Source organism: Aphelocoma coerulescens, chromosome 1A (genome assembly GCF_041296385.1).
Source record: "Aphelocoma coerulescens isolate FSJ_1873_10779 chromosome 1A, UR_Acoe_1.0, whole genome shotgun sequence".
NCBI lineage: Eukaryota > Metazoa > Chordata > Aves > Passeriformes > Corvidae > Aphelocoma > Aphelocoma coerulescens.
In genome coordinates, this window is record NC_091014.1 from 71,302,616 (window position 1) to 71,796,833 (window position 494,218).

The 494,218-nt window shown below is 42.7% G+C and overlaps 3 protein-coding genes across 4 annotated transcripts; 2 read left to right on the top strand and 1 right to left on the bottom strand.

Annotated features, from left to right (window-relative positions):
* The first annotated feature begins 152,832 nt into the window (after positions 1-152,832).
* Positions 152,833-246,567, top strand: LOC138104775 (PHD finger protein 21A-like). 2 transcript variants are annotated; one of them, XM_069003979.1, is made up of 5 exons: positions 152,833-153,042; positions 153,561-153,593; positions 153,878-153,943; positions 244,517-244,601; positions 246,192-246,567. In XM_069003979.1, exons 1-5 carry the CDS (start codon positions 152,989-152,991, stop codon positions 246,215-246,217), a joined length of 264 nt encoding a protein of 87 aa, XP_068860080.1. In that variant the 5' UTR covers positions 152,833-152,988; the 3' UTR covers positions 246,218-246,567. The 2 variants fall into 2 exon arrangements, with proteins under 2 accessions (XP_068860080.1, XP_068860081.1); XM_069003980.1 differs by lacking the exon at positions 244,517-244,601.
* Positions 246,568-257,530: 10,963 nt separating this feature from the next.
* Positions 257,531-339,078, top strand: LOC138104774 (PHD finger protein 21B-like). The gene is made up of 12 exons (XM_069003978.1): positions 257,531-258,107; positions 299,322-299,414; positions 312,095-312,445; positions 314,840-314,962; positions 319,903-319,954; positions 326,515-326,591; positions 329,307-329,361; positions 333,138-333,160; positions 334,469-334,627; positions 335,339-335,414; positions 336,535-336,638; positions 338,854-339,078. The coding sequence occupies exons 1-12, from the start codon at positions 257,982-257,984 to the stop codon at positions 339,076-339,078; spliced, it is 1,464 nt and encodes a 487-aa protein (XP_068860079.1). The 5' UTR covers positions 257,531-257,981.
* Positions 339,079-353,743: 14,665 nt separating this feature from the next.
* ARHGAP8 (Rho GTPase activating protein 8) lies at positions 353,744-424,964 on the bottom strand. The gene is given in 16 exon segments (XM_069003781.1): positions 353,744-354,778; positions 361,538-361,641; positions 365,077-365,205; positions 365,840-365,914; positions 375,987-376,028; positions 376,031-376,059; positions 387,115-387,225; positions 388,313-388,411; positions 392,354-392,440; positions 394,640-394,771; positions 397,778-397,814; positions 397,817-397,864; positions 421,495-421,688; positions 423,176-424,067; positions 424,787-424,839; positions 424,888-424,964. Coding segments are annotated over 16 exon segments (2,307 nt in total). The 3' UTR covers positions 353,744-354,580.
* Between the last annotated feature and the right edge of the window lie 69,254 nt (positions 424,965-494,218).

The window sequence follows — 494,218 nt, forward strand, 5'->3', positions numbered from 1 at the left end:
TTATAATACGAGATGATACAGGGGAAGATGTATTCATCCATAGAACTGCCATTAAAAGGAATAACCCTGAAAAATACTTCCGAAGTGCAGGAGATTGAGAAGTTGTACAATTTGACATAGTGCAAGGAAGAAAAGGCCCACAGGCGGCCCATGTAACAGGGCCTCAGGGTATTCCAGACAAAGGCAGTCGTTACGCACAAAATTATAAACAATATCCATCCCAGCAACTTCCCTACCTGCAGCCTACTTTTCCCTTTTACCCTATACCCAATATGAACCCTTTCCAAAATTTACCCCATTCCCAATTTATTCCTAATCTGTTTTTCTCCCCATGGCTTCCCTATACAATTCCCTTTCCCCACAACTCCTCTCCGATACTGAGGGGGGGGATGAAAAAGGGGAGGGAAGAAATTAACTACTGTTGTTTAGAGTTCCAACAGGTACAAATAGAAGAAACCTTCTCCTGCCTCAGTTTCCCCACAAAGCATGCTCAGAGAGACCTGTCTCCCTTCTGCCAACCCTAAGATGTTCCAGAGAAAAAATCTGTTTGGACATTTAGAGACTCAGGAGGGTGGCTTGTTTTCTTTTGAAACTGTTACTTGTTATCTTATGTTTGTCCAGTTGTTTTCAATGTTAAGTTTTAAATCTCTTTTAGTTAAAACAAAAAGGTGAATTGTTGGAGTTCCTATCCCCTGCTGTGGGGTCCAGGGGGAGGGGACCCTGGGGTAGAGGCATGGGGTTTCCCTACTCCCTGGTGAATCCCATTCCCCATTGGTTGTTTTGTGTTTCCCTGCATGGGGAAGGACCCAGCTGGTCCCGTGATCAGCAGTTCTTTGGCAGGACGCCGGCCATGCAGCTGGAGAATAAAGATCTCTAAAACATCTATCAAGAACTGATCCCTGCTTCTTTCCATGGGCCTCGCTGTCTATACATGTTGCAGAAATCCCCGCTGCAACACCTAGGGAAAAAGAAACAAGGCTGAGGGAGAGGAATGCATCCACAAGAAAGCCAAACACAGCAGAGATTCTTCCCTGGCTGAATTTGGGGTGGGGGAGACCACAGCCCACAGAAACCAGGTTTACTCCCCCCGAAACAAGGAGGGAAGGAGGTTTCAGGTGTAACCTCTGGTCAAAGGCAGTGAACACCCATCCTCCCTTACACAAACTGGCCCAGCTGTGGAACCCCCAGCCCCACAGGCCACATCCAAGGGACATTCACATGAGAGGCAGCTGAGGGGGTGTCACAATCCATCAAAGACCCCCCAAAGTGCCCCCCAGAGTCATTCTTGAAGCCTTGCTTGTGATGCAACAAACCCAGAGTCTGTTGTAAGAGACAATGGCAAACTCCCCTGCCCCAGGGAGGTGCCTGGGTTTTCCTACCTAGCCTGAGCATATATCAACCCATTGGATTCTGTGCTTTTTGGGGGGACCTTCACCACCAAGAAGACCAGCTGGAGTGAATCAACAGAACATCATTGGGATCCATGGAGTGGTGATGTTTTCCTTATTCCGTCTCTGTCACTCTCTTTTTGTCCCCCCCATCTTTTTTCTATTTCTTTTTCTTCTTTCCTCTCTCTTTTCTCTCTCTCTCATATTTACTATCAAATAAAACCCATAGTATTGAAATTGTCATATGTTCTCATTTGCACCTTAATTTGGGCAGAGACCTTTCTAAGAACTTTAATAACTGGATCATGACAACTGGAACTTTGGGGTCCACAACCACCAGAGACCACCAGAGAGACCCCCAGGACAGAAGAATGCATGTGTGAAGGGGAGGGGAAATATGTTAATGATTTCAGGGAAATGATTATTGTATGTATGTTTAGTCCTGGACAATGAATGAATATGTATGCAAAATACAGTATATAAACACAAACTTTCCTGTACTCAGGATGCATGACTTTAGGAGGAGCTATGCCCTGGGGCATCCGGCTGAATAAAGAATGCCTGCTTCTTAATGGTACATTGGTGTTAAAGAGTTTTTTATTTTACCGAGTTTTTGGTAACACTTTTATTTCTTCACATCATGATGAGGAATTTGAATGTGCATGGACATTTGGTTCTGCTCTGTCTGCCCCCACTTCCATTTTGTTTGTGCTAAAAGCCCTAATCTGGTCAAACTAGGGATGGAGGACAAAGATGAATTAGCACATGACATCTACTGCCTCCCTCTCCTATGCCAGAAATGGGAGGAGCAGCTGAAGGCAGACTGCCCTCCCTTTCCTCTTCCCTACTCTTCCTTCCACACGGGCAGCAAGTCACCACTGCCGTAAGTAGGCATCTACCTTGAAGGCACCTGCCTGGAAGCTCTTATATTTTGTATTTGTATTGAGTTTGCATAGCCAGCTCTTGGTAGTAGGTGAGCTACAGGGATGGCTTCTGTGAGCAGCTGCTAGAAGGTTCCCCCCTGTCTGGCAAAGCCAGGCGGCTCCAGGACAGACCTGCTGTTATGCTCCGAATTACACAGAAGACCAAAAGAAACTAAGCCTCTGTGAATGAGGTTAGATGTTGGTGCCAAAAAAATTGATATATTTTATTTAATAGTAAAAGAGGCAAAGAGAAAGAGAAGAGGAGAGGAGAGGAGAGGAGAGGAGAGGAGAGGAGAGGAGAGGAGAGGAGAGGAGAGGAGAGGAGAGGAGAGGAGAGGAGAGGAGAGGAGAGGAGAGGAGAGGAGAGGAGAGGAGAGGAGAGGAGAGGAGAGGAGAGGAGAGGAGAGGAGAGGAGAGGAGAGGAGAGGAGAGGAGAGGAGAGGAGAGGAGAGGAGAGGAGAGGAGAGGAGAGGAGAGGAGAGGAGAGGAGAGGAGAGGAGAGGAGAGGAGAGGAGAGGGGAGGAGAGGGGAGGAGAGGGGAGGAGAGGGGAGGAGAGGGGAGGAGAGGGGAGGAGAGGGGAGGAGAGGGGAGGAGAGGGGAGGAGAGGAGAGGAGAGGAGAGGAAGAGAAGGAGAAGAGAAGGAGAAGAGAAGGAGAAGAGAAGAGAAGAGAAGAGAAGAGAAGAGAAGAGAAGAGAAGAGAAGAGAAGAGAAGAGAAGAGAAGAGAAGAGAAGAGAAGAGAAGAGAAGAGAAGAGAAGAGAAGAGAAGAGAAGAGAAGAGAAGAGAAGAGAAGAGAAGAGAAGAGAAGAGAAGAGAAGAGAAGAGAAGAGAAGAGAAGAGAAGAGAAGAGAAGAGAAGAAGAAAGAAATAGAAAAAAAAAGTGTGCGTGGGTGGGGGGACAGGGAGAGAGTGACAGGGGTTAGGTAGAAACATATCACCCTTCCAAGGGTCCCAACAACATCTCATGACTCCCCTCCACCTGGTCTTCTTGGTGGTGAGGGTCCCCTGCCACCTGCTGCTGGAAAGTATAGAGTCCAGTGGATTCTGTAGTTTGGGCCAGGTGGGAAGGCCCATGTGCCTCCCCTGGGGAGGGCAAGTTTGACACTGTCCCTTGCAACACTGTGGATCTGTTGCATCACATGTAGTGCCCTGGTGCAGAGTCTGGGGACCCATTTGGGGGGGGGGGCCTTTGATGGGCCAGGACATCCCCTCTGCTGTGCTTCATGTGCATGCGGCTTTTCCTGGGGTGAAGGGGCCCCACAGCTGAGCTCTTCTGCATAGCGGAGGATGGGTGTTAACTGCCTCTCACCATCGGCTTTTTCACTACACACCCAAAACCTCTCCTCCTCCCTCCACCCTTTGGTGTGAGGGTCTGTACAAGCCTGGCAGCTGATAGCCCCGGGGCTGTGGTCTCCACCCCAAAGGTGCTAAGTTTGATCCCTCTGTGAATGTACTCTTCTCCCTAAGCCCACACTTGAGTTACTTTATCTTATCTCCATCAATGAGCAGTCCAAGGCCTTAGTCAGGGCATGATAAGTCTTCTCTGCAGCTTTTATATGGTTTTGCTATAATAGGCAAAAGTCCTTCATGAAGATGTTTAAGCCATAAATTATAACATTTCAGTCTCTGACACCTGCCAAGGCTGAGCCTGTCAGTGACAGTAGCAGCACCTCAGGAATAAGGTATTTAAGAAGGAGGGAAAAACTGCTGCACAACAGCAATTATGGTCAGAGAAAAGAGGAGTGAGAATATGTGAGAGGAACAGCTCTGCAGACACCAAGTTTGGTAGAGAAGGAGGGACAGGAGCTGCTCCAAGCAACAGATCTGAGATTCCTATGCAGCCTGTGGTGGAGACCAGGGTGAGGCATCTGTGTCCTGCAGCCCATGGAGGGCATGGGGATGCAGAGATCCACCTGCAGCCCATGGAGGAGCCCACACCAGAGCAGGGGGATGGCAGAGAAAAGCTGTGGGCATATGGAGAGACTGCAATGGAGCAGGTTCTTGGAATGACTTGTATCTGTGGAGAGATTAGCTCAGGCTGGAGCAGGTTTGCCAGCAGGACTTGTGACGCTGTGGGGGACTCACACTGGAACAGCCTGTTCCTGAAGGACCGGCCCTGTAGAAGGGACCCGCACTGGAGCAGTTCATAAAGAACTGCAGCCCATGGGAAAGACCCACATTGGAGAAGTTCATGGAGAACAGTCTCCCATGGGAGGAACCCCATGCTGGAGCAAGGGGAAGAGTGTGACAGGGAAGGAGTGGCAGAGGTGAGTGATTAACTGACCACAGCTTTCATTCCCCACAGTCCCACTGTGCTGCTCAGGGGGAGGACAGGGAGAAATTGGGAGTGAATTTGAGCCCAAGAAGAAGAAAGGGGTGGGGGAAGGTGCTTTAAGATTCAGGGTTTTTTCTTACTATCCTACTCTGATTTGATGGGTAAAAATTCATCTGATTTCCCTGTGTTGAGTCTGCTTTGCCTGTGCTGGTAACTGTGGAAGGTATCTTTTCAGCTTTATACCGGCTAGCGCTTGTATTTCAATGCCTTAGAAAGCCTTGAGCAGCCCAGAGAGGCAGCACAGGCGATCTAGCACTTTAATAGCTCTGAATCGGTACCTGTATCAGCTGCAGAGCAAATACCATCAGCAGAAGCAAAGAGGGAGAAATATAGCTCCCTGCCTGTTCAATTTCCTGCAGTTAGAACCCTTAAAAAAGGAGAGAGACAACTACAGATGTTCACAGGAAAAGCTGAGCTGAGAGAGAGCGGAGCCTCCCCTCGACTATCCTTTATTCGGAGAAGGGGGAAGGGGAGGACTGGGGGCGGACCCGGGGTGACCGGCCAATCAGACATTGCTAAAGAGTCTGAGTTACATTGGTTTTGTCCGCGCTTCGAACAAAGGAGCTCGGAGCACATGGCAGGAGCACGTGTCTTTGGGAGGGGGAGGGGAAGCTCAGAACAGGCAGCAACAGGTAACCAGTGAGGGATGTCTCCCTGCCCTTATCTTGACCACGAGCCTTTTGTTATATTTTACTTGCTGTGTCCAGCTGAGAGGGAGAATAATGGAGTGACTTGTTGATCACCTGACATCCAGCCAGGGTAAACCCACCACAAGTCACCTCTGTTGTGTCCTGTAATTGCTGTGTACACCTTGTTGTCAGTGGGACCCTTTCTTTCACATTTACTGAGTTTTGCTTTTTTCTAAATTCATTAACATAAAGTAGTTTCTTAATGTGGCATATTATGTGATATCCCAAGGAGTCAATAAATAGTAATGAAAAAGGTAGTAATTTGGTTTATTGCTTTTGTCAGACACATCCTTCTGGTCAGTGAATTATTTACTAGCATGGCTGGGTGATGGCTGAGGTGCATATTTTGTATCTTGTTTGAAGTTTTTTCTTTGGTTTCATTATGCTGACCTTGAAAGTCAGTCTGTTGCTCTCTCTCTCATTCAAAAGTTGTCTTTGTTTGAAAGACAGGTGCTTGCTAAGGAAGGTGGGAACCTCCCTTGGAATGGAAAAATTATGACCCCCTTCTCTCTGAATTATTATAACTTTGAAATTACGGGGCTTTCAGGCAAAGATATGGGACAAGGAATAACAGTTCTTTACTAGTGTATATATGTATAACAAGGCAAACAAACAGAACCACAAACCCAGTGACAGCCCTCTCTCGGCCGCAGGCCCTTTCCCCTTGGGTGCAGTTCCACTCACAGCCGGCAGGGGCGCTGGTGGCTCCCGGCCGGGCAGGGCCGGTGCAATGGTTCCCCGCGGCTGCAGGGGGCGCTGTGGCGCGAGTTCAGTTGTGTCTCCCTCACATGGTAATGGCGGGCAGGCTGGGTGGCTACAATGGGCTTCAGCAGGAACCTTGGAGCGGTGGCTGGGATGGCAGGGACGAGCAAATCCCGGAGTAGCAAATGAAATGTATCAGAAACTCCACAGCTGTAGCAGGAGCTGCAGGGTGTCCCGGCAGGCAGGGGGTGCAGGGTTACCGTGTAGCGAAAAACCTGGAGCAGTGGCAGAGAAGCGGTGGGGCTGGGCAGCAGCAGCCTGGCTCCCGAGCACTGCCGGGAAAGGCTCCCTCGGAGGGGGTCGGGGCCCCAGGTTTTCCCCTGAGGCAGCTGAGTAGATGGTGAGAGTCCTTTCTAGTGAGGTAAGATGTTAATAAGGTCCAATGGCTGCTGTTATGAGTGAAGGCTCACCCACAGTAAGGCAGAAGCAGTACAGGGCTGGGCTCTGGTGGTGGCAGTGAATTCTCCCCACAGTGAGCAACAGCTCGACTGTTCTCCCCCAATGTTCACAGCGAGAGACCAAGAGGAGCTATGCCCTGCCTCCTTCCCCCCAGCCTAAAGTCTCAAGGTAACTCTGCCCTTCCCAAGAGAAAAGCCTTCAGGTAAGAGAATAGCCAGCTGCACCCTTCCTCTTACTTCTCCCAGCCTCATCTTTTGTTCTCTTAACTATTGGTAGTTATCAATTCTTAGCAATGGGTGGGACAAAATTCCATGAGAGAAAGAAACAAAAGGAAAAATCCTAACCCCCAACAAAAGTCCTCCTATTTGTTCTCCCAAAGAATGGGAGTTGATATCTCTAAAGTATTTATGGAAGGGGAAAACATTGATGCTAAATTTAGTAAGAGGTATATTTTGATTGTTATTTTGGCTAGTAAAAGTTGTGGAGTACTGCTTTGCTGACTTCTCTGTTTGTCTCTCTTAGCAAGGTGGTGCCATTGCAAATCTCCCTTATAGAGACTAGAGAAAGTTTCACATGCTGTCTTTAGGGAAAAGAGTATCAACTCATGCCTTGTTCATGGCAATCACCCTACTCCAAAGAGTAACTTTTTCCTTACCATCAGAGATTTTTAAACCAGATGCAAATTTTGAGGGAGTTTCTATAACGTATATTCATGAAATGTGCTCTATGAGCTTTCTTAAAAACAAAATTAACTGGATCTTTCCACTGCTTATCTAACACCAGCTAGGAAGGAAGTCTGGTACTGATGCCCGAAAGATAGGCTGGAAATAAATCTCCACAGACCGATGTTTATAGAGCAGGTATTTGTTTACTGCAGCGCTGGTGGTGAGGGGGATTTTTCCTCCTAACTCACCCGCCTTTGTCAAGTGCTGTGGTATATTTATACAGTAAATTTTGCTTAATGTTGCTATGTCATTACAGCATCATCACATATGCACTGGAACTAATTTACATGGCATGATCTCATGGTTATTAGATAATTCTTTGCTCTGCGCATGCACTTCCCCAATTTGGGGGTCTTTGGGAGTCTTTGATGAAGGCTTCTAAAGTCTTCTTCGTGCTTGAACTTTTCAACTTTGTCTTCAGGGCATGCACAGTTACGGTGCTCCTTGGTCCATCTGGTCTTAACCAGCTTAAATTCTTTGTTTTGTGGCTAATTGGTTTTGGCTTGCCAATTTCTCATTAGTACTACACTTACCCATCTCTAAAACGATAGACCTGGTAAGTTGGGCTTTTTTTGTTTGCTTGTTGTTTTTTTGTTTGTTTGTTTTTCTCTTTTTCTCTGTTTTGCATATAAGCAACTAGTTAACTATATACTAGCCATTACATTATATAAAAAGTTATTCATATCAGATTATATGAGAATCAAAAGTTATGATTCAGGTTATATAAGCATCAGGTTATATAGGTATAGAAGTTATGATTCAGGCTATATAAGTATAGAAAGCTATGCTTCAAGTCATATTGATATTCTTCAGGTTATATGGATTAAAAAGTCATGATTTAGGTTATATTGATATTAGGTTACATAGATATCTTATAACCCAAGCTATATAAGCACTTTGTTACTTTGACTTAAATTATATAGACATCAGTGCTGTCTTTGCTCAGTTTGCAGCCATTGCATTTGTGTTCTCATCTTAATAATTATGAGCTACACTATGAATAGACTTTATTTGAAGTAGGGATAATTAAGATCTGCTGCAAAGTCTGTCACCTGTTTTTCCATCTGTCATCCACACAGGTGAAGTCACTTTTACTGCTCTGTAGATAGGATCTGATTCCATTGCCTCTTCCCAGGAAGAGAGGGGCTCTTCTGGCAGCCAAGCTGGCTGGAGATTCAACAGTGTGTATAACTAATAAGTGTCAGAAATGAAACAAATTATAAGCTTCAGAAGTCTTTAGAAAAGGAGAACAAGCATTTTTAGAAAATAACTTTTGAAATAAATGTTAAAATGAGGACTCTAAGGAGATCAACATTTAAGGGTGCTACATTTGATGTCTGAATTATTTGAAACTGCTATTTGCTTTTGTCACAATCAAATATTTCAAGACAATGGTATTCAGAGCTATTGTACAAGATATTTTCTAAGTCCTTGGGATTCAAGTATAAAAAAAATGTCAGGAAACATTCTTATTTGCTCTCATATTTTACTTTATTTTTCAAAATCCTAGATAATAAAGCCCTCATTTCACCTCTAGAAATACTTGAAATAATATGCTTTACAGGGAGGAAGCAGACTTAGCAGCAGTTATGCTATTATTTTCACTAAGCCAAATAATAGGCTTTAATAAAAAGCCTCTTCTTAGCTGTATTGTCCATTATTAACATGACTACATCAGTCCTCTAATATTCTTATTTTGAAGGACTCTTGATGGTGCTTTTTCCTCGAGAGAGTGGTGATCTGTGTGTTAGTAGCTGGTCCTGACTGATGTGCCAGTTGTGCCTGTCCATGGAAAGCTGCCTTTTCTCCAATCAGCCTCTGACAGCTGATGCACTTGGGTCAGTCATCCCTGTGCAAAGTGCATGGCAACTTATATAATCTTGTTAAAAATACTGTGCGTGGTGCACCTGGGATTGCAAATGCTTTGGATTTTGGGTGTATTTGCAAAGATATAAGGAGTTTAAGACTAACTGAAGGGATCATTAGTGCTGGGGCAGTTGTCTGTATTAACCATAGCTGAAATATACACTGAATATTTTTAATGCAAAACCTTTCATTTTGTTTAACATTGCTGTTTCCACACATCCTTGGAGTGAAGAGAGCATTGCATGTTAAATTGTAGAGCCTGCTGATTCCCGTACTCTCCAAGTTCAGCAGCCTTAGGATCAGAAACCTGTCAGAGTTTGTGCTGGAGTGCCCAGTAGCTTCCTTAAACCGACATTTAATCTTTGTAGCCAGAAGAGAGCAGAACACAAGAGAAAGATGTTTTAATGCATTAAAAGAGCTACATGCCTGTCTTTCTTACCCTATGACCTCTGCCCTGACAGAAATTTTGCTTCTTCAGATCCCACAGTAGAATCAATGTGCTTTATTCTCTGTGGGATTTCTTTAGGAAGATTATTTTAGTCTGATTTCAGATTGTAACTGTTGCCATTCTTTTGGATCACTTTGCTCCCAGATTGGCAAAATCAGCTGTGTTAACGTTGCTTTTAGTCTGTCATAGGCTAGAGATTATTACATGTTATTTGACTGTTAGGGCTTGATTTTATTTCAGTTACTGCTTTCTCCTTTAGAGTTATTTTCAGCTAGATCCTTCTCCAGACCTGACCAAGACTGCAGTCTCAGAACTGTTGAAGTGGCAATAACCTCCCAAACTGATGAAGACAATGTTGGGAGGAGTACAGAAGAGTTAGAACATAAGTGAATACTAATCTCTTAGTCATCAAATCTACTGTTTCCAGGAAATAAATGTATTTAATCACACCTTGAAAGAAGCGTCATCCAAGGGAAGTGCAAAGATCTTTCAGTGACCATTCAGAGTGGTGGGGGGGGGGGGGGGGAAGAGCCAGTTGGTACTCTGTCACAGTTTCTCATGTAAATCGGGTGTTTGCCTTATACCTTTTGTTATTAATATTGTTGCTGTTGCAGTTCATTTTCTTATCTCAATTCTGCTTCCAGTAAATTGTTTTTCTCTCAACACATAATTTTTACCTTTTTGTGCCTCCAGTTCTCAATGCCATCCCCAGAGTGGGAAGAGGGAGGGGAAGGATGGGGGAGCACGGAGCAAGTGGTGTTTGGTTTGGGAGAGTCTCGGGGAGGGGGAGTACTAAACTGGGGAGTGCCATTCCTATACCAGGACACCTATAAAATACAGTATCACAATAACCAATAATTAAAAATTAACTTTATGTCCTTTTCAGCCTATGTAAAGTGCATAGTTATTGACTAACCTGGTCTTTACTCTCTTACATGTAGCCAAGTGCCAGTGAGAAAGGACTACTCAGAGGTTCCATTGTGTTTTGATAAACACCCTGTCTCAAGGTCTTGACACCCAACCATGGGGCCTGAGGGCATTAAGAGAGAGAGGTGAAAGAGGAAAAACAGTTCCTGGATAACTTAATTTTGTGTGCTGGATATAGGAACCTTGTTAGGCAGCACTATGTGGTCTAAATACCCTGGTTTGGGTGGCAGGTGGTTGTGGCTATATTCTTCCCCTTTGCAGCTCCTTACTTGAACATGGGTCCTCTGACTAAGGCTACCATTGCTGTTATCCAGCTTGCGCTATGGGTCGAGAAGGTGAGGAATTCATGGGTTTTTAACTTCTTCCAGAATGTGGGCACGTGGATAAAGGGCTATCACACACTGAGCGCATGTTTTTGGGGTTATGTTAACAATGGTACCTTCTGTGAGGAAATGACACCAGGGGAAGTTTTCTCCCAACCCTCAACCAGTTCATTGGGCCCACCCCACCAATTTTCGAAGGGTTTAGATTCCCTCTGAATACTAACCATCTGCTGCTGGTAGGCCTACTCTATTTAGCACTCAGGGATAATTTGAGATTGGTTTGGATAACTACCCAGACACTGGCCCCAGAGACTAGAGATCCTACCCCAGAGCCTGACACAGCCCCAGACACTAGAGACCCTGCCCCACAGCCTGACACCACCCAACAGCCCACCTCAGAAATGGACTACCTGAACTGGGTGGGGGTACTGGTGAAGGGGATGCAAGAGATGCGCCAGGGGATATGCCAATTCCTAAGAGAATACACCTCCTCAGCTAGTGAAAAACCCTCTCCCTGCCCAGAAGAGGGTGAGTCCGATAATGCAGCAGTGGAACCCATGGATGTTACAACTGTCCAGGTTTCAGCTGAACCACAAGGACAACCCCAGCCAGCAGCAGTTGCCCCTGTGCAAAGGAGGAAGTATAAGACCAAATCAGTACGACCGGTTAATGATGATGGGGAACCAGGGCCCTCACAACCAGCAGGAGAGCCAGAGCCAGAAACCATCACTGAGTCCCTGTCGTACAACAGTCTCCGTGGTATGTGAAACGACATTGTGCGAAGGGGGCGTGAGCCTTATACAACCTGGCTGCTTCGGGTTTGGGACCTTATGGGCACAGGTGTGCAACTGGATAGTGGTGAGGCAAGATATCTGGGATCGCTGACCCAGGACCCAGGTGTGGACCAGATATTTGTGAGGGAGCCAGGGCCCCTTTCTCTCTGGGAGCAGCTCTTAATGAGTGTGAGAGAAAGATTCATTCACAAAGAAAGAATGCAGGAGTGCCATCATAGAATGCAGTGGAAGACACTTGAGGAAGGGATCCAACAGCTAAGAGAGGTGGCAGTATTAGAGGTACTCTTTGGGAGGGATGGACAGCACAGTAATGACCCCGATAAGGTCAGGTGCACAGGACAGATGATGTGGAACCTGGCAAGGCTAGGGCCACCGCAATACACCACCTTCATTGCCACGATTGATGCTGACAATAACCGAGAAACAGTGGGCTCTGCCACCAACAGGCTCAGGAATTATGACAGTATGGTCAATGGCCTGCTGAAAGCTCATGTCTCTGCTGTGGTCCAGGACCTCAAAGAGGAGATGTAGGAGATGAGGGAAGAAATGAGGGAGGAGATGAGGAAGGTCAGTGTGGCACCAGTGCAAGTCACAGGCCCCCAAGTCAGAGCCCGTCGTCCCCCTGCTAGAGAGAGAGGGTACACCCCATGAGCTGAGCTGTGGTTTTTCCTGTGTTAGCATGGGGAAGACATGAGAAGGTGGGATGGGAAACCCACCTCTGTCATGGCAACGCGGGTGCGTGAACTCAAGGAGGGAGGCACTAACCGAGGGGGTTCCGCTAAGGTGAAAGTAGCCTTGGCCTCCCGTGACTGAGCTGCCAGGTATTAAGAAGGGAGTATGATATGTCAGATCCCCTTGAAGGTACCTTGAGCATGTACGCCCAGGGAAAGAATGATAACCAGGGCTAGAGGGGCCCTGCCTCTAGCCAGGGAGAGGCACGGGAGAACTGCGTTTTCTGGACAGTGTGGATTCGATGGCCTGGCACATCAGAGCCACAAAAATATGATTCATTGGTTGATACTGGGGCACAGTGTACTTTAATGCCATCGGGACATGTGGGGGCAGAACCTGTATCCATTGCTGGGGTGACCGGGGGATCACGGCAGTTGACCCTTTTGGAAGCTGAGGTGAGCCTGACTGGGAAGGAGTGGCAAAAACATCTGATTGTGACCGACCCAGAGGCCCCATGTATTCTGGGCATAGACTTCCTCCGGAATGGCTATTACAAAGACCCAAAAGGACTCAGGTGGGCATTTGGGATTGCTGCTGTGGAGGCAGAGGGCATTAGGCAATTGAACACCCTGCCTGGACTATCAGAGAATCCTTCTGCAGTTGGGCTCCTGAAAGTGGAAGAGCAACGAGTGCCAATTCCCACCTTGACAGTGCACCGCTGGCAGTATTGGACAAATTGAGATGCTGTGATCCCCATCCACAAGATGATCTGTGAGCTGGAGAGCCAAGGGGTGGTCAGCAAGACCCACTCACCCTTCAACAGCCCCATCTGGCCTGTGCGCAAATCAGAAGGAGAATGGAGATTGTGAACTATCGTGCCTTGAATGAAGTGACTCCACCACTGAGTGCTGCTGTACCAGACATGTTGGAGCTCCAGTATGAGCTGGAGTCCAAAGCAGCGAAGTGGTACGACACTATTGACATTGCCAATGCATTTTTCTCCATTCCTCTGGCAGCGGAGTGCAGGCCTCAGTTTGCCTTCACCTGGAGGGGTGTGCAGTACACCTGGAACTGACTGCCTCAGGGGTGGAAGCACAGTCCCACCATCTGCCATGGACTGATCCAGGCTGCACTGGAAAAGGGTGAGGCCCCAGAACATCTGCAGTACATTGATGACATCATTGTGTGGGGGAGCACCGCAACAGAAGTGTTTGAGAAAGGAGAGAGAATGATTCAAATTCTCCTGGAATCTGGGCTGCTGAGGAGTGGAAAGACATTGCCACTCGGGTAGAGAAGCCATCCGTGAAGGTCCGTCATGTAGATGCTCACATCCCCAAGAGCCGGGCTAATGAAGAACATCGTAACAACAAGCAGGTAGATCAGGCTGCGAAAATAGAGGTGTCCCAGATAGACTTGGATTGGCAACATAGAGGAGAGTTGTTCCTAGCTCGATGGGCCCATGATGCCTCAGGCCATCAGGGCAGAGATGCCACCTATAGGTGGGCACGAGATCGAGGGGTGGATCTAACCATGGACAGTATCTCCAAGGTGATCCATGACTGTGAGACATGCGCTGCGATCAAGCAGGCCAAGCGGGTGAAGCCCCTGTGGTATGGTGGGCAGTGGTCCAAATACAAGTATGGGGAGGCCTGGCAGATTGATTACATCACACTGCCTCAAACCTGCCAAGGCAAGCGCTACGTGCTCACAATGGTAGAAGCCACCACAGGATGGCTGGAGACCTACCCTGTGGCTCACGCTACTGCCCAGAACACCATCCTGGGCCTTGAAAAGCAAGTCCTTTGGAGGCATGGTACCCCTGAGAGAATTGAGTCTGACAATGGGACTCATTTTAAGAACAGCCTTATAAACACCTGGGCCAGAGAACATGGCATTGAGTGGGTGTACCACATCCCTTACCATGCACCAGCAGCTGGGAAGGTTGAGCGGTGGAAGGGACTGCTTAAAACCACCTTGAAGGCACTGGGTGGGGGGACTTTCAAAAACTGGGAGGTGCATTTAGCAAGAGCCACCTGGTTAGTTAACACCTGAGGCTCCACCAGCTGAGCAGGCCCTTCCCAATCCGAACCCCTACAAACAACAGACGGGGATAAGGTTCCAGTGGTGCACATGAGAGGTATGCTTGGAAAAACTGTTTGGGTTAAGTCTGCCTTGAGCAAAGACAAACCCATCCGTGGGGTTGTTTTTGCTCAGGGACCAGGTTGCACCTGGTGGGTGATGCAAAGGGATTGAGAGACCTGATGCATACCTCAAGGGGACCTTGTTTTAGGGTGAACTACCCATGGCTCTGTACTTGTATCAGTGTATCAGTATCAGCATGTATATATGTATATATGTATATAACTCGGGTGATGCATGTATTTATATGGTTCAAATGGTTAAGTTTCATGTAACATGTTAGCATGGGAAAAAATTCGGGGTGGATAATGTTGGAGTTTCAAGAGTTCTAGTTCATTTTTTTTTGTTGTTAAAGGAATTTTCCCCATACTGTTGCTAATCGCTGGGTACTTAAGAAACAAAGAGCTACCCACTGGGGGTGGGGTGTGCCTGGCTACTCTTTTGTTTCACCTGAGTGTGGGGTCAGTTCACTCTCGGCGTTTGGAGAGAGAAGATGCTGGATCTTTTCGGCCACTTTTCTTTCTGGGGAGAAAGATCCCAGGATCCCCGGCCCACCTTCCCTGCCCCGCTGGAGGCCGGGCTGTGGCCGCCCTGTCCCGCCGCTGCTTTGAGCCTTCACTGTGTTGTAGCCGTGCTTGCCCTGCCTGCCTAGACCTCTGGGGGGTTCCCCGCTTGGATACATCATGTCTGCCACCTGGGATTTCTGCTCATCCCTGCCCTTCCAGCCTGCCATTCCAGCCTGCTGTTCCCAAAGCTCCAGCTGGACACTGGGGCCAGCTGTCCGGGGGTTTGTGAAGCCTTTGTTCCATCCTTCCCCAGGACCCCAGGCCACCGGTGCTGTGTGCTCCTCGTGCTCGCTCCGGAGCGCCCCCTGCAGCCGCGGGGGAACCATCGCACCTGCCCTGCTCACCGGGAGCCACCAGCGCCCCTGCCGGCTGCAAGCGGAACTGCACCCGAGGGGAAGGGGCCCGACAGCCGAGAAGGCTGGGACTGGGTTTGTGATTGTTTGCTGTTACTGCCATAGTTATTGTTGTTTGTTTGACTGGTTATACACATATAGATATATAATAGTAAAGAACTGTTATTCCTATTTCCCACATCTTTGCCTAAAAGCTAAAAGCCCTTGATTTCAAAATTATAATAACTCGGAGGGAAAGGGATTACATCTGCCACTTCAAAGGAGGCTTCTGCCTTCCTTAGGAGACACCTTTCAAAACCAAGACACAAGGCAAGGGGGTTTTTACAGAATGCTGTTTATGACCTTTTTTCCCCACAATAAACTGCTGGAAAATGTTAGGTTTTTGTGGCAATTGTGAAATTTTCAGTGTCATTGGCGGTGTTGCCTCATCAGTCCACAAAGAGGTTTGAAAGCAACAGGGAGTTTTGTGTATGGAGTATGTTTCCTACTAATGCAAATCTCACTAGTCGAATTGCAAGAAGAATTTCCATAGTTGTTAGGGTTTTATGAGTCGAACCACTGAGCTACATGACTGGAAGAATTTTTTTCCTTATTGAGTAACATACTTAGTGTATTAAAGAAAATGGACCCAGGTCTTGGATCTGAAGCACAGAACAAAAAACACTGATCACAACTTTTCAGCCCTCATCTTAGAGGCCAAAACTGTAAGTGGACAGGCTCATGTCTTCATCACTTGAAGGCCATGTCTTCATCACACAGTGGCCATTTCTGCTGGCTTTTGACTAGTTTAAGGAGCATGTTTCAGTACACAAGGTATTGAACTGGGTCCTGGCCATTTCATCATCTGAAATTGGGATGGTAATTTTTTTCTTCTAGGAAATAAATGATGAGATGTCCATCTCTGTACCTATTTAGAGACTAAGTGATGATATAATCATGACATGAAATGTATGAAATGCTGTTTTCTTTCTATTTTTCCTATCCTGAAAGGTTTAAAGACAAGATTTTCAGCGTATGATTGCCAATTTTCTGGGTACTCCATTGATAGAAAGTATCTGCAGCCTAGTTCATAGCTGAGTCCTTTGTCCATAAAGTGAAGAGATTTATGGATTACATTATGTTGCCTCCTAGCACAGCAAAGTTATTTTCCCTTGTGTGAAAACCAAGTACATTATTTAGAAAGCCCAGTCTCTCTCTCTTCATATCCTCAGTATAACCATGCTGTAACTGCCCTTGTGAAAAAACACAACAGGAATTTCCCAAGTAAACTTTTAATTTCATTAATTAACCAAAGAAAAGCAAATCCACTGGTTGAAGAACAGTCATTTTCTGCAGCTTTTTGCAAAACTGCTCTGGGAAAAAATGTAAAGAATGATTCAAATATCCCATGACTCTAATTCAGTTTTTTTTCTATTGCTTACTACTTTTCTGTAATACTGTGATATTCATGTTACTTTGAGAGATGTTCGGTTTATTACTTTCAAAAAGTTGGTGAGATATTTAGAGCAAGTCAATTTTATGCTGTTGGCACTTGGGTGGAAGGATTTGCTACAACAAGCACCTCCCATGGCAACTCCTGTACCACAGCATGAAGTAGGTGGGCTGATTTCTGAAATACAAACCTTGTCCTTCAAGAAGCCAGACAGCAATGTATGAAAGAGACCTTTTTCATCCTTGCAGTGGGATGGTGAAAAGGAAAGTAACAAGCCTATTTCTTTTGGCATTTGCAGTTCTAGAATAAGGGGAAGCACCAAGAGTGGATTGCAAACTGGAGTCTGCTGGACACCTGTGATGCACCTTCCAGAGGACCTCCAAGTTCTGCTATTTAGCCAGAAATTCTCATATGGCTGAAAATTCTTGTAATTCTATTCAGCCATAAACTCTCTTATGGGTGAAATTCTCATTATTGTCTTCAGCTAGAAATTTTCATAAAATTTATATAGTATCTCAATCTGTGCACTCATGGCACACATACAACTTTCACAAAACTGGGACTGCAGGCTTTGTGTGGCTCATAGCTACTGTCAGTTGGAGTGTTAAAGTTCTAAATTCTGTCAACCTTCGATACAATTCTGACCATAAAAATACAAGCTTCCAAACCCTATTCAAAAAAATTCGAAGTGCTGTGAAACCTACAGGTTCCTCAGGCATAGTCAGGAGAGGCTTGTAAGTAGTTATTTGCTAAAATAACTAGTGTTCAGCTGCATACTGAAAATTGGAAGTGGCCCTTCTGCCAAAGATGACTGGGAAGCCAACTGATCAATAAATAGTGCTCAGGTAAACACTCCTACCTAGTCATTTATTCCTTTCAGATGCTGACAATAAGGAATGTTCTAATAATTACTCAGTGTGTAGCCTTCAGAAAAGAAAACAATGGGCTATAAACACAGTTGAATTTGCCTTTTGTGGCTATTTAGACTGTCTTTTAAGGAACAGCAAATTGGGTCAGGCATTTCATTTGTTTAAAGACTGTGTATGAGTAAGCCTTTATTTCTGCTTGTCCTCTAAAGCCTCCTGGAAAACTGGCGTGGAGTACCAGGGGTGTTAAATCATTACATCTATTTCTAAACAGTTTATACCTATTTCTGTAAGCTTTCCTCAATTCCTGTTCATTTGCTTGTTTTTAATTTCAGATCAATTTAATTTGAGATCTGGAATTTAGTTTCTGGATCTCTGTTTCCTTCAGCAAATAATGTACTGAAGCCATGCTGGGAAATGTGCTGCAGTTTGACCAAAGCAATTTTCTCTGCATCTAACCCCAGATGAACTAGAGCATAGAAAAATACTTTGGGCAGGTCATTTACCTTCAGTATGTCAGAATTTTGTTCAAAAGCATGTTCTGGTACTTCTACCTGTTTGTTACCCAAAATTGTCTCAAATTCATGGCAAATCAAGGGTCACAGGAAAGTTGGCATCCTTGATTGCCTTCTTCGGTGTGTATTAAGAAGCCCAGGTCTGTGTTGCATTAGTTTTGCTCTCCTATTGAAATTGAAATTTCATGGAAGAGTGGAAGAAAATGGGATTTCAAAGGAACAAAATGCATCCTGATTTCAGTATATATTCCTGAAATACTTTTGATATTTGTTCACAACTTGCTGATAATAAACAGTACTAGTACAATCACTTCTGGCAGATGAAAGATATAAAAGGAAATCCAAAGTTTTAATCCAAGCACATACAAATATAAATTCAGTCTAACCAATGTCAGTTCTTGCTTGCTAATCTTTGTCCAGGCTGATATGACTATGGGACTTCAGTCTTCTGATTTTATTGATATACTAATTTAAGCCTTATTTCTTTCCTTTAATCAGCTAAATGTATTGTGAAGAATGTGTTACAGAAAAGTGTAATTTCCTTTTAGTAGGCACTGATTAAAAAATAAAAGGAATATGAATCTGAGCAAGAATATTGATTCTGAAAATCAGTATTTTGACATGGCCAATACACATTGGGAAGGATAAACTTTTAAATACACAGCAGTGAGACAGCAATTAATTTTCAGATCAATACAATTCCCATTGAAGACAGTGGTAATCTTTGCATTTATTAAATTATTCAGTGAGTTCAGTCTCCTAAACAGCAGCACATTTTTAACTCATAAAACTGGCCTGACACATTGTTTGTGTCCAAATTACCTGCTGTCTTTGAGGTGTTATAGCTATCCAGACTTGGAATTGTGTTTGAAATTCTGCAGATGATTTTCTGGGTTTTGCTTTTGGAGAGGGTGTTTTGTTTGTTTGTTCTGATCTTGTTATACTTCTGTGTATTGTTTTAGTCCTCACTGATAAACTCATTTATTTCAAAAGCTTAATTTTTTTGGAGTCTCTAGCTCTTAGATTATTATCATATGCATAAAGACAAGAGTTGGTCTGAATCACTGAATACTGAAAAGGGTTTTAAAGGCAGTGGAGAGGGCAGAGAAGAATGTTGAACGCTTCTCATGAGGGAAATTAAGAAGGACCCTATGTGCAGGCTGCAGGCTGGGTTTTGTGCTGGGAGCAGGGAGATGTGAGAATACACGGACAACATTTTTCTCTAATGAGCAAAAGAAACCTGCACACTTGGAGTATCTCCACGGAAGTTGTTTTGCAGTTGATTTATTGAATATTTATTTATATTAAAATAAAATGTGACTTCTCAAATAAGGCTTATTCCTTGGGGTAGGACAGTAGTACCTGGGACAAGACATGATGGTGTCAGAGTAACTGTATGTAAGGTAGGGACAACACCTTTTAAGCCAATCCCTGCAATAAATTCAAATACCCATATCAGGTATGTAAGCATTTATATAAATATATGTAGGCCATATCTTGATGTATGTGTGTGTTTACCAATGTAATTTTTTAGTTTCTTGTGGTTTACCAGTGTAGTGGTTTGGTCCAAAATACTCATTACTGTTTACCTTCTGTGAGATAAGAATTAGGAGAAACACAAAGCAGGCACCAACCTTGAAAGAATATAAAGAAGTTTATTAACAGACCTAAAAGAAGAAAAAAAAAAATCATACCACACCTTCAGAACTCTTCTCCTCCCCCCACCTTCCTCCCTTCTCCCACTGACAATGTAAAAAGACAACCCTTAAGAGGTTCAGTCTGTTTATCACTTCCATAATAACCTTGTTCAGTCCATTTAGGAAGAGGAGTCTCTCTTGCCCATGCTATGAAAACATTATCACAATGAGACAGCCGCCCACTTCCAAATAACTTTGTTCAGTCCATTTAGGAAGAGGAGTCTCTCTGCTGGCATGTGAGTGCCTTCCCCCAACTTGCAGCTTTTCCCACAACTGCTTTCGAGGGTCCACTCTTGAAGTTTTTTGGGGTACAATTTTAAGGTTGAGCTGTTCAGAAACAAAAGTTCTCTTCACCCATCTCTGGGAGCATTTCATCTCTAAAAACAGAGGCCCTTCTCCTTCCCTGGGAGCAAAGGGTCCTCCTCATCTTCATCTTTAGGACTATCTCTGGGAGCATCTCTAGGAACTGAGGTTTTCTCCTTTCCCATTTGGAGCAAAAGTCCTCATCTGGTCCATCTCTCCCTGTCCAAACTTCTCATGAAATTACAGCTGCGTCAGCATCTGCCTATCTCAGCACAGGTGCTTTTGCTTACAAGTTGAACTGAACACTCCACCCCCCATATCTTCATGAAATTACAACAGGATACTCTGATATATCATAGCTTCACAACAGAATTTCAGCTTTAAGTATCTCCTCTTTCTCTTCCCTCAGGTTTTCAGCTCTTCACAGCAATAAAAGGGTTAATCTCACCTAGGCCTTGCGGCTGGAATGTGGCTTATTGCAGTGGAGGCGGGGGGGGAGGGGAAGCCGAGCCGCTCCGGCTGCCCATGGGACATCAGCAAGGCTGTGGGGGGGTTCCGCAGGTGGAACAGGGCCCATTGACTCCAGGATGGCCGTGGCCTGGCCTGGCCTGGCCCGAGCAGGGCTTGGCCGGGCAGGGCCTGGCCCCTACACGGGGCCTGCCGCCACCTGTCCCAGCGCCGGAAACAAGAGAGAGCTGTGGGGGAAGGTTGTCTGTTCTTAAGTGTGTATCACAGAGGCGGTCACAATTTTAAGTGGCTTAAAGAATTGTCCATATTCAAACTGGCCAGCTGATAGGTTCTGTCAGGTCATGGGGGAAGCTATAAGCACTCCTTTGCGAGAACATCACTTCCGAGACTATGCTAGCTAAGCCATGACAAGCAGGCATGTTGTAATGCCTCAGAAGCTACTGTTATCATTAAAAGAAAAAGAAAAGGCAGGAAATTTTTAACATGTGTTATTATTATTATATTAATATCTTAAATATATTTAGAGGGCTTCTGGGGACCAATGACACTCCACTGCATACATGTGAGCTTCAATAGTTAAAGAAACTGGATGATTTACTTAATGGAAAAAATATAAATGTAAGATTTCTGCTACTGGTCAGAGTTGGACTTGATGATCCTTGTGAGTCCCTTCCAGTGCAGGATGTCCCATGGTTCTATTATTCTGGTCTTCTGCATGCTGGATGAATTGCTAGCACATGAAATATGAAAAATGAGGTGTGATGAAACAGAACTCTGCCCCTACACTCCACCTTTTAGCTTATGCTGAAATAATATGAAATATTTTTGAAATCAGTAATTGTTTTGCATTCTCTGTTTTCAAATACTGACCCTCTTGGTGGGACAAGATTAAGTTACTCATGATGGATGTCACTGATGCTTGAGAAACCTCTGGATGGAAAGTACTGTGTATTTGTGTTCTCTGCTGGAAAGCACTGTGTATTTGTGTCCCATTCTGTGGCACCATGGAGGGCTTGTCCTAAAAAGACAAGCGATGTCTCGTAAAAGAAAAAGGCACTGTTGTGGAAAAACAGCAAGACAAACTTCTGAGAATTAAGCAGTATATAAAAAAGATGCAGCTCATGGCTTAAATTTTCAGCACTGTATTATATTCCTCAGAGAAGTTCAGAAGGGACCCATTTCCTTCTTGTTGTCTGAGTCCCTGAAGACTGAGTAATGGATGAGAATAAAAACATTTTGATGGCAAGAGGTTTACAATGGGATCATTGTCAGATCAGTACCTCGAGGGCTCTACTGGGGGCCATTGTCATGCCTGTTTCCTTTCTGCTAATGAGTGGATCCAACTCTCACTGAGGTTCAGCAGAGATCAGTGTAACAACCCGAGAGCTCACAGTGGCTCATCTTTCTTGTCAGCCTCCCATACTCCCTGTGACAAAGTGAAAGGCTTTGGAAAAAACAGACTCATTCAATGTAATTGAACTAAATGGATAATGTGACACTTATTAGGCATTAAACAGAATACTCGCTAGCTTTTGCAAAGACTACAGCTCTTTGTCATTTAATAATAGACATTCACTTAAGAGTCTATTCTTTTTTTGTGTGCATTGGGATTTTTAAGATATTTTACTCACATCAATATTAATGGAAGTTGTGCAAGTAAACCCTGGGAATTCAGAAATATAAAACCTCAGACCTTTGTGTTTCTAGCAACCAAAAGCCTCGAATAACTCAGAATTTGTAATTGGTTGTATTATGGGACAATCCTGGATGGGAAAAAGAGCTCCAAGTACAAATAAAAGCCACCCAGTTAAGGACAAATTCTACAGTCCTAGCTTAGCCTAGACAGTAACTTGCTCTTTAGACAATCTAAGCTTGTCCAGTTGTCCCAGCTTTTTTGTGGAGTAAAAAGGAACTCAGAATAAAGCAGTATGAACCTCCTGCTTCCCAGTCTGAAACCTTCATTTACATTTCTTATATAGGGTTATCCTCTTGCTCTGTTGGCATCATTCAGAAACATAGTTTTCAACACGAGGAATCATGTTGAAATGATGAATTTTAATTCAATGTTATGATCTGAAAGTACTAGTATGACTGGTATTTTCACCTTTCCAGTTCAGCTCTGCATAGATTCAATAACACTCATTTTGCAGTTTATGGGTGCTTTTTATCCTCAAAATGCTTTTCAAATATTCAGCCATATTTTCTCGTCATTTAATGCTTTGGCATAACCCAGACCTAGGAGTGAAACCATCAGAGTTCACAGCACTTGTAAATTAGACAAAGGCATGAAGAGGTGATTACTTGTTTATCTTATGGAGGACTATTTCAGCAAGACACGGCTGTTAATATTAAAATTTACAAGATGAAACCAACCTTACAGTAAAAGAATTCCAACTGCTAATGGTTTTTTATCCTGCTGTTTCTTGTTTTAGAGGTGGAAAAACTGTGGGAGGAACATGGCTGTAAATTGCTCTAGTCTGAAAAGTGAGTGGAAGTCAGGAGCAGAATTAACATTCTGCTGTCCTTCAATAAAGCATGTTGCAGTCCTTCAGAGTTTCTTGTGAACCCAGCTGGCAATTAAAATGGAAGTACTGGAGTGAAGAAGGAACCAGGAGAAAGGATAGGTAGTGCAGCTCTGCATTCTTGTTTCATAAGTATGTGGGGGAAAATGAGGTATTTGCCTGGTATGCAGTGTGACCTGACTCTGTTTTGTCCCCTCACTTTTAAAAATTTTTTTTGCAGTTATTTTTATTGCAGTTAGCTAAAGAAATATCCTATTTGTTCCTTGTTTCCTTATTAATTTGGTATAGTACTTTGTGCATTTCCTTTGCCATTCTAAGAGTAGGGATTTTCTTGAATGGATCAATACACACCTGCTCACAGCTGCAGGGAAACTTCAGTTCTTTGGGGCCACCTGTGGCTGTGCTAACGGTATGAACAAACCCAGGATTCACCAAGCACTGAGTTTCTTTTTCTAGTAGTTGTTTACACCTATCTCAAATAGACAGTCTCTGGGTTTCAAAAAAATAGATTGCTTAGGAAAGCAGCTCAATATACACTTAATATGCCCAGTTCCCACCTCATTTACCTTTATGTAATCAGAAACAAGCTCATCTAATGCAGAACAGAGTTATGTCAAAGTAGAGCCAAGCTGCTAAGAGAAACCAGCCTAATACATTTGGGGTGTTGGGTGTTCTTAAAAAGAGGAGTTTGCCTAATAGAATTGCTACTGTGTAGCTGAAAATGATGCTTTAGGAAGATTTTCAGCAAGGTTGCTGCCTGTTTGATTTCTATTTGTACTGAGATCTTCTGAATGCCTGCAATAACCCTCTCTTCATTTTTCCCTGATTGGGAACATTCTGGTTGCATTCCACTAGATGGCTACAGGGAAAGCAATTTTACAGGGAGCAGAAACATGCAGCTCTTGGTATCCAGGCAAAACCTGTCTGGGATTTTTGTCTTTTCAAGTTCACTCTCTGAGTATGTGATACAGCTGGAGCCTCTCAAGCCAAAATGTTGTGTTCAGTGGGGTTGAGAACTGCCTGTTGGGGTTTTAGGAGTTCTCCTAGTTTTTTTCTGTTAAAGGAATTTTCCCCATATGTTTTGCTAGGGTTGTAGCAAATTGTTGGGTATTTAAGAAAAACAAAGAGCTACCCATTGGAGGTGGGATCCATCTGGCTACTCTGTTGTTTCACCTGGGTGTGCGGTTAGTCGGTCCCCAAATGCCGGAGAAGGAGGCTGTTTTTCGTCAGCTGTTTTAATTTCTGCAGAGAAAAACACCAGGATCCCCAGCCCGCCTTCCCAGCCCCGCTGGGAGCCGGGCTGTGGCCGCCCTGCCCCCGCCATTGCTTTGAGCTTTCACTACGTTGTAGCCGTGCTTGCCCTGCCTGCCCAGACCTCCGGGGGGTTCCCCGCTCGGTTACATCTCTGTCTGCCACCCGGGATCTGTGGCCTGCCGTTCCAGCCTGCCGTTCCAGCCTGCTGTTCCCAAGGGTCCAGCCGGACACCGGGATCGGCTGCCCAGGGGTTTGTGAAGCTTCTTTGTCCCATCCCTTCCTGGATCCCAGGCCACCAGTGCCGTGTGCTCGCTCCGGAGTGCCCCCTGCAGCCACGGGGGAACCATCGCACCTGCCCTGCTCACCGGGAGCCACCAGCGCCCCTGCCGGCTGCGAGCGGAACTGCACCCGAGGGGAAAGGGCCTGACAGCCGAGAAGGCTGGGACTGGGTTTGTGATTGTTTGCTGTTACTGCCATAGTTATTGTTGTTTGTTTGACTGGTTATACACATATAGATATATAATAGTAAAGAACTGTTATTCCTATTTCCCACATCTTTGCCTAAAGGCCCTTGATTTCAAAATTATAATAACTTGGAGGGAAGGGGGGTTGCATCTGCCACTTCCAATGGGGGCTTCTGCCTTCCTTAGCAGATACCTGTCTTTCAAAGCAAGACACTGTCTTATTGGAGACTGCAGCAAATCCAGCATGATGATTCATTTGATCCTGGTTTCATTCAGTGACACTGTGAGTGCCAAGACTGGAGGTTTATCCTGAGTGCTGTGGGAAGTGGACCTTATCATGGGCCCCTGTAACATGCAGATATCAAATCAAGTGTGGGCTTGCACAGGTTACACTATGCAGGGTGTTTGGCCTTGGTGCTACAGGAGCTAAAACTGGGTCTGTGCCTGACTTGGTCACCTGCAGCACCACTGTGGTCCAGAGCGTGTGTGGGCTCCTAAACAAATACCACTTTGTTTCCATCAAATTAGCCAAAGCACCCATTTCAGCTTTGTCCCAGCTGCAGGAGGACAGAGAATACTTGCTGTAGAATAAAAACCTGCCCAGGCTGCACACTGTAGCCAGTGCTTCCTGAACATATGTAAAATCAGAGAGTGGACTTATACTAGGGCAGCATTTTGAGTTATATGGCAGTGGTGGTTTTATATCTTTTATCTTTATATCTTTTATACTGCTTTGCTGCTGTTTTGTTTTTCAGAACCAGCATAACTCTAAGTGCATGGATATTGGAGAGTCTTAATGGGGACCAGTGAGATGCAGCTGGTAAGATTTTCTGATGTTTCTTTTAGCCAATAGCTGTGCATAGAAAATTTATTCTAATTGTAACAACTGATTGGGCTTTTATTGTTGTGGTTTTCCCTACTGCACTCCAGCACATGAAGGAAGTATCATTATTTGCATTCAGTAAATTAGGAGACTAGAAGTATTTCCCAGAGATGGGGCTTCCTCAAAGCCTTCCTGCCTATCTGTGGCAGACCTATGAAAAATGAAGGTAAAAATCCCATGAATCCCAAAAAAGACAGTGAAATGGGGAGACCCAGCTGCCATGTCCCTGGGGTTTTGGTGTGTGGCTTTGGCTGAATGGAGCATTGTAACTAATGTAAGTGGAAAAATTCCTACAATCTCTTTTACTGGCTTTACATATGCATCACAGAATGCAAACATGCAGATGGCCTAGAGAAGGTTCTTTTTAAAAGCCCATTTTTTACCTAAACATCGTAATGAATCTGGAATTTGCTCTCCAAAAAGTGAAGAATGCAAATAGTAACCCAAAAATAATCAGAAATTGGTGCTGTAGTGTACACAAAAAAAACCCCCACCGTGAAATAGTGGAAAACTCCTGCATAATCTTTATCACTAACTTTTTCTACATTTCATATAATATTTTAAATCAAGACAATCAGATATAAGTCTGTAATGAAAGTTATACTTGCATGTCAGTCTTAATTCTGATTTATGTTAACCAAGGTTTGGCCGTATCATGGAGCGTGGCTCTCCTTTCTCCATTCCCCTTTATAGTTGCAACAACAGAAATGAAACTCCCTTCACAAACCTGATTTTTAGTCAGTTTTATTAATTTACCTTTTCCCCCAATGTATCTTTCCACTCTGTACTTTCTGCATCTCTGATTATTATAATTTCTATTATGTTTTAGGTAGAGTCTCAGTCAGGATACAACCTTCTGTATTCTTTTACTGTAAATTAGTGCAGTACTTTATATGGGAACATATGTAGGTGTAGAGATAGAAATAGTCATCTTTAAGTTCACAAAATGAGTATAAGTCAGACTTTTCTGCAGTTTAATATATTTATGAAGGACAACCTTCCATTTTTTTTGCAGCCTCAGTTAAGCTGTGTGGGAATGTAGTTCTACTGTGCCAAGTAGGTTCTGATATATCCGTTACTTTAATGAAACTCTATGCTGTAGCTTATGTACAGCTGGAGAATAAAGAGAGACAGTAGAGAAGTGCCAGCTGCGTCATCCAGATCTGTGCACTGCATGAAATTCTGTATGCTGGAAACTCGTGGTTACAGTTAAGGTTGTTCTTGCACAAATTCTAGTCCCTCCTTGTCTGTTATCTGTGTCTGTGATTTAGATAGCAAATGTGTGTTCTGGCGTAGGGCCTGGCAATGTGGGGGCAGGCAAGGGATGAACTGTACTGATGTGTGCAGTAGTGACGGAGAGTACCCATGCTCCAGCAGCTGTATTACCCCCCAGTTTACCAGGATATCTGAGACTTCCTGCTATCACTTCACCTAACACTCCCTTCTAGCCCATCAGTATAAATTCAGTGTCTCAAGAGCCTATTTTTACCCTAATTTACCTTTTTGGACTTGTCAACAAGCAAGGGCTCCGTATGGTCAACTCCTGTACTGCTCTGTATCCCCTACCATTTAAGAGCATCTTTCCTGTAATTCTTAAGGAAGCCCTCATTCTTCTGTGAAGATATTCTTTCTTAGAGTACAAATTGGAACTTTAGGAACAAAGTGTGGGAAACAAGCTACAAGTTGTACTTCATCTGTAAGTTAAAGTCAGTATTCCAAGGAATAACTATGTTTATGTGTGGGACTCTGTTTACTTGCAGTAACATCGTGAAGAATCAGATATTCTAATCAACATATTCACTGTGGCATGTCTAGCATTTGTAAGTGTCAGCCCTAGGGATGTCAGTCATAGCTGTGAGGCACCACATTTATACATAGGATTGACTTAGTCCTTCTCCTTGACCATCTCATAACATTCAACTCTTCAGCTGAGAACTGTGGGTTCTCAGTAGTCAGGAGATGAAAATGAAGGGGCCATAAAGGGAAGGGGTGTTACTGAAGGGTTACGTCTTGGAGAATTGGTTTTCTTTCCTAGCTTCCTCAAGGCATCCATTTAACTACTTTGGAAATCCCTGAACCTCACTTTGCCTCAGCTGCTCCATCTTATATGCACTTGTCTCTTAAGCCCCTTCAAAATCAGGTAATGATAGTCTAAACATGAGCTGTTGATGCTGAACACACAGTGATGCTACTAAACTCTAAAATAATTTTGTTCATCTTACCAGTTCATCTTGGAATTACTGGCATGGTAAATCTCTATATCGCATGACTAATTTACAATAACTGGAACTGAAACATGTACAAATTGTTACTTTTCCAGCTCTGGTTCCCAGAGATGCTAAATGCATAATGACCACACCAACATTTCAGATCAATTGATCAGCAGCAAAAAGGAGGGAAACTAAAGTGCTCTTGTTCATTATGCAGAGACAGTAACTAGCATGAAAAGTCAGCTTTAAATTAACCACTGCCCAGGCAAAAATCTGACTTTGCATAAATCTCAATTATGTTGTGCGGAGCAGCTGAGTAGCACAGTGCAACCCTTCCAGAGGAGTCTTCCCAGGTTGGCATGGAGGGTGAGGAGCTCCGAGCTGCTCCCATGGATGGAAGCCAAGAGAAGCACCTGCACTAATTCCTGCTAATTGCCTCCTTGCAGCCAATGGCTCTGCATGGGCCGTTCAAGAAAAGTCACCTTCAAAAGTCAGCTTCACCAGTAAAAAATTAAAATTCCACAACACCAAGGACACCCAAATATGAAATTTGTATTCACTGGCCAACAACAGTCACCGTTAGACCACCCACCACCTCTCCTCACTTCACATGTGTCACAGGCAATCAAGGGGCTGGTCAAAGCTTGGTGCTCTGGCAGTGGGTTTTCTGCTGCCTGTATTTTTTGCTTGTTGTGCACAGGGGACTGCTGCGGGAGAGATGGGAATGCAGTCAGGAGGTGCACAAAGTGTATCAGGGAATACTGCCAGGGCAGCCAGTTTTCTCTTCACATGTTGCAACTCTGTGAGCAGAATCACAATCTCTAGATGTGGAAAAAAAACTGACACAAAACTAACAGTGATAAAATAATGGAACTCGCAAAAGCCAGAAAATTCAGAGCTCATATTGGCAATCCTGCACTCCCTGTGCAGCTCAGCTAACGCTGGGGGATTCCAGCCATGCGATGAAGTTCAAATGCTCTCTCAGCAGATGCCTGCTGTTTGGAGAATCTTCACCCAAACGCTTGCCTACTGAGTACTTAAATTTGACAAGCAGCTTTCGTTCCTATTTCTGTGTTGCTTTTCATCAGCTTAGTGTATATCCCTCTTGTTACTGTACTGTCATGTTTTGATAACTTCATTTCTTTAGCCTGCCTGTCCCCTTGTTCTGCTTCCAAGTGCTTTGTTTCCCAAATTCCTTCTCAATACATCTTGCAGCACTAGAGAAATGCTTTAATTTCCATAGGACTCTGCTGCTCTCTGCTCACCAAAGGAACATCTGAACAGATTCTCTCTTGTATCAGTTGCTGAAGTTTGTTTATTCTGCACTCAGGAGAGGGGAAAACAGAAATGAGAAGAATTTTCCATGTCTTCTGAAAAAGTTTAGTTTGAATATCAATCTCATGGAGTTTTGTCCTAATTTATCTGAGACTGTAAGTCCCCCTTTTGCTTTTTCTGATGTTACTAATTCTCAACATGGGCTGCACTAAGACTGATAGTATAAGAACCTGAGTTCTCTACAGTAAAATCTGTAGCTTATCATATTCAATGATAAGAAAGTAAGTTGTAAAGTTTAAACAATTTTTCTAAACTCATAGTGAAATAAAGCTGTGATGGAAGACCATAAAACACATAAAGATAATTCAATATTTAATATCTTCCATCCTACTGGATTAAATTTATTCATGAGGTTTAGATCTAAATGTCATCCTGTCTGGGGTGGGACAAGTCAACTCTTCCTATGACACAATATATATAATGATGGAAAAATCTTTCCCATCTAAATGAATTTGAAGCTTAGCAAGAACATAATTGCCATGTACCCAGACATGTGCGTTGCTGTGATTTGGTCCAAGATCAATTTCCCAGAGTAGGTGAAAATTCATGGATTAACACACAGACATGCAGATGTACACACGTGCTACAAAGTCTAGATCTCTGCCAATAACTTGTTTCCTTCTCAAAGTGCAAACAAGCTAAAAAAGAATAGTTTGGAGACAAAGAAATCAAACAATGTTAATGTCAAGATGGCACTACAAGGAGATACTTCAGTTAAAACAATATAAAACATTTCTGTGTGACTTCATGTCTTCATGATTAAATTTGTTTCCAACAAAACTCTAAGACCAGTCTGAACAGATTAAAGGAAGTTCTTTTAGGAATTTCTTCTGACTAAAACAACTTAACTGTAATCAGCATTTCAGTCAATGTGAACCTGTTTCTTGAATGAAGAACTAATAAAAATAATGTACTCTGTTCATGTTTCAGTCAAATGGCAAAACATGACCAAATATCACCCACATATAAAGGAGGATAAGGAGAACTTCTAAGTGTTCCAACTAGAAGAGTAGAGTTTAATGTAGCTTGTTGGCGAAATGAAAGTACTGATAATCACCTCAAAATTATAAATAACCTCCTTGCAAGCAGACGTCAGTTAAGCAGATATTATTGATCTAACCAGAAAAATAATTGTTACTTAAAAGACATTTTTGGGATTTTAAAAAATTGAGAAAAAAAACCCAAATAAATTTAGGTAAAAGTTTTCAGAGAAAAATTCAATGTTTCCCTTTTTGATAAAGCTGTAATTCCAGGGGAGAGAGGTTACAGTCCACAAAAAAAAAAATTGTACTTGAAAACAAATTTCTTGTTGAAAACTTGCTTTGATTATTTTTTTTTTTTCTTAAGAGTTCCTAGCTGCTTTGGTAGAAATAGCTAAATTCAAAATATGGGAGACAGTAAAAAATCGGAAAATTTTGACAACACAAAAAATACTGAAAGATGTTGATTTACAAAAAGCTATACAAAATCCTCTTCCTTTGAAAAATTATGGCCAGCTGTATTTAGTACCCCTTAATTATGCATTTGATCCAGAATGTCATTCATCCTGCTTTCCCCAGCTGATTTCTGACTGAGCATCTCAATGGTAATTGGGTCAGCTATATTTCTGGTGTGACTCGAAAGAGAGAGTAAGTTTTGATCCCTAAGGAGAATTTGGAATGTATTTGGTTTTGGCTGTGAGAAGTTTGAGGTGAAGGAATTGAGCATGCAAACATAAAAAAATTTATTTTCAGTGGAAGAGTTTATATAAGACAAGACAAAATGATGTTTGCATTGCTGCAGTTACTTTGCATGTCAGCACTCCTTGCTATGAGAAACCATCTTTCTGTTAGCAACTCTTGGGAATGTATTCCAATATGTGGCCAGCATTCAGAGAAAATTCAATGCCAAGAAAATTGATATAACAAAATACTGTTTACTGCTTTGAAATTCCCTCTCCCATGCCTATGATTTGAAAACTTTCACCAGAGCCTTGCCTGCATTAGTGAGGAGGAAGATCCCTCTCCAAGACATGGTTATTTCTTCCTATACCTGGCCAGAGGATATCAAGACAAAAAAATGGAGTTGAACAGGGCTCCCAGCAAGACAAACAGAAAAGCAAAAGCAAGGGAGATCTAATCACACTATTGTTTTTGATGGACTATTGATTTATTCTTTAATTTTAAACCTTGCCTGTGTGGGAACCAGATCAATTTAAAATAAGGAAATACTTAAAAAATATTATATTATGAAGAGATTTCCTCTTTTTCCTCTTCCCTTATATCCTCAAGTTATTTTCACTGGAGTGTGCACCTGAGGACTGTCAAGTGGCAAGGCCCCAGGCATTATTTTGGGGAATACTTTCGTTAGAAGCATGTAGTTTTATAACCTGAACCGTGAACTCAAGTGAGCTCTGGTTTTCACTCGGGTGGGCTGTGAGCTGGTTAAGTACAATTTGTTTTAGGGCACTTTTGAGGAGCTTGGAGCTTCCCAGAGCAGTGAGATTCTCCTCTGGCCCATGGGATGCTTTGGGGAAAGGTTTCCCTGATGCTGGTGCTGTGGTGACCACACCCAGGCTCATCTCACCACAGGAGCAGAACTTTCTCTTTTGTGATTATCTTTGTCTTCATCAGTTCAGGCTTTTTAAGTTTATTCTGGCTTGTGAGTGTTCATTAAGCCTTAGCTGGCTGCTTTGAGAGGCATTATTATTTCTCGTACAGAAAGGGACACTTGTGAGGTGAATCTGCTCCTCCTGGTCCCTCAAGATTTCACAGATGGTCACTTTGGCCCTTTCAAAACAAAGACTTGAGCATGTAACTGTAAGATAGTTCACACCTCTTCTTGCAATTCAGCCAAATTAAACCAGAAAATGTAACAAACTCCAAATCCACATAACCTGTGAGGGAAGAGGGAAATGTCTGAGTGACATTGGCCCCAAAGGGCCTTTGTTTCTTGTTCTTTGTTTCTGGTTCTGCCATTTCTGCCCACTTACATAAGCTGGGTGACACTGCTGCAGAACAGAAGAAGCATCTGTCTTGGATATTTTTTAAAATGCCAATTTTGGAAAAGCATGATTAGTTGTTTATGGTTTTTTATAAGTAGATGGGCTGGATATGAGTCACTGGCTGGGCTGTCCCAATCCTGCAGGTGTTCAGGAACAGACAGGATGTTTTCTGTCTCTGCTGCTGAACGTGGGGTGTTGAGGGACGGCTTTGCTGAAGGAGTCAAGTGCTGTCTCCTGGGATGGCTTTGCTCTGGGGCCCTGTGTCAATAGCAGGATTGCACTTGTCCTTGTGCCTGTCATGGCAGCATGGATGTGATGCCAACTGGGCAGTGAAAAACATCTCCATTAAGTTCAACTTCTCCCTGTTTCCTTAGCAGGGCAGCACAGCATCTCAGCGGGGAGTGCAGTTCCTCCTCTGACATCCCTACTCAACTCATGTGTGCATCCTTGTGCAGCAATGGACCTGCCAGGTATTAGATGGCACAGCCCTTGCATAGATGCTCATGCATGAAATCTGATTGCAGAAACTGCAGCTGTTACCTTTGCAAATAGATAATTATGCTTTTACCACCCTGCATTCGCTCTCACCCTAGTGCCTTCTGAAAGGGGTTAACAACTTAGATTTCTTCTGGAGCCTGGAGGGTGAATGCCTCTTACAGCAGCCCTAGAATGACAGACCTGCCTCAGCAAAGAGTGTGATGATAATGCTGTATGGGGAGAAGTAAGATACAATTGGGTTGTGAGCTTTAAAATCTGCCTGCAGAGGCACATGGCGGCACAAAGAAGCACATGGTGGCACACAGAGGCTTGTAACAGCACATGATCATCCCATAGAAGGACATTTAGAAAGTGTGTTGCTGATGTGGCAACATGGGATAGGTCACGTAGTGAGGATTGACATATAAGGAAATACTGTGCCTTGGAAAAGTGTATAAAACCAGCTCATTCCTTTGATTAAACCATTCAGATTCCCTGCCAGTCTGGGTCTGTGACTCAATTGCCAACACTGTTGAGGCCAGAACATTGTACCTGTTGAGTGCAAGTTTCCTAAAGAATCACATTGCCCTCATGGCTCTAATTAAAAGTGTTCTGAAAGTGAGGAGCTGCTATGACTAAACAGGAAGGGACACCAACAAAGTCTGGGGCTTTAAGACACTAATTAAAATAGGCCCTTATTTTCTGACCCTACAGAGGCTCTAGAAGTGGCTCACTTGACTTTGTCCTGACCGATGCTTTTGCTTGCAAGTGCATCACTCCCACAACACTTTTGTGGCTTTTGTTTTGCTGTTGAAGCCGAGCAATTGCTTGACCAGTCTAAATCAGTGAGTTTTCAACATTGTCCAATTGCAGACCCCTTAATATTTTCCAGTGGCAGTTCAGCCTGTTATTGAGTGGATTTAGGTGTATGGATGAGGCTTTCTTCACTGTATGACCTGCCACAACCCCCTTGGAGGCTGTTCTTACTCTGTGGGAATGTTTCCAGTGCAGGATGAAAATTGCAGGTCTGGATCATGAATACCATCCCAGCTTAATCTGGAGCATGCCCTTGGGCTGGATGGCAGTGCAGCCACCAATGTCACCTTGCTGCTGGGGGCAGCTCCCTTCTGCCACCCCCAAAACATAAAGACATTATTTTCCTCCAGATTTTGCAGCTGTTGTGTTGGAATGGGTATCTCACTGCTTCCACAAAATCCAACTGGAGGAGAAGGGGGAAGTGGGCATATGTGTATGCCTTCTCCATTATCCTCTGGACTTGGAGCCAGCCCTCCAGCAAAATTCATCCAATGGTGGTGGATTTGAGACAGGCACCTATGAAATCAAGAAGTGTCAAGTGAACTCCAGTAGCCCAAGTGCCCAGAAAAGTAACTCAGCACTGCATCTGCTTCCAGAGGCACAAGTGAGTCCGAGGCAGACAACAGACCTTCCTCCAAGGACTGGTGGGGCACTGCTTATGGTCCCTCACCCTGTGACCTTGGGGCTATCCTGCCTTTTCTGCCACACCTCTCTGTTTCATCTCACACAGCAGGGCATTTTCTGGCATGAATTGGTGGTTTCATTGCTGCTCCTCCTCCAGGGCATCAGCAGAAGATTTTGTAGCTTAAGTTTTTACCAAGGTAAAGAAGTAGGGAATACCTATTTTCCCTGATATTGTACTGGATATAAGGTGTAGCCTCCTGCTAGAAACTGTGATGCCATGATAATTTTTTGCCTCTTCTTTTTTAAATATATTTTTATTTTATGTATTCTCAGTATTTTTAGCATACATAGTTGTAATTTTTTAGCCTGATATCTTAGCTTAGTCCCAGTATTCTGCTAGGCAAGAAGCTCAAACATCCTAAAGGCCTCACAGTTGGAGGCCAGAAAGCCTTATGCTATCTTGAGAAACCAAGGCTTCAACCTTCCCTCTCTGGAGCATATTTTGTAATCTAGGTTCAAGCCCCATCTGGGGGGGGAATACTTTAGAATAGGGAGATGTCATGCCATTCATTAAAGCTTCTTATTGGGGAATCCTTGTCAGATATGCTAATTTGCAAGGTCTATAAAAATTGTATACACAGTATACCAGGCGTGCATTGTGGCATATTCCACCTTGACAATTTGTGTACCATAAGAATCCTTATTATTAAATACCAAGGTAAAAAACCCTTTTATCCCTTAACCATATCTGGCTTATAATTCTAGGACCAGGGAAACAGCATCAGCTGGGCTTACATCCCATCAACTTCAGTGTGATAGAAACATTTCTTTCAGCTAAACTTATGTTTACATGACCCCTAGAAAGCAACCTTCTAACACTAGTAGCAGCAACGTGTGCTTACAGCTGTGCATGGCCTTCAGCTGGAGCCATCATTTATTAGCTCCCCCGAAAACAAACCCTGTCAAGACTGCACCAGGAAACTTACTGCTGACTTTCAAGAGAAAAATGGGGACCACTGCACACTCAGTGACAAGATGAAAGCTTCAGCAGGAATGTGTAAGATCCAAAGAGACAAAGTCTCTGAGTGGCCTCTTTTCCCCTGCTCAATGGCTAGTCAATGGCTTTCTGATATTCTCTATGGGAAATCTGCACTGGTGAAAAAATACCACCTGGCAGGGTAAAAATGTTACTGATGTCCTGATCCAAAGCTAATTGAAATGAATCCCAGAGAAAGGGCTACAGAATGATGCTTTTGCAAAGTTTTAATTGGATTTGGATGGAGGTCAAAAGGGGCCACTTTTGTGGGAGATGTTTTACCTGCTGTGCGGGTTTGGTGGTTTTTTTCTGTCTCTGACCTGCTGAGTCCAATAGTGGAATTTTGAACACAGCTTGGTTGCCATCTCCAGTGTCAGGCAGAGAGTATCTCTGAGTCTGCCCATGTAAAATCTGCAGTGGTGAGTATCACACACATAAACAGATGCACAGGCTGCACTAAAAAGCATCACCAGGGTTATAATATCAAATAAAGACATAATAAAAGGCAAAACAAAGGCAGTGTAATGCCATGTCACTGTTGTATACTCAAGGGCATTTTTCTGACTTCTTCATAGTAGTTTTTTTGATCTTAATAATGTCCTTTTAATGCATTTAAGAAATCACCTAAGGTTTTTTAGTAGCAAATTAATAAAAAAAATTGTTGCTCAGCATTGTACTGATGGTCACTTTGATCTCTAACAGGGATGAAACTTCTCTGGTTTCCCTGGGATGTGAGCCTTCTTCCATTTCATCCTAGGAGACAGCTATGGTGGCCGATTAGCCTGTGGTACAAAGGACAGAGAGAGTTCTCAGTAAGACAAGTCCCTAGTACCCAAAGGACTTCCTCAGGTTAGGGTGACCAGAAAGGCTTCTCCCAGGATGCATTGTTCTGTTATGGTAACCTACCCCAGTTCTGCTTCCCTGGTTGGCCCATGGCCCCTCCACCCCCTTGCTACCTTATATGTTCCATGCCAATAGAAAGTTTTCCACTCCAGGTTCTCCCCATTGGCCTTTGCCCCTTGCCACTCCTGCAGAGCCGTCACCATTGGTTCCCATTCCCTAGCCCCGCCATTGTACCGCCCCCAAACTTAAACCTAGACCCTCCATTGTTCTGGGTCTTTGCCTCTAGAACCTTTCACAGTGTGGAAGCAAGAAACTGCTCCTGTGGAACTCCACACAAAAACCCTTCCTGCCTCTTTGCCGTCAACCCATATTACTGAAGCTATCCGTGCGTTTGTGCGTGCGCGCGTGTGAGTATATGCAGCTGATCCTGCTGAGCGGCTTCACTTGGGAGATGCTTTTTAGAGATTGAAACACCTCACACTCCAGCACAGAAGCAGAGCTCGAGTTAGCAATTGACAGCATCATGTGCTTTTTCATTTTTTATGCTTCCAGCCATGTTACGAACATTTCCCTAGAGAAGGCACTTGGTTTGTTCAGCTGAAGAAAAAGAGACTGAGGGGAGACCTCCTTGCTCTTCAACATCCTCCTGAGGAGCAATGAAGGGGCAGCTCCTATCTATGCTCTCTGAGACCAGGGGCAGAACCCGAGGGAATGGCTGGAGTTGTGTCAGGGGAGGTTTAGGCTGGATATCAGGAAAAGGTTCTCCCCCAGAGGGTGCTCAGGCTCTGAACAGTCACCCCAGGGAATGGTCACAGCTCCAAGGCTGTTAGAGCTCCAGGAGCATTTGGACAACGCTCTCAGGCACAGGGTGGGATTGTTGGGGTGTCCTGGGCAGGGCCAGGAGTTGGACTCAATGATCCTTGGGGGTCCTTTCCATCTCAGGATATTCTATGATTCCTGGCTTTGGGTCACCAGTCTTTGTGTCCTAGCCATCTCCACCTAATTTTTTCTCAGCGTCAACTAGTCTTATTTTCTGCACCCTCAGTCCAGTCACAGGTTTCTTCTGAGCCCCATCAGCCAGTGTCCTCTCCCATCTGGGTTTCCAGTCATGCTGGGTAAGTGTGCTCCAGGGTGCCATTTCCAAACACTTTTCCTGAGATCTTCGCTTAAACTTGCATTCTCAGGGAGTATTCTGCTTAGTCTCTCCTGCATCAGTCTCAGTGAGGATAAAATAGTTAAAGAAATGAGCTGTGAAGCATAGAAAGAATTGTCCATTGTCTTAGGTTACAATGTAAGATGTAACCAAAAGTATGTATTCTATCACCACCTGTTAAAACCAGGTGGGGCAGTGTTCTTTGTCTCTTCCATGACACATCCCTGATAACTCCCTCTGTGAGCATGCCTTCTGTTAATGGACCATCCAGCCTCACTGCATGACTCATAAAATTACCATCCCATTGTGAGATGCTCTGCCCAGGGAAAGGAGCCAAGCATTCCTACCAGGATATAATCTGAGGTTTGGAACACCACAGTCAGCCTTTATCTACCGGATTTCCAGAGGACAAGGGCTACATAATGACCATGGCCCTTCAGAGGAAGACCAGACCCTTCTATAGGACCACTGCTTCAACAGAACCACATCTATCACCTCAAGAGGACTGCAGCTTCCATTTAATGCTACCACCACCCTGACCAGCACCATGTCAGGTTGTATCCTGACTCTGTCAGTGTTACTGTACTATTTCATTTATTTTAATTTTCCTATTCAGTTGTAGTTCTGACTTAGAGTATCTCAGTGGTTTGCTTTCAAACTAGTACATTCATACATGTACAAACTGATTTTTTAAAGGTTTTGCAACTGGGCCAAATTTTGCAAAAACTTCATGTTCCCCACAAAAGGCTTTTGTTCCATCAAGCAAGCTCTCTGTCCTGAATTTCAGGATATGAATCACAAGGAAGGATTTGGGCACTATTCAAGAAAAGGAGCACTAAGTTTGTGTGTTTACTTTTCCCAGGGTAAGTCCACATATTTTCCCATTGTTTTTTTTTTTTACAGGAAGAGTGGATTCCCTTGGAATGAAATGAAATTAAACAAAAACACCCTACTTTCTGTATAAGCCTGATAACTGGAATGGTAAAACTCACCTGAAACGCTTGGAGTTTGGCAAAGTCATAATTAGAGAAAACAGGTCTCAAAATGTCAAATATTGATTAGAAATTAGGCAGCACTATCATCTCCACCTCTAAAGTTACCAGGTCACCAAGACAGCAGAGGGTAAAAGGAGAAATGCAAAACAAAACCCAGTACAAAAGCAAAATGCTTTAGTGGCTTAGAAAAATAACAATAAGGTCCCTACTTGGGCAGTTTGGGATTCTGAGGAGATAATATTCTGGGTTCTTCTTTCTTTTTCTGGTTGTATTACAACAGCTGAGAGAGAAAATTGATTTTTCATGCAAAATATTGAGTTGCTGCTCACTTGTAATTTAATTTATTATTTTTATATTTTGCACATAATTTGTTAGGGCTTTCTCCTATCTCTGTAACATTGTTGGAAAAGGTATTATTGAGCAGTTTGCTACCAATATTAATTTGCTATATTATAAGAATTTCTCTTACCGTCATTACTATTGTTTCCAGGCCATAAAATGTAAATGGCCGTATGAGCGTGTCAGTATTTGCAGGCTGGGACCACGCTGTGCACTGCCAGGGCACATCGGTCACACAGATTCCCAGGCTGAGGATTGTGTCACAGCTGGTGTGAAAAACTAGCTTTGGGGCCTTTGTTTTTCAAGTTGCTCATCTGTTTCCATTTTCCTTTTCCCCTGGTTCTTAAGGCTTCACTCCCACCTCCCTCCTCCTTTTTGTCTTTAATTTATTCTAGGAACTCAGGAATGCAGGGCTGCAAGAAACCGAATTTTCCAATGTTTTTGTCTGATACTACTTTAAGAGGAGTTACAGCCAGCACAGGCTCATAAGATGAAAAAGAGATCCCAACCACAATTTCACCTTGTAGGACAACATCATCTCTTCAACACTCAATCTGATAGATTATTGTTTTCCTTTTTTGCTTTTTTTTTCTAAAAATACTGAGCCAAATTGAACCTAGCAATGATACGAGTTATTCCAAGGTCAAAGTTGATTTGACTGGGTGTTTCTTGTTCCTTTGCTCAGTCTTAGTTTAATTATTGCATAGTTCAAAGACACCTCTCGCTCTAAATTTTTTCAGCATATGAGTATAGTAAGGTAGCCCACCAAGGGGATGTTATTGTTGGGAGTCAGTAGGTAGAAATGAGTAACACTTATTTCAGTAGCCAGAGATCTCTAAGCAATAGTTTTATTCTCAGTCCCCACATATGTCCAAACACCCTTTGCCAGGGAACCTCTGCTACCCAGCAAACTTCAGGCAGGAAGGAATGTGTCTTTCTTTCAGAAAAGTTTTTTTTCCTAGAGCCTGGAAGTGCTGGAGAGCAGCCAGTTGTGTTGGAGTCACTCGATTAACTGCTAAGTCTACACTTTGGGAAAAGCTGCCTGCACGTAGAGATAAAGACAATCAACAATTTGGGACAACAAATGCCAGTCCTCAGTCAAACATAAAAAACTCAGGGTCGAACAGAGAGGGCTTTTTGCTTTTTCCTTTATTTGTCTAAATTGAATTTATGTGCTTCTATGCTGAAAGTGTAATTTTGTAATAAATGCTGAGAAATATCTGCAAGTGACTTGCAGTGTGGGATTGGATCTGAAAGGCGACTCAATATGCAGGTGGGCAGGGAACAACATTTCCTTTCTTCAAAGAAGTGGTTGAATTCAGTATAGTTAAGGCAAATTGGGGCATAAGTTCTCCTGGTACGTCTCTTATATGAAGCAGCAACTGTGGGCTCACTGTTCACTGGGGAGCGACTGTGGACATACCACCCAAACAGGGTCACACCTTGGAAGGGAGGTGAGAGCAGCAGAACACCTGGGTTCACTGCTTTGGCACTCATCATGGGAATCTGAAAGAGCTCTGTTTACTACTCGTCTGTCATTGTCAGTTCCTAGAAATAGTAATTCCAGGAAAGAAAATGGGTGTTTCTAAGTTAAGAGGGTACTTCTTGTGTAAAGTAAGATATTTGCCAATTTTTGTGACATCACAAACAACTGTATTTAAAAGAATGACATGAAGGTTACAAAGTAAATCATAAAAAGGTTGTGAAATGTGAGTGTTAAGGTTGTTCTTCCTGTATATACAGTATGACAGAAACTTTAGTAATCAGTTTGAGTGGTATGTTTTTCCATAGGGCTCTTTCAACAGTGGATGTTTGCAGTGTATACTCAGGGCTTTATAATGTAGAAAACCTTTGTCATAGGACCTCCATGCCCTACTGAAATAAGTTGTTATTTGGGTGGGAGATTCAGGAAAGAAAATGAAGTTTTTATGGACTGGAACATCTGATTGCTGCCATGAGGAACTAAATTTCTCCTCCATTCTTTGGAAACAACCTAAAGCATTTCTTTGTAAAGCACAGTGCCAGATCACACACACTCAAATGAGATTTAAATGAACTTGTGCAGGTGCCAGAGGTAGTACAGCTGTGGTGGTGTAGGTCTTAACCAAGCCCTTGCAAGTAGCAGGCAGGGTTTCCAGAGCTACCCCAGCTGTCTTCAGAGCCCAGAATTGTGCTGCATGAACATGGTAAAGATGTGGACACCTGTGGGGGATGTCAGAGCATGTGCACATGGCTTTTAAGCAGGTGCCAAGAAGCTTTGCCTGTCCTGAATCTAGTTGAGTGCATCTGGCCTGGGGTCATGTTTCTAAGCAGATTTACCCCAAGCCCAATGGCATCAGCAGCATTCTCTGGGATATCCCATTTTCCAGTGGAGCCCCTCTGCCTCTGTGTGCCATCTCATCCTCCATTGCCAACAGCTCGGACTCTGTGGGACTACCCCTGTAACACCTGAGTTGCAGAGACTGGGAGGATTTTAGCAAGGCTTCACTTCTTCCTACCTTGGCTGCTTTCTGCAAGTACCCTGTGAGTAGCTACAGTAGCTCTGGGTTCCTTCAGGCCAGTGTTTGAGGCCCAGGAGCAGGGAAGCCTATGAAAGTGGGTCTCCCTGCCGACAGAATAAACAGGGCTGATTTTTTCCAGGCAAGTGTCTCCAGCCCTTCATCTGCAGAAAATCCGAGCTGTGTGTTTTCAGAGGGGAACACTTAGTATATCTGTGCACAGTTTTACTCTTCTCTTTTTAAGTCAGCATTTCACATGCCAGAACAAGGTGTCCATTGTGGGGAAGTGTCCCGGTTTAGGGACAGATTTTAGGAGAAAAATGCTCTGGAAAGAGTGCTTTCTCTAAGGAGAAGGGCTTTGGTAATTCCCTTTTTCTTCCAATGAGATAAATGAATACCAGTGGGTGAAAGTGAAAAAAGCCCTGGCTATTAACAAAGCAAGATACCTGCAAGGCACAGGAAAAAAAAAATTGAATAAATGTTAGATATTAAACTTTCAAAACTTGACCCTCCACACATACCCACCCATAAAAAAACTTCAAAAATGCCCAGAGAAGAAATAGATGGGCTAGCCGCGGGATGGAGGGGGGGCAAAATGACAGCTGGCCCCTTTGTCTCCGGGAAGGGGAAAAAAAAGTTCACGCAGCAGCTTGGGCAGAACAGATGGGAACCTGTTGAACTTCTGGGGTTGGTCTCCTCCTCATAGCAGGTGAAGCTTGTGGATTTTGGTATCATTTCTCATGTTGGTTCGGTTTCTCTGAGTTCCGTGCTCAGGGCGGTTCCCGCCAGCTCTCCAGACCGGAAAAAAACCAAGCTAAAACAGTTCAAGGGGAAAAAAAAGAAACAACAAAAAGGCGCTGAAAGGATTTGCCAGTGAAAGCCTCCAGGACAGGGGAGGGAAAAAAAGGAAACTTCTTGCCTAAGATAGGCGAGGGAGACTTTGAATAGAGCCCGCCAGGAGCTCCAAGGCTCCCTGCCCCTCCCCTACTTCATCTTAAAGCTACAGCAGCCATTTCTGGGCATAAAGCAGACGATTACGGAATAAAATATCATCATGAAATCACCCCAAGACAGGAAGGTGATCACTATTAGTGTACATAAATTTCTTTGGAGACTGAAATCAGGATCTGCTGACTGAGATAAAGAGGAGACCAATGCATTTGATACCAGACAGATAAAGTCCAATATACATGTATTGGGTTTGCATGGCCAGGCTTTGGTAGCGGGGGGGTTACAGGGATGGCTTCTGCAGGAAGCTGCTGGAAGCTTCCTCCATGTCCGGCAGAGCCAATCCCTGGCAGCTCCAAAGACGGACGTGCCACTGGTCAAGGCTGGGCCAATTAGAAATGGTGGTAACGACTCTGTGATAGCATATTTAACAAGAAAGAAAAACTAAAGGTCATTGTGCAGTTGTAATTGTGGCCAGAGAAGAGTGGGGTGAGAATGTGAGAGAAACAACTCTGCAGGCACCAAGGTCAGTGAAGGAGGGGGAGGAGGTGTTCCAGGCACCAAAACTGGGATTCCTCTGCAGCCCATGGTGCAGCCCATGGTGAGGCAGCTGTGCCCCTGCAGCCCATGGAGATCCATGAGGGATGCAGAGATCCACCTGCAGCCCGTAGAGGAGACCCATGCCAGAGCAGGGGGATGCCTGAGGAGGCTATGACCCCGTGGGAGACCCTTGGAGAGAGAAGCCCACACTGGATCAGCCTGTCCCTGAATGACTGCACCTTGTGGAAGAATGACCCACACTACAGCAGTTTGAGAGGGACCGTTGCCCATGGGATGGACTCACATTGGAGAAGTTCATGGAGAACTCCCTCCTGTGGGAGGGACCCCACGGTGCAGCAGGGAATGATTCCTTTCCCTGGGCAGTGAGAGAGACAGTGGGTGATGAACTGACCATAACCCCCATTCCTTGTCTCCCTTCACCACTGGGGTAGGAGGTAGAGCTGGGGATGAGAGAGGGATGGGGGGAAGGTATTTTTAAGGTTTTATTTTACTTCTCATTAGCCTGCTCTGATTTTGTTAGCAGTAAATTCAATTAATATCTCTAATTTGAGCCTGTTTTGCCCATGACAGTATTTGATGAATGATCTCTCCTGGTCCTTATCTCAACTCATGAATCCTTCCTTGTCTTTTCTCTCTCCTGTCCAGCTGTGGAGGGGAGTGAGTGAGCGGCTTTGGTGGGTGCCTGGAATTCAGCCACTGCCAACGCACTACATATGGATGATGGTTACTAAGCACTTTTAACTGTTGTACCTTCTCTGGGATTCAACTTAGGGGGAGGAAAAATCAGAAAGTTACCATGCTTAACTAGTGGCTCAATAATTACGACCTTACTTCTAATGTACCAGGCCTGCTGAACCCAAACTGCATAGCAAATTGATTGGAGGCAGAGGGGGCAAAGTGATTTTTCAATGTGTATATCAAAGAGTAATGAGTCCCTAATTACAAATACCTACTAATGATCTATTGCAGTAGGCTGTTTAGCGGGGATACTGCAACACGCCTATATCAAACCAGGAGTCCCGTGGAAAAGAAACAAATATATACGGACGGATTCTTGCTAGATGTTTCAGAGATGTTTATTTCCCCAGCCGCATGGCCGGGCTCTGCTGAGGGACTCTTACAGTCGGGGCCCGAGCTGCTTTGCCCGCGCAGGGGAACACAAACCAACCAATGGGGAACGAGGCTGAGCAGGGGCAGGGAAACCCCGTGCCTCCCTCAGGGCTACATGGCGCGGGGGAGGGACCCCAACATCTCACCCGTTTTATTTTAATAAAAGGAGAATGAAGACAATTGGATAAACATAACAAGAACAGTTTCAAAACAAAACAAGCCACCCTCCTGAGTCTTTAAATGTCCAAACAAATTCTGTGGAACATCTCAGGGCTGACAGAAGGGAGACAGAACTCTCTGGACATGCCTGTGGGGAAACTGAGGCAGGAGAGGGTTTAATTTCTTTCCTCCCCCTTTTCATCCCCCCATCGGCATCGGAAAGGGATTTTTGGGGAAACAACTGGCAAAGGCAGGGGTTTGTGAGGGAAACCATGGATGAAAAAACGGATTGGGAATAAACTGGGGATAGGGTAAACTTAGGAAAGGGTTCATATTGGGTATAGGGTAAAAGGGGAAATTAGGCTGTGGGTAGGGAAATTGCTGGAATGGATATTGTTTATAATTTTCTGCATAACGGCTGCCTTTGACGGGAATACCTCCAGGCCCAGTAACATTCGCTGCTTGTAAACCCTTCTTTCCTTGCACTATATCAAATTGAACAACTTCCCCATCTCCTACACTTTGCAGGTAATTTTTAGGGTTATTCCTTTTAATGGCAGTTCTATGGATGAATAAATCTTCCCCTGTATCATCTCGTGTTATAAATCCATAGTTGTTTTTCACATTGTACCATTTCACAGTTCCTGTGATTTTCGTTGCTAGAACGTCTCCTATCACGTGCTTGCGTGTCTGTCGTGGCTGCTGGTCCCGCGTGGCCGCCGCCTCGCCGACTCCGACGTCTCGGTCAGGCCCCCGCGCCGCGGCCACTCTGCGCTCTCTGCACGGCCCCGCTCCAGCGCCTGTCTGGGCTCTGCACGGCTCCGCTCCGCAAACTCCACGCTGCTTCGAGAGCGGCCCCGTTTCGGCTCGGCGCTGCGCTGAGCGGCTTCTCGTGTCGCTGTGGAAACCGCGCTTCTCCCTGCATAGGGCTCTCCGAGACGTATGCACAGAGCGGGCTTCCACGCTGACCTCCGGTTCCTGGCTGCTCGTGGCCCACGGCACCCATGGCGCCTGCGGTGTCGCTCCCTCACTCGCGGTCGGGTGGCCGGGGACTCCGAGACAGGGATGGGGTCCGCAGTAAGGCGCGCGCTCCCGAGGGGGCCGGGCACATCCAGCGCAGGCACCTCCGCTGGCACAGCTGCAGTCATACACTCCTGGGGTGGCCGCCACGCGGTCTCGGCCACGGGAGAAGTATGATCTTCTGCTTTAGGGGTAATGGGATCATACAGATGCTCCTGAAGAGCGTCACTGATTATAAAGGATCCACGGAGAGCTTCTATCGCTAGTCCATCCCTTAGCTTATCACAGATCTCGTTCCAGAAACACTCCTGAGAATATCCAGGAGGTTTGATATCAAAAAGTAAGTCTCGAGAAATATAGGGGAACTCTTTGAAAAGCCAGATAAAAAAGTGTTCAAGATCTCCCGGTTCCAATACTTTTTTGTTTTGTTGTTCAAGGATCCCTTTTACTTCTAGATACATTTTTTTCTGTGGCTCAGAGAGCCCCATTTCCCACGATTCTTCCATAGTCCAGATATGCAATAGCAAAACAAAACCAAGAAGAGGAATCCAAAGTTTCCAGGGTTTACTCACACAAATCAGTCACGGGGATCGTTCTGCTCGCAATCTTCCACCATATGTTTAGCGGGGATACTGCAACACGCCTATATCAAACCAGGAGTCCCGTGGAAAAGAAACAAATATATACGGACGGATTCTTGCTAGATGTTTCAGAGATGTTTATTTCCCCAGCCGCATGGCCGGGCTCTGCTGAGGGACTCTTACAGTCGGGGCCCGAGCTGCTTTGCCCGCGCAGGGGAACACAAACCAACCAATGGGGAACGAGGCTGAGCAGGGGCAGGGAAACCCCGTGCCTCCCTCAGGGCTACATGGCGCGGGGGAGGGACCCCAACAGTAGGCTATGATTAACATGGAGGAGAAATAACTTCACCTGGCAGGAGTAGAAGCTGGAAGCTCAATGCTTCTCAATACAATGAATTGCTAAGTGTACCTGAGAACAGAGTCCTCTCATTTGGACCTCACATCACTTCAGGTTGACTGTGGTCAGGGAATTAAAGAACTGGAGGATTGAGACATTTAGTATTGTAGCCTGAAAAATACAGAGGCCCTCCTTTGTGAAGGCACACACATGTTAAAGAATTCAAGCACAGACTTCACTGCTCAAGATGTCCTGCCAGTGCCGTGGCTTAATGTGCACACCCGCCAAGCCCTCTGGTGGGTTATTCAAACCTTTCCCTGGGTGTTCAAACACTCACTGGGAATCACCAATCAGAAAGAATAAAGGAATATGGACAATCTCCAGCTCTTTCCCCTTTTTTGTACTCAGGATACTCAGGTAGGTGTGAAATTCACCAACCAGGCTCATGATTTGCCCCAAGATCTGTCAGGGAATTAATTTGTCATGGTTTTTGCATCCTCTTTTTTGTTGTAAGTGAATTTTACAGGCTTCTAGGGTAAACCAGCCCTGCCAGGAGCTAAAACAAAAACTTGCTTTCAAACTCCAAGAGCCATTGTTTCCAGTAATCCAAAGTCCCTTTCCTCCTTAAATAAGAGCATTATGTTTTAAAACTGTAGCTATCAATCTGGAGGGATAAGTGAGCACAGTGACGTGGGAATGTGGTTCATAACACCTTCATGAGGCAAGGAAATAGAATTTCTCTTTTAAAAATGGAAAACTTGAAGTAAAGCACTGAAATAACTAACTGTTGTGATTTAACTCCAGCAATAAGAAACACTAAGCAACTTGCTCACTCTCCCCATTCTGGTGGTATAGGGAGGAGTATCAGAAAAATAAGGTAAGATTTGTGGGTTGAGATAAGAACAGTTAATAACTGAAACAAAGTAAAGTATAATGATACTAATGATGATAATAACAACAATAATAGTAATTGTAATAAGAGAGAAAGAAAGAGGAAAAAAGTCAAGAAAAACCAGTGATTCACAATACAGTTGCTCCTACCCACTGACCAATGCCCACCCACCCCCAAGCAGCAATCAGCTGCTTCTGGCCAACTGCCCCCAGTTTCTATACTGGAGATGATGTTCTGTGGTGTGGAATATCCCTTTGGCTAGTTCAGGTGTGCTAGTTTGAAAGCAAACCAGTGGGAGATCACAAGTCAGAATTGCAATTTAATAGGAAAATTAAGATAAAGGCAATAACACAGAAACACTGGTTTAAATCAACAGAGTCCTGGCCATTCTCCATCCCAGCTCCTTGTGTCCTGCTCACTGGTGGAGCATGAGACACTGAGAAGTCCTTGATTGCAGTGAGCACTGTTCAGCACCAACTAAACCATCATTGTGTTATCAACATTCTTCTCACTCTGAATCCAAACCACACCACTGTACCAGCTACTAAGGAGAAAATTAACCCTATCCCAGCCAAAACCATAACCCTGCCTCAAAACTAGGGAAGAATTTGGTATTAGTAGCATCCCCAGTCCAGTGTTCATGTGATTAGATAACATCTTTCCCTCTTTTGGACAAACATTTAATTAAAACAGTTTCTTACAGCTGTCATTCAGCATGTGGATGCCAGAGCACACCCGAGTGGATGCTGAAAGGTAAACATTGCCAGCCAGAGACCTGCAAATCTGGTAGGAGAGGCAGGTGAGGAATGTCTGCATGAAACACTCAACAAATACCTTTTGGGCTTTTACCACAGAAAACTAGTTAGACAGAAAGCATGAAATCAGACAGAACAAGGCAACATCATTAAACAAAGGACCAGACAAATAGCATTTGACAAATCCAAGGTTGAGTGAATGGGCACTGAGCTCCCTCCATCTTTCAGGGAAGTATATTCAGAGAAAACTAATTTTACCTGTTCCATGAAATTTGATATGCTTTGAATCCTTTTTTTCCTGTTATTTGACCAACCCTAAAGCAAACCTTCAGTTTATTTTGTTATAACATCTTCTGGTCAGATTGTTTCAGAGTGCAGCTATTCTGAAAGCATTTAGCTGGAATTTTGTCCACAAGTTATTATTACGGTTATTAAATTTTTATTTTTAATATTCAAGAGAAATTAATGAACCCTTCATCACCCTCCACATGCTGTGTCTAGCTCAAGATGATTATCTCTGTCTTTTTTTCCCTCAGCTCAACATAATGGAGTCTTTCTTTATAAAGTATGGTGGTCCTCAGGTGGAACCTCTGCTTATTCCCACTTTTTACTGTCTGATTGTATTGGCTCAAAGCTCTTCTCCCATGCAAGGAGCTGAGGACCATGGAAATGAAAGATATCATGCAGCAGGTCAAGCTGGGACACACTAAGCACAGTTTAGCAACTAATTGGGTTAAAGAATTCATAGCCCCAGCATTCGTGCAGCTTCAACTCCAGTGCTGCATGCCAGTTTGTGTTCCAGAGCATAAGAGTATAAAAATTCTAGAAAAAGGCAGTGCAAGATTTAGGGGGCAAGACTTAGGAGGATTGGCTGAGGGTACCAGGTTTGCTCAGTTTAGGGAAGGGGATGCTGAGGAGTGATCCCACTGTTGTCTACATCTTCCTCATGAGAGGCAGAGAGAAGAGAAGAGAAGAGAAGAGAAGAGAAGAGAAGAGAAGAGAAGAGAAGAGAAGAGAAGAGAAGAGAAGAGAAGAGAAGAGAAGAGAAGAGAAGAGAAGAGAAGAGAAGAGAAGAGAAGAGAAGAGAAGAGAAGAGAAGAGAAGAGAAGAAGAAGAGAAGAAGAAGAGAAGAAGAGGAGAAGAAGAGGAGAAGAAGAGGAGAAGAAGAGGAGAAGAAGAGGAGAAGAAGAGGAGAAGAAGAGGAGAAGAAGAGGAGAAGAAGAGGAGAAGAAGAGGAGAAGAAGAGGAGAAGAAGAGGAGAAGAAGAGGAGAAGAAGAGGAGAAGAAGAGGAGAAGAAGAGGAGAAGAAGAGGAGAAGAAGAGGAGAAGAAGAGGAGAAGAAGAGGAGAAGAAGAGGAGAAGAAGAGGAGAAGAAGAGGAGAAGAAGAGGAGAAGAAGAGGAGAAGAAGAGGAGAAGAAGAGGAGAAGAAGAGGAGAAGAAGAGGAGAAGAAGAGAAGAAGAAGAGAAGAAGAGAAGAAGAAGAGAAGAAGAAGAGAAGAAGAAGAGAAGAAGAAGAGAAGAAGAAGAGAAGAAGAAGAGAAGAAGAAGAAGAGAAGGAGGTGCTGATCTCCTCTCTCTGCTGTCTGGTGATAGGACACAAGGGACTGGCTGCATGAGAGAAAGTTCAGCTTGGATATAGGGAAAAGGTTCTTCACTGAGAGAGTGGTAGAGCACTGAAGCAGGGAAGTACAGCTCCCAGAGGAGTGTTTGTTAACACAAGCCTCTTTGTGTCCAAGTTTTTGGACAACAATCTTAGAGTATATGATTTGACTTATAGGTTGCCCTGTGTGGAATCAGGAGTTGGGCTCTATGGTCCTTGTGGGTCTCTTCCAGCTCAGGATATTCTGATCCTATGAAATGTCCACTGAGTGCATAATTTGCATTAGAGCTCCACTCTGGAGCTGATCACTGCTGTTGCTGCTGCTGTATCTCTACCTTACACCTCACCATTTCCCATTCAGAGAGCCCTCTGCCCCTACTGCAGCTTGAAAACCATTTCTGCCCAATTAAACTCACCTCTGTCTTTGTTTCCTAGGACAAGGATGCTTCCTTCTTCCATGCCTCATTTCACAGTAAAGGAGGTACTCAGTGCTCACCTACTGTCCATAAAAATCACAAGCCAGCCATTTGTGAATGACCTCTGCCTGTCTGTGCCTTTACAGCAGGATTCAGAGCGGAACATGGAGGTGGCAAACCAGGGAACTGTCTTGCCTATCTGTGGCAAGATGTATTCCTTGCCTCTTGTTGCCTTCATCTGTTCCCCTTCCTCCATCCCCACATGACGCCTTTTTGGCTCCATTGCTGAGATACCACCATTGGTAGAGATGCAATATTATTCTTTATCCATTGAGACTTTGCCTCCTACAAGGATAAACAGTGGTCCCTACTGTCTGTCTCGCTATTTTTTGCAAGTTTTTTCCCTGTCTCTCTGTGCGATAAACACTACTGATTGATGTGGTGCTCGGTTCCACCCTATATTGTGTTTCTCAGAGAGCTCTAGGAGCAACCATGCTTCTGAGGAGCTCAGCATGAGGGGACAGCTGCTCTTCAAGCTTTAGGGGCAGCAGGATGTACAGGGAGGATGGCTGTGAGCTTTCTGCAAATTCAGCTGTCCAGGAAAGGGCTGTGAAAGAGTACAGCCACATACAAGATTATTCCTGTAGCTATCCTCCTTCTTCATGGCATCCATGGAGCTCAAAGATATTAAAAGCACTTGTCTTTTCCAACAGAAAAGCTGGGAAAAGGTAGTTTGCTTGCTTCTCCACTAGAAGTTCCTTTTTGGGCTTCTGGGACTTTGAAAGGATAGTTTCTACAAGCCAGGGAAACCTCAGTGTTGAGTAAAGCAGTGGGTCTGCATGAGCAGTTGGCCACAAAAGCCTTGGCCAGAAGATTATGCCAGATAGACCAAGCACCCCAAGAAAAATCCATACCTACTGAGTGAGGTTTGATGCAAAAAATAGCCTCTGCTGTGCTAAGATACTGAGTTTCCACTCATTGTTCCACCTGTACTAGTCCCGAGCAGGTGAACTCCTTCCTCCCTGCTGATTGCTGATCATATTCCATGGAACCGGTCCCACGGTGTGGTGGGGCCAGTTGCTGTGCTGCAGACAGCAGCTCTAAAGTGACCTAGCAGAGCTCAGCAATAAAAATCTAAATGTGTTATTCAATTGTGCAGTAACTTGCTTTCATCTGTCCAAATGATGAAGCCCAAATGACTAAATTCATAAGCCAGAGGAAGAATTTTGCTGAACTTTTTTGAGGAGAACAACTATTAATTTTCTCCTTACTGTATTTCTCCTATTTTTAATGATATCACTTGCATCTGAATGCTTCAGTGCCCATGTTATTTCACTACTTGTATTTTTGAAAAAGGAATGACTAATATTTTCCAAATTATATACCATGACAAATAAAGGGAAAAGGCACCTGTATACAACTTGACTGAAGAAAAACAAATATTCTTTTAAATGATCCCTACGTTTTAAAATAAAATTGCATTTCCTCTTGTTCAGACCTATCACATTGACACCTCAAGCTATAAATTAGATGTATAACACAACCCCATTAACTTCACACTGTTGTCTTCACAGAACATACAGAAGCAAACGTACATGCAGGTTTACCTGGCTGCCATCTCCTGCTGCTGAGCTGGGACTCCTCAAGTTGATCATGAAGCTGCAGCTCTTGGAACAAGGTGATTACTGAGAATTTCATCTGTTGAACAGCTAAAAAATACAAACCCTGGACATCCAGAGGAAAAAAACAACAAACCAACCAAAACCAAACAACCAAACTACAGCAAAACTACAGCTTTTTTTTTTTTAATTTCACTATATAGAGAATTGAGAAAAGATTATAAAAATCACTAAGTAACTGTAGGCAGTGCGCACAACAGTTAATGTTTGCGTTGACCTTTGGGGTTCAATTGGTGATGTTATTTAATTAATGCTATCTCACTGAGCTCTCACAGTCTGCTCCTTTTTATCACTGAATTTGAACAAAAGTATTGGCATAGAGATTGAAATCCTGGTTGTGTTTCATCCACGTTTTAACACTGAAACAGCAGCTGAAATCCCTGTTTCATCTATTTCAATTGCTTATGTGTGAAGAGAGATGCTTTCCTGAAGCCTACCAGGGTCTTAATGTTAGTTAAGGTTGTCTTAACTCCTCACTGAGGCTTGCAGAAGTATGAACAGAATGGGGTTCATCTTTTCCAAGAGATTATTTTAATCACAGCATCAGAGAGAACATTTCTCTCCAGTATGTTTTTAGTGCTTTGAGTTGCCTTTTTGCTTTGAGTTTTCATTATGCCTCACATTGATTTACTATCTTCCCAGAAAACTACACACAAGGCTGATTTCTTTTTTCTTTGCCTTTTCTTCAGGAATGCCACTTCTGCAGTATCATGATCTCTTGCGGCCACCACAACAAATAAGCAGCAACTCTTTGATGCAGAAGCTGAGGAGTGAATGCTCCAAGTCCAAAGGGTGATCCAGGACTTTTAAAGATGTCTCTTTTTTTTCTTTCTTTTTTTCTTCTTTTTTTCTTTTTTTTGGATCAAATAAAAAACAGTTCTTCATTTAAATGATCTTAACCATTATGTGAGTAGGAAGCTGCCTTCCATAGTCAGCATCGTGAGGGAGAATCCTGATAATTCATTTATTCCATAAAAATAGTGGGCTAGCTTTAAGTTTTTTCCCATCTGTGCTATTATGGGAAGGGGGAACAAAGCCAATACAAATTTAACCTTCAGATTTATGCTTCTGTGCTTCTCCATTGTGCCTCTAAAATTCTTCAGAAAAAATCCTTAACCACTTCAGTACTGTATGATAAGAAAAACTACAGCTTCCAGATTCCACTTTTATTTGAAATCTGCAGAATTTAATTTAATTTTAAATCTGCATGTTTTCATTTAATTTTGGACTCTAATAACAAGTACTCAAGGCAAGAGATATATTTAGTGAGTGTTAAGTTTGATTGCATGTTTGTCTGTGTGCCCAAAATATCCAAACCTAACATTAAGTGGTGTATCTGTCTTCAAATCTTTATCTCCTTGAAAGTAATCTCACAGTTTTACAGAATGTACAAATATAAAAAGCTCATTTATGCCTAAGGCTTTACAAGGACAAAACTCTTGTTGAAGTGGGAGTGGGGACGTGAGACAAAAGGATACTGCTAGCACAGTTACATGCCAAGATTTAGGATAAAAAAAGTTTATTGATGTGTAGGTTCATCTGGCTTTATGGACTGATGATCCAAGAGAAACCAGAATATCTGAAAGTTGGTATGCTACCCTGGAGACAAGAGTGAGTTTATTAGGCAAAAATCAAAATGTAACTGCATCCAAAAAGGGTCAGTAACTGATTCACCCAGCCTTTGACTGGGAAGGACTGAGTTTCCTTAGCGCATGGTAAATTCATTAAAGACTCAAGGTTAAAATTCAAAACTGGCTGCAAAGTTTGGGACAGGCTCTAGAGAACTGGTTATTGTTGTGAGAGCCAGGGATAGAATAATATGAGAACTTTGCTTCTTTCCTTTTCTTTTATCCAGGCCCCTGTCAGGCCATGGAAACACTTAACACATATTTTACTGCATCTGAGCACTTGATAATACACTGCATACAATACATACAATGTTTAACCATTGCTGGTGTTTGGTGAGCTTGCCCCAGAAGATGGGGTCATTAGGGGCAAAATTCTCTTCACACTCTAGATTGGCTAAAAATTTGAAATTAAACTGACCATCGACTAATTTTCTGCAGGAGATTGAATTTAGAGTTCAGTTTAACATGCTACAATGTACTTGGTAGAAGAAACTTTACAGCAGAGTGAAAAAGGATATTTTTCTTATTGACCTACTTACTGATGGGCAGAATGGGATTCTCTGGCCACATTCCATGGTGGGGCATGGAGTCTGTCCCACAGAAAAAACCAGCACTGTGGGAACACCTGAACTATACTTCCCCTGATGTTCCCCTGCAGCCTTGCCAAAACTGAAGTGAGTCATACCATAAAAAAAATCAAAATATAGCTGTGTTTGTATTAATTGTGCCTGCAAAATAAAAGGCACTTAAACAACGTCTGTGTGAGGTAGCATGCCTCTGCAAGGTTGTGCCTTTGACTTGCATGGACTCAGCTGCCTGCTTTGGTCAGGACCAAGGAAATTTCAGGCACCACAGCAATGGTCTGTCTGGCATTTCTTCTTTTAATGCTGTCACTGTGTGGTTTAGTTTGCTGTGGGTAATGCTTTAACTTTACTCTGGTTATACAGTCCCTCATAGAACCTCTAGAATCCTAGAATGCTTTGTGTTGGAAGGGACCTTAAAGCCCATCCAGTTTCAATCCCTCCCATGGGCGGGGACACCTTCCACTAGACCACGCTGCTCCAACCTGGCCTTGGACAGTTTCATGGATGGGGCAGCTACAGCTTCTCTGGGCAACCTGTGCCAGGGCCTCACCACCCTCACAGCCAAGAATTTCTTCCTAACATCTAATCTAAACCTACTCTCTGTCAGTTTGAAGCCATTTCCCCTTGTCCTGTCACTCCAGGCCCTTGTAAATAGTCTCTCTCCATCTTTCTTGTCAGCTCCTTCAGGTACTGGAAGGCCACAGTTAGGTCATCTCAAAGCTTCTCTTCTCCAGGCTGAACAATCCCAGTTTTCTCAGCCTTTCCTCACAGCAGAGGTGCTCCACCCCTCTGATCATTTTGGTGCCTCCTCTGGACTCTCTCCAGCAGGTCCATGTCATTCCTTCATCACAGCAGTCAGTGGAGAACTGATTGTAGATGCCTCCGGTTTTTCAAATGAGAGCATTCAGACTTTGGCCTGTGAAAAGCTGAAGTTTTCCATGGAAGAAGTTGAGGAAGCACTTGCTTTCATCCTTGCTAACCTTTCCTGTGAGGAAAACCCTGCTGTTTCTGACTATCCACAGTCTTTCAGCAACAGCTATTGGACCTGTTTTGGGAGGAAAGTGGCTGGGCAAGATTCCTTACTCACTGTCTGGCGGAGGAAAGAATGGGGTGAACATGGTGGTCCTGCCTCTTCAGCATCAAGAGACACCTACTTATTTGCCAAGAGCCAGAAGAGTGCCCGTTCTCCATAAACCATGGCAGAACAGAGAAACTCTTCCATCTGAGTGGGCTTGTCCAAGGGCAGTACATCTCCAGAAACACTTTTGCTAAGAGGCATCTCAGGGAAGGCATGTAGGAGTTGGGGTGGCCATGCCTTTCCTTACCAATCTCAACAGGAAGTCTCTAGAGAGAAGGGCTTCTCAAAAAAAAAAAAAAATTTAAATTGTACCTTCCAATGTTTTGATATTCATTTGGATAAAAACATTGAGTTTATGCATTACACATTGTCTACCTAGGTAAATAATTGGGACCACTTCTCATGCAAATTCATGAACTTCAGCTTCATTATAACCTCCCACAAGTAAAAGACAATTTTAGCATTGAAATGTAAGGAAAATCAGAGAGATTGCAAGCCTAGTTATACTTTGACTCTTTTTTGTAAGTTGGCTAATTATTGTTCTTGAATTAAGAACTCATAATCAGCTTCATGCCAGATATCTTTGGCTTTTTTGTGTGGTCCATCAGAATTTGCAGGAAAAAAAAACACAAAAAAACCCCTAGCAGTAATGCACTTAGACCATTGTACAATGGCTGGAAGGAAGAATTTCTTCCTAATCTCCATCTGGATACTGTAGAGGCAAAGATTTTTTTAGTGTATTTTGCTAAAAAGAGGAACTCAATAGTTCTGTATGAAGGTATGATCATAAATATGCCCTTGAGTCTTCCTATTTTAAGGTTAAATAAAAGCAGTTCTGATAGAATAACCCAAAAATGCACAAACACCACATGCTCAGACAAAGGTTTCATTAGCTTGTAAGCTACAGCACCAGCATGTTGATAAGAATTAAGACTGCCTCATAAATTTTGACCTTTTTGAATATTTATGTACTTATAAATCTCATGCTTTAAAGATGGGACACCAGGAAATGATCCCTTAAGTGATCCTTTTCAGAAAAACCTACCTGGTACCTAACAGTCCTCAGAGATAAATGTCTAGGGTATAAGAGCAAAACCAGCCACTATTAGCAGCCACTAAAGGCCACTAATAAGAGCAAAACCAGCCACTGAAATATTCAGTCAAGACACAGGAATAAAACTCTTCCCACATAACACAGGATGGCTCCGCCTGTAGACTGTGTGACACTCCCCTTCCTCCATCTGGGAGGCCCTCAGAACAATACTGATTGAAAGGAGCAATTACTTTCAGGAATCGTTGACACACTTTGCAAAGGCTTTTTGCTCTTTGTAGACTGAACAAATAACAATAAGCTCTGAAAAATCAGAGAAACAGAAAGTAAAAGTATCAAGGAAAAAAATTACTTTATTTTATTTCATTTTATTTGAACTTGTTTCAGGGCCAAAATTATTTTCACCTGATGCATAATACCAACTGAAACTTGCCAAGGCTGAGTTGTACTGTACGAGCAGCTGTGTGTCTGTCCAAGAGGAGCTGTTAATCCATTGAGCAGGTCAGCATAGCTCTGTCTGTGTAATTCTTAAACAAAACTTAAATCTTTGGTGTATAGAAAGTTGCTTGTGCTGCTCATTCTAACCCTTGAGAAGGCAAAAAGACAAGCCATGAAGAGTTTTTGTGGGCTTTTTCTTTCACTGCTAGTTTTAGGTGGGTTACAAAGATCCCCAATTCTTCCCCAGCCACAGGAAGCAGTGGGATGAGCTGATATGAGGTGAGCATCCCCATGTCACACTGCCAGGGCAGGTTTGAATAACAAAAGCCAGATTCACAGTAAATTACTGAGCCAAGGCCCTGCGCCCACTACATGAGCAATAGGGAAATGGCATAAATCTTCAGGTCAAACGGTTTATGTCAGGCAGTCATGTATTTCCCTGGAAGAGCTGTGGAAAGAAACACAAAGGAAAGCAGCAAACTTCAAACTTTGAGTTGGCAGTAGCCTCTTTGGTAATGCTTTGACACAGATACATTTGTCATCTTCTGAGATAGCTAGTGTGGGGTCTGTAGCTCAGACTCAGGAAACCGTAACTGGTCCAGAGAGATGGTCCCGTGAGGAACCGTCTTCCTGGAGTCCATGTAGTTTTCCCTCAGCCACTGGAGTGCCTTTGCAGAGAGGCTAATGGCTCTTTAGTGATTCTCAGCTCGTGATTTCAGCTCTTGCTCTGCAAGGCAATCTCCAGGCCAGACCAGGAGGAGAGAGACGAGAGGCTTGTATAGCAGTTCCGCATGAGGCAGCTTTATTAGTCCGCACCCCATGAAGGGGAGACTAGGGACTAACACTGTCCCTGGCTTGATAGCATGAGCTCTGGCGTGCCCTCAGTCAGAGGGGATGCAGCATTACTTCTGCGACGTCCTTCAGGACTGACTTCGGTAGCAGGAAAGGTGCTGGCTGGGCGCACGTGCTGGCTCCTTCACAGAGGAGGCACGGCAGGGGCCGATGGTCTAGGCTCGCGTTAATCCGGAGGCAAAGGAAAAGAGAGGGGCCTCGGGTATGGGTTCCAACAGGGTTTGTTGTTAGAGGGTCCAGGAACCAGAAAAAGGCCGCTGAGGGGCTTTTGGTTTCAGTTTTGTAGGGGGTTTGAAAACAGCGGGGAAAGGGAAGGCAACCAATGAGATACAAGCCAGGGGGAGGATACAATTTAACAACAACCAATGGGGGAACCCGGGAGGCAGGAGTTACAACAGGGAGCTAATGAACAACCGAGTAACAGAGAACTTTCTCGAACAGGGGGAGGTGGTTTGAACCTGGGTACTGCCCAAGGGATGCGGCTTAGGCTTATGTGCCGCCCATCGACCCCCCCCCTCCAACTCACTGTCCTGGGTGGGGAAATCCACCCAAGGGAGAGCTCTGAATTGATTGCCATTCAATTGCAAAGAGGTTATTGTCTCTCAGTGGGCTGGGTCATCGCAACAAGGGACGAGCTCTCTGATCCCATAGGGGCAGAGGGCTAGATCTTATAGGGGTATGTGTGGGTGTGAGAGGGGAAAAGCCAATGCATTACAAAGGATCGGCATAGGTCTCCAAGAGGATCATGGGTCTGTGTCCTCTCTCCCCATAACTGAAAGGTGGCTGCCTTTTCCAGGGGGATTCTGCTGGGAAGTTGTGCAATCTCCCTATCTCAGCAGGCCTCCCACCAGGGCAGAATCTGGGCATACCCCACAACTCCCCCTTCTGTATTTAGTGCAAAGGCATCTCCAGCAGCTCTTCTGCCGCAATGTAGGAGGCATGAGAGGATACGTAACGGGATAAGAATTACAATGAATCCCCACAAAACACCCTTAACCAAAGATGCAATCCATCCCGTTACTCCCCATCATCCAAAAAGTTCATCGACCCAGTCTAGGCTCTTATCTACTTTTATGTCTTTTACTAGTCCTTGTAGTTTCTGGATGTTCACTTGGATGGATGTTGAATGCGAAGAAAGATTGAAGCAGCACATCCCTTCAAAGTCCTGGCAGCCATGTCTGTGGGCAAGCAGTAGGTAGTCTATTGCTGCTCAATTTTGTAGGGTTGCGTGTCTGGTAGTCTCCTCATATTTTGGAAGATTGCTCAAGGCAGCAGATGACGCATTGGCCTGCTTGCTAAGCCAATACCCTAGGTAATTTATATCCCCAAGGGCTTTAAGCATGGCTAACCAAGGAGTGAACAAAGAAGCTGTGATTCGCTCTCTGCTAGTCAAATTGTAAATGCGGCTGTTACAATTATCGTCAAATTCAGCAGAGGATCTCTTTCGGCATGTTGATCCATTTATGCGTCTCCAATTACGTAATAATGTGATATTTGGAGTGAGGGTAGAAAGCTTTCCAAGTCTACAGGGACCTCCTTGGAGATGTGAGGGGATCCCGGCCCATACTCTGTTATCACAGACAAGAAATACCCCCCGGGGTAACACTTTGGGGTGGAGAGTGGACACAGAGAGTGTGTGACTGGTTTAATTGCACCAATCTTGACTATTATAGGCTTTGTAAATTGGTGATATGTCTTTTCTGTATGCATTTTTCGCCTGGTCAATTCCTGGCCAATGTTGGCTTTGCTGTCTAAAATAAAATTTGACACAATATGTTGCTTTGGAGGACCCCAGCAGGTTCAATTCTTGGGGTTCATCTCGAGCATTTAGCAGAATCTTTGTCCACTCGTCCCAAGTGTCTACTGGGTTGGGCCTCTTACCTGTGGTGTGGAGGAGCTCTGAGTTAGTGATGGGCCAGTCATCTGAAGGAATTCCTACCAGACACATAGAGGGTGGGTTGTCTATGCTGCCCATGGACAGGCACAGATTGTCTTGTTTGAGTGTCTTTGCTGGGGTCACCCAAATATTATGGCTAGGCTGTGAGACAAGCCAGCTGAAGGCATGTGGTACGGCAAAGAGCGTCTAGGCAGTGATGAGGACAGCATCAATGTAGATAAATTTCATCTTTGGACAGGGATAGGGCTTCTGAGAGGGAATATAAGTGAGATTTGTTAGCTTTCTGGTGAGAGGGGAGGGTTTTAGGGTGTAGGGAGGTTTGGCAAGGGTTGAGGGAGGGGGATATTTTGGGGTAAAAGGGGGTGGTAACATATAGACTAGGGATCAGTCATCTGGCCTATGGCTTGACTTTTGCTGTAGCATCTTGTTCAGCTTTCTGTTTCGTCTGCTGTCGTGTGGTGGGATGGTCTTTTCTCTGGTTTGCGGTCATTCGGTGACGTCTCCGTCTCCATGCAGAACTGGTCTGGTTTTGGGGAGGTCCTGTATTTGACTCAGGAGAGTTCTTGTTGATGTTTGTGGGAGCAGTTTTTGCAGGGCCTAGGTATGGTTTTATATTTTTTCCTGGGAACCACTTCGGGCCAGATGGTAGCTGGACACAGGCATAGCCTCTCCCCCAGTTAATCAGTTGGAAAGGCCCAGAAACCTGATGTGATTCTGGGTCCTTCACAAGCACTGGTGGTTTCTCTGTGAGCTTAGCTTGGGTTGAATTTGAGAAGTGGTGGAGTATTGGGGGGTCAGGCTCTGATGAGGTACCATTGAGGAAGTTAATGACGTAGAGAGCCTTACAGAGTCTTTCAACAGGAGACAAAATTTCTCTTTCTCTCTGCTGCTGATTGAGGACTCTTTTGAGGGTTTGGTGGGTCCTTTCTACGATGGACTGTCCTGTGGGATTGCGGGGTATGCCTTTCTTGTGTTTTACCCCCCATTGTTTGAAGAAATCTTTCAACTTATGGGAGGTGTAGGTGGGTCCATTATCTGTTTTGACTTTTTCAGGGACTCCCAGGGTGGCGAAGGCAAGGAGAAAATGCTTGATGATGTGGACGGCATTTTCCCCTGCATGGTCTGACACAAACACTGCCCCAGAAAACATGTTGACAGACACGTGCACATATTTAGATCTCCCAAAGGATGGGAAGTGGGTTACGTCCGTTTGCCACAATTGGCAGCTGTTCAGACTGCGGGGGTTGACTCTAGTATCCATAGATGGTATTTGGTAATTTTGGCAGTTTGGGCACATTGCGATGATAGCTCTCGCTTGATCTTTCGAGAGCTTGAACATTCTGACGAGGGCAGGCACATTTTGGTGATAAAATGCATGTGACAACTTCGCCTGGGCGAAGATGTTGGGGACGTTAGCAGTCTCTGCTGGCATGGCCAGTGCATCTGCTCTCCTGTTCCCTTTGGCAATGGCACCTGGGAGGTCAGTGTGTGACCTCACATGCATGTGATAAGGTTGCTTTCTGTGGGAGACTAGATGAATTAATGTAGAAATCAATAGGTATAATTTTGAATTGGAGACCTCTTTGAGAAAAGCATGTTCAGCCCTCATAGTTATGCCAGCAACATAAGATGAATCTGTGACCAGATTAAAGGGTTCATTTTCGAATTTCTCAAAGGCTCTGATGATGGCTGCTAGCTCGGCAATCTGTGATGATCCCTCTACTATTTGGATATCAGACTCCCATTTTTGAGTCTTGGGATCCCTCCATGTCATTACTGATCTATGGAATGAACCAGAGCAATCTGTAAAGACAGTCAGAGCTTTGAGAGGTGTTCTACTTTGGATTAATTTTGGGATCAAATTAAAGGCTGCATCACGATTGAAAAGTCTATGTTTTGGCATGTGGATGTGTCATACATGAAATCCCTAATTGTGCTTGGTCTTTGCATATTAAGTGTTTTAATCAATTAATTCTGAGTTAAATATTTTTAAATTTGAATGTTAAAATTAACCCATCAGCCCAGGTACAAAAATCAAGTTCCATTATCAGTGTTTTCAATTGTTCAAAGTAGTTTATTAGAGTTGCACCATTCTCAGTTAAAAATTCCCCAGTTAAAAATCCCCAACTTATGCTCCCTTTTCAAACTTCAAACCACCTGTACACCATAAGAGTTATCTTTGCTGTGTTTACTGTATACTTTTACAAGCGTTTTAAGATGTGTTAGATGTATTTTAATATTTTTTTAAGGTGTTTTTACTTTGCACCTTGGTCCAAGGGCTAACTTCAAAACCCCAGTTTGTAACAGCCCCAGCTATTTTTAGCTCCTCAACCGTTACCCTGCAGGCAAGCTCCATGGCAACCTTAATTTTAATGAGGGCATGTTACCACCCTTATTTCAACTGATACCACCCCTTTGACAACGACGAGCCATTGGTGGACTGAGATGATCTCTCAAAGGGAAAGCACCAATCACTTTAAACCGAAGGGGTGGGCTGTAGGCGGGCTGTGGGCGGGCTGTGGGTGGACCGGGGCGGAGCAAAGGGACTATAAAACAATGAGAGAGGCGAGAGAAAGGAGAGAGTGTCCTCTGCAGGCTAGCTAGCTAGTGGTGGACATCAGTGCTGGGCATTAAAAGCCTTAGTCCTATTAAGGAGCCTTTAATAACTTTTTTTCTGACTTTTGGACCAGCCAAAAGTCAGCTCAGCACTGTAAGTTCTTTTTCTCTACCTGAGGTCCAGTGTTGTCCCAGCCAGAAGATCTCAGATCCCTGCACTCCTGGGGCATACCATCTACCGAGCCATAGGATCCCAAATTTTTATATTTTTCTAATTTCTGTAATTTTTCAATTTTTCTGTTTGAAATAAATTACTTTAATTTTTTATTTAATTAAGAGTTGTCTTTTTTCTCACAGATGGAAATTTGGCATGTGTAGTTATCTAGGGCGAACTGGAGGCTCTCACTGGTCTGGAGCAAATGCTCCAGATCTCCAGTGGTCAGTGGAAAGTATATGCATGTGAACTCACACCCTGCAAGAGAGCAGGCCTTTTTTATTAAATGTGCTATTACTTCTTGAAAGGTGGTTATTGTCTTTGTAGGTTGATTGCTCGTAAAGATCCATTCAAGTATCAGCAAAGGGTCTCTGAGTTGAGGGTCCCATTGGAAGATCAGCCCATGGAAACGGGGAGCGTTACCCAGAACTGCAAACTGGAGGGGCAGGCTGGGTTCAATGCGGTGGGCTTGGCGTGAAGACAGGGCTTCCTGCACTTCGGTGATGGTACCTCGGGCTTCAGGTGTGAGGGCGCATGGAGAGTCCAAGTCTCTGCTGCCACATAGGAGGTTGAAGAGGGGGGTGAGGTCGTCTGTTTTGACCCCTAATAGGGGACGTATCCAATTTATAGATCCGCACAAGCTGTGTAAGTCTCCTAGGGTCTTTGGATCATCTCTGGTAGTGAGTTGCTGGGGTATGATGGTTCTCTCACGGATCTGGAGGCCGAGATAAGTCCATGGGCTGGAGTGCTGCACTTTATCCTCACGAATCTCGAACCCTGCTTCTTCTATGGCTTCAATTGTCTTTTTAACAGTTCTAAGTAAGTTTTTTCTGATGCACAGATTAGGATGTCATCCATATAGTGGTGGATGATTGCTTCTGGGAACAGGCTCCTGATGGGGGACAGAATGTGGGCGACGTACCACTGGCAGATGGTTGGGCTGTTCTTCATGCCTTGTGGGAGGACGAGACAGTGGTATCCTCTGAGTGGGGCTTGTTCGTTGAGAGAGGGGATGGAGAAGGCAAACCGTGGGGCATCCTGGGGTGGAGCGGAATGTTAAAGAAACAGTCTTTTATATCTATGATGGCAAGCATCCAGTCTCAGGGCAGCATCGATGGTGATGGCAGGCTGGGTTGGAGGGGGCCCATGTCTTTAATTACCTCATTGATTTTGCGGAGATCATGAAGAAGTCACCATCTGTCTTTGCTAGGCTTTTTCAGCACAAAGACAGGGGAGTTCCAAGGGCTGGTGGTCTCAGTAACGTAACCTTTGGCAAGTTGCTCTTCCACTAGGGCTTCCAACACGCGCAGTTTTACTTCTGAGAGGGGCCACTGTTTTGTTCATCTTGGGCTGTCTGTCTTCCAGGTGAGCAGGGGAGTGGATGGTAGCGCGTGTTTCTCAGTGGCCCCAATCAGAAATCCTGGCTGGGAATGGTGAGGGTAGCCCCCCATGGGGATAGAAGGTCTCTGCCCCATAGGGTGATGGGGGTTCTTACTACGAATGGTCAGGTGGTCACTATCTTGCCCTTGGGTCCTTCGATGAAGACATTTCATTTGCTCATGGATACTGTGACTCCACCAATCCCGGAGATCATACCTGCCACTGGCTCCAGTTCCCAATTCCCTGGCCACTTGGAGCGGGCAATGATGGTCACGTCTGCTCCAGTGTCCAGCATCCGTGGGTGGTAGATCCTCTCTCCCTTGCAGAACAAGCTGCACTTGATGGTCAGTTTGTTTGAGCCCACAATCTCTATCCACATTGTTGGATTGAGTGGAATCTGTTCTGGGCAGTTCTGTGGAAGTAAAAAGGCTTGTGCAATTAGTGTTCCTTGTGAGAGAAAAAAAGGTGTGTCTGTGCAGCAAAGCTAGAAAATAATCTCTTGTCCAGGGTGCACTGGATTTGTTCTGGACCGTGGAGAGTATCACTTAGGATAAGAATGTCCCATGGGCTGTTCTGTAGTCCATACTTTCCTGTGGTGATACGATAGAAACGCTTGTCAACAAGGTTAAGTGACAGTGACGGTACCAGCTGGCACCTGGTTCCCATTGGTAGCGCTCCGTGTGTTGGATCCTTCTCATGTGTTCTGGGATCACCTGGGAGGATGGTGCCTTTCGAGGTCCACTTGTCTGCTCCTGGTATTCTGATGTGGAGTTCGCAGGCGGGGCAGGGTAAAATGGCCTTTGATTTGTTATCTGAGCGTGGGGCCTTGATATTGCGCTCCAATAGGAGTTTTTTGACCGCTGCTGATGCTGCTGCTGTCTCTGGTGCTTTTGGTAAGGCGACGTGACAGTCCCAGGTGGGTGACCTTTCTGGGCAGTCTTTTACAGAGTGTCCAAGTTCGCCACAGTAGAAACAGCGGACATTCTCCTTAGAGGCTGCTGCTGCAAATGCACCGGAAACTCCATCTGTAATGCCCTTAGCAACTGCTTGGGTCATTGTGTTTTCGGTGGATGTGTAGCACGTACAGCATTCTATCATTTGTTTGATCGTGGGTTCTGTGTCTATGGGTAAAGCCCTTAAGATAGTCTTACATTGTTCGTTAGCATTTGCCATGGCAAGTTTACCCAAAAGTTCTTTTCGTCCATCAGGACTCTCTGTCTGTTTCTCTAAGCTCATTTTTAAACGATCAACGAACTTAATGAAACTTTTGTTTACTGACTGTTTGATGTTAGAGAAATGTTGTATAGGGACAGAGTCATCAGGGGTAAGGAGCAGTGATGTTTTTGCTGCAATAGATATGTGTTGTAATGCTATTTCAGGTAAGGTGGTAGCTTGGTCTGAGGGTTTCTGGAGGTCACCTTCTCCAGCCATTTGTTTGATTGTCCAATCTTGTCTGATTTGCGTCTTTAGCATAGGTGTCAGACAACGTTTTTAAATGTCTCTTCAATGCCTTTCCTATAGCATATATTCAGCAGGGGAAAGGATGCAATTAATGTTTTTAATATCATGTGATACGAGCATATAAGCGGAGAAGGTGGCTTCCAGTAAGTTTCTAAAGAAATGTGATCCTCTCCTGTGTTCTTTTGCTGCTTTGCAAAGCTCTTGGACTTCTTTGTATGGGATAGGTTCCCATGTTTTTGTAGTTGAAGGTCCACCCCTCCTTCCTTTCCCTGTAATGACTGGGAAGGCTGAGATCTTTTGGGCTAGCTCCCAGTCCTCCTCTTGGGTGGCTTCCCTGCATGTGTGCGCCCATCGATCCTCACGATCTGGTTCACAGAGCTGCTGCTACTGTCTTTTGAAAATGAGGATCTAGCTGTGGCAGGGTGGGGCTGGGCTGCAGGGGGCATAGCGTGGTGTTTTTTAAATGCCGACTTTGCTTTACCCAGGGAGGGTGTGGCGGGGGGTCGGAGTGTTTTGAGGGATGGGAGGGGGGTGTGTTCTGGCAGCAGGAGGCGGCGGAGAAGCTGTGCAGCAGCCGCACATTTTGGGCGGGGTCTAGTTGCCGCTGATGCCAGTTTCGCAATTCTGTGTGAAGTCGGCATAGGCTGCGCGAGGGTGCGGGGGGAGGGTAGGGGCGGTGGGATTCGTGGCAGGAGCAAAGGAAGTGGGAATTGCACAAGAAACAGTCGGGGGGGAGCATTTGCCAGGCTGGCAGAGCCCCTGCCAGCGAAGGGAGGGAGGGGAGCTTCTGGTCCGCGAGCAGCAGCCTGGGGCAGCGGCGTGGATGCTGTTTGGCACCATAGCTGCGTTCCACCAGTGGCGAGAGGGGCAGATGCTGGCGGGAGGCATGGCATTTGCTCTGTGCCCCATAATGCGTGCGTGGAATTGCGCAGGGCTGGTGCTGCGCTGTATGGTGCTTGCACCGGCAGTGTGGGCTGGGGCAGGGCGGCTTGCTGGAACGGGGTGGGGGGGAGGTGCGGCAGCGGCGAGCTGGAGCAGGGATGCGGCGGCGGTGGCGGTGGGCAGTGGCTAGGGTCACGGCAGTGCTGGGGGGGCTGGGACGAGCTGGACCAGCGGCGCGGCAACAGCGGGCGCTGTAGTTGTGGGCAGGGGCGGCAGCCGCGGTGGGGTGTGGCGTGGGGGGCTTGCTGTACCATGCTCGCATCGGTGGAGCCAGGCGGTGGCAGAGCCGGCTCCCATGCTGCCGCGGCGGGGTGGGAGGGGGGGATTTTGGTAGTGGTGGGGAGGGTATAGTCAGAGGCACCGCGATCTGGCGCGGGGGGGGGGGGAGGGGGGGGATGTTGTTGCATGCGAAGGGTTGCAAAATACCAGAGGCACAGGGGGACTGGGCGGGAGGAGGCTCAGAGCTGTCCGTCCCGGGGAGAGGGGGTGGGTCCCGTGCGCGCTGCCTGAGGGGTGGCAGCAGGACCGAAGGGGCGAGCGGTGGGGTTTGGGGATGGGATAACTGCTGGGAATGGGGGGTCAGGATTTGGTATAGGGGTGGCCACCGCCCCAGCCTGGCCAGGGCTATGGGGGCAGGCGGGCTCTGTGTTGGGACCAGCCTCTGTCCCAGGTGGAGAGGAGGGATGGCAGAGGGGAGGGGCAAGTGAGAGCAGGTTTGGCTGGGGGTTGCTTGCAACGCGACACACATTTCGTATTGATTTTACTATTAAATGAAATAAAGGGATAAACCGAGAGACAGAAAGGTCTCCCAAAGCTTGAAAAGAATAGAGCTTTTTTCCCCACTTTGTCCCAGAACAGATCAGAAAGGATACAATCTCTGCTGACATCAGGAAAATTTCGAGATATCCAAAAACTGAAAGATTTAAGATTTTTCTTAGAAAGAACACCCTTAGAGAATTTAAAAGTCAGTTTCGAGGAGGGGATTTAGGAGAAGGGAGTATAAGTCTCTCTCAGGTTGGAAAAGGCAGGGTTTAGCTTGCCTGTTTCCCAATTTTGAGTTCTCCCTCAGCAGAAAAAAGGAGGAAAAAAAAAAACCAAAAGGGACTTTAGAAAACAGAGATGTGCGCGAAAAGAGGAGCCCAGATTTTAAACTTACAAATCCCGTCTTCTGGCGTGGCTGGTTCCTGGTGAAGTCCAAAAAAAAAGTCTGCTGAGAGGTGGTTCAGCGCAGTTCGATCCTCAGGAGTTTTCATCCTAGATGAGAAGTGAGGGTCTTGAACTATCCTCCTCAGAAAGTGTCTACTATAACGCAGATCTTGTCTTCAGAGGAACAATGCACGAATGGCTGTTTCTGTCTTGAAGCTGGTCAAGACACAGCTCAGGCCGTGGTCCGGTGTCTCAGATTTGAAAGACAGGTGTCTGCTAAGGAAGGCAGAAGCCTCCCTTGAAGTGGCAGATATAACCTCTTTCCCTCTGAATTATTACAATTTTGAAATCAAGGGCCTTTAGGCAAAGATGTGGGAAACAGGAATAACAGTTCTTTACTATATATATATATATAGATATATATAGATATAGATATATAACCAATCAAACAAAACAACAACAACTATGACAGTAACAGCAAACACAAACCCAGTCCCAGCCTTCTCAGCTGTCAGGCCGTTTCCCCTCGGGTGCAGTTCCGCTCGCAGCTGGCAGGGGCGCTGGCAGCTCCCGGTGAGCAGGGCAGGTGCGATGGTTCCCCCGCGGCTGCAGGGGGCGCTCCGGAGCGAGCTTGGGGAGCACGCGGCTCTGGTGCCCTGGGATCCCGGGGAAGGATGGAACAAAGGCTTCACAAACCGCTGGGCAGCCGATCCCAGACTCTCGGGAACAGCAGGCTGGAATGGCAGGCTGGAGCGGCAGGCACAAACACAAATCCCGGGTGGCAGACGAGATGTATCCAAAAGGGGAACCCCCCGGGGCTCCAGGCAGGCAGGGCGAGCACGGCTACAATGCAGCGAAGGCTCGAAGCAGCAGCGGGGCAGGGCGGCCACAGCCCAGCCTCCAGCAGGGCAGGGAAAGCAGCCCTGGGATCCCGGCATTGTTTCCAGCAGAAAGAAAGACGGCCGAAAACAGGAACCAGCGACTCCCCCCTCTGCAGCCTCTCTCTCTGGGCACCGAGAGCGAACTGAACTCACACCCAGGTGAAAACAAAAAGCCTGGCAAGGCCCTTTTGTCTTCTCTTAAGTATGGCCATTTGTCCCCTAGCAACATGCATATAGGAAAAAAAATTCCTTTAACAGGAAAAAAAAATAGGACTAAACTAAAACCAACATCCGGGTTCCAAACGGCTGTTCAGGCGCCAGATGAGGTAGCTGGTGTGGGGTCTGTAGCTCAGACCCAGGAAACCGTAACTGGTCCAGAGAGATGGTCCCGTGAGGAACCGTCTTCCTGGGGTCCATGTAGTTTTCCCTCAGCCACTGGAGTGCCTTTGCAGAGAGGCTAATGGCTCTTTAGTGATTCTCAGCTCGTGATTTCAGCTCTTACTCTGCAAGGCAATCTCCAGGCCAGACCAGGAGGAGAGAGACGAGAGGCTTGTATAGCAGTTCCGCATGAGGCAGCTTTATTAGTCCGCACCCCGTGAAGGGGAGGCTAGGGACGAGCTCTCTGATCCCATAGGGGCGGAGGGCTAGATCTTGTAGGGGTACAGGGGTGGGTGTGAGAGGGGAAAAGCCAATGGGTTACAAAGAATCTGCATAGGTCTCTGTTGGGGAGGATGAAAGTTTGGTAAGAATGTTTCACAGTATGTAGGCTTGGCATAAAGATCTCTGAATGTAGAAACTGGGGATGAGATAGAAATGAAAGCAAGTTTGATATAGAGTAAAAGATGTTTTGCTGAAACACTGAGTAACTGAGAAGGCAAAGGTTGGAGATTAGTTGGAAGGAGATTTTTATGTATAGGACAAAGGTATGTGAGTACAAAGACATGTTTTTCACCAAGTAAATAAGTCTCAAGAAGAACATAAATAAATAGAAAACATGTCTTTACCAAAAAGAGAGATATGGCAGGCAAACAAGAAATGTCGAAGTAGGAAGAAAAAGAGAAGTCTGAGACTTTTCCATTGTAAGCTTAAATTGGAACATACTTACTCTTGTGATTGGATAATAATGACTATAATATGGTAATGGTAGTAGCTATGATAGGTTATAGGCAAATGTAAAGGTATTGTGTATGGTGCTTATTGGTTGTTATGTGTTCAGATACTCTGCAAAGAAAAGTATAAAATGCTTTGTAACTTGAACAGAAAGGGGCTTCAGGTATGCCTACAGCTGGAGCTGGCAGCTGTAGGGCTGGCTCTGGATACCCACCCCCTGAAATGCTGTAACTTCACCTATGCAATAAACAGCTTTCAAGAGAGCTGCCTGAAGACCAGACATCCTTCATGAAACTTTCTCCAATAGGTCTCCAAGAGGATCATGGGTCTGTGTCCTCTCTCGCCGTAACTGAAAGGTGGCTGCCTTTTCCAGGGGGATTCTGCTGGGAGGTTGTGCAGTCTCCTTATCTCAGCAGGCCTCCCTCCAGGGCAGAGTCTGGGCATACCCCACACTCTCAGCCAATTGTATGTGAAATTACATATCCTTACTAATGTACTTTTTCACTGAAGAAACAAAGAATATTTCTTTCCAAATACAGGCTTCCTGGTATTGCCTGGCTACAAATTTCTATTCCTGCTGCCTAACCCTCTATCATCTGCTGCAAGGTGCTGGATATTGCTGGGCTCAAGTCCTCTAGCTGAGAAAAGCTGCTCAGTTTGTAATGAGGCATGTTTGTACCTCACTTCTCCATTGTTATCCACAGATTTGCACATATTTGATTTGACAAGCCATAACTAATTCATTTGAAGTAAATGATACAAAACCACTTACCATATTAACTGTGTTCACAGCACCACCTCTTGAATTGTGCTTTTTGGTTTTGGTCTCCAGTTGTAAAATGTATTCTTCAGATTGTGTTTTACCCACATGCTAAGAATTAAATCATGGCTTTTTAGTTTCTAGTGCAATTGAATTTGATACTGTCTGGATAATCTTCATTTAGGAATCTCAAAGTGGTTTGAAAATGTTCCTTAATGAAGCTTCACAAAACTTGAGTCAGGGAGGTAAATATTGTTGTTAGCCTGGATTTGAGGTGGGTGACCGGAGGGGCAGGGAATTGCAGGGCATTACAAATGCTCTCCAGGGACTCATTTGTACAGAATTCAAGAGCAGACTTGATCAAAAAAAGAATTGATTTCTCATGGAAAACAGCTATTTTAGAGAAGAGCAAACCTATTTGACCACTTACACTGAGCACAAGCAGAACAAATACACACACATATAAATTGAACTTTCTTCAAAGAACTCCAGTTATCCAGGTTCAAATGCTCAGGTATCGTTACACATCTGCCTGCTACTGCATATTTTTAGATTAATAGGAGGTTATCACCCAACTTAGCAAAGAACCTAATAATTTCTAGGATCTGTGACTTACATGCTTTGGAAATTCCGCAGATTCCACTTGTGTTGCTTTGGTGGTTCCAAAAAACCCTCTATGAATGCTGTAATCTGGATCACTTCATTTTTTTTCAGATCACATTTAGTGTCATCTATGTCCTGGTTCCACTCCAATCCAGTGACAAGAAAAAGCTCAAGCTAATGGTTCAGTTTTGTGTGTTTGGGCTGATGCCCCAGTTATAACTGTGCTTTTAATTTCTTTGCCTTTTCATTTTCTCCCTTTCTTTTTTTTTTTTTTTTTTTTCAAAGCAATAGGAAGGGCTCAATGTAGGAAGAGTTACTTTAATCTTTTTTAAACTAAACATTTTGTTTTCCACATAGCATCTCCTCCATAGGCCACCCAGTGTGGCCTTATGGGCCACCTGGTGCTCCAGCAGATGCTGAGACTCAAGGAGTGAAACACAAATGTACAACCAGTAGCACTTGCAAGCACACTCAGCATAGCAGCCTCTTCCTGGACTGGATTTCACCCAGGACAGTGACCACATGGGAGGTTTCCAGTCTGCAAACTTGCACCTGACCTTCACTCAGCTGCCAGTCAAACACTGGGACATGGGGTAGCAGGAGTTGAGGGTCCGTATGGGGCAGAAAGAAGCTGGAACCCTTTTGGCTGATGCTGGTGGCACACAGCACCTCTAATTACAGCAGCACAGAGACCAGCATCCTTTTGTACCAACACACGCTCACACAAGCCCCTTTTGCCTCAAGTCAGACAGATCAACTTACCTGTGCAGCAAATTCATAGCCCCAGCCAGGAAGTCATTCTGATACTGTTCATCAAGATCTGGAAGTGGAAAGACTACGCTGAGCATCTGGCCTCCTCCTGTCCTCATGTCCTTCTTCATGCAAGAAACTGGTTCTAAAGCATGAAACTACCCCCGCTGGGGTCTGAGAAGTAGCAGAGCTTTATTAATTACACTTCAGGAGCATATGAAAAATTAATAGTAACACTGATAACACTGTTAATAAATGTACTGTTATTGAGTCTTCTTTGTAAAACACTGATAAAATATTTACTTGGTTCTGCAGTGACCACTGAAAATGGAAGCATTATTGCTGTCTTGCAGTTCTGTTGCAAAAATACAAAATTATTTATCATACTCCACTGGAGCCAAAATTCCATGAGGATGTATGCATTCCAGGCTTCAGGTGCTGATGGACTTTCCATGCTAAAAAAATAATCATCCATTAATCCCCAAGGTTTAGGGCGATTAGCAGATAATCTGTATTTACCCCTCAAAGGCTAAGAAATACCCCAGGAGGCTCCTTTTCCTGGCCCCCATAAATGTCTCAAGGAAGGGGTGGCACAGGCACTCTTCTCTGTCCTGGCATGAGGAGCAAGAATGTGCCACTTTTGGTCCACACCAGATCTACTTCCCAGCTCATCTGGCAGCTGCAGCCCTGTGGGTCCTGCTTTTTTTGCCATGGAGCTAAATTCCCTCCCACTGAGACAGTATGGCTTTTTTAATTGTCATTCATTTTTGTGTATGTGAACTTGGCAAGAAGCTCCACTGGCAGGCCTGCAGAGGGAAGGACTTTCTTTAACTACAGAGGAGAAGAGTGGATGGAGATGACAGTGTCCCTCACATGATGCCCTGCTTGTGGGACTCACCCTAACATAAGTGACTGAGTCTGAAGAAATACAGGGAGAAAAGCAGGGGTGGGACAAGAGTTGTGGTGTCTTTTTAATGCTTCCTCACTGGACTGTGCTTGGGCAGTTGGAAGAGGGAATGGGGATGTCCTGGTGAAAAATATCAATTACTGGGTTTTGGGACATAAACTCAAAAATTAACTAAAACAATGGAACCAACCTTAGCAGAGTAAAGTTCATTACGAAAACGTCCTTGATGTTCAGAAGAGAGTCTGTTTAAAAGAGGGCACAGGGAAATCCTCTGCTGCAGAACCTAACCTTGGTCCAGCAAATCTCTGTGATGGGGATGCCTCAATGAACAACACCCAGGCTTCCACTCTTCCTGCTGTCAGCAGGCCTTCTCCAGAGTGCTCTTCAGGATTCCTCTAAATGGGCCCCATTTGCATGTAATTTCCTTTAATTGACTTATTTCTGACAAACCCTAATGATTTCTAATTCTTTAAAGCCCTTTTTGCTTGTTTCCTTTGGTCATGTTATGTTTATCAAGTTTTGTTTCTAATGAATGCAAAGCCTAGTTACATTTTGGATGCGTCTTGTTCTGGTAAAAATGGCTCAGCTGAAAAAGGACAAAGAAATTGCTGGGAAGGAAGTTCAAGATATGAAACAACTACATAATAAAGTAATTACCATGAGTGACCATGAAAATACTGTGTTCACAAGAAGTGGATTTAGTACCAAGCTGACAGCATAAGATATAGAAATCCTCTCTACTTATCTCAGAATAAATTCAGTGCTAAACTGAAAACTGGATGTCTTACAGATACATTAACAGTCATTCAGTCAGTATGAAAACAAGTCACACACACACACACACACTGAAATCCCAAAGTAACTTGATCATGTCTGCATTTATAACTCCTGTGTGTACAGTCCAAGCAGAGGCTGCTGGCTCTCAGAGGTGCAATCCTCCTACACAGCCACATGGGTAGCTTTAACAGGAGACCATGTGAAATCACTGGGAGTAGCTTGCACACCTTTGGGGTAAAAAGGACTTATATATACTAAAGGCTTGCTTTGTGGTCCTTAAATTTTCACTTTGGGGGGTATTTCATAGAATCACAGAATGGTTTGGGTTGGAAGGGATATTAAAGATCATCTTGTCCCACCCCCTCCCATGGGCGGGGACACCTTCCACTAGACCCAGTTGTTCAAAGCCCCATCAAACCTGGCCTTGAACATTCCCAGGGATGGGGCAGCTACAGCTTCTCTGGGCAACCTGTGCCAGGGCCTCACCACCCTCACAGCCAAGATTTTCTTCCTAACATCTAATCTAAACCTACTCTCTGTCAGTTTGAAGCCATTTCCCCTTGTCCTGTCACTCCAGGCCCTTGTAAATAGTCTCGCTCCATCTTCCTTGTCAGTTCCCTTCAGGTACTGGAAGGCCATAGTTAGATCACACCAAAGCTTCTCTTCTCCAGGCTGAACAATCCCAATTTTCCCAGCCTTTCCTCACAGCAGAGGTGCTCCATCCCTCCTCTGAACTCACTGTAGCAATTCCATGTCCTTCCTGTGCTGGATCCAGTGCTGGAGGCAGCTCTGTAGGTGGGGTGTCACCTGAGTGGGGCCAGGGGGGAGAATCCCGCCCCCCCCCCCCCCCACACACACCTGCTGCCCATACTAATTTCAGATGGCTTGACAAGTTCTTCTTATATCACTGTGGTTGAGATGTTAACGCCATGTCTACAGGTGATGTCAGTGCCAGTTTGTGATGAACAAGGTTACCAGCTGTTGTTGATCTGGGCAGCATCGTAAGTTATTTTGAGCCAATACTGTAAGATGTATTTTATTTGGACAACTGGTGAGGACAAATAAACTTCTCTCAAGTTCAAAATCACACATTAATACTGTAGAGAGGTAACTGCTTGGGGTGGCCCAGTCCTGGAATGAGAGGGGAAGTCCTGTGTGATGAAAATAACTCCTTGCCTTCAGGTCTTCCATTTTGCCCTTAGGAATACCAGTTCCTCCACACCTCCAGTCATGGGGGAATCCTACTGCCAGTCCTGCAACACCAGTGGTGCCCCACTACCCAGTTCTTTGGCAGCTACTGGAGACATGTCTTGCAATCGCTTTCCTGGTAGATAATTATATTAAAGAGGCTTTGAGCCCAATTCTGAGCTGATTTGGAAGGGCAAGGGCTTCAAACACAAGTTACTGCAGCACAGTAAGTAGCTGCATGTCAGCTGACTCACAGTCACTGATTATGTGCATGTGCTCAGCCCACTGGTCCTGCATTTCAGCTTCACTTAATCTTCCCTCCTTGTGGTGAATGTGGACTCAGTAGCTGCTCACTTGCCTTCAGAAAGCATTTAGAAACCTGGCTGTGGACATCAGGATTCAGATTTGTGTTCTGCTACTGCATATGACATGTAATGAGCACAAGGTTCTGTGTCATATGGCTTTTACCTCACTTTATAGCATATAATAATTACTAGCACAACTATACTTTAAAAACCTTCTTAAGCTATGGTAGGCTATATGTGCATGCCAATACATATAATTAGGTTGCTTTCACTTGGCATATATTTGACAGTGCTATTTACAAACAGGCAACTATCACCTTCTGCTGAAGAAAAAGAGGGCAGAGAAGCAGAAGAGAAACTGGATGTGGAGTAATATGGATGTTGCAGACACTCCTGGTTTTGTGCTTTCCCACTGTAGGCAGATCTATAACTTGGGTTTAGCCTGAAACAAGACTGTCTTCAGACAGGTATATCATGTAAACCAGAGCAGTCCCATTCTCATTTAAATTAGATAAGGTGCAAGCAATAGTTTACTCTCTGTGCTGCTTGGAGTTGCAAATAAACCATCAGAATCTGTTTGAACTTCTTGAATGAGTGAGTTTACTAAACCAACTCAGTTTTTGTGCCTACATGTGAACTGGGTCTTAATATGAGAATTTGTTTTCCAGTTTTGTAACCAACATGGTCTCTCTTAATCTACTTAAAAGAAAATGTGAATTTCCTGTGAAAGGAGCAAAGATTTTATCCTGAATCTTTACTACAGGTGATGAGGTTGCTGTCTACGTTCCCTTCATTGTCCCTTTAGTCTCTTGCTTGAAATGCTGTGTTTCTGCTCATTTGAGCAGCGGGTGAAAGCAAGCTTCCACTCCAGAGACTGGCTTGGGGCACACCAGTTCCAGTGAGAGAACTGGAAGGTAAGTCCAGACCTCCTGCCTCCTGGTTCAGTGTCTTTATCTGACATCTGTCCCAATGTACAGAGAATAGCCCAAAGCAATGTCAGAGGTCTCTCTTGCCTTGGCAGTGATGAGGAAATCCTGCATTAAAACTGCTCTGTTACTTCCAACTCACTCCCTAGCACTGGAGCAGAAGCTGTGTAAATACAAGGCTTTGCCAGAAGAGTAGAGGGCGTTGTGGCAGTGCAGATGGCTCCAGCCACTCTGTCTCCTGAGAAGAACTCAACCAGTTGTGGTGGTCGGCAACCCAGTTTAGCATGTAACTTCAGACATGGTGAGAACCCATGGTGACCTTGTTCTGTCTTTTGCATGTTTTCCCCTGATTGGTTAATGTTTTTCCTTCCCTTCATACATAAAGTATGAAGTTATGTATATTCATTTCCCTTCTTTAATATGTATCAGTTCTAGAAAGTTCTTTGTCCCTCAACGCCCCATTGGATCTTTCCCTAAGTCCCTCGTATGTTTTGTTCCCATTGGTTCCTTTCTTGTCAATCCCACCTGCTTGTCTCTATCCCATTGGCTGAGATCCCTTTCCCCACCTATCTTGTACCCAGTATAAGATCCCTGGACCCTCCCACCAATTTGTCTCTTCGTCCCTGTCATTTCACCAGAATTAACCTGTGTGGAACACAAATGGAGAGTCCCCTTTCTCTACTTCTTTGCCTTCACCTGCATGCCTGCTTAACAGCGACAGGAAGATACTCCTTTTGGGTGAGGAGCTCTACCCCGTTCTAATTATGTGTTGGGCATTGAGTGCTGCCTTCCAGAGGGGTTTCAGCATTGACCTCCAGGCTTCTTTGTGTTGGCATGCGAGGGGTAAAACTCCCTTCTGCCAGCTCCCAGTGGCTGCTAACCCCTCAAGTGGCACCCAAGCAGAGCAGGGACTTCTCAAGGAGGAGAGACCCTGTTGTACCTAAGGCGGCTTGAAGGCACCCTCCCAGCTCTTAATGAAAATTATGCTGAGGTGACCTTCGACCACCTGTGCAGCGAAGGTGGGATGGCCAAGCCTCAAGATCAGGCCAGGCAGATGCCGGCACCAGTGCTCACCGCCATGAAAGAAACCGCAGAGAAGCCGTGGCTTTTAATGCCTTTTGAAACCCCCAGTCCCAGCTTCGTGTCAATTAAACAGGCCCCCACTGAATCATTTATGAGTTTCCTAGAGAGGCTGAGGCTAGTGGTGGAGAAACAAATTAGAGATCCAAAGGCCCAAGATGAGTTGCTTTGCCAATTGGCAGAGACCAATGCAAATGAGGTTTGTAAGCAAATCATCTTGGGTTTTCCATTCCATCCTGCTCCCACCCTAGACCTCATGATAGAGGCCTGCACGAAGCTGGCAACATTTCATGACCATAGAAAAAAAGGGGGAATAGGAGGAGCAGTGAGAACCATGGAAGTGATGCCAACCCAAGTGAGGTCAGCACAAGCACGTGGTGCACCAAGGCAAAGTGCACAAGTAATCTGCCACAGGTGTGGAAAAAGAGGCCATATAGCAAGGCAATTGTGCTAGTTTGAAAACAAACCAGTGGGAGGCACCAAGTCAGAATAACAATTTAATGGAAATTAAAGAAAAGGAAAAGAAAGTAAAAGAAAACACTGACAGAGTCCAGATACAACCTGAGTCCCTGTTAGGCGGGGTGGTAGGTAGCAGTCCTCTGAAGTGGTGATCCTGTAGTAGAAGGGGTCTGCTCTTCCTCAGAAAGTCCAGTGGTGGCTGTGTAGCTCCTGTCCTCTGGAAATCCAGTGGAAAGAGTGTCTCTGGTGTTAAGAGTCCCAGATTATATCCATGATGGGATGCTTGGTTCCTCCCTCTGGGTGGAGCATCTCACAAAGGGGTAATGAGTCATGAGGCCAAGTGTTGATTAGGCTCGTTAACAGAAGATATTCCGGAGGGAGTTATCTCTGAGTCATGCGGCAGGACAATGATGGGCCATTAACAGCAAGAGAGTCTGGGGGGAGGAGGCAAGGAAACACTGCCCCACCTGATTTCCACAGCTCATGAGGATGGTAATAAAATACACCTCAACCCAGGACAGCAATGTAGGGCACCAGCCCCTATTAACCAAGCCACCAAGCCTGTTTCCGCAGACCGTCACTCCATGCAGCCGCAGGGAAACTGAAGGGTCAGCACGGGATGGCTTCGCGTGACGACATAAGCGGAGCCATCGAAGACCACGACGGGTTGGCCCAACCACAAACTATCACCAGACCTGACATTCTTTTGACTGCCAACCAAGGCCTGTACCTCCTTTTACTGGATTGGACATGTATATAGCCGTAAGTTGCGAGCGTTACACACCAGACGCGCAACTGTTTATACATGGGACCACCAATGACACCATGCGGATTAGAGATCATGCCTGTTGTCAGCAGAGCAGACACCATAGGGGCACTGCAAATCCAGGTGAGATGCATTGCACCTCCGTTCTTTATGCCATCAGGTTGTGTCCTTACCTGAGCCACCACCCTACCACAGTCCCCCCGGGGATGCTCTCCATCAGTGGGATGGGTCAAGCTAGTGAGGGGGGACAGACCCATGACAGAGTGCAAAATGCATCTCAAGGACAGTAGTGTCAATTTGAGAGGCATGGTCGACACAGGTGCATACGTCACAGTCATTTCTGAGACCCAGTGGCCGTCACGTTGGGAGTTGCAGCCCGCAGGTGGAATTGTCAAGGGCATAGGTGGATCTACAGCAGCAAAAGTCAGCAAAGATGTCATGCAAGTAGAGGGACCAGATGGACAATTGGCAATTCTATGCCCATATGTTATCGATTCCAGTTTTACATTGTGGGGTAGGGACCTCATGTTGCAATGGGGTGCAAGAGTTGAGATACCTGCCAAGCAGCAGGATTTTTAATTGAGGCCATTGTGGAGCACCCAACCCAAGTGCTCCATTGGAAAACTGACTTGCCTGTTTGGGTTGATCAGTGGTCCTTATCTGAAGAGAAATTAAAGGCACTCAATCAGCTCGTGGATGAGCAGCTGGCCAAGGGGAACATAGCACCTACCAACTCCCCTTGGAAATCCCCAGTATTTGTTATTCGTAAACCGGGTAGAGACAAATGGCAGCTCCTCCATGACCTGAGAAAAATTAATGACATCATTGTCAACATGGGACCCCTACAACCCGGAATGCCGTCTGCTGCAATGCTTCGAAGGAATTGGAAGCTGATTACCATAGACAACAAAGATTGCTCTTTTCAGATCCCCTTGCAACCTGATGATGCATCTTGGTTTTCTTTCTCAGTTCCATAGATTAACCGAGAAGCTCCCATGCAGCGCTACCATTGGAAGGTCCTTCCTCAGGGCATGAAGAACTTGCCCATGATCTGCCAATTGTATGTCGACCACATCCTGTCACTTGTACACCATGCTGCCCCAGGGGCCATCCTCCTTCACTACATGGACGATGTCCTCATCTGTGCCCCTGACGACAATAGCCTAGAGTGGGTCTTCAAAAAGGTGACTGAGGCCCTAAAGGTACATGGGTTTGAACTCCAGGAGAAGAAAGTCCAGCGCCTCTCCCCCTGGAAGTACCTTGGCCTCAGAATCCGTGAGACCACCATTGTTCCCCAGCCCATCAAACTAATTGACAATCCAAAGACTTTGCGGGAGCTGCACCAGCTATGTGGGTCCATCAGCTGGGTGAGGACCTGGCTTGGGATCTCCACCGAGGACCTTGCTCCCTTGTTAAACCTGCTACGTAGAGACCTGAAGTCACTGAGGACCCTCACAGCAGAAGGCAAGACATTGCTTCTAAGGGTGCAGTGGGTGCTGGAGGAACAGAAGGCCCACAGGTACGAGCTGAGACTGCCATTCCAACATGCAGTCTTCGGAAAGGTTCCACACCTTCATGGTATTCTTTTTCAGTGGGACTCAGAGTCCTTATCATCGAGTGGGTGTTCCTCCCTCACCAGCCCACTAAGAGTCTCACCACACCACAGGAGCTCATGGCTCAACTTATCATGAAGGTCAGAGCATGCCTATGTACCCTCGTGGGGTGCGATCTTTCATACATCTGTTTACCAATCACATCTGAGACTGTGGAGTACCTACTCCAAAGCAATGCAAATTTACAGTTTGCACTTGGTAGTTACCGGGACAGGTTTCAGTTCATTACCCAAAACATAAAATTTTAAATTCAACCTTTAGCCTGATCCCACGTGAAATTCAAAGCAGGAAACCACTCGATGCTTTGACCATTTTTACAGATGGCTCTGGGAGATCGCAGAAGTCAGTGATGACTTAGTGAAATTCCAAGACATAGAAGTGGCAGTCCCATGTCAAAGTGGTATCTGGGTCGCCACAAGTTGCAGAATTGGCCGCTGTTGTCAGAGCATTCGAGAAATTCAAAGAACCTTTCAATTTGGTTACAGATTTGGCATATGTTGCAGGAGCAACCGTGAGGGCTGAAAACGCCTTGCTTAAAGAGATCTCGAACAAAAAGATCTTTGGCCTGCTCACAAAGTTAATCTGTCGCATCTCCCACCGAGAGCAGCCATTTTATGTGATGCATGTGAGGTCGCACACCAGCCTTCCAGGGCCTATAGCAGAGGGCAACCACAGAGTGGATGCTTTGGCCATGCCTGTCTGGCATGTCAACCTGCCAGACACTTTCCATCAGGCTAAGCTGAGCCATGAAAAGTTCCACCAGAATGTGCCCACCTTGGTCTGGATGTTCCACCTCACCCATGACCAGGCGAAAGCCATTGTGGCAACTTGCCCCAGCTGCGAAAGATACCAACTTCCATCTCTTTGCAGTGGGGTAAATCCAAGGGGACGCAATAGTTGTGAGGTGTGGCAAACCAGTGTCACCCATTTCCCAGCCGTTGGCCGGCTCAAGTACCTCCATATGTCTGTAGACACATCTTCCGGGGCCATATTCACATCAGCCCATGCCGGTGAGAAAGTGGCTGATGTGGAACAGCACCTGGTTCAGGCTTTTGCCACACTTGGTGTTCTGCAAAAGATAAAAACCGACAATGGGCCCTCATATGTGTCAGCACAGCTACAGAGGTTTCTACAGTCCTGGGGAATCGAGCACACCACCAGCATTCTGCACTCGCCAACTGTAGATACAAAAATGCTGCTAGCAAGGATTTTCTTGCTATTTTCTAAGTCCATGAGAGACTTTTCTCTCATGCAGAAGAGGTAGCAGGGAATGTAAACAACCAAGCCACCTGCAACCTTGAAAAGTCTTGTTTATGGTATAGTAGAAAATTATTTTGACAATGGATGTTTTAGGATTTTAGCCAATCACCCCCAAGGGTGATCCTTTGTCTAATTAGACTATGAAGAAAAAAAGTCTATAAAAGAGTTTGTAAAATAATTAAATAAATCAATCTTGCTGCACAATTCCTGCCTGCTGGATCTTCTCTCCTCCTTCTCCCTATGGCTGCGGGACATGGTGATATACCCTAGGGTCCAGGCCTGCGGTAATAGCCAACAGGACAGGCAATCGTTGAAAGGACTCACTCATTGAAGGGACTCCTCGAGCAGAAAGGGGGCTTCGAACCTTATTCACCTGTTGTTCATCTGAGCCAAGCCCTCTTCACCCTGAACTTTCTGAACTGCACCTTTGAAGAGCCCGATCTGCCTGTCCTGAGGCACTTCTCCAATGAGACAAGAGCGAGACTAAAGGAGAAGGTGCCTGTGCTCATCTGGGGTCCAGAAACCAGAGAGGTACTGCCTTCCAGAGGGGTTTCAGCGTTGACCTCCGGGCTTCTTTGTGTTGGTACGCAAGGGGTAAAACCCCCTCCTGCCAGCTCCCAGTGGCTGCTAATCCCTCCAGGGCATCTCAGTGGGATTCTTCTTCTTTTCTTTGCTGCAAGTCACAGCTTTAATGTGTCTGTAATTGTTTTCACTTACATAATTGAAAAAAAAGTTTGTTAATGGCAGGTCAGCTGCTTCCAAACTGTACTTTGCATGTCGTTCCCACTCACCTCATTTCCTTTCTCCACTGTGGGGATTTGAGAGAGGCAAAAAGAGAAAAGGAAAAGGAGGAGGAAGAGAAAAAGGGGAAAGGAAAAAAGAAAGAAAATTAAAAGAAAAAGGGAAATGAAAGAGACAAAGGAAGTGAAAAAGAAAAGAAAGGAGAAAGAAAATAATAAAATAAAAAGAGAAAGGAAAACATTTTGGCACATCAATATTTGTCTCATCTCATTGTCTTGTGTGATGACTTGCTGTCAAAATAGTGCTGCAGTATTTGACATGCCACACTGGAACAACTTCTGAAGTGCTCCAATGTGCTATTTCCATCCATACAATTAGGGAGGACTTAAAAAAGCACATCTTTTGACACAATTTGGCATAGCAACTTCAGTGTATTATGCTATTTATACCACAGAGCCTCGACTAAATGGGCTGTCTGACGTGACTCATTATAAGGTATTTAGAGTTGTCATGTGTAAGTATTTTATAGTCTTTATGATGCAAATGAAAAAGGATGTAACCTGGAAAAATATTAGGAGTATTGCAGACACCATTAGTCCAAAGGTGTTTCTCTGCACAAATGTGCCATCTGGCCTGGGTCACGTCCTGATCCTTGCTAATAATGGTAATTAGGGTGAAGCAATGGCATCATAATGGCTGAAAGACCCTTTATTCCAGCAATGCTGGAACAACAGGTGCTGCATGGCAAACAGCTGAGAGAAAGCAACATGTGATTAAGAGCACATAATTATACTGAATATTCAGATCGTGCATTTCTCCCATGTATTCCAAAATTCTGGTGTTACCTGGTGTGCTAGTTTGAAAACAAACCAGGGGGAGGCACCAAGTCAGAATAACAATTTAATGGAAATTAAAGAAAAGGAAAAGAAAGTAAAAGAAAACACTGACAGAGTCCAGATACAACCTGAGTCCCTGTTAGGCGGGGTGGTAGGTAGCAGTCCTCTGAAGTGGTGATCCTGTAGTAGAAGGGGTCTGCTCTTCCTCAGAAAGTCCAGTGGTGGCTGTGTAGCTCCTGTCCTCTGGAAATCCAGTGGAAAGAGTGTCTCTGGTGTTAAGAGTCCCAGATTATATCCATGATGGGATGCTTGGTTCCTCCCTCTGGGTGGAGCATCTCACAAAGGGGTAATGAGTCATGAGGCCAAGTGTTGATTAGGCTCGTTAACAGAAGATATTCCGGAGGGAGTTATCTCTGAGTCATGCGGCAGGACAATGATGGGCCATTAACAGCAAGGTAGTCTGGGGGGAGGAGGCAAGGAAACACTGCCCCACCTGATTTCCACTGCTCATGAGGGTGGTAATAGAATACACCTCAACCCAGGACACCTGGCTACTATGCAGGGCAATTTGCATAGCTGTGTACTTCCTGTTCCCTTACAGACAGCCACAGCTGATCCACACTGTCTTGCACTGCAGACAGGGGATGGCAAAATCAGGTAATTATAGTTTTTAGCACTGTTGGCAAAATAAGTGAAAAGGAGTTTTTAATAAATACCAGGCTCAGAGTTTCACTATGTGGACAGTTTAAAAAATGTTCACACCAGCTATAAAGGGTGAAGGAAACCTCTTTGTCCTGTGGACATGCCCTGTGGATGCACATCGTGCAGTGAGCCCCCATTGCCAAGTCACAGAGCCTTATATGTACTCTGCTCACTGAAATGCTCCCTACTCACACTCAGTTTGCATTGTGCTTATTCAGAGCTGAGAAACCCTGTCCATCTATCTCAGCCATTGAAGGCAGCTCTTTGCAGGTCTGTTGTGGTTTAACCCCAGCCAGCACCCAGCCCTTCACAGCTGCTCACTCACTCCCACACCAGTGGGACTGGGGAGAGAATCAGAAGGGCAAAAGAGAACTCTTGGATTGAGATCAAGACAATTTAATAGGGAAAGCAAAATCTTCACACAAGGAATTCATTCCCCACTTCCCATGGGCAGGCAGGTGTTCAGCACCTCCAGGAGAGCAGGGCCCCCTCCTACAGAATGGTGACTGGGGAAGACAAACACCATCACTGCAAACATACCCCCCTTCCTCCTTCCTTCTCCCCATTTTATACACTGAGCATGATGTCACATGGTCTGGAATATCCCTTTGATCAGTCAGGGTCCCCTGTCCCAGTTGTGTCTCCTCCCAACCTCCTAGGCACCCCCAGCCCCTCCCCAGCATGACCATACAAAGGGCAGGAAAGGCCTTGGCTCTGTGCAATCCCTGCTCAGCAATAACATCTCTATATTACCCACCCTGTATTGAGCACAAATTCAAACCACAGGCCCATTCCAGCCGCTGGGAAGAAAATTAACTCTACTCCAGCCCAAATCAGCACATTGCACCCCTTATTCCACACCATTTACATCATGCTCAGATCCCACACTATTCAATACAACCTCATTAATTACCACCCCCCTTCCCATTCTTTGCTATAACACACAGATATCATTCCCTTAGTCTATGGACCACCCCTGCAAAATGTCCATAAAATGTCCACAAAATGGCTGTTGAATTCATCTGGTCTGTGACTTTGGGCTCCATCTGCTCTGGTGGTCCCTCAGGACAACAGAGGTGCAGTAGGGGGAGTTACTGGGCACCAAAGCCAACTCAGGTTGGGTCACTGCTGCTCTACAACTGCTTCTTGTGAGGTTTCTCCTCCATTAGTTTGGGTGTTTCCTGTTCTAGAAATTGCAGCTCAGGAGAAAAGGGTGATCCACTCATTAGGCTGTTTGCCCAGCCCTCGAGGGCTCTGGCAATCCCTTTCTGTTTGAGCACAGGCTTTCTGTGACTCTGAGTTACAGTGCCTAACTTGTAGCCCACAGGTTTCCAGAGTAATGTTCCTGTACTGTGTTAGATAGGACAGTGTGTGCTATGCACATATATATGCATCTATAGTACATATATAGGTATACACTATTTATAGTATATGCATCTACATTGTGTGTGCATATATGTGCTTTTGCACATGTGGTGTTTTTCATGGGGTCCAGGACAACTCACGTGCTGCCACTTCAAGGCAAGGAAGACACTATGCTGAGGTCAGGGTTGATCTGGAAACGTCCTGCTTCCTATCAAAAGTTGAGGAGAAATTTCTCTGTTTTAAGAGATTGGTATTAATTCTTTCCACTTGAAATTAGGGTTTCGTTCTCTCCCTCTGCAAGGGTCCTTAACTTAAACACTTGTCTGAGGAAGAAACAGGGCTTTTTAGGCAATCTTTCCAATTTACCTGGCATAGATAATTTACTTCAGTTTACTCAACAGGGAGTGAGAGGGAATGGACAGAGCTGTAACACTGGTGGAACTCTGGCAGAAGATTGGAAAAGTTGCATCCAGTTCATAATAGAAACCTAAGCCTGGGGTTTTCAGATAGGATTTAGAGGCTCCAAAGCCACTGGAGCCCATATGTGTTTCAGAAATACCACCACAGGTCTTTCCACTTTTTTCTTAGTAGAGATTTAGAAACAGTTATATTCTTAGCAGACTTCAAAATCAGGTGTACAATGACATTAGAAAGGCCAGGATGGCAGTTTCTAACAGAGGAGCATAAAGGCATTGTGGATGCTAAAAGGCAGGAGCAGAGGAATTTTCCAGCTGCTGATGCATTTTGTGAAGTTTTTCTTTTTCATGCTTTAGCTGAGAAACAGTGAAAGATGATTTTGTAAACTAATTCTCTCTCTCTGCACCTGAGCTTGTTTTCCAGCCTTGTTTTGGTACTCTGGAAAAAATATTTTGAGTGGGTGTTAGAGAACCTCAGCCAATCCCTCTAGAGGGTGGCTGGTCAAGCAACCAATCATATCATGCTCTCTCATGTACAAAGATATATAACCTAGCTTGTAAATAATAAAATAATTCCTTTTCTCTTTGGATTTGGATTGTGTCATTTCTCGCCAGTTCTCAGTAAGACAGCGACAATGCATGACCACAACACTAAGAATAAAGCAAAATAGCCAAAAGGTTAGTGAACCTTTATGCAACAAAATGTGCCAGACTGTCTCTTCAGTCAATGCTAGGGTAATAAAGAGGAATCCCAGTCCATTCAATGATTCGGGCAGGAGAAAAGACTGTATGAGGTTTGCATCACCCCAGTATGTAGGATGGTAAATGGAAGATCTTTTGTCATTTAATGTTGGGGTTTTTTTCCCTTCAGAGACTTCTTAGGACTTCTTCATTTTGAAATTATAAACCATTATTAGAAATTATCTGTGTTAAATCCCCTTTAAGATTTAAATACAAGTATGTACTTTCGTTGGTAGACATAAAGGCTTCTTTTGAAATTTTTTTCTTAACTACCCTATTCAGTTGACAGGAAGAGAGCAGTTTGATGGTTTTGTCTCCAAGATTCACTCTACCATTAGTCACCTTGTCTCAGACAAAACACAAAGGTGCTGGATGTGTGATCCTGTGCACAGCATAGCAGGTTTTGTCCAACAGCTGGCTTGTCTGGCAAGATTTTTGTAGTACTTGGTTTATGAGGGGCTCTCCATGGCCATGGGGCAAGACTGCTGCCTCCCTCTCTTGGCCTAGGTGTGCTGAGGTGTCAGCCAAGGTGCCTTTCGTAGGACCTCTGTGAGGTGAGGATAGATACCTTGATTGAATCCAGCCTGAATGCTTGAGCCAAAATCAGGCTGATGACTCACAGCAAGTTAGCCTGCTTAGGCTGGTCCAGGTGAGTTTTGCCAGAAGTGAAATTAGGAAGCATTTATAAATCCTCCTCTGGTCAAAAATGGATTAGTCAGTTTGCATCTGGGTGGAGGTATGCTGTATGAGATTTTCTACTGCATTAGCTAGATGCTGGAGAAGATCTGTTTGGGGCTCTCATGTGACTGAACAGTAAGGTAGTTTTTATCACAAAGTCATCTGCAGCCCTTTTGTTGTTGATATGTGTGCACTTGGGGAAATGTTGTTTATAATTATTGTTTATTTCCATACAGGAAAAAAAGTAATAAGATGTATGATAGTGTAAGTTGCATTAATGCTCCTGTAACTATATTTATTTCAGATGGTGTGATAATGGTTTTTAAAAGAAATCACATTCCAAAGTAGGTTTGTGTGCACAATAAACTGTGTAGAACTGCTCTGAGTGGTTAGGAGTCTGTGATAGGTCTGAATCCTTACTATGCTGCTTTAATATTATACTGTTGTGGCAGTCAGAGAAAGGAGTTTTATTTCAACAAATTCTATTGTGGGCTTTCTCAATTCCTTTGGATGCATAACCCTGGACTTGTGAAACAACTCAATCTTAAAAGTCACAAGTTCTTCTGCAAATTTAGTGTACTGCTGTAAATGCCCAAGTAGGGATTATTGTGCATTGTCTAGCGAAGAAAATCAACTGCCAGGAAATTCCCATCCAGAAAACTTTCAAGTATATGCTGAAGCACAAACCATGTAGCTCCCATCCTGGTTGTATGGAGCATAAAGGCAGAGAGATTTCATTGTTTTGGTCTGAACCAAGAAGTCTGTTTGAAGCTTCTTCTTTTTACTTGTGCCAAAGGCCATTGCTTTATCCACTGAGGTACTGCAAGGCTTAAGGCATTAGCCAGAAGAAGAGATGGCCTTCAGTGGCCATGACATGCTGTTCTCTTCCTGGAAAGGCTGCCAGGATAATGCATGACTGTGGATTGTCTGTAGTGTAGGATTCCTCATAAGAAACTATTAGCTGATTTTTTTTTTAAGGATTAATAGATGCTGTAAACACATGGATGACTTGACAAATCCATGTTAAAGTAGTAGTCATAACACTATATAGCCATGCAGTCCATTCACCTGCTGTATGCTAAGAAACTGAATGTATCAGTACAGCAATTAATAGCTCCCTGGAAGTGTTCCTATTTTGGTTGACTTCTAATTGTATGTGTGAAACATCAGGATGAATAGACACCCAAACCCCTTAATGATTCTTCCAACTACATGCATATTTTCAGCCTACAAGCTGCTCTAGAGGTCTGAGAACATGATCCTTTCTGTCTTCACTCTCAGTAATGGCACAATAAGTCTGTTCCCATGTCTTTTCCTGGCTCTACATAGAATTAGGACATGCAAAGTAGGGGAAAATGACAACTGTCTACAAAAACAAACACAAAACAAGTTTAAAATAGAGCACAAAACAAGTTTAAAATAAACACCACCATGAAACCTTCTGGTGAGTCTGAGTGGTGCTGTCCATTGAGGCAGGAATTCTGTTCTCAGGAAAGCCCTTGCCAACCTCTGCTGGCTGGGTTCCAGTCAGCCTTGCCTGAATTAGGTTGCGGCCCATCCTGCAGAAGATGGATGTAAAGGGCTTAATGCTGGTTTTCCATCACCTCCCTCCACAGTATATAGAACTGCTCCAGGCCACAGGAATTCCTGAAAGGAATCAGAATGAGCTCCAATCAAAAGCATTTGCTCTGTGCAGCAGTAAGCCGAACCTCATGAGAAGCCCTTCCACCAGGTGTGATGGCTATACTGGGTTTGCAAAGGGGAGCCCATTATGAAGATTTACCTGCTTACCTGGACTGTTACCACACTCCCAGTGTTAGCTTCCTGAGTCTTCCAATAACCAGGATAACAACTGACTGGAAAAAAGCAATGTCTCATTCATTTAGCTGACCTGCTTACCTGTAGCAATACCAGACAGGAGTTTGCCTTTGTGCAGTTTGTGAAATTGGGATAAGAACACACACCTGATGTGTGCAGTGGACAAACAAAAATTGCAGGGGATATAGCAATGGGAGCTCCAGAGCCATCTGAGAAGCACAAGACTTTTGTTTTTCAAAAGTGGCACTTAACCTGTAGCTGCAGGTATAGACTTAATTCTGACATAAAATGAGCATGGTTTCTGCCCATCACTGGCTTCACTTTTCTTTAGAATGTAACAGGTAGTGGTGAAGTCGCTCAAAATGAGAAAAAATGTCTTTTTCCCAGAGTCTCTTCTTTATTCATTTGACTGAAAAATTATAGAAAAGATAATTCTTTATGATAACAACTTCCTCAGCCTTGCTGGTTCAGCCAGATTCCTTTGACTGCTAATGGTGATGTGATGATCCCACCAGCACACATGGTTCTGTCTGTGTTGTCTTTTTAAAGCTGTTCAAACCGCCCATTTTCAATGTTTTCCAAATGTTTGGTATAAAGATGTTTCTCTGAGTGAAGGGTTTGAGTGCTTTGGAAAATGTACTGTTTAAATCTTAAGGGGCAGCATTTACATGTATTTTTTCCACTGAAAGAGCTTTCTGTGACTGTAAGATGGCAGCAGGTAGGGACAAGATAAAATATTAAAAAAAAGTCTTTGGGGCACTGAATCATAATAAAGCCAGAGCAGGAACTGCAGACAGCAGTTAGCTCTTTCTGATTCATTCCAGCAGAAGCTTTTCTCTATGCATATATCCGTCCATCATGTTGTATTTTTTTGCTTTGCCTCTTTTCATGAGTTCATCAAAGCCAATTACACAACCCTACTGTAAGTGAAGGCTGTGAGGCTGAGCAAATCAGACCATCTGTTATGAACCAGTTTAAACACAGAAGAGCAAAGGAAACTGTCTGTGAATGAAACAGATCAAACCCAGAAAGGTTTGAAATATACCCAAAAACTTGATTAAAACCAAATGAGGTTAGATGTTGGTGCCAAAAAAATTGATATGTTTTATTTAATAGTAAAAGAGGCAAAGAGAAAGAAAGAAATAGAAAAAGAGGTTTGGGGGGAAGGGAGGTGGGACAGGGAGAGAGTGACAGGGGTTAGGTAGAAACATATCACCCTTCCAAGGGTCCCAACGACATCTCATGACTCCCCTCCACCTGGTCTTCTTGGTGGTGAGGGTCCCCTGCCACCTGCTGCTGGAAAGTATAGAGTCCAGTGGATTCTGTAGTTTGGGCCAGGTGGGAAGGCCCATGTGCCTCCCCTTGGGAGGGCAAGTTTGACACTGTCCCTTGCAACACTGTGGATCTGTTGCATCACATGTAGTGCCCTGGTGCAGAGTCTGGGGACCCATTTGGGGGGGGCCTTTGATGGGCCAGGACATCCCCTCTGCTGTGCTTCATGTGCATGCGGCTTTTCCTGGGGTGAAGGGGCCCCACAGCTGAGCTCTTCTGCATAGCGGAGGATGGGTGTTAGCTGCCTCTCACCATTGGCTTTTTCACTACACACCCAAAACCTCTCCTCCTCCCTCCACCCTTTGGTGTGAGGGTCTGTACAAGCCTGGCAGCTGATAGCCCCGGGGCTGTGGTCTCCACCCCAAAGGTGCTAAGTTTGATCCCTCTGTGAATGTACTCTTCTCCCCAAGCCCACACTTGAGTTACTTTATCTTATCTCCATCAATGAGCAGTCCAAGGCCTTAGTCAGGGCATGATAGTCTTCTCTGCAGCTTTTATATGGTTTTGCTATAATATGCATAAGTCTTTCATGAAGATGTTTAAGCCATAAATTATAACATTTCAGTCTCCAACACCATCCCTGTGGATGTATAAATGAGTCAAATGACCTCCAAAAGCATGAATCTTAAAACTAGGTTGTATAAACTAACAGGTCTCAATGGTGATTAGTGCAAGGGACTCTTGGAACATCAGAAAATTATGGCAGAGAGTGAGGGGGGGAAGAAGCAGAAGCAACCTCTTTAATTGTCATTTTGCTCTTCCAAAACACAGTCCTGACACATCCAAGAGCAAATATGCATAGCATTGAAATGGTGGTGAGGGAAGGGGAAAGAATGTTAGGAACTACTGCTGAGGTACTACAGCTGGAGTGAAAATCACTTATCTCGGCAAATGAAAGGGCTTGTGAAAAACAAGGTTCGCTCTCCTGTGAGAATTTAAAGGATTTAATATAAAGACAATAAGAGACACATAAAATAAAGCAAAGAGGTAATGGCCGAGTGCCTTGGCGCTCTGCCAAGAGCACACCTGATGCTCGAGGTTAGTCCTTTTTATACCATTTTTACTGTCTGTTCTTTATGCATATTCAAACTTTTCCCGGAGCTGTTCTGCATGGCCACTCCTTGGTTCCACTTTTTTAGAGCATGCGTATTCTTCTGCTTTGTGGTTTTATTTCTTTCGATTGTTGGGCTTGGGCTCGCTAGGTGAGAGTTGATAGTAGAGTGGACCTCTCAATTCTCCAGACAGTCAGGGCTGATTGCAACTTTGGGCCTCTTTGGCCTCCCGGGCAGAGCAGTGATAGCGGCTCTGGGCCCCTGTGGCCCCCCTGGTCTCCGGGCAGAGCAGCCTTTGGGCCTTTTTGTTCTCTGGACAAAGTGTTGATTAGCAGCTTCTCGGGCCTCATCCTCTGTTCGCTTGGAGGTTATCTTACTTGCTCACACTTGCTAATATTCTTGCTAAAAAGAAAGAAAACTACATCCACACAGCAAGAGCATTTCTAACATTATATAATATCTACCTTAATACTTGCGAGGAGCCAGTATTATAATATATGTTTATAACAGGCTTGTGGAGGTTAAAGCTGGAAAGTGAACTCCTGTTCCCTAATGGAGCAAGTGGGAGCCTTGTCCTTGATGTTAAAATTTTAAACACTTTGTTTGACCTGTAAAGTAGGGCAGCAATTATTTGATGGGAAGATTATTGAATACATAACTTGAATTTCCCCGTGGAATCATGGGTGGACCTGGGGAGCAGAATGTGGGATGTGTGATGTGTTGCCATGTGTGTGCACAGACATGGTCTGGGTCTGGCAGGGCTTCTGTGGTTGGGGGTAGGTCATCGCTGTTACAGTGTGGTGTGTTCCTGGCTTCCTGGAACAAAAGAATTTAACAATTTCAACCAAGTTTAGGGCAAGGACTATTGCAATAAGAATGGTAGTAGTAATAATAATGGCTACACTAGAACTTGAAGTCACTTGAAGATGGGCCCTGCTAGGAAGCTCATGGTTCTAGAGAATTCATTTTTTGATTATTGAAGTAGAACAGATGGCTCAAGCAGGTGCTGGCTGAAGGAAGAAATGGCTTTCCATGCACTAGAAGACCTCTAAGTGGTAAGAGGTAGGTAAGGAGGGGTGCCCACCAGCCTTTCTTGGGATGCCCAGCCTGCCACCTCTGCTGTCCCTTTCCAGGTGTCACTTCTCATCCTGGGGTGGGATCTCCAACCAATCCCAGTCTCAGATGGCAAATAACTAACTTGGGTGATCTTTTTGTGGCTCTTAGCTTTTGTTTATACTTCTGAATCCACAGCTCTGGCTACTGAGGCTGTCGGACCAGTTGGTTTTATAGATTGGACTTCTAGGACTGAAGGACCTACTAGTGCAAGAAAAATACAGTGTTCCCATTGCATATTTTTCTTTTCATTATACTTGAATTTTCCCAAGCTTCCTGTTTTGGTGGTTTCCTGGTACAGATTTGAAAAAACCCTAAACAGATGTAGATTAACTGTTTTATTACTGATTTTTTTGTATATAGCAAGTTTGAAGGCTGAGGATGGGATTGTTCTCTGCTGGCCCAGCACAGTGGAAGCTAAAACAACTTTCAGCTTTTGCTGTATTTAGTCACTAAACTTTGGAAATGGAAAAATGTGAAACAATATTGACTGGCAATTGAGCTTTAGTTTAGAGAAGTGTCCCAATATGTGAATGCTGTTCTGACTTTCCTGAAGCTGTTTGTTTGGGAAGCTTTTCACATTATCCCAGACCTTTCTTTTTGGGCCCTTTCTAACTCTTGCTTCATCCCCATGAGATGGTAGCAAGACTTTTCTAACATTTTGGGGAGTGGAATTCCCAATTTCACATTTTACAGTTCTATGATGTATGTTTACTTTTCTAATAGAAAAAAAAAATCTAAGTCAGGTTGAAAATTTCTGGATGCTGACATGTCAAAGCAATTTTTGCTAGCTTTTATTAGTATTTAATTAAAATACTTATTCCCCAGGGGATAAAAAGTGCAAAACTATTATTTTCATGAAGGCTACTAAAGAGTTGGAACATCTTTTTTCTCTTCTTGCTAGGCCCTGGTTCCCAGGTTATTAGGTGAGGAACTCATTCATACTGGGTTAAATTTGGTGGTGAGTTGTGAACTATTTGCAGTTGAACCTATGATACTGTGAGAGTTTCTTCTTTAACTTCCAGGTTTCCCTTGAGTGCTGAGATCTGGAAGCTTGACTGATAACCATGGTTACTACTTCTAGTTGATGTACTTGAGCATCAGCAACTGCTGCCAACTCTTGTAAAAATGTTAGTGGTTGCTTTGGTTTTTTTAAACAAGCATGAATGCAAAGTTTGTTTCCAATGTTGAACATGAGTGACCCACATCTGAATGATTGTGGAGTTCTTCTTTGTGCTGGTAAAATATCTTCTGTGCAATAGGGACTCATCCAGCATCTATCTTTTGCTTTGTCCCCACTCTTGCTATAAAGTAGATGATTCCACTCTGATCTCTCATCCAGGTGATCAGATCAGAGGTGGTAGTTGATAAACTGTAAGGCATCAGTGGAATTAAGTCAAAGGACTGAAGACAAAGGAGCTGTGAGCCCCTTCCCTGCTGAAGGGATCGAGAAGGATTTAACAGCTTCAGTAGGAATGGCTCCATTGAAAGAGAGGTAGGGCAGTTACATCGATGCTCAGAGTAGAAAGCTGGAGGTGTCTCTTAAATGTCCATTGAGCCTTTATAACTCCTCTTTCCACACCCTGGAGCATGCTGTTTGTCAGAGAAAAAAGTGGTGAAGTGTTTTTGTACATAAGTCCTCCACCTATAACAGTTCTGTCACTTCAGGATGTTATTCAAAACTGGCTGTTCGGGATTGCTCTGAGGGGACTTGCTCACCCCTCTGTACCTGTCACTGGTGTGCAGGACACCTGAGCAACAGTCAGGAGGAGTTTCTGTATTTCCCTCAGAGCTCCCTTCAGTGAGTCAAGGTCATCACCCTCCACACACAGACCATTGCAGGAGTCAGACATGAATGTAGAGAAACTCTGAAGATATATCTAATTTATTTTGAAATTTTTTTTTGTTAGCCCTTGTAATTTAAAGGGATCAGAGTTGAGCTATGCAAAACTCAAAGAGGCAGCTACATCATGCATATGCCAACTTTAAACCAGCTAGAAGTGATGAAAATTGTGGGAATGGGCTCAGAGGAGGCTGTGAAAACCCAGCTGGACCTTAAGTGCCTATGCACACTATGAGCTTGTGATTGGGACCATGTGTGTGACCTGCATGACTGTACATGAGACTGGCTGACCCTTATACCTGTTTAAGCAGCTTAAAATATGCCATGCAGAGGGAGCACAACTCTGTGTGTAATCACACTAATTTAAATAATGTAGTTATAGCACAAATTCTTAAATCCATGTCTCTGGGATGAGGTTTCTCATCACACCCAAATTATGAAGGTCCCAGGTCAAGCTCCTCTTGTACCAGTAGGTTTGGTCAGGGTGGCAGGAGTTAAGGCTGTGCTTCCCAGCAACCAGGTCACAAAACATGCAGGAGGTTTAACACTGAAAGTGTTAATTTGAATTTGATTTGGAAGTAAATGTATAACCTGAACTGTTTGTAGATATGATACTTCTCACCTCTACTTCCAAACCTTTTTGACAAGCGTGAGACTGATTCTGTTCCTGTTCATTGCTTTCAAGTGGGGCTTCCAAGTGAAAATAACTTAGAGTTGTAAGCTCTCTTTGAACTGATTAGTGTAAGGGCACATTTAGAATAAAAGGAAGTTGCCCTATGACAATGGAAATGATCAGAGCCATTTCAAAAGAGTTACCTGGGGCTGTAGGAATGCAGTATCTCAAAATGCCAGGTAAGCAACAAATAATTATTCTTGCTGTATCCAGCTCAATAAACTGAGATAAAATGGGACTCCTACCAATTTTTTCCAAACTTGTACATAGTAATCTTCAACCAGAAACAAACACAATTTTAGAAGCACTTGAAGTGAAATTATTAGTTTAGATTGTGCTGTATTAATAAAAAAACCCCCCTGCCTTTTTGTTTGTCTCAAGTTTTAAGCTTCTGGAACTTACTAATAACAATTGTATAGGAAGATGTGAATTTAAGATAGGAAAAGAAAGCTCTGAATCTTTCATAATCACCTGATTCCAGCAACTGAGGCTCTAACCACAAAAATGCTCAAGTTGTATCTCATCTAAAATTTTGTATGGGCGATGAAAACCACCCCTGACATTCTTTGTCTTTAAGGTTTTACTTTTAGGGGACAATTGAAAATGTGATTCACTTTGATAATAAAATTCTAATACTGACTTTTTTCTTTTGAGTCAGAAGCCGCATTTTGCCCTGCAAGTCTTACAGACATTGAATGGATTAGTGGTGGTGGCCTCAGATGTGGCACCATGTTAACAAGCATTGCTGAAGTTGGGAGGGGTTCAGGGGTACCAGTGACTGACCGAGCTTAGGACCCATGTTGGAGGGAGGTAAGTGAACAAATATTGTAGCAGAAAAGATGTAAGGTGTGAACTGTATGGGCAGATGAGCCCTTGTAGAACTGGAAGAAACTGAGCAGGATTTTGCATTTAATTTATCTTGTAGTTTTTTGTTAATACCATGAAAGTTCTGGAAAGAGGGTGAGTGTATATACTCTAACTACCGTGCTGACTATCTGAGAAAACATTGGAAAAGATAGCAATTCACAAAACATATCGTAGCATTAATTTCTTTTAAAATTCACTATTGACTTCTATTTTAAAATGAATGCTGTGGTATGACCTAAAGACAGGAAAGAAGCTGACTATCTAAGAAAATATTTCTCCAAGTACCTTTAAGAGATGAGCTTCATGTTCCACAATAGTGTCAAAATCACTTAAATGAAACAACAGAACAAAGCTCTCTTCTAAAAGGAAAGGTTTTGTTCATGTTGGCATCTTCATTATAAGTACACATTAACTAGAAATAACAGCTTTAGCTGAGAGAAATTGAAACAGCCTTGTTTCCAAAATAGGATAAATGAAGCTTGTGCACTTAATCACAGTTACAAGATACTCTCTTTGGTTTTAATAGTAATTCAGCAACGGTAGGAGTCTGTGCCCCAGTTGTCATGTTGATATTGGATGGTAAGGTGCTGCAGCCTTCCCAAAAGCGCCTCCAAGGAGGTAGCCACTTGATGCAGTAATCACACTTGCATACACACGTACACACAAATACACCGGATAGCCGGCAAAAACAGTGCGATGATGAATGAACAGGAAGAGTCTTCGTATGGGGTTCTACAGGAGAGATTTAATGCATCCACACTCATGCCAGGTTCCAGAGAAGTCCAGGCAGAACAGTGGGGAGGTCCAGGGTTAGGGAATCAATCGAGAAACTCTGAGGGCCTATCAGGTAACAAGGGGTGGAGTAGCCATCGGAGCCAACCAGGGGAGCAGAACTGGGATACATTAACATAACAGAGCATTTTGGAGGAGGCTTTTTCAGTCACCAATAAGCTGGAAAGAGGCACCTAGGGCTTATTCCACCATGGGACTCCTTTTGTTCCTTGTCCAGCAGGCCCACTGGCCTCCACACCCAGTCAGCAGCTCTGTCTCCTGGCCATGGCTCTTTCACCCATTGGACTGGCTGGTGGATTCATGCATTGCACTCTCAATCCCATACACAGCAGCTTCTCAATTGCAAAATAGTTACTTTGTTTTACTACCTTTGCTAAATTATACAAATTGTTGCAGCTGCCCCTTTCCAGGACCGGAGGATGTTTTCCTCGTTGCAGATGTGCCCTGCTGGCTCAGCACTTCTTGATGCTGGTTCCATTTTGTTGTGCACCAACAGCTTTTATAAATCTGTTCATTCCCTTAATTGGAGTTATGTGATGGGAGGTTTTGTGTTTACTGATGTAGCATTTAAACCTTATGATATGGCCTTGTGCTGGTGTTGGTTAAACCTGGACCTGGGATCCTGGATCTAATCAAGGACAAGTTTTTCTTTGATTAATTTGGTGCATTAATATTTTGGGGGGGCTAAAATTATGGTAATGGAGGATTTCACAGTTTTTTCACTAGGAACATAAAGAGTGCATTTTCTATCCGTAGAAGAAATTTAGTTCTTATGTTCAGTGTAGATGTGAGTTGTATACTCTGGTCTGTCCTATGGTCAGTGGCATGGAGAAGCCACAGGAACAAGTGGACCTAGAGTAATGTGCCAGTTCCTAAATCCACCTAAAGTCAACCTAAAGTGACTTTCTGTTGACCTCAATGGTTTTAGAAGAGTCTCTGGTTTCAGTTGAAAGACAAGATTCTAACTAAAAGTAAGCACAATGTACTAAAGATTAAAATTAAAGGGGAAGATTGGTCTGTAACCAAACTCCCACCTAGCTACTCACTTCTCTGCTGCTTTAGCAGAATGGAAAAGAGAACAAAATCAAGAAAGCTCATGGGTTGAGATAGACAAGTATGTTGTTTATCAGTAACCCTTGCAGCAAAACAGACTTACTTGGAGAAATAAATTTATTGCCAACTTAATATGTATTTGATAATTGATTTGTATATTGGGGAGCAAAACCTAAGGCAAAATCAGCCAAAACAATTAAAACCCCTTTCCTTCCCTCTTCCTGATCTCAGTTTCACTCTGGATTCTTCCCCTGCCCGTATTGCTGGACCTCACTCTCTTCAGTGAAAAGTGGCACAAGGGATATGAGGGGGGGTTGCAATGAGTATTCAGTGGTTTCTCTTCTGCTCCTTCCTCCTCACTCTACTCTGCATGGGTCCTTTGGGCTGCAGTCCCTCTGGGAATACCTGCTTAGCCATGGGGTGCCTCTTCTTCTGGCCTCTGTGTTCTGTTTCTTGCTCTTTGTTCCTTTCTCTTGCCCTGTAGTTTTTTCTGCCCTTTCTGACATGTTTTCTGAGAGGTGCCCCCCAGTCCGGCTGGTGGCCTTGTTTATGTGCCATGGTGAGTCTGTTACAGAGCCACCTGGAACTGACTGTGTCTGGCAAGGAGCAGCCATTGGATCCTTCTCCCAGACGCTGCCCTCACTATCAACACCTTGACACCTATGTCCTGTTTGGAAGGTTATAGGCTGGTTAAAATTAATTGCAGGAAAAAATAATTAAATTAGATTGCCAGTTTATACAGAATATAATTCTATGGATATAGGGAGGAGCCTCCACAGTGTGGACAGCAGGGGAGGGGGGTGTTCTGCCCCTCTGCCCTGCTCAGGTGAGACCCTACCTGCAGAGCTGCCTCCAGCACAGGGGCCCAGCAAAGGAAGGACATGGAGCTCTTGGAGTACAGAGAAGGCACCAAGATGACCAGAGGGATGGAGCAGTGTAGCAGGGGGGGTCCTGGGAGCAGGGGAATCCAGCCAGAGTCACGACATGAACACCGATACAATTTGAGCATCGTGCTCCTGTTTTATTGTTCGGTTACACCAAGTTATACTTTTTTTTCCCCAAAGTTCACGCCCCTTTCCCATGAGAAAACCTCTAAGCAGCAGGGGAGCTGACCAGTGTATACCTTTTCCCAAGGCTGTTCAAGGCCGCCAGCTAGCAGGTGCCTTGCAAGCCTGTTTTCAGCCTGAGGCCCCATCAGGGGTACTTCTGCAACAGCCCTGAGATGCCCAAGCTCTCCTGGGGTATCCTATATTCCACGAGGAATCCCTCTACAGAGCAGCTCTGCTGGGAGGAAAGGCTGAGAAAACTGAGATTGTTCAGCCTGGTAAACACAAGATTTGGAGTGACCTAGTTGTGGCCTTCCAGTACTTGAAGGAGCTGACAAGAAAGATGGAGAGTGCCTTTACAGGGGCCTGGAGTGACAGGAAAAGGGGGAATGGTCTTCAAACTGACAGAAAGTTGGTTTAGATTGGATATCAGCAAGAAATTCTTCCCTGTGAGTGTGGTGAGGCCTGATACAGGTTGCCTGGAGAAGCTGTGGCTGCCCCACCCCTGAAAGTGTTCCAAGCCAGGTAGGACAGGGCTTGGAGCAATGTGGTCTAGTGGAAGGTATCTCTGCCCATGGCAGGGAGAGTAATGGGATGAGTTTTAAGGTCCCGTCCAGCCCAAATCATTCTGTGATTCTATAAATAGTTACTATAATTCTGTAGCTAGTAAACCAAACTTTACCTGAAACCCAACTCAGCAAGCAAATCGTACATGGTCCTTGATTTGACTACGAACTTGTTTAATAGAAGTACTGTGATGTAATAGACTTAGTTGTGTACAGTCAGCCCAATGTCATTACTCCTTTTCACTAATAACCAGAAAAAAATGTAAAATCCCTCCTGGGGAAACCTGAATGTAGCAAAAAAGACAGGCGTCATGGTTACAGGAGAAAGAGTGCCAGTATGGGTGTAGGCAAACTATGTATTCCACACCTATCTACATTATTCCTGATGATCTGTTGATGGTGGGTTGTTTGCAACAGCTGTCCGGTGCACACCCCACCCCTCAGACTATGAGCTGGATATTTTAGATAAGGAAAAAGAGGCAACCCTGAAAGGCAGAGTAATGTTTCTTTTTCTTCACACCTATGATTCAGCCCTGATAACTCCCTCTGAGGAAGCAGCAGCACAGTCCCACCCATCCTAAAAGGGTCATCTCTGCTAATGGGACATACTGAACTGAATAGGTACCAGCCAAATAGGCAGCTGGAACAATCATCAAGGACTTCAAAAATTTCTATGACTCTGTCCTGGGTTGCAGTGTATTCTATTACCATCCTCATGAGCTGCTAAAACCAGGTGGGGCAGTGTTTCCTTGCCTCCTCCCCCCCGGACTATCTTCCTGTTAATGGACCATCAGTGCCCTGCTGCATGACTCAGAGATAACTCCCTCCGGAATATCTTCTGTTAATGAGCCTAATCAACGCCTGGCCTCATGATTCATCATCCCATTGTGAGATGCTCCACCCAGAGGGAGGAACCAAGCATTCCATTGTGGATATAATCTGAGATTCCAAATACCACAGGCACCCTTTCCACTGGATTTCCAGAGGACAGGAGCTACATAGCCACCACTGGATCTTCTGAGGAAGAGCAGACCCTTTCTACAGGATAACTGCTTCAACAGAACCACATCCACCACTTCAGGAGGACTGCAGCCACCATCTTATCAGACTGCTACCACCACCCTGACTAAGAGGGTGTCAGGTTGTATCCTGACTCTGTCAGTTTAACCCAGTGTTTTCTGCCTTTATTTTTTTTTTTTTAATTTCCCTATTAAATTGTTATTCTTACTTGGTGCCTCCTACTGGTTTGTTTTTGAACTAGTACAGACTCATAGGATTACATCATTCTATTGCAAAATTCCCCAGCCTGGGAGAGATATTGAACATTCCTGCCTGTATATAATCTGGGCACTGTGAGACTTGGGACACCACCACCACTGGACATCCAGAGGAGGACTCAAACTTCCACAGGAGGACCAGACCTTTCTACAGGACCACCACTTTTGACCAGAGTACAACCATCACTCCATTGGGACTGCAACCACTGCTTAATAGGACTATGACCACCACTCTGATCAACAGGGTGTCAGGTTGTACTGTGACTTTGTTGGTTTAAGCCAGTGTTTTCTGTATTATTGCATTTATTGCGATCTTTCTATTAAATTGTAGTTCAAACCTAAAAATCTCTCTCAAGGTATTTGTTTGGGGTTCATTTCTCCCACTGGCTTACTTTCAAACCAGCACAATGGGACCAGCAGTATGCAACCTAGATGGCAGCTGGATTCCTCCAGGTTGCTGTGCAGCAAGAGCTCACCTCAATGACTTGTGCCATCATCCAAGGGCAAACACTAGGTTGAATGTGTCAGACTGAGGGATGAGGATAATCTGTATTACTCTGTGGCACAAACACTGGAAAGGATTTACAGAAGCAATGGAAAAGCATGAACTGCAGCATTCAGTGTGATATAGACAGGGAAAACAGAGGCTTTATGGCCCTAGTGAGGTAGAGCAGTAAGTAGGAGCATGGTGATGATCCTGTGTCTCCATGCTGTGGACCAGCATTTGAATTCTGTGTCTAGTTTCAGCTCCACATTTTGGAATTAGAGTAGAATACTGGTGATGGCACAGACCTGCAAAGGTTATTTTTGGGGCAAAAATCACATGTTTTTCTTGGGATTGTAGGCATGCCTATACTGAGCAAGGTACAGTAGTACGGAGAATTCTGGGTTGGTGTTAGACAAGGAAGTTTGTATACTTGGAAGCATCTGGCAGTTTCAGTGCCTTGTTATGGGTGGTTCTGCTCCTTGTGCTGCTCTCAGCAGAGCTGGGCATGCTGGGGGCAGGGCTGCATGAAAATGCTGCTCTGCTCTTGGGCCTGTGCCAGTGTTTATCCCTCCATGTATTAGTATGAAGTCCCTGGGAGACAAGCAGGCCATGGCTGCTGTTCACTTCAGGAGTTATCTTCCAGATCTATCAGGTTACTGTGAGGGTGCACAAGTACACTGACAAAAAGAAAATATTGGTTAGCCAGCCTGGAGACCCTTGAGTTCTTGGCACCTCCATTCCCTTCTCTGTAAAATGCTGGAACCAGGGAGAAAAAAAGATATTTCGATCTGAAAAGCATCATGGAGCAGGCTTGTCTGGCACTGCTCAGCTCTGGTTAAAGAACACTGTGTTTGGGTGGATGGGCATCTAACAGAACCAAGTCTTTGGCTTGCTTTGTTCTCTGGTTTGATGGTATATAGTGGAGCTTCTATGCTTAAGCTTTCCATCTGAGAGAGGAAGACTGATGTTCATGTAAGTCTGGAGAGGTGAATAAACATCACTGTGCTTCCTGTTAGCTACTGGGCAAATAGTGGCTGATAATTCACTGAGCTCAATGACCTCTCCCTTTTTGCTGGAGTTTGAAATATTTGGAGGTTCCAGATACCTGGCCTGTTATTTTCCCTATAGTATCTATTGGTGCATACAGCAGAAAATCTTCAACTATGTACAAATCTTCTATTCTCTGTGTTTATAAATGTGTGGCTATTTGCTTTTTATCATATTGAAAAGATCGACATGACAGACCAGATGCCAGAAATTCAAGCAGATGGGTGGAGCTTGGGTACCTACTTCAGCCTGCTCAGTGCAGTGGCTGTGAGAACAGAGACACTGAGGAACACCAGGAAGTATGAGCCAGAGGCAGCCTTCTTAAAAATCAGACTATTCAGCAGAAAATGTTAAATATGCTGTTAAAGACCATAGCTTTCCCTGCTTTAATCCTTTGGCAGTGAAGGAATACATCCCATGAAATATATTTAACGAGGGTATTACTGTATCCCACAGCCATAGGGAGGAGAGGAGAGAAGATCCAACAGGCAGGAATTGTGCAGCAAGATTGATTTATTTAATTCTTTTACAAACTCTTTTATAGACTTTTTCTTCATAGTCTAATTGGACAAAAGATCAGCCACCCCCTGGGTGGATTGGCTAGAAATCCTAAACATCCATTGTCAAAATATTTTTCTACTGTACCATAAACATAGTTCTACAAGGTCACAGGTATTCATAGTTTTCAGAACTTCTGCTATTATCTTCCATGAGAGAGAAAAGTATCCCATGGACTTAGAAAGAAGCAAGAAAATTCTTGCAAGCAGCAATATTGTATCCACAATTCTCCCTTTTTGTTTTTAATATAACAATTCTACTATTAATCCTAAATAGAAATTTACATCAGTTATTAATTCTAAATATGTCCTTAAGGCTTTAACTATCTGACTCCATAACAAGAAATTTAAAGTTCAGTCTCTGCTTGTGGAAGGACCATCCCAGTCTCTGCTTGTAGAAGGAACATCCGCCTGAGGGTTGACATCCTGGTCATCATCTGAAGAGTCATTAGGCTGATGATCTACATTCTGGTCGCCATTTGGATGGTTGGCATTCTGGTCATCATTTGGAGGTTGCCTGTTCTGCCTCTGGTGCCGTAGGTCAGGGCAAACACATTTTGCAGGTAGCTACCGTACCCCAGTATCTGGAAATGCAAGCATGCCCACGACCCCAAACGATGAGCTCATGCAGGCCTTCCCACTGGTTAGTGAGTAAATTCCATACCTAGACTTTTGCCTGGGGCAGTTGTGTCTCGCCTGCAGACTGCAATGAGAGAAAATGATTCAGAATAACAGGATTGTTTTAATTTTGTGGTACTGTAAGATGATTAATTGCATACGAAGTTTTTTCTAGTTGGCTCTGTGGGGTTTCTCCATGCATTCTCCCCTTTTGTTTTTCCAAAACACTCTTCAAAGTACCATGAGTATGTTCAACAATGGCTTAACCAGTAAGAGAATGTGGGATACCGAAGATATGGTCTACACCCCATAGGTGCAAGAACTGCTGCGTCTTCTCCAAGGCGTAGGCAGGACCATTATCGGTTTTCACAGAAGCTGGCATGCCCAGGACCGAGAAAGCCAATTTCCAATGGGCAATGACATCACAGCCCTTCTCTCCAGTGTGAGCAGAAGCCCACATAGCTGAAGAGAAAGTGTCAATAAACACGTGCATATATTTAAGCTGACCAAATTCAGGGATGTGTGTTACATCCATTTGCCAAATCTGCAAGGCTTTTAGCCCTCTGGGGTTTACCCCCCGTGGCAAAGGCGCAGCGAGTCCATGACAGTCAGCAGAAGCACTGACAATGTCATGCGCTTCGGTTGGCGTCAAATGAAACTGCTTCTGCAGGGTATGCGCACTTTGATGGAAGAAACCGTGCGATGCCTTGGCTTGTGCAATTTTGTCAGGCTGAGGCCCTACCCACGCAGGGTTGGTCAGCATGTCAGCCCTGGTATTGCCTTCTGTTAGAAACCCTGGTAAATCAGTGTGGCTTCGAATGTGCAGAATGTAATACAGATGCACTCAAGCCTGAATTGCAGACCACAAGGTTTGCAACAGTGAAAACAGAGCTGCATTGCTCACCTCCTTCAGAAATGAACAATCTGAGTGTCGGGTTATATCTGCTATGTAGGCAGAGTCAGTAACCAAATTCAAAGGTTCCTGTGAGAATCATTGAAAAGCCTGAGCAGAGCCTGACTCGGATTGGTGTGTTAGTCAGCCACTGCACAGGCACTGTAGGATACTGTGTGCCTTTACACACAGTGACCCCTATTAAAATTTTGTCCCTATCCATACCCCCCAAGCTGCCAACACGTCCCGTCCCCAAAGGTTAAGGGAAGCGGTACTAACATAAGGCCTAATCGTAGCTGTGTGTCCCTCTGGGTCCCTCACCACCACAGGCCGTTCGCTTAAATAGCTCTGTGTGGTTCTTCCTATTCCTGCGATGGCCGATCCCACAGGGGGTAAAGGCCATGAGGGAGGCCATGCAGAGAAGGAGATGATAGTTACATCAGGACCCGTATCAATCAAACCTCGAAGCTGAATTCGGGGTGGACGGGCGTTCGGCAGGATCAGGGTGCATGTCATCTGTGGCCTTTGGTCAGAGATGTCTGCAGTCCAGAAGGCCTGCGGAAGTCCTGTAGATCCACTGCCGCTATCTCCGTGAGTTGCTTCTCCCATCCTGGGGACACAAGACTTAAAAGGCACTAATTTAGCAAGTCAGGTCTTTTCAGGAATAGTGACAGGGGGTTTTTGCATGGAGACCATAGCACAAATCTGACTTTTAAAGTCAGCGTCAATAACTCCTGAGTGCACTAAGATTCCTTGATGGGTAATGTCAGGTTTTCCCACAAGCATCGCTCTGGATCCCTGGGCTAAGGGTCCATATGCATCCAAGGGAACCTTATAAATACTGCTAGAGTCTAAGATGACTGCGGCTGCAGTGTGGACGTCAAAACCGTCTGATCCCTGGGTGCCGTCTGATCCCTGGGTGCTGTCTCTAGGGTGGCTAAGTAGGCCTGTGCCTGTACCTGTGCCACCCTCTGGGGGAGCGAATGCATCAGAGAGCAATTCCCCCTCCTTGCACCCTGGTGGAAGTTTCCTGACAAAGGCTGAACATTGGCATGAGTCAGAGATCTCCAACAGTCTGAGCAATGCCCTGGTCTGCCACACCTCTTGCACTGGGGGATCGCTGTGTTCTCTTTTTGGCGCAGCTTAGGCCATTTGTGTTTTCTCGCGTGTTTGGGTTGCTTTGGTTCACGATCAGAAGATGCGTGAACAGGCTGCAGAAGCGCAGCCAAAGCAGACCTTTTCTGGTTTCCAGATCCCACCTTAGAACAGACCTCGACCATGTCTGCAACATCAGGTTCTCCTTGTAAGGCATCTGTGATTTTTCTGCACTCTTCATTTGCATTATCTCTCACTAACTGCTTTAACAACAAGAGCCTTAACCCGTCATCATCAACCTGCTTCTCGAGAGAAGCAGCAACTTTTTCTACAAAAGAGAGGTATGACTCTGATCTCCCTTGAATTATTTCAGTATATCGCTTTCTGGGCACAGACAACTCTGTGGTTTTCAAACAGGGCAGCCATGCCAACCTGTTGAGCTTGCAGCAGGACACTAGAGGGAAAGGTACACTGTAGACTGGGATCAGAGAAGGGACCAGTCCCCATCAAAGCATCCATTCCCACTGCACGTCTAGGATCGGCAGCAGGGAACTGCATATTCCCTAATGCAGTCTTGTCGGCCAGCTTTCTCCGGGTTTTCTCATAAACTCCAAATTGTACCGGTTGAAATAGGATTTGACCTAAGTGTCTGATATTGAATGGAGCAAGCAAATCTGTATTTATCACCCTTATTATTTGCATAACCTCAGCAGAACCGAGCCCATGTTGTGCCACCTTGGATTGCAGATCCTGTGCAACCTTCCAAGCAATCACCTCATTTTTACCATGCTGACCTGAATTTGGGAGAGCATTATACACTGGGAAAGCTTGGATCTCCCCTTTCGGAGAGTCACTACCATCCTGAACTACTGGCACAACCTCAGGATGCACTGTAACAGCTTCCTGATTACTCCCAGAATCCTCAAATCTGTTTGGCATCCCAAGTGTTTCCAATAACTTCCAGTCACCCTCCTCCAAAGCCCGCATCTTAACTGACTCCAAGAAACGATTGTAGTGGGTCAGACACACTGTCACAGTGCAGTCTGGAAAGGTCCAAGGGTGAGACTTGAGCAGCCTTTTCTTTCGCCGCCCAGCTATAGCAGCTTTACGCCCCAGGGCCTGTCGCGGGTTGGGTTTGTAACTGGGCGGATACACCAATTTAGTGTAGTGGTTTGGTCTAAAATACTCATTACTGTTTATCTTCTGTGAGATAAGAATTAGGAGAAATGCAAAGCAGGCACCAACTTGAAAGAATATAAAGAAGTTTATTAACAGACCTAAAAGAAGAAAAGAAAAAAATCATACCACCTTCAGAACTCTCCTCCTCCCCCCACCTCCCTTCTCCCACTGACAATGTAAAAAGACAACCCTTAAGATGTTCAGTCTGTTTACCACTTCCATAATAACCTTGTTCAGTCCATTTAGAAAGAGAAGTCTCTTTTTGCTCGTGCTATGAAAACAGTATCACAATGAGACAGCCACTCACTTCCAAATATTGTTCAGTCCATTTAGGAAGAGGAGTCTCTCTGCTCGCAATGTGAGTCCCTTCCCCCCGACTTGCAGCTTTTCCCGCAACTGCTTTCGAGGGTCCACTCTCCCGCAACTGCTTTCGAGGGTCCACTCTTGAAGTTTTTTGGGGTACAATTTTAAGGTTGAGCCGTTCAGAAACAAAAAAACAGAGGCCCTTCTCCTTCACTGGGAGCAAAGGGTCTTTCTTATCTTCAAGACTATCTCTGGGAGCATCTCTAGGAATTGAGGTTTTTCCCCTTTCACATTTGGAGCAAAAGTCCTCATCTGGTTCATCTGGTTCATCTCTCTCTGTCCAAACTTCTCATGAAATTACAGCTGCGTCAGCATCTGCCTATCTCAGCACAGGTACTTTTGCTTACGAGTTGAACACTCCACCCCCCATATCTTCATGAAATTACAACGGGATCTGATATATCATAGCTTCACAACAGACTTTCAGCTTTAAGCATCTCCTCTTTCTCTTCCCTCAGGTTTTCAGCTCTTCACAGCAATAAAAGGGTTAATCTCACCTCGGCCTTGCAGCTGGAATGTGGCTTATCGCAGTTGGTCACCTGACCTCTGCCGGACAGAGGTGCCGCTTTGCTGAAATCTTGGCTGCAGTGGAGAGGGGGGAGAGCCAAGCTGCTCCAGTCGCCCACGGCAAGGCAGTGGGGGGGGAGTTCCACGGCTGGAACAGGCCCATGGCTCCAGGCTGGCCGTGGCTTGGCCCGGCCTGGCCCGGCCCAAGCAGGGCCTGGCCGGGCCTGCTGGCCCCCGCACGGGGCCTGCAGCCACCTGTCCCAGCGCCGGAAACGAGAGAGAGCTTGGGGAGTTTGTCTATTCTTAAGTGTGGATCACAGAGGCGGTCACAACTTTAAGTGGCTTAAAGAATTGTCCATATTCAAACTGGCCAGCTGATAGGTTCTATCAGGTCCCAGAGGAAGCTGTAAGCACCCCTTAGCAAGGATATCCCTTCCGGGACTATGCTTGCTAACCTATGACAGGGCCAAAGCCTCCTCTGCCTCACTGCTCAACGATGAATCATTGGTTAAAGGCAACTTTGAGGTGCTGTGAATGAACAAAGGTGGGCGGGCAGGAACGGACTGACCAGAAGAGAAACTGACAGCACAAGCTGCAGTTGGCTGCGCTGTGGTTTGAACTGCAGCCTCTTTCTGGGACGGGACCTTGGCTGTTCTTGACCGATCTGGTGCTGAAGCTGCTACTGCCGGCTCTGGTGCTGCAGCCACGTGCAAAGCCACTGTCTTCTCTGCCGCAGCAGCGTTCAGAGCTGTGCCAGCTGGGGCGCAGCCGCCGTGTCCACCGCTTCTGTTGCTGGTCTCAGCTTTGCTGGCAGCTGGAGCGCCGGTGCTGCGCCAGTGCATAACGCCAGGACCGGCGCCGCAGCCGCCGCAGGTTCCGGGTTCGGAGCCGCTAGTCACGCCACTTCCATGTTCGCTGCGTCTCTTGCGGGGGGTGCGGGTGGCGTGGACAGCGCAGAAGGCGCAGCGCGGGCACGGTGCGCCCTGCGCTGCGGGGTGCCTCCGGCAGCTGCAGCAGCTGCCTTTGCAAGCTGAGCAGTTCCAATAGCTGCCGTGATACGTTCGGCAGCTCTGTCAGCAAAGGCAGATGCTGTATTAGAAGGTCAATTGCTCAGTTCTGCTTTTCCACAGTACTGTCCAGCACTGCAGAGGGGGGTGATCCACACCCGGGCATTCTCAGTGTGGCAGGCACTTGTGCAGCACTGTCTGGAGCTATGCTGGCCAAAAAGGTCCATCCGGGCATCCTTGGTGCAGCAGGCACTTGCGCAGCCCAGCTAGGAGCCGCCATGGGCATCCAAGATGCTGGGCCACTATACCACGGCCCTGGAAAAGTGGCGACCACTGCTGAGCCAAATGGCAAGGCTCTCCCGCTTCTCCCGCTGCCCCGACACCCCCGCCAATTGCTCTGCTGGCGCGGGTCCTTGGGTGGCATTGGGTCCTGAGGCAGCACAGGGTGACCTGGTGCAGGCTCTGGGGCATTCTCCGCCCGTGGAACCGTGGAGGTTTTTTTGGATCTGTCTCCTTCACATTCCACTGAGGCAGGCAAGCCAGCTTTACTGCTACAGCCAAGGTCTATCAGCAGAATGAACAATGAATGCCAAGTGCATAATAATTCTACCACTGCCGGATCCCCAGATGGAAGCTCGCGCCAGATTGCACAGCCAAGCTCCTGCTACAGCCCAAAATCCAGGACAGTGTCTGTGTCCAGGGAAATGCTGTGCAAGGCAGCCCAAAGTGAGCTCCCAGTCTAACAAAGTGAGCTCTCAGGAATGGAGGTGTGCCTTGTACTGAAAACACCTTTCCAGACTGTTAGCACAGCATTGGTTTTTAAACTGCTGTTTGCCATTTTCTCAGTCCCGTTGGACATCCCGGTCTAAGGGGGGAAGGGAACAGCGTATCTCTAGAGAAATTCGGCTTGGCTTGCAGCGTGCAGGACACGTCACAGTGTGCAGATCACGTTGGGGTCACCAAATATTACTGTACCAAATATTACTGTATCCCGCAGCCGTAGGGAGGAGAGGAGAGAAGATCCAACAGGCAGGAATTGTGCAGCAAGATTGATTTATTTAATTCTTTTACAAACTCTTTTATAGACTTTTTTCTTCATAGTCTAATTGGACAAAGGATCAGCCACCCCCTGGGTGGATTGGCTAGAAATCCTAAACATCCATTGTCAAAATATTTTTCTACTGTACCATAAATTCTACAAGGTCGCAGGTGTTCATAGTTTTCAGAATTTCTGCAAATATCTTTGTGAGAGAGAAAAGTATCCCATGGACTTAGAAAGAAGCAAGAAAATTCTTGCAAGCAGCAATATTGTATCCACACAAGGGGTCTTCCACAGAGGAAACACACTGATCATCTCCTAAAAAACGCTGGGCTAACCGTTAGAGTCCTGTTGTCTGCTGTGCATCTTCTTATAATTTTTGTCATTCAAATATGTGTCTTTGCCTACAGCGTGCACCTGAGATTGCTCTTTTGAGCAGCTTTGGAAAAGCTGCTCATAAGATCCTGTCCCTTTTCTGCCCCATCTCTCTTTTGCCAATTAGTGTGCTTGATCAAAGAAATCCAAGAGTGATTTACCAAATACCACCTTCCCCCTGCATCCCCATAGCAGCTCCTTTCTGCTCTTACACTCTACTTCAGTTTTGCCAGCAAAAAAAGCCTATACTGTAAAGTGCCCTGGATCAAGGAACTGATCCAAGCTGAAAATAACCTGGCAAAAACCTGAGGAGTTCTCCAGAAGAGCAGCTCCTTGGTTTGTTTTGGAATATGGATGCATCTACATCTACTTGAGAAAGGGTCCAAGGGCAGAAATAGGGACTGGGGCAACTTAAACCAGTGTCACTAACAGAAAAACCCCTCAGAGCCATGGTTTTATTAAGATACACTTTGTCTGTCATTTTTATTACTATGGGTCTTTTTCTTCTCTATAACACCACAGTACTTCTGTGGTGACTTCATAGTTTCATAACAGGACCTATAAACTGTTCCATCCCAATGCCCCAAGTCCAGCTACCTTTTCATGAGAAGCTACTACAAGGTTAAGGCCATGGAGGCTCTGATATCTGCCAAAATCTTCAAATACTCTAATTTTTACTGTATTGAAAATACCTGGCTGAGTGCTGTCTGTTGCTGGGGATATATTGCCTGCAAATTACCCAACTTGTTGCTCGTTTATTTTATACCAGCACAGCTTGATCTTTCAGATCTACTCTCTCTTCTAGGGCAATAATGTTACTGAGCCAAATCTTAGAAGGCAGAAACTGGCACATCTCTGCTGAAACAGGTGAATTTAGTTGAGAGTGGAGCATCAGATGATGGAGAGTAAGAGTAGGAGCAGCAGGAATCACCCTTGTAAGCTCCACCATCCCTTGTGATAAGACTGATATAAAGAAACAGTCCAAGTGATATGCAATTTTCTTACTTCTTGTCATTTCTATCTCCATTTTGGGCCACTTGCCTGCTATTATAGTAAACATTTTAATAGTGCATGTATGTAGTTGTAAGTGCTTTAACAGCAGAGATTACGCAGATCCAGCCATTGCTTCTGACTTCAGGAGGAAGCTGGGCTTGCCTGAGTTACCTGGGTCATCTCAATCAGTCACTTCAGCTAGTGAGAACTGGGCAAATTTTATGGAACTGAGAAACATGTACTAAAGTTTTAGATTGCAGAGTTTTGGGGTTTCTGTCTACTTGCAAAAAGAAATTGTTCCTTTTAATCCTTTAAAATGTGAAGTTTGGTCTTTAAAGACAAGAAGGGTTAAATAAACACCATGTAGAGCAGGCACAGGCATTAACAATATTGCAATCCTTTCCCTTTTATCTTCAAACTTACCTGTCTGCATGATTGTCCTATTGCAGTATTTTTTCTTAAATTGTATATTATTTACTGGTTTTGAATATACATTTATATCGCTGCAAACAGTAACATCAGTGAAGTGCTGGTACAGAAGATATGTTCATTTTTCCTCCCTTTTCTTATGGATCCAAGAGGATCATAACTGACAGCTGCAGCTGAGCTGAGCCAAATGCAAATCAACAGGTATCAGAGTAAAGGAGATGGTGTTGATCAAGGCAAAATGGGATGGTGACACAGGCCAGTGTTTTACCTTTTGGAAAGGGCTGGAAGGCTGCAGCAGGGCTGGCTGTGGTAGGAAGCTTCTTGTCACCTCTGGAGAGGGGAGTGACAGGAGAAGTGGCTCTGGGAAGATGAGGTGGTTGTCTTTGCCTTTCCCACAGTGTTTTTCACAAGTTACCCAACACTTTTTTTCCCCAGGTGATTAAATTATTTCACTGAAGTCTGATAATTGGAGTCACACATCTGTGATTTGTCCAATCTAATTTTACAGGCTGTTCATTGTAAGGGAGGTAGAGCCGGTTAGAGAAGAGTTATTGAATGCTGATGGAATATGTCCTGGTTTAAGACCCAGATTGTTACTGTATTAGCTGTCTGGCTAACAGGAGAGTGTAAAAGTATTTCCAGGCTGTGAAGGGATTTTTTTTAAGTAAGCACCTGGGAAGCTTTCACTTCCATGCATGTCCCTAAAGGAAGACAAATAAGGGTTCTCTGAAGCTTCAGGGTCATGTTTTCTAGAGAGAGGGTGGTTAAACTGGTTTTTCTTCTTTTTTTTTTCTATGTTAAGACCGAAGTAATTAGGTGAAAAATAAAGGTGGAAAAAAGCATCCTGTAGTAGGAGGATGTGAGGTTTGCCAGATAAAGCCATCTAGTGGTTACTGCTCACTGCTCTCGTTGCTCATGAACTCAGAGTTCTCAGTCACCAAGGGGTTTGGTGCCTGCTGCGGGACCTGGTCAGCTGGCTGGGCTGTGTCTGCTCCCTCCTAAGCAGAGAGGGAAAGGGCTGGTTGCTATTGAGTCAGAAGAGTAAAGGGAATGGTTCCCTTGAACAGAAGGAAAGTCAGGTTGCCCGTGACAAAATTGCTTGTGTTGAACAGCAGAGGCCAACAAAGGTGGTGGCTGATCTGGAAAAGCACTGTCAGAAGTAGTGACTCAAGTAAAAGCCTGACTGAATTAAGTGTGTGAGCCCAACCCAGGTGTTGAGAGCATGGTGACCCTGGCTGTGCCTGGGATGCATAAAGAACGGCCAAGAAACAGCTCCCAACTGCTGCTGGCGTGCTGCACTTGAGAGGAGATGTGAACCTTTTTCAAGCAAAATGCTCTGTGGATCAGTGCTGAATTTATTAAATTGTTCTATCCTCAAAAAAAAAAAAAAAAAATCACTTTTAAATCCAAAAGTTTTTTGTGGTGGAGAATTGCGAGCAGAACGATCCCTAAGCGACTGATGTGTGTGAGTAAACCCTAGAAACTTTGGATTCCTCTTCTTGTTTTTGTTTTGCTATTCCATATCTAAACTATGGAGGAACCGTGGGAAGAGTCTTGGCTCTCAGAGCCGCATATGGAAATTTATCTTAAACTTTAAAAGATTCTTGAACAACGATTTGTAAATTTTAGCTTAATTCAAGCTCAAAAAGAACTGAAACACTTCCTGGCATGGTTGTTTAAGAACTTTCTCTATGTTTCTTGGGATTTAATTCTTAACAAAGACTTTTGGAACACCGTTTGGACACAGTTAATTTCTGAGTCAAAATATATGCCGATGGAAGAATATTTTTGTGAATATTATTTAATTTCCGAGACTGTTGAGCAATGTCAGCTGTGTCCTGGTGAAGGGAAGCCTGGCTCATGAACAGTGTGACCCAGGCCACGTGGACCAAGCCCTCTGCAAGCAGCAGTGAGGCAGTTCCCGCGCGCGGGTGGAGCCACATGAGCTGCAGTGTCGGCAGCGGAGCGAGGCGCAGCGGGAGTGGTGTGACCTGGTGATGCCTGCCTGGCACCATGAAGCATGTGGTGGAGCAAGCCCCGTGAACGCCTGACTGAGAGGGGCAGTGTGCGGGTGGCAGCTGGCGGCAGTGGCGGTGGAGCGGAGCCATGCCTAGCCGAAACGCGCACTGGAGCAGGGCGCAGGGGAGTCATCGCTCTGGGGCCCAGCCGAGATGTGGGTGCAGCACCTGGCATCGGCAGCGAAGCTGCGACCAGGGGAGGTGACACACAGAGAACTGAGCGGCGTGGCCCAGCCCGGCCCATGTGGCCCCGAATACGACCCCGGGAAGAGCGCGCAGGCACGAGCAGCCCCGACGGCCCCGGCAGCACTAGCAGCCCTGGCAATTCCAACACAGGAGCAAGCGAAAGAGAAAGCAAGAATGCAGTGAGACAGAAAACAGCAGCCACTTGGAAAAAGGAAAAGATCACCATAGCTAAGGTTTTAGGAATAGTAAAATGGTATAATGTTAAACAAAATTATGGTTTTATAATGAGATGTGACAACCAGCAAGACATATTCATTCATAGAACTGCTATTGAAAAGAATAACCCTGAAAAATGCATCCCAAGCTTGGGAGATGGAGAGGTGGTGGAATTCAAAATTGTACAAGGTAGAAAGGGGTTGCAGGCAGCGGAGGTCACTGGGCCTGATGGTGTTCCTGTAAAAGGCAGTATATATGCTAAAAATCATAGTCATGTTAGACAATATCCCCATTGTGAGTCCCCCCTACAGTCTCCCTTTCCTAATCCCACCTTTCCCTTTTATCCTATATCCTATTACCCCCAGTGTATTGCCAATTCGTTTTTCCACCCATGGTTTCCCTCACAAAACCATGCTTTCGCCAATTGTTTCCCCAAAAACCCCCTTCCAATGCTGAGTGGGGGATGAAAAGGGGGAGGGAAGAAATTAAACCCTCTCCTGCCTCAGTTTCCCCACAAAGCATGCTCAGAGAGTTCTGTCTTCCTTCTGTCAGCCTTAAGATGTTCCAGAGACTCTGTTTGGACATTTAAAGACTCAGGAGGGTGACTTATTCTGTTTTAAAACTGTTCTTGTTATGTTTATCCAGTTGTTTTCAATGTTAAGTTTTACATCTCTTTTGTTAAAAATAAATGGGTGAAGTGTTGGGGTTCGTCCCCCCTGCCATGTAGCCCTGGGAAAGGGGCCCTGAGGGGAGGCACGGGGTTTCCCTGCCCCTGGTCAGCCTCGTTCCCCATTGGTTGTTTTGTGTTCCCCTGCACAGGCAAGGACCCTTGGGTCCCATGACTGTAACAGTTCCTCAGCAGAGCTCCGGCAATGCGGCTGGAAAATAAACATCTCTGAAACATCCATCAAGAATTGGTCCATATATATTTGTTTCCCACGGGACTCCTTGTTTGATACATCATGTTACAGTATTCCCATTGTAGCAGTTTTGCTTTGACACATTCTAAATGTTTTGATACTTACATATAATTCTAAAAGCTGAGTTTGGACAGCAGCTTTCACTTGATCACCATATGCAGTTTCTCTACTTCCCCATAAAAAAACAATTGATCAACAAAAAATGTTCTATATTAACCTAAAATACTCTCTTTCCTGTATTCACTAGTTTAGTAAATGAACAAAAATCATTATTATTTCCATTGTGAGGCCTTAGTTTAATGCCTGTTTTCCTCTTAAAGATTATACCTTTGTCATCTGCTGTGCTCTGAGAGCTGGCATTATAAACATTTCAGAAGGTATTACAGAATCCACACTGGAGGTGGATATTTATTAGGAAAACAGCTACCTTGTCAACATCATGTGACAGTGCAGGAAGTTTGTATAGTGAGGAAGAACAAAGACCATTGAGAGGGCTGAGGAAGGAAATGTGTGTGCTGAGTATTTTAATGTGGGTAGAGGTGAACAGTCAATGTTGATGAAGAAATGTGGCAAAGTAGACATGCCCAGTGGAGATTTCTCCTGCTGTTGCACCCTTGTCAGGGAGAGGAGACCAAGGACTAAACAATTCTTTACTTCAATAGCTGAGCCTAACTTCACAGCTTCTAAAATATCTTCACAGCGCATGTACTGTGTGTTCAGCCACAAGTACAATCCTGTTATTAAACTGCAACTCCAATGCACTTGGCATTTACGGGGCTGCATTGTTCACCTTTCTGAAACTTTTAAGGGCACTTCTAATGTTGGCTTTTTTTTTTTTTTCCTTAAGAGCCTGTTTCTAATTTTAAAAAGATTCCAAGGAATGCTGAGCTTATCAGAAGCTGGTGGGATTTTTGGGCTGTAAATCACCAAAATGCTTGCTGTAAGTTTGTTCCTTGCCAATATCCAAACTCCGGCACATAAAAAGCGAGCCCAAACTCAGTAATGAGAAAATAAAGAAAATGAATGCACATTTGCTCACTTTTTTACTATCCCTTTCTTTTATCCTGCCCTTGGTAAACTGTAGTGACAGTGGTACAAAAAACACAAAGAGAATTCTTGGTAAGACAGTCCCTAGTACCAGAGAGTTCGGTCAGGTCATGGTGAGAAAAGAAGCCTCTCCCAGGATGCTTTGTTCTACTATGGTAATCTACCCCAGTTCTGCTTCCTGGGTTGGCTGTTGGCCACCCAGCCCCCTTGCTACCTTATATGTTTCATATCCCAGAAAGTTCTCCACTCCAGGTTCCCCCATTGGCCTCTGCCCCTCACCACTCCCCCAGAGCTTCCCCAGTGGTCCTCATTCCCTAGTCCTGCCTTTGTACTGCCCCCGTGCCATCCGATTTCTGGTGTTCACTCCACTCCTGTGCATAAATCTGAGCTTTCCCTCGTTCTCGTCTTTGCCTCTAGAACCTTTCACAGTGTGGAAGCAAGAAACTGCTCCTGTGGAACTCCACGCAAAGACCCTTCCTCCCTCTTTGCCGTCAATCCATATTACTGAAGCTATCCGTGCGTTTGTGCATGCGCGCATGTGAGTGTATGCAGCTGATCCTGCTGAGTGGCTTTGCTTGAGAGATGCTTTTTAGAGATTGCAACACCTCACGCTCCAGCACAGAAGCTGCAGAGCCAAAGAGATAGTAATAGTAGACCATTTTTTGGTTCCTCTATGGATCCAGTTAATGAGTCTTTATACATTTGGAGTTTGCAATGTTGCACCTTCAATGGCTGTAGAACAAGTTGAGTTCTTCAGGTGTGAAGCTGAAGGGCAAGTGGTGTGTGTGCCTCAGAGGCAAGCAGCCAAGTCCTGCTTCTCTTAAGAAAAGCAAAAACTGGGCAGGTTTTTTTCTTCCACTTCCCATCATTTTTTGCTTGCTTGTTTCTTTTGAAGAGCAGAAATACAAGCCAGGATATTGGGTCAGAAAAGATAATTTTCTCTGTTAGCTGGAATAGAAAAGACTGGGCGACACCTCCTTCTCTTTGCCAACACCACATGAAGCAAGCAGCACTAACAGACTCAGCAGGCCACATTTCCCCATTTTCAGTGTAACTGCTTGTACTAGTTTGAAAACAAACCAGTGGGAGGCACCAAGTCAGAATAACAATTTAATGGGGAAAATTCAAGGAAAGGGAAAAAAGAAAGGCTAAAAGAAAACACTGGTTCAAACTGACAGAGTCAAGATACAACCTGAGTTCCGGTTATGCAGGGTGGTGGTTGCAGTCCTCTGAAGCAGTGATCCTGTAGAATAAAAAGGTCTGCTCTTCCTCAGAAGGTCCGGTGGTGGCTCTGTAGCTCCAGTCCTCTGGAGATCCAGTGGAGAAGTGTTGTCTCTGGTGCTCAGTCTCAGATTATAGCCATGATGGGATGCTTGGTTCCTCCCTCTGGGTGGAGCATCTCACAAAGGGGTAATGAGTCATGAGGCCAAGTGTTGATTAGGGTCATTAACAGAAGATAGTCCGGAGGGAGTTATCTCTGAGTCCTGCAGCAGGACAATGATGGTCCATTAACAGCAAGATAGTCTGGGGGGAGGAGGCAAGGAAACACTGCCCCACCTGATTTCCACAGCTCATGAGGATGGTAATAGAATACACTGCAACCCAGGACACTGCTCATTTTAAGTTGTTCCTTTAATAAGAAGATGGATTTTTCATAATGCTTAAAAGGAGTTAAAGCATGAAGGCACTTAAAGAAATCAGATGTCAAGTCTTTAACTAATAGGATTATAAAGTAGAGACCCTTTAAAGATGGCTTGGTCTAAGTGATCCAGCAGCCACAAAGACCTTATTATGGGTCAACAGTTTATTTTGTGAACAATTGTGCCTTTTGAAGAACTCACACAATCAAAATTTAGATTTGTACAAAGTGCTTAATTTTATTGAAGTGCTGTAATATAAATGCATGAACTTCTGTGGGCCAGCTGTGTGTGCTTATGTCTGTACTTTTCTAGAATGCAGGCTCTTTTGCATCTTTTATTAAAGACAAATTCTGTGGATTTCCTTGTTCCAAAACAGCATTTTTATCATCTTTGTGATCCAATGAATGCCATCCTTTCAGGACTACTTTTATAGAAGCAAGAGGAGAGGGGGGGAAAGTCAGCACAATTTTTAAAATCTCATGCTTTAGTATTTAATAACATAGTAATGTCTCTTTAAAAGCAACTCAAATTCAGCTATGGGCTAAGGGCCATTTCTGTTATGTTAGACTGTAAAAGGCGGGGTTTTGGTAAAGACTTGAGCATTTGAAAACATAAGGTTTTATAGAAAACACTGTATCTTTATTGCCTTCAGTGCTGGTGAAAGTCTGGATGCCTTATGGGAAACATAAGGAGTTGCTAAGGAGATATGAATATTCTCCTAAATATTCTAAGGTCACATTTCACCCATGAATTCTCCACTGACTCTTAAAGGATCTTCCTTTGTGGTGTCTAGGGCCTGATCCAAAGGTATTAAAATAAACTGGAATTCTTGCATTGATTTCCAAAACCTTTAAATCACATCCTAAGTGCTTTAGTCTTTAACACATCTGATTTTGGTTGATTTCTCACTGAAATCAATGGGGACTTTCCCAGGCTAATGAGAACTTTTCCTTGTACCCCCTAAGAGTGTTCCAGATACTTTTGTCTGGTTTTGTAGTCTGTGCTTTTGAGCTAAGTCCTGCCTCCAGTGCCATGCACTTGACCCAGCTTATGCTGATTTTGGGCTTTGGGCATGAGGTACAGAAGGGGGAGACAGTGCAGGTGTGGTACCCATCCCTTGGCACTCAGGGTCCTGAGCAGTTCTCACAGTGATCCCACACTGTGCTGACACCATATCCCAGCCAGCAGGATTGCATGGGCACACAGGCTGGTGCTACTGGGGCTTCCTCACTCTTGAAGGGCACAAGCTGTCAGAAGCTGATGGGAGCAAGAGGCACATTCAGATCTGCTTTCGCCCACAGGGATGGTCTGGGGGACTTGCAGACAACCACTATAATCTGACTCCTGGGCTATTTCTGGAATTAGCCCATTTTTCAACCTCACAGCTGATGAGGTCAGGAAAAATGGTGACTCTTGGGCTATGAGTAGATCCTCCTGGCACAGTTTTCATTACATTTAGTCAGGGTGACATCCTGGTGAGTCCAACGTCAGGAGACCCACCTCCCTGAGAGTTCCTGGGCTGCTCAGGGTAGACAGAGGTTACTGTACCTGCCGTTGAAACTTCCTACTGGGATTGTAAAACTTTCAGGATGCCAGTGAGGGGGGATGTTTCTAATGCCAGCACTGACTGGATTGATTAATTGCTGTTAATTTGGCCTTTCTGAAATGCCTGGACCAAGGAATAACTTGAGCATTCCCACAGAGGTGCTGATTCCAAGCCTTCTCTGAAGTCTTCAAGAGGAACTGACCCCGAATAATCTGAGTCCCTTGGGTGTGATGTGTTTTGCTAGAAAGGCAGCTCTCTTGCAGGCAGGCAAAGAGCCAAACCTGACTGAAATGTTCAGTAGGATTTAGATTAAGCCTACAAATCCTGATTCTGCAAAGATTTAAGCTTGTGCATAGCTTTACATATGTGAATACTCTCATCAAGGTAAAACAAATTAAGATAATGTACAAATAACAAATTAAAATAATGCACCTTCTCAAGTCTTGGCAGTATTGAGGCTGTAATGTACTGGATAAAAATGTGGAAGACAAAAGGTGACTTTCTTTGATCTATTAAGGTGTTATTTCATAAACCTAGCCAATGACAACTGTATTTACATGTACTATGCAAAGTCTAAATGAAATGGGAGTGTTTATTCGTCCATGTCATGTATGTGGGTCAATAAGGGGTCCCACAGAGCTTCAAGGGTTTGGCTATTCTACTCAAAAAAGCACCTGAGTTTCAGTTTTACAGTCTGATCCTAGTGCAGTCACTGGGTGTTTTTACTGTAGAGAGACTTCAGGATTCGGATTGCAGGCCTTATTAAAAATAGGCCTAAATTGAAGGAAAAAACAGTGTGACAGGCTGAGTGAAAGGTCTGCAATGCTGCCAGTTCTTCTCCAAAATAAGGAGAGGTTAAATAAAATCTTTTGGGGAAAAAACAAGTCTTGTGCTAAAAGAAGTCACACCTCTGAGCCAAGGTGTGAGGGCGACACGTGCTGGTGCTTGCAACGATTCTGACCACCTGTCCTGCCATCTCCTTTCTCCCCTCTACCTTCAGCCTTGGGCTTTGGTCACTGGGCTCCTCTCAGCTGCCACAAGAAACCAGTGCATCCGTGCTCCTCTAACAGGTGGCAAAACTGTGGAAGCAGGAAGCAGTGGAAGCAGCACCCTTGTTTAGTACACTTTTTGCCTCACCTTTTCCTCTGGTGTTTGAGGGGCCCAAGATCCCCTTGGAACCCACAATGTTTCTGGGGATGGCATCCCCTTCAACATGCTCTTCTGCTTCTTGCTTGGGTCTGATCCCTGCATTTGGGTTTTCAGAGCCCCAGGTTATCACTGCACAGGTAAAGAAACTGGAGAGGGTGAGACCCTCCCTGTGCCTGCAGCCAGCAGAGCGTGTGCATCAGTGGAGCTCTGACTGGGGCTAAGCCAGAAATGAACTGTGGGTGCCGGAGCAGCTCTGTGTGCAGGGCAGATCTTACTGCTAAGGTGTAATCATCTTCCTTAAGCTTAAGAAGCCCTCTGCTTCATTAAGCACTGCCAAACCAGGATTAATTAGGAAGGCAGCACTGTGCCAGACACAGCCAACGTTCACACGCACTGACAGCAATTTAAGGTGTCTTCTCTGGGTCTTATCAAAGCCAAACTCTTTTTAAAACTTGGTGAACTCTTATTCCTATAGTTCCCAGACCCAGAGGAGCAGGAGGACAAAGCTGACCTTGCACAGCTGGCCCAGTGTCACCAGCCAGACTTGAGGCTATCTTGCTTGGCCTCACCAGCCTCAAGCCTTGAGGGAGGAAATGGAGCTCACCAAGCAACAGGTGACACTCCTAGTGTGCATTTGCTGGAAACAGAAGCCCCACAAAGGAGTAATCCAATGGGGCAGTCTGGTCCAAGGCCTAGATTTGGGAAGCCGGATGTTACTCTGCAGTAGGAACTCAAGGAAGGAAGTGAAACATCTTCTCCTTTTAGATCAAGTACCTGGAGAGACTCTGTGCAATTCCTGTCCCAGGAACAACCTGTGCTATTTGAGAAACCTCAGCCAGGAACATGGATTTTGGTGTCCACACCTGCCATCAAGAAGCAGCACTTGGGGAAATCAAAGAAAATCCATCGCCTAGGTCCTGGGGAGCTCCATGGACAAAGAGCCTTGTTCCAAGGAGGTGTAGCTGAAGGAGTGTGGTTGGGTGCTCCGTGTTGGGGGAAGTACATACATACAATATGGTACAGTACAGGCCAGTACATACAGGGAACAAGTCATAATCCAGAGGGTAAGAGACCTCATCCTCACACCATAGGGGACTAGAGGCTTCTGCTGTTGTTTTTGCAGGAAAGAATCACCTGGGGGGTTCTGTTTATAGTGGCAGTGTATGACATCATGTGGGGCCCAGAATTTGGAGGGAGGGAGTAGATTTTTTGGGATAGTGAAATCTGATGGAAATCAGAAGAACACTCATCTCCTCCATGGCATTCTTCATAAATAGATTACAAATGGGAACATAGCACTCATGCTAAATATAGGGAAAGAAGGTGAAATGGCTTCTTCCAAGTCATCCAGTCAGGCAGCACAGAGCTCTCTTGGCACTGTGCTGCTGCTGTCCAGTGCTCTGTCCTCTAGGATAGACCAAAGAGATCCAGGGGAGAATAATGTCTCCATTCAACTCCCTGTGACAGGATTTTTAATGATACCTTTCTTTTAAAATAAATCTTTTTGTGAAGAGGGGAAACTGTCACAGTGAGAAAGTTCTGCTCTGTCCCAATTATTTGTGTATATTCGCAATTACTATTCATCCAGGCACATACATATACACACACACACATGGCTTATTAGTGGCCTCGGAGCCACAGAATCGCTCCTGTAAATATCTCCTTAGGCAGAAAAGTAATAGTTAACAAAAGTAGGAAAAAATATTTTCTTGCATTTGCTATTCATTTGCTGTAGAAAGACACTTTCAAACTACAAAATGCTATTAAACATTTTAGAGAAAATAACCTGCCAAGTGTGTGTGTTTGTTTTAGATAGAAGTTCTTCGGGACCAGAAGTATGAGCAGCTGGTAAACTCTTAATTATTTTCCCCTACATTTCTAACAATGTACTCAGATTATTTTAGCACTTAAAAAATGCTCTGCTTAAACAGCCTGTGTGTCAGCAAATTTAGAATTCTACAGATTTCCTGGAACACAGAAGTAGTGATGAGGGGAAAAGAAGAAGAGAATTTAGAGGTAAAGAGAGGGAGAACAAAGAGCCCTTTAAGGAACACACAAAGAGAAAGTTAACAGAGAGGAGTCCTTACAGTAAAGAGTGTTGCAGATTTACAGGGATCTGCAGAGCAAGTTGTTTATAATAACACCAATAATTCTGGGTGTGTGTGAGCTGAGGGAAAGCTGAGGATGAGATGAAAAGATGGGAGGGAGGACTTGGGGAGCAGAGTTGCTCTCCTTTCCCTGCCCTCTCTGAAGGCCAAACATATTGCAAGCAGGCCAGGAGCCCCTGTTGTCCCTCCACTAAAGTCACCATGCCAGAGGGGGACTGGATGGAAAAACACTGCTAGTTTGGGAACAAGTGGCTAGTTTGGGTTTCTGGCCTCAGCTGTCCTTGTTTAGACCATTTGTAGATTGTTTTGGAGGGCACATCTTTCCAAAGGTCTCCCACTTAAAGGGCAGTCTCTAACTGGGACTGTATGACTTTTTAAACTCAATGGAGCTTTCTTAAGGAAGAAACTGATGACTGATTTCATGGTGGTTTTGAACAACACCTGGCACAAATATGATCTTTTGAATTCCTTCAGTATGACTGTTTAATAGAAGTAACTGCAAGCAAAACTGCATCTGGATCCTGTTTTTAGGAGACCTTGACTGTGCTCTACATTTTAATAGTGTATTTGACAACTCTTGCTGTGTTCCCCCATAAGTGAAATTGTGCAGATAAGTAAGTTTAAATACCAAAAGTGTTTCTCATTTTCCTTGAGTATGCCAGTGTTGGGGGTTAGGTTTTCTCAAAGGAATTTCTTCCCATTTTTTGTCAAGGAGATCGGGGAAGGGGAGGTGGTGGGGAAAGACAGCGCAGCTTTCTAGGTAAAATGGTGGCAATTAAGAGACAAAAGGAAATGGCCAAGTACCTTGACATACTACTGAAATGGTTTTGGGAAGGGAAGGGAATGGACTTTTGGCAGTCTCTCATCTGGGGGTAGGTACTCTTTGCCCGGCTCGGAGGGGAGACGGTTGCCGTTTTTGGTGCTGGACTTCTGCCCAAGCGTTGCTGTGGAATTCTCCTTGCTGCCTGTTGGTAAGCCTGCTGCTTGCAGGAGCTGATGGTTGACTGGGAGTTTTCTGCACCCACCATTGTCGGGAGATCCTCATAATCTGTGTGGGTGTTTCAGGGGAAGACTGGGCTCCTCACCTCTCCCTCTCTCCAGACAGAGGGTCCCAGCTGCTGGTTTGACTGGAACCTCGGCGACTGCCATCGCTAGGATACCACACCGGACATGTGAGAGTCCGGGGAACCCGAAGCCCCACCTTCTGTCTCTTTTGGAGGCCGCCATTAACCCCCGGGGAGGCTGAGGGCTCGCATTGGATCGCCCCTGGAGCCGCGGGCATTCACTGCAGCCCCTCTGCCGCGCCGGAGCCAACAGCGCCCCCTGCCAGCTGTGGCGTAACACCAAAGGGGAAATTTGCTTAACAGGTGGGAAATTCTGTTACTGTTTTTGTTGCTGTTGTAGTTTGTTCTGTTTATATATATATATATTGGCTAGTAAATAACTGTTACTCTTTTTCACATATTTTTGTCTAGAAGCCCCATAATTTCAGAATTATTATAATTTGGAGGGAGGGGGTCATCTTTCCATTCCAGGAAGGTTCCCACATTCCTTGGCAGACATGTCTTTTATACCAGGACAACCAGAATCAATTGGAGGTTACGAGCAACCTGCACCCTTGGTCACAGCTCCAAATCCTCTCCCAGCCAGCTCTGACTCCAAAAGGTTTTCCCCACCTCTGTTTACTCCCAGGATTTTTTTTGAAGGGTTTTTTTGTTGTTTTTTTTTTTCTCCTGACTGTCTTGGCTTTTCTGGTTTTATCTACTACTTTCCAGAGTGCCTGAGGAAAAAAATCCTTTCTCCTCACATCTGGGCAGAAGAGTTGGAAGCAGGAGAGAAGAGCAAAGGTGAGGGTGGTGAATGATGCTTCCCTACAAGAGCTCACTAGTGATGCCTGGAAACAGGGAGGCTGGAGTTCAGCCTGGCTGTGCTGCTCCTCCTTCACTTGTGAGGTGTCTGCTGACTTTGAGTCCTCCCAGGATTTCCTTGTGGAGTTGAGAAGTCTTTCCCTTCATTGCAATTCACACTCAGCTGACAAAAAGTTGGATTTTGATACCAACATTTTATGACCAAATGCTGTCTTGAGGATTCTCACGCAACTTGACTGCCTGTTTTTCAAGAGCATGGTGAGGTGAAAAAGTTATTCTGTATTTATAAAATCTATGAATAGGTTAATTGCCAGTTGCCTGTAATCTGTGTGACAGCAGCATGAGGGCCATCCGGAAGGACAGAGCAGCCCCAAGGATTGTCATTCCCAAGCTCCATAAGGAGATGGAAAGGTGGCCGGAATGTCACCACTGTATAAACTTCCTTGGAGCAGGAGTACATCAGATGTGAAATCAGGCTGAGTACAGTTTCCCATGCAGGGACGCAAGAAAAACTAGGATTGCACCAAAGGGGAATTGCTGTGGCTATTCCTGGGACTGTGATGCTACCAAAATAATGGAGGTTGGTTGTTTCCCCTTACAGGCAGTTCTGTATTTAATTTCCGGAGTTCCCAATGAGAGCCTTGTGCTCTAGCACTTTTAGTAGACAGACAGAGCACAGGGATTTGCTGTTCTTTTAATGAGACAGAAAAGATATGAATCCCTCTCATTGGACTGGCTACGGTTACCCCTCTGCTCCAATGGGCTCCTGCCCTGCAATATTTAAACTGTTTTGCAAGCAACAAAATGACAAAGTGACCTCAGCTCTTTGTACCATTCAGCTGAAGTAGGAAAAACTCAAAAAATTACATGAAAGAGAAGAAGGTGGGGAAAAAAAATTATCCCAAAATGCAAAGAAAACGGGCTGTGAAAGGGCTGAGAGGGAAAATGTTTTCATAAAGCAGCAAGGGCTCTGAGTCACTCTTCTCCTTTGAGTCCAGTGTTTCTCCTGTTGGCATCAACAGAAGTTTTGGCAGCAGATCAGGCCCCTCTCCGCACTCATGCTGATGCTCTCCAAACTCACTGCATTTCGGAGGTTGCATTGTATTTACAATACTCCCCAACTTTCTTGTTCAGTTCTGTGAGGAGTGCTGCACATCCCTCTGACATGGTGCAAGACTGATCTCCATTTTTCCCACAGGGATGTCACCTGGAGTAACAGAGACTCTGCTCTGTTCTTGGTAAGTGCTTTAGGAATGCCCATTCCAGACCTCTGTACACCTGGAAGGGTCTTCTCCAGGCTGTGGGAAATGTTCTTCTCTCCCCACTGTGGCCTCCTTATGCTTGTGTTTTCCAGTACTGGAGGAGGAGCAACTGATAAGACACACAGTCTAGATAACAGATATTTGCAATTTTCCTAACCTGCTTTCCAACTTTTCCTTTTTTCCTGCTGCTTCCATCCCAGGAAAAGACAGGTATGGAGGTTATGAAGCAAGAAAATGCGTAAACACTAAGGAGAGAAGCAATGAGAATTTGTTTAGGCAGTTTTCCTGTGGGCAGTTGGTATTTAGCACTTAAATAACTGTGTAAGCAATTCAGGGGCAACGACTGGTGTGCTCAGTGTTGATACTTTTAAATCTTCTGTGGCTTTTCTCTGCTGAAAGCTCTATAAAAATACCTTTAAGAAAGTAGAAAAGGAAGCATCAAAAATTGTTTATATTTCTGTATAATTTTTGTTCTGTTGCAGAACTGGAAACCAACATTATTTTATGAATTATTTAAAAAAAAAATCTTTTCAGAAAAATGCATCTGGCAGACTGCATATCCAACGTTCTATCCTAAAAGTACCTGTTCTTAAGGCAAAGTTGTGCTTCAAGGCCTTTGTTAGTAGGATGATAAAATCTTCCCATGTGGTCTCTAATATTATCACAAAAGGCCCATTTAAGTTTGACTGACAGCTCTGGCCCCTGTTTCTTCAGTTATAAATTAGGTAAAGTGTTTGCATAGAAAAATGGTGTTTTATAGATGGTCTCTCAGCAGTAGAACTAGAAAATTTTCACACACAGAGTTTACTCATTGAAAAGTGAGGTTTTGACTGAAAAAGTAGGAAAATCTGGATCTCTAGCTACTTTGGTTACTACCTTGTTCTTCATTTTAAAAATGCTATTAAGCACAGAACAGGAAAACAGAATATTTTAGGTTGAGCTAAAGATTTAGTGTGACACCTAAAATATACCTTTCCCTTCTGTGCAGTTTGGGGTTTTCTTTCTGGACACACAGTTTGATGAATAGAAAGTGTCCACGTGCGGGAACACAAAGCAAGTTTTTACCAGATTTTTTTTTTAATCTATCATGCTAAAAAAAAGTATATCTATGAAATCAGTTTGATGTGGTCAAGTGGCCATCAGCATTTGAATTCAAATGTCTTAGAAATTTACCTCCCTCAGCTAAGATGTGATAATTGACCAAGTATATTTTCCTGTTTTAAATTCAAAGTCAGCTTATCCTGTTTCTGGTAACATCCTAAAATATTTGCAGTTAGTTATTTGTGATTACATTCCCACATTCAGGTAAGCTGTAAGTCTGAGAGCGTGGATTCGCAATAGTGAGATAACTCCTGAACTTAGAGGAAGAGTCTCAAAAGACAAAAGTTCGTTTAAGAAAAAAGAACACATTTTCTGCTAGTATATATTAACATTTAAAGTATGACAAATAACAAGTCAAAGCTGGTTCCCTGTTACAATTGCAGTTCTAGGCTATGTCAGAGAAAACAGCTGAGGTCTTTGAAAGAAGCTGAGTCAAGGACACAGAGAAGCACTTCTTGCTTTGGCATTCAAACAATGGAGCAAGGAAAGTATCAAGGAACGATGCTTTAGAACTCAAGGAAAGCAGTTAAGGTTATAACACTACACAAGTAATGAAAATACTTTATCCAGATGAAAATAGTACCTTTTTATCAGTGCTAAAAAATAAGTTTAAAAGATGAAGTATTCAGTGCAAAAAAATTAGGCAATTTCTTCAATGGAGAAATTGTTTTATTGTCTTGTAACCTAAAAAATAATTATAAAAACCAAGCAGTACAAATGTCAGCACTGTCTGTAGCTCATTAGGTTACCTGAAACAATGGGATAGATTCTGATAGAATTCCTGTTGGATATAAACCTAAAATAAGTTCCATAATGCCATCACAGTTTTTTTTACTGCCCTGGAGAACAACCAGCAAGCAGAAAGTCCTTTTGCTTTCTTTCCAACACTGTCCAGGGAAAATGCACATCCTTGTTTAAACCCTTTTGGTTACTTCATGAAGCCAGTGCCAGGGTTTGTATGAAATGAATAAATGGGTATAGCTCCCACCACAGAAACACAGAGAAACAGGGCTTCTCATCCCATCCTCTCTTGCATGCCTCTTGCCAAGTCTGACTTGGGATCCATCACATTAGAAAATTCTACCAGACTAGTGCCCCTCTGAGATTAATATATTTGAACAAAATATTAGGCAGTGCAAATTTTGTCAGCAAATCAGTAAGTCTGTTTTTAAAGCTGATCTGCAGATTGGATGTCTTTCACAAAGGGCATTTGTTCCAAGGCATTATTTCTTAGCAGGGAAGAAAACAAAATCAAGATGATCAATAACCAGCTTTTACTATTTGCCTTTGTATCTGTTTTACTTACTATCTCTAGAAAGAAGTCTTGTTTGGGGGAATTCAGGTTAAAAGGCATATAGATTAAAAATCCCTGGAATATTCTACCATATTGCCTTAGATTTAGAGTTACTTTTCTTCAGTATTCAAGATTCTGCTCATTTACTATCAGACTTATTTTTATTTCAAATCAATATGCTGCAATTTATCTTGGAGAGAATAATGGTAAAAATGGAAACTTTCTATCCCTAGTTTCACCTTTGCCCTAATTCTGTGGTCCATGGTCTCCTCTGTCTCTGTGCTGTCCCACAGGAGACAGACATCTCCTCTTTTAAGTGGCGCTACCTGTCAGCTGGTCCACATGAGTGCACATAATCCCATTCTCCTTCTATTTGAGGGGCAAATAAATTTTTGAGATTAAGATGACACAAAGTTGCAATTCCACTCAGGTCTTCAGACGTGTATTTTCCGTGCCATTCACCTCCTGTCACTGATTTTCAGCAACTCTTGCAAGGAGATTTAACTGTGCATATGATTAAATGAGTAAGATTTTGGAGTCTTCCTCTGATCATTTATTTTTCCTTCTCAAGTCACAGAGAGAGCAGAGTTTAAATAGCAAATTGACATCTGCCACGCAGTCGCATGGGGCCTGTCTATATTTAGATTGACAGCTACACTCATCAGGACCATCCTTATTCAGAAGGACTGTAATTACATCACCAGAGTCTTGCTTTCCTCCTGGACTGAATCTGGAGTCGCATCACAGAACCTGCCTGATGGAATAAAAAGTAATCATTTCTTCCCACTGCTCCAGCAGGGCTTCCAGTCAAGTTTAAGCCAGGTTGGAAGAGTTCCTGGGTGAACATGGAGAAGATGGCTTCCATGTATAGCTAGTGTGTTGTCACACAGCAATGGAATATAAAGTTGATACAACATCTTTGTTCAGAATGATTGAAAAAACAGGGTTTTGGTACATAAGTGTTTCCTGAAATTTTGAAAAGAAATGGCTAAGTGCAGAAGACATTAGGACTTTTAAAGACTTTTCTTTGATAGACTTATGTCTTAGCTTGCTTAGAACTCAGGGAAGAAAGCTAAACTGTAAAAAGAAATATCTGAAAGTGTGTCCCAAACTAAGACAATTTTGGTAGCAAAATTCTCAGTGTTCAAAAAGCCTGCAGGCTGAGATGGTCAGTAAGAGCTTCTGGCACCTGAAACACATTTAAAACTGGCCTAAACATGGCAACTTCTGGTTCAAAGGCATCATCTGGAAAATGTTTTGATTTGCTAATTTGTGCTGGTTTGAAAGTAAACCAGCAGGAGAAATGAACCCCACACAATTACCTTGAGAGGGATTACAGGTCGGAATTACAATTTAATAGAAAGATTACATTAAATGCAATGATACACGGAAAAACTGGCTTAAACCCACAAATTCAGAGTACAGCCTGGCACCCTGTTGGTCAGAGTGGTTGTTGCAATCTGATCAAATGGTGGTTGTAGTCAAAAGCAGTGGTCTTCTGAAAGTTTTCATCCTCCTCTGGATCCATCCAATGGTGGTGGTGGTATCCCACGGCCCCGGTTATATATGGTCAGGTTCAGGTGGGAACAGCTCAGTACCTCTGCCAGGGCGGGGAGTTTCACAATGGAATGATGTAATATTGTGAGTCATAGGATATTTTTGGGAGTTCTTGATGGTCTTAAGTCGTTGCAGCTGCTCATAATGCTGGTGCTGTTGAGCAATTATGGCCCATTAGCAGAGATGACCCCCCTCAGCATGGGTAACTGGGCTGGTACTTCCCGGGAGGGAGTTATCATGTCTGAGTCATTTGTGAAGACGAAACTCACAGGGTTTGCCTCTTCTCCCTTATCTCATTTAATACCCAGCCTGTAGCCTGAGGGGTAGGGTGTGCACTGGGCAGCTACTGTGAGTGACCCCCCCACTGCAACAACCCATCATTAACAGTTTGTCAGAAATGGCATAGAGGGGAGTAGAATACACGGTTTGGTTACACCCCACATTGGCACTATCCTTCTGTAACCCAGGACATAACTGTACATTAATAAATTCACATTGACATCACACACCACATTGCATGAGGTGGGGGGTGCTGCCAACCACAACCCTGACCAAACTCCCACTGTTGCAGCTACTCTTTGGCTTGAGGGAACACAAGCAACATGGTTGTGCTGACATGTGAAAACATGCTCTGCAGTGTGCACAAGGCTTTCAGGCATTGCTCCGATCCCACTTTGGTTGTATCTGCCTTTTTTGGGTCAGAGCCTGAAATGCCCTTCACATGATCCTCGAAGGGACTAGTCCTCTCACAGAAAGAGGAAGATGTTTTGCCAGCTGAGAAGCACCTGACTTTCTGTGACACCACACAAACGTGGAGTGCAAATGGCAGGTACAGCTAATATATTTTGAAAAGGCTTGTGCTTTCACCTGGTTGTACTGCAGTACTCCAGGGCCAGTCCTGAGCCCCTCTTTGTCTGGTGCAGTGCCCAAAGGTGGAGAGAGCAGGTGCCTTCTGTCCCTGCCAGTCTAACCACAGTGGATAGCATTGTCTCAAATGAACATACAGGAAAGCTTTTGTAATTCTCCTGCCTGTTCCAGTGATGCAGAAACCAAAGTAAAATGTCCTTGGTAGGGCATTATGATATTCCAAGGAGAGGATTTGAGAATTTCTCACTTGGTGGTGGTCAGTGATGCAGCATTCTCTGGGGAGTAATCAACTGACAGGAAATGCTCACTCACTCATTTCTGCAGAGAAAATGAATAAGAAAAAGGGTTTGTATATTCTTAGTTTGGGTTTTCCTTTTTTTTCTATTTTTATTTTATTTTAATAAGATGGCCTGTGCCAGAGAAAAGAAACTCTTTTTTTTTTACATTTCTAATCTCTCAATGTGATATAAATACCACCCCACAGTTTAGCATTGTTAATTAATATGTACTTTCCATTACCTTCCTTTTGGAGAGCTCATTATCTCAAGGAATGTAACTCTTCATTCAAACATTTCATTTTGTAGCAGGAGAAAGAGACAGAGGCACGGAAGAACTACTTTAACTGGATTGTGTAACAATGGCTGTGGTAATAATTGTCTGGGAGAATTATCTGGAGGTAACAAAAGGACTCACAAAATGAATACATTACAAAGACACTTTTATGACTGAAAAATACTGATGTCCTTAAAAGAGAGAGAGAGAAAAATAGGAGCTGAATGATTTTGTAAGAAAATGCAAAGATTATGCTGAAGTTTGTCTTGGCACAGGGAAGATGTTTTCTTAGGATTGCTGGAGGAAAGCCTACACTGTTCCGTTGTTTCCTCACCCCTATTTCCACAGCACAAGTTCCTTGTCCTGCCCTAGTAGCAGTGAGAGGCTAGGCTGGTCAGCCTAACCCGGGCTCCAACAATTCTGCTGCCACCGAGTGCTCACCAAGCAGAGCAGCTCTGTGAGTGCCTTGGCCGCTGTGCCAGTCTGATTTATCTCTGCACGGAAAGCTCATGCCTAGTTAATTTTGGTAGTCGAGGCTCGCTGCCAGTCACCCTTTAGGATGCAGTTGTGCAAGCAGGGTAATCCAGGATGGGGTCAATAAGTGGGAGGTTAAGAGGAAGGCAGAGAGGCAGAGAGGATAACTAGTTATTCTGGGCACCCATCACCATGACAGCTATCTATTTCTAGATCTATCATATACACACTTATTTCCAGAGCATGCAGGGGACTGGTCTCCTAGGTAAAAGATGGGGGGTTGCCCCTTTAAAAATTATGAGAGACTCTTTATTGGACCCACTTGACAAGTGGATACACACTTGTTACGAGTTCTCTTAACTCTAAGTTATAATAATGAGAAGTCTGTTTTTCTTATCACTTATTTCAGCTAAAAGGATGCACTTGCTGTCACCATTTGGAACACTGTAGATGTTTGTACTGAACACTGTGTTCAGAAATTTTTATTTTTGTCACGAAAGTACAGCTGTATCTTGAAGGTGGCACAGAATTAGAATACGGTATAATGAGGTACTGTACGTTGCTAATACACGTTACACTCAGCAGCACCTTGGCATGTGGAAATATGCAACTTTACTATCTGGATAACAGGAAACAACAAAAAAAAAGATCAAAATTCTTTTAATGTTAATAAGGGAAATGTCATCTTCAATGAAACGGGTTATTTCTTTCTGTAGTTGGTGACTCCCCAGATGACCACCTTTCCATGGCTAGTGTTAATGTTAAGCACTTCAAAGGCATGGGAATGTGGGAGGGGAAAAAAATCTGCTTTAAAAAGCAGTTTATTTTTCTGAGGGGGTAGTGGCTGGCTGGATCAGTTTCTGACTTGGCCAGACACATAACCATGAGTGCCACTGGTGCAGAGAAGATGGTGGTGGGGAACTGGGGGTGTGAAGGGAAGTAGGAGAAAAAGCAGAGCATGGACATTCCAGCATCATCTCTGTGGTCAAGGGGGCTCTCTGAAGCGCAGCCATTCCTCATTTCTGTAGACCCAGTACAGAGTGGAATTTTCAGCCTTTTATGCACACTGCTGGGTTAACAAACTGTCATGGTTTGACACTGGCCAAACGCCAGGCACCCATGACAGCTGCTCACTCACCCTCCCCTGCTACAGCTGGGCAGATGAGAAAAAAATTTAATGATGGGTTCATGAGTTAAGGACTGAAAGAAAACACTCCAGGGGCAAAACAGGCTCAGCTTAGAGATAGTAAGTGAATTTATTACTAACAAAATCAGAGGAGAGTAATGACAAGTAAAATAAGCCCTTAAAACACCTTTTCTTCCCCCGACCCCTTCCTCCTTCCCATCAACAGCACAGGGAGACAGGGCATGGGGGTTTTGGTCAGTTCATCACCTGAGGTTTTCTTCCACTGCTCAGGGAGAGGAGTCCTTCCCCTGTGAGACTGTGGGGTCCCTTCCCATGGGACACAGTTCTCCGTGAACTTCTCCAGAGTGGTTCCAATCTCACAAGCAGCAGTTCTCCCAAAACTGCTACAATATTAATTCCTCCCACAGGCACACAGTCCTCTCACAACTGCTGTAATGTGAGTCCCTCCCACAGGCAAACAGTCCTCCCAAAACTGCTGGGGCATGGGTCACTCTTCCACGGGGTGCAGTCCTCCAAGGACAGGCTGCTCCAGCCTGGGAGCAGGGCCCCCTCTCTCCACCAGGTCTCCCATTGGATCACAGCCTCCTCCAGGCATCCACCAGCTCTGGCATGGGCACCTCCCCCACGGGCTGCAGGTGGATCTCTGCATCCCCCGTGGATCCCCATGGGCTGCAGGGCACAGCTGCTTCACCATCATCATCACCACGGCCTGCAGAGGCATCTCAGCTCTGGCGCCTGGAGCACCTCCTCCCCCTCCTTCACTGACCTTGGTGTCTCCATGTTGTTTCCCTCACACGTTCTCACCTCCTCCTCTTCTCTAGCTGGAATTTTGATTTTGTTTTGATTTTCTTCTTAAATATGTTATCACAGAGGCGTTACCACCATCTCTAACTGGCCCAGCCCTGGCCAGCAGCATGTCCATCTTCAGAGTTGTCAGGGTCTGGCTCTGCTGGATATGGTGGAAGCTTCCAGCAGCTTCTCACAGAAGCCACCTCTGTGGCCCCCCGCTACCAAAAAACAGGCTGTGCAAAACCAACACACAAAGGTTAAAGAACGGCCAGCAAGCCAAGCAGTCTGCTGAAGGTTAACAAGAAGCTCTGAGTAGAATCTGAGTTCAGGATGTCTCAGGCAGCATTAAGTATCCTTTGGACTTCAATTTGGAAGTGTCCCACTCAGGCAGACATCTAGAATCTCTCTTTGATGCAGCTGTGGATGATAGAACTACTGAAGTCCATTTCCCTATGGATTTTGTGGCCCATCCTCTCCCACAATCCCACTCCAATGACCCTCAATTCCTGTTCTATTTCCCTGCTGCAACATGGATTTCTCCCCATAGGGAGATGATTTCCCAGTTGTGTGTTAAGTCCTCCCCCTCACTGCAGTCTGTGGTTGGAGCAGTGTGGTCACTGCCATGTCCCTATACTCCACAGACAGGTCCTGTCTTTGGTGTGTGACTGATTGAAACTGAGTCACTAAAATTGGCTGGGAAAGAGAAGAAAGATTAGGGATCACATATATGATCATAGAATTACTTAGGTTGGAAAAGACCTCTAAGATTAGCAAGTCTAACCTGTGACCGATCACCACCTTGTCAACCAGACCAGAGCACTGAGTGCCACGTCCAGTCATTCCTTGGACGCCTCCAGGGATGGGGACTCCACCACCTCACCTTCCAAAGCCTGACAACCCTTCCATGAAGAAATTCCTCCTGATTACCCCGACATGAACCTTCCCTGGCAAAACTTGAGGTGCCATTTCTTTTTGTCCTGGGAGCAGAGCCTGAGCCCCACCTGGCTGTACCCTCATGTCAGGGAGCTGTAGAGAGAGCCTCCTTTTCTCCAGGTTGAGCCACCCCAGCTCCCTCAGCTGCTCCTCATATGTCTTAGTCTCTAGACTCTTCTCCAGCTTTGTTGCCCTGCAGACAGGTGAACAATAGGAAGAGTGTCTAAGAATGCATTTCAAGCGCCAGTAGAGGTTTTTATAGTGTGTGTGAAATTGAGCAGTCCTAATCCTAATCTCACTTTGACTGTAAGGTTTGCAATTCCTGTAAAAACCGGGCAGTCCTGGAACGGGGGCAGGTGGTGGTCCCACACACCCAGGGCAGCCTGCTGGGTACTCTTGGGAGCTCTGAGTGGGGCTGTGGGGCTCAAAGTCGGTGGGACTCCTCACGGCTCCTTCCGAGCAGGAGACTCCCGGAGCCTAGGGGTGGCGTGAGCTGCGGGCGGCCCGGCAGTGACCGAGGGGCTGAGCTGTAGGGGATGCTTGTTCAGCCCCTCTTCAGGGAGCACAGGGCACAGCCACTTTTCCAGGGCTGCCTGTTCAGCTCGACAGATGCTCCTTCCTTAACCCTTCCCCTTTCTCTCTCCCCCCCAAAGAGATCCTTTCCCCAGTCAAAGCCGGTTTTCCCCAGCCAGTCACTAAATCAGCCGGATGTTGCTCCCTTCCCCCACCTGACACGGTGACGAGGAGTGCCTGCTGATCAGTCCTTTCATGTAGTCTCTGCCGATTGCGGCTTCGGCCACTAAAAAAAAAAAAAAAAATTAAAAAAAAAAAAAGAGAGAGAAGGACAATGCTCTCAAACCCGTCAGTGGCTGTCCCCTCATTCCTTGACGTTCGTGGCCGGAGCGGAGCCCAAGCCGAGCCGCGACCGCGCAGGGTGTGCCGGCCCCGGGGGAGACGCGGAGATGGCGGGGCGAGTAGCGTACGAGATTCCTGCGGACCTGGGAGGAGGTGGAGCTTGCTTTTCTCGGCTTTTTCTGAGCCGCATGAGTCCTGAGCGAACCCAGGGCTGAGGTGCCGGTGCGTAAAGGGGGCTGAACTTAGGCCGGCCTCGGGTTTAGGACGAAGCCCCGTCCAACGCCCCTGTCCTGCGGCCGCGTCCTGCGGCACGGCAAGGAGAGAAGCTGAAGCATCCTTCCCCTTCCTCCAGCCGCTTTCCTGGCATCCCCCTCTGGCTGGACGCGCTGGCTGTCCTTCCTCTTCCTCTCACCCCGCGAAAATACGCACGCCCGGCGGCTTCAGTGTGATAAAAGAGGTCTTGAGGAAAGTCAAAAGCATGTGGGAAAGGAACATGTTGGACGTGTAAAGAGAAAAAGAGCTCTAGAGTTTCACCAGTGAGCCATGAAATGAAAAGTAACAGCTGATGTACAGGAGGGAAGGAGAGAGTCGTCATCGCGAGCTATGGATTCAAGGTTAACGGTGGGGGGGAAGGGGAGCTGGAACTTAAAGTAATTACCCAGGCAAAGGAGAGAGCGAAAGAAGGAGATCTAGGCTATTGCCTTGTGCTGCAATAGCTTGGAAGGAATCACCAGGAAAACTGGCAAATATTAGCAAAAGCATGTCGAGAGGTGGTGGAGAGCCACTGCCCCTCTCCTTCTAGCAGCACGAGACTGAGCACCTGATTTACTTTAAAACAAAACAACAAAACAAAACAAAACAAACCCCAAACAAACGAAAAAACCCAACCCAACCCAAACCAATCCCAGAGGACCTCCAAGAATTTGCATTTTCTATCCCCACATTTGCTTGCCCGGGAGGCTGAAAGGAAGAAACCATTTCACTCCCCCCCCCCGCCTCTAGTTAGAATATAAATACAGAAATAAAGAGCTAAGGAGTGGCGGTAGAGGTGTAGGGGATAATCGTGCATTGGGGTGTAGGTTAAAAATACCAACACCACTGGAGAAAGAACACCCCTTAATTTTTCATTTAGAAATATTACAATGAACGTGTTAGATGTTGAGAAGAACATTGTGTTGGCCTGGTTAGGTGTAATGTTGAACAGTATCAAATCGAAGGAATGATTTTTCCTGCTCCTGTTTCACGACCTTATATACAAACACAAAGCAGGGCAGAAGTTTTCCAGCTTGGCAACCCAAAGCTGAGGAGCTGCAATTCCCATTGCCCGAGCCCTAATGCACCGAGAGGGGTGACATGTCCGCTCCCTGTCCCAGTTCATCCCACAGCACGTGCGGACAACGCTTTTACACGAAGTTGGCCAATGCCCAAGAACAGTGAAGCCAAGGGGATTTGCGGGAGTGAGCTCTACTGTGGGGTTCTCTTTTCCCCTCCAGCCACACCCCTTGCCACGGTGCCCTTGGCCGGTTGCCCTGCACAAGTACCCCGGGGAGGGTCTCGCTGCTGTAGCCCCTTCCCGCAGCTGCCGCGTTCCTTTGTTCCACGGCAGTTGCGGCTTGACTACATCTCCCAGCAGGCTGCACTGGGGAAGGGGGGGAGAAAAGCTTTCCCACCCTTTTTCCTCCCCCATTACATTCCTTCTCAGTGAGACGAAAAAGCCGTACTCACTTTGCTGACACATCATGTGTTTTGAGAAGAGAAGAGGTGCAAGGGCGGAAGAAGTCAGTTAAATCCTGAAGAAGGAAGGCTGTAGCCCTGAGCTTTGAAATCTTAATAAATACATAGAGGAGGGATTTTTTCTTTTGTGTGCAGGGCCGACGGCTGCCAGTCTCTCTGGATACACAACTTATGCAACTGTTTCACAAACTAAAGCACACGCATGTCTTGCATAATGTTGTTTGCCACCATAAAAATATTTCTTTTCTGGTCCCTGTGGAGCCTACAGATTGCTTTGCTGATCTTCTGCATCAGACGGATTTATCCTTCTGGTACTGCATATATGCATATCTAAGGTCTATGTAAATATGTATAAACAAAATGCATATTTTGTAACAGATTTATTTTTAGTCCCTATATTTTTATGCTAGGGATAAAGAAGTTTGTTTAATTGATATCATTGGTGTAAAAGTGGTAGTGCTAACAGTGAAAGCTGAAACCTTATCAGGGCTTTTAGAATTAGAATTGCTGGTTGTAAGTGGTCTCCCTACCCTATAAACACTGTTCTCTTAGTTATTCTTTTGATTTCAGCAAAGCAATGCTTGTTTAAATTAAGAGGTATCGGTCTCAGGCTTCTAAGGAATCCCGGCAAGAGAGTTTCTCTTTAACAAGAGCTTGGAAGTGATGATTATAATGAACTCCGGGAGTGGCGTGCCAAGCTTCTGCTCCTCGGAGAGATAGTTCCACTCTCTCACTGAGTGCTGCCCTGTATACATGTGTTTGGAAACCACATTTGAATAACTAAAGCAAGCTGAGGAGCAGACCTGGCACTCAAACGTGTGTTTGAGCATATATGGGAGTGTCTAGGTATTTCTGTATGCATGTAGACATAAATAGCTTTATAAATACTGCATATTCACTATGTAACAATTGTCTGTGATATCATGTCAATATACACAGCTGTCTGTGATATAAGAGACAAATATAATGTCAATATATAGGATTGAATTTTATTTTAAATTGTAAATTGGACTAACTTCTCTGTCTGATTTGGCAGAGCAAATTATTATTGTTCCACTGCAGATTTCATCACAATATTTGTCCTTGGCAGACTAGGATATTTTGCCATGATTATTTTATTCTAAAGATCTTGACATGTATGTATTAAAAAAATATTCACCTTTGCTGCTGATAGTATAACCATTCTGTACAGAGTAGTTTTAAATCTGTAAGTTTTACATTAATTGTTTTCTGTTCCTGTCTGAATTGTAACAAAGATAACAGTCCAAGCTGTTCCACTCCATTATACCATCACTTTCATCTCTGAAGTCTGTGCTTCAAACTTTATGAGGACTGCTAAAATCTGTTAACAATCAGTGTTGTTTTCACTGAAATTAAAAATTATATCAAGGTGGTAGTTTTGTATCAACTAAGTAGGGCTTAGATGATTGTTATATTTTTTTTACACATTGTATAACAGTTTTGAGCCAGATTTGTGATTTCAAGCCCCAGCCATAAGAAGGAGGTGGTAAGGAGGCACCACCACCTCAGATGGGCCTCTTGGAGTCACATTTTCTTCACAGATCCATTTTGTTCCTAAGAACAAGTGCCCATTTACTCCCAACAACATTTTGCTACCTCCTTCCTTTTCCAAACACCTTCTGGTACTTTCCATTAAGTGGTGGAGGGATGGTAGCAGGTTGTATCAATCCTCACCTTTCCACTTGTTTCAGTGAAGAAATATCTGGTGTTTCTGTTTTCTGTTTGAATTCCAAGTTCTGGTGTGTTTTCTGTCTGTGTGCCTTGAGTTTGCTCTGATTTCTGTGGCTGAGCTGTCATATCGGTCCCAGTCTGGTCATCTAAACAAAGCTCTGTCAGGACGTCAGGACGTTTGCTGGGATGGTGGCCATTTATACGGCATTTTTTAATCCATCTGGATGCTGGCATTAAATACACCCTTGCTCTTGGACAGTCTCAAGGGCTTCTTCAGCTCTGGGATAGGAACTATGGATTAGAGCCAGATAAAGGATATTTTTCCACATTTGCTAGATGTCAAAGATGTTCTTGCCCACAGCAAGGGGATTGGACTAGATGACCTTGAAAGTCCCTTCCAACCCAAACTATTCTATGATTCTATAGATAGACTGAGTTGCCTTCAGATTATGTATAAGCGGGAAGGAGGACACATTTTCTAAACCATTTGTTGATCTGAATGGATTCAAATTTATAATACTTTGATGTCCCAAAGCTGAATGCATAACAAAGTAGAAGTTGAGTTTCTCCACTGCAAGCTTCTATATTGCAAGAATTAATGAACTTGGTTTAAACAGCTTCTTTTGTGACCTCCTGTAACACCTTTGCCACATATAATTTTTCTGCAGTTCTTCTATATATCTGCAGCCTGTCAAGACAACTGTTCTGTACTTGTGCTCACTGACTTCCTCCCAAGCTCAGTGAGAATATGATATTTCTAAGATATTGAAGGCTGGTCTCAAATATATTATTTTTTCCTTAAAACATGTGGCTAGTGAAAACTTTGATCTTCTTACCCTGTCCTTACTGAACATCTTTCTAGTTCTGCAAGCATTTTACTGGTATTTTTTGTCATTATATAGAATCATCACAGAATCCTGGAATGGTTTGGGTTGGAAGGGGACTTAAAGCTCTTCACATCCTATCCCCTGCCATGGGCAGAGATACCTTCTACTAGAACAGGTTGCTACAAGCCCCATCCAACCTGGCCTTGGACACTTCCAGGGATGGGGCAGCCACAGCTTCTCTGGGCAACCTCTGCCAGGGCCTCACTGGCCTCACAGGGAATATGTAAACTAACCCTACTCTCTCTCAGTATTAAGCCATTTTTCCTTGTCCTGACACTCCAGGGCCTTGTACATAGTGTCTCTCTGTCTTTTTTGTTGGCTGCAGAATTCTGTTTCAAAACTGAAGGTATTTCATACTGTAAAACAGATGTCCACACCTGAAGCAAGATCTCTCATTGCTATTCTGCTGATGATTACTGCTGGATTCCTGTTAGTGTTTTAGGTATAACATTTGCACCAATAACTGAAGGTGGTTTACATCAGGTAGATACAAAAATATTGTTAATGGCAAATACATTTTGTAATTTCCTATTGCATTTGAGCAAATGAGTGTGGAATGTTTTCAGAAAAGTCAGTTGTGTGTCTCAGAGCCTAACATAAAAAAGTAAAGAAAAAAAAAAGATTAACACAAAGCATTGTATCACTGACATCATAACAGATTGACAAAAATTAAGAAATAGAAGGAAAAGACCAATGGGCTCACTTCCAGTCCTGTGGAACCAAGGGAGGGAAAACTTGAACCCCAGTAAAACTTGTTAGCTTGTTTAACTTGGTTGTTGCAAAGTGATCCTAAGGGGACTCATCACTGATGGAAAGTGAGGACAGAAAGTTGCTGGACCAGCCCTTTTAATAAGATCACATTTATTTTTGTGATGTGTTTTTACAATATATATTTGCAACTGGGAATTTGAAGGAAAACCTTTAGGAACAGAAGGCAGGCAGTACAGGAGACACCTTTCCAAGTCATGTTATTTAGGTCCAAGCTATTTTTCATTATTTTTCACCTTTAACTTTTGTAATCATGTGTTTCCCCAGTAATGCAATTCAGCCAAGGGTGAGATGAAGAAGCGTGGGGACCGGAGGACACAGACGTTCCAACAACAAACGCAGAATTGCTGAGCCAGGGCACTCAAACTTCATGAGTCAGACTGTTCCTGGCTAGTCATGAGACTGAATAAAAAAATCATGAGCTGTTCTCAAAGCAAATTTGGGCTTCCTTTTGCTTGCTCCTGGATTCTGGTTTTGTCCTATGCCTGGGATATGTTTGCAAGTTTTTCCCATAGATAAAAGGACTAGAAGGGGATTTAAGTCCCAAACTAAGGGCATTTGAAAAGCAAGTCAAATGCTAGTCTTGCAAGAATGGGCCAATTGTAAAAAAGGTTTCTGCAGAGACATAAAGAGAGTAAAACAGGCATCACAGGACATAGTAGGATGAATTGCTTGGCATCCTTACACAACTCACCTAGTATTTAACTGGGACAAGGACAGGGAGGCTGACATCCCAGAAAAAGACAGGGAAAACATTTAGGCTGGGACTTTAGTGCGGATAACAGGAAATATCACAACATCAGCGGCCTTTTTGGCTAACTTGCAAAAAGTCTTTGGTAGCTTGGAGATTCGCATCCATTTTGGGGCTCTCAATCTGCTTGTTCTGACTAAGGCAGTGTGGCCATGGCTGGGGCACAGGATCTCTCATGGGAGACACCGCTATACCTGAGAGATTTCTGTGTTCACCTGGGGAAGCAGCACGGACATGGTGTGTATACCCAGTGTCCATCTCCCTCCTTTATTTTGACAGCCCTGGCAACTTTTGGAAAGCACTCAGAAGCCTTTTGTTTTACCGTCTTTTGGGAGAGAGCTCATGAGCCAGGTGAGAGTACTTTAATGCCTTACTAGAATGTTAGTGGTCAGGAGAGAAAGCCTAATGCAAGGGTTTAATCTGTTTTTTCTGATGGCCTGTTGTGTTTTTTCTTTGTACATCATTCGTTGCACGTATGTTTAGTGCAGAGAGGACTATTTAAGGAACCTCATTATGTTTACTTAAAGAAGAGAAAAAAACCCTGAGGATGCAAAATGTACTTTTTAATATTCTTTGGAGCTGTTCGCCATGATTACATGTTAAGTAAGACACAACCAATAATTGCATTGAACATGGAGACTTTCTATCATAAGTATTTAATTTAATTTAATTTAATTTAATTTAATTTAATTTAATTTCATTTCATTTCATTTCATTTCATTTCATTTCATTTTTTTAACCTCAGCTTGTACAGCTCCTAGCACAGTTGTCATACTGGGGAGCCCATGTGTGTGCTGCTGCAATACTAGGAGATAATTAATGTACCCTGCTCCAGAGGATGAGTGTATGGACTGCACGAACAATATTCTGTTGCTCAACACTTCTCATTTGACTTGCTCAGATCCCCTATTTTGAAGATGATATTCCCACAGCCTCACTCTGTGGTGTTCTGCAATGCTGCTTTCCAGTGATATTAACAGGAATGTTATTGATCTGAATATACTCCCAGAGTGATCCTTGGAGCAAAATTTGTTGAACGAGTGTTATGTACAAATTCACCTCAATGTACAAAAGAAATTCAATTCTCTTCTTCAAAGCAGAATGATAAAAGGATTCTGCGGACTGGATCAGCCTTGCAAGACAGTGAGGCTGGAAGTGAAGGACAACAGCAGCAACAACAAAATTGAAAAACAGGATGGGGATGAAGAGAGGAAAGATGTACAATATCTGAAAGGTTTCTGTAATTAAAACCATATTAAATATCTGTGCTCTGCAAATGATACAAATTTATATAGTTTCAAAAAGCCATTACTGGGACTCCACTGTGGAAGTTCAATATATTTTCTGCCCTAGGGCTTTGTTCAGCAGAAATGTTAAGCAAGACTTCTGTGTGCAGGAGCCTGCTGAATACAGTGAAATGCGCCACTTCATCTTTTCATCCCATCCAGCAGAAATTTGACTGTCCTGTGAAAATATGTCTCAGTACTGCTGGGAACTTTTGCATAGAGCCAAAGAGAGTCAAGGCTTCATTGTAATGTTCCTCTCGCTCCCTGCTGGGTCACTGTCTGTTCATTGCACTACAAAGCCCTGTTGCTTTCTGCCACAGAAATTAATTTAATATTTTCCTTTGGAGTAAAAGTGCCTTTGGGTTAAATCCCACATGGGAGAACAAAACCTTGGGAAAAGATGTGCGTGCACTTTTTGTAAGAGAAAAGTGTGACATCAGGCAGTTGAGTCAATGTGGTGGAGTTAAGGTGGCAGGTTCTTCTTCTACACCTGACCATGAAGAGATGACAGATAACAGAAAGTTTATGGCCTCTGCCAGAGCCAGGCCTGATGTTTAGGGTAGTAGGACAAACACAGATTTCCCCCATGACAGATGGAGTGAAGATATTAGTGGCACAGGTACTTCTTCCATAAGTGCGGCTGCATTGTGAATCAGGCTTGGGCTGATAGCTGCTTATTCTCTCCTACCTTTCCCTACTAAAAAGCTTAAATAAAGGATTTCCCAAACTGCTAAAGAGATTTAAATTCATAACTCTTGATTGAAAGAGGCTTCTGAATCTCCTTGGCAACTTGGGAAACCTTAGGCCTAGCATGAGACATTTTTTCTATTACTGTGCTTTTCAACCAGGTTTGTCATATCAATCTGACCACGTTTTCCCAGGTGCCACTGGGAGATGAAACTTCAGAAAGCATCCTGTAGAAACAGTTGGCTCATTACTTCCTGCCTGAAAAGGAGGTGAAGGCATGCTCTGGAAAGTGATGCTGGAAGGGATGGACTGCTCATTTCTGAGGAAGGAGTCAGAAAAGGAGAAAACTTGCTTTGAACTTCAATATCCTGTTAAATTCTTCATTAATGTGAAATGCCTGGGAATAAGTGATACTCAGATGAGATAGGATTCTTTTCTCAAAGGAGATGAGCAGCCCAGTTTCAAGGACTCGTTGGGGCTCAAGTATGAGTGCACACATTCTGGAAGGGTTGAAGCATTGCAAATCCAAGTGGCTTGGATTGATAAGCGTTTCTTTTCTGAACCTTTTACACTTTGACACAATGTTATGCTGTATTACCTATGTACCCCTGTTCTTACGCTTCTACCCTAAATTAAAAGAAGGGAGGGAGGGAGGGAGGGAGGAAGGCAGGAAGGAAGGAAGGCAGGAAGGCAGGATAATGAATTTCTCTGCTCCTTGATTTTATGTGTCTAATTTGGTACATCTCAAATTGACTTGATTCTCCAGAAAAAAAAGTTAGCACCCTTTCCAATGTGAGAAGAGAAACATCCAGAAATTGCTGATCAAATTTAACAATATTCCTTTAGCATCAAGGTCATGGGAGGGATTTTCAGAAGTGTTCAGCGTTATTATATCTCATTTGAATTTTACTCCTCACTTCAAAGTTAGTTAACCCAGCATGAGAGCTTTAGGAAATCACAATGCATTGATTTAGGTCTCACGGGCGGTGATTGCCCTGCGCTGACATCACAGATGTGAATCAGGGCTGGGTTACACTCTCAGGACTTGCCTCAACCCAGGCACAGCTCATACTCGGAGTAAGGTATTAGAGTTCTTTCTGCACTGACTGTACAGAAGCAGCAGGAGCCTTTTCCAGACAGAACCATTTTCTTGAGCAGCTTTTCCCAAATGTCCAAGACTATGTGGAGTTTAGCTCCCTTTCCATACAGGCTGCACTATCATATGGGGAACATACTAGAATTTGAGTTTTCACAGGAGTACACTTTGTATGTCATTTACATGGATTTAAAAGTGTGTTTAGAGAGATTCAAAATGTTCTTTCAAAACAAATATAATTGACTCAGAAGAAAACTCTTTTGTTTTAACTCTTCCCAGGGAAAATGATTACAAAAATTCCCTGTAGTGTAACATGCTTCCAAAAAGCAGCTCATTCCCTTTACCAGACACTGTGGAGTAGGTGATATGTGAGCAGCAGCACACAAAAACTGAGTTTGGTATTTAGAATAAAAATAAATTGGGTAGGGAATGGAAGTGACTTTACTTCTTTGCCCCCAAATAAGGTGTGTGCACCTAGTATTTGGGTATGGGGGATAAGTAAAAGAGCTTCAGTCAATCCTTCCTGTTTTCTCCTGACTAGAGAGGAATGTATTGTGTGTCCCTTTTACCAGAAGTTCTACGTTATACTTACTGATGCAGCTGTTTTCAAAAAATCAGCATGGGGGCAGTGCTGCTGGGCTTGAAAATGTGCCAAAATGTTTGATTTGATTTTTTTCCATGCGTTGGTATGTCTGCATTTTTCAGAAGTCCTTTTACCTGTGGGTATGACAACACAGGGAGGGATTTTTCAAGGTCTAAAACAAAAGCAAAAGCTCAGCTGATGGTTTACACTGGCACGTAACCCACTGGAAGTTTGTCAAATGCACAAAAATGCAGGTAGCATTTTGCATTTAAAGGGCCAAATCTTTTTGGCAGATGGAATCAGGCATTCTCCACTGAAGTCAGTAAGAGCTGTTAATACATAGAATAGAATTTTGTCCATCTTGAGAGTCAGAGTCTGCTTGGGAGGTCTGATTCTGTGATTCAGACAGAAGGCTAAAATGAGAGAGCTGGGAAAAATCAGGGGAAATAGATGAAAAAAGAGGATGAAAGGCAGAACAGGAAAGTGCTTATAACACAATGAGAGAATAAGGGAGATGGTTATAATTAGAGAAATTCTCAGAGCTGACAATGGAAAGGAAACAATTTACTTGCAAACAATGGACTTGAGACCACAAGATGAAGAGCTCCTACCTCAAGAGAAAAGCCAGAATATAAGCTTAACACCTCCTGAAATCAAAGAAATTGATGCTTTGGAGGACAAGTCAGATCTCTAAAGTTGTTTGGGATCCAGTCAGAGGTATAAATATCTTTACAGATTTAGTCCTAAGGCTCTCAAACCTTCAGTGTTGAGGAGATCTGCATTCCAGAACTTGGCTGCAGCTGATGTAAGTTGATAGAATGAAATGGCCAATCAAAATTTATAAAGAAATGACATTTATTATGCGACCGAAATATCGGTTTCAAAAGCCATGATCGAGAAAAGCAGCACCGAGCCCAGGGTCGGAGCTGGGTGAACACGCATAGATCTGATCTCTATCGCACCAGACCTCCCAAGTTCACGCCTGCTGCTTTGGCTGGTCCCTTCTTATACAGTTTTTGGGTGAAGTCCGAATTAATTCTATTCTTCTCGTATTCATGAAGTTTTGTTGTCCTGGAGTTGGGCTGCACAAAGCCTTTCCTGGGTCTGATGAATCGTCCATCCTGGGTGATGAGTGGGTCATTTCTGCTGATGGATAGGCCATGTTGGGTTCCTGGAGCAGTTATTTTTAGTTCCCGGAATGTCTGATTCCTTATCAGATGAGATGTAGATACCCGAAGGTGGTGATCAAAATCGTCATAGTGCAAATGTCCCGGTGATAAGATCCAACCCCACCTAGGTCGAATCCTCACTTATTGTGAGAGAACTTCTTTTGGTGTTGTGAAATTTTTCTCTCAGCCAAGCCGGTGGGGGGGGGGGGGGGGTTTGAAACTTTGTCTCTTCATGGTCTGATTACATTCTAGTTTTATATATAATAGCACGAATTACATACTTTATTTATAACGTAAGTGAATGTAGAATGACAGAAAAGTCCCATGAGTCAAATCCTGCATGCCTCGATAGAACACAGAGAAGGAAATTTGCCTTCAATAATGATAGGACAAAGACCGCAGAAAAGCCTCAAGATGTTCTGTTAAAAATGCCTGTTTTGCAACAGTAAGTTTTGGGACAGGCTGAAGTGAGTCTTTTGGTTGCACTCTAAAATCTGTACCTGCTTTTACATTATGGCAATATCCTAGAACAGCATCCTGACTCCTGTTAGATTGGTACTGCAGCTTCTACAGTTTTCAGTGTAATCCTTTTCCTATAAAGAAAGTCAGGAGAGTGTGTTTATATCTCTCTAGAGTCTTCAAGTTAGGAAGGATCTCGTGCTTGTCCTGACTGATACTAAGAGTATTTCTGAGGAGTCAGTATGAGTGAACCATTTTGGTGGATGTGGAAGAAGTAAAGCAAGAAGATAAACGTGTTCAGAAAAATCTTGATACTTCTTTTAAGCCTAGCAGTATTGTAAACTTCTTTTAAGTTCTGTTTTACATTTGGAAGATAGTTGCACATAAGGAATAATAGTTTAAAGAATTCCAGTTAAGAGGGGATTGCCAAAATTCAGCAAAGATTTTTTTCATTGTTGAAAGGGTAAGCTCTCTTTTCCCATGCTGAATCTCCAAAGGAATTGCAATGCAGTCTGGTCTTGTTCTTGCCTAGCAATGTGTCATTAATAGCTGGGGTCCTCTCAGCTTTCAAGTGCACGATGCTTCTATGATGCTGATTTTACTCCAGTAAAGGAGGGGAAAGGACACAATACCTCTTGAAACTGCATGCAAGACTTACCTTATAAACCTGTGAAGAATAACTGATTCACAATTCTGGTGAAGGAATTGTGGGAATATGGACACTCATGGTAATGAGACAGTGAAGATGTCAAAGACTTAGAAAAGAACCCAGAGGATCAGATCTTTAGACAAATGTTTTAGCTTCCTGCATATGTTAGACTTCAGCATTTCATTGTTCTTCATATCCCTTCCCTCTGATAATCACAGGGAATTAGTGAATTTCCTGACTGTTTTTGCCTCTCTCAAAGGTTTTTCCACCAGAGACAAGAGCTGGCTACATCTCTCAGTTTCACCGAGATGACTAACCATTGTCTCTAGTCTCCAGATAAATCTTTTAAGAGGAAAAAGTTACTTCTATAAAATAATTCCTGTTCTCTAAAGCAGCTTCTCAGTTAAGGTGGAGAGATGATCCTAAAAGGGGAAGAAATATAATGCAGGATGGAGGTATCCAGAAAATAGAGGACAAACTACAAATCTAGTACAGATTGGACAGCCTTAAGCCCTTCAGTGGGGCTTCAAGCGCTGCTCTAGTTTTCTTTTTACCTTGCTGGTTCTGAAGTTTTATTACCACTGGCTTCCACCTTGTTGGGGTTTTAGGAGTTCCCCTTCTGTTTTTTTCCCTCTTGAGGAATTTTCCCTATGTATGTTGCCGGGGCGACAAATTGATGGGTATTTGGGGAGGACACAGGACCTAGCCATTGAGGGTGTGGTCCAACAGGCTACTCTCTTTTACCTGGGTGTGGGAGGTTTGTGTGCTCGGTGTTCAGATGGAGGGAGAGGCTGCTGCCATCTCCTCAGCACTGCAGGCTTTCTGCTTTCGACTGCCTGCTTTCTACCTAAGAAACCCCGTGATTCCCAAACCCACCTTTCCCTGTCCCTGCTGTTGCTTCGAGCCTTCGCTACTCTGTAGCCTCCACACATCCTGCCTGCTAAGTCCTCCCAGGCTTCCCACCGCAGCTCCGGAGTTTGATACATCTCGTCTGCCACCCAGGATTTGTGCTCATCCCTGCCGTTCCAGCCTGCTGTTCCAGCCTGATGTTCCCGAGGGTCCGGCTGGACACCAGGATCGGCTGCCCAGGGGTTTGTGAAGCTTCTTTGTCCCATCCCTCCCCGGGACCCCAAGCCGCCATTGCCATGTACTCTTCGAGCTTGCTTAGGAGCGCCCTCCGCAGCCGCGGGGGAACCATCGCACCTGCCCTGCTCACCGGGAGCCACCAGCGCCCCGGTGAAAGGGCCTGACAGCCAAGAAGGCTGGGACTGGGTTTGTGGTTCTGTTTGCTGTTACTGCCATAGTTATTGTTGTTTGTTTGCCTTGTTATACACATATATACATACACATAATAGTAAAGAACTGTTATTCCTATTCCTCATACCTTTTCCTGAAGCCCCTTAATTTCAAAATTATAATAATTTGGAGGGAAGGGGGTTGCATTTTCTTTTTCATTTCAAGGGAGACTTCTGCCTTCCTTGGCAGACACCTGTCTTTCAAACCAAGACACACCTGTAGAAAGAGCCCCTGCTCTTGCAGAGAGGTCAACGGTGGCTTGTACCAAGACAAGGTTCTCTGGTACATTGTTAGTCACTTCAAGGACTTTCCCAGGGCAGCCTGTACCCAAGCAGCTGCTCCCTTCTTTCTCAGCTCCTCATGATCTTACTGTTTTCAGACCGTTTACCTTGCCAGTTTGGGAAGAGGACTTGAAGTGCATGGAATTTGCAATGTCATTAATTCATTAGTTGCCTTTACAGATAACTGCTCAGTACTTTATTCCTCCATACCTTTGTAACACTTTCTGTAGGAAAGTGAGACTATTGCACAATGGTATGTGGGAACATGAATTTCCAAGTTAACTGTAATGAAAGACAGTATGACTAAAAAGAATTAAGTGCCTTGCTCTCCTCTGTAAATTTGCAAGTCTTGTTCTGTATCAGTTATAGTATCTGATAAGGGAAGAACATCATCAGCTCTTGTGAGGACCCGAAATGTGAGATTTGACTCCCAGGTGTTGGATTCCTGGCTACCTGTAATTAGATGCATTGGAAGAAAAAAGTTTTGTGTGTCTTGTGTTCTTGGTACAATTGGTCCTGAGTCTCTGTATGCAGGAAATACTGTTACAATAAGTGTTATTTATTGGTCTACTATTGATACTGTACTGTGCCTTTTTAGGTAATCCCATCAGATAGGTCAATCTGTCAATACATTTTGTAGATACAAAAATGCTGCTAGAGAGGATTTTCTTGCTATTTTCTAAGTCTGTGAGAGACTTTTCTCTCTCACAGAAGGGGTAGCAGAGTATGTAAACAACCAAGCCACCTGCAACCTTGAAAAGTCGTGTTTATGGTATAGTAGAAAAATATTTTGACAATGGATGTTTTAGGATTTTAGCCAATCACCCCAAGGGGTGGCTGATCCTTTGTCCAATTAGACTATGAAGAAAAAAGTCTAAAAAAGAGTTTGTAAAATAATTAAATAGATCAATCTTGCTGCACAATTCCTGCCTGCTGGATCTTCTCTCCTCCTCCTCCCTATGGCTGTGAGACACGGTGATATACCCTAGGGCCCAGGCCTGCGGTAATAACATTTCTGCAATAACTTTTAGCAGATAAAGGTTCTGATTTAGAAATGTTTGTGCACATAAGTAACATTATTATCAAAGACTGTGAAAGTGATACGCATCCATTAAACTTTTCATGAGGGGAAGTGCTTGTAAAATTGGCCTCCTGGTTCTCATCCAATGTCATACAGAAACAAAAATATCTTCTGGCAATTGAGAAGCTATGTTTATATTTTGCTGTAGAACACATACACCTTTTCTCCAGCAATGCAGAATAGTTTTGTTTGTAAAAGTCCCTTTCCAGGCTCTGAATGGTATCTCCACAACTCCAGAAGAAAGGAGAGGTGCAGTTTCTTCTGGAGGAGTTCTGGAGTCCCACAACTTCTAAGAGCAAGGATAATCTTTTCAGGAGACAATGAAAAATGTGTTTAATCACATGACATATGACACTTCATTCAAAATTACCTTTTTTTGTTTAGCACCGACCATAAATTTCTATGCTTAAGCAAACCCACCTGCAACACTGCCAGGCATACTACTCACCCCCCAATTCACTTTGCATTTCCCAGCTAAACTGTAGCTGTTTCTTATGCAGAGGAATAGGTTGAAGGGAAGTCCACTGAGCTCTTGCAAGCAGGATGATTTTTGCCATCATAATCCTCAAGTAAATTGCATAAAGCTGTTAACATTTTCATAGGTGACTGCATGTATTTGTCAGATTAATGTATTTTACACAACTTCCCTAGAAAACAATATTAGCAGCATCAAGAAATGAAAAGCAATGCAACTAATTATGGGTTATAATTAATAATTTATATTTATATTAAAACGTGTGGCCCATCATAGTAGCATTGAAGATGTATACACCAATTTTTAATGGTGGGCAGGTTGAACAAGTTTCTAAACTTTTCCTGTTGACATCTCAGTGCTGTGGGGAGGATGATAAACCTCACCCTTTGCAGTTAAAGTCAAATTGTCAACTTCATGAACCCATACACATCTTTGCAGGAAGTCAGGCTTACAGGAATCACTAGGTTTTTTTCTGGTCAGCATGTGACTACTTAATAATGGAAAGAAAAAGGCTCTTTGCTCTACCAATGGAATATGCATTAAAACAAATCAACTAGCATAATGTCAATCAATTAACCACTAACACATAAAGAAATGATACTTAATAGAATCCCTTTTAGTTGATGGCTGAACTCACAGAAGCTTTGCTCTGCTATAACCAGAGGTTACAAAGGTAACCTTCACAATTTACAAAATTACTTGGCAAAGCCCTGCTTTTGTTGTGTCTAACACTACAAAATACCTTTGTACAGAACACATGAGAAATAACATTGTTTTGACATTGAAAGATTTTCATACTTATCAGTATCTGCAGGATTGACTGATTTGTCTACAAATGTGAGTAGAGTTTAGATTTTAAAAGTCTCCCATCAGTTAAGCCATTTTATTGTTTGAGAATTAAAAATCCCTTTGATATTTTAAATCCAGACATCAAGTACAAGTATGGAAAACAAACTGACCAAGACATTATCTTGAGAGAAACAGTGAAACTTCCTGCTTTCACTTGTTCAAGCTGTGTGCCAGCACAAACAAATGCTATAAGTGTAGCCCATTACACTTAACAAATCTTACTAATGCAAATAAGGCTCTTCTAAAATAATTTATTTCATTGTAAGGTTAATATTGGAGGCCGTGCGAGACGAGGAGCCCAGATCCCCGGCGGGGGGAGTGAGAAACAGAAATCCAAACCAATATGGTTGAGAAATGAACTCAGTTTTATTAGCAGTCTAAAGGCACTTATATGGTATACCAGCTTGTTAGCTCCTAAGTGACTTAAAGCTTATCAAGACACATTTCTATTTCTACATAATTGGACTACATTGGCAAGTTTCCACAGTCTTGTTATGATCAAAAGAATTTTGTGCTCGCCTCACGGTTCACTCCCAGATAGCACACCTGCAAGTTCTTTACTCCCTGTATTTTCTCAGGCTGAAACTGTTTACTTTCACACAGGGACTTTCCCACGGAAAATGTCTCTCACACACACACAAGCCCAAAAACCTCCAGCCCTATTGCTTGCACAATTCTTTTATTGATCCCAATAATTCTATTCCCCAACAGGTTAATAGAAAATTTCAGTTTAGATTTTACTCTTAATTTTGGCAGGCTAAGAATATATCACCATGAATCTTCAAATTATCTTAGTGTAAGAAGTCCTATGCTTGAACAGAATATGTCTGAGAAGTTTAATGGAACTTGGACACATTGTTTTGGACTCACAACACATTATATCTCAAACCAGTTTTAATTAGAGGATAGTTGATGTAAGTTGGTTTTGGTATATACTGGTGTCTTTAAATAGTTTTGAGATGAACTTAGTTATTAAAATTGGCATCCAAGCACAACTGCAGCACAGCAGTGTTTTAAATACTGTCTTGGTTTGAAAGACAGGTGTCTGCCAAGGAAGGCAGAAGTCTCCCTTGAAATGAAAAAGAAAATGCAACCCCCTTCCCTCCAAATTATTATAATTTTGAAATTAAAGGGCTTTCAGGAAAAGGTATGAGGAATAGGAATAACAGTTCTTTACTATTATGTGTATGTATATATGTGTATAACAAGGCAAACAAACAACAATAACTATGGCAGTAACAGCAAACAGAACCACAAACCCAGTCCCAGCCTTCTTGGCTGTCAGGCCCTTTCCCCTCGGGTGCAGTTCCGCTCGCAGCCGGCAGGGGCGCTGGTGGCTCCCAGTGAGCAGGGCAGGTGCGATGGTTCCCCCGCGGCTGCGGAGGGCGCTCCTAAGCGAGCTCGGGGAGCACGCGGCACTGGCGGCCTGGGATCCCGGGAAGAGATGGAACAAAGACGCTTCACAAACCGCTGGGCAGCTGGCCCCGGTGTCCGGCCGGACCCTTGGAAACATCAGGCTGGAACAGCAGGGACAAGCACAAATCCTGGGTGGCAGATGAGATGTATGTATCAAACTCCGGAGCTGCGGTGGGAACTCTGGGAGGACTCAGGGCAGGACGTGGTGGGGCTACAGAGCAGCAAAGGCTCGAAGCAACAGCAGGGGTAGAGCGGCAGCAGCCTGGCTCCCAGTGGGGCAGGGAAAGGCGGGCTTGGGAATCCCGGGGTTTCTCCAGTAGAAGGAAGGCAACCGAAAAGCAGAAGTCTACAATGCTGACGAGATGGCAGCAGCCTCTCTTTCCGTCTGAACACCGAGCACTCACTGCCCACACACCAAGGTGAAAGAGAGTAGCCTGTTGGACCACACCCTGAGTGGCTAGGTCCTTTGTCCTCCCCAAATACCCATCAATTTATCACCCCGGCAACATACATGGGGAAAATTCCTCAAGAGGGGAAAAAAAAGCCAGGAGGGGAACTCCCAAAAAACCCCAACACTGACTAATGATTTAGGCAGAGTTTCAGCTTTGTGTTTTAGTGCAGATTAAATAAAATATCACTGTTCAATCAGTGCAGGAGTGGGAGTGTGTATACACTCAAGTTCTGGTCCCTAGCACTCCATCAGCTAACTGCTTGCTAAAAGGTGCCCTAAATTTTGACTGTCATCCATAAAATTATTCTGAGCACTGTTTTTGGCTTCCAACCTTACTCCGGCCATGCATCAAGACAACAGTAAATCTAACTGCCCGGCTCCCATTACTGCATGGAAAATACTGCAGCTGCATGGTGAAACACTGACTTTGTATACACTCATGCTGCTGATTTGAATCTATTTTTAAAAAGTTGAGAGCTGGCTTGATGCTGCATCAGGTGGGGTCTGTCTGTAGGACCTGGAGCCTTGTCACAGGTTCATGGAAGAGAAGTGACATCAAGGTGAGGTGTTTCTCTCCACACCTGATCTGGAGCACATCTGTGGTGCCAGGTGACCTAGTGGTACTTGGATTCCTTACTAACACCTGCAACCATGACTTGACTTGGCTGAACTGGAGCATCCACTTGAGCCAACCCTTCTGGGCCAATTTGAAGTATCACTGCTATTATTTATTAACTAAACAAAGTCAGAAGGTCTGCATTGCCATCCCTCAGCAGCAGGTTCATTTGAGCAGGTGCCGTGTCCAAATGTCCCACCCTCCCTTCCCTTTCCCCTTGAGCTGCTACAACCCCTTGTTCTCTCCCTTAGCTGCAGACCTGAAAGTATCTCATCTGCCAGAAGACTTTATCTCCCCTAGTTACATTTTGCTTTTTTATGTGTCTCAGGTTTGACATCCCACTTTGGAGTGTGAGGACACCAGCAGTAGGGTACAGAAGCTTGTCCTGGTGAGGAGCAGGTAGATGGGGTGAGTGAGGGACCACGTAAACCGGATGCGCTGCCCTATGACGCTCCCAGACCCTGTGACCCTCCAGTACCTGGATCTCTGCCTAAAGCAGGTGACACCTCCCGGGATCCTCGGGATAGCCGAGCCCGGGTTGCTGGGGGGTTCCCTGGGGCGGGCAGGGCCCCTCACGGGATGGGGGAGGTGCCGCCGGGACGGGGCGGGACGGGGCAGGACGGGGCGAGGTGCGGCTGTCCCGCCTGCTCCCTCCGTGTGGGCAGGGACGGGGAAGGACAGAGGAGATCCAGCGGCTGGAGAAGGAGAACGTGGGTCGAATAGAGTGGGAGCGCGTGGAGCAGAGGGAGGGGGGGCTCTTCACCCCAGGGCAGTCCCCAGCGAACACGCTCGGGGCAGGCAGGGAAGGGAAAGAAAGCCGAATCTCTTGTCCCTGCTCCCGTCCTTTCCTCTGTCCTTTCCCCCTGTCCCTTCCCCTGTCCCTTTGCCTGTCCCTACCCTTATCCCTGTAGCAGCTCCCCGCTGTCCCAATCCCTATCCCCATCCCTATGCAAATCCCTGTGTTTGTCCCTATCCCTGTCCGTATCCCCTATCCCTGTTCGTATCCCCTATCCCTGTCCCTATCTCTACCCCTATACCCTATCCCTCTCTGTATCCCCTGTCCCTGTCTCCTATCCCTCTCCCTCTCAACTATCCCTATCCCTGTCTCTATCCTCTACCCCTCTCTCTCTCCTTCTCCCCATCTCTATCTCCTATCCCCATCCCTGTCTCCTAGCCCTACCCCATGATCTCTCCCGAGCCCCGGCCCCGCCCCTCGTCCCCGCCCCTCCCCGCCCCTCTCTCGCCACTTTGTTGTGGCGGCGCTGGTGGCAGCAGCAGCCGCTCCGCGCACGCGCGGAGCTGTGAGCCCCCCTGCCCCCCGCTCCATCCGGGCACCCGCGCGCGCGCGCGCGCGCGCCAAAGCCGTGTCACAACTCTCTGCCCCCCGGGCGGCGGATCCCGGCGCGCGCCGTCTACCCGGAAATATAGTCCCTGCCCGGCCCCGGCTCCCGGCCCGGCCCCGCTGGAGCGGCCCGCGGGGGCCAGCGAGGGGCGGCGGGGCGAGCGCGGGGCGGGGCGGGGGCGGTGGAGGGCACGCGGGGGGGCGCGCGGGCGGGGGCGCGCGGGGAGGGCCCCCCCCCCAGTTCGGCGGAAAGTGAGTGATGAGTCCGTGTCCCCAGCAAAGAGGCGAAGAACTTGCCGTGCACACCGAGTACTTGTGTCTGCCGGTTGTCCTGCCGCTTTTCCTTAGTATTGTTGTTCTTGGTGCCGCCACTCCTTTTCTTTTTTAATTTTTTAATTAATTTTTCCTGGCTTTTTTTTTCTTTTAGTTACTTTTAAAAATTATTTTCTTCCATTTTTCCGCGGAGGGAGGGGTGGCTGCCTGGCTGGCTGGCGGGTCGGTTGCAAAAAGCGAGAGAGAAAAAACAAAACCAAAACAAAAAAGCCAAAAAAAAAAAAAAGGAAAAAGAAAAAGAAAAGAAAGGCAGTGGGAAAAAAAAAAAAAGCCAAACCAAACCAAACCAAACCAAAAACCAAACCAAACAAAAAAACTTCACTCGGATCTGAAAGTGGCAGGAAAGTGCCTGGCAAGTTGCAGGGATGGAACTACACAGCTTGCAGGAGGCGTTAAAAGTGGAAATCCAATGTCACCAGGTAAAAATGAAATGCTGAGGCAGCCAGCCGTGCTCTGCCTCTGATCGGGGCTCACAGGACCGGTGTTGCATGTTCGGCGAGAGCTTTCGTGCCGCAGCGACCAGGGGAGGGGGTGTGGGGGGGGGGGCGCGGCGGGGACCCCCGGCCCCCCGCCGCAATGGCGAGCACTTCCCCAAAGTACTTTTGCGGATTGTTTGGCTGAGTTTTTTTTGTGTGTGTGTGTTGTGGAGATGCGGAGTCAACGCTGCAGTCGGTGCTCGTGTGAGTGTGCGTGAGCGTGAGAGAGAGGGAGCGAGTGTGTGTGTGTGTGTGTGTGTGTGTGTGTTGGAGAGATTAGGACGAGACTTGAATATTTATGAGCTTTGCTTGAAACTGACTCGCAGTGTTTACTTGCCTCTTTGTTCCTTACCCCCCTCCCTCCCCCGTCCACACACATACATACATTTAAAAAAATCCATTAAACTTGAAACAGTTTCTAATTCCTCCTTTTTTGGGGGTGATTTTTTTTTTTTTTATAGAAACTAGTTGCACAGATGAAGCAAGATCCACAGGTAAATGCAGATCCTTTTTTTTTTTCTCTTCTTCAGTATTTTATCCCTGCCGTAATAAGCGCAGTTGTGCTGGGACAGCAGGATGAGAAACTTTATCAGTAAGAGATCTCATTTTGTAGTCTGCACTGAGCTTTCTTGCTAAGGAGGGTGTTTTGTGTGCATGCTTCCGTACGGCTTCGGTGGAATGGTTTTGCCTTTGAACAATTTTTAGCTCGCAAGTTTATTCATTACAGGGGTTAGTTTGCACTTTGCCTTTAATATGCGTCTTGTTGCCGTTTTTGCAGAACGGGGATCTTAAGAAACAAATCCATGAAAGGCAATCAAGAATAGCAGCTCTTAATGAGAAACAAGTAAGGAACAGATCGATTCAGTTGTGTTTGGTTTTTCTTCTTGTTTTTACGATGCACTAGCTAAACATCCGAAAAGTGTCTGCGTTAGCTGAAAAATACGGCAGGGGATATAACATCCATTTTCTTTTGCACAGAGTCAGAAAATGCATGTTTTTATAATGAGGTCGGATTCTCTGATGTCTTGCTGGGGGGAAGAATTATTTCAGTACTAGTAGTAAAAAGATAAGCAGTAGTTAAAACGTAAAAAAAAAAAAAGAGGCGTCCATTTTGAGTTGGTCGACATGTTTTAGGAATATGGAAAATTCTGTCTTGGGCTACTTTGTGCACTTCTGTGTAATGTGCAGAGCAAGAGTTGGGACGGACGAGGCTGGCGCCCCGTTCAGAGCCATTTCTGGGTTTAATTACAAAACTGATTTTTATTGATCACTTTATTTCTTTCCTTTTTGTTTTCTTCTTCTTTTTTTCCCTCCCCATTTGTCTTTCTCTTGCCTTGGTCTGATCTGACGTGTTGGCTTTTGATTCGAGTTCACTTAGGCACTTTCACTTTTTTCAACTCTTTCCAAAAATACGAATAAAATCAGATTAACCTGTTTCAGCTGCCGGGGGGAGGGGGAGAAAAAACCACCAAAACGGAGGAGGGAAACAAAACAAACCAGAGACCTTCCCCCCTACCTCCTCCTCTCCACGCCCCCCCCTCCCCCCCCCCCGCCCTTCCCAAAGTTTCTCATCGTTGTTTTTGGGCCGGGTGACCCCCGGGCCGCTGCTCTGCCCGAGAGGAGCCCGGAAGGAAAGTTTTGGTGCGGGGGGCGGCGGGGGCGCGGGCGCTCAGCACCGCGGACAGCGCCTCTCGCATACCTTCTTGCAATCCCGCTCGCCCAACTCCCCGCGCCCCTCGGCTTCTCTCCGGGCACTTCGAGCGCGGGAAAGGCAGTTGGAAAAGCCAGCGGGAGATCTGCCGGCCCAAGCCCCACTCTGCGCCCCAGGGCTGAACTTTCCGGGTCTCCCCCGGCCCCTCCGCGGCGGTGACTGTCTGCGCTACTCCCCGGCCTCGAGCGCGGCTCCTCCGTTCAGCACCGGGGCTGGGGACAGCGCCCGCCAGCTCAAAGCCGCCCCCTCCCTCCGTCCCTCCCTCCGGACGAGGGGACAGGGAAAGGCGCCACGTGTGCCGATCCCCCGCTTTTCCCTGTCCCTTTTTAAAAAAAAGAAATTAATTTTTTTTTGGTGTGTGTTTTGTTTTGTTTTGCTGGAGTTGTGGTTAAAGTTGCAAAGTGCCTGTGTGATGCGTGCCTGCGGGCGATGGCTGCACGCCACCCTTTTCCTCCCAGTTTATTGTAATGAGAATTTGTCTGCACTCTCAGTTTGGTAGTGGAAGCTTCCATTTTGTGAGGAAGGGGTGTTGGTTCCTCCTAACATGGAGAAAAGTCTGCGGAGTTTGCCAGTGGGGGATGGGGCCCCATTCATGCTGAACATTACCATTTTGATTGCTTTGATGCCATTTTTGGAGGGGGGAGGGGAGAGAATACCCTACTCAGCAGAGCACAAAGATGTTTAATCATTGTATAGAATCAAATCACATACTTTCTTTTTTAAAGCAAATCTGACATTACATGATATGTAAGGGCTGTTAGTCCTTGTTTTGCAGTGTAAAACAGCAAATTGTTGACTCTAATACTACTATACTGGGTAGAAGGTTGGTTTTTTTTTTAAAATAAGGTAACAGCCTTTTCTGCAACAATGCATGTTTATGTATTGTTTCTTCGATGTCAAAATAGTTTTACTGTTCTAAGTGGGTATTTGGAACATAGATTTGATCTTTTCCCCCTATATTGTAGCAACTATTTCAAGGCTGTTTAAATTTTTATGATTATAGTAAATGAGAAGCTATTTATTATATGTCATGTTGGAATATAGATAAGGCAGAGAAACACATTTGAAAATACAGTTTGAACATTCTGATTCAGCTTGGGGAAAAAGGTTTTTGCTAAGCTTGCACAGCATATTTATGTATAATCCAAACTAACTAGTAAGCAATCGTCATATATTTATGACTTGCCATCCTCATAATCTTGTAAATAAATCTATAGACCATGAAGTAATTAAACATAAAATAACTAAATTCTGTAAACAGCAAGTTTGCCCTAGCAGGAAACCTCCTATTTTTAGGCAGAACCCTAGATTTGTTTTACTGTTTTCAACATCCTGTGCAATAAGAGCTCATAATTAAGAGCCTGGCTGCTGGTGTGGTGTCCTTGTGCTACAGGCTGCCACCTCCAGTGGTCTACATTGAAATCTTTCTCAGGTCACAAGTGAAATGAGTTTGGAGGTCTTAGCTTGTGACCAAGTCACAAACCCATCGTGTAACTGTGTAGATTTGCTATAATTAGTAGTTGTTCCTTAGGTAAGGGCTTATAAATGAACTCTGCATCCTTGAGGGTATAGAGAAGGAGCACTGAGGACTCCTGAGACAACAGATGGGATAATGGTGGAGCTATTTGATGGTTTCAAGCCCTCACTTTCATGGGAACACCAGTGTAAACTTAAATAGGCAGTTCAAGTAGGGAGGTTATTTTTACATATGTATTTATGTTCCTTCCTCCTTTACCCCCTCTTCCCCCCCCAAGATTTGTTTAGGCACAACTAATTCACAATTCAATAATGTATACCTTTGATTGTGCATGCACTGAATAAAAAAAGAGCCTAAAATTACATTTCAATTCAACTGTACATGTTAATGATGAAACAGTAAAACAAAGAAAAAAACCCCATCTACACCTGTTAGAAACATAGCTGGAGTGAGTGTTATCTCTCAGTGCCCATATTCATCACTTTTCCATTGTAGCCATTGGCATTTGTGGCAATGTGTACTTTTCTTGAAAGTTACAAATGAAGACAAGAAAGAACTGAATGACAAACTCAACTTTTGAGGGAATCTTATGAAGTAGACTTTTATGCACAGCTGGATTTAAAGTTGCATCCTAATTAAGGATCCCTGGCTAGTCATCAATGTTTCTTTTATGTTGGTGGGTTAGAGAGCTAGAGAATTTAGCATAGTTTTAATATTTTTCAGTGTCTTCAAATAAGTAATGTAGATCCATCATTTTCATTACTGGAAGGCAACAGCTTTAATCAGCTCTTAATTTGGCATCCAACTCAGAAAGACAAGTTAGGCTTCTGTCACAAGTTCATCCTTCGGATGCTGTAGTTTTGATTAATTGTTATCACCTTTGAGAGTGGGTTACCTCTTCTTTAACAAGATATGATATGTGAAGACTCCATTAGTTAGTCCGGTGGTTTTACACCTTCAATCTACAGCACATGCAGAGCAGCAGTAACATTTTTTATCTAAATTGTCAAGCAACAAGCACTTCTATGTAAATAAAAGAGCCATCAGGAGAGCCAGCACTGGCCTTAATAGCACAGCAGAGGTGCTCTGCTGCATGTGTTTCTTGCTCTTTATGTCCTTAAAGAGTTGTTAAGGGTATTTTACTTCTAGAAAGTTAATTATTTATTAATTAATATCATTAATAAATCAGGATAAACAAATAAACAAATCTTTAACCTCCATTGGAAGTTCCTTGTTACTTGTTCCTACTTGCTGATGTGAGAGTTAGGTGGCAAGCCAGGTCTTAAAAATTAACAATGAGCATGTGTGGGCCACTATATTTTTGACTGTGATGATCTCTGAATTCAGACAGCCTGTCTTGGAGCACAGTAATAAAAATATGCCTTCCTGAAAGACATTATGCCATTCACTTGTGCACTGCCTCATTTCTTTACCATAATTTACTATCTATGCAGAAAATCAACATTAGTTTCAGGCAGACTCTCCCAGCCTGTGTTATTGCTGGTTCAGGGTTTTTTTGGGTAGTATATCTGATATGAAATCTGACTGTATTTTGCCTGTGATGATCACCAGCAGAACCTGTTTGTGGAAAGTGTTAGACTTCTTAAAATTGAAGTACAGTTTTTGTGCAAGTTGTTGGAGATGGTTTAGCTCAAGACGTCTCATTGTGCTGATGTCATCTCTTTGTTTTGGGGAAGAGGAGGAAGTGGGTTTTGTGTTTGTTGAAGTTCATATTGGGCTGTGCCTGGAAATGGCAGCATTGTTTACATGAGTTAAACAGTAAATTATTGATATTGCCAGAGCTCAGTATTTCCTATGGTTGGATTCTTTCAAAATGATTAGGGAAAAATAAGGGTTATAAGCTTCAGTGAAAACTCAGGTAAAATCTGAAAGGCATTTCCAGATTGAGGTCAAGCTGATGTCAAACTCTGACCCAAGGTATGCACAGCCCTCCCTATTGCTGTGACAAGAATTGCATCTATGTCTGGCTCTGGATGTCAGGGGAGGCAGTGTGATGGGCTCCCAGGTGGAGTATTAAACTTTTCTATCACTGCACTGAGTCTATAAACACAAAGACAACAGGTATTAAATATCAGCTTGACTTTGCCATTCTTCTGCACATTGAGGTCCTGCTGACGTTGCTGGGAATCCCGAACAATTCAATATAAAATGAACTGGATCAGAGTAAAGATTAGTTCTGGATTGTAGTTCAGAAAAGCTTCAGTTCCTTTTTTTTTCTTTTTTTAATTGCAAAATCAGGTGGCAGTGTATTGCTTGTTTTGCCATCTGCAGAAAGAGGGAAAAAACTAGAGAAGGATTTACCTTCAGGTCCTTGGAGGAGAAGCTTAGGAATGTAGTTTGCATAATGACAATCCTAGCATTCTGTTTGTGCTTTCAGCAACAGCATATTGAGATTCCCTGTTCATATTGAAGAAAAAGGGTAATAAAGGACATTTTCATGGAGGAATGGAAATATGGCTTTCAGCCTGCCATTAGGTTGCCCTTATAAGATCCATGGAATTTGCACATCCATAACAAAAATGTGTCCTAGAGGGGTTAGAACCCCATTTTGTTTGATAGCTGCTGGACTGGCATGGGAAATGCCATTTCATTCCAGCATTTTTCTTTGACTGTACACTTTTCTGTACTTGTACAGTATCACTTGGCAGGGCTAAGAGTTGAAAAGAGAATGTTACATTCATTCTAACCATTTTAAAGAGTTCACTTTGATATTTTAGCCACTTAAAACACCTGCTGTCAGAACAGTACAATTGATTTCAATTAACTTTGAATTTCTTCAATAAGATGACTCTTATAATAACTCTAGTAATCCCATGATGCCTCATTAGAGGAGCTGGCTATGATGATTATCCCTGTGATTTAGCAATTTTTTCCTTACTATGCCTTTGTCTATTCAGAAAAAGAAATTATGCCAACAATACCTTTTAATTTCAGTTCTGGTTTGACACTAACAACACTTGCTACCTGTTACACACTGGAAAATACCTAATTTATACTTGCAGCAAACAGGTATTTGTTCAGATATACATAATCCTTTAGTAGGGAGATTCTTTTAAAGAAACTTTAGTTCTATGTAAGAACTCTTCGTCTTGGAGTTAGAATTTTTTTAAATTTTTCAGTAGATACTTGGGCAGTGGTTAAGTGGTGCTTCTGCAGGAGTCTTTGTCAGGAGCTCTGGTTTGATGGAATCAAATCTCCACTGGTTCATGCCATGTGTGTGGCTCATCCAGAACAGTATGTCATGGCAGATGTTTAAATCAGTTCATCTTGTTTCAGGATCTGGTGCACAGACTCCTTGTATCTGTGGAAGAAAGGGGAATGTCTCCTTTCCATAGAATGATGCTAGAGAAGGGTTTTGAATGGTGGTTTTAAATTACAGTTCTGTGGGATACTGCATCAGACTAAACACTTCTATGTTCAAGCAGAGAAAATCCCTTTTCATCTCATTGTAGATTTGATTTTCAAGTTGAAAGCATGAAGGCATATAATGACATGTTCATACAAAGTTACTTTTAATTTTTCTCTCTATGCCTTTCTCTTTGTGATCAAAGATAAATTTTTTGTACTTGATTGTAAAATGATACCTCTCTCTTCCCTCCACCCCAAAACCAAAATCTGAAGCACCAACAAAATTTTTAAGCAATAAAGGGTAGAAATTTGCAAATTGATAAGACAAGGCCATGGTAAATGGTGTATGTGTGGCCACGATGTCAAGGAGGGCAACTGGTACAGGCAGAAGAGTTGGAGGTAAGGGAAGTATGAAAACAGGCTGCAAGTTTAAGATAAGAACAGAGAAGAACATAAAAACCCCAGAATTGGATTAACTAAAATCCAAATTTGTCATTCTGCTATTAGACAGTTATTTCAGTGTAACAGACTCATATTTGGTCTATCCAATCCTCATCACACACTTCTGTTATATGTCTGTATATACATGTATTTTATATATTTTTAGAAGTTTTTTATTTTTTTAAACTTTAGGTGGTACTACTATTTTATTTGTAATTGTTCTTCTTGAGTCAAAATGTACTTCATGAAAAATGTTTTCTCCCCACCTCTCTCTTTTTTGAATCAGCTGCTTATTGTTATGCAGTAGCAATTTCCAGAGTGTCATATGAAATTGCTGATGCGGCTTAGTTCTCCCTCCAACCTGCAACTGCCAATAGTAAGCATCTATTGAAATCTAATATGTACCACAGGGCTTTTTGCACATGTGCAGGCAGACCCTTCTGATTAATAGACAGAGGACTGGGAAATAGGAGCATGTATTTTTCTTTTTTAACCCATAGAGAACTTAAATATATGTTCAAGTTTAAACTATGAAACAGTCCTTTGACTGAATTAAATTAAACCGAAGAACTGACCGTAAGTGCAGCTGCAGTAAAATCAAAACAATAAGTACTTGAGAACTCTGTAGATATGATGGGTGGTGTTAATTTAGGCTTTTGAGAGGCAATCTTGTTTTCAGAGTTGTAATTCAGTTTTAGGAGCCTGGGCACTGAGGCTCTGGCCAGAACAGCGTGTTCATCTGAAGGTTGGTCTCATTGCTTGTGTTTAATTGAGAGAAGCATATAATTGGCCTTGAAACAGAAGTTAAATCTATATTGTGTATAAGTTATTTTCGTTTCCACATTGATTTAGCTTGATCCTGTTGGTACTTTGTGATGTAGCTTACCTCTTATCCAGGAAGAAGGAGTGGAATTGCCTTTCTGCGCAAGTCAGCTATCAATGAGAAATCTTACAAGGTTGCAGAAAGTGAAATTGTATATTACATTTCGAATAATTGAGTCAAGTGAGAATCATTGATACTTTTGACATGCAACAGAGATTAACCTGCATTTTCTGTAACATTCTTTTTTTCTAAAGCACTTCAAATCAGCTAGGAGTGCCTAAAGATTTATTGGTGAGTCGAAGCTTTTCTAAGAATGAGGAGGAGAGAAGCTCCCATTCTCAGAAATTTACAGTGTCTCTGTGTATAAATGTGCTTCTCTGTATGTGTATGTGGTTGGGTGTGAGCATAAGGTCTTTCTCTTTGATATCATTCAGGCAGAAAGCCAATATGCGCATGTAAATGAGCCTGAAAATGTAATTAAAAATAAATACATACTGGAGACTGCAATACAGAATTTAGTATGAGATGCAGGTTACAAAGTGACAAGTTAGATTTCTTATATAATCACTGATACTAACTCTCATCTGTTATTTATGCATCTTGTGTGTTATTAAGTGCCAAACACATAAATGCTGAAATTATTTCTTTAGATATCATTTCACCACGATGACTGAAAGCAAAGTACATCTTTCCCATTCTCTTCCCTTCAACCAAAACAAAAGCCAAAACCTACTATGCAAGTGTTACTACGGAGAGTAAAAGTATTTTACATAAAGTCAGATAAAGACCTATTTGGTAACATATCTTTCCTGGCAATAAAATGTGACAAAATAGATTACTTGTGAATATATTAGATCAAGGAAATTCTGCAAATCATTAAGACGCATCTAGGAGCTTGTATACAGATGGAAAAAGAGAAGGATTGCCAGGGGAAAGACATAAACAATTTTGTCCTTTATTTCAGTGTAGATAACAAAGGTTTGCACATAAAAGCCTATATGAGAGGCACCTCAGAAACTCCAAACTTTAGTCAAGAAGCCAATTTTCTTTGCTTAAAAGTATTTTCTAAAAGTTAGGTCACAGTGCTGGGTGCAGAAGCTAATGTTTCTGCTCTCCAGCTTAGGGAAAAACTACTTGGAAAAGCATTTATTTTGCATTTAAAAATGCAAGTGGAGTCTAGATGCATTTCTGTCAACAGCTCCGCAGCCCATAAATATATACAACCCAAGCCAGTGCCTTATTTACATTATTTTATTAACATTCTTTGCTGAGTGGGCTTGAATGGAACATAATCTCTCATAGAGAGGATCTAATTATAAACACAAGGGACAGAACCAAATAAGCAGTCTTTAAAGGGAAAAGAGTCTGGCAGCTTTGTTTAAAGTGTCCTTTAATGAACTTCTTTAGCAGCTTGTATCTTAGCAACACGTTTTATTACATACCAGTGCGGGAGAAGCAGTTTGCAGATGGAGTTGCACACAGTAATTTATTTCCCCTTTTTTCCCTTTCTTTTTTTTCTCCTCTGTGGTGACTCAACTGGAATGTGCAGTGTAGCTTTTCTAACACTGATAGCTCACTTGAAATCTCTGATTGGTTCATTTGTATCTGTTCTGTTTTGTTAGTTGATGAAAAAGGCATTTATTGTGGTAAATGCATAGTGATTTTGCATGCTCTTAGAAATTCAGATATGACTGTTTTAAATAGGCATGGATTTAAACGGAAAACAACCCCAGCTTTTTTCACTGCACTTTTGTTCCATGGATGTGCTGCACTCAGCATCGTCCTCATCGCACACACCGATGAGTTTCCAGATTTGAAGGTTATTTACTCTTCATGTTACATGGAGTTGTTTTAATCTCTTATCTTTCACCCCTCCAAAACGAATTTGAATATAGGAGTGACAGAAGCATTTGCAATCTTCTTTTTTGTCTTCTTAGACAAAACTTGTCACTTAAACTGCAAATATGTTTTATAAAAGCTGCTGTTTCAAAAACCAATTGAAATTCTGCACTACTGTCCCTCCTTCAAATGACCTACAGGGCTTATCTTTGTTGAAAGAAATACTTTTTGTTCTCTCCACTACTAATTGCAGACCAAGTTCTCCTCATATGTTTTGAGTGAAAGAGTGAGTAGCTTTTTTCAATAGGGTCTTTGGAGGAATATGCTATTATTGAGGATGAGTATGAGCAATACAATCTAGACTTCATTATTTTTTTCTTATAAATTAAAGGGGAAAAATGCCTTTAATGAGCAAACTAACTATTCAGCTCAATTTACATTTTCTGCTGGCTAGGCAGGTGTAAGTCCAGAAATATATTTCCCTGGAGTTCACTGGAGTTACCCAGAGTTTGCACTGGTGTGATAAAAATCATAATATTACCAGAGGGAGAAAAGCAGGTGAGGAGGGGAGAGGGCAGATGAAGGCAGTCCAGAGTGTTAGGAGAACCCACAGAAGATGGAGATTGTTGGCTTAAAGATTCTGCTCTTGGGGATGGCTTCATTAAACTTCAGTTAAGAGCTAATATATTAGAGGTTGATATTAAAAAGAAAAAACCCATCCATTTCATAAAGCCCATTGATATTTGCAAGTAGACAGGAGAAGGTTTTTGAAAGAGATGGAATTGTTCCTTTACTTAACATTACTGAAATGTAAATGCATTTCCATTCACTGGCAAACTATTACATTTCTTGAGTCCTTAGTTCAAAAGAACTATTTCCTTTCACTCCAAAATATGGATGATCTCTCCAGTTTTCTGGTTTCAGTATGTCAGGTGACAGTCTGCCTGTTACCCATTTTGGATCTGCAATACTCAGCCTTAGTAGCAGCATAAAGAAGTTCTTTGAACTTTAAAGCAGTAAAAGAGGTAAAGAATGGAGAGGTAAAGGATACAGTCCCACTCCACTTTAAAACATGGTGATACTGGTTTTAAAACAGAAGGATGTCCTCTGGAGCCAAAAGTGATTCAGTTGTCGTGTGATTAACTTACTTTTTCCTTTAACAATTCAGCCCACTGTTTATTAACTAAATTTGGATTGATAAAACTCTAAGATGGGGGAATGCACTGGGATCTTGCACAATCACCAGGGTTAATGATGACAGTCCAAACTGTCGAACAAGCTAAATCATGAAATTTGCAATATTGCTAGACAAAGGCTTATATGTTTTTCTGCAGCTGTATTGGCCCTAACAAAAGGGACCTGCCGTTACTGGAACAATTCATGTCCTGTCATAAGAAATAGTATTTATGCCAGGCACAGCATTTGAACACCATGTCTTAGGTTAATTTTTTTTAATGTGACAGACCTGGGAATATTTAAGTGAGGTATAAAAACAAGAGTCTTAACATACTAAGAAATTTCATTCAGAAGTGTTGCAGTAAGAGAACAAAATTAAGAACTTAATTATTTTCTGAAACATTTAGGAAGGAATTAGGAACCTGTGTATCAGATTGGCTAAAATAAAATCAGCAAGATTCAGTGGTTCATTTTTCCTTCCATAAAGGAAAAAAATACAGGGTTTTTTTCAGAAGCACAAACATTTCCAGAAACTTCTTTAACCCTCTGAGTGCTAGCACTGTACTTCATTACAGAAATACCTTTAGTAAAGGAAACTTAAAGGAGCTTCCAGATGAAGCAGACTCATTTATAAATAATGAGAGCAGGAACAATAGAAAGCTGAGTACATTCTGCATGAATAGTATAAGTGAGGATTGTGAAAAGCCTATGATTTTTGTATGCCAAACTCAGTTTGGAAGTGCAGCATTCAGCTGATTTTTTTGACATTGGAGAGTCATCCCTTCTCCCCACCATGTGTATTTGCAAACAGACAAACACAGGCCTAGCACAGGTGATTAAAGACGGGAGGCATCAGCAGCTCCTAGAGGTGATGTTGAGACTCAGGTGTAAATTCATAAAACTGGTGGAAGTTGAGTTGAGATCTAGGCCACCACTGAGCCACTGAGCCTGGTTTCCTCCACCACCCTGAGGTAGGTGGAGGAAAGGTGGAAGACTTGTTTTAAGAATAGAGTCTGAGCTTCAGTCTGTATCCTTGGTTGGGAGGCTGATTCTGTTTGCATTTGTGCATTTTTAAGCCAGAGAGTTTATGAGGCCCTCAGTATGAACTCCTATTTCTGGCCTCTTTAGATAGATTATTTTTATTTATGAGACTATATCTGGATTTAAGCTCTGGTTTTCAGGCCATTTGGTTGAAAAGTTTTGGCTGTAGTTAGTTATTTTAACTTTTTTTCCTCTTGCACTTTCTTAATTAAAGTCATTCTCCTAAATAGCTGAAGCTCTTTGGGTCTGGGTCTGTCTTTGTCCTGTGTGTATTTAGGGTTTGGCTTAATGAGATTCTCCTCCAGGATTCACAGACCATAAGGTAATGCAAACAGTGAAGGCAGTAGTAGCTGACATTTTCCATACACAGTGGAAGAATAAACTTTGAAGAATCATCTTTGAGTGACTTCACCTGCTGTTACAAATACAGAGCAATTAAGTTGGAATTGTCCTGACTTGGGCTGCCTGAGGTGGTCCATTTCACCCACTGTTACGAACTTGCTATCCTATTTTACAGAAAAATGCATATAGTTATGAACAAGATGTTCTTTCCAACCTAAGCCATTCTGTGTTTCTACGGTTCTCTCAAAGTTGAGTTGTTTGGTTATTTTTGTTAGTTCAGTCCCTGGCTGCTCTTTGAAACTGCCACCTATTAAACTGAGTGCTGTCAAATGATAATGATATATTTTGTAAAATGATGCAATGTCCTGAAAGCTGGATGGAAATCCACTAATGTATTTTCTAAAGATCTTCCTACTGTATGGTCCATATTAGTTCTACTAGTGTTAGCTAGGCAAGTTGGCATGCATAAGCTCTGTCCATAATTACAATTTCTGATATTCTTATATTTTGCTTCAGTGTTTGGGAAAAAAAAAAAAAAAAAGAAGGAAAAGGTCTGACATCTGTCATGTTAAGATTTTGTAGTTTCCTTGGGTTCAGTTGAGGTGGGCCTGTTTATACTTCCCAGAAATCTGGGCCAGGTGGGCTTAAGTTCCCTCACCATCCCCAAACTACAAAATTGGCTAATCACTGATACATTTGTCTTGATCTCCCAGGTTCTTCCTCTTTCATTAAGCTGGCTTCAGTTTAGCTTAGCATCAGCCACTGGTTTGCTGATGGTCTTTCTCTAAAAGCTGTGGCTAAACCTTTAGATTTTGGTATAAAAAAATAGCTTTAAAAATGTTATACCAGACCAAAGTCTGAATAATAACTGGCTGAAAATTGCCACATATTTACCTAATGGTTCACTGTTTCTTGAAAAAGATCTTGTGATCATCAGATAGTTATGTATTCATCAGCTGGGCTGTTCCAACCTATCATGTAAATACAGAAAGTTTTCAAAATGCAGAGTTCTCAGCAGATTAGACATGTATGTGACCTGGTGTTTATTAAAGTGCAGTTTCTTGACATGACTGAGCTCAGCACTCCTGTAGTCTGTTGAGTTATTATCCACTGAAGGAATTTTACCTTCTCTGGTTAAGGATCCACTAGGTAGGTGCAATTCCTTCTGAGTCCTTACACTATGTTCAACTTAGAAAATCTTGAAATTGGAGACTTTTATGGGAATTTGATTTGCTATGTTGAATGTGCAATGAATCAGCCTTAAACAAAAATGATCTGGTTGCTTTACATGCCTGTCCAATGTTGTTCTGAGGGAACTGACCATTGTCTGAGAGCATCCCAAATGTTTTTAGTGGAAATGGCTTAGAAGACAAAGTAGACACAGGGATTTATGTTTCAAGGGTCAGATTCTGTCAAACACAAGGGTGTTGGCACCCTTTCTTTTTAAAGAGCAAAATCCCCTCCGCCTGGTAGAAGAGGTGTACAGTGTATACAGAGATCAAAACACACAAAGAGCATGAGAAAAGAAATTTGAGAAATTTGAAAAGAAATCTAGAACAAAGGCATTAAAATTGAAACTTACAGGTTCTTTGTGAACACAGCAGGGAGGTCCCAGTATTTGGATGAGAAATAAGGAGGGATAGGTCAAAGTTTGAGACGGGAAGATGATTTTCTTTCCTGATTCCCAGCAAAGTGGACGCTGTGGAGCTTCTGTGGAGGAACTGTTGGCAGGCACACTGACTTTATGGATGCCCACAACTGGCATAGGTCTGAGCAGTCTCCTTTTCCCACATTTCCTGATTTCCCAGGAGAAATAGAAGAGAACATTTTAAGATTAATTAGCTAATGATGATAGGCAGGAATTCTCTTCTGCAAGTTTGATGGTAGAAGGGGTGTTGAGGATTGATATTCCTGTGCACACTTTTCACTCTTTCTTTGTTTATTTGCTTGAAGTTGATACAGTCTTTCATGGAACAAGCTTTTGCTGAATGTGTACCCAGGAAGTGTGCAGGAAGTTTTAATGTGATTCAAATCAGTAATGTCAAAATGCCAATCAGTAATATCAAATCAGTAGTTGTGAAAATGCTGTGCATTTTTATTTCTCTAGGCTAATATGCTACATCTATTTTTAATTACCAGCTATAACTGGAGGTGTGATTGGTTTTCCTCTACTGGAGTGTCATTACTAGCATTTCTGTATTCAGTTGTCCATGTTAAAATGTTTGAATAAACCTCTATTTAGAGTGACGATGTCCCACCTCAGAGTGGTAATTTCAAGCTCAATAATTTAAATATTGAAATAACTTACTTTTAACTCCCAGAACGGATGCATCACTTTGCTTCCCTCACTTGTGTTCCAGGAGGTGTAGCATAAAGCTGATCTAGCAAAATGCATGAGGGAAAACCTCTCTTTCTGTTTGTTTAGGTAGGTAAACCCACCTCAGCTGGGCAAGGAGGAAAATACAAATTGCTGAGAGATGGTGGCATTTAATGCAGTCACTTCCTTAGGACTAAGATGATCTGTTTTTAGCGTGGGTGTTCATAATGCTCTCTGAGCAGGACAGGTAGTTGTACAGTGAGAACTGAGCTTCTGCCAGTCACTGGTAGCTGTACTGGCTTCCCTCTGGCTTCTGTCTTTCGCTGTGTGCCTTTGGCTCTTTCACCCTGAAGGATTTTTAGACTGAAACACAAAGAGACGCTTTCTTTGGTCTTTTAGAGTTCATAGGAGGGTAGTGGTTATGCCACTATGCAGTGCAGTGGAAGGTCTGGAGAGCAGAACAGTGGGTGCCGAGAACACTGTACCCATCCCAAAGGTTCAGGCTAACTATCCCTAGTCTAATCCCAAGGACTGAATGGCTGTTATTGTGTGGAACGTTACATGTTCTCCAGAAGTATGCTCTTCTGTTGAGTTTAATCCCAACATAATCCACTTGGTCCACTCCTGAATTACTTTGCACTGTGATACAAAGTACAGGATCTGCCTTCATCAAGTCACAGGGTGATCTTCTTCAGAAATAAGCTCTTGACTTGAAAGCAGTGATTAATGTGGATTTACCCAGTGTGTGTTCCTTGCTGGTGGGTTCCTCTGATAAGCACTACTCAACTCTGGCCATTCTGTTTTAATAATGATATCCCAGGCCATGAACGGAGGAGAGGGAGGAAGGCAGTTTCCCTGCTTGTGGGCATGGGTATATCAAATGCATTCCTCCGTATTCTGCATAATGAGAATGAAGAACCCACCCTTAATATCTTTTCCCACATTATTCTAATCCTTAAGATCTGGGCCATTTCAGGTCTAATGGAATTCTGGAATCCTACTTAATGCTTTTATTTTCTTATTTCAGATATAAGACCTACCTCCCACTATGGCTGGGAACAGGGTCCCTCAAGGTGAAAGTCTCTTCCATGGCATTATAGTATTTTGGGTTGCAGTCTGCACTTAATTTGCCTGTGTTAATAGAAGTTCTTGTCCATTGATTTTGATATCTTGCTTGGATAGAACATTAGAGGGGCACTTTTGAACTTCTTATATTTCTTAAGAAAATACTGCTACTTCCCTTTTTCTGTAGGAATTATTGCCTCTCCTTTCAGATTCCTAATGTTTGTAGTATTATCCAGTACACAAGACACAAAAAAAATCAATGGTGTTCATAAACACAGTTGAAACTTACTTGTCTTAGTTTACTCTGAATGTTTTGCTCACTACAGAAAAGTCAGCAAATATAATTGAAAGAGAGCATAGTAGTGCTGTTTTTAAATGTTAAATAATATTGGCTGTTATGAAACAAGGCAACAACAGAGTGGTCTTGCAATATTCTCTTTAAAAAGCCAGTAGCATTCTTTCATCCAGAACTTTACCACTGCTGACCTTCAGTGCTACAAGGAGCTGTATAGCAGCCAGGTAGGGGATCAAAATACCAATGGTGCTTCCTCTCACCAGGCTGGGTTCGGTTGTGACCTAATGGTTGGGTTGCACAGGTTGGGTTGTGACCTAATGGTACAGGGTTTGTGCTGTGAGGAGCAGAGGAGGGAGGATTCTGCCCTGCTGCAGAGCTGCCTCCAGCATGGGGGCCCAGCACAGGAAGGACATGGAGCTGTTGGAGCAAGTCCAGAGAAGGCACCAAGATGATCAGAGGGCTGGAGCAGCTCTGCTTTGAGGAAAGGCTGAGAAAATTGGGATTCCTCAGCCTGGAGAATAGAAGCTGTGGGGTTACCCAGTTGTGGACTTCCACCTGAAGGGAACCTGCAAGAAAGATGCAAAGAGACTACAAGGGCCTGGTGTGACAGGACAAGGGGGATTGGCTTCAAACTGACAGAGAGTAAGTTTGGATTAGATATTAGGAAGAAATTCTTGGCTGTGAGGGTGGTGAGGCCCTGGCACAGGTTGCCCAGAGAACCTCTGGCTGCCCCATTCCTGGAAGTGCTACAGGCCAACTTGGATGGGGCTTGGAGCAGCCTGGGATAGTGGAAGGTGTCCCTGCCCATGGGAGAGGATGGGACAAGATGATCTTTAGGGTTCCTTCCAACCCAAACCATTCTGTACTTCTATGATAATATAGTGACTGTTTTTTACCCAGCAATTCCTCAGTTGCTGCAGGTATAGCTGATCTTATACAATTCTCACCTGGCACACAGCCATGATTTCCTGCTGTCAGCATGTTTTTCAATGGCATGACACTCTTTCTCCAGAGTGAAGAGTCTGCATAGAAACACATGGCTGCATCACAGAATTAATGGAGAACTGTGGATGCCGACAGATTAGTGTGTAGTGGGATTCTTGTGGAGTAACAAACATTTATTTAAAACTTAGGAGGTACAAGGTGTGTAAAGGTAAAGTGGTCCTCTTACTACAACTACAGTAGGAATGAAGGCTGGACATTTTGTTAGTCTCAAAGTAACAAGAAGAATGAGGTTCTGGAACAACTTTCCAATAGAGAAAGTAGAAGCAAATGACCAGATTATTCATTATCCAGGGGAATCTGTGACTTGCAAAGATGTTGAGGAGCCCTGGCTGTCTGCAGGAGAAGAAAACACATAGCAGCTACTTGCTACTTGAGCCATAATGTTTGGAACTATTTCTGCAGGATACAGAAAAAAAAAGTTAAGGAATGAAAGGGTAGCTGAACATATTGGCCAATCTCTATTTTACGACATGTGGGGAGCCACTTCCAGCTGTCATAAAGTTCTTGATGTACAGATGCTTTTGTCATATTAAGAAATTGATTTCAAAATTATTTTCTGTTCTAGATCTTACGGCATCAGTCATAGGAGTGTTTTTATAGTAAGTTGAATACAGAGACTTTCAAAGCACAGATTGCTCAGTTTGTAGGACAGAGTTGTTATTTCACAGTAAAGCAGACTCTTTCTGGTACTTCATTTTTCCTTGGGATTGTGGTACCTGAAAGAGCCATGAAGAGCCATGAAACACCTGAAGAGCCATGAAAGATTTATTTCGGAGTGCAGTGCTGCACTCATACAGGCTCATAAGGAGAGGACTCCCTACATGGAGATGGAGGTGACAGTGTAAGTTCTGACACTGGTATTTCTTTTTTAGCTGCCAGGAAGCACCAGAAGATGGCATGGTTTGTACAGATGCGTGCTGGAAAGTGAATGAGTGAGCTTGTGAAACTGCTATTAATAATCTTGAGTAGAGTGTTTAACACTGTCATAAAGAAAAGCAGCAACATGCAGTATTTTAATCCTTATTTCTTCTTTCTGCCAGTAAGGGACAGAAGTAAAGTCCAAGTTACCCATCTGTGTATCTGTCTGTCTGTCTGTCTATCTGTCTATCTATCTGTCTGTCTTTCTATCCTTCTTTGAGTTTGGATGGCAAAGAAAATGGGAGGGGAAAAGTGAAAAGAAAGCAAGTGTGTTGTAATCTTGGTGCAACATACACTGAAAGGTCAGCCTGACAAAAAGGAGTATTGATGGTAACTGAAAAAGATGACACCTTCCCTCAATAATTTTGATGAAAAATTTTCTTTATCTTCTCTATGTAGGTTCAAGCCTGAGAGTCTAGACTTATCCCTTTTACTTTCCTGTTCTCCCCTCTCAATTCCCAGAAAAAATGTGATGAATACAGGATATTAAGATACTGTTTTGCCCTCTGAACTGGAGTGCCAGAGTCTGCTGGCTTTGGAGATTCAGGGTTTAAAGATATTTCATCTTAACATTCCTAATGTTGGAAGAAGTAGGAATGTATTTTAAAAGCTGTGTTTGTGGGATTCTGCAGGACTCTGCCTAGCCTCCCATCATTTGCTGGATCCAAAGTTTTCTTTCATGCAGGTGAAACTGGTGAAGGTTTTTATCAGTTTAATGAAAAGTGCCTCAGTGGAGTAGTGTGAGATTGTGGACTAACTGGTTAATATTTCTCTAGCCCTCCAAAAGTGTAAAGAACCACAAAAATATTAAAAATTACTTGTTAAAAATAATTAGTACAGGAGAAGAAACCGCTGAAACTATCTCCCCTACCATAATTGTTTCAGACATGCTTTGGCTGATAATCATAAAATCATAAAATCATATCATAGGTTGGAAAACAGCTCCAAGATTATTGAGTCCAACTTTTGACTTGTCAACACCACCATGGCATGAAGTGCCACATCCAGTCGTTTCTTGATCACTGACACTGTATTGTAAAATTCACCAAACTATGTGGTTAGGGTTTATAGTAGACAGTTGCTTTGATTTTTGGTTTGGGATTTTTTTTCATTGGCTATCCCGGCACTGGTACTGCGTTTTTAAGGACATGTTGAGTTTAACTCTGTGACTTAGTCTTTTGTGAATTTTTGAGACAAAGAGCTTAATATAGAGACTGATTCTGATGTATGGCAGGAATAACTCTACAGAAGTTGGCAGAGTGCTGTAATGTGGAACTGCTTGTAGACTAACCACAGTATTTACAGGGGTTGGGGGTACTTGAAATTTGCTCTTTGCCATCCTGTAATCTTGTTTTTACCAGTGGGACACCTGAATCAACAAGGACATCTCAGGGATGGGTCATATTTTCTGCAGGTTTAAAATGTTGTGAAATCTGTACATTTATGCTCATGGAGAACTTGGTCAGTATGAGTAAAAGTGGGATTTTAACAGAACTCAGTTCACTTCTTTCACAGTCTGAAAGAACTGAAAGTAGGTTTGCATCAGATTTTTTTTAATTTGTTTTTCCATCTGATTTTATTAGACTAGTTAGTAGTTAGCAGTAAACATTCTGTTTCATCATTCTAGAATTTTCTATCTGTGCAGTATGATGTGAATCGCTTTGGAGGCGGGATACTTCCAAGTATAGATAGTCTATAGATGATGCAACAGAATGTAATTTTCAAGCTTAAACTCCACTAACTTCAGCAGGGGGTAAGAAATGCTGTGCTTGTATAAAGTTAACATTACAGGATTACAGTCAGAAGCTTGTAAGGAATACAGGGAGTCAGGGTTTCAGTGCAGTTCTACATCTGTAGATGCCTTGTCTCTCCAGTGTGCTCATTGCTGTGTTCTTTGTGGCATAAGGAGCAGTTCTGTGAAGTGCAGTTCTGCTTAGAGAAGAAGAGTCAGTGTGTTCAGGCACACTTTTCTGGCTCAACACATCTGCATTTTGCTGTGGAGCAAATGATGCAGAATTGGATTTTCAAAAGCTCTCGACAGTGTCCCAGTGTTCCTGAAAAAGCAGGCTAAGCTTCTGTTGAAACCTGTCTGTAACTACAATCCCATGTGTGTGTTGTCCCAGAAGGGACTGATCACAACAGCACCCCTGGTCCCTGTCCCCAAGTCCTTGATCAGGGAAGTTCCTGTCTTCAGGGTTGGCCTTAGTCCAGCAGCCCCTAGGGTTTTCTGGTTGGGAAGGGACAACAGATAGTAGGACAGGTGCTCATTAAAATTCAATACATTTGTAGAAACTGCCCAATGAACATATTCAGAAGTGACTTTTTTGCCCAGTTACCTTCACCCTGTTCCTCTTTCCTTTTCAGATTTAGTCAGTGGTATTGTCACCAGTAAAGACAGGGCCAGATCCAAAGTCATTTCAAGTCAGTGGAAAGGTCTCTGGCATGCAGCCTGGATTTGGCTGGAGTTTGCTGGATTTCCTTACCAGTTAGACTAGTTCTCACTGCCTTCAGTGGGCTACAGATCAGTCCTTGGCAGCTGAGAGAGTATGGGTTTACAATGGGAAAATGTGTTTCCATCCACTCTGGGAGATACTCAAATATACGAAAGAGTTTGAATTAGATTAAGAAAACCCCCAGTGGTAAAGCCAAAGGTCAAGCAGTGACCTGGAAAGTTTCAGATGAGGGTAAAACACTGGTGCTGCAAAGCAAAGGAGAGCAATGAGGTGTTTCATCTGATTGGGAACGTGGAGTCAGAATTAATTCTACAAACAGATGCTTCCAAGGCCAAGTTCTGCATATGTGGAAATTGAATTATAATAGTTGTTGTTTTGCTTTTTTTAACAGAAATTGCAAAGTTTTTCTGTATTGTTGACCTTCAAAACATTTTAGAAACATGGCTTAGTTAAGTCAGACTACCAAAATGGTGTGGGTCTCAACTTGCAAATGCAGAGCAGGTGATATTTAGGCCTTATGTTCCTGTGGCAATTTTACTTTCTTACATACATTGTTCTGTAAGCATAAATACTGTGAACACTAGAGTTTGATGGGTTTGTGCCTTATATTGGTGCTTAAGTAAGAGACACACTGTGGTTCAAGGTTTTGCAGAGACAGGGGCATACAAAGGTGTTCTCAAATTCTCTAGAGTCTGTTGAGAAGTCATCTGTGGTGCCTGACCTTCAGTTAGTCCAAATAGTGAACCTCACATTTTTGTGAAGCTTGCTGATAATATCCTCAGGATATCAGCCCTTCTTTCTGTCCAGTTTTTGTTGAAATTGCACAGATGGTTCAAAGTAACACACAAAGGTATTGCAAAACTGTATTTTGCATTTTAAACTGGAATTAGCACAGGATGGTAACATTTTGAAATGGGAGAGGTTTTTAATTCCCCCCTGGGGTCTGGGTAACAGTGGCAGTGGGAACCCCCCCATATTGACTGGGCCAAGCACCCCAATTTCCTCCCCTCCAAAGCTCCAGGCTGACTTTACTTCTTGGAGGAAGCCATTCTGAGAACCTCATGAATGAAACAAATGTTTTCTGGAACCTGCAGGACTTTGGTTTGGTTTTATTATTTACGTGTAGAGTGATTTGCCAGCCAAAGTTAAGGCCACAGGTATAGTGTGCTGCAGATACAGGTCTAAAAGACTGTCTGTTGTTCATCAAGTTTACTATCTATGTTCTTCATCCAGCTACTAACTGAGTAAGAGCAGCAGAGCAACTGGCCACTTGGTAGCTATGCAAAAGATTAATTTAATTGTGACAGTGACAAAGAAAGGGAGGAACAAGGTATAGAAGGGGCCCAGTGTTGATGTGACTTGGAAAGAATATTCTGGTTGCTGGCTTGTTGGCTTGGGTGTGTAAGACCTCTTCATTATTTTCGTGGTTTTATGCCATGTCTACTTCAGTTGGTTGCCTGAGGCATCTCAGCCTCCTTTCCCATTTTTAAATGGATGAGCTGGCTTAGGGAGCTGAGTCACCCAAAGCTAACTTCACAAAAAGAAGTTATTTGTTCCCTCTGGCCATGGATTGGCAAATCAGACCTGTGCAGGATAAGGGCTTTCATTCATCCCAAACTATTGTTTAGGAAAGCAGAACTGGGCCCTATTTAATTTTGCAGCATATGGTGCACAGATCAGCAATGTCCCATGTAATGCAATGGCAGCTTTGTTACAACCAGCAAACACCTGACATCCTGGTATTTTACTGATAAGTTTGCAGCATGCTGCCGAATGAATAAATCCCACAGATGTGTCAAGTAAAATCTTTCCATTTGGTTGCTTTCTTTCACACAATGTTCTGTAGCAGTTAACTATTTATAACTGTGTTAGTGACTAATATTAAATTGCACTTCAATTTTTACATGAATAATCACTGAAAAAAAAAACAAATTAGCCATATTACCCATATTGTGTCTCCCAGAAATAGGGATTTTTATGTACAATTGGTACAATCAGTGTGGTAATTTACAGTTGCAAAGACCTTCAGCAAGTCATGCAAAATCCATGGGGTATCTATTGATGCTGGAGTTCTAGCTTAAGTCTGATAGAGCTGACGGATGTGGGAGCTCTTGTTCCTCCCCACACAGTTTCTTCGTACCTACTGATCTGTGAACTCTCATCCACAGCATTGGTTCTTCCTCAAAGCCAGAATAGCTCTAGTTGTTTCTCACATCTTAGGTTAATGTCATTCCTGATGGAATGCATGATTGTCCACTAGAGAAAGTTTGACTTTTGTTTTTTATTTGGCTCTGATTTACATAGTTGAAAGGGTTCCTTGATAAAATTCTTGAATCTCAACTCTACATAGTTAGGTGGTGTTAAGATATAGAATCTATGTAAAAAATACTCATTTTCTGGAAGTTATGTGATTTGCTCAAGTGTACTATTGCTGTTGTGGCTTGTTTCATAGACTTTGATTTTGGTGGGCTGGAAGCAATGAATTGATGCCCAAACGAAGTGCTGTGAAGTTTTGTCTTTACCTCGGTAGTTCTGGCACTGGTACTTGGGTGTATGGCACTGACCACACACCCAAGTGCCTCTCTGTAACAACTGAGGCACTGACTCAGACGAGCAGGGAATCTGAGACATTTATTGAGAGAAACGAGCTGCTTTTATACAATTCTTCAAGATACTGTATTTCCTGATATGGTGTTTTCACTGAGTGACCTATCACACATTGCTCCATCAGCAGCACAGTTTCTCAATGTCCTTATATGGGGGTGATCACACGCTGTTCAGGTGTCTATCAGCTTCCAGCAGGCTCCTCTCCACAGGGCTTTGCACGTGGCATTTCCTCCTGACAAGGTCAGGCAGAGACAAGCTTCTCTGTGCTGCCATGGTGTTCTGCAGGTGTGTCCCACAGCCTGTAACTCAATTCTATCTTACCTCTCTCCACACCTCTCTGAGCTTCAGTTCCTTCCTGAGTGTATTCTGGTAGCACAAGAAATTTTCTGCTTCCTAGCTGGAAACAGCAGGTAAGTACAGTTGGAGGGTTGAGCTGTACACTCAACTAATGTGACACTTTAGAAAGATTTTAAATACACCCTGCATCTCCAAATGGATGCTCAGTCTGGCACTCCAAAGTACAGGATAGATCTGTCCACGACCCCAGGTTTGGTCTTGTCCCTGTCAAGCATCAGGAAGACGATCACATCCTCATTCTTCTGTGGACTGCAGGAAGCTGGGGATGTGTAGCACCTCTTAGGAAGTGCCTACAGAAGCCCTACAGAACTGGGCTGCCGCTTATCAGCATTTTCTGCTCTGTGCAGTGCCAGTGCCTCTCGAGCACACTCAGGCTTCCTCAGAGATTTCAGATCCCAAAACAACTGTTTTAAGTTAATTTAGGGGAGAATATATCAGGCTGTGATTTCTGGGCATACTGAAGTCTTCTTAAGAAGGTCAGGAGGTTTTTTTTATTACTATATTGAGTTAATTTTGATCATCTTGTCACAGTTTTAAATCTTTGTGATTACTGTTTGCTTCAGTAGCCTCCAGGTGCTTCTTCTTGTATGTGGAAAACCTGGCAGTTATGAATGTTTACTGCTAATGAGTTGCCTTTTGTGAAAGTACATTGATTTCTCGATCAACACCACAATTTTAAATGGCCTTTGTAAACTCTGTTGCAAGTAGCTGTTTGCAAAGTTCAAAGTCAAAAAATTAATTAAAATCTGAGGCCTTCTTTGGTATAAAATATTTAGTTGTTTTCTTTCTTTTTTGTTAGGAGTGTCAGATGTTTGTGCTAAGCTGGCAACTAACAGTAGCTGCAAGTTAATTTGGTTATTGCTTTTTAGATACCACTGAATATTGAAATCCTGTTCCATTGTTACATTAACTGTGGTCTTTTCTGGATTTGAGTTTGAAAAAATAGTGGCTAAGGTTTTGGAGCAGGACTGGTTGACAGCATTTTGAGGATGTGTTTCTGTTGTGACACAAGACAAAATACTGGCTTTTGATCTTCCCTCAGAAAGCGATTGGCTTGTGTTTCATTCAGTGGCAGTGGAAGGAGTGGGTGTGGGAAGAGCTGGCACAGCTGTTGTGGTACCAAAAGCGTCCTTCATGTCTCAGGGTGCTGCATTTGCCATGAATGCCTTGTGCACAGTCCTCCATGGACACAAAAGCTTTGCCAGCACATGGAAGTGGTTGGATTTAGGATGGGAGAAAGTCCCCAAAAACAAGGAAGGGTCTTAGAGTCTGATCTTTCAGGAATCTTAAAGATTTCCCAGAGCTATATTGGTAATTTGGAGAATAAGCTCCAACATTATGTCAGTGTTCAGTGTGTGCCTGTAGCAAATTTTCCTCTGTGTTGTGCAGGACTCTGGGTGGAATAGTTGAGTTCACTTCAGTCCAACAGCATCAGTACTCTGGAACTGCCTGTTCACCTGCCTGAAACTCCTTTCCAGAACATGCAGATCTCTGGCACACATGAAAGTCTCCAGTGGAACGGGAGCCTATTAAAAATGTATAGAATGGTGCAGTTTTTAAAGGAAGAAGTTCCATTAGTTTCTCTTTTTTCTGTGTGAAGGAAAATCATATATTTGCAAATGTAATTGCAGTTTTGGAAACCACATGTCAATTATTTTCTATTAAAGGAGCTTCCAGAAACCTTTTAGGAGTCTCTTGGTGTTAATCTAGGCACAGGAATGCAGGGGAGAACCTCTGTCTGAAGAGCTTTCAGTTTAGACAAAGACAGGTTATAGTTCCACTTCCACAGAGTGGCAGCTGAGGCTCAGAGGTATTTAGCAAGGCAGCTGAGGTTGTGCTGGGAATTTTGCAGCAGAGCTGGAAACTGAATCCAGGGCTTCTGTGTCTAGTTTATCAGTTTATCCACACAGGCACCCTGTAAAGGTGCTGCTCACCTGCACTTCTTCTGGGAAGGATGTGGGCATGCTCTGGCTCCTAAATGAAAACATTCAGAGTGCCAAATAGTCTTCCTGATGGCATTTTCTACTAGTTTTGTTGCAGTGTGAAAGAAATGAAAAAAAGGCCACCAGCTTCTCCAAACAGCCATAACAACAACAACAAAAAACCCCAAACAAACAAAACCCCCCACCAACCCCCCCAAAACAAACAAACAAAAAATCCACCCCAAAACTAAACAAACAAACAAAAAAACCAACTTCATTTTTTATCCCTGCTGAAACACTTATTTGGAAGCAGCACAGTTGGAATAGTTTCATTTGATTAGCAAGTCTAAATGTATTAACAGCAAGACAGAAACTATATTACAATTAGTAATCACTGATTACTTCAGACGGCAATGCTGTTTGACAGACGTGTTTCTGCACTATGTGGAGCACTATTGAAATAGGCGCGTGCTTTACCCTTGTGGTGGTTCTTGGCTTTCCTTCTTGTGTTATCTTCATCTTGTCATTGAAATGAATGAAATCTCCACTGTGGCTACTGCAATTTGTGGCTTGGCAAATACAAATACTCTCTTAAAAGTAAAGTTTAAACTGGGAAATAGTGATGCATGTGCTCTTATTGATGCTTGACAGTTCTAGAGAAGGCCTCTTGTTTTCCATGGAAACAGTCACAGCCCAGCCCATCCTTGTTACTGCCTGTCAGCCCTGTCCTTCCAGTCTGATCCAGACCCCATGAAATACCACAAGAGCTGCTTCTTTGACTGGAGAAGACTTTGAATCAGATGCCTTCACTGAGAGAAGAACCTGGCTTCCCTGCCTGCTCAGCCCTTGGTCTCTGTAACAGACAGTAGGGACTACTAGTGTCAGGATTTGTAGCAAAGAGGCTCCTTGGGGTCAGATCAGGGAGAATAAAACCCTTTGGGTGGACCATTTCCCACAGGGAGGAAACAACCTCCTCTACTGGCTCACTCAGCCCTACCTGTGGCAGGGAAACATGGAAACCTAACTGCTGTTGTCTGACTGAGGAGCAAGCAGGAAGGAGAATGAGCATTCCGGAACTACAGTTCATGGTCTATAACCCATGTCAGATTCCCTGCTCTGTTAGTCACAGTCCTGAAACATCCCTGTGAATTGCAGGTGCTGCTTCAAAGAGAATCACTTCTCAGATTGGGTGTCCCTTTTATAGACAGTTGCTCTGTGGAACGCTGACTGTGGATCATGTGACACAATCATATTCTCCAGGAACTGTATCAAGTTAACCTCTCTGGCTCAGCCTCATGTTGATGAGCGCATTAGGCTCTGACAATCATTCTCTTCTTTAGGAATAAACAGGTACAATTTTGGATGTCTTGCTTTTGGTGTATGAGCAATAATCTCATTATCAGTCATCCAGAATAAAGTGCATTATGGTATGTATTAATATAGACCTATGTCTGTCTATGAGCTGTTTAGGGACAGATAAGCTAGAAATAGGAATTTATGCAAGCCAAATGTTTTCCAGGTTTCTCCAAAACATACATCTTATGCTACTGTGCATGCGTTTTGCTTGTTGCTTCAAAATGGTGGTTCACAGACTCTACAAAGTGCTTCTATCACTAGGTAGACATGATAGGTCACAGAAAAAGGGATCATTTGAATGTGTGACACAGTTACTGGTTAGTATGGCAGAAAAAGCCAGAGGTTAAACATTTGGGATTGCTCATGGAAAACATTTGAAGATTGTCGGGCAGCTAGCTCTGTAAGAAAGGTCTTGGTTGCTAATACTGCATAAGTGGACATGTCATGGCCATCAACTCTTCTAGAAATATGTATGTATTTCCAGCTGGATGAAGTTATGAGGCAAACTTTAAATACGAAAGATAAAATGTAGAGTCTGTCTTATCATTCTAGAGATGAGATGTTTGTGTCCTTTGCCAATAAGGCTGTATTTCTGGATGTTTCTTTTGGCAGATCACCTATCCTTAGTCACTGCTCTGATAACACTGAGCACTGACGGATTTTCCTGTATTGTGATGTCCTGGACATCACTGTGTTACTTGTATCTTGTACGGTTCTTAGGGCTCGTAGTTAGCTTGCAGTGTAAAATCAGGGTAACTGTATGGCAAGTCAGGAAGGATCAGCTAACCTAACTTGTGAAGAAATGTCAATAGAGATTTGTTTGCTGAGTTTTTTTCTGTGATGGTGGGATTCTGCCCTTCTGCAAAACTCTGGGTTGGTGCTTGCTGGTTTGTCTGGCTGTGGAGCATTTCCCAGGGGAGCTCAGCATGTGTCAGGACTGAGCCCAGAGCTTGCAGTGAGCAGAGTTCAAGAGAACAATCACAGAGGTTGGGGCAAGAATGGCACATGAAATAAATTTGAGGAGTACATAAGAGAGAGTGGGGGACTGTGCAGAAGGCAGGAATGGAGGAGGCTGAGTACTTACAAGCCTGATGACAACTCCACCATGGCTTTGCTTCCCATGGGCGCTGCCTCCCTCTGAACACCCTTTCCCAGCAGGGAGCCCTCCTTCAGGATTACAGAAGGTGTCCCACTTCTTGTCTTCCAACTTCCTTTAATAAAAAGATTTTGCTTTTGCATTTCCCTCTCTTCCTCAGCTCTCCAAGCAATTAATAAGCACAAATTAATACCAAACTCCCCAAGCCCTTGTTGCAGATAAGGCTTGTCCCCCTTTCCTCTGTTCACACATGGGTGAAGAAAAGGATGGGGCTTAAGTGTTATGACAAAAGTCACAATAAGCATTTGTGGCAGGAGTGGGAAGAGATCTTCTTACTGGTGTGCAGACCCACAGAGCCTTTTTGCAGTTAATAGGCCCTTGAAATCAAAAGCTTATAGATATGTTTATGGATCTGGACCTTATTCTGAACAGCTGCACTGTCTTTGTGGTATCTACCTAGTCAGCAGAAGACATTTCACTGAAATAATTATGCCCATGTGGTTTTGCAGCTGTAGCAAAAAGGAACTGCACAGTATCTCTTTAAATAGTATATGAGCTCTGCATGTTCCCAGTGCAAATGGAATACTTTTCTCTAGCTTGAGCCTTACAGGCTTATAACTGATCTGGTTGTCATAATGAGTGGAAAGCCATCTGTGAATGCATGGCTTCCTTGGAGCATTTGTATGTAAACTACAATGTCATGACAACAGTCCATAGAAAACTTCCTTTAGGGGAATTATAGAAGGTGGCAAATTTATTGGTCAACTGAAACAGGAAATATAAGTGAAGGAGAAAAAGAGTAGGTGAAATTAATCATGCTATGAAGAGCTTTGAATATAGAAAAATTGGATTTTCAGAATTAAATGCAACTTAAATAAGGCTTTAGAAGAGACATAAGGTAACCTTCTGGCTGTCACGCTCAATTTGCCTCGATTTTGGCAGGTCACCTGCATAGGCCATTAAACCGATTGTCTCAGAATATGTGCTAGAGATGGAGTAAACTACCTGATATTAATTTAAGAAAAGGTGATAATGGTATCATGCTGACAGTGTACATTTATAGCGATCAACGCTGGCAACTGTTTTCTTTGAAAGCTATGAAACCTAAGAGCATGAATTTTCATTATTGAAAAAAAAAATTAGAGACATGCCTAAAAATGAAATTAGGACAGCTTTATACCAAGCTATTAAAAACTGTGTTTTTAGAAACCATTACTTGGTTTCTTGCACTGATCAGAATGTTGCATTAAGGGCTTGTCATGACCTGCTGTACTTGTTGCAGAAAGCTTTCAGAAAGCCTGGAGAAACCAAATCAGCTCAGAGCCCAACTTCACAGCTATATCTTTTCTTAGTTACTTGGCCAAATGACAGTACCTTTAGTACTCAGGATGGTATCAACAACCAAAGTCTGAAGTTAGATTGCACTCCGTAGTTTGATTATTAACATCTGTGTATACACATATGTATATATAAGTATGTAATCTCTATGTATATATGTATGTAATTTCAGCATGAGCACAACAGAGCTTTAGCATCCCTGCAAATTTTTGTCTTTGAAACTGACTTACAGAACATCCTTAAAATAAAATAAAAATGGAGTTATTTTAAAATATGTAATTTTAAAATATAAAAGCTTTATTCTACATCCCCACTGGTGCTTCTAAGAGTCTTTTGTCAAGAGAAAGTAAATGGATATGAGAGTAACAACCCCAGATAGCTGCTGCCTGAGACAGCTAATCAAAACCAAAACTCTGAACCCATCTAGACACAAGCTGCTGTCAAAAAAATGTACAGCAAAGCTTACTTAAAAAAGGAACAGTTTTCCATTTGCTGCTGTCGTTCAGTTGTAACAGTTAGTCACCATTTGTACCCATAACAGATACAGTAATTTCACTGTTTTTCGAAGCTGATAATGTTTCTTTAACTGCAGTATTACAGGTCACACTGTCTCTTATACAGCTGGTCACCCTCAATAAATCTGTTTTGAAAAATCATGTGGTAGTTGTGGAATATATGACAAGTGTCTTATTAGACCTAATCTTTATACAAAGCATACTTAGTGGTGTTCACTATATAATACTTGCCCTGTTGAATTTCAATTACTATCATAGTTAGGAAATTCTGATTTAAAGTGCCCTTCTAGAATGGGATGGTGCCTGTATTCTTTCTCTTGCACTTTCTAGTGTTGTTTGATACTCAGTGTCCTCTGCTGGGTCACCCTGGGTGATATCACAGACCAAATGACCACAGACATAAGGGGGTGCAGCCAGGTGCATTATGGTGCCTGTGTGCAGCTGTATTAGGAAATTGAAAGGAGCTTGTAGACAGTGCAGCTTTGTCTATCCGTTTGGAAATGAAAAATTCCCTAGAAGTGCCTGACCTTACCTCTTGGAGTAGACATTTGCTGCTGTTCATGGACAGGGAATGTAGCAATGGTGATTGCTTTTTAGACTTGTTACCGCTGTGCTCAGAATTATGCTCCCAAAGTCATTGGAAGTAATGCAGTTGTGTTTTAGCACTGTGAATATCCAACTACATACCCCAAAGACTTGTCTATATAAAAATGTTAGCAAAATATAGCTGGGTTTTTATATATTACACCTGAGCAATTCCTTTCTGGATGCTGTGCACTGGAAACTTCTGGAAATTCCCTCTCCTTTTGTAGGAGAGTCGATCTGCTGGCTTGCTTAGCACAATGTAGCCACATAAAGCATCACTGGCTTCAATTTCCTCCTGAACCTCTTTAACTTTAATCTTGCAACCTCCTGCCCTCTCTAGTACTACTTCGCAGTTATCAGGCAAGAGCAGGGGGTCACCAGGCTTTTCAGAATTTGATTAGTGCTGTTGTTATGAATAATTCAGATTGTTTGGTACCAGCAAAAGTGATCCAAGTAGCAATTTGAAAAATCTGATTTAGGATTTAATATCACTGAAAAAAAAAAAAATAGTGCCACTGTTGAGGGCTCTTGACTTTGTCTATTCATATTGATGAATTTAGTCCCAGTGAAAAACAAGATTGAAACAATCCAGCAAAAACAAGTGTTTCTGTGGCAGAGCCCCTATTCTGTTACAGACACCCAGGGTGCACATGCTCCTTCCTCCTTGTTCCAGTCCAGCTCTTTCACTGTGTGCCCTTTTCCTTCTGGAGAGCAAGTTCATGAAAATCCATGTAGCTGTAGTAACATGCTGCTGTCAGTAATGGAAGGTGTTCCTCAAGTGATCATGTGCATGATGTGATTATATAGTTTTTTGTGATCCTACTAAACATTAATTAACAGAACATTCTTCTTCCTTTGTTCTGTAAGAAATTGGAACTGCAGCAATTAACATTTGTGAGCAGAGCCTAGTTAATGACAGTAGGTTTGTCTCTGATGTAAGTTGGTGCATTTAACTCTGCCATCAGTTTGACACAAGCCTTTGTAATACTTCACCATTTGAACAAGACCTCTGCATGTTTAGGACAGTTTTGCCCTGCTTTTGTTACAGAAATAGTTGGGGGCCACTGCAGTTACTGTACCTCTTCTCTTTTTCTACCTTGTCTGAACTTTGCAGTCTCCCAGGCAGTAAGATGTTACTATTTTACACATTGAGGCACTGAAAAATCAATGGAGAGATTTTCAGGAATGCCCAACACCCTGCTCTTATCTGTGGGAACCCTTGGCTACTTTGGAAGATGAAGCTTCATGTCAGAAGCAAGCACAGCACCCCTTGCCTTGAGTCCCAGAGTAACCTCTCAAGGATGAACCAGTGTCAGTGTGCTGTAACTAAGTACAGCTTGGAAGCTTTCATGCTACGAAAATCTACCAAAGTCCAATTGGTAGATCTTTCCAAGAAAATAAGAACCTGCTCTTCACGTTTGAGCATCTGGCTGCTGACTGTGTATTGTCTCAGATCTTCCCAGGCAGCGTTAGTTGAAGGTGCGATCTGGTACAGGCCCATCCTCAAAGGGTCCTTGCCTCCCGCCTGAAAGAGCCCCAGACATGTTGGAGCCTCAACTTGGATTCTTTTGGGTGGGACAACCACAAGACAATTTCTAGCTTTGTGGCGGCAGCAGTGTTTTGCACAGTGCCTGTTTGCTGTGCCTCTCTTTGCTCTGTTGGATGTCGCAGTGGCAGCTGCTGAGGAGCCCTCTGTCCTGGCTGGTGTTGGTCAAACATTCCCTTGGCAGTGCCTGCACTGTGCACACCCAGCAATGTGCCAGGCTCTATCCCTGTCAGCTGTATGCAAATCCTCGGCACTGATGTTAATGCCAGTTTGGTTTTTATAATATGGTGACAGCAACAGCCCTCAATATTAAACACAAGTACACATACACAGTTACAGCAATGATTACTCTAGATGTTCAGCTAGTCATAATATTTGCACTTGGCATGATAAGGAGCTTTGAATGGTAATAGCACTATAGTAGAAGCTTGTTAAAGTGACAGTAACCCTGGTGTCAATATGGAGTGGTGCACTGGCACGTGCGTTCTACAGCTTTCCCACAGACTGCCCCTCTCCATTTGCCGTATGCAATGTGTAGAAAGAGAAAGTGCTTGAGGATCCTATGTGTAACCCTCTAAACTTCTTTCAGAGTTTCATCTGCTCTAAGGCAGCACTGAGACATCAGAATGAGTATAGTCATGAGGGACCTTTTTCTAGGTGAGTCTTGTTTCATTAAAATAATCCAGTCCTGATGTAGCATAATCAAGTCTCAATAGATATTGCTTTTATTTACTGACAGCATTGAGGCTCTCAGCTCCCATTCCACTTCTTTCACTAGTACCAGCGGCAAAGGGGAGCAAGTAAGAGCCGTGCTGTCACGTCATGGCAGCATTTTGTGTTTCGTCTTTTTGTTTTGGCTAAAGTGAAAATTTATCAGAGGAGTAACAGCAACCATCCCAAACCCTGTGCCTTTTTCCAAAATGTAACCATGCAGACTGGCTTTTATTTTAGCAGTTCAGTTGTGTCAGTAAGACCCAGGATACGTCTCCTGCTGTCAAGTGGGCAGAGGCCAGCTCCTCAAAATTGCTGGAAAGGTCAGTGTCGTGGTTTGAAGCTGGCTAAGTGCCAGGCACCCACGAAAAAACCATCTACTTATTTTCCTCTGCTATAGCTGAGCATAGGAGGGGGAATTGAAAACTTCATTTTCATGAGTTGAGATAAGGATTATTGAAAAAAAAACCACTTTAAGGCAAAACAGGTTCAAAACTTAAATAGTATAAAGAAGATTTATTATTAACAGAACTGAAAGTAAAAAGGGTAATGAGAACCAAAGCAAATCTTCAGAACACCTTTCTTTCCCAGTCCCTCCCTCTTTCCACTGACTGTGCAAGGAAAAAAAATGGGATTTTGGTCAGTATTTCACTTCTTAAAAATCTTTCTTCAGTATCCTTGAGGAAAAGAGTTTCTTCTGCTGTGCCATGGGATCCTTCCCACGGGAAATAGTTCTCTGCGAACTTTTCTAGCGTGCTTTTAACTTCCACAAGCAGCCGTTCCACCTGAACCTGCTGCAATGTGAATCCCTCCCACAGGCCAAGCAGTCTTCCCACAACTGCCTAGTGTGGGTCATTGTAGTTCATGGGGTTTAGTCTTTTAAGGATGAGCTGTTCTAGTTTGGAAGGGAAGGCTCTCTTCCTCTGTCTCTAAAGGTAAGGGTAATCTCTCTCTGAGTTCCTTGATAGATTACAGCTTTTCAGCATCCACACACTCCAGCATGAGTACTGTTCTTCACGGGCTGCGCGTGGATCTGTGCACCCCCCCATGCACCTCACGAATTATAGGGAAACAGTTTGTTATATTATAGTCCTCACCACGGCTTGCAGGAGGATCTCAGCTCTGGTGCTTGGAGCACCTTCTCCCTCTCCCTTTTCTTCACTGACCTCGGTGCTGCCATGTTGGTTCTCCTCATGTGTCCTCACTTTTCCTCTGACTTGGAAGAAAGTTGGTGTTTGTAAGTTGCAGTTGAGAGGTTGATCTCATCTGGGCTCCGCACTGGGGAATTGCTTGCCATGTCTCTTGCTGCTGGCCATGTGGTCCCTGCCGGCACTGCACGGTCAGCCCTGGCCTCGTGGTTCTCGCCAGTGCCGCACGGGTGGCTCCAGCCTCAGAAGGGCCCTGGCCACGCGGTCCTGGCCTTGGGAGGGCCCCAGCTGTGAGGTCCCGGCCTCAGGAGGGCCCTGGCCACGCAGTCCTAGCCTCGGGAGGGCCCCCGCTGGGATGGGCCCCAGTGGCTGCCTCACCACCCCTCAGGAGAAGAAAGAGAGCTTCCTGTGGTTTTTCCTTTCTTAAACATATCCTCACAGAGGTGTTACCAACTTATTTAATTGGGCTAGTAACCTTCCCATCGTCAGAGCCTTCAGTGATTGGCTCTGTGCCAGACATAGAAGTTTTGAGCAGCTTTTCTCCTTCACCCGCCAAAAACCAGGCTGTGTTAAACCAACACAGTCAGTGCTTGGGTGCCATTGCACCCATGGGTGTCATTCAGTAAACCCAAGCCAACAATCCTCCACTTCCCAAAGTGCCATGGGCTAGTCAGAGTTCTCCTGGTGCTCTAGGTTCTTTGTCAGCTTCCAGAACTCTGATGCCTTGTTAATGCACGGTTGTCTTTATGCAGTCACTGTTACAGCCAAGTCTGTCAGCACCTGAATGCCCCTCTTATCAGGGCTTTCTTTGTGTGCACAGCTGCAAAAACTTGTGCTGTACTTGGGAAACATTCAGCCCACGATAGTGTCTACTGGCCCTTTGGACTTTGGAAAGATGAAACGAAATATGTTTCAGTGGCTGAAACATTATAATAGCTGTGCTATTGCCTTCAGGTTCTGCCAGCATGGTGTGAGGATGATCTGCAGAAGCACTGGGTTTTAGTAGCCCCAGATTTTGCAGTCATGCACTATTCCTGTCTGCTGGGCATAAGGGAGACTGACTGCAGTGCTGGGCAACAGAATGTGTAAAGAGAGCTCCTTGGAAAAAGAATTTAAATACATGCCTGAAAACATGTGAATAACTACAAAAATATCAAAAATATATTAATATATGGAAGACTGATAAGTAAATGCTCTTGAATTTTTTTAAGTGCCTTTTTGTATCAAAGAGACTTCTCTGGTAAGTAACAGGCGCTTCTGAATTAGTCTTTAATTTGACCCATGTTCAGGAAAGCTCTTCCCATGCATTAATGGAGCCCCATGGATCATTCAAGCCATTTGTCAGGGATTGTAACACCCATGTCTCCTATTCCATGGCCACTTTTCTGATGCTATTAAGACAAGAGGGATGCAAATCTAGTGATTTCAAATGGGTTTCTTGTTAAAGCTGATGTTCTACAAGTAATAATCACATTTGGAACAGGCTGTATTGGCAGATAATGTGCCTTCAATGCCATCTTATGACTTTGTCTTCTTTTCATCATGAATAACTGAGATTAGAGCCCATTATTTGCCCAGGAAACCCACAAAAGTCCCTAACTAAATGCAGTCACCTGAGTATCTTCACCCAGGAGAAAAGAGTTGCTTCCTTGAAGCCATTTTGTTGAATATTTAGTGTGTATTTTTATTCCGTTCTGTGTTTAGTATGCAGTATTTCAGTTTCCAAATATATTGATATGTGCTTCTTTTAAAGGTTTGGAACAGCTCTTTTTAAAATTGAATTTTAATTTTGTTTTACTTTTGAAAAATTAATGGCCACTAGGCAATTCATTTATCTTAAAAAAGAATATGTGAGGGATTTGAATAATTTGGCAAAGACAGAATTTTCTGATTTGAGACTATCATTTGCATAGTTTGTTGTGAAATTTGAAAAATATGCAGCAGTTAAACTCTGAGCCATCAGATATTTCTTTTTCTAGACAAAAATCAAATGAGACACTGACAAGATACTTGTTTTATAGTCGTTTACCATCTTGAGTGCATGTGTCCAGCTACTTAACTAATGCTAGAGGTTGTGAATGTCTATTAAATATCACAAAGTTCAGTGTGTTCATGCAGATTAGTTATGTTAGTATTTTCAAGTTCAAGTTCATATATGCTATAATCTTATGCTTATTTCAAAATCACTGAAGCATTACAGGGTGATTGTAATTATCACAGAAATAGCTATTATGCATGCACAGAAATAGAGTTAAAATATTAAAGTTTGGAAGTGTATCAAGCATGTCTTAATATGGAATTGCAACATTTAGCCACATTTAACTCTGTATTCAAGCGATGTCTGGCCTTAGCCATCCAATTGTAATTTCCAGTTTCCTGTTCGTAGCACTAGTTTTGATTGATCTAGTTTGTTTCAAAACACAGGAGGGCTTTTGTCCTTTCTTATTTTTATATTTGTGTTTGTGCTATCAGTTCAGGCCAGAATAAGGGTGACCTGGTTTTCTTTCACACACCATATTAAAATGTACAAGAGAAGTTGTACCACCTGCAACAGCTGTGATAGCATCAGCTGTGGCATTTTAAGACGAATAATGGGAGCACAAAATCACTGCTTCCTTGCTGTAACTTCGTAAGAATTGTGACGGATGTCAATCACAACTCAAGATTCTTTCTCCTGCTTTTTACAGAAATGCAGATCAAAAAAGGATGTATCCAGTCCCAAGATATTACAGTCTAAGTTACCTTAATTTATAATAAAAATAAACACACAGGTTTATTATGGTCTGAAATAATACAATGAGGTACTTTTAGAAGGAACTGACTTCTAGACAAGTGTGATAATATATTTTTATATGAATAATAAAATTAATTTTAAATTAAGAAAAGTGAACTGGGATATTTGCAGTTGTGAAACACCAGTACTGAAACTCCAGTAAAGCCTTGGGTATTCTGGAGTCTTTTGTTAAAGAGTAGTAGCTTGTCATGAAAACCCTGACTGGTAATTGTGCTGTGTGACTTTTTATCATCCTGTCTCTCCACTGGGCGGTTTGCAGTCAGTGTGTGCTACAGCAAGCTCTAGCTGGATAAGCTTAGTGGAAACAGCATGTTTTAAGCAAATTTATCCTGAGCACAATGTTCTTTAATACCTTTTCTGTACAATTAGTAGTAGTTTAAAAGGGGTACTGCACTGGATGGGCAAGATTCAAAGCTCGGGGAAGCCAATCCTATTGATTGCAGAGGTTCACACCTGTCATGTCTGTTTCTTAGAGAAGGGTCTCAACAGATCTGTCTCTCAATTCCCTTCCTTCAGGGCAGAGTGAATGCCTCACTCCTGTGGCTTCACCTTGAGTACACTGGGCAGTTTAAGGCACCAGAATATAAGAAAGATAGAGAGTGCTCAAAGGAGGGTACAAAGATGGGGAAAGGCCTGGAGGGGCCACACGGGGCTGAGGCACTGTGTCTGTTCAGCTGGAGAAGGGGAGACTGAGGTCAGACCTCACCAGGAGCTACAGCTCCTCCCAAGGGGCAGTGGAGGGGCAGCTCTGATCTCTGTGACCAGGGACAGGACCCGAAGGAACAGCTGGAGCTGGGTCAGGGGAGGTTTAGGTTGGATATCAGGAAAAGGTTTTCCTGCCAGAGGGTAGTGGGGCACTGAACAGGCTCCCCAGGATTTGGTCACAGCCCCAAGGCTGCTAGAGCTCAAGGAATGTTTGGAGAACACTCTCAGGCACAGGATGAGATGGTCGGGGTGTTGTGGGCAGGGCCGGGAGCTGGACTCAATGATCCTAATGGGTCCCTTCCAGCTCAGGACATTCTATATTATGTGATTCTAAGTGTCCCACTCCAGGATCATCTGTGCCAGAAGCAGCACATTAGTCAAATCCATGCTTTGCTGCTCAGCTGGCTGGGGCAGAGGCTTGCAGAGCTGAGGCAGCTCAAGACAGCAGTGCTGCTCAAAAATGCGCTGCCTTACAAGGGTGCTTCTCCTAAAGGCTTCCTTCATCTGTCTTGTGATTCAGACTCGTGGTGAAATCCAAGGAGTGGATTTCACTCCAGCTAGGAGTTTTTGCTAGGTTTTGAAAATATTTATCAGTATTGCTATGTTCCTGTTGGTGTCAGGACCTGAAATGGATGCTAGGATGCTGACTGGAGAGGAAAGTGGTGGTGTCACTACAGATGCCAAGATCTGTAACTTTCCTTGGGAGGTCAAAAAAAGTTGGGATCAGCTAGGAAATTTTATGTAGAAACATTGCTGTTTTCCAGAGACACAATTCCCAACATTCCTTGAAGATTTATATCTGTTTACTGCTGCCTTTGTATCCAGCTTTTGGTAATTTCTGACATCTGTGTGTGGTCAGCCCAGTGACAGCAGTCTGTGATTATTATAGCACCCTTCTCAGCATGCAATATCCACAGGAGGTTTTCAGTGGTGTATTATTGTGTAAGTGCAAAAGGAAGTACAGCTTTTGAAGGGGAAGGCAGGGAGAGCAAGAGATGTAAATTGTATCAGCAGGTTAGGCTTAGAGCCATTGAATGGCGGGTGTTTGTGGACAGGTGATGAGGAATCAGTCAGTGGCTAAAATTCCTGTGGAAGGAAAAAAAAGTCATGATGCTGTCATTTCAGTGCCTCTCCAGTTACAGTGTGCCCTCAAGTCTGTTGTCCTGCCTGTGCATTGTCTCCCCTGAACAGCCTGGCTTTTCTTACTAAGGAGGGTCTTGGGGCAATGGACTGCCTGGTGCTGAGTTTGTGCAGTGTCTCTGATGTGGAGCTTGGTCTCAGTTGAGGTCTCATAGATGCAGTGTGTGGGGCCAGCTCCAGGCTCAGGCATAGCTCCCCAGCCCCTTCTTGCCCCAGAAGGACCAAGGTGGCACAGTGGTGGCACAGGGATGCTCATTAGGACAACGTCCCTCATAGCATGCTTTAAGTATTGGTCAGCCCTGAAGCGGTCAGGTAGTTGAACTAGATGATTGTGAAAGGTTCCTTCAATCAAAATAATAATATTCTATTCTATTCTATTCTATTCTATTCTATTCTATTCTATTCTATTCTATAGGTATTGTTGAATAAACTCTTATTCTGCGGAACACAGAGTGAGAGAAGATGCCAATTTCCCATACATCATTTCTAGAGGGGTCATGCTCAATTTTGTGAGCAAAATTCATGTTAATCTTTTGCTTAAGCATGAAGATAAATGTGTGTTGTATGTATGTGAAAGGTGGGGCTCTCCAGTGGCTCTTACAGTTCAAAGAATACCACAAGCAAAACACTGTACAGCCCAACACTGTGTCCAACTTCGATTTTCTCGTCAGTAGCTGTGGGCAAATCATTACATGTTTTTGGCCTCCATGTCCCCATCTGCTGCTGAGGATAGTGGAGCTCTGCTTTAATGTGATAGTGTGCAAATGCTTTGAGATGCTTGTGTAGGAAAGGCTTCCACTCAAGTTATTGTAGCATGCTCTACTTTCCCTTTAAATATGGGAGTATGCCTAGTGTATCGCAAGTTTTTGTGGGCACGCCTTTTCTGTAGGTAGTCAATTCCATCTCTTCTACAACAGAACGTGTTATGGCTGGGAATCTATTGATTGAAAGGGGAGCTAGGTCAGAGCATTTATGCTTTTATTAATGATCCTGACAGTTCAATATGAATGGAGAATGGCTTGTAATTAGGTTTGCAACTGTTATTGATTATTGTCATTTTCAGCATCAATTATCTTACTACTTGGGAAAAAAATAGTCCAGAAGCTCCTCAGGAATGCCAAGCAGAGCCTCTGGCCTGCCTTTCTGCTTCTGCAGGGAAGATTGAGCTGATTCTCATGATCAAATGGAGGCCTGTCAGCTGTGTGGGTTGGACTTTTAGTTCAGTGATGCTGGCTGTGCTCTCTACCTCCTGCATGGCATCTGAGTTCATTGGCTGTCATTCCAGAAAGGATACACCCATTTCTTTTCTGAACTGCTTCCCAATATAAATTTCTGAAAGACATGGGGCTAAATTCCTATGTCTTAGATGGAGAGCCAAGATTAATGATAGTTACTTGTCAGCTAACCACTGAAAAGAAAACATATTTGTCTCTCACCCCTACAATCAATGTTGTATAAAGCCATGCATATAATGACTTGGAACAAATGAGAATATCATGGTATGAGCTAACAGAACTGAGACACAAAATACACAAAACTCCTTTGAAAAGTCTCTGTGATTTCAACAGCCAGCAGTACTGATCACTCGACACACCTGTAAGATCAAGGTTGTTTACAAACAGATTGGGGAGCAAAGGAAGGGTGTGTTTTAAGAACAGCAGCAAAGTCCAAGTCGCTCTTCAGTTGTGGTGACATGGCTCGTAAAGAAATTTTGTGGGTGGTTGTTTCAGAGGAGAAGAAAACCCGTGTGGTTTGTGTTTGCTGGGGTCACTGCACCTCCATCAGCACCCTGGGAGAGCAAAGCTGCTGGAAGCAGTGGCTTTGGAGGTTTAGAGGGCATTCCAGTGACTGGGAAATATTGTTCCTTTGTCTCCTGCATTCAGAACAAAACAATAAGATTTCTGGAGAAAAAAAAATTCCTCAAATGCCTGGGATTTTTTCAGAGCCTTTTGCAGCAAGGGCATTTTGCTGAAGTGGTGCTGAGTATTGAATTTTTTCCAAACGGAAGTTTCCTTGAATCCAAGAAGATAAAGTGTTTCCAGTAAATAATAAGAGAAACAAAAGCAACTGTTTTTTCCCTTTGGCCAACTTCTGCTAGATCTTAAGGTTTTTGTTTTTCCACCATTTCTGTTTTGATTAGTATGGAGCATCTCATTCCACAGTGGATTTTTTTTTTTAAGAACAAAGACCCCCTCTGACCTGGATTTGGATGCATCTGTGACAGCCGACTTCACTGGCTGCCAGCTGAGCATAGTGCATTTAATTGATGAAATAATAATGATGTACCATGCCTGAACTTGCTGTGACGACCACTTGAAGCAAAAGCCATAGTAAATCAGGCCAGTGCTGCAGCATCCCAGTGGTCACAGTCCATCCGCTGACTTGGTGCATGGAAGATACCAACTTCCCAATCACATCCCCACAGGCTTGCTTCGTTCTCATGTAATATTCTCCTCTCCTTCCTTTAAATAATAGCCAAATTAAAAGAATCTGTAACTCTTTTTTAAAGAGCAACATTTTTATGCATCCTCTTAACTGCCCAGTGCATTAGGGTGATTAAAACAGAGCTTTCCTTTTCTAAACTGTCTCAGTGGAGAGACAGGCTACGGTAGAACTGCTAAATAGATACATTGGCAGAGCAATCTCCGCCCTGGAAGTTCTTTAGTCTGATTACTGGGGCATGTTCCCTCCAGGAGCCCGAACCTGCATGTCGTTAACTTCCAAACTGCAATTTTCATTGATAACTAGGGCTCCAGCCCTGCAATTTTTAAATGGGGAAAATCTCAGCAAACTTCATAAAAAGACTCAGCCTTTTTGTGTACATTCATAAAGATTAGTGGAACATAGCAATGGTTTGTTGTTGTAGTGGTTTAATGAGGGGAATAGATTTGGAGGGGGTTTTGTATGGCTTAATTAATATTACATATTGGTTTAATGTTGCAAAAGGGGACTTTAGGAAGATAAATACTTTGCCTCTAAAGTCCCCCTAGGTGTCCTTTTCCTTGAAAATGGGGGTTTTGTTTTCAGGACCAGTGTGGAAAGAGTAAGTACAGGACGTGGAAGAAGAAATGGCTTTCTTAGGCCTTTGTTAGAATTTCAGGCTGTTTGTCTTTTGGTTTTTATTCCTCCCCCATACCCCCTCCTGCTCAGACATGACAAAATGTATCAGTTAACTGCAGCAAAGAGATCAAAGCAGTTCTTACTTTGCAAAAAGGAATATTTATGCTCAAATAGTGTCTTTTAGAGCTAATAGTTTCTTTCTAAAAGTATTACAATGTCTTTTTTTTTTTTTCTTTTAAGAAAATACTTAATCTCACCCACTGGTGATAATTAAATGAGCAAATGAAGTTCAAGAAAGAGTATTTTTTTTTCAACACAAGACACTTGGTAAATTGCATGGAGTAAGATAGCTATGTACATGTATCAGTAATAATTACCATGCTTGGGTGTGCAGTTTATTCCAAGCAGACTGGTAGTGGAAGGACTTGAGCAGATATACTGAAGACCTTGATACTTTATCGTGATGGTCAACTGCTGCAGGAGTTTTTGTAAACTGTAAGGAATTTCGCAAGCATTGTGAGGTGTAGTATTCCAGGAGTTGAGGATCACTTAGAAGCTCATTTGATTTGCTTGAGACTGTTTTGGGATTCGTAACCTTGACTTTACAAATTCTATTCCACAGAATATTATTTTCCCTTAGTCATCCCATATAAACCTTTTAAATAAAGGAAATAAAAGGAAATAAAACCACCAGGTTGAGAGATGAGGACTTTGCTGTGAGTTTCAATTGTGCAATGTTTTGCTGTTTACTGATTTTACCTTCCACTCTAACCAGGTTTGTGCTTGTAGACCTGCAGCTGGAATGCTTTAAATCTTCTGTTCGCAGTTGCTTATAGAAAATGCTGTTTGAGAAGTAGAGTATGGGGTGGGAACCAGGACTCTTGGATTCTTCCTGCAGCCATGTGGGTTTTTCACTGTGGTCATTATCTGATTCTTAGAGAAGGCATTCCCTTAATCTTCAGCAAGAAGTCACATATGGCTTTGACTGCATCATTCTGTTTATTGGCATTTTTAAAGAAGGACCCCAAGTGCTGAAAGCACTAATTTATGTTTCTGAGACATCAAAGATATGAGAAGGAAGGAGTTCCCTAGAACACTGTGTCACAGTAGTTACTGTCTTCTGCATTTTCTGCCTCTCAAAACTGAGGTGTGCTGCTCCACTCAGATGTTTTGGTTAAGGCACTCAGGTAGTCACATAAGCAACTTGGAAGTTGTGGCTTGTCTGTGTTACAAATGTGGTAAAGCTGTTGGTGTTTTGGCTGTGATGCTTGGGCAAATAAAAGTCCAGCTGCGCTCTTGTGAATAACTGTACTAACTGAGTAACTTCTGGACTTTCAAGACCTCAGAGTCACCTCTCAAAGGTCGGTGCAGATCTTCAGGAGCTCTTCAGTGGCATCAGCAATTATAAATACATACTGGCATGATTTCATGAACTTTAACAATTAGGAGTTAGCTTTGTCTTCTTTTCAGTTTGCCACACACCATATGTGACCTCTTCACTGCTTAAGAACAGTTGTCTTAGGACCATAACAGAATACATGGTTCTGGTGTCAGTTCTATTAAATTAGGAATGGCCCTGTTGACAACAGTAATTTTACCCATGCAAACCAAATGCTAGGGGAGAAAAGCTGGGTCAGCAATCTTAGAATTCCTTTTTGAGCTGTATAAGTCCTCAAAAATGGGCATGAGTGAGATGTTACATTGTAGGTAGATATTACTCAAATTATTTCAAAGTGATCAGATGTTTAGAGTCAAGGCTTTGTTTGCCCTTTTTCTTATATCATGATCTTTTGGAACGGAAATGTCACTTAACTGCCAGAATTGGCATGTCTTCACATGGCTTTAGTGCTCTGTTCCAGTGTCCAGCAGCATTATGATAGCATGTCAGTAACTGGAAATTGATCTGTCAGTGCTTGAACTGAGTGAAATAGAAGCAAACGGTAGGAAGAGTGAGTATTATTGACTTAAAATTTATTTCTTCTTGGCCTTGTTATCTTAGACAGTGTATTAGGATGAATGAGGCATTCCCCATAACGACGCAGCTTTCAGTTAATGGTATTTGTTTTGCAAATGTAGTCTTATATTACAAAGAAATACCCGTGTTATTCCATTACTTTTAGTTCCATACGCATCCTGTAAAAATGCCAAGAGCATTCTAATAGGGACTAAGTTCCATCTGGCATCAAGTCTTGCCTTTCACACAAACTCTCCAGCCTGGGCAATCTGCCTGCTAGGACATCCCTTATCAGAGCATCTTGCTTATTTATTATTACTATCCACTCAGCACTGTGGTTCTCTGGGAGCACGGAATGAAGTCAGAGGATTTTGAGATGCTGCCTCAAGACTGGCTGATTTTCTGTCAAGCTAAGGAATTGTGACAGAAATGTAGGTTACTTTGACACTCCGCTTCTCCCTGGCTTTCAGGCTGTGGTACAAGTTCAAGCAGCCTTCAGGCCACTGTCCCAGCTGGAAATTGAAAAGGGTACAGACTCTGCCTTGCTGAGTGTATGTATGAGCTGGAACTGTGATGAATTGCATTTTTCAAAACACAAAATAAGTTAATATTTGGTGGAAATATCACAGGATCAATAATGCTTCTTGTCTTGGTTTGAAAGACAGGTGTCTGCTGAGGAAGGCAGAAGCCTCCCTTGGAATGGCAGATGTAACCCCTTTCCCTCCGAGTTATTATAATTTTGAAATCAAGGGCTTTTAGGCAAAGATGTGGGAAAATAGGAATAACAGTTCTTTACTACTATATATATAACCAGTCAAACAAACAACAATAACTATGGCAATAACAGCAAACAATCACAAACCCAGTCCCAGCCTTCTCGGCTGTCAGGCTATTTCCCCTCGGGTGCAGTTCTGCTCGCAGCCGGCAGGGGCGCCGGTGGCTCCCGGTGAGCAGGGCAGGTGCGATGGTTCCCCCGCGGCTGCAGGGGGTGCTCTGGAGCGAGCTCGGGGAGCACGCGGCACCGGTGGTCTGGGGTCCCGTGGAAGGATGGAACAAAAGCTTCACAAACCGCTGGGCAGCTGGCCCCGGTGTCCGGCCGGACTCTCAGGAACAGCAGGCTGGAACAGCAGGCTGGAATGGCAGGCTGGAGCAGCGGGGACGAGCACAAATCCTGGAGGACAGACGAGATGTATCCAAACAGGGAACCCCCCGGAGGTCAGGCAGACAGGGTGAGCACAGCTACAGTGTAGCGAAGGCTCAAAGCAGCAGCAGGGCAGGGCAGCCACAGCCCGGCCTCCAGCAGGGCAGGGAAAGCAGCTTTGGGATCCCGGCATTGTTTCCAGCAGAAAGAAAAATGGCCAAAAAAAAAAGAACCAGCAGCTCCTTTCTCCTCAGCTTCTCTCTCCGGACACCGAGAGTGAACTGACTCCACACCCAGGTGAAACAAAGGAGTAGCCAGGCCCGCCCCACCCCTATTGGGCAGCTCTTTTGTCTTCCTTAAGTACAGCCATTTGTCCCCTAGCAACATGCATATGGGAAAAAATTCCTTTAACAGAAAAAAACTAGGACTAAACTAAAACCCCAACACTTCTGTAGCGGGTTGGGTTTATAGCAGGCAGAAACACCAATTTAGTATAGTGGTTTGGTCCAAAATACTCATTACTGTTTACCCTCTGTGAGATAAGAATTAGGAGAAATGCAAAACAGGCACCAAACTTGAAAGAATATAAAGAAATTTATTAACAGACCTAAAAGAAGAAAAAAAAAATTATACCACACCTTCAGAACTCTTCTCCTCCCCCCACCTTTCTCCCTTCTCCCAGTGACAATGTAAAAAGACATCCCTTGAGGTGTTCAGTCTGTTTGCCACTTCCATAAAAACCTTGTTCAGTCCATTTAGGAAGAGAGGTCTCCCTTGTCCATGCTATGAAACCATTGTCACAACGAGACAGCCACCCAGGTTGGTTCTCTGCTCACATGTGAGTCCCTTTCCTCAACTTGCAGCTTTTGAGGGTCCACTCTTGAATTACTGGGGTAAAATTTTAAGGTTGAGCCGTTCAGAAATAAAAGTTCTCTTCACCCATCTCTGGGAGCATTTCATCTCTAGGAACAGAGGCCCTCCTCCTTCCCTGGGAGTAAAGGGTCCTCCTCATTTTCATCTCTAGGACTATCTCTGGGAGCATCTCTAGGAACTGAGGTTTTCTCCTTTTCCATTTGGAGCAAAAGTCCTCATCACTTCCATCTCTCCCTGTCCAAACTTCTTATGAAATTACAGCTGCTTCAGCATCTGCTTATCTCAGCATAGGTGCTTTTGCTCACAAGTACAAGTTGAACGCTCCACCCCCCATGCCTTCATGAAATTACAACAGGTACTCTGATACATCATAGCTTTACAACAGAATTTCAGCTTTAAGCATCTTCTCTTTCTTCTCCCTCAGGTTTTCAGCTCTTCACAACACTAAAAGGGTTAATCTTACCTAGACCTTGCAGCTGGAATGTGGCTTATCGCTGGTGGTCACATGATCCTTTGCCTGATAACAGGGCAGCTTTAGCTGAATCTTGGCCGCTCTGGAGAGGAGGAGCCGGGCTGCTCCAGCTGCCCACAGCAGGGCTGTGGGGAGGGTTCCGCGGCCCATCGGCTCCAGGATGGCCATGGCCTGGCCCGGCCTGGCCCGCAGCCACCTGTTCCAGCACCAGAAACAAGAGAGGGCTCTGCCCTGGGGTTAGTCTATTCTTAAGTGTGGATCACAGAGGCGGTTACAATTTTAAGTGGCTCAAAGAATTGTCCATATTCAAACTGGCCAGCTGATAGGTTCTGTTAGGTCACAGAGGAAGCTGTAAGCACCCCTTTGCAAGAACATCACTTCTGGGACTATGCTTGCTAACCCATGACAGCTTCCCATGTTTTCAGCTCTGAGAAGTCTGTTTTTAAATCAGCTGAAATAGAAGTTTCAGTTTGGAAAAAGAGAGAGTTTGGAAGTGAAAGGCTGGCAGAGTTTTGACAATGGCCTTAGCATGGAGTTTAGCTTTAGCTATTACAAAAAAGGACCAGATTGATGAGTAGGTGATAGGGAGCAGAGGTAACAAGATGGTGCGGGAACCAGCAAGGTATAAACAGCTCCTCACTGGAGAGGATACTCACAGAGGTTCATGTCTCACCTTCTGATGGTATGGAATTATCTGTCTGGAACTGAGGACCTTAGAAAGCCAGTTTTTGAAGTTTCTATTTGGCGTTCATGCTATATTGTTGAGTAATGGAGAATCAGCGAAAGCAACAAAATGTCTTCCATGGTACCTGAAGCGATTCTTCCCTGCTTTCCTTCATATTAAGCAAGGATGTGCCTCTCCAGTGACTGAATAGGATTCTAAAAATGTACAACCTGTCTTAGAATGCCCAAGGGATGACAAAAGTACAGAGAAGCAGATAGAAAAGCTTTAGTCAGATTGAGATAACACAGGAGAGAGAAGGGGCTTGGCGGGTGGGGATGCAGGGAGGGAGGGAGAAGAAAAGGAAAGCACCTACTAAAATTGTACCTTAAATGTGAAGAAGTGGTGCTTATATGAAGTGTCAAGGATCCATATCCACAAGTTACAATAATGCAGTTTTTAAATTGAGTTTTTGTGGCAGACCAGCTGAGTAAAATTTCAAAGCTGTGCTTCAGTTGTGTAGTAAATGGTGCATGTGGTGTGAAAGACAAGCTGCAGCGTGATAACAGACTATCTCCTCTATGCACAAAGAGTTCTGTATTCTGATCAACTCAACAGCAGGTGATGGTAAATATTGGTCCAAGATACCTGATCATTGGAATTTAATGCGATCGTTAATCATACTGAGTTTAGTCATTCTTTCTACTGAATTTATTGGTTTACTTTTGGAGACACTCCTGTGGAATTATTATCCTGTGTCCTATTGGCATGAGTTGCAGAATTACTGGGGATTCTGATGAGATATAAGGGCATGAGCGAGAGATTGGCGTTGGTGAGAATAGAATCAGCTTTTGCTTCCTTCTGGACTTTCAGGGTCAGTTCCAGAAGTGAGCACCTCTAATCTGAGTTTTTGGCAGGACTAGGAACAGAACAAATTCTGCCATAGTTCATTGATCACCCCAAATTCATTTGGAGAACTTTTGGCTTGTGTCTGTCACAGGGGTGGCTCCCCCATGGCTCCCCTCACCCCTCCATTCTGTGGCAGAGCTACCCAGCTATGAAGGAGCAGCATGACCTCAAGATCAGCTGCTGGAGTGACTTGGGCAGTGGTGCTTCTAGGGTTCTTGTTGTGCACACCCAAAGCACTGCCTTTCATTTTCAGGTATTTGCCCCATGGTTTTTCCTACTATAGTTTACAGACATCAACAAGACCTTCTGAGTTTTTTTATTTTGCTTTTTAATTTTGTTTTCATTGTAAAGTCTCTTGGTTGTTGAAGTGAAATAGTGGAAAAGTCACATTTACTTTGGACACGGCTGCATGTCCAGTAAGTGTTCTGGGCTGATGTGAGCTCAGACATCCTGTTATTGCAATTCCAAGAGTTGCTTGGGGAGATACTCCAAGTTGCCCCACCATGTTTTGGGTGATCTGGTTCAGTGATTTAGGGGTTACAGTGGCAGTGATCACTGGGGACTGGATACAGGGACTGGATGGTCTTAAAGGTCTCTTCCAACCGTGATGATTCTGTGAATGGTTTTATCACAGATCTTACAGTGGTGAATACTTTTCAGATTAATGCTCATCTTTTGTCAGCAAACATTAAACTTTCATTCTAAACAAAGAAAAGTTTTTAGCTTGTCTGATGGTGGAGAGAAGCTCAAAAACTCGATTCATTTACAGGACCCCTCCTGTAAGTATTTTGCTCATATCTTACAGTTTTCAAGCTCATTTCTGTTCCTCTGTGTATGGGAAGAGGCTTGGTCGTGCATTTCTGAATGTTTGGAGCTGCCAGTGTTGCTTTTTATATACCAGTGCAAGACTGTAATCTGAGGTTTTTAGGCTTTTAAGTCTCAATGAAATCGAAGAGAGGACAAGCACCTTTCAAAATTTGATCTCTATCTTCGTACCAACTTGTTCCTTCACAGCCCATGCAATGATTCCTTTGAAAGCAATGTAAGGGGTAAGATTCTTTTGAAGGGAAAGAAAAGTTTCTAAAACCCCTGAAAGAATTTAGAATCATCTATGTTGTCTATTCTGAAGGCTTCCCTGAAGTGGAAGTAAGTTAGTGAGAAGACATGAACTGAAGCTTTTTATTTTCAAATTGCAGTCACAGCCATAGCAATTTACTGCATCCAGCTTGCTATTTTTGCCTGTGATGTTTGGAGTAATAAACTCCTTTTAAGATGTAATTTCCAGAGTACTCTTTTTAGTATCTGCAGTGATTCTGGCTCTGGAAATGCTAGGAAAATTTGGAAAGTTAAGGTTCGGCATTCTTTCTGGTGCCAGTCAGGTGGGAACTTACTGTCAGAGTTCATAATGTCCCTGCCAAGTTGGTGGTTTTTATTCTGGTGATGGTAACTTGAAACAGTATTGAGGATTAAATTTTTCCATCCTCACTTCTTACTTGTGCTGCCTTCTTAAAAGCAAAACTATTCATAAGAATTTGGGAGTGGAGTGGCCCATAACAGGTCCAAGGGAAGGGCATTAGAGCAGGGCAGGGAAACAGGGAAACTCCACTCAGCCTCCCACAATTTGTGGCTCAGGGACTTCCTGAGCGAGAGGTGGTCTTTCTGTAACATCTCTGTACTAGTCCTTAGCAATGCCTTTATTTAAAATTCAAGTAATCATTTGCGTACTTGGACTGGAAATAATTTTGGAGGCATATTTATATTGAAGGCAGGGATAACTTAGAATATATTTCTATGTGTGAATCACCACAGGTAGCATATCTAGTTGTGCTCAGAAACACGAACCCATATCTGCTGCCTTCATTACAGTATTACACTTGAGGGGAGAAAGTGAGATGAAGAAATTAAACCCCACAGCCAATTAATGAATGATCTATGGATTTACAGCCAGTTTTTCCAAAGCAGTCAATACTCAAAGCTCTCACTGAAGAGGATAGTTGGATTTTCTAAGCAGCTCAGTGCCTGCTCTGTGAAGCCTTTTTAAAAATTTGCCTTAGACCCTTAGTGAGGGGTTTCTGAAGGCTTAGCTTGTAGGTTTGCAGGCTGAGGAGCCCTGGCAGATGCTCAGGAGTAATTTCTTGTGCTCTTTAGCCTCTTCCGATGAGCCCCATGTTGTGATGATGCGGGTGGGTGGCAGAGTGGGGCAGAGCAGGGTGAGGGAGTTGAAGGCAGACAAAGTAAAGTCTTGTGTGGGATTGACCCACACAGGGCATGGGGCCTCTCACCGGCTGAGCAGGTTACTGCTGCTGCTTTCCCAGCCCTCGTGCTTTTCCTAACCAAAGGCACACAGTTTCTGCTTGGAGACTTGTGCTCTCCTCACAGTGGGGATTTTCTTGTTATCCGTGGCTAGAAGGTAGAAGAGCTGGCTGATAAATTACAGCTCACTATCCTCAAAGCACTCTTCTGCCCAACTGTCTTCACATCTCCTACACTTCTGTGCAGCATTTGCTTGCCTCAGGACTTGCTGAGGGATTTTCCAACCATTTGCAAAGTATGGGTGCATGTTGGAGCAGTTTGAGGTGACAGAACTCAGCCAGTGGTACAGTGAATGTAAACATGCAGACAACCTGTGGGCCAGCACCAGGTCAGGTTGGAAATGCACACGTGATAAATGTAGAGCAAACCCTTGCTAAATCATCACTTGACCTACAAATCCATGGAGCAGTGCTTCTAACCAGCCATGCAGGTGTGGTGCACCTCCTCCCGTCTCTTCCTGTGGCCGTGATCAGATGGATGGAGGAGTGGGGCTTTCCTGGGTCACCCAACGTGCTCAGGCAGTGGGGCTGGTGCATTGTGATTTACTGCTGCCATAGATCAGCAGCAAATTACTAGCAGTGAAGGGGAGGCTGAGATTTGATTCTCTTCCAGCACTGATGCTGAGGAGTATCCATGGCGCTTGGGGCAAAGATCCAATCTGGCTCTCCATTGTCAGAGTTGGGGTTTCCACATGGGATCATTAACACACACATAAATGTAAACAACAAACCCAGGATTTATAGGGACTCCCATGCAAGTAAATAAAAATTGATCTCTAAGCAGAAAGAAGGTTCTTCAGCTATGGGCACAATCTTATTTTCAAATAGCTACAAATATGAAATTACTCATTAATTGACTGTGCAGCTTTATGAGGATGAGCATATGGCTACAAAATCTCTTTCTCCCTTATTCTGCAGTATGCCCCCCCCCCCAGTGATAATCAGTCTGTGTTTAGATCTGGAAATTCAATGCACCATAAAATCTATTAGAATCCTCTGGTGTTGTGAAGCATAAAATCTTTGCAATATCAAGCTTGTTATTCCACTATATCAATTTAATAAAGATTAGAACCACTTCTGGTCTGGTTCAAAAATTTGAAGAGAGAAATTTCTAAATGAAGACCAGAAAAGTTTCTTGTTTGGCACAAATGCCTGTGACAGGACCAATGGATTGAAGGGATTGTGTTGGAAAATGGAAACAAAATTTCAGAGATATTTTTGTTAAGTGTGCCTGTCTTTCAACCAGATCTTTACACATTAACAGAAAGCAAAGTATGATAACTCTGTGCTCTGCAATGGCATACACAACACATGGATTTCCAAACAAGTATGTGCAAACACATGATTAACAAAGCAAATTGTTACTCAAATTAATCTAAAAGCAGATTTTTCACTAAACCTCTTACAGGAAACAAAAGTACATTTCATAAAACTTCCTGTATCAACTGTGTAATTGCACAGGTTGTACTGTTGTCTTGGGGCTGAGCTGTTTCTGGCTGTGCAAGCAGGTGGAGGGAACACTTTTTTGCGTGCTCACATCTGTATTTGGAAGCCGTGGCTGCAGTCAGTGGGGATCAAGGAGGGAGGGATGTGCAGATGGTTGGAGGAACCCTGAGCAGGACAATGGAGGAACAACTCTGCTGCATTTTTCTGCGGGCAGAAATTCCCAGCAAACTAAGGAGTGGAAGAAGCCATCCAGAGGCATACGCCTCCAAAGCTGCCTTGGTCCCAAACCACAGATGAGCTTCTGTAGCTTTTCATGGGGAGAAGGGCTGAAGTCTTTGTGCTCACCTGCTGATGCTCTGTTCCAACTTTCAGTGGGTGCTCACTTGCCTCCCCCTCTCCTCCAAATACTTCCTCACTCACCTCCTGCTTCAATGCAGGTCTTTATACAAGCAAGTATTCCTTTGAGTTGTGTGGCGATTAAAGGCAGACTTGGCCCTCAGTTCCCTCTCAGCATAAGGAATGAGAGATAGTTGAATACTCAGCCTAGTTGTGCCATTTCTTTCTAATTTCTGACCTTTAAGCGAAAGCTGAGCTGTCCATGGCAGGATAGTAATGAGGTTTCCTATATTTCAGTATTTGCTGATATATGGAGAAGCCCTGTTTTTCAGGGGGAATGGGTTTCAATGGTCTGTCTCATCAGGGAGTTGAAGTGCATATTTTTGTTCACCTCAAACAGTGCTAACAAAAAGCAAAAGATTGTAGCATGACCATTAAAAGGGAGCTATAACATTGCTGCTTGTTTTCTCCTCTAGAAATAGGGCAAAAAATATCTGTCTTCAGTTGATGAACTCTTGTGTGGTCAAAAAGGCAGAAATAAATGTCACCAAAATGTTTCTGGTTGGCCCCCCTCTATCTGTGTAATGCCTTTTATGTAAGTAAGCAGCGAGGTCAAAGGAGTGGGAATTAACACTAATTGCCCTGGACTGTCACTGGTATATCAGGTTCTCCTGAATCCAAATGTTCTGCACCACTAGATAGGCCGTGGGTGCTCCTAGAAAAATAGAAGTGTCACAATTACCTTACTGGGTCTCTGGAAACTCACACAGTCCCCTTGCAAGCACCCAGGAAAGCAGGGAAAAGGAACTGGTCCCTGGTGTTCAAAATCCACACTTTGAGAGTGACACATGACTTAAAGCTGCATGGACATTTTGCCTAATGAAGGAACCCCATATCTTCTGAAGAGTCATAAAAAGTGATAAATACCAATATTTCTGTCACTAAATGATATCATAACTGGAGCTAAATCGCCACATGCAATGAGTAAATTAAATATTGACTATTTCATTGACTGTTAGATTTAATTTGAAGCAATCATACAGGAGGTATAATGGCACAGAAGATGAGTGACTATTTAATCTTGTCATCCCTGTTAAGTGTTGAATAATGAGAAAAATAACTACTTGACAGAATAAAGGAGTTGACTTCATCTTGGGTTTCTGTGTCAGGACTTCCACTTCATACATTTATAACAAAGCTGTTGGGAACAGCTGTTGTTGCAGGCTTCCCCCTGGTAACATGGCAGGATTTGGGGTCCTCAGTAGTCTGTCTACATGACATGCAACCTGACTCCTTCCAACAGAAATATTTGTCTGAGCTAGCCAAGGGAATCGGTGCTTTTCTGAGAGCCTGTGCTCTGCCACTGGACAGCTGTGCCCAGGAGCCAGGTGTAGCTCCCATTAACTATGTAGTCTCCTCAAGCTTAGCTTAGAAAGTAAAAGGCCCTGTTGGTTTTCCCTGGAATAGTATGATTGGCAGCTCAGATATACACACAGTCTTCTCTTTTTCCTTTTTGCTTCCTACTTTGCCAACCCCCTTAAACCCCCCACCTCCTTAGCAGAAATCTTTGTTGTTTCTTGGGAAGTGGTCTCTCATTTAAAAAGGAAAAAGCCTAGTTCCCATGGAGTTCTGAGCCTTTAATCTTCCAGTGAAATCAGTGGCATTTTAGGTGCTCAGCACTATTTAGCATCCAAACAAGTCATGTTCACAATCATTTCCCAGTTTTTGCTCTTTCAGAATTGTTGGATTTCTAAGGGACAGCAAAGGACATTCTTTACAAAGAATAGGAACTTCATCTTATGCCATGCTTAAAGCCCAGAGATCAGATAGAATTTTTTTAATTGAACTTATTTTTTTAAATCTTCTTGTCCTTCTATTTGAATGGATATTTCTGGAGCGTGGAACAGACAAAGGTTCTTGTTTGCATGATGCTGACATTTTTCTCCCTTGCATTCACATTTCTTTATGAAATAAATGGTCTCTCAGCACTGCATTCAAACTAGCAGCTCTCTGCAGGTGAATGCCATCATTACTTTGTATGATGAAGTCTGCTCTAAGATGGTTAAATTGAAAAAGTGGCTGTCATGTACAGGCAAGCACAGAAAGAGCTGTTTAAAGGCAAACAGAACCATTTTACGCCTTCTGGGTTTTAAACTGGGCTGCAGTATTTAATTGTTTTCTCCTGCAAGTAAGATTTTCAGTTCTAGGTGGTCAATTCCTGACATCTCTTTGCATGCTTCCATAGGAGTCCAGTCTTCAGCTACACAGAAAAGATTGGGATGAATTCAATACAATTAGTGAGGTCTCTGTGTTAAACGACCTATGATTTGGTGTTGAATGTAATTACAGGCAGTCTGCATTGCTATACACCATCCAGAGGGTTTTAAGGCTAGGCCATTAGGTCTGTAGTATTTTTGCTATGTGCTCTCAATCCATGAGAAATTACAGTGAAAGTAAAAGGCAACTGGCTCTTGAGTGGACAGTGACACTGGTATTCCTTGGAGTCAGCATTGAGTTAAATTTGGTTGCCACTAGCCCAGTTGCTACCTTTAGTTTTGGTTTGTATTTTGCAAAGGAATAGCTGCAGACTGATTTTCCATCTCTATTCATATATCCAGCAAAGTGACCTGATATGGAAAGTTCTCTACTTTGCTCTTTTGAGGGTGGGATCACCTGTCGGTGAGAGAGGTGGAAACAAATCCCACATTGGGGTTTGCAGTTTGACTGTAGCTGCTCCCACCTGCCATCCCAAGGTCTGTAAGACACAAGGAGGTTCCTCCAGCCCCACTGCTGCACAGGAGGCTGATTTGTACAGTTTGCTGGTGGTAGACAGCAAGGTGCCACTGGCACAAAACACAACCTCACGTGGCTGGACCTGCTGGACTGAGCACAAGTAGGTTGCTGCAATCAAAGCAGCCATCTTGATCTTGTGCTCATGGTGTCCTGCATGTGGTGTCTCCCAAACAGGGAGTTCTACTTTGTGGAGACCCAAAGCTGTTTCACACAAGGCTCAGGCCAGGTAGGTCTGGTGCTGTGTTGGCACATTTCTCTGGAAGTTGTGTCTGCACCTGAGCTTCCAATTTTGCTCTTTCCAGTGGCAGAATCTGGCCTTTGGGATGGGTTTGGGAAGTGTTTTATAACTGTAGCCCTGTATTCTAGGGATAGTCTTTCATGTACCACCCTGGCAGCAAATTCAGCAGAATTGTGCCTGGTTTAGACAATATTAAGGACCTCAAATTCAGGCCCTCCACATCCTCTTTAGACTGAAGTTTACACACTCGCTGGTGGATGAAGTGGCAAGCAGTGCTTGTTCACCTGTGCTGGGCACTGGTGAAGCCGCATTGCAAATCCTGTGTTCAGGAGCTGGAGAGTGTCCAGAGAAGGAAATGGAGCTGGGGAAGGGTCTGGAGCACCAGGAGCAGCTGAGGGAGCTGGGGGGGCTCAGCCTGGAGAAAAGAGGTTCAAGGGAGACCTTCTGGCTCTCCACAACTCCCTGACAGGAGGGTGCAGCCAGGTGGGTGGTAGGCTCTGCTCATGGCGAACAAGGGACAAGGAACAGGATGAGAGGAAATAGCCTCAAGCTGTGTCAGGGGAGGTTCAGGTTGGACATCAGGAGGAATTTCTTCATGAAAAGGCTTGTTGGGCATTGGTGGGGGCTGCCCAGAGAGGTGGTCCCCTTCCCTAGAGGAGTCCAAGGAACGCCCAGACGTGGCACTCAGTGTTCTGGTCTGGTTGACAAGGTGGGGATCGGTCACAGGCTGGACTCAACAATCTCAGAGGTCTCTTCCAACCCATAAAGTTCGGTGATTATATGATTCTGTGACATGCTGCTAGTTAAAACTAGTGTAATATTTAACATTATCCCCTTGTGTCAATTAAACTAATATGTTTATCATGGAGGTACCATGCTGAAAAGTTTTGCATGTTCCATTGAGTGCACTGAAGTGTTCAGTGTGGGAAACTCATCCCAGTCTATGAGCAAAGGTGCCAAATGAAGTCTGTACTTCTGTTTTCCCAGGTGGGTTATGAAATAAGGAATGTGAATCTGAGATCTTCAAATAACTGTCGTGTGCTTTCTGTAAAGCTGCTCCTGGCAAATGTTTAATAAGCCTAGAGAGAAAAAAAGTTTGAAAAGACCCAGTAGATAATTTGCTAACTAAATGAATTATGTTTGCAAAGGTAGGCATTAGAAATGACAGCTCCAATTTAAATGGAACTCAGTGACAACTGCAGGAATAAAATAGAAAGACAGAAAGCTCATGAGTGTAACAGGTAAATAATTCATGCATCTAAGAAAAGATGGATCAGACTGTCCCCCTACCCCATATTTAGCAGTCTAACTGAATCTTCTGCATGTTGGACTTTTGAGTTTGACCACAATGGCACAACTTGGATTTTTTTTCAAAATGATAATCCAGGTTCTGTAGAGAAAATGGTAGATTGAAAATTGAGTGGCTACAAAAATAATACGCTAATCATACCTGTGGTAGTCTAGAATATGCCTTCCTTGTCTAGAACAGGTTATACCTATGAAACAATGTAAGGCAATTTCAAAAGCAGCCATTCTGATGCCTGGGAATGAAAAGATCTACTGTTAAAGCAATTCAGCTACTGGCTGACAAGAAACAAAGTGTAACCCTGTCAAATATCTGTTTGCAGTGTAAGTAGAGACTGTGGAAGCCCTGATTTGGAGCAGCAAATTGAAAAGCTGCAGATTTCTGCATGTTGGTATAAGAGGTTTATTTTTATTGGTTCATTTATGATCTTGGATAAAAATGTCCTCATTTTAATGAAAGCAGGGTTGGGCCTTCTGGTTGCTGCAGTCTATGAGTGTGGTGGTAGCCACAGGTCAGCTAAAGAGTTGTGCTCTGACATTTGCATTTGAAGCTCATTTATGACCTGGTGACTCATAATAGGGAAGCCAGAGACAGAACAAATGTACCTAGTGCATGACTAGTGCATCTTTATCTTTTATCTTACCTTCTTTCCCCTCTGTACTTCACAACTTAAACCTGATGTTTATTATTATACAACTGAGGCCCAAACCCTCTGTTTATGGCATAATCTGAACTCTCTTAGTAGATGTGATATTACAGTGTTCTGCTGTACTGATGAGTATCTCAAAAGTCCTTGGCTTTGGATAAATGCTCATGATCTTTTTAAAATTTCATTTGATCATGGTCCCTCAGTTAAGGGAACTTAATGATATTTGTTTCATATGCCTTTAATATAGGCCTCAAATCCACCACTCAGTTTCAATTTAAGATAGAATTTGAGGGCTGGAAGTGGACTGACATGGTGAATCAGGTTGAGCACTGGCCTCCTGCATGTGCTGAATTTCACTGTTTCCTTATTTATCCGAAATGCCTTTGAAATCCTAGAGAATTTGCTTGAGTGCAAATTGAGAAGGAAACAACAGACTGAGGACTTTGGGGAACAAGTTCAGTGAAAGATTTACTCAATGACCGAGTAAAGATTTTAGAATTTTTTCTTGCCCAGAAAAGAGCTTCTGTATGGGAAAAGTATCGACAAACAAAATTACCCATCAGTAAATCTGCTCTCCTCTGGATTACATTGCTCCAAATTGTTCAATAATTCCCAGAGGGAAGATCTACTCCATTTGAGAAACATTCCCTCCAGAAAATATTCAGGGATTTTAATTGCATTAAATGAAATGCAATGTGGCTGGATTATGTTTCAAGACAGTTGATGAATTAATAAATTAGACCACCTAAAAGGAAAAGAAAGTGAATATGAAAATAAAGCACTAAAAATATGAACTTACCATAGAATTAGAACACAATGAAATACATTTACTGTCTTTATTTGCATAAAGTGAGACTGCTGAGTTTTGTCATTAGTCTGAAATACATGGATTATGGTGAAATACATGGAAGGTGATGACAAACAGTTCAGTCATTGGCTGCAGCTAGTTTCAAATAGCCACAGCTGAGAAGCAGGAGCATATCTGGCAGGATGAGAGAACTTCAGTTCAGAGTGCATCAATAGCCAAATAACCCAAAACTCTGGGTCCCTCTCTTCTGTGAGCAAAGACTTCTCTCTCTTTCAACTCTGACTGCAGGATAAGGTGTTTACACCTCTGAACATTGCCTTAGAGACTGAACACCTTCCTAAAAATCACTTTATTTGACAGTGCTCCCCATACCTTACTGTCCCACCTACTATGAGGAGCCCTAAGCATTTTGGGGCTTCAGCAGATAAAAAACTTCTTGTTGTTTTCAAGCTGAAAACACATTTCAGACATATGATTTCCAGAGCAGCTGTGGATTGCTAGTGCAACCAGGGAACCATGAATTTGTGCCAATTGCTTGGGAGTTAGAGCCAGAGCCCAATCAGAAGTTATTTAGCAGATCTAGGAATTCTTTAGTGGGACTGATGCTTGCTCAGATGGTAGAAGGTGAAAATAAACAATCCCTGCTGGCCATGAAATGTTTGAACTTCAGACCCTTTTCTGTCTTATGACTTCTTAGAACTATGACTTTGTAGGAGACAAGAGATTTTTGTTTCCAGTAGGATGGACAGCTGAATGTTTGAGAGGAATTCTGGAATGGTACAAGTATTGATCTGCTGGAGGGCAGGAAGGCTCTGCAGATATGGACAGGCTGGATGGATGGGCTGAGGCCAGTGATCTGAGGTTCAACAAGGCCAAGTGTTGGGTCCTGCCTTTAGGTCAGACCAACCCCCTGCAGCTCCAGGCTGGAGGATGAGCAGCTGGAAATCTGGGAGAGGCCCTGGGGTCAGCACCTGGACATGAGCCCAGGTGTGCCCAGGTGGGCAAGAGGCCAGTGGCACCTGGGCTGTGCTAGCTACGGTGTGGCCACAGGGCCAGGACCCCTGTGTTGGGCAGTGGTGAGGCCACACCCTGAATCCTGTGTCCAGTTCTGGGCCTCTCACTACAAGAAGGACACTGAGGGGCTAGAGCATGTCCAGAGAAGGGAATAGTGCTGGGGAAGGGTCTAGAGAGTAAATCATGTGAGGAACAGCTGAGGGGGCTCAGCCTGGAGAAAAGGAGGCTCAAGGGGGGGACCTTCTCGCTCTCCACAACTCCTTGACAGGAGGGGGCAGCTGGGGGGGTCAGGCTCTGCTCCCAGGGAACAAAGGACAGGACAAGAAGAAACAGCCTCAAGCTGTGCCAGAGGAGGTTTAGATTGGATATTAGGAGAAATTTCTTCATGGAAAGGTTTGTCAAGCATTGAACAGGCTCCTCAGGACAGTGGTGCGGCCACCATCTCAGTAGGTACTTATAACTGTGGATGTGGCACTTGGGGACATGGTTTAGTGGTGAACATGGCAGTGTTCTATAAACAGTTGGACTCAATGATCTTAGAGATCTTTTCCAGCATAATCAATTCTATGATTCTGAGTGGCAGCCAAGACCAGACAGCATAGGACCAAATATACAAAACAATCTGTGAGAAGAGAAGCAAAACCAGCTTTTGAAATAGCTGAGGATACACAGCCAACAAATTGAAGACTTCATATTGATAGTCTTCTTTTAAACAGCTTCTTTAAAAATCCTACCTTTATTGATGATAGAGAATGAAGAAAAACCACTTTGTCTTTGGGGTAAAGGTAGAACTGGCTCTTGCTCCTTTCCAAACATTTTAAAGCTGGGGTATAATGAGATACTCCTTAAAAATGATGCTATGTGTGAAATGCTGAAAATGCCAAAGATCATCAAATACCACAGAAAGCATGCTGTTGAGGAAAAACACTGATCTATTCCCAGGGAACCTATTCAAGAAGATGAATACTCCAACTCCTTTCAGACATTCCTGGCAGGAAGTAATAACTTTAGACCTAAGCAGGTTTTAGGATTTTAACTGTAACAGTTGAAGCTATTTTAAGGAAACATGCTTATCTGTAAATAGAAAAATATAAGGATAGAATGGCTTTGTAATCTTGGAGCTCTGCAATAAGTTATTAAATAAACCAGGGTCCTAATTTAAAATGGTGAAGCACATCCTGATCTGGTGTAAATTATGCAATTCTTTTTGAGTGAATGGCATTACACTTATTAATATAATCTGAAGCCTTGTCTTCCTGTTTCTCAGAGGAAATAGATTTTTTAAAAATTCTGTAACAATTTTTTGCATTTTAATAGTTGGCCAGATATGAATCTCAGTCAACAAATGTGTGTTTCCTCAAAATCGTTAATAAAGCTGCTAGTGTCAAGAAAGAAAATATAAAACAGGTCCACCAGAGAGAGGAGGAAAAAGTAGATAATTACAATATTTCATTGCGGTTGTTGTTGTCAGTCTTCTTTTCTTTATAGTAGATAGCTAGATTCAGACATTCTGAAACGATGACTTTAGATTAATCTTTCTTTTATTATCTTCACACAGGGTATTTTGTTCAATGTGGATGACTGTTGCAAACCTTTTTGTGTTGTGTTTGTTGTTTGTTTGGGGGTTTTTTTGTTTGGTTTTTTTTGCCATGAAGTTGTATTCTATCTGTGTAATAGTAGTGAGAATGAAATTACAGTTGGAGATCTCAAAACTGATGATTTTTGAAGGATAGAAGGTGTTTCTGTACATGTGAGCTAGGAGTGAACAGACAGCACAACTGAGTCTTGAGGCTCAGATCAAAAATCTCAGTCATGGTTTGAGAGGTAGTTACTGGAATGGTGAAATGTCAGGAGCATAAAACTCTAAAATCCTGTGTACTGAATAGTTCTCATGATAAATGATGCCTAGGATAGAAATGCAAATAAAGAGATACTTGAAGTACAGTTGCTTGTGGATTAGATATTCAGGACCAGCTTCTCAGCTCTGTTACCCTGGAGTAAGATGATAGGATGCACAATTCAAATCAGTAGCATTGAGCAGGCATGGAGCTAGTGTGTTCACGGTGGGAGCCAGTGCCCTGTGCTCTTAGGAGGGCTGCCAGCTGCTAAGTTAAGTCCACGTGCCGTAAAACACTGATCATTTTCAATCTGGTACCCATAAAATGCCTCAATTGTTCCCACTGACTTCAATGGCGAATGAGTGCTCAGGATACAACAGCAAGAGGCTTGATCATAAGACAGCTTATGCCTGTCTTATGCTTAAGGGTCTGATTCCACTCTCCCTGTCTTCATTCCCAGAGTCATTACTGCAACAGCTATTGTGTGAAAGGGGTGCAGGATGAGGCCCCATCTCCTTCATTCTCCAGTTGCTAATTTTTAAAATATGCTGAAGGAAAAATAATGTGACTAATTAATTATACTTCTTCCCTTGCAATTTTTGAAGTATAAGGTCAGATCTCTAATGAGAATTCCCATTGAGAATTACTCAAGGAAAACCCAGCCAAACAGTTTTCTTCCACTATAAGATTCCTCTTAGATGAAACAGAAACAATTAAAATGTTTAAAAAGTTAATAAAGACCACTCTGAAGTGGGAAAAGGAAATCCATGCTTATTTATTGAAGTGTTCAGAAAGAATCATAGCATCTTCCAGTGTGTCCTTTAATATTCATGTACTTAAGAGCGGAATTTTGTACCAATTCATTCTTGGAAAGTTGTTCACTGAGATTTTGTGTCTTTTACTTCCCTGCATGCATTTTATTCTTCTTCAGCCCAGAGGATGAATTCTCAAGCTGGACAGCTCTAGAAGGAATGAAGTGAAGAGGAAGGGGAAGCATAATGGGGAAAAGGCAGAGTGCTGGTTGTGTTTCTGCTGCAGCAGAGTCCCCGTGGCAGGTGGGATTTGCTGCCTGGGCATTTCTTCACCAGAACAAGGCCAGGCTGCTTTGTTAAAGGGATGCCTTCTTGATCCCCTCATCTTCCTCATGGCTGCACATGCATACATATGTGTGTATGTACAAGGATCTTCTCCTCCTTTCCACTCTCTCCTTAAGGATAACTGGAAGATGAGTCAGAGAAAGGAACAGCTGGAAGGTTCTACAAATGGTTTTAGGGAGGGGTCACCAAGGGTTTACAAAATGGCAGCCTGCAAAGAGATTTACCAAACACATTCTGGCAGATGGACTTCTGTTCCCAATTACCAAGGACAGATGCAACTCTACACTACAAATCCACAAGCACTTGTGATTTAGGAACTTCACTGTGCTCATAATCAAACAGAAGAGTCCCCTAAATGCCTGCATCCTCCTTACCCTCATGCAGATAGAACTCTGAATTTCATCTGTATTGCCTGGAACTTCTTAAAAGACAAGTGCATTTAATGGTGCAAAATGTCAACCCTCCCGCAGCAGGAGTTTTAACTGGGTTCTTTAAAGATACATTTGGAACATGGCTTTCCATCTGATTCAGAAGAGCTTATTCTGGAATACTACAGACTGAAACTCTTGTTGAACTTAAATTGTGAAACATCTTAGAGGTAGTCAAGGACTGTCTGTGTATATTTTCACAGCCCTGGGTCTAAGTATGGTGCCAGGGGAGCGATTTATGGCTGGAACAGGTAAGGCTTTGGGCTCTAAGGAAGCTGAGTGTGCATTGCATGTGCAGTAATACCAAACTTATTTGTGTTCTTCTTATAACTGAACTCAGCAAGACCAGCCCTACCTGCTAATCACATCTTACGCTTACAGGAAAACTGTAGCAGGCAGTACCTTGAAATGTGAAAACATAGTTCATTCACTTATTGCTAATGTTGGCACCTGTGTTGCAGTCTGCTGTGTATTTAGGATCCATTTGTTATTGTTTTGGTTTTTTTTTATTGAAAGTTGACATTTTCCCACTCATTCAGCAGCTATCAGGAAACTTGGCCAGACTACCTAGGAAGCTCAAAGCTGAGTTGGTTTAAGGAAATTCTCATTTATAGCCTCAAGGAAAGCATTCATTTTCCAAGGGGTAACATCTCTCTTTAATCCTATGTTTGGAAAGCCTTGGAGTAAGACTGAAATTTGGAGAAAGAGTATTTCTTAGATGAAGTGCATTACATATTCTTTGTACTAAATGCTGTGAAAAGAAATGTAAACTTAGTGTAATTCCCAGATAAGTAAAAGTCATCATGGCAATCATGGAGAAGTTCCTGTGGCTTTGGTGTTTCACATAGGGATTGCAGGCTGGTGTGCTTGGGAACAAGAACTAAGCAGCATAAATAAACTACATTGTCTTTTTCTGATGAGGACACTGCCTTTTTGGGTAGGAATCTTTTTAATCCCCTCAGCTGCCCTTCCTAGGTCAAGGTGTTCATAGAGAAGTGAGAGTTTCTTTAAGTTCTTTTAAAAGCTCTTTCATGTTGTTTTCTGTCTTCCTTGTTCTTGGTGATAGTAAAACTGTGTTGTACCTCGCTGACTCATCCCTAAGTCTTTCACATTGTTTCAGTTGCTTTGAAGGCTGTTTGGACCAAGGCTTGCTTTTGTGTGCTGGTGGGGACCTGCGTGTCCTCTTCAACCAGTCCCTCAGGAGCATGGAATTAATTCTTGTCCTCAGTCAAGTGTGAAAACAATAGTTCTAAAACCAGCAGCAGCATTTAGTTGTTAAATTCATGTCACTGAAATGTTGTGCCTATCTGGAAATAGTCTTGGCCACCACATGAGAATATGATGACAGAAACTAAATGTGAGCCTCCTCAGTGTGACAGTACACTGAGTGTGTGTGTCCCATGCTGCTGAATTCCACAGGCCAAATGCAACTTTTTGTTTATAGATCAAAATTCAGGTGGCCACCAATTTCCGTCTTATTAGGACAAAGAGAGGAAAGCCAGAGAAGTAAATAACCATGGTACTTACCATTGATATTAGAGTTCCTTTCATTCTCAACATGCTTTGTAAACTTTAAGTAATTAATCAGATCCTTGAAAAGCAGCAGGACAGCAGAGTATATTGAGCATTCAAGACACATGGCAGCCACAAATACTGCAGATCCTGGGATAAGTGCCTGGGAGGTGCAGGGGATGAAGGAAACAGCCTTGGCACCTGACTTGCATCAAAAAGAATATTTGGAAAGATACAGTGCCTGAGAGGAGGAACAAGAGAGGCCGGTGGAAAGGAGAGAGGGAATGCTGTGACTGATGGGAAGAGCTGTTCATCTCTAAGACTGTCCTAGAGCTTGTTGAGAAAGCCTTGCATTTTCTAAATGTGGCAGTCAAAAAAGTTCCTGCAAGAGAGGTGAGAACCTTGAGCAAGGAGCAAGACCCACTTCTCTCTCTGAACCTAGAGACATTCCATGTGCTCACAACTCATGTCTACCTCCCTCCCCAGGACACAGAGCCATAGTCTAATCTCTCCATGATAAGACCCATCTGTCCAGGCCATTCAAGTGACATTTACACTTCAGTGGCCTCTGATCATCACTGTTCAGTGACTTCCTGTATAGTATGGAGAAAGAGGTACAAAATTAGTTTTTCTACACTCGCTTCCAATTTCCTGGTAAGAAATGAGTTGAAGGCCTGGGGATGGTGGGGCAGTGTTTCACAGAAATGTCTTCTTTCTCATAGATGACATCATGATTTCCTCCCAGTGACCAAAAGAAAAGAAGAGGGCTTTCTAATCTGGCTATTTTCTGATATCCTCCAGATCAAACAGCATTTTCCCTCTCTTCAAACTCAGGTCACTCTTACTAAGGGGACTGCCTTCATGTCAGGAAACTTGAGTTCTGCCTTTTGCCTGGGAATTAGCACTGGAAACTTTTGAATATCGTTCAGTTTACACACATTGTCAACCAATACTCAGATGCCTTTAGCTGGTTGTGGAGGATTAGGATGGAGGGGGAGCCATCTCAATCTTTTATCACCACAGAATTAACCAATCTGTAGGTTTTATCTTGAAAATAAAGGACTAATTTCTTAGCATGCCTATTGACATAAGTAAGCATTAAATTCTTCAGACACCTAAAATGAAAGAAAGGGAAAAAAAAGGTTGCAAATGGAAAGTGAAGGGTTTTGTTTCCATCCATGTTGCAATAGCAGTAAAAATTAGCAATAATCACAATATCCCCAAGATGTTTAAATATATTTACATTTTAACATTTTCACACTATGACTGTAATACAACAATGACATTTCATCACTAATGGTGTAACAGCTGCCTGGGGAAAACTATCATGTAAACAAAACACTGTTGTTGCATGTGTGCTGTTCATTAACAAATGAAAACTTTATTCAAACTAATTCCTTCTTTGCTTTCTGAGAGCATTAATACCAACAATTAGTGTTGCATTTTGCAGTTTGCACTTGTCTCTGTAGCCTGGCCTACACACAAATAGTACTCGTTGAAATAAATTGGCTTCTAAATCAATTTGATAAAATCATTGCGATCCTGTTGTGCAGACATTCTTTAAACTGAATGAAGCTAACATGATATTAGCTATTCTTAAACCAATTCATGTGTTCTCACTTGGAAGCTGCTCCAGTTTAACTAAATTGATTTAGAAACTGATTTAGTTAAATCAGTGTGATTTCTGTGTGGGTAGACCAGACTTAAATTCATCATAAATTAGTGAAAGTATCTGTTGATTTAGTCAGCATGCATTATCAAATGTTCATGGTTGTGAGGATAAACCAGGATCAGAAGTAAGAATTATAGGTGAGAAGTTTCTGTGAGATAATTGATCAAAAGAGAGTAAACAGGGCACTGACAGGTGTAAATTGGTGTATCAGTGGAGTTGTATTGATTTATTCAAGTTGAGGACAGTAGCAAGGTGCTGTGGAAAACACTAAGTATCCTTAAATGCTGATAATGTGATTCTGTTCTCTGATAGTATGTCTGACTTTATACAAATCAGATCTTATACCCTTACTTTGTCATGGCTACAGGTGTGTCTATCCCATGTGAGGATACAAAGAACAAGTACAGGAGATCTGTGTTTCTTGTGCTTGATTTTAAGGTGTTCGTGCCAAAATATGCTGAAGGGGATGTGAGTCCTTAGGCCTTCAGGTATTTGGTGTTCAAATAAAATCTCATTATGCAAGCAGTCTGGCAGCAATGTTTTATATCATCAACCAGCGAAGAGCAGGGTCAGATATCTGTTGTTGGGTAGCCATCACTCAAAAGTAGAAATTATACATCAGGATATGAAAGCCTCCTTTCCAAACCTTAATGTCATAGGAAGATGAATACCTTTCCAGACACTTCATAGCATTCTCTGGTTTTTTTAGATTAAGACAGTTACTGACCCTTATGTTCTTTGATAAGAAATGTGAATCTACATGCCAGTAGTCTGAAATACGAAGCCAGTAATACTTTCCTCATGAAAGTGATGAAATTAATGCAATTGAAGTAGCCACTTATTTCTGTCACTTAGGAAAACAATTTACAAATAACTGTGATTTTTACTGATTTCATTAGGGAGCATGTATTTAGTTATAGCACAAGTGAACCTGGCTACAATAGTATGATCAACATTTATGAGTCCAATCATTCAGACCAAGGCAAGTTCTCAATGGCACTTAGGAGTTTTTAATTTAAAAAAGAGTAGACTGATTGGAAATAGTGCTTTCATTAGATCCATGTTTGCTAAAGCCCTTGTCTTTGAGAATGTGTACAGAATCCTGCCTATCAGTGACAGCACAGCTGAGCTCTACCCAACTTCCTGCATGTTAGGCCCTTGGCTTATTGTGATACTTGAACAAGGCTTACTATGGACAAAAAAAAATAGGTTTTATAGCACAGCCTTGAGTCCAGTGCAAATATGGACCTGATGGGCTTGTCCAGGATGTTAAGAGTTTCTAACTTTCTAAGTTAAGAAGTTCTAACTTCTTATGGCCTGGCTGACAGCACAACTGGTCCTTTTTTACATTAGAAACAAAACTCAGAAGCATTTAGACTTTCCTGCAACATTATGCTCTTCGGCAGGAAAACTTACAGATGCATAGATTCTGTTGAGTTTTTCCTCAAAAGCAGCTTGTCATCATATTAAAAAAGTAAAGTGTTCCTTTCATGAAAAAGGTGGACAATTAATACATATATTCTCTTTCAGATCTTTTGTCTCTCATTGGAACAGGGTTTTTTTTCTCTACCAAGAGGAAAGTCCTTTTAAGAAAGGACTAATTTAGCATTAAAAGTATTTAGTGTCAAGGCTTAATAGAATGAGTAAATCATTATCTAATACAATAATATCTTAGGCTAGTTAGAAAAATTGTCAGAATGTGAAGAAAGCATTGATATAGTGAAATCCCAGCAGAGAGCATCTAAAATGAAAAGTTAAGTAATAAAATTCCTAGCTTGGCTAATAATTTTTCAAAGTATTAATACTACAGCTAGTGTGTGGAGTCTTTCACTGTTAGCACCATGAATTATTGGAACTCTCAAAACACATTGTAAATAAGTTATAAATGTGTGTTCACAAGGATCTTTGTGTTTCCTTTCATTACAATGAAAAATTTCATACAATTAAGAACCCGACTTCAACTGCTAAAGAGAAATAATGGTTAAAGGTGGATATGAAAAATGATGCTGAGTGTGTAAACATGGAAACATACTTTGAGATAAATCTTACTTCCAAATCTACCCTGTCAGCCACCATCTGAATTCATGTTGCATAAAGAGGATATATCAAATGCTGCATCCATTTCCCTGGAAAGCAGAGAATATAATGTACAAGCAAGCCCAAACCTCATTAGCTATTACAATTTCTTCTGAAGGCATGTAGTGTCTTAGGAAAGTGCATTATCTGTCAGGTTTTTTGAATGCCTCGTAATAAAAGTGCCAGCTGCCAACAAGTCTCTCCTCCCCCTCCTCAGCATGCAGGCTTTACAGCTGCTAGCACAGGTTTTATTAAATATTCCAGTTTAACTAGCAGAAATTAATATGGCTAAGTTTTGAAAATCTGACAGTGGGAAACAAAGAGGTCAGCATGTGCTGCTGTGTCTTTAGCTCCAAACACAAAGTGACTGTAGCCATGGAGCCTCTCAAAGACAGTCAGGGCAATGTAGCTGCACTTTTTAGGCAGCAAGGAGCAAGTAGAAAAAAACAGCTTTAAAATCATGTAAGATATTTTACTTTTTAAATGGCTGTGCAGGTATTATTTCAGTTGTAATTTTGAACATCTAAAGTAACAGATCCTCCACTGGTGTTGCTTTGCTTATAGCTATTATAGGCAGTAGATTTACATGATCTTATTTTGGCTGAAGAAAACACTCCTTTTCCAAGCTCATTTGTCTTTCCAGTGACGTTAATAGAAGCTGTGTTGTTATGCATGTGATCGAGAACGGGACTGTTGTAATTCACACACTTGTATATCCAACTAGAGCCCAGAATCATCTCTGATTTTGCATAACAGTAGAAAAATCAGCTTTCACTCATTAGCCTTCTGACTTAAGGCAGGGAAAGCACAGATGTTTAAAGATCCTTTCAGGACAATATGTAAATAACTCAAAAGGGTCTAGAAAAGAAGTTGGAGTGAATTTCAGTTTATTTCTTCTGATCCTTTGCCTTAGTTAAGATACATTGGCAGAATTTATCCCACTTGAGATTTATTAAAATTATGGAATCACAGAATATCCTGAGCTGGAAGCGACCCATCAAAATAATTGAGTCCAGTTCCTGGCCCTGCCCAGGACACCCCAACAACCCCACCCTATGCCTGAGAGCAATGTCCAAATGGTCCTGGAACTCTGGCAACCTTGGGGCCGTGACCATTCCCTGGGGAGCCTGTTCAGCACCTCACCACCCTCTGGGGGAAGAACCTTTTCCTGATATCCAGCCTAAACCTCCCCTGACACAGCTCCATCCATTCACTTAACTTGAAGAGTTTTATAATTCCCAAATCTGTCTGTGAGTGAAACAGTCTTGCAAAAGTATCCTTAGTTCAATAATGTCTTCCACTGGATATTTTTATTTCCACTGTATATTTTATGTTTCCAGATCCATTTTCTATAGTGTACTTCATATAAATTAACTTCTCAGTAGTCTTGGCTCAGTTCCTGCCTCTGACACCAACTTTTTCTACTAGGCTGGAAAACACATGTATGGCTACACAGTGCCAAATCCTGCTTGATTCAGTAGCTATTCAGGACATGTTTTGTCAAAGACATACATCTTAGCCTATGCATTGTCTCTGTTGATATTCCCAAGCCTAGTTTTCTGTGTCATCTACAGAAGTAATAATCATAGTAATAACTGGGTACTTTATAAAGGAAGAGGTGTGATATAATTCATTAGTGGTTCAGAAATTCTTTGGGATTCCAGGAAGAAATGGGCATCATTAGGACTGTTTATTACTGGTGCTTTATGGTGACTAGTGCTTCCACTTCTCCATGGAAAAGAATATAACTAGATCAATGGCTTTCAGCATGACCTGAGGGGTGTGGGAGAGGTAGCAAGAGGCTCAGGTCTGAGGAGGCTTGTCATATTCTTGCTATGCTTGAATATATAGTCCTGATGTTCACAGTTGCATGGGAAAATTTGAGGACTGCACAAACAGGAAAAGCTCTGTTGCTTTGAATTAAGGTTTTAAGAGCATGTAGTGGTATTGCAGGCATTGTTAGTTAAAATTGGGCACTTAGAAAAGATGTTTCTTTTATACAAAGGGCTGCTTTACCACCCTCTGTAAATAATCAAAAAGGTCTTCAAACCTTATTAAAAGACTGTTATATTGGAGTTCAAGCCTCTTTTCATTATCAAAGCAAATTCCATCAAATTTCAGTCCGAAGTGGCAATGGGTGAGTTTTGGGAGCTTCCTGAGAGCCAGGTGGCTTAGTCTTAAGTGAGATTTCTTTAGGATGAGAGAGGAATTCTCTGAGCCAATCCAAGTGGCACCTGGGTAAGCAATATACTTTGCAACAGACTTTACTACACAGAGCCCTGCTGTTTTACTGCCATCCTTATTGCCTCCAGGCATGTCCCACTGGGTTTTTGTGTGCCTGGGCCCTTGGCACAGGCAGAACAAAGAGTGATGTGAAGTGGGAAAAGAGAGAAGGAAGAGGAATATATCAGGGGAAGACAATGCAGTGTAAATGTTGAACAGCAGTGTCCATGTTACTCTCTAATAACAATTGGAGGACAAAAACCCAAAAATCCACCTGGCATAATAGGCAAACAAAGTGCCGGTGAAAATCAAGCACATTTGGAAGATGATTTGCTAGGGTTATTTGTGAATAATGATTTAAAACTTCTGTGTACTTTTTCTTTGTATTCTTTGTGCTCCTTTTGTTTGCGTGAGCTGGAATATGTTATACACCTGCGACAATGTTAGATCTTACAGGCAGAGGAAAGAAATGAGATAGGGGACAGGAGGGACACCAGTAGACATTATTATTAATATGATGATGATGATGATGATGATGATGATGATGATGATGATGATGGAATTTGGATGTATTCACTGTTTTTATCAAGAATTTTGAAATGTAAATTTTCTCCCTCTGTTATTCCTTTACAGATGAGAATAGTAAAGTGGTTTAAATCTTGAAAGCATGTGTGAGTAATCTTGAAGTCATGATATTGCTTTTAGAAAACAGGACCAATAAAACTGAGAACTCCAAGGTCAACTCAAAGAATACCTAAAGCTTTATTTAGTTACAGATGTGCCCAATTAAAACATGTCAAAACAGCCTTACCTTATCCCTCCCATTCAGTAATTGTATATTAACAGGGTGCATGAGGACAAATGAAATTACACAGACTGATATTTCCCCCCAGTTTTCCTCCTTCTCTGACATCACCAGAGGTCAGTTTCCTCATCTTCTGGACTGAACTTCCTCTCTTGGGTTGTCAGCTGCAAGATGGGTGGTTCCTAAAGGCAGCACCCAGGGTTAGTCCAGGATGAGGCCCCAGGTATGATTTGTGTAAAGCTGCTTTAGTGACTGAATATGCGGTTCCAGTGTTTGAAATCACTTCAGTGAGGACTGAAGCAGGGTCAGGACAAGCAAGTAGGTATGTTTTTATCCAGTGTTGCCTGTCCCCAGAGGTGGCTGGGTCACCTTGAGTTCTGCAGGTGGGGAGTAGAAGTGGAAGCATTGTTCCTAAGGTGTCTGCAACACAGAGGCACTGCAGAACCTCTCAGTTCCCTCCCAGTTCAAGTAGGTGTGTCATCAAAGGATCAGGCATTTCTCTCTTGTTGATAATGGAGGATTTGGCCAGTTCCTTTTCACAAGTTCTCTTCTTTCCTCTTTGAAGGACAATCTCATTGTTATGTGCCCTCTCAAGGATGCCTTTGATCAGTGCTGTATACAGGGAGGTGCATGAGTGTACACTGCGTGGATGTTACACCTGCCACTCACTGCAGCATTCTGACCTTAATAATTTTGGCACTCCAAATCCACAACCCAGCATTGACATATTAAAACATTTTTCCTCTTGGCAGGCTGTATTTTTACTCATGTGAAGTATTATTTTCTGCTGTTCCTCTTCCCCACTGTATAGGTTTTTTGCTTTATAGATTTAAAAATTAGTCATGGTGCATCTTTTTTCAGAGAGCTGTGGAGATGTAATGAAAGGAGCTTGTCAAGGTAAAAAAGGAGCAAAATTACCTGGCCTGTTTGTTTTAGAAAGAACATTAACAATTCACTAAGACAAATTCAGCCATGGATTAACTGTGTAATAACATTAATATTCTCCCTGCAGTTAGATTCTATTGATTTGTGCCAGAGTTGGATTGCATTTCCCTTACTGCATTTTCATACCATAAGGCTTTACCGTCACAAATTCAAAAGTACTTTATGCTTTCTGTTCCATATCACTTCATTGTCTCTTGGGTTTGGAAGTACCTAAAAGCTGGTGTGAGTGTCTCTTGAGTGGTATGCAGACCCCTCCAAAGGCTGGCAAAGAGCAAGGAGCTCAATTATTGGGGGTATGTTTTATTTATTTTAGTGGCACTCTAGTCTCTATGTTTAATCCAAATTTGTTGGTGACCTTCCTTCCTTCCTTCCTTCCTTCCTTCCTTCCTTCCTTCCTTCCTTCCTTCCTTCCTTCCTTCCTTCCTTCCTTCCTTCCTTCCTTCCTTCCTTCCTTCCTTCCTTCCTTCCTTCCTTCCTTCCTTCCTTCCTTCCTTCCTTCCTTCCTTCCTTCCTTCCTTCCTTCCTTCCTTCCTTCCTTCCTTCCTTCCTTCCTTCCTTCCTTCCTTCCTTCCTTCCTTCCTTCCTTCCTTCCCTCCTTCCTTCCCTCCTTCCTTCCTTTCCTTTCCTTCCTCCCTCCCTCCCTACCTTCCTCCCTTCCTTTCCTCCCTTTCCTTCCTTTCCTTCCCTTTCCTTCCCTTTCCTTCCTTTCCTTCCCAATCCTTCCTTTCCTTCCCTCCCTCCCTGTTCCTTTTGCTTTCTTCCTTCCTTCCTTGCTTGCTTGCTTTCCTCCAGCTTCAGTTCTTTGTTGTCTGATCAGAAAATCTCAGTACTTTCAGATAGCTGCCTATGTTAAGCCCAAATTAGTTTTCAGGTGTCCCCCACTAGTAAAAAGCCTTAAATTTAAACTGAAATTTATTATCACCCTACTCAGACTTACTGTTATCCTCCAGTTTTGTTATTCTAGTTTATTAATATTTGAACACCTGAGAAGAATGCACTGAGGTAACAGAGGGCCTTTAATGTGATGACTCAGATGCAGACACAGCAGGCAGAGGTTCGGGAGACTAGAAATGGTAATACTTGTAATTAGAAATTCTGCAGTCAAGTAATGTTAGTTAGGCACTTGCAAGCAGAATTTAAGTACTCAGATTAATCTATATGTTGTGAAAATAATTATACCAAGCCAAGTGTTTCCCCATCAGGCTATGTGGGATCAGTCCCTTGGATGGATCTTCATTTTGAATTCTAGTGATGTGGACACAGAGTGTGAGGCATCAGTGAGCCAGGTGTAGATTTGACACTAAATCCAGTATGTAACTGCTCTCCTCCACAACTGTAAGGGATACAAAACTTACCAATTTTGGGTTTATGGGGGTGCATTTCCACAATCAGCCCATCATTGTAATCCATGGTCAAAATGCTGCAGGATTGAAAAAGCACTGGGCTGGACAGGGGAAAGTTTTACAAATGAATACCCATTTTTTCCCAGCAGACTGGTAAATTCCCTTACCATTACGTAAGTATGTTTTAATTTTCTTCCGTGCTGAGTGCATATATTTCCTATCTGTGTTTCCAGGAGAGTTGGGGGCATTGAACACCTTGTTTACTATTTCTCTCTTAAGGAATTTGTCATTGTAAAAAGCAGTAAACGTCAATTTTGTAAGGATCACAAAAGCATTTATCTTTTAACTAGCTTTAGAAATATACAGGTTTTGGCAAAATAATGAATACATACAATTTTTTTCCCCTTGGTTCAGTTCTCTTTCTGCTCTTGGATATTACTTAGCAAGTCAGGGATCCCTGTGCCTTGGTGTGGTTTGCTCTCTGATGGTATTTTTCTTCACCTGTATCTGCAGTTTCTCTGGTTCTGGCAGTATGACCTTGCTCCACAATATGCTCACGCTCATGTGCTTCTCAGGCTAATTTTCTGAACTCCAGCTTTTACACTGGGAAGACTATAGACAGCCCCATAACCAACCCCTTCAGTCAATCCTCTGTAGATACTGTGCGGTCAAGCTGATTTTCTCAGTCCTTGGCCATACATCACCTACAGTGAAACCACTTGTGGTGGAACCATCAAGACGTATCATCCATTTCTTGCCTGCAGGGTGAAAGATGCATGGAAAAGTGCTGTCAGGCTCTATATACACCAAGGTGTTCCATGAGACAGCAATCCCGTGATGGAGCCCAGAGTTCTCCATAACTGTCTCCTGCATCATCACACACGCAAGTGCTTCTGTACATTTTAGCATTTAGAAATCAGTGGCTTCTTAAGTTACAGCAATAAAAAAGACTTTCTAGAACATGGGAAATTAGGGATATCAGTTCAGAAGCAGAGGTGAAAAAGGTGGTAGATTTACTTTAATGGGTATTAAAAAGTGTCAGTTATTTAAATGTGACTGTAGACTTAATCTTTCAGTGACTGGGTTGAACAAACACCTGTTGGGAATGTCTGGATCTACTGGGATGGATTTGAGCCTGCCTCCAAGCTGGAGTGAGATGACTGCATAAGGTCCCTGGGACCCAACACTGTTGTGCTTCTATTTCTTTATTTGCATAAAGAATTTATTTTGAGCTGAAAACTTTACTGGAATAGATCCAGAATACTGGGTTATGTTGTTGTTTCACTTCCACTGTAGATGATTATATTTTTAATACTGTAATTGACATAATTAGAAATATTGATTCCATTACAAATGAAGCAATTTAACTGTAAATGTGCCAAGAGGCCAAAAAGTAATCAATCTGTTGTTACCTTGCATGCATGAGTGAATTGTGATTCAGAGACAGCAGGGTTTTTTTTTTCATTTTTTGGTTTGGATCAGTTGCCACTAATTTAGCTTTGTCCCCAAGTCATGTACTTTTTTGATTACTTGGTGTCAAAGTGGTGCTAAAAGGCATAAAATGAGTGTGTTAAAATAGTCTCTGATAGTATCATTAGAGGAACACAGCACATTTAAATTGTGAAACAATTTCCAGTTCTAGTGTAGGTTTCTCCAGTGGGAGATCAGATGGTGAGATTTAAGTGTGAGTGTAATCTGGGACCTGGAGCACAGAGCAGAGTGACATTGTGCATGAGATGAGAAAATTAGAATTTACATTACTTTTTGTCTAAATAAGGCAGAAAAGTGAAGTCTTTATATTGCATCATTTGCAAAATGCACTGTCTCACTAGATGCATGTTTCTGAAACAATAAATATAAAATAATGCACAAAGGAAATCTTGGTCTCCAGAGTGGAAGGAACAGATTCAAGTCTAGAGTTTAAAAAAAAAATTCACAAGGCATCTTTTAATCAATATATCGATTACTGAATTCTCTGTTTATATCTCTAGCACAGTGGTGTGATTTTTTTTCTCATAAAGCTTTAGGAAAGTTCCGCGATGACATTTCTATGTAGTATTTGAAAAGAGTGGAAGAATCAGCCATTGCGGCTCTGTGTCTCCCTGGAGAAAATGCCAAATGAATTCATTCTGGCAGAGGGAAAACCAAGGTGTTTCTTTCAGGAGAACTGAAACTGTAAAAGTAATCTTTAACTATATTTCACATTGTAAGATCTTTTTTTCTTGGTTAGCTAAGAATCTGAAGCTGATTTTTGGCTTACTACAGATTTTCAGTAAAGCACATTGTTCTTTCTAAAAATACAGACATGGAGGAAAACAGAATGTTTGGTCCCACTTGGCCAGGAGCTGGCTTCATGTACAACTCCTGCTACTAATGTAACTTCTGTGGAGGCTGTTTGAAACTGGTTATATAGTTGGATTCACGGCTCAACAAAGGTTCAGTGTAGACTCTTAAATGAGCTTGTGCCTTTTCATGGAGTAAGGCTTAAAATAATGGATGAATGCTGAAGGAGGAATGTTACAGTGCAGATAGGCAAAGGACTTGTGTGTGACTGCCCTGACACTGCAGCTGCTTTTGCAAAACTGTTGCAATATGAACTTGGTATTTTTCTTGGCATGATATCTGGAGGCTACCTTCCCCCCTTCCCTCCCCTTCCTCACTACATTTATACGAATTTATGGCCAAGGAGAGATTTAAAAGGGCAGAGGGACACTCCGTCATTCTTTAAAATCAATCCCTTTAGTTAGATACACTAGCAGTAGTATCCAAATGAGGACTGGGAAGTATAATGACATACTGCATTTCCTATTTTTGTGCCAATTGTTTTCCTGCATTTGAATATTCTTATGATTCAAATGTGCAGTGCAGTTTCAAAACACTGTATAAGATCTGAGTCAGAAATAACACATACGTTGGGTCCTTTAGAAAGTGATGGCTTGGCAAAGAGGAAAGTCAAGAGTTTGTTTATCCTCTATTTTTTTGTGATCTTCTAGTGGAGACATACATAGAAATATGAAACATTTCCTCCATGAGTCTCACTGGTTTATTCCACAGATCCAAACACTGTACTTCTAGCAAAATAAACTAGGAAAAAATATTTTTATTTGAAGACCAAGTTTTTGTTTGCTTTCAGTTTCCTTTCATATGAATGCTATTTAAGGTGCTTGAGCAAGAAATTAATATCAGAAAATCAGCCAAAGACAAACTGAGGAGACATTTGTTGAGGAACTGGTGCAGTTATTACCTAATTACTGAAATTATACTTAACATGTCAAGCTCCATTGTACAAATTGCTTGTAATACAGTAGAATAAGAAGTACTTAGAACAATAAATCCCTACCATAGTACACATCAGTCAAGTGGTTCATTTTAGCATTTACTTTTATGTATATACATACATACACATAAGTATATGAAAATTTGTATGTTCTCATATATATGTGTGTGTATGTATGTCCTTGATTTCATTATTGGTGTCTGTTACATCTTGTGTAAACAAGGATGTAAATTTAAGTTGCCCCAGGTAACTGGAGTGGTTACAAGTGTAGACAAGTCTTTTGTTTCCAGGAGAGATGTTATGAGAAACATACTGCACTTTTTCACACTTTTCCATTGAATTTCTTTTCTTTCACTTTCTGGAAGTCATTTTACCTCACAGGTATGTACTGATGTTTGATGTGACTACATCAGATGAGCACATCAGATGCTGCCAATTTGTCTCTTCTTGGCATGGCTGTTAATGATTATATTGCCTAAAAACACAGGATCTTGAGAGTATTTAACTACTAGCCAACACTCTAGGGATAATATCTGTTTGCTGTTTCATGTGGAACATTCAAATCTAATAAAAACTTATTTAAATAACTTTTTAATGGAGTAAAGACTGACCCTGAAGTGTTAGATTTTTAACCACCACAGTGCAGAATTAGACCATGTCTAATGACCATTGAATGATCACATGTATCACTGTATGGGAGAAAAAAAAGCATGTAACTGGGGAAGGTGCCCATCTGATAGCAGTTATTGATTGAATTCTGACTTCAGCAGAAGCAGAGCAGAGTCCTACAGCAGGATATAAAATATACACAGTGCTTTAAGTGATTACAACCTCCCAAATCAGCAAAAGTCAAACATTGCAGTCTTCCCTGAGCTTGATTTGTTTAAATGTCGTGTGCAGGAGTGGGGGGACTTTTCACTTCTTGACACTCTTGTTAACATTTGATCAAAGTAGAATGTTGCTTGCATTTACCAGGGAAAAAAAAAAAAAAAAGACAAAAAATGGATTATGCAAAGGTAGACATTGTGCAGGAAATGTTACCATTTCCCGTGTAGTTACAGAATTACCACATCCCACCTGCACTGTGTCATTTAACGCCAATTTAAATGAAGAAGATATCTGATCCCCCAAATGCATAGTCCTGAAAGGACATTCAGTTTATTTGTGCTCAAGGACTATGTGGACAGCCCGCTATGTTTTTCACTTCAGTTTCTGCCAGTCACGTAGGAGAGAAAACAGTGGCCCCAGGCAGGCTGCAGAAAACACAGAATGGCTTCAAAATTTTTGCCAGCTTACAGCTACTTTCACACCCTCAGTTCAGAAAGCACATGCTGGGAGAACAGTTCAGTCTCCTGCCAGACTCTTGCTTTTTAAAATTTTCTTCAGCTCTGCTCACTGAGGCTAGGCTGAAAGCAGCACAGTAACCAATGAGATAAAATACAGATAACTCAGCATTTGTGTGAAAGGGAAAGATTTTTCAAAAGGAATTAAATTAGTTAGAAAACAAAGGTCTTCCTTAAAAAGAAAATTATTCATTGATTTTTTTTTTTCTGATTGACCATAATCAGAAATAACCCTTTCTGAAAACTGCAGCTGTTGTTCCGTTGACTCCTAAAATATTTTTGATCTTATTTTTTCATTGTAAGGAAGGACTGAACTCGTCTTCCTCCTCATAAGACTTTCAAATACCCACATTTTAGTACTTGGAAAATGATTCAGAGTAATTGGCACCAGGAACTCCCCTACTTACCTAGCTCTCACTGATTCAAAATCAGGTTTGCAGTTGAAAAAAATGGTGTTCTTAAACATTATGACCTCAAAGCCATTCTGCTTTCTGGAAACCGAGTTCTTCTCAATTACATATCATTCACGAAAATCAAATTAAAAACCAAAAACCTGACTACTGTTATAAGAACATAATAATGGTTGCCCTGGGTCAGACTGGATGTCCATCAGCGTTGTGTCTGTGTTAGCAGCCAGAGGCGGATGTGTAGGGACAAATCAAAGAGCAAGACTGTTATATGGGATATTTTATCAAAGACTCTTCTGACAATGATTTCATTTCAGGTTTCCTGATCCAAACATAGTCTCCATGTATTTAGACACCCTCGGTGGCATTCTTTTCCATGAGGATCACTAGTCCTCCCCTGATCCCATGAGAGCTTTCAGCACCCACAGTGTCCTTCTGAAAGACTTTTTTATTTTGAACTTGGCTTCCACAGGTTTAATTGGATTGCCTTTGCTCTTACTGGATGAGACATAAACAATCAATCTTCACCTACTTTGTCTGAGCCACTTAATTTAGCAAACCTCTTTCACATTCTGTGTCAGTTCCATGCAAATCTGAAGCAACGTAATTCTAATAATTACTTTTGTCTAAGGTTTTGCTTATCTTTGGTCATCATATGAAGCTATTTCAGTACCTTATGAACCTCTGGAGCTTTTCCTGGTCTAACAGTAACCTTTTGCAATGGTGGGGTCAGAACACTGTTCAGGGTGCAGAATGTCAGGACATGCTTCTCTAATCTATATTCCGCATCATTTGTGTTTGTCCATCACAGAAGAATGACGCTGATTACACCAGAACCTTCAGTTTAGTTGTTTTTCTACTGAGAAGGATAAAAAACCCACCAGTTAGAAAATATGGTGAACTTTAGGATTAAAACTGTGGGACTCAAAAGAAGGAAGATGGATTCAAGAATCCCTAGGAAAAAGAGGGAGGAGAAAGGCATGGTAGAAAAGTTGAAAAAAGGACAAGCAGAGACTGCAGATGATTTACTGTTGCATTACTATTACTGTATTACAATATATTGTTCCTCTTCTCTTTCTTCTTTGCAATACTTACATTTGGCATAGAAACAGTCTTTAGAAACAGTTTTTCTTGAGGTTCTTCTTTTAAATTTGTCTTTCACCTTAACCTTTTTCTCAACATGGAGGACTCTTTTTATCTAGATATTCAGAAACTGGGATCTGTAGTTTTTCTCCTAGTATGCATCTTTAAAAAGCAGATTAAAGTGCCCATTATGTAATATGAAATTTAGAAAGTTAGAATCTGAACGATTTGTTAAAAAAAAAGGAAGAAAGATAAAAAAAACCCCTCATCATGCTCAAATTGTTAATACATTCCAAGATGGACTCAGTGAAAGAAGAAGGCAAATGAAAAAGTGCTTCAGCTGTGCACAGGCATGAAACCTAGGCATATCAGAATTCTCCAAGGAATCTGTTACAGCACAGCTCCCTGGAGCAAAGCTGTGGCTCTGTGCTGTGAAAGGGAACCATATAGCTAAATCTCCTGCTAAATGGATAAGTCCTCAAAGATAAAGACACACTTCTAGTTTGGTTTGCTGAAATTACTATTTTTCAGTTCCACTCTCTGTCCTCATTTGACGTATTTAGTAATGTGAGATGTTCCTCCTGATGTCCGGCCTTCCCTACCAAGTTTTCAGAATTAGGACCACAGTTGGACGTTACAGAAATAATCTCAGGAGATACACAGATCCAATCCAGAGCAGAGACGGAACTATCTAAATTATCTACTCTGCTTCAGTTTATTTTGTACTTGTCCAGTTTTTTTCTGAAAAATGTTGAGAACCTGTCACCTGAACCAAAAGCTCCCTGTGCTGTTTATTAACTGATTCAGCACTTCTCATAAAGCCCGGTCTTGTGCACTGACTATTCAGCACTGAAGCTGTTCGCTCTCAAACAGTGCTTGGAGAGTTCCCAACAGAAGCAGTGCAGCCACTTTCCCTGATTTTATAGTTCAGGAGCTGATACTGTTTTTGATAAGTGCAAAGCTGAGAAGGAAAACCTAGAACCTAAAATATTATTAAACCAGATACAGTGAGGCATTCACTCCTCCCCCCTGATTCCAGCATCCAAATAAATACCTTTTCAGATGTGATGTTGTGAGATGTGATGTTGTGAGATGTGATGTTGCGAGATGTGATGTTGTGATCTGATTCACTGTATTCCAGACCCCCAAATCTAAGATGTTCAGAATTTTACAGCTGGACTCAGTGACCCCAAAGGTCTTTTCCAGCCTTACTGATTCTATGATTCTGTGGCGTAGGGGCACTTCAGTCCCAGCAATTGTCTCTGGTGGCTGAAAGACACACGGAAAAAGATACCTGCAGTTCTGTCCTCTGAAAGGACAACACTGAGTGCGAAAATTTACCAGTATATTCATATAATTAAAGGATATTGATTAATTTAGTTTAGAGCCTTTGAAATGGATATAGTGAGGAGAAAAGGGAGAGCTTGAAAATCATTACCAGTCCGCTGTAAGCAGTCATCATTAACTACTATTATAAAAAACAAAATACATGAGACTGTACAGTGACCTGAAGCTGTCTGAAAGACAGTGCTCGTATTTCTTATTGATTTGCATTTATGTGCAAAGTGTATTGCAAGGCAGCCCAGTGCTTTCAAATATTTCATTACAGACCAATCACTAAGACAGAAAGACCTACATGGATGCCATCAAGGGCACTTACTAAACATGTGTTTGTGTGTGCTTGTGTTAGCAATGGGCTATAAATAAAATAAAATAAAATAAAATAAAATAAAATAAAATAAAATAAAATAAAATAAAATAAAATAAAATAAAATAACAGGAACAAACCAGATACTTTCCTACCTGGTGGCTCCAAGTTCCCTGTTGTGGATGTTAGCTGTGGATGTTATTGTTTTCTTGGAGAGGAATTTTAAAAACTGTTTGGTATTATTGCTGAGCTCTGCTGCAGTTAGCAAAATCCTGTAAAACATAAAATCGGGCAATATTATATCTCTGTAAACAAAAGGTCATTACTACCTATGTTTTCTTTTATTGTTGCAGTTTGGTTCAAACAAACAAGCAAAACCCCCTCAAGTAAATACCTCTGTGTTACTCTGTGCTTGTGGTGCAGTGCTGTGTGGGTGTCTCATAGCAAAGAGGTGATTCAAACTGAGGGGTTTTTTTAATCACATAATATGAGTATTTTATAACAGCACTAACATGTAAGTTCCTGGATTAAGCACTATAAGAAAACTTGGGCCCTGAGTCACAAAAGCACTTAGCACTTTAGAATTCCAGACCCCATCAATGTGAATCCAGAACACAGTGTCCTTGTCATAAGCTGACAAACATTGCCAAGATAGTCTCTAAAATCATGAGTAGTGTTTGAGTATTTATCCTTAGGAGGTGCAAAATTGGCTTCAGTGTGCTTAATTGACTTAATATTCACAATTATACCCAATCCTTAACCCTTGTGCAGAGTCCTTCAAACATGAGTGTGGTAATGATGATTCAGAGGAACACTGATGCCTTGTCACTGCTTAGAGTAACTGAAGTTCTGGCCTAGTTTGATACACAAATGTTAGAAGCTTGAAAAGCTTGTGACTCACCAAGAATGAGTAAGGACTGAAATGTGAGCTTTGAACAGCAGCATAAGGTAAAATGGTGCTGGAAAATTTCTTTTCATTGCCCAGTTTGAGTTTACAGCATATAAATGGAGCACCGCCAACCCTAGCAGGGATATTGTGTGTCATACAATGCTTGACTTTATTTCTAAAGCCCTAGCTGTTGGAATGATATGATTGCATAAATTCTCCACTTTAATTTGTACAAATAATTGAATTTCTAGTGATTATTTCTGGAAGTTTGACCACACTACTCCTACAAAATTATTAAAGGTGGCAAACCCCCATAATTTATTGCTTTTTTATAGTCCCATATTTTTTAAGTTGCTTCTGTGATTTAGTTGGGGATACAGCATTTGAATGCATTACTTTTGTCAATATTCTGAATGTAAATGGTAAAAAGTTTTTTGGGTTTAATTGGTTTTTAAATTTTGTTCATTTGCAGTCAGTGACCTGTTCAGAAATATCTGAACAATGACATTACTGGTGCTGTCCTACTGAAAATGATGTGTAGCCTTTACACTGTGGTGCGTAAAGGTATCCTAAAGTTAGCGACAAGGCCAACGTAAAGGTATATTAAGGTTAGAGAAATGGGTGGAAGGCAGGCTATGAATTTCTTTCTCATCCCTCTCTGGTGAGGAATGATGCAGTTGTAGGTCTGTAGCAGGTTTAGTTTGGAAATCGGGCAGAAACACTAATTAAGTGTAGTGGTCTGGTTCAAAATATCCATTACTTACTTATTTTCCTTCTGTGAGATAAGAATTAGGAGAAAGCAAAGCAGGCACAAACCTTAAACAGTTGCAGTACAAAGAAAGAGTTTTATTACAAATAGAATTAAAAGTAAAGAGAAATAACAAGACATTAAAGCAAACCCCCTCCCCCTTTCCAGCACTTTCCTCCTTTTACCCAACTCAAAAAAAGGGTAACAGAACATGGGGTGTTAGTCAGTGTTGCAGTTCTTGATAAGTCTCTTTCATATGCTTAAGGGAAAAAGGTTTTCTTCAGTTGCACGTGGTTCCCAAACTGCCACCAACAGCAGACCCGCCTGGAAAGAAAGAATCTGATGTGGTGTAAAGCATCTCTTCCATGAAAATCTCACAGTCCCTTCACACTGCCAAACATAGGCTATCACATGGGGTTATTAATCTTTTTAAGGATGAGTTACTTTGGCCTGAACACAAAGGCTTTTTTTTGCCACAAGTATCTAAAAAGCCTCTCAATGCTTCTATATAGCCTGGCATAGGCAATCTTCAAAATTTTCATGGGCCACGTGAATTTTTCATCCCCCCATGTACTTCAAATGGATTAAAGAGACAAACAGTTTGTGATGTTCCAGTTTCTTACCACGGCATGCAAGAAGTTTTTTAAGCTACACGCAAGAAATGTGGCACTGCCCTCTTTTCTCCCGTTGCCATGTTCAGCTTTGTCTCACGTGACTCACTTTCTCTTTCTCTCTCTCTCTGAAGCCACCATGTTGAAGAGTGTCCTTGTCAGGCTTTACGGTGGAGAAAGCCTCGCTCCCTTTGTGCTGCTGGCTGCATGGTGTCTTCTTCAGTTCAGCACGGAGTGTGCTGGCTGCAGAAAGGAGGCTCTGCCAGCTCCCGTTGGCTCCGCCGGCTCTGCGTGTGGAGAGGAAAGGGACCTGCCGGTCCCAGGAAGCCATGCTGGATGGATTTAGCTGTGTGGCAGTCCATGGCTGGTTGTAGCTGCCTGCGGCTCTGAGATAGTTCCCCCCCAGCGGCCCAGGGTCTGTGCTACAGCGCTGGGAAAAGGAGAGTCGGGTAGGGGCCCTGGCCCGGCCGGGTGGAGCCCGGAGGCTCCGAGGCCCCCTCCACCTTCCAGCAGGCAAGCTAGGACAAACGGCAATTCCCGCCTTTCCATGCGGTTTAAATATGTAAATTTTGAGAACCGTCATTAGTCTAAAAGACTGTCCATCAACTCAGGTTCAACCCACTACAAGGTCTCACACTGTAGTTTCCACTACGGCTCCAGAGTTATGATCCACAGCAGTAACAAGAGATCCTCAAGCTGTTCCCGGAACAACTGAAATAACTCAATTTACTCATTGAAATATCCTCATCAGATAATCTGATTGTGCAATTTAGTCTCCTCTGCCTTTAGGTTCTTGAAAGCCATCCTCTGTTTATCCAGGTTAGGGCAGAATTTTGATTTTTTGTTGAATAACTTCCCTGGCTCATATTTTCACACATGCAAAACATGGGGGCAGGAATGTGCAGTGTGGCTCATCTTTTCTGCAGAGGACCAGCTGGGTAATAATCCAGGATGCTGATCTCTCCGATTGAAAAAACTAGTTGTTCACAGTGAGGGTTGGATACTGGGCATTTTTTTAAAATCTTGTTATTTTTTGAAAAATAATTTTATTTGGGCATCATAACTGACACCAAAACTGACTGAAACATGTACAATGAGAGAGAAAGAGGGGACAAATTCTGTGGACCTTGAAAGGACAAATAAATTTTTGGTTCCCATCCCTCTGGAGAGCCCCAGCTTATTTAAAGGCTGAAGTGAGCTGTGGGACTGCTTAGCTTGTTTTTGACTTCAGAGAGCTGGAAGAAGTCTTGAAGGAGTAGGACTTCTCTGTGTAGCAGTGAGCCATATGGGGAGTTTGTGTAATATCTCCTTGAAGGGAAAGGAATGAAATACAGTCATGATTCCGTTTCTTCTTTAGAAAGTTCCTCATTATAGGACTTCTGCTCCTGGAAAAGGCTCCACCCTCTGACATGCAGAACCAACCACATTCTGAATAGCATACTCCATTGTAACACATACACACACAATGCATGGCTCCGTGCCAGGCTGTAATTTGTTTTTGTCATCTATCTACTGACTAATGTGACAACCCACACAAGTATTTATTTCCAGAAGGAGGAATGCATAATGAGAGCTGTAGCTCTCCCAAGTTCTGAAAAGCTGTTTAATGAAAAGGAGGGGGAAAGAGCAGCCTCCCACCGTTCCTCCCAAATGACAGGTTTTCCAAAGCCCAAGCACCAAATTCAACAACTTTCAAGTTGGCCTTATGCAGTTTTTTAGCTGTCATTTTCTCTCTGCTGTAGCTTCAGAGAAGCTGGTATTTGTTCTTTGTTGGGTTGGGGGTATTTGGGGACTTAAAGTGAGATGTTGCCAGAATGCGAATGGCTGGGAGCTGGGAGGGCGAAAGGCTGGATTGCATGCTGCATTGCACATGAATGACACATACTCCTGCACACTCAGCCCACTTTGGCTCCCTAAATCTGATTAAAATACAAAAATCCTAGAACAGCAAGGTGCCCATCAGAAATTCTGGCTATGTCAGAGGCCCTTGCAAGACCGGCTACAGCTGCAGGTAAAACTCCTGAGCAATTCAAATCACAAAATAGGCTGAAGGCTTTAAGGGGAGGAGATTTAACTCTTTCAAGGGCTGATGAAAGGAAGCATAGGATTTGCTGTTTCATGGGAGCCTCATCCCAGAGCAGGATACCGTCTCTAGAAGGTCAAGCTTTACCTGAAAATAAGTTATTAGTCTCTAATTAGTTGAATGCCACAGTGGTATTCTATGAGATGTCAAACTAGGTGAACTTCACCATCCTTTGGAGCCTGAGGATGAATGGCAACGTGTAGGGTCTTCTTCCCTTCAACTGTACTAATGCTACTCCTAGGTCTTTGCTTGGATGGCAACTCATTTCATCTCCTCACAGGTCTGTCGGTGCACGGCTGAACCATCACACCTGCACACTGTGATGTTACAGATACCTGGTTGAAATGCTCATGTTCTTTTCATTTACTTCTAGTTATTACTATCACCTTAGGAGGTTTGAAACCAAAGCCAGTGATAAAAGAGTTTGCAAAGCTATTTTACCAAAGACCAGTGCATCTTAGTGGAAGTTTAACATAGCACAATAGGTGGCCTTCCCTCTGACTCAGCTCTTTATTAGGAATAACAGTTCTTTGAATATAGATTTAGTGTAACTGAAATGGGTTTTATTTGCACACAATTAGTTAATATAACGGGTTAATTTTATGTGAGGCGATTGTCTTCTGGGAAAATCCCCTGACCTGAACTAAGAGAATTTTGGCTTCAGTGCACAAAATACTGAAGGTAAAATATAAATTTCTGGTGGATTCTCTGGCCCTGTTCATTTTTGGCCTAGTACTGAGCTGGGTTCAGGGACCAATAGAGCAAGCAGTGAGTTTCCCAGGAACATGAGTAGCTGATTTGGCCCAAGACATAATTTGAGGCTGTCAAAAGTGCTCACTTATATTCTACCCCAAGCTTGGTGCCTGCTGCGGGTATGGAGAAAACCAGAATCATTGTCCCTGTCTCCCAGGAAAGGAACATCTGAGGCAGGCAGCTATTCCTTGTAGCTGGAAAAAAGGTATAAGTGGCTGGAAGTTAAGCGGGTAGTAAAATCAGGATTTTTCAATATTGAAAGCCATGAACCTAGTAAAATAGTAGGTGCTATTACTTGAGATACTTAAATTGAGGTTTCACTTTGGTTTCAGAATGGCTTCCAGGAAGAAATTGTAAACTTCGTGCAAGAATTCCTGAATTAGGTTTTCTGAATGGTGCAAAGTGATCCAGTAGCCACATAATCCTAAAGTTGCCTTAGAACATTTCGCTCTGCAGATAGTCATGTCCTGACCACTCTGTGATAGCCAGCAGGATGTGACAGCCTGTGAGATGGAAACCAGTGGTTCTCCAAAGGAATTTTGGTGTATCCAGACACAGGTTTTCTGGTAGACCTGAATTACTGTGCATGCCTGGTTAAGCAGCTTTGGGCTGGAACTTGATTCACACCCTGTGGCTTGAGGCACTTATGGAACTGCCCTACAGATCTGACAGGCTTCCTCTAGCAGTCATTGCAAATGCTTTTTCAGAGGAGCCTGTTCACAGAAAAATGGAACCAGGTTTGGAATGCCTGGGCCAATCTCCAAGGTAAATGTAACTGCTTTTCAGGGACAGCAATTCCTCAAGGTGCTAGTGAAGATATGCAGCCCTCATTTGTTCTTGCCCATGTATGAAGAAATATAGCAAAAGACCAAGGAAAATGCAAATGTCTTGTAGCATTCTATTGTTGGAAGTCAGGCGTGGTGGCAGTCAGTGGTTAAATACATCCCTGCTCCTGCTGATGCTGTGGAAAGTTTGTAATTGCCCTTGAAGGGCTTGTCTTTTCCATAAACAGTGTATTTTTCATGGTTGCTTCTGGCTCAGCTGACACATGCCTCTTGATATTTTAATATAACACAATGGAGTGATTGTCCTGAAACTCATGTATCATTTTTTCCTTGTACTATCCTATCAGTTAGTAATATTAACAGCTCCTGTCCTTGCACTTGAAGGAAAGAACACCAGTTGAAAGAAATCAGGCATTGTGAGAACTTTTTTTTACTTCAACATAAAAATAGTTTAAAAGTCACTTTAAAAGTATTTCCATATGAAATTGTAGGACATTTCCACTCATTTTGCCAGCCCTTAAAAAGAATCACAAGTGATTTTAAAAAAATGGAGGTGTCTAATTATAGTTAAGTCACAATGATGCAAGGGCAGCTTTCTACTGCCATGAGTCAACTTTTGCTTGTTCTTGTGCTCTTTGCCAGGACACTGAGTTTGTCCAGGTCATTTTGCTTTGTCTCCTGCATAGTTGTAAAAATCCTTGTTGATAAGGTCATATCCGAGCTTCATTGCTCAGCATGATCAATCTTAGCAGTATCAGCCTCCTTCCTAGCCAAAACTGCTCTTACATTACATTGCAGTCTCTCAAAGAAAGCCAGAACTTACCAAGGCTGGAGGACTTATATGCAAGGCTGTGCCCAGAAGACTGTGCATGTTGCCAATGTACCAAGAAGAGCATGTATTAGGAGCTGTTTTTAATTTAAAAGCAGGAGCAACTAACTGGCAGTCTTGGAAAGGCGGAAGGTGAGGCAATGTGTCCCTGCCTTGGGGAATGCTGGCTAGTCAGCAGCCCATCTGTGGGGGGAAGATGGTTGCTGCTGGTGCATGGTGACAGCACATCCCGTTTAGGGATGGCAGGATATTTTGTCAAGTGGCAAGTTATGACCATCCTGACTGTGTCTGTCTGGTTCGTGAACACCTGGAGGGAAATGTCTCTACAAAAATGGACTGTTCCTGACAATACACAAATTCTCCTGCTTGTGTCATTCAGACTTAACATTCTTAACATGTTTGAAGCCAAATTAAATGCTAACAGCAGCTATTCAGGAGCTCTCTCTGAACATCAGGAGATGTTCAAGGTCTAAGGCATAAAGGCCTGACTAAGGCAAGGTGAGTCCATTTTGTGGTTTAGGAACAGAATTCCTGCAACTCACTCACCACTCTTATCCCACTATCCTAAAACTGGGATAACCCCCCACTGAGACATTGCAATTTTATACTAGCACATCTTTCAAGATAAAGAACAGTGCACTTGCATGACTAAGCATTTCACTGTTTAATTTTCTGGGCTAGAATTCTCCAAATTTCATCACCCAGTAGGGATATTTAATGTAGAAGCCAACATGCCCAGTGGCAGTGAAGAGAGACAGACCACCTCAGAGGAGAGTTCACTGGTCAAGTGGGATGATGTTTCCATCTGTCTCTTTCCATGTAAAGGCACTCGTAGGATGCTCCCAGGGAGACTGTAGGGTCCCCACAAGGTGAGTGAGGATCCTCATGCTTTGATCCATTTGAGCTAGTTCTGACAATTGACACTGGAGAAAGCACCATGGAGCTGGTCTGGCTTGCTTTTATTTACTCTCTATGAAAATCAGAGCAGAAAGTAGCAGAATCATTTAAATACATTCCATTGGATTTCTTCCTACTCTTATACCAGTCAGAACCAAAACTAATTCTGCTGAAGCTGACAGGTGTTAGTCTGCTGTAGGAAAGAATAGAATAAAGTTCAGTGAGTACATAAACTAAAGGAGAAGTGCTGGGGGTTAGGATTTTTCCTATTGTTTCTTTTTCTCCTGGAATTTTGTCCCATCTATTGCTAAGAGATAATAACAACCGGTACTTAAGAGACAAAAGAAATCGCCAACGTGGGGGAAGGGTGCAGCTGGCTACTCTCATACCTGAGGGCTTTTGTCTTTGGAAGGGCCAAGATACTGCAAGATTTTCAGATTTTCACGGGCGCTGAAGGTCTGGCCTTGGCTCCTCTCGCTCTCTCTCACTCTTGACATTGGAGGGGAGACAGGCTGCAATTGCTGTGAGGGGAATTCACCACTGCTGTGGGGTTCCATCTCCGCTGTCTTCTTCTACCATGAATGCAGCTCCTAAGAGCAGCCATTGAACTGGGACCTTATTAACATCTTACCTCACTAGAAAGGACTCTCACCATCTACTCAGCTGCCTCAGGGGAAAACCTGGGGCCCCGACCCCCTCCGAGGGAGCCTTTCCCGGCCGTGCTCGGGAGCCAGGCTGCTGCTGCCCAGCCCCACCGCTTCTCTGTCACTGCTCCAGGTTTTTTGCTACATGGTAACCTTGCACCCTGTGCCTTCCTGGACACCCTGCAGCTCCTGCTACAGCTGTGGAGTTTCTGATACATTTCATTTGCTACTCCGGGATTTGCTCATCCCTGCCATCCCAGCCACCGCTCCAAGGTTCCTGCTGAAGCCCATTGTAGCCACCCAGCCTGCCCGCCATTACCATGTGAGGGAGACACAACTGAACTCGCGCCACAGCGCCCCCTGCAGCCGCGGGGAACCATTGCACCGGCCCTGCCCGGCCGGGAGCCACCAGCGCCCCTGCCGGCTGTGAGTGGAACTGCACCCAAGGGGAAAGGGCCTGCGGCCGAGAGAGGGCTGTCACTGGGTTTGTGGTTCTGTTTGTTTGCCTTGTTATACATATATACACTAGTAAAGAACTGTTATTCCTTGTCCCATATCTTTGCCTGAAAGCCCCGTAATTTCAAAGTTATAGTAATTCGGAGAAAAGGGGGTCATATTCTCCATTCCAAGGGAGGTTCCCGCCTTCCTTGGCAGACACGTGTCTTTCAAACCAAGACAAGAAGTTGCTTCTGACTCTGTAGTCCAGAAGTGCCCTGAGCTAAAGGTATGCCAGTTATAGATCTGCAGTTACTGAATTCAGTGAATGGGGAACTAGAGAGGCATAAATCTTGGAAGATTTATCTCAAAATCTTAAGGCCTCTTTTCATCTCCTTTGCCCAACAGCCATCTTGCTCTAAGAGTGGGCACCTCTCCTCCCCTCACTGCTGAGCCAGCAGTGAGGCTCATCTGGACATGTACATGAGCCAGTCTAAAACAGTTGGGTTGAATTTTGTTTTCCTCAGACCTAGAGTTGCTCTTGAAACAGCGTAAGGACTGCACTACCTGCTCTGAAGCCACAATTGTCAGCATCAAAAGCCTGTGTTTCCCCCCCCTGCCCATATTCCAGTCCTTCCAGACTGGACTTGCCCTGTTTTCTGCAGGTTATGCATAGATGGCAGTTCAAGTCCTATTATACTCACAGACTATATGGTGACCAGCAAACTGTCTTAGGAAATTGATCACATGTCTTAGAGCGCATCAAAAAACAATAAACCAAATTTCTCAGCTGAGAACATTTGTACCCTGTTTCAACATATGTACCATCTTCTGTTCATCCACACCATCCCCAGATAAACAATCGACTAATAAACGTCTATCATGTTGTAGAGTGGAAATCCAAATAAGCCCGAAAGTGTAATGATGTTAATGGATGATACTGATATAATGAGTAGCAGGAGATTCAGTCATGCTCACTGCTAAAATACTTAGGAGCTTTACTTTCATTCCAGCTTGGAAAAGTTTCCATTTACAGATTGCTTAGCCTATTTATAGACTTAGCTACTGCTGAATTCAGCAGTCTTTGTCTCTTGCCATTTTGTTCACCTTCACATTAGGAAAGCATCTCTGATGCTGTAGTTACTTCTTCTTCAAACTTCTAGTTATGAAAACTGAATGCATCTGCCTTTACCACAGCACTGCAGCCCAGCTTGCTTTTGGTTTTTGGAAAGAATGCTTTCAAGAAATCTGAAGTTTTGAATGTCTTTCTCTCAACATCCTGTTTCTCCCTTGCCTCCTCTCTCCCTCTGCCTTTGACTGATTTATTTTTTAATAATTTCTGTTGAGTTGCTTTTTTGATGGCTCCTTTTCCTGTGATTTATTTCTTATTCATTATGTCAGCATAAGACTGGGAGTAATGTCTGGTAGGTGGACGTGCCTATGTGGGGATGTTAGTGTCTATTTAGCTGAGGTGTCAACTTGTAGTGCATAAGCTCTTTTGGTGAAGGTTGTTTGTCAGTAGAAATTGTTACTAGAATTATTAAGTATAAAAATATAATAATTTTTCTAATAAAGGGATTTATTTTCTTTGAAATGGCTGTTGAATATACAGAACATATTCCCTGACAAGCTATAAATGCTTTAAAGCAGGTCAGATTTTGGATCTAAATGACTTAACGGAGACCTATAAACTTCTGAGAGTTGAGAAGGTAATTTATTCATTCTGTCCATGCAGCCTTTAGTCTCTCTACTGAGTCTACATATTATCATTGGTTGTGTTGTAGGCAGCAGTCTGCTGGAAATGCACGTTTCCACGCAGGCTGCTTGACACATAACTGGAGAAAGTGAGCATTGATTACTACTGGAAGTAGTGTTACTAAACTTGTTGGCCTAGCAGTGAAATGTACAGTGGCTCTGTCTTGTTTCCTTTGGCCGAAGTGCATTGTCCTCATAGGCTCTTGCATATGTTCTTTCTTTGATTCTTTAATCCCTTCTTTTCTGTTTCCCACTTTCCTCACAATTCATTGTGAAATTGCCAAGCTTGTGCCCACTGCTGCCCCAATACCATGCTAGCACTCTCCTGGAATGGTGTTTTTTCCTCCTCCTTCCCTCTTCCTCCCCAGTGCCTCCTTCTACCACTTAGGTTCAATTGTTTTTGCACAAAGGGTGTGATCTGAGGTGGGAAATTCATCTGTATTAAAAGCTAGGGTTTTTTTCTTTGCCAGATTAACTTTAATTGATAGAGCTACTGGTTTATTGCACGGCTATCTGAATGCTGGTGCAGCCACATTAGTCGGGGTGTCACAGGAGGAGGATTAAAGGGCCAGGAGATGGTTTCCCTTGGAAGAACTGGGAATTCACACTGACGTACCATGTTTGGTAAAACATGGCCTGTTTCCCTCACCTCCTGGAGAAGGACATCACTACTAAGCTTCATTTTGCCTTTCCACAATTCCTTTTAAAGGCTTCGATCCCTTAGGAAAGAAGAAATAAAAATGGGAAAAGCAGGAATGAAATGATACTGGGCTGGCAGTAGTCACAGTATCTATAGACAGAGTGTGTAAAGAGCTACTGTTTCCACACTGAGTGTTGTTAACACCTCCTGCACAGTTGGAAGCCACTGGAATGAGCAAACTTGATATTGCTACTTATTTGTCCCATTCTTTTTCTACATTGTGTCTTTACACAATTGCAGCACAATCTTATTCCAAGTTGGGAGTTACACCACAGATGATTTTGAAACTGGAACAAGGACTTTCTTTTTCATTCCTACTTACTACTTGTCCTGTATTTGAACTCAGATTGTTGGGGGCTTCTGCACGAACCTGCCACCTAATCCTTGCCTTGTGCTCTGAAGGGTGTTCCACTCTTGCAGAGAAAAGGTTAACTCAAGTGGGAATATAAAAAAAATTGGGTGCACTGCAGAACTGGAGAGATAGAGCATCAGTTCTTTCTGACCACCTTGTCGTTTTTTGTATTCAGCATATTTGCAAAATGACTTTTATCAGAAGAAGAGCTATCAGCTGGGATAAATGTTCCAGGCAAAGGATCGGGTTGACTGATGGAGGTTGGTATTAAGTGCTTGTGATGTTTTGCACTCAATGGGAAATGTTTATTCTGATTCTGAAATGTAAAAAAGTAAGGGAAAAAGTTTGCTGAAGCTTCTCTCGATCTCTTCTCAACTTTCTTTTGTGTTGTGTTCTTGAACCCTTTCTGAGTATGCGCACAGATGAGTGTCACTCTGCAGCTCCCTGTAGAGTTCTCATGGCTAAAGTATCCAAATGCTTGCCACTACCATAGCAAAAAGCTCAACATACAAATGTCTTTCTTTCTCCTGTACTGTGCATGGAAGTAGTTTAGAAATTAGTTCAGACACAACTGTGGACTAGGGACTAAATTTTGCAGATAATTTCCATTTTATCTGTGCATTATATAATCATCTCCATCTTGATGTGTGAAGGCAGTGGCAATATAGTGTGTCACTGCCTTCTCCTTAGCCATTGTGCTCCTCTCCTGTTGTTGTTTTGAAGTGGGCCCAGTCTGTTCTATCTCATTCTCTCTTCTACATTCCATTTTATTTACTGTCATTGGCACGATCTGTGCTATTTATTGCTTGTTACTCTCTCTTTGGCCCCTGGTTGTGCAGTGTCTTACTTTCAAGGATCTACACAGTCCTTCATTAGCAGCTCTTTTCAATATTCTTTCCCAACCCTGCTGTATACCTTTCTTTCCCTTTAAGCATTGTCTTATCGTTTGCATTTCCATTAAGTTAGAATGAAAGCATATCATTCCCTTGTTTCTTAAATTTACACAGTGTTTTCTAAATCTGCAAATGTATTTGTAAAGTTCAGTCATTCTAAATAGTTTTTTCATGCATTCTCTGAAGTCTCATTCACAGAAAAATATTGCATGCTGTATCCACCTCTTATTATGACTGATCAATTATCTGTATCTAGTCAAGTGGTATTCCTTGGGATTCTCAAACTAAGTTGGCTTTTGATTTTTCACGTGTGTACTCACACAGCATTCTTTGTCATGAGGGGGAGGATTAGGGAGGGGAAGTTAATTTTTTTTTAATCTGTCTAAATCACCAATGTCCCTAGAGGAACTAGGCCATGATATACCCCCAATAAAAATAAATTTTTTTAATAAATAAATAAATAAATAAATAAATAAATAAATAAAAGTAATGCATTGAATAGTGGTCTGAGCAAAGACAGAGGGCTTGAAGTTCCCAATTTTCTGTTTCTCCCACTTCTGTAAGAGGTGATATTTGATCAGGTGGTACTTTATGTTTTTGGTAAGACAGTATTTGACAACCTACCTCTTTGATCACTCCCTGCTTGAAAGGTAGAAAACCTCTGCAGTGCTGTTGCTGCCTGTGTGCTGTGGCAGCCAGCCTGCCTGCACAGTCAGCCCTCAGGCTGGATAAAGAGGGCAATGTGATCATTCACATTGTTCACAGTTATGTTTTGGATACTCCATGAGGCAAATGAAGTGGTGCAACTGAGGAAAAAATTAAATGAGGAGTGAAGGTGCTCTCTCAGTAATTAAAGTTTTGTGGTTTTGATGTTGAGGTTCAGTTTCCAGCTTTGACTTGATTCATCTTGTGAGTGTGTGTTGGGGTTTTAAGAGGTCTAGTTTTTTTCTGTTAAAGGAATTTTTCCCCCATACTGTTACTAAGAAAACAAATCGCTGGATGCTTAAGAGAGACAAAAGACCTGGCTGCTCCTTTTGTTTCACCTGAGTGTGTGGTCAGTTCAGGCTCCGGTGTTCGGACAGAGAGGAGTCGGCTTGCTTCGGCTGCTTTTCTTTGTGCTGAAGAAGCCCCGGGATCCCAAAGCCGCCTTCCCTGCCCCGCTGGAGGTTGGGCTGTGGCCGCCCTGCCCTGCCGCTGCTTCGAGCCTTCGCTACATTGTAGCCCTGCTTGCCCTGCCAGCCCAGACCTCCGGGGGATTCCCCGCTTGGATACATCTCATCTGCCATCCCGGATTTGTGCTCCAGCCTGCCGCTCCAGCCTGCCGTTCCAGCCTGCTGTTCCTGAGCCTCCGGCCGGACACCGGGGCCAGCTGCCCAGGGGTTTGTGAAGCCTTTGTTCCATCCTTCCCTGGGACCCCAGACCACCAGTGCCGCGTGCTCCCCGAGCTCGCTCCGGAGCGCCCCCTGCAGCCGTGGGGGAACCATCGCACCTGCCCTGCTCACCGGGAGCCACCAGCGCCCCTGCCGGCTGCGAGCGGAACTGCACCCGAGGGGAAAGGGCCCGACAGCTGAGAAGGCTGGGACTGGGTTTGTGATTGTTTGCTGTTACTGCCATAGTTATTGTTGTTTGTTTGACTGGTTATACACATATAGATATATAATAGTAAAGAACTGTTATTCCTATTTCCCACATCTTTGCCTAAAAGCCCCTTGATTTCAAAATTATAATAACTTGGAGGGAAAGGGGTTACATCTGCCATTCCCAAGGGAGGCTTCTGCCTTCCTTAGCAGACACCTGTCTTTCAAACCAGTGTGTTTCAGTGTGTTTCTGTGACTTCATTTTTAGCTCCTGCAGCTTCCTTCCACACGTATACTCAGAGTTCCTGCCTCTGGAGGGGTTTTACTGGATCATAGGGATTTCTTTGAATGATGTACAGATGCTCAGAGATCCTGGGAAGGGACAGAGAAAATCATTGAGATTGTCATCCTCTATTTATTGTGTATGAGAAAGTAGGAAGTCTTGAGATGGACGTCCATTGTCAACTCATCCTTCTGCGTCCTTCACTTCTGCAAACACCTGCACAACTGTTTATAATTCTCATTCCATAGTTTGTAATAAACAGTTTTATTTTATGATGCAGGAGGAGAATCTCTCTGAGGTTTACTACTTCAACTCTTTTCTGTCCATTGACAGCAGAACTGCAAGAGTGCTGTTGTGAGAAATTTGGTTCCGTATGTCTCTTCCGCCATTCCTTCCAGCTTCTTTGAACACCTTTCTTCTTCAGACCTGTAGCACCTGTTTTTCAAGGTGCAGTTACCAGTTGTGTGTTTCCCATCTCTGGCCATGGGCTTTACTACAATTTTTGGTCTGTAGATTGCGCTTTTTATGCAACCTGTGGAAAGAAAAGTACATGAAATTAAGTTTGTGCCATCAGCTTAGTTCTTTTCATGGCCAAGCCTGCATACACCCAGGAAAATGCTTGGACCTGTGAAGTCTCATCTTCATCTCCACAAGGTTTCCTTTGGAGGACATGAGAAAATATTGGCAGGCAAGATTAGATAAACAGGGCGGTAGTTCACTACCTTTGATTTGACAGACATAATCCCGTGGCTTAAGATAAAATCATATGATTTGTCTTTAATAACAAATAAACAGCATTTAATGGATGCAAACAAGCTCATATTCATAATACCTCAGCAAGGAAAACACGTTACCAAGTTGGGAAACTAAGGAAAAGGGATTTATCTAGATCTTGAAAGACAGCTCTGATTCCATCTCAGTCCTGGTATGCTTAGCCAGAAGCAGACTCAGAGGCTGGGGTGGAAGGACCCTCCTCTTTGTGTTGCCAAGCCACAGGGTTTTTCATGAGTAAAGTGTGCTAATGGCTGATGGCTTTTGCAAAAAAACTGTTCATAAAGTTGCCTTCATCTTTGTCCTCTGAACAAAGCACACTCTTCAGGTTCCATGACAAAATCAGCTTCCTTCATGTACTGACATTCCCTTGCCAGAAAGAGTGGGATCTCCCTGGGCTTGGGGGGCAGGAGCACTGGGTGACTGTTCCTCTGGCTGCTGCTGCTCTTATGTTGGCAGTGACCCATGTGGACACAAGAGCCTGGATTTGGAATGAGGATGTGCCTAGATGTAAGCACTCAGTTTGGGCTCTTTATTTCCTCTCCTGCTTTGTTTGCTTTCACCAAAACTGTACTTGGGAGTGATGGAAAATTGAAAGGTTGCTCTGAGCAGTTTCATGTGTACCATGCAAACATGCCTGCACTTGAAAAACACTAATCACTTCAGAGTCATCCTAAAAGCTCATGCTGTTGGGATGAAATGTGTGTATGAAGAATTGCTGTGGAAATATCTACACCAGGTCTGGAGAGAAGGCAGGGATTTTTTTCTTTTCTTTTCAACTTATCCAAAATTTCTGATGGGAATACTTCACAACTGAAGCTCTGCCTTCCCTTGGGCAAAATGCAACCATTTAACTTCTATCTTCTTTCTATGTATACTGAGGAACAGTTGGTTTGATCCCATAGGAAGTCTGTATCTGCTCACATTTACATTTGTTCATTTCAGGAGGATTCTGTGTTATCTAGGAAAAAGCAGGGGGGCGGGAGGGGAAAGGATTTGGCGTAGTTTATTGTACTGCTGGTTCTTCCTGACACTCCAAAGAAGATGTGCATTTCCAAATTTGATTTTAAGTTGGGGTGAAGAAGGGAGAAATAGAAATGATTATCAGGTTGGAGTGGGGCTTGGGTTGGGACTGGTGGGAGGAATGGGGTAGAGGGAATGTGAATCAGGAGGCAGCAGCTTTGGAACTGGATACAATAAATTACTCTAATTTATTGTTAGTTCTTCTGATTGCATGCAGTTTCATTTCCTTTTGCAGTGCTTGGTCATAGCAAACAGTGCCTTTTTAAGCAAAAATGAGAAGCCCCTGAATACTGGACACATAGAATGCAAAGTTTAATGACATTCACGCAGAGGAGAAGAAAAGAGTGAGGCAGAATACTGAAACAAAGGGGAGGCAGGTTATCAAGAAATGTGAGCTTGATGCCATTTAGAAAGGGTCTGGGTCCCATGATTTAGCTAAAAATGACAAGATGCCACTCTAGAAATGCAAATGTCTGCCCTGCACCTTATAGCTATAATGAATGAGTTTCACACAACGGAAACATTCAGCTTGCTCTAGGGCACTTACTGGGGCTCCATATGCTAACTGCATGTTCCTGGCCTTTAATCACTCTTGCTTTGTTTTCTCAAAACTTAAATTAGAAGTACATTAGTGTTTATACCGGACCCAGGGTGTTTTTGTGAGTTTCTTTGTAGAGAGTTGGTTTTGTTTTTCACCAACAAACAAGCCATATGAATGTAATCCTCTTGAATGCATGGGATGAGGCAAATCATGAGAAACTGAAGTTGGCAACAGCAAAAGAGTGTAAATTTTGAGCTGTTAATGGAAAGTAGGACTCTGGCTTTGGGGCTGGGGGAGAACCCGTGTTACACAGCAGGGAGCCAGTTAAACCCTCCTCTGACCTGCCAAGACGATGCCTGTGTGCTTTCTGCTTTATTCATAGTGAGGTCAAGCCAAAGTTTTCCTCTGTGGTAAGTTAGGGTTTAAAAAAAGCATATTTAAAAAAACATATAAAAAAAAGCCTTGCAGACCTCCTCCAGAACACAGTGCCCCCTATCTAAAGGCTGTTATTACTGGGGGCTTCAGCACAGGCTATGTCTTCCTATTAGCAGTTTATTGTACATTTTTAGCTTGGGATTAAGTGAACGAATTAGAGATCCATCCATAAAATAAAATGGGAAACCAACTACTATTGCCTTGAAGATTTTTTTGGGGAGGACTTTATCCCACACACATAATATTTAATTTTCTAGATGCATATATGCAGCATGTGTGTGAGTGGGCACACATGTAACTCCACTGCAAGTTTTATAAGCTCTGTTTCTGACAGAAAACTGGTCTGATTAATAGGGGTAGGAGACAAAATGCCAGCTTGTAGATTTGTTTCCTCTGCAGAAATCGGCTCCTCCCTCCCTGTTACACTCCTTCTTGATCTGATGTAACAAGAAGAGATAGTCAGCTGTGAATCAAGCGCCTTGTTCTCATTTCCTTGATCATTGGCATGGTTTGAGAGAGAGAAAGGAGGAGGGATTATTTGTGAGGTTCCCCCTCCTCCTCTCCTTCAAGATGCACAAGTACTTCCAGAATGTTCCATGATATCAATCTGATTTTTCTCATTAAATAACATCCTCTTCCTCCCTATTCCATGTTAGCTTAAAAGTGCTGTTTACACTTCACTAAGCTACTAATTCCGAGCTTTGGCAAGTGGATTGCCAGTTAGCAATACCATTTAAAACGCATTGGTTTTTGCAGCAAGCTGTTTAATGGGTTCAGAAATTAAAGGCTAAATGCACTTGACTGAATATGTGCATCTCTAAGCCCACAGTTACCATTGCTGGAGTATTTACCAGTTTGGAAAAATCTCTTTTTACATAAATCTGTCAGTTCTTCATTGCTGCCTGTCCTAGAGAGCAGGCACACTGAGAGTTTGGCCACTTACGCTGACAAGCTGGGATGGGGTTTTTTTGAAGCAACTTTAATCGTCATCTGGTGTCACATTTCTGCACTATGGTTTTGCTTGGAGGATTGTACAAATTTGTTCCCATAACATTCAGGTTGTATATGATCCCTTGTGAAAGAAAATGGCATGTTGGTATTCTCATTACGATATCAAGGAGACAAGGAACTAGATTGTCTTGGGAGAATAAGCAAGAAATACAAGGGTAGAATTGGAAGCGGAAAAAGTTTAGCTGTCGTGCGCTGCAGTACATAAAATTGCTGATGTGTGGAAGAGCTTGTGAATGCTTCTAAACCAGATTTTTAATATCAATAACATTAATGGAAGCCTTTCCTGGAGAATGTGGCAGGTCAGAAAATCAAAAGCCATTTTGCCCCTTAGTAGAAAGACTAAGGGGCAAAATTTCAATATTTCCTGGCATGTGCTGTTTCAATATTTCCTGGCATGTGCTTTCCTTCTAATTAATGCCATACACAGAAGGGGTAACCATTCAGCCATCTTTCCAGCTTTAAAAGAGTCAAAGATTAAAAAAAAAAAAACAATTACACAATGTAATAATTGGAGAAGGGATTTTGGGGGGCATGTCTGGGGTGGTGGTGTTGTGCCTTGTTCCTCTCTTCTGTTTCAGGCAGTGTTTGTAATTCTTTGGCAGGAGTGACTAATTTATTGTCTGACTATCCTATCTGGATTCATACAGGGTGGCTTTCAATCCCTTCCACTCCCCCTCCCCCCCGCCAAAATTCTTCTGATGTGCTGAGTATTTGTTTGGGAAGGGAAGGAGGAGGGGGAAAGGGAGAAGGTTATATGTTTCTGACCTGCTTTACTGCTTTTCAACTGCAAGTAAATTAATGCACACACTAGCTTCCCCTCTGCTGTGCTGATTGGATCCTTATGCCGATTAAATATTTCACACTGATAGAGGGTGCTGAAAGCACTCAGCTGGTAATGCAGCATGTACATCAGTGATACAATAACTGACTCTCAGGTTAAAGTCAAACAAAACCGCCAGTTTGCTGCAGTTTTGATTGGAATGAGTTTCACTTTGAATTTAAATCCTTTAGCCTGCTGCAGCGATGGCTAATTAACTGAGATCTGATAGAGGCAAAGAAATACGTTCTTAATTCTGATGACAGGCAGGCAGGACGTTGTCAAAAAAAAAAAAAAAAAAAGAGAAAAAGAAAAAGAGAAAAAGGAGAAGAAACCAACAGACAAAAGAAGTCGTAAAAAAACCCCCAACCAACTAATGCTGAGACTGTACTTCAGCACATGTAAACCTTCCTGCCCGTGTTTCACACTCAGCTTCCTTTGGCTAAAAGTCTGCCCCTGGAAAGGCTCTTTCCATCGAGTCCCAGATTTTCTTCAGCTATTTTTTTTAATCCCTCTAACAAAAACTAACACTCGAGTTGTACCTAGTCGGGCAGTCGCTACCTCCTTGTTTATTAATCGTGCTTTCGGGGGCTTCCTTTAGGAAAGGGCAGGGAGACGGGAGCAGCCATACTGGGGAGGAGGAAGGCGGGAGGGGGAGGAAGAGGAGGAGGAAGGCTGCATGCCCCCGGGTACCTCACGTCAGCCTGCGCCACGGTGACGTCTCCCTGGGGGTCATTAAAAATACTTCTGTCGAGCAATTTTCTTCTTCCTCCCCTCCTTTCTCCCCATCCCTGCCCCCGCCCAAGCTGGGGCGTCGCAGGGAGAGCGTTTGCATCAAACTGACAGGTCATTTACCGAGCGAATGGTAGGAGGAACCCGACCTTCTTTAAAACGCTTCTCCTCCTCCTCCCCCTCGGTTGCACGTCTTGAACACCTTTACATCGAAATACAGCATTTTTGGAAACTGCATGAAACCTTCCCTTGTGACAGTCTTCATCCTTGTTTGTATGAGAACCTTTTTTAATGTCTTCTCTTTGGGCACAGGCAGCCTGGTGCCCAAGGCCTGTATGCAAAAGGAAGCTTTTTTTATGGGAGGCCAGGGATAAAATACAGACTATGAAGCCTTTTGCCTCCATAAGCATCCACCAAACTCCTCTGGGTGCCTGTGTGTACACATGTGCTTGGCTGAAGCCCTGCTCATTTCTGTTTCAGTGTGTAAAGTTATGAGGGTGGCTGGCTCATGACTTAAGGTGCAGATCAGGCAGGATCAGCCATGTATATAAATAGCAACTTGGAAATATATGAGAAATACATGGAAATGCATATGATTGAACCAAAATCCTAAGACGATGTACTAAAGTGCTGTAGCTCACGACTGTTTGCCATGCACTTGTGTATTGTCACTCTCTGAATATTAAATATTCTGTTGTTCAAGATAATTTTATTGTGACTATTGGGTAAATGAAGAGGGGCCATGGACCTCATTGCTGAAGAAGTCTGTTCAAATGGTTTGCATGCATGGCATTAGATTAGTGTGGAATGTTAAATTATTAATTGACAAGACATCATTTTGGTTTTAAAGTGGATTGCCAGTGTTCTGCAAGCTAAATAAACTCTCAGGGTTATGCCAAATATTTTCTCGTAGCCATGGAGCCACTAAGGAAAAAAACTGATATTGCTCTGAAAACAGTTACAGTTTTTCACAATCAAACTGCTTTGTCAGAGCATCATTCTAGAAAGATTAATGGACTGAGGTCTCTGTCTACAGTGTGTAGGCGTTAGAATACAAATGTGATGGACAGTGAATTTTAGGTCCTTTTTAAACGGATCTCATATTTTACTAGGAAAACATGGAGGTTTGCTGAAAGACGTGTCTGTTTTAAATCACTGCTGTGGCAGACAGCAGCCAGGAGCTGAGAATTCCTCCCTTGTAGAGCATGACCATATTCTTATTTGAGATGCATGTAGGAAGTAATGTTGACATCAGATCAGTAAGGATTTGAAGACATGTTGTAAACTGCAGCAGAGTGACAATGAAGGAGCCAAAGCCTTGCACCAGAAGCAGTGCCATGTATATGGAGCCTGGCTGGAGCCTGCGTGTGCACATATACGTGCCCCATTGCGCAGTGGATCACAACAGAACAGCCAGCTGCAAACACTTTCTCACTTTGCTCTTTCCGTTGCTTTATTCACTGAACAGAATGATTTGTGGTTTGTGATAGCAGAAGTAGCATTTGAGTAACCAAGTTTGAGGCTAGAACTGTTGGACGGCCGCCTTCTCACATGAAAACCTTTACAGCACAGACCTCGCTAGAAAGGAGGGGACGGGGAGAAGGCTTACATGCCCTAATAAATAAAGGCCAGAGTTATTTTGATACATATGGAAAAAATATTAACTCTGCTCTAAATAGTTGAGACCATGCCATGTACAAGATGGGAAATCATAAACAAGTGGCAGATTTCCAGCACATTGTGGTGTGTTTGCATGTGACCAGCATACATATTTCAAACTCCAACTGCCTGTGGCATCCTGCAGTGAAAATGAAAGTTGTGTTGCTATTGAAAAGGCGCTGCTTCAAAATTGGTGCATTGTGTGGGCTATTATGCTGTGGATGAGAAGCAGAGACCTGCTTTCCAGCATTTAAAGCCAATATTTTTTTTCTTGTTTTCCTCTCTTTTGGCTCTTCCATTGTATCAGCATGTGTTTTCTGCTGCGGTGTCTAAAGCTTGCTTAGTTTCTTATTGTTCATTATTCCAAAAGTATCAGATAATATGTTATGCTGACTGATTCTCAAAATGCAGATTTTCTTTTTCTTTAAAAACTAAGATTATTCTTGTAATTAATCTGGCAGAAATAGAATACAGCAGATGTAGGTTTTGTTGAGGATTTTTTTAATCTCTCGTATCATAATCTTTGTTTCTGTCAACACTCCTTTACCAACATCTTCTCAGGGTTATAATGTAAAAATGGCTGTTACAAAGGAAAAAACACAGAATAGTTCACCTCTTAACTAACACAGTTTGATTAAAGGGGCTATTTTCACAGTTTTGATAGGTACATTTTAGAAAATTAATAAAAGAGATACAGAAGAGATGCTGTTGCTGCTTTTCCCTAAATAAACAGTTTTTCTGTAAGTCTACTTTGGAAGCTAATCTTGATCCTTTGTATATACTTCCATATTTAGTTTCTAAAATTTTCAGTTATTTAAATAAACTTAGTATAACATTGTATCGTCAGGAGGTGACAGATGTGGGCCAATTACTCTTTGCAAGCCTGCCCCAAGGACATAATATTTTCCCTATATTTACTTAGAAAAGCCACAAAACCTATATTCAAATGAAAGTTTTTCAGTTTTACAAGCATTGCATATTTATCACAACTTAGACTGAAACAAGCAGTAACCTTTATTTCCGTAGCTCTTTTGGTTGCATGCACATGAACAGACAGGATTGTGAGATTATTAGGAAAAATGTTAACATGCATCACATGCAAAGACCCAAAACTGACTCACTGATAATGTATGTAGGGAGAACAAGTAGGAATGGGATGTATGGTAGTTTGAGTAGCGAAATTTTTTGTTGGTTTACAGAATTTCTGCTTTTGTACTTCTCAGCTAATTTGCTCCTTTGAAACAAGACAAAAAGCAATTAGTGCTATTGAAGTTTGTCAAGAAAGTCATAATCTACTTCTACTTAATTTACTTGGTTTTTCCTCTGAGCTACCAAGGATTGTCTCTCTTTTGGTGTCTCTTTTAGATGTTTTCTGTTGCTGGCCTGTCTGAGAACAACATAAAGCTGTACTAATACCACTAGATTATTACTTACTAGAAATTTCAGTGAAAATATGAAATCAGAGTAATGCTGGGTGTTTCTGTAAGAAGTTTTTCATTCAGTAACCCACACATTCATGTCTGAGGACAAAAATTAAGACACTTCATCAGTACATGGGTCTATCAGGAATAGCAAGTGCTTCTAGGGCCACAAAAGAGAATTCCCAATGCTACTGATGTCAGCAGCAAACCTCTGGTTGCCTGCAATAGAGCTAGGATTTCCCTCATGGACTAACTCCAGATAGGCAATGGATTTCTAGCACTGTAACCAAGGACAGCATTTTCAGACAGTGTGTGAACTTACATTTTTCATAGGTCACAAAGCAAAAATACAACCACAGAGCTGAACTCTTAGTCTGAGAGCTTTATGTCACTGTAGGGGTTAATAAGGTGCTGAGCAATGAAATATTCTGTAGAGCAGGAGAGGTGGTGGTCAGCTCTCCCACATGCTGTCCAAATTCTGTTTGGCATCTGCAGCAGCATACCATGGGGCATAGAAGCAGTGCAAGGAACACCAGTGGAAAACTGTGTTACGACAAACCAGAGAAATAGAGTTTAACAGAATTTTTTCATAAGCAACTTTTTCCCCCCTACATAAAACATGTACCTGACCTTCTTGTCTTTCACTTGAGCACTCTTAAACTGTTAGACAGGTATATTTCTGTGTTGAAGGAAAAGCTCTTTTCTCTTCAAAACTTCTATGACACACAACAGCATAGAGAATAAGGAGAATATTGCCTATGCTTCCTTGGGATGATTGTCAGGATAATGGAGAATGAAAGGTAAAGACAAAAATGAAGAAAGCTCAAAACAATTTATACAAAGTCACGATTACTTGAGTAATACTGACATTAGAATCACAGAACTACAGATTCAATAAGGTTGGAAAAGACCTCAAAGATCATTGAATCTAACCTTTGACCAAAAAGAAGTAATTTCTGTATATTAAAATCTGAAGCAAGTATCTCTGGTAAAGCATATGCTTGTGATTTCATATAAACACAAAAACTACAGTTCCTGGAGCAAACATATTTGTCCACTAAGCCTTTCCAGTCTTAAAGTGTATGATGGGTTTAAAGGTAAGGAGGGATGTATTTTCCTAGAAGTCACTTAAGTTTTATGCTACAGGGCTTCTACTTTATGCCCAGTAGTAAGTTTTCAGCCTTCATTCTGGCAAGAACTAAGCATGTTTGTGACTTCATACACACACTCACACATATATACACACACCATATTTTAAACAAAGTTGACAACAAAACTGTTACGGGCTTTAACAGTAGAGCAGCAGTTTCCCAAAGGCTGTACATTAGATGTAATTGCATTAGAGTCCAAAGTTATGGTCAGTGCATAAAGTTAAACACGGGCAGAACTGTTTGCAGGATTAACTGCCTTTGATGTCAACTCTAGTAAAAATGAGATGTTTAATAATTAAAGGTATCAAAAGAGGCTTGAACCAGCATACTTTTTCCACATATACTTAACTTGCCTAAATGGCACTAATAAGAAAAGCTTCCAAAATTACTCAAAGTGCAAAAACTTTATAGAAGTTATTTTTCTTCCCAAAAGTGCATTTTATGCACACAGTTATTTACCGTATGCATCTTCACAGTACCTACAGAAATCTCAAATACAAATCTTGTAAGACATCCTATAACAAGGTCATAATCAAAATATTCCTAATACAGATGATGAAATAGCCACTCTGTAGCAATATAAAAGAACAACTATTAAGAAAAACAGAGAACTGTTAGTTAAAATGGTGCTATGGAGAAAAGTTAGCTTGGATGATGTTAATGATGGTAATAATAATAATAAGAGTTGTAATTACCGCCACAGGAAAAATAGTGGAAGTTTGTGAGGAAAAGAAAACTTTAAAGGGAAAGCAGCAAACTGACTCCAAAGTCAGGCAGAGTGAAAGAACACAGGAAGTCGCTAAGCACTGGGGTGCGGTGGGCACGCAGAATGGATATTCAGACCAATGGAAGAGAAAATTGAAAATACCCTTCTTTAATCCTTTTATTATTAATTGAAGCTGCAGTATTGCCTAGACTTATATCACGATCAGGATATTAGCTCGAGGCAAAATCCAAAGGGAAAAAAATCCAACCCAAAACCCCAACTTTGGTAGCCCAGAGTGCAACCCGCGAATTCCCGAGCAAGGAAGGGGAACCCAGCCCTTCCCCTGCCAGGAAGAAAACTGTAATCCCAACCAAACCCCAAATCCGTGCTGCCTGGGGGCCGGCGGGCCGTGTGCGTCGGCATCCCTGCGGTGATGATGCCGCTTCTCTCTCCCCCTCTCCCGGCAGAAGCTGGCGGTGCTGGTGGGCAGCGGCGCCAGCGGCAGCGCCAAGCCCGGCGTTGTCCCGGCCCTCCTCAAGGCTCCAGGCGGCAGGAGCCCCGGCGGCAGCCCCGGGCACAACCTGCCCATATCCGCGCTGTCAGCCCGGGCGCCCATCGTGATGGTCACGGCGACCCTGCACGGCGGGATGGGCGCGGAGCCCCCGCAGAGCGCGCCCGTCAATCTGCAGACCACGGCCAAGGTGGTGGGTGCCCGCCGGCCTCTCGAGCTCGGCTCCAGCGCCCAGGTACGGTGGGGAGGGAGAGAGGGAGGGATGGAGGCCAGGAGGGCGGGGTGGGGGCCTGAAGGGAAGGAGGCAGGGAGGGATGGGAGCCGAGAGGAAGGGATGAGGGCCGGGCGGGAGCGGGGCGGCGCTGCGAGCTCTGCCGCGGACGGGTGGCCGCTGGGCGGAGGGTGTGAATGGGCTCCGGGCTGGGGGAGGTGCCGGCGGGGCAGGGGGATACCTGTCCTTCCATTCCAGTGCTCTCGGGGTGCAAGAGCAAGGGGAGATCTGTCCCTTCATCCCGGAGCCCTCGGAGTGCGGTTCTCGCCCCGGCGCCCTGCAAGGGCAGGGCTTCCTGCTCTGGTGCTGAGCGCTGGGCAGTTGGGCACCTCGTGTTGCTCGCCCCCAGTTGCCCCACCTTCTGTCGCCACGTCTCGGATTCAGGAGCAGTTCTTAAATCTCACAAAGTTTACCTAGAGAAATGCTTGCGGGGTGGAGGGGCTCCTGGCTATGCTGGCGTTTCAAGCCCCCGCAGTACGGTGCTCTCGCTTAGGCACGGGGGAGCTGGCAGGCTGTTGCCTCCCGGTTCAGATGCCTATACATATTTAATGCTTATGTTCACGGTAATTAAAATATTAAATAAATGGACTTAGTGAAAGGAGGTCGGAAGGGGTAGGGGCGCTGTTTGTTTGCTGCTAACCATGTTTGTGCAGTCCATTAACAGAGAAGATTTGACTCCAGTCATGCTGTGTCAGAGAGAGAGGGAGATGATGCTGATGAAGTAAAAATGTGAAGAAAGTGACAAAGCCTTTCCAAAACTTTGTAGAAGAGGGTGTAAAGTATTACTGCTCACATGGGAAATGTGGATTTCTTTTCTGCTTTCTGCACATAGGGGCTGTGTTAGTCTGGGGTTTTTTTTAAACTCTGATTCCCCTTCACAGGCTCAGGATATGAATCTCTAATAATCAGGAAAGGAGAACCTGGTATGGATAAAGGCAACAGGCAAACTGTACCTGAAGATTTTTGTAAGTCAAGGTTACATTGGAATGCATGAGGCTTTTTAGTACCCAGGGAGCCCCTTCCTAAACACCCTATGGTGGTCACCTACTGCACCCACCAACAAATAGAAAGCACTTTGGAAACCAAATTGTCCTGTCACTTTTTCTGGAGAAACAGTGTTCTGTTTAGCTGTTACACTAAAGTATCTGTCTGGGGAATTCGATTTTGAATATCCATTTTGTATTTCATTCTGGGTAATTTCCTTTTTTAGAAAGTGTTGTTTATGCTTTATTGAAAAGATACTTGATGGCATACTAGTAGATATTTCTTAGAATCCTGGAAAATAACTATAGAAAGGATAATAATATGAAAGATAAAAGTTAAAAGTCAATATTACAACCGTCAATCATTTTGTGAAGGACTATCTTTTACTTTCACTGTCAGGAGCCATTGGAAGAAAAGAATCAAAGCAGTGAGGGAAGAAGCTTGAAATATAATTTAATGTGTTTAGACCAAACAGTGAAGAAACAGTCCCAGGTGCTGGAGAGCAGTGTGAGTTAGAACATTTGGCTGCAAACTTTTCACTTCTTCAAGTGTTGTTGGAGAAAGACTTTCTAACCTGCTGTGGTGTTGAATAATCCATGCTCCTTCCCATTTATCCTTTTAAAAGGGCAAATGGGTTCCACTCCCATCTTTCACATCCCCAGGCTTGCTGGGCTCAGTGGTGTAATGCAGCCTGCTGGAGCCAAGCACTAATGCTCCTGCAGGTTTCTATTTTATATGCTCTCAAAGCTGAAACAGTATTTGTCCTGGCATTGCAACTTTTGCTTGCAAAGAGCAGCTTCATTTCAAGCAGAGGCTTTCTGTTGTTGGAATAGCATGGGAATGTTGACCAGCATTTGGGTTTGCCTTGGTTTTGCTAGAGGAAAAGGTCTAGTGTTTTTATTTAGAGATGTCTTCACATTACAAATTTTCAACAACTGTAGTTTTGTGATCTAGTATCTCTGATTATGTTTGTAATTTATGAAGGAAGAAGCTGAGGAATGGTAAGTTTCTAAACCAGAGGACTATTACGGTTTTATTTTTTTGAGAATAGTCAACAAGCATGAATAGAAACAGTTAGAAATACTGAATTACAAAAATAAAATTGCAAGCTGACCATTGGTCCTAAACTGTCATCAAGCTTAGTGCAAGATTGCATGTTAATTATCACTCCTCTACCCAAATTAAATTTGTTTTGCAAGAATTATTTTTCTGGGAAAATTTTTAAAAAAGCTATTCTTGCTTCATGCTCAGTATTCTTTATTGTTCCCAGAGTGTTAATCATTAATCAATAATAGTAACACCTTAGCTACAAGCTCTAAATGTCAGAGGGAAATTTAATTGCTGACATTTATTAATAAGCATTTACTATGTCTTCTTTTTGGGTTCTTTTGTGGTGTTGGTACTGCTCAGAAAAGTGTTTGGGTTTTTCTTTCTACAGAAATGTATGAAGTTTGTAAGATGGAGGATAATAGCTCTCTGCAAACTGGGCTAAGGTGGCAAGCTGATGGTTGTAAATGAGATTACTGGTGTACTGTAGCCTCTTCCTCTGCATCTGCAAAGTGAGGGAAAGGGCTAGGGCATAAAATGTAATGTTACAAGTTTCTGAACAGTGGTTTCTGCTTGAAAGCATTTAGAGGATCAGGATGTGTATATGGTCATCTCATGTGGTACCCAGCAGGAAGAATGAAATGCTAAATGAAACACAGCAGAAAAAAATAGGGCATCAAACATTGTAATCTAAATACAGAACTTTCAAATACAGATAGGATTAAATGTAAATTTGTTTAAAATTTTTCATTTGGGCAGCTGCAACTCAGCACTTTCATTTTAGGCTGTTGTTTATCCAGCAGATTTTTAAAGTGATTTTGAAATGTTATTGACTTAATGGAAGTCATATCTGCATTGGAAAAAGTATCTGAGTAAAGAAATGCATAATAGAGGCTAAAGGATTGTTTAGATATATATCACATGGTTTATTGGAGGCAGGAAACATTGTAAGATTAAAAAGGATTGAAATGTGTAAGCATCGGAAATGGCGAGCTGCAGGAATGAGTTCTGGGTCTACACTATTCCCTGGCATCCTTTTAGTGTCAATCCCATGTGTGAACATATGACTGTTGGAGCTACACTGATGCAAGTGTACAGACAGGGATATCACAAATGGAGCTCTTTGTCCCACTTAGAGAAATAAAGCTTAAAGCTTCATTTGGATGATCTGGAGCAAGTTATGTTGGCTAAAGCAGAATTTTGCTGCATTAAGCTGAATTTTGCTGGTATATGCTGTATATATGGTAGATGTGCTTTCACTTCAGAGAATTGCTAGTGCTGTTGTGTAGAGAGAATGCCCTAGAGCTAGTCAACGTATGCCTGCACCTACAACATACTTTGGTATAAAGAGATTTTGATATAAGCCTCTCAAATTTTATTTTTATTGCAATGATATTTATGTGGTATTTGCCCTTTCCTATCCTCACCACCATTTCCTGACTGAAAGCAAGATCTGAGGTTGCTTTGCTGAAGGATGAAGTCCCATCTGCTGTGCTGGAGCAACATACCTTGTAAAGAAATGCCCCTCTGCTGCCTCCTCATTCTCTTCTAACTAGCAAAACTGTGGGCGAACAGTCATCCCAGGGTCTAGTTTGGGGAAATCAGAAAACCTTTTGGCTGTTGGGAAGACAGTTGGATCAGGCAGTATTGGGAGTACAAGCAGAGAGGGGGAACACAGCTGTCAGACCCCTTGGCTGCCTGTCTTGGGGTGACTTTATGATGTGTATCCCATATTGCTGCCCTATGCCCAGAAATTAACTTTGTGCCTTTCTATGCCTCTAAACTGAGCCTGAGAGGGGGAAGGAAAAACTGAGCAAAACTTTTTCAAAGCAGTTTGCAGCTTGTTCAAGGTCATACAGAGATAGCAAACATTTTTTTCCCCAGCTGCGGCAGGGGAGGGAGGAAGCACCTGGCTTGCTGTTTCCTGAGTCAGTTTTTGGCCAGTTGTTCAGCTTCTTTTTCTCTGGAGAGAGACTGAGAGTTGAATTTTTTTCCCTTCCCTGGAATTTCAGATTTTCTCCCTTTTCCTCTGGACTGCTTCAATATCAGAACACATCGGGAAGACTTTCCACTGTGCGCAGAGGGCCTGGCCCTGGGCCAAGCCCCAGCTCCGAGGAGACCAAAGGGAGGACTCTGACACTTTCCCAGGCTTTTTCTCCACAGCGAGAGACTTTATTATTTAGCATTACTATCCTTTTCCCATGTGTTTGTTAAATAAGTAGCTTTTATGGCTTTCACTTTCCTTTGAGGAAAATTTGTTTTCCCCAAACTGGTAGGGGAGGGGTGGTGACCTGCCTTCTCTCGGAGGATATATTTCTAAATTTGGCCAAACCGGTACACTACCTTTCAAGATCTGTTGTCAAAGACAACATGCTGGAAGGGCATGTCAGCACTGCGCCACAGAGCACCAGGACACACACACACACACACACACACAGAGTGTCTGGAACTCACTGGGATCTCTGTCCCCTGTTACTCTGTGCAGCTCTTAGAAAACACCTTAGCAAGGTCCTGACTCCCTGTCCATCACGACTTCACAAACAGCATCAAACCCACCTCCCACTCCTCTCTGTACTTCCCTTCCTACTCATGTATTCCCTGGGTCAGCTGGAGATAAGTTTGACAGCTTCCCCATGCTCATGTACTCTTTCATCTTGGGGCTTGTCTATACAGGGGGATTCTTTCAAAGCAAAATACAGTATGAGGATTTATAGTGCTATAAATTCTTGGCAAGAAATAAACTGTTCTCCACAAATGCTTCATTAACTCCACAGCTCACAGAACTACTTGTGTCCCTGTTTAGATTGTGCAATCTACATGAGTATGCATTTCTTTTTTTCAAGAAATGTGGCTTTTATACATGTAGGAGGATGCTCATATATACCTGTTAGTTATCTGTATATTCAATTTACCAGAAAAAAATGCATCCCAGAACTTTAGGAACATGCTCCTGCCTACGATGGCCATTTTTCAGAATAATTTATTTGTAGAATGATTTCTTGCCTTTCTCTTCACCATCCTATTTTATGTGCTTCACTATGCTCTTTGTAAAAGTACTTCCTCCATAACTGGAAATCCACCTGTGCATATGACTAAGTCTTTTGGTTTTTGTTTATTATTTGTATTGCAGCAGTACTTACAGATTTTATTTATAGATGTATTTACCTGTAGTGGCTGTGTGGCAATACAGCTTTTTCTTTCTAGAATCCATGTTAGCACAGTGCCTGAAAACACAGCAATAGTTAATTTATTCTCCTAATATGGAGTTATTATGACTAAAGTGTTATTATTCCATGTTTTACTGTGGGAAAACTGAGAAAATAAAGGATCCACTTATGCTGATCTCTTTATCCTTCTCCATAGGAAGCTTACAAGTGCTGCCTTAGGCAGGATCCCTGTATAGGCAGCCACACTACAGGCCTTTTTGGTAATTGTGAGAATGCCTCAGACATGTCCATGCTGCACATGGCATCCTTGGGAATGAGAACTGTCCCACAAGTCCTTGGATCATGCTACAGCCCCCTTTAGCATTTCCTGCAGCTCTTTGTGCATCTGCCTCATACTTCTTCCTCATCTATGTGGATCCATGTGCTGAAATGCAGGTGGAAATGATAAGTAGTGAGCACAAGTAAGGACAAAAGAAAGATCCAGAGGCTCCACACAGATCTAGGGGAGAGGAAAAATAAAGACATTTTTCTATGGATTATAACAGCCTTGGTCGTGTTGGCCATCACCGGAGCACCAGCATCTCGCTGGCATCAGAGATGTGCCAAGTTGTCTGTGATTGCCAAAAATTGGTTGTGTTTCTGGAGTCCACGGCTCCTGCTCTTAGTGTAACATGAGTTGTATTTTTCTTCAGATCTGGATTGGTCAATGATGGCTGATGAATTTCAAGATATTGAAGAGATTTTTTGAGGCCTTACTTGAGCTTTGTTTTATCAGTCACTGTATTGGTTTCTGGATGTCTGTCCTGGAGGAACAGAACAATGATTGCTCTGTGTGGCTAATGGTTCCTATTGACTTTCCCTGAGTTGTTCTGTTTTTTACAATTTCCTCAAATGTGAAACAGAAGCTGGGTTTCCTGCTGGGGTCAAATTAGGGCTCTGAGCTTTCAGCTTTTGCTGGTCTGTGAGAGCAACCTGGCATGGAAACAGCGTTCTGTTAGAAATAACAACAGTGGAGAAAACTCCACAGAAAGCCTGTGGCATGGAGATTTTGACCAGACAAGTACTGACATGGCCACAGTTTCATACACTAGAGTTGTTGTAAAGAGAGGAATTCTGAAGTATGGTCCTATTAGAGTGTACCTTCAGGAGATATGTGTAAATGTAGAATAGGAGAGGTGAGTTGATTAAATTAAGAATAATAATAAAGAAAGCACACAAGGGAGTAGGAACCCCAAGGATTCACGACCCCACACACCAGCCAGTGATCAATTCTTGCCATTTGGGCTTAAGTTTTAACTCTACCATTAGAATGTTGTAAAGAGCATGGTAATTTTAGGAAATGGGTTATAGAGTGTGTGTGATAGATTCTGCTTATATCTGCACCCTCTTAGTTGCAGGTTTATTAAGGGGAGGGTCATGAATTTACTCCATATTTAAATATGGGTAGCCAAGAGCAGGATTTGGCCTTACTACTCTGATATATACTGCATAAAAGCACTTTAAAATTTGTATTCTTGCTAAATAGCATAAAATTACATCCTTTCAGGTTAATTAAACCATTTCTCAATGCTGGTTGCTGTTGATGGGATATTTAAACGTCAGATTCAGAATTAGCACTTACGTTTCCTGATGATAAATGGCTTCCTTTTAAATATCCCAGATATACGCATATGGTTGATGCATCTAAAGCATGTGGATTTCTGCTCTGCTCAATCTGCATTTCTATTTGGTCTACATTAGGGTTCAAACACCCAAAGATTGAATAAAGACTCTCAAGATCTGAATAAAACTTCATTAGGCCCTATACCGTATTCATTACACAGCCAAAAATTTCCAGTGAAGGCAGCAGAATATTCAGCAGGAAAGGATAAGCAAAAGTGGACTCACACTGACTGTCTGATGCTTTGTTGTAAGAATCTTAAGAGCAACTTTTCCAAATTTGTTTCTGTGGGAACTGGCAAATAAACACCCTGCTGGAAGAGAATTAATGACCAGGGAATAATTGTGAGTCCCGGTTTTTGGACACCAGACCAGGGTTGCTGTCTGCAGCGTTTGTGTCACTGAACATCCCATCTGCAGGTCCATGTGCAGTGGGATGTAGGAATGGATATGCTGCTTAAGTGTTTATGGAATGGATTTTCTTCATGTGAGTGTCTGGGAAGTGTCTCTACTGAGGAACACAAGCAGAAGGAGATTAACTGAAAACTACTTTAGTTTTGTCAATGATTCGTGGTCCTGCAGAAGAATGATAGAGCTGTCAGTACATTTGTATGTCTAGTCCTTATAGCCAGAGGTACTTCATTGTCCTGTCTATAGGGAACCATACAAAAGAGACCAGGTTAAAGGAGGGAAATGTAATTGCTCCAATTTCATGCCTTTTCTTAGGCTCAATTTTAACTGCCTGAAAAAGAAAGTCTTAAAATTTAGGAATATAAAAATTTAGAAGTGTAGGCAGCAGGGGAGGAGGGTATTCTGCCCTTCTGCCCTGCTCAGGTGAGATCCCACCTACGAAGCTTCCTCCAGCCCTGGGGTCCCAGCACAGGAAGGACATGGGAGCTGTTGGAGCAAGTCCAGAGGTGGCACCAAGATGATCAGAGGGATGAAGCAGCTCTGCTGAGAGGAAACCCTGGGAGAATTCGGATTGGTCAGTCTGAAGAGAAGTTTTGGGGTGACCTAATTATCTGAAGGACCCAACAAGGAAGGTGAAGACAGAGTTTGGACAAGGGTCTGGAGTGACAGGACAAGTGAAAATGGCTTCAAACTGACAGAAGGCAGGGTTAGATGAGATATTGGGAAGAAATTTTTCCTGTAAGGGTGGGTGAGGCCCTGGCACAGGCTGCCCAGAGAAGCTGTGGCTTCCCTGGAAGTATCCAAGGGCAAGGTTGGATGGGGCTTGGAGCAACCTGGTCTAGTGGAAGGTGTTCTTGCCCATGGCAGGGGTAGGACAGGATGAGCTTTAAGGTCCTTTCCAACCAAAGCTTTTCTTGGATTCTGTGACTCTATGAATATATAGACAGTCCCCTTATGGAAGTGATATTTTAATATGTCCTTATATATTATCCATACAAACAAAGTTCTGGGTCCCTTGTTCTAATGCCGAGAGTTTTGACGCTAATCAGAGTAGCTCCCATGTAGAGATTTGATTCACTTCAGAAAAGCAAAGAATGCTCTAAAAATGATAATACACTGTAACTACTTCATTGTAATTGGAGGCTGTCTCTGCTTCACAGAAATTACCAGGCAAGCATTATTGAAAATGCCAGAATTTTCAAGTTAGTTCTATTTGAAATGGGAGAACAAGAATGTGAGGGGATGGATAGAAAATTTGAGGGCTGTGTGATTCAAACTTGAAGTGCAGTTTGTAATAGCAAAAGATGTCTTGGGGTGATTTTATGATAATACTGTATTTCTCTATCATCTGCTTTATGCCCAGAAATGGGTCCCACAGCTTTAAGCTGGGTCCGAGGAAGAGGGGGGAGAGAAGCCAGGCGAATTCTTCAGTGTGGTTTGTGTTCAAGGACTCACACACTCCCCCATGTTCTCACCACTGCAGAGCTGAGGGAGCACCTTCCTGCTTTTTAGCTAGCCTGTTGGCTGAGGCCAGAAATTTTCCCATACTGGCATACTGAAATCCTCCAGTAATTTCTTCTTCTGGAACTATTCGGCCTAGCTGTGATCCAAGAACCAGATCATCGGACCCCGTGGACCAGCAGGGAGACTGCAGCAACACCGCATCCCAGCACCAGGCCTTGGGAGGGGCCGAGCCAGCTACAGAGGGAGCTCTAAATCCACCAGCTTCCTCTGCATCAAGGAGGTTTAATATTTTAACATTTTTCCTGTGCCCTGCTGGCACTTTGTTAAATAAATAGTTTCTCTCACTTTCCTCCAAGAAATTCCTTTTGTATTGGTGGGGGAAGGAGTGCTGAAACCTGCCTTCTGTGGAGGAGATGTTCCTTCCAGAGCATTTCCCCCGAAACTTGTCTCAAACCAAGACAGAAGATGATCAACTTTGGGGCTGGAGAAATCATCCTCTAAATCTTTTTCTAAATGATAGGATACATAAACAGATCTACTTATTCTACATGTGCTGTTACTTTAATAAGAGGTACCACGTTAAGAAAAGAAAGGCTTTGGATTATTGCCAAACATCTTAGTTCTATTTATTGTCTAAAGGTGGGGTTTTTTCATTATCTACAGAGTTTGTCAGATATTTGAATAATTTGCAGGAATCTGTTTCATACCAGACTGCAAACTCTGTATTTATCTTCTTTCAATGTTTGCATTGCGAATACAGGCATGATAAGATTTCCTGTTGGTGTTCTAACAGTATCAGGATTTGGCAATTGTTCTGCTACTAATCTCACAATGTGCATTTGTGTCTATATTGAAATTAATTGGAAAACTGTATCAGGAAGTATTGCTCTTCAACTATTTTATGTATAAATGTGGAGGGGTTGGTCAGAGAGATGGGAGAGAGAATAGATGCTGTAAATACAGAGTGCTGATGAATACTCAAGTAGTAAATAGAAATATCTTAAAAGTCATTTCTGACAGTAATAAAGGCAGAAATTTGATTTCATCTGTGGATAATAAACTTATTTCACATGACAATGTAAGTGGTACTTATATTAATATTTATTAGTACTTATTGATGTTAGGGTTTAGTTGTTCTCTTTTCCTCACATCACAGCCATTTTATAAAAATTCAAGTTAAATTGCTACACAATAAGCAATTAAAAGTGTTTGTGTGTGTGTGAGAGAGAGAGAAGAAAGTAATCTGTGTGTGGAGATATTCCTATAGAGAAGGACAGACCCTCCCTGATGAGGAATCTAGAGAGTTTTACTCAAAGTGATGGAGTTCTGTTTGCACTAGTTAAAGATGTAGCTCTTTGAATGCATGTTTCAACCCACAGGCACTGTTTTGCTGTTCATATCAGGGTGGTTTGCATGGGTTTCCTGCCTTTTAACAGGGTGTTCGTATATCCCTTGCTTTGACTGTGGGCAGTGCCTCTTCAGGAACGAGATTGTGCACTATGTTCAATGGCCTTTTTATGTGACATGTGAAGGATTGCCAACTTAGAGGATAATGTGAGTCATAAAGTGCCTGATCCAAATTTAACCAAATTTGTTCATCTCTAAATTTAGAGCTGAATGGCAAGACAGATATATTTAAATTTCCATCAGTGACAAGGACAGTGTTGGCGGATGCCTGTTAACAGCTATAGTGTGTGGTTTTGATACTCATATATGTATGTATGGGTGGGAAAAGACTAGTTACTTTTACTTATCATGAGCCTGTTTCTTCTTTGACCGCTTTTAAATCACTATTGGGCTTGATGTTCCTTCCATGCAGATAATTCTTGTGCAGAAGGTGTGCTGTGGTCTTGAGTCACGCTTTTGCCCTCTTGAGTAGAAAGACTTGCATTGGACTTGGATTTTTGTCATTATGAAAACTGAAATAGAGACCCTTTTAAAATAAGGCAGGTACCAGGCAAGGTAAGACAAACCAAAATTCTTTTTGTTAATCTTACAATCAGGCTTCAATATCAATAATTTCAGAAAATGGGTTCAAGTTCATCCTCCATTTGAGCATAATGCTGAGTTAACATATATATAATTCACATGTCTTCAACAGGATTAATCATATCCATGTATCAGTTTGTATTTACCTGATTAGCTGTGCTGGAGTCTCAATCTTTTTGAGTGTTCTAATTCTTTGGCCAAATATTGTCCTTGGAGATTTGACCAGTGAAAGCAAGACCATGTCCCCACTGCTTTTGTGCAAGGCATTTTGTTAATGGGTATGACTGTTTGTTTGAGGGTTTTTCTCAGTGAGATCTTTATTAAGATAAGACCTCTGTTCAGTCTTTTTCTTGTTTTATTTTATTAGGACCCCAGTTCAGTGACTTGTGTCATCAAATTTGCACATGTAGTGATGGATTGTGATATTACAGACAATTTGATTGTTGCATCCCTCACTGAATCAAACAATGAGATTGGGTGGGTTGGAGATATGTTCATTTTTATATACAGGATCACTGAAATAGCAGTGACTGAATAGGTAATACCAGAATGTGCATAACAGCTTTGATAAGATTTAAGCAACATTGTGCTTCCTGTAGTTTGCTGAACTGGTAATGATAATTTAAGGGTCTTACCTTAAATGTTTTCTATACTTCTGGATGTGAAACAAACCCACAAGTTAGCATTTTTTAATTTCATATAATATGAATTTTTCTTTGAAACATCAGTACACTAAGGTATTTTTAAAAGACAGATATTGTAGCATAGTAGTAATAAGAATACTGTAGAAATATGGCAGGGATACTACAGGGATACTATGATTTTAGAAGACTGTATATGGGAATTAGTTAGCACTTGCTCTAATAAAACCCCACCACTCTATTTGCTGATTTCACATTTTCTTAAGAGTGAAGCATTACTATATTCATTTTCCCTCACACTTTTCTTTTCAAAATACAAGCCAATCATCTATATTCTGTCAATTTGTGTCATTTTTTAACCTTTCTTGTAATATGGCAAATTAGATATTGCATATGTTATTATTGCTAGAAAAGGACAGCCCAACTTCCCTAATAAGTATGAGAAGACAAAAAAGCTTCAGGTTTCTGCTATATCTGTGTTCTGAAGTAGGTTTCAAAGCCAGAGTAACTGTGTTTGAAACATCACTATGATGGCTCAGAATTGTCAGGTCTTGAGGAATATGAGCTCAAACTCTCATTCTTCTAGCCTGAGTCCAGAAATTGGTTTTGAATTTAGAAGTTATTACATAGAACCACAATTAATTTATATCTTGGTGTATCATGGTGTGTTTACACTTAAGTAAGTTTAAAAGTGTTAATAACAAAGTATTTCTCAGCAAATCCTATGAGCATTGTCAAATGTGTGAGTTTGGAATATGTCCACTGAAGTCAGGTCTAAGGAAGCTTGATTTGTACTAGAAGACTTAATCTACATCACTAACATGTCTTTAACTATTTTCCTAATGACTATACAATAGGCTTGGCAAGTGATTGTTGTTATTATTACTATTACATTTTCTTTGAAAAGGGATGTTTGATGAAAAGAAAAATCCACCAGCTTTTTGACACATTCATCCTAATTTTTACATTTTTTCAATTTTCAGTACGAGGGTGTGAGTGTACAGAACTTACATATCTGCATGTGGAAGGTAACTGCGTGGCCTCCCTTACCAACATTCAGCTTTTGTGACCAATGGCATGGTATAAATAACCCTGTTTGAGTAAGAGCCACTCAGTCTAAAAAATTATTAGCCATTTCATACTGTAAGAGTTCTCTTTGTAGCTTCCTGGCAATTGTTTTGGATTTAGGATATCTTTTTAAGAAAGATGGAGTGAAACTTTTTACAAGGTCATATAGTGACAGGACAAGGGAGAATGGCTTCAAACTGACAGAGGACAGAGTTGGATGGGATATTGGGAAGAAATTCTTCCCTGTGAGGCTGGTGAGGCCCTGGCACTGGTTGTCCAGAGAAGCTGTGGATGCCCTATCCCCAGAATTGTCCAAGACCAGGTTGGATGGGGCTTGGAGCAATGTGGTCTAGTGGAAGGTGTTCCTGCCCATGGCAGGGGGTGGAATGGGATGATCCATAAGGTCCCTTCCAATCCAAACATTTCTGTGATTCCATGGTTGTCCAATTTAAAAAATAAAAAAGAAAGAAAAAAAATTCCTCCATTTTATCTATGGGAATGATGGGGTTGAAGTCCTGTTCTCTTCAATGGTATTCCTATGGATACACACACAGCCTTTCATTGGGCTAAGACTCATAAAGCTCCATGGCTCTGCCTTCATGAAGACTTTATTGTTGTACCATCTAATTTGCACAGTAGGCAAGCTCAAAACACAACATATTTTCTCTCTGTGTCTTTTATTTCTAGCAAAAGAGATTTAGACTAGATTGTTGGAAGAACTTCAGTGCTGAAGTGCATCTGGCTGCCTGGAGCTCAAAAATCCTCAGTCTCTGCTCAGTAGCATTCAGGTCTGGGCCCAGGTGAAATCCAGGGATGCCTCTATTTCTACCAGTCATATTCCAAAAAAATGCTTGCACTGGGCCATTGTAGGAACTGCTGTTATGTTAACAAGGGTGAACAACAAGGTGACCAGAGCATTGATCGGAATTGTTGGTTCTCTTTTCCCTCAAGTGTTCTCTAAACCACTGGGCCACGACACCACGTCTTTTCTTCTCTCACTGACTAATTTAGCAGAAAAGCTTGGAAGAAGAGTCTTTCTCCCAAGTACGTTCTGATAATTAAATGATTCACAGAGCCATGTGTGAGTGTAGGATCTGAAATATTCCTTCTCTGGAGTAGGTGGTTGGACACCCAAGAAACTAGTTGAAGAAAGAGATGGGAAGGAGAAGGAGAGGAAAGCACAGCTTTTATGGAATATGTTTTGAATGAAACTGGTTAACCACAGATTGGTTGTCAGAATGGGGCTCAGGGAGGTGAAACTCAGTGGGAATGAAGCAGGTCTCCTCTTTCAGAGCAAAGTACAAACACCTGGAATCAGTAGTGCAGTAAAACACATCAATGCAGCATCTCAGGAAGGTAAAGAGATGTTCTACTTACAAGTTCTAAAATTGCTTGGCTCTATCATTGAAGAGAAGCACTGGTGCTCACTTTGGTATATTATAACTCTGGAAAAGTATTATTTGTAATATATTGTATTCTGAAATGTATATTTATGTAGTCACATCTATACATATATAGAAATATATCTGTATATATTTATGAATTTATTTATATAAGCATAAAGTTACCAAATCCTTTTACTATCTGAACATAAAAGAACAGCCTTTTTATTTGGATCATCAAAGAACCAATTGCATTTGTAAGCAAATACTATAAAGTTTATCATCCTCCGAAACTAAACATAGCTATTTTCTTTTACTAGAAGACAGCACCTATCTGCTATACCTACCAGACAGCAGTATCTGCAATGATTTTTCACAGCTGCAGTCTTAGAACTGTGGAATACCAAAGTTAGGAATTCAATAGCAATGGTAATTCCTCCATATTGTACTAAAGCAATATTTTCCACTGGGTTTTGTTGAGAGACAAATAGCTCAATATTGCTGAGCAGTCTGCCTAAAAAGTATATAATGCACACTTATGGGATGTACTGCACATCCAAGTTAGCATTTGATGAGAAAGTTGTTGCCTCCTTTTTTTTTTTTCCCTAACAAACTATATTAATTGCATAATTTTAAAATCAGTCATATTTATACACAATTTATATGGAATTCAGGCAAAATTTTATGGTACTTTCCCCAAGTTCTATTCTCAAGGAAATAACTTTTGGTACCAACATCTAGTTATTATGGCTGAACTGATATAATAGCTTCTTTTGTCAAAAAGGGTTGGAATTGTCATTCCATTTTCTTTGTGGGTTTTGTCTCCCCCCCCTTCCTCTGCCACCTTAGCTAAGAAGCATTGTTTTTCCCCTTGTCTTTATTCTGTTGCTTGTTGGATACTTTCCTAAGCAAATTCAACTTTCTTTCTCCTGCTTAGCAAGCTGGATTAGCTTAGCTCAGGCCTGACAAAAAGGACTGTCTGGCAGCAAGCAATTCGGTCACCTCAGGCTGTCACTTCCCTCATTCCAAATGACTGAAGAACACCTAACGCTCAGAGGAAAGAGTACAAAAGCAGCTCTGAACCCTGTGGGTGCTAAGGTGGAACCATATGGAATTCTAATTTTTCAGTAGCTGCTAGTAGGCTGCATGGGCCATGCTGATAGGTGAGGATTCCTAAATCACTAAGGGATGATGGTATTTTCCTCCTTTATTTTTCATCCCCTTGCCTTCCCTTTTCATACCTTAATCCTCATGTCCTGCAGCTGGGTAGCGTAGTGGTAGGAGTAGGGCTTTAGCAGCTGCTGGGTCTGTTGAAGATTTTCACTCCTGCCTGAGCTCACTTGAGGGAGAGGCTTGAAACTGCTTTGTGTGACACTGGTCATGCATTTTCCCGTTACTCAGGAATATTTCTGCAGACTGTGAACAGAGACTAAGTAATTTAAAAACATTAGTCATAAAAAACCGTATCAACCTGGAACAGTTGAATAGTTAAACAGCAAACCTTTTATGAATCATCTGAGCAAGAGACTATAGGTGTGATCACAGCTGCTGAGTTTTGCTGCAACTCATTGACATTATGCTCATTTGTGCAGGAGGTGGAGACTTAATTAGTTGAATATGGTTTCTGAATAAGGCTACAAATCACAAAACAGGTATGTGCATGCTAATGCAGTTCACACACCCAAACTTTCTTTTTTCTTTTCTTTCAATTCAGAAATTTAGAGTATGATCTAATGCCTGTGGAAAAAATCCTAATAAAAATAATTTTTACATATATATAAAATTTATTTTTATAATATATGTAGAAATAATTTATAATTCTTTTGATAAAAATAATGGTGCATTAAAAAAACTACTGACCAGTAAATAATACGGTGGAAATTGTGTTTAGGAATAGGCATTTGGCGCAGCTGTCTCCTTGTGTAAGTAATCAGTGGGATTTCTGAAATGGGGAAATATGTGGACTGTATTCATTGTGTTTTCCCTTAGTTAGAATACATACCTACAGTGTGTTCAGAGTTTGTATTTTTCAGTGCACCCTGATTGGCAATGTGCAAGTGTCAAGGAGTAGAGATAGTGGTCTGAAAATTCTACGGTAAAAGCAGAGATAAATTGGGTGGTGCTCTGAAAAGCCTGAGAGCCACAGGAAAAGTAGACCATTGCTTGCTTCATCTCTGCATATTCTCTTCTGATACCTGCATGAGCTGTAATATCACCTTGGGCTTCCTTGCAAATGAGTCGTGATAAAAGGGATGAGTACAAAAACCTCAGCAACAACTATGAATTTGGTTTTCAAAGCAGGTGTGGAATTTAAGGTGGTACTTTGCCTCCTACTGCTTGTGGCTACCCCTATGCAGAGAAAGCTGTTCCAGGGCAAAAGTCCAAGTCATTGTTAATTGGCTATAAGGAGAGTTGTTTTAAATGGTATTTTTGATACACAAAGAAAGGATGGATTCAAAAATATTGGTATTTTGAAAAAGCAACAGGACATGTATTTCCAATTGTCTACTTTGTAACAATCATAAATTGCATATGAAAGCATGGATAATGAATTCTCAGTAAAGGGAGAGGAACTGGGGAGAACAAACGCTTTTAAAACCTGTAAAATAAATCTTTACATTTCTATGAAATTCCAATTAAATTACTGTTTACACAAAATATGTATCTGAAATAACCGCCTCTTTAGGATACAATTAAATGTGAAGCTGATAGCTTATTCCACCAGTTTATTGGAAATACCATGCACAGTGATTTCATCATATTTTTGAAAATGAAGAATTATTTCCACAGATTTTTATGCAAGTTCAGTCTAGAAGGAAAGAAAAATATGTATCTGAATATGCGTTACAGGAGCCTCAAAGTTATGTCCAAGGGCCCAGTGCTTTTATTGGTGGACTCTATGGAAAAATGATAGTGTTCAGATGTTTAGGTGCGCTAGAGGACAGCAGTTATTTGGGATTTGTGAGGGAAGGGGCAGCAACTTTTAGATCAAATCAACTTGGAGGCTGCATATAGTACTTGGCATTTATATAAAGCAAGCTCAAGGTTGAATGAAGCATTCAAGTTGTAAAATGGATGTAGAATGGGTAAAAAATCCCTGCAATTACTTCAGTGATGATCCATTCAGGTTAAGAATTTTCATCTTTGCTGTTGCCATAGCAATCTGTTCCCCTGTCACTAGCACATTAAAAACCCTTTCTGTAAAACTGTTGTTGCCAATATTGAACACATAACAGACAAAAACATTTTTTTAATAGCTTAGGTGCAACACGAAGAAGACCTAGCTCTTAGAGAGATGCATATGTTCTTTAAAAAGAAGAAGATTAGTATTTCCATAATTCATTGCAGGAACACAATATTTGTGCTGCAGTTTTGATGTCAGTATAAAATAGTTTTCAAATAATCCAGCAATGCAGTGTCAGCTGAGCTCAAATAATTGAATTGTTCAGCTGAGATACAACAGACCCATATGTTCCTGAGTTAAAATCTAACGCAGTTCTTGGTGCTCAAGGCATGAGCTCTGGCGTGCCCCAGGTCAGACAGTCCAACTGCGTTCTTCCGTGCGTCGCTGAAGCAACTTCGGCATCAGGAAAAGAGCTGCTGGCTGAGCTAGCTAGCTGGCTTCTCTGAGAAGGAAACACAGCAGGAGCTGGCAGGAGCTGATGGGATCGGCTCACGTTAGCTCAGAGACAAAGGAAGAGAGAGGCTGTTATGGTCTGGCTCCTAACAGGTTTATTGTTAGAAGTTTCACAACCTGAACAAGCTTGGAAGGGATGGAATGCGATGGGATCCTCCCCTGAGGCTTGTCCTCAGTTTTATAGGGAATTTGAAAACCGTGGGGAAAGGGTAAAACAACCAATGAGTTACAAGCCAGGGGGAGGATATAATTTAACATGAACCACTGGGGGAAACCAAGAGGCGGGAGTTATAACAGAGAACCAGTGAACAACCGAGTAACCAAGAATTTTCCCGAACCAGGGGAGGCGGCTTGTACCTGGGCACCACCCAGGGGGGTGTGGCTTAGGCTTCTGAGCCGCCCATCGACCCACCCTCTGAGTCTGCCTCTTCGGGAAACTCGATCCAGGGGATGGGCTGGGATTGATTGGCATCACGCTGCCAATGTCACACCAACACCTTCCCCTTCTTTATTACCTTGAAATGAGGGGGAAGGCTTAAGGGATTTCAAAACCAAACACTTAAAAATGGGAAGGGCTAATAAAATTAACAACACTATAAACAAAACCCAAACAATGTCCTTGATAATGGAAGGAATCCAGCTGCTGAAACTCCCAGTGGATGAAGAGAGACTGGAGGCAGAAAAGATGTTTTTAAACCAGTCGCTGCCCTCTGCGCGCAGGTTGTCAACTTGGGCACAAATTTCCCTAATTTCGGCATGGATAGACTTGCTCTTTGACAAAAAGTCTATACAGCAGAGTCCTTCAAACTCATTGCAGCCGTGGCCGTGAGTGAGGAGAAGGAAATCAACGGCAGCTCAATTTTGTAATGTCACCTGCTTTGTTTTTTCTTCCTCAGCTAAAAGCTGGCTGAGGACGAAGGACGTGGCTTGGGCGCTTTTCCCTAGCCAGCAAGAAATCTGCTCAAGTTCTCCAAGGGCCTTAGATGCTGCCACCCATGGCATGAAAATTGACATGATAACTCTTTTAGAATGAGGCCAATTAGTGACTGCATTCTCACAATCATCAGGGATTTTGTAAATTGACCCAGCCTGATTAGCCAAATTTTGCCACTTGAGACGTTGAGCCCTGTCTGGGGTGTGAGTGGTCAAATGCCCCAGAGTGCAGGGGCCTCCTGTGAGAAATGGTGGAATTCCATTCCACGCCCAGTCTCCACAGATTAAGAATAAACCCTCTGGCAGCACCTTGCTGTGACTGATGGAGTTGGAAACCGACAGAGCCATATTGTGACACCAGCTCTGGGTTTTATAGACTCTGTTAAAAGGGCTGACTGGGAATTGGTGTTCTGGTTTGCTATAGCGTGAGTTAAAACAAAAGGCTGCCCCAGCAGACCCCTTAAGATTTAATTCTTGGGGTTCCTGTACGGCTACTGGAAGTTTCCGCATCCACCGGTCCCAGTGGTGGGGATGGAGGATGTGGGTGTCGTGGGTGTAGGCAACAAACTCCTCAGCGTGCAAGGGAATACCAACAAGACAGGAAGACATTGGGTCCTTCACCCTGCCCGTGTCCAAGCATATCCCTATCTGGTTGAGGGCTTGGGCCGGCGATACCCACACGTTGTTTTGTGGCTGCAGTATGATCCATGCCTCGCCTCGTTGGTGGTGGCACAGGAGGAGCTGCAGCAGCAGGTGGGACAGCAGCATGTAGGAGGTCATCTTGCAGTCAAGGGTGGTAACTTTAGGAAAAGTATAACACAAATAAAATTAATACAATTAACTTAAGTAACAATGGCTTCCTTGGACTCCCCCTCTTTCAAAACAAAATGAGGGGTCATTTTGGGAAGGGAGACATATTTAAGGAGACTGGGAAGTGGAGGGTTTGTTTTTCAGGCCTGGAGGAGGAGTCTTTTTTCCAGGTGGCTTGGTTGTTCTTTTCCAGGCTGTGGCAGCTTCTTTCCTTTGCTTGGCATCCATAGGTGGTCTCAAAAAGGGTTGGATCCACTTCCCAGGGATCCATCTTGGACCCTCTGGGGTGGAAACACATCTGTAGCCTCTACCCTGGGTGACTAGGAGGTACGGGCCACGTATTTGTAAAGTATCAGGGTCTTTTATTAGGACCTCAGGTCTCTCAGTTTATGTTTGGCAGAGTTTGTGAAGTGTCTCAGGATGGGAGGGTCGGGTTCCTCATAGGAACAGTTTAAAAAGTTCAACGTGAACAACGCTTTGGAAAGTCTTATGATGGGGGCAGCAATCTCATTCCTGCCTTTTTGTTGTTCTAGCAGTCTTTTTAGTGTTTGATGCTTTCTTTCTATGATGACTTGGCCTGTGGGTGAGTGAGTGTCTTGGGGTGACGTTATGATATGTATCCCATATCGCTGCCTATGCCCAAAATTAATTTTTGTGCCTTTCTGTGCCTCTAAACTGAGCCTGAGAGGGGGAAGGAAAAAACTGAGCAAAACTTTTTCAGGGCAGTTTGCAGCTTGTTCAAGGTCACACAGAGATAGCAGGTTTTTTTTTTCAGCTGCGGGAGGAGAGCGAGGAAGCACCCGGCTTGCTGCTTTCCAGTCAGCTTTTGGCCAGTTGTTCCAGCTTCTTGTTCTCCGGAGAGAGACTGAGAGTTGGACTTTGCTTTTTCCTTCTCTGGAATTCCGGATTTTCTCCCTTTTCTACTGGACTGTTTTTTTCAACCTCAGAGCACATCGGGAGGACTTTCCACCGGGCACAGAGGGCCTGGCCCTGGCCCAAGCCCCAGCGCCGAGGAGACCAAAGGGAGGACTCTTAACACTTTCCCAGGTTTTTTTTTCCTCCACAGTGAAACATTTTATTATTTAGCCTTATTTTCCTTTTCCCGTGTGTTTGGTAAATAAATAGTTTTATCTTCTTCACTTTCCTTCGAGGAAAATTTATTTTTTCCCGAACCGGGGAGGGGGGGGGGGGGGGGAGGGAGGGGTAGCTGTGCCTTCTCTCAGAGGATATATTTCTAAATTTGGCCAAACCGGAACAAATTTAGTGGCGCCCAACTGCGTGGCTCGAAGGAAAGTGAAAAAACGGTGCTAATTACATTTTGGTTTGAATTTGCTTATTCTGTGTTGGGGTAAAGTAATCACCATGGTGGTTGAGTTCATAATGTCTCTCTGGCTTGATGTACTCATGTCTTTTTGGTCCTTAGGCTTCATTGAGGTACTGGGTTTTTTTTGGTCCCTAGGGTTGTTTGCCTATCCACAACTTGCTCAACTCTTGTCCCTGATATGTAAATTTTACAGAGCAGGGAGACGAATCAGGATTTCTATCTTGCTGTGCTCGGTGATAATGATTTATAAGAAGTTGACAGAGGTACGGGCAGCTGTTCGGAGTGTGTATGATAAGTGGTTTCTCCGTCCTAACCCCAGTCCTAGCTTCAGTAGCCTGTTTTGGGAATTTATTAGTAATTGCACCCAGATTGTTAGAGGAGGAGGAGACGAGGTTTCCCTTCCCTTTAAATTTGATAGGTTATCTTTTGAGAATGTTCAGTTTCCCCTGGATGTTAAAGACATCATCTTCGTGGTATTGTATCTCCTAAGCTTCCTCCATATGTCTCGCAGCTTGTCTAGAATGAGAGCTCAGATTTCCAGGGTGACTGCTGAGACACCTGACCCAGAGGTGGAACATCCTGAGTGGTGTGGGGAATGGGAGGATATGGGCCAAATCTTGAAGAAATTCTCTGACCCAATGGTTTGCAAGTTTCCCCCTGAACAAGCTCAGAAACCAGCTGAGGTGGCGAAATATCTGAAAGAGAAATACAATGACAATTCCAATGAGAACAAGCTCCTTGCAATATGTTGGGCTTTGGCATATGCCTATCGCACACTGCAGCATGTAATGGTAGAGAGACAGGAAGATAAATCAGCAAAGCCTGCAGATACCCCAGTCACTCAGGCTGCAGATAAACCAGACAGCAAGCCCAAACCAGATGGAGAGTCTAAGCCACTGACAGTGGCTCCTGTCACGAGGAAGAAGCACACCACCAAAACTGATCGCCCAGTGAAAGATGATGATGATGCAGGGGAAGGGACCTCAAAAGATGCAGGGGAAGGAACCTCAAAACCACCATCTGACTCAGGCACAGAAACCATTACTGAGTCCATGTCCATAAAGGACCTTCACAGCCTAAGAAAGGATTACACCCGACGGTCCGACGAATCCATAATAAGTTGGATGGTCCGTATTTGGGATGCGGCAGGTGATGATGTGATGCTGGACGGTGCTGAAGCGAGGCATTTGGGATCCCTGTCACATGATCCAGTGATCAACCAAGCGATGAAAAGGGGGGCTGATTCTACCAGTGTCTGGAGACGAGTTTTAACAGGCGTGGCCGAAAGATATATGTGTGGAGATGATCTCTACATGCAGCAAACCCCATGGAAGACCATAGAGCAAGGGATCCAACGCCTGAGAGAACTAGGGGTGGTAGAGGTTGTCTTTGCAAATGACCCAGGATTGAGGAGTCCAGACCGGGCCAGAGTTATTCCATACATGTGGCGAAAACTCATACACCTTGGGCCACCAGAATACGCTTCTGCTTTAGCAATAATGAAACCAGACTACGGTGCGAATGAGACTGTGAAGGATATGGCAGTGAAGCTCCGAGCATATGCAGACTCTGTGCATGGCCCAACACATGCAAGAATCGCAGCTGTGGAAACACGTATGCAGAAAATGGAAGATAAGATGGAGAAGAATCACCAGGAGATTAAAGAGTGCCTTCTCCGCGGACGTTCCCCAGAGAGAAGGCACATCCCACAAAGTGAGCTGTGGAATTTCCTGTGTGACAGTGGGGAAAACATGAGGAAGTGGGGTGGACAACCCACTTCTGCTCTGGCAGCACGAGTGAGTGAATTGAAGGAGCGCAAGTCTCAGAAAGGAGGATCTACCAAAAAGGAAGTAGCTCCAGTTGCCTGTAGCCAAACTGCTGGAAATGATGGAAAAGACGATGGCATGTCCAATTCCCATGAAGGAACCTCTAAGATACAGGCCCAGGGAAAGAAGGATAACCAGGCATAGAGGGGCCCTGCCTCTAGCCAGGTAGAGGTCAGGGAAAACCGTGTTTTTTGGACTGTGTGGATTCGTTGGCCTGGTACATCAGAACCACAAAAATATGATGCCTTGGTTGACACTGGTGCGCAGTGTACAATAATTCCATCGCAGCATGTGGGGGTAGAATCTGTTTCTATTTCTGGTGTAACAGGTGGATCACAAAATTTGACCTTGGTGGAAGCTGAGGTGAGCCTGACTGGAATTGAGTGGAAGAAGCATCTCATTGTGACTGGCCCAGAGGCCCCGTGCATTTTGGGCATAGACTTCCTCCGGAACGGGTATTTTAGAGACCCAAAGGGACTCAAGTGGGCTTTTGGAATAGCTGCTGTGGAAACAGAAGGCATTAAGCAATTGAACACTTTGCCTGGGCTATCAGAAAACCCGTCTGCAGTCGGCCTTCTGAAGGTGGAAGAACAAAAAGTACCAATTGCTACCTCGACAGTGCATCGCCGACAGTACCGGACAACTCGAGATGCTGTGATTCCCATCCACAAGATGATCCGTGAGCTAGAGAGCCAAGGGGTGGTCAGCAAGACCCACTCACCCTTCAATAGTCCCATTTGGCCTGTGCGCAAATCTGAAGGAGAATGGAGATTGACTGTGGACTATTGTGCCTTGAATGAAGTGACTCCACCACTGAGTGCTGCTGTGCCGGACATGTTGGAGCTCCAGTATGAGCTAGAGTCCAAAGCAGCGAAGTGGTATGCTACTATTGACATTGCCAATGCATTTTTCTCCATTCCTCTGGCAGCAGAGTGCAGGCCTCAGTTTGCTTTCACCTGGAGGGGTGTGCAGTACACCTGGAACCGACTGCCCCAGGGGTGGAAGCACAGTCCCACCATCTGCCATGGACTAATCCAGATTGCACTAGAAAAGGCTGAGGCTCCAGAACATTTGCAGTACATTGATGACATCATTGTGTGGGGGAACACTGCAGCAGAAGTGTTTGAGAAAGGAGAGAAAGTTATCCGGATTCTCCTGGAAGCTGGTTTCGCCATCAAGAAGAGCAAAGTCAAGGGACCTGCCCAAGAGATCCAGTTCCTGGGAGTGAAGTGGCAAGATGGACGGCGTCAGATTCCCGCTGAGGTCATCAATAAGATCACTGCAATGTCTCCACCAACCAACAAGAAGGAAACACAAGCTTTCCTAGGTGCCATAGGCTTTTGGAGGATGCACATTCCTGAATACAGCCAGATTGTGAGTCCTCTTTACCTGGTTACCCGCAAGAAGAACGATTTCCATTGGGGCCCCGAACAGCAACAAGCTTTTGCCCAAATCAAGCAGGAAATCGCTCATGCGGTAGCCCTTGGCCCAGTCAGGACAGGACCCGAAGTGAAGAACGTGCTCTACTCTGCAGCCGGGAACAATGGCCTGTCCTGGAGCCTTTGGCAGAAGGTGTCTGGTGAGACTCGAGGTCGACCACTGGGATTTTGGAGCCGAAACTACAGAGGGTCTGAAGCCAACTACACTCCAACAGAGAAGGAAATCTTGGCAGCCTATGAAGGAATCAAAGCCGCCTCAGAGGTAATCAGCACAGAGGCACAACTCCTCCTGGCACCCCGACTACCAGTGCTGGGGTGGATGTTCAAAGCAGAGGTTCCCTCTACCCACCACGCCACCAATGCCACATGGAGCAAATGGATTGCTCTCATCACACAGCGCGCCTGTATCGGAAAATTGAATCGCCCTGGGATTTTGGAAATAATCACAAACTGGCCAGAAGGTGAAAACTTTGGTCTCACTGATGAAGAAGAACAAGTGACACGTGCTGAAGAAGCTCCACCGTACAACCAACTGCCATCAGAAGACACACGCTACGCTCTTTTCACCGACGGTTCTTGTCGCATCGTAGGGATGAAATGAAAGTGGAAAGCAGCCGTATGGAGTCCCACACGACGGGTTGCCGAAGCTACTGAAGGAGAAGGTGGATCAAGCCAACTCGCTGAACTCAAAGCTGTTCAACTAGCCCTGGACATTGCTGAAAGGGAGAAGTGGCCAAAGCTCTACCTCTACACTGATTCATGGATGGTAGCCAATGCTCTGTGGGGATGGTTAGAAAAGTGGGAAAAAGCTAATTGGCAGCATAGGGGAAAACCAATCTGGGCTGCTGAAGAGTGGAAAAACATCGCTGCCCGAGTAAGAAAGCTGGTTGTGAAAGTCCGCCATGTAGATGCTCATGTCCCCAAGAGTAGGGCTAATGAAGAACACCAAAACAACAGGCAGGTAGATCAGGCTGCAAAGATAGAAGTGTCACAGGTAGACTTGGACTGGAAACACAAGGGAGAGTTGTTCCTAGCTCGATGGGCCCATGATGCCTCAGGCCATCAGGGCAGAGATGCCACCTATAAGTGGGCACGAGATCGAGGGGTGGATCTGACCATGGACAGTATCTCCCAGGTGATCCATGACTGTGAGACATGCGCTGCGATCAAGCAGGCCAAGTGGGTGAAGCCCCTGTGGTATGGTGGGCGGTGGTCCAAATACAAGTATGGGGAGGCCTGGCAGATTGATTACATCACACTGCCTCAAACCCGCCAAGGCAAGCGCCATGTGCTCACAATGGTAGAAGCCACCACAGGATGGTTGGAGACCTACCCTGTGCCTCACGCTACTGCCCGGAACACCATCCTGGGCCTCGAAAAGCAAGTCCTTTGGAGGCATGGTACCCCTGAGAGAATTGAATCTGACAATGGGACTCATTTTAAGAACAGCCTTATTAACACCTGGGCTAGAGAACATGGCATTGAGTGGGTGTACCACATCCCTTACCATGCACCAGCTGCAGGCAAAGTGGAACGGTGCAATGGATTGTTGAAAACCACTTTGAAGGCACTAGGTGGGGGAACTTTCAAAAATTGGGAACAGCATCTAGCAAAGGCCACCTGGTTAGTTAACACCCGAGGTTCCACCAATAGAGCTGGTCCAGCCCAATCTGAATCCCTGCATACAACAGATGGAGATAAGGTCCCAGTAGTGCATGTCAGAGGTCTGTTAGGAAAGCCTGTGTGGATAAATTCTGCCTCGAGTGCAGACAAACCCACCCGTGGGGTGGTCTTTGCTCAGGGACCTGGTTGCACATGGTGGGTAATGCAGAAAGACGGAACAACACGTTGTGTACCACAGGGAGATCTGATTGTTGTGTGAAATGCTTGTATACCCCTGCTTGCTGATTGTCACTGTCACTGTTCGTATATAGCTGTGTATATATATATATGTATTAATGTGTGTGTAGAATTAGAATATCTTAGTTTGGGCATTGAGCCAACAATATGGGATAAGGGGTGGAATGTCTTGGGGTGACGTTATGATGTGTATCCCATATCGCTGCCTATGCCCAAAATTAATTTTTGTGCCTTTCTGTGCCTCTAAACTGAGCCTGAGAGGGGGAAGGAAAAAACTGAGCAAAACTTTTTCAGGGCAGTTTGCAGCTTGTTCAAGGTCACACAGAGATAGCAGGTTTTTTTTTCAGCTGCGGGAGGAGAGCGAGGAAGCACCCGGCTTGCTGCTTTCCAGTCAGCTTTTGGCCAGTTGTTCCAGCTTCTTGTTCTCCGGAGAGAGACTGAGAGTTGGACTTTGCTTTTTCCTTCTCTGGAATTCCGGATTTTCTCCCTTTTCTACTGGACTGTTTTTTTCAACCTCAGAGCACATCGGGAGGACTTTCCACCGGGCACAGAGGGCCTGGCCCTGGCCCAAGCCCCAGCGCCGAGGAGACCAAAGGGAGGACTCTTAACACTTTCCCAGGTTTTTTTTTCCTCCACAGTGAAACATTTTATTATTTAGCCTTATTTTCCTTTTCCCGTGTGTTTGGTAAATAAATAGTTTTATCTTCTTCACTTTCCTTCAAGGAAAATTTTTTTTTTCCCGAACCGGGGGTGGGGGGGGGAAGGGGTTGCTGTGCCTTCTCTCAGAGGATATATTTCTAAATTTGGCCAAACCGGAACAGTGAGGGATGCCAGTGATGTGATCCACACCCCACTCACTCATGAATGTTTTTAACTCTGCAGAGGTGTATGCTGGGCCATTGTCAGTTTTTATTTTATTTGGTATCCCCAACACAGAGAAGGCCTGTACCAGGTGGTTGATGACATCTTTGGCCCTCTCCTCACAGTGGGCTGAGGCAAAGGTTGCACCAGAAAAGGTATCCACAGAAATGTGAATAGATTTCTGGCGGCCAAATTGGGGGAAGTGGGTGACACCTGTTTGCCATACCTTGCAACTGCCTAGGCCTCGGGGGTTAACCCCTTGACCTAATGATGGAAGCTGGTGTTTTTGGCAGTTGGGGCATGTCACCACAATGGCTTTTGCCTGGTCTCTAGTGAGGTGGAACTTTTGGATGAGAGCTGGAGCATTTTGATGGAACATTGCATGGCTCAGCTGGGCTTGCTGGAGTCTGTTAGGCAGATTTGCTAACTTGATGGGCATTGCTAGGGCATCTGCTCTCCTGTTCCCTTTGGCAATAAATCCTGGCAGATCAGTGTGTGATCTCACATGCGTGACATAGAATGGTTGCTTTCAGTGGGAGATCAGTTGAATCAATTTCGAAAGCAAGTTATGAATTTTTGGGTTTGCACCCTCCTTTAGTAAGGCTCTCTCTGCCCTGGAAACTCACCTGCTACATAGGCCAAATCAGTTATCAAATTAAATGGTTTACTGAACCACTTAAATGCTCTGACCACGGCTGCAAGTTCTGCCACTTGCGGCGATCCTTCAACTACCTGCACATCAGACTCCCACTTCTGAGTGCGGGGATCCCTCCAAGTGATGACAGACTTGCGGGAGCGTCTGGAGCCATCTGAAAAGATTGTCAAGACATTTAATGGTTTTCTGCTTTGAATTTCTTTTGGAATCAGTTTGAAGACTGAAGTAAACAGTCTGTGTTTGGATGGTGTATAGAAATTTGGCCTGTGTAGCTGTCTAGGGTGTATTGGAGGTGCTCATTGTTTTGGAGGTTATCAAGTGAATTGGTTGCCAGTGCTAGGTAGATGCATGTAAAGTCACACCCTGCAAGGGTAAGGAGGAGGGATCTAGCTTTCATCACCAGCTGAGCCATGAGCTGCTGTGGCGTTGTGATACTTTTTGATGGCTGGTGCGAGAGGAAAACCCACTCGATATTTAAGAGGGGATCACTCTGCACCTCGTCCCATTGAAATATCAGCCCATGGAGGTATGGCATTTCCCCTAATACAATAAATTGAAAAGGCAGACCTGGGGCACAGCAGTGTGCCTGCTGGGACGACAGCACTTCCTGTACCTTACAGATGGACTGTCTCACCTCCTCTGTTAGATGCCTAGGTGATGTGAGCTCATCTTTCCCTCGCAGAAGGTTGAACAGAGGAGCAAGATCTTCTGTCGTCAGCCCTAGGAGTGGCCTCACTCAATTTATGGACCTGCAGAGCTGATGGAGTTCCTGCAAGGTCTTAGGGTTATCATTAATTTTGACTTGTTGGGGAACTACAGTCTGTTCATGGATTTTTAGTCCAAGGTATTTAAATGGAGAGGTTTTCTGGACGTTTTCAGCCTGGATCTCAAATCCATTTGCCTCTAAGGCCTTGATTACCTTCCCTAATGTCCAGTCTAAGTAGGATTGGTTAGGAGCACACACCAAAACATCATCCATATAGTGGAGCACTATTGCCTTTGCTGCTAACTTTTGGATGGGGGACAGAATGCGAGCTGCATACCACTGGCAGATGGTGGGTGAATTTTTCATGCCTTGCGGCAGAACTCGCTACTGCTAGCACTGCATGGGAGCCTCTCGGTTGATGGAAGGTACCGAGAAGGCAAACTGGGGCGGATCGTCTGGGTGCAGTGGGATCTGGAAGAAACAGTCTTTAGTATCAATGACTGCTACCTTCCACTGCCTGGGGAGCATGGAGGGTGATAGCATTCCAGGCTGCAGGGGTCCCATGTCCTCTATGATTGCATTTATTTTCCACAAGTCCTGTAGGAGGCGCCACTGGTCTTTCCCCGGCTTTTTGATTACCAATACCGGGGAGTTCCAAGGGCTGTTACATGGTTCCAGATTACCCTTTCTCAATTGCTCCTCCACGAGTGCGGTAAGCACCTTTAATTTGTCGTTTTTCAAAGGCCACTGACCCATCCAGATATGTTCATCAGCGATCCAATTTAATTTCTGGAAGGGGCGCTCCACAGTGGCCTTTATTAAAAATTTTGGGGTTGAGATGGAATTTCGACTCGAGTCCCCCACTGGGACATGAGATCCCTGCCTCACAATGTAAATCCAGAGTCAATTACAAAAGGACGGACTGATGCTATCTGTCCCTCTGGACCCTCAATTTGGACAACTGCCTTGCTTCTCTGGGCAGATATAGATCCCCCCACACCCGTCATGATACCTTCTGCCAGCTGCAGCTCCCAGTGTGATGGCCAATTGTGGGAGGAAATGACTGTCACGTCTGCTCCCGTGTCCATCATTCCTGCCAGGCTGATGCCCAAGCCTTGGCAAGACAGTTTGCAGTTAAGAATGCGTTTGTCGTTCCCAACTACCTCAGCCCAGAAGACAGAGGGGTTGTAGTCCTGTGGCGGACTACTGGGCATGAGAATAGCTTGGGCTACAACTTGGTTAGCAGCTAGAAAATAGGGAGGGTTAACACACTGGATATTGACAGTAAAGAACCCTTGTGGGCCCACTTGAACAGTTTCTGGGGTAACACAAATGTCAGCTGGTGAATGTACAACATCTTTTAACACAGTATACAGTCTCTCAGATTCTCGCAACTCACGATGATTCTCTGGGGTGTCACCGTCCATTTGAGTTGCAGTGGTCGTGGTAACCATTTTCCTGGTGGCAGTTTCTTGATTCATCCACGCAGTCCTGTCAGTTTTTTGGCTGCATCCCATTGGTGGCAGGCGATGACATTTGCCCTGGGGAGACAGCTCGGGAACCCTGATTAATTGGAGCAGAAGCTCTGCAGTTTCGGGCCAAGTGCCCTGGTTTGCCACACCTGTGGCAGACCCAATTAGCATTTCTTTTATCCTGGGATGCTGTTGCATCAGCAGTGGCTGCAGTTCCTATTAAGTTTTCCCCCATTTTTAAATTTGGCTGATGAGTTGGCACCAATGTCGTGCAAGCATGAATCATTTGACTTAAGGTTGGTGGAGGTTCGAATGGAAGACCCCAAATCACTCTTTTACAAGCATCATTAGCATTAGTCTTTGCAATTTGCATTATAATATGCTCCCTTGTTTTCGGATCTTCCACTTGTCTTTCCACTACGAGCCTCAGTTTATCGACAAAATCAATAAATGGCTCGTTTTGTAGTTGCCAAATCTCAGTGTAATTCAATTGAGGTGCTAATTTAGGGGGCATCATTAAGAACGCTTGCTCAGCTGCTTGCTTTACAGCATTCAGGACCAGCTCTGGTGTATTTTGAGCCTGATTCTGGGGCTTGGCTAATAACCCCTCACCGGTAAGGTGATCTGTAGAAACCCCGGCATTGTTTGGATACTGCAGTAAAATAGGGAGGACTTCTCCCAGTTGCTTTCTCCAACCTTCTTCCCACATTTGAAATTCGGATGGGGAAAGCAAGCAGGAGAAAATGCTTTTGAGGTCATGTGGCACGATCACTGTACTGGTGAGAGTTATCTTAAGAAGGTTCTTAAAATGCTGACTCTCCGTCCCAAATTCTTTCTGGGCTTTGCAAAGCTCTTTCAGCCCTGCAGAATTAAAAGCTTTCCATGTGGAATTATTGCAAGTTCAATCATATGTTACAGGAGCAGCAAAGGGATAGGAGGGGGCTGAGGGGACTTCCAGACCCAATTTCAAGATGGCGTCAGTTCCGGTTTCTACCCCATGGGAACTGGAAGAGGGGGCGTGAGAACCAGGAAGTCCTCCACAGAGGGCGGGGTTGGAGGACCAGGAGGTGGGGTCACAGGATGGGTGGGGATTCCTGACACAGGGGGTGGTACCTGATGTGTGGGAGGAACCTGGTGATGTCAAGTCTGGGGGTGGGAATAGGAAAGGGTTGGGGGTAGGAGGGTGAAAGGGACTGTGGGAAGAAGAAGGGGGGGAAGGGTGAACTGTGCCATGTGGTCAGCGCAATTGTTCAGACACATGGAGTGGGGGGGGGGGGGGGCAATGGCAAACAGCATTTAGAACAGTTTTCTGGGCTTACAGCTGGGGAAGAGGGCGAGGGATACGGGGTTTGGGAAGGGGTTGAGGTAGCCTGGCCAGAGCTACCCCAACAGAGTGGCTGAAAAGACCGAGAGGGGTCAGGGAGAAGGTAGCAACTCTGTGCCTCTGGGCACATCACCCCATTCGGTTTTTCCAACGAAGGGGAAGTGGGATGAGGAGCAGGAGGGGAGGAAGGAGGGATACGGGAAGAACTGTGACAGGATTTGTGCTTTTCTTTTACTTTCTGATCCATTTTATGCAAGTCCCGAAGAACTAGAAGTAGAGGAAAGAATTTTTCTCCAGAGGAGTCCCCTTTTCACTTTAAATCAGTAATCTTATCCCCCACAGCCTGCCAGAAGGCAGGAGATTTTAAATTTGTGGGAGACACTTGAGGAAGGTAAAAGAAAAGCCAGTGAACAAACTGTTTTAACAGACCCTTTGAAAATTTAAAACCACTAACTTCAAGGAATTTCACAACTTGGAGAAAAACCTCTCCTTGGGGCTATGAGAGTTTTGATCCCATCTCTCTCTCAGCGCTTCTTTCACCCGCCACCCACAAAATGAAAAAAGAAACAAAATATCAGGGACCGGGGTTACTCACACAAGTTTCAGAAATCAGTTAAAAGGCATCCGGTCCCAAATTAAAAAGCACAGGTGGGGTTCTCCGAGGCATGGTTTCTCTCCAAAGTCAGTTCAGTGCAGAATCAGTGGGAGTTAGCAGCCTTCTCTCAGGGCACCGCTCCTAAAACAGAGCAGACTGCACCAAGAGGCATGGGCAGGTCCAAAGTCGCTTCTTCTTGCTGTCCACCAACAGCCACAACGCCGCAGGGATCCACTTGCGTGAGCCCCACACTTGGTGCGCTAACCTAACGCAGTTCTTGGTGCGCTAACCTAACGCAGTTCTTGGTGCTCGAGGCACGAGCTCTGGTGTGCCCCAGGTCAGAGACAGTCCAGCTGCATTCTTCTGTGTGTCGCTGAAGCAACTTCGGCATCAGGAAAAGAGCTGCTGGCTGAGCTAGCTAGCTGGCTTTTTGCAGAGGAAACATGGCAGGAGCTGATGGGATCGGCTCACGTTAGCTCAGAGACAAAGGAAGAGAGAGGCTGTTCTGGTCTGACTCCTAACAGGTTTATTGTTAGAAGTTTCACAACCTGAACAAGCTTGGAAGGGATGGAATGTGATGGGATCCTCCCCTGAGGCTTGTCCTCAGTTTTATAGGGAATTTGAAAACCGTGGGGAAAGGGTAAAACAACCAATGAGTTACAAGCCAGGGGGAGGACATAATTTAACATGAACCACTGGGGGAAACCAAGAGGTGGGAGTTATAACAGAGAACCAGTGAACAACCGAGTAACCAAGAATTTTCCCGAACCAGGGGAGGCGGCTTGTACCTGGGCACCACCCAGGGGGGTGTGGCTTAGGCTTCTGAGCCGCCCATCGACCCACCCTCTGAGTCTGCCTCTTCAGGAAACTCGATCCAGGGGATGGGCTGGGATTGATTGGCATCATGCTGCCCCAGCCCCACAGTGGGCTGGGTCACACCAACAAAGCTCTTACTTTGGTAATGGGTCTCTTTAACCTATTACTGGATGAGTCTGATTCTCTTCAGTGACTGATTGGAGTGATTTTACTTATCCTGGTGTAATTCTGGAATGGGAGGACAGTTATGTCCCCTAAAAGCTTTACATCTGTGTTCTAATCTTAAGCTGCTCATGGACACAAGCTCTGCAATGAGTTTGTACAGATAATGAATTGTAGCAATAAGTCCTTAAGCATTTTTTAGTACATCCAAAGGAGTGTGGAAAGCAATTTGTAATTCAAAGCAAGCATAGCAATGGTTTGACAAATGTATGTACCCAAACTGAGTAAAATGCAAATACTTTTCAGTAAAGTAGAGATAAACATCTCTAGATACATACGTATGTATGTGTGTGTTTGTGTATATGTGTGTGTGTGTGTGTATTCATTCAGGACTGAGAGGCAGAAGTTTGCTTAAATTGCAAATAGTCCCAGATTTGAAAACTCAGGCATTGATGAAATAAGTCATAACATAATAGCTGGAAACTGAATATATGGCCCATAGTCTGATCACTGACAATGTAGGTCTCATGCTTGTTTCTGCCTCAGCATTCTTTTATCCTCTGACCATCTCTAGACTTCATCCTTTGAATACTTATTCTCTGTCCATGCCATACTTCTTTGTTTCACTTCTTATGTCTTCTACTTGCTATTCTCCCCACACTTCTGTCCTTCAGTTGTCTTTGAGAGCCTTTGTCCTGGGATGGTGTTGATTTGATGCTGGACAATCATAGGAGGTTCACAGAATATACTGATTTGGAAGGGACCCACAAGGATCATTGAATCCAACTCCTGTTGGTTACTCCTGTAGTTACAGTGCAAGGTATTAATAGAAATCATGGTGATAAGTGATTTTTTTTTTAACTGCACTTGGCAATATTGCCCAAGCTTTTCATTTTCTTTTGGTTGAATGGGAGGAACTGCTTTTTTTTTTTTTTTTTGTCTTTTAATGCAACTGTGTCCTCTTGCTTGGGGGCTTGAGTTGGTTTTCCTGTTTTAAGTTATTACTATTTTCTTAGTGAGTAAACTGACCAGTGAAAAGGATTTCATTTGGATCCCTTCACCTGTTTTTGCAATTTGAAGTGTGACCCTTTGGAATGTGCTGCTGGATGATACTTATCCAATGGAGATTGCAGGTCCCCTCCACAGTGGGCCTGCTGCATTCCCATCTGAGAGCACCTGTGGATTGTTCAACCAAAACTGTGTCCCTGACATGCCAGATCCCTGTCTGCCTGTGGAGGTCACTGAAGATGGGGGTTGGGAAGTGTCTTGTGTCCCAGGCCACATGTGTTCATTATCCAATTGTAGAGGGATTCCTTATGGAACAAGGCATATGATACCCCTGGAAAGATTGGACAACCCAAGGTTGCTGAGGAAAAACCCCTGAACAGGCCCCTGGCTGCAGGCAGGCCTGGAAAGCACCTGACTTCAGGCAGCCCTGAGAGTCCTTGGCAAGGTATACAGCTGGCCAGCTTCCCCACTGATTAGAGGCCATCTAGAGGGACTGGGCGTGGATCTTTGCAAAGGTAGATATAAGTTGGCATAGTTGAACAATAAAGGGAGAACGATGCTTAATCGTATCGGTGTACGTGTTGTTTATCCGGCCAGCTCTCCGGACTCGGGTCCCTAACGCCTGACGCCTGAGCAGGGACTCAAGTGCTCTTACTCATTTAAATGTGGTTCATTTCACTTAAATGCGGTTTCTTTCGCTTAAATGCGGTTTGCCTAAACGCGGTTTGTTTCGCTTAAATGCGGTTTGCCTTAATGTGGCAAGACTCTGAATCGTCGCACTGGCACTGAGGAGCCTGGAGAGCTTGAGCGGGAGTGTCCTGGCAAAAAGCTAAGTGGTGCTGGAGACCAGAGCTCGCGCAGCCAAGTGAGTCCCCGCAGGTAAGACAGCTATGGAGTACGAGGCTGCAACTCATCTCCTAGCCAGTATCCTCTCTAAGAGAGGCGAGACTGTAAAAGATTGAGATCTCTATGCCCTAATAACGTGGGCCCGGGAACGAGGGTTTTTGAAATGCACTTCGCTTTTGTTTTTGACTGAAGAGTGGTGGGAAGTTGGAAACAGACTATGGGAGTTCACAACTGAGGGTAGAAAGGAAGGTAAAGAAACTAAAGCTCTCGGATTAACATGGAGAGCTGTGACTAATACCCTTGCAGAAATGAAAGCAGAGAGGAAAGTGGCCACGGCAGCCATGGAGGCGCTGGGGGGTGGTGGCCCCAGAAAAGAAAGAGGAGAGGGGTCTCACAGAGCAGCGGCCGGAGGCCAGGGCGGATTCTTTGGGCTGACCGCGGGTCGACCGATGAAGGGGACATCAGCGCCTGTACGCTTGCTGCAGGAGCTGCTGGACCCGGCGGGGAAGGAAGTTACCCCGCAGAAGCCTAAGGGAGAACTGCAAGCAAAGGCAGAAGCAGAACCTCCCAACTCTGGGGGCGGGGCACAGGCGAGCAGAGGAGAAGCAAGCAGTTCTAGCTGCTGGCTGAAAACGGCAGTGCACTACCCCCCTCTGCTGGACAGCAGATCATCATCCGACTGTGAAGCAGCCTCTATGGCTTTGTCGCCTGCAGAGACAGAGCCAGCCAGGGCTGCTGGGGGTCAGCCCCAAGAGGAGGAGAACCACCGAGAGATGATGCATAAAGTAATGAAGAAGCTTGCTGAATTGTCTACGTGTCAGGACGCGCTGGAGTCTAGGGCTCGTGAAACCACACCATCAGCACCGTGGCATCCCATGGACCCACCAGTTAAGATGGCCACCAGAATTCCTCCGTTCCCATTGGGAGAACTGGGCACAGGGCCTATAGCCCTTCCCTCCCAGCAAGAGGACGTGCAGCTATTGCCTCCGTCAGCCCTGACGGTGAGGACTGATCCATTGCAAAGGAGATGGAACGGAGTTGTCCGTAATGCAATCATTGAAGGAGATTGGCAAGCCGTAGATGCCCTAGCCTGCTCTGTACTGATACAGGGGCACACCGCAAGGTGGGAGCCCCATGACTGGAAGATCTTGCAGCAAGCGAAGCAAACAGTCACCATGCATGGCCTCCGGTCCAAAGCTACACGGATCATCATGCAGTTTATCTTTACAGCACAAGTCCTGTGTCCTAATGATTGCATCAGCATCGCACAGTTGTTGTTGACCCCTTCACAGTTCCTGCTCTGGGAGCAAACATGGAAACACAAGCTAGCACAAGAAGAAGCTAGCAAACACCAAGGTGATACACAAGACCCACTATATGCGATCCAAGCTGACATGCTAACTGGGAGCGGGGCTTATGGAGCGACGGTGACGCAGCTGACCCTGCCCACAATCATTCATCACTTGTCACAGACTCTTGCCCACAAAGCCTTGTTGTCAGTACCTGAAAAGAAGAGGTCTCCTCCATACACGGCAGTCCGACAGGGGCTGTCGGAGCCATATGGTCAGTTCATTGACCATCTGTTAGTGGCCTTGAAGGACACAACTGAGCTCTCCGAAGAGCTCCAACAGCAAATGTTCCAGACCCTTGCCTTTGAAAATGCTAATAGGCAAACCAAGACAATTCTTGCCACGCTGCCCCAGGGAGGAGGAGTAGACGAGATGCTCGTGCATGCTAGCCGTGCGGAGCAGTCGTCTCAAACAGCTGCATTTACCACAACACTGCAGAATGTCCTGAAAAAGCAGGGACAAGTCATTGCCGCAGCGCTGACAGGAGGGGCGCAAAGTAAAAAGGGGGAGAGGGCCGCTGGCCCACCTCCTGGTCCCCGGATGGGCAGAGTCGCCTGTTTCCGGTGTGGTGAAGAGGGACGAACGAAACATAACTTCGCAGATGCTTGACGAGCTAAGCGCAGATGTTACTAGTGTTAGGCATGCGGTATCACAAAATAGGGCAGCCATTGATTTTCTACATTAGCCCACGACTACGGCTGTGAAGATTTCCAAGGTATGTGCTGTATGAATCTTTCTGACCACTCTGTCTCAATTCACAAGCACCTCTGTGACCTCCAGAGGGGCCTGCACAACCTTTGGGAGACAGACGACCCTATTAGAGATTGGCTTAAGGGTCTGGGTATCACCAGATGGCTGTGTACCTTGGTAGTAGAAGGCTGCCGATTGCTATTTGTAATTATAATAGGCTTAATAGTATTTGGGTGCATTTTTTCCTGCGTCAAAGCAGGGCTGTGAAAGATTATCGACCAGGCCTGGGTTGCCCAAAAAGAAAACGGGGGATGTGTAGAGGGATTCCTTATGGAACAAGGCATATGATACCCCTGGAAAGATTGGACAACCCAAGGTTGCTGAGGAAAAACCCCTGAACAGGCCCCTGGCTGCAGGCAGGCCTGGAAAGCACCTGACTTCAGGCAGCCCTGAGAGTCCTTGGCAAGGTATACAGCTGGCCAGCTTCCCCACTGATTAGAGGCCATCTAGAGGGACTGGGCGTGGATCTTTGCAAAAGTAGATATAAGTTGGCATAGTTGAACAATAAAGGGAGAACGATGCTTAATCGTATCGGTGTACGTGTTGTTTATCCGGCCAGCTCTCCGGACTCGGTCCCTAACATCCAATAACTCCTGCACTGAGGGATGGAGGGGTTGAGCTGTCTGTTCCAGTCCAAGGTTGGAGCTTGAGGTAGGAGTTAGCAAAAGATCGTGAGCTCCCAAAATGCTTCTGGATGTAAAGTTCAGTGAATTAGACAGTAGGAAATATATCTGATGAATTTGTTCTTATTTGAAAAAAACCCCAACTGTATAAAGTTAGTAAGTCTGGCTTAAATGCATACAATCAAACCTGAGGCCAACTGAAACTCAGCTCTTCACTTTCCCTCATCCCTTCACATTGTAGGTGTTTCTGGGGCTCGCCAGAAAAGCCCAAGTAGATTTAGATAGAGGAGATTCAGAGCTATCTTTGAATTTTATGGACCTTTTTCATTAAAATGCTTAGAGTTGTAGATGTAGAAATAAGAAACTCACTTATCTTTACGAAAGTGCTGCTATTCAGCACTCATAAAATAATCTTTTAAATTATTATTTCTGCTTGTATCGATTAAATTCTTACAAAATCCTTAAAGGTCAGGCACTTCCAGAAAAATGTCTTTTCAACTTGTTAATTAGAGGTTTATAAGAATGTGCACCAGCTTGCTCTTTGGATAAACTGGAAAAAAAAAAAGGAGCAAAGAAAAAGGTCCCCATGGATAAAAACGATAATGTGGAATTGGTGAGTAGCAAGACTTTGGTCCACCAGGCTCACCATGGCCTGGACAGTCAGGGCATGAAAACAGGTTGCTCTGCTAACAGGAGGAACAAAAGTTAACCTTTCTGTTTGTTGGGGAGGTATCTTGATTAGTCACCTCTTTAAGCCCATGGGCTTGAGCTGAGGGACCAGCTTGGGCTGATGTATGAAGGGGAGTGTGAGCAAGATTTGACCTGGTGTAGCTTGAGCCATGGGAAATTTGTCCAGTTCTCATTGCGTGGGCAAGGGCATCAGATAAGGATGCTTACATTTTTATTTCCCAGGCAAGTGGTTTTATATTCTTGTTTATGTACAGTTTGAACAAGAGCAAGGCAGTGTAAATTGTACCCAGAGACAAACTACCCAACCACCCATTCTGGCACCTGCGCCTCCTTCATTGCAGAGACCACAACCGGGATTCCCTGTTTCATACTTCACTTCTTTCACCCATTGTCATGGAGACATCCTGGTCTGCCTAAAAATTAGGCCATTCGGATGGAGCTCTCCATGCACAGATGAGATGAGGTTAATCAGTCAGATGGATAAGACACTGGAAGTCTGGCTTACATTTCCACCTGCCCAACAGTCTAGCCTTAACCATGCCATTTTACCTCTAAATCTAGGGGGTTTTATGACTAAAAGGGAGACAATAATACTGACCTAGGCAAAGTACCCTGACATAACAGATGAAATGTGTTACAGGGAAAGTACAGAGGTTATTGAATTCTGCTGATAAAATAGCTTGAGCTATTTATGCCCAAGCTGGGAAACAATAACAAAACAATGTAAATAGTGAAAAATAAAATAGTTTCTTAGATGTCTGTCTATCTAAACATACTGTAGTGTTCATATTAATGTGAGATGGAAGTTCTGATTTTTTCCTTGGCCATGTGATTTCTATGATTTTCTAGTTGAGATTTTTTCCTTGAATATTAAATAACAGATCCTTACTATGAAACCATTTGTCAACAGAAGGCTGCATCTTTGTCACTGGAAATTTCATAACTTAAGAATGCCATTATTTGGATTTGTACTTTTAAGTTCACTGCAGAACTCCTACTTTAGGAAAATAAATCTGATTAAATTTTTGAAAGTGCATGTGACAGAACTAATGGTAGGTCATTTCTCAGCTACCCACAGACGGTTCATCCTGACTTTGCCATCAAGTGAAGCTGAGAGAACAGTGTAGAGTGGTTTCATCGTGTTTCTTGTTTGTTTTCTCATTCCCGTTTCTTTTGTCTCAATCATTCGCTGTTTTGAAACTTGAACCAGAATTGGCCTAGTAGTGCACCCAGGGGCTGACATGAGCTCCTTCCTCATAGGACAGAATCATTTTGTTCTAGACACGGTTGCTTGGTTGGTTTTTATTCCGTGGAGATATCTGAAGAATTACAAGAGAAGAGCTTTGTCGCTTAGACATGGAGTTTTTTGTGCATCTTAACAACTGATAACTCTATCTTATTTAACATCTCAGTAACTTGATTCTTATCTTTATAATCAGTTTCCAATTTCATTCAGTATCAGCACTTTGTATTTTAATGGAATCACAGAGTCATTAAGGTTGGAAAAGACCTCCAAAATCATCAAGTCCAACCTTGGACTGACCACCATGCCAATCACTAAGTATTTTGTTGTCCAGTTTGAAAATCTTTGCAAATCCTTGTGTATCTATAGGAATAGGAATATTAGGATGTGTGTTTGCAAGGTTGGAGGCAGCAGTCTTTAAGGCTCAACTTTCCAGAAAGGAAGAACTTCTTGTTTTAACTTTCTATAGAGGGTATCTATACAGCCCAGGAGAAGTTGTGGTGCCCCTGATGTTTCCAGGTAAACCTTGGACTTCACTGCTTGGTGAAAGAAATCTCATTTGGGATAGTAGGAAAATGTAGATCCTACTTGTGATAAGCTTTCTGTAGCGTGGGTTGGAAAGTTCACTTTACTATTTACCCTAAAAATCTGAATCTGGGCTGAATTGATTACAGTTCATGCTAATATTAAGCAGGAAGTTGTGATAAGTCTAATAAATGCCCATAGCAGCAGGTGGCAGCTCAATTTCTCCTTCTCCCCAGACTACAGTAGTTCATCACATTATTCTTGCCAATGTGTGAGGGTGTGATAGGGTAGACAGGGCAAAGAAGTTGTTCAGTCATATCCTTCCCATTGTTTTTTAGTCCATGTGTCACCCTATAAGGAAACTGTGGCAGAAATACCCCCTTCTGTTCCACATCCTGCTGCCAGAACCTTTATTTCTAAAGGAAGGTATAACTTAACTTGTTCTAACATCCATGGATGGACATGCTGCTCTCTCTTCCCCCTTTCCCCCTTCTCTTGGCTTGAGACAGAATTTTAATGGAGTATATTTTTCCGTGGAAAATCCAGGGTACTGGTAATCCATGAGTACTCAAGAAAAATTGTCTTGCATGTTTATAACTGTTCAGCTCTCCTTGTTGTTTCATTCAGGCAATTCTTCTTCAAATGTTAATCTTTGCTGAATATGCAACATCACACCCCCAAATGTCTCTGACAGGAGTAGCAGAGGTGAAAATATAAATGTTTTAGGAGAAGTTTGTTAAGAATAATCTGCCTGAAAACACTTGTTATTTCTTATCAAACACTGGAGACAGAATGAAGTAGACTGTTTTGCCACTCTGTGGGTGAGGTCTGAGGAGAACATATCAGCATGGATATGACAGTTTCACTTCCCTTGAGCTGATTATATTATAGTGTCTTTTCTACTGACAGGTTTCATTACCAGATTGGGGTAATAATAGCATATTTTATCTTGCTGACTGTGATCAAAAACCTTGGTTTAGAGCAGAGTTAAATTTAGAGAAATTCAGTTGAATCTGTATTTTTTACCTTATTAGGTATTTCTAACAGCCTGATAAGTTTTTGTGTTCAGTGACTACGTGTCTCTCGCTGTTATAATGACAATCATCTGCTTGCTTATATTGCCATGTCGTCCCAACAGCAATAAAGAAGTGCTAGATAAAAGTTACAAGTTTGCCTTAAGAATATTGGCCAGTTAACCAAAGTATGAAGTTTTGGTTAGAGGCTGTGGTTTCCCCATCCCTGGAAATGTCCAAGGCCATATTGGATGGGGCTTGGAACAAGCTGGTCTCATGGAAAGTGTCCCTGCCCACGGTCGGGGTGAAATGGGGTGATCTTTAAGGTCCCTTCCAATCCAAGCCATTCCATGATTCTATGAATTGAAATCAGGGATGAAGAAATGAAAGAGGTTAAATGGGAAAAGTTAGCTATCTTCTTTACACACATGGCCCAATCATAAATTTATAAGCCATCCATTTATTCCATCCTATCTTAAATAAGCTTTGAATAAATTTGGTATACAACTAAGAAAAGGGTAATGAAAATAAACATGGATAGTAATAGGTGCTGTGTTGGCTCAAATGGATGTCATCTTAGCTGAATGTTGTGTGGCAGTGTGCTGTAGTATATTTATAGGCAGCTTTCCATTTTAATAATTCAGTATTCACTATTTCCTGAGGCACAGCAAACATCTTTTTGTGACCCTGGCTACCATGAAATTCATCATCGTACCCATGCACGTCCCTGTGGTGCATTTCAGATCTCTTTCGAAAACAGTCTGGTGCATACAGAGCCTGCAGCCATGGTAGCTGGGAAGAGAAAAAGAGCTGGAAGGGAACTTCTGGCTCGGAGAGATTCTGTCTGGGAAAGCTTTGCAATTGTTTTAAGCTCTGTTCAAATGTTTTTCTTCCAACAGACTTTGGGAACTATCACTGCAGTGCCCATTAAAGTTCCTCAGGTCAGCTCCTTGCAGAGGTTGGCAGGACAAGGACCAGCAGTGCTACCTCAGGTACATAATACAGCTTCAAAGAGGGGGTTGTGTCATTTTGTACATATTCTCTGCTTCTGTCTAGTGCCTAGGCCTGGGTGTGTCAGCACACTGATTTTGCAGAGTTGAGTTTTCTTCAATCCAGGAAAAAAAAATTCTTCTGGGAACCTACTGATAGCACAATGAAAAGCTATAAAAAATCAAATAGAGTCATTGTGGAAGAACAAAATACATATGGTGGAATGTAAGTTTATGCTTTAAAGATGAATCACAAATCACAGAAGTGAAAATCTACAATTCTGTAAGTAAAAGAACTGGTGGAAGTGTTAACCTTCCTGCTCAAGATTTAATCCCATGTTCTGTTTCACTGACTTACTTGCCTTCAAATCCCAATACAAAGTTTTGGCCCAGCTAACCCAGGTACCAGACTGAGGAAAGATTCTCTGGGTAAGAGTGAAAGGGGAGTTGCACTCACGGGTTTTTAAAATGTTTTAAACTGTTTTCTTTTCTGAGCACCCATCACTGTTTCTACAACTATACACTTTATTCCCCATTTCAACCCTCTTTCTCAAAATTTTTGGATGTCATTTTCAACAAGTGGTTTGCTTTTCACATTCATGATTATTAAGTATAAATATATTTCTCCCACTGTGGCCCTTAGAGCTCTCTTTCTCATATATGAACACTAGAAAAGTGTTGATGACATATATTCTTCCTATTGTTCCTTTCTTTTTTTCCCATTTTTTTTAGTGGCAGAATCTAGTAGAAGATCTGTGAGCTAAATTTACTTGGAGGAAGAAGTATTTCCAATATAAAGTTCTTAAGTTCTCTCTTTAAATTACATTTTGTGGAAGGCAGAGTTGGGAACGTAAAGTGAGGTTATAGTTTTCTTATCAAGACTTTTCTTTTCAGTTGTTCTTACATTGTAATAACATTTTGATTTCTGCCATTTTGGGGTGTCAAAGATGAGCAGATTGCTCCTGAAAATAGATGAGGTCCAAGAGCAGCTGAAAGATCTGTAACTGGGCCTAAATTATCATTTAGGTTGTGTTTCAGCAATGGTGATGGCATTGCAAGTGCTGCACTAGGAGAAGTACCAATGCTCTATGCTTTTATTAAATAGAAAAAAATTTCATTCAGCACTAGATCCAATTTTGAAGAATTGGAAAAAGTGGAGGAAGCTGATTTCCTCAGCTTTTTGAAAAGAACACATCCTTTCTGTCTTGCTTTTTAGCTCCTGGCAATATTTTTGTTTGTATCCCGCTTTGTTTCACTCCCTTCCTGGTACAGTTTCCATTTCAGACCTGTTTATGCAATCATACATAATACTAATGAACTAGCAGTGCTTTCTTGGCTGCCCTGAGCCATAGTTCACTAACTTTTCTGTTTAGTGAATATTTCATATGGATAGAATGGGCAATAACTACCTATCAACCTCATTTCTGACAAAATTGAAAATGAAGTAGGCAGCTGTATGTATTACCATGTTATTGGGGGTATGTCTTATGCCCTGAGTTTTTTATGGCTTTTTCACAGGCCAGCAACAGGCCAGCTTTTTCAGCAACAGCCCATCCCATTTACACACCAGTCCTCTTTTGCACATCTTCATGATCCATATGTTCCTCTCCCCCTCCAAGCTCACAGAGAAGTTTAAAATTTCCATCTAGTTTCCAAGTGGGGAACTCCCTCCTTCCATCAAAACTTTGTGCTTGATGTCTTCAGAGATACCAGGTTTTCATCTACAAGTGGAAAGTTTGGCTTCTAATTAAATAGTCAGATGTCTTGAAAATAGATTAAATATAGCCATTAACCAGAGTGGTGTCAAGCTGTCATTCCCCAGGTAGAGCTGGATGCAGGTGACCTGGGAGGCTACTGTAAATCATCTGCAGCACTGTGTCACTGTGAAGGCTGTCCTTTGTAAGAACTGTAGCGTGAGTGCGTAGTCATCTCTGGTCCAGGAGAACTGGAAACTTCAGATGGAAATATAAAAATTCCAGGAAGCAAGGCCATGTGATACCATACAGGTGTTATGGTAAAAAACATCTCCTTCACTCTTCTTCCTTGTAGTTTTCTGAAGACAAGCACTTAATTAAAAATTATTTTGGAAATTAAGGGGTGTATATTATCTTCCAGTAGGAGCTGGAAATTGTTCAGAATTAAACCTCGTCACAGACCATGTCCTCAGCTTTTTTCCATCAGACTTGGTCTGATGCTAGATAAAAGTTACAGACCAGGCTGGCCACTAACCTCTTTTTGTCCCTGTGGATGACAGGCAAGGCCCCATACCGTGCTGTGAGTTACTGGCACAATCCTGCCATTCTAGGACTGACTTTCAGAGACGCAAATTCCTGTCTCTCAAGCATACCAACAAGTGGAGTCCAGCTGGGTTTGGCATCTGCTAAAACCTTTGCTTTGGTTGCCAATGTAGCAGCAAATTACTGGGACAGTAGAACCATATTCATCAGTTCTCTACCAAGAATTTGGAGTATTTCACAGGGAAAGAAAGCAGTGCCATGTCCAGACTCTGCGATGTTACCTATGGCTCAATCTTGTTCTGGAAAGGATGGAACCTTCCCCGATCTCCATCTCTGCCAAGTCTAGTTGTGACAGTGAAGTGTGTAGAGCCCTACGGTGATGAAACCAGACCAGCAAAGGCTTCTGTACTCCAGCAGCTGTGTCTTTACTCAAGCAGGTGAATGCAGGTGTTGCTTGTGCAAGTGCAGTGGCAGGTACAGTCGCACTCACCTAATCTTTTGGGCTGCATGTGCTGCTTCTCTGCAGGTCTGTGGAGGGGTGGAAGGCCTGGGTGGAGCCCTTTTGGGATTCCTGTCATTTTAGGAGCCTACTTATCTCTGAATCATCCTCTATGAGTGGCTTTCCTCTAAGGTGGACAGATTGCACTTCTATCTCAGGTGCATGTAGATAACTGGGTAAAATCCAGGTCACTATCTGCATTCCTGGCAGCACACCAACTGCTCCCTGGCATTTCTCCTTTTGGCCAGTCTCATTATTTCTTTGGGATTTCAGATTCCCTTTAGATTTACAGGTAGGCATAAATTTTACCAGGCTGGCTGGACAGAAAGAGGGGACTCATCCATTTTGAGGGTCCTCATCATGTCTAAAGGAGTTTGATATATTTGACACTTTCATGCTCCTCATCTTGACAGCCTCTTTTGATTTACCCTTATGCAGTCAAGCAAAAACATACCACACAAGTAAACCAAGGCATTTAACAAGACTTACATAAAACAATGCATACAGTGCCCTCATTTTCCAGATTTGTACAGATACTTTCATTTGTTTTGTTCATTTGAATGGGTTTATGATATGACCCCCTGGGAGCTTTTCCATCTGGGGAATGAAATTTCAAAATTTGCACATTCACAAATGGCAGCAAAATCCCATCACTTAGAACCGCTAATTAAGTGGTGAGCAAACAAACATTACTTACAAGTTCATTGTACAATACAAACAATATTGTTTAAGCATTCATTATTTGCCAAAACAAGCTTCTTTGGCAGACATTTGTTCTTTTTATTTTTCTTCCAGAATATGAAGTTGGTTTTGCTTTCATCAAATAAAGGAACTGTGATGTTTGAGAAGCTAAGTCCAGATAGTCTTTCTCTTCTTACTTTGGTCTTTGAGGTTTCCAGCTCGGTGAGATGCTTTGAAACTGCAGACTCTCTACTGCACTTTAAGAAGAAAATCCTAGAGGTCCTCTACTCAAACACTGTGGTACTCCTGAGCTACTCCTCTTCTTTATGGCACCCATCTGCTCTAAGGAGGGGATGGCATTCTGTCAGGTTGAGTTCCAATTTCCAGCTGCAGAGCAAAGATTCTGTCTATTTTGAACTGGTTTACAGACAAATATAAGTTGCACTGTAGCCACCTGGAGGTACATGTGAAATGTTATTTTCTGTTCTTCAACAGGAAGATTTTAAATGAAAAAATAAAGATATTAAAATAAATTTTCTGCTTTGTTGTCAGTAATTTGGGCCCAGTCCAATCCTCATTCAAATTAATGGAGAGACTGTGACATTTTGAATGTTGGATTACAATGCTATTTCCGTGACCTATCTTTCCAGTGCTGGTTGAAGGCACAATTTGGGATGGCTTTGCTCATGACACTGCTGCTTAGAGCAGAGCAGTGTCTGCATTGGAGGGATCACGCAGGCTAGTGGTGAAAACAAACAGGTACTCACAGGGCCTTAGGTGAAACATGTATGTTTCAATCGACTCTACCCAGTTCTGCTGTCAGATACTGCTTAGTTTTTATCTTCTGTAGTGACTTTAACGTGTAATTCAGTAGGGTCTGAATGTGGTCACTGGGCTGGCTGCCTTGGGACAGGCTCTGTTATCTTAGAGTGCATTATTCTTCACTGGCTACCATGTGAGCCCAGCCAGAGTCTCAAAAGTTAAACACACATTCCTATTTTAAAATTTCATGTCATAGTTCTCATGAGCACATTTCTACTGGTAATTGCTGCTTCTCTTCACATGTGTACCAAAGCCAGGCACTGCTCCTGACTTTCTCAGTGGTAGGGCTTCTGGAAGATTTCTTGATAGGAAAATAATTCCTATAGACAGAACTCAAGTTTTGGGATGCCACTGTGTACTGTAAAAGAAATAGGCTGGTCTGTGGCAAAGTCTCTCTCTGTTTGCATCATGAGTTTAAAAAAAACCAACCTATTATTTTTAAGTGTAATGTGTTAAAACTGTACATAGCCATTGGAAAGTGGAAAAGTATTACTAAATGCAAGTCAGTCTTTCATGAAAATAGAAAAGAAGCTCACAGACATACATGTTTGTATAAAAAGTTATGGCAGAATCATGCAGTGGAGAGACAAGTCTACTTTATTGTTTGATTGAGAAAGGAATCATGGAATTGGGTAAAGTTGTTTTTACAATATCAGGGGGAAGGGACTAAACCTAAGGGATGTTGTGAAACATTCTGGTATATAACTCTCAGCACTTCCAGAGGAATTTGTTGGAATGCTACTGGAGGAGGAGAGAACCTGATTGAAGGTAACTTAATCAGTGTGGTAAGCAACCAAGCAACAGTATTTAATATTCATTTTATGCATGCAGAAAACAAGAAAAATTACTTTTTATAACAGGTCTGCAGAGGCCTGGCTGAACCTGTAGCTCTTAATAAATATAGTTATTAATCTGTTTTATTGTATATAAGCTGTTATACTGTGCTTGTCACTGTAATTGAAGCACCTTCTGGTAATGTGTTAAGCACCAAGATGAATATCTGTTGTAAGGTATTTCTTCTCTCGCCTTTTCCTTTGGGGAGAAGCACATACAGCTGAGGGTTCTGCTTAGGGTATCTTTTTATCAATTTGCTTATTTTTAATGGGCATGCTACTATTAATTGCATGCCACTATAGAAAACATTTAGTATAGAAATTGATGAGGTTTGTGCTCATGATTCTTAGAGAAGAAGGTTGAGACAGCTGCCTCCCCCTTGTTGTAGAGACTCCCTGAACCAGGGATGCATGGCTAGCTTGGCCTTTCATATTAAGTCTTTACAGGGAGAGCTTTGAAGGTTGGGATGGAAACACAGTATAGTATTGAAAAGTCTGTGGGAGTCTCGGTTCCACACTAGTGGATGTTTGGTAGGTTGCCTGTGCTTCTGAGAGGCAGTGGCTTGCTGTAGCACCTTCTAGGTATGTATTTTACACTGCTGCTGTGCAGCCAAGACAGGTGAAGGAGTGACTAAGGTGGTGCCGTGAGAACATTCCCTGTGGATGGTAGCATGCCAGAGCTTGGCAGTGGCAAGAAATCCAGTCTTCTGCAGTAAGGTCAAGGATGAATGTGTAGGGTGGATCAAGGGGGCCTACACTCAGATGCACCTTTTCCAAAGGACCTCTCTCTGTTTCCTCTGCCTTTCTATTGGTGTCAGTTTTCAGTTCTTAACAAGAGAACTGATTCAGAGTGGTGGGGAAGGAGAAGCAGAACTGGTTGTTACTGATGCTTGAGACCTTCAGATCTGATCAGTGTTGTAAGCACTTTGAAAAGGACCTCCACAGAAGTCAACTCTCCATGATAGTCTTCACACAGAATCCTGAAATATCCATGAAAATCTCAGGAAATATTCAAGCCATTATTACACCTGGCATGGTGCCTTTTTCCCAGTTGAAAACTCTCATGTTATTCCATGTCAAGCGCTGCTTTGCGGAGTAGCAGCAAATGAGAGGGTAAGAAATTTTCCCTCTCTCCACTGATGCCATTTGTATCCATGTGAAAGATGTGGCTTCCGATCCACATCTGGCCTGGATCTGGACTATGCTGTGTCTCTGAGCCTCAATGCCAGTTGTACAAGCTTGCATTAGAATTATGGGCAAATAACAGGTAGACAGGAAGGCTTTCTTTCTTTGCACGACTTCAGCAAAGGCTTGGAGGAACTAGCTATGCTGCTGTCTGACCCTTCATTTTCATCTCCTGGTGTCTCAACATTTTGTGTGCTTCCATCTTGCTTAGGCTGTCAGCGGACAGAAAATATTTTTGTCCTTACTTCTATTATTATTTTTGTTTTTCATTTTTTATTTTGGCTAGTAAATTAATTGGGGCTGGTCTAATCATCATAATGTGATGTTATTGTTGTCTAGAAGCAGGACAAGCTCTTAAAGTGGTGGACAGTACAAAGCAGTGATATCCATGGTCTTTAATGTGACACCAGATTTTGAATCCAGTGAATGCCAGATGTGTGGGTTAGTCCAGAGCTTGCCTATGGAAGTATATGGACAGGAGGAAAGCAGACAGGTCTTCTCTCATTTGTGCCTAAGGGCACAAATTAAATTGAAGGAAGTTAATCATAGATGAGTATCTGTGAGAGAAGCAAGCTAAATTGTAATGCTGAAAAGAGTGGAAATGGAAGTAAGTTATTGACTGGTGTGTATAATCACAGTCTATCTTTTATATTCCCATTGTAATCCTAAACAATAAGGATTAAATTTTTTCCTCAGAGGCCCAAAGATAACTGAATGTTCAAGGACAGAATTGTTGTGCAGAAGGTAAAAAAGACCAGAAGTCCTTTTCAACTTCAACCTCTGGTTCTTATTTTTTTGAATAATATTGATTTTTATTTGCTGGTTTAATGGTAGTTTTCCCCCTTTGCAAATGGAAAAGAGCCACTTAATGAATCATCCGTTCACTGGTGGCAGTGCCAAACCAGAAAATATAGGCAAAAAATACACAATTCATTAGCAAAAGTCAGTCAAGTTCCTGTGAAAATACAGCTTTGTGTTCAAAACATTGATAACATTTTTAGTAAAACCTCCCACCTGACTACCTTATGGCAACATCCACAAAAAGCAGAGCTGGCAGATTCCTACTCAAACATCCCTCTCAGCAAAACTTCCATTTCTGTAGTATTGGGCAAAGCTGAAGGAGAAGAAAAACTAAATTAAATTGTTTTGCCTTCTTAGAAACCACACAGGAGTTCTATTAGCTACGTGTCACCTGTACACTAAAGTTAGCTGTCCATGACTAACAATTGAAATACCAAATCATGGCAGGTACACAGCACCTGGGAAATTCCTAATTGAGTGTGTGCAGTTTTAACACGTGTGAAAATACTGCTGATTGACTCCTGAGTTTTGTTGCGTGTAAACTGAGAGACCAGGGTTTGTTTTGAGGGGCTCATTGCAGTTCTGGCCTTGCTGAAGTCTGCTCAATTTTGCTATAGGTTTTGATCAGATTAAGGTTTCTTCCCTGGTCTACTCCATCCAGAGTAGTAGGATTGGAAATGTGGGCTGGAGGAGTTCCTTGGGTTTTGCCCTGTATTTCACACCATCCTTCCTTAGGTTCCCAGGCTAAATTCCAGGGATGTGCTAAAGAGAGAGTTATGTTGTATGTGAACATAGGATTCACTGATCTGGGTCATCTTGCCTGGGCTTTCCACAATGAAGAGTAACTTCTTTTTTGTGTAGCTCCATCAAAGGGAAGAAAGAAAAGAAAGAAATCTTCCCCCTGTGGGAAGAAAATAAAGTGTTTATTTTGACTGTGGTCTTAGACCAGGCTGACAATAATAGGAGCTTATTGGGAAAGGAACTAAAAATGAACCAAGCTGCAAATACTTGTGTTTGAGTGAGTGGGGCAAGCTGGATTTCAGGGAGTGTCATTGCTGTAAAGTTATGCTAAACCTTTTCTTTGCATAATTTTTATTGATTAAAAAAGAAGAGGGAGAGAGTTGGTCCTCAGCTGGCATAAATAGACACAGCTTTACTGAAGTCAATGTGCATCTGTTCGCTCTGGTGAAGGATATAATTACCCCATATTGCCTTCATTTTATCAGCCATTGCTAACATTTTCTGTGTGATCCTCTAAAGCTTTTCAAGAATGAAAGCTCTGTCTGCTGCTCCCAGCACTTTGTCTATGTGACATATGAATTGTGCCAAATCCATTTTGAGTTTTTGTTTTTAAGCTCTGAGTACAAGGGTGAAGTGAAAATAAAGTGTGAATAATGGTCTTTCTCTCAAAGGCAATGTGATAGTGTGTTGAGCTGAAAAACTTATTTTCATACAGATCAGCCCTGCCAGTATGAAGGGCTGATGGATGCTGAGCGTGATCCAGCATGATCCATGATCTGATACAGGGGAAGGGGAGGGCTCTTCAGTGTTGCTGACAAAGCTATAACAAGATCCAGGGACTGGAAGCTGAAGTTAAGCAAATTCAGCCTTGCAATAAAACGCCAGTCATGAGCATAAAAAACCATTTTAACAATTTACTGGAGCTCATCGTTAAGAAGTCTTTAGTATTTTCTTTTAAAATCAGTCTTCAGTTTCTGGGAGAAATTATATGGCCTGTGAGCTGGAGGATCACAGTGATCCCTTTTGGGTTTGTAACTGAGGTATGCTTGTTAACTTCCCTTCTTTCCTATAGGCTTGAAGGAGAACACATTTACCTGAAATGCCCTTAAAAATTCTCATAACACCTGCAGATCAGCACAGATGTAACTGTTCTAATTAAATCCTGTTCTTTAGGACTACACAGGATTGCCCACAGAGATTGGAGGAATTGTGTGATTTTCTTCCCTTCTCCTTTTCCCCCATACTTGTTTGGGTTGGATCTTGAGGAGTTCTTTTGTAAGAGGTTTTCTTTCTTATCTTATTTTTCTTTTCTACAACAGGTGAGTGGCTCACCTGGTGGGATGTACCTCAGGAAACAGATTGCCCATGATCACATTTGCCTTTGTCAGTGGTGACACACAGCAGGCTCTTCTACCTCTTCTACCACTCAGCAATTCATTCACCTCTGCAGTATTCAGCGATTTGTGCTCTTGAGAGCTTGAATGACATTTTGGTGAATTAGAAGCCTTTGAGCTTCATATGAGGGACATCTGGATGGAGCTTAATAATATGGGATATACAAGAAATCATGTTAGTCACAGGAGCTAATTCTTTCCTGATCTGAAAGTCTTTAAAATATATTAAATTAGAGGTTGTTGAACAAAAGAGCACTCTGTACATCTCACAGGATTGTGCTCTCTTATTTCCCTGTCTGAAAAGCAGACAGCCCCCACCTAGTGAATGCTCAGGTTTGAGAATATCGCCTTGAAAAGTGTGCTCACCTGCAGCTGTCTGAGAAGTACCAGTCTGAGCACTGCCACAGGAAATTAAATGTTTGTTATTGTGGGTATTGAGGAAACTCAAGAACAACACGGGCTTAGGAAATCATTATATTCAAGAAGCAGCTCTCTCTTTTGCATTTTGAGCCCTGGTAGTATCACATTCTGTTTTGACAGCTGTCAGAAGTTAAATGAAAGATACTTGGGGAAAGAAGGGTTGAGCTACAGAGAATTGTTTGTTACTTGCAGCACTCGCCAACAGCTGAAGTGTTCTCTTGGTAACATACAGGCTGTCTCTTTTTCTTTCTTTTTTCTTCTTTGCTGAACTTTGGTGCCTTTTATTTCTGTGGCTCTTGTGACAGGGACTGGTGCCATCCAGCCTGTGCTACTTTCAGTAGAAAATGACTCTTTGATACTGTGCATGTGCAGTGCAGTCCCTGTCCTGCCCTAGTTTTATTCTACCTCTTCTTCAGTGATTGTCAGCTTCCAAACTTTTGCTAGTGCCACTGTCCTACTTTCATCTCCCAAATTTAAGCTACAGTTTTGCTGTGAGGAAAAGGAATTTATGCTACCTTTTTCCTTCTTATATTTTCTCTTACTAGTTGACACCATTTATCTTCACAAATTACTGTAGCAGTTTAGGGTTTTAGGTGACACTCTGCCAAAGGTCTTTCATGTAGCTGTTTATTAATGTTTGCACTTAGTGTTTATATCCCGAGGGGAACATTCATAGGTGTTGGAGCACAAGGGGCTTTTACATTTCCTTTGTGTTTTGGATTCATCCTTGCAGGCCCTAGAAATAAATGTTATTTTCTCTTTAAATTATTTTAGCTTTAACTCAGGAGCACCTGAAACTTTTGTTTCTGTAATCAACCCTTTTTATTGTTCTGTAATAGGAGATAAATATGATCTCCCAAGGTTGGGTGAACTTGGCAGGGAGTTTGCAGAAGCTTAGCCCATGAAAACAGCTATTCCTCCTCTGTATCACACGGTGGCAGATAGTGCCCAGCATATGTTCTGTGCTATACCAGTTTGGTAAGTCCTATCAGATAATTTCAGCATGCAGCACTTTATAAAGAATTTAGTGTTTTGGAAAATTAAGTTTGTTTAATTGTGTGTGCAGGAAGAGCTTATTTTATAGCAAAGTAATATGTGTTCATCCACAACTTGCAGGATGTGTATTATGGGTGTGTGTAGGATTCATTGAGGTATTACATCTGACAGTCTATATATATATAAATGCTATAAATGCAGTAGAAAAGATAATTGTATAGCTGGAATATATATAGGCACTTAATTAGGTTTTTGATTAAATATAAAAGTGCAATTAAGAGTGACAGATACAGTAGATCCTGGTAGACTACATGACAGTTTTTGTCTAGAAAAACTCCTGAACTGGTTGGTGTAAACCAGTGCTTTGTGCACTACTTTTGAAAATAAGACCATTAACTAGCCATGGATATGAAGCTAATTACAGAGTCCTCCCTTAAACTACTTGACCAAGGTATTTGTCTGGTATCTTAACTAAGTCAATCAGATAATCATTACACAAAGTGATTCCATAAAGAAAATGAGCAAAGAACCCTTCAGTTACATTCAGAGTATTTTGACTATGGTTTGTTGGAGTTCTGTGTAGTTTTGCATCATTTCACAGCAGGTTTCTGAGGCTTTCCAGTGTCACCTCGAAGCTGTGAGCTGAACAGTGGCTTCCTGGCTCTGGCACAAGTCTGCAGGACCTTGGGCAAACCTCCTCTTTACCTTTCCATCTACCATGACTGCTGGAAATGTGAATGTCCCAAGCAGAACTGTTCTCTGATAGCCATTTGCACAGCTCATGGGTGTTGGGGTCCTGCCAACATTTGAGGGACAAGTTACCAAGACACAAAGAGCTCACAACATGTGTGTTGCTGCACTTAGTATTTGCTTTGGGGACAAATGGTACGGTTCCTTCTTGACACGATACAGGATGATGGCCAGCCTTGAGAGATGGTTTTCTGCAGATCAGTTAATCACTGCGTTTTCATTAAATTGCTTACTTAGGCTCAAGCTTGAAGTTGGTGCCATTTGAAAGGCTCCTGTAGACTCCAGCATGGTGACACAGACAGCTGTTTCCCATGTCTGTCTGTTAGAACTTGTCATTTTGTTTCACAGTATGGAAGGTGTGAAAAGTGACAGGACTAAATAAGCACAGAGGGAACTGACTGTTTTATCTGGCTGTGTTAACGAGTAAGCTGGGAGTGAAGTTAACTCCATGTGAAGCAGTTTAAATTATTTATTTTCAATCCTGGAACTGTATTTAACATGTTGTTAAGGCAGAGCCATATTGACAGGGTGACGTTAATTACACCACTGGAAACACATCACATTAGCTGAAAACAATTGATTGCAGCTATCATTCATGGCTCTGGGTACAGCAACAGCTGTTGCAAAGCTGGGCAAAGTGTCCTCTTCCATTCATGGAAGTTCCTCCTGCATCCACCTGGAGCTGCAAATTAGCTCTTTAATTACTGCAACAAGATATGATGTTTGATGGTTTTGGGTTTCTTGTATCCCTCTCTTTATTTTATTTATTTTTTGTAAGCTAAGTGATTGTGTGACTGATCTCCTCTCCATTTGATGTCTTAAACATCTGAGGATGTTCATTGACCAATCCACCAGTATAAAGGCATATGCTTTACTGTCCCTGTAAATGCTTTCCCACACAACACCCTTAATGATTCAGCGCCCACTCCTTAATTCATAACAAGAGTGTTGTGTCCTTCAGAACAGGAAATTATTGCATGGATTTTCCATTCTTTGCAAAGGCTTTGGCTTACACATCCCTACTGAGAACTGGATGTGACTTGACTAGCATTTGTATGGATGTGTGCTAATCAAAATGAGGATTTGACTTTCTCTTCCCTTATTGTTTAGCATTGCAGTGGTTTAAGAACTTCAAAATGACCTAATTGAGAAGTGCTGGGAATATATGTAGAAGTAAATTAATGGTTGGCTACTTGCAGTTGCTACATTCTGTTTTTCTAGATGCTCCTGGTCCGTGGTTAACGCGATTAGAGATTCTACTGGACAAATGCATGTGCGCAGTGTTTATTCATGTGCCTAATAACTCCTGACTCTCTGTTTGTAGGTTAGGCCAAAGACCCTGATTCCAGACAGCCTCCCAATCTCCCCGTGCAGAGACCAACCTTCCAAGCAGCCTCCCACCTTCCAGAAGGCAACCATAGTAAGCATCAAAAACCCTAGCCCTGCCCTCCCAACTGCCAACAACACCGTCAGCCATGTACAGACACCCAACAGCCAGTCACAAAGTGTCACCGAGCCTGCAGCTCTTTCATCCCCTCTGAGTGGTGCTGGTGTGGCCTATGCCATCATTTCCACCTCCCCCAGCAATGCAGCTCCGATCAGCACCAGTGCCACAGTCTCAGTGGTCAACGACAGCATTAAAGTGCAACCGCTTCTCATCAGTGCCGACAGCAAGGTGAGTTCCTTGGGTAGTGTGCCGGTTTGGACAAATTTGGAGGAAAAATATCCTCTGATAGAAGGCAGGTCACAACCACCCCTCCCCCACCAGGTTCGGGAAAAAATAAATTTTCCTTGGAGGAAAGTGAAAGAGATAAAAACTATTTATTTAACCAAACACACAGGAAAAGGATAATAATGCTAAATAATAAAACCTCTCACTGTGGAGAGAAACCTGGGAAAATTTCAGAGTCCTTCCGTAGTCTCTCTCCCCCTCCTTGGAGCTGGGTCCTGGTGGGCCCACCTCTGGAGCCTTGATGAATAATTCTCCCTATGTGTTCTGATGTTGAAACAGTTCAAAAAAGAAGAAGGGATAAAACCAAAGTCCCGGGAAAACAAAGTTCAACTCTCCATCTCCCTCCGGATAAAAAAAGAGGTGAAAAACTGGCTGAAAAGCAAGAAGGGTTCTTCCCCTGCTCCTCTTGCCACTGCAGGACGCAGAGGAGTGTGTATCTGTGTCCTTGAAACAATTGCTTGAAAAGCTTGCTCGGTTTTTTTCCTCTCCCCCCTCTCAGGCTTAGTTTAAAGGTGCAGAAAGGCACAAAATTAATTTCTGGACATAGAGCAGCGATAGGGGATATGCATCATAAAGTCACTCCAAGACAGGTAGCAAATGCAGGAACTGTGCTGCAGGTATGAGCAGAATATTCCCCTGGGAGTGCACAGCCCTGTGCAGTGTTTTTAGTGGTTCTTCTCAGAGAAAATAGTCAGAAAGCAATGGGAAAAATTTTACAGGGACACATAGAGACTAGTAGACTTTTATCTGTATGCAAGCCTGTTTTTTAGAGGGAACAAAACACATTATTATGTACGCTGACATTAGCAGGACCATATGAACTTCTCTTTCCTTAAGCCAATCCTCACTAATAAAATCCCTGAATTCTGTACAGTCTCAAATTTCCTAAGGACTCCTTCTTCAATGATACAGTGATACTAGTTCTATTGACTGACTCCATGGAGTACATAAAATAATCAGAGATTCCTTTCTGCTCTTCCAGGAGAAGACCAAATGAAATGAGAGCTCAGGGTTTCAGAAATGACCAGGAGATGAATCAGTAGAAAGAAAAAATTCAAGCTATGAATTACTTGTTTCATCTTTGTACTGCTTTTCAGCATTGGAATGCAAGAACTTCACCACTCTTATACCAGAGACAGATTCCATACAGGCTGCCAATGTACCCAGCAGACATTCACTGTAATTTACTACTGGGATTCTGCTACTTTTGGTCTTGTTGGCAGCACAGCTTGTCATACCGTGCTAAAAAAATACAAGATGTGGGATGGCTTTTGAGGTAAATAAAAGCAGACATCTCTTCCCCACTTCTTTGACATAAATTATTTTTCTCTTACTTAAAATGGCTGCTGGCTTGGAAAACCATCTCTTTTTATGCTCTTGAATCTTCTAGAGTGACTGAGTTGAGAAATGTATCTAACACTTAAATGACATTGATTGAAAATTAACAATAAAAGAGATGGACAAGGCCCAGTGTTCAAATCTAATAATCTTTATCTAGAAGATGATAGTCCTTGGGAAGTCCTTTTGAAGCTTCCGAAGTCCTTTTTATTATAGGTATGAAGTCACATGTGTAGTTCTCTGGGCAGAAATTGTCATTCATTCCTTTTAATTTATTAGCTTCTAGAGAATGTGACCTACATTGTGTAAATCTTCATGTGGTAATTCAAATATGAGCAACTGGATATACTACCATAAATGTGTGTATGAGATCTGTGTCCTAATTCCTATAGGTTCTACACAAGACCTAATTTTAATTTAAAACACATATAGTTTATTTAGTTTACAGAAAACTGGACATCCGCTGCTTATAACATGTAAAGGCTGAGGACTGAAGTCTGATCTCAGTTGAATGAAGAGTACCTGTCACACAGTACCTTCTTTCCCATTCCCACATACTTACTCTGAAATAACACTCGTACAACTGAGATCAGACTGGGTTTGAATGTTTAGTAATCCCATCTCTTCTACTTGTACACAAAATAAAATCAAAGGAGAGACCTTAAAATCACTGCACCACAAGTGCTAAAGCATGGCTGCTCAGCCACCTTCACAAGTCCTCTAAATAGAAAGTGTCCTAATTTTCAGAGGCACTGATCAAGTGACCTAGGCTGCAGTAGGTTTATAATGCACCAATAAGAATTAATTTTTAGAAATTTAAGTATGGATTTAGGATCCTAAACCTAGGTAACCTATTGTTTTATGCTTTTGACTTGTGACTTACATTTCTTATTTGTAGGGAATTACTTTGAAGTAACCCTTCAAAGAGGACTCAAAGGTTTCAGGCAGAAAAATCCAGTTTCATATAGTGAATTCTCTGATTTGTACATTGTCTTTTAGGTTATCATTATTCAACCTCAAATCCAACCCCAGACAGAAAGTAAAGTGGAGACAAAGAAACCTCCTGAAGAGTCAGCTCAGGGACTGCCTGCTACCAAAAAGAAAAAGGAGCAAAATCCAGAGGTGATTTTTTTTATTTTTGATTTTTAATAAATGAGCTACAATATGGTTGTTATAGGGGCTAAATCTAAACATTCTTCTGTATGCATACATGATTACTTTATTCGTGCTTATCGTTTGGCCAGCTGTTCATCTCTCCTCCCAATCTCTGCAATCAGGGTGGTTTTCCTGCCAGTGAGTGCCCTGATAAGTTTGGTTTGCATCATTCAAATCTTCCACTGTCACAAAATATGAGACTTTAAGGTCTCATAATACTCAAGAGGTCTCATAATAATCTAGGCACCCTGTGGCTGTAGCTGGATTTCTTGTGAAAGGTGTGTACAAGCTTAAGCTATTTTCTTTCATGTTATCAAACATACAGCATCAGATTTAGAGGCTGCGTATGAGGTGGAATTAACATTTCTTTTTTAAGCTGAGCTTTTAACATCTTCTTTGTAATGAATCTTGCCATTTTTATATTGTATTAATAGTTTCCTGCATTTGCTGTGTACACGTCTTCCCACATGTACACAGATTCTAGTCTGAAATACATTAAGATGCTTTAAATTGAGTAAGAGTAGAAAGCAGGTAATAAGACTAAATCTCTTTTGGGAATTATACTTTTGATTTAAACTAGAAATATAAACTGCAAGTCCTTGTAGAAATGGGGTCTCTCTAATAGATATTTTGGGTTTTGGCTGGATATGTTCACATTAGATTGGGTGTAATTTTAAGGCAATTTGAGAAGTTATACAAACCAAATCGACTTCTTTGTGGAAATGCTCAGGTCCTATGAAATCTTAACCTCACTAGTCTAATAAATGTGTGGCATGAAAGCATCCTTGGAGCTGTAGTTTTAAGAGGATTAATACAATATAAATGTATGTTACTTGAGGCACGTGGGTGGTCATTTGTTTTACCATTTTAAGAGGTTCATACAGTTAAAACAGTGTTAAGGATAAATATTTTAGCCCAAAATATCACAGCTCTATGTAGAAGCTCTGCAGAACTACAGTTGGGAAACCTCCCAGGTTTTGAATCGGAAACACTTATATGAATCTTCATTACCACTGAATGATGGGACTATAGAGTCCTGTTTTGTTTAGGCAGATTATTTCCAAAAATTTATTTTGTAGCACCTCACAGGCAGAAAGGCCAGTAGGCCCTGCTTAGAAACAGAATGCTAGGAAAAAACAACAATTTTTCTTTGCCTGTAACTTATCCCCATGGAAAAAATATTGAATAAACGTCTTCCAGAAAGATGCAGGAAGAGGCAATGGGACTGGCCACACTTTTGGTATTGGATTCATAAATGTGAGAGATTTTCATTACATTGCTAACTAGAGTATCTCTACAACCTTATTCTAACCACAGACACTGTTCCTACCCTGTTTACTGGAGGTCTCAAAAACCTTTATTTTCTGGGTAGGGTGCTGACACTGTGCCCTAAAGTATGACAGTTCTTTTATTTTCATAGATTTGTTGTACAGCCATAACTAGGTAGGTCTAGAGTTAATTTCTTTTGTTCTTTGAAAGTAAACATTAGTTGATTATCATGTATTTATGCAATTAGTGTAATTAGAACTAACAGCATAATTAGTATAAATACATGTAATGACATAAATAGAACATGTAATTACAAAATGAAATGCTTTTGTGAAAATCTTTGTTTTGCTTCATGAAAAGATATACTGTGTATTTCTAAAAGCACTCATGGCTTTTAAGCAGATGATTAAATTTGAAGGAAAGACAACATGGTATTTTTTAAAAGAAAATAGGTACTCAATGCACTTCTCACTTTTATTTATCTTCAAAGCACAAAACTGAGGCAGGAACTCCAATATGGCTCTGTGCATAGTTGGGAGAGACTGGGATTTAACAAATTACACTGACAATTTGAAACAAGTTAACCAGAAATAACCAGACTTATCAGTAGCCAGGAATCCAACATGCAGTTATGGAGTGTACCAGAACAGAGAAGAGTGAGGATAATTGCTGTCTTTAGTTCCTGGCTTGGTTATTCTGCTGGTAAGCCCTGAAGCTGGTCATGGACTGAGGAGGAGGAGGCCACCAACTCATTCCCATCAGCAGGGCTCAGCTGGGCATGGAGGACAATGATGATGGATCCAGTAATGGGCCTTCTCCCACCAGGGAGAAGAAATGGAGGAATGCCTGTACAGAAATAGAGGAATTACAAAAGGGAGCTGCTCCTCTGGGGAGAAAATCTCAGATGTTGTTTTTTGGGTTGGTTTGTTTGTTTGGGGAGTTTTTGTTTGGGATGGGGCAGGGGGTGTTAATCTTTTTTTCTTGAAGAGACCTGACTTCAACACAGAAAGAAACAGAATTCTGCCGAAAAACTTTTTACTCATTTAAAAATTCATATTAGCAAACTATCCGGCAACATTTTCATTCTAAAATTTTTTAATCTAAAAATAAAATTACTGCCATAAGTGCTGGTTATTTAGTTACAGATGTTCTAATCCCTCCTAAGAAGTACAAGAGAGACATACGGGAATTGTGAACTAAATGCTAATGTTAGGCCTGGATTGCAAATCTGGAGAAAATGAAGTCTTGGTTTTGCAGCTTCCTGCACAGAGGAGAAACTCTGTGACATTTGAAAGGAAGGTTTTGCAGTGGAAGTCAGAATTTGAGTTGAATCCAATGAGCTACTGGGGTGTGAAATAGCAAAACCCATAAAAACAAATAGCCTGTTAATATAATATGCTTGCTAAAAAGAATACAGCTTGAACTGGGATTTTTAAAAAGGAACCACCTTTCAAATCTGTATAGTAGCTAAAACTTCCTGTGTTTAATCATGAGATAATTATCAAGTCCACTTGTGATGGCTCTTCATGTTTTAAGTATGTTGTCATTACATTTAGTTAGATACATATTAAAACAATTTCAGCATGAAGAGAGGAAATTGTTTAGCAAACATTCCAGTACACAAATAGTTTCAGTTGAGGCATGAGAAAATGTGTGCTTTCCCTACAGTTCAATGTTGGGGTAATGCAGGAATTCTGTACTCCATTAGGAAAACACACATTAACCATTCCAGATTTCTGGTTCTATCCCTAAATGTTGTTCTTACTTTTGCTCACAGTGCTGAGAAGTATCCTGCCACCATTACTTTTTGATGGGGCTGAGATGAAGCTTGTAATTCTAAGCAGTTGACTAATTTTCTTCTCAGATCTGCACAGTGGATCAAATAAAAAAGATTTTCCTTCAGGTGTGGGGCTACCACTGTCCCTGGCTGGTGTTTGAGGCATATAAGGAGTGAAAACTACTGAAATCAAGGTCTGACATGCAAATGAACACGTGTAATTATCACAGATATGGAAGGCAGAAATACAGTGTGAATATATCAAAACTGCCAGTGAAGAAATTCTACACCACCATTTTTTAATCTACCCGGAGAGTGGGAGTCTCCCGAGGCTGTGGAAAGGAAATATTCCTGTCTTATGTGGGTGTTAGTTCACCTGTTTGACAAAGGTATTTTCACAGATACATGAGTGGTAGAGATGTCCAATCCTGACCCTCTGGTTCTGACAAACCCACCCAAGAGTTAGATCTTTTCATCTACAAAATGAGGATATTTTTGCTTTCACAATTTCACTAAGTGAAAGTCAGAATTGCAAAGGAAATTGTAGTTCTGGTGACTTACTAGTTGATTTTATCCTGAACTGAAATGAAATGTTGACTCATCAGGCTTTTCACAAAACAAGAAGGTCAGACTAGTTTTGCCTTGAAAGTGTTGAAATGTTCTCCTGACACTCTTTGAATGAAACAGAACGTTTTGACCTTCTGCTGCTTAAACACTGTGTTTTAGTTTGACCTAAATCTAAACATTTTATTTGGGGTACAATAATTGCATCTTCCTATGGTCTTTGTACACTTTCTCAGACTTGGATTGTGGGCTTTGCTTGCTTGGATTTCCCAAGAGCTTGAGTTTTGTAGTCAGATTTTCTCTCCTGTGGAAATGAACCTCATGAAAATACCCCCTTGGGTAACCTGATCCAACAAGATTGTTCAGCAGAGCAGAAAATGGAGGCCCCCAAAGCCCCAAAAGTACCACAAATGTGACCGAAACCCAAAGAGTTCTGTTCAGTCTGGGCTTGGAACAACACAGCGTAATTTCAGTTTTCATCAAAAACATGCAATAAAAACTTCAGCAAAACCTTTCTGCAAGGAAAAATTTTCCAGTGAGAAATCACTGATAGTAAATTTAAAATCTGCTCTAATACTTGTCCTATAACTGCATCAGCATGTTTTGAAGATTTTTTAGTATGAAGACATGTTTTGTGCATATATAGTTTAGAAGAGTTGTGAGTAGTATTTTAGATCGATTCCTCACTTAAAATGAATTCACCTGCATCCATGGGAGATGTTTGTTCACTCCCCATTGAGGAAAAATGTTGGATCAGTATATATCTTCACAATCCATGCACACAATGTTATTTTTGTATCTTGGGAAGAGAAATTTCTGATTTTTTTTTTGAGGGGAGAGGACTTCCAATATGTTTCTGATGTCTTGTTTAGTGTTGTACAGTCCATACTTGTTGCACTTGATACAGCTTGCTCATATCCCATAAAAGCAGTGCCATGTCCAGATCGTAATAATAATACACAATTACTTCATTAAAGAAGGGAGTAACAATCCAGCTAGCAATGTGAAATTGAATAGATTAAATTGACTGAATAGTGGTCATGTGCTGTGTAAGATCAGTAGTCATTTAGCATTGGCTTCAAAAGTCTTTGAACTGCTAGAGTTTATATAGTCATACAAGGAGAACCAGGCGTATCTGAAGCAAATCTTCAGTTAAAGTTCTTCACATTACTTTGCAATCAAATAAGATACATTTCTAAGAGACTTTCACTGGGTTTATTCTGTCAATGCTAATTTTATTTATTTTCTTATCATGATTATTAGAGTAGAAAATCTAACCTGTTTATTTTTTCCTTAGAAAATTGCCTTCATGGTAGCACTAGGACTGGTTACAACAGAACATTTGGAAGGTAAGATGGCATATGTTGATTTACAGTTCAGTTTTTGAGTGAAATTTTTTCTGTTGGCTTCTATGCCAGAGCACGTTACTGAGGATTGTGGTCAGATGGCTTTTGAATCTCTCCAGAGAAGGAGATTCCACAGCCTCCCTGGGTAATCTGTTCAGTTCTGTTCTGTTACCTTTCTGGTAAAGAAGTTCTTCCTCATGTTCAGATGGAACTTCCTGGGCATCAGTTTCTGCGCATGGCTTCTCGTCCTGTCACTGGGCACCATGGAGCACAGCCCGGTCCATGCTCTGACCCCTGCCTGCAGATAATTATACACATCAACAAGATTTCTTCTCAGTTTTTCGTTATCCCATCCTCTGAAGGGCAATGAAAATTGAAAAAATGAAAATTAAAAAATCAGATGAAATGTTGCCTTCGCACAATTGTGCCTTTCAGTCTCACAATAGTGGGTGACCTTACTTAGCTCTGCCTCCCACCCCATAGCACGGCTCAAGGGGCACAAGGACTGGCCCTGCAGTCAGCACCAGCATGCTTGGCACAGGCTGGTATTTGGACTCACTCAGTCATCATGGTCCTTTAAAAGACATTAATAACTGGAGGAAATAGGGAAACAAATACCCTGCAAAGGCTCTGACCACCACTGATCTGGTTGATGGATCTCTGAGGTTCAAAGATGTTTGCCCAGATACGTAGCAAGTGCCCCCTGCTCCCTCCCATGTGAGATGGACTTCCAGTTTCTGAGTTGATTGTATGTCATCTCTAGAGTTGCACAGAATAATGTGTAAAGTATGGTGAAAATCTGGCATTTGTTTAATAAGATTTTACTTACTTAAGACAACTTCTCACAAAGAATTCCTTCCCTCCATTTCCCCCACTTAGCCAAAAACTTAACAATCTTCCCATCTAATCCTGTGTTTGCATGAGAGCCTCTAGCATGCCTTCCCAGGCTCCTGAATTTGACTTCAAACAAATATTGCACATAAGCCAAATGCAGTATTACATAGTTTTCAGTTTCCTTCTCCAACCTTCCAAAAATAGCTTGCAAAAGTTAGCAGATTTGTATCTTTCTTTGCCTCAGCTCTGTTGTTCTGAAGTCATAGATGAGAGGGGGAAAAGGAGTGTGTTTAGCAAATCTGCCAGTGATGTGAGACAAGTTGGGGTGGCAGAATAGTTCTCATGGACAGAGATGATGAAGATATTTTTAAGAAAATATCTGTACCCTGATGGTTTTAGTTACAAGCTCAGCCGCGACAAGTTGGTGTGATTCCACCAGTAAAAGGAGAGAAAGCTGGTATCTCTGTCAGGTGACAGTGAGTCTTGATCACAAAAAGTGTTAATGGCAACTGATATTAACCACCCATCCCGTGGACCATAGCCAGCAAAATACTTAGGAATTATTGAGTTTAAGTTTTATGTGCTATAGACTTAGGAACATGCTTAGCTACCTTGCTGTCTCAAAAGGTATCTACCATTTTTAGCTTGATTTCTTTTTACTAAGATTTCCAGTTCCTTGGTTTTAAGACAAGTTGTGAATTAGTGAGAAAATACATCTGAATTGTAATGTCTCCTCAGTATATGCAGCAGGTTTCCTGTGGGTCTTGTTGCCATTTTTCAGTGTTTTTCATCTTTAAATTTGCATTTTAGAAAATCATTTAATGTGCCAATGACTGAGAATTTGAAAGCAGTTTAAAGAAATTTTAAGCCTTCATCATTTTTAATCCCTTAATGGTAATGGGTTGAAATGGAAATAAAAAAGCTACAACAATCTGGGGAGAAGATTTATAACCCAAAAATTGCAAATGGTGACTGGTTGTTGTTTTCTTTGTCTAAGGAAAATAGGACAACATTTGAAATTATCCTGAAGAACAAAGTATGCTTACAACAGAGAGGACTTAATTTTGAATAATTCTATACCCTTTGGTTTTATTGGAACTAATAAATTGTTTGTATGGATTTATTGCTTATATTCAAAATGCCAAGCAGTGCTCCACTTTGTTCTACATCAGGTGTGGAGATGCACATTTTAAACCAAACTGCTAAAACACTCATCACGCAGAATCAATTCTTGAAGACAATTTCACTTTTTATATTCCTACTAGCATTAAATAAATGGTTCCAACCAAGAGCTATTTACTATGGAAAGAGTATTTCTTTATCAGAATTGGTGATTACAACTGTCAAAAATGCCCTTATAACTTTCACATACTAAAGGTTATTATTTTACTGCTCTGTCATGTTTAGTTATCAGTCACTGCTATTTATCAGGAAGCAGTGGTCATTACACAGTTCAGTTTATTTTAATACTTCTAATATATTTCTCAATTTGACATTTTTGGAATTTAACTCTATCAAGATTGGGTCATTAAAAGCTTATTCATTTGGTATCATTAATTTAAAGTGTTACTGTTTTTCTTCATTTTATTCATTAATTTTTTGGTGAAGGGCTGTGATCCACTTCTATATGGATTTCTCTATCTGCCTAGAAGCCTTCCCACCTAACCTCCACAGGAGCATTCCCTGCCTGGGAAAAGAACTCTGTTCGCAGAGCCTGAGTGTGAGGCATCTTTACCAGTAAATGAACACAGGTGCTTCCACTGACTGACAGTCTACAAGGTACAGCTTTCCCTGAAGATAAATTGCTATCATGGGCCTCATAGAATGACCATGCAGAGTTTTTATTGGTGAAGGCAGCAGCTCATTGGAGTTTGGCCTCCAACATGAAGCTATCTTCAAATTCATTCATCTTTGTGAAATGTATTACGGTTTAATTTTTCCTGTTTGGTTTCTATTTTTTTAATTAATTGTGCTAGTTTGAAAACAAACCAGTGGGAGATCACAAGTCAGAATTATAACTTATATAGGAAAATTAAAATAAATGCAATAGTACAAGAACACTGACAGAGTCAGGATACAACCTGACACACAGATTGTCAGGGTGTATCCTAGGTCCTAGTCAGAGTGGTGGTAGCAGTCCAGATGAAGTGGGCCTATTGAAGCAGTGATCCTGTAGAATGGTCTGGTCTTCACCTGAAGGTCCAGTGGTGTAGCTCTTGTCCTCTGGAGGTCCCATAGGTAAGGGCTGCTTGTGCTGCTCCAAACCCCAGACTATATCCAGGTGGGAATGCTTGGCTCCTCCCCCTGAGTGGAGCATCTCACAATGGGCTGATGTAATTCTGTGGGTCATGTGGGTCCTTGATTGCCCATTAAACAGAGATAGTACCAGAGGGAGTTATCAGGGATGAGTCATGGTAGGAGATAACAAACACTGCCTCACCTGCTTTAACAGCTTGTGAAGATGATAATAGAATGCATGCTTTTGGTTACATCTTACATTGTAACCTAGGACATTAATAAACGAAGGAATAAGATAGCTCAATTCTGTGATGACTGCAGTGCATGGTTGTAGCATTGAATCTTTCTCTAGGCTGTTAGAACACCTTCTAGCATTACAATTTTGTAAAAAGGTAGTTAGAAAGCAAAACTTTAAAAGAAGGACCTTTAGTTCAGGTCATTCTAAAATGCATATCTTGGTCTATCTAGATTACTGGAATATTTATGATTTAATAAATTGAAACAAATTTAATTTAACTTTATTGCAACCTGTTGTGAAGGGTACACAATACTTTTTTAGGAGAAGTAACACGTAACAAAAAATAGCACACTAGTATATGCTTTTGCTCTGTCTAGGTGTAATTATTGACAGAACCACTCTAGATATAGATGCATGGTATTTTTGTTTCCATAAAGAAAGTGCTCTCCCTCCCTGATGGCTGCATAGGGTGGTGTACATCTCGAGCTGTTTCAGTTCATTACTCTCTCTCTTCATTTCTGTCTATTCCCACTGCTGTTACTTTTCCTCACAGCCAGCCAGCCTTTTTCTCTGTACCATATCAATGCCTCTTCCAAAGCTACATTCCAGGTATCTGCCATATGTGTGATTCAGACCCCATCAGATACTTTCTGTTGCCTTGATGAGAGCATGTACCAAAGAAATTTTCTCTTTAACTTGGGACCAAGAAGGGCAGAGAGTAACAGATCCATCTCTGTTCTTTTATGAGATGCTTGGCCCAGGTGCATGTAAAGAAAACTCTGCTGTATTGAATTCTTTGTTTCTTTTTCTGGGCAATTGAAAGTCACAATCTTGTATCCCTGTGATCACTTCTGGAAGACCAAGCCTGCCCTAACTCCAGTTTTTTCTCTGCACTGCCATGGCTATGCTGAGATGCTGCAAGCGCTGAATTCACTGCCTGGGATCATGAGCCTGGCTGCAAGAGCTGCAGCTCTAGCTCACACTGCTAAGACCAAAAGAAAGAGTCAGCCAAGAACCACTTCCTCTCTTTTATGGCTGCACCAAGGTTCCTCAGTTGTGACGTCTCTGTTACCTTAGGGCCTTGAGAGCATTTCTGTTGTAAAAACTGACACTGACATCAAGAACAACCATCTCTCTTCTGTGGCTCTGACAGGCCACTGGATCTGTGTGTAGCACTCACCCTGCTGCTGCTGCTGCTGAGGCATGATTCCCTTTAGATGCTCCCTGGGAGCTTCGGGATGGGTATTTCAGCATAGACACGTGAGCATTTAATAGGAAATACTTTCACAGTAGGACAGAACTGTTTTCCAGACAAGATCCTGTGTTTTGGAATCTGCATAGCATGGAGGATGTTAACATGATGTTACAGTGGTTACAGCCGAGGCATTTATCTCACATTGCAGTGCAGCTTTGGATCACACTTTTCTTGGTGGTGAGATTCTCTGCAGCCCTTTGAGTCACATGGCAGCATGTGACCAGTTGTGTCAGACTGTGAATACAGGTCTGCCTGTGCTATTTGAACTGCCCTAGGAGAAGACACCTTCTGAACATGAGAGGTGACATGTCCCTGTGCCATAGGAAAACCCAGCTAGTAGGTGCTCTCCTGTTTTTCTTGTCCATCTAGTTTCCTTCTGATGCAACCATCACTCCAAGAACAGCGGCTTAGCCAATAGTCTCTTGTGAAGGAAAAGTTTTAAATCCATATCTTAGAAGTTAGGCCAGTACAAAATCCATGCAAAGTGTTGGCCTCATCTCTACGGACACTGTGTCCAAGACATGACCAACAACACTGATGCCCTTGTATTGTAGCAATGCTTAAAATGGTATGTGGGAATGATCAACACTTGAAAAGCATGCTGGCAACCAGAACTAAGTGTTGGGAATCCAGTTCCTGAGTATCATAAACACCTTGAAAGCTCAGCTGTATCTTACTGTTGGATTACAGGTGGGAGATCTTGCTCAGTACCCTGAAGGCCATTTTCTGGTGCTGCAGGTGTTCTGAAGTAGACCTCTTTAGTTCAGACATTGAGGAAAGACACCAGACCTCCTGCATAATCAGATGGTGTCCTTCGTTTCTCTTGGGTGTGTTCTGGGGCCTCTGGGCTGAGGAACATGCTCCTGCCAATTCCTCTCCTTCTGAGATAGAGCAAGACAGAACAGAGGTATCACCACTGTGGGGGCATTTAGACTAACAAGATCGCTCTGGTACCTCAGTGCAGAGTCTAAACTTTACCTTACAATATTCACAAAGGAAATATTTTGGAATAGAGCACACACTTGATGTCATGGGATGGATGCTGTGTGGCTCTCCTTTCTAAAGTGTGTCTGGGGTTTATAATCAAAATAATAGGTTCTATGCTTGTAATAATCTCAGCATTCTGAACTGACGTCAAGAGCTGGAAAAAGAAATTCTATATGACTTAAATGAAATCCTAGCTCAGATCAAAGGAGCATTAAACCTACAGATTTCTGTGGCCAAGTAATCTGTTCCCTCTCTCTGTCTCTACAGAGTTGTGCGCATGGCTAGTGGTTGCTAAACACAGTCGTCAGCATGTGCCATCTTCAACAGGTGTCACCATTTAGTGGAAGGGAGTTGTAGAAGTTTAGTGGAAGGGAGAAATGGGCTGCAGTCCAAAGAGCCCATCTGTGTGCTGGTGTTTGCAGTGACACATATATACACATATGGCTTGTAATGACATTTTGCATGCTCAGGATTATGAAGTTGTATGCTTCTGGGTGGATAAATCATCACACTCTGGTTAGAACTGAATCAAGCTCTGCCATTTCAACTATGCTTTTTCTAGCCTCCATGGAGGAAAAGTAATGTAAATTGAATTTAGAAGGTTCTCTGTGCTGTCATATGATATGAGCGAAAGGCTTAAGTGTTTTAAATGCTTCCTTTTTGTTAACAGCAGACATTGAGAGTATTTTGAAGGCTCTCTGATGATGCTTGCTGACTATGTGTCTGAAGGGATCATAATGAAAATCTTATAGGGCAACAGAAGTCTACCTTGAAGGAAGGAAAAAATAAAAATGCCTGTGTTCTGAATCTCACAAGGAAAAGCTTATTAATGTCAAACCTTGAACTGCAGCAAATATCAGTGCTAATGCAACCCAATTACACTTTAGAAACTGAAACTGAACACAAAGCTCAAGGGGCTGAGGGTAAGATCATCTTGCTTAACAAGTTATATCTACATTTTTCCCTGATGAATGAGAAATATACAGTTCATGTTCCTTTGCATGGTTACAGAAATCCAGAGCAAGCGTCAGGAAAGAAAGAGAAGAAGCACAGCAAATCCAGCCTACAGTGGACTCTTGGAAACAGAGGTACTTTATCATTCACTTTGTTTACTATGGTTCTATTTCATGTCAATAAAAGGTCTAAGTGTTTCTTACTACAAAAATATATATGAATGCAGAACCATACTTACTTGTAAAGAGATACTGATGTAGAAAAGAAAGAAAAGATCTCATCTCAGTAGCTATGCAACAGGTTTTCACTCCACAACATCACTTTCTCCAAACTAGAATTCATCTTAGTTTTAATAAAGGCCAAAAGGACTAAATTAATATGGGACCTAATTACTCTTTTACCTACAAAGGCAGTCCCTTTAGATCATAACTGGAGAACAGAAGCATTATGTTCAAATGTGCATTGCTAATTCTCTTTTCCTGTGTGCCAAATAATAAATGGAGAACTTTGCTTTTTTTCTAGTGACATTCTTAAAAGGGGTGCGTTGGTTTAAGAATCAGTGTGCTCTGCAGGAGTATAGAAGTCTGCATAATAAATATAATAATGCATAATTAAAAATAAAATGCTCTGGATAATCTCTGTTTTCTGGTACACTTACACTGTTGCATTTATAGTAGTATCAGAATTTGGTCCTGCACAATACAGGATCGCAAACTTGGTGTAAAAGCAGGATATAAATAGGCTTAATTTTTTCTGAAATTTTTTTTCTTTGTTTCTAAACTAACATGTATGCATTTATTCAGCTAATTAAAATTTCACCTTTAAAATTTCAGCACAGTTTATGTTTACTGCCTGAACTTTCTACTGAAATGAAACTCAGTTGCAGCCAGCTCTCCATTTAAGCAATAACATTTCTCTGTGTTCTGAGTTCTTTAAGCCTAAAGAAAGGGATTGTTCTTTATTTAGGCCGAAGTGAATTTTTGGTATGCCAGCATTTCAGATTTCTGTCTTTGTTGGCAGATAGCAAACACATGAGGCTAAGAAGAAGCTCACCGCTGCAGTCAAACAGCTGCATCGCTTGATTGTTCTTTTTTTTGAAAGCATTGGAGATTTCTATACTCCAGAGCAGCTCTAGGCACTCGAGTTCTTCAGAATTCCTCAGCTATTTTCTTTAGTGCAAATATTGATGTCTATACATGCAGTATTTAACACAGTAGGAACTTTAGCCTTGCTAGCATCAAATCTGTAGTGCCTTAGACCTTTTTGTCCCGATTATTAAAATACTTGCAGCAGAGTTTTGTGGCTGTAGCCAGATTGATGTTTGTGACAAACTCAGTTACTCTGGAGCAGAGGTGGAAGAGAGGATGGCCTAGGACTGCTGCACCCCTAGTTCGTACTTCTCATCATACCTATTCTCAAAAGCATATGCTGAAATGAAGGATGGCATGGAGAAAGAAATGTCTGTGAAAGAGTCCTGTGGCTGATCAGCTGTGTCCTCATTAGGAGCTGTCATTAAGTACTGACCATGGGGAATGTCATTCAAGTAAAATGGAGGCAGATGGTTTTTCTCTGATCAATTAGCTGCTCAGACTGATTTGCTAATCAGTGAGTTGAGGTATTTGTTGCATTTCAGGCATTTTGGTGCAGTTTAATTTAGTCTACTGAATGATCTTTAATTCATGATTGTTTAAATTGAAATTGCATATAAATTAGTCTTTTTATTTGCCAACACCCCTCAAAATGGCAGGAGCTCAGCATTTGTAGTGGTGATACTAACTTTGATTGCAAAAATGGGATCACAGTCTTATGTCTTCACTTGAATGGTGTGCTTTTTCTTTTCAAATCTTTGTTCTTAAAACAATGAGATACCATTTTATTTTCCTACTCTCAGTAGCCTTTTTTTTTTTTTCGTAGGAAAGGGTTACATTTCGGGCTGGTTATTTTTTGAAGAAAGAAACATCTATTCAAAATTTATTAACAGCCTAGCAGGTATCCATCTATAAGAGAATAGTTTTCTCACCGCAGAATAAATTATTTATTAGTAAAACCCCTCTAATTTTCTTCCAAGCAGAATCTAACAACATCTAATGGAGGAAAATGGTGCTGTTTCCAATCCTGCTGAACAAGTATTGGATGGCTTACAGGAACAATTCAGGGTTGTCTAGACTATTAATGAAGCCTGGCTTGCTACTGACCACAGCTTGTGCCGTCAGACAAGGCTGGCCATGGGCTGTATTAGATGAGTTAAATATCTCAGACAGATTTGTGGTGCTCTGTGTTTGTAAGTTTGGTGATCTCAGCAGATTGAAATCACTGCCAGTTCCTCAAGATCCTGCACATTCACTTCTGAAAGGCAAATATTTTGCTAAGGGCCTCACTCATTGCTTGCAAATGCAGTATGCTCCTCTGAACTGTAGGCAGGTGTCACAAAGGTAGCAACGTTTTTCCTGCAGGTGAGAAATCCATCACCATTTCTATATATGCAAATAAAGATGTCATCTCACAGCAACAATTTTCCCTTATGGACACTTTTGGGCTTGGAGTTAGTTTTGCTGTAGCCTTGCTCTTACCAGCCCATGCAGCATATCCTGCAACCCCATCAATAAGATTTGCAATTTGTATTTCTCTCTTCTTAATAAAATCTAATGCACAATAAACTGCTCTATGAAGAACTTGTTAGAAAGGTAAATCATGCAACTGTTTGTCTGCCTGTGTCAATGGTCAGTCTAAGTAGCTTTTGGAGAGCTGGTTAAGTATGAGGGAAGCCCATGGAGATTGTTAATCTGAAATGTAAGAGACAACCAGAGCACTTTGCAATGACATGGGGGTTGGTTTCTTTTCCCTTGTAGCGGAAACGCCTTGCATCGAATTGTTTGAATAACCCCTTGTTCCTTTCAACGAGAGGTAAGTGTATTTTTAAATGGATATACTACTGTTCTAATGACATGTTAAAAATTTATTCGTAGGATTTCATATGAGTTACTGTTAGGATACCATAGGGCATTACTTTGTGTAATGTCCCTGCATTTTTTAGTATGAAGTGAAAATAGATTGTTTTCCTGCAAAAACAATGGAAAGATAAGGCTGAAGGTCACGATTGTGTAGAAATGGATCCAAAGCCTCTGCAATCAGTGGAAAATCTGGTCTCTGGCACTTTAAGCACCATGCAGTGAGAGAACTTATGGAAGAGTGTTGCCAACCCCAAGTGCTTAAAAATATATATTGAAAAATAATTACTATTTTAGGCTTATCATTTGCCTCTTTCCACCAGCTTTAAGAAACTGCTCTCCATCCTCAAGTACTAGAAATTTCCCACACCTTTTGCTTTGATAACAAGTGCTGAAAACCACAGTTTTTCTGATTCCAAGAGGTGGAGCCATAAATCTAGACCTGATGACCTTGAAGATGCCTTCCAGTCTTGTATTTATAAGAACTTCAAATATAAAAAATTTAATAGTAAATGTCTTGAGAATTAACAACTCAGAGGAGCTGTTTGGGGATGCTGATGATTAGCTCATGGGAAGAAGTGCATTTCAGGAAAAAATGTGCAACACAGAGAAGACAAAGAGTTGGGACATGTGAGATGAAACACAGAGAATGCTGAGTATAGTTTAATTCTCCAGACAAGGCCCATGTAGTATTTTAGGGAAGAAAGTGAGAAGCTTGAGTTGTATTTCAGAAAAGGAAACAAAGCTAGTAAAGAAATTTGATTCTGTCCTTGTCCTTGTTTTGCCTTTATAACTTACTCTCTACTGAGGTTCATTAGAGGTAAGGGAAGACAGAACTTTTTCTAAGTTAAATATTATTTCAGTATTAGGAGCATTTACAGGGGTAATTATAATTGAGACATGGAGTTTTGACAGTTTTTCAGTATTTGCTTGATCTCGCTGTCAAGTGGCATGTTTAGTGCTTGAGATTCACCTTTCTGCCTCTACCTTGACTTCCTGCACTACAGGAGCACTGACTGAAAAGCAGCAGTGCTTCTCTCTGCCTTCAAAACTTCATGTGCCAGATGCAGACACTTGGCCTACTTACCATATGCCTCTAATGCGTTTGGTCTCAGAGGACAGGAGAGGTTATTACAGTAAACAGTTATGATAGCATGCCTCTTAGCAGGAGGCCAGGCTCATGTGAGCCCCAGTGGAAAGAACATTATTCCTGGCTTAGTTTTATCTTCAAAATTAAAATTGTAATTTATTGTTTGTCTTATCATAGCACTTGTTTTTCCCATGTAAACACATGTGAGAAACCAGGACAGAATGGCATAACAATGCAGCAAGCTGTGCTGCCAGCCCCTTGGTGGGTTTAAGTTAGGGTTTGATATCTCAGACATTCCTTTTGTGACATGTTTCCCATTTTATTTGCAAGGAAGCAGGCAAGTGGCAGAGTTCTACTGATTCAGCTGTCTCAGAGCCTCCTGGAAATCAGCAACCTCTCACCTTAATCATTAATTCTTCTTTGAGTCCTCTATCTTTGCTTTTTCCAGAATCCAGAATATGTGCTGGAGTTCTGCATATTCTAAGAATGTTAAGATGGACTTCTTTATAGCAGAATTCCCCACCTCAGCAAGGGTTTTTTTGGCACCAGCACTGTTTTGCTGGATGTTATGCAAGCTCTGAGCTGAAGGCAGGTGCTGTCCCAGATTGTTTGGCTCTGCAGTGATGTAGTTCTCCAGCTTCACTGCAGAGATGGCTACCCCTTCTCTTATAAAGTGCTCCTTTTAAAATATTGTCTTCAGTTTAATTTTTCAGCAACTAGAAGAGGGAAGGGGACATGTTTAAAGAAGTTTAAAACTTTGTAGCAAAAGTGAGCTGAAAAGACAAATAAACAAACTAGAAAAAAAATCCCCATGATGTCCAGGAAACAACTGTCATTTCTGGAAATACAGAAGAGGACAATTCTTGTAAATTTTGTTCAAAATGTCAATTAATCAGGATTCATTAATATGAAAATGTCTTATCTGAAATAAGGTCACATCTTCTGACATATCATTTCTACAAAAGACTCATCATTTATGAAGCCTCTGTTTATTTGAGTAACATTTATATCCCCTGAGTAATCATGATGTCATATAGTGGTGGATATTTGGGTGTGTATTTTTGGATATGAAGTAACACCTACAGATTTTATAAGTGTGATTATTTCTAGAACTCATTGCCAAAGTATACTACGATTCTTGGGAAAACTAGAGAAATTTATGGAAGAAAAAAATCTGTCAAAGACTGTTAAATATAAAAATGAGTGTGCAAGCTCAGGGTTGGGGAAGCACATAAACTTCCAGGATGAGAAGGATGGTTCTGGAATAGAAAGATTTACTCAGTTCTTGCCCTGTTCTTGCACTCTCTGCAGGAATGGCAGCACTGTGCACTGTTAGCAAAGATCAGAAGGATTTACAGCCTGTGGTCCAGGTTAGGGAAAGCTGTTTCTTTATTCTCAAGTTCCTCTTCCTACATGTGTGTGAGGCCTACTCATGTGTACATCTTCACATGTATGCACACATCAGTGTGTAAAACCAACGGCAGGGGACTTCCAGGTGGGTCTGATATGAGGGATCACAATGGGACAGCTATATTCCCATTCTGATGAGAGAGGGAAATGAAGGAGGACAACAGAGAAATATCAGTTTGGTTGCCTCCACTTTAACCCAAAGAAAGGCCTGTCCATTAAGCATTTTTCACTGGGACAGTGTGCTCCAGCCCCTTGCAAGGACCCAAGGGAACAGTTGGGAGCTGTGTCAGGGGAGGTTTAGACTGGATATCAAGAAAAGGCTCTTCCCCCAGATGGTGGTGGGGCACTGGACAGGCTCCCCAGGGAATGGTCACAGCCCCAAGGCTGCCACAGCTCCAGGAGACTTTGGACAACGTTCTCAGGCACAGGGTGAGATTATTGGGGTGTCTGTGCAGGGCCAGGAGCTGGACTCTGTGATCCTCATGGGTCCCTTCCAGCTTAGGATATACTGTGATTCTATGAAATCAGCAGCAAAAATTACAACCAACTGCGCAGTTCCCATAAAGCTCTTAATGTTTTCTGGCTTTTTATTTTTGGACCAAAGTGTGTTGAATTCCACATTTTTTTTTTTTTTTATGGAAGGCTTGGCCTGCTTTCCAGCAAGCTCTGTTGGTTCTTGTTCATATCAGGTTGTGAATACAATCACTACAGATTCATTCATCCAAAGGTCACTGGTGTTCTGGGTGGTAGCTGTTTGATGAGAAGGAGTTGATGATGCCATCAGGCTCACTCCCACAAGGAGCTGACCATTTTGTTCAGGAATCAGCTCAACATTTAAACCTGTGTTTAATGATTAGTCAGAGGCACCTATTTAATACTCCACATTAAGTTCTGGGCCAGCCTTTTCAACACCCAGAACACTGAGGTCCTCTTGGAGGACTTTTTGACTACTGGCATGTGGAGAGGAGTTCTGTATGAAAATTTCTGAAAATTTCAAATACCATGACCTTTTAGCATCAGACCTTTGGACATGGGATTCTTGCAATGTGCATTTTTAATTCTCAAATGCTAATGCTTGCTGTTACATTCTTTCCTGCCAGCATTAATTTTGGCAATGTCCTGATCTCCTATGCCACATCTTGACTAAAATTACTCCCATAGCTGAGAACTAGCAACTGCTGCAGCAATGTATTTTCCACTAATCTGTTTTCTGCCCTTCTTTTATATGCTAGCAAATGAGGATCCATTCTGGAAGGTACGTGTGGCAAAGTTTATGTATTAGTAAGTATCTTTCTCATCACTGTGTATTCAATGCTTGCTTCTGATTATTGTAGTCACTCTCAAGGTACCTAATTGCAGTATTCTCTTCTCCCACTTAACTAAATCTTAGCGTCCCTAAGCTAGAATTTCAGAGATGAACTCTTGGGCTTTCACATGCAAGGCTTGAGTTTAGTCCCTTTGTTGATTCCACTGTCTGAAAACTTACTAGTCCAGATTTGTGGGTTTAATGAAAATTTTATAAGAAAAATGAGTAATGATTCTAGTTTGTAAAGATTAAATCTCCTTACATTGAGGTTAAAATTAAGATCCTTTGAGCAGGTAGTCTAAAGAGTACATTTTGGAGAGTGATTTTTTGACAGGACTGGTTCAGAATTCAAGATACAAGCCTGACTAAAACTGCCATGAAACTTTTTAATTAAAAATGAAAATATTCTTTTGGAATTAAAAACATATAAAATTACTATTCTCCTTCCTGGGAAACCAGTAGGAAATTTTTGATTTTTTATAATGATTCACAAGCCATGAGAGTTTCAAAATCAGTGTCTCCTTTATTAAAATGCACTTAATTATAAAAAGAGTAATTAATGTTGCCACCAGATTAGCATAGCAATCTACTACATGACATTATAACTTTGTTGATGAGTATTAGTTGATGTTATGAATTGCTTCAGACAAAGCACTAATCAGTCTTGTTGGAGAAAGGTTGTCAGCAAGTCTGAGCAGAGAACAATTAGTACCAGAGAGAAAGAGGCCAAAGGAGTTCACGAAAGAGGGTACATAGCCTAAGGGTGTGCTCCAGCCTCCTGTTTCCCCAGCTACCCTTTGAGGCAATGGGCATGGAACATGGAACTCTGCTTTTTCCCCAGAACCCTTTTCTTGCTTGCTTCCTTCTGCTTAGGGCATGAAGGACAAGTGATCCCCACATTAACTCTGACTCAAGATAGAGCCATGCACGGGGATACATGTGTTGTAGTAGCACACTGGCAAAGAAAAAAGTGAAATAATTCCTGTGTCACAAACTGGCTATATTAGTCGACTCTCTCCTGTGTTTCATTAGTTCAGTTTTATGTTTCTGTTTCAATTTATGGAACTTGCTTCTGGCTTTTTTGTTGTTTGTTGCTATCATACATCTATTATTTCTATCTTCTATGTCTGTCAGGGTCCTTTTGACAATTAGATTTCGTGTTTGAAGGAGTCTGTCTGCTGCAGTAGAGGCTTTAAATGCTGTATAGAGAGACATTCTCAATGGATTGACTTTACCCAGGGCATCCTTCTCTTGCAGAACGAGATTCACCACGATGAACACTGCACTGCTTGCAAGCATGGAGTTAACTTGCAGCCCTGTGGCACATGTCCTAGAGCATATCACCTCAACTGCTTGGACCCACCCCTCAAAACTGCCCCGAAAGGGGTCTGGGTCTGCCCAAAGTGCCAACAGAAGGTAAGCTAGATGGAGCATGGCATACCAAGAAGGGAAAATGGGAGACACCTCAAATTTGTGTACCCCTAAACTAATCTAACCTATGGTCATAGCTCAGTGGACTACATTAGATAAAGAAATACTGAGAGGCTTTTAGTGCATTTAGCAGTATTTATTTCTGGTATTTTCACCATCCTAGAGTTAGAATATACACAGAGGGCTGTAGCTTGCCTAAAATTGCTAAGAATTGTCCTCTTAAAATGTCTCTTCAGTTCTTTCGGCTCCTTTCTTTATGGTAACACCACTAGCATGTAGCCAGACAAAGAATGTAAATCTTAGAGATGAGGGTCAGAAGTCAGAAGGAGACACTGTTCACCAGTGGATCTGAAAGGTGTGAGGAGAAAACTTCCTTTTCTTTAAATCATGTTTGTTACACACAACTGTCCATCACAGTTAGGCTAATCTGTTAGCATAATCTGTTAGTTATATGCTAATCTTTCTAGTTGCAGTGAATAATGCTGATTGCACAAGCAAGAAAAAAATTACTAAAACACTAAGGTGTCACTAAAGTGTAGATTCTGTGCCACAGAGTTCCTTGTGCTTAGCCTTGAGATCACTTTTATGTTCTGAGACAAGGACCCAAGTTCTGGTCCTGCCGCACTGCAAGGCTGGAGCAAACATTAATGTGTGTTTTTTGGAATCCTAACCATTTATTGTTTCCCGGGCTTATAGGTGTTAAAGAAAGATGACAATGTGCCATGGACTGGAACTCTGGCTATTGTTCACTCCTATGTTACTCATAAAACAGGTAGGGGTTAACTCAGCCACTGACAAGAGATTCCCTGCTCATGATGGGCAATGTCATTTGAGTCCTTCTTAGCAGAAATATCAAGGTGATGTTATAATGCTGCCAGGTCTGATGGTATAGGTCATAGGGCCGTAAGTGACTGGGCAGAGCAGACTTTTTCTCTCCCCTTCCCTTTGGTCTGCTCCTTTGCCATCTTCTTCCTGTAAGGAAGTTGGGAGTGATCTCTCAGGAACTTCACTCTCTGGAGGAAGCTGTCATCAAAGTGGTGCCTTCTCTGGAACAGGGCTGGAAACAAGATTTTGAGGCAGCATCATTGTTTGTGAGGCACAGTCAAGCTAAGCAGAGCCATGTAATTGGGTGTGTAGCACACTGCCAGACTAGTGTCTCAGACACCACAGCAATACCAGCTTCTAACTGTTTCAGTATTATTTGTATGGCAGCTACTAGGGTCATACACTGTGTGACAGCTGTGCATTGAGCATTATTCTTTTTTAGTTCCCTGTTGCACTCTTACAATAATGCTGTTTGGGGCATTAGATCATATTTGTAAGGAGCTTTACGGAGGTCTGGCACAGTTACAATTGTGCTTTTCTGCCAGAGTCACTATTGCCATTCATGCCCCAAGAGGGGCTGGCCTCTTCCTAAATACCATTCACCTCTTTCTTGGAGACCTCCAGGATCACATGTGGTCTAAGAATGAATTTTAATTAATCCTAAAGGTGCACTGTAGCTTTTGGGTTGTCCTCCTGTGTGCTAACCATTGACATAGACACATGCATAGAATCCCAGAAACATTTAGGTTGGAAAAGACCTCCAAGTTCATTGAGTCCAACCTGTAATTGATCCCACCTTGTCAACCAGCCCAGAGCACTGAGTACCATGTCCAGCCGTTCCATGGACACCTCCAGGGATGAGGACTCCACCACCTCCCTGGGCAGCCCCTTCCAATGCCCGACCACCCTTTTTGTGAAGAAATGCCTGCAAGCAGAAACTCCAGATTTCTGTGGCTGTACCTGCTGACAAAACTCACGATGCAAAATACCGGCTTCTGCTTTCTGTCCTCAAGTGCACATTATGTCCTTTTCTTAACCTCTGCATCCTTAACCTTATTGTTCCACAGTCAAAGAAGAAGAGAAGCGAAAGTTGTTAAAGAGAAGCAGTGAGCTGAAGAGTGAGCATAGACAGTTAGAAGAAAAAGATCGACTTCTCAACAATGCAATGAAGGTAGGACACCTGACTGTGGACACAGTCTCCTGAAGAGATGTTTATAAAGAATTTAAGCCCAAAAAACTGGTATTTTATGGCTAGAAAATTATTCAAGCTCCCAAGCTATAGATTTTCAAGTATGAATGTGTTTCTCTCTGAGGAAGTACATGTGCATTTCCTTTGTGCACAAAAGCAAGCCACTCTGGAGTGGCTTGAGGAGGAGAGATCACTTGAATTCCTGTGGCACACACACAAACAAAACTTCCCAAATAGCCATGGCTGCCTTCCTTGTAGTTGCATCCATAGCTCTGAGCTACCAATGACTTCAAGGCACTTCCATCCTCTAGGTGAAAAGTTCAGTCACAAGTGTGTCCTCTGCTGGTAGCTGCTTGTCCATTAGTTCAAACCTCTTTATATTAAGTAGAAATAACCATCTTTACTGAATGTTGTAACATCTCTCCATGACTGGAAATGGATTCACAAGTATTTTGTCTCTCCAAACTAATTTCAAAGCTAAATGTTGTCTGGAGGTGTCTCCCACACATATTGTGCCATTCTGGCTGAATGGGCTGAATTCAAAGCCATAATTCCTACCCTTCATGGCTGAAGGAACTGATTTGAGGCTACCTCCCTCCTAAGAGGTAGCTGTTAGTTTGCATGGCAGTCTGAATAAATATTTGGCACTTCCTTACTTGAAAAATCAAAGTGGCAGCTGCAGGAGTAACTGGTCACTGCTTGTTTTACCACTCCGGTTATTCAGAGGAGGCATGTTAAAATATTTATCACATAAAACAGAGTGGAAGAAAAAGCAATAACTTATTAAAAGACATCACTGTGGGGAATATTCCCTGTACATGTTTATAGCACTAATGGAACCACACGCATATGTAGTAGGTAGGAGAGTGCAATGGGCTGAGAAATTTGGAAAAAGAAAAGCTGTCAGCTATCAGGTGTGTGTCACGGCTGTCAAAATCAGTAAGATTTCTACCTAAGCAGAATCAGGTTCGTTCAGTGGGCAACACTGTCTTATTTAAATGGTAATATCAACCAATGATTATATTTATTGGAAATGTATCCACTTGAAAGGAGAAAATAAATTAAAAGTGTCTCAGCACAGAGCAGTTTCATTCTGACATTTTAACAGAGATTTGTATGAAAAAGAACGCTCTCATACACCCGACAGGTGCATTGGTAAAAATCTGAAATTTCATATCTCTAAGCCAACCTCTGAGCAGCTCCACACAGTTGCTTTCCAAACAAGTTTATTTTCAAGTGAGCATTTCCCAATTCCCCAGGACTGGAGAATCCCCACCCCTGAGCAATCTAGACCATAGCCAAAGAGGAGCAATCTGCAGACAAGTAATTGGTTTGGTCAGAATCCTGGGCACACTGGGAGAAAGGAAACAGGTTTCAGATATTAGAGGCCACTGTCCCCTTCCATCTCACAGACAGACTCAGTGTTTGGGTCTGTTCCTCACAGAAGAATGGGGCGCTGGATGCAGTAGTCTATGGTTGGGAAGGGAAAGGAGAATCACTGATTCTTCCTATCTCTTTTTAGAGAAATGGAAGATTTGGGATGCCTTTGTTTAGCTCCTGCTCTTGTGCCCATTTGCACAGAGGTTTGTATGGAACATTTCAAGTGATCACAGGGTGCAGTCTGGCTACCCCGAGGGACAAAAGCTTTCTTGTGACTGCTGTGGTGTAACAGTTGTGTCTTGGAGCAAAGTTATCTGCCGGAAAAATATTGGTATCATGTTCAGTGAGATTAATGGATCTTCACAGTTCCTATTCCCTGAAATGTGTGGCACATATGAAATGCATCCTGGTGAGGTTCACCCATCAAGCACTTATCAGGGTCCTTTGGTAAGAGTGAGACACCTGAGGGGTGCCTTCTGTATTTTCAGTAATGCAGCTATTGCACTCCCATGCCAGGCATCTCTGTGGAGTGCCGAAGGCGTTCCTGCCAGGCTGTCTACAGGATGGAGTCGGAAATGTCCTCCAAATGCGTTTCACTGCGAAGAATGTTATTCCCTCAGACAGCTACTGCAATGTGTGCAGTGCTGGTGATTATTCCATTTGTTAAGCTGTGGTTTTGCTTCCCCCAAAGGAGAATATTCTTCATTTGAGCAGAATGCGCACTCAAGGCACCAAAGGATGTCTGGAGAGATGTTTGACACCACTCTGAATGTATTCTCAGTCTTTCCTTCTCTCTCCCCTTCTCTTTATTTGACAGAAGTGCTTAGAGCTAAAAACCAGCCTGTTGGCCCAGCAGAAAGGGACTCAGTCATCACTGGAACGTCTCAAAACCCTCATTAGACTGATACAAAATGAGCAGATGATTCAGGTTACCATGACGACGACCACCACCACCTCCCTGCTATCCATCCCTTGGATCAAACCCTCCCCTGCCTCTGCTGCCATGCACAAAGCCTTGCAGCCATCACAGGGTAACAACTGACAAAGAGTCGGCTGTGCGAGGTCTAAGGAAGGGGGGACGAGAAACTTTATGCACGTGAGCATAGGAGAGATGAAACTGGAACAAAGACAAGAAGAAGCAATCTCAGTTTTGATACACTTAGAGACTTGCAGACCAGTCAGCCCAATTTGTAGGTCACTGTGGCAGCAGGTTCCCACAGAGCAGGTTGTGCTGCGGTTTTGTATTTGCCAAGACCTTCAGTGCTTATGACATTTTGTTTTGTTGTGTTGGCCTTAATGTATTTATGACTGAGGATGAACAGGAAAAGCATGGCCAATAGGAAGCGGGATAGCCTTTTGTGGTGGCAGACAGGCTTTCTGTTCTAAGCAGAAAGGGGTTAGTGAGGTATTAGAGAAGTAGTTGGGCTGAAAGCTATTTGTGTGGGGGGTATTCAGTGAGATAACCAGAAACTGAGCTACTTAGGAATTGACATGGATTGTTTTCAGAGGAACAAGTTTGGCCCCATTGATTCAGGTGACCTGGAGATGGGGTCGTTGTGACCAGAACAGCATCACGGACACTCACAGAGCCTTGGAAACAAAATATCATTTTTTTCCGTATTATTAGACTTGGGAATTGAAGCTATTTAAAGAAAGAAACTGTATGAAGTTAGCATTTCTAGTAAAATATTGAAGTATTTTCATGCTGATGCTTCTGTATATGCGTTCTGAAGTATTTAAAAAATACAACGGTAAAACTCCTTTTGCAGGTCCTTTTTACTTATTTTGCTATCAGTGTATTTTTCTCATGGAATTTTTGTGCAAGGTTTAGCATAAACCATAACAGTGGATATCTTTGAAAGTTTGGGTTTCATTATTTAAAGAGATTATTTTGTGGTTTTCTTTCTTTTTTTTTCATTTTGGATTCTTTTTTAAAGAAAAAAGCAAATAAATATTCTGGGTTTTTTTTCTTGTCAGTACAGATAATATGCCAAAAAGATAACTTTACATTTTTTGTACTGCATTTTTATTGTTAAAGATATGTAACATGATTTAAAATTCTTTTTCTTTTTTTTTTTTTTTCTTGTAGAAATATCTGCTGAAATGGTACAGGAAAAAAAACTGCCTCAAGGGGTTGTTTCTCAAACTGGAGACTCGAACTTAAGACTTCTGGGGGAGGGACAGGGCATGGAAAATTAAAAGGGTTTGGGGGGATTTTGTTTCTGGAAATTTGCTTCCCTTTTAACATTTTTTTTGGATTTTAGCATATTTGGGAAGTGTTTAGCATTAGCCTGAGAAAATCCCAGTTCACCTGCTTGTTTCACTAGCTGGTCTTCCTGATTCTGCAAGGTCCTGCCTGGCCCCCAGGGCCCCTGGAAAGGTGGTGATGGACACCTCGGTTTTCTCAACTGACATTCCCCAGTGCCATTGTCTCTGTCTTTTTAAGTTTCCCATCAATTAGCACAACAGGTACTTATGGAAAGCGACCAGAGCAGGACACAGGCTAGTCTCTCATATCAGCATATCACATGGTGCCGAATAGCTTTTTTTGTTTTTAATTAAAAAAATAAACACATGAGGGACTGGCTGTTTCTGTTGCCCATCACTAGGCAGCACATAGTCCCTTCAACCATTTTCACAACTCCGGGAGAAACTGTGCGGTACTATACAAATCTATTTTAATACACAACACTCGATTGAACAAGATTTTTATATTCTTTTATTGATGAACAAAGTGAACTAAGTAAAACACAGTTGTTATACATTGGTTAATGTATGCCAATTATGCATTCTGAGTGGCTTGCAATGTAAATGTTTTTAGGTTTAATGATTTTTTTTTTCCTTCTCAGACAAATTTAAAAAAAAAGGAAAAGTGTGGAAGGTTGAATATGTGAAGAATTTCTGAAGAACTGTCTTCAACTGTTAAAAGTAGTTATTTTGAAAAGGGGACTGTCCAGTGGATAGTGTGCATAGAAAAAAAAAGTGTTTGTCTTAAATATGCCAATGTAGTTATACTTCTTTATGATGCATTAAACTTGACTGACAATTTCCTGGCATTGTCATGGTGGTCACTGCTACCGAGGGCCACAGCATGGCCTGCCCAGGGCCCGTTGAGGGACCCCCTCCCTGGCCAGACTCTCTCTGGGGTGGAGGGGGCGGAAGAGACTGCTGCCGATTTCTCCACCGTGTTCAATTTTCAAACTTAAGCTGCAAGAATGAATACAGTACTTTCTGCTTGCTTTCTACCAGGAAGGTGGCCTCTTCCTTGAGGCCGCTGTGTCTCCCAGGCAGAGGCACCCTGTCCAGTCCCTTGCTTAGCTTCCCACCTCTTGGAATAATTGCCAGTCTGCCAGACCCCTGGGCTTTGCTTTCATACCTGCACTCTCAGGTGTTCTTCAAATGTGTGGTGACCCTATTTTGTAAAGTAATTTATAAATCACTTTATAACTAAAAAGAAAAACGAAACAAGGAGAGACGGCCCGCACAGGGGTTGGCTGGTTTCTGGCTGGTGGAAGGGATGGAACTTCTTCCCAATAAAATTAATCAAATTAAAGCAAAACACTGTCACAGCTACATAAAGCCTGCCACAGTGGCTTATGCAGAGCAGAAACAGGGGTGGGGTTTTCTTGTCAGGGGTAGGGGAAAGGGTATTTTTTTGTCTGGGAGTGTGTTGCCTTGTCTTCACCTCCTGGCAGTATCACCATTTTAATTTCAGGCTGCAATGGGGAGAGGAACTCAGCACTGCACTCCTGCTTCCCCTACAGTTCAGCAGCTCCCTCCTCCCTCCCAGCCCCTGCTACATGGAAGGCAGGCTGATTTTTCCTAATATTGCTTCCAGTATTAGAAGACACCTCTCCTCCATGCCAGAAAATCCACCAAATGATCATCATCATCATCATCATCATCATCATCATCATCATCATCATCTGTCTGCCACCACCCTAATCTTTAAACTCAGTGCTGTGCTAACACACAGGAGCTATTTACAGAGCTCTGCATGTTGCCTTAATAATTAATGCAGTTGCAAGAGAGTGTAACCTTTAATCTTTGATAGTAATTTAAATTGAGGTTTTGGTGGAGATTTGCAGGAGCCATGGTAGCCTCCGTGTTCCTTACTGTGGCACGGACATTGTTTTTGAAAAGAATTGGGAGCTGCAGGGCTCCCAAGTGAAAGTTATCTTTGCAGCTATGCCAGACTTCACAACTTCAGGGCTCTTTATTTTACCATGACAGACTGTTTCCTGTGCACAGGACCTTTTCACATGGCATCTTGCAGAGGATATGCTCTGCAAATAGCCATTTAAATGGTGTGTTGTCTCCAAGCCTGTCAGTTTTGTATTTTGCACCTCTTCAAATGTAATTTCACCTATTCTTCCTCGTTACTGTCTCTTGTCCCTCAGAAATGAGAGGAAAAAGAACACTTCTGTCTGTTGGGAAGTAACACAGAGCAATGCCAGAATGAGCAATTTTTGTGTCAAGATCTCAGATGTTTTGAGGTTTCATACTCTTTAGAGGGAGAAGCCACTAGGACCTCAATGCTCAGAAGTCAGGAAGCAAAGTCAAGACCTCTCAATTTTTTTTTTAGTATTTTGTTTACAATCACAGCAGCAATTTTTGGAAGATGTTGCAAGATGATTTCACAATAACATCAGCCCGGCAAGTGGCTTCTCTCATGGCAGACCTCTGTGTAAGGATAGCAACAGAAACTACAGCAGCTATATCAGGAGTTTATTCCACATGCCAGCCAGCTGTCTAGTAGTTTGATGGCCTATTAGGATCACTTAAACTTTTAGAAGAATGCATTATAAACTGATACATACCTTTTGTTCTGTGTTCTGCATGTCATCTGCAGTTGGAAAGAAAGTCATTATGCTGAAATGAGTGGCAACAGCCACATCAGATAAAACTACTTAATCAAGTTTTTCCAACTGCAGCTTATTTTGCTTAGAAAACAAAGCCTGGCTTCTGAGATCAATCACTAGTGACTGACTGGTGCAAAGAGAAAATGCCAGACTCCCCTGCTGTAAGCCACTTTTAAGTTCACCATGGAGAAGATCATTAAAGTAAGAGTTGGGACTTTTTTCCTCCCTTAAAAAAGCAAACAAAAATTACATTTTCCTGATAGGAAAAACTACAAAGCATACACAAGCTTGCTAGAACACATTCTAGCCAGGGAGAAAGAAAACAAAAGATGCTATTGCCCTTTGAAGTTCTTGTTTGCATTTGTACTGGCAAATTGCAGATGATTCTTTGCTGTTTAAATGCAGCAGAAATACTGCACTCCAACCTTTGATTGAGCAGTTACCACAGAAATTTTAATTCACTTTTGCATTTCATCTTTGGGCTTAAAATGCTGCAATAAATCACCTTTCTCCTCAATATTCATGCTAGAAACACAGCTGACTGGCAGTCCAGCTGCAGTTGACATTCTTCAGTTGCTGAGGTGGAAACTTCAATCTTCCCAGCACTGGTGCTATGTTGGTTCCACATGGGAACAGTGCCATTTCACTGCCGGTGTGTGGCCCTGTCCCCACTGTGTGGTTACCCTGCTAAGCAGGAGTGCTGCTGTGATGACAGCTCAGTGAGGCTGCTCTAGCCCACACCTTGAACTCTGGAACTCCACATGCTTTGCTTACCTCCCTCTCAGGGAGACAAAGGGAAATCTAAGCAGAGCACAGGGTGCCAAGCTAGAACCGTGGCCAAGGCCCTGAAAATCAGTGACACCAGGTTCATTATTTTCCATTGGAGGACGCTTGAAATAATAATTTAATGAGTGAGTCCAATATCTCTTTAAATACTACATTCCCTTTCTCCCTCTCATTTTCCAAATTGGGGTGCTTTGTTGCAGCAGCACCAGGGAGAACAAGAGACACAGGCCCAGAAAGTGACTTTGTGTCCCTGCATACAGGTGAGCAAAAGCTCCAAGCCTGGAGCGACAAGTGCCTGCAACAAGCCTTCCTCCATCTGCGGCCAAGCATGGCAACCTTTAAGGTATCAAAGGATTTGGGAGATCTTTACAATATCTCCCCAACATGAGGGTCCTGCTGCCAATGTGCTCCATGTTGTTGAAAACCCAGGGTTGTGATTTAAACTGTAGCTGCTGAAAAAGAAATGATGCATCCTTCACCCTGATGGGCTTTTGCATCCCTTCACATGAGACCTTCCCAATTGTCTTCATCTGCATCTTGGGGCCACTCCTGCTTTTCTTGGCCATGGAAATACTGTCTTAGTTAAAACTCCAAGGAGAATTAAGAAGGGGTGTAGCATTAGAAATAAATTCACAAAACAGTGAATTGAGAAAAATTAAATTCTGGTGTAGATATTATGTTATGGTTTAAAGTGCACTTGCATAACTAAGGAATTTTCTAGTGGTTTGAAACTGCATCATGAAAAAATATGTGCTGAGCCACTGACTATGAGTTTCAGTCTTCTTACCTCCCTCCATTACAGCACAACTTCAAAAAATAAACAAACAAACAAACAAAAAATCCCAAATCCCACCCACATAGTTGCGTGTCACTTCATCTGGGGGTTCATGCATCTGACCTTGCTCAGCTCTGGGAGGTTTCATGCTGATGAAAATGGCTGTTGTCCCCACGTCTCCTCTCAGCTGGAGACTGTGCTGGTTGCTGCTGCCCCAGCTGCCTTTCCCCTCTCTCTCTGCTGAAGGGCTCCAGGAGCTTCATCCAGCCAGTGTTGCATGGAGGAGAGAGGCACAATCAGTCAAGTGGAGGCTGCACAAATTCATCTGGGTTGAGATTTGATTTAACATCAGCCATCTGGTGGAACAGGCTTGGCACAGAGCTGGTTGGCAACAGCTGAGCATAAGCCCAGGTGGGCAAGAAGCCAAGGACACCTGGCCTGGATCAGGAATAATGTGTCCAGTAGGACCAGAGCAGTGAACAACCCCTGTGCTGAGCACTCTTGAGGCCTCACCTTGGCCTCACCTCACCTTGGTGCAGTGTTCGATTCTGGGCCTCTCATGACAAGACAGACACTGAAGGGCTGCACCATGTCCAGAGAAGGAATCAGTGCTAGGGAAGAGCCTGGAACACAGGAGCACCTGAGGGGTCTGGGGGGGGGGGGCTCATCCTGGAAAAAAAGAGGCTCAGAGGGAACCTTCTTGCTCTCTACAATTCCCAGACAGAGTGCATCTAGGTGGGGGTCAGGCTTTGCTCCCAGGAAACAAGTGACACCATCTCTGAATATATTTAAAAGACTTGTAGATGTGGCACTTGGGGACATGGTGTAGTGGTGGACTTAGCATTTTTAAGTTAGTCACTGGACTCAACTGTAAAGGTCTTTTCCAATCTAAATAATACTGGGATTCTATCATCACCTCTGCTGTGCACCCTGGGTGTTTGGGGCTGCCACAGTGCTGCCTCAAACAGGGCTACCCAGTGTTCTGGGGCCAGAGGGTCACTTTCTTTGAAGCAATGTTGCTCTGGGTGTATCTATGACCTGTTTCATTTAAGTGGGCTCAAGCTGGAGCCAGGGAGTGAGTCCTGGCAGTGCCAGTGACCAGCCCGGTGGCTGCCAGGTTCTGCCCTGTGCTAGAGTAGTAACTAAAAATTGCAGCCTAATGAAGAACTGAAAGACACATGTAAAGGACTCAAACATGAAATAATGATGAAACACAAAAACAGATCAAAGCTTTTAATTTCACACTAAGTACTTCACTCTCATGCTCAGAAATTCTTATCAAAGACAGGCAGATGTCACTGCCTCCAGGGGTCTCAACTCAGAGCTTCCCGATTTGCATTTACTCCACAAATTTGCCTTTAACATCAGAGACCAACGATGTAATAGTAGCAGCAGGTTTTGCTGTGGCAAAGCCACATGCTGAAATTTAATAGCACTGCAGACCTGAGTAAGTGCCCATTTCCAGTGCCCATTAGGTGCTGTACAACTGTAAATGCAAATAAATCCCTGCACACATGCCACCAACCTTATGTATACTGGTAAGATGAATTACTATCAGGTAACACAAACATTTATTTCCATAGCAAAATACTAGAACAAGCCTTCCATTTTGGGCTCTATATTAGGCAGGAGAGGGTTTACAAAGTTTGTAAATAAATTGTGCTCCCAGACACACCAAGCCATGGGCTGGGCACCCACTCTTGTGGGGCTCTGCCTGTGTGAGTCTCCCTTCTCTCCAGATGAAGGTGGGGATTGCTGGGCTTTCATGTGAGGGGCTTTGCCTGGTTTTCTTTACCTCTCTGGTCATCAAATTCCTTTCCACAGTCAAAAGCTCACTTAACCAATGACACAAGTAATTAGTTCATTGGAAATAGCATTGCAAGGGCCAGCTGGGAGCAGGGCAGGGTCCCCAGGGTGGTGGGACTCCCTACCATCAAAGCTGCAAGGAGCCAGGGATGCAGCACAGGCTATTGTGCTCCTGAATTTTGGAAAGTGAGGTTGCACAGGGCAGTGCTGGGTCATGGGGACAATTCCTCGGCTGCCAGCAGAGGTCCAGATGAGTTGTTTTCTGCAGCAATGCTGACACAGCCACCCGATGCCAGCCCAAAGGGGAAGGTTGGGAAGACTTTGTTACTGAGCTCAGCTAACAGCCTAGAAAAATAAATTGTACTCTAAATCTTCTTGAAGAGAAGAAAGCAATATCCCATATGTTATGGCCTAATAATAATTCTAGTGATGCCACAGAAGTGCATCTTCAAAGAAAACTGCAGAAAATGAGTGCTGAACTAAAACCTGGGGTGCTTCCCCTGATTTGGTAGTGCTTACAAGGGTCTCCCCAGGGCCCTGCTGCCTTAAGCTCATGATGAACATGAAGTTGACTCCCTTTGAACCATCCTGACCTGTTCACCAGCTGTTAGCACCGAGCTGTGCATTGTAGGAGATCACGAGATCCTTCAGGGGCTCAGGGCAAACACTTGGACTTCTGCTATGCTGGAAAGGGCATAGACTTGCTTTTCTCTGCCCAGACAGAGAGAAATCACTGCCCCCAAGTCATGGCTGTTCAGGGCTGTTAGAGCCCCCTTTGAGGTATTTCAAAGACGTGCAGATGTGGCACTTGGGGACATGGGTTAGTGGTGCCTCGGCAGTGCTGGTGGAGCAGCTGGAGGTCTTTTCCAAGCTAAACAATTCTGTGATTTTATGCTAATCGGAGCTTCAGTTTCCTTAGTTGAATCATCTTTTCCTGCACTTTACTAGTGTTGTCCTTCACAACTCCTGCAGGGAGGAAGAACCACCTCTCCATCTCTGCACTATCCATCATCTTCAGTGCCATGGTACAACAAGGTTTCCTATAAGGAAATCACTTGATTTCTAATGCAGCCTCAAAAAAATTGTCTTACAAGATGGTGCTTCCACAGCCAAGTCTGCAATGATAGCCATGGATGCAGGACATATGGTGACTATAGAAAATACAGCTGTCATGATGGGAGTAGAGTCCTGTTAACTTTCAAGCGGTAATTACATGGAGAAGTTGTAGTATTGTGACATGGGGAGAATGGGGAGTTTATCCAGGCTGGCTGTCAGGGCTTGTGAGAGAGCTCTACAAAGCCTCTCATCATTTTCATCCTCTCATTTATATTATTTCGTAAAAGCTCTTTTGGTGTGTAAGACACTGATATTATCTTACTGAATTTTAAGTTATTTTGTAATGGAACAAGTTTGTTTTGTCCTTGCACTGTAGCCACTTACTGGGCTGGCAGCATGTACTCTGCACCCTGGAAGGCTTTTGCTGCAGCACTGCCTGAGAGATCAGCCAAAAGCCAAAGACAGGAAAATAAAAATTTAATCAAGCGTCTGAATAGAATGTGAGAATAAGAATCGAATGTAGGCCTGCTAATCCTTCTTAAAGCATGGAAGCCATTTGTGATAGTTCAACATCTTGTTTGTTGTTCTGCAGCAGCATTAATTACTCCATGCAGATGAGACTGAGAGCATTTGGTGGCCCATGGCTGCTGGTGTTTGGTAGCTCAGTAAGAATGAAGGAGTTCCTGTACTGGGAGGGAAGGGGGGAAGGGAAGCAAGACCCCTCTACAGCCCCTAACATAGAACAAGGCAGCCACAGACAGCGGCCTGTGCCTTGCTCAGCTCTGTGCATGTGCTCAGAGTGGAGAGCAATGCAGCCTGATGTGATACTGTGTCTATTCTCAGCAGAGCTATTAAATACAACATTAGCATTAGTGGACATCAGCTGGGGCTGCACTGGGAGATGTGGAAAGAAAAAGATCATCCTAACTTCTTTTCCCCTTCATCACAACAAGTGTTGTGTTTTAGAGATATAAACACTCAATCTAGTTCTGAGAAGCATAATCATCTTTCTGCTTCAGAGGTGGAGGAAACCCAGTCTAGGGAATTACACTCACTCAGATGCTTTAATTTGAAACTTACCTGCAACTCCAAACCTCCTGCAGTTTCAGGTAAGTTTATTCAGCTGCAGAACAGCCCTGAGAGCCTTAGATCATTCCTATACCTACAAAATCCCAGTGGGATTGTGTGCACAGGCTGCTGACAGGCTGCAGATGAAGAAGGATGCAACTGGCAATAGACAGAGGACACAGCTTTGAAGGGGTGGGAAATATGTGGGAAAAGAAGTAAGATGACACTGGCAGGTGAAATGGTGAAGAACACGTTTCTTTGGATGCTTTTGAAATAGAAAAGCTAAATTCCTTACTATAGCCATTATTATTTTTAGATCTTTGGATCAAGAAATTCCTGGGTGAAGTATCAGATATCCACCCATCCAAAGACTCTTCCATGACTTGATGCAGAAATCTAGTTCAGACATTAAAGATGATGCAGTTTAGTGCATTTTACAGCTGCTTTTTATTGTCCCACTAATTAAGGGGGCAATTTTCATGACAGATGAGTAAGAGGCTGTAAACTGCTTTTGTGGGCAATTAAAGGTTGAAGTGCAGAAATAACTTCAGAAATAACTTGAGAGTACAACTCAGTATTGGGGAATACAATCCATGTAATGAAGAAAAAATATATATAAATCCTGATTTTATATCAGGCTTGAGGATCTTGGCATTAGTATCTGGCCTGGCAGTAGCTTAAATTAGTCTGGTTTTAAGGACTGAAGCAAAAGAAAAGAAAGCAGGCAGCAGAGCAAGCTGTGTTTCAGAGAAGCACATTTCCATGCTGCAGTTTTGCCCCACCAAATATTTGGGTCAGGGATCAGGTCCAGCTACTCCCAACAAGAGGCACAAGCTCTAACCTGTGAGTGATGAGCTGATGCTCTGGGGACTAGAGAGACAAGGCAGGAGAGAAGTTACCACACCAAGAGTGCACCAAGAGAAATCAGGGCCATGCAAAAAAAAGTCAGTGTTAATGATCAGTCACTTCCCCCGGTTCCAGTAAAATTCCCTCCTTATCCCTGGCAATAATTGCAACACCATATGCGGAAAGGTGACACCATCTCAGAGGTCCATGAATGGGAAGCAGCAATGCTTGTTTCCCTGGCTCTGGAGCACTGCAGAGCCTGCCAGAGCCAGAGCTGGACCCTCGATGAGTCCGGAATTCTGTGGCTCAGAGGGACACAGGCAGCTTTTTAGAAGAATGTCACGATTTCTGGAAGAACTGCAACAAAACTAGTCTTTTAAGAAGGCACTTGTATTTTTTTGTTATCATGTTCCAGCAGAAATAATTTTTTCAGTAAGCTAATTTTTTTTTCCTTTGGCAACTATTCTAGAGAGGAGCAGCCAGGCTAATAGGTCTATGGTCCTATTGTGTACAATTACCACAGCTTTCCTAGCACTAAAGACATCAGTTAGGAAGAAACATGAGAACTCATGTACCAAATCAAAACACTTTTCCCTCAGAGTGACATTTTTGGTGACAGCTCTTAGGTGCCAATCAACCCACTGGGGAAAAAGGGCTTTTTTCCTCGTTGTCTCCAGCCCAGTTCACCGTACAAATCACCAACCCTCAAGGCAGTCTTTTCTCAAGCAAGACCAAAGAGAGCATTTGTAGCACCTCACTACAATCTTCCATCGCTCTCAGATGATGCTGGAGGACACTGGAATCCTTTGCAACATTCCACACACCGAAATGGCTTTCCAGGATGTGCATGGATAAAGACAAAAATTAAACTCTTCAGATTGTGCAAATGAGCATTGCTCCATCAGGAAAGGCAGAACACCTTTCACACCCCAGCCATGTGTATTGAATACAGGATTTACCACTTCTCACAGTCATACCTTTGACTTCAATGGAGATGTTCCTGCTCAAAACAGGGCATGTTTGCTTCTGACTTGTCTTGGTAATTGAAAACCTGTTAAAATGAAGAGGGTATGAACAGGAACACTACAAGCCAGTAAAGCTTGGACTGAACGTGAGTTCTCACTTCAAAAATTCCAGGTGCTGGCAGTAACTCTCCTTCACCTTCTTCCCCCACATCCCAGCACCCCCATGGCCTCTCAAAAAGTGAGTGTTGCCAAACCTACATTTTCCACAACTGGGAATACAAACCAGTCAGGAAATGAAAGGGGGGATGTGTGATTGTACAACCAATCCCATTAAATGTCCAACTTGCTACCTAAGTACACATTGATCACGCAAATAAAATATCGTGAGCTTTTCTATTATTAGTTTCCTCATGGGTGGATTAAAGTTTATACGGCTCTGAGAGATTCTGTGATGGATGCCATTCAAGGATTGCAGCACACCCAGATGATCATCTGCACACATGTAAGTGATATTCATTTATGGAAGCTTTTTTGTAAGAACTGCAAAGGCCCTCCTCGGTTCATGGCATTGTTCAATCTTCTTACGTTTCTTCATAGATTCAGGGTAGAAAAGTATTCCCTTTCCCCTTTGGTGCTTGTTGATAGAGGTGTCCTGATAATCAGACTAAGCTTGGGACCAATTTTCAACTCTTAACAGCTCAGTAAACTAAAATGCTTAGGCAATTTATTCTCTATATACTGTCAGCTAGGTAAAACTTGATTTCTCCTTTCATTACTGCATTTTGTTGTTTTAAACTGAAATCCAGCATGTGTGTTTTCAACAGATTATCTCCATAATCACTTTCTTTTTGCTATGGAAATGATCTGAAAATTGTTCTTTGATACGAGAGAAGAGTTCACAAGGCCACACTGTACAAAAGCTTGAATCGTGCAATTATCATTTGTAAAGAGAAACTGTTATCAAAGTAACTGCAGGGGACACCTCCAGGACTCCTCTTAGAGTCAGGAAATTTGAAACATATATTTCTCTAACATGAACCCTTCTGAATAATTCATGTGAGCTGATTTAATGCCATAGTTAAGTCTGGCACTCGGGACAGAGATTGGGGGGTTTTGCCATAGATGGAGGATTTCATCAGTTCCTCTAGGACTGCGGGACAGAGCTGGGGTCTCATCACTAGGGATTTGTACCCAGGTGCCTTTAGTTGGGTAGCGTCCATTCCCCGTGATCGGCAGCCTTGTAGGGAAAGGCTGGGGTGGAGGTGAGTCCCTTCCTGTTTTTGCCCAGACTGCCTGCTGGGGAGGCAGGAAGGCAAAGGGGAGCAGGAGCCCCTGTCCCCCATCACTCTGCCCCCAGCAGAGCTAATGGCAATCAGAACCAGAGCTTCGGGTTTTCTTAAGCAGCATCAAATGACCCACACTGGGATAACAGATGTTATCTGTTCTTTAAAGAAAGAAGGCACCCTGACATGAGAGAGCACCATTTTGTTCTTCATTCACTAAATGAGAGGAGCTATAAGTCGATGGGAAATGGTAATTTACAAAGCACTAAGAGGAAGACCTGGCATTTAGCATGTGACCAGTACTGAAAGAAGGAGTCTGGTCTTAACTATCATCTTGGGTGTCCACAGGCAGGCAAACCAGCTGAAGGGATGCTTGTGGCTTGTATTTTTTCTTTGTGAAAGTAAAGGGGTTGGAGACAGCTGTGTACTGACAACTGCAGCTGGCAAATTCCTGTTGTCTCCTAACCTAGGAACTAAATCTATGTGGGAGCCCCCTATCTACCTCTGGGGACATTTTGAGCAAAGCTGACTTCAATGAACTCAGGATTTCAAACCACAGGATTCTGGTCTGTTACTTCCCAGGACTCTCATTCCCGTTATGCAACACAGCCTACAAGCCAAATGCCATATGGTGCTGCCAGATTTTTAAAAAAGGATATGAGGAAATGGAAAACAACCATTTTATAGGACTTACCAGTATTTAACCCCACAAAAGGGAACTTTTCTAATGCCAGGTGCTCCTTTATTTTTTTTACAGACAGTGAAACTAATGCATATGTATTTTGACCAAGGTCAGAGGGTGGCAAAATACTGTGGTTTTGTTAATTCCCAGAGGCCAAATTCCTCCCCTATCAAAACAGGATGCTGATGTACAGAACCAAGTTGCTGAGTAGTACTGAATACAACTATGTTTGGGTTTCAATACAAGGCTAGGAGGCTCTTACTCAGATGTAAAACTGATGAGTTGCAATACAAACCTATGATAGTTTTGTCCTTGGCACTCTCATTTTGCTGAACTGCAACAGCCCTGAATTCTTCTTAATTATTATCTTTGTATTCTGCCAGATTTTATATTTAAATCAGAGTCATCGGTGGTTATTACTTACAGATATTCAAAAGCCACACATTGTCTTTAAGACATTTGAGGAACTGGAGAAAGCACACAGCTGTGTCAGCAGAAGTTGACCCTAACCTATCTTGTTCTAAAGCCTGTATTTTTCAAATTGTAATCACTGCCTAATGCTGTAGATGACACCTACTGGGCAAATTAAGGTTGCACATTCAGCATTCCACAGCCTCCTGAATATTTGGTTTTCTGAGACAAGAACAAATCCTCTTCACCCTCTGTGATAAGATTTTGTTGCATTCTTCACACAGGCTGGCAATTTCCAACTGACAAGACGAAGGACAGAAGTACAAGTCCTCAACTCACTAAAACCCATGGGATAAAAAGTGGCTGTGTTTGCAGAGGAGAAGGTCCTCCTGAGACTATTACTGAAATCTAAATATTCCGTCGGTTTCATTAGCTCTGTACAGAAGCAGGAAGACCAGAGCATTAGAGAAAACACCACTTACCTTTTTTAACACTGGTTAATTTTCTTTTGCTCTACAGGCAACTATGATCATAACTTGTTTAAAATATGCCATTGCCAATCAGTGTTAAGCAATGAAATAGTAGGGTGTTAGAGTTCATTAAACACAAGCAATATTAATGGTATAGTTAGAAAGAAAACACTGAAATTCTCCCTTTATGTTGGCTAATTATTCACATTGGGACTAATAGCAGACTTTCAATGTGTAAAAATGATATTACCTCTCTGGTATATTATCTAAGTTGTTCTTACTGCTTTCTAATTTGAAATTTCTATCAATTCAATCTGCAAAAGCAATTGGGGGTACTCAAAGTTAGTCTATATTCTGTATTATGCATTCACTAATATAACTCCACTCATTAAAATTCCAAGAATTTAGAGGAAAACTCCAAGAATTTAGAGGATTGTTGCTCCTCATTTGAACTTACAAGAAAAAACTTTGACACACTTTGCATGTGCAGCCACAGTGATTAACTGCATATATTAGATATTTGGAAGCATAATTAGTTAGCCATCTGCCCAATTCAAATTTCACCTTTTATTCTTTGTGGTATTTGTCAACCTGATGTGCCACAATTGCCCACCCTCTTTGTGTAAAAGAAGATGCTTAAGTATATGGAAAAATAGTTCAAAAATGTTAATATCTTAAAAATTGATTCCACCTTTATTAACTTAATAGGGTAATTCCAAATAAACTTGTATTCAAATAAAAAGTAGAAAAGAAAAAAAATAAAAGGAAGATGTACATTGACAAGTGGTCCAGAAATTACCTCTGGCCATGCAGAAAATATTGTCACATAATAAGGTCTCCAGATCCCCAAAGAAATGACAGACTGGCATGCAGTGTCATGGGGTTTTATTACCGCAGGCCTGGGCACTAGGGTATATCACCGTGTCCCACAGCCATAGGGAGGAGGAGGAGAGAAGATCCAGCAGGCAGGAATTATACAGCAAGATTGATTGATTTAATTATTTTACAAACTCTTTTTTAGACTTTTTTCTTCATAGTCTAATTGGACAAAGGATCAGTCACCCCTTGGGGGTGATTGGCTAAAATCCTAAAACATCCATTGTCAAAATATTTTTCTACTAGACCATAAACAAGACTTTTCAAGGTTGCAGGTGGCTTGGTTGTTTACATTCCCTGCTACCTCTTCTGCGTGAGAGAAAAGTCTCTCACAGACTTAGAAAATAGCAAGAAAATCCTTGCTAGCAGCATTTTTGTATCTACAGGGTTTTTTAACATATCAATTTTTGTCAGCTGCTGAAGTTTACTAAGTGGATTCACTTTGACCTATTTGTCTTTGAATGTTCACGTTCATATTCTCCCCATGTGATGGGAATATGTGACACCGGTCTTGTCCCAACATCTTTGGTATTTGGAAAGATACAGAAACTTTACTCCATGTTAAAATTTTTTTTTGCAGGAGAGCCCTAAATATAGAGGTCTCATCCAAGAGACCTTTCCCTCAGGCAGCCTTATTCCATTTTCCCTTCTGAGAGCATTAAGGTAAGATCTCACCATGCACTGTTCGGAAATTGAATATATTCATGTAGAAATCTATCAGCAGTTCAGTGAAGAGATTCACGGGTACCAGAGCGCTCGGGGAGGTGGTTCCTTTCAATGGCCAAATCAAATTCAAACCAAAGACACAGGCCAGGCTGGATGCTGTCATTCTGTTATGGATGCTCTCCTGTGAAACCTGGCAAAACATAAACATGAATAGGTATATGCAGACAGGAGACAAGAGACAAGACATGATCCTATATGGAGGAGGAACCAATAAGAGGAGCAGACCCTGGCCATGCGTACATCACTGGTTTCTTACCCTCAGGGCTGACAAGGCAGCTCAGAGCAATGAGGGCACTGGAGGCTGTGTCCTTTAAGTATAACACAAGATCAAGCAAAAAGGCTGAATTTTTTCCTTGTGCTAGAAAATTAATTGTTTCCAATCTTTCTATCATAGAATCTATTGCTATCTCTGCTGGGGCAGGGAAAAACAGCATAAAGGAATTTAATCTGCTTCAGATGACATTAGCTCAAACAAGAGCCCTTCATACCACAGCAATGTAGCAAAAGCTAAGCTAGTGCCAAAATAACTGAAGAGGGGAAATGATAAGAACAAGGAGCACTGTTAACAAGGAGACACAGAACTAGGTATTACCCTGAAGGTATCTGGACAATGAAATGGTGTTTGTTTACTAAGAAATATGACAAGGCTGGGGGCTGCATTCTGGCCCTTGGTGGCTTATACAGGCTGCATTTACTCTGTAATATTGTACACTGGGGATCATGGACAAATTATGTTTTGGTGGTTCTTTCAGTGGAAAGTCTCTAAAATATCATGAGAGCTACAGCCCATCACACTGTATTTCCTATAGCACGAGGAAGAGCTGTACCCTAAGAAAGGTACCTGTGCAGGTTCGGGCAAATTTGGAGGAAAATATCCTGATAGAAAGCAGGTTACAACCACCCCTCCCCCCACCAGGTTCAGGAAAAAAATAAATTTTCCTCAAAGGAAACTGAAATAGATAAAAACTATTTATTTAACAAACACACCGGAAAAGGATAATGATGCTAAATAATAAAACCTCTAGCTCTGCTGAGAGAAACCTGGGAAAATTTCAGAGTCCTTCTGTAGTCTCTCTCTCCCCGTCCTTGTCACTGGGATGGGGTGGTGGGCCTACCTCCAGGGCCAAGGCCTCGGTGGAAAGTCCTCCCAATGTATTCTGATGTTGAAACCATCCAGCAGAGAAGAAGGGAAAAATCGGAGTCCCAGGAAAACAAAGTTCAACTTTCTGGAGGAAAAGGAGCTGAAAACCTGGCCGAAAGCTGGCTGGAAAGAAAGCAAGCCTGGGTGCTTCCTCCCACTCCCTCCGCTGCTGTTAGCAGCAAGAGGAATCTGTATCTCTGTGTCCTTGGAACATGAAAACAAACTGCAAAACTGCTTTGAAACTTTTGGTCGGGTTTTTTTCTCTTCTCAGGCTCAGTTTAAAGGCATAGAAAGGCACAAAATTAATTTCTGGGCATAGAACAGCAGTATGGGGTACACATCATAAAGTCACCCCAAGACAGTACCTTAAGTGTGCATAGGGCAGGTACTCTGGAATGGTACAAAGAGCATGTGGTATAGTACTGGAGGACAGTGGAGGCTGGAAGGAGCCAAACCTGTTGCAGTTGTATTCACCCAGTTTTTGGGAGTGCTCCTGACACCTTCCACTCCACAACTTGTATACAGGAGCTTCTTCAAGCACTACTTGAAATACACACGTCTTAATCCAGATGTTGCTTTGGAACGCCAATATTTCAGCTCAAAGCAGTACCACTGTGACTTGCTGTAGAGCTAGATTTAATTTTTTCTCTTCACATTAACTATTTCAAAGAATTTTCCCAACTCCAAGATTATACCATGTCTTCCCACCTGCAACCACTCTATAAACATTTCAAGGAGAGAGTCAACATTGAAAAAAAATACCCACAACACAACATGTCCTCTTAGAGAAAATCCTGAAGATAAAATGAAACAGTGATTTTATCAACTGAGGCAGACTTCACTAAGCCTTATCTGTGAGTCATTAATGGGGATGACTTAGGAGCTCAAGAGAGACATGGCAACGTTGCTTCATTCCAAAATATATAGCAATTCCTTCCTTAGTAGACGCAAGAAAAAGCGTGCAACTGAACTCTACACAATAATCTTCACCGGCTCACCAAAAGCTGCAAGCAAGGATACCTTGCCACACTACTGGTACTGACTTTACCCCTTTCCAAAGAAATCGGGCTTCCTACCATTTCAACTCCCTCACTACTCTCAGTGCCAGATTTCTTTCCCAAAGGTTATGAACATATCGACTCCATCTACACCACCACAAGCAGCTTATGTGTTCTTCCAGCACTAGATCCTGTAAGGATAGCATGCAGCTAGCCAACCTCTTCATGGGCTACCCCTCTGAATAACTGCAACCCAAAGCTACATTCTAGCTAAGAAATACAAAAGGCACATTCAGCATTTGGAATTAACTCCCTTGACTCCTTCTTGATTCCATCACAAAGTTAGTAGCCATCATTTCTGTTTCAATTGAAAATACATGCTCTGTCAATTTGATGAGCTAATAGAATTTTCCAGAGACCTAGATCATATCCTTGAAGCAATCATCTGAACATCACAGGAAAGGATCACTACAAAGAGCCCCACAGCTTCACTTTGTTAGGTTTTTTTCCCCCTTTCACTGAAACATATATAGAAAAATTATTAAGTAATGACAGCCTATATTGTAAGGAAGTAATTTATAGAGATAAAACTTGTATATTGCAAAAATCATCATTGGGAACAAACACTGAAGTTTTGGTGCCACATCACCAAATGCAAAACATGTATGTTCACTATCCCAGAATAATATTCAGCTCCTCCTAGAAAATTATGATGATTTTTGATACCACATACTTTCATCCTAGCACACTCATGGATTCATTTGGTGGCTGGACACAAGTGGTGTCCCCAGGGCTCAGTACTGAGGAAGGTCCTGTTTAATATCTTTATTGATGATCTGGATGAGGGGATTAAATGCACACCCAGTCAGTTCACAGAAGACACTGAACTGGGCAGGAATGTTGATCTGCTGCAGGGCAGGAAAGCTCTGCAGAGGGATGGGCTGAGGACAGTGGTCTGAGGTTCAACAAGACCAAGTGCTGGGTCCTGCCCTTGCATCAGACCAACCCCCTGCAGCAGCTCCAGGCTGGGGAAGAGGGGCTGGAAATCTGGGAAAAGGGGGTAGCTGGATATGAGTCCAGGTATGCCCAGGTGGGCAAGAGGCCAATGGCGCCTGGGCTGTCCTAGCCATGGTGTGGCCACAGGACCAGGCAGTAACTGTCCCCCTGTGCTTGCATTGCTGAGGCCACACCTTGAGTCCCAAGGGCAGTTCTGGGCCCTCATGACAAGAAAGACATTGAGTGGCTGGAGGGTGTCCAGAGAAGAGAATGGTGCTGGGGAAGGCTCTGAAGTACCAGAAGCAGTTGAGGGAGCTGTGGGGGCTCAGTCTGGAGAAAAGGAGGCTCAGGGGGCCCTTCTCACTCTCTACAACTCCCTGACAGGAAGGTGTAGCCAGCTGGGGGTTTGCTTCTTCTGCCATGTCTCAAGCAAAAGGACTAGAAGAAGTGGCCTCAATTTGTGCCAGTTAGAAAATAATTTTTCACTGAAAGAGTGACAGTGGTCAGACACTGGAATAAGTTGCCCGGGGGGTGGTGGAGTCACCATCTCTGAAAGCGTTCCAGAGGTGTCTAGATGTGGCACTTGGGACATGGTTTAGAGGTGATTATGGTGATGCTGCATTGATGGTGGGACTCGATCCTGAAGGTCTCTTCCAACCTTGATGATCCCATGATTCATGGATACCACAGGAGTGAAGCAGTCACTACACTACCTAATGAACTTAAACTGTGAAATACAGAGGGTAGAAACAGCCCTATTAGGTTTTAAAAATATAACAACATCCCCATCTCTTTGGTTGCTCAATTACAATGCTGAAAGGAACTCTGCAAAACACTCTCAACAGAAAATTACTAGATATTAAAACACCCCCACAAACTGACTGAAATTTAAGTTTCTACCACCGTCAGCTACTTTGCAGATGTGCCAACTGCTTCCATCTGCTCCATGAGTCATCTAATCCTTCCTAACATGCCCCATCATCTCCAGCCACCCTCAAGTTTTATTGAAGGTAATTACACTTTTCAGTTGGACAAGTGGTTGAGACAAAACATTAATTCAGAGCAATTTTTTCCAGCTTGAACTTGGTTTTAAATTTGCTCCTTTGGTTGCAGATCTGAAGCACAGCTCATGGGTCCCAAACCTTGTCCATTTTCTAGTTGGTCCAGGTTTGACAATTTGAATTTGGCAAGTTTTTGCAATGGTTCTTTCAGGAAAGTCATCCACCCTTCCCCCACATGAGGCATGACTGCAGGGACAGAAGTCAGCAGCAGGTAGGGAAAATGTAAGCCTCTACAGACTATCCTGCTTCTTCAGCCTTAGACTGTCATGGAAAAATACAATTACAGCATTCTTCTAAATGGTTTCTGGCTTCAGAACTGGGCACCTGTAGCCCTCAGAGTGCTTTGCCAAGAATTCTTCTTTGCAAGGAGACTTCTTTGAGCCCTTTAAGTTTGCATGTGCATTCATAAATCCACTCCACTGCCAGTGCAATGCAGGGCCTGTGCAATACAAGCACTAGTGCACACTCATCTCTCCTGCAATCAGCTGAGCAAGCACAGACATGTTTCACAGGCATTATTCAGGGACTAGCTTGTGAAAACTGGTCTGTCTTTGCCCTCTTGCTCCCGGTTGCCCATTTCTGCAAATGGACCTCAGTCCACTGCAGCTTCAAGAAGACCCTGCAAATCCTTCTCTAGCAGCCAGGTGGACTGCAAATTAGAGATGGGACGGTTTATACCTTTCACCACTGGGCTCATTACTGGCAAAATCACTACTAATCTAAAGTTAAAGAACTTGGACCTATTTTTTAAATTCAAGTCTGTTACTTCTGTACAAGTTGTACTGTCTTGCTGTAGCACTCTTGGATTACACTGTTTCATGAAGCAAGAGGGTTGAGACTGCAGAGAAAATAGGGATTTTTTTTTCTTCTTTCACAAGCCTGTATCAAACTTGGAGTGTTCAAAACCTGTATCTAGTGATTATATTTCACCCCACTTTATGAAATTGCTACAAGTACCTTTTGCACCACCCAAGACTCAGCTCAAGGAAGAATTAAATTGCCTCTTATATGTAAGGCAGAAGGTTGTGCTTGCAGATAAAAACTGGGATTATTGTTAAAGTATGAATTGTGGAAGCTTGTGCAGCACACCAGTCTGCAGTGACTAGAAATCTCTAGCTCTGAGAAAGTTTCATGTTCCCCTGACCCTTCCAAATGCAAATATACCCTGAGATATTAAGTAAGAAAACCCATAGATCAGCAAAAATTGCAGATCTGAGCACTAGTATCACTTGATGCTGTGCTTGACATAACAAGGCCTACTTAAAAGTAATGCTATATTCTGTTGCCCAATTACAGAAAATATTGTGTGGTACTTTTGCACACCTCATTAACATATCAAGAGCTCAGCTCTTAAGAAGTGCATTAAGATGATGCATCTACTACTGGAACAAAGTAGTAGATTCATAACTTACGCGATTCATAACGCTGAGGAGATATATCAGCTGCTAAAATAATAGCAAATGACATGAGGATTTCCTTAATAGCTTTAGAGATCAGCTAGGCAACAGTAAATGAAAATGTGAGTGTTACAGCAACTGCTGGTTATAGTGATGTTTTTATCCAATAATCTTGCTTTTTGCTAGTATTTTGATGGAAAAAGGGATTAAATACACTTGATTCTGAAATACACTGTTGGCTAGAATATGGCAAACATGACTGTAGCTCAAGAAGAGCTACTGAGGGCCAATTACCTCACTGGTGAAAATCAGTATCATTCCCCAGACATGATTGCTGCGGTGGGCTCTTAGGGCTTTTGAAGGACAGACCATTTGCTTTAGGTGACAGCTACACCACGACCCTTCATTTCAGGCACCTACGTTTGAAAACTGCAGTCTGAAAAAGGCGATGCATTGGATAAGGTAGAAGGAAGGGAAATGTGCAGCCCTGTGACTGTCTTTTTCTGCACAGCCAAACTATGCCACAAGGCTGAATGTAGAACTATTCAACAGCTGATGTTCCCCAAACCCTCAGACTTGCGGGTTTTCCAGAAATGGGTTAAAAGAGATCAGCAAATCAAAAAGTAGGACAGAAGACATTTGATTAAATTTATCCTGAAACATTAAAAAATCCTTGCAAAATCCTTGCATTCTAAGTTTTTCATTTAACACTAGTAATGAATGGCTATTTTAAACAGGAAAATGCTATTTTAAAGATTTAATACAAAATATTTTTCTGATGGTTGTTCTAAAGCTTATTAATATTTATATAATTTTCTAAAATAACACTAATTTATTTGGTGTTCTAGTTGCCCAAGATCTATACTTCAGGGAAAACAGGTGACTTCACCTATGTTTTCTCCAGCACCCAAAATTACACAACCACTATTTTCATGCTTTTTTCACACCAAAATAGGGAAAAATCCCACAAAACTAAATAAAAAACAACATACATTGTGAATGTGGAGTTGAAGGAACAGGACTTGTAAATATACCAGTGCCAGCACAGTTCATTTAAATGTGCACAGTAGTTTTCATGACATCTAAAGAATTTCATAGTGAAGGGATGGCCAGACTATGGCTTATCACAGCTGGAGGGTTCTGTACCCCAAGTTCAGTCTACTAAAAAGTACTGTACAACCACCTCACCAGACTATTTAAACTATTCAGTTTTCCCTTCTATGGAGATGTTAAAGTTTGAATTTACAGGAGCAGATTTAGAAATAAAATTATTTTGAGAATTTTGCCCATACTCACCATATGGAGAAAGCATATCAGATATTTCAGAACAACATAATTGTGTTCAGGAAGTCCTTGAATGATTTGTTTGCATCTGGTGGCTCGTAAACAGCTCTCCACACCTGCAATGTCAAAGTCATTCTTAACTCTGAAGCACCACAATATTACCAAGAAATAACACTGTATTTATATCTGCTGGAATTACTTTATATCCATCTGAAAGACTGACCACTCTACTAACCACGACCACAGTGACAGTGAGGGTTATTCCTTTGAATGCCTCTGTCACATTTTGTATTATTATGTATCTGGCTAAGACTAATGTCTAGAGTATTTCCTCAATGCAGTGAAACAGCCAAAATATTTTTTTTCACCACAAGACTTTCAAAGGTCTTGATTTGAATCTCCTTATCTCTCCATGCACTGAATTGAGACATCTACTTTTTATTATCTGGTTTTATTCTTGCTGAGACATAGTCCTGCTCAAAGTGCTATTTTGGTAATCTACTAACTGAAAAAGAAACACTTTTGTCACTCTGCAGGAAATTCTTTTGTCATGGCAAAGAATTTATGAGATGGCCATCTGAGTGGCTGAGAATTTTCTAGAGATGAACCTAAGCAGGTTCATTTCTACAGATAGGCAAAACCAGATCTGGACCCCAAATTTCTTGCATCATCTAGACAGTCCAGGTGAGAATTACACTGACATTCATATTTCAGATACTGTACCAAGTGACTCTTTTTTTTCCCCCCCGGGATACTGTAATTATTTTAGTACTGTAAGTTTAACGCCAAATTGGAGGAAGATCTGATGATGCTAATCATGCCAAACCTAAAACAGCCCACTTTTTCTGCATCTGTTGTATTTATCTCTCTCTCCCTGAGAGTTCTGCACATGGATGTGTGTGTATGTACAAAATTTCAGCATGTTAACTGTTCTTAAAGCACTGAACGAAATGCATGAAGCTTTACTGCGATAAACTGTGGTGACATTTTTCCCACTGCAAAACTATCAGTTATAAAACACACTAGTCTGTGTTCCAAGAAGTTTTTTTGTCAGCCTCCTGCAGAATAAATAATGCAGGAAGTGTAGCAATCCTGGGTAAAAGAAATCTTGCTTGCAGTTTTCATGACCAAAGGTCATGAAACTTTTATAATTTTTTTATGTTTATAAGCTTTTAATATAAGTTTATAAACATTTAATAAGTTTATTAATCACATTTATAACGTTATTTTATTTATAAGTTTATAAGCTTATAATATTTTATGCTTATATATTTATACATACTCTCTCTATATATAATTAAATATTTCTATACTTAAACTTATAATCTTTTTATAAACTTCAAGGTTTTATTAATTTTTAAGTCTGTCACTCAGCTCATTTATTTCACAGCTCCCACCAATAACACTTAAAAAAATTCAAGTAAGACAGTAAATAGAAAAGTTTCACTACCATTTCAGACTGCTGTAAAGCAGAAAAAGTACTGTATTTCTGGGTTTTCAGGTTAAGATATGTAATAGATGCATCACACACACACACACACACACACACACACACACACACACACTTCCAGAAGACAGAACGAGAATTTTCAAATCATCCCAAGACAGCTGTCTGTGATTACACCTCTTCAAATCTTCCTTCTGCACTTTATTCACAGAGAAGGTACCTTTGCTGTGGTCCAGCTTGGCTTTCAAGCTTAAGATCTTTGAAAATTGGAATATCACCACAGCATCAGTAAAAGACAGCAGACATCACACTGCATGCACACAAGAAAGCCCAAGGAGTAATCCTTTTATACTCCACTTTCCAAAATATTTTGTCAAAATTGAAAACACAAGTAAACAACAATAACATGGGATGAATGTTTCACAGGCACTTTGCCAAGCAAAACCTTCCACTGTTCCTAGACAATGCACTGCCCTCAGATTATTTTCAGACTTGTTCACATTTTTTACTCTCTCACAAAGTAAAAATATCACACCCAGAAAGTCAGGACAAGATTAATTCAGTAAAAATTAGCATTTATACATTCATTTTCCAAATTTCCCCGATTCTTTCTAGTTCTGAGTGACTATCCTTAGTCCCTCAATTTCTACCACCTTTCTGTGAACAGACCTGTTCTTCAGAATGCCCTGAGATATTGTGTGAACAGATGAATCCTTCATTTGGAAAATGCGTGCTCCTGACTGGAGGCCCCCTGGGTTTCCTGCTAGCTTGGCTATAGCCTGGATGGCAAAATCTCATTCTCCGTATGTAGGTGCTAACTCCCAGATATTCTGGGATCTCAGCTGTTCCAGCCCCATGCATTAAAGGGCATTATAAATTCCTACTCCCTGACAAAGGCTACATAATTAAAGTTTTATAATTCATAGATTTAGATCCTTTATTCCCCAGGATGTTTTCCTACGGAATAGTTGCAATGAAAAAATCTAACTAAACCAAACAACAACAACAAAAAAAAAAACAGCAACAACAACAAAAAAAAACCAGAAATAACAACAACAACCCCCCAAAAAACCCAAAAAAAAAAAAAACACCACCCCGAGAAACCCCCCTAAAAAAAAATCCCAAGAAATATATAAATATCTATAACCATATAAATATCATATAACCATCTTGCCCGTTTCTCGCGCTTTCACGTGTCAGAGGAAAATAACTTTAAGGGATGGGACTATGCAACTACACGAATTTGTTGTTTAAAATAACAAACGCATCAGTCGAGGCGTGAGATTTTACAACACATACGAGTAATGGCGACTAGTCACAAGATTTAGGGTTACATCGTAATTTATAACTTTCTAATCCAATAGATACTTAAAACGACACTTTGTTTTAGATTAATGACCTATCACCTGTGGCACTTCTCACTGCAATGCAGCTATGTCTTGACCAATAACTTCTCATGTCACGTACACACAGATGTCTCTCTTATACCATCCACTTTCTTAACTTAAACTATATAAAATCACACTATTATATTTTAAAACCCTTCACCAAAACACCCAGTGTACAATTTTACTTATAATGATAGGAACACAAGTTTGTAATCCTGTTGCTTAAAGTCCACAAATCTCTGTCAATTAAGCCAGACCTAGTCTCTTCCAGGGTTGTAAATCAAAGCCTCCTTTAATTGCAGGAGTTTCTACTCCTCTGTCTCCCACACCATCTAACTTTTGTTTCGACAATTCTTCTGCTGAAACTAAAGCTGCTTTGACGCAACTTGTATCACTGAGACTCACTCATTGGTGGGCCCTGACATACAAATGGAGCCCTGACCATGAGACGTCTGACCCAATTATTAACAATACAGTAGAATGTGTAATAAACCAGCGAACTTTGTAAAAAGCAAAGAGGGCCTTGGCAACCCTGACTACAATGCTCTGGTACAGATGATAAGGATGAGGCTGTCCATCCATGGCTGCAGCAAAGTATTAATAATATTGTAAATCCACAACTGCCCCTTGGTTAGCAAACAAATAGCTATGATTTTGAATTGGCCAGGTCTGGTTCAACCTGCTGTATAAATTTTTCCAAACATATATATACTCGCTAGTGATTCCAAGGACATGATTGTAACAGTCAAATGTTAGCAATGGCTGAAGCAGCTCCCTGAGGAAAGCCTTCAGGATAACTGCAGGAATATGGATATCATGATAATTATCAAAATTCACAGACTTGCCTAAAAGGAGAAGAAGAAGCAAAAAGGATGTTCAATGATATGTTTTTCTTTAAACTACTCCCTGAAAACTGTTTCACACAATATTTTGAACAGAAAATCACTTGGCTTTCTGCTGCTGGTAACTACTGATATTTTATTTTTTCATTTTTCATTTGCATAGAGCATTGTGAATTTTGATAAAAGAGATTCTCCCCATAAAGGCAGTTCAAAAATGACTTCACAGGGAAGTCAGTGACTTTCAAAATTACTTCACTACATTTCATAAATTATTAGGCAAAATTATATTTCTTTGCCATAACTAGAGGCAAGATGACATAGGGACTTTGTAACTACAGTAAAGTGCATAAACTCAATACAAATTTTTATGAAAAAATATACAATTTTGGACTCAAACTTCATTAGCTGTTACAGATTTTTTACAGCTCTGGTGTGACATCAAGAGATGACTTGCTATTCAGTAAGCATTAAGTGCCTGTTGCAGTCTCTCAGGTTTCTGTACTAGTGCGCTTATTATTTTATGTTACAAATGGCTTTGATTACTTAGTTGCAAGAAATTGCATTTCTGCTTCACTAACAAAACCAGGATGAACAAAGCCTTCACATTACTACTGGCAATGAAATTATGACAGCTTACCCAGATTGTAGAGTTTCTGCACATCTTTGATAGTCTGGATGCTGGCTGACCTCCTGAAAAGGTCTACTTGTAGTCCTGAAAAATAATTTTAAAATTAAACAACGATAAAACAAATTTAAAAACCCCAACTGTTTTAAGGCATTTTGGTGCAGACCATTACTCCTTCCACTTCTCTGGAAGTTATTGGGACTCAACACTCTGCCTGTCAGTGGTATTTTGAAATATCTGATTCTAGTCTTGAGGCAGTTCTGAATTATTTATCATTAACCTCCTGAAAGATATCTATCTAACATTGGGGACTAACTGAAATCTGACTTCATCTAGAGAAGAAAAGTGTTGACAAAGGATCTGACTTGGACCTCAGCTTTCAAGGTAAATTATTTATCTGAATTATTATGCAAAACAGGGTGGGGGCAAGAACTGCTGCTTTTCTTGAGACTTGTGGTACTTCTTGCTTTTTGAGTTTGGTAAAACTCTCATTTCCCTCCCTCTTTCCTTCTTTCCAGTTTGTGCTGGTCCTCACACCCAGCACATAATGTAATTTCACTCACAGGTTGTCTGCTTCCTACTAGAAACAGAGTAATTAAAATATTAGCCTGTGCTGGTGTGACAAAACATAAAATTGCAGTTTTGAGAGGTTGGCAGACTACCCACGGCCTTGGAGGCACTATTGTATGTTTCTATATGTGAGTGAGGAAGACCAGATTGACTTCCTTATTTTTTCATGCAGGTAAGTAGCCAGACTGAAACATTTGAGTATTTCAACTAAAGTACATGTAGGCTTGTTTTCATGATCAAGAATCTCTACTGTGTTCTAGAAAAATTGAGTCATACATTAATGAAGGATACTCAATCATTCTTGCAAATTCACCCAGGTTGCAGATGTATTTCATACATGAAAAATCAGTAAATAGTAATGAATTCCTAATTGAACTCACCATCTAGTATTGTTCACATGAATTTAGGTCAGTATACTAAAAGAACTGATAACTACCACTGAAGTACATTTTCATAGACAAGTTTCAGGGACTTTTGGCAAGGACCTCAAGTTCTACTTGAAAGTGCTCCACTGACTAGATTTAGAGGTTTGGCTGGAGTTCAGCTGAATACAGCTCCTAGTGACTTCCCAGGAATATATGCCCTTGCCTGTTGAATTGAATAGTAAAATTTTAGCCCATGCACTCAGTTCTGGAAGGAGTATGACATCTCAAACTACCATATCTAAGCTTCTTAACATGCATGGTTACTAAAGGAACTAAGTAACTATGATATATTTGACTCCTGGCTTTACTCCCCATCAGATTGTGTTTCACTTAAATAAAGTTGCAGCAAATAACATCACTGTAGTAAAACTGTTCCATTTGATTTATAGTACAACCTGTCTAAAGACATGGTTTTGGAAGTGGCAGCTGGGAACTGCTAGCTCATGAAGGCACTGTCCTTAGAAATTGTTTCCAGAGAATTTGTGAAATTTTATGCTGGCTGTCAATGGACTAGAGGTGTTCTGTACAAACAACTCTTTCAGAAAATGGATATCCAGAAACGCTTCCAATTTGGTTTGCTGGGTTAATAATTAATGTTTTTATTTGATATGAATCTTGCTGTAAGGACTACAATGTAATAAATATCAATTATTAACAGGTTTATGCCTTTATTGGCTAAGCTTTCAAGAGTCTTATAAAAGAAATTTATGTGTAGCACAGACAACAGCTGTACTTGTCTGGCCCTGCATCCCATTAATGTTACTCTAATGGCACGTAACACTAAGCTCTTTCTGGTTATGTTTTTGGAGAAGAAAAAGCAACTTTTATCTTCATCTGCAAAAAGCTGGGATGCAGGCAATATTTGTGCTTCTTCCAGAATTCACTTACCAGGCCAGGTGAAACTGAATCAATACACTGCAATTTGTTTGATCACAGGTGGCGACAAACCAACTACCAAAGTAAGAATACCCAGTGCTTTTTACAACTGTAGGCAACCCAGCCAAATGACAGGACACATAATTAAGTGCAGGTTAGTGCAATTCTTAGGGAAAAGAAAAAGTCATACTCTTCTATAGTAAATGAACCGCAACAGCAAGTCACATCTTTTTTTTTTTTTTTTTTTTTTTTTTTTGCACATAAGATGCTCAGACCAGAAAATAAGAAATTAGAGCAATTCTTAAATAAATCTAGGGTTCTAACTTCATTCTCTGTTAAATAGAAATATGAGTCAACAGCAATTATGTTCTTGATGGTGAAAACAATGAGCCTGGGTACATTGATGAACTGGGATATACATGAACTTAAAAGGACATTTTGCTTTAGAAGTTTGTAAATCTATTAATTGCTCTCAGTGCTTTCTGTATTTAAGCTGGTCAAGGGAAAGCCACCTAAATCCATGATTTGAGAGGTGGCATTTCCCATGTCACACAACCTGAACAGCATTTGCATATGCCCCCTACAAGGGTCTCATAGCAAGTGATGGGAAGGAAGAAAGGGACCTGATGTCTCCCATTGGATATTCCACTGTGATGGGTAAGTACACAGGCTTATAAGCCTGGAAATACCTTCTCCAACCCTGAATCTTCCTTTTCAGACACTGGGCGAAAAACAACCCAGATCTTAGAACCATAATTAAGTCAACACAGATTGCACACACTAAAATAAAACTAATCACTGGGTCTTCCTTTTTGCAGACAAAATGCATGCTAAAGCCACCTGAGTCATAGGATGAGAAAACAAAACTGACTGAAGGTCATCCTGATCATTACAGCTCAAAGCATTCATTTTCGTCCTATCAAGAAATAATTTTGAAGCAGTCTATTTAATTTTTGTTAGCAGTGTTCTTCGATCAAATCCTGTTTACAGCATGACCCCTTTCAGCTGTCTCTGTAAAAAGACTTCTTTTTCTGTGTGTACAAGTTGAGCTGTTTTGCCATGAATAGCATGAATAGCACAGTCCATACGGAATATCCTCCCTGGAGTAGCAGTGCCAGAGAACTGCGAGGGGATGAGGGACATGAGCCTGGACTACCCAGTTCTGATGAACACTGTATGTCAATAGATTCTATCATCACTGCAGAGCATGTGGTGAGGTAATTCAGCATAAACTGCTCCCTACCCTTCACCAGAAAAATAGATATAGAGATCAATGGACTTTTCCTACCCTGCACTAAACTCCTCAGATCAAAAAGAGTGAAATTTTATTCTAAATATTAAGTGCTATACAGAAAAATGTAGTATATGACTAGCAAAGAAGCCATCTATATTAAATAAAAAGTGATACTGCAATTGAGAATGCAACTGAGTAATTATTGAAGTGTCAGTAATCATAAAAAAACAGGCAGGCACTTCATTCCACATTGAAATAAGATGGCTTTCACCAGAATAGACAAAATTTCACAGTGCCATGACATAACTGTGTCACATTCCTCATTTATTTACTGTTGCTAAAAATGCTTAGCTCCCCTCCTGCTTGTCCCCATTAGTTGTCCCACAGGAAAGACAGAAAATCAAAACTGATAAATTAAAGCAACACATGCTGTCACATTGCTGGAAACTTGTCAAAGAAAGACAGATGAGAAAATTACATTCTTTTTCTTTCAATCATCCTTGATTTGAGGGTTGCTGGCATCAAAACCCTTTGTTAATTTGTCTGCTTTCAGAAGAGAAATGGCAAAGAGTGAGCATCTGAATTCCTTCTGTCCCAAACTGAGTTTGGAAATGTTTCTTAGAACTGGGATCCTGCCAAGTCTTACAAATTGTCCATCCTGATTTGGAAGTGGTTTTCATTCCCACTAATACATGTCTAAACCAAGAAATCTTCTTTCAGATTTCCTAATTCTAGTAAGATCTATTTTTTTTTAAATCAGAACTAATTTATTCTAATACAAGGACTGCTGAGTTTGTAGCATATTTAATTGTCACTGTAATGTCTTAAATGCCCAAAGTGGCACTAACTTTCCTGTTTAAGACAAACTTGAGATTTTTTTTTTAAGCTAGGATAACAGTGCAAGTTTGAGGAGGAGATTGCATACCCTTCCTTTTCCTTGCACTCTGCACAATGAATACAGAGCGAGTGGGATGTCTGCAGCCCGTAAAGGTGATTTGCACTGCAAGAAAGTGCACAGCAGAGCAAGAGCAGAGGGCAAAAGAAGAGACAGTCCCAGCCCTACTGAAAAGCTGAGCAGCAGCAGAATCCAAAGTGTATTTGTGTCCTTGCAGTTTTGAATTGTAGTCTATAGCCTTCGCATGTGTGAATGAATATTGTCAGTTTACACTCGGCATATCTGAGAATAATTTACTTGTAATGCCTGAGCACCAAAAATACAAACTGCTTATTACAAAGTTCATTTTTACTTGATGGTACATGAACCAGTCTTGGAATTTATTTAATCTCCATGAACCCTATGTAAAAACATTCATATGAAAAGAGCCAAGAACTTGGAATATTCAAATGGCCAATGAGAAGTTTTCCCAGTGTTGCATTTTTAAGAGGTATTTGGTTGATCGCAAGAAGTGGAGGCCAGGATGCAAAGCTGCAGCAATCCAAACATATTCAGAATGCATAACCATCCATCTTTACCCATTCTGACTACCACCACCATTAAAAAATGGAACCAGACCTTTCTCCATTAGCAAGATTTGTTGTGATTCATGGAAGTGAGGAGGAGGAAAGATTAATCATTGTTTGCCACTGCTTCTTCTACTGAACAGATAAAGGACAGCTTTCATTGTCACTATAATCATACAATAGGACATTTCTTACTTTATCATTAAACTTCTATTACATGGTTATTACCTTTTCATTTAGCCATTTGAGCCATCACCCAGGACTCTCCTGTGGTACCACAAGACAACAGAGAACAAAAACTTTGTGCTGCAAAGCACTTCCAGTCAAAAATATAGGTGGGGTAAAAAAGACTCGGCCATGGGAGCTACTGTGAGATAATTTTCCTATAGGGACCGGTTTTCTTTTCTGCTTTACAATTCCCCAGTGCAATTCTTTCACTGTGAGTTCATTGTTCCATCATTTCTGAGCTGCTGTTGATCTCACATGAACTCATTAGTAATCAGTTCTCTATGCAATTTACCTGTAGATGTTTCCTTATATGGCCACTCTATAGAACACAAATGTTACCAAATTTTGGAAATTTTAGCAATAATCACAGCAGGTTACTTTGGTTTTAAATCTTTTAAAGCATGAATAAGCATGTTGTTTATACCTTTGAGGATACTCTCTAAAACATAAAATACATTAATAATAATAATAATCCTACCTATATATTTCAAAGTTGTATTTTGCATAAAACAAGCACAAATGACAGTGTACTAATGTTTCAAATACGCTTGAGTGACATCCCTGCCCTTTGTAACCTATTTGACATCTTCAAGCAGGTCTGAACAGTGTAGTTTATAAATGTATTGAATCAAATAAGAATTCCCTCAAAAGCTGATGCCTGACCTCCAGATGTTGGGGGGTTTGCAAACAAAATATGGATTTTGTCATGCAGTTTTATTCTCCATAGCATGGCATTACTCATATCACTGGTTACCAAAACAGTTGGTCATAAAGGGCAGTCCTTTTACAGTCTCACTTTGGCACAGAAGAGATTGTGAGGACATGTGGAGACATATTAACCAGAGAATGAAAATGACCACCCTGTGGCTAAGTTTGGCTCCTTGGAGAAAAGGCCCTGTGAGTGAAGCATCAGGATCGCCCCAGAAACACTTAGAAACTGTTCTGACAAGAGAGTGGATATTAAATTAAGCAATGTAATTTCTCAGGGCATAGGCAGTACACACACAAAAAAGCTTTATTTAGTGCAAGTCAAGCCTTGCATTTACAAACCAGAGAGTTTTGAGGCTGTGCATAGAAAAAAAATGTCCTCTGTTTGCTGGTTACTATAAAGATCAAGTTAGAAATGTGCTGTTAAATGTGTTTGGCCTGACTAAATTATCACGTGGGTTCGGGATGATACCACACCCTTCTTTCTGAAATTAAGAGCATGTCTCTGGTTTGGTCCAGAAGATGCTCTGAGGTTTAGTCTTAATGAGCTGATGATTCTTTCTGAGGTTTAGTCTTAATGAGCTGATGATTCTTTCAGGTACTCCGAACTCATTTTAGGAAACCAATTCTTCTCTGTGAAGGTTACAAAAACCAAAATCAGGAATTTTAAAATTCAGTATTAAAAACGTTTTTCACTCTAAAGTGGAGCTGGAATAAAAGTGATGAAATGGCTACATTTTATTCCCTTCTTGAAAAAAACAACCTGAAAATTACAGAAATTAAGAAACTTCAGCTTATTGTGTTTATTGTAATGCTGTCTGAGGCATGAGCTATAATAGTTCTTGTTTCTAAAATACAAGTAGATGTAGATGAATCTCTGCAAACAGCAAATTCTTTATTCTCTGTAAAAGTACTGAGGGACTTACTACCTGGATCCAGTGAGAGCCATCTTGCTCACAAAGAGCTATCTAACTACGCAGTCAGATGAATGTAAATGTCTGATAAATGTAAACTGGGTCCAAGAAGGGGAATTTTGGCTCATTTGTACAGGTGATAGTGCCTCCATACTGGGAGAAGCTGCTGCAAATAGAGGTGTCTGGAAACGAGGCACAAAATTTAAACATCAAGGAGGAAGACCGTGACCCCATGAAATCTGTCAAAGGGACTGGAATCAGTAAGGTGAAAAAGGTCAGGTGAACTTTAGGGACTAAGAGCTTCCTTAGCCTGGACACACCGCTGCAGGTGCCTAGTCTGAATAGCAGCACAGCTCCTGCACCAGAGCTGCTCAAGAAATAAGAATCTGAGCAGTGCAGAATGGACTTAAAGGATGCCACAGGATCACTGATATTTCAAGAAATCCTACTCTGTTGATGAAACACGATTTTGCAGAAGCTTCTGTGATCTTACTCAAAATGGATTTCAAGTACATAGATGTGAAAATGTAGCAATGGAAGAAAGAGTGGAACTACTGCACTTTGGGTGAAAACCAAACTCTGTTAACTCTGCAAGGCTGAAAACTCTGCCAAAATCAAATGAAACAGGGCAGTGACAGTGAATTCTTGTCACTTCCAGAAGACGAAGCTTTCATTGTGCTTATGGCCATGTCTGGAGTGCAAAAAATACTAGCAGTCACCCTCCCAGGGCTGTCAGCAAACCACAGGGCCAGCACTTGCTGGAGACGGCACAACTGAGATAGTCCAGATTTATAGAGAGAGTTAAAATCACAGCAGACAGCAGGTACAACAGATACCTGCACACCTACTATAGATGCATGTCTATTACCTACTACTTGCCTTGGCATGGCAGGTACTTGCTTTCATGCATCAGCTGGCTGAGAATGTCAAAAAACACTCTGCCTGATAAGGCATCTCTCTAGAAATCTGCCTTGTGGAAATCTCTTTATGATAGGGAATATGACACCTGTGAGCAAACCTGGGCTTGGCTGGAAAATAACGATGTTGACAGAGCCCTGGATCTTCCTTCCTGAGGACACAGGGGGATTGAGAGCTGGGGAAAAATTATATAGTTCAGCTAAGAAGTGTTTTGATGGCACTATGTATTGGTGGCCAGCACTACAACACCACTGACTTCTGAAGATGCACAAAGTAGGACAGGAAGTCTCATCACATAGGAGTCCATCCCTTACGAGCTGTGCTGATACTGCACTGAATAGATGAAATTTTAGCCAAAAGTGGACAAGGTTTGGAGAAAACTCAAGGATGATTACTGCTTTCAGAATGACAAACATTTCATCAAGGAGAAATTATGCAGTGATGAAGATGAGCCAACCCTGGGGGTTTTTTAACCATAACCATCATAATTTGCTTCTTTTTCCTCTACGGCACATTTGGTGTTGCTGCTTCAGAAAACGTATCTGAGCTGACTCAGCAATTGTTGAGGGAGAATAGTATGAAACTGGTGCAGCAGTGATGAGACAAAACACCCAGAAAAAAACAAAAGCAAGACATAGAGGGTTTGTGTCAGATCAATGCAAAAATAATTAGTTATTGGCCACTAACACAACATAATGATGGCCTTCTGTGTCTTTAAAATATTTAAATGGACCCAAGAAAGTACCAGAATGCAAAGCTGTGCTAGTTTGAAAACAAACCAGTGGGAGGCACCAAGTCAGAATAACAATTTAATGGAAATTGAAGGAAAGGAAAAGAAAGTAAAAGAAAACACTGACAGAGTCAAGATACAACCTGAGTCCCTGTTAGGCAGGGTGGTGGTAGCAGTCCTCTGAAGTGGTGATCCTGTAGTAGAAGGGGTCTGCTCTTCCTCAGAAAGTCCAGTGGTGGCTGTGTAGCTCCTGTCCTCTGGAAATCCAGTGGAAAGAATGTCTCTGGTGTTCAGAGTCCCAGATTATATCCACGATGGGATGCTTGGTTCCTCCCTCTGGGTGGAGCATCTCACAATAGGGTAATGAGTCATGAGGCCAAGTGTTGATTAGGCTCATTAACAGAAGATAGTCCAGAGGGAGTTATCTCTGAGTCATGCTGCAGGACAATGATGGGCCATTAACAGCAAGGTAGTCTGGGGGGAGGAGGCAAGGAAACACTGCCCCACCTGATTTCCACTGCTCATGAGGGTGGTAATAGAATACACCTCACCCCAGGACAAAAGCCTTCCTCATATGCACAGGCAAAAGTTTAATTTAATTAGCATTTTAGTGGTTTTAATCTCACTCAATTTCTAAGTATTAACAGCTGTAACAGATAATAATGTTAGTGCCACAGTCACCCTCATTATAGCTCTCTTGACTTATGCAATTAGTGAGGAAGAGGTATTTGCCTATTAAGATAAGCTAAGTATACGGAAGGATGATTGTTTCATAACAATTTAGAGCACAAAAAAAATCTGGCTTTCATCTGCAGATGGGGCATGCACTGATATATGCCACAAGCTCTAATTATCCACTTACTTTTATCACAGGAATGCCACTCACTTGCATTCAACATTCTTAGTAGTGAACTATTTACATTCCCTGTATTCAATCATAATATTTGGTACAAGCTACACCTGCAAAGTTTTCATAATCACCACCACTCTGGAAACAGCACATCCAAAGACCTTTATGGGTCCGAGTGGAAATCCTGAATTTGGACCGTGAGGTGTTCAGAAAGGTCTGTTAGGAACTCTTCACCTACTACAGCACTCTTCACCTTTAATAGCAGAACTGGCCCCACTGCAGCACTCGGCATTGGCTACTGCAGGTATTTTGAAGTTAAATCAGCAATTTTTAGGGGCAAGGAGCCAGCTGTTTTACACACAAGCATCCCTACAGATGCTCCACTACTTGTACACTCTAAGGTGCAGTGAATATCTCTCTTATTCTCCCATACCCATCATTAATCAGGTACATTTAAGGTGTGAAAAAATATGAAATATACAACAAAAATATGAAAAATACAAGAAAAAATAGTGGTGAGTTATTCAATGTTCTTATTTACCGTGAGATAAACTAAAATACAAAGGAGCATAGCCTAGCAATGAGGGCAAATACCAGCATTGTTTGTCCTCAGTTAAATATGTACTGTCTTGCACTGACCTAATGGAAGTCAGGCTTTCTCTCGAAAATCAGCAATAGAGTTGAGAAGCAATGTTTTTCTTGCCTGCCTCCTTTTGTCTTGACAATTGAGAAGCCTACTCAGCACAAGTTTTAAAAAATGTTTGTAATTTATCATTTAGGGTTTAAATAAACTCAAACTCAGGCCAAACCTTGGTGGAAATAGTTAAAATAAACCCATACGAAGACACACATTGTTTGAATACTGAAAGCAAAAACTAGAATACATTGATTTTTATTGGACATTCTACTTAATTCAAACACTATTATATGGGTTTACAATGCATATTTCAAGACACTGCTCAGATTTGCTGTTACCTAACCAATCCTAAGAGAAAAAACCTTGTGTTTGGTTTGTTTTTTTTTTTTTAAATAAGACAGTATCAGACAATATTTTTATCAGACAGTAATCCAACAATAATTATTTTCCATCCTTTCATGGCAACACCCAATTGCCACTCCAGTTCTCAGGATATAAACATGTCCTGTGTAGTTGTAATCTTCACTGTATCAGGCACTGAGTGTTAAATAGTTTCATACTATTGTTCTTGTTCAGAAAAATCCATCCTCTTTTGACACAGAACTCACTTTTACTTTTTAGATAGGATAAAATTTCCTTAATTACTGGGGAATTAGTTCGTCTTTGTTTTTGTCCTCAATGCTGTCAGGGAGGGGGAAAAAAAAGTAACATCCTTATAATGACATTTATAGACAAAGACTCAAAAGTAAGACAGAACAGTCTGAGCAAAAACCTGAGAGAAATCTGAGAGCACGGATACATTAAATTTCACAAATGAAGGCATGTGTACCTTTAGAACTCTAACAGGCACTGAATGAAAAATTGAAACAAATAACGGGTTTCTATTCAAAGAGCCATTCCTAAACACTTATTTCTTGCTAGGAAAGCTGTATAACTGCCCCAGTTCCCAGAAATAAATAAGTGCTATTCACTGGGCTGAAAGGGAAGCAAACACAGAACATCAGAATTATGTTCCAAGCTAACCTTCTCCCTACTTGAGACTGGTTTTCCTTTAGTTTAGTTCCCCTCCATTGGCATGTCCCAGCTGAGCTGTGTTTAACCACAATAGGCTGATGGTGGCAACTCCGATTGGTTTGTTTGGACACTGTTGGTGGAACAGGGTTTCCAGGCAGATTAAAGGCAGGCAAGGAAGGAGTTCACAGCAAATGCTTCACATTAGTCTTGATCAAGGGATGCTGCAAGTTTAGGAGACTTTTATCATGCAGATTTTTCTTTGTCATTTGTTTCTTTTTAAGCCACAATGTGTGTATAATTAAAAGGATATTGTAGTATTTATTTTGAAGGCAAAGCAATGCAGTGAGATTATTAATGCTTTGAATTATTTCCATGAAATTCGATTTCTTCTTCTTTCATGAGTGAACAGTTGAGGCAAAAAAATCAAACGTTTTTTTGATCTAGACAAAACAGAAAATTCTGTAATTACCTTCCTTATTTAAAAAATAAAAAAATATTTCAGCAGTTTGGCAAAAGAGATGGTCAGTATCTGCTGAGCATTCTGCTACTCTTTATAGTAATCCACAACAAAATAACAGACCAGCCTCAGATTTTAAAGTAGTACTACCAGCTGAAGTTGCACCTGCAGAAGAGAATTATTCTTAAGGCCTTTTTCTTTTCCAAGTACTGTGATTTTTTCTCTTTCTGTCTAGGCTTACTAATTACTTTATCAGTATAAACTAACTGATAATAACTGTAGTTGTATTTGATACAACTTCTGTAACATCATTGCATGGAAAGAGCAGTCTAGTATTACATTTTGTGTTTACACTACACATAAAAACTAGTTCAAAAGGAATGTTACAGCAATATAAGTCAGCATGGAAGGATAGGGAAATTGTCAAATCTCTCTCCCCCATATTTGTTTTCCCTATGCTTGTCAATGGAGTTAGAAGATGGTAACTTTGGGTCCCCATGCTCAGGAAGTTGGTCACTCCCAGCTTTGCATACAGAGGCAGTGAGGGGATCCTCCAACAGGAAGACTCAGAGCAGGATCATGATTTAGATACTGAATCACCATGGGAATTAACTTCATGCTATTTGGTTATTCAGCCATCAAACATTTTGACTCCATTCATCACTCCAGGGACACAATGCTGTCTGTCCCTGACCAGTACAGTCTCTCCCAGTTACAGTTGCATTGCCCACCCAGTCCTAGTCTACTTCTTTCCTGTTTTCACCATCCAACCTCTTCCCAGGCACTAAAGTCTGTGTCTCTATTATGTTATCCAGATTCTCCCATACTACAGTTTGTACGTCACTTCCCCATGCACTATAGAAAACACTGCAAGTTGCTATGTCATTGTAATAAACACGTTGATACACCTCCCAGAGCTCTCTCTACTATTTTAAATAATAGACCAATCTGCTGTTTTAAAGTAAGCTGCAGAACTAATGAAGTTGTTCTTCGTTGCTATGGATTTCTATCCTTTGTCCTACCTCTTTCCACATCTTGGTAATCCAAGATTTTTTCCTTATAACATCTACAACCTCACTTCACTTACAGAGTATTCTCATATCTTCCCCTCACCACTTTCCTCATAAGGTAAGGAGTAGCTCATAACTAATCACCATCTAAACACTAACTGATGCACCAACATACCAAACGCAAGAGAAAACGGAATTCCTGCTACAGTTTCTATCCTTTCATGAAATTATTTTCAAAAGTTTGCAGTATTTCAAAGAGGTCTACTCCTCTGTCAAATTTGGATGACATAAGCCCAAAGCTCTTCTGTAAGCCTTACTAAAAATCACTCCACTGACTCTTCTTTTTCAACAAAATACCCATACCAGAATCTAAAGTGTATAAAATTCAATGATGATCTATGTATGGGTTAATACCACTTTGTGGACACTGCTGTATGTAACATGAACTATTTAGGAAAGGAGAATTTTCCTTGCTGTAAACAAACACAGAAATTTTGCTTTAAAAATACAGCCAAATTTAACAAACCATGTTCACCATGTGACAATCTCAGACATTTGACCAAATAAATTCTACGATGTATGTAGCACACCCACAGGAAAGAGAAGACTAACAGCAAGGAATGAATTTAATTCAGATAATCCTGAAGTATGGTCTTTTATACATTAGAAATTCTCATTATTTGCTGCTGCTTGCAAGTGTAATCTTTCGATGAAACTATCCAACTTCTTGTTCTTACATATTGGCAAGGCACCATGAATTTCAATACAAAACAGTACCAGATCTGTTGGAGCAATGATTCTCTGCAGCATCATAATGACATGATAATGGCCAGAAGAAATATCTATGACCTGACTTGCAAGACCAAGTCCCACCTAAATGTTCCCCATTATCACAGACCTCTGAGAGCTAAACCAGAGGCTTAAAAAAACTCACTCATGAGAGAAGCTCCTGCCACCAGGACCAAGTTCATGACATAGTCCTCAGAGCAGCAACATAAAACAAAACACACAGTGACTGTGCAGCCCCATTAATAAACTAGTCTTGCTAATAAACCAAACCAGGAAGGAAGTTCTAGGGGCACTTTGTACAGCAAGCAAAGTTTAAATCCTCAGTGAAATTGTATCTCCCAGCAAGGGACTGAAGAAGAAAAGGGGGTGGAAGATGAGGTCAGTACTGAGGCCAGCGGTCCAGATGTCAGTGAGGAAAAGCCTGCAGCAAATCAAGGCAAGGGGAAAAAACGCACATTAATTTTACCTTTTCTAATAGGGGAGTTCTAACATACTCCTTATGTGTCAAAGGATTTGACCTCATGTATTTAAATCAGTACTCTAAACACTTAGGGCAGCTTTTATTAAAATTTGTCAAAAGCCTAACTCACTTAAATGGGAACATCATCAAGACTTTAATGTGCTTGGAAGCTGTTACATCTTTATTATTGACAATTTAAGCTCATGGAACCCATTCTCAGCCTCTCTAAAGTTGCACTGATTGCATTTGCTTTCTTACAGCTGCTCACTCCAGAGGCACCAAATAGCAACCTAGCAGCTTTTTTCAAATGTTCTCTAATTATTGTTGTTACCCATAAATGTGTTTCCTATTTCAGTGTATAAATAGCAAACAGATTATTTACAGCACTTGCTCCTGTTGAGAACTAGTATATTTGTCAGAGAAGTGAAACAAATAACCAGGCTATAATTTGTAATAATAAACCCTACACATCACATTTCTTTTTTCTAGGGAAAAAAGGTACAGTTGCACAGTTTCTGCACTTCTACCATTTTCTACAGGATTCCAGTTTCCTTTGAAGGAAAGGTTATGTTCTCAGTAAAATGAACAAGGTTCTCAAGAAAAATGGTATTTTAAAATAGAGTAGGATATTCCCCTACAGTCATGCAAAGGATTGCTCTGTGTCTGCAGCACTGGGGTGAGCTGGAATGTGTATTTTCAGAGCATTTCACATTGTGGGACACAGCTTTCACTTTACTGGACCAAAAGTGAGATAAAATGATCGGGACATTACCTCAGCTAATGTAAATCAGACCGGCTCAAAGGTCAATAAAATGACACCTCTGTCCTCTCTCTTTGGATCCTGCCAAGCAATCCATGTTTCTCCTGCCTGGTCTAGAATGGTGGTATGAGCTGCGATAGATAACGCAAACTATCATTCAGGCAGTGCTACTGGCTAATGCTGTCCCTGACTCATTTCCACAACCTCTGGAGTGTCCTCAGTCAGAGGAGATGCAGCGTTATTTCTGTGACGTATTTCTGGACCGGCTTAGCAGAAAAGCGCTGGCTGGGCGTGTGTGCTGGCTCCTCCACAAAGGAGGCACTTCAGGGACCCAGTGGTCTTGAAACCTAGATTTAGAAGAAACATAAAAATTTTGGTTAGAGGCTAGCTGTATTGAAATAAGTTAGAGTAAGAAGGAATTCGGGCCCAGCTAGAGTTAATTACAATAGTTAAGAGAGTTGGACCTGAAATGGGTTTTAAGATGTTAGTAACTGATTATCAACTAACTGATATCTGTATGTTTGTTTAGCTGTGCTTAAAACGAGGAATACAAACATTGATAAGTTGGTGTAGGGAACAAGGACAGTTACCAATTTCCTCCCTTTGTGGGAACCCATTCAAAAGTCACGCAAGAGGAAACTTGGAGGTCACTAAATTAGGATTGTTTAAGTTCAGAAAGGCAAAAAGGTCAAAATGAGGAAGATGAGTTACTTCATCTTTATTGGGACCACTGACCCAATTCAAGACCACCAACTCAATTCAGAAGACACACTATGCATTCTTAATGACATTGAAGCTCATTTCTAGATGAAGTGGAGAATGGGAGGTGTTAATGTTATGAATATGCATTTGTATTTTGGATATTCATAATATTTGGAAATAAAAAGTGTCGTATTTGCTTGTATCGGGGCCCTGCGTCTTAGGGAGCTATCCCACGCAGTGCCTGGCGCCAAACAAAACATACACTTTCTAACTCTAAACTGTTAGAGAGTTTTTGTCTGTCTCAGTTGGATATCGATATTAGATCGATATTCATATTTTGGTAAATCAGTCTGGGCTCACATTACTCTGGAGGCAAAGGAAAAGAGAGGAGCTTCTGGTCTGGCTTCCAACAAGTTTACTGTCAGAGATAACCAGGCTAATAATAATAATGGTGCCGAGAGGCTTTTCCCTCAGTTTTATAGGGGGTTTGAAAACCGTGGGGGGAGGGAAGGCAACCAATGAGATACAAACCAGAGGGAAGATACAATTCAACAAGAACCACTGCGGGAAACCGGGAGGCAGGAATTACAACAAAGAACCAGTGAACAACCGAGTAACAGAGAATTTTCCCAAACAGACGGAGGCGGTTTGGACCTGGGTGCCACCCAGGGGGACGTGGCTTAGGTCTCTGTGCTGTCCATCAACCCACCCTCACTGTCACTGTCCTGGGGGAGGAAATTCTACCCAAGGGAGTGCCCTGAATTGATTGACATTCCCCTGTCCCAGCCCAGCAGTGGGCTGGGTCACAGCAACAACAGGCAATTTGAAAGGAGATATTTTCTTACTCTCTCTGCTTAAGTGATGAGCAGAACAGAGCATTTCTACAGTGCTCAGTACAGCTTCTGGAAATGATTCACAGATCTCAGTTGTATCGCAGCAATGTCAGATTCCAGAGAGATCTATTCTGGTAAACATAGTGCCAGGGAGAAGAACTTCTCACTGTAGGATACATGATCAGTTACTGCAACCCGTTACACACCCAGTGACTCATTTCTAGACAGCAGACGATTTCCCACGTAAGGCCTTCACACATTGTACTGAAATGTCATTAAGTATTCTTGGCTGATAATCTTTCTCTCTCTTTGCTTTTCCTCTCCCTTTCATTTTTTCCCTGCTGAGGCAAATGGAGATTTGGTTTAGAACACATTTCTCCTCCCTGGTCACGCTTACACAGCACAGACAAGCAGAAAGACCAAAAGGAACGCACTCTGAAATGACTATGATAATTTAACAAGCAAAAGTTGTACAGTTGTAACAATTCTGAACATTGTCTCTGTCTCCTTTCCCCATCTATGGCATTAGATAGAAAAAGAAAACATTTCCTGTCTTCTCACAAAAGATATTTAATTTTAGATTTAAAAACCAATCAGATAGAACAATTGTCAATAGCTAGTCAAGGTCAACTCTGTGCGCTGTGTTGGAGCTCAAGCTGTGACCTTCCTTGATGATAGAGGCAATCAGGTGCAGCAGCAGGGGTTTATCAGAGCTTGCTGAACATACAGCACAGGACAGTGATGCTGCTTGGGCCATAGAGTCAATTATTAATTTCTTTGTTGGAATTTAGGACTGTTAATTAACGCATTTTAAGTGCACGTACCTGATCAACAAAAGCAGAGGGTCCCCTATACTTTTCCTTGCCTTTTTAAACATAAAATCTTTACTAATGGTTTTTAGAAGAAAAACCCTATTTTTCACCCTGACATGCAGAGCAAACTAAAGTAGATACATGCTGAATAGCTAATTCCTCCTGCTCTACAAAGTTTGTGCGAAGTCAACACTGTTGAAAGAACAGGAAACTAGCCTTGCTGTAGCAACACAATGCATGAACATTGAAATGTCTGGGTTTATGAAAGCAGTAGCTACTGGTGAGTAACAGAAAGTCATTTCTGTAGTACTGTAGTACTCTGCTCTGGAAGTCTCTGATCACTACAAGCTGGAACTTACAGCCAAGGAGGAATCCCTCTGTGCCTGCCCTGTTTCAATGCTGAGTACTTGAGGTGAGGCTTGATTAACCTTTCAGCTACCTCACTGTGGTTGCTGCACTCCTCACTATCTGCACATAAGAAGCTTGAATTAGCCAGTTAGAGCAGGACACAATAAACAGCAAATGTGCAAAACCATCCCACCCACTCTGTGCGACACATTCATCAGCACATATCAAAGCTGAGCATGGATTCCCATTACACTGTAACTGAAAAATTAAGTGTGGACAAAACCTCCTCAGGAGGATTGTTTTCTCAGATATTCCCATGAAGATGAACATAAATTTCAGTTGTCTTATTTTATATTTATATTTTCAAGGAAATTCCACTGTTTTTAACATGAGAGCAAACCTTCAAAGGTAAAATTTGGCAACCAGGCAAGCCACTCAGAAATGCTATAGAAAGACTGTTATTCAGCAAACTGGGAAAATATGGCCTATACCTGTAGGCACAAAGAATTAAAGTAGGGTAACAGATAACCTGTTTTGGTTCCCCACACTTTATTTTGAGGATGTCCTATAAGGCAACTTCAGATGATTTAAATGCCTCTACTAAGCTCACTTATTATTGTTGGAATTAGTGTAATTTCAGTAGAAACTTCAGGACAACTTGTTACCACATTCAAGTTCAAGCTGCTATGACCAAATTATTGAGTCCTCACAGGAGCTCACAATGAGGAAGGTTTTCCACTTCACATCTGTGCCTAATATAAAGTACATGTTTAAGTCCTAGGCAAGCAAATGTAAGTAAAGCTGCATAGACACATAATATGAAATCAACTTGTGTGTTTGTTTGTTTTGTCCTCTCCACAAAGAGCTTAGGGTGACACTGAGCACTTAAAGAGAGCAAATGCAGCCATTTTAAATTTAGATTTTGCATCCTGAGTGGATGCAGGTAACATAGGAAAGAAAAGTTTTTAATTGACTTGATAATAAGCCCTTCTGTTTACTCATAAATTAAACGAAATTCTGTATAGATTACACTTCCAAGAATTATACTCCCACTTTTCACAGACCCTCCTTGATTTTTAAATGCCCAGTTGCCTTACATCATTTTGAAAATCCAACTCTACAAGGTTAAAAATGTCACTGTGAGTTAAAAGACTCCTCTGAGGTAAGGTACTGATCTTGGAAACACATTGATTTATCACTGTCTAAAGGGAAACGTCCTTCAGCTTCATTTTGCTGTCCTAACAAAACAGGTGTTATGGGTTAGCAAGCATAGTCCCAGAAGTGATTTTCTTGCAAAGAGGTGCTTACAGCTTCCTCTATGATCTGACAGAACCTATCAACTGTCTAGTTTGAATATTGACAAATTTTTAAGCCACTTAAAATTTTGACCGCCTCTGTGGTCCACATTTAAGAATGGACAAACCCTGGGAAGTGCTCTCTCTTGCTTCCGGCCGGGGGACAGGTAACTGGGCAGGGCCAGGACCTGCTTGGGCCGGGGCACAGCCATCCTGGAGCCATGCGGCCCTGTTCCACCCATGGCCCCCTCGCGCGGCCCTGCTACATGCACACAGAGCAGCCCAGCTTCCCCCTCTCCAGTGTGGCCAAAGATTCAGCTGAAGCTGCCCCGCTGTCTGGCACAGATCATGTGACCAACAGCGATAAGTGAAATTCCAGCTGCAAGGCCCAGGTGAGATTAACCCTTTTAGTGCTGTGAAGAGCTGAAAACCTGAGGGAGGAGAAAGAAGAGACACTTAGAAGCTGAAATTCTGTTGTAAAGCTATGGTGGTGATAGACTATGATATATCAGAGTACCTGTTGTAATTTCATGAAAGCATGGTGGGTTGGAGCATTCAACTTGTACTTGTGAGCAAAACCACCTGTGCTGAAATAAGCATGCTGAAGCAGCTGTAATTTGATGAGAAGTTCGAACAGGGAGAGATGGAAGTGATGAGGACTCTTGCTCCAATTGGAAGGAGAAGACCTATGTTCCTAGAGATGCTCCCAGAGATAGTCCTAGAGATGAAGATGATGAGGACCCTTTTGCCCCCAGGGAAAGGGGAGGGCATCTATTCTTAGAGATGAAGATGCTCCCAGAGATGGGTGAAGACAACCTTTGTTTTTGAACAGCTCAGCCTTAAAATGGTACCCCAGTAGCTCAAGATTGGACCCTCGAAAGCAGTTGTGGGGAAAGCTGTAAGTCGGGGGAAGGGACTCTGACATGCGAGCAGAGAACCAACCCGGGCGGCAGTCTCGTGATACTGAAGCCATGAGAGAATCTCTTGTGGAGATGTCTCCACAGCATGAGCAAGAGAGACTCCTCTCCCTAAGTGAACTGAACAAGGTTATTATGGAAGTGGCAAACAGACTGAACATCTCAAGGGTTGTCTTTTTACATTGTCAGTGGGAGAAGGGGGAAAGGTGGGGGTAGGAGAAGAGTTCTGAAGGTGTGGTATGATTTTATTTTTTTTCCTTTCCTTCTTTTAGGTCTGTTAACAAACTTCTTTATATTCTTTTAAGTTTTGTGCCTGTTTTGCTTTCTCCTAATTCTTATCTCACAGAAGGTAGATAGTAATGAGTATTTTGGACCAAACCACTACAACAGGATTTTTCCCTCCCATATGTAGGACAAAAGTGAGATATTTTGAACCAATGTTTAGGCACTTTCTGCTCTTCTAGTTTTTAATTATAGGTCTTGAAGGCAAATGCATTAACCAATATAAACTGATAAAAAAGTTACAAGAGGGAGTATTGCCAGAGAGAGCATTGCCTGCTGCTTCTAGGGAGGCTTGTTGTAAAGGGGATGGTTTTACCACCTTCCATAGCCAGACATCACTGTGATCCCATTATCAAACATCTCAGCAAAATTAGGCCACCGAGGAAGGCTTTGGATGAAGCTTTCACTGACAGATTAAAAATCATCATCCCAGAAGTACTGAATACAGTATCTCAGGCCTATGTGCCTTATAATTTCTATTCTTAAACTAAAGAAAGACTCCACAGAGAAACAGTCGTTTAATGACAGTAGCTTTATTTGGGCACCTTCCCTGATAGTGCAATTTTTACTAACTGTAATGAAATACACAGTCCACATATTCCCATAAGCTAATATAAAAATAAAATCAGCCCTCCTGTAGATCTCTTCAGGGAAAGAGAAGAGCCTCTCAACCAGAAGAAGCTTTCAAACCTGCCCCTTTGCCAGACAGGTGGGAGATCACTGCTGTTTTGCCATCATAGTCTAAAGAGATCATAAAAGGAGAGGGAATAAGCAGAAGCAATTCATTCCTCAAGATGAAAATTGATACCTTTTTTTTTGCTTCAGATTTTAGAAGCTTCCAACACACATTATTCCCTCTCCTCCACTTTTACCTTTCTTCACAAACATAGTCTAAATTAGTTCATTTATTTCTGATTTTGTGTTAAAGGGTATTTGTTTATTTGTAATTTTAAGTAGTGATGCCACACCATCTCTTCTGCAAAAGCGAATAAAATATGGCATAAAACATTGCCCTTCTTAATGGCCTAGTAGTGCCCCCTAAAAGATATTCTCTGAATTAGGGAAGTGATTTAGCCATGTTTCAAGTATTAGGCTGAACTCTAAAGAGTTCATAAACATAAAAGTTATTCTCATAGTAGCTCTTACACAATATATATTAATTGTACTAATTTCATGCCTTCTAGAAAGGACTAATGCTTAACATTGAACCAGAGAAAAATTCTATTTTGTACCTCATTTTCAACTGAATCATTAGAACCAGAAAAGTAGACTGGGGGTAGAAGGAGGTTTGACAAAAGTCCATGTACCAGACAGCCTAAATTGCCTTTGCTTAATGTGAACAATATTCTTTAGCTGTTTTTGAGAAGAATAGAAAGATGACAGAAATTACTGTGAGTAGGAAACTAGAAGGTTTTGTGGTCTTTTTGTTGTTGTTGTTGTTTACTAAAATTGAATCTTGCAAGTCCTACTGCCATCCTATTCCTCATGTAAAGCAAGCAATTTTTATACCACATACAGTGCTGCAATCTATGCAAACAGCTGTCAGGGCATTTCTGGAAGGACATGATTTTATTCATCTCATAAAACATTAGAACAATGTGTGAGCAACAAAAGAACAAGGTATAAAGGCTTGAGCATTTATTGTAGCTTTATGCAGCCACTGTAGAGCCTGAAGCTCTGTTTTGGCTTGGCTACCCATAATCTAAACATCTCCAAAACACTTTCAGACTGCCAGCATCCACCAGCAACCTATCAGCTCGGAGCTCTGGCACATACAGGCAAACTTTTGTCCACCAGGAAAAGTTGTGTAACCATGATAGCATTGGCTACCCTAAAGTTACTGTAACATGAAAACCAGGCAGGTCACTGGGACTGTGAGATATGTCCTGAATTCATAAAACCTATTGTCTGGCCTTATAATTTAGTGACTTTCAAAGAAAGAAGAAACTAAACATATAACCAGAAAACTATTTGCAGTCAGTCTGTCTGGTGAATATGCACATTACAGAAAGCTGCTGGGTACAGAAATCTCATGTTTTACAAATCTTATGGCTTACTATTGCAGGCTGACTCCAAATTGCTGGGTAGGCAGAGGTGGCTGTGGTGGAGGAATCTTAAACACAGGTGGAATTTTTCCCTTCTGTTTCCTCCAAAGATTTTCATCATGTCTGCAAAAAATCAAGATTTCTGTGATATTCTGTGCACCACAGATGACAGACTGTATATGTGAACAGCTGCAAGTATTGCTCATGATGCTGATCTCCTGACAATAGTGTAAATGCTGCAGGTATTACAGACTCTTCATTTCAGCATGAGGAAATTTTCAAGTAGTATTTGTGGTGGAATACTTAAGCAAGACATAGAAGAGACTTTTTGCTTCAGCCAGTGGAGCATAGTAATAAATGTGTCCAAGAAATAGAATCACACTATAATTTAACAGCAAAATTCAAACCTATTTGCTCCTCAAAATACAACTCCCTTTTCTTTGGCAACCATGCAATCCAATTTATAACCTCAGAGCTTTAAGGTATTTTCTGTTATCCCATATTTACACAAAAGGTGTGTAAAAAGCCAGCAGGCATCAGTAACAGTCATAATCAAAGCTTCCAGTTACTTCCATCCAGCAGTGACATAAAATCAGTCAGTACATCAAAGCATTTCCATGTAAAATACCATGTTAAAAAGACTGTTATTGATACTAATACTGGCACTTGACTATCCTCGCGCTGTGCAGTACTTTTCATCTCCCATCCACTCTCCAATGCTTCTCCCTAACACACAAACACGCCACATAAACATAATTGATCCACTAACAACAGATACATCCATAAAGTTTAAAAGCAATCAACACTTTGCTGACGGGGAATGCTCTTCATGAAAGGAAGTCAACCTATTGCAATATGTAAGGAAAGAGGTCAAGATTACAGTTTTGCCCAAGATAATTGCATGATACTCATAAGCAGCAATGACATATAGATTGGTTTTGCTAACACTCACACAGAAGTAGCAATCATATTAAGAAAACGGTCCATGACAGAGATGGAGTTTTTCCAAATCTGTAGAAAACTAAACACCTGATGCACTTCAGCATGTCTCTGGTGGCAATGCAGCTTTCAGAATTAATCCAACCAAGCACAAACAGGTAAATTACACTTTTAATCACTGAAGAAATAGATTCTTCTTGGAATACAGTAATCAGGATGCAACTCTACCTGAGAAAAAAGTGAGACAACGTATTTTAAATTTGCCACATACCAGATGACTTCTTGAGGGATATTTAACTGGTCATATTTGAGATTTTCTCCCAAGTCACTTAAATAGTCCAAGTAGGTGATCTTTTTCCCAAACTTGTGGCTAAAAAAAATTTTTTTTAATCACAAAGTAATATAAAAATTAGCTCGGGAGGAACACTTATAAAGGGTTTAGTTTCTAATTCTACAAAAAAATAAGTGCTGATGCAACTCAAAATTAGACTGTAATTGAAGCAGCAGGAGACATCAGATGTATTTCATTTCATATCATCAAACATATACAGTCCATGCCTGAGAGTCTGATTTGAATAAAAATAACTGACTTCCATCTGAATGTTTCGTGATTTGCATAGATATGAAAAACATTGCATTAAAAGGCATTGAAAACTAGGTTTCACACAGCTTTAGAAAGCTCACTAAAAGAACTGTTAACCTTGGAGAGAATGTTACACAGCCAACAGAACAACATGTTTGTATTATGCAGGTATTTCACTCTGCAAAATGACAAAATAATGGGGCTGTAAAAATAAACTACAGAGTAGTTAAGCAACAGGTTAAATTTTCAAAGCCTTGATAGTATTTGAGTATACAATACTCTTGAAGTGCTGGGCCATCAGCTTTACCCCTTTTGAAAACGGCTGGATAGCTTCTAGGAAACACCAGAAATAATAAGTTTTTTTCTACAAGGTGTACAAAACAGACTTCTGAATTTGAAGCCCCAAGTATCATTCACTAGGTCTTGAGTTTTAGCCAGAATACACAACTATACGGGCCGAGATATTCAAACAAGGGTCAGGGATGTGTTTATACATATGATCTGAAATGATGTCTTATTTTTCCACAACACGAAATATCTGGACTGTCATGAAGTGGCAAGAAAAACAGTAGGTGCTGATGATGAAAAGTATACTTTGCTGCAACTTACTTTCATAGTAAAATTGGGGGAAAACTCCGGCATGGATGAGTTTATCCCGGGATTGTCCAATCCATACGCACATGCTCCCTCTAGCGGTACATGGAACAAACAGTCAGTTCCCTGAATTTTGCTAACAGGAATTTTGGGACACATGAGGAATATCATTCTGTGCATGCACAATTTCAGAGCTCCCCGGAGTGTCTTTTATCCAAAAGAGCCAGAACTTCCAACATCTTCTCTAAGCCACAGGTGAGCACAAAACTCTATAACTAATCACCTCTGGTAATAGAGGACATGTCACAGAACCCACAATATGTAAAACAGTCATGGGCAATTAGGAATTAGTGCTGCTCCTTAAAAATGCTGCATCACCACTGCCATCTAAATGTATATTATGTTCATAACAGGTTCTGTTAGGTTAGACATAGAAATATGGTCTTCCTACAGTTATCTTTCACTTTGGAGTAAATACTCTTGACTTAACACATTGCCTTCTTGCTTGTTTCTTTTGGGACTGGAAAGAAGATCAATTAACTTCAGGAACTTGAAAAATTTCAAATATTTACATTTTCTTAAATACTATCAAATAAAAGTATGCTAAAATAATTTTAGTAATTTTTTCCTTCACTCTAATAACTGTCATTTGTCCAGTTGTTAGCAAATACAATCACTATGTAAAAGTACATAGGCCATGTGCTAACAGGTACCAAATGTACTAACAGACATGCCTCTTAATAATGAAATCTATTTTACATCTGCTATTTTTATCAGCAACATTATCTACAAATGAGTCTGGGCTATAATTCAGCAAAGCTAGGAAACAGAAAGTCCAGAGGACTTTTCTCCCTTATTTTTGTGAACTGGATTAATATTGACGCTTAAATTAACAGCATGATTTGCTGAGATAAGATTAGTCTAAACTGGAAGGAGAAGGTACTTTGAAAAATGTTAAAATTGTACTACTCTAGTAAATTAACAATATTAATAAGTTTTAGTCTTCGATGAAAGTATAATTTAGCCAAATTGTACATGGGCCCTTTCACACTTAGTAACCTAAACGTTTTTGACAAACCCAAACTACAGTCAACCTGAAAAGCAAAAGGCATTGTCAGCTATTAAACCACTTATAAATAAAAAGAAAATACTAGAAATAAAGAAAATAAAGATAAAGATAAAGATAAAGATAAAGATAAAGATAAAGATAAAGATAAAGATAAAGATAAAGATAAAGATAAAGATAAAGAAAAAACTAGAAATAAAGAGGGGTTTTCCCTAGCTTCAGCTGATTCCTGATTTCTGGCTTGTGAACCTTTTCAGAGTTTACTCATACTTTCAATTATTTTGTCAGTCCCAGTGTACACACAGCTTTGCTGTTCTTGGCCACAGATTTATAAAAGACAGGAGAGTCTTACTAAATTACACTCAAAACAAGTATCTAGACACGGTGGTAAAAGCCAAGTACAAACAGAAACAACCAATTGTGATGAAAACAGGGTGATTAGAAGGTCAAGATGAGGATGCATCTAAGATGACAGGCATTGGTTTGAATTATTTATGAATTATGAATTATTTATTCTAGGTATGAATGCTTAAGTTTATCAGGATCACCCATTTTTCAATTGCCAGTGTGCCACGCTTTCCCAGAAAAAAAATACTTAGACATAGTAAGATCCAGGGAAAATTATTATTTGCAATGGGTACCTGTAAACTCATATTTTTAAGAATTAGCAGACAATTATTGCTCTAAGTCAAATAGTACCGCTGTTGTCCACCTGTGGCTCCACTGAGGGCATTAACATGCACAGGCTGAAAATCACTGGTGTCCCAAAGCCATTTGCTTGGAGCTGTTCCCAAGGAGCTCTCAGCTAACTCTGAGAAAGAAGATGGTTTCAGCAGAGTACTGTAGTTCCATTAAGAATTTTTCTGGGTTTATTGTTGGGTTTTGTTTATTGTTTTGTTTGTTTCTTTGTGTTTTTTCTAGAAAGTTCCCATACCCATCCCAAAGCAAATGAGAAACAAACAAACCAACAACAGAAGTAAATCCAACTCCATTCCTGAGACACCATCAGGTACTGGACATCCTGCTTCTGCCACACTTTTCCCACCACTGCTCTGTGTCCTGGATCAGTGACATTTATTTTACTGCCAGTTAAAATAAAGATCTAGAGTTAGTCTTCTTGTTTCAAGAACAGCATATTCTAGAATGATTTTTAGCTATAATTACTTCTTAAAAAATTTTCACATGCACCTTAGCTGTCCTAATCTGTCTACAACTTAAATTTCCCTTTTCTAATTAATTAGCTTTCTAGCACTCAGAAACTGAATTGATTGCAAGTTACTGTAGTGGACATTTTTGGTTGGTTCATTATGGCTTCTCAAGATTAGCTGTATCCTGCAGCCCCAAGAATATTCATCATATGATCTGCAAAATGTCAGAATTTCTTTGAAAGTGACAGAAGTTCAGAAGCAGAAGCTCAGCAAGCTCTACCATTCTTGCACTTAGCAGTGTTTGCCCATTGCTGGTGGTTCCTTGGAGACAGCACAAATTTTTACCATGCAAAGGAAAAGAATACCCAGTAAAATACATCACCTTCACCATTATATCCTTCTTTTCAAATTCCCGTGGGCACTTCAGAGATTATCCATTGACTTTGAGAACATAAGCAGAGTCATTCCTAGTCATCCCAACACTTCGGATCAGCCCAAAGGTTAACCATTCATCATCCACCTTACTGTACCACCCAGTAACTCCAGTCACACACCCAGTTCCATTTTCCTAAGTGCTGTCAAACACAACAAAAAAGTCATTCATGGTTATGAATGTTGTGCTGTCAAACACAACAAAAAATTCATTCACAGAATAACCACATTTTAAAAGCAATATTTACTTTAACATACCAGTAAAACTACTAGGAACTGAGACTCCCTTTTCTTAGAAAAAAAAGAACTCTACCCTATTATTCATTCCCAAGCTTAAACTCACCTTACTCTTTAGTTCAAGACAGTTTAAATGGGTATTGTGCTGTTACTTGACATATTTTACCTCAAGCCTTTTAAAAAGCAACTTATTAGAGAACAAACCATCCTTGAACTAAATTGGAATAATGTGTTCAATGAACTGCCAAGCACCTTATAAGAGGTTTAAAGATATTCCACAGAATTTTTATGAAGTTGGTTGGATGGACAACATACAGTGCTTTAAGGTTTTTCCTATACCTAGGAAAAGAAAACGAAATTGTTAGAAAAATGTTAAATACCAGAGATGGTAGAACTGAATAGCTAAAACTGAATGGAAGGCTATTATTACAGGCATATTCTTTTCAAATACATCAAAAAGACCCAATTCAGAAGAAATTGAATGTAAAATTAAGAAAAGGGGAAAAAAAAAAAAAAAAAGCCGATTTTAAAAAGTAGTCAGTTTTGACAATAGCCCAAATTAACGGTTATGTTCCTAACCAGTGTCTGGTGTCTCATAGATTTAATATCAGGAAGACAGAAGGGATATTAGGTAATTTGGAAAAAAATACTGATAGGAGAATGAAGGATCTATAAAGAAATCTTTGATTTAAAAAATTACTTTTTTCATATCCTTTTATTTTCTGCTTGCAGGACTTTCATGGTGGAAAAAATTTTTTTCATTTTCAGATACAGAATTTATACCTAATTCTTTAATTTTACCACTAATTTTGTCCTGCTTTGCTAGTAATTACTAACGGTGAAGCCAACTGCTAGTTGTTTGATATTGCATTGCCCCTTTTGTATGAAACAAAATCTTCCTTCATTATTGCTTTGCTTGATTCTACAGTGTCATTTCATGATATCTAAACAATAGATTCTAGTTGGCTGAAACAGAAATGGAAACTAGGCTGCACAAAAAGACTCTTATTCAATAGTATTGCAAAATTTAATTGAGACATGCATATTGGAATATCTTGCTTTTATATATATATATTTGCTTATTACTTTGCCAAGTTTGCTTCCCAGTAGAGACAATGATCAGGGAAAAATATGATCATGAACTCCAAAGGAAAATCTTCTTGTAACAGGTTATGCTAAGAGGGGGAAAAGGGACCAACTCAGGAATTACATGAGCTTTTCCTTTTGGGATTTTTGCCTAAGAGCCCAAAGTCCACAATAAAACCTAACTAGTAAAACACCTGAGTTGCTTTACTAACGTTTCTATTTTAACTTTGTTTTGCACCTTGAAGCAACAGCCATAAGCTGGATGTTCTTCAGTTTCCTAGATTTTCCTGTCCAAAAGACTTTACTGAGCCTCTGCTGGGAACCTTCAAAGCAAGATCGGTTTTTTTGAAACTACTCCTGTTCAACATTTGCTTTCATGATGCTGGTTAATTACTCTTGTCCTTTGTACTCTCATCTGTCCTCCCTTCCCTTTGACCCCAGAAATCTGAAAAGGGCTATTTTTGTATCGGAATTTTTTTTCCCTCTGGCTAGTACAGTACCCCATACATGTTGGGCTGGGAATTTTGCTTTGAGTTGTCAATGACAGTATGCCAAGAAGTTCCAGCTGTTAATAAAATGAGGGGTTCTGCCTGGTGACGTAAGCCTCCGTGTTCCCTTAGTTCTACTGTTTTCTGGATCAGGGTTGGGGAATAGAGACAGATTTTTGGAATAAATCAGAGTCTCATCATGCACTTGTAGGCAACAAAAAAGCCAATAAAAAGACACTGCCCATGTACTGCTTCTTCCCATAACACAACTCTAAATTTAGCTTAAGAATTTCCCAAGAGGAGAACAGTGCGATGTTTTGTTCTGGAATTGTCAGTGCATGTAAAACCCAGTACTGCAGTCCAAACCTCTCATCAAAGACAGAATACAACAGACCTTTGTCTTTCCTCTCCTTTATCCAGTCCTAGAAAGAACAGATACATCATACTACCCGTATTCAGTCGCGTTGACTTCCTGAAGCCAACTTACAAACAAGTTACAATATGCAGACAAGTAAAAGACTGACTTCAATAGGGACTGGCTGCTCCATTGGTAACTTCACACTTTCAGGGAACAAACATCACAATTCTGGTCTCCACTATTAAAATGCAATTTATCCAAGAGCTTTGGCCTCAACTATACTATAACCAACTACTCCATGAAGTCCTGAACCATAGCCATCAGTACTCCAAAGTTCAGGTACATCCAGCACAGATCTTGGTTTTGTTGTAATGGCTTTTTATACCTTTGGATAACCACTGCAGCACTCAGGCCATTCCTCAGTACTGCACAGAAGACACTTAACAAAAGAACCAACAGCACTGACATCATTTAAGAATTTGCAATGGCAAAGTGAACTCAGTTAATTGAGGGTGGATCAGGACAGATCCACCTAACTTCCTTCATGGAAGTTTGTTATAGACATTACACAGTCTGAAGAGTAAATGAAGTCTTTTAGAGACATACTTCCTGTCAAATTCCTTGTAGGCTGTTTGTAACCATTTCAGAGATGGTTTATTCAGACTCTTCAGGCTGCAGTGAAAGTAGACAACCATATAATCATTTTCTACATACTGGTCCAGAGTATACTTTAAGTACCTGAGGAAAAAGATAACACTTTGGTTTTAAGACAGTTTACTGGTTGCGATTTTTGAAGCAGTAACTGGGAAAGAAAATGTGCTATTTTTGCATGTGCTAGTTTGAAAGCAAACCAGTGGGAGGCACCAAGTCGGAATAACAATTTAATGGAAATTAAAGGAAAGGAAAAGAAAGTAAAAGGAAAAGAAAGTAAAAGAAAACACTGACAGAGTCAAGATACAACCTGAGTCCCTGTTAGGCAGGGTGGTGGTAGCAGTCTGGTAGAATGGTGGCTGCAGTCCTCTGAAGTGGTGATCCTGTGGTAGAAGGGGTCTGCTCCTCCTCAGAAAGTCCAGTGGTGGCTGTGTAGCTCCTGTCCTCTGGAAATCCAGTGGAAAGAGTGTCTCTGGTGTTCAGAGTCCCAGATTATATCCACGATGGGATGCTTGGTTCCTCTCTCTGGGTGGAGCATCTCACAATAGGGTAATGAGTCATGAGGCCAAGTGATGATTAGGCTCATTAACAGAAGATAGTCCAGAGGGAGTTATCTCTGAGTCATGCTGCAGGACAATGATGGGCCATTAAGAGCAAGATAGTCTGGGGGGAGGAGGCAAGGAAACACTGTCCCACCTGATTTCCAGAGCTCATGAGGATGGTAATAGAATACACCTCAACCCAGGACATTGCACAGAATGGTTGTGACTGGAAATTCTTGTTTGCTTCAAAGTATTTATCTAAGAAGTTCATCTTGCTCTAGTAGCAAATAATTCCACATTGTTGCCACGCCTGAAATTTTAAAGAACATATTTAGTTACAAAAAATATGGTGCTCATGAATCACTTAAAAATGAAGAGAATATGGGACTGTGTCAAGAAATTTTTTTAAGAGATGCATTTTAACTAAAAGCGACTTTTAGCTTGCTTTTTTCAGTCTTTGTAAAGTTCTTCCTTTTAGACAAGCAAACAGTGTCATTCTGCATTTTCAAAACAATAAAGATTACATTTTGGGCTTTCCTTTCAATTTAAAAGTTTCTAAATCCTTGAAAAATCCATTACCCCTAATTAAACTGCTCTTCTTGAATATATTTTTCTTCCCCTTGTTTGCATTGTGGGGACTGAGTTCCTACATCATTTCCCTTAAATTTAATTTAAATCCCTTAAAATTAATTTAAAGAACTACACTATGTATCCCATCTTGAAATAATACTGCATGTCTTATAAGCAGATTGCTGTGTGTTCATTCTTTTACAGTATCGTTTAAGATGATTCTCATTCCCTTTCTCCTACAATTGAGAATACGGGATGGCCTATTACACAGCTCAATGACTCAAATAAAGCAATGATGGAGCAGTGCACTCTAGCCTCATTCCTTGCTATGTCAGATTTCGAATTTCTCATGTTATTCTCAATGCTATCTTCTTATTCTGCAACAGGCCCAGCTACTCCTCTTAATTGCATGTGATTTTCATTCAATAAAGCAGATAGTTCCATGTGCCATTTACTGGGCTGTGACTATCTGCAAATATGAAGAACACTTTGACTATCTCCCTTTGCATAGAAAAGCCCTTCACTTCTTACCCTGTACTCCCACAGCTTCATTTATCTTATTCCCTCAGCGTACTGTAAATCTTAGACTGCAAGTATATTGTGAAAAGGATTGCCGCTGCAATTATTATAATGCTGTTTTGATCCCTGATTTAAGTATTAATGGTATTTTAATGGAAAAAATAGTAGTGACAGTCAATCAAGACTTTTTTTTAAGAGTTTGAAATTAAAATACACCTTAACAGATATTGATACAGAGTGCCTTGTGTTTTATTTTACAGCATGTAAATTCCTTGTTACATTGCATCCAGAAAACATTTATTTTTAAAAATAACCGAGAGTATTTTGGGGGCATATAATAACCAGTATTTTTCTACAGTCAATTACCTGTTCCAAGACTGTAACAGAATTGCAGGGACATTACAAAAGCTTTACCAAATCAATTCTTTAAGTGACTTCATCACAAAATATCTAGCAATCAGGGCCTACTCTTTGCCTACATCTTTTTTTCAGAATTCAACATCTGAGTCTAATTACCTAAAACCAGATCCCTTGATAGCTATATTACTACCTTCACATTCAACATTTGCCTTCAGTTCTCTCTTAGGACAGATTTTCCAAGTGAACTTGATGTGGGCTCAGATACAGGAAAATGTGCTATGAAGAGCATAAAAAATGAAGCAACATGCTCTCAAAATCATTTCTTAAGTAACCTGTCTTTTAATCCCTCTCCACTTCTGAGAAGTTGAAACAACAGCATTTCTCTCCTTTCCAATGGTGGGGGTTGAAAGGTACTCAAAAATTTTGGCAATGGAGGCTGTATAAGAGCTCCAAATAGATTTAAAATGCTTAATAAGGACAGGACTCTCAGGACAAAACAGTTTGCAGTGACAAACTACGAGGCAGAAACGTGTCCTGGTACCTTGCTGCAGCAAGTTTATAAGGAGGAATGTTGTTAATTTACATATTCACAACCCCTTTTAACATAAAGAAACCAAAATTATATACATATAAAAATATTAAGCATAATGTACTGAACATAATGCAGATAACTTTATAAAATAGAAAACCCACTAAGATGCAAATAACTAAACAGCACTCTTCCTGAGTGATTTAGGAGATGAAGTATAGCAAATTAAAGCGAACACAGCTATTCATGAGAATATATGTATGCAGCACTAAATTTCTAGAATTTCTCTTTCATTGGTCCACATCATGATTTTTTTTTAATACAATAAGAATTTGTCAATAAAATCAAGACAGCAATTATAAATTGGTTCTTCCAGTAGAGACTACAGGTGAGTTAACTGGCAGTTTAATCTACATCTCATTCACTTAGTATTAACACTAGTAGGTCTAACATCCTTTTGTCATTTCACTCCTTGCCTATTGCTTCTCCTCCCTGAAAGCTCATCCCCCTGGCAGCAAGCTAATAGAAGTTCTTGTGTAAAGTAGTCCATGCAGGAGATTAAAAGCAACTTACTCAAGCAACCTTGTATGATTGAGCTGATGGGATGGGGAATGCGGCAGCAGCTGAAGGCAATCAACTTCCTTCCAGAACTGTCATCACCTGGCAAACAAAACAGTTAGTAAAGACAATACTCATTTACTTATGGGACCTTGGGTATCTGAAAGGATGGCATGGATCTTCTGATATTGGGGCTACCTCTATCTCCTGTTATTACCCAGAACAGCCCATGAAACTTCACTGCCCAGTCACATATTACCTGCAGAAAGTTGGGCAAATAATAAGGCAAAGCTCAGAAAGTCATATGCAAATAGTGGTGGTTGTGCTCAGCTCCAGACAGGGAACACTTAGATCCTCCTGGAGCATTCAGCTGTGGAAGAAAACTGGCCTGCTTTCCTTAGTAGTCTTGGCAATAACATGTTTTCAAACTCCTCATGCATTATTTCTGAAATACATTAGAACACAAGCACTTTTGGCATCTGCTTTGTCACATACGTTAAGTTGGATGTTTTTAACCAACTTAAGCTTTCTTAGATACTCTCTTTCAGAAGCACTGCTACACTAAGATCACATTAAAACACAACAGGCAAGGGGCAAGGCATACAAGAATGATTTGCCTAACCTGAAGATCTGTAGGTATACATCCCTTAGTCCCTCTGACAAAGCACGTATTGCTGCATTCAAGTTCATTTGCTCTTTGACTCATGACATCTTCACCCACACTGTCTGTACAGACAAGGCTGGTGTTCGTGCCATGCCCACCCCACACCCAAGTTAAACACCCCACACCCAAAGCCAAACAGAGGTTATGTCATGCTGTAGTGGTTTGGTCTAAAATACTCATTACTTACTTATTTACCTTCTGTGAGATAAGAATTAGGAGAAAGCAAAGCAGGCACAAAACTTAAAAGAATATAAAGAAGTTTATTAACAGACCTAAAAGAAAGAAAAAAAAATTAGACTAAACCTTCAGAACACTTCTCCTTCCCCCACCTTTCTCCCTTCTCCCACTGACAATGTAAAAAGACAACCCTTGAGATTTTCAGTCAGTTTACCACTTCTATAATAACCTTCTTCAGTTCACTTAGGGAGAGGAGTCTCTTGCTCATGCTATGGAGACATCTCCACAAGAAGTTCTCTCATGGCTTCAGTATCACAAGACTGCCACCTGGGTTGGTTCTCTACTCGCATGTCAGAGTCCCTTCCCCCGACTTACAGCTTTCCCCACAACTGCTTTCAAGAGTCCAATCTTGAGCTACTGGGGTACCATTTTAAGGCTGAGCTGTTCAAAAACAAAGGTTGTCTTCACCCATCTCTGGGAGCATCTTCATCTCTAAGAATAGACGCCCTCCCCCTTCCCTGGGAGCAAAAGGGTCCTCATCATCTACATCTCTAGGACTATCTCTGGGAGCATCTCTAGGAACATAGGTCTTCTCCTTCTGATTGGAGCAAGAGTCCTCATCATTTCCATCTCTTCCTGTTCAAACTTCTCATCAAATTACAGCTGCTTCAGCATTTGCTTATTTCATCACAGGTACTTTTGCTCACAAATACAGTTTGAATGCTCCAACCCACCATGCTTTCATGAAATTACAATGGGTACTCTGATATATCATAGTCTATCACCACCATAGCTTTACAACAGAATTTCAGCTTCTAAGCATCTCCTCTTTCTCCTCCCTCAGGGTTTCAGCTCTTCTTTCTTTACTTAATGTCTGCAGGCTTCATCTGTTCTGGAGGAAACTTACAGCACTAAAAGGGTTAATCTCACCTGGGCCTTGCAGTTGGAGTTCGCTTATCACTGTTGGTTGCATGATCTTTGCCGGGCAGCTTCAGTTGTATCTTCAGCCGCACTGGAGGGGGGGGTGTGTAGAGCCGGGCCGCACCGTCTGCACATAACAGGGATGGGAGAGGGCCGTGGATGGAACAGGGCCACACGGCTCCAGGATGGCTGTGTCCCAGCCTGGCCCGGGCTGAGCAGGGCCCAGCCTGGCCCCGCTGGCCCTCACAGGCCCTGCCCAGTTACCTGTCCCAAGGCCGGAAGCAAGAGAGAGATTTCCTGGGGTTTGTTCATTCTTAAATGTGGACCACAGAGGCGTGTCAAGCTTTTTAAGCGGCTTAAAAAATTGTCAATATTCAAACTAGCCAGTTGATAGGTTCTGTCAGGTCATAGAGGAAGCTGTAAGCACCTCTTTGCAAAAGAATCACTTCCGTAGCTATGGTAACCCATGACACATGCTCATACTAAAGGTCATTCGGCATTGAAGACTGTGAAGTGTTAAGATTTTAACTTGTATCTACATGAATGATACCATTCCTTTTAAAGGAATACAGAAACATTCCAGAAAACAGTTAGACTAAATTCATCACATTTAATACATTCTTGGTCTAATTTCCATGTTCCAGCTAAGGGATATTTAATATCCTTCTTCTATTTCCACTTCTATTTCCTATGCTTCTATTTCCACTAAAACACCAAAGTTTGGCTTTGATATCAGTAGGAGTAAGAGAAAGTCAAGAATTGGGGTTATTATTTATAATTCTGTTATTCCCCTTTCACCCCCAATTAAGTAGCTGTAATGAATAAACAAAAAAGAGTAAAATGGGGGAAATTAAATCTGCAACAGAATCAGAAAATTTTATGAATACATAAAATCATATGAGCATTATTATGATAACTGGGTAGAACAGCTTCAGACACCTTAAACCATGCTAATTTGTATCATTGATCAAACTACTTCATCTGCACAAACAAAACACTTTCCAGCATTGCAAACACACATTTCCCATGAAAACCCATCACTGATACCATATACTTCCCTTCATTCAACTGAGGAAGAGGTGGCTGTCCCCACCTGACATATTTCACACTAAGAAAAAAAATCTTGTATTTGCCTTGTCCAGTTCGACAGTCATAATAGGACAGTATTACCGCAGGCCTGGGCCCTAGGGTATATCACCGTGTCCTGCAGCCATAGGGAGGAGGAGGAGAGAAGATCCAGCAGGCAGGAATTGTGCAGCAAGATTGATCTATTTAATTATTTTACAAACTCTTTATAGACTTTTTTCTTCATAGTCTAATTGGACAAAGGATCAGTCACCCCTTGGGGGTGATTGGCTAAAATCCTAAAACATCCATTGTCAAAATATTTTTCTACTAGACCATAAACAAGACTTTTCAAGGTTGCAGGTGGCTTGGTTGTTTACATTCCCTGCTACCTCTTCTGCGTGGGAGAAAAGTCTCTCACGGACTTAGAAAATAGCAAGAAAATCCTCGCTAGCAGCATGTTTGTATCTGCAATTCCCCCTTTTTGTTTTATAAGATAACAACTCTACTATTAATCCTAAATAGAAATCTACATCAGTTATTAATTCTAAATATGTCCTTAAGGCTTTAACTATCTGACTCTGTAACAAGAAATTTAAAGTTCAGTCTCTGCTTGTGGAAGGACCATCCCAGTCTCTGCTTGTAGAAGGACCATCTGCCTGATGGTTGACATCCTGGTCATCATCTGAAGAGTCATGACGCTGATGATCTACATTCTGGTCGCCATTTGGATGGTTGGCATTCTGGCCATCATTTGGAGGTTGCCTGTTCTGCCTCTGGTGCCGTAGGTCAGGGCGAATGCATTTTGAAGGTAGCCACTGTACCCCAGTATCTGTGGAAATGCAAGCATGCCCACGACCCCAAACGATAAGCTCATGCAGGCCTTCCCACTGGTTAGTGAGTAAATTCCGTACCCAGGCTTTTGTCCGGGGCAGTTGTGTCTCTCACCTGCAGATGGCAATGAGAGAAAATGATTCAGAATAACAGGATTATTTGAATTTTGTGCTACTGTAAGGTGATTAATTGTATACAAAGCTTTTGCTAGTCGGCTTCAGTAACCAGATTCGAAGGTTCTGGTGAGAATCATTGAAAAGCCATGATAACAGCCCTTAATTCAACTAACTGAGCAGAGTCTGACTCAGATTGGTGTGTTAATGAACCACCACAAAGGCAGTGTAGGATACTGTGCACCCTTACACACAGTGACCCCTGCTAAAAATTTGTCCCAATCCATATGCCTTAAGCTGCCAACACATCCCGTCCCCAAAGGTTAAGGGAAGTGGTAGCAACATAAGGCCTAATCATAGCTGGGTGCCCCTCTGAGTCCTTCACCACCACAGGCCGTTCGCTTAAGTAGCTCTGTGTGGTTCCTCCTAATCCTGCGATGGCCGATCCCACTGGGGCTAAAGGCCATGAGGGAGGCCATGCAGAGAAGGAGATGACAGTTCCATCAGGACCCATATCAATCAAACCTTGAAGCTGAATTCGGGGTGGACGGGCATTCGGCAGGATCAGGGTACATGTCATCTGTGGCCTTTGGTCAGAGATGTCTGCAGTCCAGAAGGCCTGCGGAAGTCCCGTAGATCCACTGCCGTTATCTTCGTGAGTTTGTTGTTCTATCCTGGGGACACAAGACTTAAAAGGCACTAATTTAGCAAGTCAGGTCTTTTCAGGAATAGTTACAGGGGGTTTTTGCATGGAGACCATAGCGCAAATCTGACCTTTAAAGTCAGCATCAATAACTCCTGAGTGCACTAAAAATCCTTGATGGGTAACGTCAGGTTTTCCCAACAGCATTGCACTGGATCCCTGGGCTAAGGGTCCATATGCGTCCAAGGGAACCTTATAAATACCGCTAGAGTCTAAGACGACTGGGGCTCCAGTGTGGATGTCAAAACCGTCTGATCCCTGGGTGCTGTCTGATCCCTGGGTGCCATCTCTAGGGTGGATGGGTAGGCCTGGGCCTGTACCTGTGCCACTCTCTGGGGGAGCAACTGCATTGGGGAGCAATTCCCCCTCCTTGCACCCCGGCGGAAGTTTCCCAACAACGGCCGACCATCAGCATGAGTCAGGGATCTACAATAGTCTGAGCAATGCCCTGGCCTGCCACACCTCTTGCACTGGGGGACCGGTGTGTTTTCTTTTTGGCTTAGCTTAGGCCACTTCCATTTTCTCGCGTGTTTTGGTTGCTTTGGTTCATGATCAGAAGATGCGTGAACAGGCTGCAGGAACGCAGCCAAAGCAGACCTTTTCTGGTTCCCAGAACCCACCTTAGCGCAGGCTTCGACCATGTCTGTTACCTCAGGATCCCCTGGTAAGGCATCTATGATTTTTCTGCACTCCTCGTTTGCATTATCTCTCACTAACTGCCTTAACAACATCTGTCTTAACCCATCATCCTCAACCTGCTTCTCGAGAGAAGCAGCAACTTTCTCTACAAAGGAGAGGAATGACTCTGATTTCCCTTGAACTATTTCAGTATATCGCTTTCTGGGCGCAGACAACTCTATGGTTTTCAACAGGACAGCCATGCCGACCTGTTGAGCTTGCTGCAGGACGCTAGAGGACAAAGTACCCTGTAGACTGGGATCAGAGAAGGGACCAGTCCCCATCAAAGCATCCATTCCTGCTGTCCATCTAGGATCGGCAGCAGGGAGCTGAATATTCCCTAATGCAGCCTTGTTGGCCAGCTTTCTCCAGGTTTTCTCAAAAACTGTAAATTGTACCGGTTGAAATAGAATTTGACCTAAGTGTCTGATATCAAATGGAGAAAGCAAATCTGTATTTATCACCCTTATTATCTGCATAACCTCAACAGAACCTAGCCCATATTGTGCCACCTTGGATTGCAGGTCCTGGGCAACTTTCCAAGCAATTACCTCATGCTTGTCATGCTCCCCTGAATTTGGGAGAGCCCTATACACTGGGAAAGCTTGGGTCTCCCCTTCTGGGGAGTCACTACCATCCTGAACTTCTGGCACAGCCTGTGGGTTTAACAGCTCCCCGGTTACCTCCAGAATCCTCAGATCTATTTGGCATTCCAAGGGTTTCCAATAATCTCCAGTCACCCTCCTTCAACGCCCGCATCTTAACTGACTCTAAGAAGCAGCTGTAGTGGGTCGGATGCACTGTTACCGTGCAGTCCTGAAAGGTCCAGGGGCGAGACCGGCGCAGCCTTTTTCTTTGCCGCCCGGGTACAGCCGCCTGATGACCTGGGGCCAGCACCTCATCTGCCTCACTGCCTGACGATGAATCATCAGGCAAAGGCAACTCTGAGGTGCTGGGAGAGAACAGAGATGGACAGAGAGTGGCACTTTGGCTAAGTTCACTAGAGGCAGAACAGACAGCACAGACTGCAGTTGGCTGTGCTGCAGTTTGGACAGCAGCCTCTTTATGGGATGCTGTCTCAGCCAGTCCCGACCAAACTGGTACTGGAGCTGCTGCCACCGTCTCTGGGGCTACAGCCGCGCTCGGCGCCGCGCTTGTCTCTCACACCGCAGCCACGTTCGGCGCGGTCGCTGCCAAAACCACTCCTGTTTCGTGCTCCCCGGCCGTGGGCGGCGCTGCTGCTGGCTTGTGCTCCACGGCCGCGCCCGGCGCTGCCGTCTCTAGTCACCACTCCGCAGTCACCGCCGCTTCTGGGTTTTCCCGCCGCAGCGCTGCTTCCGGGTTCGCCGCTGGCCGTACTGCTTCCTGGTTTGGAGCCGCATCTCCCGAGGGTGGCGCAGGTGGCGCGGGCTCGGCACGCCCCGCACAGCAAGGTGGCTCTGGCATCCGCTGTTCTAGCCAGCTGAACAGGTCCTCCATCCTTCGGGATAGGTTCGGTAACTCTGCCAGCAAAGGCAGATGCTGTATTAAAAGGTCGATGGCTCGGTTCTGCGACTGCGCAGAACAGTCCAGCGCCAAGGAGGGCAGCGGACCAGAGCCTGGCAGTCTCGGTGCACTCATGCCTGGCGCTATGCCTGCTAAGAAGTTAGATCCAGGTGCATACGCAACCGAGCTAGGAGCCGCTCTGGGGGTCCAATTCGCTAAGCCTCTGATTTGCGGCCCTGGATAAGTCATGGCTGCCTTCAAGTTGAGGGGTAAGGCAGGCTGTGCGCCCTCCCGCTGCCCCAACCCCCCCGCCTCTGCCGGCACAGGGTCCCTAGGGGCCGCAGAGTCCTGCAATTGTGCAGGGTGAGGCAGCGCAGGCTCTGCCTGTGGAGCCGGGGGTTTTTTTCCGAATCCACCATCATTTGTCCCAGAAGCCCAGTCAGTGGGGTCCCCCTCGGACATTCCTCCGTCACTCATCACCGAAATAGGTGATCCAGCTCTGCTGTCACAGTCAAGGTCTGTCAGCAGAATAAATAACGAACGCCAGGTTTTGTATAATTCTAATGCTGCTGGCTCGTGTCAGACAGCACAGCCAAGTTCCTGCCATAAGGCAATGTCCAGGGCAGTATCTCTGTCCATGGAAATCCCTTTTAAAGTAGCCCAGTCTAATAATTCCTGAACTGAGTTTTCAGGAATGGAGGTATGCATTATGCTAAACACACCTTTCCAGACCAGTACCACAGCGGCATTTGTGAGCCACTGTTCGCCATTTCCTGTTTCCTGTCGGACTTCCTGGTCCCGGGGGGAAGGGGAACAGCGTACCTCTAGAGGAATTTGGCTTGGCTCGCAGCATGCAGGACACGTCAGAGAGTGCAGATCACGTTGGGCAGCACCAAATATTACCGCAGGCCTGGGCCCTAGGGTATATCACTGTGTCCTGCAGCCATAGGGAAGAGGAGGAGAGAAGATCCAGCAGGCAGGAATTGTGCAGCAAGATTGATCTATTTAATTATTTTACAAACTCTTTATAGACTTTTTTCTTCATAGTCTAATTGGACAAAGGATCACCCTTGGGGGTGATTGGCCAAAATCCTAAAACATCCATTGTCAAAATATTTTTCTACTAGACCATAAACAAGACTTTTCAAGGTTGCAGGTGGCTTGGTTGTTTACATTCCCTGCTACCTCTTCTGTGAGAGAGAAAAGTCTCTCACAGACTTAGAAAATAGCAAGAAAATCCTCACTAGCAGCATTTTTGTATCTACAGAACAGCATCTATTTAAACCCATTCCATTTTAGGTGCCAAAGGAGAAAAGAGAGGGAAGCGATGAGATTAGCAATTACTTTTCACATATGAGCATGGACTGGGAGACATCTTCTGCATTATCAATTCCAATCCTGTGTCATCACAAGGAACTGTACCAGATAATCCTTCCATTGATTTGTCAAGCTTTATCTTAAAATCCAGTTAGGTTTTTTCAGTTTCATGCTTCTCCTGCTCACTGATTTGACAACTAGCAACCCATTTTCTCAGTTCCAGTCTGAAAGTCATTTTCAATTTGTACAAATTTGTTCTTGTGACAACATCGTTCAGCTGAAGCGGTGCTTCTCATTCAGCACTATTTATCATCCCAAAGGACTCCAGGCAATAACCACATTCCCTCCCTGCCCATGTTCTACTGCTTGTAAACAGGTCATACCTTCTATCTCTCCCTGACATTGATGTTCTCTACTCTGCTCCAACCTGAACATGTCTTTCCCAAGTGACAAGAGTTATATGGTAAATTTCAGATGAGCATCACACAGAGGACTTAAAAAGCTTTCCTAATGATATTCAGATTATTGTCTTTACTGAGAAAAAATGATGAAGTAATAATTTAGCTTGACAGCTACAGCTGGATTATCTCTGATAGCCACCCCACTCTTATTTCACAGAAGATTACTTCTTTCTTTTTTTAAATTTAAAAAACAAAGAACCTTTCCCTATTTGTTTTAACAACCTCTAAAGATCTATTTCAGCTTGAATATTGGTAATTATCACTTCAGTCCTGTAGTTTTAGACAAAACATAGATTTCTCTGCTGGCTGACTCTTTTCTCCTGTTCTTTTTTTGGCTGGCTACTTATTTTTTTTATCTTCCTCAAAGGGGTTTTTTTCATACCACAAGGTCTGATGTCCCTTCCTACACTAAAAATGAACTCTGACTCCTAGGTTCAATAAGGTGCTTGAGCACCACTAAAGAGCATGCAACACCACAATTATATGTACTCAGGTATGTCCACAGATTGCTCTTAAACAGACCATAACTTATTTCCTGAAGTTAAGTGTCTTGTTTTATATTCTCAGAGTACTTATAAAGGCATTATAATGTGACATGTATTAATATGAATGATGTATTAAAATTAAAACATTAATATGATTTCTTTCTAAATCATGGCTTGTTTGTGAAAAAATTGCTGTTACAATGCACTCCAGGTATTTTATCTGTTAGAAATAATAATTTATATGAGCACAGTAAAGCTCCCTCAGAAAGGCAGTGACCTTGGAAAATGCCTTTTGCATGTGCCAGAACATTTGCTTTCCTGTCCAATGCAGTCTGCATTCTATGGATAGAATTTTTACCCAAAGACATGAAAGTTTGAAAAGTAAAATGGAGAGTGGCAAACACAAAGAAGAGTGTAACTGGAAGTATGATGATTTAAAACCTGATCAGATTGTATTTTTCTACCAGAAACCCATACTTCCCAACAACTTAGAACTGAAAGACGCTTCATCTTCTACTGGGAACAAAGGAAAAAGGAACTGCAATTTCAGATTTGCTCCTTGATGTTTCATTTTCAGGTCAAATGTGTAGTTTTGTGTTAACCTACTTTATTCCCCAGTTTAATGTCACCAGACATCTTCAGATCAAAACTTCTTTTACCCTCCATGGAAAATGTGTTCCTCCCTTGATCTCTCTGCACTGGTTTTGGGCTCCAAATACTCAGGGCACATTCCCAAAGATTGAGGGCACTCACACTCCTCCAGCCAACTACCTACACCTTTCTAAACACCCCTCGTGCAGATGAAAGGTCTGATAGTCTTTGCTCACACATGGGTAGAAGGCTCCTGCATTTGGATCAGGCACTTGCTGTCTCACAGCCACATTCCTGGGCAGGCTCAGGATTATGAGCTGTGTGGTCATGGAGCCACTCCTGGAAACACAGTACAGAAACAGCCTCCTCCCTGTGCATGATGAGCAAAAACAGGTGTGGAGAGAGGGCTGTCTACACAGAGATTTACATACATTATAACACAACCTATTTACTGCAGATTTATTTGTCTGGATTTCACTGAGACACGAATCATACATCACTTTCGATATCAAACTTGGCAGTAGGAAAAAAATGTTACAGTAAGACACAGGGCAGGGCAAGAGGTGAAGGAGATGGTACCTTTTTTTAATTAACAATTTGGATGCACAGCATTTCCTAACTGCTTCTTGCAAATTGAAAGATTTTTTTTCTAATGAAAGAGCTCATTCCAATTCACAAATGAGATATTTCAAATGCTGTAATTTTAACATTACTTTTTCAAGAGATTTTGTTCTGATGATGTTAAACATTACTATTTTACAAGTGAAAAGTGAAATATTTTAATTTACCGAAGCTTGTTATGATCACTTTACAGCAAAACAAGATCCTCAAGTCAACAGAAGTTTTCTGATGGGTTTCAATGGAAAAAGAAGTAGGGTCAAAATCCAGGGGACTTGACACACCAGTGAAAACACTTGCTCTCATATTTGTTTCTTTAATAGAATTTAAGCTAGGGAAATGAACTTAAACTTCAATTACACACTGGTAAATGGTGAGACAAACTGTGGTTTCAAGCTTCCTACTCTCTACAATTCATGGAAATACAAAGTCATCAAGAAGTCATTGTGAAACATCTGTGTTTTGCCTAGGCTGAGTAACGGACAGTAAATACACCCACAACTAATCCACTGTGAGTCTCTGTCCATCCACAATGGGAAACTTCTTAGCCAGTTAAGAAAAAACAGTCAAGATAACACAGCTGAGTCTCAATATTAACAGGAGAAGCTTCTAACTTTGGGTATAGAGATGAGACCTCTTTCCCTGGCATTGGTCACCTCAGCTGATGATATGAAAATGTAATGCACCATATGTTATGCAGCTTAAGGATGAAGTATTAAAATAGCCACTGGAATGTTTATTCTTTGGGACAGAGACCAGAACCACCATGGAAATACGGAGAATTACACCAACTCTAAATTTCAAGAGTCAATTCTTTTTGATTTCACAAAGTTTCTTCTTTGTATTCATTCCTCTGGATTCTACTCATGTCCATGTGTACTTAGAAACCAACTTCCTATGAGAGGATTGCACCTGTACTGCACCTGGCTCATTCTGGAAAGTGCTAAAACTGCAATTAAAATCAAGTACATGCTCAGGTGTCTTCCTAAACAAGAATGACTATAAGCAAACTTTCAGGAGACTTCCCACATCAGGAACCTCCTTATTCCCCTCAGAAAGCCAAGATTCTTCATCAAAGATTTCTCCATGAGTAGTTTTTCTCTTAAAATTTGTATAAGGAAAATACTTTGCCATAAGACCTTTTTTTCGGATCAGATGAAAGCAAAGAGACAGCTTGGTTTCTGATGTACTTAATTATTTTCATTTCATCTGTGCTCCTCTTAAGGTCTGTAAAGTAAGTTGAAATGAGGATGAGTTAAAGTAATTCCTAAAGTCAGGCTCTCTAATGTCCATACAGCTCTGGCTGACTCTCTGGACTAGTCTGAAAAGGGCGCTGAACATCAAAACTACTTTCAGTGATGCAAAACCAACTATTTTGATAATTCAGAGAAAGCATAAAACAAAATTTAAGGAAAGCAAAGAAACAACAGAATAGTCAAATAGAAACAGAATATAATTTAAATTTACTTAGAAAAGGGGAAGCAGCCTAGGCTTTTCTTTTACATGAGGTGTATTCAGGTGTAGAACGACCTGTGATACCCAAATCTAAAATGAGTTCACATTCTCATCTGAATTTGGCACTTTAAGTCATCATTTATTTTAGCGAGCCTGTTGCTCAAGAAATTATGTTTAAAGGAGATGCATTATATTTTTTCAAGTTCATCAAGAAAGTATGTCCATACATTTTGATATCATTAACTCAGTTTCGTCTTTAAGAAAGACACTATAACTTACAGTCTAATGTTCAAAGAGAGAAATGCAGTAAATAAGGATTTATTTCCTTTCACATTCTGAGAAAAATGCATGCAGAACTTGGAAAATCCAAATTCAACTTCTGCCTGAAAGATTTGAACCAAAGTTTCAATCACTCAGACAAGTTTCCTCTTCACTAGAGCAGAAAATATTTTCCATAGATAGCAGCCTTTACTTTGGAGCTTCTCTTCTAGCTACTAAGAGGAAAACATGACGACATCCAAATGGTTTGGACATGCTTTGTAAAGTAAAAAGCCCACATTAAAATCTGCTCTTGTGCTACAAATAGGTCAGGAACCAGAGCCCTCAGCTTCCTTTGTGAAATCTGCCCAGGTCTTGGGTATCTCCAATTGATTTGTTGCTTTCCCCGAAGGGATACTCCTGGAAGAAAGTCAGAGATACTGGTTTCAGGAATACACTTCAGAAATTCAAAAATTGAACAAAGTAAATCTTTAAAGAAAAGGAAAAAAAAATCTTTGAACACAGTTCTTTCCTGTGGCACTGCAATTTACATACCACAGACCTGCTCCTGGAGGTATTGCAAGAAGTAGCAAAGCTGTCTCTGATATGACTGAAAATTATTAGAACTTGTGTCTTAGGCTGTGGAAGCTGACAGCTGTTCAGAAAGTCTCACAGACATCGACTTGGACACAATCCCTATATACCCTTGAGAACTTGATTTTACCCGTGAGAAGCCTAGTATCAATAAGAAGCAAGAAACCATAAACAACTGATGAAGAATGCACAGATGCACTAGGGAGGCTGTTATTCGCTTAGAATTGTTTTCTAATGGGTGTTAGCTGCAAGTAACCAGTAGTTTTATGGGGTGTTAACGTAGAAGTAAATAGAGACACAGCACGAGTGCCTAACCGCTGCATAAAAGAGGCCTTATAGAAATAAAGGGCGCATTTGCCATTGCCTGGAGTTGTCAGTGTATATATTTGTCGTGACCCATCTCTACAGCTACATTAGGCTTATTAGATAATTCACTACAATTTCTTCTTATTATATTCTTATATCCTCCTTATTCTCTTACATGTTGAAAAAACTAAATTACAAATTACCTTTGACAGTCTGATCCACATCCTATTCTAATCAGTTTCTAATACACTGGTTCAAAATCAAGGGGCATGAAATCAATTAGATCTTGAAAAAAAATATGGACAGTCTCTACAAAGACCTGGATACCTGAAGTCTTTAAATAGAAAAGCAACAAAAGGCTCAGGAGGAACATAAAGTTTTAAAACAATGGTAGACTTGGATTCCATTAAAATTTCTGTTTAATACATAAAAGGATGTAACTGGCAGTTTATAAAAGCACAAGCAGCAGAAACAGAGTCCAACAAAATAAGCACATATTCAGAACAAGGTACTGCAAAAAGTTGTCAGCAATCATATTATAGCAGCCAACCACAGAAAATAAGGAAGTTTGATGAATCTGATATGCTTATATGTCCCCTCCTTTTTGCCACAAAGAAAAATAATCCTGAGTTTGCTTTCAGGCAAACAGATTGAAACTTCTCCTTCAAAACAGAAATAAAAAGAACCAGCACAACAGCATTGTTCCATTTACATATGCTTAGAATTGTCAGCTGCACATTGGGATTTGTGACATAACTAAGTCTGTAATTAATAAACAATTAACTAAGTTTACATGTTTTTAAAATGTTCTTTTTTTTCTTAAATTATATTTTTACACTGTATGAATACAACTCAAAAAATATCCTTTGCATATAGTCAAAACTCTTGTTATGGAAATCAGGTATAAGTAACTTTAATTTATGAAAAGCAAGAAGGAATTCTAGTGTGGGTTTGGTCATTTTTTAAATAACTGTTGGAAACTAGATGACTGTAATAGATGGATAAATTACTGCAAATATTTTCACCTAAAATCTTTCTTTTTCTTCAGTCATTTCAAGCAATACATCTCATCTTTCAATCACCAAATAAAAAATAAACAGCTTTCTGAATTGCTCAAACACAGCAATGATTTCAAACACTGAACTCATACTTTGTCTTACTCAAAAATATGAAAGCTATTACAAACTAGGTACAATTTGTTTAAAAACTATTTGTTTCCAAAGGGACTGGCATCTTCCAAGAAGGGAAGGAATCTTTTCCTTGCTTGAATGTTAATCCTGAAAATATTCAGACCTGACTCCATACCATTAACATTGGGATAGGGAGGTCTTGTTTTGTGAAGGTGAAGCATGTCCTTGGGTATGATCTCAGCTTTCCCGTGTTCTGTACTCATTGCACACCTCTGTCTTCTCCTCTTGCATCCTACCTTGGAGCTATTTTGGAGGCTGCAGGCATAGGAGTCTGAAGCACAGCACTGGCTTGTGCTTCGCATTTAAATTGTCCAGCAGACTTGCAAACCCCCACCAAGTATTTCTGGCTGAAATTGCAGGTAAGGTCACTCTTTTCTGGGCTTAAACATGGCCAGGGAATTTTTTCCCTCTACAAAAGATTGCAGTGCTAAGGACAAAACCATCAGAGGTAATCCAACATTTCAGGCAAAATTTGCACCAGTGAAATTAAACCAGGAGTACACCAAAGGTTTGGACTTTATTCCAAGCAAACACTGATACAAAGCAAGTTCTACAATGAAACTATGGAAGCTACAGGTAGGTCTCTTTATAAAACACTTTCACCACACTATACTGGAGCACATTCCCATTCTCTAATAAGGCATATGCTTAGAATGAAGCCAGGCAGGGCTGCTCAGGAAAGGGCAGGGAATGCCTCCTTTGTCAGTCGAGGTTGGAAGACTGCCAAGTTGTCCCCTTTCCCCTGGTCTGGAGGGATGGAGAAAAGGAGCTTTGTCTAATGTCATACATGAAATCCCTAATTAGCTTGGTCTTTGCATGTTAAGTGCTTTAATTAGTTAATTTTGAGTTAAACAATTTTTTTAATTGAGTGTTAAAGTTAACTCATCAGCCCAGGTACACAAATCAAGTTTTATTATTATGGTTTTCACTTGTTCAAAGCAGTTTATTTGCACCAGTCCCAGTTAAAATTCCCCAGTTAAAAGTTCCCCAGTTAAAATCCCTTTTCAAACTTTAAACCACTTGTACACTGTAAGAGTTGTTTCTCCTATGTTCATTGTCTACTTTTGTAAGTGTTTTAAGAGGTATTTAGATGTATTTTAATTTTTTTTTAAGGTTCTACTTTGCACTTTAGCCTCAGGACCAACTTAAAACCCCAGTGTCCTGGGTTGAAGTGTATTCTATTACCATCCTCATGAGCAGTGGAAATCAGGTGGGGCAGTGTTTCCTTGCCTCCTCCCCCCAGACTACCTTGCTGTTAATGGCCCATCATTGTCCTGCAGCATGACTCAGAGATAACTCCCTCTGGACTATCTTCTGTTAATGAGCCTAATCAACACTTGGCCTCATGACTCATTACCCTATTGTGAGATGCTCCACCCAGAGGGAGGAACCAAGCATCCCATCGTGGATATAATCTGGGACTCTGAACACCAGAGACACTCTTTCCTCTGGATTTCCAGAGGACGGAAGCTACACAGCCACCACTGGACTTTCTGAGGAAGAGCAGACCCCTTCTACTACAGGATCACCACTTCAGAGGACTGCTACCACCACCCCGCCTAACAGGGACTCAGGTTGTATCTTGACTCTGTCAGTGTTTTCTTTTACTTTCTTTGCCTTTCCTTTAATTTCCATTAAATTGTTATTCCGACTTGGTGCTTCCCACTGGTTTGTTTTCAAACTAGCACATAATTTGGCGCCCAATGTGGGGCCCAGCTCTGAGAAAAGGTCAGAATTACAATTTTGTATAAACAGAAACCTATTCACCATGGTGCTCAGCTTGTCTACATGGGTACTGTATCTTGCTCTCTATATTTTTCCTCACATGGGGAACTATCTGCCTGTTGTGTTACTCCTGTTAAAACCAGGGACTAGTATGAGAATTGCTTTATTGGTTTATTATGTCTATAACATAATAACCTGCGAGGCAATGAATACAATTCGAAATATATAATCAGTTTTGTTTGGCTGTCCTAGTCTGGGCTCCTATGTCTGGGATCTCTTCAACAATCGCACCCAGCCCCTGGTGGGAGGAGTAGAGAGCGGTTTCTTCCAGCCTTTCCGGCCAGGCACAGCAGTTTTTGAAAATAGTGAGTTCCCTCTGGATGTTAAGGATGGTATAATCTTCTTGTCAGTTCTATTCTCTTTTTTCTCTATGGCCTGCATTGTGCACACCATGCTTAGAAACAGAACACTACTTAGTGTGGTGCAACGTCTGCTTGAGGAGGAGGTAAAAAGGAGCAAAGCAGCAAATACCATGTCTACGCAGACTGCCACACAGAAAGGAACCAAAAGCAAAGCAGCCGCATCCATCTCTACGCAGACTGTCACAGAGGAGAAAGAAACCAAACGCAAAGCAACCGCATCCATCTCTACGCAGACTGACACAGAGGAGAAAGGAACCAAATGCAAAGCAACCTCATCCATCTCTACGCAGACTGACACAGAGGAGAAAGAAACCAAATGCAAAGCAACCTCATCCATCTCTACGCAGACTGACACAGAGGAGAAAGAAACCAAACACAAAGCAACAGTGTCCATCTCTACGCAGACTGTCAGAGAGGAGAAAGGAACCAAACACAAAACAACAGCGTCCATGTCTACGCAGACTGACTCAGAGGAAAAAGGAACCAAAAGCACTGTCAGCATCCCCATGCAAACCATCACTGAACCAGAACAGCCCAAACCGATTGCAGTTGCCCCCATCCAGAAGAAGAAATCAAAAAGCAAATCAGTCCGCATAGTGACTGACGAGGATGCAGCAGGACCTTCGCACCCAGCAGAAGAGGCAGAGCCAGAGATCATCACTCGGTCACTATCCCTGGGTGAGCTGCGTGACCTGCGGAGGGAATTCACGCGCCAGACGAACGAGTCCATCCTGACCTGGCTGCTCCGCATTTGGGACGCTGCAGCCAATGACACCATTCTGGACGGAAGTGAGGCCAGGCAACTGGGATCTCTGTCCCGGGATGTGGTCATTGACCAGGGGATCGGGAGAACCCAAGAAACTCTCAGCCTCTGGCGGCGACTGCTTACAAGTGTCAGGGACGGGTACCTTTGTAAAGAAGACCTCCAGGTGCACCAAGGGAAATGGAGCACAATGGAACAAGGTATCCGGTGCCTGAGGGAATTGGCTGTGCTGGAGATCATTTTCTCAGAAGACGAGAGATTTCCTAAGAGCCCAGATGGTGTCCAGTGCACGTCACAGATGTGGTTGAGGTTCGCACGCCTTGGACCAGAGATATACTCCCATTACCTGGCAACGCTGCAATGGAGGGAAGGCGAGGACAGGGTGGGCGTCTTGGTGAACAAACTGAGGATTTACGAGGACACTGTCACAGCCCCATTTCGCACCCATGTCTCATCCGTGGAAACAAATTTTTTGGCTGAGCAAGTCCGGAGCTTGATTGAAGAAGGCCATCAGAAACTAAGAAAGGAACTTAAGGAAGAGATTTACCAGATCTCACCAGAACCAACAAGAGTCTCTGCCATTAGGAGCCGGTGTCCCCCAACCAGGGAGAGAGGATACACCCCACGAGGTAATTCTGGTTTTTCCTTCAGGAACATGGAGAAGACATGAGTAAGTGGCATGGAAAACCCACCTCCTCCTTAGCAGCCAGGGTACGTGAACTAAAAAGAGGGACAACTACCACAAGAAGCGCATCTAGAGTCAACGTTGCTCCAGTCTCTCGCACACAGAACTCCAGGCGGTATAGGAATGATAATGTGACCGATCCTCTTGAAGGGACCTCAGGAACATATTCACCAGAAGGGAGCAACATGCAACATGACCAGGAATAGAGGGGCCCTGCCTCTAGCCAGGTAGAGGAAAGGGATAATCGGGTCTTTTGGACTGTGTGGGTCCGATGGCCTGGCACATCTGACTCACAAAAATACACGGCTTTGGTTGACACTGGGGCTCAATGTACTCTGATGCCATCAAGGTATGTGGGAACAGAACCCATTTCTATTTCTGGGGTGACAGGAGGATCCCAGCAGCTGACTGTACTAGAAGCTGAAGTGAGTTTAACTGGGAATGAGTGGCAGAAACACCCCATCGTGACTGGCCCAGAGGCCCCGTGCATTCTCGGCATAGACTATCTCAGAAATGGATATTTCAAGGACCCAAAAGGACATCGTTGGGCTTTTGGGATAGCTGCTGTGGAGACAGAAGATATGGGATAGCTGCTGTGGAGACAGAAGATATCAGACAACTGAGTACATTGCCTGGCCTCTCAGATGACCCCTCTGCCGTGGGACTGCTAAGAGTTGAAGAACAACAGGTACCAATCTCCACAGCAACAGTGCACCGTCGGCAATACCGCACCGACAGAGACTCTGTGGTTCCCATCCATGAGATGATTTGCAAATTGGAGAGGCAAGGGGTGGTCAGCAAGGCCCATTCACCTTTCAACAGCCCTATATGGCCAGTGCGTAAGTCCAGTGGAGAATGGAGACTGACAGTGGACTACCGTGGCCTGAATGAGGTCACACCACCATTGAGCGCTGCTGTGCCGGACATGTTGGAACTTCAGTACGAGCTGGAGTCCAAAGCAGCGAAGTGGTATTCCACTATTGACATTGCCAATGCCTTCTTCTCCATTCCTTTGGCAGCAGAATGCAGGCCCCAGTTTGCTTTCACCTGGAAGGGTGTGCAATACACCTGGAACCGACTGCCCCAGGGGTGGAAGCACAGTCCCACCATTTGTCATGGACTGATCCAGACTGCATTGGAAAAGGGTGAGGCTCCAGAACATCTGCAATACATCGATGACATCATCGTGTGGGGAAACACAGCAAAGGAAGTATTTGAGAAAGGAGAGAAAATCATCCAGATTCTCCTGGAAGCCGGCTTTGCCATCAAAAGGAGCAAAGTCAAGGGACCTGCCCAAGAGATCCAGTTCCTGGGAGTAAAGTGGCAAGATGGACGACGTCAGATTCCCACTGAGGTCATCAATAAGATCACTGCAATGTCTCCACCAACTAGCAAGAAGGAAACACAAGCTTTCCTATGCGCCATAGGTTTTTGGAGGATGCACATTCCTGAGTACAGCCAGATTGTGAGCCCTCTCTACCTGGTTACCCGCAAGAAGAACGATTTCCACTGGGGCCCTGAACAGCAGCAAGCCTTTGCCCAGATCAAGCAGGAAATATGCTCATGCCGTAGCCCTTGGCCCAGTCAGGACAGGACCAGAGGTGAAGAACGTGCTCTACTCTGCAGCCGGGAACAATGGCCTGTCCTGGAGCCTCTGGCAGAAGGTGCCTGGTGAGACTCAGGGCCGATCACTGGGATTTTGGAGCCGAAGCTACAAAGGGTCTGAAGCCAACTACACTCCCACAGAGAAGGAAATCTTGGCCGCCTATGAAGGAGTCCAAGCTGCCTCAGAGGTAATCGGCACAGAGGCACAACTCCTCCTGGCACCCCGACTACCAGTGCTGGGGTGGATGTTCAAGGGAAAGGTTCCTTCCACGCATCATGCCACCGACACCACATGGAGCAAATGGATTGCTCTCATCACACAGCGTGCCCGTATTGGAAACCCGAATCACCCTGGGATTCTGGAAATTATAACAAACTGGCCTGAAGGTGAGACTTTTGGATTATCTTCTGAAGAAGAGGAAGAGCAAGTGACTCGTGCTGAGGAAGCCCCACCATATAATGAGCTACCGGAGACTGAAAGACATTATGCCCTCTTCACTGATGGTTCCTGCCAAATTGTAGGCGCTAACCAGAAGTGGAAAGCTGCAGTGTGGAGCCCCACACGACAAGTTGCACAAGCTACCGAGGGACAAGGTGGATCGAGTCAGGTTGCAGAGCTTAAAGCCATCCAGCTGGCTTTGGATATTGCTGAACGAGAGAAGTGGCCGAGGCTCTATCTCTACACCGACTCGTGGATGGTAGCTAATGCTCTGTGGGGATGGCTGGTTCGCTGGAGAAAAGCCAACTGGCAGCGCAGAGGGAAACCCATCTGGGCCGCTGAGATTTGGCAGGACATCGCCGCCCGAGTAGAGAAGCTGACCGTGAAGGTTCGACACGTGGATGCGCACGTACCCAAGAGTCGGACTAATGAAGAACATCGCAACAATGAGCAGGTGGACTGAGCTGCCAAGGTGAAAGTATCACAGGTGGATCTGGACTGGCAGCACAAGGCAGAATTATTCCTAGCTCGTTGGGCCCATGATGCCTCTGGTCATCAGGGGAGAGATGCAACATACCAATGGGCCCATGACCAAGGGGTGGACCTTACCATGGACAGCATTTCAGAGGTCATCCACAGTTGTGAGACCTGTGCTGCAATCAAACAGGCCAAGCGGGTGAAGCCTCTGTGGTACGGTGGACGATGGTCAAAGTACAGGTATGGGGAAGCCTGGCAAGTTGATTACATCACCCTTCCCCAAACCCGCCAAGGCAAGCGCTACATGTTGACCATGGTTGAAGCAACCACTGGATGGCTGGAGACCTACCCTGTGCCTCATGCTACAGCCCGGAACACCATTTAGGCCTGGAAAAGCAAGTCCTGTGGAGACATGGCACCCCTGACAGGATCGAGTCAGACAACGGGACTAATTTTAAGAACAGCCTCATCAACACCTGGGCCAGAGAACATGGTATCGAATGGATATATCATATTCCTTATCATGCACCAGCTGCCGGGAAAGTTGAACGCTGCAATGGACTACTTAAAACCACCCTAAAGGCACTTGGTGGGGGGACCTTCAAAAATTGGGAAGTGAACTTAGCAAAGGCTACCTGGATGGTCAATATCCGAGGGTCCATCAATCGAGCTGGTCCTGTCGAGTCTGAACCCTTGCACACAGTGGATGGAGATAGAGTCCCTGTGGTACACCTGAGAGGTATTTTAGGAAAGACTGTTTGGATTAATCCCACCTTAGGCAAAGGCAAACCCATCCGTGGGATTGTCTTTGCTCAAGGACCTGGTTGCACTTGGTGGGTAATGCAGAAAGATGGGGACACCCGTTGTGTACCACAAGGAGACCTAATCTTAGGTGAGAACGGTGTGTAGGGTTTCATTGTATATGTGTGTATATATATATATGGATGTATTTATGTATGTATATGTATATATATATATGTAAGTGTGTTTAGAGTTTAAGAAGGTATTGATTTGGGATGATGTAGATGGTAATAGAATAAGGGGTGGATAATGTGCTGGGTTGAAGTGTATTCTATTACCATCCTCATGAGCAGTGGAAATCAGGTGGGGCAGTGTTTCCTTGCCTCCTCCCCCCAGACTATCTTGCTGTTAATGGCCCATCATTGTCCTGCAGCATGACTCAGAGATAACTCCCTCTGGACTATCTTCTGTTAATGAGCCTAATCAACACTTGGCCTCATGACTCATTACCCTATTGTGAGATGCTCCACCCAGAGAGAGGAACCAAGCATCCCATCGTGGATATAATCTGGGACTCTGAGTACCAGAGACACTCTCTCCACTGGATTTCCAGAGGACGGAAGCTACACAGCCACCACTGGACTTTCTGAGGAAGAGCAGACCCCTTCTACCACAGGATCACCACTTCAGAGGACTGCTACCACCACCCTGCCTAACAGGGACTCAGGTTGTATCTTGACTCTGTCAGTGTTTTCTTTTACTTTCTTTGCCTTTCCTTTAATTTCCATTAAATTGTTATTCTGACTTGGTGCCTCCCACTGGTTTGTTTTCAAACTAGCACACCCAGTTTCCAACAGCCAGCCGCTATTTTTATCCCCATAGCCGTTATTCTGCAGGCAAGCTCCATGGCAACCTGAATCTTGATGAGGACATGTTACCACCCTTACTTCAGCTGTTACTACCCCCCTGACAACGACGAGCTATTGGTAGACAGAGATGATCTGTCAAAAGGAAAGCACCAATCACTTTGGACCAAAGGAGTGTGCTGTGGGTGGGCTGTGGGCGGGCTGTGGGCGGAGCAAAGGCACTATTAAACAATGAGGCAGCAAGGGACACACCCCTTTTCTCCCTCCAACCTTGCTGAGGTGGAGGTCAGTGCTGGGAAAGCCTACTCCTATTAAGCAGCCTTTAGAAATATTTTTTTTGCTTTTGGACCAGCCAAAAGCCAGCCTAGCACTGGAAGTCCTTTTTCTCTACCTGAGGTCCAGTGCTGTTTCAGCCAGAAGATCTAAAATCCCTGCTCTCCTGGGGCATACCATCTATCGAGCCATAGGATCCCAGATTTTTATATTTTTCTAATTTCTGTAATTTTTTCACTTTTCTGTTTTCAATAAATTCTTTAAATTTTTTTAACTAAGAGTTGTCTCATTTCTCACATCTAAGCGGAGGCTCAGGGAGTTCAGCTCATCACCAGCAGTCACAATGATTCCCACAAGGACCTTTTACTATTAACACTAGCTAAACCAGACAGATACCAAGTGCTTACAACTTCCAGGGCAGCTTTACGTGAATGAAGGATGAGGATCAACAACAAACATTCACTAAATAGCTGTGCATAATTGAAGTTGCAGCAGTAGCAGTAGCATAGCTCAACATAATTTGATGCTGAGTATGTTTTCAGGATAAAAAGGCTTGAAGATCTTTTTTGATATGTTACCATGTAGCGCTGCCTAATAGAGCAGGAAGAGGTTCTTAGGTGGACAGTTACAGTGACTCTGGTGCATCCAGCATGTGTTAACACACCTATCACACTTTCTCAGTTTGATTTCACTGATTTCATTAACAACTTAAATATCTTGGTATTTTCCCCATACTTGAGAGAGAAACATCCTCATGAGTTATCAAGATTTTGAATCATAAGAATGTAAATATGTTATTCCCCTGCTTATGGTTTTGAGTCTTACATTGGGGGCTTAGTTTCAAAGAAGGTAAAAGGTGATTATTACCCTGTAGCTTCAAGAAGAGAAGTTATTACGGGTAAATTCCTCTTCCCATTTTCAGTCAGAAGTCAAATTACCATAGATTTCACTGCCCTAGAGCACTGGTTTTGCTAAAGTTGATGTATACCTGTTTATGGCTCAAATTCAGGAAGGTATCTATGTATTAAAATCTGAGTTCATCATTTTCCTAGGCTTATATACCTAAAGTATAAAATACAAAAAGTGTATACAATGTAACACAACCTTAGATGTCATTAGAATGAAGATTAAATATCACAATTTGTTCCTTATTGTATTAATTTCTTTAGTTTAGGATTGTGATTATTAATGCTATTTTATCAAGTACATTTATACCACAAATAAGCCAAAAGGAAAAAAATATAGGCAATGCACACTTTAAAGAGGTGCTTTTATATCATAAATATGGCTGCATGTCTTATATGTTGCCAGAATATTTTAAAAATAAGTAACTGCAAACATTAAAGGATCCAATATTGAAATATGCATGATTTCTCTCCAAGCCACAAGAGAAATCTAGGTAATAAATGCAGTTAAAATTCTTGTCAACTGTTTCCTTTCTGCCTTTTGTTAGTTTTTATATACTTAACTGATATCTCTTTGTTGCACAGCCTTTCCAGGGCAAACAAGAAAAATTTCAACACTGCAGGTGATTTAGGAAACAAAGCTTATCACAAGTGAAGTACAGAGGTGTCACAGTCACAGTTAGGCCTTAGATCATAAGATACTGCTGTAGTTATATTTTAAAGCAAGATTAATTTCAAATATTTGGCTCATAATTCATCTACAGATGAGTGCACTAAGTTCACATATTACTAGTCAGGTGTTTCAAGGATGAAGGCTGAAAGCATCAACATGATTCCTATGTATGACCTTGAGTACAGTAAAGAAAATGTGATAATGTGTGTAGTAAGGTAAAACCATAGGATTTTCCAAGCATACCTGCCAACTGGATGATGCCATGTCTCGCAACATCATAGTAGGGGTGATTGATACTTAGTTCAGGATTCTCAAGTGGTGAAGGCAGAAATGTTTCTTCCTGTTCTGAGTGTGTATCATCCATTTCACCTTTCTGTAGTTCTAAAGGAGCAAGCCAGAACACAGAAGTGTTCATGAACAGCGAAAAACTTCTGTCTCTGATACACCATTGAAGGGTTGAATTTTAGCTCAGTTTGACAAAACCACAGGTCTTTATCACTATCCATTGCAGTTACAAGTCAGCTTCTTGTTCTTTACACTTTCTCTTGTGTGGGAAAAGAAACTCTTCAATACCCCAGATCTATCTTCACACACTCTTTAAGATCAGTATCTCCTGTGATGCTCACAAGAATCTCTATGACTGGACAGCTGGCATGCTGAGACCTTGCTATTCATGACTGCTGTTGTTGTCTCATAATTTTTTACACTTTCTTAATCTGCCTGGATCCATCTACAACTTCCTGCATTTTATTTCAAGGTTGCCCAAACAGAGAAGCCAAACTTGCAGCTGCTGCCATATGCACTGCTACTCCACATTAACACCTCATGTGAACACTCTCCAGAGCAGATTCACAGGTTACATAAGGGTAGCAAATTGCAAACAAATCTCCATCTCACCTTCCCCAAAACCCACTGTCCCCTTGAAATGCTTTAACCTTCTGAACCTGGAATGGACAAGGCAGCCAAGTGTCCATCCAGCATATACTCCAGCTAGCGGCCAAGCAAGGGTGTAAATTACTGCTCAAAAGCCCAGTAAAATCTCAGTAAAATGGGCAGCCTTCTCCCAGCTTCAGTAGATTCTGGACTAGATACTAGAATTAATATATACTCAATACTGAAAAGAGCAACACTGTGTTAATCTTGTTCCAGGACTTTATGGGTTTGTTGGGGGTTTTGTTTCACACCCAAGTTTTTTCCAAACTCTTGTAAGGTTAAAAAAAAAAGCTCATACTAAGTACATATCCAAATGAACAGAATCTGGGGTAATTAGTAATAACTAATGCATAAGTGTCTTGGCTTAAGAGAAGACACGGGTAAAGAGAAAAACTAATGTTTTATGGTGCACCACCTGGCATACATCATCCACCTCTTTTTATCTTGCAGGTTTTAATAAGGTAGAATTAACATTTTTATCTATCAGTTTGGACACTTGGAAGAGTCTGCTGGACATGGTGCTGAACCATTTGTTGCCTCTCGGAGGCGTAGCGACCTGGTTCAGGAACGGCACGACGACCACCTCAGGTCGTTCGGACCATCAGCTCACAGACACCAATGTGGTGGACGGCAAAATGGCGTTTATTCGTGGATTACATAGGGTTAAATAACCTGGGTTTGCCACGTCACTTCCTTCTGCTCACCTATTACCTGTAGAGGGGAGGGGTTCTACCTGTCCCGTACAACGCGATATCTTCCGAACGCCTGTCCCTAGTCACCTACATTTCCCCCCCCTCTATCCTGAATTACCCGCATTTCCCCCTCCCCACCATGATTGATTAAGAAACATACAAAGTATAAATGCTATAAAATTTCAAGAACTAGTAAAACCTACATAACAAGTTATAAAAAGTGGTATAACATTCACAAAATAGATGTACTCTAGAGCAATTGTTGGCGGTCAACAAATAGAATGTTAACCTTTTCTAACCGGCTTTTAACAAATGACACCAATTTGTTTAGTATGCAAGGCCCAAAAATCAACGTTAGGAGTAACATAGTGAGGGGGCCTATTAGAGTGGAAATAAGGGTGGTCAGCCATGGAGACTGGTTAAACCATGACTCGAACCATCCTTGTTGGGCTTCTCTTTCTCTTTTCCTCTGGGCTAGCCTTTCCCTTAGTTCCGTCATTGAGTCCCGTACGACTCCGGTGTGGTCTGCATAAAAGCAGCATTCTTCTTTCAAGGCGGCACACAGGCCTCCTTGTTGCATGAGCAGGAGGTCCAGTCCTCGCCTGTTCTGCAGGACGACTTCTGAGAGAGAGGAAACAGATTTCTCTAGAAAGGAGATGGATTTTTCAATTCTTTGTAAGTCCTCATCAATAGTCATCTGCAGCTGAGAAAGTCCCTGGTGTTGGGTCACGAGGGCTGAAACACCTGTGGCCGCGCCGGTGGCTCCAAGGCCGAGCAGCATTGCGATGGTTATGCCTGTTATTATTTCTCTCTTGTGGAGCCGGCTAGGTTCTTCAAGAAGGTGGTACATTTCTTCTTCTTGGTGATACAGGACTCTAGGAACAATTAAAACTTGGACACAAAAGTCAGCAGAGTTATCGAACTTATCAAGAAGCACACAGGGGCTTATTCCGGATCGCTGGCAAACAAACATTCCTGATGCGAATGGGACCACCCACTTATTGATCGTTTTGTTAAGTTTGACAAATTCAGTACAGACATTGCCTATTCGTTTTGCTAAGGCCGCATTGCCAAAGCACTTGCCTTGGCCTGTGATCTGACTCAGAGTAACTCCCCTTCGGGGGACATCCCACCTGCACTGATGTGGATTTAGTGCTGTTGAGTAGCAAAGAGGAACATTGAGTGCAATGCCTTCATAAAAAGGGGGTTGCGCATCATAACACAACCAGCATGATTCTGTAAAGTTTGGGTTTGATTGATTCAATGACAAAAAGGTAGCGTTTAGTACGCTGAGAAACTGATCATAAGGAGCTGACTTAGGTGTTCGGTGGGTAGCTAATGGGCCACGTGGGGAGAAGATGGGATTTCTATTTACTGTAAGAATCGGATTAGGCCCGACTGGTTGGGATTCTGACGGTAGGAGCTTGACAATTTGTACGTTCACCCAATAGCTGGTAGGGGCGTGAACATACACTGTCCATGCTCTACCCGAGGCCCAACTCTTATGGGCCGGCTGTAGAATTGTCATTCTATAGTGTTCGCAAGTGTGTCTACTCCCATCTTGGGGCAGGTATATTCGCTTGTCAAGTGAGAATTTTGGTTCGCGACAGCCTTGAGGTGCATACTTAACTTGGAGGAACTCATCAGGTCGCTGTGGTTGCCATCTATTGCCTGTCACGATAGTCTCACACCCCCAATACCCACAATGTCCATACCCTGGATAGTTACAGTAGCCTTTACCTGGGTTTGAAGCAGGACACCAATAGGTTTGGTACAGTGAGGAATCACCAAAATTAGGGAATTGTAGATATGAGGGAAAAATGTCTTTTAGCTTAAAATCGAACGATGGACTGCCTGGTGTGATGGTTTCTTTGATTGCGTTATCACTCGAAAGGTGGCGTAGGACCCACCTGAATGGCTGGTGAGGATGATGTTCTGCATTGGCTTGCCCTCTGCCAAGAAGCTGTAAAAGCAAAATTACGCAAAGATACCGTTGTTGTTTGGATTTCACTGGTGCAGGATTCTCAGGCGCTGTCGGGCTGCTCGATGACTTGTCGCTCTCTTTGCGCACTGGGATGTATCGGTCATGGAGGCATCCAAAGATCCAGTCCTGCAAACAAAACCTCGCAGTTTTCATTAGTCTTATTCTGAAGGTCAGGTTTGATTGACCTAAGTGGACACCATTTGACTCTACCATCTTTTTTAACAGCCGCGTACCCTCGCCCCGTGAGCACTAGTCTCCAGCCTTGTTCCCATTCCCCCAACTCGTTTTTGATTACAACTTGCGGGCCTTCGTCTAGTGCTCGAGTGACCCAGTGTTTTTGGGCGGGACTATTTGTCTCATCCCCCCTAGGGAATTGGTTCAGTGCTAGCAGGGCAGTTGCCAGTATGCGCGCCTGGTCCCCTGGGGGAATGGAATTGGTAAAGCCTTCTGTTTTTGCTAGCACTTCCAATTTGGTTTTTAGGGTTTGATTTGCCCGCTCAACAATGGCCTGCCCGCTGCTATTGTACGGGATGCCATGTACCAGAGTGATACCCCACTTTGAAACAAATGTTTGGCTCGATTTTGAAATAAAGTTCGGGCCGTTGTCTGTCTTGATTTGCTTCGGAACACCGAGCCACGCCATAGCTGTCAGCCAATGTTGGATGGTTGCTTTAGAATCAGTTCTTAGGTGTTGTGTGGCCACAATCATTCCGCTATATGTGTCCACAGTCACAGCAAGCCATGCTCGGGGCTTCAGTAGATGACATAGTGTAAAGTCTGTTTGCCATATTTCTGAGGCTTTAAGGCCTCTGGGGTTGACTCCACTGGACCACAGCGGTGATTTTTGACAGTGGGGGCACGTGGCTACGATGTGTTTCGCGTCAGTGGTCGAAATCCCACATCTTTTTGCCAGTGCTTTAGCTCCGATGTGGAGAGACTCATGTAGCTGACGGGCATCTCTCAGTGTCCACAGTCCTTTTGCGGCGGCGTCTGCTTTGTCGTTTCCGATTTGAAAGAATCCTTTAACCGAATTATGGCTGTTAACGTGGATGACAGATATGGTGCCCTTCCGCGAAGAGAGTGCTTCTTCAAGCATCACAGCCACCGTGGACACTGACACGCCAGGCCCTGACATGGCTAGGCAAAGCTTAGCCACAAACATAGAGTCAGTCACAATGTTGAGGTGCTCCTCCGGGAACAGTCCACACGCCAGCACTACGGCGGCTGCTTCGAGTTGCTGGACTGAAAGCGTAGGGTCGGTTGCTTTGATGCACTGCCACTGCTCTCCCGACTGCCATACCGCTGCTGCAGTTGAGGTCAGCGACGATGCGTCTGTGAAGACTGTCGGTCCTGGTAGCGGTCGGTCGATGACTTTTGGCGGGAGATCGATGTCGATGATCGCAAGGAGCTGGGTCCATGGGGGTTTTGCAGCATAGCGAATCTCTCCTCCAAAACCAGTGAGGGCTATGGCTAAAAGCTCTGATATTGTCGGTGATAGCGCGGAGAGCTGCTTGCGGAAGGGTAGGTATATCCTGGCGGGCTCCGTGCCCAAGTGCCTTAGGGCAAGTCTTCTCCCTTTCATGATAAGGTTGCCAAGACACTCAACTCCCGGGGAGAATGCGCGTGACGGTTTTCCCAAGACTACCCACTGTATCGGCTGGGCTCTGTCAGGGGGCCCCTGGGCTAGCGCTCCTACCCCTCCTTTCTTTGTAAAGTGTACATATAAATCAAGTGGTGCTCCCGGGTCCCACCTAGCAAGCGTACTCACAGACATTTGCTGCTCGATAAAGTCGAGCGAGCTTGTCGCTTCTGGTGTCAGAGCTTTCTGTTCCCATGAGTTTTTTCCTCTCAGGAGGTCGTTCAAGGGGTCCATGACCTCGGGAGGAATCAGGATGATATTACGGAGCCATTGTAGAGATCCCACTAGCTGCTGCATATCATGGAGGGTCTTGATATCTCTGCGAATTTTTATCTGGAGCGGGGTTATGTAGGAGCTTGTAATTCCTACTCCTAGAAAGGTTACACATGGTCCCTTTTTTATTTTCGTGCTCGCGATTTCAAAGCCATTTGCTTTCAGGGTCTCTGAGACTGTTGACACTAGTCGGTCTACCTGGCTCGCTGATGGCGCGGCAATCAGGATGTCATCCATGTACTGAATAATGGTTGCGGCTGGGTCGCTGTGGCGGACTGGTGCTAGTGCTCGGTCAACCGTGATTTGGCAGATGGTGGGGGAGTTGACCATCCCTTGGGGCAACACCTTCCACTGGAAGCGCAGGTTAGGCCGTTGGCTGTTCGGGAAGACGATGGAAAAGGCAAACCGCTCTTTGTCTTCATCATGCAGGGGTATGGAAAAGAAACAGTCTTTAATGTCAAGCACCCCGCAGGGCTGCCCTTTTGGTATCATCGAGTTCATGGGCAGCAAGGTTTGGACTGGACCTATTGGTTGGATTTTCTTGTTCACCTCCCGCAGGTCGTGCAGGAGGCGAAAGCCCTCGCCAGATCGTTTGGGTATTACGAAAACCGGGGTGTTCCATGGGCTTGTGGAGGGCTCTACGTGGTTCCGCTGTAGCTCGCGGCTAACGAGCTCCAGGAGGGCGGTCATTCGAGGCTTTGACAAGGGCCACTGCTCGATCCACACCGGGTCAACCGATTTCCATACCAGTTTGATGGGCAGCGGTGGGTATGCAGCAGTGGCCCTTAGAATAAATTTGTCACCCTGACTTTCAGCAGGGCAAGGGCATCCCTCCCCAACAAGGGTGGACATTTTGGCATAACATATGGAAAAAGGGCGATAGTTTTCTCCGGTCCTTTTTCGGTGCAGAGCGTTATCGCTATCAGTTGGGTGCTTTTTTGGGCCCCAGATAATCCCCCAACTCCACCCACCATGGGGGCTTCCTCCAGTTCCCAGTGTATAGGCCAGTACGTTTCTGGGATGACAGTAACATCTGATCCCGTATCAATCAAAAAGGGGAGATGAATAGCAGGGTCACCTGGGTTGTTGTGGAGACAGCAAACTCCCCACACTATCGGCGGGTGGCTGCCCACTTTCATGGCCAAAGCCACCCAGGGATCTCGCTCCCAGGGGATTGTTCCTGCTGTGCCTGGAGCGCAGACAGGTTTAACTGAGCCATCGGTTGAGCTGTGGAATTGGTCATTTCCCGGGGGGGCAGTGGGTGCGGGAGCTCCACGGCCCATTGAGGATTGGCATAGCTGGGCCGCTTCATGTCCCGAGTGGGAGGGAGCTGTGTGCGGCCCGGATGCCCCCTCCCCCTCCCGTTTCCCTGGAGCTTGGATCTGCATTCTCTGGCAAAATGCCCCTTTTTCCCACATGCCCAGCATGGCCCTCTAGGTCGCGTCTGGTGTGGGGGAACTGCTGTTGATGGAGGCTCCAATTGGGGGCAATTTGTTACAGCGTGGCCTGCCTGGCCACACTTAAAGCATGCCATTACACTGGTTATCGCAGTGCGGACGGCTGCCTGGATTGGGGCCAGATGTTCTTCTTTTGCGACATGCTTAATCATATCTGCGATACTGGACCCGGCTGGTAATGACCGTAAAATGTCCTTAGTGGTAGAGTTGCATTGTTGGCGCAAGCATTCTGCCACCACAGGGCCCTTTGCTTCTGAGGGCAAGTTAGAGGAATCAACCGCTGCCTGGAGGCGGTCCACAAACTGTGTGAAACTTTCACTTTCGCTCTGCTTTATTGTGGACCATGGCGATGGTCTAGCAATAACTCTGGAAGCAGAGCGGATAGCTTCTCTAGCGGCGCGGGTAGTTGCCGTGACTTCGTGGGCCCGTAGGCCCTCGGCCTGCGCCTGGGGGGTGATCATGGTTGGGTCCGTGCCCATTAGCCGCTGTAGGCTGGACCCGTGGAGGGGGTGGTCTGCCCCAGTTACTAGGGCTAGTTGCTTTGCGCAATTGTCCTCCCATTCTTGTTTGAAAACAATCATCCCTGCCCCATCAAAAATTAACCTGCAGGTTTGTTTAATGTCAAATGGGAGCAGGTCATCCCCTCCAAAAACGCTGTCAATGAGGGTGGAAACCATAGCCGAATTGATCCCTTTGTCTGCAATTGCTTTAACAATTGCTTGTATATCTTTAGGATTTATCGGTGAGTAAATCCTCTGGTTTCCGGCTTGCCCTCCTACTCGGACCGGGAAAGCTAGCGAGGCTGTAGGGGCCCATTCAGCGCAGGCTGTTTTTATCTTTCTCCAGTCTGTAAGCGGAGTACGTTCTTTTTCTAATTTCCCCTTGGCCCGAGTAGGAGCGCGGTGGTTATAGCTTTTATCTGTTCTGAAATCATCTTTGTCAGAGTCGGAGTCGGTTACGGACCACTCGTCAAGCCACTCACTCCAGCTATAGTCCGACTCGGAGCCGGAAGTCGACTGACTGGATACTTCCGGGCTCCGGAGCTTTTTCCCCGGGCTTCTACCCCGCCCCCTTCTCTTAGGATTGGGCCGCTCCTTCCCCCTGGGCTCGCCCCGCCTCCTGCTGAGGGAGGCTCTTGCTATATAAGGGCATGTTTCCGGGCGAGCGCTCTGGTTGGCCTTGGCTCCCCCTCTGGGATTCCCTCCCCTTTTCCATTCACGCGCGTCTGTGGCATCCAGCGGACCTCCCCCGCTCCCGCCGGCCGCGTGTGTGCACCCCGGCGAACCTCCGCCGCTCCCGCCGGCCACGTGTGTGCACCCCGGCGCATCTCCGCCGCTCCCGCCGGCCGCGTGTGTGCACCCCGGTGCATCTCCGCCGCTCCCGCCGGCCACGTGTGTGCACCCCGGCGGACCACCGCCGCTCCCGCCGGCCACGTGTGTGCACCCCCCATGCCCTCCGGGGTCGGCGCCATTCTGCGGGGCATAGGGCGGGGGTCTCGCCTGTGAGGAATGAGACAACTCTTTGTAGAAATTAAAACAATTTATTAAAACAGAAAAATTGAAAAATTGCAAAAAACTAACAAAATATAAAAAATTTGGGATCCTGATGGCTCGAGTGGTATGCCCCAGGAGCGCAGGGATTCAGGAACTTTAGGCTTAAGACAGCTCTGAACCTCAGGTAGAGAAAAAAAAAAAAACAAACTTGCAGTTTAGGCTGGTCAAAAAAGAAATCTATTTCTAAAAGCCCCTAGAAAGGGGTAGGTTTCTCCAGCACTGCCTTAGCAAGCTGGAGAGGAAGGGAGACTGAGAGAGATGGGCGTGTCTGCTTTTCTCCCTTTTATAGCTTTTGCTCCGCCCACAGTCCGCCCACAGCCCACCCCTTTGGTTCAAGGTGATTGGTGTTTTCCCCTTGACAGACCATCTCTGTCCACCAATGGCTCTTCCTGGTCAGAGGGGTGATATTAGTTGAGATAAGGGTCATGTGCTTATGGGGGCTGGGCTGTTTGTTGCAACTGGGGTTTTTAAAATCTGCCTTGAAACCAAGATACAAGTAAAACAAAAAAATACATCCAACACATCTTAAAACACTTGTAAAGGTATACAGTAAACACAGGAAGACCATAAAAACTTGATTAGTGTACCTGGACTGATGGATTGATCTAACATTCAATTTAAAAATATTAAGCTCAAATTAATTAAAGCACTTAATATGCAAAGACCAAGCACAAATAGGGATTTCATGTATGACATCGCCCACGCCGTTTCGGACTCTGCTTTAATGGCAGCCCCCCTGGCCTCCTCCACCAGCCCACCCCAGAATGACTGCACCCGCTCCTTTCCCTCTGTAGGTAGGGTTGGGCTGGGGGGCCGTGGAGAGGGTGCTTGCTCCTGCGAGTCTGTGCGCTCGGCAGGGCAGCTTTCATCTGTAGTTTGCGTGGCCGCACCAACTCCCAACCGCGGTGTGGCCAGCAAACAGTTCCGTGCGGCTTTCCAGGTCTCCTGCTCTTGCAGGGCCTTACGCAAAGCCTGCACGACTTTTCCCCATAATTTAAGGTATTTCCCCGAACCCGAGGACATTGTTTCATCGGCTAGAGCCTTAGTACATCTGTCCCATACTTCTGGGTGGAGGATATCCACCGGTCGGTCTATGACCCCAATTTCCAATAGCCTCGCAACAGCGAGTGTAAAATCTTTCGGTTTGCAATCGATACCCCATTGCTTATGAATCTGAGATACGACCTTCGCGAGAGCTTCCATCCTCCTCGCTGGTCCGGGAGCGTCCTCCCCGCCGGGCTGGTCCTGCCGCGCCGGCTGCCGTTCACCCGTCCAGGCGAATTCCCGATCCCAATTCCGATTCTAGTTCCCGGGTTTTGGCACCACTTGTTGCCTCTCGGAGGCGTAGCGACCTGGTTCAGGAACGGCACGACGACCACCTCAGGTCGTTCAGACCATCAGCTCACAGACACCAATGTGGTGGACGGCAAAATGGCGTTTATTCGTGGATTACATAGGGTTAAATAACCTGGGTTTGCCACGTCACTTCCTTCTGCTCACCTATTACCTGTAGAGGGGAGGGGTTCTACCTGTCCCGTACAACGCGATATCTTCCGAACGCCTGTCCCTAGTCACCTACAACCATTTTGTCTGAACTGTGCCTTTGCTAAGAGAAGTTGGACCACGTTATTCTTAAGGTCCCCTTCCAACCTGTCATTCCATTATTGTATGATCTATACCATTACTAGTGTCACATTAAAAAGTACTAGAACATTTTGTCTTCTCATCATCTTCATAGTTCATTTTCCTTGACCAACATGCAGGGCACACTAGGGCAGAGAAAATAAATAATGATTTCAGACAGATTTGTGTGCCAGCAGCTAGTAAGTGTTAGAGAAAAACTCTTAGTAAATATTTTGGAATGCTTTCCACTCACAGTTTCTCAGTATCTTTCTATCCTGCAACCAGCCACATGAAGGCTTTATTGTCTCATTTTTAACATTATTTGTACCAAAAAAGCATTTCACAAGGATGAAACATGCCACTGGTGGCTGGGCTTCTCCAAAACACAAAGGATTCAGCAACACGTGTACCACTTTTACATTTCTTTATGTCTGAATTCACATAAAAGCCTTCTCAGAAAACAAATCAGGAAAAAAAAATCTGCCTTTAGACAGACACCATTAGAGTCCTCTTCATATACACAAAAATGTTTAAACTCTTATTATCTCCAAAACATGTATTTTTCTACCTTTTAAAAGCTTATCATACATAAAAAGCTACACCAACCTTAAGCGAGAAAGTATTCTTTGACTTTACCGAATGGTTTTTCCCCAAAAGCTGGGAAGAATAATAATGCAAACATAATGCAGTAGGTAAATTCCACAATTTTTTCTTTGTAAAAATATTTAAGTCATGTTAACGCTCAGAACAAGTAAAGCACTATTTTGTTTATTAGGGGATTTGCTTTTTTTTTTTTTCATTCATGTCTGGGCACCGTAACCACCTAAGGCAAGAAAGTTCCAAAGGGAAAAGAGAAAAGGAAATAGTAGATGCTCATCTGTGAGTATGTGAAGGGGGAGCTGTGTCATTAAAAGTGGAGAGTATGCTCAAAAATACAAAAGAAACAACCAATCTGACTTTGAGATATTCCAAAGTGTTGGGGTTCGTCCCCCCTGCCATGTAGCCCTGGGCAGGAGACACGGGGTTTCCCTGCCCCTGGTCAGCCTCGTTCCCCATTGGTTGTTTTGTGTTCCCCTGCGTGGGCAAGGACCCTTTGGTCCTGTGACTGGAACAGTTCCTCAGCAGATCTTCAGCCATGTGGCTGGAGAAATAAATATCTCTGAAAGCTGTAACTAATACTGGATTGCTCCAAGAAATATTACAGAATGTGGGTGAAGCCTCCCATTTACTGAACATACTCTATTAAATCACTGGTAACTTTACACAGATGCAATTTGAAGTATTATAAAAATATTTACCTATTTCAGCTAATCTGTCAGTCAACCTCAGACATGTTTTGCCTTAGGAACAAGTCTATGCAAACCTTGCAAACAGATTCTTGAAGGATGAAATGATCCTTGGGTCAGCCCTACAAAAATAAACAAAGGAAGCTATCATCACAATGTGGCACATTTTATGTGCTACACAAATAGCAAAAGAAAACAAAAAACCCACCCTGGAAATCCTACTGCCCAGTTGTTGTACAGGAAAAACCTCGTTGACATTTGGCTACCATTTTCTTACAAGAGTGTTATAAAAGTATTGTAAAACTGCAATCTAAAAAAAAGAAAAGCTATGAATTAATAATAAAGAGTTTGAACAAATGGACCTTTTTTTATTTCAGGGGGGTTGTTCCTCAAAGTACTTAAGTATTACACAACTTTAATGACAAATATCAGAATTTCTGACTAATTCACTCCTGAAAAGAACTTAAAACTTATTTTTTTCTTGATGTAGATGTTGATATATACACTCCGTACCCTCACACCAGGTCACTTTTCTATAGCAATTCTAAGTTTTATATACCTCATACTTCAAATGAAAGAGCTCATGAAAATTTCAAGAGAGCATTAACATATAAAAAACCTAAAAAAAACCCACACTTCCTGTGTGTAATTACTGTTTTTTGTCAAAGCTCTGTGCTTAGCAAACAGAATACTAAGGAACACACTCAAGATTATCATCAGGACCAAAAAACAGGATTTAGAGGATCTGTTTCCCCAAGCAGCTGCTCCAAAAAGCAAAATGAGTACTTCCAAATTAGTATTTCCCTTACATTAAAAACCTAGAGTCAGGTGTGGGGGTGAGAAAGAAATTGAGCTTTTAGGCCTCTCCTTTGAATTTCTTTTACTCCCTTGGTTTACACCAGTTTGGTATGATCTGAACATGTTAAATAAAAACAAAATGGGCAAATTCATGGCCTGGTGGTTGAAAAAAGGCATACACAAGCATGTTGTCCTCTGCCAAGACATTAGATTTTGTATTGCTCCTTCAAATCACTCAAACTGGGAAATTATTTTGGACCAAAAAAAGTCCAGACAGTTTGCCTGCTTGCTGCAGGTTCTACCGCTTAGAAAATTTTCATAAACTTACCAGGTATTTTGTAACAATCTTACTTGTTCCTTGTTGAAAATAATTAGGTCCACTTACAGGAAACTCAATTTAAAAGTCCATACACACAGGGGAAAGTCCCATTAAGTTCAAAAAAGAACATTATTCCATTTCTCACTGAGCACTGATATTCTTTAAAAAAAGAGCACTTCTGGGTCAGATTTGTATTCCTATTAAAAATGCATAGTGATTGATAGTCCAATGAGTACTTAATTTTTATTATTGATAGATATTGATATTCAGATATTTCTAAGACTAACAGTTAGCAACTGATGTGATAATGTATTTTTTTTTTAGCAATTAATCTGTACCAGGTATGGTAGATTATTTAGTGAGATGGCTTGCTCATAAGTACTTGGTATATTATCTGCTTATCTGCACCTGCGATGGTCAGGAATAAATGATACATAAATAACTACTTTGAATGAACAAAATTTAAATGTGTTTATGAAGCCAAGCTGCAAAAAAAGGAAATGAGGATAAAATAAGGAAAGCTGACTTCTTTTATCTTATCTGAACGTTTTCTCACATTTTTTCCTAAACAAAATGTTTACATTTTGTAGGAATGTAAGGACTTGAAGAAGTTCTCAAGGACCTGCGAATTTGTACTTTCAGAGCAAACAAAGCCAATGTTCCCTATATCTGAGCTTCATGGACTTCATCCCGACCAAGTATTTCCAAAAGCTCTTAAAAGGAAATGGGGCTTTACCTTCCGTCTGAAGTACCTATTTATATCAGGCCTTTCCAGTCTATTGAATTTAAACCATAAACCATGAATGAAATCATAAGTCATAAAAATTAGGCTATATCTTTGACACCAGAATGCTTTTCAGATGGCGTGAGTAATGAAGGTCTCAATAAATTTATAGAAGAAGGAAAAAAAACCATCTTCTTCTGCCGCTGCTTGAAGGAAAAAAATAAATACAATCCTTCAATACATAGCATGGGACAAAATACAGCTTCTCCTTCATACTAATTATTAATGCTAGTTAGAAGTAGTGGCTCGGTCTAGAGAGGGCAGATTTAAATCTCCCCCAAAACTTGCTGAAAAACATATGGCTTTTCAACCTCAAAGTTACTGTACAAGTGAGAGCAACTATGATAGCATTAAAACATTTACAAATGTTTAACACAAAAAGTTATTGGGAAGCTAGAAATTATTTACGTGGAATCAAAGAATAAGGGAAGGGGGAAAGAAGCCATCTGCCTGGTTTTCAGCTTACTGTTCCCTTGGGGCTACAATTAGAAAGTTTCCAGTTAGGAGACAAACTTAGTGTAGCACCCTCAGAAATTGATTTCCTGTTGACCACAGCATTCTCTGTTCCAGGGATATAACATAATCTCCTTAATAGTGTTCCTGTGTGTCGCAGGTTGGGTTTCTAACCGGGCGGAAACACCAATTTAGTGTAGTGGTTTGGTCTAAAATACTCATTACTGTTTATCTTCTGTGAGATAAGAATTAGGAGAAATGCAAAGCAGGCACCAACTTGAATGAATATAAAGAAGTTTATTAACAGACCTAAAAGAAGAAAAGAAAAAAAAATATTATACCACCTTCAGAACTCTCCTCCTCCCCCAACCTTCCTCCCTTCTCCCACTGACAATGTAAAGACAACCCTTAAGATGTTCAGTCTGTTTACCACTTCCATAATAACCTTGTTCAGTCCATTTAGAAAGAGAAGTCTCTTTTTGCTCATGCTATGAAAACAGTATCACACCGAGACAGCCACCCACTTCCAAATATTGTTCAGTCCATTTAGGAAGAGGAGTCTCTCTGCTTACGATGTGAGTCCCTGCCCCCGACTTGCAGCTTTTCCCGCAACTGCTTTCGAGGGTCCACTCTTGAAAGTTTTCTGGGGTACAATTTTAAGGTTGAGCTGTTCAGAAACACAGAAACAGAGGCCCTTCTCCTTCCCTGGGAGCAAAGGGTCTTCCTCATCTTCATCATTAGAACTATCTCTGGGAGCATCTCTAGGAATTGAGGTTTTTCTCCTTTCCTCTTTGGAGCAAAAGTCCTCATCTGGTTCATCTGGTTCATCTCTCTCTCTGTCCAAACTTCTCATGAAATTACAGCTGCGGCAGCATCTGCCTATTGCTTACAAGTTGAACACTCCACCCTCCATATCTTCATGAAATTACAACGGGATACTCTGATATATCATAGCTTCACAACAGACTTTCAGCTTTAAGCATCTCCTCTCTCTCTCTTCCCTCAGGTTTTCAGCTCTTCACAGCAATAAAAGGGTTAATCTCACCTCGGCCTTGCAGCTAGAATGTGGCTTATCGCTGTTGGTCACCTGACCTCTGCCGGACAGAGGTGCCGCTTTGCTGAAATCTTGGCCGCAGTGGAGGGGGGGGGGGGGGTTTCCGAGCCTCTCTGGCTGCCCACGGCAAGGCAGTGGGGGGAGGGGGGGTTCCACAGCTGGAACAGGCCCATGGCTCCAGGCTGGCCGTGGCCTGGCCCGGCCTGGCCCAAGCAGGGCCTGGCCGGGCCTGCTGTCCCCTGCACGGGGCCTGCAGCCACCTGTCCCAGCGCCGGAAACGAGAGAGAGCTTGGGGGGGAGTTTGTCTATTCTTAAGTGTGGATCACAGAGGCGGTCACAACTTTAAGTGGCTTAAAGAATTGTCCATATTCAAACTGGCCAGCTGATAGGTTCTATCAGGTCCCAGAGGAAGCTGTAAGCACCCCTTAGCAAGGACATCCCTTCCGGGACTATGCTTGCTAACCTATGACACTGTGCCACATATCACTGTTTCTAGTAAAGTCTCAGATTTAGTGCCTTCCCCAAACTCACCCCATCAGAAAGGTTATTAAAACAAAAAGCCCTGAAAAGAGCCAAACTACAAGCCTTTTATTAATAATAGAAAATTTGAAGTATTTTACAAAATATATCAGACTGTGTTCCTCCAGAGGCAAGGTTGTTACTGACATCTCTAAAGGAGTATTAATTCAGTGGAAATGAAGGCAGTCACACACAGAACTGCCTGGTAATGAACTCCCATCTACAGAGAGTCCAAACAAAGGCAAGAGATTCCTCCAACATTTGTCAAGGCACAGGCGTCTTTGACACCTATTCTTTTTGTACACTCAGCTGTCAGATATGTTCTTATTCAAATGTAAATAGTGTGGTTTCTCTTCATTTTTTCTCTGATGTTCTTGCCTTCCACTGATATTCTTTGTTGTTTTTAAACGGTGCGACAAGCTTACTATGTAACATCAGTCTGCAATTTACATTTTGATAGGATGAGAATTCTGTGCAAAGCCAGTATCTGCTAAGGGGTATCAGATACAAAACCAGGTAAGGGGCTTTCAGGAGATTATTTTATTATTTATAATACTGCAGGAAATTTGTTACGGAGTCTATAAACACAGCAATACATGAGCTGAGCGCATAATGTACTCGTGAAAAATGTTTTCAAAACATTCTCCTTTCCTTCCCCTAGGTTGTCTGCCCTAAATAGTATTTTTCCACAGTGTATTGCCTACACAACGTCTACCAAACTTCAAGTCTAAATATTTCTCATTATCAGCTGGTTTCAGCTGTTTGGTATAGTTTATTTTCATATTCTTTACTGACCTGCCATTCATTCTTTTTTGGCAATACATTGGTGAAAATCAGCAAATAAACGCTGAGACTGACAGCAAGAGCACAGATAGGGCTCTGGTTCTTTGGGCCTCTCTCTGCTGAAATAATTTGACAACTCAAAAAGAAACCCAAAGAATTTGAATGCTGATGCCACACAGGTTGGTAAGTTAATATTTACAGTTATAGAATTATTATTTTGAAAAGTTCAATGCAAGTTTATGAAAGTTTATACTACTATGTATGGTTATTTCAATCAAATTTAAAAGCGTAATCACTATTCCTCACTGGAACTATATAAATTGATGACCACTGAGCACAGAAAAATGTCATGCTAATATTTAAAGCAAAATATTAGAAATATTCCTGCAACTGTTTAGCATTTACTGTGCGCATAAAATATAACACTATTTGGGTTCTTACACATTACATTGACACCTCTGCTCTTTCAGAATTAATAAAATCAGTAAAAAATTCATAATCGTGAAAACTGCCAGTTCTCCATACAAAATAACACTGTGCTATGTAGTATCACTACTCTGTCCCAGAAATAACACAAAAACTTACCTGGTTTTAAGGCTAACATGAAAAAATACTAAGTTAAAATGGAAGAGAAAAAGGTAAAACCTAAATTCATGTGTCCTTAAAAACAATCCATATACTTTATTCTTTCTATATCACACTATTTTAGGGGATTTTGAGTCTCTCTTCATAGAATGATCAGAGAAGGAGCACACACAAAAGTCAATTCCTCAATGGATTGAGGCACAGCCTTGAAAATCAGAAAGAAAGGAGGACTGTCTCCCTGTCAAGAGCGTCTGTGCTCTATCCTATCTATCTATTCTACACTGATCAAACAGTGCTGATTTCTCTGAAAGCAATTTTCTACTGGGCTAATCCATTCAATTTCAACTTGGAAAACAGGCAAGCAGTGTTTGTTTACTCAGTGATGGTATATATTGTCCTACGCTTAGAAGCCAAAGTTCATGCAGTTGGGTCTTTTCAGTGCTTATTCCAGGATCATAGAATCACAGCCTGGTGTGGGTTGGAAAAAACCTTAAAGAGCATCTCATGACACCCCCTGCCATGGGCAGGGACACCTTCCACTAGACAAGGTTGCTCCAAGCCCCATCCTGGCCTTGGACACAGCTTCTCTTTGCGAGAGCCTCACCACCCTCACAGGGAAGAATTTCATGATGACACTCACTTGATGAAACATTTTTCTACAGTTATACTGAATGTCCAACCTCTAAGTATATTGCACCTTGCCTGCCTTTATAACGCTTGTGATCACTGTTGCAGGACTGGAGCAGGTAAGGAAATCTTAAACCTTGACTCCCCATCACCAGTTTTCCTCTACTGGAAAACCTGTGATACACTGTCATTTCACTGACCACAAAATATGTGAGCACAATCTCTTTCCCGTACACCCTGCCATACCTTTTCTGCTGAAGGAGTCAAAAGTCTATTTATGGGAAATAATTAAGCATGTCAGAGTGAACTAAAAAGTGTTTCTCTTCTGCATATAAATACCTGTATGTATCAGACATTCTCGGTTCAGACAGCACTAAAGTGAAGGGACTATTTCTAGCCATTACTAGCATAGAGATTTTGGAAATACTTTTTTGTTGTCTGAAACAGTGCAGATATTTTCTTATCACATCCATTTGTTCATCTAGCACAGGACAAGCACATGAGGTAAAAAAAAAAGTGACTAATGTATAACCAATTGAAAGAAAGCCTTTTAAATTTGCTCTATCATTAGGACAAAATTATCTGAACATGGATAAGTGGCTGCAATGCAATACAATACACTACACCATGTTTTGGATTCAGCATAACTGGTTGTGCCCGTTTGGCCAAATTTAGAGGAAAATATCCTCTGAGAGAAGGCAGGTTACAACCACCCCTCCCCCACAGGTTCAGGGGAAAAAAAAAAATTTCCTCAAAAGGTTCTCCTATATTTCTTGAGACTTACTTTTTGATATCGAATCTCCTGGATCTTGTCAGGGGTGTTTCTGGGATGAGATCTGGGATAAGGTAAGGGATCAAACAGAACATGGACTAGCGATAGAAGCTTTCCGTGCATCCCTTATAATCAGTGAAGCTCTTGAGGAGCATTTGTATGGTCCCATTACCCCTAAAGCAGAAGATCATACTTATCCTGTGGCCGAGACCACGCGGCCGCCATCCCGGGAGCACATGAGTGCAGCCATGCCGGTGGAGGTGCCTGCGCTGGATGCGCCCGGCTCCCTCGGGAGCGCGCACCTTATTGCAGACCCCATCCCTGTCTCGGGGTCCTCAGCCACGCGGCCGCGAGTGAGGGAGCGATGCCGCAGGTGCCGTGGGTGTCGTGGGCCACGAACAGCCAGGAACCAGGCATCGGCATGGCAGGCCGCTCTGAGCAGCTGGCTCGGAGAGCCCTGTGGAGGGAGAAGCGGCGGTTTCCACAGCAACACAAGAAGCCGTGCAGCGCCGAGCCAAAATGAGGCCGCACTCAAAGCAGTGTGGACTTGGCGGAGTGGAGCCACTCACAGGGCACGGAGCCAGCAGCGATGGCAACGCGGGACCGCGCAGAGCCCAGACATGCGCCGGAACAGTGCCGCTCGGAGGGCGCAGAGCAGCTGCAACGCGGGGGTCCGGCCAAGATGTCAGAGTCGGCGAGGCGGCCACACAGGACCAGCACCCACAACAAACACGCAAGCACGTGATAGGAGAAGTTATAGCAACGACAATCACAGGAACTGTGAAATGGTACAATGTAAAAAACAACTATGGATTTATAACACGAGATGATACAGGGGAAGATTTATTCATCCATAGAACTGCCATTAAAAGGAATAACCCTAAAAATTACCTGCAAAGTGTAGGAGATGGAGAAGCTGTACAATTTGATATAATGCACGGAAAGAAGGGTTTTCAAGCAGCGAATGTTACTGGGCCTGGAGGTATTCCCGTCAAAGGCAGCCATTATGCACAAAATTATAAACAATATCCATCGCAGCAACTTCCCTACCCACAACCTACTTTCCCCTTTTACCCTATACCCAATATGTACCCCTTCCTAAGTTTACCCCACCCCCAGTTTATTCCTAATCCGTTTTTCACCCCATGGCTTCCCTATACAATTCCATTTCCCTACAGTTCCTCTCCGATGCCGAGGGGGGGATGAAAAGGGTGAGGGAAGAAATTAAACCCTCTCCTGCCTCAGTTTTCCCACAAAGCATGCCCGGAGAGTTTTGTCTCCCTTCTGTCAGCCCTAAGATGTTCCACAGAATCTGTTTGGACATTTAAAGACTCAGGAGGGTGGCTTGTTTTGTCTTGAAACTCTTCTTGTTATGTTTACCCAGTTGTTTTCATTCTCCTTTTATTAAAATAAAATGGGTGAGATGTTGGAGTCTCCTCCCCCTGCCATGTAGCCCTGGGAGTGGGGCCCTGGGGGGGAGACACAGGGTTTCCCTGCCCCTGGTCAGCCTCATTCCCGATTGGTTGGTTTGTGTTCCCCTGTGTGGCCAAGGACCCTCAGGTCCCGTGACTGGAAGTTCCTGAGTGGAGCCCCAGCCATGAGGCTGGAGAAATAAACATCTCTGAAACATCTACCAAGAATCCGTCCATATATGCTTCCTTTCCACGGGACTCCTGGTTTGATATATGCGTGTTACAGTAATCTCCGCTGTAACACAAAAGTTCAACTCTCCGTCTCTCTCCAGAGAAAGAAAAAGGAGCTGAAAAACTGGCCAAAAGCAAGCAGGGTGCTTTCCCCACTCTCACTCTGCTGCTGCAGCTGAAAAAAAAATCTCAGTCGCTGTGTGACCTTGAACAATCTGCAAACAGCTCTGAAGAAGTTTTGCTCCCCCCTCTCAGGCTCAGTTTAAAGGCATAGAAAGGCACAAAATTAATTCCTGGGCATATGGCAGAGATATGGGATACACATCATAAAGTCACCCCAAGACACTGGTTATTGACTAAACAAAAATTACAATAATGTAATCATAATAAACACTAATGATCAGTCATCTATGGAACTTGCTTCCAAATTAATACACTGTAGTACACACTAATGTGGCAGAATTATGTTGGGCTGAACTCATGTTTAACTAGCTTCCATCCCAAGGGATTACATACTTTCAGTTGCAGACAAGTATATTTTTAAGATTGTCAGTTTTAATTAAATTCCTCTGACAAGCTTTTGAACAAAATGTTGGTGTATTGTGTAAAAAGGGTTCTTTTAATTGCATAATTATTCACTGGGGATTCTTCTGGCTGGAATAAATTAGGGCTTTTAAAATAAATTCATATTCTTCTTATATTTATGCAACACAGGTCAAGATTTCTAGTTCTTGCCAACATACCTGGGCTTACCATCATCCCTTCCACTTCTGAGCTGCACGAAACAGAACAGTACTGTAAAGTACTGGAGTTCCAAAAGCCATCTGATATGGTGATCATATAGCCCATGTTTAGCTATAAACAATTCAAAATCAAGTCAAATGATGGTAACAACACCTGTCGTCTCACTGTTTCTTTATTTGCACTGGACTGTTTCTTAACCAGTGCACTGAAGACCCAGCTAGCTGTTGGTTTGCCCAAACCAATTACTTCTCCATTAACTCACAAGTATTAAGATTAAATATTTGCAACATGGCTAATTTGCTATGTTATGATAACTTACTGTGCAGGAAATGTAATGCTGTAAAGCATGGAAGTGTTTTACTACAAGAGTTCAATGCACAGTGTCCATGGAGCTGACAAGGCAGCCAGTAAGTGTTTCAGGTAACTCAGTTACTGCTCTGCTGGTGTCAAGGGGCTCAGGAAAGCCCAAACCAGTTCATGTCTTCAATACTAGCCATATAATCCAGCAGTAACAACAGCTGACTCAACTGTAACCCTGAACCCAAATCCTCCCATAATGCAGTCTACGTCAATTTTGCCTCTATTCACATCAGCACATCTCATCCTCAGAATCTTGATTTTTCAAATCACATCCTCCACTAGATTTTTATAGATGCTTTGAAATTACAACTGAAGAAAATTTCAAAAACAATTTTATATTTCATAGACTCACAGAATCCCAGAATGGTTTGGGTTGGAAAGGACATTAAAGCTCATCTCATCCCACCCCATTCCATGGGCAGGGACACCTTCCACTAGACCAGGTTGCTCTAAGCCCAGTCCAACACTTGAACACTTCCAGGGGTGGGGCAGACACAGCTTCTCTCAGCAACCTGTGCCAGGGCCTCACCACCCTCACAGGAAAGAACTTCTTCTTAACATCCCATCTAAACCTACCCTCTGTCAGGTTGAACACATTCTCCCCTTGACCTGTCACTCCAGATTCTTCTAAATAGTCTCTTGTTGGGAAATAGAATTACTGGGTTCAATAAAAGAACTGTGCAAGCAATAGGCCTGGAAGCTTTAGCCTTGTGTGTGAGAAAACTTTCCATGGGAAAGTCCCTGTGTGAAAAATAACAAGCAGGGCTGGGAACAAAGAGGGAGTTTTGAGATGGTGCAACTGTACTATCCGGGAGGGAACGAGGGAGATGGGCACTGAATTCTTTTAATCATAACAAGACTATGGAAGCTTGCCACTGTAAGTCCAATTATGTAGAGATAGAAATGTGTTTTGATAAGCTTTAAGCCACTTTGGAGTTAACAAGCTGGTATACTATATAAGTGCCTTTGGACTGCTAATAAACGGAGTTTGCTCTTATCAACCATATTGGTCAGACTGCTTCTCTCTCCCCGCCGGGGGCCCAGGCTTCTCGTCCTGTTAAGCTTCTAACTGTCTCTCTCTATCTTTGTTGTTGCCTCCTTCAGGTACTGGAAGGCCACAATTAGGTCATCCTGAAACTTCTCTTCTCCAGGCTGAACAAACCTAATTCCCTCAGCCTTTCCTCGTGGGAGAGGTGCTCCACCCCTTGGATCAACTTGGTGCCTCCTCTGGACTCGCTCCAGCAGCTCCATGTCCTTCCTGAGCTGGGACACCAGACCTGGAGGCTGCTCTGCAGGTGGGGTTTCACAAGCAAGTAGCTTCCACAGTTTGGGACAGCTTCCGAAAGTGGAAGCTCACCTGACATTACAGACTTTCATTAGTAACATTGACCAAAACACAGAGTAAGACTGAGATAAAGAATCCTATGAAACTCCTGACTTTTCTCATTGCTGCAATTATTCTATATATTTAATATGTGTAAACACATGAACGATTATGTATATAGCAAACATAATAATTTTGTGATTTTCTTCAGCCTCACGTGACAGATTTAGCTACTGAACAATAATAGTAAAGACAGACGTGTAGACTCTGTGAACAAAAACACTTTGGTCTTGCCTATTTCTTGTATGGCAGGTTATACATTCTTTCCTAATAATTCAATGCCTTCTTAAAATTAAGAACAGACGCATTAGATTTATATTCTGAATCTTCTCTAGTCCTTCTTAGCTATGTGATAAAAGATACCATGAAGTACTTCAGGATGGATCATCCAATACCCTGGATTCTCAGCATGCACATTATCATGCATTTATAGACCTTACATTCACTGGTCTAACAAATCATATGTAATAGGTTTTCTTTAACCTTCATATAGACGCTGTGTAAGAGACTGAAATATTATATTTTAAGCCCTAAACATTTTCTTAAAGGACATTTAAAACTGTATTACAAAAGCTGCAAAAAAGACTACCGCACCCTGGATGGGGCCCTGACTGAGGCCTTACACTGCTCGCTGATGAAGATAAGATAAAGTAACAACTCAGGGCTGGGAACATTCACAGAGCACAGGCTTAACACCTCCAAGGTGGAGACCACAGCCCCAAGGCTATCAGCTGCCAGGCTTGAACAGACCCCCTGCACCAAAGGGTGGGGGGAGGAGAGGCTTTGGGTATCTTGGAAAAGCCGGTGGCCAGAAGCTTATCCACAGCAGAAGGGGGTGACATGGCCCATCCCAGGGGTCCCCCTCAAAGGGGTCCCCAGACCCTGCACCAGAGCACCAGAGATGATGCAACAGACCCTCAGTGTTGAAAAGGACAGTATCAAGCTAGCCCTGCAAGAGAGACACGTGAGTGTTCCCACCTGGCCCAAAGCGTATATTAATTCACAGGATTCTTTACTCTTTGGCATGTGGCGGCATGGCATGGCGTGTGGCAGTGTGGCCACGGTGGTGACAGGGGATCCTCACTACCAGAAGACCAGATGGAGGGGAGCAATGAGACGTCGTCGGGACCCTCGGATGGGTGATATGCTTCCACCTAACCCCTGTCACCTCTCCCTGTTCCCCCACCCCCCACACACACTTCTTTTTCTATTTCTTTCTTTCTTTTCTCTTTCCTTCTCTTTGCCTCTCTACTATTAAATAAAATACATCAATTTCTTGGCAACAATATTTAATCTTGTTTGGTTTTAATCTCGTTTCTGGGAATATTTAGAACCTTCTAAGTTCTTTCCGGTTTATGCTCAGAGACTTTTGCTTGCTTTGCTTTTCTGAGTTTAAACTGGATCGTAACAGGTACCTCTGCAGCTTTTTAGCTGGTGAGCATCTCTGGAAAAATTTTAGTAGACACATGTGTGTGACGGCAACATCAAGAAAAATACGTATTTCCTTGTAAATAACCTTTAAACTTTTTCCTGTGCATCCCTTTTCACACCTAGTCCAAGTCTCCATGCTCATCAGTGTGAGCCTGGGATGGCCAGTAAAATCCACACTGAGGGATTGCAAATGCCCGAGAACTCTGTAAGCAGCTTAAGGTTTAGTTTAATTTTTCGTGGGTGTTTTTAAAGTGTCTATCTGCACAGACTTGGAATATGATGTAAATTTTTGCATGTTATCTTCAGTGGGCTATGCTGTCACTGTGTCTCACTATGTCAGGGAATGTCACCCTATGTCAGAGAAAGCTAAGTCCTTCTTGAAGCCCTGATATTCAGCTTTATCACCATGATCCTGCAGCCTCATGCCAAGTACTCCCTGATGGTTGTGACTCATATGGAAGAGGAACCCCAAGGTCTTCTACAGGGTTAATTTCAAAGTTATAAAAAACTAGTGAAATACAATCACTACACACAAGGTCAGCTATAGCCTTTGCTAAGAATTTACAGTTAAAAGAAACACTCCCAGAATATATTAATGTAAAAAAGTATAAAAGATACCTTCAGAATGAACAAATTGTAGAAAAAGCCCTTAAGGCAGTCATTGCTGAAGGGCAACAAAGTTATGCTGCAGGGGATTTTCTCTACTATGGACAGGACTGGTATCACAGCCTAGTTGGTATCACCTGAATTTCCAAGTCTGAGATTCTATTTTTAGTTATTCACAACTTTATTAGTGGGTTGAAATTTTACCACATCAAAAGTAGCATGCAAGGAAGACAGGAGTTCAGGAAAGGTTACTCTTCTGTGTGATTCCGGCCTTGCATATTGCTCAGGCACGTCATACACAGCTCCCAGTCTGTATCATTTGCCTGGCAATGGGTTATTCTGGTGTGGAAGCTGACAGGAATTCTGAAACCAGAGCTGTGGACATGGTAAGCAGCAAGAGCTAATCCAACACACATTGCGGAGCCACCCTCAAGTGGCCTTGGCTGCTCGACCCATTCCTGAGCTCAGCCCACCTGGATTCCCAATTTCCATGTATCAGAGCTGCAATCCTACTTCCCCAGCCACAAGAAGATCTTGTATCATGGTTTATATTGCTTGCAAGGTGACAATCCTTAACCCTACACTTAGAATGTTAAATCTCATTAAAAAAAAAAAAAAAAAACAAAAACAAAAACAAAAACAAAATAAAAACAACCATCCAAAACCAAGCACCCACCACAAACAATTTTAATTTTAATTAAAAATCAATTTTAAATGGCATTTATAGTTTCAATAACACAATGCCTCTTAAAAAATGATTGTTCTGTTGTATCTGAATTACAAAACTAAACCAATTCAGTCAGCACAGCACAAACACAGCTATAATATGCACAAACCCTTTGCACCAAAGACTGGTTTGACTCTGGACAATTTATCTGAAAAAAATCTCTTAAATTTAAAACCTATAAAACCCAATGCTCATTCAGCTTAGTCACACAATGACTTCATGGCTCTGTGCATATTCTTTTTTGAAAAATGATTTAAAGTTCATAGTGGAGTACAAATATGCTGTTTAGAAGTTTCCCCTTGCAGTACTACTATTAAACATTTATTCAGTCCAGGAGAACTTTAAAAATATAATTTCTATCTCCCCATGCTTATTTACTTTTTGAATTCCTGCTCTAACAATGAAAAAAATCACATGGGGAACTCTGTTTCATTTCACTTATTAAAGTTCCACCTAGCATTACCACATATTTTTGTCTGAAGGTACTGGATAAAATGATCTGTGTCAAAGCAACTTTAAAAAATTATTTATTTGGTTACAGAAACATCAGTGGCCAACTCAGATCTACTCAGAGAACTCTTAGCAAACTCCTTGATTTGAGACTAAAATAGCATGCTCCTTTAGACAGCATCCTGAAGGTCTCTAACACCTCAGTGGCAAATATCACATGTAGATGCCAAAACACCTCCCAAAATCAGGGGTCACACCTCCTTGGGGAGAGGCTTTGGTGTCTGAAATAAGGTTCCTCCCTTGTTATATATGAAATCCACCAAATTGGCCTTTGCATGTTAAGTGCCCTGATTTTGCATGATAAGATGTTAAACGTCCTAGTTTTGCATTTTGCATATTAAGTGTTTTAATTGCCAAATTAGCCTTTACATACTTAAAATGCCCATCAAACTAGTTAAAGATATAAAGTTAATTGTCAGAACCATTTAATCACACGGTTCCTAGTTAAAAATCCCTGTTGATAAAATATTCCCAAGTTTAATCGCTTCCTTAAGCCTTAAATTTCCAAATGTCTTGTTTCCTGCACATACCCAAATTATCCAAGTTAATTAGTATGTTTTAAAGAGATTCTTAAAGTATTTATGGTTCAGTTTTAAAGTTCCTTAAAATGACTGTTGATTGTTCCGTTTTAAAAGTTCCTTGAAGTGTTTGTAGTACAGTTTAATGCTTTTATTAGTTGTCCTTAAGTTCTACAAGTTTCTAAGCCCAGCTCCAAGAAGCAGATTTATAACTGTCAAGGGGTATTTTTAGCCTCCTGTCCGTTAACCTGCAACTCAGCCCCATGGCAACATGAATGTCAATGAGGACATTTTCTTGCCTTTCAAGCACCCTAGACAAGAAGCTAGCCATTGTCTGGATCAAATGACCTCACTTCAAGACTCCACCAATCACACCAGACCATAGGGGCTGCATTGTGGGCGGACCTGGGCGGAGCATGGACATTATAAAATCCAGTGCACAGCTCTGGAGCTTGCATTTGCCTCGGATTAGCTGTGGGCGAAGCTCAACACTGGTGACTCAGGCCTCTATTCTTCAGAGGGACCATTTTAATTACCTGACTTTGGAGCCAAAGTTAACCCAGCGTTGCAGGTTTCCTGCACTGGGGCCTTGTGCCAGTTAGGCCTAAAGGTCTCTAATTGCTGCGGACCTGGGTTTTAAGATTTTTACTTGAGTTTCTTTACTTGTGGATTTTCCCAGACTGGATTATTTTAACTTTAATTAATTTTTTAAATAATTCTTTTAATAAAACTGATGTTAATTAAAAATTAACATCAAGACTAGTGTCATTCTTGACATCCCTTCAATAACCCTGACTCCTACTCCATGAGGAGCTTTACTCCTGTGTCCAGCCACCCAGGCTGGACATACTCAAGTCCTGATGAGAAGTTGAGCCATCACTGAGCTCAGAGAGTGAGTAAGAGGCCAACAGCTCACCGCTATTAAAATGAAAAGCCAAATCCCCATCAATACAAAAATATTGCAGCACGGACAGGAATCCTGCCTTTCCCATAGGCTGCCCTTGTGTGAAGGGAAAAGGCATCCAACCAGGAAGAGGCTGCTTCCCTGCTGTGAAAGTGTGGGAAGAGAGGCTTGATCTCTTTCGTCTGCCCTGAAAGGTTTCAGCCTGTTGGTGGACTTCTTCCAGGGTGTCTTGGGAAGCAGAGCTGGATGGCAGGAATTGCAGGAATGCTAACAGCAGCAAACAAGAGGAACAGGTTTTACTATGTACTCGCAGCCTACCACAGCCCACCCAGGAGTTAAATCAGCCTTAACTAAACTTTGTGTCACCTTCTGCCTGGAAAACTTGTGACAAAACAACAGCCATTGCTCAGAAAGGTTCCATATACAACATAAATTCAGCTCCTTATGCATGCTCACAACAATATGGATTTTAACCACATGCGAAATATATGATGTGACACATACAGACAGAGTGATGAAAAGTGAACTAGCTACATATAAATTTCATAATGGGGGGTGAAGAGAAATCATTTTCAAGGCACTGGTAACAAATAGGAGGAAACAGAACCTTGAAAGCACAGCACAACAATACACTGCTAGAGATATTCTTCAAGAGCTATTTTGTGGCTTAGTGTTCAATCTCAAGATGCACAACTTGTACCACATCCAGACAACCATGTAATGCTTACTGCAATCATCACCCCATCATCTGTTTCTTGTGAGTGTAATAATACAAGCTCAAATTCTGCAAGAGGAGTAATATGCAGAAACTTTTTGTCCCATGGAGCTCTCCTGTGAAGTCAGTGGGAATATCCACAAGAGTGCAAATTGACCTACCCACCATCAAATCCACCAAACATGTTCTCAATGTACAGAATCCTGTTCAGCTGTCATATTCTTGAGCAAATAACCACAACTCAAGTAGAGGTGTAAGCATAGGTGTAAAGTAACAGCCTCCTATAAAATCTACTACAGTATCAACCTTTCTTGTTACAACCTTTGAACCATTGTGGTGGGAAACAGTAATAATGAAGGTGTCCTGCAGAAGGAATCCACCGAAAGCCTGGCGTGCCACCACTGAGCTCGGTGCATCCACTGCCCGATGGGCAAAATGTGGGTCAGATCCCAGACCACGCAAATGGTTGGTTCCCCTTTAGAGTGGACACTTCACCTCCAGAAAAATGGTGCTTTAGGATAAAAGTGTAGACCAGCAGGTTGCCAAAACGAGAAGCATAAAGTGCTTGCTTTGACGCATCCCTGTATAGATCCATGTATCCATACACATCTTCGAAGCACTCTCTGGAGGAGCCCCTGGGGTGCCACCGCCCCCGCGTCCCTCCGGGTCCCTGTCCCTCTAGGAAGCCTGTCAGCTTTTGCCTTTTACCAGAGATGCGGCTTGTGGAGCGACAGCCACCGGGTGCTGGAGCAGAGCCCAGCCCAACCTTTCAGTTTCGCTTCCCGGGGCGGTGGCGGAAGGCGGCAGGGTTCGGCCGGGCCACGGGACAGGCACGGGGCCCGCCCACCGGGCGGCTCCAGTCGGGAAACCCGAGAGGAGGGAATGGGGATTAATCTCCTCTTACTGCCTCTCGATTGTTCAGGGAGGAAATAAATCACTTGCCAAGTTTTGCAGCATCACCACCTGACTGCAGTGGGGAGAGGAGCACAGTGATACAGAGCCCCGGGGGACCCACCCCGGGTCACTCATCCCAAGAGGGCACTGGGTGCTGCAGAGCTAGGTGGCATTGCCCCATCAGCCTGAGGAGTGAGCAGGTACTGACTGCCCACTGCTAGTTGCCAGCCTGTGCAAAAAAAAAGTGATTTTTACCCTTTTCCATGTACCATTCTGCATAGGTGTGTGACACCAGGAGCTCGCCAGGTCTACTTACGTACCCACACAGTTAGGACAGGTGCAAAGCATCATCATCCTGACAAAAGACTCCAAGTTGATCTTCTGTCCCACAGTTTCACCAGTATGATGCTGTTTTCTTTATACTCCCTGGAACCCACACTCACACTCAGAAATTGCCAGTAAAAGAATGGGAAGTAAGCTGAAATAAATCAATAGTAGGGGAAAAAAATCAAAACCCCACAATTAGAGGGACAAGGCCACTGCACCACCAAGTCAGAAATTGTCAGATTCTTCCACTGCTCCTGGAAAATCCTGCCAGACTCACCTCCCCTGGCTTCTGCTGGTGACAGCTGTCAGAAAAGGGGGCTGTGGCTGCAAAGTACAACTGCCTGGACAGTTCCATGTGCCCATCTGACAGAACTGGCACTGCAGGCTCACTCCTGCTTCTGAGCAATTAGTTTGTGCAATGCTTTTTTCTTTCTTCTGTCCATCCTCCTCACCCCACTTTACTAAAAGGAATTTCTGCTAAGTGCACAACTTTGCATTTCTTCTATTAAATTTCATGTCATTTCTCTTTCTGCTGTCAGCAGACTCATCCAATTCCGTGAGGTATTCCAATCATTTTCTGTTGTAACAGCAGGTCTTAGGTTTATGTCATCAGAAAATTTCATTAGCACATGTTTTTTGCCAAGGTCACTAACAAAATTTTAACTGAGATCGGTCCCTATGGAACCACATTAGTAACCTCGTCCATCAAGATTCTCCCTTTCAGCACATTCTATTGTCCCCACTTTTCATTTCTTGCATTCAACCACATCTTTCCATCTTAATTAATATTTTCTCACATGGCAACCTCTCAAATGTTCTATTGACATCCAATAGATTTCATCTACTGTATTTTCATTGTCTGAGAGAATGATTTATCAGACTTTATCATACTGGCTTAGTGTGGTATCTTCTATCTTTGGTGAAGTCCTGCTGCATTTTAACTAGGTTTTCATATATTTCCACATCTTTAATTAGTTTACCTTCAGCGTTTGTTCTAAAGCTTTGTGTACTTATGAGATCAGATAAAGAGCCTGCTTGGATCAGTCCATTTTCTCATCACGTACAAGTTCCGCACAAAAATCTCTAGACTTTTCAGTGTTTCTTGAGCCACTGCGGCCAATAGGTCTGACCTGAAATTGAGGCCCAGTGTGCCTGTGGTTTATTTTAGGCTAACCCCTCAGACCCCAAAAAGACAAATGTTGTGGTTTTTACTTCAAAGTCTGCCTCACAGGTTTCTTCTGCAAAACTATGCAAATTGCCTAGTTCCCAGAATCCCTTACAATCATGCCTTTGAGATTTTATGTATACAACCTGAATGTTCTAGCCTTGCTTTGCATAGACCTTTTCCATTTCAAATGCATTTCTTTATGCTTTCATTTTTATTGTATTAACATTTTTCAACCTAAAAAGACTAGTTGAAGAATGCTGCTTCTTCTTTCCTCTTCATGAACATGTTCAGTGAATGAACTTAGAATAAATCTTACTGATTTAAAACAAAACCATTTTGCTCATCTCCAGTTGCAGCCAACTGCCACCTTAAAATGAAGTGTAGAAGAAGTGAAGTTCATGGCTGAATAAACAGTTAAAGTTCATCCTAGAGAACTCAGAAAAAGATTTTTTCTCTAGCATTAGTTTGGTATTTAAAGAGATTTCTTTCCATGGAATTTGCACTCCCTTAATTAGCTCCCAAATGATACAAGACTCCAGGTTGCTTAATTTCAGATGGAGAAGGGCATGGTGAGATCCTTGCTGAGAGTGACAGTTAATTCTCAGAGCAGTAGCACAAATGGGAGGGGTGGGGAGGCAAGTCCAGATTTTTGCTGGGCTAATGTACTTCTATAGTCTTCAGGCATCATGAAACTCTTCCCTTTGCACCTCATCCCCTCTGCATACATTTGTATGTCTGAGTAAACAGCTTTAGAGGTGGCTTTACATGAACTGCAAACTGTGGCAGTGAGCTCAGCTTGTAAAAGGAGATTATCTAGAAATTCAGAAGAGGAAGCTCCTGATCACATTCAAATCAGGGCAGCGATTAAGGACTGTAGGATTGTTGCTGGAAGACCTCAGTGCCAACTCAGCTGTTCATCTCCTTTTGGCACAAAGTCTGCACAAGATGTGTACCACTTGTGTTATTTAACTGTGCTGATAGATGATCAGGATTCTGTAAGCAGGATCTAATGCTAAGCATAGACTAACTAGACTTTGGTCACTAAAAGCAAGTTTTACTGATAAAATAGTGGGATGGCATCAGGCTGCAGGTTTTTATTTGGTAAAAGATCATCTCTGCTTCCTCTCAAGGTGCAGTAGGTTTGCACAGTGCATCTCTGAGATAGCAGCGAGGCCAGCAGACCTTATGCAAACAGCAAGGTGTCAAGGTTTGACACTGGCTAAGCACTAGGCACCCACAAAAAAACCCTATTCACTCATCTTCTTCTGCTATAGCTAAGCAGAAGAGGGGAAATTAAGACAAAAAAACTTAATGAGTTGAGATAAGGATTAGGAGAAAAACACTTTAAGGCAAAACAGGTTCAAAATTAAACAGTATAAAGAAAATTCATTATTAACAGAATTAAAAGTAAAAAGGGTAATGAGAACTAAAAGAAACCTTTAGAACACTTATTTTCTTCCCAGTCCCTCCCTCTTTCCCACTGACAGTACAAGGAGGCAAAACACGGGGGTTTGGTCAATCTTTCACTTTCTAAGAATCTTTCTCCAGTTAGTTCAGGGAAAGGAGTTCTTTCTTCTGTTGTGCCATGGGGTCCTTCCCACGGGAGACAGTTCTCTATGAATTTCTCTAGCGTGGTTTTAATTTTCACAACCAGCAGCCCACCCTGCTGTAACGTGAGGCCCTCCCATGGGCCAAGCAGTCTTCCCACAAGTGCCTAGAGGGGGTTATTTTAGTTCATGGGGTTTAGTCTTTTAAGGGTAAGCTGTTCTAGTTTGGAAGCAAGGGTTCTCTTTCTCTAGAAGCAAGGGTCTTCTCTCTCTCTGTTTGAGTTCCTCACTAGATTACAGCCTTTCAGCATCCATGCGCTCCAGCGTTAGCACTCTTTCTCACAGGCTGCGAGTAGATCTCTGCATCCCTCCGTACCCCTCATGAATTACAGGGAAACAGTTTGTTGTATTATAGTCCTCACCACGGCTTGCAGAAGAATCTCAGCTCCAACACCCGAAGCACTTCTTCCCCCTCCCTCATTTTACTGAGCTCAGTGCTGGCATGTTGGCTCCCCTCACATGTCTTCACTTTTCCTTTTCTCTGGCTCAGAAGAAAATTGTTGTCCATAGGTATTATTGTTCTCAGGTTCTATCAACTGAAAAGTTCTTATAGAACTTCACAGCGCTGAAAATGTTGATCTTGTCTGTGCTCCGTGTTGAGGAATTGTTTGCTGTGTTTTCGCCACTGGCCGCGTGGTCCCTGCTGGCACCGCGTGGGCAGCCCTGACCGTGTGATCTCAACCTTGGGAAGGCTCTGGCCATGTGGCCCCCAGCGGGATGGGCCCTGGCGGCCGCCTCACCACCCCTTGGGAGAAGAAAAGATAGCTTCCCACGGTTTTTCCTTTTTTAAATATGTCATCACAGAGGTGTTACCAACCTCTATAATTGGGCTAGTAACCTGCCCATTGTCAGAGCCTTCAGCAATTGGCTGTGTGCCAGACATAGTAGAAACTTTGAGCAGCTTGTTCCCACCCACCAAAAACTAGATTGTTTTTAAACTAGCATACAAAGTTATGTTTGCGAGTAAGGCTGGGACATCTCACCAGGTTAAGCTTACTAAGTCATGCAGCTTTTCTTTCTGTTCAAAATAAGAGAGTACTATATAGGAAGGTTTACCCCTTTTGACTCTACACTGTGTATATATTCTAGCTTTTCATTTCAAATGAACCAGAACCAAATGCAGGCTCTTTGGTATCTCTAAAGCTATAATTTATAAACAGGTATGCTTAAGGAACATAATTCACTATTGCTAAAAGTTACTTTCTCTAAAGTTGCAAATGAGAGCCCTCTAATGCAAAATGACTTAGTAAGGATCACTGTATCTTTTTATTTACAATGATATATTTATCAGCAACATAAACACACAGATCCAGTGGAACCTCCAGTATTCTTTCAATGCATCTCAAATTTCTAAAATGGCAGTGCAGTGCTGCTGTATGGATAATGAAGTAAAAACATTAATTTAAAAGGAGAAAAAAATTCCTGTTCAACCACTTAGAGTAAAAAATAATATACCTCAATAAAAAAGAGCTGCTTCGTTTCTGGGCTTATTTGTGTAATATTTCCCCCATTCAGACAACTTGTCAGAACCTTTTATTGCTACAAAATAGAATTGAACACTGAAGAAAATATGTAAATCAAAAGCAAGGTTTAAGGGACTGAAAGGTTGTTTGACTTTTGTTTTTCCTCTCCATTGCTTTGACACGTTTATGAATTCACAGTTGGATTTCCTCAAACAGGAAATTCCACATTAATTATCCTTAGTGAGCCATGGTAATAGCAGTCCTGTGAAACCATAGGCTCTTTTCAAAGTCATTCCCTCTTAAAGGAAAGAAACGCTAATATGAGCCAAGTCCTCATTTGCTTGCTTAGCATCACCAAATTTAGCAGCAAACCAATTTACTCTGGCAAATCACTCATATTCTCATTTCAAACAAGCTAATTATGAGGCACAGAATAACTGCAAGAGTCATGTGGTATGACCCACAGGAAGCACTGCTGTACAAATACCTTTGCTGCTTTAGTAGGCCTGGCTGGTAATTCCTGGAGGGCCCAGATAAATAAGGATGTGTACTAGTTTGAAAACAAACCAGTGGGAGATCACAAGTCAGAATCACTATTTAATAGGAAAATTAAAATAAATGCAATAATACAAGAACACTGACAGAGTCAGGATTCAACCTGACACCCTGTTAGTCAGGGTGGTGATAGCAGTGGTGATGAAGTGGTCCTGTTAAAGCAGTGATCCTGTAGAAGGTCTTCACCTGAAGGTCCAGTAGTAGCTCTTGTTCTCTGGGAATCCAGGAAGTAAGGGCTGCTTGTACTGTTCCAAACTCCAGACTATATCCAGGTGGGAATACTTGGCTCCTCCTCCTTAGTGGAGCATCCCACAATTCTATGAGTCATACAGTGGGTCCTTGATTGCCCATTAAACAGAGATAGCTCCTGGAGGGAGTTATCAAGGATGAGTCATGGTAGGAGACAACAAACATTGTCCCGCCTGCTTTAACAGCTTGTGAAGATGATAATAGAATACATAACTACTGGTTACATCTTACATTGTAACCTATGACAGGATCAATGGAGAAAGATTACAGATTTTTCTGAAGCACAGGCTTCAGAAAGAAGCATGCTGGTCCAAAGCAGCAGTATTCCCAGCCTCTCAATGCATACCAGATCTGTCCAAAAAGCCATGTTTCCTAGGAGGAAGACATTTCAAAAGCCATTCCTCAGGAAGATCTTAATGGAATCCATAAAAGATCTGGTCTTCAACCAAAGTGCATGTCTTGGGTTGACTTGCTCTTGTGTTCCGTATCGCTGCGCTATGCCCAGAAATTAGTATATAGACCTTTCTATGCTTTTACACTGAGCCTGAGCAAAGAGTGAAGAAAAAAACCCTCAAGGACGCAGACAGAGATAACACACTCTCATTCTCTGCATGGGTTTTTTTGGCTTCTGTGTTTTGCAGCTGGGAGAGCGGGAGTGGAGAAAGCACCCTGCTTGCTTGTTCAGCCATTTTTTCGGGGTTTTTTCCCTCCAGAGAGTTGAACTTTGTTTTTCCAGGAATTTTGGATTTTTTCCCTTTTTCTGCTGGACTGCTTCAATAGCAGAACACATCGGGAGGCCTTTCCACTGAGCACAGAGGGCCTGGCCCTGGGCCAAGTCCCAGCTCCGAGGAGGAGGGAGACCAAAGGGAGGACTAACATTTTCCCAGGCTTTTCTCCACAGTGAGAGATTTTATTATTTAGAAGCACTATATTTTTCCTGTGTGTTTGTTAAATAAATAGTTTTTATCTCTTTCACTTTCCTTCGAGGAAAAGGTTTCTTTTTTTCCCCGAACCTGGTGGGGGAGGACTGGTTGTAACCTGCCTTCTCTCAGAGGATATATTTCTAAATTTGGCCAAACCGGCACAAAATTTAGTGGCGCCCAACTGCGCGGCTTGAAGGAAAGTGAAAAAACCTGTGCTAATTACATTTTGGTTTGAATTTACTTATTCTGTGTTGGGATAAAATACTCACCATGTTGGTTGAGTTCATAATGTCTCTCTGGCTTGACATATTAATGTATTTCTGGTCCATAGGCTTGTTTGAGGTACTACTGCCTTTCTGGTCCCTAGGCTTATTTGCCTATCCACAACCATCCTTGATAAGGAGTTTTTGCAGAGCAGGGGCACGAATTCAGATTTCTATTTTGCTGTGCTTGGTGATAATGATTTATAAGAAGTTGACAGAGGTACAGGCAGCTGTTCAAAGTGTGTATGATATGTGGTTTCTCTGTCCTAACCCCAGTCCTAGTTTCAGTAGCCTGTTTTGGGAATTTATTAGTAATTGCACCCAGATTGTTAGAAGAGGAGGAGACAGGGTTTCTCTTCCCTTTAAATTTGATACGTCACTTTTTGAGAATGTTCAGTTTCCCCTGGATGTTAAAGAGACCATCGTCCTGGTATTTAATTTGGTAATCTTCCTCCATGTGATTCACAACTTGTCCAGAATAAGAGCTCAGATTTCCAGGGTGACTGCTGAGACACCTGACCCAGAGGTGGAAAATCCTGAGTGGTGGGAGGAATGAGAGGATATGGGCCAAATACTGAAGAAATTCTCTGACCCAATGGTTTGCAATTTCCCCCTTGAACAAGTTCAGAAACCAGCTGAGGTGGGGAAATATCTGAAAGAGAAATACAATGACAATTCTAATGAGAAAAAGCTTATTGCAGTATTTTGGGCTTTGGCATATGCGTATTGCACACTGCAGCAGGTAATGGTAGAGAGGCAGGAAGATAACTCAGCAAAGCCTGCAGACACCCCAGTCACTCAGACTGCAGCCAAACCAGACAGCAAGCCCAAACCAGATGGAGAGTCTAAGCCATTGACAGTGGCTCCTGTCACGAGGAAAAAACACACAACCAATACTGATTGCCTAGGGAAAGATGAGGATAATGCAGGGGAAGGAACCTCAAAACCAGCAACTGACTCAGGCAGAGAAACCATTACTGAGTCCATGTCCATAAAGGACCTTCACAGCCTAAGAAAGGATTACACCCGACAGTCTGATGAATCCATAATAAGTTGGATGATCCATATTTGGGATGCTGCAGGTGATGATGTGATGATGGATGGTGCTGAAGCAAGGCATTTGGGATCCCTGTCACGTGATCCAGCTATCGACCAAGGGGGGCTGACTCTGCCAGTCTCTGGAGATGGGTTTTGACAGGCATGAATGAAAGATATATGTGCAGAGATGATCTCTACATACAGCAAACCCAGTGGAAGACCTTGGAACAAGGGATCCAATGCCTGAGAGAACTAGGGGTGGTAGAGATTATCTTCACAAATGACCCAGGATTGAGGAGTCCAGACTGGGTCAGAGTTAATCCATTTATGTGGCGAAAACTCATACAACTTGGGCCACCAGAATATGCTTCTGCTTTAGCAATAATGAAATGCAGATTATGGTACAAATGAGACTGTGCAGGATATGGCAAGGAAGCTCCGAGCATATGCAGACTCTGTGCATGGCCCAACACATGCAAGAGTCGCAGCTGTGGAAACACATATGGAGAAAATGGAAGATAAGGTGGAGAAGAATCTCCAGGAGATTAAAGAGTGCCTTCTTCAAATCTCGGCAGTACAGATCAGAGATTCTGACACCAACCATGGACATTCCCCAGAGAGAAGGAACATCCCACGAAGTGAGCTGTGGAAATTCCTGTGTGACAGTGGGGAAGACATGAAGAGGTGGGGTGGACAACCCACTTCTGCTCTCACAGCACAAGTGCGTGAATTGAAGGAGCACAAATCTCAGAAAGGAAGTTCCACCAAAAAGGAAGTAGCTCCAGTTGCCTGTAGCCAAACTGCCAGAAATAATGGAAAAGATGATGACATGTCCGATTCCCTTACAGGAACCAGTAAGATGCATGCCCAGGGAAAGAAGGATAACCAGGCATAGAGGGGCCCTGGCTCTAGCCAGGTAGAGGTCAGGGAAAACCGTGTTTTTTGGACTATGTGGGTTTGTTGGCCTGGCACATCAGAACCACAAAAATATGATGCCTTGGTTGACACTGGTGCACAGTGCACAATAATCCCATTGCAACGTGTGGGGATAGAATCTGTTTCTATTGCTGGTGTAACAGGGGGATCACAACAGTTGACCCTGGTGGAAGCTGAGGTGAGCCTGACTGGAAATGAGTGAAAGAAACATCTCATTGTGACTGGTCCAGAGGCCCCGTGCATTTTAGGCATAGACTTCGTCCAAAGCGGGTATTTCAGAGACCCAAAGGGACTCAAGTGGGCTTTTGGAATAGCTGCTGTGGAGACAGAGGACATTAAGCAATTGAACACCTTGCCTGGACTATCAGAGAACCCATCTGCAGTAGGCCTTCTGAAGGTGGAAGAACAAAGAGTACCAATTTCCACCTTGACAGTGCACCGCCGACAGTACCGCACAACTCGAGATGCTGTGATTCCCATCCACAAGATGATCCGTGAGCTAGAGAGCCAAGGGGTGGTCAGCAAGACCCACTCACCCTTCAATAGTCCCATTTGGCCTGTGCGCAAATCGGAAGGAGAATGGAGACTGACTGTGGACTATTGTGCCTTGAATGAAGTGACTCCACCATTGAGCGCTGCTGTGCCGGACATGCTGGAGCTCCAGTACGAGCTGGAGTCCAAAGCAGCAAAGTGGTATGCCACTATTGACACTGCTAATGCATTTTTCTTCATTCCTCTGGCAGCAGAGTGCAGGCCTCAGTTTGCCTTCACCTGGAGGGGTGTGCAGTATACCTGGAACCGACTGCCCCAGGGGTGGAAGCACAGTCCCACCATCTGCCGTGAACTGATCCAGACTGCACTAGAAAAGGGTGAGGCTCCAGAACATTTGCAGTACATTGGTGACATCATTGTGTGGGGGAACATCGCAACAGAAGTGTTTGAGAAAGGAGAGAAAGTTATCCGGATTATCCTAGAAGCTGGTTTCGCCATCAAGAAGAGCAAAGTCAAGGGACCTGCTCAAGAGATCCAGTTACTGGGAATGAAATGGCAAGATGGACGACGTCAGATTCCCACTGAGGTCATCAATAAGATCACAGCAATGTCTCCACCAACTAACAAGAAGGAAATGCAAGCTCTCCTAGGTGCCATAGGCTTTTGGAGGATGCATATTCCTGAGTATAGCCAGATTGTGAGTCCTCTTGACTGGTTACCCGCAAGAAGAACGATCTTCACTGGGGCCCTGAACAGCAACAAGCTTTTGCCCAGATCAAACAGGAAATCGCTCACGCCGTAGCCCTTGGCCCCGTCAGGACAGGACCCGAAGTGAAGAATGTGCTCTACTCTGCAGCCAGGAGCCATGGTCTGTCCCGGAGCCTTTGGCAGAAGATGCCTGGTGAGACTCTGGGTTGACCACTAGGGATTTTGGAGCCGAAGCTACAGAGGGTCTGAAGCCAACTACACTCCCACAGAGAAGGAAATTTTGGCCGCTTATGAAGGAATCCAAGCCGCCTCAGAGGTAATCAGCACTGAAGCACAACTCTTTCTGGCACCCCGACTATCAGTGCTGGGGTGGATGTTCAAAGCAAAGGTTCCCTCTACCCACCATGCCACCAATGCCACATGGAGCAAATGGATTGCTCTCATCACACAGTATCGGAAAACTGAATCACCCTGGGATTTTGGAAATAATCACAAAGTGGCCTGAAGGTGAAAACTTTGGTCTCAGTGACAAGGAAGAATAAGAACAAGTGCCAACGTGCTGAAGAAGCTCCACCATACAACCAACTGCCATCAGAAGACACACACTACACTCTTTTCACCGATGGTTCTTGTTGCATCACAGGGATGAAACGAAAGTGGAAAGCAGCCTTATGGAGTCCCACATGATGGGTTGCAGAAGCTACTGAAGGAGAAGGTGGATCAAGCCAACTCGCTGAACTCAAAGCTGTTCAACTAGCCCTGGACATTGCTGAAAGAGAGAAGTGGCCAAAGCTCTACCTCTACACTGATTCATGGATGGTAGCCAATGGTCTGTGGGGACGGCTGGAAAAGTGGGAAAAAGCTAATTTACAGTGTAGAGGAAAACCAATCTGGGCTGCTGAAGAGTGGAAAGACATCGCTGCCCGAGTAAGAAAGCTGGTTGTGAAAGTCCGCCATGTAGATGCCCATGTCCCCAAGAGTAGGACTAATGAGGAACACCAAAACAACAAGCAGGTAGATCAGGCTGCAAAGATAGAAGTGTCACAGGTAGACTTAGATTGGAAACACAAGGGAGAGTTGTTCCTAGCTCGATTGGCCCACAATGCCTCGGGTCATCAAGGCAGAGATGCCAACTATAGGTGGGCATGAGATCGAGGGGTGGATCTAACCATGGACAGTATCTCCCAGGTTATCCATGATTGTGAGACACGCACTGCAATCAAACAGGCTAAGCGAGTGAAACCCCTATGGTATGGTGGGGGGTGGTCCAAATACAAGTATGGGGAGGCCTGGCAGATTGATTACATCACACTGCCTCAAACCCGCCAAGGCAAGCGCTATGTGCTCACAATGGTAGAAGCCACCACTGAATGGCTGGAGACCTACCCTGTGCCTCATGCTACAGCACGGAACACCATCTTGGAAAAGCAAGTCCTTTAGAGACATGGTGCCCCCAAGAGAATTGAATCTGACAATGGGACTCATTTCAAGAACAGCCTTATTAACACCTGGGCTAGGGAACATGGCATTGAGTGGGTGTACCACATCCCTTACCATGCACCAGCTGCAGGCAAAGTGGAACGGTGCAATGGATTGTTGAAAAACCACCTTAAAGGCACTGGGTGGGGGAACTTTTAAGAACTGGGAACAACATTTAGCCAAGAGACTATATAAATGGAAACTCTGTAGAATAAAATGTCTTTTCTGTCCTTTTACCTTCTGACTGAGTTGGTGTGCATTATTCATGAGTGCCAAGTCCATCTCAACAGCGACAGAAAGTGTCTCGGTTTGGAGACAAATTGAGGAGAAAATGCTCTGAAATGAGCGTTTCCTCTAAAGAGAAGGGCTCCAGTAATCCCTTTTGCCAATGAGAAATGAATACCAGTGGGTGAAAGTGAAAAAAACCAAACCAAACTGTTTATAAATAAAGGGGAAAAAAACCCAAAAGTGTGCCCACAAGGCACAGAAAAGGATTGAATAAATGCTAGATATTGAAATTTCAAAACCTTAACCCTCACCCCCCACCTGACCATGTGGCTGGGAGGCAAAGAGGGCAGTGCGCAGCTGCTTGGGCAGAATAGGTGGGAACCTTTCTGGCATTAGTGTCTTCCTCACAGCAGGCGAAACTGGTGGATTTTAGTGTCCTTTCTCATGTTGATTTAGCTTCTCCGAGGTCTCGGGTTACGGGTGGCCCCCCGCCGGCTCCCCAGACCAAAAAAAACCAAAGCCAAAACAGTTCAAGGAACAAAAAAAAAAAAAAAAAAAAAAAAAAAAAGAAGAAATTAAGCCTGCCTTGAGGATTCCTGGTACAGCTTCCAGGCTAGGGGAAGGGAAAGAAAAAGAAACTTCTTGCTTCAACCTAGCAAAAACTAATCCAAAAAAAAGGAACAATGTAGTGTCTCGGTCTACCGCAGTCCAAGCACCCGGAGAGAGAGTGTTTGAACCAAACCAGACAGGAGCCCAAGACTCCCCACCCCACCCCCCAGGTCCATCTTAAAGCTACAGCAGCCATTTCTGGGCATAAAGCAGATGATTAGGGAATAACGTATTATCATAAAATCACCCCAAGACAGAAGGGACATTATTATTATCAGAACAGAACAGAGAACAAAAATTCCCAAACCAGTTTCCCGTGCAAATACAACAGCGAACAGTAGAATCAGCACATATGGCAGTAGATTTTTATTAATTTGTTAACAGCTCCAACAACATAGTTGCCTACATATCAGAGTCATGTAAATAGAGCTCAATCACCATATGGAACTTGAACAAGATGATAATGGGCAATAAAGCAAGACAATCCCATTAATTTTCCATATGGCTTCTGTTGACTTCTATCTGTTATGTTGAAACTTCTCTGTACACTATTATGGAATAATGTGTTTTGCTTTTCAAAATGATGTATTTAATTAGGAATCCAAGTTTACACCAATGTCCCAGAAGGTATATAAAGAAAACTCAAACTGGATTTTCTTAATGTGGTTTTTTATTTCTGTATCAGTGTCACACTTGCTTGACTTAATTTTTTCCAGTTTGATAAAGATGGTTAAGCTAAATCTTATTCCACTAACAGGAAAACCCTTCCATTCTAATGAAACAGGTCCTTTTGTTACAGCACAACTATTGCAGTATTGCACCTTTTATTGCACAAAGGCTGATTGCAGCAAATACAAGCTTATCTATTTACGCATTCCTCTACCAGCACCATTCCAACTGTATATACAACACAGATTATTTTCCTTTCTAGCAAGACAAATGGTAATAGATTCTTATTCTACAGTGAAAGGAATAGAAAGACATAGATACTTTGAGGAATTCACTTGGGAAAAACAAATCATTATTGTGAAAAGCCTGATACTTTTCTTGCTTTCTACTTCAAAAATATATCATTTGGAGCTAATTAAGAGTTTGGATCTTTCAGACAGATGTGCTAAGTACGCCTTTAAAAAATCAGACAGAGAAGATGGTCCTTGCAGAGTGAATTATCTATGGAATATAAGTGCTTTTCCTAGTGACATGGGGGTGCAATCAAAGCACAGTGGCCTTCAGGTCCCAGACTCAGTGAGGTGGGGGAAGATATGAGGAGCAAACAGAACGAAGAGCCTTCCATCTAGTGGAAGTTGATTTTTTAACAGCTGGTTCAGAACTGTCTGCAGTTTTAACAGCAAGCTCTGTCTCACAAGCACCACTGGCAGAGCCCTTCTGTGCACCTCAGTGTAGAAATACAGACTGGGATGCTGCACTGAGACATGCTCCAGCCTCAAACCACTTTCTCACCTTCCCTGTCATGCTCCAAACTCCTGTTAAGTAGTCAGTATTCAAGTCTAAATTATTTCAGAAATGAGGTGTGGGGAGCATGGTATTGTGTGGGAGTGTGTTTGCTTTGGTTCAGTCCAGGTCTCCCCTCTATGTTCCTTAAGTTTGGTGTACCCCAGTTGGCGCCCTCCCTGTTTTATTAAAATCACCCTATATGTCAGTTTTGTCTCCTCCCAGGACCCTGTCTGTCACTCTGGCACCCCTCCCAGGCTTCTGGAAAGTTCTAGCCAGGGGGCCAGGTGACTGGTCCTGGGAAAGAAGTCCCTCCCTTCCCCTGTTACAGTTGGTTCCCTTACGTGTCCCTCGTTCTGTTTGCCGCACCCTTCCCTTCCCTGGTTGGTTGTTCTGTACCCCCCCCCCACGTCTCCCTCCCCCCCATAAAATCCCCTGCACAAGATCGGCAGGTGCACAGAGTTGGGCACCCCTGGTGGTTGAGGTCCCCCCCCATTCAGAGGACCAATAAACTTTCTGGATTTAACCCAACTCTGAGCCTGCCCCCTTTCCTCCGCTGTCTGCCTTTATCGCCGCGGTCCCTTGGAAGGACCCATGAGCCAGACCTCTGATCCCTCCGATATCAGAGGCTGGCCCCCGCAGCCTGCTGTGTCCCGAGCTGACCGGGCTGAGTGGGAACTGTTCACAGAGGACACAAAGGCAGTATTGCCTTTATTTTTCATCCTAAAATAGGAAAGTGGTTTGAACTGCAATGCCTGTTTGAACTGGGAGCTTCCCTTAAGAACATGGGCCTAGGGGTTGGCTGTTGAACCACATCTTCATACACTATCAGAGACCTCTCATGATTGGTTTAAATGCTGTTGCCCACCATTTTTCTCATTTTGACTGTAGTGTTACTGATTTTTCAGCTGGATCAAAGCCATTTTGATGTCAGGTGTGCCAAGTTTGGGAAAGCAATGGAAAATAAGGCAGCAGGATATTTTGGAATTCACTGACTATCTAGCAAATGGGTTTTCCATCCTCCTACCACTGAAAAATGAAGTGAGACAACAAAACTTCTTGTAGGAGGAATGGTTTGCAGTGGAGAATGAAGGAGGCATGACAGCTAGCACTGAATCCCATAACTAATTTCCATCTTGAACAATTAACATTAGCGCCCTGCACAGAACTCATTTTCACTCGGATCTGTTGCCTCTCTTATGGTCATGTCAAAAGAAGGTAGGGGTGCTTCTTTCCTCACTGATCTTGTACACCTGAAGTGTGTACCTGCCAAGGATCACCTCCCCCTGGAGAGGCACGAAAAACAAGCCTGATCTACACTAAATCACACACCACTGGGCCTTTTCCTCTCTCCCATCAATGACAGTCTTCTGAACAAAAGACAGCAGAGGACTTGAATATTTCCTCTCCCTAAACAGATTTGTAAACCACAGCAGCACCCCATCAGGTGCTGAGGTTTGAAGTCTCCCATTTGCCTTTTTTTTTTCCTTGAGAAAAGGTAGTTGGTGAACTCCAGGGAAATTGCAAACTTTTATAGAAAGGGCTTATTCCACCATCTGAAATTCACAGAAGCATTAAGTCATTATTCAAATGAAAAGCTGCTCTTAGCCATTAACATTTTTTGTCAACAACATTGACATTGATATGAGGGGAGATACGCACATTCTTATTTATATGGTAATTGAATGGTCAGGGAGCTTGCCTAAGATGTGGTCTGCATCAATTAAAACTATGGTGTGACACTAGAAATCTTCCTCTTCCTAAGATGTTATGGGGAAAGAGGCATTGACAGTCAACCAATTTATGCAATCTACATTGTAACACTATTGCTGGCTTTTCCCTTTCTACAGACAAAGCAAAATTATTAGTTCTTGTAGCAAGTGACAAGAGAATTATTTCTATCAAACCCATCCTAAAGAGGAGTAATAATATAGCTTCCCCTTCTATAAATTTGCATATTTAGACTGTTCTTAGCAAAATGTAGTGTATTATAATTCAATGGCTCATATTCTACGTCAACCAGGCTTTTTTCAAGAGTGAAAATATTTTTTAAAGCCAGTGTACAAATATAATTGTATTTCATCCAAGCAGCATGTGTTGATAAATCACAGAGCAAAAAACTTTGCCTTCATTGAGGTGGGAAGAGTTCAGCTGATCCTGGTAATGCTGGGGGTGGCCTGAGCTGGATCCAGTAAGTCCAGCAAGCTCCTCTGCAAATGCATCATTAACAAGGTAATTGTCAGTGCTGATGAAGCACCCTGAGAAGGCATCTCTTACTGTTGTATAACTATCATTTTAATACCTTTTGTTCATCCCTCAAACAGGGGCTGCTGCTTAGTGTTCAAGCCAAGGGAGCTATTCATCAAGGTTTTATGCCCACCTGTCTCTGGATTTGTGCAAATTCCCCAGTGCCTCACTAAAGACAAACCAAAAAGACAAATCATCATGCAGCAGTGTGGGATTATTAGCATTTTTTGCTGAATATGCTTACAAATGTGGTATTAGTTTCTCTATTTATGCAGTCTCTTCCTGAAAAGGAACACTTTGAAGCACAGAAAGGTAAATACTTTAGTGCTATAGTGAATTGCAGAGGTCAAAACCATCATTTAGAAAGGGCTTTGAGAGGTTGTTGTTGAGAAAACGTAAACAGGTTGCCAGAAATTTCTAAAAGGTCAATTGCCAAATCTCTAAGAAGCATGTCTGGGTAAGAGGGATCATACAAAAGGCCAAAGGTCAGAGACATGGGCTTTCCAACGCATCTCTGCTGTAGATGAGTTTCCGGCATCCCACAAAGAGGACAGTCAGACCATGACTGTGGAAGACAAATTGCATAAACAAACACTTGGCATGCTAAGCACAAGACCAATCCCTAAACAGACACTCTATAATCCTGAAGGAATAGTAATCTATCTTCCCAAATAGATTTGTGCAACCTGTATATTACACCTTTATCCTATCACATGTTTTGGCCATGGAACATCTTTCTACAAACGTAATTTGGAGAAGATTTTAGATGTGGGAATAATTGAGGTAGTGTAGCAATTCTGTTTTTCTGGTATGTGTGAAAAATAATGCAGTATTCACAAAACTAGTGATGCTGTCACACAGGTTCTCAAATATGGATCCCACCTATAATGCCCTAAAACATACTCATTTTTTTATTAAAAAAAATAAAAGAAGAAGAGGGAACTCAGAAAACAAGAAGCCTTCCTCAACCAATGGAATATATGTGCTTAAAGCTAAATAATATTAGTTGGTTAAAGCAATGCAAGACAGTCTAGTGATCTTGTAACAGTGCAACAAGTTTGTGGGGATAATGGGGATACCTTAGAGTGTGTCTGATAAGCAGCTAAACTAGTATGAACAATATCTGAAATCCATCAGGAAAAAAAAAAGTACCAAGAAAAAGCTATGCTGGATACTGTGGTTTTGTAGGATGAGGAGGTACAGTGGAGGAAGTCCAGGTATTTGCAGGTTGATTTAATGTGTTCAGAGTGGTTAAAGAACTCATGATGAATGGAGTTAGGACTTCTCATGGGGATGAGATAAGCAGCCAATTAACAAATGAATATAGAAGGTGGTGGCACCACTACTGCTTTTTATATTAACAGGAGCAAGTACACAGTACATGCCCAAGCTTCAAAGGCTTATGGGGTTTGATACTTTTAATATATATAATTTATTCCAAGAAAATGACACGTAACATCTTTCTAACACTAAAAAATTGAACTGCTTTACCTGTATTGATATACTGATTGCAGGACAGCTACCTATAAAAAAGGGATGCTGATAGAAATAGGAATAAGGTGTTCTGTCCATGTACTGCCATTTTCATCAAAGACCAGGATTTCCATGAATGTACTTAGGGTTAAAAAAACCCCACCATTTAAAAAAAAAAAAAAAAGTGAATGAATTTAGATTAGCTATTAGGAAGAAATTCTTCCCTGTGAGGGTAGCGAGGCCCTGCTTATTGCCAGAGTTGCCCAGAGAAGCTGTGGCTGCCCCATCCCTGGAAGTGTCCAAGGGCAAGCAGGGAATGGAACTGGGTGATCTTTAAGGACCCTTCCAATTCAAACCATTTTGTGATTCTATGATTTGATTATTTATGTATTGCACATATTCAAGAACCCTACTGGGAGTCACATGTAGCAAAAGGACAATATGCAGATTTAAGCTAGGCAAGTCAAAAAAAATTAAAAGAGGAAAAAAAAGGTGTTGCACAGATATGCACTGGTGTTGGAATTCCGCAAAGTTACAGGACAGCAAAAGTTTGTAACATTTAAACTTTTCAATCATAATTCATTGAAAAGCAAACTAGCATATTATCCTTGAAAACATTAATTCTGAGTTGCACACTATTACAAGCATATCCTATTTTTCAATACGATCCTTTTTAATGATTTTTAATGATCGTATTGAAAAATTAATTTGAAAAGTATTTCATTTAATCTATTTAATCATGATCTGAAGATACCACTCTGGAAAAAAAAGAATAAGCAAAACCCAATGCAAGAGAATGGGTTGGTGTGGGATATGCCCAGCCCTTGCCCTGGAGGGATCTCTGCTGAGACAAGAGATTTCGCAATTGCCCAGCAGGACTCCCTGAAAAGGCAGCCACTTCTTGGTCATGGCGAGGAAAAGTGGACCCACAATCCTTTGAGAGACACTATGCAGATCTTTCTGTAACCCATTGGTCTGTCCCAGACCCTCTGTAACCCATTGGTCCCCTACTGATCCCCTGTATCCCTATAAAAGGAAGCCCCCGGGCTCTGTGGGGGGAGAGAGCTCGTCCCTGGCTTTCCCCTTCGCCGGAGGGAACCAACAATAAAGCTACTTCTGTGCGGAACCAGCCACACGGGCCTTCTCGTCTCTCTCTGGTCTGGTTTGGCCTGGAGGCTGCCCTGCAGAGCTGAGCTGGAATCACGAGCTGATAATCACTAAAGAGCTGACAGCCTCTGCAGGGGCTCCTCTGCCAGCAGCTGAGGGAAGACACTGGGCCTCGGGAAGGCGATCCCTTTCGGGACCATCTCTCCGGACCTGTCACCTCTTCCTGGGTCAGAGCCACGGACCCCACCACCAGCTGTAATAGGTTGGGGGGGCTTTTTTTTACTGAAATAATAATATTTTTGATCAGGAAGATAAAAAATGCTATTCAGTTACTGAGAGAAATGTATTTTTCATGTACCTCCTCAAACAGGTAGAGGACATAGGCAAACAAAATGTTGGGGCTTAGAGCAGAGCTGAGGGTGTTGAAGCCGACGTTCTGGAAATAAGCCTGCTGATGGCAGGTGCTCATTGATGTCTGCAGGGGGGATACAGAGATGGCAGGAATATAGGGATAGAGATTCTATGATTGAAAATCATCTTTTTTAACCAAAGAGCTCATGGGGAAGAAGAAGCTTTTGGAGCAGCAAAATGATTGCAGCTACAGAGCCTTGCAGAGAGGAGGGGTGTGAGTATGGTGTTGGTACATTTTATTCATAGGAAGGACAGAGAAATCAGTGGAAAATAACAGGGAGTCAGAGAAGATAAAATAATGTCATAAAATAATTGAACACTGGAAGTGAGGAGTTTATGCTTTTTCATGAACTTTTGCATTTTTCATGCACATTTTCCCTCTAAGCCTTTGCAAGCAGTCCCAGACATCTGCCAAGACAGAAGAAAATGAAACCAACCCCATTTTCCCACCTCAGCCACGTGAGAGATATTTTTTTTTGCCCCTTCTGGTTTTACTCCAGGCTTTCCTAATGACTTATTTTTCTCATTCATCATGTAGCCCTGCTGTCTGCCTCTTGTTCGTTTGTGCGTCTCATTGCACTGCACACCTTCCACCACACAGAGGTTGCCAAAATGATGATGCATATTTCAAGGGTGACAAAAGAAGTCATTCATTTAAATAACACACAAAAGCTTGTGCTGAATATTCCCAAACACTTCAGTTCTTGGCAGATAATCATTTTTCTCCACAGTCTCTTTGTAAGGATGTACCAAGTGAAAATTATTCCAAATAGGATGTAAATGCAAACTGAATTGTGTTTGAAAACCAGCAAAGTCAAGGCAGATGGATAATGTATAGTCTGGAGCTCCTGTAGTTATAAGACTTGGTGGATCCATTTTTGGCATCCCCGGTTCTATTATAAATGCCACAAACAACATTCTGCTTCTGGATGTTTACATGCTGAGTGCAGCAAGGAATCAGTTTACAGAAGTCCCTGTAGAGAGGGCAATGATATTACAACCATCTGTTTTATTTTCAGAAGCTTTATGCTGCCTTTTCTCTTCGGGGTTATTACTATGAGCAGCCACTGCACATGAAAAAGCCAAAAGCCATTGGAAATAAAGCTGGAAGAATTAAAAGAAAGGTTCATAGTGCTTAGAAATTCTTTGAAAATCTCTATACTTATGCAGAAACTTTCTTCAGAAAGTCCCAAAACTACACGGGAAATTCTACATATTCTGTAGATGGTATTACTCAGTCTCTGGGCTGACGATTGCTCACAGCTTGCTCAGTCGTTCAGCTCACTGTTATGCACCTTAGAAAGCCCTGAGCTGCCTAGAGAGATGGCACGGGCAATCCAGTGACTCAGTGGCTCCAAAATGCAGCAAGTGATAGCTGTAAAGCCAATGTCAACAGCAGAAGCAAAGATGTAGAAATACAGCTCAAGCTTGTGCTTCAATCCTGTTTGTTTTATTCCTCCTGTCCCGAGAAAGAGACAGGAGCAGTTGTTAACAGAAGGAGAGCCAAGTCAAGAGGGGGCGGAGCCCACTTGGATCGTCTTCTACTCAGGGGAAGGGGAGAACTAGGGGTGGATCCAGGATAACCAGCCAATCGGACTCTGTTTCAGTGGAATCTGAGTTACTTTCAGTTTTACCTGTGCTTAGAACAAAGGGGAATCAGAGCACATGGTTGAAACAAGTCTGGACTTGCCTGGCCAGTCCCGGGCCGGGCTGCACCTCAGGGGCAGGCAGCAACACTGGGCTATAGCCTTTTATTTCTTTATATGCATTGGAGGAACTCAAGCCTTCAGCTTTTCTCTGCTGGGATCTTCACAAATGCAGAAGAGAAGGGAACCAGGAGCCCAAGAAAGCACAATCCAAGAAATATGCAGAAATAAAGCAGCATAGCAGGGGCAGCAATGAGTTAGGTTACCTTACTAGAGGGTCTTCCAGAGAGTGCAGGTCAAGTACTATTTTCTAGCTCATCCTACCAAAAATCTCCAATTCAATACAATTATTATCAAATAACTTATACAAACCTTTTTGGCTTAAAGGAAGGCTCATCTCTGTGTCATTAATATTCCTTAATGCCTGCATGTTTCTGTATGATAGCAATTTTTTTTTCTAAGTTTGATTCCAGCAATAAAGATACCTGGAGTTTCCAATAAAGATAGCTGGAATTGCCAGTGATAACAGATAACAACAAATAGCTTTAACTAGTATACTACAAAGTAGTTGAATAATACATGTGATAAACATCTTTGCACAGAAGAGAAAGGATTTTGCAAATCTGCTTACTGCAATTATGGGTAGTTTTAGAACACCTTATACAGTGTCTTTAGAAACTAGATAAAATTATATAAATTCCTCAGCATCCAGGAATAAAGGCCAAAACAAAAATCAAAACTCCAAACTTGTGCAAATAAACCTTCCACTTGGCACTAGAATCCCTAAGCCTATACAGCTAATCAATGGTGAATTTCAACTAGCTTTTCATTCAAGATTTGCTTTGTAGGCTTTGATATTTTTCTTTGTGTGACTTTACATTTGATCCATCCTTGCCAAGACCATCTCTTGGTATCTATTTTGTCTGCTGCCAATTGGGTATTGCTGGTAAATAATAAATGCACATTGTTATAAATAAAGTATGTATGTAATTTGTGCTACTATGTATAAAACTGGAATGTAATCAGACCACGTAGAGACAGAGTTTCAAAATCCCTCCACCAGCCTGGCTGAGAGAAAAATTTCACAACACTAAAAGAAGTTCTCTCACAATAAGTGATTCCACCTAGGTGGGGTTGGATCTTATCACCGGGACATTTGCACCATGATGACTTGATCACCACATTCTGATATCTACATCTCATCTGATAAGGAATCGGACATTCCGGGAACTAAAAATAACTGTTCCAGGAACCAGAGATGGCCCATCCATCACCAGAAATGACCCACTCATCACCCAGGATGGACAATTCATCAGACCCAGGAAAGGCTTTGTGCAGCCCAACTCCGGGACAAGAAATCTTCATGAATATGCTAAAATTACAAGAAGAATAGAATTAATTCGGACTCTGCCCAAAAACTATATAAGAAGGGACCAGCCGAAGCAGCAGTCATGAACTTGGGAGGTCTGGTGCGATAGAGATCAGATCTATGCGTGTTCACCCAGCTCCGACCCCGGGCTCAGTGCTGCTTTTCTCGATTGTGGCTTTTGAGACCGATACTTCAGTCACATAATAAATGTTATTTCTTTATAAATTTTGATTGGGCAATTCTGTTTACCTCAGCATTAAGTCCTCTACTTGGGAAAATCATTATATCTGAGATATCTGAAAATCCCCCCTTCTAGAAGTAGTGCTACAGCAGCTCCTGCCCGGGAGCTTTCTCAAAAGGACAGCATTGATACCTTGGTTATCTTGCCATCTCAAAGTGAAGAGCCAGTGCTGCGTGTGCTTCACCCACAGCAGCTGAAACCTTCAGAGAAGTGATTGGCAATTCCCTACTTGAAAACTTAGGTCAAAATCAATGGTGCTTCCAGCTTTTGAGGAATTGCTGCTACCCCTGTAAATTACTGTCCGTCACCTTGAGAACAGCACTGAAAGTTGAAGAACAGACCTAAAGCCTATTTAACTCATCATCAATTATATTTAGACAGAGCCCCCTGTATTAAATTCACCCATCATTCAAGTAATTTAAGTAACTATGAACAGAATAGGGTCTGTAATTATAAAATCTGAAGTGTATCTATTCTTCGTAAGTCCTTGTGAAATCCTGGGTTTGTCCCCTTCATTTATGCTAACACTTTGTCTCTCATTAATGTTTTAAAAGGACCAGCCTCTATGTCTCTGAATCTCTTTTTCCATGTTTAAGATGAAATGTGACTTGCTGAGGACTCCATAGCTTGTGGGAGAGGGCCTTCGGGGCTAGAAAGAGCATTTAGCAAGCGAAGACAGTGCTGTCATTTCCATATTATCAATTTCATTTAACTTTGATATTTTTTGGCAAGACAGGGGCAGACTTGAAATGACTTGTCCCACTACGCAAAACATTAATCTCTGTTCACATATTGCTGTTCTAGGAATATTTGTTGTTGCAAAGTAATTTTTAAAAATAACGAGTACCATGAAAGGTAGCATTATTCTGAAATCTGTTTGAGAAAAGCAAATTTCTTTGCTGGACCTCATAGTGCATCATTAGGGTGACCAAAGTTAGAGGTGGCTTCTTGATGACATTACAAATGCCTCAGGCAGATGTGAAGAGGTTGTACAAAGATGTTGCATAAAGTGTTGTTACAAATAAAGTGATTCTTAAACATTGGAGACTGTTGATCGCGTCAAGTTAAATGAGCCCAGTTACACCAATTAGTGCTAATAACTACATCCTCAGCTGGCATAAAGTTTTCAATGAACATTAGGATAGCAATGCCTAACAAGCACTCAGGGACAGATCCTTGCAGTGCAAAGTACTTGGCAGAGCACATTTAGGTGATGGCAAGTATCAACTATATGATTTTTTTTTTTCTCTCATGGATTACTCTGGAGGTGAAGTGGCATATGAAACTCAGAGCAAAAAACATGGAATTCTGGAGAAGTAAGTCTGAAGGGACGAGGAGATAGGGTTTGAGCAACAGCCAGGCACCACAGAAAGAGAGAATACTGAGCAAGAGCTGTGGACTGCTGGATTTTGTCTGGAGAAGAGAAGGTTGTGTGGAGACACCACAGCACCTTCCCGTATCTGAAGGCCTATAAGGAAGCTGGAGAAGGACTCTGCATCGGGAACTGCAGTGTCAGGACAAGGGGGAATGGCTTCAAACTGACAGAGAGTAGTTTAGATTAGCTATTAGGAAGAGTTTCTTCCCTGTGAGAGTCTTGAGGCCTTGACACAGATTGCCCAAAGAAGCTGTGGCTGCCCCACCCCTGGAAGTGTTCAAGGCCAGGTTGGATGGGGCTTGGAGCAACCTGCTCTAATGGAAGGTGTCTCTGCCCATGGCAGGGGGAGGGACAAGATGATCTTTAAGGTCTGTTCCAACACACACCAATCTGTGATTCTGATTCTGTGATTCTTTCCCTATTTCTGCTGAGTGCCGGCACTGCCTGACTCTCCCTCTACTGTTTTGTCATCACCACATGATGGTGGTGATCAGCAGACTGTTGCCTCCAAACTGCCACTAAGCACTGCAGGGGAATCCCCTTTCTCCACTGGCAGATGGGGAGAGCTGCCACCCCTTGTGCCAGGTTTACCCCTCTTCTTCTTTCAAAGCAGCTGCAGAACACAAAAATAGCGGGAGTCCTGTAATGCTGCTGAAGTCCTGTCCCAATATCGGTGTGACAAGCTCTGAAAATGGCTTCTGTCACATCACTGCGACTGCCCGTGTTCCTTTCAGCATGAAGCAGGTGGTCTCAGGGTTGCACAAAACCTCAGCATCACACAAAATTAAACAGCCTTCACTGGCAGGGGATGGCCAAAATTGAATGGCTTTTACTGGCATCTCACTGGACTGAGCCCAATTTTGCTGTATACCAAACAAAGCCAGATGAAAGTAAAAAGTCAAGCAGATCTTGGCCTCCAGGGTAATCAAATAAAATAGACTACACACAACTCACGCTACAATGGGCCAGTGAAAACAAGTGTCAATCAGCTGTTAAGGTAATACATGAGGAAGGAATCTCCAAACCTGAATTAGGAAGCTAATGCATGCATTTCCAGGAAGGGGAATAAAAGGTCCTGAACTTCTAGGTAAGCCCTAGAATTCAACCAGATCTCCATTTTCTAACTACATTCCCCATAAAACCTTATAGTGTCAATAAGAAATAAAGAAGTAATAACATTTGTACTGCACTGTTGGGGTCTCCCCCCCTGCCATGGAGCCCTGGGAGTGGGGCCCTGGGGGGGAGACACAGGGTTTCCCTGCCCCTGGTCAGCCTCATTCCTGATTGGTTGGTTTGTGTTCCCCTGTGTGGGCAAGGACCCTCAGGTCCCATGACTGGAGGAGTTCCTGAACTCAGCCCCGGCCATGCGGCTGGAGAAATAAACATCTCTGAAACATCTACCACGAATCTGTCTATGTATATTTCCTTTCCACGGGACTCCTGGTTTGATATATGCGTGTTACAGTAATCCCCACTATAACACTGCACCTTACATTTCAAGATCTAAAAACCACCATCTAGAATCCTAAAATTATAATAGTATTTTATATCTCAAAACTGCAGTTTGTTTCCAGTCATTGCTATCTATTTCAGAATCAAAATCTGTACATTAATTGACGATTCTTTTTGTCAATTCATATGTATCAAATTATATTTGGTCTGGGATGATTTCAATACACAAAATTTTGCTATAGCATTTTGAGACAGATTTTTTTGTCTTCAGTAAAACTGCTTCTGTGCAAGATCCACTCGATGAATGTAAAGTGAGCTGCTAACAGCTCAATGTCACACAAAACAGCTGGGAATGTCACAGAAAAATCCAAGATACAAATTTAAAAACACCACACAGTTCTGTCCATGTTAGATGTCAAAACAGCAATCTGGAAATCCAGAGCCTGACATACATTAAGGGCCTGTACTCTGGGCTTTTTAGTGTGCGTGGATGAACTGTAATCACAGCTACTTGCTTTGAGAAGAGCAAAAAATTATCTGCTGCTCTCAGCACTGAAGCTCATTGAATTTCCTCTCACGCACATGCATTCACATACCCCAACCTGACAAAGCAGAATTTACACTGTGTATTTATTAAACAAAAAGATAAGGATAGTTGAACTGATATCAGTATTTAAATATGTAGTAACATTTCAATGTCTGTAAACCTTGTAAAACAAAGCTGAAAAACAATTAAGAGCACTGAATTCAGCGATATACACTGAAGCTAAAAAAGGCTCAGCTGGGATTTCCTGAATGCAAGATCACTGGCACTATGGCTTTGGAGAAGGAAAAAACTTGCCGGAGTGGGAAGGAAGCATCATTTAGTTGCAAGACAAGATCATATAGGAAACTCTCTCAAGTGGTAAAAAAAACATTTAAATTAAACTAATAATAACTATCTAGTTCATAAACATGTAACCCCCGATCCTTCTATCTTAATTTTCTTCCCATTTTTTTGCTGTTGCATTTTTAGCTTTCCTGTCTGTAGTCAGGTCCCAATGCTGCAGTGAAATATATTGCAAAAGATGTATTTATCTTTGTGCTTCCCATAAGCTGAGCACAAATATTTTACCACATCTCTTTCAAATTCTCTTTCAAATTAGAGGGTTTACCCATTTCCTTTCATGACACAGAGAGATTACTAAGGGCACAGATCGCCCAACAAAATTCTGAACACAGTTGGACACAATGGTAAACCAGTTTACTGTTTCCATAAGCAAGAGTCACTTGCCTCACCTCCAAAAGTCAAGTCAGCTGTAGTATCCAAGAGCTTTGGCTAATGGGCTACATAAGGAAACAGTACAGTATCAACTGGGTAATTAAAACAGATTTAATACAATCTCTTTTGCATCAATCCAGTTTTAGCAGGCTGTAATTTGTATAGAACAATGACAACCAACAGCTACTGGAGCCTCATCAGTTGGAAGCTGAAAGGCCAAAGGACATAGAGGACCCTCATACCATGTTAGACCAATTGTAATTTGGGTAATTGCTGTTCTGCTCTTCTTCTCTGGTTAGGAATTTTATTTGCTCATTCTTCCCAGTTCACACCAAGAAAAAACTCAACGCAAATCCTCCAGGTGATGAGTTGTCAGCAAGTTCTTTGTGGTTCTTACTTGACATACAGTGTAATACTGACAGAAAATAATTTCTCCTTCCCAGTCTTTGTCAAAAGGCACTGAGACATTTTTACCATGTCTTCTACCAATTCAAAAATGCCCATACAGAAGAAATGGATTTACAGAAGGATAATCCCAACACACAGTACTTTGCAGCCAAAGATTTAAAGGGCTGGAGGAAGGGCTGTGTAGCACATCACAGGAGAGAATCTAAAAGGGAATCAAGCATTGATCTCCCCCTCTATGCAGTCTGTCTACAACACTGTCCCTTCTGGACAGTGCTGTTTTATCTCTACAGACTTACCTTTATTTTGCACAGGCAAATTGCCAGGGACAAGCACCACGGAGGTCAGTGTACTAGGCACAAGGCATCATCATCCGTTAGAAACACCATGGCATTGCTCTGCAGCTGAAATCAGGGAGTCAGCACAGAGCTGTGGCAGTGAGCATCTGTGCAGCCAGAGCCCAGGAACAACGGGAAGCTCTCTCTCTAGTAAGCATGGTGTGCATGGATGCTTTGCATTGCTCATCACATAGAACATGAGGCACAGCACTTGGTAAATAACAGAGAGAACAGAAATTTTCAGTTCTCTTGAAGTTGTTGAACAGAACTTAAAGACTAAATGGCAATAAAAGATAAAAGGATATAAAGGTATGAATACAGGATGATAAACATGGCTGGAACCAGTGGAGATACTGATAAAAAGGACTATGGTGGTTTTTTGCAAGTCATGGTTTTTTTGCAGGTCTTGTAACACAGAAGCAACAGCACATGCCCAAAGAAAAGGTTTAAAGAAAAGGCCACCTTTAATATTGAAGCATTCAGTGAATACGACCACCAGAAAGCCATTTTATGACTCTCCAAGACCATAAAAGAACTTCCAGTAGGAGGCAGATGCACTCAATTTAGTTCTAAAAAAGTGATGTTTATGTATTGGATAAGAAGCACATTTTAATGAGTATGTGTGATTATGGTGGATAAATACCTTCTTGTAAAGTCTCACCACACACACAGAATAAGGAGATATTCTCTGTGTGTCCTGTATAGATAAAGAATGCCTGCTTTCTAATGCTTCAAATTATGTTAGAAAGTTTATTCTAGCCAATTTAGACACCACATTTGAATGGAGAAAATGCCAAATGCTCTCTGTTCTGAGCATCAGGTGGTGTTTTAGCACCTGGGCTTCTGGTGAAACTAATAATTTTAATAGTAAGGGGGGTGGGAGAAACACCAACACCCAAAAACTTAAAAAGGGAGTGAAGAGTAACTGCAGTCATCCGACTTGGAGATACTAAACATGTAATACTGACTGATTCATGTATGAGGGCACACAGAAGGCAGTCTGAAGCCTCTGTCTCTCACATCCTTTAGATGTGAAAGGCTGCATTCAAATTACTGAAGACATCCCATTCACTTAGAATTATGGAATCATTAAGAAAGACCTCCAAGGTCATTGAAACCAACATTTGACCAAACACCACCTTGTCAACTAGACCAGAGCACTGAGGGCCTTGTCCAGTTGTTTCCTGAACACCTCAAGGGTCAATGAGTCCACCACTTCCCTGGGCAGCCCTTTCCCAATGCTTGATCTTCCTTCTTTCTCTTTCAGTCAAGAAGGAACTCTCCATCTGACTGTTGTGGCCAGCTGTTCTCTCCAATTAAATTATTTTGCTTATTTACTTCATTTCTCATATATAGCAAAATTGAGACTGTATACAGCTACTATTCTTCTAATTTTACGTCTCTTTGTTTACTTCATGTTATCTTAACAGTTTTGCTTTTTATGCCATATAAGAAGGACTTAATGCAAAGTTTACAGTTAAGTTCATCCCTTGTCTGTCCCTGTCACTACTGTTGCTCATTTTCAACAAGGTCTTACACAAGATATAACTGGGCCCTAAGTGTAGGGCACTGGCAATCTTCTCCTTTTCCTCTCAGTCAGCATCCTGCTCTGTTAATAGCTGCACTTTCACAGGACAGGGATGTGGCCAAAAGTTTAAGCTATTGCAAGGTCATTCTTGCAAAATAAAACTTTTGCAATGAAGCAAGGGCAATAGGCACAACACAAGATTGTGGTGGGCTTGTGAGATTCCCTGTACAGTTAGAAATGAGATGCAGGATCCACCACCTAAGTTAGGCCAGGGCTCTAAACTGCTCCTTTTCTTCCACTGAGTGTCCAAACCATCTGTGGGGAATAAGCATCCAACTTCCATGCTTTTGAGATATGGTACAAGCTCCTGCACCATCGTGGGCTTGCTTTAAAAAAAAAAAAAAAAGGCAAAACTAAAGTATAAGTAGGGTGCAACCAATGAGTAAAAGACTAGAATCATGCCTCAAATAAGCAGTACCTAGGTACCATGGCCTATATGGCCTTGATCTTCATTTATGCTTTTACCGTGCTGTTCACCATGCTTTTACCTCTTGTTTGCTTGCATACAACTAACCACACAACTAAAATGCACCTACTCCTTTCCCTCTCCCAAAATTTTTACACCTTGAAATATGACTTACCTTGAAATTGGGGGGCAAGGAAGGAGAAGGGGGGGAGGTATAAAGAAAAAAGAAAGTAGAATTAATCCAGTGACTTTGTTGAGCTGGGTTATGTAACGATTGAGATATGGACCCAGACCAGCAGGGAATCTCAATCGTTTATTCAAAGAAATGAGCTGGTTTTATACACTTTTCCAAGGCACAGTATTACCTTACACAGCAATTCTCACTACGTGACCTATCCCATGTTGCCACATCAACAACACACTTTCTAAACGTCCTTCCATGGGGTGATCATGCGCTGTTCACCTGTCCGTCAGCTGCCAGCAGGCTCCTCTCCATAGGGGTCTGCCATGTGACACCTCCTTCCCCCAGAGTCTGGTGGAGACAAGCCTCTGTGTGCCACCATGTGCTCCTTTGTGCTGCCATGTGCCTCTGCAGGCACATCCCACAGCCTACAACCGAATTCTATCTTATCTCTCCCCACAGTTCCCTCTATGTTGTTTTATACAAACAAGAATCATGAAACAAAACACTTCTAACATTAACATGTTTGGCCCACTGCCTGAACCAAATAAGCTCCATTCCTCACAAAAGCAGTATCTTTCCTATGAACAGGAGAATAGATTAAAACACCCAATAACTAGTCTTATGTATGAAGACAGTGATTAAACAGCTAGAAATTTGAGAAACAACGTAAAGTTGTCTAAAACCTTTACCATCACCCAGAGTCTGCAATTGCTGGGAGGTCCCATTTCATAGTGAAGACTTGGAGAGTCTTCCCTGGCCAAGACTTCCAAGTTTAACTTGAAAGAGGCTCCAGCTTTTATAAGATCAAATCAACAAGTCAAAGTGACTTGATTACGCCTTTAGGGCAGAAACACTTGGGTCTGATGGTATAATCCCCAGTCAGCCAGGGTGAGGGCTTGGCCAGAGCCTCAAGCCTTGACTGAGAGGGTCTCCCTAAAATACCTACAAAATTGCCTCAAAACTTTATCAACACCAGTTAGGAATATGACTTCAAAAGAGTTTATCTTCCCCTTGAACAGGAGAGCAGATTAAAACACCCAATAACTGGTAACAACACACATCTCATTCCCATGAATGGAGACAGTGATTAAACAGACAACCCTGGGAAAAAAAAGTGCAAGGGAATGTTTCTGCCTCCACACCATAACTGAAAATATGCAATATATAAGAGTTAATGGGTTTGTGTCATTTCATCTTGAAAAGATAGCTTACAAATTATTATCTATCACAAAACGCAATCAGAACAATGCAGGGGGTCACAAGGTGATTTGGTAAAAAAACTAGTTTTAACAGTGAGAGTTCAGGATTGCAGCAACTTTGTGAGTAAGGAAAACAGGAGAGTTCCACGGACCAGCTGCAGGAATGACATGCCCAGCCCGCAGCTACCCTCGCACAAGCTGGTGCAAATGCTGCAGGCCCCCACCCCCGAGGAAGGGGCCATGGGTCAACTCAGTCCTTTTCTCCAGCACAGTATCAGCTTCTGAGGATCCACAGGAGATGGGAGCGCTGGCTGTAGCGGCACAGGTCGGGGTGGCCGTGTGGGTTGGGCGGCTCTCAGAGGTCTGCTGGCCCATCTCCTCACTTCCAACATGCAGAGAGCTGCGCTCACCCCACCAGATCCACTGTGTCCGGTGTTCACTGCCACTTCCCGGCTCTGCCACACGCTCACTGGCGCGGGGCAGCTCTGTCATGTGCTCGCCGCCCTGTGCTCACCAGCGCTGCGCCCCCGTGGCCACACACAACCCCCCCTCTGTGTCTGCTGCCACCACTGCACTCTCGCAGAGGGAAAATGGAGAGGGAACACACTACCAGGAAGGGCCCCCCCACCTCCAGCCACTCACCGCGACACGGCTCCAGCTGATGCTGCATGGTGCGGGGTGGTGCAAGCTCTTCTACAATACCGTCCGGTTCCCCTACAGGGTCAAACGGTTTGGGGGATGAGGGGCCATCTTCTGGTTCTCCTTCCACAGTCCCAACAGACTTACGGTCATTCGCTGGTGGCACAGGAGGGGTCGGCATAGATGCCATGGTGGCACAAGCATCTTTCTTTGTCCGGTCTCTGGGTGCCACATGCGCCATGAGGGCCTTGCACACTGTCCTCCATGGACACAAAAGCTTTGTCAGTGCTGCATCACCTTGTGTAACTCAGTCCCACAACGCATCCCCTAAAGCATCCCATGTCTGAGGATCAAAAATATCGGTACTATCTAAAGTTGAACCACAGTCTTGCCCAGAACAAGGGTCTGTTGACTCAACTTTCCTGCCATATTTCTTTAAAATCCGCTCCAATGTGTCTGCAACATTCTGTTTGTGGGATACACCATTCCCCATAGCTCTTGGCTGCTACCCTCCATCCTGTGGAAAGGTAAATTGGTGCCACGAGCTTCGTTTCAACTCCCAAGCTTTGTTTCAGCTCCTGGGCTTCTTTTCAGCCCCCAGGCTTCTTTCCAGCCCCTCTGTAAAGTTCAGCCGAGCACGGTTCTCAGCTGCTACCTTCCATCCTGCAGAAAGGTCAATTGGCGCCATGAGCTTCATTTCAGCTCCCAAGCTTCTTTTCAGCTCCCAGGCTTCTTTCCAGCCCCCAGGCTTCTTTCCAGCCCCTCTGTAAAGTTCAGCCAAGCATGGTTCTTGGCTGTTACCTTCCGTCCTGCAGACAGGTCGATTGGCACCACGAACTTCCTTTCAGCTCCTGAGCTTCCTTTCAGCTCTCGGGCTTCCTTTCAGTCCCCCTGTAAAGTTCAGCCAAGCTTCATTACCAGTGCAACCACTAGTTGCCTATCAAGTACCTGATGCAGGGTGCCATTTGTAAAAACTGAGTCACGGACTCAGACCAGCAGGGAATCTGAATCGTTTATTCAAAGAAATGAGCTGGTTTTATACACTTTTCCAAGGCACAGTATTTCCTTACACAGTAATTCTCACTACATGACCTATCCCATGTTGCCACATCAGCAACGCGCTTTCTAAATGTCCTTCTATGAGGTGATCACACATGGTTCACCTGTCTGTCAGCTGCCAGCAGGCTCCTCTCCATAGGGGTCTGCCGTGTGACACCTCCTTCCCCCAGAGTCCGGTGGAGACAAGCCTCTGTATGCCACCCTGTGCTCCTTTGTGCTGCCATGTGCCTCTGCAGGCACATCCCACAGCCTGCAACTGAATTCTATCTTATCTCTCCCCATAGGGTTAGGAACATGCTCAAGCCATGTGGGTTCATTTGCTGTTACTAGTTAAAAAGGTACTGATGCCTTTTCTTATGAGCTCTCAAATTCATGGTATAAGATGGAACTTTTTCCTTAAAGAAAAAATTTCCAACCATGTGGAAGAGTGTTTGCAGCCTGTAGCATTCATTTTTGTATCACTTCTTGCAGCTAGTCCTAGTGGCAGGTTAGACAGCAAACTACTGAGTTCTCCAACTTCACTGTCTCTGGATTCCTGTGCACATTCCCACACCTCGGTGCCACTTAGCAAGCGCATTTTAGTGAAAGGATTTCCTGTGTTGAATCCAAGAGACCCCCAGCATCTGTGGAAAGAAAAACAGTGGCAAATACTAAGGGTTCTCTGCAGAGAACCTTTGGTCACATTTTTGGCAGTAGCTTTACAGGGGCCTGATGAGACTGACAGCTGGACTGACAGTCTCACAGAATCAGACCTGAAACCAGTCAGAATTTACCCGTGAGAATATTACAGTGAAATTTTGCAGCTTCAGTGAAACCCACAGAGAAGGCCAAGAAGATAATCAATGAGAGATGTTCTGGGCACAAGGAGAGGATGTTCTTGTTATGGGACATTAACAGTGTTCAAGGAAGAACTTGCAGATAATATGTAACAACTATACTTTTGCTTGTATAGCTAATTGTTTTACTTCTTGAATGGTCATTGTTTGTTAGAGAGCCTTGTCTTTGCTTGTTAAGCAGCCAATCTCAATAGGCTACAGCTATTGAGAAGAGGTATAAGAATAGCAGTAGAGAAAATAAAAACTTCTACGACTTTGGATTACAATAAGTGTGTGCTTTTATGTCCCCCTCAACAAAAGCCACAGGGGCCCACACTCCACCTATGAAATAGTAAGCTGGATGGTACTGAAGAAGAGTATTTTTTAGTCCAGAGGAAGCTTTCACTCAGTGTGTCTAGGATAAGAGGAGGATGCTTTGGGGAAATGTTGGAGACATGCTTCCCTGAATCTGTTGGCAGCTGGTGTTCCTGCCTTGAACAAAATGCACACAGAAGCACATGCTTCTCCTAATGAACAGCCAGCTTTGTTTTTACAAAGCCTTTTGGGGCACTACTAGCCCCTGCCAGATATGCCACATACTACAGAAACCAAGTGATGGGAAATATTGCCCAGGGAGGGTGTGGAGTCTCCCTCATTGGGGTATTCCAGAACCATGTAGACACAATTTCATGGCCATGTGCTCTGGGATGACCCTGCTTGGTCAGGAAGTTGGACCAGATGAGCAACTGTTGTCCCTTTCAACCTGACCCATTCTGTGTTCCCACATTTTTCTAGTCAGATTCCTAGAGAGGGAGGCAGATCCAAGGCTTTTTTTAAAGCACATGACATTTCAGAAGGATCTGAAGACAAAAGAAATGAGAAATCAAGTTTCATATCTTGTTCCTCCACATATTCAACCATCAGACACTGACCACATCCTGCATCAAAACAGTCTTTATGTATGTAAAATAAAAATAAAACATTCTGCTGGCTACACCCACGTCTCCTCATTATTAATGCAAGTAGAGATGAGTCCAAACCCCTGCAGATTAGAAACCTTAGCAAAATCCCACCTGACAGTTACTTGCTCCCCTCCATATGAAAAAAATCAATTCTGCCACTCTGTTCTCTTTTTCAGTCTCTTTGAAAATCTCAACTTAAAGTCTGATCTTACATGCATAGGTTTGAGTCCACAGTGTGCTCTTCTCCAAGGCTTTTGGGATGCCTTACTTGCTATTTTGCCCCCTTTTGCATTTCTGATGTCTGACCACATAAAGCCTACCAAAGGGAGTGCAATTTGATGTCCCTGCTATGCCTTCCTTGTATAGTTGTGTATTAAACACCCTACCCATGTCTGTTATAAGCCCTTTTCTCTAGTTCCCAAGGTTAAAGAAATTCCGCTGTTAATTAACCCAGCATACAGCAAGTGCTTGTAATAAGAAGCATTTTTTCAAGTGCTTTCTAGAAATACCCTCTTGCAGATTCCCAATGAACATAGAAAGCTAAGTGGCTTTTGTGGGACCATGTGATTTCATGCAGCCTAATGCCAGATTTTCATAGGACCAGATCATTTAACCACAAAAGTCTGGGTCAAGCATTGATCCCATTTCTATCAAGTTCAGCAGTGCATGTGATGTATAGCTTATGCTGTGAAGAGACCAACAACCCCTGCTCTACCTTGTCCAATTGATTTATAATTACTTTTAAAATAAACATGACCAGTGGAATGAATTCATGTTAGTTCACACTTCGTACCCTGTGGCTGTGGCAGTTTCCATCCAGCCCTACGGATGTCACAGAGGGCTGGAAACTGATAAAAGTGCTGTGTTTTAACCCTAGCTAGCAACAAAGAACCATACAGCTTGTCTCTCACTTCCCCCCTTTCCTGGTGAGACTGGGAGGAGAATTTGAAAAACTGTAAAGCATGTGGATTGAAGTAAGAATAATTTAGTAATTGAAATAAAATAAAATATAGTAATGAATGCAATGAAAAGGAAGACAACAAAAAAGAGAAATATACCCCAAGAAATACAAAGTTCTCTCTAATTGTCCCCATGTGGCACAGGCCAGAACAGAACACAAAAAATTCTTCCTCTAAAGTGAATGGGCCACTTCAGCTTTGGACCATTTCATTTGGCACTGAGAGCAGGAACTCTGCAAGCAACACTAGATGGAGGCTCTGTCCACCAAGGTACCTGGGCAATGCAAACATGTGGAGCTGGAAAAAGCATCTTCTGGCACTGTCTGATGCAGCTCCTTGTGCTGCCTTGATGTGAACCTCCACCATAGCTAGAAAACAGGGCTTCTAAAAGATTAGAGGATCAGGATCTTTTTTTCTAGGAATTAGGCTCTCTCCACTGATGAGACCTCCTTAAAAGTGTCCTCTGGTTTTTACTTCTCACTTGTGTCTCCCAGGTCTCTACTTCACACCTGAGCCTGGAGGACTGGACTATGCAATGATCTGGTCAGTCACAAATTTAGGTAAGTTCTTTTTATAGCCTTGGACAAATCCTTCAACTTCTGAATCATTTTTGCAGGATGCTTGAGAGGAGTAATAGAAAGCAAAGGACATGGTTAATATTATTGTATGCCTGGGCTGCAAGAATGCTGTCCCAGGTTACCTCTAGATACCGTAAAATGGGAGCAGGGACCTACACCTGCCCTTGCCTTTACCTATATCTACCTTCTCCTCATGCCTAAAGACTTTTCTAAAAAAGAATACAATGTTCACCTCCACAGCATATAAAATATATTCATCCAACAACATCAGCAAGTTAACTGTAGCTTTGTTTTTTAAGCTAGGTGAGCAAAAGAAAACAGCTACTATGCACTTTAATACATTACCACAATAATGCCATATAGATAAAACCACAAACCCCATTATCTCATGCTCTAAGATAGATATTAAATTCAGTCATTCATGAGACAAATATTGTAGGCTTTGCTTGGTATCATAGCCAGGAATAGCAGCATGGAATTTCTATCAACAATGAACTGTTAAACCTTCCTGCAAGTCTATTTGAATCATCCAAAACTCTGAAAACACAGTTATATTAGATAATCTCAAACAATCACAGATATGTGGCAACTTGCAAAGCTAGGTTACTTCTTGACTATGTTGAGGGTGTATTTTTAAGATACAGATTGTTTTTGAACAACATTTCCCAAGGGCACCTTAAACTACAATTCAACAATGACTGCAAAGCTTTACTTTCATGTTTGCACAATATATCTGGTTTTCTGTGAAATAAACACACATTCTACCATTATTTCTTAAAATAACATTCCTGGAGGATACTGTACAGACCCTTGGAGTCTCCCTCTATGTACAAGTAATCCACTCACTTCCACTTCAGTGAGGTTTTTTTAATTTAGCAAAACTCACAGGGCACAGTGATAAAGCAATGAATATGTCTTGCTAGACACGAGTTAAGCCCCTTAGTCTGAACTTGTTTTGAAGTCTGCCATGACTTAAGACCAGCTCTACATGAGATAAACAACCAGATGTAATGCCAGTCACTTCCCTTTGCATGCACTGGGAATGGTGTCCCTTGGCTGTGCTGGACCATTGCACTATATGAAGCAAAGCAAAGCTCTTCTAATGTTTTCAGTGCCACTTCTTTTCCCACTCCCACAGCTGTACTGATCCTGCACAGGTAACCTTGTATCCTTCTTATCTCTCAGAAAAGCCAACAAGGTGGCTCATCAATCACAGTGTTGTTAAGGTTGGAAAAGACCTTTAAGATCATCCAACCATTAACCCAGCACTGCCAAGTCCACCACTAAAACCATGTCCCCAAGTGCTACTTCTACACATCCCTTAAATACTTCCAGGGATGGTGACCTAACCACTTCCCTGGGCAGCCTATTCCAGTGCTTGACTTCCTTTTCTGTGAAGAAATTTTTCCTACAATGCTAAGGTTTTCCTCATCATTAAGGTTCTGCTCAGTGTAACAAGAATCTTTGATGGTCATTTAATTGTCAAAAAGGTCCACAAAGTTAATACCATAGGTTTTAGTCATCAGCAATCAACTTAATACCCATGACAGGAGCAGTATCACCAGATAAAAATAGGTAATATTCTGTGCTGAGCTCTGGCGTATAAACAGAGCAGAGGTGAGATGGGAAGATGCAAAAATCCCAGCTCCAGCATCCAGAAGCACAGAAGTCACAGTGCTGGCACAGGCACAAAAGAAGAGGAGGACTAAGCCATTGGCTGAAATGCTGTACCAGATAGAAAGCACAAAACCACTGATCTCACACAAACAATTAGCAGATACAGAACTGTGCATTTCGAGTCAAGATGCTGCTGAAATGGAGAACTCAACCAACTCATGGCTGAAGGACAAACTTACAATTTTCCTTCACCACTTAGAGGACAAGCATACCATCTGAACCTGGAGAGACCAGGTGAGGTTTCCTCTCAGTGGGGAGGTGCCTGTCATCTTATTAAAAGTATTTTGCATGAAAATCTCACACATGAGAAAGAGCAAGAGACTGCCTTACTGGAAACACCCTGGCCCCAGGTCTTGGCCCCATGCCAGCCCCTCCATGTTTCACTAACATGCCTCTTTTCTCTCCTTGGGCCCTGTGAAGGAGCCTGCAGGGCCTTTCCTGGCCACCTCTGTATGCCAGACATACCTGAACTGTGTCTCTAAGGTGATGGGTTAGATAGGAACTATACCTGCCAGGCATAATCAAAAGTCACAGCAGAGAGTCAGGGCCACTGGAGATGTATGACAACCAAATAGCACCAAGGCAACACAAAGAAGAATCAGACTGAATAAGCAGAGACCTCCAATACAAGCACAAGCTGTGGCAGGTCAGATTTGGGGAAGTTCCCCCAAAGACCCCAGAGGAGACCCACTGGTGGACCTAAACACTGATTGTAGAGGTCCATGCCTTGCATATGGCCTGAGGCAGAGGGGCTACATGTGGAAAACCTTGTCCAAATCTTCAGGAGGGTCATCTGATCTCTCTGTAGAAATGGATCTCTCAGTTACTGAGCTTCAGCAGCCTACAGCAGTGCCTGTGCCTCAGCTGCTGGCTCCTGGGCTGGGAGACACAGAAGGCATCAGCAACTCCAGGCACACCTGGGGTTAGAGAGGTGATGTGTGGGGTGGGAGCATGACAACTATTGCAAGAACTATTTGCTCCAGTTCATTAAAAGGGCTTTCCACATCCCCACTCTCAACATCTCAGGATACGGCCCTGCTGTGATAGGTATGTTGGGCAGCCAGGACTCTGCCTTTCAGTACTGCCCCTCTGCTGTTTCTTCCTCTCACCAGGGTCTTTCAAAAGAGCAACTAATGCCACAGGAACCAGGGCCCGAGGAAATTAAAGGGTGCTAAGGTGGTTGTGTTTCTTGTCCCCATCAGCCCACAAATGAAGACACAAGCTTGATCAGGGACTGGTTTTCTTGTGGCAGGCTCAGCATGTTGCTGCAGTTCATCAGAGGGACTTCGGAAAGCAAGAACACAAAAGGTATTTTACACACAGAGCTGGCTCCTCTGCTCTCAGGTGCTGCATTGCTTCCAGATGGAATATTTGGAGCAATGGTGCAATCCAGTGGCTGGTTTGGATAGTAACACAGTGATACTGTACAAACTAATCCACTGCAAGACCAGGAAGCACCTAAAAGGAGCTGCAATACCACAGAGCTTGCAGAGAAGCAATGACATCTATTGATGAGTGATCTTAAAGAGGTGCATAGAAGATCCATGTTTTTTGATTAGAGACACTCAGGACTGGGTTGTTGGAATCAATCAATTCTTTAGGCGCAATAGCTCTTCAGAGAACTGTACAGCCCTCACCAATATTTTTCTGAGTCTGATTTCTCTGTGGTGCTGAGCACATTGGCACCAAGACCAGCACCACATTGCTCTGGAGCAGAAAACATGTCCCAGAAGAAAACCACCCAAGACCAGGGAGCACATTACTTCCACAGCAGCCCTCCAGCTAGGAAGGGACCCACCACCTAAAAGGCATTAGCACTGCCACTGTCAGTAATAAATCAATATTTTAAATATGTTGATTTTCTGAGGGTTAGCTTCTGGAGGCTGGAATGTGGATGTATTAAATCTGCTACTATTAATTTTCTTGGTTTTAAATTTTGAGGTTTTTTACTCAGAGTTTGGATTACAACGCAGGAGACACCTGCGTTGTAAAGGCTTTTCTTCTTTACTGATGTTTATTATTTCTTATCTTTAGCACAGCTGCACAGGGTGTGCTTTCTAGTTGTCAGAGTGGAAAATGGCTCTGAGTTCTAATGTCCAAGGCCATTTAAAGTCCAAATCAACCAATTATGAAATACCAAGTAATATGTTTTTACTTATAATCCAATAACTAACCTTTCATGATCTGCACTGCGGGTTTTTTGACCCAATACCAGAACACTCAGATTTGTGAAGAGGAAGGAGAAAAGATGAAGAACAAATCCACACCCAAAATCCTCCATATTGTTACACTTATATATATAATTATATCCCAGAAACCTAAATTCTCTAAACCCAGGGTTCCAACATCTCCCCCTCCTGTTTGAACCATGAGCACTGCTTAACTGCTTTGTTAAACCATTGTCGAATACACTGAAGTAGACAAGGTACAAGTACCATGATGACCATAATGACAATCAAAACATACATGCCCAATTTCAAAAGCTCTCTCCATAATGGAGCAAGGCTTAACCAATCAAACAGATCATCCAACCATGATGCTCTTTCAACTTTGAGTTTGGTGAGACCTTCTTCTAATTGTTTTTCAACCAGAAATGCAGCGTTTGTGGTCCTCTGCAGGGCCCTTTGCAGAAAGGAGAACAAACATGGCACATGGAGGAAAATGAGAAAGATGAAGAGATAATTAGACCTTCCATTTCTATGAGATCTTTGATCCATTTAGTAATTTGCTAGTTACCAAGCAGATCATTAAACTTAACTGGACTCATTTTCTTCTCTTAATTTTGAAAGACCTATCTGCAGTTCTTTGATATTAGCAAAGACTGACTCTAAGTGGTCAGAAAGATTCATGCAACGCATTCAAAAAAAAAGGAGAATGTGTGAGAATCGAACTCACGACCTTCAGATTATGAGACTGGGGTGAAATTGTACCAAGATGTTGCATTTTCGTACAATGCATGATTTGGAGTGACATCTGTGATTTTGTTTTATTTTGTTTTGACTCAGGAGAATCAAATATTATGCAGAAATCCATTTTTACTGAGCCAAGGATTTCCAATTCATAGGGTGTTTTAGGGAGAAATTTAGTCCAGACACCCCATTCCTCTGTAGGATTCATGAGGAATCGTGAAAGATCAGAAGAGACATTTTTTGGTATTGGCTAATTGCCTACCAGTAAATCAACTAAGCAGATAGAAAATGGCTTTTTTGGACTTGAATAAGTCAAACAAATGGTATCCAAGCCTGAGGCATTGGCTAATGTTACCCAAACATTGGTTTTAGGTTGACTAACTGGCAAAGCTACACCACTAAAAGCAGACAAAACAAACAAAGCAAAAAACAAACTTAATATCTGATTAAACTTCATGTTTCTTTAAAGCTATCCTTTGGCAAAAAATTCTTTTCTTAAATTTTAATTTTTTAAATGATTTCTACAAATATTCCTTTATATTTTCTCAATCTTGTTTGAACATCACCTAATGATGAGGCACAAAGGTACTTCATGCCTTCTTTAAAATAAGAAAGTGAGGATTATTTGCCAAAGAGCTTTATGATATTCTCTTTTTTCATACTCTTAAAAGTGACAAAACCTAAAGTTCACGGTTTTAGCAATGAAAACAAGAGATTGCATGTATGAGTTATAATCTCTGCATAGTTCACGTCTGTGTACTTTCTTCTTTACTTGTGGGGTTGTCAACTTTTTTCTATGTGTGGTATGGCTTCACGTTCTTCGCAGGAAGCCACCTGGGTCTTGTACCTGTAGAAACACATGCAAACCCTTTGCCCCAGGTTATTAGAGGAAATGGATCTTCAATTTGTCCTGTCTCTGGATTTGTAATTAGAACTAAAGGATTTTTCTTTAATTTTGCATGTGTGCTGTTGGAAAAATGTCTGATTATTAGCAAATTTGGTTCTGAAAAAGAGCTGTTTAAAAAATTTAAATTGTATAGTTCTTTATTCAAGCTCTGCCTCCCTGCTTTGTTGTTTATCCAAAAGGTATTTTGAAGTGTGGTCTGTTCTTTCAATGATTGCTTGCCCTGTAGAAGAATGAGGAATATCGAAGGAGTGACGCACACCCCAATTCATTAAGAATTTATGTGGCTCTTTTGCTATGTAAGCTGGACCATTGTCTGTTTTTATTTCTTGAGGCACACCTAATGATGCAAATGCTTGCAGAAAATGCTGAAGTGCATGTTTCGCTGTTTCTCCTGTGTGCAAGGAGGCAAAAAATCACATTGGAAAACATATCCACTGGCAGATGGATATTTTTATATTTTCCAAAAAATGGCTGTTTGGTGATATGTTTGCCACTCTGTCAAGAGCCTTTTGAGCCTCAGGAGTAAAAGTTCTGGGAGACGTGATGTCACAGTCTCCTCTTAGTAAGTCCAAAACTGGGGCAAGTTCATCACTGGTGATCTCCAAAATTGCCCTGATTCAATTAATTTCTCCCAAGAGCTCTTGTAGATACTGTAGATTGTTGACGCAGGTTCTAAGTTGTATCTTCTGTTGCTTGATGTTGTTGTATCTCCTTGATGTTGTTGTATCTTCTTGGGCTTGTCTGCCCAGCTGGTAAAGTTAGGCATAGCTTCTGAAGAATTACTTGGATTATTGCTTGAAAATACTCCTAAATTAGGAGAAAATGCAGCTGATTCTCTATTTGCATTCTGTAGGTTGTTTGTATTATGTAGATTTATGCCCTGTAAAGATGTTTTTCCCTCTGGCTTCAAAGCTGCATTCATGCTTTCTTCCCTTGTGCAGAAATCTGGTTGTCTCTGTTAATTGTCTATTATATATATTTGACGGTGCAATAACAGAAGTGACCACAGGTGGCGCTGTAGCTGGAGAACGAGAAACTTGTTGATCACAAGATGGCGCAGGCGGAAATACATAGGCATTGTTTACAGAAGTGACCTAGGGCGCCATCATTTTGCTGTATGGCAAAATGAAGCACATGTCCCGTGCGCAGTTTTGTAGCTGTATTAAAAAGTTTCGGAGCTAGTCTCCAGGGCTGGACTAACTCTGCAGAATTTTGCGTAAAAGCAGGCAGCTGAAGGGGGACTACGTGCTGCAGCGACAGGCAAAGTATCACATTCTGCTTCTCTCTTGTTTGTTTGGGGCGGCTCCCGTTGTTTTAACTGCTTCAGCCCCAGGTTGGTCTGCGCCGTGGTTTGTGAATTGGCCAGGGACGAACCTGGGCTTCCCTGCACCCCCTCCATTATCTGCTTCACTTTTGCTGTATCTGCTGCGCTGGCAATTGTGTTTGGCAATTCAGGCAGCTTGCGATCTGTTACAAATGCCTTCTGTTCCGGAGTTTTAGCTCCTGCCAGCTGAGGAGGAGATGAGGCCCCCAACCGCCCCCCCCCCCCCGCAGGCTGCATAGGCTGTGTGCAAGCCGCATCGGTGTGAAAAGCTGCAGGCCTCTTGCTGCGGTGCTCTATCTGATTTTTGCTTACTATTACTTTATATACAGCTCTGCAACTGGGAAGAAGCTGTGCAGCTGGACCATTTCCACGGAGGCTTCTTATTAACTTACTAAAAGCATCTCTCTGCGATTTTGACATAACTTTTCCCATTATGACTTTAGGATTAACCCTGAAGCATAAAGTCCATACCTGACTGTGATGTCAGAAGTTTTCCTCAGTTCCCTCTGTTCCGTTAACTGTTCAGAAGTACGGTTCTGGTTCCTTCCACCAGCACTCTAGAGTCCGCGATCCTTTTTCTTTTTCCCTGGGGAATATTCTTCTTCCTTTTCCTTTTCCAGCTCAAAGCTGCTTTTTCTTCTTTTCTCTCGTTTTCTTCAGGGAGTCCAAGCTCTTAAGTCCTGACACAGAGGCACCAGACATTCCTTTTCTCTGTTTTTGAAATTTGAGGTTTTTTACTCAGAGTTTGGATTACAACGCAGGAGATGCCAGGCTTTTCTTCTTTACTGATGTTTATTATTTCTTATCTTTAGCACAGCTGCACAGGGTGTGCTTTCTAGTTGTCAGAGTGGAAAATGGCTCCGAGTTCTAATGTCCAAGGCCATTTAAAGTCCAAATCAACCAATTATGAAATACCAAGTAATATGTTTTTACTTATAATCCAATAACTAACCTTTCATGATCTGCACTGCGGGTTTTTTGACCCAATACCAGAACACTCAGATTTGTGAAGAGGAAGGAGAAAAGATGAAGAACAAATCCACACCCAAAATCCTCCATATTGTTACACTTATATATATAATTATATCCCAGAAACCTAAATTCTCTAAGCCCAGGGTTCCAACATGCTACTATAGGCATTTTGGCCTGGAGAGCACATGGAAAGATACAAAGTGGACCTGCAGGATTCTCATCCCAATAGGAAATGGTGGATGCTTGCTATCACTGCTCATACAAGGAATCACAGAGGTGAGGCCATAGAAATCCCACAGAAACAGAATGTTGAAAATCTTATTTTGAAGCCTGACTGTTACCCAGTGAAGGATGAAGAAGGATCTCATAACTCTGAGAAATACCTTTGGGCTCCTGCTCTCGGAAAGCATCGTCTTGTGGCAGTGACTTGAGCACACCTTACATGGTGCTCCTGAAAAACGTCTGCTGGGAGGGGAAGCATTTAGGAGTCTACCTTACTCAGTGTAGTTTTTACATGTGATTCAGTCTGGAGAAAAGGCAGATGAGGTGTTGCTGAAGGAAGTTGATCACCACTTTTGACTGTATGAGATGAGAAATTGTCTTCTGCAAGCCAGACTGCAATACAAGTATGTCCAAGGAAATGCTCAACTCTGGGATCATCTCCCTCCCATCTTCACCTCCCATAATTCTTTGCCATGCAAAAAGAAGCCCAAGAAACAGATCCCAAACTCCAACAAGATTATGGTGAGGGTCTTTCTTTGTAGCTTGTAGAGTCAACAAGCTTGGTCAAAAAGACAACAGCAGCTAGATGAGTGAGGGAAAAAAGAAATTCCTGTGGAAAGACCAAACAGCATATCCCTTTTGAGTCAGCTCTGTGTCTCACTTCTTAAAAATGCAGCCTGGCCACTGACACACTGCTAAAGGAGCATCTCCTTACATGAAGCCAGCATGTGTCATAGAGTGTCCCAATGAGCTGACTAGGAGGGTTACTGTACAGCAGAAGAAATAAAAACGGTATAGTCATCTGTATTAGAAAAGACAGAGGAAAAATCCTGGTGCATGCCAGGAGAAGACAAGAAAGACTAAAGGTTTGATTTAAAACATCCTCTCTGAAAAAAAAACAAGTATAAAAAACCCACCCACCACACACAAATTCCTGAACTCCACTTAACAAGTAGGAAGAAAATATATGACAGTTTCAACGAAAAGGAAAAACCCAACCTTATCTTCTTGTATATGCAACTGTTTAGCAGTGACTTTGGGCTATATCTGAATGCTCCTACAACCTAAACTAAGACTGACACATCCACTGCATTTGAAACAATACACTAAAATTGCAGCATTACCACCCAAGACCCCTGCCCACACACAAAAGTTAAGAAATGACTTTTGGAAGA

Excerpts from the sequence above, each read along its gene's own strand:
- LOC138104775 (XM_069003979.1), top strand. The coding sequence starts at position 152,989 with ATGGAACTACACAGCTTGCAGGAGGCGTTAAAAGTGGAAATCCAATGT. Across the intron at positions 153,594-153,877 it reads AGATGAAGCAAGATCCACAG|AACGGGGATCTTAAGAAACA; the intron begins GTAAATGCAGAT and ends CCGTTTTTGCAG. Across the intron at positions 153,944-244,516 it reads CAGCTCTTAATGAGAAACAA|CATATTTGCAAAATGACTTT; the intron begins GTAAGGAACAGA and ends TTTTGTATTCAG.
- LOC138104774 (XM_069003978.1), top strand. The coding sequence starts at position 257,982 with ATGGTCACGGCGACCCTGCACGGCGGGATGGGCGCGGAGCCCCCGCAG. Across the intron at positions 319,955-326,514 it reads TACAACAGAACATTTGGAAG|AAATCCAGAGCAAGCGTCAG; the intron begins GTAAGATGGCAT and ends GCATGGTTACAG. Across the intron at positions 334,628-335,338 it reads GCCCAAAGTGCCAACAGAAG|GTGTTAAAGAAAGATGACAA; the intron begins GTAAGCTAGATG and ends CCGGGCTTATAG.